Source organism: Acipenser ruthenus, chromosome 7, assembly GCF_902713425.1.
Source record: "Acipenser ruthenus chromosome 7, fAciRut3.2 maternal haplotype, whole genome shotgun sequence".
Classification (NCBI taxonomy): domain Eukaryota; kingdom Metazoa; phylum Chordata; class Actinopteri; order Acipenseriformes; family Acipenseridae; genus Acipenser; species Acipenser ruthenus.
This window is the reverse complement of record NC_081195.1, coordinates 64,564,067-65,140,782: the sequence shown is the minus strand read 5'-3', so window position 1 is coordinate 65,140,782 and position 576,716 is coordinate 64,564,067. Positions and strand designations below refer to the sequence as shown.

Below are 576,716 nucleotides of genomic sequence, written 5' to 3'. Positions count from 1 at the left end.
GTAACTGTAATTGTAATATAACACAATAGCATTGTAATTGTAATTCCAGCAACCAATTGTGCTGTAATCGTAATTGACCCCAGGTCTGGTAAATACAGCTCTGGCTTCCACAGTGCACAGAGAAAGACAGAGTATGTCAAGAACGAGAGGAGTATACTGAGGTCGTGAATCTTACCCTTCTTGACCTGCTGTATGTGAAGCTTTAGGATACATGCTTCTTATACCAGCTAACTGGCTGAACCGCTGTAGTAGGGTAGCGTTGCGGTCAAGACTGGCCAGTGGCAGGAATAGCAGACACAGAGGCGGAAGACTGCAGTTCAGCACGGCTGCACTCTTTTATTAAATAACAAAGACAAACAAAAGATTTAAACAAACAAATACAAACCAAAAACCCACAGAGCTGAGCTATCATGGTGTAGAGGCAGGGAGCAAAACCTACTGCTCCCAGTCCTTTCCCTAAACTAACCAAGCAACAAAGCATCTGGCGCCTCTTTTAAATCATGTGGCTGGGCTTAATTGATCATCAATTAAGACCCAGCCACATTCGGCACATGGATTTGGTAGGGATGGGATTTTAACCCCATCCTTGCCAAACTTACATTCAAAATATACATTCAAAACTTTATTTTCAACAAAACACACAATGTATCCATTTTTACATGCAGGGCCTGAGCCATGCCACAACCACAAAGTATTTTTGGATGTTGATAGCCAGTGTGTAAGGCTTACTCAACTAGAGCATCCTGCATTCATTTTAAGACAGGGGTGTCAAACTCCTGGGGGGCCGCACTGTTTTCTGGCTTTCATTCTACCCGAGCGCTCTGTTACTTAATTGGTCTAATTATTTGATTAATTGGACAAATTAATCAATGTTTCACAGGTAGTGTATTGATTTCAAGTGTATTTTTAAAATCATCAACTGTAGAAGACCTTGAAAAATATTAAATATGTCCAATTGATATATAATTAGACTGATTTATGTTAATTGTGAGCTTAACTTGGAATGAAAACCAGAAGACCCTGCGGCCCTCGAACTAGAGTTGAACACCTCTGCGTTCGGGTCACCAGTTCAATACCCCATCCTCTCCACTTACAGACTTAGGGAGCTAAGAAATATATCCCGTTTCCTTACAATGTCTCACTTCTTAGTTCTAGGAGTGTATTACTGGTGTATGGTGGGACCTGGTGGGCTGACTGGGGATTGTGATAATTAGGTATACAAGGGTTGGGGGGATCATCGGTTATTGTGCTAATATACCATGGTACTTGTTAAACTTGCCTCTGTAACATATATAATAATGTATGGTTTATATTTAATAAAATAAAAAGTTTATGATTTATTTCAGCTGCTTATTGATAATGGTATATACTGTGTGTGCGTGCGCATAACACTAGTATAAAAACACATACATATATATGCACGTGTATATAGAATACATTAGGTGCCAACATTGATGGGGTTTGCTTTCAAGCAAGTTCAAAATCACTGTGTGCCATTGAAATAGAGCAGAAACATCGATAAATAAAGCAGGGGTGGTGAAGTGAAAAAAAGTAAGTCAGACATGATTTATATATTTTTGTAAATGGTATGGATTCCTGTGGTTGGATACACTCCGAGTAGACTTTGGTCAAGTTCAGTAGGTGATCTTCACTGTACTGGGTGTACAGAGGCGTTTACTTTTGGACTGCATGGTTTTGATAAAGAGCTGGTCTAAAATAAGAACATGTTTCACTGTATCCTACAAATATTTGACAGAAACATTATTGGACTTGAATCTCAAACTGTAGCTCAGGGAAACAAACACATTTAAACAATGGGGATAAAGGACATTAATCCTGAGTCGGACCAAAGTGTGTAACAATGCCTGCCACAGTGCTTTCAATAGGGTGTAGCTGCTACTGTACTGTAGGTGACTGTCTACAAGGTGTTCAGTTTGTTCTGGATGAACAAGTGCCTCCCTGTGTTCACAAGTGAAGTAGGTTCTCTATATTGGCCAATAGTCACGTATATTGAGAAACCTGTAAAATGTCAGTGATTTAGGTAAGAAAACACGTGCCAACTGAGAGGAGAAATGCATCCGTTATCAAAGTCTCTGTTGTGCTGCTCATCATGTTGAGAACCGGCAGAATATTACTGAATACTATATACCAGTGTATATATAGTATATGATATGGACTGCTTTCCAGCTTCTGTCAGAAGGGATCAAACACCATAAGCTTTCAACATATGGCAAATTGGATTGGGTGTTGAGTGTCCAAGCTAACATCTGTAAGATATCAGCGATCCAGGCGGCTGTCTATTGCTGGGGGGAAAAGCAGCACTAGTCATGTTTTTGAAGGATTTGGTCACTGGCTTACCATTGTAATTTTCATTAAAGAGAGGTTTCCGTTCATGGCCCACACAATGTGTTTGGCTGCCGGTTTGAAAAAACATCTCTGCATTGCAAACATACATATCATTTAGTGTGTCTGTGTTGTGTAATTGCCATCCAGGAAAAGACGGGTTCTTCCGCAGGAGAAATTTGAACTGATTTCTACTGGAGTGTGTTTTTTTTATAACCAGCATGAATTGGTTTTCAATCTGTGGGTTTCAAACGTTTTTGGTTTTAAAACATTTAATTGTTAAGTATTGCTTTTGTACTTTCCAAAAATTGCTAGAATTGTATGTGTGTGTGTGTGTGTGTGTGTGTGTGTGTGTGTGTGTGTGTGAGAGAGAGAGAAGTATTTTAAAGGTAATTTCAAGCACAGAAAGAAATCTACTCGCACAAATGTTTTAGGAAAAGCGATAATTGAACTGTAGGTTTTTCTTTTTTTTTTTTTTTTAAACTTTGTGTGTCAAATTCTTTTAACCCCATTTTTTTCTCCCCAATTTGAAAAGTTCAATTATTATTTTTTCCCCTCATCGCAGCAATTCCCCACAACTCAGGAGAATTGATGGTTCAGTGGCCATCCTCTGATCCCACGACCTCTTTTAGGAACTCACCCAGGAACTCGAGAGCTGATATCAGCTGATGTCTGGAGTACAAAGGCCAGCCCTGCAAGTGTCCGTTCTGAGCTCATTGGGTGCCTGGGCAGCAGGGTTTGCTGCAGCGCGATGAGGAGGGAGAGTCCCTGACGGTTTTAACAACAGCCGTCTTTAGCTCGACCACTGTTTAGATCAATTGAATAGACCCATCAAGTTTGGTTATGGTGTGCAATAAAATAAAATGATCCCTTTTGTGGCTGTAATTTTATGTCAATGTCTTCATAAGGTTACTAAAACTTTTGTGTGTTTGTGCTTAAGTGAGTGTGGATGCTTAAGTACAGTATACTTTTGTTGCAGGCTGTGAAGTACTTAGTCATAATAAAGGAATAACTACAGTATGCATGTCTCTGTTGGTATGCATGCTTAACTGTGTGTATTGCAGCCTGTGGCTGGGTATTCGTGGACATAATTCATAACATGAAAGACTTTGCAGGTTGAGTTCCATGAAACAGATAGCTTAGTTGCCTGATAGACATGACCCTGGGGTTAGCAGAAACGTAGACTTAATGGTATTCCTGCAATTGATCCTTAACTATCATGTTCAAAAGAATATACAGACGGCAGGGTAATAATATGACCTAGTTCTGACTTGTAATGTTAATATTTTTTTAAAGCTTTTAAAAATGTAGTATTATAACATTTATTAGAAGCCTTAGTATGATTTGCCCATGGCCTAGTTTTATGCCTTTCAGGACGTGTGTAAGTTTCCATGCAATTTTGATTTGTTTACCAGCAGTTTTGTTTGCCCAGACTGTTTTGCCTGTACTCAGTGCGGTCGTTTTATGGTTTCTATAAAAGGTTGTAGTTTTCTTTTGAGACTGGCTTGCCACTATTGCAAAGCCACAACTGATGCATAATTTACAATTTACTTTTGTTCTTCATTACAGCTTGGCAAATGCCTGTTTGTGATGCATAAACACAAAACAAACTTTCTGCTGTCATTAGAGAGTAAGTAGCGAGGTTCCGAAAAATATAGAGTTATACATCCCCACGTGTTGCTACAACTGTTTAAATTACGTACCTGTGCTGCTATTCCTCATTGTCAGTTTTGCCATTTATTAATATTTCTTCTTCCACGACTTTCTTCACTTCTGTGTTTGCAAGCCAGTAATGATACATGTTTCTAAACAAAGTGTAGCTTATCATATAAAATAAGAATATTCGCTGTTCATCTGTGAAAGTTCAGGGTTCGCAAGCAATAATGCTATTACGGTACACTGTTTCTTTTCTCATATGTGGGAGATATTTGAATTAAGTGAAGCTGGTGCAAAGGTCACACAGAGCAAAACCGAAATGTTTCTCTGTAAAGCTGCAATCAATACATCCCAAAAATAGATTTGAACAACCCTGATAGAAAGAGTCTCTCAGGCTGTTGTGTTAAACTGCTTTGAAAGTGATTCATTGTCTACGTCGGTACAGATTTAGCTATGGTTAATTTGGGACATGCCTTTGTTTTTATCAAATAAGATGGCACCTGCTGTTTATTATTTTTAAACACTAAGCAAAACCTAAATGTTTCACTTTAAACTAAACCAATAAAATCTGGCTACAGTGTTTGAAACTACAACGGTTCCTTCACTCTTAAGCTCCTGGCGGTTTGAGTATCTAACTTGCTCTGGTCACACCATGCTGATTTGTTGTAGCGACAAAGCGAGAAATTTTGGTTTTTATTTTTCGTTCCTTTCGAGAGGCCCCTCCAGGTGTTGTTTTGCATCTTTACAAGAGTTTGGTAAGCTATTTTACAGTACAACTGTTTTGTCTGGGACCCATTTCACAAATACAATACTGTGGCAAAGCGCCCCGCCCCTGTGTGCATTCGTGTTCTGTGTTGTATGTTGCGTGTGTAAATGTTGGTGTATAGTCATTGGTACACGGGATATAAACGGGTCTGTGTTTCACGTGTATTTAAAAAGTGTATATTTGTATTTAGGCACGGGATTGCACATCACGCACGTGCATTTAAAATATAATATGTGAACACGGGGTTTCACGTAATGAATTCACGTGCTGGGATTCAAGTGAGTAATTAATTAGTAATTGAATCCCAGCACAACAGTATAAATAGATGCACGTTTCTTGCACTCGGGGGTTGGTGTTCGGTGAGTGGAGAACGGGATTGGAGACGGAGGTAAAGATAATAATAATAATAATAGTAATAGTTAAATCTGCTCACCGTGTTTTGTCTGTCTAGTCCGTTTTTGTTTGTCCTTTTATTTTGGCTACAAGTGCCGTGTCCTGTGTTTTGTTGTTTCAAACCTTTTATTTTCTGTCTGTTTATTAAATGCTGAACGCGATCACGCGTTCAGCCTCACCAAAACCCCATCTCTCTGTTTATTGTGTTCCTGTTTCTGGTCTGACGCCACCCACTCCGGCCGTCTTTGTGACACGTGGTGTCAGAAGTGGGATCGACAGCGCCTCCAGGACTCAGGCCAGAGCAGGAACCGCAGTTTGGATTTAAAAAAAAGAGAAAAAAAAAAAAAAAAAAATGGCAGAAGACGCCATCAAAGTGCGGGACTGGATGCTGGAGAATGCTGGGCTGGAGGCCCAGTCTCTGCCCATGGTCGTCCGGGCTCTGTGGATGATGGACTGTGAGAGATGGGAGGCATATCAGGAGGAACACACCCCAAACACCTTGGAGGAAGGTGTGGAGTTTGTCCTCAGCTACCTGGAGGCAACCATAAATGGAACAGCAGCCCAGGTAGCAGGACCACCAGCAGAGGAGTACCTGCTGTCCCCATCTCCACCAGCAGAGGGTGAATGCCTGCTGGTTTTGCCTCCACAGCCCGAGCGGGAGGAGCCTGAGCGTCCACAGCCCGAGCGGGAGGAGCCTGAGCGTCCACAGCCCAAATGGGAGGAGCCTGAGCGTCCACAGCCCAAATGGGAGGAGCCTGAGCGTCCACAGCCCAAATGGGAGGAGCCTGAGCGTCCACAGCCCAAACGGGAGGAGCCTGAGCGTCCACAGCCCAAGCGGAAGGAGCCTGAACGTCCTACGCCTGAGTGGGAGGAGCCCGAACGTCCTACGCCTGAGTGGGAGGAGCCCGAACGTCCTACGCCTGAGTGGGAGGAGCCCGAACGTCCTACGCCTGAGTGGGAGGAGCCCGAACGTCCTACGCCTGAGTGGGAGGAGCCCGAACGTCCTACGCCTGAGTGGGGGGAGCCCGAACGTCCTACGCCTGAGTGGGGGGAGCCCGAACGTCCACAGCCCAAGAGGGGGGAGTCGGTGCGTCCACAGCCCAAAAGGGAGGAGTCGGTGCGTCCACAGCCCAAAAGGGAGGAGTCGGTGCGTCCACAGCCCAAAAGGGAGGAGTCGGTGCGTCCACAGCCCAAAAGGGAGGAGTCGGTGCGTCCACAGCCCAAAGGGAGGCAAGTCGGGGCTTCCACAGCTCTGGGACCCAAGCCACCAGCAGAGGGGAAATGCCTGCTGGTTCAGCCCCAAGAGCCGGAAGGTGAGGGGTTACAGGCTCAACCCCCTGAAAATTTTTGGGGGGGAGAAGGGCAGGATGCTGGTGTCCCCCAGCAGCCTCTCGCTATGCTGCTGAAGGCAGCACGGCGTGCACATGCCCAGCCGCCACAGCAGAGGGAGCCAGCACCGCCAGGAGCAGAGGAGCTGGAGCTGCCTCTGCCTCCACCACCTCCAGGAGCAGAGGAGCAGGAGCTGCCTCTGCCTCCGCCACCACCACCGCCAGGAGCAGAGGAGCTGGAGCTGCCTCTGCCTCCACCACCTCCAGGAGCAGAGGAGCAGGATCTGCCTCTGCCTCCGCCACCACCACCGCAAGGAGCAGAGGAGCAGGAGCTGCCTCTGCCTCCGCCACCACCACCGCAAGGAGCAGAGGAGCAGGAGCTGCCTCTGCCTCCGCCACCACCACCGCAAGGAGCAGAGGAGCAGGAGCTGCCTCTGCCTCCACCACCGCCCGGAGCAGAGGAGCAGGAGCTGCCTCTGCTGCCCGTACCTCCGCAGGGAGTACGGTGGCCGGAGCCCCAGAAAGGGGAGCTGCCGGCCACGAAGGGGGAGGAGGTCTGGAGACCACCAACCCCAGCAGCAGTTTCGCTGCCGGAGATCGTGGGGGAGGTCCGGAGACCTGCTCCCACTGCAGCTTTGTCGCTGCAGGAGTTCTTGTGGCCGGAGCCCCACAGGAGGGAGCTGCCGGCTACGAAGAAGGGGGAGGTCGGGGGACCACCTGCCCCCGCAGCTTTTTCGCTGCAGGACGGGACCAACAGGCTGTCAGCCGTGCCACTACCGGCAGGGGTGCTGACAGCATGGCCAGCCATGGGCCCACTGAAGCCTCCCTTCCCAGCCCGAGACTTTGTCCTGGACTGCTGGGTTTTTAAGGGGGGAGGTGGCCGTTGAGGCCATGTGTGCTGCGCACAAGGGGGGGTATATGTGGCAAAGCGCCCCGCCCCTGTGTGCATTCGTGTTCTGTGTTGTATGTTGCGTGTGTAAATGTTGGTGTATAGTCATTGGTACACGGGATATAAACGGGTCTGTGTTTCACGTGTATTTAAAAAGTGTATATTTGTATTTAGGCACGGGATTGCACATCACGCACGTGCATTTAAAATATAATATGTGAACACGGGGTTTCACGTAATGAATTCACGTGCTGGGATTCAAGTGAGTAATTAATTAGTAATTGAATCCCAGCACAACAGTATAAATAGATGCACGTTTCTTGCACTCGGGGGTTGGTGTTCGGTGAGTGGAGAACGGGATTGGAGACGGAGGTAAAGATAATAATAATAATAATAGTAATAGTTAAATCTGCTCACCGTGTTTTGTCTGTCTAGTCCGTTTTTGTTTGTCCTTTTATTTTGGCTACAAGTGCCGTGTCCTGTGTTTTGTTGTTTCAAACCTTTTATTTTCTGTCTGTTTATTAAATGCTGAACGCGATCACGCGTTCAGCCTCACCAAAACCCCATCTCTCTGTTTATTGTGTTCCTGTTTCTGGTCTGACGCCACCCACTCCGGCCGTCTTTGTGACAAATACTAAGAAGCTTGAGTGTGCAAAAATGTGCCTGTAGGATTGCATTTAATGACTGGAACTGAGATTCTGCTCATGACAACCTTCTTAGTCACTCTTCTCTTAAACCATTAAGTGGCAGAAGGTCATTTTTTATTCTTGTTCATTTCTATAAGGTTCTGCATTCACTGTGCTCTACCTCTATGTCAGTCTGTGCTGGTAAAAGACCGGGGCTGTGAGGTCTTCACAGAGCTGCTCTGACCATCAGTCCTTGTCTCTTCAGTTGTGTCGTTATTCTTTCTTTGGCACAGCCTTGGGGTTCTGGAATATCCTTCCAGATTCCATTGTGTCATTGTCAAGCCTCTCCGGGTTTAAACTGTTGTTCAGCGTCATCTGCGTTTGAGGTGAACTTGTTTTAGTAGTAATGAAATTGTTATTAAAATATAAATATATTTATCTTTTAATATGTGTATATTCTATGTATATGTGTATTTTTATTGATATTACTTTGGATGTATAATAATTGTTGTATTGTTTATTATTGAGTGTGGTCTACTTAGGTCTCTCTTTGTATTAGTGCTGCACTATTGAGATGTACCTGTGCTGACCATGTGGGCACAAAGTGAATAAACTAAAACTCTGTGCTGGACTTGGCTGTGTAGCCTGAGCAGCAGTGATGACTAGGCAAGCCATATGGGAGCAGGTTCTGTATTGTGTGCCCTAGACAGATGTGAAGTCACTTGTACACACAGACTGGATCAAAACCCACTCTGTCAGAACGTATTGTCATAGTTTCATGCAGACTTGTAGTCAAGTCCGAGTCATCAGGGTCCGAGTCACTATCATTCGAGTCTGAGTCACGAGTCCTTGAAACAAACTCAAATCAATTTTCATTTAACTAGTGGTAGTAGTGGGGGAACAGTTTACCTAACGAACGTTGTCTGATATCCCTCAGGAAAAAGGCACAAATAATAAAAAATAAGCATATAAAAAATGATTTTTGATTTATTTTTTCTAGCTAGATTATTCTATTTGCATGCCTTTTTCAATTTGTCTGTCACTATCTTCTTTTGATTTGGATTTAGAATTGGAATACTCTTTGAATGTACCTGAAGTTTATAGATACGATTTAAGTTCAGGTTTGTGGACGTTGTTTTTCACTTTGATAGAAGCTGTGATCCGGATTATAGAGCCAGCGTAGTGTTAGAAATTGGTACATCATCAGAATGTGGTATGCATACCACAACTTGACTCATGTAATGGCAGAAAGTGATACGATGTCAGATTGCAAGTTGTGTGGTGTCATATTTTGGTACATGTGCAATCAATTGCAGTCTGATGGGTGTTTTCCTATTGTCTAAAGAGGTACATTTACCATTAATTATACATTATTTTTTTGCAAACTTAAACTGGCAATAGACAATTAATTTCTCTAAAAAGAAAAAAAAAGAAAAATTCACGAGAAGTCCACCGCAAAGTTGCACAAGTAATATATCTGCCTGTTTGATGGTAAGCAATTTTCGACTGAATAAATTTATTGACGTTTCTTGCAAACAGTGATGGCATGTGTTGAACTAGTGGAGATTAGAAGCAAAGCACATAATATTTAATCACACAGCGACTTTCTGATATGAAATCAACAGTTATAATCATACTAAGAAGCTGCAGATGAGTTTTGTGTGGGGGTGCAACCTAACTCGCTTCCAATTTCTTATTCTTACTATGATTGGGTGCAAAGACAACAGGGCTAACCAGTGATTGGATAATGTTTTGTTGGGTGGGTTTTTATTGTGCACAGGTTTCCAAGTAACCGTAATATTATTTGAGTAATAGAAAATAAAAAGGACTCGTCGTTAATATCTCCGAGTCATGGAGTCCAAATGTTCGAGTCCGAGTCCCACAAGGTCTGGCTAAAAGTCTGGTTTCATGTGACTTTTAGCCAGAGTATCGTAGGCATCAGTAACTTCTTTTCTAAGTACATTCCAGTGTCTGTCGGCATATGTTCTTGATGTAATGTAACTGTAATGTGGTCTGATAGGTCCCAGATTTTCTGTTTCAATATACAGTATATCTACCTCACCATGGTTTGTTGTCACTTACTATTCAGTGACACCAACAATCATTATTATTATTATTATTATTTATTTCTTAGCAGACGCCCTTATCCAGGGCGACTTACAATCGCAAGCAAATACAAATACATTCAAGTGTTACAATATAAGTCATACAATAAGAACAAGAAATACAATAATTCTCAAGTGTGACAAACCACAATTCAATAATACAGCAGATAATAGTGAAAGTTACATCAGGATATGATTAAGTAGTGATAGTTACATCAGGATATGATTAAGTACAAAATACTACAGATTAAACACTTGGGAGATTACAATATTCTGAGGTACAGGATTAAATGCAGTAAAATAGGGGGCAGATAAGAGCAAAATAAAGCATATTTAAATGAAGGGTGATAGTGTCCCAGGATACAACAGAGGAGTTCTACAGGTGCTGTTTGAAGAGGTGAGTCTTAAGGAGGCGCCGGAATGTGGTCAGGGACTGGGCAGTCCTGACATCTGTAGGAAGGTCGTTCCACCACTGCGGAGCAAGGGTGGAGAAGGAGCGGGCTCGGGAGGCAGGGGAGCGTAGCGGAGGTAGAGCCAGTCTTCTAGTGCAGGCGGAGCGGAGAGGTCGAGTGGGGGTGTAGGGAGAGATGAGGGTCTGGAGGTAGCTGGGTGCAGTCTGATCAAGGCATCTGTAGGCTAGTACAAGAGTCTTGAACTGGATGCGAGCGGTGATCGGGAGCCAGTGGAGCGAGCGGAGTAGTGGAGTAGCGTGGGCGAAGCGAGGTAGAGAGAACACCAGGCGAGCAGCAGAGTTCTGGATGAGCTGGAGCGGACGGGTGGCGGACTTGAAGTCAACGGACGGGTGGCGGACTTGAAGTCAACTGGAACCAATGAAAAGGCCTCTTCAATTCATAATGGTATAAAGAAACGGCAGTGCCCAGTTTGGGCAATACCGTTTTTCTATTCTATTCTCTTCTAAACAAAAACACATTTTTAGAAAGCCTACATTGCACAAGGTCTAATTTTTGCTTTGCTGTGAAAACGTTATCTCCTGTTTTTTTTTTTTTTATAAATTATGCAATAAGGCAATATTATTGGTGTCAACCAAACCATGATTTGCATTAATACCTAACAAATTTGATTCCTCAAGCTTATTTGTGAACTGGTCAAGTGACTTTTTAATAAACCTTGTAAGGTAACCTTTGCATTTATTTTAACAGACTGGCATGGTAAAATGTGCACTTTTTCAACCCAACATTGTCCCCTAAGGATAGCTACACTACCTATACTGTGCATTATTCGAGTATACTGTAGATTAAGAGATTTGGATGCTCTTTCTGTTTATTTCATTGGTTTCTGAGTTTTTTGTTTTGCCATTTTAATTACTTCTGCCTCCCCCACTTCATTCTGCTTCCCATCCTTTGACATCCCCTGTCCCGTCACATGTTGTTTATACCTCCCTGTGTTGAACAGGTTTTGTCTTAAACTTTGCCTAAAATAACGAGCTAGCTCATTGCACAGCCTTGTTTAGAAACTTTTCAACTCGCTTTATATCCCAACATTTGATTTGACGTGCTTACTGTTCTTGCTGTCATGTTTATTTCCCTCTTAATTGTTTACACCTGTCTGCTTGAGAATATCTCACCAAAGCTTGTCCTTGAAAGGCTGTTGTTGGCTTATTACCCTTGGCAACTGATGGGATGTAAAACAGTAAACAGAACAAGCTCAATACAAAGGTTATTTTAAAGAGTATTAAATGGGCCAATGGCAGAGCCTAGAGCATGCCTTTCACCTTATCCATCCTCCCATATAAAAGACTATTCATTCTCTGTAATTAAATATTGATGCAGTGCATTAAATACAGTCTATGACATGAGTTATAGCAATTGAAATGATTTTCATGCATTAAATGTAGGATTTGCGGACATTAAAAGGGGGGGATGTATTTATTATAATAGTCAAGATAACAGACATTGTTGACAGCTGAATAATAGCTGTGCTAAAACAATTGATTTATCACAGTGTTTTCCGGCAAATTGCAACACTTTAAGGGGTTTAACAGTCAGACAGTGAACAATCCATGTATGTGTTTGTGCCCAGACTGAAAATCCAATTCAGGGAAAAGTGGAATTCACTGTGAGCTGATGTGCTTTAGAAACTGACCTGTCTTTAGACTGCCTCTTTTGTACTGGCAGTGGGCAATTGGTGGTCAGATACATGCAGGCTTGTTGATTAGTGGGAACATATATAATTGTATATAAGCAAGAATTCAGTCCTGGAAAATGCCTTTTCATTGAGTCTTTATCCCAATATTTTGCTTTTTGTAGCCACATAGCTGGAGAATATTGATAAAAACCGGGTGCTAAATGAGCTACGTTGGTTTCGGCCCTGTTCCTAGATGCCAGCATTACAAAACCACCACAACTTTTATTGACTTTTTCTTAAATAGGCTATGAATCAGTATGGGGTCTACACTTCTGATTAAGCAGTTGTTATCCTCTATGGAATATAATGAATTGATCAGAACTCTGTTGTAATAACAATAGGTATAATGCAACCATATTTAATAAAGACGGCAAAACTGTTTTTTTAGTATAAATGTTAATATTTATATACCCTTCTGGCTGAGATTAAAACTCATTGCCAAATTATATTTTAATAGCTTTTCTTATGAGCTATGACAGTAGCATTTATTTCAGCCTTATTTTTTTTCATAGGCTGTTGGTTTGGATCAAATTGTGCTTGGCCTTAATCAAAACGTTTGTTTGGAAGCAAGCACTGGCAATAGAAAACCCCTCCCCTGTAATGAAAAAAGAGAAACACTTAACAGTTTGAACCCAATATTTACACATCAGCTGGGTTCAAAGGAAAGACAGTCGGTCCACATTGCATATAGATCTATTAATCTGTGGTTTCTTCCACAGTAAAGGGCCTTTTGAATGGGTTTGTGTTGGAAGGAATTCACTGCTTATGGCCAGACAATTAACATTGTTTCATACTGGTTTTGTTACAGCAATGAGCTCTCCTAAATGAGCAACTTGCTTTGGAGAATTGAGTGTCCAGAATTGCTTTGAGGTTTAGTCTTTCTGAAAGGGGCGTGGCAAACACCCTAAGGCAGGGATCTGAGCTGTTTTGACAATACTGGTTGTAATGGAAATATGCATTTGTATAGGATATGCATTGGCAACAGTCTAAGACTATCTTGCTCAACGCATCATGTATGTTTAGCTACATACATTTAAAAAACCTCAGTGCAAACTAGGGGGACCACCTTTTCAAAATGCAAAAACAGCACACCTGCCATTTTTTATTGGGGGGGGGGGGGGGGGGTATTGTTTGTTTACATATTTTATACTGTATATTTTTAATAGCAATATTTCAAAATTATATATCAACTTATGCTTCTTAACAACATTTTCACCTCCGTATCCAATTCTAAAATCTTTTCTACATAATGTATAAAAAACTCTTGTTGAATCATTTACACTTTTCCTAATCCACGTGTGACCGTTATAACCCATTCCTCTCTGAATCTGAAGCACAGGTGCCTATTTTTTCCATTGGTGAAGTAGGCCTTATAGGGTACTCCTTCCTTTACCGGCATATCACTATCAGTGTCACGTCAACTTTTAAAGTCAGCTATTTCGCATAAACAAAGAAAACACTGAAATTAAAATATTCTACAAATTGTATTTTGTTTGCTGTCGCCAAAGCAGATAAATGTCAGGCTTTTGGGAAACATGTGATATGAGTGTATAATTTTATATCTTAGATTGGCTATCCAATGCGTCAATCATTCTGGGGCTGTGTAAGGCATTGTAAAATGATGCGCCAGGGGCGGGACCGGGACTTGATCGTTACATTTAGGAACTGTCCAGTCCAATTAGGGATGGGTGGTCACCCTAGTGCAAACACTGACTTCTGTGTTAGAAACCTAACATGGTGTTTTTAAAGAGCAAAGCGTCAGTGTCAGGCTGATCTTTTAGAGTTCCGGCCCTTCTCTTACTGTGCCGTAAATTGCACACCTGGCTACCTGGATCTAATGCAAGAACACAGCAGGATGCAAAGCTGAAAGAGGATCGAGAGCCAACAGTGTGGTTGTGGTGTTGACAAACTGCTGCTTTAATTTGCAGGGCACCAGTGGGGGAACCCTTAAGGCAATCAATACTCCAAATCATGAATTCAAAGTGGAAAGAGATGGCAAATTGATGCATCAATCTTTGTCAGTTGGGATGCACATTACACTGTCAAAATGAAAAAATTACAAAGTTAGTATCGGGTATGACCTCTGAGCATCAACACAATCCTGGCAGCTTTGACGCATAGACCTGATCACTCTTACTGTGCAGCTGCAGCCAGCTGGCGAAGATTGGCTGGTCACGGTTGTCCCCTGTGGATTGCACTGGCGATTTGGTCCCACAGATGTTCTATTGGACAGGTCAGGAGAAAAAACTGGCCACAGCAAGACCTCGACATTGTTTTCTTGAAGTCGTTCTCTCACAGACAGGCCGCCTTCAATCATGCCGATAGCAACCAGGCGATCTTCAGTACTCAAGTGGGGCATGGTTGTACCTTTTGCTGTTCTTGCATTAATTAAAATCATGTCTTTTCGAATGGCTATTTATACAAATTCTCAGCCAATTGTGCACCGCCCTCTGGGAACTCCTGTCCACGGTCGGCAGTGGAATAGCCTGGACTCGAACCGACGACATCCAGGCTATAGAGCGCATCCTGCATTCCACGCGGAGCGCCGTTACTGGATGCGCCACTTGGGAGCTGACATTTTGGCAATTTTAGCAAATTGAGAGATGCAGGTTAAAAAGCCCAACACTGTTCTCCTGACAAGGTTACTCAACATGCATTAAAAAAACAAAACCAAATAATTTAACCTAAATGTATATGGATGTGTGTAATGGGTTTGCACATCCATTGTCCTGTTTGTGTTCTTGGTATAGAGGGGTAAATAATTTGCATGACAACACAAATATTTACTCCTGCCAAAAATGTCCACTGTATGAATGGATAACGAGGTTTTCTTACTAAGAATGTGCCAGGCTTGTATGTGTGCTTAATACTTAATAGCCTAGCAGCTTTGATATTTTTTCATCTGAGATAATGCTCAGATTTGAGACCTTTCCCAGACAATTTCCACCTGCTCCACACAAGGGGACTTTGAGCCTGTCATAGTTGGCTGGCATTGATAATGCTAGTCATTCATTAGAGTAGACTGCAGACAATTATATATGAGAGAGAGAGAGAGAGAGAGAGGGAGAGAGAGAGAGAGAGGGAGAGAGAGAGAGAGAGAGAGAGAGAGACTCTGACTCAATGGCTTTTGACGTAGCCAGTGCCTCTAGTGCTATTTAAGGACCAGATTCTAGGTTTTAAACCTTTTTTTTGTTATACATTTGTTTTTCTAATACAAGAAAAAAAGGGATCAAAGTCCCAGGGCTTAGTTTAAAGTTACTCAGGCATGTAAAGGGGCAGGATTTTGTTGCTACCTTTTTTGAAGAGGCTTTTTGATCAGCGGCATGAGAATGAAGTGGCTGGACACAGTGAGGTCGCTGCTGACCGGGAGCCAGAGTGCCCCCTCAAGCCCAGCGGGCTGTCCTAGCATGAACTCCAGGGGAGAGATGTCCGCCAAGCAGGTACGGTGACCGGAGGACAAAAAGTGACAAGGGGTGATGTTGGGTTTTAACAAACACACACAACACAAAAGAAGTTATTGTTTTTAAAGATCTGAAGCACAAGTGTGGAGATGGTTTTAGACCAGTTTAACATTTTGATACATTTTTGTCTCATAGTATTAACTTCTTTGTAACTTTCAGTTAGAATTACGTTTTAGACTGCTATTATCTTCCCATATTTTGATTTAATAGTCCGTCAATGACTTTCAAAATGTAATTTTAAAATGGCACTAACAAATTAAGGGCAGTAGTATATTTGACAGACGTTGTGACAAGAGAAGTCTTATTACGCAAAAGACACTGGCAAATTGAATGTGTACTTTGATGTTAATTTATTTTTTGTACTACTAATGCATATTGTGATTATGAACTTGTGAAAAACTCAAAGTTGAGTAACATTTCAAGTAAGGTTTTGGCAAATAGAAAAGTGCATTTTAAGATCTTGATAAGATAAATTTTATTATAAGCTGCATGGTGTTGTAGTTATTGCCATATTCACAAAATGCTGATCTTTGTGAAATGAATGATATTGATCGTGTTTCTAAATATACTTCCTCCATGTTATGAATGTAGTATGTTAGAGGTTGCACTTACACGTGAGGTTGCACCAGTCTTATTATCTGAGTGCTGTAAATACAATTTACATAACTTTGTGACAAGTGTATACCTCTCTGTCATCTACTGCATTTATCTGTGGGTAGTTATTTTATGTGAGGTAAGTTATTCATTGCACATGACACATTTCCTATTGTGAAGTACTGTATTACTGTAGCAAAAGATCTATCCATCTTCCCATCTGTCAACATACAGTGTTTGTGTGTAATGTGTGAAATGCAACTCATGAAAGCCCTGCTATGAAGCAGCAGTCACTGGATGCAATAACATATCTCTGAACTTAAGGAAAGCACTAGTGGCATTGCTTTGAATTCCTGCACACATATTTAGCATTTTGTTTCCATTGTTGTGCTCAGCTGAGCAATTTACCAGGAGAAGTCCCAGCTGAGGCAAAATGCAGGGTCCAGGTCACTCTTCCATAGCGTTCCTGTTCCTAATGAATTTTAATCCTGAGGACTGCACATTCTGATAGAGCTTGGGGCTGCCACAGCAATTATGCAGTGTGCTTTTCTGTTGTCTCGCACAGAGCCCCTTCCCCTCTGGGCGAATGTGCTGTAGATACAGGCAATGTGTGACATGTCAGGTGTGATTTTTGTGTGTGTTCACATAATGCCCTTAGAGAACGAGTCTGTATATTTTGTAAGGATATTAGGCATGATTTTTTTTTTTTTTTGCTGTATCACATTTTTTCTGAATAGTATTATATTTTTTCTTGCAAGGGTGTTTAAACCTATTTTGAGACCTGTATAACAGCTATATTTCTGTATCTTTCATCACTGTGTTGCCTGTTCCTAATTCCGAAACCCTATCCGTTCAAGGTATATCATGCACATCTTTGTAAATGTGGTATTACTAAAATCAGCCCAGCAAATGGGCCAGACAACAGACCCACACAATGATAGACTTGCAGTTTAACTTGACTCGCTGTACACCTCAGGGTTGTCTTGCAGCTCACCATGCAGCCACCCAAGCGCTAAACGGTCGGAGGACAACGCAGCTCTCGGGCAGCTTACAGGCAAGCCTGTAGGTGCCCGGCCAGACTACAGGGTTCGATGGTGCACGGTGAGCTGAGGACACCCTGGCCGACCTAACCCACCCTCCCCCGGGCGGCGCGTGGCCAATTGAACGCCGACCCCTGGAAGCTTCTGTCCTCGGTCGGCAAAGGAATAGCCTGGACTCGAACTCTAGGGCACATCCTGCACTCCACGTGGAGTGCCTTTACTGGATGTGCCATTCGGGAGCCCCTGGGGTTGTCTTTTTTATGACTGTGTTTCAGTTAAGGTTAGTCCAGCTAAACCCCTTGGCATCACTCTGCAGCTTGACTGTGTGATGGGGCCTAGGGGTGTGGTTAGAATTCTTAACAACAGTGTTCCACAGCACGTGTGTCACACCAATCTCTGGTATCTGGGGGTCTACAGGGTATAGAGATATGATGCAGCACAACTGTCTAGAACAGAATTCGAAGGCGAAATATTCAGAGTTACATCATCGGACACGATTGGGAATTCTTTTTGCTCTGATCTCTTGTCTGGGTATCCCTATTGTATTGGCCCCAAGGTACTTGATGACGTAACATGTCAGTAGCCACTAATGTCATGTTGTCAAACCCAGGATTGTAACCATAACACAAACAGGTGAAGATGGTAATGAAGTTAAATTTCTGATTGGCCTCTGTTTGGTATTTTCAGCCAACTAACAAGACTTTTCTTTACTGCTTGGTGGCTAGAGTTTTAACAGTTGTAGTACCACCACTTAAGAACTCTCCATAAACTTACCGTGGAGAGATGACAAACAAGAAATGATGTCATTTTAGTAAAAGGCCCTTTGTGTTATGAGAACAGGAAAGCCGAAGCATTGTTGCAGAGGTTGTGATGTCATAGCAAACCAAAAACACAGTGCAGGAAGATTCAGAGCAGCACGTATGAAAATGGATACAGTTTTATTTCTGTATAAATCACACTATTGCTTTAGTTTGTAATGCTGTCTCATGAGTTTTTGGTGAAAGGTGAACTATCCCATCCCACTAATAGCGTTTTAATACTGTCACCCTCACAAGAAGGGTACCACATAAGTAGTAGATGATGATAAACAATTTATTGCACCTGGAATAATGGCAAAGCTAAAAGGGTTTCTAGTGGAATACCAGTCATAAGTTCTATGATATAATTTTATTGCTACTCACTCATGATCTGCAGACTGAAGCTCTTGAGATAATTATCCAAATTATCCAGAACTAATGTTTGAACCACTTTTCTGACTCTGGCACCTGGTTGTTCTTTTCTGAAATGACTGTTTATTTAGAGGATAAAAAATTATGCGATTTGAAGAAGACTAATGCATGACATAGATATATGTCTATCTGCAATGCAAGCCTTGCTAAAAAAGCTAATGGTGGACTTTATTTACAGAATAATCAGGCATTGTTAGGAACTGAATGGTAGCCCCTCTTTTTGCCTTTTTGACATTTGGAAAAGCTTGCTGCCACATGTTGAACTAAATCATATTTTAATAGCCAGTGTCTGCTTTGTTGGAACAGTCTATGGTGCACTGTTGTCTAGCTACAGTTGAACTTCCCTACAGCTGGAGATGTGTAAACACTTTGTGTGCTGTGGTTAAAAAAATAAAACAAAACAAAACAAAAACTACAAAACGTTCCCTTTTAAAAAGTTGCTTACATTTGATTCCAAAGGTAAAACTAATGGCATCTTTTGGTCTGCAATCACACATTATACAAAGGTCAAAGATCTTATATGTATATACAGAACAATAGATTGAGTGCCACACCATGCTGTTCATAACATTAGAAAGTGTCCAGAAACCACAACTGCAATACATACAGCAGGCAGCCAGCCCATGTCTGAAGAAGATGATGCTATGATAGAGGAAATACATGGAAAATTAAGCATTTTGTAATAAACACTAGAATAAATAAGATTATATGGTGTGCAATAAGTGGGGGAGGGCTTGTCAGGATATCAGAGACACAAATGCCTTGTCAAGTCTTTGCGGAGTCACTGAAGGGAGTATAATGACAGGTGTCTTGTCATGAGTTACTTGTATTGTAACACTTGAAATGTATTTGCTTACGATTGTAAGTCGCCCTGGATAAGGGCGTCTGCTAAGAAATAAATAATAATAATAATAATAATAATAATAATAATAATAATAATAAAGGTAAGAAATGAAGTCAGGGAAAGAAAGGTTAAGAAATGAAGTCAAGTGTTTCTGCAGGATACACCGATGAAGGCACTAGTCGGAATGTTTGTATACCGAATATATTGTAGTTTGCACGGGGGAAGGCAGCAGCAGGGCTGGTAGGTGACGTAATCACACACAGAGACATAAGCCTGATATACGCTCCTTGCAAAGGTGCAAAGGTGCAAAGGAGCCGGCTCTTTTGTACAGCGGTATCGGCGCTATGCTTTAGTGCGAGAGGTCCCGGGTTCGTGCCCGCCCTCGCCCTGTGGGATGCGCCTGCCTGCGTTAAACGAGATCGCTACAATGTATTTGGTTTGTCTTAGGAAGCAAGCATGACAGACAGTACAGCGGCTGTCCTGAGGAATATTTGATGTGTAATGCAAATATTGGAAAGCATTGTTTTATTTACAATGTCTGAACAAATACTCGCTTCAGGAAACACATCATCCTACTTGCTGTTAAGGATTAAGGATGCAATAGTTTCCCCCTGGGCTCTGTATCATAAATTATCTCTGTTAAACAACAACCATATTGCTTATGTTTGGGGAAAATAAATTGTACACCATTCTTCATCTGTATCCTTCAGTTATTACATGTGCCCCATAAATAAATATGTGGCAGATGAGAGGCACATGGTAGAAAATATGGAAATCATAGTGTTTAAATTAACCAGATTCTTAGCATAATGGCAAGCATATTGTTAACATGTCAGTTGAGTTAATATTCAATTAAAAAAGGGAAAAAGACAATTTACCATTTTCGTTTTCAAAGGTTGCATTGAGGATTACAGCAATAGCTTTACTTAACTCTTTCAACACTGCAGACCTGAAAACTAGAAACATCGAACCATTCTTATTCTTATATCCTATTATGTATAGCTATGCACATTTTTTTTGTTGTTTTCAGTGTAAAAACACCAAAGCTATTTAATCAGTTAGCATAGGGTCTCCTTTCTGTAAAGTTACTTAGTTTTGAAAGAGTTCAGTAAACTACAGTAAACTACAGGGTTGAATACTTGTGCAAGCAAGATATTTCAGTTTTTTATTTTTCTTAAAAATATTTCCCAGCATAAAACCAATGTCACCTTACAATAATTGATTTTGAGTTTCAGTGTTTTAAAATAAAATATCAAACAGAACGAAATTTCAATGTACCATTTGTAATTCAGTAATATGAGAGAATTGGTCAGGGGTCTGAATACTTTTGCAAGGCACTGTATATACTGCAATGCAACTCCATGAATAATGTAGATAATCAGCATTTTTACACAAAATTACCCTTGACATTGAGGACATTTGAGTTCATTAAATGTACAATGCATAAAACATGTTTCTTTTTTGACATTTTATAAAGCCATCTCTCTGTAGAAATGTTAACTTTTTGTAGCGTATTGGGCTGCAAGTATTTACATTAGGGACCCACTCTCCAAACTGGGTTGAAATGACATTCTGGAAGTTGACTCTATTTTCTTAGTAATTCCTTTTCTATGTTTAGTTGGGTCCAGGTTTAAGATATTACTGACAGAAATGCAATAGAATACAAACATGTTAAGCTGCATTTTCTCTGTGAAGAAAAACCTTCCAATACAGTGGAACCAGCATTTTCAAGAACAGATTATTCTGCAGATTTGGTGTATTAAAGACAATTAACTGATCAAACAGGGCTTATTGAAATTCAAACGAGTAAACGACTCTCTCCGTTCTTTTCACGACACAAACATAAACCCTGTTCATTGTCTTTTGCTGTCAGCACAGCTCAGTTGCACTAACAACATTGTAATCATCCTGGAGTCGATTCCTTAAGCTTTGTCATGGCAAACCAGATTCAATTTAATCCATTTAAGGGACAGCTTAATGCTGTCAAATCCATTTTATGGTGCTGGCTACAAAACGATATCCATATCGTACAGACCAATGGAGCCTCCATGATCATTGTTAATTGCGGGTGTCACGTATTGTGACAGTGTCACCAATATATTATACCCAAATAAATATGCAAAGCTGTTCTTTAGTTATTTAAAAATATAAGTTACAAGGCATTCCCTGCATTTGTTGCCATCATTCTATTTGATGTGCTGTCTGTCTATGCCATTTATTATTATTTATTTCTTAGCAGATGCCCTTACCCAGGGCGACTTACAATTGTTACAAGATGTCACATTATTTTTACATACAATTACCCATTTATACAGTTGGGTTTTTACTGGAACAATCTAGGTAAAGTACCTTGCACAAGGGTACAGCAGCAGTGTCCCCCCACCTGGGATTGAACCCACGACCCTCCGGTCAGGAGTCCAGAGCCCTAACCACTGCTCCACACTGCTGCCCTTAAGTTAACCATTATCCTTCTCTAAGGTTAATGCTATATTATATTCTATATGGGGGATCTATTTATCTATTTGGGCAGCAGTGTGGAGTAGTTGTGAGCAAAGCCGGCCTGGTGTTCCTAACCAGCAAAGTTTTTCTGTTCCCATGGGGACCACTGTTAGCAACATGAACCCCAGCATGGTTGGCTGTGCTCTGATATTCAGCTTGTCTGATCCGAGAGGCCGTGTGAAAGCCTTGTTGAGAAGGATAGCAATGGTAAATCAACAGCACACTGTGAGGATCAATGTTGTTCCTCAGAAGTATGCACTGAGAAGTGCTCCTCACTGGGAGTCAGCAAATGTTTCCTCTACAGTTTTCTCACTAAATGGGTTTTTGTAGCATGGAATAAGTATTCTCACGTCAATTGTGTCAGACATACTCTACTACCCCATTTACACTAGTCAGTTTTAAGCTGGTTTTGAGATATGGAGATATGATGTCATCAGACACGCACTTCAGTTTGGGGACCAAAGATGGCTTAAAGCCCTGCACAAGTGTAAATGGGTGGTCCTGTAATGCAGTCGCATGCTTGTAAGTGTAAATGCAGTATATGTGTGCTGTATGGATTGTTTCATGGCTAAGGGCCACACAACGGTGACCTGCCTTGTGATGTAAAAACGTATAGCTAAATAACTGCGGGTGGGCTGCTACAGTACCTGCCTGAACTCCGGTGTGCAACAGGAATGTCAAATTGTTGGTTTCATGGGGTTCTGTTTTTTTTTAAGCATGCATGCAGTTTTATTTGTAAGTGCAAAAAGGGAGGAAAGGTACGTTGGTCTTATCTCTCAGAACCATGCCACTTGTGATAGCAGTGAGAATGCAGTATACATGTATTTGTACAAAAAAAAACAAAAAAAAACAACTTTAAAACGGTGGTATTAAAATCTTATGAAACTGTGACCACAAATTTGCAGGCATTTGAAGATACTCTGACTTCAAGGAAAAGCCATACATGTAGCACCCATTCTGATAATACTGGTTTATTTAACCGTTGCTCTTATCAATGGTGCTGATGCTGTACATACAGGCATATCTGCAACGGACTCATAAAAGTGACTTTACAAAGCAGCACTACTCTCAAATGACAGAATAAAGGCTATATTACGAAAAAGAAAACCCAGAAAAATGCTAGTTTCAGTGCAATTGCTTAAGCAATGAGAATTATCCATAGCAAGAGGCTGACGTGTGCTAGTACTATGGGGTTGTTTTAAATCTCGATTAATATTCTAGGCATCACCTATACACTGCTGTGCAAAAGTCTTAGACATGCTGCATCAAATCAACAGTATGAAGGACACTCCTGAAATCAGGACTTAAAGGATGTGTTGCAGTAAGAATACCTCTGTTAAGAAAGGGGAACAAGACTGAAATGCTAAAATATGCAAAAACACAGAAATTGGACTGTAGAACAATGGTCAAAGGTGCTTTGGACTGTTGATGGATGGACAACGACACCTGTGCCTTCTGCCAGTTCTGTTGTCAATTCAACGCTTGTCTTCTTTCTATTCCTTAAGGATATTATCTTCAAGTATTGCTCATCCTTGTTAGACAGCTTTTTGGGTCTTCCAGTCCTGGGTTTGTCAATTACAGATGATATTTCTCTGTACTTGTTGATTATGCTTCGGATACCACAAATACCTCCAATGTTTTGATTCAAACACACGATTTTTTAACTCCCAATAACAAACACACACCAAAATAAGATTAGATTGACACCCAAGGTCATTTTGTAATTTAGTAACCATGAAGCTTGGCCTCTTAGTGCTAATCCCAGGCAGTTAGGCCTGATAGTGCAGCTGTGACTGGATAATTGAACATTAAAATAACACTGGGGACATGGACATTTGTGACACGCTAGTTGTGCTGGCATTGGTGAGTTTCTGTTATCCTGCCAAGTGTAGCACAGCTCTGGAGGGCATTCAAGAGATAGTGTCGTTCCTCGACCAGATATAACAAGGCAATATTTAACACCTTATATAACCATAGCATGTTCATCTTAATTTAAGAGTTAAACAAATAGTTTTTGCATGGGTCTCCGTTCTTAAACTGTTATGTTTGGGCTGGGAGCCAGTGGAACAGAATTGGATATTTTTGGCCGTAACGCAAATAGGCCTTGCCCTTTGTTCTGCTTTCCTGTTTATATTAGGTGTGTTTTGCCAAAAATAAGAAAAGTATTTTAATTCTAATTTTTCTCTTTTTTTTCAATTTGAGGTGTTATTCCCCAGTCAAATATGTGTGTTCTGGAAGCCTACTAAAACCAAAATATCTTTCCATACTGTTTAGACAAATGTATAATTTGGTAGTGGCGGTTGCCAATTTATTGATGGATTGATGGTATCAATCATTATGTAATTAATTGATCAAAGGTTGAGTTGGATAATTTATGACTGATTTTAGTATACCATTAGAACATGCCACCAATATGTGGCTCTTAAAAGAATGCTACTATGTTAAGATAAGCCTAGACTTTATTTTTTGTCCTGGATTGTTAAGTTTTGAGACTGTTAGACACTTATACAGCACATTGTGGTGGTGGCCCCATAACAAATGGGATCTACTGTAGCCGTTTCTTAAGGCAAAATGTTCAAAAATAGAGCATTAATTTTAAAGGCAGCAACATTGACCTTCAAATGATATATTCTACATGACATGTTTTTCTTATTTTATTGAATTATTGTTATACTGTGTTTTTATTAAAATCTTTATACATGCTTATACAGTAGTATACGCTTCAATAGGTGCAGTAAAGGAAAACAATACTGGCTTTATAAAGTATTTTGGCTTGAAATGCAATGTGCTAAAACTAAAATATAACGGTTTACATATAAAAAAAAATACATGGGCATGGGAAGGAAGTTGAAAAGGGCATTTGAAGAAGTTTAAAGTACTTTTGGAATGACTGATAGTATTTCTCAAGCTGAAGGGGATTGTTGGAGAGATGGGGAGTAAACTGTTTTTACTCAGTTGTTTTATGAAATGATGATCTGCAAAGCCTGTGTGCTTTTTTTTTTGGTTGAATGTCTATGAGCGCCCAGTTTTAATTAGCCTGATTTTAAATGATAAAAATACAAAAAAACAAAACAAAAAAATCTTCATTTCAGGAAGGAGCTGTTACATTATTGTTCAGAGTAGGGCCCTGCGTTCATTGTTATTTTCATATTTGAATTTATGAGTGAGCATTTGAAGTTCTGAATAGTTAAAAAAAACAATTATCAGCTGCTGGTATCCAAGTGTGCTGCTTTGCGTTATTCCAAAATTCAGTAATTGCAACAGAATGTTTAACAATTGAGACATTCACCAAGAAACGCTGGAGACCAAAAAAAAATACATAAAGACAAAATGATTTGCAGATGACAGCTGATACTGTATGGCTTTAAACAATGTGAAACAATTGTCTTATTAACTACTAGATTAGACTTTGATGTGAAAAAAAAACCTCACCACCAACTCAGTGTTACTTTAAACATCATCTAGAACTGGGTGAACTGCCATTTTAAACATCCATCAATTCCACGTGCACATGGAAGGTCGTTTAGACATGGTTTGGTAATCAAAATGATTACAGGGTGGCTGAAAAGTCGTTCGGCCACTTCACGCTGATGCTACTTTGGATAAACCTTAACTACAAAACAATGAGACCTGTAATTTCTATTTACAATTAGAATTTTGTTGCCCATTCTCTGGTACCATCACTCACCACGTGGTGTGGCTCTGTGGTTAATACTTTTCCAGGGAAGCCCTGTGAATGAGAAGTCCTTTTACAGTATGTACAGGAGCAGGTGAAAGGGGGGGCCAAAATCTTTCATAATCTCAAGTGAAGTGGAGCGGAAATTGGGGGTGACATTGAGGTTTAATAGAATTGTCACTTCCATTTTTAAATATTTCAACTTAATCAATTTGTATTCCAGTTTTTGAGTCGCTGGGCTCCAAATGCTGTGACATGGGGAGGGGGGGGGGGCTGGTGCTGGTTCTTGTACTGTATACTTAGCACCTTTACAAGGCTCATTGTGTATGTACATTTGAAGTGGAATAACAGAAGGGGAAGGACCAAATTCCACACCATTAGGGTTGCTGAAAATGTATTGTGCTGACTATGTAAACAAAACTGGACCCTGTGCCAAACATGGGAAAGGAAAACATTAAAGATATTAAATAATAACACGTGACAGCCAAAATATACAGCAATTTTGCTCATACACAAGGGGACCCTTACAAATAGAGCTGTGTGAAGTGGTTAGGTTTAATAAGCCCTACACTTCATATGCACACTGTGCGGGAATTCATGCTTCTTTAACCACACCAATAGTTGTTAAAGAAATGTTGGACAGTTTTCATAACACCATCATCTAAGTTATAGATGCATTTAAATTCTTTATTATACAGTACCTACTGTAAAGCACGGTATACACTGTGTAATTAACTGTCATGATCCTGTGATTACAGGGATTAGCAGATTGAAAATCCATTGAAATTGTGTTTAATATTTTTAAGAACAAGCTCAGAACTTGGAAGTGTACCTTTAAAAAACAAAAAAATTAAAAGTGGGTGTACCATCTTTGGTGCTCTTAGAGACCAAAAACAAATACAATTAAACTTTCAACATGTCTTTTCAGATAAGCTGGAAGCCCTGCTTTCAGACCAGAGTATAAACAGAAAGTGCGTTCCTGACATGGAAGGCATGCCTTCCGAATCCCTTTTGGCGCCAGTACCAGCTTCGATTCTACCCTTTCAATGGAAATCCCTCTGTAATACCTTTGTCAAAAAAGCAAGACCTGGGTACTGCTTAAGATAATGTATGTTTAGCCATTGCTTAAGATAATACAGACAAATAGAATCTAAATCTGCTCCACTTTAGTTATTCTGTTTTAATGCACCTACTATATAGGGCTGTCTGCAGCGGGTGTTCTAACCATGATGGAGTTCATACTGCCATATATTCAATAGTTATACCGAAAGGTCAGACATTCATTTCATAATATGCAGAGATAAATGAGGAAATAATGGATCAAGAGTTGGGTGTTTTTAGATTCAAGTGAATTAATCTTAATGTGAACTAACCTGGTTTTAGGGGCTAAAAATGCGATGTTGTTATCCCTGTATTAACAATAAATTAATTAATAAACAATTGAATTGGATTTGTGCTTCAGGGTATTGTGAAACACTGAAATTGCCTTGAAAGAGGTTTTGAAATTCAGATGTTGTAACCTAACCACCAGCAATCTGACTCGCCATATGGCTTATTGTTTTTTTAATACGGTTTGCTTGTATGTGTGGTGGTGGTAGCACAGGTCATTACGCAGGCTTCACAGTTATTGGTTATTACTGAGCTTTTTCGTTTTTCTGCTTTTTTCTTTTCTTTTTTTAAAATGCTCTGGCCACAGTAAATCCGTATTCGACCCCAAATTATTCTGTAAACATACACTGTATAATATATAGAGAGTGTAATGGGTTATGGAATGAAATAGCAGTTGCGTGTTTGTCTACGGATTTTGCAAACTGTGCCTTTTGAGATATTTGCTCCATTCTTACACTGACCTGTACAGATGGTCACTGCCTGTGTAACCTGAGTGTGTACCTAGATCACCATTGTCTTTTTCAGGCTTTAATAATTACAGGTGGATGTGGCATTCCCACAGTACTGATATAGCCAGCCAAGGTCACCTGATGCCACTGCACTGGAACACAATACCCTTCCCAACTGAATTCTGGCTTAACAAACAAAGATCTGCTAAACACCCTTTTAGATGAGCTGGCTGTCTGTGTGACTGTAATTACTGATTAAGCCAGGCTAATACAGGTGAGTATAGGTATTCACAGTATCTGAATTGCTGGTAGAAGTATTAAAAGAGCAGCTGCAAGAACCTGTTTATACATCACTCTAGTTTCATTCTCACTGGCCCTCTTTCTTCTGGTAAAGGTTAATTATATGCTTCTATTCTATTCCTACTGCAATGGCACTAACATTCTGCAGTGCATCTATTGCCATGTGTTTGAAATATTGACAAGTTAAGAACCAGCTCAATAAAAGTGGCGCGATTAATGTTACTAAAGAGAACACAAGTATGGAAAGTTGGAATCATTGTATAAAACAGGCAGACATGCTGCAAAACTTTCTTTTTTTATTTTTTTTATTTGTTTAAATAGAAACACATGAATTGCAGGGTGTTCTGCTGTCTGAATGTTTTTAGGACTTTGGCCATGAAGATGCCCACACAGATCCAGTGTGGTGACAAACTATCCAGCGGCCAGCCAAACACTTACTTGATGGACAATAGAGAGTGCAGGAAGTACTGTCTGCAGCAAACAAGACACTGCCCAATCAAGACATAATGCCAGTTATTGTTGCAGAAGATTATCTGGTAGCAATTCGAGAGTTTACTTGAGTAACTTCTCTGAAGATTAAAAAAGGATACAAATTAGGAACTTGGTAAGTGCTTGACATGTACCATGTTTGCTATATTTTAAATTTGGGCAGGTTACAGAATGCATTGCATTTTGGCCAGGGGTTATATACAGTACATTTACCAGTATTGCTTTGCAGCTTATGTTTTTTTTTATATTATGCTATAAATACCACACTGACCTGTGATTTACATGATAATCTGTGCATGGCCATCTTTACACTATGCTTTCCCCACACTTTGATGTGCTTGTATGGTGGTATACCACAATAAACTAAGCATGGAAGCAGTTTTAAATCTGTTTAATCTTTCCAAGTATTGACATGGCCCAGATTTGCTTTGCTTCTGAAATCTGATGAGTAATAAGGAATGCCAAGAAGATAAAAGTAGTTTTATATTGTAGATTAACTAATTTCTTTATTCAGGGACAGCAGGGTACTACAAAATAGTTTTTAATTCTATTCCACATGTATCAAAACACTTGTGAATTGTGACAATCTTTTTTTTTTTTTTTTTTTTTTATTTCTTGCATTAATTGCGTCTGTAATGTAAGCACTGCTGACTAGATGAAAACATGCCAAAAAAAGTCAAATACAGTACTGTAAAGTGTATGGCCCCTATGGCAGAAATAATGTGGTTGATTATGAAACCTCAAATCATAGCTAAGTAAATCTGCGGTACGGTACACAGCACGTGCTGTGCTCCTGTCCAGGTAGATCTTTAAGGATAGCTTTACTGAGAAAGTAACCAGGTGCCTCCTTGTTCATTAGTTTCTGCCTGCAGGACTTTTGAGATGTTTTTACCACTGGCAAAGAGCCCCACATCTGTAAGGTTACAATATTGTATAGGAAGGAAGTGGACAGAGACAGAGCACTTGAAATGCATGTTCCTCCCACAGCTGTGTTGATGCATTTCAAGGGATGCAGCGGAACAGCTATTAGCCTGTTCTATGAAAATGTATGAAAATAAATGTGAAAGAGATGAAACACTTCCTTCTCAGATTGTAAGGTTACCTCCTGAGGGTTTGAATAGATCTTCGTGGTCAGAATACTGAATCAGCCTCTTGTCTTTCCCTTTGAAGCTTCTAATCTAATTGGCTGTACAGTGCTAATTTTATTTCACTGACCAACATCAGGAAACTCTTCTCATAAAATGTGATAACTACGTTTGAATTTCCCAAGTTAGGTTTGCATGCTGTTTTCTAATGTAATTATCGGATCTGCAGTATGGTACTGCGTATAGACGAAGTCATATCTCTTCATCTCCAAGACCTGAATTGGCTTGCAACACATTTACGTGTTTATTTGAACCTATTCCAGCAATAGTACAGTACTCTGTTTTTCACTTGTAAAACAAAACAAAACAAACAAATCCTTTACAGGGTTCCAGGGTTAAAATGTATCAGGTTCTACCAGTACTTTGAATTCAGTTGTATACGCTAACAACCAGCACATGACATGAATGAAGTTCTGCAGAGATGAGCAAAAGGATTTCCTACTCAGAGCCAGGATGCACCTTCTCTTCCTATTCTTAAGTGACAGTTTGTAATTTGTATTTAAGTTTATTCAAAGTGAGCGTGCCATTGAGTTATAAAACAAAAAGCCCTGCATTGTCAGACAACAGAAGGTAATGAAAGTTAATTGTGAAAATGACACATAATTAAGACTGTGTAAACAACATGGCTGTAAACCATTATACTACTCTTAAGGAAGTCTTAATTTGAGCTATAACTTTCCCTTCCGTCCTCATTAACAATTTAGACGACCAACTCTAAACGTACAGTTTTCCACCATGGCAAAAAAAACGATGTAATTGTTTTTTTTAAAACATTTTGCTGGTATTAAATATTTGAATTGTTTGGAATTCGTGAATAAGCAGACTTAGGGTTGGTGGTATTTTTTTTCTTTTTTTTTTTAATTATGATTATTTTTTTAGTTTCGGTGAACTATTGCAAAACATGGAAAGTGTAAGGAAAACTTAACCTCCTTGTGCTCCATCCTGCGGATGAGATGTTAAATCAATATTCTAAATGACTCTGCATATAATGCACAGTTTACAGCCTACCTCTGTAAAGCGCTTTGTGATGGTGGTCCACTATGAAAGACGCTATACTATATAGCACCTTTCATAGTGGACCACCATCACAAAGCGCTTTACAGAGGTAGGCTGTGAGCTGTGCATTATATGCAGAGTGACTTACAATAGGACATTGATTTAAAATCTCATCCTCAGGACGGAGCACAAGGAGGTTAAGTGACTTGCTCAGGGTCACACAGTGACTCAATCAGTGGTAGAGTTGGGATTTGAACCAATGACCTTCTGGTTACAAGACCTGGACTTTAACCACTGGTCCACACTGCCTCCTATATAAAAATAAAGATATTATATTATTATTATTACAGTAAATTGGCAATTTTGCAGTGTCCCCATGCTTATCCTATGGTTATACTATGTATTTAGTTTGCCACAATGTAATATGTTTTACCATGCTTCTCTGTGGTTTGCAATGCTTACCTACCTACCTATTACTCCTTGCTATGCTTGTAAGATAAGAACACTTTTACGAGGGCTTTTTAAAACAAGAAATGAAGATGCAACCCCCAAATTCAGGGAATACAATTCTCAGATCCCTGTACTCCCACAACACATACACTTTTCTCAGAAGCTATGCTGTTCAGTTACTGTGTTGTGTGAGTTCATCTTTATTTGCAGTTTCTTTACTGGATGTAGTGCCTGTAATTAACCCAGGAATGTTTAAGAAATAATATATAACACAAAAACAGCCTTTGTGAATTCTGTTTTCTGTCAATTCTTGATTTATCTTCCTAAAAATAAGAGGTTGTTTTCTTTGCTGTAGTTTTTATTTGATATTTTTTATTTTTAAAGTGATCTGCACTATGCTATTTTGAATGATATACAAAATTGGTCTTTATAACCTTCTGTGGGTTGAACATGTCATTGCAAGCCTATTTTTATATTTGACAAACAAGCAAAAAGGACAAGGGCAATTAAACCAAGCTCTCAACCCAAATAGGGGCACAGTCAGCAATTCTTCGCCAGGTATACTCCACCTAGTGGTCAATATATGGCAAGACACTTCAGTATTTTCCAAACTCAGACCCAAATTAAATTTGTAAGTCGATTTTTATTCACTAGTTGTTACCTGGGCGGCCCCAACATCTTTTATAAGCTTCATGAATGAACACCAGTAATACTGTGCTTTGAGTAAAACGGATTGTAAGATCCTCCTGTTGTGGTGTAGGCTAATAGTTGTGTGTTCTCTCACACATTTCACTGCTTAACTCAGACCAGATGTACTCTTTCCACATAAAACTTTCACTAGCTTTTTGTGTTTCTCACCAGGTTGGAAACTGTAGTATATTTATTCAGTTAATTACTTAAATATATTTAGTGTTGTATTTTTTTCCCCCTTTATAAAATGTTCTTTGAAATGTGCTTCGGCTATGAGAAAGTTCCAGTAGACGAATGGCTGTTTTCTCAGTAGCTGAAATTATTCAGTTATTTCTTTATTTTATTTTTGGCTTCATTATATTTAATAGGAAGCAGTAATCTCTAACTATAAATGCCTGTATTGTGATTGAAAATGCTCTGCATCCTGTAACAGAAGATACTGACTTTACACAGAGCTTGACTCAAGCCACTTTGACAGGGATGGGTTGGAGAAAAGGAAGCAGCATTTCTCATCCTAGTAGCTGTCAGCAGTGAAAAATAGTCAGGAATCAGACAAACGGCTTCAGTGAAGGGATTGTTTCCGGGCTGAAATCCTTCCCAGCAGCTGTTTGCTTTGGCCACTGCTCAGGTCCCATTTCTAGTAAGAATCTTTTTTTTTTTTCATAGAGCAGGCTGCTATTGCAGTGGTCTGGAAGAGGTGTCTCTTTCCAGTATTGTAGGCTCACAGCAGTGTTTTGACAGTTGGAGTATAGGCTTGTTTTTCAACTCATTCAGCGCATACACAGCTTTGGAATGCTATTAGCGGGAAGAAGAAGAAAAAAAAGCAAACTTATGACTTCTCTAATCACAGACAGCTTTGTGCCAGTTACCTTCAAGAAAAAGTTCACGCCCCAAAGGAGTGTTTCAGTTTTGAAGCCGTGACTGAGCTGTGTGCGATAGAGTGTGGAGGGGGGGAAAGAGACTCACTGCTTCTCATTCTCACTCACTGAACACTCGTTCAAGAAGGGCTGCTGCTGCTGCTCCTTCTCTTTTAAAAGATTTTTAAAAATGTATTTCTTTTTTATTTTTTCATTGTCGGAATTCAAGAGGATTGTTTGAGTTCTTGTTTCTCCTCCTTGTGCGGCTGTGTTTGTGTTTTGGCAAGCGCAGTTATTTATTTTTGAAGTGGCCATGCCGGTTGTTGGGGTTGCTTCTAAGCTGAGACAGCCAGGAGGGGGGTCAAAGCCCATTCACACCGCAATCCCGATTCCCAGTCTTGGAAGGGCTGCTGTGTCACAACCGCACTTGCAAAGGACTTTGGAGATGAGAGGGACAGACAACTCAATGATGTCTTGCCAGCTGTCCTTAAAATCAATCTGTGACTTTCGGGAAAAGAAGGAACCTCAGGGGAAAACCAAGGAGGCTGAAGACAGTAAGGTCTGTAAGAAGTGCAAACTGCACCTTGTGGAGCTCTGCCTTTGATCCCCTGGACACATCCATAATGTACAGACACACAGGACTTCAAAAATATCATTTTTTTAGTATGATTAATTGTGATACAAGGGGGTTCATTAATACACTTAGCTACATATTATAATTATTACCTCTTTAAAAACACTGCACTTCACTAGACAGATTAAAAAACTTGTTTGATTCTAATGCAGCTGCTATTGTAAAATTGTAAGAATCTTTACAACAGCTACTGCACTAATTATTATTATTATTATTATTATTATTATTATTATTATTATTAATAAAACTACTACTACTACTACTAATATACATAAGGGGGTACTGTTATACGTAGGGATTCTATAATTGGCAAGACTGCAGATCTGACAGACTTTGACAGAGGACTGATAGCCACTCTGTAGGCAGTTGCTTCCCTAAATGGCTTCTTATGGACAGTGTTGTGACAGGTCCTGCATGTATGTGTATGCATCAACATCTAAACAGTACAAAAGCTATTCAGTTGTATGTGAAATGGTCTGGAGAAATAATGCAAGTGTATATTTGAGGTGCAATAAATATTAATCATCTCTTCCCGAAACCTATTTATGGGAAAGCCTTTTGCATGCTACCTGGCAGGAATTTAAACATACCACCCAGGGTTTGTTTTTTTTTTACTCCCGATTGCTAAGTTGAGGATCTATTCCAGATGAATTGCTATCAGTTTCCCTAAAGATCATTCTTAATACCTTTTACTCACTCTCATGTATTAAACATTCATAGCAGGAGTGGCTGACAAATGATAGGCGCATAGCATTTTACTAAGTACTCTACCATATAAAAGACCGCTGATGCCAAGTACTCAAGTTCTTAAAAGAATTGTGTGACGTCCAGGTAGCAGAGAGGGTAGACACAGAGCTGTGAGCAGAGGTGGGGGGTGGGGGGTGGGGGGTGGGGGGTGGGGGGGGGGTTGGAGGAGGAGGAGAGGACTAAACCCCACTTTCAGTTGTGGTGTACTGTATTTTATTTGATAAAGTAAACAGACTCTCCTGTTTATGTAACAGCCCCAGTGGTTGTCTCATTTACCTTTTGATTCCAGGAGAGTTCACGACCTCACAGCATTAACTAAGCTAGCACAACGGCTTCATTTTTACCTCAAGGAAATGTGTGCAACATCAAAGCCGCTGCAGAGGCAGGCCACTTTTTGAATCTGTGCGCTGTATCCAGAGAGGTGCTGAGTGAGGGGCTGTTCCTTCTTCCAAGCAGTCGGAGGGGGAATGGAAACGGATTGGGTTATTAAGTTTCCACAACTTAACGGGCTACTACCCCAGGCGTTGGTAAAGTTTTAGTTACTGTTTATAAAATGCATTCATCTTGAGTACACTTAAAAGTGAACTTTATTAGCACCCCCAGTTTAGCCTGTGGTGAAGGAGGAGAAAAATGACAATTAGTCATTAATTATAGTATGGTTTGTTTTCCACAGTTTAGCCTACTATTCTAGCACATAGAAAAAAAGGCAGTCCCGTTTGTAGATATTCCCTAAAATAAGTTATAATTGTAAGTAGCTGCTTGCCAATACATCACTCTGTGAGCCAAAAATGATATGACCCTCACTCATAGTGGAGTAAGTAAGGTGTTTAAGGACAACAAGAGAATAATAATTAAGAACTAATGTAAAAGCTATTCAAACTGTAGACATTGTACCTACAGTTTGAATGGTAGCTCTGCCAGTTTACCTAACTAAGCAAACTCAGGGATCAGTATTGTCTTGAGCCTTATACGGTAATGTATCAATATTAAATGGAAGTCTCTTCTATGGTAGTCCTGTGCAGCACCTGCATTCTTCTTGCAAGTCATACTTCATGGTCTTATTACAAGCTGTCAGAAGAAAGAACTCCTGCGATAGAGATGAGAGCCCACCAGCTGTTGCTTGCCCTAACTGCAGCACAGATTGAGTACAGTGTGGACACAGACACTCGCGTGCTGCATCTAACTTGATTTCCCTTTTGGTAATGTACCGAATACTGTTGAAATCAAACTTTCTTAATCAGCAGCATTGTGTTAACAATCTGCCCTTTTCCGTGAAGTGGGATGCCTGCGAGGCACTGCGCTGTTACTATTCTAGGGTGCACGCAATGCATTTGCAGCCAGTTTGCTGTTGATGGGATGAATGTGAATGAATGGGTTGATCTTTGGAGAATGCAAGCTGCCTTGTTTCGAGAGCGGTTTTGAGAAGGATGAAATCTTTCGTTTTGCTGTCTGGCTGATTTAGCACACCCGTATCCTGTGTTATGACAAATTCTCTGTAGCCGAGAGATAACACTCCGTTCTCCCCATCACCAGTAATAGATTAACTGTGTTACTTGCCATCTGTCTCTACATTTAGTATCCCTGGATTAATTATGCTGCCCCACAGCTATACCGCAAAACTAGATTCTGCCTCCCAGTCCGTTTCTATTCTTGTTAACATGACTCATTGTTAAGTCGAGTTGCAGCTCAAACATACTTTAATGACTCGCCATATGATTCTTTTGTACTACAATGGAAAGTGCCATTGCAGTTAAATTGTATCAGTTGTGCAGTGTATTTTTCATTTTTACATGCATGTTTTAACACCAAAAACATATCTTGTAACATACTAAGGAAAGATCTCCTTGCCGTACTTGCAGGTAGTTGGTAACATTTTGATCATCCTGGGTCATTTTACCTCAGCAATGTCTTTTTGGGGTAGAAACATGTCACTGGCTGTAAAGCATACACAAAATTAGTGGCTAGTTGGCTGATGACAGAAAACAAGGCATTTGAACAGAATTTAACTCTCCAGGTCAAAATGGAAGTGTGAGTAAAACAGTAAGCATAGAGAATACTATATGGTATTAAAAACAGTTTGAGAACCTATAAGCCAATGAGAATATCAGCTGGAGTACAGTATGTGTGCGGTTCACAGAATGGCAAGTAATCTTCCAGTGTTAGGCAGCAAAGGCACATGCTAAACTATTGCTTTTTTAAAAATGAATGTGGGATACTGCCTCTTTAATTAGATGGCTGAAAAACTGTACAATCTATATGTTTTTATATTTATTTTGATTAATTGATTATTGAGCTGCATGGCTTAAGTTTTCTCAATGCATGCATGTATTATTATTATTTATTTCTTAACAGGCACCCTTATCCAGGGCGACTTACAATTGTTACAAGATATCACATTATTTTTACATACAATTACCAATTTATACAGTTGGGTTTTTACTGGAGCAATTTAGGTATAGTACCTTGCTCAAGGGTACAGCAGCAGTGTCCCCTACCAGGGATTGAACCCACAACACTCCGGTCAAGAGTCCAGAGCCCTAACCACTACTCCACACTGCTGCCCATATGCATGGGTTTGGTTGTATTTGAAGGCTTTTGTGAAGAACTTCTGTCTTTTTCAGTCTTGGTTGGTTGTGAAAGCAAAAACTGTGGACAGCAAGGGTTATTTCTGGGTTAGTTTCTTAATGTTAACGTCCTTCTTTGCACAGTGTTGTTCTTGGATGAGTGGTGGCGACTCGGAAATACAGTGTTTTGCTTTGGAGAGAGGGAAAATATGAAGATTATCTTGTTTACAGCATAGCCATTGGTGGGTAAATACAGCTTCTGAAACTGTGTAGCCAGATGGAAACTTTGAGAAAGGACAGGAAAGAAAATATTAGGCTCATAGCAGAGTACAGTGTTAATAGAGGATTTTAGAAATGTCCTGTTTGTAATTTTATTTGAACATTTCTATTGAAGAGCGTTGCTACTCTTTCTATTGAGGAAACTTTAGATAATTGGTATTGGGAATGTTTCTAAAAATAGCTTGGGCAGCTAAAGATAGCACCATAATACTGGAGCCCAGCCAAGTCTTCCTAAAAGGCAAATTCAACTTTCTGTCTCAAATTGATACATAACAGATACAAAACAGTTATGATAAACAGCGATAAACAAACAAAAAAATATATATGGACTAGGCAATTATACAATCACACATGGTGTTCAGTTCAGGCCACTTTATTACTAACAATTAATATTGAACATAGTAGGCACGGTACATATAATTGCAACACCATATAAACATATCAGTATAGTTAATATTCTGGTACAGAATAAAGTAAATATTTACTGAGAACTGGTGTTGTCTGTGTTCCTCGATTTTCAGGAGATCCCTGAACCATTGACCCCGGTCCCCTTACAACACTGGTGGGTGTGGTCAGCCTAAGGGCTGACCTGTCATTCCTAAGGGCTGACCTGTCATTCCTTATCTTGGTGCCCAGCACAATTGTCTACATTTACTAACATATATGGCTTATCTGCAAGTTCCCATGTCTCAGATAGGCACATCTCTCACTTGTAACTGTTTTGTATCTGTTACGTATCAATGAGACAGAGAGTAAGTGAGGACCCATCCAAAGACATTTAGAAGTGAAACAGGTTACACAATTGCAAACTGTAGAAATGAGCATTTAAACACACACACACACACACACACACACACACACACATCATTGTCATACATTAATTGGGGCTTAATCTTTTAATTACAATTCGTATATAAAATGAAATATGAATTGATTAAATGATCACTTTCCTTGCTGATAATCCGCAGGGGGATGTGTAAGTGAGCATGTTGCAGTGTTCAGTCATGACTTGCTGTTTCTCGTGTCTCTCTGGTGCAACTTGACATAGCTGCTGTAACCCTGGTCTGCATGCTGACAGATTGTTAGAGACAGTATGTACAGCACCTGAGATAGTTATGAGAGGTATTGAACGGGTTGTAAACAGTGTTCAGTATGGTTAATCCCCTGAAGCGTTGAGCAGTGCCTCATAGTTTCCAAGTACAACCCATTAGGTTTAAATAAACACCACAAACAGGCCAAAAGCGTTCCCGTTTATTGATGGCTCAAACATTCCTAGAGCAACCTGTAATAATACCTGAGGGCTCAAGCTGACAGACATGCTACCTTTGTTCGACCAATTGTACAGTATAGGCCAAAAAAACATTGTACTCCTAAATATGACCAGGTGTAAGTCTTACTGTGGAGCAGTACACGTGTCAGACTGTGGTTAATAAGGATGGACACGTGCAATGTTGATTGTTTCAAGACGAAGTCTGTAACACAAGGTCACCATCAAAGGAAAGTATAAAAAACAACAACAGTGGCCTCCAGACAAGGGAGAAATTCACTGAGGGGCAAAATAATGCACTCTTAATGAGCTACACTCATACGAGTGCACTCTTAATGAGCTACACTCATATAGTGCACTCTTAATGAGCTACACTCATATGGGTGCACTCTTAATGAGCTACACTCATATAATGCACTCTTAATGAGCTACACTCATAAGAGTGCACTCTTAATGAGCTACACTCATATAGTGCACTCTTAATGAGCTACACTCATATAATGCACTCTTAATGAGCTACACTCATTTTCATAAAAATATGATTCAGAAGAGCATAGCCTCAGGTGAATGGTGATTTTTATTGAGTTATTTCTTTATTCCTGTCACCAGGATATCCCTTAATTAAGCATTTCCTTACCAAACATATAACAGTTAAAACAGGATACTGGACGATCACTGCTAACTGTTACATGGTTCATTCTGTTATTGATGCAATGCTGTCTAAAATATCTTTGTTGCTCTGTATTTCTCAAGGCCACTGGTAGTCTATTCCAACTCCACGGAGCACAGCATGAGAATGATTCCTCTCCAAGGATTGCATGGAACAGCCTAACTTTTATTTTCTCTGGATCTTAGTGAATATAAATACTGCCACTTCACGTCACCATGTCTCCAGAATGTCAGCCTTAACATTTCTACAATCTCTACCTAACAGCAAAGCTTCCCCAACTGATAAAAATGCACAGTGGTAAATGTAATATTACCAGTCTAATGCTAATATTCAGCACTGTACTAAACTGATGCAGCGAGTTAAATGAATAATATTGGTTCATACTTTAAAGGGAAAACCATTAATTGCTAACATTCAATACTCATTGCTTTAGGGTATGGAACATTCTCGTTGGATTAAAAGGGAGAATGTAGTGGATTAATGCATGTGCTCAACTGAAGCTGCTGCAGGTCTAGTACACTAGACGTTAGTCTTTCCTTTTGAAGATTTGTTTATTAAACTAACACGGAAGTCTAACACCTGGCTATGTTAACATCTAGATTGCACTGTAATGTAGTAGATTCATAGAGAGTTTTATGCATCAGGATTTGATTTGCAGGGAACATCTGTAAAACCACAGTACAGGGGTAATTGGTAATCAGAAGGGCCTGGAATAGACAGCTGACATACCACTGAGGGCTGTAAAATTGACCAAAACGGGAAAGGACTGTATGAGTCATGCAGAAAGTCAGACAGGGGCAAGTAAGACTTTGTGTGCTGGAATGCGTATACAGTATGTAGCTTTTACTCGCCAGAAACACAATCATGGGATTTCCTGGCCATTGAACTGCAACATAAACAGCTTTCTTGTGGCATCTTAAACATAGGAAGAGAAAACACAATGTAAAGGGGGGCAGCCAAAAATCTTTCAAGAGGTCAGCTCCAGGATGTTTTACCCTTTCACTCATTTGCTCAATTTCCCCATGTCCACACACACATACACACACACTATTGTGAATATAAACACATACACTTATCCATAATAGACATGTTTTTGTTTTTCTGATTTCTCTCTCCTACATAAAAAAGACTTGAAATAATATTTTATTGATCTGTGGTTAATTTTTTTCCCCCCACAGCAGTAGTGCAAAGTGTCTGTGTAACTTCATAGTTTCAGTGTGAAAACTACATGAGTATTAAAAGAACAAGATCTGTGATTGGTTTCGATTCTGCTTGTTCTGCACCCAGTCTGGGTTTTTAGAACTAGCTTGTTGAGAAGTGTTACTATCATTATTATAAGAGAAAATCAAGTACAAGATAAAGGAAGTAGTTAGAATTAAGAGCAGTAGTAGAATACAGCAAGGTATGGAGCAATTCAGTGAAGGTACAAGCTGATGCAAGTACTGATAGAATTGGGTGCCATATGGTCCAGTATAGTGGAGAGTTGTGAGGTTTACAGATGCTGTCTGAACGGGTGTGTCTTGAGGAGGCGCCGGAAGGTGGTCAGAGACTCTGATGCTGCTTAATATGTATATTTTATGAACCCGCTAGACAGTTTTGGGATCAGTCAGTTCTTTGGAACTGGATGAGCATTTGGCTGAATGGACTCATTAAGAATGTTATTATTATTATTATTTGTTTATTTAGCAGACGCCTTTATCCAAGGCGACTTAAGGAGACTAGGGTGTGTGAACTATGCATTAGCTGCAGATTCACTTACAATTACGTCTCACCCGAAAGACGGAGCACAAGGAGGTTAAGTGACTTGCTCAGGGTCACACAATGAGTCAGTGGCTGAGGTGGGATTTGAACTGTGGACCTCCTGGTTACAAGCCCTTTTCTTTAACCTAAATCATGCTAAAAACACCCATAGCTTAAATGCGCTTTACTTGCTCTTATCTGCTCCCTGTTTTACTGCATTTAATCATTTAATCATTTAATGTACTTTAGAGTACTGTAATCTGTCACAAGTGTTATTTAATATGTAGTATTTTGTATTTAATTATATCTTGATGCAACTATCACTGACACTGTTATCTGCTCTGTTATTGAATCGTATTTTGTCATATACTTGTACTTGCTGTGGGTGGAGGGGAACCCCCATCTCAAACTGTTCTTCCGAAGTCCAACACTACTCCATGTCCAACTCTGTCCCCATAGTCTTTAATTTGATTTATTTGAAGTGCTTCATACAAACTCTCACATTAAATCTAGATGTCCAGTGTCTTGTGAGAGAGTGGATGAAATGTCCTCTGAGAATTACTGGAGCTGTGGAGAAAGGCTTTTCCTGCCTTTGTTTGGTGTATTGCTTCCAGCTTTCAGAGCATAGATACATTGACTGAGGTGTAGCCCATCTCTTTCTATCACGATTGATGGTTCTTTAAAACATCTGCTGTATTCGCTGTCCGTTTTCCATGAGCAGCAGACGCTTATGTTCAAGAGATACAGTAACCACCGTTCCATAGTACGTGACCTTTCCACTGAAACCTGTTGATACAGAAAAGCATTTTTTCAAATTCTGAGTACGGTACTGTAGCTTGGCACGTTAACAGTAACAGCACTTCATTCAAAGAAGATGTGGATCAGAGAATTTAGCTGTCGAAATATTGCAAGCAGCTGCAGATACCGAATTCAGGTTTTAAACCCTTCATAGGACTGCACATGGTTTTTAGATGGGAATGTTGGGGGGGGGGGGTTGATGTTGGCACTGATCATAAGTTAGAGCTCCGAACGCTAAGGAACTTAATATTTCAGTAATCTAAAGTCAAATGGTTTTAATTAGGCAACAAAGGAAAGAAGGCTTGAGAATTGAAAACATCTTGCTTTAAGTGGGTCCATTTGATCAGTTTGGTCTGTTTTTCTTGGCTTTGATCTGAACATGCCTTGAGCTTATATTTATTGGGAAATGTACAGAAGCGGGAGTCGTCGTCAAAGTGTAGAAGGGGTTGTAAAATATCTTCCTTTTCCTTGTTCGAGGATAAGCTCACGCTGAAATTAATTTGGGTTTTCCAGTGTACAAAAACTTTTTTTTTTAAACATGGTGATCCTTTTGCGCGGAGCTACGTTGGCTACAGTAGCAGTAAAGAACTGTTGTGTGCATACAGAAAAAAAACTGTGCATGACCCAGTCATTCCTGCCAAAGCTTGAAATGATTTCTGAAGCACATTAACTGAAAACAAAAACACATCTTCCGTGAGCAGGTCATTATATTTTAGCAACTGATTCCTTGTAATCGGCCTGAAATAATATCCTTGCGTCTAATACACCTGCCCTGGTTGCAGTGCCAGTGAGGGGACTCAGGGAGTAGGGTTGTTGGAGCTTCTTGTGGTGAGTCTCTTCTGTGCTTCAGTTTCCAGGCGTCCGTCATGCCAGGGTCCCATAATGACAGATTCTGATGTTTATATAAGATAGCTCCAAGAAATATACAGTACAACATTTGCAATCTTTGACCTCCCTCAACTTGTCTTATATGTTCAAATAAAAGCTGCCATTCAGATTACCTAGGAATGCAAGAACCTAAAAAAGTAATGTATTTCATACAGATTTACTTCATAACACATGTGCATGTCCATAGGAACCATGAAGAGAGGTGGGGGTAACGTAACTTTGTTTTTTTTGTTTAAATGAAAAGGCACATTCTGTAGGGAAACTGATGCAATAAAAACATGCTGGTACACAGTAGGCATTGCAGAAATCATAGAAACTATTTTAGTACTAAAAGTAGAAACAATTACTGTGTAAAAACAGTAAAATGTAAAATTGTAGAAACAAAATTAGTTGTCAAAGTTTGGTGCAACAAAAAAAAAAAAATAATAATAATAATAAAAACCCACGGTAATTTAAATGAAATAGAATGGCCAGGGAGAGTGTGTGCAGATTGTTGGAGCTAAGCCTGTCATTTTCACAGATTCTTTTACAGTCTAGTAGCTCATGGCTGCAGGACCAAAGCTGTTACCTTTTAATACACCAGTTGTTTTCTTTTTATACATCGTAACTTCAGCCAGTGTTGGGGAGGTTACCGTTTCCCTCTTGGCAACGGCCTGGTATTTTTATTGCATGCCTAATTTTCCCTCGCTAAGTGGCTTTACAACCCACATTCAAACTGTGCCATTTTAGTATAGCTGGAGGTTATGTAACTGTGCCTAGGAATTTTGTCCGCATACAAAAACTTCAGGTACTCTGTTGGGTAAACCAAACAAATAACTTGCTATTTTGGAAACCAATGATATTGTTGGCTATGCAAAATACGGAGACCAGCCGATTGCATGAAATTACCAGTATCAAAGAGCTTTTCATGTAGTATGTAAGCGGTTTGTATAGATTTACAGACCTAATCAGGTACATGAGGTGATGAAAGGAAATGTGTGCCTGCCAAATGTGAGATTTTCTGTTTTTGCCAAAATAAATATAGCCAGGCACTAATATTCTTGCAGAAAATCTTTCATCTAGTGTTGTTTACAGAGGCACTTACGACTCTTTTGCAATATTGCCCTGCTTCAACTTTATGATATCGACACGACGAGACACGAGCCATGCGTCATGTGCACGTTTGGTGTCTGAGCCGCAGTACCTGTCGTGGTCGCCCTGACTCAGTCACTTAGCGTTTGTTTTTTGGGGGGTTTTTTTTATGCTTGTAACTTTTTTTTAGAATGTATTTGCCCTTAACAATGTCTGATAAGAGCAATGGACTCAAATGAAACCTAAGCTGTGAACTCTGTCACATGATGAGGAGCTTAACTTCAGGCAATTGTATTTCCGGCTAGGAGTACCACATACATACGCTGAATACATAATTGGAAAGCCCCTAGTCTGTACTTCTAAATGTGCCTGAGTAATTTGCGCGTAACCATCGGGCTGAGTGTAAAGAGTTAAATAAATATTTGCATGAGTACAATATATATATATATATATATACCATTAGTAAGGTCACTAAATCTGAGATAAATGAAAGAAGACAATTAAGCAGTCAGTTTTCTTAAGAACAACCTCAGATAACCTCACTAACAGGACACAATAGTGTGCTTTTTTCGCCCATGCTAACCCGGACCTTCTTAAGTGCAGGTTCACAAGTTCTTTAGAGGGCACTTTGGCCTTCAATTCAGAGGCCTTGCCAGATGTTAACTCTCAGCTTAAAATTGTGCTCTGGTCTGCAACTCATGAGGGAGCTGTGAGAGACAGAGAGAGAGTATAAGAGAGACAGAGACCATCACGGCTGATTGGCTTCCTTACACTAGACTGAGCAAAGACTCATCGCTGCAGTAAAATCCAGCGTGGAAAAGCAGGGACAGCCGTTAGCTCATTTTCACACGCGTTTGACTAAAAGAGAACTCTCTATGGGGTTGCAGTCATTCAGACTTTCGCGGAATGGATTGGCTAAAGGTAAACTTCAGGGAGTCAATGATGTTCCACAGCCCCAGAGCCAAATGAGTCAGGTCCCAATGAGAGCAAGATGTATTTAGTTCAGATCCTTTAATGACAAAGTAGATTTACACCCATCTGCGAAAGGGAGGTACAGTACAGATGCCAGTACAGCCAGACTCTGCACAGTCTGGCAAATAATTTGAGAATGTTTATGCTGGCTGGGGCATGAAGATTTTAGTTTAATGACTAAAATAGTGTGGGTAGGAATTTTGAACATTATCATGGAATTATCTTGATGTACGATATGGGAATAACATTATAGTTGCAGGGCAGAGCTGCTAGTGACTGTCCTTGAAGTGTAAAGGACAAAATAACTCATTCCTTGTGTGCCCAACACAACTAAACAATAATGCTTTCAAACCATTCTTTTGTACATTTTAAAAATAGTGGGTTATTCTGGTATCCCTGTGTGTTTGTGTGTGCATAAATTACAATGAGAGAAGATTGGACTATCATTGAAGTATTGTTTTCTGGAAAAGTAATACTTTGTAATAAAATTGTCTAATTTTAGAAAAACAGTGTGTGTGTGTGTGTGTGTGTGTGTGTGTGTGTGTGTGTGTGTGTGTGTGTGTGTAGAGAGCCAGGAAATGTAAGAAAGCTTACGTTTAACCATGTGACCCACGGGGAGCTAGATGTTGGAAAGAGATTTTTCAAGACAATCAACGGAACACCTCCAAATGCAAATGTAAACACAAAGTCAGCTGATTTTAGTCACAAGAGTTGTAACGGCAGCAGTTTGAATTACAACTTTTCCCTCCGAAACATTCTGAGACGTGTTTTTTTTTTTTTTTTTTTTAAGAAGCTATTTTCAGTACATAGAGGGAAAAAAAAGTTGCTTCCCTTTCGGGTGGAATTGTCTACCCTGTACTGGTACCACATTACATTTTGTACCCGTCATTAAGCTTTTATTTAGTTTTTGCGCTCCTTTTAAGCACTTGTTCTGTTATTGTTTGTAGGCTACCTGATGTTTTAATAAAATGCATGAGAGGCCAGTATTTGTTTTGGTTACAGCAGACAGCACTCCAGAGTGTGCTAGTAGATGGACTACTCTGGATGTCTGTAATGCAAGTGCTCATTGGCATGTTTGTGTCAGGAGATGTTGGAGCTGCTTACTCAATCAGCTGCTCGTCACTGTCTTCTCTGTGCGCTAGACGCCACCTGCTCCCTTTCTGAGTGCAGACTTGGCTTTGAGGATGCTACGTGAGGAACATATAAATGTTTGCTTGTGCCACAGACCAGACCGAGGCAGGTTTCTGCTGCAGAATTGATTCAATACAGCCTTTTCTTTTTATTTTTGTTTAAGACAGTTCAAGGGTAAAGCTGGTCTTTTTAGAATGGTCTTTATTTAATGTAATAACTATGTTGTTTCTTATATTGTTGTTTTATAACATCTGCAGTGTGTTCAGAAAAAAAACAATAACACACTTTTGCACTAATAGAAAAAGTATACTGTCCTCTTGTCTTGCCCTGTGTGTAATTGTGTTGTCCCTGAGTTGATGAATTTTAAAATGTGAATGAAGTGGACTGCTGCCTACGGTGCTGTCTCCTTGTTTTTAAAAGTGAAGGACACTGTTCACCGTTATCCAAGGTGCTTACGATAGTCAGAATATATAAGAAAAGCCTTATCTGTTTGGGGGGGCAGGGAGGAGGGGGAGAGCCTGCTGTCTTTTAAAGCAATACTTTAGAATGGGAGTAATTTAGAATGCTTATTTTTTTAAAGAGCTCTACATCATGGTGACTAAGGAAACTGCAGGCCTGGTTGTTTTAATAAGGTGTTATTAAAGCGTGGCATTCGGTAGAATTATGTAGAGGTGGCATTCATTCTGCACTTGAGTTCTTCACCTGTGAGTCTCAGTCGGCTGTCAGGGGGCTTCTGTACAATTGAAATCTGAAAAAGGCAGATGGCAACCTGCTACTTGTGACCTGGAAAGCAGAACCAGCTAGTCCTGAATTTCTGGGTCTCATGACACCAATGCATCAGCAGGTGTTGTAATAGCAGTGGTGTCTGTTTGCACTTTGGACTTGGCAGTGACAGCAGAGTAAAATACATCACATGCTAACAACAAATATAATTCAAAGGACTTCATTAATTTAACCAATTATCTCAAAGCTTTAGATAGCTTAGCTTCTTTCATTTCAGTTTGCCTTGATCAGCTGTCTTCTGTGATGTGTTTTTGACAATCTTGATTGACTGCATTTTATCTTATTAATAGTCAAGTGAGTGAGAGAGAGGTTCAATCCCAGGTGGGGGATACTGCTGTTGTACCCTTGAGCAAGGTACTTTACCTAGATTGCTCCAGTAAAAACCCAACTGTATAAATGGGTAATTGTATGTAAAAAATAATGTGATATCTTGTAACAATTGTAAGTCACCCTGGATAAGAGCATCTGCTAAGAAATAAATAATAATAATAACATCTGCATCAACAAGAAAAGGAATAAAAGAAAACACATTTGTCTGTTGTTATTTCCTTTCTGCTTTGATTGCGCTTGACATGTTCCTAAACTTCCTGCATCTTTAATCATACATTAACTGCTTTGGGGGGGCTGGGGGGGTGAGCCAGTGTGGGTTGAATACAAGCATTTGCACTTGCATCTCCTTTTGCCTGGGCAGGGAAATGATCTCCATCCAATAACGCCTTCTTTCCTATCATTAAACAACCAGCTGCTTTTCCTAAGAATATGCTTTGCTGCCAGTGACATACCTTGACCCAGAAATGACCTAGACAGTTCAAGTGTAACTACCTGATAGTAAGGCATGCAAAATGAGGGCCTTTTTATAACAATTAAAATACCAGATGTAATTTTCTGAAAAAAAAAACATGTTTTTTGTTTCTAAACATGTGAGATCAGCATAGTAAATAGAAGTGCACAAAAGGTAAGACGTATGCAGTGATTCCCCTATAACACCTCTACACAGCAGTAAATTAGTACAAATAATAGTAGACATAGCTTTTTATCTCTATGGTCAGAAAATAACATGTGGCTTTTACAGCATTCTCACTATGTACTGTTGCTGTCTCCTGTGTACTACTGTATGCATTTTTGAAGGCTGTAAAAATGACTTCATGAGCAGTTGGGTTATGACCAAAGCATTTAACAGAAGTACGTATTTGTAGAATTAATGGAGACAAAAGTATAAGTCAGCCAGAAATCAGTTTGTAATTTGGAGTGATATCAGAAAGCCCTAGAAGAGTGCTGGAAAAAGAGTTGATTGGTGAGTTTCAGTAGTGGGGATACAGTACAAGTTGCAAGGGATTTGCATTTACTGTCTAAAAGCAACCACATAATGTATCTTACGAACCAAACAGCGTGCTTTCCCACTCCTCCTTTGTAACTGTATAAGATTAAAATCCATATAGTCTGTGTTCAGATTGGAATCCTGTTAGACAGGTAGATAGGGTGTGGGGCTGGCTAACATCATGATGAGACCATGCCACCCACTAACTCTGTGGGCTGGACCCTTTCAATTAGTCTATTGTTGTTTTCTCACAACACATTTTTGACTCATATTCAACAAACTCCCTAGCCTCTCCCAAACAGCACAACAAAATCAAACCGAGAAGATTAATTCTTAAAGGCCTTCTGCCGTATACAATGACACACTGTGTTTCTGTAATTGAAAAAAAAAGTGGGTGGATTAGGTTTTAGGGAGGTACAGTACACTACACTACTGAAAGGTAAAAAAACCTAACCTGCATATTCTGTCTGGGTTACTGTGTCCCCTTCTTTGCATTGTAGGGTCTATTCACTTATATTAATGATGGCGGACCCGAAAGCAGCCAGGAGGCAGTGTGGACCAGTAGTTAAAGTCCAGGGCTTGTAACCAGAAGGTCATCGGTTCAAATCCTACCTCAGCCACTGATTGACTCACTGTGTGACCCTGAGCAAGTCACTTAACCTCCTTGTGCTCCATCTTGCGGATGAGATGTTAAATCAATGTCTTATTGTAAATGACTATGCATATAATGCACAGTTCACAGCATACCTCTGTAAGGCGCTTTGTGATGGTGGGCCACTATGAAAGGCGCTATATAAAATTAAAGTTATTATTATTATATATATGTAAGTAGTGGGGTTCCGAAAAATATAGCGTTATAAGTGTTGCTACAACTGTTTAAATGACCTGTAATTTCTTTTCATTAACATCCTGACAACTTTTTACACTTAAAAGTCTTTCAAAGATATTTAAGATGTCAACTCTAATGCATTTGGGTTTGAGATCAAAAACTACAAGCGCCGTTGCTTTGTGTTCCGTGTGACATCATGGGTCGTTATTGCTGTGTTATCTGTTTGGCAGTGTGGGCAACAATCATTATACTATCAGTAAAAACTTCATAAAACAACAAACATTTTGACTTTAGTCTTGTGCTGAAGACGTGGAAACTTTTGCATATTTTATGAAGTTTTTACTAGTTCAAGCATGTAACTTTTCTTGAGTGATTTAAGTTACTGGTACTGAAGCAACGTTTTAAAAACCTGCGTAAATTATACTGCATTGAGTCTATAATGTTGATGTAAACCGAACGCATTTATACGTGGTGCATATATATATTTAACAGAAAGCTGGTTCTGCTTGTTTGCAAACACCGTAATGTGTACAGTAAACTAATAAAGAAACTAATACAATAATAATGCTGCTTATCATCATCATCAATCATCATCAATCATCAATCATCATCATTCATCCATCATCATCATTCATCCATCATGTATCATCCATCATCCATCATCCATCATCATCATCATCATCATCATCATCGATAGTGTAAGGGTATTGCCCACATTGCCAAACGGGTAACACAACAATCCCATGATGTCACACGGAACACAAAGCCAGAGCACTTGTAAGTCTGTTTCTAACTGCTCTTCCTGCAGGGGTCAGGGGTCAGGGACACGCCCCTGTTCTCAAACCCCAGTGCACTCGGCTGACCGCTTGAAAATACCTTAGAAACAGACTTTACATTTATAATTGTAAAACGTTGTCACAATGTTAACAATGAAAAGAAAAATTGCAGGTCATTTAAACTGTTGTAGCAACACATGGGGACGTACAACACTATATTTTTCAGAACCCAGCTACTTACTCTTTACAATTGGGCCCTCCGTGTTACACATTCGTACAGACAGAAATCCACTAAGGAGTCTCACAAGTACTGCAGATATGTTTGTTTTTAGACCCACCACTGGTAATGTGAATTGAATAGACCTCTATACACTATTTCCCCATGGGTGGTGAGAATCTTTTTGACAAATGAACAGGGTTAAGAAGGCAGGAAAAAGGGACGTCCTCCCTTAGTTGGGTGATTGTCACATCAGTGAACCTTTATCTGCAACTCCAAATCAAGCCTGCCAGATAAAGCAACAGATACCCATCAAAGCCACGGCCGTATTCGTTTCATCATCAGTGTCTTTTCTTTGCATGCTCGAGGTCATGAGCAGTACATTTACAGCCCGAGACATCAGAGGAACACTGCTGTCTGAGAGGGTGATCTTATCAGTAGCATGTATGGGTTTCACTTGTAACAGTCCCTTTCCTCTGATGTTGCTTGTGGCCACCTGGTAGTTTACAGTACATAGAGGTGAGGAATGGTATACATTTCTGTCAGCCTTCCCATTTTCAGAAGTCAGCGTTTGAAGTTTAACATCCAATGGAGCCCTGATCCTGTGCCAAAAAGCTTCATTTATCATTTTTTGATTTGTTGCAACATCAAGCAAGATTTAAATAGACGACTTTATTGGAAGGTTTAATATTTCAGCGTCATTTGCACCTGAATAAATGCACACTGATTAAGGTATTTTCCATATACTGTACTCTATTTTACATTAATAGAACTTGATTAAAATGTAATATTTTCAAATAAGATAGTTATGTATATTTATGTTTCTGCACAGGGATAGACCGCCACAAAATTGAAGTGTGTGTGTGTGTGTGTCTATATATATATATATATATATATATATATATATATATATATATATATATATATATATAATATTGCAGTTGCCTATTAGCATTGAAAGCCCTGCTGATTGATCAGAGCCCTGGTATGCGTATATTAGATCAGCACTAGGAGTTTGGGGAATGCTTCTCCACAGAGCCCTGGTATATGTATATTAGATTGGCACTAGGAGTTTTGGGAGTGCTTCTCCAGGGTAGTAAACCTCCAGTCTGCAGGCTGCAAGGAAGGGATTGGCACAATGATTGAATAATCACCCCAAGGAAGGAGCCTGTGAGAGTCAGGGAGTTGGGTTGCTGAATGTTTATGTTTTGAAGCCCAGTACTTGAATGTGCTATGTAATTCAGAACTATCTACAAAGAGCTGAGGAACACAGCATCAGTGGTGTGTGTATACTGTTCTCTAAATATGTGAATGACTTGAACTGTCTTGTCTTTTTTATTTTTTGTGAATAACACCCCTTCTTAACAATTAATCAATAAATAAATAAACAAAAGCTGTCGGTAGACCACCCGTGCATAAATAATTGTAAGAGGGCCATGGCAGTTCAGTGTTTGGCCATGTTCACATCCTGTCATGTCATCACCCCTGTTCATAGTCAGAACTGCAGGCCTCCACAGACAGCCTAGGGGATCTTGGCTTGCTCGCTCTATGTTTTATTCTGGCTCCTACAAACCTGCAGTATAAAAACCCCACTTGGAACTATTAGCAGCTGCTCTTCACCCTGGCTGATTAGCCTCTCCAGCTGTGATGTTCCCAGTGCTTGTTCAAAGTGCCAGCCCATCCAAGACTTCAGGAGGGTGTCCTGGACTGTGGCGAGAGCTCTGAGCAGTTCACGGGAGAGGTCATGTGAACAGCAGTTGGAGATTGGAGACCTGAGGAAACGAGTTAAAGAGTTCATCCTGTCAGTAGTCTTCAGCCATTACAGTACATATTTCATTATACTGTGGTAACTGAACCAAAGCCAAATACATTGTCTAGGATCAACAAAAAAGAAACTTAGTTTATGGCAGGTAGTTTATAGTTTTTAGACCGGAAGATTTCAACTTGCATTCTCAAGTTTTAATATATTGGGCCCACTTTTCATTTAGTTTATACCAGTGCAAAAACATCTATATTTCTTGAAATTTTTGCATTGCTTGGATTTTGGAGTTGTGTGAATTATAAACCAGAGTGACACAGTTGCTGATGATGCATGTCCCCAGGTCCCTGTCTATTTCTACACTAGTGGTTTCAGATTTTTTGTCTAGACGGATTATCTCAATTTTCAATGGGGTTGAGTCACTCCAGAACCCCACACAAACTTCTGCATTTTTCCAGTCTAGGGGGCTACAAGACCCAAATTATATTTAGGGTTGTATACTAAATATTACATTGCCATAGCTGACCTTCAGTTATAATATAAATAAACTTGAAACAGCCTACCACATATACTATGGTCACCTACTACATGAATACTACAACCTAAATACAGCTGCTTCCACAAGTTGCTGCTAAATAATTGGCTTTTATTTATTTGTTGATCGATGTTGATCTGACCCCACCAGAATCTCTATATATAGCAGGGTCCTGTCGTGTGAGCAGCTTGTATTTAAAGAGCCCCCCACCCATCTACTGACAGCTAGCAAACATTAAGAAAAAAACAAGCTCTTTATTGCAGTTCTAATCTGAACATGAACAAAGACTAAAGATCATTGGAAGTGACCAGCGTGCCAGCGAAGAAAGAATAACTTCCTGTTTTAAACAGACTGTGATTAAAGATGTCTGTGGCCATTTACCCTGTTTCCAGAACAGTGCTGAGATGTGTTTTACTAGGAAAGTATGTAAAGTGCTGTGTTGATAAAATTATAATTGTGGGAGAACAAAGATATCTGGAAATGAATATTAGTTAAATCCTTCAAAACCTTTACTTCACTAATGATCTAACCAGTGGCATATTTAATACTGCCACCATGTAAACCCCTTTTTTTTGCATACTATTAGATGGCTTTTTCATTCATTTCAGCAGTATGCAATCAAATACAAGATTAGTGAACCGACTTAGCTTACTGTCAGTCTTCTCATTTGCGTATCAAAACTAACTGAGCCCTCATGTTTATTTGTTGCCTTATTGCATGTTGTGTATTTGGTTGTAATCTGGAAAGTGCTTTGTACTAAGGCTCACACAAGATCCTTTATAAATTAAGGTTGTATTGTGATGTGAGGTCTGCAGTTATTCCATGCTGGCCTGTGCCGTTGGGATCTGAGCTGAAATTAAGCCCCTTTGTGGCTGTCAGTCTGGATCTCACTCTCTGTTGTCTCCTGGAATGTGTTCTGTTGGGATCAGTGTTATAGTTTAGTATTGGGGCTCAGCAATGCTTAATCTACCAGGAGAGCATATGGCACGTCTAACTGACCTCTCCGTATTTGATAGTGGTAACCAATTAGAATACAATTTTTTCTGGATGCATGCGCCAGACCTACAGCCTGTCATCTCTGAGCTACACATCACAAGGGATCCCAATCGTGTCAAGGGCTGCAAAAGCCAGAAAGCATCACTCTTCCTCGACCCTCTCTACTGCGCATCCTTTCACACTGCCTGTTTACAGTACAGAATATGTTGTCAGGTTCTGATGAGGGTATGAGATGCTTCTGAAACTTTTACAAATCTTTCACTATACTGCTCCTCTACCACACCTGCTATTACATTGTATTTTACACTCTGCAATGCTTTTACTCCAGTATCCTGCAGTAATTACAGATATTCTGTAAGCCAGTGAGGTCTAATGGTTAAAGCAAGAGATTTAGGGGTTGAGTACAGAGACTTTTTTCTGCTGTTAAACTGGGTAGCAGCCGATAACTCCACATGAAAATACTAGAAGAAAATGGTTTAGACCAAAAAAAAAACCCCAAAAAAACCAACATCTGCTAAATTAAGTTGATTTACGGAAAGTAATATCGCAGGTGCTGCTTGATTTCCAAATGTCACTGGTGTAGATATCTCGTGGCGTATAAATCGATGCAAAATGAATAGACATTCTACAAACTGTCCGTGTTGTCTGATGCAGACTAGCACCATGTGCGAGCTGACAAGATATGTCTTTTGAAGTGCAGTGTGTGGTGGAATCATGTTAGCAAAATGCTACACTAATACATGTAAAGCAGACATGACAACCTGTAAGCATAATTCATAGAGAAGAGAAAATTCTTTCTTTTTTGTTGCTGTGTAGTCTTTCCTGAAATCGCAAATCTTCTGTAATAATTACAAGGATAAGTCTGTGGTGGCGTTCCCCAAGGCTGCAAAATATCCCATTCCCTGAGTAGGGAGAATCACTGACACCTGCCGCACCAACCAGGGAGTCTTCAATTTCAAGCCATAAATTTAAACCTTTATTTGAAAGTACTGTATCATTTACAAAGCGTTTCCCAGGATTGCATTTTATAGGGCTAATATGACACTTCATTTTAAATCAAAAGCTTCTGTCCGAGGAAATGCTCAGATTGATAGATTTAACAACAAATTTGTTTAAAGGTACTTAGAATACCCGTATGAAACAATAGTACAGCATAGTATTGTCAGGCCCCATTATTAAATAACATCTGCAATGGAATTATTTGGCAGAGCAATAGTATACTGTAGTATATGGTTTTATAAATATCAACTGCAATATGTATTACTCTTCTGGTTGAAGTGTTTGTAACAAGCCTGGACTTGCTCATATATTGTTTGACTCCAAACTAGTATTGGGAAACTTTAGATATTAGCCTGTGTAACCATAATATGCTTCCTCACAATTAGCCATGAGTAATCTTTTTAGAAGCAATTTTTGAAGATATAAAGTGGATATAAACACCCAGTCTGCTAAGTCTGGAGTATGATGTTGCATTTTACCCTCCACAGGCCACTCACTCGCACTTCACTTTGCAGTGCTTGAACCTCACGTGTCTGTTTTTCATGTCAGAACAATTAGGATTAGCCTGTCTGCTGTGCTACAGTGCTTGTTTCAGTGTTCTGCCCAAGTGAGATTCATGCAGCATTGTGTTGCATGCAAGGAATACAGTATTGCATGTGATCACTTGCGACAAAAGTTCAGCACACCTTTTATTGAAGGCTTGGGAACTAACACTATCAAATATTTTAATTTGAACACATCAGTAATTAGAACAGTAAATAGTGAATAACCTACCAATGGAGCATCTACTATCAACCCTCTGTTAAAGTCTATCAGATCAGCTGTTGATCGTGAATGTAACTGGCAGGGAGATACAGCTTTCATATACTACGAAATACACAATTACATAGCTGTATCTACTTTGTACATGAAATGCTGTGCTACATATGACATATTCCTAATGTGTTTTTCAGTCCCATATATGTACAGAGGCAGGCGATGTGAAAGAGAGACCGAAATCAATATTATCTAGAGGCTGCTGTGAGAAACAGGCAGAGCCTGAGAAAATACAGAGTGTCTGATTCCTCAGGAGGGGATTATATTTTTGGAGGTCATATGTGAAGGTCAGCTCACTGCAGAGTGCTTGTTCATTAGGGAAGGTTTTGGAGGCGTATTGTAGAAGCACATCCGATCAGCCACTCAGTGTTAAAATACACCAGAGCTTTTCTTTATAAAACTGAGCAAGCAAGATATTTCAGTTTTTTATTTTTCTTAAAAATATTTCCCAACATAAAACCAATGTCACCTTACAATAATTGATTTTGAGTTTCAGTGTTTTAAAATAAAATATCAAACAGAACGAAATTACAATGTACCATTTGTAATTCAGTAATATGAGAGAATTGGTCAGGGGTCTGAATACTTTTGCAAGGCACTGTATGTATGTGTGTGTATATATATATATATATATATATATATATATATATATATATATATATATATATATATATAGTTGTTTTTGTGTAACAGACGTTTAAATCATGTGTAAAACCTGATGCTCTTTTTTTCTTCTATTTTTTAAAGCTGCAAAGTCAATTTTGCACTTAAATGGGTATGGTTTCCAGTCGTCCAATCAAGTTTTATACCAGTTCTTCAGAGGAGGCCTGTTTTTTTTGTTTGTTTTACTGTAGTCTAAACTGATTTTTATGTCAGTGTGGTGCACCTGCTTTCTTCATCAGACCCGCTCTTCCAGACATGAATCTGAGAATTCCGACTGGGATGTGACTTTAGTATATATGCTATATTGTGGGTTAACCTGCATTTAAAATCATCCACCTGGCAATTTAGAGTAGTCCATAAGCAAGAATACAGGATTGTATTGCCGGTAGAGATGTATTGCAGTGTGTCTGTCTGTGTGTGTGTGTGTGTGTGTGTGTGTGTGTGTGTGATACATTCAAAGTTACTGCCTTTAGTTTTGGGTCAGGTATACTGTATTGAGGCTGATCATGTAAAGTTTCCAGACAACGGCTCACAAACCACAACACAACATAGATGTGCCAGGTTTACGTTTACCTTTGCACATCACACTGTTGGGCTGTCTCCTGGCTTGCTGCCATTATTATTTGTCATTATTTATTTATTTAGCAGGCGCCTTTATCCAAGGCGACTTACAGAGACTAGGGTGTGTGAACCATGCATCAGCTGCAGAGTCACTTACAACTACGTCTCACCCGAAAGACAGAGCACAAGGAGGTTAAGTGACTTGCTCAGGGTCACACAATGAGTCAGTGGCTGAGGTGGGATTTGAACTAGGGACCTCCTGGTTACAAGCCCTTTTCTTTAACCACAGGAACACATGACACAATAAAAAGCCAGGTTTTGCACACAACTCCATACAAAAGACATGACCTAGTCTCTCTTGAGTATTAAAAACAGTACATTGCGTTACTGTCTTTGAAAGCTGCTGTTTACTTAATTCACTCGGCAGTGCCCTTTGTCTAGAAAGCGACAGCACAGTTTGAAGCCAGTGTTAACATATACAACAGATTTATTTATTCAGAATGCATTCCCTTTTTTGAATAGCCTTATCTGGACAGCTACAGACTCGAGATGGCTTCACAACAGCAGGAGACATGCAACTGAAACCTCAGGGGTGAAATGGTTCAGAAACCCTTTTTCTGTGGCAAACCTTTTATTAGAAATATCTATTTTTATATGATGCACAGACGGTTTGTTTTAATGAGGTTGGACTGGCCCCCTCATTAGCAATATCCAATTGTTTCTTAGTGTGCCTGCAGGTTATGCGCAGTGTCTGGTTTCCCTTCCTATTGTCCATGTTGATTATTGTCACGCTGATCACCAGGGAATCCTAATCCACAACCTGTGGGATACTTCTCCTCTGGTTTATGAAAGCTTGCTAACCAAAACAAAGACATAAAACACTCTGGTCAGAACCAAAGTAGAGCCTCGGAAGGATTAAGTGTCAAGGATGAAGGAAACCAGCATTATAGTTATAATATGGCTAAAATAATGTTTTACCTTTTTTTCAGAAGTCTATTAAAAAAAAATTCCAGCTGATAAACAGCTGGAATACGGAAAACAATTGAATGCTGCCCCCAAAGGGTAATGCTAGCAGGACCAGATGTCTGAACTGATTTGTATATTCTTTTGAATCAAGAGCCGGGCGAGTGGCCGGAGTTCATTTATTATTGAACTAGAAGACTAGTTCAAAGAGTGTAGATACCACCACTGTGTTTTAGCATACTGTGTTGTATGTACTCTGTGCGCTACCATTGCTGGTAGTGTCATGTGAGCTGTTCAGTGTGTTGATATGTAAATAAATCCTGTTCGCCTGCGGGGCGTATCAACTTCAACCTCCATCTCGATCTCCTGCCTGTCACTCAGCAGCGAATGCACGCACCCACACGGCAGACAGCTACCCTTGTCACAAGCATTAATACCCTGTATATTTCTAAACAAAGGATTTAGGGGAGCTCCCTAATAAAAGCTGAATCTCAAAACAATAATTTAATACAGGATTAATTTATCCAACTTTGTACATATCCGCCCTTACTCTGGTCCCACTGCAGTGAGATACACAACGGGCTACCGTAATAGTAAAATGTAGCATTGCAAATCACCTGGTTGCTTAATGGACTTAGTTAAGTACTAATTAAGTACTGCCAGTACATGGCAACTTGGTTCCTCGTGGACGAGTAAATAGAGTAATAGAAGTAGCACACTAGTTAAACTTGATACAAGTCTTTGACAGTGACAAATGTGTTTCAGTACAGTAGAGGTAGACCAGTAGTGCCTCTTTGTGTTTTGTGATGGATACAGACACTCATGAAGTGTGAGCAGTGTATTTAATATCAAAGATTAGTCACACTGAAACTTCCAAAGCACTCTAGCTGACTGATTAGAGATTTCTGGCTAGTTGCAAAAGTTTGCATCATGCAGTTACTGCCTACGTTTTTCTTTGCAAGGCTTTCAGCTTGACTAGCTTATTGAAAGTGTGAGCTGTAAGTGTCATGGATTAATTTTGCGATTTTCCCAGGCATGTTGTGCTGATACAGCCGCAGGCGGAATGATAATCAGCCTTTCCTGGTCTGTCAGCATGCTGCTATTATTAAATATGCAGGCTGGACCGGTGGAAATTTTTGTTGACCTGTCAAAAAGCCTTCGGCATGGTCAATCATTTCTCTTTTCCCAGGGAAATTGTCATCTGCAGAAATGTAATAAGTTGGGAGAGATCCTATATCTGTCTGACAAAACACTTCTCAGTTTTACTTGGAAAAAGGTGGGTCTGTTCAAGGAACCTATTTTATCTTCAGCATCTTATGAACAATATCCCTTGACTTTGCCACATCGTCAGTTTTTATTTCTTAGTCTGACGGAGCCGTTATTTACTTTACGCAGTTCAGAGTGATAGAGAGACTGCTGCACAATCAGACTTTGATAAGCTGCAGAAACAGTTCAACTACAAATCCTAGTCACTGAAAAAAATGAAATGACACCAGTGCCAGAAAAAGCACAGCTTTCGTTCTGAAGAATTGCTGTGTGTCCCAGAGTGACAACGCTGCAATTAATGTTACAGTACATTGATTATGCAAGTCCTGTATATAAAGCTGTCAATGAAATAACACTTCAGCTAGAGCATCCTCTGCGGTTCATGTGTGGTCGTCGTAGTGTGTTAAAATGCAAGAAGTAACGTTAACCAGGTCTTCACATTTACATTCTCTCAGAGAGTGATGATAGTAAAGTGGGTTTCCATTAAGAATAGTGATTCCACAAATCAGTGTGCAACTTAGCCTGTAGACGACTCGAGTGATGCACGTAGCAGCACTTAAAATTGAATATTTGCAGACTCAACATGCTTTAAATATTCTGGTTCTTTTTGCCCGGTGACCACACACAGAGCTTGAAGTAGACATTAAGGCTTCTAAATGAAAGCCCTCATGCACTTCAGTGGTATTTACATACCAGAGAGAGCTCCCAAACAAATCACTTTTTTAAAATGGTTTTCCATTTTGTGTGCACAGGTATTCCATACAGGTGCATGCTGGCCCCAATTCGAACCTGGAATATGCATCTATTGCTGCTTTATCAATCGGTATGTTTACATGGCACAAGTATTCAGAATATTAAGTATTTGGAATACTACATTTATTCCGAACGCTCTGTATGCCTGCAGGCAGAATTCTCGTATTCCTTTTATATTCTGCGTTTCCATGGTTAGCGGTATATTCCTTTAATGCCATTAACGCATGTGTACCTTTTCTTCCCACTGCAAACCAAAAGAGTGCTGATTGCAGTGGAATAGTTTTTTGTTTATTGTGACGAGCTGGTGGTGTCGTATATTTCTGTTATTTGTTTTAGTTTTTTCAGATATGGAATCTGATATTTTGAGATTGTGTAGATGCTTGTGGGTCTTAATTCAGTGCAATGTGTTCACTCAGACATGCACACTTATGTCTTTATTAATATAACAAGGAGACAGATTGAAGATGAGTTGCCCATGTTTAGCCAAGCACATCGTCAACAGAGCCTACAGTAAACAAATGCACAGTAGAATAATAACCATAGAAAACCATAGTGTGTGTGTGTGTGTATATGTCATCACATGCTTAGTTGCTTTTTCAAAGAGCATTTGATTGAATTTCTTTTAGAGCTGTGATTGTATATAAATAAGTAAATAAATGGTTTTAAATTTGGATGTATATTTGCAGATCTAGCATGTATTGATATTTGTTTTCTGTATATTTTGTACTCAAATTGTAAGAGCATTTTATACTGCATCTCTACAGCGCCACAATACCTACTTGTGTGTGGCACTTTAGAAATTTTGAAAAATAAACAAATAAATATATAATATGTATGTGATGGCTACTATATCACAATGTGATGACATACTGACACAATTATTTTCCTTCAGTCTCAAGGTAACTTTCTTCTTCAAACCCGATGTCCACACCACACCGGTGTGATAGTGCACCCTGTGAGACAGTGAGCCCCTTACATAATAAATACATTGTTCCTTTTTGTTTTGTAATTTTTGCTACTTACTAGTTATATACAGTGCTACACTTAAACAATAAAACATTGATTACAACATCTAGTTTTTTATACACTTATCGTCAATTTTGTAATTCGAGTAAAAAGTCGTGTGAATAACCACACCTACAGCAAAAGCACAGCTGTGGGAAAAGCTTGCAAAGAGGAAACTGTACAATATGTGCTTTGTTTCTTCTTCTAGTTTTAAAAAACTCAAGGTTTTTTCCATCGTCTCCCCTTACATTGCATGGCGTGCACATGTTACAGGCACACTGCTGAAGGCACACTGCTGCACTATCTTTGAAGACAAAGGGCAATTACCCAGTATGGTTGAAGTAAGGGAAAATTGGTAGATTCGCCCCACTTCTGTTTTTTTGCTTGTTGCTTTATAGTACTGTGCTTTTCAAACTTTACACCGATGACGAACTTGATCCACAGTTCTCTCAAACCACCCTTCATGATTGTTTCCGCCATCCTTTTAAACACTTCTGCACATCTCTGTTTCTTGCCATCAAGCTGTTTTCCGACTTTAATAAAAGTGATGTCTCCTCATCAGACCAAAAGTAGCTGTGTTTTCTCCCACATGGCATCATGTTTACTGCTGTGTGAGTATTTGTTATTGTGTGTGTCTGTTGTGGGTTATGCTTCATAGCTGGAATATGCTGTTTGCATGATTTATATTCCACTAGTATTCTGAATATGCAGAGGTGGAATATTCCTCTTCATGTTACGAATATGCTGTTTACATGGCGGAATATATATTCATGTTATTCAGTATTCCGAATATTAATGGCCATGTAAACGCACCGATTGTAATTGTTAAATTGCAAGAATATGCAGGGGGGGGAAACAAATCTAGATACTCTTACTTGCTCCTAGCTTGTGAGTGGTTTTAACATGCATGTGCTTGGCTTCCCGTGTAGGATGGGAATGCATTTACAATACTGAAACTCTGTAGAAATGTGCATTACTGTAATATTCAGGCTGGCTAGGTCCCTGGTTCTAATTCCCGCTCAGCCACTGACTAACTGTGTCTGACCCTGAGCAAGTCACTTAACCTCCTTGTGCTCCGTCCTATTATAAGTGACTCTGCAGTAGTTGTTGATGCAGTTCAACCCTTAACCCTTTGGATAAAAGCGTCTGCTAAATGACAAATTAATATTAATAATCTCTGAACTGTATCCCTGGACACTGTTACCATCTCTGGTAATATCATTTTAATCAATAGGAAGGAAGATATAACAGTAAGACTCCACTGATGAAAAAAGAGCAGTGGATCTGTCGTGAAATGTCTTGCTATTTAAAAAAAAAAAAAAAAAAACTCACATGGAAATTTTGTAGGCAGCTTATATGATCAAGGGTGGTAGTGTAGAAGGAACTGTGTGTTCTGTCTCTTTCTGTAGATACCATTAAACCTGATAGAGTTCTCACATTTAAATAGTTCATTTTAACCTCCAACAGACTGCCAACATGAGTGCATATTGTATTGTCATTCTGACCTGGCACAGAAAAGATAATATTAGGGAGTACTGGAAACTCTGCAGGAAATTACTTTGTGTGTTCATAAATCCAGATAGTAACGTGCACTGTGCCTATCTAGTAGCAGCCCCAAAATGAAAATGTGTTTCATTGCAGGTTAGGCCTTTGCCTGTTTCTTGGAGGACATTTTAAAGAGGAGTGGAGGCAGTGTCTTCAGTATTCAAGTCTGTTGATAGCTAGTACACCACAGTTTGAGATCCAGTACTTATGACAAAAACAGAGCAAAATAGAATTGTTTTCTTTAGTCCTGGTGGAACTGAAATGATAATCGAAGAGTCAGGAGTGAAAAGGCAAGACAAATCCAACCCTGTAATTATTTTACTGTCTTTCAACTTCAGAATGTGTAAAAGTTTCATTAAAGCGATGGCCTAAATAGTATCATTTACCATGATATGAGCTGCTTTGTAATGTATCTGCCACCAGCACTGTCTTTAGTATGTGTGACTTGTTCTGAGAAACCCAGCAAAGTGGGAGGAAGGGATTTTCATTGTCCTGCACCCAGTCCTGGTTTTAGCAAAAAAAATAATAATAATGTTGAGACGTGTTACTAAAACGATCAGGTGTAATGGACCACAAAAAAGAGTAAAACACCTGGAGAGGTTTAAACATGAGAACGATGTGAAGGGAGTATGGCACAGGGTTTAAACATGAGAAGGATGTGAAGGGAGTATGGCACAGGTCGCGTACATTTAGACGTATTGGCAAGAAGATGAAAGCGATTCTTTTGATTCTTGTTATTGCTCCTACAGTAGGTTTAACTAAGGGTTACATTGGATGAGAATGTACATCATTGTAGTAAATAATAATACTAATGCTTTGCTGTCCCCTTACCTTTCTGTGATGTTCGTAATCATTCTACGTTCATATTGCAATTACTACAATGATCTTTTTATAAGTCTGTGTTTGGTGCTTTTCACTGTGAGTTCAGAAGATGCTGTTCAGTTTTTTTTTTTTTACCTGCCATAGATATATGTTATATAGGTTAGATCCCCAGTGTTTTTATGGAAGTGCAGTTAGAGAACTAATAATAGTTTAAAACAACTTGGTCTTTAACATTAATACTGTAGTGGCCTGGAAAGTTTGTTTCTTCATTGAAAAGTTGTTTTTTAGGGGGCACCATGCTGTTTTAGATGCCCCATTTGGATGAGCTGTTAAAATCAAGGTCTACTAATGTTTATAAAGATCCATTGGCACTTTTTCAAAGAACATCAGGGGTGGTAGCCTCATTGTCCTTGACAAATTCCTTGGCAAATTGAATCATCTTCAGATTTCTCTATCCTCGTAAATGAGGGGATAGAATATTCTTGGAAATTGGATCTTTCTTTACCATCGAAATAGATCCTGTGTTCAAAGGATAGAATCCAGTATATAAGATATGCTAGCTGGACCGTATGATGTTCCTGCTGTGAAAAGCGCATTCCCTTGACTCTTATATCGCTGCTGTACAATGGCTCTGGGAGAGTAGCAACCATATCATGGTACTTACATTCACAATGACACACTCGTGTGTACTAATTCGAAACTGTTGCGGTATGTCACAGTGGAACATAAACAGGAAGGCGACTTTTCACCCAAAAGCACAAGGAGGAAGTCTCCAGAGAGCTGCACATCCAGGATGGCTTCCCTCAGTCAGCCCTGTTACTTTTTTGAGGGGAATTTTTAGAAGGCCTGAAAGGAAATCCTGAATGACTGTGGCCCAGGCTGCTGCTGTATCTCCGCCTGACCATTGTGTTTCTTGGTATGACTAAAGCTGAGGAAGAGTTCATTTCTGACGCACACACTGAGAATTTACAAGATCACTTACTGTTTTACAGGCATCATTCATAGTGGAATTGATACATGGCCTCTTGAAGTGAAATTAAATATAGCATTATGTAAGCTTCACAATGTACCGCGGCAAATTTGTATTTTTATACAACACACATTATTTTTATGAATTATTATGAAAATCATCAGCTCTCACCAGCTTGTGTCTCCAGCAAGGTCTTGTACATAGAAGCCATAGGCTCTGACTCAGAATTTCTCATCTAAAACGCCATGCTGATATTGTGCAAGAAGTATCTGGTATAAAACCCAGGGTTTTCAGAGAGCTGTGATACGCAGGGAACCCTGGTTCAGTACCAGGAAAGCTGTCTGACTTTGCTGCTCTGAATTGCCTCTGTCAGCAGACATTGAGCTCCCCCTGCTGGAGGTTTATCAGGACTATACCCGCAGTTCCATGAAGACACTTTAAAATAATGGCTGAAAATTCATAATGAATTCCGGCTGAATAACTACTACAGGAATAACAACTGAATAGCTTATGCTCTTCTTCCAAGTTCTCAAGGTATACATTTTGAATTCAGCCCTGTTAATTCATGTGAATTTAATTACCTGGTTTCATTATATGGTTCATTATGAATTTGCGGCCATTATATTAATGTGGTACCATGTTTATAGTTTTTGACATACATACATACATACATACATACATATACACACACACACACACACACTATAAACATGGTAACACATTAATATAATGGCTGCAAATTCATAATGAAAGTCTTAGACATGTTGCATTTTTCTACTCTGATGCATTATGAGTATGGGTCTACTTAAATCACGGTAAATTTACGTATTTTTCACGGGTATGTTGCGGAATAAAATGAGGATTTCGCGGACATGTTTAAACATTAAATAAACCTAAGTATAGACAGTATTTCAAAACACTAAAAAGCCTAAAAAATAGTGGTACTTGCTTCCTTACTAAAACAGAGTGCTGGCATTTGTTAAAGGCGAGTATGCAGCATCCCCCTGCAGTTGACTTGCCCATACATTTAGACTGCACGTTCTGCATCCACTGAATTGGTTGGAAGTTAAAGGCAAAGCTTTGCCAAGTTACACAGACGTGGAAATTGATTAGAAACAGCCCCAAAACTCGGTTACACAAGGGCGGGCATCTAGCATACTGTAACGATCCGTGTATTGTGTTTGTGTACTGTATTCCCTCTTGTTTCTACTGTCTGTTAATGCCGCTGTATTGTGTTCCTCTCCCCCCCGTCTGTATTACCTGTAGCTGCGGGTTCGCTCTGTCTCTGGCTGTGCGAGCTGCCCCTGTCATAGGCTGTTTGTTGTGTGTGCCCATTGGTCCTGGTGTGCGGCTGGGGACCAATGGGGTAGCTGTTCGCTCTGGCACCCGATTAACATAAAGGGGCGGGGCTCAGCTATAAAACTGGTCGTTGCACGCTCATTGGGTCAGTGGAGAGCAAGTGGCGAGAGCAGTGGGCTACAAGAAGTTCATAAATAAAGCATTAAATTTGAAAGCGGCGTGTTGTCTTTGTCTATCCTGCGCACTGCGAGGAAACGCTACACTGGTGTCAGAAGCGGGATCAGTACAACGAGTGATCCAGCGTTGAGCAGAAACAGAAGACAAAGATGGACCAATGGCTGTGGTACGAAGCCAGGGCCGCCGCGTGAGAGAGAGCCAGGGCCGCCGCGTGAGAGAGAGCCAGGGCCGCCGCGTGAGAGAGCGCCAGGGCCGCCGCGTGAGAGAGAGCGCCAGGGCCGCCGCGTGAGAGAGAGCCAGGGCCGCCGCGTGAGAGAGAGCCAGGGCCGCCGCCGCCGCGTGAGAGAGAGCCAGGGCCGCCGCGTGAGAGAGAGCCAGGGCCGCCGCGTGAGAGAGAGCCAGGGCCGCCGCGTGAGAGAGAGCCAGGGCCGCCGCCGCCGCGTGAGAGAGAGCCAGGGCCGCCGCCGCCGCGTGAGAGAGAGCCAGGGCCGCCGCCGCCGCGTGAGAGAGAGCCAGGGCCGCCGCCGCCGCGTGAGAGAGAGCCAGGGCCGCCGCCGCCTGCAAGAGAGCCAGGGCCGCCGCCGCCGCCGCCTGCGAGAGAGCCAGGGCCGCCGCCGTCGCCGCCTGCGAGAGATCCAGGGCCGCCGCCGCCGCCTGCGAGAGAGCCAGGGTCGCCGCCGCCGCCTGCGAGAGATCCAGGGTCGCCGCCTGCGAGAGAGCCAGGGTCGCCGCCTGCGAGAGAGCCAGGGCCGCCGCCGCCGCCTGCGAGAGATCCAGGGCCGCCGCCTGCGAGAGATCCAGGGCCGCCGCCGCCTGCGAGAGAGCCAGGGCCGCCGCCTGCGAGAGAGCCAGGGCCGCCGCCGCCGCCTGCGAGAGATCCAGGGCCGCCGCCTGCGAGAGAGCCAGGGCCGCCGCCGCCTGCGAGAGATCCAGGGCCGCCGCCTGCGAGAGAGCCAGGGCCGTCGCCGCCGCCTGCGAGAGATCCAGGGCCGCCGCCTGCGAGAGAGCCAGGGCCGCCGCCGCCTGCGAGAGAGCCAGGGTCGCCGCCTGCGAGAGAGCCAGGGTCGCCGCCTGCGAGAGAGCCAGGGTCGCCGCCTGCGAGAGAGCCAGGGCCGCCGCCGCCGCCGCCTGCGAGAGAGCCAGGGCCGCCGCCGCCTGCGAGAGAGCCAGGGTCGCCGCCTGCGAGAGAGCCAGGGCCGCCGCCGCCTGCGAGAGAGCCAGGGCCGCCGCCGCCTGCGAGAGAGCCAGGGCCGCCGCCGCCTGCGAGAGAGCCAGGGCCGCCGCCGCCTGCGAGAGAGCCAGGGCCGCCGCCGCCGCTGTCTGCGAGAGAGCCAGGGCCGCCGCCGCCTGCGAGAGAGCCAGGGCCGCCGCCGCCGCTGTCTGCGAGAGAGCCAGGGCCGCCGCCGCCTGCGAGAGAGTCAGGGCCGCCGCCGCCTGAGAAAGCACCACTGCTACCTGCCTTAAGAGAGCTACCGCTGAAAGCGCCAGTCCTTTTAAGGGCTCCTGCAAAGGGCGTGACCAAGGGACAGGAGCAAAGAGAACCGCTGCCGCCTGTGGGAGAACACTTGTGGCCTGAGAGCGAGCTCCTGATACTGGGGTACCGAGAGTCACTCAGCTCAGCAGGGAATAGCAGATTGCCTTCCGCACAGCACGGCCCGTCGGCTCACCCACCAAAGGCCCTGGATGGAAAACCGGACATGCGGGGAGGGGGTCTGTGTTTCAGGGGTGGAGGTGGCCGATCTCAGTCATAAGCTGTATGGAGCCTTGTGAACTTTTTGGGGGCAAAAAGGCTAAGGTGGGGGTAGTGTAACGATCCGTGTATTGTGTTTGTGTACTGTATTCCCTCTTGTTTCTACTGTCTGTTAATGCCGCTGTATTGTGTTCCTCTCCCCCCCGTCTGTATTACCTGTAGCTGCGGGTTCGCTCTGTCTCTGGCTGTGCGAGCTGCCCCTGTCATAGGCTGTTTGTTGTGTGTGCCCATTGGTCCTGGTGTGCGGCTGGGGACCAATGGGGTAGCTGTTCGCTCTGGCACCCGATTAACATAAAGGGGCGGGGCTCAGCTATAAAACTGGTCGTTGCACGCTCATTGGGTCGGTGGAGAGCAAGTGGCGAGAGCAGTGGGCTACAAGAAGTTCATAAATAAAGCATTAAATTTGAAAGCGGCGTGTTGTCTTTGTCTATCCTGCGCACTGCGAGGAAACGCTACAATACTTTAATAAAGTCAATGTATGCAGCACGTTCGTTGTCATGTTATTTGTCCCATCCAATGATTTATTAGTACCGAGTCAAAACAAAGAAGACGTGGCTATTCGGGTCTAAAATTCAAACTGTAAGCAGCAGGTTGAAGCGAGGTGGCTGTGCTGGATCGTTTTAGTACTGATTTAACTTGCAGACAGGAACACTTCTTGTCTGCGCTGACTTTGCAGTTTGTTTTCTGAAAGCTGCTGTTTATTTTACGTTCTATTCAGCAGCCTCTGTAGTAGCCTTTTGTTTAATGTGTGATTCTGAAGCTAAATAGCGATCGAACGTATTTTATCCAAATACTCATTAAGATATGGAAAACAATTATGCATGTAGTTTATTTGTGGAAATAGCTTGAAACGATCATTAGCCGAAATATACTTTGCTTTCTTTGTCGTCCATTTCTACTATTTTACCTCCAGCTCCAATGCTGAAAACTAGATTTTATCAACCTAAATCAAAACAACGCAGCGCAAACTTTGTCCCGTCCTCCTGCACAGTACAGATCACATAAAAGCAGTAAAGACGCACTGATAGGATGAAAACTTTGTCATTTGAATAGTAAACAAGAACGTTAACTGCTTTGGAGAATTTTTTTGTGTAAATGTTATTTGTGGACGTTTTTTGTTTGTTTGTTTTTTGCTTAAGTGCAATGCACACGGGACAGCGAAGAAATAAAAACAGGCTATCTAAACAAGGAAGATACGTAGTTTGCGTCGATTGCATTGTGCAGTAGTTCATTTAAACGCGGTTTCTTTTTTTCACCTCTCCGTACTTGTTTTTATGCATTGGTCCCTAAGAGGTGAATTTCGCGGTGACCACTCAATTTCACGATTTCCGCGAAATCGCGAATTAGTTAGGTCCCTAATTATGAGCATCAACAATGTACTCAAAGCCTCCACAAGTGTTTTCTACTATTATAACAACCTTGACTTGCATAAAGAAGGAAAAACATTGAAGGAAATAGCCTCACTCGATTTTCAGGGTGTGGTATCCGAAGCATAATCAACAAATACAGAGAAACATCATGTGTAATTGACAAACCCAGGACTGGAAGACCCAAAAAGCTGTCTAACAAGATGAGCAATACTTGAAGATAATATCCTTAAGGAATAGAAAGAAAACAAATGTTGAATTGACAACAGAACTGGCAGAAAGCACAGATGTTGTTGTCCATCCATAAGCAGTCCAAAGCACCTTTGACCATTGTTCCATAGTCCAATTTCTGTGTTCTTGTGCATATTTTGGCCTTTTAGTCTTGTTCCCCTTTCTTAACAGAGGTATTCTTACTGCAACACATCCTTTAAGTCCTGATTTCCAGAGTGACCTTCATACTGTTGATTTGATGGACAATGACACCTGTGCCTTCTGCAGGTTCTGTTGTCTATATATATATATATATATATATATATATATATAATGTAAACAATAACAAGTAGTTGACATGCCGTCAAAAACCTATAAATACCTCCAATGTTTTGATTCAAACACAGACTCCCTTGAGAAAGATATGTACAACATATCGAAACGTTGGGCAGCTGGCTCTTTGAGCTAATATATATATATATATATATATATATATATATATATATATATATATATATATATATTCAGTGTATTCATGCTGTCCGTTATATGCTGCTACAGTGCTTCCAATATGTTTGATTTATTTTCCAACAGTTTATCAAAAACTTTCAACTGTTCAGATTAAGATTTACAGCCCTAGAGATGTTGCAATAAAATGGCCACGCATCTTCAAAAGTGGGTAATCATAAGAAATTACAGAGTAGTCATCATATATATATATATATATATATATATATATACTGTATATACTGTATATATATATATATATATTAAGTATGACAAATACTCGCTGTGCACTGTGGGTAAGATAATGTGCAAATGTTGCCCTCCAGAGAAATGTATTGTGTGCTGACTAAATTTATTGAGGAAAACCACACGTGTAGCAGCCCAGCTGGTGCTGTAGAATGCAATATGGATGAAAAGAACCAGGCAAACACAACAGTTTCGGTACTGGGTTATGGGGAGGTCTGCCTGACACTGAGAAGAGATTACCTCATCTTACACAGGGTGATCAAAGACTTACATTTTTTGCTGGTTTTGCCATCATGATAATTTCCCAGCAGGCCAATTAACTACGTGAAGAACAGTGACTAAAACAGCCCCTATATTCACATTTGTTCCATCCTACAATTGTATAGAGTGATTAACATAATTTTACAACAATTTAATTTTCAGATTTTGTGTATGACAGCATAGGAAAAAAAAAAAAAAGAAATCTAATACAGCTGTCAGAAATAGACTTTAGTCAGTGGAGCAAGTGGCTAGGGGTGTTGTAACAGTTGTGCATATTCCTGGTTAGGCCATTTGCTGGTTTGAGGCTGTGGATAACATTTAGAGGAGTTGTATTTGCCCTTGAAGACACCCTCACCGAGATGAGAAGTGAGCTCGGCAGATGACTGAAAGGTAAGATTGAAATATACAGAAAGCTAAATGCGTTGGCAGTGTTTCAGCGTGGAAGACAGCTTGCGTTTCATCTGAAGATGGTTGAAAAGCATTGGACTGGAGGGTATGAAAATGCTCACAGCTGGTAAAAGAAAAATAGGCAACACTACTTTGTCTGATGAACAGACATGGCACGCTCCTTCCTAAGCAGGGAAAGTCAAGATCTCAAGGGAAGTGCTATGTATTATGTTTGTTTAATGGGGGAAACTTTTGAATAGTTTGTGGCAGAGTCATGTAATGAGAGCACAAGGTGTGGGAGTCTCCACTGGCCATGTGTGGGTGTTCTTGGGACAAAGGTCACAGTTCAGGACTGCTGTGACACTGTAACAAGAATCACAATGCTGTATGACTTCACTGTGCCTCCCTTTTATATTTCAAATGTAATTACTTCTGAAGCCTGAAATTCTACTACTACATGAACTGATGGTAACACTTCAGGCAATGAATGGGAACACAATAGACAATTTACATCATTAGGGTTTGGGATAAAGTTTTTATCAAGAATTCATGATTTAACTTATGTGCACTACTAATGTAACATTATTTAACAGGTTTCATTCAACTTAATGAAGCAAAATTAGTTAATTCTATAATAGGGTGATGCAAAACATTTGGCCATAGGTGTATGTAGTGGTTCTAGGCTATAAATGTTGATGATGATGTTTTTAGGAATCCCTTTATCAGTCACCTGACTGATCTCTTCTGTGACATATGTGGTTCAAGCTGTGTGACTCATCCAGCGCTCCTAGCGGTAGTGCTTTAACTAGATGAGCCACTCGGGGACCCCTGTGTCACGCATTCTCTAATTATACAGCTTGTTTGCACTATGTTTGTACAGGGTCTTTACTAAAAGCATTTAAATCATGTGGAATGGTATCTTGCATTATACTTAAGACTAGGGACTTTAGCTAGAAGACATACAGTAGACCTATTTGTATTCTGTTTGTATTTCTATAAAGTTGAATTAATGTTTCCTCAAGAAATTCTACTTAGTTTATTTTTAATCCATTGCCTAGCTTATTTAATATCAAGCTCGAACGGTGCAGAACAGTCATCCCTGATCCAGCTAAGTCCAAGTTCCTGACTGATCAAATTAAATTAACGCCCAGCATCCACACCTTTTGCTGTCCTAATAATATTCCTAACTGTGCCTGCCGGGCAAGGATTGAGAAATGACTAATGTTAACAGGTTTTGACTCCCCTTGTCTACGTGGGTGACAGTGGGACCCATCCTAATTAAAGAGTACTGGAATGAACAAATAAATTTAGCAGGTTAAGATGGCCAGGGAAAACTAAGAACATTTATACTCTTCCTGTGTGTGGCCAGCATTGACTAAGAGAATGCCTCATCAAGGTAAAGCATGTAGGAAATGGAGGGAGGGGGTATTGGAAAAACAGTGCTGTTGCTCTTATTTCATGCATAGCTTATGACACAGAGCTTATTGCTTGATTTGTGCAAGCACATGATTGAAACTATTAGCACATTGCTGCCAGACAGAGGAAGCACAGAATCTACACATTAGCTTATTAGAGGATAACATCTGGAAGAAAAATGGGCACCACATTTTACAAGATTTTATTTATTTATTTATGTATTTATTTTTGCCTGTGGAATCGTGCCAAGAGAAAATGTCAGTTTAGATTTTTGTTTATTATTTATTTTTAACATGTGGTCTCCAGTTTTTCTCCTCAATGGGGTTTGCAGGCCTTTGTGGAACCGTGACCACAAATTGCATGTTTTCTGTTTCCATATTGCACTATCATAATTTATTTACAGTAAAACACACAAACTTCCGAGCAAGCTACTCATTACAGTGCGGGCACTGCCCAAAATATCTGTCATTGGCTAAAAAGGAATGCCTGTAACTTCTCAGCACCAAGTTGTTGGTTTGGTACTGTTAACTTTGGTTATATTTGTTTTGGCATCCATTTGAGGTTTTGCACCATAGCTTGGCATCTTTTTTTATTCAGTGCCTTTTTTTATTTCGATCTCTTTTCTTTGTGGCATTGGGACATGATCCTTGGAGCACAGCCTTATCTCAATTTACCAGAATGAATGTGGTCTCCAATTTGGGAACCCCTTTAACTACACTGTTTTATTCTGTCTTTCTACACGAACCAGATTTCAGATAATTACCAATAATGTGAGAAGTGAAACAGGTCTGACATGCGTTGTGTCACTTGTGTGCTGCATCCGTTTTCACAGGCACATGTACACAGACGTGGTGTTAACTATACTGAGAAATATGCTGAATATTCATTTAAAGGATTTAAAGGTAATGAAAAAAATCCAGTAAATCTTACCAAAAATGTATTGCCATCACAGTGACTTGAGCAAGATTCACAGAGTGCCCCTTGAATACCATTGTCATTGTAGTTTTGCACTCTTTCTTTACCAGTGCTGGGCCTCTTCTTAGTTACCAGTCACCACTTTTCCTGTACTTACAATTGTACAAGAAGCAGAACGTTAGAAAGTTTTCTTAAATAAAATAAAAAATGTGTGTGTGTGTGTGTGTGTGTGTGTGTGTGTATATATATATATGTATTTGCATGCAAAGTGGTGTTATAATAATGTAGATAAGAATTACTGTGATTTATTTAGCTCTATGTGCTTTTAAATAAGTATTAGTTGACAATGTTGAGCTACCATATGGTGGTTACCTTTATCATCAGAGGTTTTATTTTAATTCAAAGGAGAATATTCTTTCGTTATGCATATTTATATTAGTGGTTTTGGAACGGTCCCTTTTCAGTTAAGTTACTTGATATATCATTATTTTTGTTTTCCCTGATATGCAAAACTAGGAAATTACCCAATATGCAATTGTATTATAATGGCTCACCTAGACTGACCCACAAATGCTGAGATATTCATTAATCTCTGTTGTTCTCTTGGACAATACACATTCACTGTGATTAAGAACAGGTGGTCGGTAGTGGGCAGGTTGATGAAACTTAAGGCAGCAGAATTATCCGTTATGCAATTTAACCAAAAAGAGGTCTGTAAACTGCTGCATTCTCATCGCAAATGTAGGTCGTTTGCCAAGGCTTACTCTGGCAACAATAGAACAATGAGAGGTTACACATTAAGCCACGTCTTTATAGTATGTACATCGAGGATGCCAGCCAAGAAAGAGGTTTGTTTTAAAGTTTTCACTGAGACAGAAATTGGAGGGAGATATGCCAACTCTGAGTTAGGGTGGGGGGTCTACATGCAGTTTGGTACCACGACAAACTAATTAGGAAAGCATGAGAAGTGCATAACTTAAAAGGGAAGCTTTAAAATGCAATAAAAATATATGGTTATACACTGTTGCTGCTCTGCTAGACTCCGGATACTGTAAACAAGCTTCCTCTAAAGACTCCATGTTTCATTAAGTCCTGTAACTGTCACTGCACTACTAACGACGTTGGGGATGCTGGGTCATTCAGTGTCAAATCAACCAAAATCCAGGAAAATCCCTGCCTCAACATTTTGATTTTGCATATATTTTGAGTAGTGGAAGATATAGTTGAGGTATGAAACCAGGCCAAATATTTAAGCTCAATGATGAAAATGTGCTGAGATACACCCCCTTTTGTTATGGTGGGGGTTGGGGTTAGTGATACTTGAAACGTATCTCATTTTGGAGTGATTTTGAGAACCTAAAAATTAGATTTTACATGTCAGTAGCCCTATGACTTCTTCTGTACAGATAGCCAGGGAGGTCTTCTGTAGAATTCATGCAAAAGAAGTACCATCGCTTTAGTATTTCTGTGATGCTGGGGGCCTTAAAATTGAAAGATTGTCCAATTGTCAAATTCCTGAGTGATTTTTAAGTCCTTCTAAAGTAGAAGATATATCACTTTTCATTGCTTAGGTGTGCTCATAATTTAACTGACTCTCTGTATGTAGCTCTGCTACTGTCTACCTACTTTACTGTCTGATTTATTGACCCCCAAAAAAAGGCTTCAGGTTGAAAGTATGGAAAATGGGCTAATGAGCTAAAGGGCTGAAACCCTGTGTGGGACACAAGTTAAACTGACCATTGGTGGGCTTATAGATGAGGATCTGAAGGACGTGTGGTAAAACAATTGACTTGGTAATCTGTCTCCTTCACAGTTTAATAAATGTACAAACATGAACAACACACGTTTTGTTGTTGTGGGTTATATTGTACAATATTAGCAAATAGTTTGAGTTTAAACCAAGAGAAACCATAAAATGTGTATAAATAAATAAATCCATAAAACCAAAACCATAAAATGTGTATAATCTTTACATGCAAGTAGTTTGTCATAGGGCTTATTTCTGCTTTGTTGCCATCTTTAAAAATGGATTCTTGCAAAGTTCTGAAACAAGCATTCATGAGTTATAGATGAGCGTTTGAAGGACTTGTGGTGAAATAAGCACATTTTCATCATTGAGCTTAAATATTTGGCCTGGTTTCATACCTGACCTGTATCTTCCACTACACAAAATATAAGCAAAGTCAAAATCTTGAGGTGGGAGGCTCTGGTCGAGTTGACGCGGAATGACCCTACTTGCTTTTTCACATTTTGACTATATGAACCAGAATACCAAATGAGAGAGGAACTAAATGCTTTGTTGCTTTGTTCTATGAAAGATGCACGGTAAATACATACTAATAATTACTACTAATAATAATTTACATACTAATTACAACAAGTTCTGTAAGACTTTTATATAAAGGGTAATAATGGTGTGACCTTTGTCCCCTAGCAGTATGAGGATTGCTTATATAAAATCATGAAGCACAATATTTTTTTTCAAACATTCTGCATTGCCCAAAGTCAGTGTGTCATTTCAGGGAAAAAACAAACTAACTAGAAGCCAAGGCCAGTGTGGTGTTTATTCCTCGGATAAATGTCCTTGTCTGGGTTTCCTGTTCCACGGCCATTCTCATTTTGAAGTGGTTAAGTACTTAAGATCCTCTTGCCAGCAGAAACCATTATAGTAACTGGTCCTAATTAAGGACTTTGGCTGGGCCAAGCAAGTCATATTTAGTGCTCCAGCATGGCTTCTCATAGGGTCTTTTGAAGTGTGCAAAACATTATTGACTGACATGTTTGAAGAGAATACGTCCACATTTTGTAGCGCCCCATTAATGCAGTGCTCTGGAATGTGATTGATTTTGCTGGAGTGGAACGTGGAGAACTACCCTGCAGCGTGTTAACTTTTGGATTAGGATTTCGTCTCGTATAAGCCAGTGTGGACTTTGTAACACATGCATCGACTGTGCAATTAAGTGCCCATCATCAAATATACAAAATCCCAAAATGTGCAAAGTGTGCTCGCTGGCACAGACATATTTTATCAAGGCTTGCATGCCAATTATGCCAAGTCCAGTTGTGACACTTTTATGTTCACTGCCTGGGTAAGGTGTAAAATGTACACATTCTGTTTACTCTTGTACTTCAAAATACTTCCAGCCCACCAACAGGAAGCACTTCATAGCTTCAGCTTTGTTTCTTCCTCAGCCTGTGAAGGAATCCACGAGTCTGCTCTTGAGGGATCCTCACAGGATACACTGGAGATCATATTAGTTGCTCTGAGTGTGCAATACTTATTTTTTGCTTAGTGCTTGAAGGGGTCCTTTCAGTGCCTTGGGCTTAGCCTATATCAGCATAGCAACTCATCCAGGCTGCAGAAAGAAGATGGGAAGTATGCATTAATAGTACAATATATCAGGTTTTGTTAATTTTGAATTTTGTAATATAAAATGATAATTCAAATTGCACATATACAGTATAAATTCAACACAAATAAAAAAAAATACTTTTATTTAAAATAAGGAAATATATCAAACACATACAATTTTTAAATATAAACAAAATGACTACAATCTGGTTGGGGAAGGATTGAATAGTGCAAAAGGAAAAAAAAAAAACAAACACTGTATACCTTTAAACAGTGCAATAAAAAGTGCTGCTTTAGCCCACTGGAATATAGTTTCTCTGTATTTCAGAATTGTGCCCTTTTAATATGCATGAATATGGATATCATTTGAATGTGTTGTGCACGTCTTCTGGGGTGTTCACAGAAAGCGATTCAATATATTCATCTCACTGAGGTGTTCCTGGTTAAACAGTTTTAAACAAATACAAATGAAAATATGATTGCTGATCTGTGGCCTACTGTCCTTGTACAAGTATACCGCAGCGGAATTTAGGAACTGCATCTCCTCAATATTCTTCTGGGTAGAAAAGCTCCCTGTGTCCCACTGCTACCAAACTACTTAAGGTAGTATTAACATTTAGGATTGTACATCTCCAAGTACAGTGTCATTTACTGAATGCTGCATTGCAGTATTTTGAATATTGAGCATTTTCTGGGGAAACCAGGGAAATAGAGGCTTGTTACTGGACATTATTAGACTGGTAGCATGTACTGTACATGTTTGTACATGTATTATTGCTTTTATATGTATTGTTCATATTATATTTAGTCTATACTAGTTATTATAGGTGTTTTACTGTGTTTTTATTCAGCACTACTATGTATTAAAAATGAAATTGAATACATTTCAGTCACTATATTATCCCTGAGTTATGGAATTTCGCCCATGGGATTTAAGTCAAGACTATAGAGATATGAGACTCACAGCTGCTGTAATACTTCTGTATTACATTGTAAAAAATACTAAAGCCTATTTTTTTTGTCACCGTTATAATTAGTATACAATTAAAAAAACAAACAAAAAAAAAAAAACTGTTGATGTTGCAGAACTTTTCATAAACTACTTGCAGCCCTAAAACATTCTTCAGTGTTTGCTAGGACTGTAGTTTTGCTACATTGACATTACTCTTCTCCTTGTTTGCACTGGATCAAAAACTCCGCTCAGTAAATCAAGCCCATTAACTTCATGGTACATTAATAGTCTAACAGGACTTTCTACAAAAAAAGAAAAAGAAATACAGGTTTTTCACTTCTGTTACAATTATAGCTTGTTAACCGGATACTGTAATTGCCATACAAGTTGGCTTCCAATAAAGAACGTCTCGAAAGCAGGCTACTTTAGTGATGGAGTGCAGCTGGGGGACCACTTAAGATGCAGTAAGCACATATTGATGGATGAACCTCTTTCATTTCCTCTGAAAATAAAGACCTGCGTGCGTAAGATACAGTTTGGCTCGACAAGCTACACTCAGCATGCACGCTCTGACAACTGCATGGCTTGCTTGAAGTGATTGGTGATGAAGTCAGCTGATAGCTGAAAAAACAATAATTGCAGATTCTCAAAATCTGCAACCAAATGATCACGTTAATGCCATGTGCCCGTTTGACCGCTTGCTTGGGTTATTGTTCAAGTGGCTTGGGGGAGGAAGATTCCTACTGTCTGCTGGAACTCGCCCCACAATTGATATTATGCAGCAGAAATGAAAACATTGTACTGCTTTGCTAAGCCTTGCCATTTTCATGGTATAAAAACTCAGATTCAGTTTATTTCTTACAACACCTTCAAACTGCAGGCTGAGATCTGTGTTAAAACAGTTGCTGCTGCTTTGTAGACACAGAAAGCCTGCTTCGATAAAACAGAGCTTGTGAAGTCATGTCTAACCTCCTGCTGTCATAGCTGAAGCATTAACTAGGGTGAATGGGAGCTGGTGTCCCTAGAGGAGAAACTACTTTTGAGGTAAACAAAAGGGACTATTAATAAGGGTTGCTTCTAAAAGTAATAGACCATGCTGTAAGTGTTACTGTATTTGTAAACCACTTGCATCCGTCTGAATGCGGACAGTAAAACTCAGTTTATTTATTTTCAATATAATTGTGTGTGTGTGTCATCTGTAGGTTGGCAGACTGCTCTTTTTAATTTCTTTCATGTCCTTCTGCAAAGATGGGACAGACTAAAGAGACTGCTGGCAATGAATACAGTGATCATTTTGTGCATCTGGTTATAAAACTATTAGTTTGCGTTAAAACCATGCATTTGCCTCGCTGTGTTATAGATATATATATATATATATATATATATATATATATATATATATATATATATATATATATATATATATATACAGGTAGTGGACACAAAAATGGAAACACCAATGTAAAGTCACTTAATAGGGTGTTGGGCCACTATGGTATCCTGCTCTGTGGAGTTCTCAGCGGACCGTTTTCGATGAAACTGGCTGCTCGTGCCCCAGGTTGAAATTTGCAGTCAATTGATCTGCAGTTGCTCACCTGTTTTGCCTTGCACTTCGAATTAATGCACGGATATCACGATCCTGGAGTATGCGCTTCCGCCCACTGTTGCCCTTTGCTGATGATGTCTTTCTTTCCCTCGGAGTTCCATGCCGACATCACCTTAGACACCATTGCTCGTGAAACATCAGCAAGTTGAACTGTCTTGGTCACTGAAGCTCCTGCCAAATGCGCCCCAACAATGACCCCTCTTTCAAATTCACTGAGGTCTCCTCTTACAGCCATGCTAACCATAATTATAGGCAACCAGGCCTGTCCAACATTTTTATACATGACCCTAAGCATGCTGGGATGTTATTTGCTTAATTAACGCATGAGCCACACCTGTGTGGAAGCCCTTGCTTTCAATATACTTGCTGTCCCTCGTTTACCCAGGTGTTACCATATTATATATATATATATATATATATATATATATATATATATATATATATATATATATATATATATATATATATATATAATATGCTGCTTTGGCTTTTTCAGCACTAGCATGTTCTGTGGCCAGAAGCTTCTCAGTTCCATCAGTTAGCTAACACCTCCCAGTGGAAGTTTGGAGCTACTGCACATTACTTACATTACCTGCAAAACCGATAGGCACTGCAATGTGACCAGACTATAAAGCAATCCATCTGCTATCTGCAAAGCAGAGAGTATGCTGAAGAATGACTTCTCTTCTGCACATGCAAGGTACAATGAGAGGGATAGGGAGGCACGGGGAGGCTGGATTCATAGTTTTTTTTGGGGGGTGGGGGGGGGTGGGGGCGGGAACGACCTGCTGATTTGATTAATGAGTCTGAGCTTCTCTATTTGACTTATGTGCCGGCTGTACAGTGGAAAAATGAGGCAGGGTTAGGGCAAAACATGATATAGAAAGAAAACGAGCGAGTCACGCTTATTACCAGGAACAGAAAATGAGTCAACGGACTGAGACAGAGGGGTACAGTATGATATTCCTAACTGAGTAATCCACAGTTCAGGGACTTGAGACTGGGACAGTTTTGTTTAACAGGCTGCAGATTCTTGCTGCAACAAAAGCCCATCTTTGGAATTACAGATGCTGGAATGATTTTATGAATGTTTTGGGTCGTGTGGGAAACAGGGTCAGATGCATTTCTGTTATTTATTTTAGAAATGCCTTGTAGATCATTATGATATGCAACTGTTGTGTTTCTGTGGGGCTTGACATTAATTGTGTGTGTGTGTGTGTGTGTGTGTGTTATATATCTTTCTATATACTGTGGGAGCTTTGTATTGATATCAGAAATCATTTAATTCTAAAGTATTATTTTTATTGGACTGTATACTATATATGCCAAGCTGACTGTTTAATACAGGCATGTACATTCTTTTTGATTATGTTTCAGTAGAAAGAAACAAATGATAGGATACTATACTTGAAATGTGGCCCCTTTAAGTGAGAAACAAAGCTATACAGTATGTGTACAGTAGCTTTAAATACATTTACAAAAATGCCTGCAAACAAACCTAAAAAAAAAAAAAAAAAAGCTCTTTAGTATAACCGTATCACCTGACTTTCAAAGACGACACTTAATTTATTTAAGGGTAATTAGTGGCAATTTCCTATGAGTCACATCAAAAGTATTCACTCAGGAGAGAAACAGCAGTACCCAATCCATTTCATTCTCTACTGACTTCCTTAAATGCTTAAAGAATTAGTAAGTTAAACAAGCAGAAAATGATTTGGAAAGGAACAGTATACCCGGCTCATTTGTGCCTTGCACCATTCTTCCAGCACGTATGTAGATGCCGGAGGAGTGTATTGCTATATTTGGGTATTTGTTACACTGTTTAATTTGCTTCCTTTCTCTGTGAATAATAAATGGGGTGAATAAAGAATGTGTAAAGGAAACCAAAGCAATGCTGATTGACGGCTCCTTTCCTAGAAGTGCCTGCTTGGATTTAGTTTTTTTTCTAACAGTTTCAAATTGCAGTTTTAATTATTGTGCCTTCTGAGGTTAGAAAAGACTGTGTAAGCAAACAGGACCACACAAATGCCAGAATGAAGCTCCTGCCCTTAAACTTGTGTTCGTGCCAGAGCACAGCCTTGCACTTGACAGATAAGTCATGAACGGATCATTTAAAACTAGGTATATAAACTTGCAAAAGAGGATTTTTTTGGAGAAAGTTGAGAAATCTGTGCTTTGAAAGAACAGGCAGTGTAGAGTTAATGAGACTGTATAAATGTGATTTAGAAGCTGTTCTGGTGTAAGAAGTTGAGAGTGTGCGACTGTGGCACTTCACTTGTTCCTTTTAACTTTATTGAAAAAGCTCAAAAAACCACAACAAATAAGCCTTTGAAATTGTGCCCTTTTGAAGCTTTTCAGAGATACGTTATCAAAAGAGAAAGAAAGGGATACCATTAATTAGACACGGAGGGGGTAAAAATGTCTGTTTTATTAAAATAAGAAGAAAAAGACATATTATTTATTTCTTAGCAGATACCCTTATCCAGGGCGACTTACAAGATATCATTATTTTTTACATACAATTACCCATTTATACAGTTGGGTTTTTACTGGAGCAATCTAGGTAAAGTACTTTGCACAAGGGTACAGCAGCAGTGTCCCCCACCTGGGATTGAACCCACTGCCCTCCGGTCAAGAGTCCAGAGCCCTAACCACTACTCCACACTGAAAACAGTTAACAGCGAGTCACCAACCAACTTCAGCTATGGAAATGCTTTATCCAAAAGCAATCCCGCTAATTGATGATGTTTATGATGTTTAGTGTTTCCTTATGGAATCAGCGTTGTATACATTGAAGTGGGTTTTCCTATTTATAAACTAAACTAGCTAAACTAAACTAGTTGGTGAAAAATAAACTATGGTGTGGCTGCCACATAGCTAAATGAATTAGGTGGGAACTGAATAAACAGTTGGCTAGGTTGGCTAGGAAGCTGGTTGTTAAAAAAAAAAAAAAAAAAGTGCTTTACAGGAATTGAAAACATATCCAATATATTGTTTACTGTATTGCAATCCCGGAGTCATGCTACCACATCTGCAGAGTTTCTATACCCTATATTTGTGGAACTTCTTGGGTGTTGTGGGAAATACGAGTGTGATTTTGCATTAAGATACACACCTCAGAAAGCACTATTTGGCCCTTCCAGGTTGAACCTCATCTCAACCATATTATACAATTAATTGAGGTTGCTTTATCTTCTCCTTTTCAATACATGAGGTGGTAGTTTTTTAAATCGGAATTTGGAGGCTACATGCAGGTTTCCAGACAGGTGCTAATGTTTGTACTCCAAAGTGATCTTGTAAACAAGTTGATAAATATTTCTTTCAGTCTGCTTAGTCATTAAACACAGTGTGCTGTTTCCAAAGTTTGAGATGAATTACAATTCCCCGAAGTACCGTACTGTGGTAAGCTTTTCCTGTTTCTTGCGAGTTATACTTGCAGAGAGTAGGGGCTGACTGATTTGCGACCAGCACTTCTCATAAAAAGAGGCTGTGTTTGTTTTCTTGTGTGGTCAGAATGGCCCTGGTATTTAAACAAAAGTGACTCATTTCTAAAATAGGAAAATCATAAAAATCTATTTAGCACAGGGTTTCCTTTTCAGCAATAGCTGGATAATGCAATCCAGAATAACCTCCTCTTTCACATTTAAACCGACCATTCTTTATCCTCCTTATTCTCCCCATGCAGATTTACACTGATTGGGCCAATCACTATCTTGCCAAGTCTGGTCACAAGAGGCTGATCAAGGACCTACAGCAGGACATTGCAGACGGAGTTCTATTGGCAGATATCATCCAGATCATTGGTAAACATCATTGTAAATATACTACTATGTCTTGAGAATTTTTCAATCCAAGGGAAAGTGGCAATGGCACAATATGTCGTGAAGCTGGGTTGTTTAAAAAAAAAAAATAGTGTTCTATGACACCATGTGCCTCCCATGTGTGTGTTTTGCTAGCTGAAGTGGCTCATTCAGCTTGTTTTTTTAGGGGTTTTTTTGGGCTGTCTTGAAACTTTTTATCCCAGCCCTTGAAAAAGACAATGGCTGTGGATTTCATGTTAGCAGTTATTTGGCAGTGGCTGATGTATTAGCAGTTCTTTTTTAAATCCCCTCCTACGATGTCCCCTGCAATTGGAACTCACTGCTTCTGAGACTGATATTTCCTGACACATGCTGAACTCTATACTGCAGCAGCCACAGCAAGGGTGCATTGTTCATCCTGCAATGTATGTATATATAGATCTGTGTGTGTGTGTGTGTGTGTGTGTGTGTGTGTGTGTATATGTGTGTATATATATATATATATATATATATATATATATATATATATATATATATATATATATATACACACACATGAAACTAATATGTCTATATATGTATGTGTGTGTATTTAGAGATTTTTTTTCCCCAACACTTATTATTGTGTCTTCTAGCCAATGAAAAGGTTGAAGACATCAATGGCTGTCCTGGGAGTCAATCTCAAATGGTAAGTTATATATTTTGAAATTATATATTTATTATTTTAAGGTTTATGCTGTCTAAGGGTTGGAATTCTGCCTCTGTACAATTAGTATGTGTTGTTATTTCAGTTTAAATATTTTCTCTTGTGTAACATGAAGGCCCCAAGGCGCAATGTTTTGCTTGTGAGTTGTGTCTCAGTAGTTTTGATGTCTTTTAACCAAAAGGCCATATATGTCAAGTTCTGTACGCCAAAGTGGAATTTGCACCATTAATTGTGAAAGGACTGTCCTAGTGAAACAGATGTTTATCATGCCAAAAACACAACAAAAATATTATTTCTCTGCATCTTTGTTCATGGTATCTGCACAGAGGCCAAACACCCTAATCCTTATGGCATGGCAGAATTGTTGTGGGGGTGTACTTGTGGTCCAGGCCACCTGTCAGAAGTCCTGTTTTAATTAAAAGGGGTTTAAAAGTTTTCCTTGGTTTGCTCTTTGATGGCAAAACTCCTACTTCAAGAGTCCCACTCCTTTCTCTGAAGGGAGATTTTCTACGCTGCATTTGTGTCTCAGAACAAATGACTTAACAGTAGGGTGCAATCCTTACGGACTCCTGCTGCAGAATATAAATAGCGTTCAGTTTATCCACAGTTAAGTCCATTTAGATTTTCCTGCCACTGAGGGCTTTCACAAATAGCACTGGGAGGCGTGAAGAAGCCAGTACACACCGCTGTTGGGCTGGACTGGAAGAAGCAACGTTTTTTTTTCTTTTTGTTTTAACTTTTCTTATTCCTGAAAAGGCAACCTGTTGAAGCAGAGGTATACCCTCCAGTTCACCCTGCCCTCTGTGCTACTGAGCGATGTGAGACTCCATTAAAAGGAAGTGAGAACAGTTCACATGTTTTGACTTCAGCTCTCGAAGTGAATGCAGCTCAGTGCAGCTCTTGCCTGGGGTCATTTGATACTGTCAGCACGCTGTCATTTTTTGGTGCTGTGGCTCTGTGGTCCTGCTGGATTGCTATTGCACACCTGTGCTAAACGTCGGGCTCTCTAGTCTGTCACCGGCGAGCTTTCAGTTACAAGGTAATGACAAATTGCTATGAAGTGTTGTTTCCTGTGTTTGTTAGTGTTGGATGTAAGTGTGTCGTGTGGGTGGAAGGTGTTGCAGAGCACCCTAGGCAGGGGAGCATTAGGACTGTGGGTGGATTTCCTTACACATGTTAAGGAAGGCAGATTCATTTGGTTACATTGTTGATGCTTCAGATGCTATTATATTATGCTTTGCTGACTTGTAGTACTTGAATGACAAAACGAGTTTGTCTTCTTAATGTGTGTATGCAAGTCAAGATATTGCAAGATGACACATCATCATCTCAAAGAGTGAAATATGAATTCATATATTTCCCTTCACTATTTAATGAGGAGAACAACAGAGACTAAAGCTGGCGGTTTAGGTTCTAGGTCTAGCAAATTAATCATACCAGCTAATATGTGAACTGCTGCAGGAGTACAGTATTTTAATTGTGGTTTTGTGGTGTGCAACTGTGTGAAAGGGCAGAGCACTGGACTAACCACCATAATCTGTAATTAAAGTGTATGTGGGCATACACACTTTGAATGTGTGTTTTATATTGACATTTGGATGTTGTGAATTCATGCTACTACAGCACATGTGTACATATTCAGAATGAAAAGTAATATCAGTATTTTAATTGGCCACAACTAATGCTTACATAATGTTGATCTTTCGGTTTAAAAGTTGTACAGCTAAGTATTTTGTGATGTTCAGTGCAATCACCTATATGACCTCAATATGCTTTTTTCTATCAAACCACATTTTTTATTTCTTTAGTATTTTTCCTTTAGTGTAGTTTCGATTGGTTTAAGACTGTTTTAACTGGTTGAACTGGTAAATAAGCTTACATAAACTTGCTGTACTTGGCCTCTCTGGAAGCTTAATTTTAAACAGTATTTGTCGAGTGTTACCAAATTTCCTGTGGCAGCCAGTTTGACTTGAAATCCCCTCTGTACTGTGCGTTCTTTCTAAAGTGCTATGTGTAGTTAGTTATTTCAGTTGATGTCTGACACAAAGTTGTGCAGAGGGAAATAACTTGCATGTAAGGAATTACTCTAATTCCAACCGCATTCTAATTTACTGGATGGCAGGCATGCCTTTTTGAATATGCAGCTACATTGAAATGATACAGTGAGGTATGGGTATTGGAAAACCAATGTTAATAAATTGAAGCTTCAGCCACAGCGTGCCCACACTGTTTGCTTTATAAGTACATAAAGATTCTGTTAATGACAAAGCAAAAATGGTTTAGCTTTGATATGTAACATCGTTTACTGTACACTGTCCTGCTTCCACTCAGGAGCACAACATTGTGTAGAACAAGACGTTTCCATAATGAAGAAGCTTATTTTTTCATACAGTGATATTTTTTAATTTACAGTAGTTTAAATCCTGAATAACCTGATGTGTAACCTTTCTATTTACATGGGCATGGATAGTGTTTTCTATTCTTATTTCAACTTTGTTGGCCCTTCCTGCTCTATAGTGTAGTATAGTATAGTATAGTATAGTATAGTATGGTATAGTATGGTATAGTTTAGTTAGTATACTGAAGTGTTGCAAACAGTAGTATAATAAGAACACCAGAGCAGAACAATTGAAGTACATGACATTCTAGAATGAGAATCAAAGAATGGGATGATTTAAAACTTATTTCAGGATTTTTACTCCGTCACAGAATTCTATAGTAGAAATACACAAGATGGTTAAAAAGTTAGTTACCACTTTGCCATTCTCAATCATTACAGAGCCATGAAACTTGGGAAATGGTGGCACCACAGCATAGGCAACCACATTGTAATACTACTAGCACAGATCATATCATTTTGGCATTTATGGCAGTAGCATCCATAGTCAAGGTAACATTATACACTGCAAAAATCAGCACTTTCACAGACACATGAGAACATAAGAATATTTACATTTGGCCCATCAATGCTTGATCGGTTCCTAGTAGCTGATTGATCTCAAAAGTTTTGTTTAATCATGTCTTGAAGGACTCTAATGATTTAGCATCAACAGCATGACTAGATAACGCATACCATAACCTCAGCAATGTCTGTGTACAGAAGTGTCTCCTACTCTGTGCCTTGAAGGAAGGAATGCAAAATAGACAATTGGACTTATAATATACTACGTCCTCTTATCAATTGGACTTATAATATACTACGTCCTCTTATCAATTGAAGCTGTTGGACACCAACTACAACGTTTTGCAATCAGTTTCTGGGAACAGAAGAGTTTTCTCATTTGTTTTTTTCTCTGAATGGGAAATAGTTACTGTATATACTCTATTTAGAAAACATTGTTCAGCAAAAAAACAAGAAAAAAAAGAAAAATAATTAATTCAGATTTGGTGGAGGAAAATGAACCAAACCTAATTGCTTAAAATGTTTCTCAACTTATTAGTTTTTGTTTTATAAGTAGTCCTGAACCTATTACTGGAATGACGTAAAAGAAAGTAATAAAAATGCAGTGGTTCTTGTAAAACTCAAAGGTTCTAGTTGGCAGGAATCATTACATTTTCACTTGGTGTCCTCGTAATGCACAGCATGTGATGTCTAATGGAAGTAAGTGTTCGTTAGTGGTAGAGAAGAAGAAAACATCATCTGTATTCCATCTGTTAACAGTCCACACGGTGTCTGACCGCTCTCTGATACACACTACTATCGATTTTATTGAGCTTTTAAAAAATTTTTTTTGTACTCATCCCACAAGTGCCGCACATCTTTAAAAAACACGGTTTCCCTATAGAATTGCAAAGTTGAGGTAAAGAAGTTGGTCAGTTTGAAATTCAGGTTTGAAAAAGGCATCTTGACCACTAACATGTGTTTTTCTATTTTTTTTGTTTTGTTTTTTTTTTGTACTTGGCTCGATAGCTTGGATGAAAGCTTACTTCCAGGATGTCTCCCACATTTTAAAACTGTTCATCTCCATACATGTTTAGAATCAAGTGCAACAGTAAAGGAAAGCCAACTGCGAACATGCACGTGCACTGATCCTCAATAGCTCTCTGTGTTCTGGGTCTTTGCGATTAAGTGGCGTCCCTTGAGGAGGCTGTGTGGTCCAGTGGTTAAAAAAACGGCCTTGTAACCAGGAGGTCCCCGGTTCAAATCCCAGCTCAGCTACTGACTCATTGTGTGACCCTGAGCAAGTCACTTAACCTCCTTGTGCTCTGTCTTTCGGGTGAGATGTTGTAAGCGACTCTGCAGCTGATGCATAGTTCACACACCCTAGTCTCGTATCTTGTAACGCGCTTTGCGATGGTGGTCCACTGTGAAAGGTGCTATATAAAAATAAAGATTATTATTATTATTTTATCCTTGTTGAGCTTTGAATTTTGTTTGCTAGTTTGTAGAATGTGGAGAGACATTGATGAGCTCTGCTTATGTGGAACCTCGCAGTGGTGAGGGTTATGTTAAGCTTAAGTACTGTCTGATGCTAAGTCGAGTTTATCTGGCATCAATTAAAGGGTGGAAACTATTGTTTTGTTCTTTTGAACTGCTAGAATAAAAAAGCAATAGTTTCCGGGTATAAGAGGTTCAGTTGAGGTCACCAGGATGACCTAATGCACTGCAAGTACTTGTCACTGGGCACCTTGGTTAGAGTTTTGTCAGAAGTGGACTGACTTGTTAATGACATTTCTGCACCTCGTTAAAATGATTAACTTGTCATGATCATTCAGGTTTCTGCTGGAGCGGAATTGCAGCGTTCCAAATTGAATCTGTCAACAAGACAGTGCCATTTTATTGAACAGTTCCCAGTGCTTTCTTCTTTCTGGTTCTACCCATTTCCAAAAGGCATACCAAAGTCAAACAAGTCTCAGGAGTTGGGTTGGATGACTTCATTTATAGGCAGGCGTTAAGGGTATTGATGTAGGTTAGATTAATTCAAAGAGGTTTATACAGTAGTCCAGCTGATTAACTGGACTGGTGTGGCGCTTATCATCCCGGGATGCACTTAGTAGAAGTTGTTAGAGATGTCCACGAATCCTCAGAGCAGATAAAGGAAAATGCAGAAACAGCCCTAGCTATCCTATACAAGGACCTCAACCTTGCATCTCCGACTAATGCAGATACCCAGTTAGGGGCACTCCTCTTCTTTCCTTTTATCTCTTGATGGCAATTTGAATGTATGTGTTCTGAGAAAAAAAAAAAAAAACTAGCTCTCCAATTTTGTATTCCATTTTTTTCCAGTAGATAATGTATGCTAAATTTATTTTTAAAACAACGTTTTGGCTGCATGTTATTAATAACTATGTCACACATATGAGGTAAAAAATTATATGTTTGTGATTTTTCAAGCCCTGCCTCCTGTAGCCTTACAACATTGAGGCCCATCTGTGTGTAGATTTTATAAACCAAATAATCAATTCAAATGCATTTCTGCATTTGTAACCTTTGTTCCGTGGTATGTAGGGCACCCAGGAGAACTGCAGCTAAAATGCACAGTACAAGTAATCAACGAGCAGCCTCTATGAGGTAAACATTATTGTGAGTTTTTACACAAAGTAGAGCAGAAACCTTCATCGACAGGGAAGAGCATATACAGTAGTTCCTAATTCTCGTAAAACTGTAATGGTGGTCAGCTGTTTTTAATTTACAAAAAAAATCTGTATCGGGGCTGTTAGTGTTTTTGCTCAGCTCAGGGTAATTAAAATGGCTTCATACACTGCAACATGTAAGGTTTTAATATAAATGAGTTGGTTACTAATTAGATTTAAGTGACCCCAAGAATTTACAGCCAAGAACCACAGTTTCACCTGCTGTTAGTCTCTGTTTTGTTATATTATTTTTTGGAGGGGTGAGCGTGTGTGTGTGTGTGTGTGTGCGTGTGTGTGTGTGTGTGTGTCTAATTATTCCAAAAGCTGTTCATGATATTGTAACCCTGCGTGTATTATGCGTTAACAGCAGTATCACAGTAAATGAGAGGAATATGTTTTTGTGTAATAGAAACTGTCACGTACTTTATATCATTATTTTCATTGATGGTGGTTTTTGTGATGTGGACCACCGAAACGAAGGTCTGGATTCAAACCAGGAACCAGGAGTAAGAGTCTGTTGACTTGCCCAGTAACAATTTCCAACTGTATAATATCAGATTTAAATTTGATGCAATTCAATACTTCCTTGGTTATTTTCATATTTGACTTGTCACCACATATATTGCCACATGCCATCGGAGAATATTCCTCAGACTGCACATACTTTATTGTAAGGCATCAATTACTTAATGTTATAAACATGATATATATATATGTATATTAATTACACACACACACACTGCTGTGCATTTTTCTACTCTGATGCATTGTGAGCATTAACAATTTACTCAAAGCAACCAGTGTTTTCTACTATTATAACAACCTTTAGGAGGCTGTGTGGTTCTGTGGTTAAAGAAAAGGGCTTGTAACCAGGAACTCCCTGGTTCAAATCCCACCTCAGCCACTGACTCATTGTGTGACCCTGAGCAAGTCACTTAACCTCCTTGTGCTTCGTCTTTAGGGTGAGATGTAATTGTAAGTCACCTTGGATAAAGGTGTCTGCTAAATAAACAAATAATAATAATAATAATAATAACCTTGACTTGCATAAAGAAGGAAAAACATTGAGTGAAATAGCTCGCATCACTCGATTTTCAAGGTGTGGTATCCGACGCATAATCAACAAGTACAGAGAAACATCATGTGTAATTGACAAACTCAGGACTGGAAGACCCAAAAAGCTGTCTAACAAGGACGAGCAATACTTGAAGATAATATCCTTAAATAGAAACAGGACAAGCATTGAATTGACAACAGAACTGGCAGAAGGCACAGGTGTCGTTGTCCATCAAATCAACAAAGAATACCTGTTAAGAAAGGGGAACAACACTAAAAGGCTAAACTATGCACAAGAACACAGAAATTGGACTATGGAACAATGGTCAAAGGTGCATTGTATGGGAAGTTGATAATACCTAGTAACTTCTTAGTCATAAAAAGGACTTCATTCACCACTGCTGTCAACACAGAATTCAATGAATTAAATAAAGGATACATAATGCTTTAATTAATAAGACACCAGTTCCTATTTAACTTAAAAAAAAAACATAACTGTCAAAGTGTTCTTCCCTACAGGCGTCACACGACGCTATCATTCTTAAACGATTTACTTGGCGGCACTCTTCTCCCTCGCCTCCAGTGAGCTTGACATCTTCTCTACACATTTGATCTTTCTCCTGTGCCATGAAGAATGAGATGTTTAGAAATGTGTATGCAAGTTAAGTGCAATTTATGATGCGGAACAATTAGGCAGTTAGACTTTCAGCACATGTGCTAAAAAATGTGAGTTTAGCCACATGTTAAGAAAAAATACATTTCCCAATCAGCACGCGTCTCTGTTGGTTTTTACACATTCAGCTGCTGTGACAATATGTGGCAGATGTTCACACAGCAGTGGATATTAGCAGATATAGCAGTATAAATATCTACTGGCTATAGCTGCATCTACTGTATAGACCTGCGCTCTATTATTAGTCTGTCTCTCGCTTAGTCTTTCTGTATTTGTCTGTCGGACAAAAGCATATGCTGAAGCATAGTTAGAATGCATTACAGTATACTGTTGACGTTATGATGCACTTGGGTTTACTCTGTTTTCTATCAAAATGCAATTCTTCACATAAAAGCCCATCCACTTCTGTGTACTGTATACTGTAAGCGAGTATAAGCACCTCTATGGCTGAAGTTATTCACATTTGCGGTACTTACAGTCGCAGACAAAAGTATTTAGGCACAAAGCCACAAAGAAAGTGATTTGTATAATTTCTAATTTTTCTATTGAAAGATATACATTAAAGTAGAGATTCAGCTTTATAATAAAACAACAAATTATTACATAACATGCATGAAATGAAAAATAACATGAACAAACTAATTTCATACTTTGACAAAAGTATTTGGGCTATCAACATATTTTGTATGAAACCCATTCATTGCTAATTATTGACAATTATCATGATTGAAAACCAACATCTGATGATAATTATAGAATAAATAAATGCATAATTATCAAGTGCTGAAAAAAAAAAGAAAATTGTGATTTAAGAAAAGCAACAAAAAATGGTTAAAACTAAAGAGTACAGCAACGATCTCAAAATGTCAGTGATACAACTAAACGAAAAACACAGGACAAACACAGGAATACAGGAACTACTGCAACTAGTTCCAGTTCTGTAAGACCAAGAAAGATTTCTGCAAAATCTGGAAGAAGAATGGTTCGAGCAGCCTGGAAAAATCCTCGGATTACTGCAAAAGATTTGACACAGGAATTGAGAGAAGATGGTCAAGAAATTCACAACCGAACAATTCAATGTATATCTTTCAATAGAACAATTAGAAATTCTAGAAATCACTTTATTTGTGTTTTTTCTATTTTTTTTAATTGCCCAAATACTTTTGTTTGTGACTGTATTATCCGACTTTATTTTATTTTATTTTTTATTTTCAAAACTCAATAACTCAAGTGATTCCTCTGTGTCCAAGAGGGCATCTCTACATTATTATGATGAAGATGCCATCATTTTATCATTCCTTGAAGCTTATCCCACCACAGTACGAGCACCCCACTGGCCTGATCCATTTAAACCTGTACCAACCTGAGTGCTCGTCTGTGAGTTCATTTTATCTGCGGCCAGTCATGTCTCAGCTGGCTGGCCTCCAAGGTCCCACAAGGTGACAGGCGAGTGTGTGTAGACAGAGAGCCCATTACACTACCCAGCTTCCTGGACTGGTGCCTTGTATAAGCAGCCTGTCTGCACTACTGATACAAAAGAGCTCTTCAGCACAGTGTAGCAGAACGGGAGAGAGAGAAAGTAATAAATATGTAAATGAAAAGAGATGATAATAAGTGTTGTCAATAGAAATTAAGAAATGGCATTCATACCAGAAACAGTCTCACTGTACAGTAGGTCTGCACATGTGAATGTTTTTTTCATCACATTCTTTCACTGAGGCAGTGATCCCCATCTCCAGGTATACGCCCTGCCATTTCATCCTGTATGCATGCTTCCCCCCTATTTGTAGTACACAAGTATGATGTTAAGTAGGTGGGCTGTTGAACAGTTGGCATGCCGTTCAGGATAGGGCTCTTTTATGAATTGTTGGACATCAACTGCAAGTGGACAATGAAAGCTTTATAGCAATCCCCTAATTAGCAGTAATCATTCTTGTTAAATTTTGCTGAGTGCTCTAGTATGTGATGAATGTGAAGTATTCATGCATCTTTCTCTCCCTGACACTTTTTTTTTTGGAGAAGTTCTAAGGCTCCTGTTTGTTTCTGTCCATTTGCAGATTGAGAATGTTGATGTCTGCCTCAGCTTTCTGGCAGCCCGAGGAGTGAATGTACAGGGTCTTTCAGCAGAAGGTAAGAAATCATGTTATCACACTACAGTGTAAAGTTCCTGTCATATATTACTGTATATAAACTGTATATTTAAAAAAAATAATAATAATGTGTGTCGTATGCCTGCTTGAGTATTTATATATATATATATATATATATATATATATATATATATATATATATATAGAGAGAGAGAGAGAGAGAGAGAGAGAATTCAGAAACAACTAACAGCTCTATCCAAGGAGAATCAGGACTCAACAGGTTACTCATCAATCACTATTAACTGATAACTCACTATTTAAAAAAAATCACTACAATGTTTCGCCAGTCTAGAAGCCTGAAACTTTGTAGCTAATTCTAAAACAGCGAGTTATCAGTTTATCAATTACATTTCTTCTTCATTTTATATACAATATGTATGTATGTCTAAATATGTATATTCATAGTGTACATGTGCATACAATACTAAAAGCAACTTCTGATTGATTGTTTAAAATTTGGGATAATACATGTTATTACTGTACATGCTAATTTTACAGTACATAGGGGGATATTTTAATGATGTTATCTAAGTTTGAAATACTGTGAACTTACAAACCTGCTGTAGTATGGACCTTATTATATTTATTGACGTTAATAAAGGGATTGAATGAATCATCCCTGAAGGAACACACCAGACGGCGGTATTCATATTCACTGCTTCGATCATTGAAATAAACCCTGTTATTTTCATAACATACCAAGCTCTATTGCAATTGAAAACATGTTCTCTCATAATTTTACACAAGCCTCATCTTTTAAGGAAAGTTAAAATCCAGCGATGACTGCCAAGTTAAAAATAACAGAATCCAGGGGATTTTCATCAGCTCTTTTTAAACTTTTTTCTGTTTGCTCTTGGCTTAACGTTGACAGCCGAATGATATTTAAGGCTGCCGTGTCTCTTGAGAGCATGTTGGTTTAACTTTGCTTGAGAAGGGCACCCTTTCGCCTATCACATTTCGGATACAGTAAAGCGTACAGCGGGAGCAGCAAGTGATCCGCTTAACTGTGGCAGAAAGTAAAGCAACTTTGCAGACTGACCTTTAAGAGATTTCTAATTATAAAGTTACTTTTAAATTCTATTTTGGTTGATATCTCTGTGTCCTATATAGAGCATGTTTTATTAGGAGCCACGTGTTCTTCAACTTAGCGGAATGTGCTATTTTCACAAGCTGTAAAAAATAGACTTGCAATTAAATTAGCAGCGCGGCTTCATGCAAAGGATTTCTCATACTTACAAATAGCTGTGCCACATTTTTACGACACAACAAAAAAAGGACTGTTTGATGCTCTAAAAGGTTTAGATATTTTCCCAAAAATCATACCCACCGTTATCATGCAGAATATATTAACCCTAGAAGTTGCGAATACTTAATTTGTATCTTCCAGTGCTTTTATTTTTTGTTTTTTAAACTTACACCAGTATTTCGTTTTTACCAAAAGTTATCAAATAATAAAAGGAATATGTTACAAAGCAAATCCCAACATGTTCTGAAACTCTCATAACTTTTTCATTAATTTCAGATTGACTTTCTCAAAGCCAACATATTAATAACTGATTGTCCATCCTTACTGAAGGACATGGATCTAAATGATGCTAACCTGGGGCTCTTCAGGGATATAGCTGTGAAATCAAATGCATGCATGGATTGTAGATTTCATGCAGTTTTGGTCATTACAATGCTGCTTACATACATTCAGGGCTGAGAAAACGCACAGCCTTCCAGCTCACCATTTAAATGTGTATTTAATCATGTCAACTGTGTGGCCCTTACTGTTAAATAGATGTATGGAAAGCCCAAAGTAGCTTTGATCCTGATTAGGGGGTAGAGTAGCAATTCAGTGCGGTAATGGATGCAAAAGAGTTACATTTTAGAAAGACCCCACCACTGTAGCAGCTTCAGTTCTGAAGCAAAATCAAATACTATGGGCTCAGTAGTTCTGCTGAACTGTTGGCTGGTTTATATCTTTGTTTCCCTTGTTGCTGAGGGTTTTATGTAAGATTATTATTCAAAAAGGATATGACAAAGCAAAGTTTTTTTACATGTGGGGAAAAATGACACTTAAGAAATGTTTACATTCCAGGTAAATGAGGTCAGATATTTAAAATGAGGCTCAACAGGGATAAGGCTGCTACAGCAGATACAATCCCAAAAAGATTAATTGGGAGAAGTTCAGGCCAAATTAATGCCCCTTAAACTCAACAAGCCTGTATAACCACCAATAAAACAGTAACAAATAAATAAATAAAAGCCTTTTACTACTTTAAGCTTTTTTGTGTCATGTTTTCTCTTTCAAAGTGAATACAGTGTGTATATACTGTAGGGTGTTTGTCTGTGTTTGTGAAATATGCTTGGTGTGTATATACTGTAGGTGTTTGTCTGTGTTGTTTGTGAAATGTACTTGGTGTGTATACAGTATGTATATGTACTGTGGGTGTTTGTCTGTTTCTGAAGTTACATTTTAAAATGAACTGTGATTTGAAAGCGTCACTGTATACAGTGTAAAGAAATTGCTATAGCATTATAAACTTCAGATATTCCCTTCAGCTATACCAGCTTGAGCATCTTGAGTCCTGGTGATAATGAGGACAGAAAATGTCCATGCTATAATGGTTTATTCAGCTTGCTTTGCAGTACTATGTGGTTTTGGTATGACTTGCACACAAAAAATCATTTAGTGCACACAGACATTACTGTGGATTGGAATGACCAGTATACTGTATTGTCGTATTTCTGTGGGTCACATTTTACAAGTCTGGCTTGTTTTTCTCAAGCCTGATAGGACATACTTTACTGCTTTTCTAATATACACTCTAATATATAATTACCTCAGCTTTTACAGTCTCCAAATAACAGGTTACAAGTCCAGGGGGGCTGTGTGCAAACAGAGGTTTTCCCTGGTATTTTCTGTACAGATTTATACATTTTCTCAGGAAAGGGTTATATAATATAAATCATATAACCCTCCTTCAATCAATCATGTAACTTTTAAGAATAATGTATACTTTTATAGGACTTGTATTACACAGATGTTGCAAATGCTTCATACAAAGTAGCAAGCAGGACATGCAGTACTAAACCAAAAATACACCGAATCTGCAGATTTATGGAAGATGATACAAGAGGCTACCGGTGTTAATTTTGAACTGAGCTTCGACCCTCTCTTTCTTTTTACAGAAATAAGGAATGGAAATTTAAAAGCCATTTTAGGGCTCTTTTTCAGCTTGTCCCGCTACAAACAGCAGCAGCAGCAGCAGCAGCAGTATTATCAGTCCCTGGTGGAACTTCAGCAGCAAGTAAGCCAGCAGTCTTCGGGTGCCATTCCAAGCAGCCAGCAAAAGACACAAGACATGCAATCCAGGTGGGTCTCCCGAGCCTGAAGCTTCTGCAAGGCTTACAGAGGAAGAGATCATTCACTCTTGCAAATCGGCAGAGCTAAGGTTGGATTTAAGAGTCTCCTAAAGAAGCACTGATTAGGGCCTGATTTAACAGGTTAGTTTAATCTAGCATAAATTTAAGGTGAAAGATCAAGTAAAAAATGGGACTAGCTAGCACAACAGCTACTTGACCTACTTTAACTTGCTGTATCTAAATACTGTTTGATTATTTCAGCAATTGTGCAATTAGTTTGTCTTAAGATAAAAAAGGAATGTTTTTGTGTGATTATAAATAAACTGGCATCTAATATCCTAATGAATGCTGAGCATGTAAGCCCATTCCTCTTCATGGTTTCCATGCAAACTATGCAGGCTCAATGTTTCAGACAACGCTGCTTTGCGAGTGTACTGACTTGACTGGTGTGTTTCTCTGTTAAGTCGTGAGTCAATGCAGCTGCCTCATTCCTTATATAACCCCTTTTTTATACAGTCAGCGACAGGTGTTAAGCTTGCTGCTGAGGATGGCTGGAGTATGTGTCTCAAGCAACGTGAATAGAATATTTAAAACATGTTATGGTGGTATGCAGCAGCTTACCAGTGTGATGCCAGGGTCTTGTGTTGACCACCAAAAGGAGGTCATTGGTTTGATTTCATATTGGATTAGCTCAGCATAACTAAAAACCTTGAGCAGACAATCAGATGTGAGTCCTAAATGTGATGTAAGAAAATGCTGAGTTGAGGAACATTGTGTTTATTTTACTATTCTTTTGACTTGTTTTCTAATATGTTCCCATTTCCCCTTCCCTGCTTAATGCAAAGTGAGATAGAATAAAGCAGAACAAGGTAAAAAGATATTAGTGACCCTGTCGGAAAACCTTTTTTTTTATGTTCTTCTACAGCAACATCTACTTGATGGATTCAATTAATTGAGCAAAATTAGTCAAAAACCTTTTTTTTCATGTCAAGACAACAAACTGACAATGTCACATGCACATAGACCACATTAAGGTACAACTCCTTAAAAATAAAGTAATATACAGTAATACAATTGACTATGTTAACTTGCAGACCACTTAATTGAAGCGTGACATTAACAAGACATTGTCACCATACAGAAATGAGCATCAGGCTTTAGACTGTGTATTAATCATCTTTACCTTTGGCTTGGGAGACTGCTAACAATATCAATTAACAGTGGCCTGGGGCCGTGCAGAATCAAAAGTGTGTCCATCCGATTTAAAATGAGTAATGAACTGGGCAGGACTTTACCAATAGACCTTCCTACTGTGTAACCAGCACCTGCTAGTCTCTGCTCAACATCAGTGGTCAGCACAGTTCTACTTCAGTGTACCAGACACCATGGAGCCAGTGAGTCCAACTGCTGAAATAGAAGGACTTGAAAGTAGGAATACAACAGAACCCACCCACTGACTCAGAGTCACCCAGGTCAAATAGCTTGACTAGCTTGACCTTCTTGTCCCAGTTGTTAATTTGTGCACAATCAAGTGCCATCAAATGATAATGTATGCTTCTATAAATCACTGTTACATCATGTTGGCATTCAATTGTACACTTATACTTTTCTCTGTAAGGACTCTTCTTTGCGTTGAAGAAGTTGTTATTTCACATGCTGTGATGCACAGCTATGGCCAGATGCTTTGCATCACCCTATAGAATTAATTAATTTTGTTTCATAAAGTTGAATGAAACCTACTGAGCAACTCAACGTCTTCTTTCAGCGGTGTGGATGAGTCTTCGAAGGATTAGCACATCAGCACCACATGTGTAAAACCCCTCTGTGGAGACACTTGTTTTAAATCGTGTATGCACAAGATTTTCTCAATGATCTGAACTTTTGATTTTGAAGGAGCAGCCTTTCCAGTGTTACATGCGTAACCCTTTCAGTCCTGCAGTCTTCAAACAGCAATGGGGTATTCAGTTTGTATTGCAGACTGTTTCCAGTGTGACGGGCAGTGTTGTGTGATACACTGCCTTTGCGGATTCTGTCCTGTCCCCTGTCATGAGGTGACAAGTTAAAAGCTCTAAAACTACGAATAGTAGACAAGCCCGGTTCTTTTGGATTGTGGTTAAGATGCTTGCATGTTGTGTACGGGGTCACCGGTTCACTCCCAACCCCCAGCCCTCTACAAGGTTATTTCCAGCTCTGTTCCACATAAACAGGGAGACCAGCACATGATTCACTAAATAAATTCCAGGACTAAACGAAATGAATCATGAATATAAATTAAGGGAACTGAATCTATTTATCATAGAACAAATACAGTTTAGTGGAGACTTGATTGAAGTTGATGAAAGTGCATCCACAGACCAGGACCAGAGGGCAGAGGATCAAAAAATATGTTGAGATGTTGTCACTGCTGAAATTCAGCTCCCCTCATTCACAACTTATGTTCTTATGGTAAAGAGCAAGACGCCTCTGTGGTGGTTGTTCTGTGAGCATGTGTGTATTATTAGATAAGAGACTCCCTCAGACATCTGAGGCTGTTATACTCCCTGTATAGGAAAGCGTCCTTCTCCTGTACAGTACTAAGCAAGGGAGACTTTCTCTGAGCTGGACACAATGTGACTGCAGATTCCCTTGAAGAAGAAGGAGAACTGAGACTTCAAACCACTTTCAGAACCCATTGAAAATTAAGCTGACTGCTCAAATACAATTAATGGGTGAAAACAGTATGAAAGGTAGGATAACTATTATGTTGGGGTAACACAATTGTGCAATTTAGTACTGAGACCAAAAGCTAGTAATTCAAGCCCCCAAACTGTCTCCAGTTTCAAAGTTTTGCTGGAACTATTATTTCATTGATTTGCTGCATGGAAAGATTTATTTTCATAAGGTCACTTAGGGGGCTTAATGTGGGTTTGGGAAACCAGTAGCAATTGGTAAATAAAAGATGGTGGTTAAAGAAAAATCATATTTTCTACTTGTGCTTGTCATTTGTACATTTGGTAACTCAGGGTGCCTCATTTGAGATCATTGTATTGGAATTTAGCTGACAGCTCTCTTAAAGCAATAGCTCTATAGTATCCGTGACAGATTTCCAGCTTTAATTCACATATGTTTTCTCTTACCAGCTGGGAGGTTCATAGCTCATCGCCACAGCCTGTTTATTTATGTTGCTATGATAACGAGCTGTAAAAAAGAAAGTGTGGTGTACAAATGTACCAATACCATTGATGTCGGAAAAAGCCAGCAGTACTCCTGTTCAAGAAAAAAAGTAGGCCACCAGCAGTGTACAAAACATTCATCTTTGGCTCAGAAGCTGTGCTGCTATGCCCATATGTATAATCTTATTCAAGGACCTGCTTGACTCATTAATCAATTCCCAACGAGTTATCTGCAGTGCGAAAGACCACGACTGCCTTGTTTTATTGAGGCATTTGTGCTTAAGAGTCAAACATAATAAAATAGAACTCCAGTGAACGTAAGTTATTTCTGCGTGCTTAAGCAGGGTGCTCAACTCCACGCCTTATACGAGACCAATAACACAGCCTTTGTCTGAAGCCATGAGCCATCAGAAAAGTGGAAACAGTAATCTTATATGACTTATAACACTAAATGGTTTAGTCTTGGATATTGTGATTCAGTGCTTTTCTTTATTATTGGTTTTAATAATACTGATGTCGTCTTGTTTTGAAATAATACCTGTTTACTCAACTTTTCAAGAGCCCCCATTTGTATTGGTTAATATTGAAAGCACTATCAAGACCAAATCAATTTATTTTACTTAAAAACAGCCAGTTTTAGGATTCCTATCAGGTGGGTGCTTACCCCATGTCAGGTTAACCAGGATTTGAGGTATAAACAGACAATAGTGACCTACGACAGCCTGCTTACCTAAGCATAAGCATCACTGTTAAGAAGTGGTGTATTGCGATTATTTTTGTGAGGAAAGGGAGCGAACATTGATGGCCACAAATAATAGTTTTTAGTCCTGGGACTTACGTAAAACTTTATTTATTTAAAGTTGTATGCGCTGGTTGAACCCATTGAGACTCATTTCCAAAATTGCAGGCCTCGTATTGGGGATAATGAATGACTTTGTGGCCAGCAGTGTAGTCACGAAATTCAGATCGCAGTAGATTTTGGTTTAAAAAACACTGCTTTTTTTATTGATTAAAAAAAAAGAAAAAAAGAAGGTTTATGTTTTAGCAAGCATAATAATTTCAGAGATTTTTTTTTTTTACTTTACTACCAGCTAACACTCACAGTTTTCCAATGCCTTGTCCATTCCCCCAGACAACGGGCTATTAAGAACATATTAAATGAGACAGTAATCTAGATCCAATGGGCTACTTCACTTTGGATGATCAGTATTAACTTCTAACTGTTGTTGGCAGAGTTGGTTATCAAGAACTGAAATAAAAGGTCATCAGTCTATGAAGCTTTTCGTATCTGCCCCACCTCCTTTTGTATACGTCAGTGACAGTATGAATTAGGTACAGTGGTTATAAGGGACCAGTGTGCAGCATTGAAACAGAAATAGACAAGGGGGGAAGGAATATTTTTGGGCAGGTCAAATTCCATTTTGCTTCCTAAAAAGGTTAACCGTTAACCGAGTAAACCGTGAGATATAGGCTAATTGGTTTTCATTTATACCTTCTTTCATTTATTTATTTACTGGTTGTTTCGAACATGCAGGGTTGTTACCAAGGAGACCAACTGGCGTGTGGAGGTTTGCTTGAATTAGGGGTGAACCCCATAACTACACTGCCACCACTTTACAGATGCTTTTAATGGATTGTGTTGGTTACAAAAATAGATCTTTTTTCTGAGGTCACAATTGACACAATTTATTGTGGGGTTCATCATTTTAGAGTGGGGTTTTTGTAACACACAACCCCACACTGAAACCAAGCCCTGTGCCATGTTGTACAAAGGCTGAAAAATAAGTTATCCAAAAGGCCAATACTGTAAACCTGAGTTCAACAATCAAAATGACTAAGAATGACTAGTCACTGGAGAACAGTGACTTCATTATGAAGTATTTCCTTTTCCTGTTTGGAGATGAATACATTCAGAAGTGGGGTTGCATTTTTCTTCAGAACATGCAGTTCTATCTGTATGGCTGGAGCTTTTGGGACTTTGTATTCTTTGTATTCTTTCCAGACACTAGCGTGTGTGCATCTGTGTGTGCAAAGTGTTTATTGTGCTTATTTTTATTTTTTTGTACTGTGTAACTGGGCCGTGCTTACTGTTCGTGTGTTCGTCTTCCTAAGATTGAATCATGGACTTTTCTTTATTACATTAGTGCCTCACCAACATATATCTGCGACCAAGATTTAATAAACCTATTAAGGCTAAAGTGTATCCCCCTCTTCTTTCTGAACAGTCTGGCAGCCAGATATGCAACTCAGTCCAGCCACAGTGGGATAGCAAGCAGTCAGAAAAAGAACACAAGGTAAGGTATTTTATCTTTGATATATGAGGTCCTGCGAGTAAGGTTTAAGTGTACATGGGTTCACTGTAATGCTTTCAACAAACCATACTGCCTAGTTCTTGATATAGACAAAACATACTGCCTAGTTCTTGACATAGAGCTATTGCCAACGTTTTGCATCACCCTGTAGAACAATTTTTGTTTCATGCAGTCGAATGAATTCTGCTGAATAATGTTATGTTAGCATATTGAATTACATACCGCTTTGTAGTTTTCAATATACTTAATGAAAAACTGACAACAATTGAAAAATATGACAAAGTGGGATATAAATGTAAAACACTTTGTGATGTTGGTCCACTATGAAAGATGCTATATAAAATAAATAAATATTGATTGATTGATTGATTGATTGATTGATTGATTGATTAATCTAACATTAAATACTGTGCTACTATTATGGCTTCCGGTAGACTTTTGTGATATCGTTTTGTAGTTTCTTTGATTACATGATGCTAAATAAAAGTTCTAAATTATGTTCATAAAGTTTTTTTATTATTATTATTATTATTATTATTTCTCAAACCTAAAACTCTAGTAATGCAAAACTTTTGGCCATAGCTGTAGACAAAACATACTGCCTAGTGCTTGGTACAGAGAATAATTCAGAACTAAAACTACTGTGATGTGAATTGTAATGTATTTTTCAGCAATTTTGTCCAGCAGGAGGACCGTTTTAATACCATAACCAGTTGTATTTGTTAGCTTAACAAGTTGTTAGCAGGGTATTTCTATGGATAAGTAAGCAAACACAGGTTTGTGTTTTGTGCTTATCTGTTTTGAGTGATTTTTAAGTGACTTGGATTTGATTTCTCTGACCGGGCATTATTTCTGCCTTCTATTGATTTTCAGTGAGATTTAACAATGTTAGATTGTAAGTTTATACCATTAACCTGGTCCCAGACATAGTGGGTGATGCTGTTGTCTGGTAAAGGATGGCAGTGATTTAGGGATAAATGCCCAAAACTGCTATCTGTATAGCAGTACAATTTCTTCTTGTTTTATTGACACATCATTATAATAATTTGTATGCAAGATATTATATATACAGGGTGATTTAGAAAGTAAGTTTACCACATGAGATATGGTGTGTTGATATGGTAAACTTACTTTCTAATCACCCTGTGCGTGTGTGTGCGTGTGTGTGCGTGCGTGCGTGTGTGTGTGTGTGTATGTGTGTATACTATATATATATATATATATATATATATATATATATATATATATATATATATATATATATATATATATATTGTATTTTATTCATATTGTATTTTTATACATATTTCTGTTGTGATAGTGAAAATAGCCACCGCTTGACCAGATTACAGTGCATTTCATTCCTCTGCCACCTAAGGGAACTGCTCTAGTGTTGGTTTTTATGGTGAATGGAGTTTACAATGTAGAGTATGAGGAGTAAATCACAGATTTGTGAGAGTATGAGGAGTAAGTCACAGATTTGTGTTCTGAGAATCTGTGTGTAGTATGTTTCCATTACCCAACTTTCCAGCCCTAAATCCTTATTTTGGGGGAGTTAGAAGTAAACTACACACTGTGCATCTACATAGCACTGAGTTTAAATTACCAGCAGAGCAGCTGAATGTCTCGCATTTGGTGTTCGTGGAAATAAATCTACCCTGAAAATAATGTGGTAGTGCTTACACTTTTCAAATGCAATCACCTTAATAGAGTCACTACCATTCTCTTTCATTAATCTAGACTTTGCTCTGCAGGGTACCCATGCAAAAAATAAATCTTTTTTTAATATGTGGTTTATATGGGTCATATATTAAAATAGGGTATTTATATTTAAATATATGGCCTCACAAAACACTTAGCGAAGCTATGAGTTTTTGTAAATATGTCTCGTTAGTAATATTAAGTTAGTGTCTCCATAGGTTTTGTTGCTGTGGATATGTCTACACAGTAAAAATAGAACCCCCTTTTTTAGCAGCTTACAGGAAAAACCTGAGTAATATGTGTAATTAAGCCACAAAAGAAAACCTGAAAGACAAATTGATGACAAAGAGGATATTAGTCAATTTCTGTTTTGATTATTATCGTTTTTTACAGTACAGTGACTCGCACAAATCCACCACCCCCCCCCCCCTTACTGTCTCTCCTTCATTGCCTAAAACGAGTGAACCAGGTACTCCTCGAGCCTGTCAAATTAAGTTAATGAAACAGAACAAATGGAGTTTTGAGTGTGTGTTTCGGTTGGCGGATTCTTTTGGGGGAACGGGAGATCAGTAGAACTCATGGGTCAGGGAAAAGGTTGTGACGTGCGCAGCTGCAGAGCAGTGTCAGCCTGCTGAGGTCCCCACAGTGAGACGGGGAGAGCAGGCTAGCAGCCAGCAAGGGCCATAAAAATAAATGATGAATGAGACCTCGGAGGCTAATATCAAGAAGGCTACAGAATAAGCTGCTTGTACAGGCACCTTAATGTAATGAAATTAAGCATGTGAGAATGGATTTTTCATTACATCTTTTTTTATATAGTGTGCAGTGTGTGTGTGCGTGCGCGTGTGTGTACATATATATATATATATATATATATATATATATATATATATATATATATATATATATATATATATATATATATATATATATATTATTGTACAGTAGAGCCAGCTGCCTTTCATTCGGGGCTGCTGAGTAGAAGGAAGCAGAAGAGGTGTACTCTGTTTCGAGCAGTCACGATTAGGAATACTGGGTGTATTTTATGTTTTATGCCAGGTAAACTTAGCCATCCTGCAAGCTAGTCAGTGACCTGCATAAATGTGTAGTTAGCACTCCAAAGGAGCTAGGTGTTTATTTTGTATTATTAAATGTTTTTAAAGTGGCAAAAGAACCAGAGTGAGTGCCCCATATATATATATATATATATATATATATATATATATATATATATATATATATATATATATAATTAACTAGAGGTTGGCACGGGTAGAAAATCCGGAACCGGGTACCCAGTGTGAAAAATACCCAGGTACCCGGATCTTTTTCAGGTAATCATTTAAATTTTTTATTTTTTTTATTGCTCCAGCAAAAACCCAACTGTATAAATGGGTAATTGTATATAAAAATAATGTGATATCGTGTAAGTCGCCCTGGATAAGGGCGTCTGCTAATAAATAAATAATAATAATAATAAGTGCATGATACATATTTAAATACTATATAGTACACATACATTTAATCCCTTCAGATCTGTAGACTTGTGTAACCTTTTTCTTAAGTACTGGAAACACTGAAATAATAATAATAATAATAATAATAATAATAATAATAATAATAATAATAATAATAATATCTCAGTTTAAATACAATTATTGATGTTAAATGCGCATCATGCTGCAGGATTCTTTGCTACCATATATTGGTCATATTCCGCTGTTGTTGTTGTTGTTGCTGCTGTTGTTGTTTTTAACATGGCTGTTATGTTCAGTTTTAAACTAATGCAGTAGTACAGCACTGCTATTACGTTATGGACTGTCACAATAGCTACTGTAAATTGAGCCAGCTGGGTTTTGATGTCAGTCGCAAAAGAGACACGTGTGTCCGTTTGGTTGCTTGGCTGCTTGGAAGTGCCGTTTCTGATCACTAAATTGACAAATTTATGTATTGCATTTCCTGAAAATATGTTCCACTGTTTCGTGTTCACCACAATTACTACATAACCCATTCTCATGACTCCCAATCCTGTATAAATGATAATGTAATGCTGTATGTCCTAACCTTACTCTATTAATATTAGCTTCTTCATCCCTGTTTTTCCTTCCCCATATGTTTGTATTTTCCTACTTTTGAGTGATTTTTATAATAAAACCTTCCCTTTCCACTGTTTTCCTATTGTATTTGCCATAAATCCATTATGTTTGCTTTAGACACAGCATTCACCTCTGTAGGACTTGAAGGTATTATTATGTCAGTTTGTTCATTTAGAGTTTCTCTTTTTGCGTCAAAATCCACAATTTAATTTCCAAAGATACCCGAGTGGCTTGGAATCCAGGCTGTTAGAATATTTACAATTTTTATAGCTGGAATGTAATTTCTGAATAATTTCATATGTGATATCTATCCTATCTCCTGTTTCCGATTCTAATGCCTGTATCGAGCTTAGAGAATCTGTAAAAATCACAATATTCTTTTATTTATATTCCTCTGTCTATGGTCTGCAGTAAATACTGATACATTTATTTGATAAGCTCCCCCTTTTACATATTTCAAATGTGTGTGTATATATAATAAGCATATCCTGTTTTCCCAGATTTAGGGTCTTTTGATCCACCTGTGTATATCTGCAACATACAGTATCTTCCTTATTTCCAAGTACTGATTCATATCTATCTATCTATCTATCTATCTATCTATCTATCTATCTATCTATCTATATATACATATTCTACGGTTCTGTACAAGGGGTTGCGTTGCTTTTTGCTCAGGATTTCTTCAGCCTGCTGTACCTGCGATCAGGTTTAAAGAACCACTGCCTGCTGTACTGTACCTGCATTAGTGCTGACTAAGGAACAGTGAAAATGCTGACATCTACAAAGTGTGCTCTAAGCTGTCTGCACCAGAAGAGCCACATTAAATTGTTAGCAAAATCTGTTTTGTCCCATCTGTTGCTACAGAACTGTGACACTAGTAACTCAGTTAAATAGTATGTAATAGATTGTGTCACTTACAAAAAAGAGAGAAGTATGTTATATAAAGATATATAAAATCAGTCCATCTCAATAATGTTCAGAATGTTCTGCCTTAAAAGGGCTAAATAATTCAACTCAAATAATAATACAACACCCCTACAGTGTTTTAATACTGAATTTTGTAATAGAATAAGAATGAGTACAGAGCATTTTTACAAGTTCTCAGCAGGTGGCAGTATTTGACAACTAAAATGTAACTGAATTATTTTTGATACTCAACTGGCGTGCCCTGATTTCAAGAGCGAGGATCTGTGTGAACACAACTTTTTTTTTTTTTTTTACTTTTTAAAAAAAAATGACCTTGCATTCATCTAAATCGTCCGTTTCCGTTTTCATTTATGTTAAGAACTTGGAACTGGATTTAGACCCAGCTCCACCCCTACCCAGGTTTTTATGCTACTGTAAATTAGCAGCACCAGGTTTACAATGACTGATTAGTTTTATAACAGCAGCCAGTAATCAGTAGGTTTGAAAAGACTCTTCTGTTTATGTAACGGCACATAACTTCTGCACATTAATAATCGTGACCCAATGAAGAGAACTTTGTTGTACCATATGGGCTTGTTCTGTTGCCAGTTTTGTTTATTCAATATATATGAAGTGGAATAATAAAGATAAATAACAGATAGAGCATGGTGTTAACAGTTTCTTGTTGGTAACAGCAGCTATACAATTCATGTGCACAAGGCACATCATATATACAATCACAGTTAAAACATAAAACAACAACTCCACAATTCTATCCTGCTTTGTGTGTTACAGTTTCAATAACATCTTTAACTAGCATCCCGTAGGCTCTGAACACAGGATAAAAAAGAAGAGGCTTTTTCTACTTATCATTGGAGTGTTACAGTAGCTCTTTACTGGTTTCAAGGTCTAACCACTGCTTTGAATCGCTGTGTACCAAAAGACTAGAATGTGACTGAAAGAAAGCCACCTAAATAAAAGTGGTAGTGTCTTTTTTCATGCTGTTGTTTTAAAAATACTGTACACTTGTACCTGTTGTACATTTGTTTGAGTTTTGACTTGAATCTCGCTGCCCCATAGGAATGGTGTTTTTTCTTAATGACCTTAATAAATGTCTTCCTGCTTCCCAGGCTTCCTGGGCCCTCAAGGGTGCCAGCTGCAGGCAGCAGTACCAGCAAGGTCCAAGGAGCTTCAAACCTGAACAGGAGGAGCCAGAGCTTTAACAGCATAGACAAAAACAAGTCTCTCCAATATGCAAGCAGCACAGAGAAAGGTAAGGGATGGTGAAAAGACAAAAGGACTATAAGTAATTCAATTTGACCGTAGTGCTGAAATGCAATGGAACTCAATCCTCCTGTTATGAGAATTAATAATGATTAGCTCTCAAAGGATAAAGGGAAACATATTTGAGATTTGAGAACAGCCTTTGGATCCACTTCTGTGTTTTTTTTTTGGTTTTTTTTAACCAAGACCTGGGCTGTTTGACTGTCAACACAAAAAAAACAGTAAGCAGATACCTAAAATCAGAAAATGTCCAGTCAGTTTTGTTTTACGCAATTAAAAACATTAGTGCTGTGTCACCTTTTGTTTAAACAAGCTCCATGACTAAGACAAGAGTGTCATAGTAGACAGCAAGTGATGTGGGGAGGGGTTTGATAGTCAAAAGCGTGCGTGCCTAAATTGGTAAATAATCCGAGGACATGACATTTAAGGTTAGAGCAAGAACACAGCTGTCAGCATAAAGGCTACACAAATGCTTATTACAGTCTGCATTATGAAATATCTGGCTGCTGCCATTTACTCTGTGCCATGGATATGTAATAACAGTAGCTGGTTCTAACTTGTGTTCTGGTGCTTGGACCTAGGTTTAAAAAAGCACTACCTTTTAGTAACGGTTAAGAAACATTTGTAAAACAGCATGGCGACGATGGGAGAGTGCATATACAGAAAGGATGGACAACAGTTAACGTCAAGAAGATGTTCATGATGATGTGTCATAGCATACAGACGACACTTCTATAAATAGGTGCTATTAAATCATCTGCAAAATCTACATACCAGCAATGTCAAACTGATATTGTCAGTCATGTTTTCCTTCAGTTCTGTCTGTTGATATGAACTCTGGGCCCAATACAATTACCTTTTACCTGGGGAAATGCATTTTAGGTAAAGTAGGAATCCAGTGAATGTTTATCCAGCTTTACATTTATTTGTGTTTTGATTGTCCGAAGTGTAACGGGCAGTGTTGTGTGATCCACCTCCGTTATGGATTCTGTCCCCTGTCAGCGAGATGAGGTTAACAGCTTTAAAACCACGGATGCAGACGAGCCCGGCTCTTTTGCATTGTGGTTAAGACGCTCGCTTGCAGTGTGCGGGTCGCCTCCGTCCTGTTACACACGCCATCAATGATGAATTCAAATAGAATGCATTTTCCTAATACCCCTTTCCCCAGCCAAAACTTAATTAAACTGCACTCTCAATGCTTTGTTGTATAGCTATAGGGATTGATTTCTTGCCCTGTTGCTGAATTTGTAGAATAAGTGAGACTTCCCTGACACACAGAAAAGAATGACTCAGAAATGGTCTAGCGGGAGAGTTTGTTTTAGAGTTGACATTTTGTCCTCAGAGTTGTCATTGTGCAACTTGCAGAATCTAGTGGTCTGAGTAATAAGGAAAGAAAACATAAAAAAATTTAAAAAAACATAAGAGTCATTGGGCCCAGCTGAATAAAATATATCTCAGGGTTTGTTTTGGCAGTCCTGGTGCTGCAGATTTATACAGGGTCGTAATCCCTTGTTACACTCACTGTATTTGTTAAGTAATGTTTTTACAATTACTCAATGCATACAAAAATCAGACCCAATAAAGTAAGGTATTGTACTTGTGTGGGAGCACAGAGACAGCTTCCTTTGATGAATGTGTGTATCCAGAGAGCAGACTGTCCTGTCTTCTCTCAAGCTACTGTATATATTAACCCTATCCCGAATTGTGATTAATGATATTCTGTCACTTTAGTCTCCCTCGACATGTAAAGCAAACTGTAAAAGTTTCTACAGTTACGCTGTAAGTTCAGATTTGTGGCTTTTAAAACAGTTCAGAATGACTAATTTACACAATGAACAATTTAATAACTGTTTTAGAGTTTAGCCTTACTTAAAAAAGACTTAGAGAACTTAGAACAAAAAAAATATACACACACACACACACACACACACACACACACACACACACACACACACACACACACAGTATATGGACGAGAACAGTCAATGAGTCAATGCAGTAACTCACTGACAAACATGCCCTCTAGTTTTCAGTATTCATTGGCTAATATTGGTAGGTGGGGATGAGGACTTTCAGTAATTGTATTTTTGTTCAGAACTGTAGCATACTCTGCCAGTTTGTCGAGTGGGTAAGTTATGCTTCCTAGAATACATATAAAGGCCTCTCTGCATAGCTGAATTGACATTTCATTTTCAGTAGATGGAATGGGTTTTGCTAAATTATGTTGCTATGGAAACCTAGTGACTGTATCATTAGAGGCAGACAGATAGGTATAAAGGCTGCTTGTATCTATATAATCCATTCTTGAAAAAGGAAATCGGATGATGAACTATAAACTGTGGTAAACACATAGTACCATGTCAAGTTTTAGAAGTGACGTACTGTAACTGCTGAAGTGATTTTGAATAGTTACTAAACAGGCATTCCTAGGATGCCAATTAACAGCTTCCTTTCTGACTCCATGGGTCAGACCCATAAAACTGGTTCACTGCACATTATAAACATGGCAGTTTATAATGCCAGCCTTTTATTGCCCTATTTGTAAAAGTGTGTTACTGTCCTGCGATCCAGTCAATGGACACGTTATTTTACAGTGGCTGCAATCTCCAAAGACCTTGTTAGATACACCAATTCATATACCAATGCAATATTGTTAATTCACTTTTCTGTTTATTGTATATTACTGTGTTCTTGTAAAACATAACCTCTATACATGAATATTATTAACACGTTAGATTTATTTGACTGGTGGAGATAATGGCTACATGGTTCGAATGTTTCTTTCTCTTTTTGGCTGCAGTACCTGACATGATTGAATAAATTGCTTTCAATGCATATTGGATTCAGAGGCTGCTCATATATAGTCACCACGCTATTCCGATTTAAATAATACACCTGGGAGATGGTTGATGGTTTAACCAGTTTATTACCTGGGAGATAGGTTGATGGTTTAACCAGTTTATTATTGTTTTCATGTGTGATTTTTGACAATTTACAGTATGACTGTTTGTAGGGAAAAAAGCTAGCTGAAATCTGAAGGGAAAATTTGAGTTTTTGCAATTTATTTTACGGGCAGAAAGAAAGTACAGGGCAGTGTATGCCTCCCATTTATGACATCTACCTGAATGCTATGCCAACTTGGCACGGCCACCAAAATTTGATGGATGCCCTCCAACCGACCCAACTAATTCATCCAGTTTTGCCAATGCAACTAACTGAAGTCTGGGCATGTAACTGTGCCAATTCAAAAATTAGCCCATTCATGCTCCTGTATCCCAAACAGGAGCACGTTTTGTAGTAAGACTGGTTCACTGAAGTTTCAGTTAGTTACTGTGCGTTTGACTGCAGTTACATTGAAGCTGAACTGCTGTTTAACTACCCTGATGGTTGAACCAATGGTCATTTTTAACTGCTGTGATCCTACAAAACTGAAAGGTTATTTTTTTATATGATATGATGCCAATTAATATATACAGTGCCTTGCGAAAGTATTCGGCCCCCTTGAACTTTGCGACCTTTTGCCACATTTCAGGCTTCAAACATAAAGATATGAAACTGTAATTTTTTGTGAAGAATCAACAACAAGTGGGACACAATCATGAAGTGGAACGAAATTTATTGGATATTTCAAACTTTTTTAACAAATAAAAAACTGAAAAATTGGGCGTGCAAAATTATTCAGCCCCTTTACTTTCAGTGCAGCAAACTCTCTCCAGAAGTTCAGTGAGGATCTCTGAATGATCCAATGTTGACCTAAATGACTAATGATGATAAATAGAATCCACCTGTGTGTAATCAAGTCTCCGTATAAATGCACCTGCACTGTGATAGTCTCAGAGGTCCGTTTAAAGCGCAGAGAGCATCATGAACAACAAGGAACACACCAGGCAGGTCCGAGATACTGTTGTGGAGAAGTTTAAAGCCGGATTTGGATACAAAAAGATTTCCCAAGCTTTAAACATCCCAAGGAGCACTGTGCAAGCGATAATATTGAAATGGAAGGAGTATCAGACCACTGCAAATCTACCAAGACCTGGCCGTCCCTCTAAACTTTCAGCTCATACAAGGAGAAGACTGATCAGAGATGCAGCCAAGAGGCCCATGATCACTCTGGATGAACTGTAGAGATCTACAGCTGAGGTGGGAGACTCTGTCCATAGGACAACAATCAGTCGTATACTGCACAAATCTGGCCTTTATGGAAGAGTGGCAAGAAGAAAGCCATTTCTTAAAGATATCCATAAAAAGTGTCGTTTACAGTTTGCCACAAGCCACCTGGGAGACACACCAAACATGTGGAAGAAGGTGCTCTGGTCAGATGAAACCAAAATCGAACTTTTTGGCAACAATGCAAAATGTTATGTTTGGCGTAAAAGCAACACAGCTCATCACCCTGAACACACCATCCCCACTGTCAAACATGGTGGTGGCAGCATCATGGTTTGGGCCTGCTTTTCTTCAGCAGGGACAGGGAAGATGGTTAAAATTGATGGGAAGATGGATGGAGCCAAATACAGGACCATTCTGGAAGAAAACCTGATGGAGTCTGCAAAAGACCTGAGACTGGGACGGAGATTTGTCTTCCAACAAGACAATGATCCAAAACATAAAGCAAAATCTACAATGGAATGGTTCACAAATAAACATATCCAGGTGTTAGAATGGCCAAGTCAAAGTCCAGACCTGAATCCAATCGAGAATCTGTGGAAAGAACTGAAAACTGCTGTTCACAAATGCTCTCCATCCAACCTCACTGAGCTCGAGCTGTTTTGCAAGGAGGAATGGGCAAAAATTTCAGTCTCTCGATGTGCAAAACTGATAGAGACATACCCCAAGCGACTTACAGCTGTAATCGCAGCAAAAGGTGGCGCTACAAAGTATTAACTTAAGGGGGCTGAATAATTTTGCACGCCCAATTTTTCAGTTTTTTATTTGTTAAAAAAGTTTGAAATATCCAATAAATTTCGTTCCACTTTATGATTGTGTCCCACTTGTTGTTGATTCTTCACAAAAAATTACAGTTTCATATCTTTATGTTTGAAGCCTGAAATGTGGCAAAAGGTCGCAAAGTTCAAGGGGGCCGAATACTTTCGCAAGGCACTGTATATTACATTTGATTGTATTAAGTTTTAGAATAAATGAAACCTGTAGTCATTTGTTCTTGCCCCTGAAATAGCTTTAGTATGCTTTTCACTACCACTCTTATCATTGTTTAGTTAAACTTCAAATTTCTTTGAAACATAGATCGCTAGCAAAAATAAATAAATACATAATAAAAAAAGATGTGGGGCTCTAATGGGTGCAGACCAATGTATTTCCCCTTTTACTTGAATTTTCAATGGGAAGAACATTTAGTAGAAATGAAGTACACAATGATATGGGGAGCAGTGAAAAGGGAATTCATCTTAAATAAAGTTCAGCCAAAAAAGATTACAGAGAACAGTGCATCAGACACCATTTATCATACTAAAGTAAGGTTGGGATAAGAGACAGAGCACGCTTATTGTCTTTTCAGTGAATTTTTAGTTGTTTGATCCTTTAGTGTAAGGCGAGTTTATAGATGAGAATAAATATATACTAATGAACAGTATACACTGAGGTAAGCAAACTGCTATTTGGAAGAGATCAATATTTAGAGATTGCTCTGAGAGCAGTTCATTTTCTGCCTCACTGAATTCATAAATGTGTGCCCAAGCTGCTTGCAATCTCATCACAGACAGTAAAATGAAGATTTGGATAGCAAGCCGTCTGCTCTGCAGGTCCATGTCAAAGATGCCACAGCACTGATGCTTGTAGTGAGGACACAGATTCACACAAAGTGTCACATATGGAACAAGGTTTAATAACAAAGCACTGATCATCCAGTTTAAAACTGGATGACAATCACATCACATAGATAACTTGCAGCACTATGCAGTGTGTACTGTATCATCTACACTGCTGCATTAATACATATGTATACTGTACTATAAGCATGTAGAAGTATGGTGAAGAATAGGGGACAATATTTCTGTTTTACAAGTTTCATTTGATCTATTCCATGAGAAATATCTTTGCAAATTTGGATGATTACAAATGATTGTCTACATTTATTTTATTTAAAGTTCTGTATTGCTCCTTTTTTCATTCCTTGCTTAATTATTTGTATCTCCTCTAGCACTGTATTAATAGATATTCATTGATGTATACTGTACGTTTTGTTTTATAATATTAGTTATTATAACAAAATTGGGTCACCTATTATTTTGCTGAAAAAGCCTTCATATAAACATCAAACATACAGAAAGATACTAATTATACTGGCATTCCACATCTGAGGATTAAATACAGAATTCAGCATTTATAAGAATTTCACTCTCATGGATCAGATATCTAAATGTTGCTACATCAAGCAGCTGAGTGTGTGTGTGTGTGTGTATATTATATATATATATATATATATATATATATATATATATATATATATATATATATATATAGATAGCTAGATATATGCCTGTGACTCTTTCTCCATGTTCTACAACCTCTGCAAATTTGGAAATGTCTATTGTAATTTGTGGACATTTAACACAGAAGCTTGTCTGAGTGGAGCAACTGTCATGTGAAACAAAAGCAAGAGGATTGCAGTCATACAATGTTAATAAGTGCATTGTCCCGTAGGGGAACTAATAGATTTACTTTGTGTATTTTTCCCTAGAGGGTCCAGGTCCTTATATAGGCCTTAACACTGAGTAGATTTATAGTATTGCACAGAGCTCTGAAACACAGCCATGGAGGAGGTGAGCGGGTTCCGTCTTTATAATCAAAGGGTACATGTTTAGTTTCTTTTTGTTTCGTTTTGTAGTGTTTTTATTCATTGTATTTTAAAGAAACGAAAGAACAGTGGGATTGTGGATGTTTATTTCACTCAAAAAGCCATTTGATACAACGCGGGGTTGATTGTAAAGACATCTGGTTCATTTGTAATATGATTGTGGAAATCCCAGCCACGTCTGAGCAATCAAACTGGGCAGTTGGTGGCACTCGATGTGGCTATCACCATTCAGTGCTGTTTTATTATGGGCACTATTTGGGTTCCATCATTGAGATGACATTAATACCAGCAGGATGCACAACCCAGCCTCTTGACGGATGGCATCCTTCATACTATTTTTTTTTATTTAGCAACAAGGCAAAGTTACATTCTGTCTTTATTATTTCCCCGTATATCAAAATATTTCTAACATTTTATTATTCTCACATGTAACTTGGGTTGATATGCCACTATATTAGTTACTGTGTAATAGAAATAACTTTTTATTTTAATGCAGAGATGCAGCAGTGGTTCACAATGCCATAGAACTTTAGTCTTTATTGGCAATCTGATCAAGTAACTTTTTTTTACTCTCCTTTCTTTCAGAATCAGTGAAAGGACTTCCACAGCCAGGAGGCATGAACGGGAACGTCCAAACCCCCACCAGCACCGGGCAGCAGCAGGTCTCTGCCATCCCCTCTCCCAGCGCCAACAAGCCTTGGCGGAGCAAATCCATGAACATGAAACACACAGCCACGTCCCCCATGCTGTCCGTGAAGCAGCCCAGCCCGGCAACCTCACCACCCCCTGCCTCAGACCGGCTCAAACCGCCCATTTCTGAGGCGGCCAAGGCCTCAAGCACCGGACAGAAATCCATGCTGGAGAAATTCAAACTGATCAACAGCAGGACTGCTTCCAGGCCACCCCTGTCCCCCAGCTCGGGGCCCAGTGGGGAGGGGGGAGGGAGGGAAGACAGCGTTTTATCAGAGTGCGGGGAGACGGATGGTCTCAGCAGTGGTCTGAATAGTGGGGGCTCTACAGGTAGCAGCTCCAAGCAGTCAACCAAGGTGACGACACCACCTTCGAAAACTGCCAGCAAAACTCTGAGCAATAAGAAGTCGCTACCCCAACCTAAGGACAAAGAGGATAAGAGTAAGAGCAAAGGGAAGGCTGGCACACCAAGCAAAGAGGAGAAAGAACTGCCTGTAGAACCTGCAAAGAAAACCTCAAAAATCGCCAGCCTCATCCCAAAGGGAGGGAAGGCCTCTGCAGTCAAGAAGGAAAACTCCCTCCTTGCTTCAAGTGGAATACCAAAACCTGGATTGAAAGTGGCTGCACCCACAGGAAAGACAGTAGCCAGCCCTACCAGCGTGGGGGCCAAAGATACTGAGAAATCAAGGACGGGGAAAGGGAACCAGAGCCTCTATGTTCAAAAATCCCCAGCTGATGGCAGGACCCCAGGCAGCCTGGCTTCAGCGGAGGGGAGAAGGACCAGCATGGTTTCATCAACAAGCACTTCCGCACTTTCGGCTGCCATGGTGATGGCATGTGGACAGTTGGGGGGATACGGAATTGTCCAGCTCCCACAGCAGCAGCAATACAACCACCCCAACACGGCTACAGTCGCTCCCTTTATGTACAGGTAAGCTGAAGTATTTTGAAAAGAGAACACAGAAGAAACAAAGAAAAAAGAGCTTAAACAGCTTTAGAGTTAAATATATTTCTTAGCTGTTTTCTATTTTTTTTTTTTTTTTTTTACAGTTAACAGATGCTTTTCAAAAAACAGAATTAAAATACATAAACATTGTTTTTTTCTTGTTTCAGATTTTAAAAAAAGTCACATGATTAGACAACATTCCTTGCACATAAATAAAGTTATTCAAGGCAACTGACTGAAATGATTTATGCATTTATTACAATTAAATGTAATGATGCATTACACAGTTAACAAGAACATTCGTAAATAGGAGGCTTTTTTTCAACCTTGTACAATAAATGGCGACATAAACCGTTGCATTTGACAATTTATTAATGCATTCTAGAGTTCACTGTGATGTAACTTTCCACCCGTATGGTATTGGTAAAAACACAAAACAACAAAGCACATAAAGAATGAAAAACAAAGCACGGTCTTTACATTGTTCAAAAGTGATTACTTAACCTTTTATGTCCAAGAATGCGTGTAGGTTTTTTTTTTTTTTTTTTTTCCCGTCTCGTTGTGATTATGAAAGAGCTTGGTTAAGAGCCGAAAAGGGTACAGTTGCAGACGGGCATTCTGGGAATCTACAAGATGGAAAATGTAGAATATAAGTGTAATGAGAAGAAACCAAATAACAAGGAACATGATTTTCGTCGTTATTTTTTTTAAACCCAAGAAGGCTATATTTGACATTTAGAGAAAATATGGGTTCGTACATTGCCTCCCTTTGCATCCTGAGTAGTCACTTCATATGACATGCAGTAGAATGAATTTGTTTACATATTGTTATTCCAGCATTTCTTTCAAGTCACAAGCAGTATATTATGATAATAACTGCTTTACCAGATTTATTTTGAAAAACCACATGCTGACATCTGGCCAGTCACTGCTGGGAATGAAGCTCCATGCTATTACCCACTAACCCAGTTGGTGTCATCCCCCTTTCATTACTATGTGTTCTGCCATGTTTACAAGAGGCCTGCTAATAGGGAAAGCAGCTACTGCTGTGTGGGGGAGAAGTAGTGCCTTCAATTAAAATGGACTGATCCTGGTGATGTGCTTGTGGGAAATGTACAGTACTTCAGTGGAAAACCACAGACATGATCCTTCAACAGCAAGCCCAGCATAGATACTGTAGGTGGTAAAGCCTGTTATGATGGATTTAATCAAATATGATATTCTTAAAACTGTACTGTTGGTTTCTTTAACAACTACCTAAAACAGTTTCATGCCTATAAACTTATATTTTAATAAATCAAAGAAGACAGCTGTTAAGTAACTAATGCTATAGTGGACATGTAATGATAAACCAGTTTGCTGGAGTTGCTAAGGTAACTTAGGCTAGAATGATGAACGATAAAGCATGTGCAGAGATGTATGGGAAAGGAGGAAATATGGTAAATAATTAAACACAGTAACCTTGCAAAAGAGAGTAGTTAGTGGTTGGTTGCATTTGAACAGAGTAACAGCTGAATAACTAATTTATATTGATAATTAGTAGGATAACAAAAACTGTTGTCACGTACATTCTGAGCCTGCTGTAGGTAACCGGATCTCCTGTTATTACTTGTGGCATGTATTGTATCTAAACAAAAACATTCAATATTGTTAAAACGTGGAACATGGTCTGGTCTCATCCTTATAGCGTAACAAAATAGGTAATTCTATGTTTACCTTCATTCATAAACCTTCCAATGGGTTTAAGCGTTGTGACTAGGGCCTTGACTTCTTGTTATTTTACCTCAAAATGAATGACTGAGTTTCTGAAGTTAGGGATGATGATGATGATGATGATGATAGTGATGATGATGATGATGGTACAGGCAATATATTTGGTTTCAAGGGACATTTACTGTGGGGGGGTGGGGGGGTCAACTTTAAGATACCAGAGAAGCCTATTTGCTGACATTGTTTCAAATGGTGATTGCACAAGTTGTTCAGTCAGGGAGCTTGAGATAAAATACTGTTTCACTTGCCGTACACAGCAGAGTAAGCAAGGCTACAATATGTAATATTTAATACATTCTAGCCCTGTCACTTGCACAAGGTCTCTGATAATCACAGTCAACTCCAGGAGAAACTCCATCTCTTAGGAAAGAGAACCCCTGCTGCTTCACAATGTAGTGTAATTTCAGTAGCAATTAGGCTTTTTATTCCATGACCTGTTTGAGGAGTAAACTCTTAAAAGCTAAAAGATTCTGGGTTTATATATTAACTACGCTAAGGCTTACACGGTGCAGGCTTTAATGCTGTCACTTTTATTCTGTTTTGATATTTTTATCCACAAGTTAATGGGTTATTAATCTGCTGTGGAAATGGTATCAAAGTAATTAAACTCTTATTGTGCAGGGAGAGCTCTATTTACCCGTCTGAACATGTTGAGTCAAATTCACCACCAATCAGCTGCATCCTGCTTACAATGTGCATTGCATTCGTTAGCGTGCATTGCATTTGTTAGCTTAGTAAAAAAAAGTCTGCATTTAAGAAACTTAATATACAGTTTAAACACTTCTCCTTATCCCAATATGCTACCCATATAAAACGTGCGTACTGTATGTGCCTCGTTTATCATACTGTATATACTGTTTTTATGTGGATTAACATAACATTAAAATCAAGAGACTCTCATGTTTTGTTTCCCCTATATTAATGATCTAATCAGTGGCAGTATCTGCCTCTGTTTAGATCAATTGACTAGAGCCCAGAGTGTTATATCTGGATGCCGTGACAAGAAATGCATTTCCCAGTAAATCTGAGTGAATGGATTTGGTTTCCACAAGATTGAGGGCTGTGTCATGAAGGGTCACATATTCTGTAATTAAATGTCTTACAAGTTTACCCTTTTTTTTTTTTTTTTGATTTCCGTCTTTTCGTGGGAGAGGAAATTACATCTTTGACACCTGTAAATGTCAGAGGCTAATAAAAGAAAGTGTCAAGCTTCATATTGTGTGATGTGTGTTTGTGCACTACTGTAGAGTGTGTACAACAGTCTTTGTTTGTGACACATTTCATTGTATCGATGTTGTTGACATTTTGATGAAGTCCACTGTTTTACTTACTGCACGGTCACATTTCCAAAGCTTCATAATAGTGCAGACTTGTCCGTTTTATAGGACATCAGCCACAAAAGCAATATGAATATTTATCTTTAAATAGACAGGTGTCTGTGGACTGTTCTGTAGTAGAATTCACATAGCTATCTCCCATATTACAGCAGGTTTGGGATTTTCTGCTATAAACAAATTTGTAGATAAGAATTCTTATCTTACATTTTGTAAATATGGTATTATGATTTTGTGCACTTGCAGCATTAACCCTTAGCAGTTCATTTATTCAGTACGTCTCAGGCACGTCAGGTCCAATTTATTTTCACACGCACAGTTTATTTATTTATTTTAAAAGTATTTTTTTCACAGTAAAACAGGTTTAAAAGGTACTGCATATCAACAGGACACTCAGTACTGCATCTCCAGCCCCACCCCACCCCTTGTTCGCTGTATTTTTCACATACCTCTTTATAGTCGTGCATACTGATAAATCATCCCCTGATCACTTGTTTTATCACCAAACTCCTCAATAATGCGATCCAAATCATTATTTTATTACTATAACATCTCAAAAAGCTCTGCAAATGTCTGTGATATTCTTTGAGCGCTGGATGCAGAAGCAGCTATCTTGTTTGTTTATGGCCGTGTTATCTCTTTGGTGCCCGGGGCTATGTGTATTGCGCAGATCCGCCCCTTTTATAATAACTTATAAACAGAGATGTGCAGAAATCTGCGACTTTCTCTTTGAGAAAAGCATTTAATAAGCAGAATGACTGCCTGTATACTAATCCACATGGGAATCAAAGGTAAAGATTATCATCTTAAAGAAGTGGTTTTAGCCACCATGTCTACCTTTAGCTTAACCCTTAAAACTGGTGACCATTGTTAACCTCCTCCTCTGAAGGTATTGCTACAGATGTAAGGCTTTTGTTTTGTGACTCTCTTTCAGAACCTACTCTGAAAATGATTGTACCGCTGTTGGCCCTGCTGACTGCCGTGTCAGCCCCACGAAAGCAGATCAGTATTACAACAAGACTGCCAAACAGTGCCTGGAGGAGATATCTGGTAGGTAACGGCCCTTGACAGCAGGAATACACAGGCATACTTGTTGGCTAACACTAGTTGGCTGGTTTTAAAGTCTGGGTAAAGGTCACACAAGAGAAATGTACAAGAGAGAGTTTTATCAGGACATTGAGTATAACCTCTTGTGTTGTCATCGTACACAGCAGTTGTATAATGAGGGTGACCTACTACCACAGCCCACAATGCACAGCCCTTATTGGTAGACACAGGTGTGTCGTGTCAAGTGTTGAAGGTTTGTGTTATTTGGGTCTGTAGCGGGCCTGTTGATTGTCATAATACGCTTCATACGTCTGTGAGCTCCGTGGCTGGTGGTGACCGGAGTTCTGCGTTCTACCAGTCGTTTTCTATTAACGCTGCCATTGCAGATACACCCAGGAGACTGTCTGTCTCTGTCTGTCTGTCTTGTGTTCTCCAATTCTGTCCGTGTATAATTGGTACTGCTTATTTGAGTCTTTTTTAATCTTATAATGGAATGGAATGGATTGATAATCTATAGTCAATCTGTTGGCGTATTTTGAGTTTGCACAATTAGTTTTTTTTTATACAGTGTATATATAGAATTGGTTAACATGGTGGTTTCGGTATCCAGATTTCTGGTAAGTCTGTGAGACTGAGGTTTAGCTGATTGTGTTTCATCACTGTGCTCTGTGGTAGTGTCCTAATTAGCAAGTCCCCCTAGTTTTAAAGGTGTATTGTTTTTGCTTTTTATTTATGGAGTAGACTACCCCCCAACCTCCCTATCCTTAAGCCTGATATGTTCATATATATGTTCATTTTTTGCCGTGAGTTGGTTGTATTTTACTGTTAAAATAAATACATGGATGTATAAGTATTAACCATTCTAATACAGAGATGGAAATAAAACTCCATTTGCATAGCGATTTGATCCATCAGGGTTTTATAAAAAAATGTAATCAGACATACTTGAGCTTGTTATCTATACACTGCGGCTAATCCAGCTTGCAGTAAAACCTGGAATCCATGAAACTGCTATGCAATATGACGTTTCCATCAAACACCTGTTCCTGATCACTAAACCTATCCCTTTAAGTATACCACAATTACATCAAACATCAATGGGAAGGCCTGGATTCAAATCCTCACTTGTTGGTTGTTCCTTGGCATGTGGCACTGGTGGTTAGTGCTGAGGACAGGGAGTTTTAAAAGCCCTACTTATAAAGCCATTCCACCAGCTACTGACTGACTGAGTTCCCACAGTCAGAATTGGCTTTACATCCTTGAGCCCAGGTCCCACCCAACAGTAAAAAAATAAATAGAAACATGCAGGACCTCACTGGACTATAATTAAGATCAGGCATCTTAACTTGGCTATCCTACATAGAAGAAAAATAAATAAATACATTTAAAAAAATCTTCTTATTATGCCTGCTTGCAAACTTATCACCTCCACACTCAATTAACCTGAGCACTTAGCACGTCAAAACCACCATGCTGGCTTACTAATATTGCGTTCAAGTTCATATAAATCAGTATGCACGTTTTTTTTTTAATATACTGTGTAACAGCGTGGAGAGAAACAGCCTCACGTCGTGTAACATATTTCAACATATGCGTTCATCCCTTCCTGGTTTATCTTTGTAGCCTCAGCAGTCGTGACTCTGGGAGGACGTGTTGTTGTCTGTAACAAACTGGACAGCTCTTGTAATTTGCCAAGATGTTTGCTGCCATGGCAGCCAGCAGCAGTGGCAGCAGCAGCAGCCTCTGCAGCAGGAGAAAGGAGACATAGATCTGTGAATGCAGGCTGAATACTAAAAATGAGGCGAATTTTGTGCTAAGCTGTGCTTCACTGGCTCATTTCAGCTCTTATTGAGCTCTGACGTGGAAGACCCATTTGCTTCAGTGTGGCAGCAATTTGAAATGAGAGAGGCTCTGTGCTTTTAAACTCACTTGAACTGGAGAGAGGGAAAGATAACCTTATATCCCCCCCCCCCAACATCAAATCCTTGGAATGGCAAAAGAAAAAGAAGAAAAAAGAGGAAAGAGAAAAAATTTTGCAGCTTGAGGGACGGGAGCTAGCTAGTTATTGGCTAAAGTGACCATAAGTATGCTGTGGCTTGAGGATTATTCTAGTGCTGCTGGTGCTGGGGTAAAGCAGCAGTATACACTGTAAAATGAAGTCTGGATGGATATTGGATCTTTGCATGGATGGGATGCTATTGGTTGTGAACAATGTTGAATGGGCTGCACAGGACACCTAGGTGGAAACCCCGAAGGCTGTAGCACTGCTTTGAGCAAGCCCTTCAGCTGAAGCCTGCTTCTTTTCTGATCCATTGCTGCTAGAACAGGCTGCTGTTGTTGCTGCAGTGAAAAACATGTGAAAACAAAACAGGTGGATATATATCACAGCTCAGAGGATGCATAAAGGCACAGAGTTATCAGTTTTCCAAGGCAGGAACCCTGCAGGGAGGGGAAAGTCCAACCTCCAAAAGCAGAAATCACTGACTAACCTTACAAGCCTGAGCGAGGGGGAGAACAGGGTGTACTCCTTTGATTTGGATGAGACTGGGGCTCCAAGAGAGACCAGTCGCAACTTCCTCAAAAAGGATGGGAGACAGCGGGCAGGCTCCTTGTCCAGGACTCTCTCCAGATCCGAGCACTCCCTGTTCCACGGCAGCCCTCCTGCCGGGGCTGCAGCAGCACAGAGGGCCAGTGAAGCGGATCTGTGTGCTGTAAGCAGTGGCAGCGGAAAGTGGAGCACAAGTCTGGGATGCCAGTGGACTGAAGTAAAAGCTCCCAATAAAGTTTGTGAAGTCACGGACGAGGAAGGCAGCGGCAGCAGCAGCAGCAGCAGGTCAGATGATGATCCTGCCCTGTTCTGTGGCTCTAATGTTACCGGCAGCCAGTACTGGGCAGACGAGGAAGCTGGCTGCCAGCGCGAGGGGACCGCTCACTTAGATCAGGAGGTTATACTGACAATGCTGGGGGACCTAGAGCAGGCTCTGTACACTAACATACTGAGTAAGTGCTGTTGTGTGACTTTGCTGGATGTTGCATTGGCTTGCATTAGCTTTCATATGTCTGTGATGAAACATGAACAATTCTCCTAATGTATACATCACGTTCTGGTCTAATAATTATACATAGTACATTGCATATTTGTATATGGTTAGGAATGCTTTCATAATACTTTGTGACATCCATCTTGCTTTATATTTGTGATATTTAATTCCTCATGTTTAATTGAAGCCTAAGCATTTAAATATAATAAAGCATAACAGCAAACAATTCTTTTAGCAGCATTTTTGTTTTGGTCTTATAAAATATGATCCAGCCACTATTATAACAAACTCCGGATGTATGAAGTGAACAGAATGCACTGCATAATTGGTGCTACTGGAGAGAGTAAGATTGCTTCTCTTCATTACACTAGCTGAAGACACTGTACTTTTTTTTTTGTTTGCTTACATGTTTTATTCAGTAGCTTGGTCAGCATTAGACACACATGTCCATTTATCTACTTATTTCTTTAAATGTTCTCTGTCTAAATGTGTTTTTTTAACCAAAGCATTATTTTCTGCTGTATGAAAAGTTGTAGTGTTGAAGACATTGGTGGTTATCATTTTTAAAGATGAAAGAACACGTTGGCATGCAGAATGTAATTACTGTTCCCAGTTCCAAATTTAAAAAAGATCATAACTGCAGTTCAGTGCTGTGTAGCTTTTGTTTATACAGTGTATATATAAAATTGGTTAACATGGTGGTTTCGGTACCCAGATTTCTGGTAAGTCTGTGAGACTGAGGTTTAGCTGATAATGTTTCATCACTGAAATGGGTCACAGAAATGGGTCATTCTAGTTGATCTGTAAGACTGTATTTGTAGGAGGAGAAGCATGAACAGGATGAGTTCTACTGAATGTAGACAGTCTCTTAGGACTGCAGATTTTGACACAGTAAGAGATGAGATTCTTTGCATCAGCTTTATTTGTAAAGCTGCAGTAACACATCCTTTTTACACAGATCTGAAGTTATCTTCAAACCTGCTAAAGGCAAAGACTATCATAAGCTTGTGAATGCATGGAGGGGTCACCTGTATATCAAACACAAGTTTTACTAGAGGTGGAATAAGTGCATAATGCATTTGCACAGTAGTTACCAAGGAAGAGCAGTAGTCATCGGTAATTACCCATCCATTACAGTGTAATTAAATGACTAGTCATGCTCAGTAATCTAAAGAGTTACCAGACATTCTTTAAAATTCCGTGCAGTCTGTGCATCCACTGTACTTGCATGCCACACATATATGTTACATGTGCATACTATGACTGTGGTGTCATGGTTATTTTGTTTTTTATGTATCTGTGTTATGTTATTCAGTGGGATTAGCCAGTGCATTAGTATCTTAGAGCTGGGTTGACAGCATGCATCATGAAAGCAAGTCAACAACTCCCCAAATTAATGTAGTGGCTGTTCTGTTTTGTTATGATTACACATTTAGTGAATCGCTGCACAGTACTGTATAAACTGAGACTTCTATTTAACTTGACTCCCCTATTCAAAGTCACTTCAAACTGCAAATGCTGTTTTATGTTTTTGGTGGTAACTTGAATGACATGTTTGTTATATGTAAGAGTTTCCAGTGTTGTTTTTTATTTTATTTTTTTTACTTAACGTGATCAGTTTTATCTTGGTTCTGTTTTCTAGGGGAGGACCCTGAAACAAGAAGAATGCGAACAGTGAAGAACATTGCAGATCTGAGGCAAAACTTGGAAGAGACAATGTCCAGCCTTAGAGGGACCCAGATCAGTCACAGGTACTCCAAGCAGTGTCAAAACCATAACACTGGGAGACTGTAGGGGGGAAACACAAGTGTTATCTCTTTGTTGATGTCAAACAACATTACAGGAATATTGTCCTGAAGTAGGCCAGGAGCCAATATTGTGTTGTGAGTCCCAACACTTACTGAATCATCAGTACCACCTCCTTAACATCATATTTCTAAAGTAATCAATTAACTATCTCTTACTCACTGAATATAATTGAGCTGTAGGACTTTGTATTTGTAAAAGTATAGATTTGGACACAGTGATATAAAAAATAGGCTGTAGACATTGTCGATCTATTTATTTATTAACAACTAACCGGGAACATTTCATAAGACCCATCATTCTTATTTGTGTGGAGGAATTCTGTGCAGACCATTTGCAAGCCGTCTTGTTACAACCATCAAACAATGAATCAAACTGATTGGTGTAAAATTTGTCAAGCTCTTTCTCTTCATGAAGCCACATATTTTCATTCCAGTCATCTTCACATAATGTATGGATATTGATCGAGCTGCCTGTTCAGATTGCAGTGCGCTACTTTCAATTTAGCAACATCTATTTAAATAGAAACACACAGATGCTGTGTTCATATAAACCCCAGGGTTTTTGCAAAGGCTTTTTTTTTTTACTGACGCTATTGTTTTTACTGACATCATTTTTAAAAAATGGAAACAATAAAATACATAAAATATGTTATTTGATGTACTTACATTTATTTAGGTCTTATTTACTTATGGTCATACATGGACACATTTGCAGATTAGATCGTTTGCTTCATTGGTCTGAAGCTGGTGCTATTTGTAACAGCAGTCTTGATACTCAGAATTTGACCCAGAACGTCTGTAGACAGTTGATTTCTTACGTCTGTTTTTACAAGGTTCATTTGAGAAAAAACGTGTTCTAATTTTACAGTACTGTGCAGCAAAGCCAACATATTAATGGCAACCTTGGCAAGTGTAGGAAAGCAAGGCCCTCTGCTAGGTGTAGACAAGAGTGTAATTTTATGCCAGTATTCATCAACAGTTAGATTCTGTCTAAGATCTGTCAAGTCAGTCACTTGGTACTGCATAAATTCAATTTCTTGGCTATCCAGCATATTTCTAAGAACAATCTGTGGGAAAAGCATTGCAAGCTGGGTGATGTTTCGGAAGCTTGTTGTGCTTTGGCTACCTGGTTGAAGAACACACACTAATTTCAGCACAGTATCGTTCATTTGCATTCTTCTTTTGATACTTTTCACTGTCATCACGTAAGGTGTAGGTATATGTGGTCACTGATTGGGGGCTGAACAAAACACCATTTGTGCTAGTAATAAATCAAAACTAAATTCCTAGACATGTTGCATATTGTGGAACACATCGAAATACAAGAGTCAGAAATCTGTGTAGTAGCTCCCCATGCATGTTCCATTTCACACCAAGAGGAGTATCTTATAATGGCTATTTTATAATGTAACTCTTAGGGATATTTTTCAAACGTATGTGCAGATGAGTGGTTAGAACTAATAGTGCAATCGTTGGCTCATTGCCTGATCATTTTGCAGGTGTCATTTGTCCCAAACGGGCTAGTAAACCATAATGGAATCTGGAGATGATCACCTGCTTGCCATTTAATGCTTGTTCAAATCCATTTCAAATATTAATGACTTAAAATGCCACCTGCTCATGCAGATTATCTCCAATTGCCGGTCACAACAGATATTTTCTGCAAAGGCATTTTACCTGTGGCAGCTGGCTGATTTGAGCTAGAACAGCACACTAATAGAATTGCAACAGTAAAATAGAATAATAACAAACAAAACACTGGCATATGATCTGCTTTAACAAAATACAATACAAAAGTTAAAAAAACACACAACTGCAAGCAGTAAAAATATCAGTTTATGTTTTAAGTTTAGTCATAGGTCTTAGAGTTTGTGAAGTTCAAAGTGAACGCGAATAATAAAATATTCAGAAATCAGAAAACCAGATAAAAAACAATGCTGTTCTTCAGTTCTCTGATTTGTGAAACCAGACTACATCATTGTGCCTCTCATGCTTGTATATCTCTGGTTTGCGCCCCGACAGCACGTTGGAAACGACATTTGACAGCACAGTGACCACGGAGGTGAACGGCAGGAGTATACCTAGCCTGACCAGCCGATCGTCACCCATGGCCTGGAGGCTGGGTCAGTCAAGTCCCAGGCTGCAGGCGGGCGACGCCCCCTCACTGCCCAGCGGATACCCACCTCGCAGCAACAGCAGTCGCTTCATGCACACGGACCCCTCGCGCTTCATGTACACAACCCCCCTGCGGAGAGCCACGGGGGGAGCCCGGGCCGGGAACCTGACTCACATGGACCTGAGCGAGAAGGGAGGAGGGGACCTTGACGTGCCTGAGGAGGTGGATGTGACGGGTTACATGAGCGATGGGGACCTCCTCAGCAAGAACATGAGGACAGATGAAATCAGCAGTGGGTAAGTAACACCCCCCTCCCCCCCCTCCTCTCTATCGCTCTCTCTCTCACACACATACACATTCTCTCTCTCCCTCTCTCTCTTTCTCTCTCTCTCTCTCTTTCTCTCTCTCTCTCTCACGCACATTCTCTCTTTCTCTCTCTCTCTCGCTCTCTCTCTCTCTCTCTCTCTCTGGATTACACTTCTATTAAACAGCAACATTGAAATTCCCAGTTTTTTTTCTTCTTTTTTTTTCTGAGGTAGTTTTGTAATTTGCATGCAAAACCTGCAATTTCAAAAATAACATTTCTGTATATTAAAGCAATCAGGGTTAGGAACAGGTAATGCATGTGTTATTTTCTTTAGTTTGTACATTGAAATGTGTGAACATCAAAGAGATGGAAGAGAGACAGGAACACTGTGATTTGCTAATACCATGCTGAACCACCACAAATTGTCTACATACTCAGCCAATCATCATTTATTACTGTTTTAGCATTCATGGATATTTGCCAAGTCTAAGCTTGTCTGAGCAATGAGTAATGAGATGACCACTAGAAAAGCACACTGATAATTTCTTCACCACTGAAGCAGCGAGTTTGTTAGAGATGAAAAATATTATTTTACCACAATGATAAAATACGCTGGTGACTTTATCCAGACGTGCTGAAACTGTAATATGTGCTGAATAGGAACACTTGCACTATAGTCTGCTTGTCTGCATCAGTAATAACAGAGTTCAGTACATGGCAATATCCTACTGGGAGATGCTTTACTATAATTAAAACAAAATGAATAGAAGTCCAGGGAAACTTGTCATATTTTGTTGCTGTCTAAATCTAGGGTGAGTTCAATATAAATTTGTGTGCAATTTAATGTTCATTGTTCTCAAGCATCACAAGCCGGTAGTCAACATGCATTGAGAAGTACAGTTCTACTCATACGTAAATATGTGTCTCAATGAGGTGTAACATTTAAAATACCTATTTGACTGACAAACTGCAATGCTCTGAGATGCTGAAAAAAGAACATTGAGCTTCAGTGCACTAATAGTATAAAAGACAAGATGTTATTGTGTGTACTCTGTCTGGCCCTTCTCTCCCAGTTATAAATGATTGTGGAGCTCAATCAAAGAAGTCTGTTTCATTATAATAATCCCTGGACTTCTGCAATAGTAGCATGATGCTTGTGTAGTTTGTTTTTTGTGCAAACAGCATGTTTCACCTGTATCTCCCTTCATACCTAACAGTATATTAGGATTTGATTAAAACTGTATTTACTACAATGGGTTGTTGTTTCAGTGAAAACCATTCGATTTTTTTATTTGTTTTGCAAAAAACAACAGCAACAAAAAAATCTATTTCTGTAAACATATTAATTGCTAATTAATAGATGTTAACCCCTTCAGTCACACATTTAATTAAACAGTTTGTGTGAACCCTAGGGAGTTTGAGAAGTTGCCCTGCCATCATTTTGACAAAACAAAACATATATGTATTATAAAATAGATACATAGATAGGAAACTTAACAACATGGTATAATTACTAAATACTAAATGATGCTTCCTTTTCAGATATCTGACTGATGGAGGGCTCAATGTGTACTCCCGCAATATGAACCGCATTCCAGACCTGGCCTCCTCACGCGATGTGATCCAGAGGGGGGTGAATGAGGTGATGGGGGACACAGACAGGTACTGTAAGCCACGGTCTTATACAGTATCAACCGCTCCCTTGGCCTGAATCACAACTGGCAGTGATTGTCACCTTAGCAACAGACATTAAATGAGCATGATGTCACGCCCAGAGCAAGGTTAATGCATACTGGCAGGGCGGTGTGTGGAGGACCGTGAATAAAGAGAAAAATAAATAACGTGCAATAATGACCAACAAATGTACTGCATTCATCTTCAGTGCTGTCAGAAAGGCAAAAAAAAAAAATACCCCCCATTGCTATTTTAAATTGCGCGTTTTTATTTTGAATACCATTTTCATCATAACGTGTTGACAGAACTATTGACAGAATGGTACATCTTTGTAGTTCAGAGATAAGTGCTGAGGTTCTTCTGGGGTGCTTGGAGGATCTGCTAAGCATTCAAGTGAGAAATGCATCAGAGAAAACTGTAGGACCTTACAATTTTAATTCCTGCCTAAATTCAAATCCCAATTCCTCTTCGAAATGCAAAGTCAAATGCATGACATGCAGTCCAAAAAAGGACAAATTGCATGCTTAACAATAGTAAAGCAAAAATTGCAGTCAGGTAGACCATGCATTATTCATTCATCTCATTTCAGTCTGTTCTTGTCTGAAATAAAGGGACATGGTATCTAATTAAAGCCAAATGTTAAAGTTTTTAAAACAGTTGAATTAGTAGGTTTTACAGAGATTTATCCTTGTGTGAACAGTCCCTGTCTGCATTTACTGCAAACTGATGTAATTTCCATAGTTTCAAATCATACATGGTTCTTCATTAAGTGCTGTGACCTTGAATTAATTTAAATATAAATATAAATAGAGGTGGGTCTTAATTGACCTTAAGTTATCTGCAGGTAAAACTACCTTTGCTTTTTAGAATGCAATTAAAACTGGACCATCAACAAGGTTTGCTTTCTGCAATTGTAAAAGGATTGCATAGATCGTCAATAAAACCGAAATTGGAAACTACATTGTAACAATGCACCTATACATTGTAACATTCAGCAGGTAAATGAATGATTGATGAAATTAGAAGTTCATATTTGCTTTGCAAATGAACATTGCCATATTTCATGGCTGCCTTTAAAAGCTCAGTTTTGACTGTAATGCTGTGTTTAAGATATACATTATACCGTATACAGTAAGCAGCGGATGTCAGATTTAATGGCAGGAGGCAGTAGACATTAATATGTTGGTGTCAAGAGATTAAGTCACAGGGTAATGCTGGCCAATTTAGAATGTGCATCTGCATAAGTGTTTTTATTTAAATTTCATTTTGCAAGTTTATTTTAGAGTTACAGTCCAGTCTACATTGCATGCATCCAGCACACTCAATTTCAAATTTGGTGGTCCAGATTGCCATATATTAATCTGTTAGTGTATCAGAAATACTTCTATTTTTGATGTTATGTTTCTAGTTCATAACATTATTAACCCATGGTTTACCCAGTTTGCTGGGCACTACATATAGATGCATATCAAGTGAGCTTGATGATTTGTTAAATAGTTCATAGTTTGTTTGATGGTTACAAACATTGGAACAGCCTGGAGTGTAAATCGATGAAACTTGGCTTTTCATTGTTATGTCAAATGCTTGCTTGTATTATTATTATTTTTTTTTAATTTGGTTTCCTTTCATTAAGTGTGTGTGTGGGATCCTTGATGGTACAATAAAATAAAAGTTTGCAATAGTTTCATATGAATTGTTCTCAAGTTTAAGTATAGCAACAGAGACAGATCCAATGTACTAGGTTACTTTTTCCCCAGCCCCTCAGTGGTTTTGCTGCAGTAGTAAATCAGATCTGGAGCTGGTTGGCTCAGTGGATTGGCAATTGGAAATGAATTGGATATGAAACGTCTCATAGCTGCTTCAAATCCAGTTAGTAATCTGTAGTTGATCTGGTTGGTGATGAAGGTCAAGCTCCTTTTTACACAGTAATCTGTATCACAAACAACAAAATATCGCCTCTCAGAGAGGCTAGGCATTAGGGTGGGCAGGGTCAGAGCACGTCTGTGGGGGATTGTGGGTAAATTGTTCCTGCACTATGGATAAGTAGAGAACAGTGTTCAGTGCAAGTCAATTTAGCACAGTGGTCCTCAAAGTTTTTTTTGGGCCACAGGCACACATGTAAGTCTGAGGACATGATCAATTTCCACTTGAGGTATTTAGCTGACTACTTTTTCCAAAATGTTAAATAAAAAGGCATTTCTCAAATGGCATCACAGCAAAGAGCACAGTGTAAGTAGAGTGTAATGAGTTTAGATCTCCTCTCAGTGCATCAGAATGGCAGTGTCCATGATTCTATCAGGTACCATCACAGGAATCACTTTTACCAAGGGCACACAGCTTTGACAACTGTCCAGACACCTTTCACATGCACTTCAAAAACATGTTTACAAAAAATATACATTTCCGGTTTGTCCATGGTTTCCTCAGCCCTTTAATAAGAAATTGAACCCAGTAATACCAATTTATTTTTAACTCTTGATTAGGGATGGCCTTAATTCACTTCATCCTATGCTAGCTTAGTGTCGGAGGTTTAAAAGAAGAAAAAAAAAAGTAGTCATCGTTGTAATTGTACTGTGTGAGATTCTGAAAATCTCACAGCTTCATTTAGGATACATCTTTTCCTGATGACATTGTATCTACTAACCCAGAATTCATTTACAGTCCACTGTTTCCTTGATGCCCCTTTATTCTCAGTTCATTACAAGCCTAGCTTTAGAAATGGATTGAGCTCATTGAAGTCTGTCTTCGATTCTACCTTACACTGGGAAAATCAATTGAGATTTCTATAGAAAGTAGTACCTATACTGTAAACGTGCTTCATCAACAGTGGTGGGCAATATACCTGTAGGTAAAAGGCTGTAGAATGTGTGCATTCTATTGTTCTGGTCTAGCAGAGCTTGTCTGAAGAGCTTCATTCTGCTTTCTCTCAGTGTGTGATCAAATGCTCAAACCACCACCCTACTCTGATTTGCCATCAGTGGATAGCTCTAAATAGATTGCCTTTGAATTGATTTTCTTAAGGTTAGTATGCTGTGTTTTCTTCTTACATCATGAACATTGATTGTTAAATATATTTTCTCATTGTTCTTTGCACATAATGCAACTGGTGCTGAATCTCACATACCCTTACAAACCCCATCTTGGTATTATTGCCAAAGATCTCATATACTCCTATACTGTGTTATTCTGAATATATTGAAAAATCCTGGATACTAATCCTATGACTGATTGTTCGGGGGAGCTCTTGGGGTGTGATATTATGTAACATTTAGAATCAGGGTAATATTAAATAAGGCAATGTTTATTTAGCTTTTTGGTTTCCCTGACCAATAATACTTCCCGACTAGATGGCTTATGCTATACATGCGGTGTTGTAAATGACAAATAAAAACATGAAAATGAAAGCTCATTTAAAATAAACATGCTGCAGAGAGCTTTTATCTTTCATGGCAGCTTCTGTCTGGCTCCTCCGTTGGCCATCGGTAAAGGCAATTTTATCTGTATCAGTTGAGTTAAATTTATCTGGGAGTTAAAATGTGCCACCTGACAAGATCAGGAAACTCCAGAGCCAGAGAGCTTAAATAAAATATATTAGGTACACTTATAGAGGATTGGCCAGAGCCCTCTTTACATGCCCTGTCTCCAAGCCAGGTGGGAAATTAAAGCGAACCAACATGTTATTGAAAATGATTAATCCAAATATTGAATATGGTGACATTAGCAGACCCCCTGACTTCGCTAGATAGCAACTCTATTGGGAATCCCAGCTGTAATCCAAGGGAATGAAGCGTGAACTATAAAACAAGCAGCAACAACATGAATACCGTACTGCTAGCTGTACAGGGTGGAGTAGAACTCAGAGAAAGTCAAGTCTTCCAGTTTTACTTCCGAATTCATGATTGCTAAGAAATAAATAATAATAATAATAATAATGATTGAGGGTTAGGGATGGACCACGCTTTCCATGTTGCTTAATGTACATGTGCAAAAGATACTTTACAATCAGTTAATTAAATGCAAGATGAAAAAATAAATGCTGGACAATAATTTAAGTAATATTTTATCAGTACATTTACATGGTAGCACGTTTTTTTTTTAAATGTGTTTTACCCAATATAACAATATAGTGTACATATATGGACGAACACATGATTTTCTACTAAGTTATGTAATTCATATTGTTGGATCCTGTGCATGTTCATGGTAACGCTGTCCCTGTTCATGTCTGGTTTGGGCTTTAATTTTATACATGTCTTGCAAACTAGAGTAAAAAATACTTTCCACCTCACAGCTTCAAAAATGATTACGTCCCATTGCTCTGTCTTCCGTCTCCTCCAGGGATGTCTTGCTACCAGCTGATTTCAAAGGTGATGCCGTCATGCACTTGCTTCCACATCAGTTCAAATGTGTGCGGGTGTGCTGCAAGTGTGGTTCAGGTGTATTACGTGCATTACTGCCTGTCCTTGTGTCTACTTGTTGTTTGCTTGTCTCAAGAAATGCACCTGAAATGGCTTTAAAGTAATTGTATCTGACAAAATAATCCCATCATCATTTTTCCATTTTGTGCAGTTAAAAGAAAATGATAATACATGATTTCTGCTGCTACTTTGTCTTAAAGGAAGTGCTCAGTTTCTATGCCTTATTCTTGTGTTCTCTGTTTGCACTCAGTGGGTTATTTCAAGCATGTCAGTCAATGGGGCAAGCAGCTGATTGGTTATTAGCAGGAAAGAAGCCAGTGAAGGGGTGGGGACACTTTCATTCTCCAGGTGAAATGACCTAGGAAGTACAAGACAGTATAAAGGCATGTTTTGTGAACAGAGTTTTCTTTAACCTAGTGTAATACCAGATATCAAGTTTTGAAAATCCATGTTTGCTGTAACTTGCGTTTCTTTTAAAACTGCACCTTGCAGATCTACAAAATGAATAGATGTGCATGGCAGGGACATTTTGTGGAACTAATTCTTATTTTGCTACAATTATTTTACTACATAAAATACATCAATAAATACAAATCAATGTCAAAACGGAATATCTTTTAACAACCACTGTATTCAACAGATGGAAACAAAACTGAGCAACAGTACCATACTGTATCACCATAGTGCAATTTTCATCACTTCCATTGTATCACATACTGTACACAGCACTGTAAGTTCTATAATCAAATATGTGGGATAGTAAAGTCTGTATTTTCCTGCCTCTGGGATCTAGAGCTTTGTATGCATTGTAGAAGGAAGCTTGGCTCTAAATATATCCACTATGCAATATAGATGAGTCAGTACAAAGTTGTTGCATGTTTTTGATGGGCAAATTCAGTAAAGCATAAACAACTGCATTTAAAAATACAGCTGCACATTTCCCTCTAGAAAAATGAATTAATAAAAGCCATCCCCCCCACCCCCCCCTTTTAGAAGCCGCTTGAGCATCTCTTTTTTTATAAACTTTGACAGAACCCAACCCAGCTGTGCAGTTGTTATTGTTGACAAAGCAGCGTCAGGGGTGGGGGTGGGGGTGGGGGGGGGGGGGGGGGGGGATCAAATGCATTTCCCATTAACTGGCGAATGGTCTATCTCATTTAGTCAAGGTCATTAAACTGAACGAAGGCTTCCTGCCCGCAGCTGATAAACGCCAAACTCTCATCACTGTAGTGGCAGGAAGCTGAGTTTTCTTTGGAAGTCACATTCCTGGACAAGTAACTAAGAACTGTAACACAGGCTGTCAAGGTATAGCAATATTCAATGCATTCTTAGGTTCGTTTGTTTTTTGACGTTGAATTAAAAGAATACGAATTGAAGGAGAAAATAACTATATACAATGGCCAATTAATCTTGGATAATTCAGGGACTTTCTTTACTGTGACACATTCATAAATGCATAATGATTCAATTAGCGATATACTGTACAGGGCTCCACGTGACAGATACAAACAAGAGATTGACAGACATTTTATGATGCATTGTTATACGGGACGGTAACAGCTGTGGAAGCGAAGTCTGTCTTAACAAACCTGAAGGACTCTGTAACCCAGAGAGCTCAAAAACAAATTATGTTTCAGACGTCCAACCTTGACTTGTATCATTTATCTTGTTCTTAGAAACATTTTAGCTTTGATTTGTCATTCAAAGTACGGTACCTTTAGATCTAACAGAGTAGCCAACACTTTGGTGCTCTCCTAACGAACCTTAGTACTCCACAAAGAGTCCACATGTCTGCGCCCCAGTCAGTGTTTTGTATTGTGTTTAGATAAAATCAATACATATTTTTATATTTGATTTTAAGGTTTCCGCTCAGATCTAAGCCACATTAAATCAAACACAGGCTGCCTTTAAACATTTGAATAAAAATAGTATAGAGGCCGAGGATGTTTAAATATTTCATTTAGCTAGATTATTTATGACTACAGAGGAAGGGCATTTGTAACACTGCTTAAAAAAAAAAATATATATATATATATATATATATATATATATATATATATATATATATATATATATATATATATAAATCCCACACAGACATTCATTTTTATAAAACAATACAGAAAGAATATATACTCAGTACAGTGTCCCTTTTAAATGATGAAGTCAGAAAGGCATGCACTGGACTGTTTCAGATCTCTGACATAAGTAATTGCAAGATGTCATTAACCCTTTGATGTTAATGAATTGCTAAAACAAACTAAATAACGTTGGAGTCTGGGCAAGCCAGAAAAAAAACTCCACAGTACTGAGTGAGAGGTCTGCAAAAATCACATACAGCACTGAGAATCCTATGAACTGTTGACTTGAATTAAATGCAGTTTGTTCAGTGTTATTGTTTTACAAGACTATTCTTATCATATCAAGCAGCTGCTGCATGTGGAAGGATGAATGAGTTATTTAATACTTTTGTTGATCTCTCTCTTGTTAAAATGAGAATTACTTATCTGGATCTTTTTCCCCCATGTGGTTTGAAAACACATAAATATTTGGTATCTATTTAAGAGCATAATGCACAGGAGGAGATAAGGGTGCATTATATACAGTAATTGCGAAGAGAATGCCTTGAGCCAAGGCATCTGAAATAATAATCTGAGATATTTTTTTAATCAAATATATTTATTCTTGTGGTGGCGCCAGCGTTGGAACCACAGACCTGGTGGACTAAAGCCTGCAAACCGCTCAGCTCAAGTAATTGACTCTTCTAAATGAAAAGAAACCACTGGTAAAGATCACTCGCTACCTATTTCACATTAGGATTGTTCATTACATAATAAATAATGCAATCTTAAACAAATTCCTGTGACCAGCTGCTTCTCTGTAAACTTCGATTACAGTTTTAAGGCTGAAGTTGAAATTTTGCAGATGTTTTCCCTTTAAATCGGGGGGGCGGGACGACAGGGACAGGGACAGGGACAAAGTTGGTCCTTCCACTCCTGGACTTTGCATCCAGAACCTGACGTAGTTAGTACTATCATTTTACATGTTAATCCTTGAGTGATATGGCCCTCCCTGCTTTAAAGTAATGTACAAACATAACAGCGTAAATATAATTTTAAGCTAGCTGATCTTAAACAGAAAGTGATTTTACTTACCATAGCCACATCAGTGATTTATATAAGAACATAAGAAGATAAGAAAAGTTGGGGAATGTCCCTTGTTAGCATACCATTCTCCACTAATGGGGGGAACTCGTTTAAAAGCACAATAGTGCTGCAGCATTAACTATGTTTGGATAAATGGTGTTCACAAAGTGTCTAAATATTTATAAATACATACTAGTACTTCAGTGTACTTGAATACTAATTGACTGACAATGCAATAGAATTTCATCTCCCATTAACAATGAGTAGGATAGCCGTAAATCACTGGAGTGAACAACGTTCTCGAGTACAATATACTGTGTACCAGTTGGGATGACCTTCATGGATCAATCAGAAAAAGAAAAAAAATATATATTTTTTATTTTTCTTAGTTCACTTGAATGCATGTGGAGTGCGTTGATTGGCTTTTTGTGACAGCAGCACTTTTTTCAGCTCAGTGACTCGTGGGCAGCCGATGTGGAGATGTGGTGAGGTGGTGCTGCTTTCCTCCACTGAGGAGGAGCAGTCTGGTGGGTTCACAGCAGTGCACTGTCTCACTCTAGAGCTTCTTCACTTGGCTGTGAAAATAAAACAGACCAAAAACACTCAAATAAAACTGAACGCATAGATCAGTCTGGGAGGTGAGTTCATTTTTATTGAAAGGCTCTTAAAAAAATAAATAAATAAATAAAAAATAAAAAAAACCTGTCAGAATTCTGTTAGATTCTGTTGTTGTGGTGTTCTGGTGGATGGCATGTGGTAATTCAAGATGGTTTAAAAAAAAAAAAAATCAATAAAAGGGGGTGGTCTTTATTCATTAAGTTCTTTTTAGTGTGTAATGTGTAAATGGAAGTGTCATTTATGAGATTGTATGAGGATTTTATTTGGCTAGGCATCATATGCTGTTTAATTTCAAGATCAACGAGGTTGAATAGCATTTGTAAGGATGATGTGTGTGATAAATTAGGTTGCAGTGTGGTGTTTTACATATCGTGCAGTAACTGACATTGGCGGTTGATAATTGCATTTACAGAGAAAAAGGTCTAGATTTTTAATTTCTTAAAATTACTAGAAATTAACTGCTTTTGTCAGTCCTGGAAGTGATTTCCAGAACGTGAAAGCAAACATTAATGGTCTGCTGAAAAAAGTATTGCTTTAAATCTGACATAGAATTGCAAGCTATGGGGTTTAATTCAGGATTCTCAGAGCATTGATATATTTAAAGGACTGATGTTGGCATACATCTGATTTGTTGTTTAAATGTTTGTTGTTTGCGTACAGCTGTTAGGACATTATTTATTGGTCTTCAGCTTGGTATTTAGTGGTGTTCAGAGAGTGTGTGTGATTTTGGAAATATGTTTTAATGTGCTCATGTGGTAGAGGTTGAGCCCTGTTCTTTTCTATGATATTTTCAGGGCCTTTTTCACCTATTGATGATTGTCCATTTGACTTTGGTTTTTCAGAATGCAGTAACTGTATGACATTACATATCTTTAAAAGATGCCTAGTACTGTATAATCAATAACAGGACAACTTGACAGTTACCAAAACAGCGAATTAGTCTTCCATGCTACTGACCAATAACTATCAGTTTCAATCATATTTATGGGACATGGACTAGGCGTATTTGGATTTTTACAGATAAAGATAGAGGATTTTCCTCAGATAATAATCTCCCCAAAGAAATAATCATGGTTTTAATGTGTCATATTTTCACTTTGTTTCTGGTAAACTACTAATTCCCTGTACAAAAGCGGAATGATTATATGTACAGGGTAATATGAAATAAAAACAAATATCGTATGAGAATGTTTTTCAGAGCTGGTTCTGAGTAACTGCAGCATTCCCCCTGCCCTCGGAGGAAGGCCAGAGCCTGACAGATGAAGCATAGCACTGTCTGAGTAATAAGAGGGTAGGGGAAGCATCACAGTGTTATGTGTTTGTGCAACAGTCAGGCCAGTGGCTGCAGGTAATTGATAACTGCAAAAACCCTTCTCCAGTTAACTGCAGCTATGATTCCTTACACTGCGTCTGGAGCTCTCACTCTGATGCAGTTGTTGATTTTCGTACGACGGGCCATTTAAAGGCAAGCTGCAGAAAAAGGAGGGAAAAGTGTCTTTACATTATAAATAATGTCCGAGACTGAATAGTATGTTTATTCCGGACATTACAGATTGATTTCGGCAGCTGCCAGTGTCTCGGGATGTTAATAAAATATGTAGTGAATTCAGTGGTGTGTCTTCAGCTTTTCATTCTTTGGTACGGTAGAAATCATGCTGACACTTGACAGCTTCAGTTAGCTTTAAAGAGTCAATGGTGCTGTGTCTGCTAGCGTGTTTATTCTGCCTTGACTATCTAGACAGACAAACTGGCTGAAAGTCAACATTTTGGCTGTGTCCATCACCACCTTGAATTTGGTATATTTTGATTATTTACACCAGGCTCGGTAGCAGAGCGTGCACTACAGGGGAGGGAGGGGGGGGGGGGCACCACATTGTTCTGGGGGGGCACATTATGGAAACGGTCACGGTCAAATAATTTGCACTACAATATGACTCCACCCTCGAAATGCGCAGATTAGAAAGTGTTACGTACTGTGAAAGGGGAGTTCCGAATGAGGATATTATTGGTACAAATTTGTAAAAAATATACAACCTTGGAAATTTTCCAGAAATACTGCCTATTATAGTTTGAATTTTGCATTCAACTTTACTTTTATTAATGATTTGTCATACTTTTTTTTTTTTAATCTCAATCTGGGATCTAAACTTGGGGGCACTAGATCTAAACGGTCCCTGATTTACACCATGCCAATAATAATCAAAAGAATCTTAATCTTCCACATGTCAGGTAATTTTAGGTCTGAGGCAAACAAAATATTATTGTGTATTCATGTTTGTTACAGAAAAACTGTACCTTGTGTCTTGGTTTGTCTGAGGTGTATGTGTACAGTGCTGCTTCATATGTTATATTTGTATAACCCTGGAAAGTGTACTGAATTCCTGGGACGCCTGCCTCAAAACTGTAATCTGTTCTAAATTAATCCGTTTGAATCGTAAAAAAAATTACTTGTGCGTCTCTTTGGTTATGGGTTGGATCAGGTACAAGGAAAAAATAAATAAATAAGGGAAAAAAAACATGAAAGGCAACTGCTGTGAATTTCCAGTTTTAGTTCAGTTTAACAAGACCAATAAACACATTTTGTATTTAAATTGAATTGTCCCAGTCCCAATTGGTTACGCAGCTCTAACTGTGACCAAAAAGAATGTTGAAAACAAGAGAGGCACAAATACTAATCTCATTAGTCAAGTGTTTAAATTAATAGAGAAATGTGTCATTGTTTTATTTTGCAAGGCCACCAAGAAAAGATGAGTCAGCAACACTCTATGTTTCTGTCTGTAGCTATAAAAATAAATATTCACACCTTGAAACAAAATGCCTCCCAGCTTGGACGAGGGGGGATCCTATGCTGTCCTGGCAACAATTTGCTTGTTTGCAATAGCAGAGCCTGGAGAGGAATCTCAGATTCTGACCATGCCAAACTGCGGCGTAACCAGAAACACTGGCATCACAACTGACGGCTCACAAGCCTTTCAATTGTTAATTTTATATTTCAGACATACTGTATACAGTAGATCCTGCCCAACATTTAAATCCTGAACTGAGAAAATCATATAGGGTTGTGTGGTGGTTTTATGATGTGGACCAGTGTCCATTGGGGGCTAAGTTGAGACCACCATACTGTCTTAACTTGAACCCACACATCCAGTAATGAAAGGAATGACTAAAATGAAGTACCTCCAAGTTGTTGTTAAAATGACTACATTAGCAATTAAAGGCATTATTATTATTATTATTATTATTATTATTATTATTATTATTATTATTGGTAATCTGTTATAGACTATATATAGATATATATATATATATATATATATAGATATATATATATATATATATATATATATATATATATATATATATATATATATATATATGATATTAGACAGTTTATAATTATATAGTGTTAGAAGAACATGTATTAAAGACATTTACTGTATAATAAACTGTTATTCTATGTTAATAATCATCAGAAAAACACACTTATAGATCTTTAATGATTGTATCCTTAATCTAAAGTCTGTCTATCATCTGAACTATAGGCAGGCACTGAAGCTGACCAGTCTGTACAGAATACAGAGAGACTACAATAAAGGATCCTACTTTTCACATCATTGATTTGTAACTATGTATTTCACTGTGCAAACCCTGGGACTAAAATAGGGATTTTCTTTTTTTCTTATTGCAATGTTTTAAGAAAGTTATTCAGTAATGGAAAATCAAAAGCCTTATGGCAGTCGATTTATAACCTAAGATACACGGTTGCAATCACTGCTTAGTTTACTGTACGAAAAGAAAAAGCCATCTGTTCAAATGTAAAATGATTATGTAATCGCAGTGGCACACCATCATTATCATATACAAGTCGTATACAATTATCTGATGCTCAATCATATTCCCTTCTGTAAATGTTACTTTATTTGTAGTATTTTCTGTTTTTTGTGTTATTCCGATAGCTAAATCTGGGTGCAATGCATCTTATGACATGTCATAAATGTTAAAAATTGTACGTTGTCCCTGTCAAATACGTAAATAAAAAAATACTTAAAATATCCAATTAAAAATTATATATACCCAGTAGATCTTGGGTTTAGTTAAGATAGGTAAGATGTTTTTTTTTGGAAGCGTTTGCTCAACTACAAAGTAACCTGATTTCAAGGAGCATCTCTAGGCCTGCACGCTGTTTTTTGATTGTAAGTAGCTGTGGCAGTACCAGATGTTGAGAATAGCTTGCAAACTGCAAAAGAAAGGAGCATACATTACTGCAGACGTTGCAAATACAGAACAATTTCAAGACATGAAAGATGACTTTAATCCACACTTCTTAACTGCATACAGGAGGACATTATTATAGAAAATAAGGATTTCAGATGGTTTGTTATTGATTTAGCTGGCTGTGCAGACCTCATCTGGATTTTACAAGCTGGCACAGAGTACAGAAATCCACACTTAATATTATCACATTTGGTTGCCAGCAGTATTTTGAAAAAAAAAAAAAGTTTCCTTTGAAAAGGTAAACAAATAAAAGGGCCTAACATCATGTTTAAATTAAAAACAAAATTGTGAGTCCCTTGATCTTCGACACTGTATCTGCTTCTTTGAACATATCCATAATTACGGTGGTGTGGTTTTGAAAACCAGAGCTTTAAATAGTGGGCTGAGAAATGGATAAATAGGATTTGCTTTCCTTTCCTAGCTTCCATTGCTGAAAGCTATTGTCAGTCAAATGACACTAGAAAAGGGCTGCTCTCAAAAGCCCTGGGAAGGCTGTAGAAACATCACAGTGCACCAGGATGAGATTCATTTAGTTTATAGCTTTATATTCTCCCCCACCCTCACCCCTTATGAGCCTGGCAGACGGGGAAGGGAACGCATAAGACAGTAACATCGACTAAACCAATGGAGATCATCAGGAAGGCCCCAAGTTGTTATTGTTGTAGTTGTTGATGCCACCAGCAGAAAATTAATTAATATGACAAAAAAGCAGACTGTGGAACAAGGACAGATGATAGTCTAGAAAGAATTGTAAACTGATCTGATTAAAGCAGAGTTAACTCTCTCCCGCATGGATTTTTAATGAAAGCCAGCAGTAACTCCTTCAACACTGTATGTACATCTAGAAAAACAGCATTGAAAACCTGCAGACCACTGTTGCAGTATACAGTTGGAAAATATTCAAAATTGCTGACCCGTAAAATAATCTTGTGTGGATATCTCTCCGCCATTCACTTTCAATGGGATTCCAAATGCTGTTTTACTGCAATAGCAAGATGCGGTCAGTTTGGAGAAACAATTGCAATAAAGAGCCCACTGGCTGCCTAGCAACAGCATAACTGGTTCTGTTGAAGTCAAGCTCAGAATCAGAACTAAATTCACTTTAAAAAACAGGATCTTAAGGACAATAGCTATAGCTGGAGGAGGCCTTGAGTGTACTTGGAGGCAATGTTGTACTTCACTAGTATAAAATCCTTTACTGGGCACGCCTGTAGTTGTCACTTAAGTATACCCCACTGAAACTAGTTAGTTAGGTATCTTTGTTTGTTTTTTTGCATGCTGTTAGTGCTGAAGGAGTTAACAGTACATTAGCGATGCAGTTGCTCGCAGTTGAAAAAGCTAATTGAGGGGTGGGGGTTGCTTTTAAACTGCACTGAATGTAATAAACAAACCTTGAAGTTGGTAAACTTGACATGGCTTTTTAAATACATAACAGCAAAGGTTTGTAGCTCTAAAATACTGCAACAGCACTGATAAAATGCTATTTGAGGTATAGTAGATTTTTACAACATTGGAAAGAAACTGCAGGTTGAACATCTTGCAGAACAACCTGTAGTGACTTATATTGGGGCAACAGTAGGGTTAAGAATCAAGTAGCTTTTCACCAACGATGTGTTTCTTAGCTGAGTAGAGGGGGAAGTGCCGCTGAAAGCCTCAGGCCTTTTTTTTATCAGAGTTAATATGAATATTTTACTCAAGCCTAATCCTTAGTGGGCCAGAAATAAATTTCTTTGGGAGGTCAATGCTTCTTGACACCATTAAAAGTTAACGAATATTGCGTCCCTTCAGATGTTTAATTATGACTGAGTGGATGGAGGTTGAATAACACTCTCACTGGCTCACAGAATAGGCTCTCCAGGGCTGGGTTTGAGGCCCGTTGGCATAGCAGCAAGTGTGTGGATGTGTGTGTGTATGGGGGGGTGTCTTGCACTGCTATTTACTGTGTCATTCCTGCTATGCAGATAAACAAAATACTTGAGTCTTTAGTGATGTTCATGAGTGCTGAATTCATGACAACCTGTACACATGAGGAATTAGAGTGTTTTATGCCTGTGACCTTCCATCATTAGTCATTCAAACCAATTACATTGTGAGATTTCCATCATCTCATTTGTGAAGATGTTTTATTCTGTGTTTTTTTTTTCTTTTTCTGAAGATAGGCTGCAATAACTAAATCTATTCAGCCTAGAACAAAGAAGAATTAGGAGCTGACAGCCGATTCTGTTTAAAAGAATAACTGTTAAGGAATTTGACATGTATTTTAAGATTTCAAGAGGATTTTGAAAAGCAAGTGTAATCTTAAAATCTTAAGTGTACATAGTTAACAAAAAACAGGAGTAGAGGACACAATTGGAAATTAAGCAGAGATAGATTTAGGCACAGGAAAGGAGTGGGAGGGTATGGAATGGGTTGCCTAGTCATGTTGTTGAGGCAGAATCACTTGGGTCCTTTCAGACCCAACTTGACAAAGTTTTGACATGAGTCAACTTACTTGGAAGCGGACGAGCTTAGATGGGCTAAATGGCCTCCTCTCGTTCATACCTTTTCTCATATTCTTAATTAAACAATGCTGCTTTCCACATGCAGGTATCCTCCAGTAATATTAACCTCTAACATGACCATGTATAGTGCAATGTAATATGTTTCACACTTGACTTTCATCCTTCCTGCTGTAAAATTGGGTAAAAGCAGAACCCCCATTGGGAATGGAATAGTACAGCTCAACCTGCTATCCTGGGTGTATAGATTGGCAGCATAATGAAACCTATAGAGTGAGCTCGGATCTCTCCTGTCTTCCCTTGCAGCTGGGATGACAGCAGCTCTGTGAGCAGTGGTCTCAGTGACACCCTGGACAACATCAGCACTGATGACCTGAACACAGCATCGTCTGTCAGCTCCTATTCCAACATTGCTGCATCTCCGCGGAAGAGCAAGGGCCCTCAGGTATCGTACCTTTCTACTGAACCATCCACCTGTACAGCAGAGCTGCCACACCTCTTTGAAAGAGACATATCCAGGACCGGAGACAAACATTTTGCACTTTGACTTGCTTCTACCAAAAACTACCGAATATCCAGCTTTCACATCTAAAGCAAGAGGACTATGTTGGACTGCCGTGCTATACAGGGCTGGCCTTAGGGCAAGGCGGCGGCCTAGGGCCCCACACCTAAGGGAGCCCCGCGCTCGTCACAAATTGTATGACGTCTTCAGAGTAGAAACAGTTTTGCGTGTATTATGTCAGCCCCTTGCAAGTACGAGTCGGGCCGTTGTAAAAGGAAAATAAAAAATATAAAGAAATTCAAATCAAGCGGCAACTAGAAGCTCTGCTGTATCTAGACAAACCGCCAAATAAAAATCTGCTTCGGGAAGCAAATTAATCCGATTCAGACTCTTCACAATAATCACCTCCAAAATATGGATTTTTGCTTACCAACGTAACGTTACCACATTTGCACTTTCTGACTGACAAAGTGGATGTCCTCATGTCAGTGTAGTCGATCATAAGAAATTTAGGTAACGCTTTATATTGCGTGGCATAAATTAATATTAAATAGATATGAAATTGCATATTAAATTTACGTTAAATTAATATTAAATAGATATGCAATTGCATATTACATTCATGTTAAATTAATATGTACTAGATATGCAATTACATATTAAGTTTACGTTAAATTATTCCTTGTTACTTTCCATTAACATTTAAGTCAGATTAACTGTATTTTCAGTAAGGACATGTAAAGAATGGGAAATTATTACATATTTTCAAGGGTAACAAAACGTAATATAAATGGATGTGACATGCAATTACATTTTCAATCGACATTTGGTTCACATTTAACAAGAAAACAGCTATTTCATATTTATTAAATATTAATGTAACATTAATTTAAGATGCAATTGCATATCTATTTAAGATTAATTTATGCCTCTCAATATAACGCGTTACCAAAATTTATTTTAAAAAATGCAACTTCTAAGGATTATCTGTCTGATAGGCTAATCAATAGCCTGTCCCTCTTTACATTCCACCGAAGAAAATCAAGACATGGCGCAGGACAGTGCAGCATTGTCTTTTAAAGTTTTACTGGAGACTTTTCTTAAAGTGAGTAGGCTACTATTAATCGCTAATGAAATCAAGATTGTGTAAGTAAGACGGACCACCACACCAACTGTCTGAATAGGTATCTGCAACAAATAAATGTTTGGAAGTACATTCGTAAACGCAGAGTGGCATAAAATAAAGCTGCTTCAGAAAAAAAAACAACCTCATGATGTTTTGTTGTTTTGGTGTAATTTACACAGCAAAAATTAAAGAGCACTCAAAACTGCAGCTGAATGTGCAGTATCCAAATGTGAAATGTTACATGTGGATCGGTCAAATATAATTTTAGATTTATATAAAAAGGATAATATTTGCAAACAGTTTTTGTTTCGCTTAAGTGACAGCACACATGCAGTTTGGCTTGCCTACTTGATTACTGAAGGTGAACAGTAGCCTACCGTTTTATTGACATAATGTGTGGGGGTGTTTTTTTTTATTTTTATTTTTCGGGGGGGGGGGGTCACTGCCTAGGGCTGCCATCTAGGGCCCCCGCCTAGGGCCCCACACAGACTAAAAGGCTGGCCCTGCTGCTATACAGAATAGCTACACTCTAACCTTTCTGTCTAATGTACAAAACATCATAAGCTCCAATTCAGGAGACAATAACTAGTTGTCGGTCAGGGTCTGGTTGTCGGTCAGGGTCCCTTATTTCAGTTCCCTTTTGCCTCTTTTTTTAATGTTATTTCTTCGTCAGTATATTATGTTTACTTATGTTTCCTTTATCAGTATATTCTTCTTCTTACAGTATTTGCATTTTAGCCATATTATTTAATGAAACTGAATTTGTGAAACCTGTAAACAAATCCTAATTTAGTTAAATGCATGTTACTGTTGTATGTTTTGTATCATGTGTACTGCTCGTGATCATCACACAGTGTATCTTTTTGAATGTTCTCAGTTAAAGACAGACTCGGAAAAGCACTCCGTCCCAGACAATGAGAATTCTTGGGGCAGTCCTGAAGATCTGAAGAAAGCTGATGAGTTTGACAGCAGTATGGATTCCAGTAACAAGTGGAAGGGTAACTCCTCTGGGCATTATGAAGACTCAGAGAAAGGAGGGCAGAAGACAACCTTATCTGTTTCTCAGACAGGATCCTGGAGAAGGGGCATGACGGCACAAGTCGGGATAACGCCACCTCGGACCAAAACTGCAACCGGCACTCTCAAAACACCAGGTAGGATTTTCATTGCTCCTTCAGTCTCGAGCTTAATGATGAAAAATAGATTTAAATGCGCAGTGTGTTTTCTATGTTTTGTCATATATGCATATATAGAGCTTTCCTGTAAAAAGACATTGTGTATAACAGAGCTGCTACTGAGGTGTTCCAGACAAGACCATGAATATTTGCATTAAAACCTCCTGCTGAATGGATGTGCAAGGAAATGTCCGAGGAACAGTAGTGGCAAACATGCTTCAGGAGGAACACATTTAAATACAGTATGTGTGGGTACAGGATGCACAGAAGGCTAAACTTTGTAAACAGTTATCCATTTGTTAGTGTTATTGGAGCACTTCCGCTTTAAAATAGCTCTCAGACCAAATAGTTTTTCTTTGAAGTCTGTGCAGCCAATGTGCAGCTTATACCAGCTGTGATATCTTGCTCTTTTCTTGATCTGAAACATGACCAAAGGTGTTGTGAATGTCTGTGGATGTATGTTTGGGCCAAGGGCTGATACAAACTCTGAAGAGTTTGTTCAGAGTTCACACATCCCAACTTTCTTAGACATTCTCGGATACCATTGCTGCTGAACATTCCTTTTTTTTTTAAACTGCTGTTTCAATTATAATATTCAAATATTTGTACCAGCCTATTAGTAGCGGACAGTTCAGTTTCATTACATGCAGACTGTTTCAACAGAAGGGCTTATTTATTTTTTGTTACAGGTAAAACAGATGATGCCAAGGCTTCTGAAAAAGGAAAGGTTCCCTCCAAAAGCATACAGCGGTCTCCCTCTGATGCAGGGAAAAACAGCGGGGATGAAGGGAAGAAGCCACCCTCTGGCATAGCCAGGCCGCCCACCACTGGCTCTTTCGGGTTTAAGAAGACAGGGTCTGGAGCTCTGATTACTGCCAGTGGAGCCACCGTAACCAGCGGTTCAGCCACACTGGGGAAAATCCCCAAGTCTTCAGCCATTTCCGACAAGGGAAACGGAGGGCGCAAAACCAGCCTGGATGGCTCCCAAAACCAGGATGATGGGGTTTTGCTGGTGAGCTCGAAAAACCCCCTGCAGTACCGCAGCCTGCCTCGCCCTGCCAAGTCCAGCTCCAGCGGGATTGTGGCGCGGGGAGGGCACCGCTCCAGCTCCAGCAGTATTGACTCCAATGTTAGCAGCAAATCAAGCGCCGCTTCCAGTACCAAACGTAGGGAGCCCACCAAGATGGGTTCAGGCCGATGCAGCCCTGTAACCATCAACCAGACCGATAAAGAGAAAGTGTCCGTCTCGGACTCGGAGAGCGTCTCTCTGTCTAGCTCTCCTAAATCGAGTCCCACCTCCACCAGCCAGACAAGCTTAAGACAGCCAGGCTGCAAATACCCAGACATCGCCTCCCCTACCTTCCGCAGGTAAGAGATAGACTCATTTGAAATGATCTGTCATAGTGAATTAGTTCCGCTAATGAAAAAATAAGATTAAACTGATAAACCCTCTCTAAAACAGCTGAAAGCACTAGCTGATTGTTTTAAAACAAGTTTTCATGAACTCTCAAAGCACTGATTAACCTAAGAGAATGCTTAGAAACACTTAAAAAAGCATTCCTTCAAACAGTCCTTAAAGTTTTGGGATTAGGGCGCATAGTGACATGATAACAAGCATGCATAGTGTTACAACATGCACATCACTAAAGCAGAAGCTCTTAAAAATAAGAAATTCACTTTTCAATATGGCATTAAAAAAACAATGTAGTTTCAAGCACGTTGGCTATCTTGACGCTGCCAGTTCTCATCAGCAGGCTGTACACCTCTTTTGGAGACGTGGTCAGCCTGCTCAAGGCTTTTATCACAAATGGCTGTCTTATTAGAACTGATTTAAAACTTTTCAAAGTGGGCTTTCTTTACAAAACAGGCATTTTGATTTTTGTACCAGGTGTTCAACAAGCAAAGTCATGGCTTTCACAGCTTTGTGTTATGTTCCGAGTGTCACGCCACACATAGACCTCTAGCCTCCTGTACTGTCTGGACAGACACACAAAGTCAATAACAATCACACACATTAATATGCAAGTAGGTGAACTGAATTTGTTTAAAGCTGAAAAGATATTTAGTGGTTTTTTTTTTTCATTGGATGGTGTGATTTTGTATTTGATTAAGGTGATTCAGTATGGAATAAGAAGCAGATTTCTTTTCACAGCAGAACAATACACAACTCGGGAATGATCTAAATATAGAGTACTGTTATTTGTTGTTCTGCCCACATGTCATTAGATCCAACCAACTCTCTAAGGACTAACTGTTGGAAAATACATACTGTATATATAGATATTTGTGTGGGCAGGTCTCTGCTGTGGTGCATTCAGAACAGTGAGCAGCAGCAATGAGAATGCCCTCCTGTGGCGTCTTGTAGGACTTGCAGCTAATGTGTTGAATAATGTAGAAATAAAGTGTAAGAAAATGCTGCAGCATTCTACTATGTCTCTTTCTTCTGGCATTATTAATCTTGACTTGACGTTGAGGTTAAGCCTCCACTGGATTCATTAAGCTGCTGCTGAAGTATCATTTATCATTAAGCTGCTGCTACAGCATCAGTCTGTCTGGAATGTTTGAACTGCAGGTTTACAACAAGCACTCAAACTGATGCAGCCTAATGTGAAGTTCTTACTGGTAGGGGAAATCTGGGTTAGTAAAGCATAGCAAAAGTATACAGGCAAACATTGTAAATCACAGAGAATCATGATAAAACAATATATTGTGTAAGTATTATAGCTGCTTATTCTATGAAATAATGCCATTGGGTAATTAATGTCCAAAAAACCATTAGATCCATTAGAAGGCAGGTGATCTACGTCAAGGCTAAATTACAGTGAATGAACTGCATGAAGCCAGTGTTCCTTTATTCTTTTCAGATTATTTGGCACCAAAGCCAGCAGCAAGCCAAGCTCTACAGCCAGCCCAGAGTCAAAAAGCTCCACAGTGATCAGCAATCCTCATGCTACGCTGACATGGCAAGGAAGCCTGGAGTCTCCCTCATCGGGCACAGGCAGCATGGGCAGTGCGGGTGGGCAAAGCGGAGGGAACAGCCCGCTCTTCAATAAACCCCCGGACCTGACCATGGACGTGATCAGCCTGAACCAGTCCCTGGCCTCCAGCCCTGCGTCCGTTCACTCCCTGACCTCGGGGGGCAAACAGTGGTCCACCAACCTCAGCAGCTCCTCGGCCGGCAGCAAAGACACTCTGAGCTACCAGTCTCTGACCAGCCTGCACACCAGCTCCGAGTCCATCGACTTCCCCGTCGGCCACCACGGATCCCTGAGCGGGCTGACCACATCTCCCAAAGAGGTGCACGGCCTGCTGATGAGAACTGGCAGCGTCAAGTCCACTGTCTCAGAGGGGTACGTTGTACTGCTTGTACCGATTTGTTCGTTTTCTTTTGTTAACCAAGAGAAACATCACTAATAATATTAAGAAACTACAGCATGCAAAGTCCCTAAATATCAACCCGTGTTCTGTACCTGGAAACTCTTAGCCACTAACCACCCCCTGACCAGACTTTGTTGGTCCCTGGACTGCTTTAATAGCAGGGTTTCACTGCACTGTAAAAAGTTGTCTTTAATTGCAGCTAAGAGTTATTGGAAATCATGTACTGTAAACTAAAAAGGTACTGAAATTTACCCTAACAAGAAATGATGTTTTTTATTGCCTTTTTTTATTGTTACATTACCATTAAAAGGGACTGGTACAGTGTGTGATTGGAACACAGTATAAAACACAGAATGGAAATTATGATGCATGGGTTCTTCATATTCTGTGTTTCTGCCCTATCTAATTTTTGTAATCAAGCTGAAATCTGTGGTCTATCTGTGGGCACACTGAAGAGGACAGTAGAATCAGTTGTTGACCAATACTGAATGACAAGCCCCACTTGTATTCAGTCATGGCGTCTCATCTGTGTTATAAATATCACCAGTGTTTTCAAGAATATTTGATAGCCAAAGGCAAATTATATGTCCTATGTGTTATAATTATTTGTTTTTTGTCTGTTTTCTTTGTTTTAACAGCATGCAGCTTGACAGAAACACTCTCCCCAAAAAGGGACTAAGGTACTACTGCTATATATATATATATATATATATATATATATATATATATATATATATATATATATATATATATATATATATATATATATATATATAATATATGATACTGACTTAATTTACTCATTTATGCTACATTAGTGCTACATCTACAGTGTTAACCTAATATGATGCAGACAGGTTTTATTACAGGTTTTATCTACAGTCTACCACTTTTAGATTGAGGTATTTGCTGCTCAAGGACAATCATTTCAAAACGCAGCCAGCTGTAAAAGGCCACCAGGTATTATAATTTAAAACGCCCTCCTCCACTAGAATTTTGGACTCCTCTGCGTGCAGTTTTAGTTTGCGTTGTGTCTGTCTGTCCCCTGCTGAGTGCTGTGTCTGTTGATTGCTCATTTTTGATCAATGTAAGCCACCTCCACCTTTCACAATAAGCCACTGACCAAAATACTGCACTGCTGGGTTTTTGATATCATGGTGGTCACGGGTAAGTCTTGGACATTATCGTGCTTATTAAATTATTACTCGCAATGCATGTACATGCATGTCAAGTCTCAAGGTTTACCCGTCAAACTCACGGTTTTTCACAATTTTGAGAGTCTCACGGCCGTGCAATGGAGTCTCACATTTGTGCATAAGTTTGTTATTTTTTGCGAGGCTGCAAAACCCTTTGTAAACGATACAGCGGTAAATTCAATACAACTGTCCAAGCGTATATTCCTGTAGCTGCTACGCAAACTCCCCCCTTACAAAGATAGAATTGCCTTGTTGTCTCAAACTGACTGTTTGTCTGCGCCAGCCTTCTGTGTTTCTGTAAACAGCACGTCATTACTCGGACAGAGTGGAAGGAGAGGCTGTCAGAATGTCACTGTCTCGTTCACGCAGAAATTATCACAGAAATAAAAGAGAAATGAACATTCTAACAATGAGAATGTAATTATTAAAGTCGAAAAATATAATGTTCTTTATGATGCCAGTGTCAGTGGTTATAAAGACAATACAAAGAAAGACACCATATTGTAAGAAATAGCAGAATAAGTGGAAATTGATGGTATGTCTATCTCTTTTTCACCTTAATTTTAGTCAGTAACTGGGGGCACCACACACTGGTTTCGTATTTCTGTAAAATAACACCTCTCTGTTTTAATAATGTTGACCAATAATAATAATAATCACATTCACACACTAACTGAAGATTTTATTAAAACTGAAAATCAATTAAAAAAAGTATATTAAACTAATTCTCAGTAGTGTGTAGATGTATTATAAAGAAATGTGTAGATGTATTCTTTTTGAATGATTTACATGTTAAACCAGATCACATATAAACATTCACTGTTAAATGTATTTTTTTTTTAGTGTATGGTGTACCCAGACTATTTTTGTCTTATATGTTTTATTTCGTCTCCACAAAAGGAGCAAAAGCAGACAGTATTTTCTTTTCATGACTAGGTACATTTTTTTTTTTTTTTATGTACTCATGCTGTATTCGTGTCGTTTGCTTCGCTCCCGGTGTGCATAGCCCTTAAAGTGTAGGTCAGTGGCATAGCTGTCAGCCATGTGCAAAAATATTGATCAGTCACCAGCACCCTCTACTGCCCTCTAAAATAGAAAAGTTACAGCAAATACGGATCCAATTCTATGCTGTTTGACAGTCATGCAGCAGTAATGTGCTTCTTCAAGCAGATGTTCCATTCCTGGTAATGATGGGTCACCTTCAGCCATTCAGTTTGATCTTAAATTGCTACCTTTCCCTTAACAAGGGCTTAAAGTAAGGCATTTTTTTTATAGCCGATGCAATTTGGAGCCACTGTTGTCTTCAATGTCAGAAGAAATAATGTTATTTTATTTACAGTGAGTGGGTATTAGGGCGGATGGGTTGCGTTCTTAAAATGGGATTCAGACTTCAGTACAGCAGATATCTGCCTTCTGGTGATGTAAGTGCTGTAGTTTTAAAGAAATGGCTAAGAGTGCAGATTGTGTGGCCTGGTTAACTCACAAAATCAGTGCAGCCTACATAATTGTACATCTAGATTCTGTATTAACTATTGCAAGATGAAGGTTGCAAGTTACACAGGCGAGTACAGAAGTCAAGAAAAAAGAAAACTTGGCTCAACAAACCAGGCCAGTAAACAAATTCCTACTTTGCCCATGTAGAGAACTTGTATAACTATATCAGCATAAGAAGTTTAAATCAATTATACAAACCGAGTTACGTGTTGTGCAAGGGGTTGAGTGATTTATCTTTTGTACAGTTAAATACAGAAGTGTTGAAAGTCTTCAAATATGTTGGTGTATGCTCTGGTTCATATTCAAATTCTCTGTAATTCTCTATAGGTAAACTGATAGTAACAAACCATACTGTATACAATGATTATGTAATTATCTGCCAATGTTGTGCTTTACTGTTCAAAATCAAAATCATTTTTTTACCAAAAGATTCTGTTGCTGTAGCTTACACCATTTTAACATACCAAACACATGTTCTTTGATTTATCTGCCTGTGCTGTCTTACAGTATCCTGCTTACAACTCGAATGCAGTGCCCCCCTGTGGTGTGTGTGTGTGAGTACCGTTCTGTTTGTGTGCTGTTCAGGTACACCCCCTCGTCTCGGCAGACCTCACAGGAGGAGGGGAAGGAGTGGCTGCGCTCTCACTCGACCGGAGGACTGCAGGACACAGGCAGCCAGTCTCCCCTGGCTTCCCCCTCGGCTATCTCCTCTTCCACAGCCGGGAAGTACCACTACTCCAACCTGGGTGGGTGACACGAGCATTGCTGTAAATCAAAAGAGAGAAACAGATTTTGGGTCAATGATAGTATTACTCATTGAGCTTCAAAGAACAAAAACACAATAGTTGTCCGTGCAGAAAAGGTCTGTTGTTTCACGGGCTTATACTTCTGTGCTTTTATAAATAAAATGATTGTAAAGCAATATCTGTAATTAATGTATCTTTTTATCTGAGCATATCAGAATCGTAATTTAACATACACCTTTTATATCGTCTTTATTACTGCTTTTAAAATATTAGCATTGGTAATAGTAGTAGTAGCCGTAATCTTTGTCATTATTGTGTTTTAGTGAGCCCTACAAATCTGTCCCAGTTTAACCTTCCTGGACCCAGCATGATGCGCTCAAACAGCATTCCAGCGCAGGAGTCTTCGTTTGACTTGTATGGGGGCTCGCACGTCCTGGGTGGCAGTGCCGTGTCTCTGGAGGAGCAGCCCAGAGCCATGAGCCGGTCAGAGTCTTTCAGAGACAGCATGGAGGAAGGTAGGGGGGTGCTGCTGTGCACAGCGGCGATTTACTGAAATCGGAACATTTAGAAATCAACCCTGTTTTCAAGACAAAAGAAATACATTCAGAATACTGTCAGAAAATGTGTACGGAATAAGGACATGCTTTGTAAGTGTCATTTTTAGTAAGTGGCTAGTGCCATTTACTAAAGAGGTTTTAGAGAAAATGCTTGCCACTTAGCAGAGCGTTTTGTTGCATTTAACTTGACTGACAATAATTGCATCTGCTGTATGAAGCTGTCATTCACTGCAAGATATATTCACGCTTAGCTTGGTTTCTGAAGCTGTCTTCGTAATTAATCCTGTGTTGTCTTGTGATTTTGCAGTCCATGGCTCTTCATTGTCACTGGTTTCCAGTACTTCATCCCTATATTCAGCTGTGAGTATACTTCTATGAAAATGTGTTTTTTTTTTGTTTTTTTTTTGTTTTACTTGCTTTTATACAAAGTGCACGATATATCTGAAAACGTGCTTTTCCTCTCTTCACTTGCTTGATGGATCTCGTAGTTCCTTTGGTTACCAAAACAAGCAGTAGCAGGCAGTTGCTCAGGCCAGGCTTGTATGTTGCTGTGGTGGTAGATATCGGACACAGCGTGCAGTTTTGAAAATAAAGGAAGTTTCAGTTAACATCATGGAGAGTTTATTCCATGCTTGATTAAACTGCAATAATTGCCTTTAACAAGATATATTATGGATGTATGCCTTTGTCTGAAAGTTCATAAACATGTCAAGTGCCAATATCTCGTTTCAAAAAGATCTTCCTATTTTGAAACCTGTATTCATTTTAAAACCAAGGAATAGTATTGACACACAATCTGCTGCAAAAGGCACACACTCAGTTAAAGGTATTCTACTTACAGTTTGCTTCCTGGTGAATTGATGTCATAATTCTGAATTCGCTGACAATGGCGTGATTAAGTTCAGAAGGCGATTTATCATGATTCTGAAGTTTTAATTTAGATTCTTGAAGACATGCAATTTCAAAATGAGCTTTTTGGAGACTTTTTGAAAATCCTGTTACTTGCAATTACCTGCAAGTGAAGTAACCTTTATCAAACACCATTGCCACTGTTTGACATGGTGATCACTTATGAAGAACACAAACAATTCATTGTTTGCATTAGTTTTAGACAAAGTTCATGCACCTTTTATAATATGCAAGTGTAACAAATGCAGTTCTGAAGCACACACGTCGAGCTGCAAGCCAGTACCTTATTGCTTATTCAGAGCAAGCGCTGGCAGTAATCTCATTCAGGAATTGTATGAGTGTTTTGAGCCCTCCGTGGCGTGTAATGGAAATTAACCTGTCCATAAACAAATTAATGACAATGTAATACTTCTCAACAAAAACATGTTATTAAAATGTAATAAAGTGGTAATACGCAGATAAGCGGAGTGTTTGCTCGGATCAATATACTTTAGCCAGGAGTTGTTGATACTGTGGTCACTGCATGTTTTTTTTTTTTTGCTGGACTTGATTCTCAGATAACTCTGTGTGCTGTTCACTTTTTGTTTGACTTGCAGGCACCTGTTTGAGAATTAAGGGTTCATTTTATTAACCTGTACCCAAACAGGATAAGGTGCCCCTGGATTCCTTTAGAGCATTATACAGCCCTGGGGGTTGTAGATGCAGTCCATGTTGTTTAAACAGACTCCTTAGCCCACAATTATTCCTTTTTACTTTATGTACAATATGTCATTATTTATAAGCTGTAATTTTTTTTTTTTTTTTAATATTTTTTAATATTTTATGTTAATCCTTTACTTTTCATTGCAGACTGAAGAAAAGGCACATTCAGAGGTAATTACAACGGTTTCTTGTTTTTAAAGGTTGGAGTTACATTCCCTCAACCAACAAAACTAACCCCATTTACATTAAAGTTGTGCCAGTAAATTGCCATTTTATGATGTTGCATTTTTTTAACCTGAAGCTTTACATGAAAGTCTTGACATTGACATTCTGAGTGCGAGATCTGCACTCTCAGCCATATTATGTGTAGTTGCTGCTGACAGGTTCCAATGGGGGCGTGACTTGGAATTTGTCTTCTGCCAACAGCAAATAAGAAAGCTGCGGAGAGAGCTTGATGCCTCCCAGGAAAAGGTTGCTACATTAACTTCTCAGATGTCATCAAATGTAAGTGTATTCCATCAAATTCCCTTAAAGAGGTGTAATTACAGAAACAGCTGAACTGTAGGGTTGCATGCTTGGGAGACAAAGTAGGCATTTTAAAGCAAACCCACTATTAAAAATAAGTTCTAAATAAAGTTCAGTGCAGGCAAGTACTATCTGATGTCCTTGCTCAGCATAGATATCACTATTTATAGTTATTAAATACAAAGTAAAACATTTTCTCCAACGTTTTTTTCACACTAGCTTTTCAAACCTGTATGTGTATGGTGCATCCCTGGGCATTTCTAACCCTAGATTTAGACATTGGCAAATTAAGACGTGTAACACTAACAGTTAGGAATGAGCTTCGAGTTCATCATAGTCAAGGTACCCTTGCGTGCCCAGGCTGCTAAAGCTGATAAAAACTGGAAACCAAACACGCCGTTAATCAGAGTGACAACAATGAGAAGGTTTTTGAAGTGGAGTTTTGAAAACCCAAATGGCTTTTTTACTCTGCTGCATCCCAAGTTAATTTCATCAGCTGTCTCTCTGAGAAAGGGCTGATCAAAAGGAGAAATGAAGCCATTCTTTATCGCAGATCCTTTTAATCACCAAACGACAGAGTCAAGAATGCGCAGGGCGGAGGGAGTTTCTGAGGACTTAGAAGCAGAGAGGGTGGTGTGTGCCTTCATTTCAAAGAAACCAGTTGTTTATAATGTCAGAAGTTAAATCTCTAGTGGAAACAAATTGTGTTCATAGTATCTCCACTGGGAATAGTAATGTCTCAAAATTCAATTAAAATGACATTTTGTGTATCGTTTTATTTCACTGAAGTATACAGTTTTTTTTTCACTTTTTTTTTTCACCAGTCTGATTTAATGATCTAAACTGCAGCACTCATTATCTACAGATGCCCTTATTATTGACCTCACTGAATAAAACAGCAGTATTGTTGAAAGGTCCGAGCCACAGCAGGTGAAGACGTTTGAGGGCGTGCTGGTATTTACGTCTGCCACTGACCTACAGCTAGGGCCAAAGGTTTTGCTTCACCCAATAGAATTCATTACTTGTGTTTCAAAAAGTCGAATGAAGCCTGCTGAATAATGTTACATTACCATATTGAATTACATACCGCTTTGTAGTTTTCCTTATGCTTAACAAGAAACTGACAAACTTGACATTTCAAAATCTAACATGAAATACTGTTACTACTGTCATGGCTTCCGGTAGACTTTTGCAATATCATTTTATAGTTTCTTTTTTTACACAATGTCAAATAAAAGATCTAAATTATGTTCATTAAAGAAAATGTGTTTATTATGTCTCAATCCTAAAATTCTAGGTGATGCTCATTTTTTGGCCATAGCTGTACAGTTGACCATTCAAGAGAGTGTGATGTTTCCGGTTGGTAGAACTATCTCGGACTGTAGGTGGGAAGAATTCCGGGGTCACAAACCAGTTTCATGCAGATGTCACAATGTTGCCATCCCCACTAATACTAATCACATGCAATTTGACATTCTAAGCTCAGACCACAGGGGAAGAGAATGTGCTGGATTAAGCCTTGTTTAAATCACAAGTCTTGTACAGTCTCCTGACTGTACAAAATAAATTCTAGCTGTTCATTGGAACATGTAAAGGTGAAATACACAGGGTAAAGGTGAAATACAGGACTGAGTCAATCGAAAGAGTAGCTGGTGATGTGTTAATGTTGGCTGTAATTATGTGAAGCAAACAAAGCTTGATAGCTTTAGGATCAGATGGTACAGTAAAGCTGTGTAATTATTTAGCAATCATAAAAAACAGGATATCTGACCACACTTCTAAGCTTTCTTAGTTCCATTTTAAATGTAGGTTACATCAAAGTTAATAAAATATCAAACTCCACTTTTAATGATTTCCTGAAAAAAAATATGAAGATTTAGACAATGTGATCATTGTCAAGGATATTAGCGAGTTGTATCTATTTGCACTGTGATTTGTAAAGGAACACAAGGTCAAAACCTTGCATTTTTGTTTATTCAGTAAACGATTTGGTGCCTCACAGAGTTTTAAAGAAACAAATGATCTTGTACACTGCTATAAACTGTATACTGTATAAAACATGATTTATATTACTGACGTTTTACAGTACAGTATAAAGCTGCAGGAGTTAACATTATGCACAGTGTGTAGAGTTTAGTTTAAATTTCATTAATGTACCTCCATTATTGTCCTAAACTCCTGGACCCTCGCCTATAATTCCCTTTTTTTTTAAAAAAGACACTGTGGTTTCTCTAGAACTGTTCTAGACTGGAAGAGAAGATGATGGGGGCAGGATAAATGATATTATTCTGCAGCTATGGCCAAATGTTTTACAACACCTAGAATTTTAGGATTCTAGACAATAATAATAATAATAATAATAATAATAATAATAATAATAATAATAATAATAGGAACTTATTTTAGGTTTTTTATTTAACATCATGTAATCAAAGGAACTACAAAATTATCTTGCAAAAGTCTACCGGAAGCAATAGTAGTGGTACAGTTTGTTATGTTAGATTTCGATTGTAACATTTTTTTTTGTCAGTTTTTCATTAAGCATATGGAAAACCACAAAGCGGTATGCAATTCAATATGTTAATTATATAGGGAGGTGCAAAACCTTTGGCCATAGCTGTAGATGCTGTATGGGAACAAGGTGCAAGAGTCAAAAGCTGCAGCAGCTTCCTGGAGGTTATGTTACGGTATGACCTCTGTAAGCTAACAGTGCAGGATTTGGATGAGATAACAGACTAGGAATGAGAAATGTGCTTATCGGCAGCTGCATACATTAAAACGGCACACAATCATGTCTGCTTTTACAGAAAATAAATGATCTTGGTTTCTGTTTTCTACATTTTCCATAGTTTAGCTTTCTGTAGAATCTCATCATTATTTATTAAACACTTTTTAAGACATTGAAAAAGACTTCTAGTCTAAACATTTGTCATTTCATTTTAATTTCCTTTAGTATTTCTAATTTCAGCCAGCTGTAGCTATTGAGACTAAATGTTCCACCACCCACCTTCATGCTATAATGCAACTGCAGTAGAAAAGCTATGTGACTCAAGAAGCAAACAGCAATGAATTGGATTGACTCAAATTGTGTCTTAGTTTTATTGTAATTTAGCCATGAAAGGATATTATTTTAGTTTAGTTGTATCTGTTCTTTTGTTTTGTCTATTGGGATTGCTAATAGGGTACTTTACTGAATCGCTGGGATTCATTACAGGGCACTTTACTGAATCTCTGGTCTGTTTCCTTGTGTTGCACTGGAAGGTACTGTACTTCACTGAATTAGCAGGAATGCATACTCAATTAGCAGAAACCCCTTACTCTGATCTTTTTACCTCTTGTAAAGTGGCCCTATTGTATTGTGGCTCAAGCAATCTAAAATGTAAACAAAGTCAAGCCAAAAAGCTATACATTTACAGTTTTGCAAGATCAAATTTTTTCTGTACTTCTGTAACTGTAGAAGGAAAGACTGAGGCTCTAATCAGACAAACTACAGGCAACCAATCAGCAGCTTGCAGGTTGTTTTTGACTGTCAAAGGCCCCAGTCCCCCCATTAGGGTGAGTTCAGATCACAGCTCTTCTCCCCGCCCCTCTCGCTCTCTCGCTCAGTAGTTGTAGGCTATAGACTATTTCTGAGTGTGGACTGCTATGTGTCTGAAGAGAGAGAATGTCAGTGGAAAGCAGAGGCAGTTCTCTGGCAGAGTCTGTGGTGTGGCCAGCTCTAAATCAGTATCCCACTGCGACGCGGCAGGACAACTGTAGGAAACGGTCGGGGAGATGCAACAGAGGCAGGGATGGGCCTGTCGCTCACACTCCGGACATCTGGATGGCTGCACAGCCCTTTCTCCAGACCAGTCAGGTGGGGGGATTTCTTTGTACTCAATCCCAGCTGCTGGAACGTCACATGGAGGATAGTAGGGTTAACGAATTGCAAGAGGAGGCAAACGTGGCTAACTAAAGAGAAGTAAAGAAAACTTTCGATCTTGCTTTGACGACGATAAGGGTAGCTATCAGGTATCTCTTATCAGGATAGGAGATTCTTATATCTCTTCGATCACCCTAACTGAAAATAAGAGCAGGCAGTCATTTTAGAAGTACACAGTACTGAAAAAATCCAATATGTGACCAAAAAAAAAAAAAACCTTCTAATTTAACACCAGAAGACTATACACACCTGCAGGTATAGTTGGAGTAATCATGTATTGTAAAGTAATCTTTCTGGTTGTAGCATCATTTATTTTTATTATGATTGATTTCCTTTTGGTATTTCCACTTTTATAAATGATGAACTACAGCAGTAAAGACACGGGACTCTGTTTAATTCCAGTGAGACAAACCTATTGTACCCTAAAGACATGCATTTAGGAAAGTGTGTTTTTTAATGTTCGTGTTCATTGTTTGGAAGCATATAAAAAGGCCATACAAGTAAACTTATGAAATCATATAAATGATATATAGTTATATATTTAGCCATCCGTACCCTTTTTAAATCAATATTTTAAACATAATTTGATTTAATTGGTGTTATAATTTGTGAATGTGCAGTAGGGCAACAGTTAACTGTATAAAACAAGTAGGGGTACAACACCGGCTTTACCTGATGTGTCGCTCAGCTGCATGCCTTGTTTGAAATGATCTGTCAACAGGTACGTGCAGGTAGGCCATACCCCAAACAGAGCAGACACTACTCTCTCATCAGACTGATGCAATTACACTCACCCTTGAAAAAAACTGTCCGACTTGAATACAATCCATTCTGGCATAAACTATCTGCTTTGTGTGATACAATTTTTAATAATATAATTTTAACCTAGCTGTCTGGACCTTATACTTTAGTGTATAGTGGCTTTTCTGGTGACTCACTTTTCAGATAGAAGCGTGTGAGCGGCGAGTGGAGAAGATTTGTCTCCTGAGGCCTTTGGATACAGAGTATGCTTCCAGCTGCAGATCCATTGGAGGCCCTTATAAATAAACATTTACTCAGCATGTCAAATAGTTTTGCTGTCATTTCATATATCACATTTCAGAGCCAAAATTACAATTGTTTATTATGTGGTTGTTTATTATGTGGCCTGCAATACAGGGCCCTAAACTCTTAAGGATTTGGGGTTTTTTAGGACTATTTTTTGAACAATGCTTTTGAAAAATGAGAATAAACTAATCTGAAAAATGTTTGGAGAAGGTGCACAAAGTGCAACAGGCTTTCAAAATTCAGTCATTATCAAAACATTCCTTTAAAGTTTTGAGTTTAAAATCCATTATTACGACAGAGGGCAAATCATTTCTAATAGGGATAATGTCTTCCACAAAATAACGTCTATGCTGTGCACACTCATCTGTTGCATGGCATGTTACAATTAAACTACCTCAAGGCTATCATTGTACACCGACAAGAATCTACAGTATTTTGAAGAACCGATAGTCAAGATGTCTGGCTTCTTTTAAAAAATCTTGTGGGAAGCGTTCATTAAAAAGACACTTTTAATGCGTGCCAGGCCTCAGATTTCTCTCACTTCTGAATTGAAAGCGATATTGTTTGGTTATGAAGTACAGCTTTGATTGCTCACCACCTATGCAACATCTGACTTTATAGGGAAAGCACTGATTGAGGCACAGGGGAAGAAGACAGCGTTTTATTTATTTGAAAAGTGAAAGCAGTAACCAGCCAAGGAGTGTATTGGGAAGCAAGAGATCCATAATTAATAGATTACATCCCTTCAGTCATTACAATTATCAAAAACAACTGGCCAATTTTCACCTACAGTGAAAGTTAATTTAAGTGTACTGCAAGGTTCACTTGAAATGGAATAATCTGCTTGAGTTGTAGGTCACAAATCGCTAAACGAAGCAACAAGCTGAATCTTATGGAAATGATTCTCTTAGGTTCAGTACAACTCAGTATACAAAGTGTTTATTAGCACAGTACTGCGTGGTTAGAACATAAAACACTATATAAAACATAAACTACTTTTTAAATATTTAGCTTTAACCTTTTTCAGAGTCTCTAGAGGAAGTTATTTGATCCCTTTGCTTATGTCATCCATAAAAAAACACTCAATCATAGGATATACTGTATGAAAGTGACATAGTAAATTCATCAAAATTGTTTTGACGTGAAATGTCTGACGTGCCTTTTTTTGGTTTCATTTCTTTTTGTTATCGGTGCCTTAGATAATGTATTTTTCTCCATATTTAATTTATGTTTTATTTTCAGTCTCATCTAGTAGCTGCTTTTGAAAAGAGCTTAAGCAACATGACCTGCCGCCTGCACAGCCTGACAACGACAGCTGAACAAAAGGTGGGTTCCATCTGGGGCAAACTTCATTTCCAGCTTTTAAACAATACCGAGTCCAATATGACTAAATCATTTCATTCAATTAGTAAAGCAGTTTTTCTATCTCCAGGTATAATTTCTAGTAGACGTTTCTCGCCGAAACGAGCTGTGCGCAGATGACATTTCTTTCAGTTCTTGCAGCTTTAAATAAGCGTTTCGCCCACCTCTGTAATGCGAGATATAGTTGTTCTAACAAACTCACTGGAAACAAGAGTCAAACTATTACAAGGGGATTACATCCATGAACCTGAAACAGAGCTCTTAAATCAGCCGTGTATGTTAGTTACACTTAAGATCATCTGCGATTTGCATTTCTCTGCTTCCACAAGATTATTGCTGAAATCTATGGACTTTGGCAGCTTTAATCCGTATTAAATTAAATGAAGGAGATTCTTGAGAGACATCTCTGTTGAAAAGGCAAGAACGGATGACCATCTTTTAATTAAAATTAAACTTTACCCCCGGCCTGCAAGTGATTCAGAGACAGGATTGCGGCTGTCCTACTTGACCAAGTAAAGTTACCCTTGATCCTAATATACAGGTAGCTTATTTTAACACTACCTAAGCTAACAACATAGTGGTTTGACTGTGAACCTCAGGACTGATGACTGCATTCATTTTGAACAAATGATAACAGTCGTGTGTGTGATTGTGTGTGTGTGTCTACGTGTGCGTGTGTGTGTGCGTGTGTGCGCGTGTTGTTTGATTTTTAATATCTCAGGTATTGTACATGACCTACTACAAAAAGGCCAACATCTGTTTCATGTGTTCTTTTTTTAGCCAATTCTTTCTTTAACATCAGTCCAATACATCGTCCTGCTTTTTATCTATCAATATCCAAACACTGGTCTATTAACACCAAAGGAACTGATTAATAGGGTCTAATAGAAATCTAGACAGTATTCTTTCAAATCAGACTGTTTTCAAATGAAAAGGTGCTGACAGAGAGATGTCTTAATGTGGAGAGAGTCTGCTGTATCTATACAGCATTCAATCAATCCTGTGTTAGACACTCTATAGAAGTTAGAATCTTTTTAAGAATCCTAGTGTTTACATTATATATGTGCTTGGAATATCACCGTCTATTAAACTGCATATTTTTCTAAGTAGTCTCTTTTTTTTCAGAGAGGCCTGTCTGTATTTTCATAACCGAGCTACGTACAGTCTGCGGGCTCTGCTCTCCGTGGAGCAGAAGTAATCTTTTATATTTGTGCAATTTTCTTTAGGAGTCTGAGCTGGTAGAGTTAAGAGAAACCATTGAATGTCTGAAAACACAGAACACTGATGCACAGACGGCCATCCAGGTAGCACTGAACGGTCCTGACCACTTACATAAAGGTACTGAAACAAGAAAAAACATGTCACTGGGTCCAAACACAAGAACATAATGCTGGGCATGTCCCTTTGGCAGAAGATAAACTGTCAGTTTCATCTGATATTGTTTGATTCTGCAGTACCTCTTTGTGCAAGTATGTAGAATATCATACCATCTGTTTCCCTTCTGTTTCATGATTCTTAATTCAACCAGATGTCAGCATTTAAGCTGATAATCTTGGGATCTCTTTTATTTCTCAAAGAAGATGTCTTCGAAATGAGGACAGCTTTGTGACTCAATGCTGGCATCACCTCAGCCCACTGCAAGTAAATTAGGATTCCCTGCGTAGAAAAAAATATCATAGTGTTCTGTAGCAGTATACAGCCATGTTTATTTAGGTTACTACTAAAGACTACTATTGTAGTTGTATGGGCAGTGTTTAATTGTAATCTAAAAGTCAATTAATTCATATCTGTTTGCTACAATCTTCCACAGTTTAGCTGTATGTAATCGTTGAAAACGTTTTACTTTTAGCCATTGAAACCTACTGAAATCCCTTTATACTGTAACTATCAGCCTGTTCAGCAAACCTGCCTGCTCTTGCTACTACCTTCAGAAGAAGGAGGGTTAAAATAGTATATTCAAACCCTATCATAGCTCAAGAAGCAGAAATTTGAAAAAAGATAACAACCTTTTTTTTCCCCAAAGCTGGTTTTCTTTATACCCTTAACATTGTACATAAACAAAAAAACATAGAAAACAAACTTCTTAAATATGTTTTAAAAGCTGCTTCTATTATTATTATTATTATTATTATTATTATTATTATTATTATTATTATTATTATTATTATTATTATTATTATTAGTAGTAGTAGTAGTAGTAGTAGTAGTAGTAGTAGTAGTAGTAGTCGTAGTAGTAGTAGTAGACGTCACAGTATTCATTCATTCTTTGTGTGGGTGCACCACAGACTGCAAAGAAACACCACACGTCCTTTACAGCCATCCCGTATGTGTTGTTTATGTTTGTTAGACCTGCGAATCAGACGGCAGCACTCCTCGGACAGCGTCTCCAGCATGAACAGTGCTACGAGCCTCTCAAGTGTGGGCAGCACAAACGATGCTGAAGCCAAGAAGAAGAAGAAGAAGAGCTGGGTAAGAATTTGCACAGAACTGCACGGCCCCTTCACAAGCAGACAACCCCCAAATACGTCAATCGTATCTGCGTGGTGTGTTAATAACATGCACACAGATTCCAGTTGTTGTTGTTTACCTGTTTAAACTGCCATAAATTTCATTTCCATGCCTTGTAATTCCACCTTCTTTCATCTTTCATATCACCCTGCCAGGCAAAGGCAAAAGGACACAAGGTGAATATGAACTGAATTCATAGGTCAGCATGTGGGTCACAGAACAAAATGTTATGGACAAGCATGCTGCTAGCCTTTAGCGCTTTGAGAAAGAGGTGTGGTGCCGCCTCACTGCCTCTCACTGCCTTTTATAGAGCTTTTCCCTCTGTATGAAAGAGCGCTTGTGACTTATTTTCTAAATGGGTTATTAATGATTTCTGTCTCCCTTTACTTAAAAGAAATGGGTACCGCTTTAATGACAAACATGCATGACATTGTAACTGTTTAGTGATTACAAATTAATTCATAATTTTGCTGTATATAGATGCAAAACTCTTTTAAATATTCTAGCTGTCATTGGGAATGGCAATCATGTAGATTAGGTTGATTCATTTTGATTATAATGGTAGCACATTCCTAGTGATACATTTGTATTCCTGGCAGTTATAAAGTATTGAAGGGTTGCATACTGATTAGTCCTAACCCTTCAATACCTCCCATACACCCTACGAATGCCCACACGATTTAATATGATTCTATGTTTAATATAACATGCGATATCAGCATTCATTAGGTGACCTTACTGGATTTTAAGGGTGTGCAAGATTTGGATTCAGAAATGGGAAACTTTCAATGTAATCTCATCAAATTCCCTGCCTGTTTTTGGCCCCATTTCCGGATCGTGTAGACCCCTGCTGTTTATTGATTTAATTTGGGATCCTATGTGTAGACAGCATTGTAATAGTGAGTGTGTTTTACCTCTAGGTCGCAGATTCCTTTCCAGCCCAGGTCAGTAGTGTTTGAAAGTCATTTTGATCTGGTGGTGGTTGGCCTATGTGAAATGAGTTGTGGTGGTCTCAGCCCTGTTTGAAGTGGACAGGGGTCCGCATGATAAAACCACCATCCCATTTGAAACTAATTGGCAGTCTCTCAGAGAGGTCAAAGCCATGGTGACTGAACCCACTCCCAAGACTGAACAACCCTAACACAGTCAGGGTTGAAGAACATGCAGGTGCTATACATGAACTTCAGTCTCCAAAATGAATGTGTTTATATGAATAAAGAATGCAAATGTTTTTGTAAATAAATTGATGTATTTTAATAAAGACATCCAATTAACCCCCAACACAACGTTTTGCCTTGTATAGAAACCAGATGATACACTTATAAAAGCATAACATTTGAGGTGTGTTTTTACAGTTTAAAACCTTGAAACAAAGCATTAAATCTACAGATATTATAAAAACAACTTAATAAATAATGTGGCACTGTTGCTGATTAAAAACGCTGTATGGAAACTCTGCATCTCATCATCTGAGATGCACGGTTTCATCTTTTAAGCTTTGCTTCCCTTTTACTGACCTGAGGCTGAATGTTGAATGGCAACTTCAAACTAACTAACCCTCAAAGAAGCACTTACTTGTTAACATTAACGAATGTGCACGTGGCCAACTGACTGAAATACAGGTTTCTCTTTCAGCTGAGGAGCTCGTTCAAGCAGGCTTTTGGTAAAAAGAAATCTACAAAGCCCCCTTCTCCACATTCAGACATTGAAGAGCTCACTGACTCCTCACTTCCGTCGTCGCCCAAGCTGCCCCATAGCTCAAAGCAGGATGGCATTCCATCAATGAAAACATCCCAGTCGGCATCCGAGTAAGTCTGTGATGGGTGACAAAGGTTAACTCATGTGTCATGCAAATGTCACTGCAATATTTAAAATCTGCATTTCCCACCTGATCCAATTCATTTTTTACATTTAAAAAAGTTTTTTTTTTTATTGATGGATAACATCAGTGAATTGAATTTCCCAATTTAAATATACCTTCCATGAACGATTATTACAAATAAAAAAGGATCACAATTGCAGATACCAAAAAGGGAAGTTCGCAGGTGCATTTATTGCACAGTTTACATTGGTCCTTGGGATTTGAACAAATCATTGGATCGTTAGTTTGCCACAGTTTTGTGTTGTTGTCTTCTTTAACAACAGCCTAAATAATTATTTTATAGACCCATTATTTCAAAAGGATAGGGGTTCGCTCTCCCCCAGTCTGTTTTTCTATATGAACCTTTTCTTCTTTTTTCAATTTGTATTAAATTATTAATTTCTGCCTTTTGAAGCTGTCCTCTCCCCCATGTCTGTTTCTCTGTCTATAGTGAGTGTAATTGTGTTAAATCCTCTTCAATTTGGATACCAAAGAAAAGGCAAAATGGCCATGTGAGCTACAAGCACAGATCTCGGTAAAGCTCACGGAGTTGCCTGACCTGGCTTTTTTGTGTGTTGAGTGCTTTGGCTTTCTTTCCATTATTGCAAACTTTAATATATAACTTACTGAATGCTAGGGTATAAAACAAATCACTATTTCTTCAGTTACAACTACAAGGCCTTTATGTGTTTGACCTTTTTATTTAACCCTTTGAAGACACAAAAGCAGCCTGATAATGTTGCCCACAAATCTACGGTATCTCTGCTTAATAATATATATGTTGCTGGTAATATATATATATATATATATATGAATGAAAAAAATCAGTTAAAATAAAGTTACAGTTAGTTACTCTGTACAGACTGAGGCCTGAAAAGGACTGATTTTAACATTTACATAAAATAATCCTTCAGTTAAAAATGGAGACCTTTTAAACCACTTTGAAACTATGCATGGGCATTTGTTATGAGATGGCATTCTCCATCCTGTGGATGTAGGTCATGGTGACCGACTTTTTCATGATACTGACACCTGAAGAGTGTGCGTGCGTGCGTGCGTGCGTGTGTGAGTGAGTGAGTGAGTGTGTTATGTAGATTCTTGCTGGGGGATGTATGCATGTTACTAACACTCCTTGTATTATTTTGTGGTGTGCTATTTCAGTGCATCTGTATTGTAAATGTAAACTCACCGTGATGGTTCTGTGATGGAGTTCTATCTTGCGTTGTTTCTTATTTTGAACTGCGTGTGTCTGCCCAGGCTGTGTGAGTGCACAGAGGCTGAGGCCGAGATCATTCTGCAGCTGAAGAACGAGCTTCGAGAGAAGGAGCTCAAGCTGACTGACATCCGCCTAGAGGCTCTGAGCTCAGCACACCACCTCGACCAGATCCGGGAGGCCATGAACAGAATGCAGGTCTGTGGGTTCAATCACCACACAGCGGAGGGTGGGGGAGCTTTCTCCACTGCAAGCTCATCTCCTGCCTGTGACCCAAAGATCTGAAATTATTAGCTTTTGACAAGGCTTGAGGTGAAGCTGGCTTGCTCTAGCATTGCATCCCTGCACTCAGCTGACTTGTGAAACAGGCGTCTGCAGAAATGTTGTGTTCCCTCCAGGCAAACTTCAGGGACAGCTTAGGGATTTTTGCTTTGCATCTGCTAATGTTATACCTGCTGTGTGGATAAATAGGACTCCAGCCTTCAGCTGTGGTCAGCCTGGCACCTTATACACATACATCTGTGGCCAAAGGTTTTGCATCACCTAGAATTTTAGAACTGAGACATTGTTTAAAAAAAAACAAAAAAAAAACTATATGTACATAATTTAGATTTTTTAATTGAATATCATGTAATCAAAGAAACTACAAAATGATATCGGAAAAGTCCACTGGAAACCATAATAGTAGTACAGTATTTCAAGTTAGATTTTGAAATGTCACATGTTTCAACTTTTAATGGTTTAAGGTTTAATTTGACTTTATGAAGCAAAATGCGTTAATTCTATAGGGTGATGTGGAACGTTTGGCCATAGCTTTAAAAAAGGAAGCTCTACACAGCATTTCCAGTGAGCTGCTTGATATCCTCTAACTTGCCTCTTTTCAAAGACCTGCTGTTTGATAAAGGATTATTTCTCCCCTGGTACTGCAGCTTATTTCAGGCCTAAATCAGGTTTCTCGTGTCCCAGTTTCTGTGTAGAGAAAACATTGTGTGTGCAGCTCAGTGGTAGCTGAGATAAGCAAAGAAAATCTTGAAAATGAATTGCTGAGGCTTTCTGTACTTAGCAGGATAAACATAACTGAAAATGCGGTAACTCGCTTGTAACCAGAACATTATATATATTTTATTAAGGGCTGAAGTAAACAAAACAAAAATAAAACATTGAAAGACATAATTGTCTCTGTAAAACCTGCCATAAAGCTTTGCAGGTACAGATCTGCAATGAAAGGCTTCCCGAGTGCTGTGCTAATCTATGCTGTTTAGTCCTTCAGTGTATGCCCTGTAGGTTAGTGGATCAGCAGGGAAGCATATTATATGTTGCACCATGCCTGTACAGCTTAGCGAGAGTCAGTGTATGAGATTGATATTGGAACACAAAGAACTGCAATGCAACGAGTAATAAAGCACTGCAGGTAACAAAATCAATTGCAAGGAAGAAATGATTGAAGTTGTTTCTCAAATGTTCCTACATTTAGGCTGTCAAGCAGTAAATGGGTAAATGGGTGGAAATTCGATTTTGATAGACAATATGACAAGCAATTCCTATAGTACCTAAATATGGAACTAAAGCAGTGTGCAGGGATTCTGCAGAAATAAGCAAATGCTTTGTGATATGAGGCAGGGGTGACAGAGAGGTCATAGCTATCTACTGCTAGGCTGTGTTGAGTCTGTCCATTCATTTGAACTGCACAAGCACAGTAATCTCTTGGCACCGTCAAGGATTTAACAGAGAACCCAGAGCTTTGTTTACTTAGCTGTCAGGGACCGTTAGTGTCAAGAAGATCCCATCTAGGGGAGAAAAACAGAGATTTAAAGGTCAATGTTGCATAAATGTGGATATTTAAAGTAAGTTATGAACATAAATCATGTTAAAAAATCTAGTTTGGTGCTCCAGACTTTTCAATGCTTGAACTTTTATTTTTCCTTCCCCAATGTTCAGGCTGGCCTTATCCACCAGTTGCTTATCATTGTGTTTCCTTGATCCAGTTTTCTAGCTTCATCACTATAAGCTACCACGGTTGAGCTTACCTCTGATGTCCTATGAAGCCATGCTAGTAGGGTATATTAAAATCCATGTGGTTTTGATAGTTGTCTGCAGTACCCTTTCACATACTCCCATTATGTCAACTAGTTTTGACTCATGTATACACATTATAGCACACAAACTTATAATATGTCTGACTTTCCTCAGAATGAAATTGAATTACTGAAAGCCGAGAACGACAGGCTGAAGTTGAGTGGAAGCCCAACCCCTGCGGCCGCCAGGGAAAAGACTGGACGGCCCCCCTCAGAAACGTCAAGCACCTCCTCCTCGTCTTCCTCCCGGCAGTCTTTGGGACTGTCTCTGAACAACCTCAATGTCACAGACACCATCATGTCGGGTGAGTCAAACATAGCACAGGTCGTCAGTTACCTCAGACGGTTAAGCAACACTAAAATATGCGACACATTAATGTTCCTAAGAAAGCGGACACACTACCAGTACTTGGTTAAAAACTCCCAACACATGTTCTGGCCAATGCAGCTTACCCACTGCCTGCATTCAGTGTTTGGGATATCATGCCTATCAGGTGGTACAACCTGCAGAGGTAGACCCATAGCTGCCTGGACTGTTTGCCATTCCAATATTTCCCGGTTAAAGTCTGGGATTCAGATATTAGTTTAAATAATGATGGTCTTAAGCAAAAGCTTTAATTCAATAATCCCATAAATTGAAATACCTCTCATACCTCCAGAAGAACATAATCCTGTAATATACAGTATTCCTGTTCACTAATACTACTAACTTAAAGTAAGGTGTCTGCTAATGCCTCCAACGTAACACCTTCTAGTTTTACCTCAGAATGCATGACTGAGCGTTTAAAGAGGTGGAGGCCAATCTGTTTATTTTGCAGATGTTCTGCTGGATGATGGATATGAAGGAACGATGTGCAAGGAAGGCCGCAGTGTGAGGATTGTCGTTACAATCCATAGAGGTTCAAATAGCACAAAGGTAAAGAGCCAATCCATGTCAACAACTTTTAAAAATAAAACCATTCCAGATGTCCATCTCCGCTTTCCATTAATCAGACGATCGGCAGGCAGGAGCGCTTCTAGTATAAAATCAGGTGGGAATAGAGTAGCTGTGGGCTCTCCTTCAGACACTGACTGTCAGCACATGTTCCTGTTTAAATAAATGACTTGTGAAATGTGCTGTCTGATCGGTTCAACTGTATCAGACTTGACAGCAGTGTGACTATAGTTCATGCAAGAATGAGCATGAATAGACGAGATCAAGTACTGTTCTTGGACTAGGAACTCCCAGTGTTGGTTTGCAAAAGGCATTTCTTCAGCTCTTTTAATTTGTATTTATTTTATGTATTTTTTTCTTCTGATAGCAGGATGTCAAGTGTCAGGAGTATCTCATTGGGTCAATAGGTGTGAGTGGGAAGACCAAATGGGATGTACTTGATGGAGTCATCCGACGATTATTCAAGGTACCCGAAAAGACTCCTTTTAACTTTGAAAATGTAACATTTTTTTTTTTATGTTGATCAAATGTTACCATTTTGAAGTTTGAGTCCTCTAAGTATCTGTAGTTAAAATATTATTGTGGTAGATCACATATTATATCAACTTTTGGAATTCCATTTCCTGGTCACAATGGTCAGCATCATCTAAAAGTCTCACCTACCCCCATAACTGACTGAAAGAAAGAAAGGAAGACAGAAATCAATTTTTTTTCAGCAGCCTTCCATCAGAGACGTATATAAATATCTTTGAAAAAATCGAAAAGAAAAAAATTACTAATTGGCTAAAAATGATTCTTCAGTAATACTAAAACAAAACATAAAATGATTAATGTAATGAAAGGGTTTAATATATATGTATGGAAGCCAGAGGTATGAACATGTTTGCCCCTCATTTATTATCTTCTAGAACAAATGCAATTGTTACAGTTCTTTTAACCCTGGTCTACTTGTTTGCTGTGTCAAATAGGAATACATTTTCCGTGTGGATCCTCTAACAACCCTGGGCCTGAACTCAGACAGCATTGTGAGCTACAGAATAGGGGATATTGTCAGAGCCCACAATGTGGAAATCCCTGAATTGCTGCCTTGTGGATACTTGGTTGGCGTCAATAATGTGATCGCTGTGAACCTCAAAGGTATGAGCCTGTTCTGCACATATTAGATATCAATATTTCAAGCCTGTTATTTTTTTTTATGTGTAGAAGCTATGAATGCGATACCATTTGACTCACTGATGCTTGTCCGTTTCCTAGCAGCTAATTGATCCCTTTAGTTTTAATTAAGCACTTGAATGTGTCTGGGACTCAAGAGCCCAAGCAAGCACAAGGGTACTGTCATAGAGACAAGGTCAACTGCCAAGGTAATGTCCTATGAACAGGGTATAATTGTGAAACCGGTGCCTTGATTGTTATATAGATCATTTTAGATATGTATGCACCTTTTCAAGGTTTTGCTTTCCTACCGTTTCATTGTTTTAAATACAGACATTTGATCTGAATTGTTCATGGTCATCTACCCATGTGGTAATGCCCTGCAATGGAGCCTCCTGATTGGTGGATGGAAGTGCTGTGCTTTCAGATGTCTTGTAAAACTGGACAGCATATTAATAATATGGAATTGCTCTGATTATACGAATAAAGGACCTGGTTTTGCAAAACAAGGTGGATTGCTGAAAAACAAGAACATCTAAAAAAAAAGACATATAATGGAATGTAGTTCAACAAAAGAAGATTAGAAAAGACACACATCTGTTTATACAATTCAGCAAGATTTTCTGACAAAAGGATATTTTACTGTTGTTTACATTTCAATGTGATGATAAAATAGGTCTTAAAGTAGGTATTTGTGCATGGGGTGAGAATACCAAAGGACACCTAACTCTCACGTCACTTCTGTAAGAGTAAAGAAAGAGTGTTTCGACTGAATAACCCTAAACACAGAATGTTGCCCACAAACACCCTCCATGAGCACAAGACAGAGCCCTGATTTATACTAGCCCCATCAATGTGGGAGGACTCGGCTTTATTTAATTGAGTTTTTAAGCAGTCAGTAGCTTGTAATGCTGTGTAGCCATTATTTATGTCATAATGAGATCAACTGGCAATTACTGTGGCCTCAGAAGCCCCAGCAAGCACTTATTTCTATCAGGTTTCAGCACCATTACCCTTCCACCTTATCAGATACACATACAGCTGCCAGTATCAATGCTGGGTGTTTGCCCAGAGAGCTAGTGCTGCCACTAGACCCATGCCTGTCTGATTATTCTTTGCCTTCTCAAGCTGGATTTGTAATGTTCCCTGAAAAGAGTTTACTCCCAAGACTGTTTTAAGGAATGTTTTGTTAAGGGTTGTTTTTACAGAACATTTTTTATAATTCAATCAGTTTGCAATTCATTAACCCCATTTTAACAGCTTTAGAAAGGGTTAGAAGCTTTCAGAATGTTTATTAACACTTTTCCAAAAACAGACCTTAAAGTTTTGTGAACAGGCCCTTAGATTCTGTGGCGTGAATACTGGTTTTAACCCTCATTTTAGACCTCAATCGTTGCATAGATTCATTATACATATTTTTAACGCAGTATATTCCCAACGACTGACTTTTTTTTTTTTTAGTGCATGAAAAATGTTATGCTAATGCTAATACACTAAGGCACCAAAACACTGCTCAAAATACACTCATGACCCAAATGCAAGGCAGTATAAAACATTTGCTTTCCACACAAAGGTTTCAACAGAGAGTATATTTCCAAGTCAAGTAAATCAGAAGGATATTATTTTAGCATATCCCACTAGTTTCATAGTTGCTGCTGTACCACCTGGTGAAATCTAATCTCTTTGTGTCTTTGTTTTTCTTGTTGTAGGTGTTAAAGAGAACAGTATTGACAGTTTGGTGTTTGACACACTAATCCCCAAAACAATTTCACAGCGGTACCTTAACCTGTTAATGGAACACAGAAGAATAATCCTGTCCGGACCCAGTGGAACCGGCAAAACCTTCCTGGCCAACAAGCTTGCAGAATACGTAGTGTGCAAATCTGGGAGGGAAAACAGAGAAGGAAATATAGCAAGCTTTAATGTGGACCACAAGTCTAGCAAGGTGACAGAGAAGTAAAGCGAGGAGACCTTTTCTTAGGGTTATAAAGGAAACAAGAATGTCATGACCAGTGATGGATCTTAACACTGGTTAGAGTGTTTAATGTGATATAACCAAAATGCAATACAAATGACAGAGATATCGTGCCCTTCATGAAATGCATTCCAGTACAGCTTACAAAGAAAAGAAAGTGAGATTTAAAAAAGTGTTTTAAAGTAATTTTGAAGGTCAACGTTTTCTCTCTCTATAGATATAACATGTGCGTTGATAATTCTAGTCTATTTTAATAATACAAAGAAAATGTTAATTATATGAGATAATTTGACATGTAATAAACTGAATTGTTCGGAATGGTATGGATGTTTAAAAAAAAAAAAAAAAAAAAAAGTGAGCACATTCCCCCAGTGTTAGCAGCCCTCCACTGTCCAGGATTGACTTTAAGGTCCTTCTCATCGCATGTAAAGCCCTAAACGGTTTGGCTCCAGCCTATTTGAAGGATCTTTTAGTCCCCTATGCCTCTGGCCGGCTGCTCTGATCCCAAGATGCAGGGCTGCTATCTGTCCTAAGGATTTTAAAGCAAAGGACAGGTGGTAGAGCATTCAGTCACAGCGCACCTGAACTCTAGAATGCTCCACCATGCACAGGGAGAGACACACCTACATTGGCAATTTTAAAAAATAAATTAAAAACATACTTTTATAATAAGGCTTTTATGTCGTTTATAATATTTATTTTTTATATAGTTTTATTCCTGTTTATTCGGTTTGAGTTTTTTTATCTGTTGCTTTTATTTGCTTTAAATTTTAAAATGTTGTTTTCTCTTGCTGTTTTTATTGTTTATATTGTTTTTATTGTACTAAATGTACTTCCTTGTTAAAAGCGCCTTGGGGTGGCTTGCAGTGAAAGGTGCTTTATAAATTTGATTTGATTTGATTTGATTTGATACCGATGTCATCAACAGGGCTGGCTGTTCCTAATATGTTTTTGTTTTGTCTTGTTTTAAGGAGTTGAGGCAGTATTTATCAAATCTTGCAGATCAGTGCAACTCTGAAGGAAATGAAGCTGATCTCCCAGTAGTGGTTATACTTGATAACCTCCACCATATTGGTTCTCTCAGTGACATCTTTAATGGATTCCTGAACTGTAAATACCATAAATGGTAAGTGTCGTGTGATTCTACAAAGCCTTCATATAAGCACTCCTTATGGCATCAGGCGAATTTAATGAACTTGAAAGTAGCACTTTTTTACAGTACTTTTTAGAGGATAATGTGCACCCTGTGTATAAGCCACATGACTTGACAACCTTGGATTGCTTTCCTTGTTTATAGTGCCCTGTCAAAAACAATGTAATGTAATATATAGAATACTTAGGGCTCTTTGTTTTCGATTTTTATTTTTGGTCACGTGATGTCCCTTTTAAAGTTATATTGAACCAAATATGTTTCTTAATTAAACTCTTGCAAAAGTGTTGACTGTGAAACAAGATCACTTTAGTTTGTTCTCCCGTAACTTGATTGAGACTTTGATTCTGTTTTATTGATAATGTAAAAAAAAAAAGGCAGCTCCTTATTTTTAATTCAGTTAAATTGCTTTTCCTGGATTGAACATCTTAACGACTTGTTGTAAGAGGAATAGTTTCCTCTTAATTGCAATTTAATTAAATCATTTTAACTTCACTCGCTGTTTGCGTTCATTTTGAATTAAAAATAAGGAGCTGCCTTTTACATTATCAGTGAAACAGAATCACAATCAAGTTACATGAGAAAAAACTAAAGTGAACTCGTTTCACAATCGACACTTTTCCGGAGTAGGCTCAAAAACAGAGACATCAAGTGATCAAAAATAAAAACCGAAAACGAAGAGCCCTAAGAAATACTATACACAGTGTGTATAACCCATAACCTGTTTACACTGTAACACACTCAATACATGTAAAAGAGTGCATAGAGTATTAGTATTCTAATACATACCATAGTTTTGTTCTAGTTTAATAAAATGAGATGTTTTACTATTTTCAGAAAATAGGAATTGACTCTTTAAATATGCCCCATTGTAGTATTGGCAAAGAAAGAGTAAATCAAATTAAACAAACAAACATTTCAACAAGAGATCTTTATCGGTGTTATTGTGTAAAAAGTGAGCAATAAAGTAACGTAACATGCGAATGTCTAATATATTTGTATTCTTACCTTATGTATGTGTTTTATTTTGTGTTTGTTATTGTTACAGTCCTTATGTTATTGGAACCATGAACCAGGCTGTCTCTTCATCGCCAAACCTTGAGCTCCACCACAACTTCAGGTAAACTGGGTCACAGTCGTTTACCAAGAGGCTTGTAATGCTCTATGTCTCTTCGATTACCATTTGTCAGGCTCATAAAAAAAAATTTCATCATCAAAGTCCTCACATTTGCCTTATAAAACAGTTGGATTGAGGACGGCAACCAGTGGACCTAAAGCAAGCTATTTTACAGAGGAATGATCTCCTTTGGGTGGGATTGAGCAAAGCATTTTACAAAGTGTGAACACTTTGATGATTTGTGCACCTGCCTAAGACCGCCTACAGCAAGAGTCATGTGTATTGTATGTCTGTGAGGCATGTTTTGCTAAACAATGTCTGAAAAGATCATTTACATAGAAGTTCTGTTAGTGTTAGCAGTTCATTTAAAATCATTTAACTTGATATGCAGGGTCAATTGATAGTTGTTCCCTGTTATACAGTATACCCTCAATCCATTTATCTAAAAAATAGTATTTTTTTAATTGCCATTCAAAGTGCAAGGCAGAAGTGGGGTGAAATATTTCACTTTTCACACTGTTATTGGCCATGTCCTCCTCTGGAAGGAGTACGTTTTCCACATTTCTGTGTCTGCCTCTCAGTTTATTGATTGATTTGCTTTATTCAAGCTCTATATATGACACATGTTTAGCCCTCAGACTTGTGCTTCACTGAGCCTTCACCACTCTCATACTCCCCAGCCCCTCGTATCACTTCTGAACCCATCTGCTTCACATAAACAAGCCTGCAGTACCTGAAGTGTTGATCATGCAATAAAATCAAAATGTAGTTATAAATCAGTTGTTTCTCAGTCGATGTTATCGATTTAAAACATGTGTTCACGTTAGAAATTCAAGCATGAGTACCGTGGGACTATTGTTTTGTTTTTTTCATGCTCTTGTTTTTAATGGATCTTGTCGATTTTGCTAACAGATGGTAATGACTCATGCCTGTTTGCAGGTGGGTGTTGTGTGCCAATCATACAGAACCAGTAAAGGGGTTCCTGGGCCGATACCTCAGGAGAAAACTCATTGAGACAGAGATCGACAAGAACATGAGGAACAATGATCTCATCAAGATCATTGATTGGATCCCCAAAACTTGGCAGCACCTCAACACCTTCCTTGAGGCCCATAGTTCCTCCGATGTCACCATCGGTAAGCTGTTCAAATGAGGAACCGTTAAAAAAAACCTCCTCCCTGATTGTCTGCAGGTAGTAATCCTGGCCTGCAGTTTCAGTAATGTAGGATAGGTGCAGCATGTGTGTTGGCACAGCAAGTGCCGTAGCTGAAAAGGGACGTTATACCTTCAGAGTATATAAAATGATGAGTATTAAAAATGAATTGCACAAGAATAAGGGGAGCAATTAACCCTTTAAGGTACAAGGGACATGTGTCCCACAAATAAAAATAATTCTAACATTCTTATTTTTGCAATAAGGAGGTGCAGGAAACAGGGTTCAACATGTACTGACAGGTTGGATCTGGACATCCAAATTGTCAGTTCCCTTGTGATACTCGAGTCACTCTCAAATGTATTTTAAGAAGAAACCATTGGAATAACAACCGCTCAATTCCTTGTGTACCTTAAGGGGTAAAAAATGGAGATGCCTTTTTTTCCCCTTGTCTTCTAATGGTTTTGCCCTCTAGGTCCCAGACTCTTCCTGTCTTGTCCTATGGATGCAGATAGCTGCAGAGTGTGGTTCACAGACCTGTGGAACTATTCCCTGGTACCGTACCTGCTGGAGGCTGTGAGAGAGGGGCTTCAGGTAAGAGGACAGAGAAAGTACAGCTGTGGCCCGAAGTTTTGTATCACCCTGTAGAATTAACTAATTTAGCTTCATAAAGTTGAAAAAAACCTGCTGAATAATGTTACGTTAACATATTGAAATACATACTGCTTTGTAGTTTTCCATATACTTAACGTAAAACTGACAAAATAAAAAAACAATTAACATTTTTTTAAATCTAACATGAAATACTGTACTACTGTAAAGGCTCCCGGTAGACTTTTGCAATATCATTTTGTGGTTTATTTGATTACATAATGTTAAATAAAATATCTCAATTATGTTCATATAGTTGTTGTTTTTTTTTGTTGGTTTTTTAAATTATCTCTCAATCCTAAAATTTTGGTTGATGCAAAACTTTTGGCCAAAGCATACATTTCAAACACACCTTTTTTTCATTTGTGTTTTTAGAAAACTGCTTGCACTTGTTGATGTTAAATAAAAAGTTGTTACCATCCCATTACTTCTCATCCTCCTCTTTTTCAGCTGTATGGTAAAAGAGCTGCATGGGAAGACCCTTCAAAATGGGTCATTGATACCTATCCGTGGAGCTCTGCATCCCTGCAGCACGACTGGCAGTCTCTGCTTCAGCTCCGGCCCGAAGATGTGGGATATGAAGGGTACACCTCAGCCAAAGAGGGAGGCTCCTGCAAGCAGGTTTCACAAAGTGACACAGAGGGTGATCCACTGGTAAGACCAACAGGCCAAGCCAAGGGATGCAGCACTTAGTAGATACCTCCTTGCATTGCAAGAACCTCTCAACAGGGTTGGCTAGATGCAGGTCCACAACAAATAGGCTGGATGTTTTTTTTTTCTTTGGTGTTTTCTTGTGACAAAAAACAGCCATTTATTTGTACCACTAGATTCACTTTCATCTAAAGTTTCCTGCTAATCATTCTTTTTTGTTGTTGACAAGAGAAAATGACCTTTCTCTACTGGACCTCTTTCTCTCATGACTGTGTACTCATTATGTGAGATTGAAAAACTCCTCAACCATAATGTGTTATGATCCCACTGGTAACAGCAAGAGTGTTTGAAAGAAAAATGAAGAACATAAAAAAGAAGAAAGTTGTGCAATTATATATAGCTCCCTACTGGAGTGAGTTCATCTTAAATTCAGAAGAGCAGTAATTAGTCAGAGGCATGAAGGGAAACAAAGAAGCGTTGCACAGATTGTTGATTACATTTTTTGTTTGCTTATTATACAGTGGCCCATTTTTATCATTTTTTTTTTTCCAGATGAACATGTTAATGAGACTGCAAGAGGCTGCCAATTATTCAAGTGCACAAAGCTGTGACAGCGACAGCACTGGCCACCACGATGACTTACTGGACTCGTCGCTGGAATCTACTCTGTAGAGGAGGGCGAGAAGTAATGGGATTGAGGAGAACTTAGAGATAAAAAAGAAACCTGTTCCACTGCCAGTGCAAGTAAAAGCAACACACCAGAGACTTGAAACGGGAATGGAGTTTTGCAGGGAGCCAGGAGCTTTTTTCAGAGAAGCTGAGTAGATTGAAAAGTTCAGATTTAATTATGAATTCAAAGTATTTCCATAATAATGGAATGACAGGCCTCCATTTGTCTACTGGAAAAAATGCCCAAATGAAGGGCACTTAAAAAACAAAAACAAAAAAAAACTGGAATTAGTTTTTCTTTTACAGTTTCCTGTTGTTTGTTATTGACTGCTAACTTTTACAGGGCGCTCTGTTGTTTATTTTCCTGAGGTGCAGTCTAACCTGAACAGCCTGCGCTGTTCTCATCCAATCCGGACCTCAGTTGTGCCACATGGTGCTGGTCACATGACTATACCAGTCTTTGGTTTACACCACCGCCCATTCCGAGATCCATGCAACCTGTTCATGACAAGCACAAGCGGCATTGTGCAAATCCAAACAACCACTACTGTGAAACACTGGACAAGTGCCAATCGTACCTTATTAGAGCTGTCAAGTGCACAGTGCTGTATACACCCACAGTTACTGCATAGTTTACCAATAGACATTGTTCTTTCTTTCTTTTTTCTTTTGATAATTTATGACACAAGTGGTATGCATGTCATCCACCCAACCTTTACAGATGTATAGCATTATACCAATAGAAAGCTGTGAAAGGCTGTATTTCAGCATTCACTGTATTATTATTATTATTATTATTATTATCATTATTATTATTATTATTATTATTATTATTTAAGAACCTAAGCAAGAAGGGAACAAATTTGATAATGGTGCTTTCTAACTGCCTTAAAGTTCCTAGCAAATTTCTAAGAACTTGCAGTTTATACTTTGAACCACAGATCATGTCCATTATTCTTTTCAGGAAATACAGTATGAAAGTGTGTGTGTATATATATATATATATATATATATATATATATATATATATATATATATATATACACACACACACACACTTATTCTTTCTCACAGAAGAATAACTTAATATCTTTTCAGCTTATGTTTTTTAAGGAGGAAAAAAAGATAAAAAGAGAGTAGTTACTAAGATTTTTCAACCCTTGCGAATAGGGTTGGCTGTCTAGCTTGGAAGCAACACTTTACCAGAACTCACATCTACTGCTACATGTTTTATTTGTATTTTATTATATATTTCTTTTACTTTAGAATCTAAAATAGGCTATAACTAAAACATTAAGATTTTTTAAAAAACAAGCATTTGATGGGAGGGGTGTTTTGAGTTTTTTTGCCCAGCTGAGCTGGGAGCACTTGAATCAGCATGAGCACAAGTTTGATTTTATAGCTCCAGAGCACGTTGTTTTGATTTTTCTAAATGTACATGAAAATTTTACTTTTACAAATTGAATGAAGCAGTGTAGAAGGAGAGGAAGGTTTATTGTGTTTTAGTTTTGAAAATAGATAAATAAATACATGTGGGTTGGTTTTGCACAGTTTATTGGGGTGGGGTGTAAATAAGAAGTCTTGCACAGTGAAAGAATGATGCATTCTGCCCTATTGGTGTCAACATATGCTTAACTTGCTGAGATTTCTTGTACTTTTCCAAAAAAAATTATTCTAAAGAAAAATGCAAACCTAAAAGCTAGTACAACAGGTGTGCGTTGTCCTGTAATGATTGGTTGTCTTGCCTATGCAGGGGCTTCAGAATATATAGAAGCATGTGCCAGTTTGATAACGTTACGTTGAAACAAAAATGCATACACTGTTAAGGAGGCCAAGCATGTTTTTTAATACCTCTGTTGAAATGAAGCAAAAAAAAAACTAAACAATGAAATAGCCAAGAGAAAAACAATTCAATCACAAAAGCAAGCAAAACAAATACTGAGCCTGTACAAAATATGAACATTGCCCTCCATACAAGCCTTTCACTAACCCACAGAGAGATATGCAGCAGACCCCATTACAAGTGAAATCTTCCAAAGAAAGCTACTCAAATTATTGTGTTCACTTGTAAGGGTTTATTGAGCTAAATTTCCCTGGGTGCGTATTGAATCTATTTCTCTTTGTCAGTTGAATTTAGAACATTTTTGGCCAGCAATTGCAGTTCTTGATGATAATCTCAGCCTCTTTCTGTGGAGTATTTTTAAAGGTGGTTGTCTTCTATTGATTTATTAGGATCACACATTAGTGGTCTCTGCTATAGTCTGCTCCAATATTCTACTGAATCTTATATTAGCTTCTGTGTGCAATGTTTAGCATATTTTCTAATATATTGACAGTTCCTTGCAATTACAAACCTATGTTTCTTAACAGAGGTAGGGGTTCATTTATTGGCAGTGGTATCCTGTAGAGCTGTCTGGGTTGAGTGCATTAACTAGGACTTGTGAAACACAGGTGCTAACAACTATCTCAGCCAACCACTGGCCATTTATAAGAACATGATGCTACTGCTGCTGCTGGGCAAAACAAATAAATACAAAATTGCAAAAAAACTAACTGAAACCCTCAGGATAGTCCTTTTTTTTAAATTCAACCGGCAGACCTACAGAATACATCTGCCACACGTTGTAAGAGCTGACAGTAATTGGCTACTTTTTTCCACCAGGTTTAAAACAATAGCAACAAAAAAAATAAAACAATAAGGCGAAACAGCGTTATTGAAGAGCCTGCTGGCTTGCCTTCTCTCAACATCTTAATGATCAGTCGTGTGAACCATTCACAACCAACCTGTTTAGGCCATCGTGGGTACTACAACCAATACATCTCAGTGAGTGCATAGAGTTTCCTACTTTGAAAAAGTTTGTTGTGGAACATTTGTCTTTAAATGTTTTATATTTTGTACATTTGTATGTAACATATCATGTAAATAGACAGAAACAGTGATTTCAATCATCTGAAGAATTTTGTAGTCTTTGTAAAGCCCTGATAAATAGTATTTGACGTCACCAGGGTAAACTGGATGATGTATTCCTATTCTTTTCTTTAAGCTATACCTGTAGCTTGTAAACCAGTTGCCCTATATTTTTAGCAGATGTGCACACTGTATCTGTCTAAATTATTACATTTGCCATTAAAAGTCATTATTTATTGAAACGAATGCATTGGTTGTCTTCTATATGTAGCTTGGATGAAGGTGTAACAAGAGTCGTATACCATGAAGAAAATAATACAATTCCATTATATGCAGGAGCTGACCATTGTGCTGTTGTTGGCAGATACTCACCATAGAGGTTGACGGCATTCATCAGGAGTAAGTTTATCAAACCTGGTTGTCAACTTCAGAGGTGGTCAATGCACACAACAGTGCTCTTTAGAGGTGGTCAATGCACACAACAGTGCTCTTCAGAGGTGGTCAATGCACACAACAGTGCTCTTCAGGGGAGGTCAGTGCACACAACAGTGCTCTTCAGAGGTGGTCAGTGCACACAACAGTGCTCATCAGAGGTGGTCAATGCACACAACAGTGCTCTTCAGGGGAGGTCAGTGCACACAGCAGTGCTCTTCAGAGGTGGTCAATGCACACAACAGTGCTCTTCAGAGGTCAATGTACACAACAGTGCTCTTCAGAGGTGATCAGTGCACACAACAGTGCTCTTCAGAGGTGGTCAATGCACACAACAGTGCTCTTCAGAGGTGGTCAATGCACACAACAGTGCTCTTCAGGGGAGGTCAGTGTACACAACAGTGCTCTTCAGAGGTGATCAGTGCACACAACAGTGCTCTTCAGAGGTGGTCAATGCACACAACAGTGCTCTTCAGAGGTGGTCAATGCACACAACAGTGCTCTTCAGGGGAGGTCAATGCACACAGCAGTGCTCTTCAGGGGAGGTCAATGCACACAGCAGTGCTCTTCAGAGGTGGTCAATGCACCCAGCAGTGCTCTTCAGGGGAGGTCAATGCACACAACAGTGCTCTTCAGGGGAGGTCAATGCACACAACAGTGCTCTTCAGGGGAGGTCAATGCACACAACAGTGCTCTTCAGAGGTGGTCAGTGCACACAGCAATGCTCTTCAGGGGAGGTCAGTGCACACAACAGTGCTCTTCAGGGGGGAGGTCAATGCACACAACAGTGCTCTTCAGGGGAGGTCAATGCACACAACAGTGCTCTTCAGAGGTGGTCAGTGCACACAGCAATGCTCTTCAGGGGAGGTCAGTGCACACAACAGTGCTCTTCAGGGGGGAGGTCAATGCACACAACAGTGCTCTTCAGGGGAGGTCATTGCACACAGCAGTGCTCTTCAGAGGTGGTCAATGCACACAGCAGTGCTCTTCAGGGGAGGTCAATGCACATAGCAGTGCTCTTCAGAGGTGGTCAATGTACACAGCAGTGCTCTTCAGAGGTGGTCCGTGCACACAACAGTGCTCTTCAGGGGGGAGGTCAGTGCACACAACAACAGTGCTCTTCAGGGGAGGTCAATGCACACAACAGTGCTCTTCAGAGGTGGTCAGTGCACACAGCAATGCTCTTCAGGGGAGGTCAATGCACACAACAGTGCTCTTCAGGGGAGGTCAGTGCACACAGCAGTGCTTTTCAGGGGAGGTCAATGCACACAACAGTGATCTTCAGAGGTGGTCCGTGCACACAACAGGGCTCTTCAGGGGAGAGGTCAATGCACACAACAGTGCTCTTCAGGGGAGGTCAATGCACACAGCAGTGCTCTTCAGGGGAGGTCAATGCACCCAGCAGTGCTCTTCAGGGGAGGTCAATGCACACAGCAGTGCTCTTCAGAGATGGTCAATGCACACAACAGTGATCTTCAGAGGTGGTCCGTGCACACAACAGTGCTCTTCAGGGGAGAGGTCAATGCACACAACAGTGCTCTTCAGGGGAGGTCAATGCACACAGCAGTGCTCTTCAGGGGAGGTCAATGCACCCAGCAGTGCTCTTCAGGGGAGGTCAATGCACACAGCAGTGCTCTTCAGAGATGGTCAATGCACACAACAGTGCTCTTCAGGGGAGGTCAATGCACACAACAGTGCTCTTCAGGGGAGGTCAATGCACACAGCAGTGCTCTTCAGGGGAGGTCAATGCACCCAGCAGTGCTCTTCAGGGGAGGTCAATGCACACAGCAGTGCTCTTCAGAGATGGTCAATGCACACAACAGTGCTCTTCAGGGGAGGTCAATGCACACAACAGTGCTCTTCAGGGGAGGTCAATGCACACAACAGTGCTCTTCAGGGGAGGTCAATGCACACAGCAGTGCTCTTCAGGGGAGGTCAATGCACACAACAGTGCTCTTCAGGGGAGGTCAATGCACACAACAGTGCTCTTCAGGGGAGGTCAATGCACACTGCAGTGCTCTTCAGGGGAGGTCACAAGAGTACTGTCACATGACCTTTAAACCTTTCCTTTTATTTAATTGAATTATTCACTGCTGATGGCAGTCTGACTGTGGCCCCATATTGAGCTGATCAACCCAATCCGCTCCAATATGGAACCAAGGCATTCATATTCTCAAAGAATGCACTGTAGCCTTAACATGCAAGACCGGTTGACCTTGTGAACTCCTACAAGTAAAATATGAAACTGAACTTTCCATTCAGAGGTGAATAAAACAGACTGAAAGCAGTAATTGATACAAACAAATGAGATATAACTACTACTTTATGCATTTGTATTCGTGTAGAATGGTCCTGTACTATAGCCAGGAAGCATGTTAAGGCAGGTTTTTGTGGCCCCTCTGATTTTTACAGCTATGCTGGTACCAGAATTATATGGTAATTAAGCGACACAAAATGCAGGAGAGGGCTAATGTTACATTTGTTTTTCATATTCACAAGGCAATGCATGTGCAGTCCTGTCAAATAGCATGCACCACAGCTTGGAAGAGAAATCCTGTTCTGTAGCGTGTGGTCTGAAAGTCATACTAGATAAATGATACCCTTCATACCAGCTGCCAGCTGCAACTCACTGTATCACCTGTACTGTGTTACACAACAAAGCAGAGAGTAACAAACAGCTGTGATCAAAATGAATGCTACCAACTGACCTGACTCGAACACAGATTTGTGGTGTTTTGGAGCCCAGTGCCCAAGCTGCCATATGTTGTTTATTTAGGGTAATTTAACAGAAGCTGTGTGTTGTTGTGAATACATGAAGACAGTGTGGATGTACAGGTTTTGTTTCTTTTAGAACAATAGCTTTATAAATTTTAAATCCACGCTACATCCCTGTGCAGTCATCAACCCATTACACACATGTTGATATAGGTTAAAATATGATCTTCAAGTTGTTTGTTCAAATTGTATTTCTCCTACATGTATTATAATTTGTGTGTGTGTGTTTTATTATTTAACTACAGAAATAAATTATATATATTATTCAGTTATGCACTGTGTAGCTTTTGCCTAGGTTAGTATAATGAACTCTACATGTGAGATGTGGTGCCACCTAGTGACAATACACACATTAGTGAACAAACAGAATGAAACCTTTTTATGGGAGGGGTTGACCCAAAACTTTAAAGCAAAAGAGCACACTCTAGATTTCAAAACAAAATAATACTGCTGTTGAGTGTTCTGTTCAGCCTCTCTACTTCCTTACAGTGTATTGTGTACAGTACCTGCATTCACTGCTACCAGTTCCTGCCTTCTGCCCCTTGCTTATCACTGTAAAGTACTTTGAAGGCAAGGATAGTAATGGATTTATTTGAGACCGTATACAATAATTACAATTGGTCTTGAGAGAGTAATGTATTTACAGTAAGAGGATAATGCACTGTGAGAGAGTGCTGTTAAAGATGTTGTAATCAAGGTTTTAAAACACTACCCAAAGCATAACGTATCCCTTTTAATTGTGTTGATTATTTATTATTTCTTCACTGTGACTGCAATATACTGATAAAAGAGATTTGGCTTCCTCTCTCCATTCACCGCCTATGTTACAGCACAGGTGAAAGGACTATGCTGAATATTGTGACAACCCAGAGGTCTGCCAGCAGGTGGCAACATTTAGCACTCCTATTAAAACCAATGCACTGTGGTTCTGGTGTGGATTAGCCAATCCAAAGTGATGCATCTACATGTGCTAGAAATGCATTTTGGTTACAGGTCACCTAACACAGGACTGGAGGAACATCTTGGGGTGAATGTGGTTTTGAGTAATGTTACTTTCTAATAGTTCTCTGTATTGAATTACCTCTGATATCAGCTTTGCATGCAGGGCTTTTAAGTGCTGTCAATGCAGCTGTTATGCTTATAACAATGGCTACTGGGCAAACCAATCAGCCTGACCACAGTGTGGAGTGCAAGCTTTGTTTTCTATCCTTCGTTGTAGGTGCCATTCCCCTGGCATGCTACAATATAAAATCTCTGGTGGGGTCAGAATAATGGTACTGCAAATGAATACTGTGGTGTTGCGGCAAGATAATTGGTCTCTCTCTAAGTCAGTGTCAAAACCAAACATTCTGCAAACCAAAAATTATATTACAAAAACAATGTGAGAATTAGGCTATTCCTTTGCCGATCGAGGACAGGAGCTCCCAAGGGGCGGCGCACAATTGGCTTAGCGTCGCCCGGGGGGAGGGAGGGTTAGGTCTGTCAGGGTGTCCTCGGCTCACTGCGCACTAGCGACCCCTGTAGTCTGGCCGGGCGCCTGCGGGCTTGCCTGTAGCTGCCCGAGAGCTGCGTTGTCCTCCGACGCTGTAGCTCTTGGGTGGCTGCATGGTGAGTCTGCAGTGTGAAAAAAAGCGGTCGGCTTGACTGCACACGCTTCGGAGGACAGCGTGTGTTCGTCTTCGCCCTCCCGAGTCAGCGCAGGGGTGGTAGCGGTGAGCCGACCGTAATAAATAATTGGCCATTCCAAATTGGGAGAAAATAATAAAAATAATTGGCAAAAAAAAAAAAAAACAACGTGAGAATTATCCTGGGATGCATTTGTGAACTAGCTGTTTGTAATGTTGTAGACTTTTCCAGCTAATATAATTTTAAATAAATAAATAAATGCTGACAAGGGGTAAGATAAACATTGTTTTTAAAGCCTTAGATATTATACCCTGAGGGGTCACTAGCACAGTTCTAAGAAAGCTTTTTTATTTTTTTCCCCGGGGAACAAAAGGTATAATGCCAGCCAGTGTGTTGTGTGTAACAGATCAGCTCAGCATGGGTCTGCTTTGATAATAAGGAGAACCATATTCTTGCTTTCGTCTACAACATTTCATAATTCCCTGAATGGCATGGGGTATTTCAGCCACATGCAAGTAGCTTTAGGTCAATCACACATCAGTGAAACTTTCCAAATACAAAAGGTTATATTCATTAAAACTGTTGGTAGCGTGCAACGCCAAATGCACAATTAGGCTCCATTACAAAGTATCTGGCATCCATTTTAAGCTCATTACACTTCAATTACAAACCAGCATTGTGGAATTCACTTTCTTTTATGTGCTATTAGTCTGAGAGTATGTTTTAAAAGCTTCATGGTTTCTGTGGCAGGCTGGACCTGTTACTAATTTAGAAATAAATTCCCATCAAACTACCTGCCTCCTAGCCCAGATGTTATTGACAGGGACTGAGACTCCGACACAGAAAGCTGTATGGTTAAATGCGCTAATGCGCTCTTTAATTAACCAAATATGGACAAAACGCTAAAAAAACACACTGGTCAAAATAAAAGGCACAAGGGCCAAAACAAAAGGTTTGACAAAAACTCATGAAAATAAACAAACAGCACAGCAACACAGAACACCGAACAGCACTCCACTTCTATCACCAGCATCAACTCTAATCTTCTCATTACCACCCGTGAACACCTATTTTATACACCCTTGGCTGTACAGGATGTGTGTTTTGACAGGGAGAAATTTAACTCCCTCCCTGCCAACCCAATATTCCCCACACCAACACATACACACATGCACCGGCAGGGCTTTCACTCTGCCACACTGCCACACAGGCCCACCCCCCTGGTAACGTTGCAGCCATAGGTGATTTAAAAAGACAGCAAATTTAATTAGAGGGCTTAGGAAGATAATGTTTCAGAAAGCTGATTCATTTAAAATAATTTCAAAAGGTGTTTCAGTGTGAAGGTAAAGTGAATAACATGACTTAAATGTCTATCCCCTAAAGTGATTTCCTAATTCAAGACATTTGTGTAGGTTACTTAACATTTCTTATCAGAAGAAAATAAATTACCTGAGAACTTTCTTAGAGAGCCTAATCCCTGGGGTTTTATGTAATAAAATGCCTTGCTGAAGTGTCAGAAGATACGTTTTCTCTTAATTGGCGCTGTTACCAGTTGGCTACTTTTCAGGCTAAGAAAATTGCATTTCCCAGAAGCTGTAAAGATAACTTTACTTTTTAATTCAAAACTCAATCAAAATACACCTTGACCAAAAGCTTGTAGTCTATATTATTTACTTTTTTTTTTTTTTTACATTTTTAGGGAAGGTCATCTTCTTCCCATGTTTTAATTTCATAACATAAGAAAGACTGAAAGGCTTAAATTAATGCATAGAAACCGAATGTGATGGGAATAAGAAAATGATTGACATGAAAAAAGAAGTCCACATCCGTTCCTAGAGGGAATGCCACTCTGCTCCTGCTGTGCCCTGACCGGGGGTAACCGCATCTTATCAGAATACAGAATTCGTATTTAGCTCTGCAAACTTGTCAGAGGAGTACAGCGTCAGCTAATATATTTATCATACCTATCTACACTATATGAAACGCTCTGTTGCAAATACTAATTAACCAGAGACTAAATTAAATTACAAAAAGTAAAATGGGAGGGTGTTTTGTCAGTCCACGTTTCCCCCATAAGCCGTGTTCCTGTCTGCTGCCAGGCTCAGCTTGGTGATGTTAGTCGCTCGGTCCCACTGAGAAGACTCACTTACTGAGTTAGGCTTTTTATTGGAACTCTTTCAGTTGTATACTTAAACAACACATTAGAACGGCCGAGATCAAGATATTCCAATATTGGTTATTTTACTTGTCTCCCGTCTTAACTATATTTCTTATACTATTGGAGCAGTCTGCTTTTTTTTTGTGATCTTTCCTAGACTTGTACACAGGTCTGCAGTTTTGAAAGAAGATTTATAAACAAACTAAAGACCACATTCAATACTGACATGCTATGACATTAACTTTGTGCATCCCCTGCACTTTGAGCTAACAGATTTCTGAGATCCCTCAGGGATTTAGCCTGCCATGTGTTTCCATAGAAAATCTAAGTGCAGTGGATTGCCCTCTGTGGAATTAGCTCCCTTTTGTTTTTCTGTTTTATAAATCACGTGACAGATTTCCCGAGGAGGAATAGATTTTATACAGTGATGCAGCAGGATGTGTGAGTAACAGATGTAAAAGTACTGTAGCCATGTCTCTACTGTGCGTGTCGGACTGAATGTATTCAGGTTAGGCCATGGACATGCGTATTTACTTTCAAAACGCCCTGTCTGCACGACTGAGAAATATGAAGGAGACACTGTGTTGGATTGAACTGATTAGGGATATTGGAGGTTCACTAGATAACCTCTAATACAAAAACTGTAGCTACAAATAGAATAATATACTGAGTGACAACCATGAGAAAAGTCCTATCCAATGTGTAGACCGGGATTCCAGACTTTGTGTTGAAGGTGCAATTGGAGAAGGTGGGGCTTGGAGCTGACAGAAGAGAGAGCTGAAGAGCTGATGTATTGTGGAATGTTTTTTGGAAGTTCCATGTTTTTGTGTAGGGTTCGTTCCATTTTGAGGATGGCAGGGGTACATCAGTGGTCTGTTTCCTGACACTCCAAGAATGTATCAGAAAATTTGCTGTAATTTTTTTTATATGAAGTGACAAGAAAACAATTCTAGGGCTTTATTTAGGTGACAGAATCAGGACCTGGCTTTCTCAGTGGAATTAACCAAAACATTTTCATCAACACTCAACGCCACTTTTAGAATGCACAGCTTTGTTTCTCTGTCAGTACTATTATAGCACATGCTACTCTAGATGAGAATAAGTAGAGTCCAAAAATAACCAGTGGGTTGTTCTTTGTCATATTCTTATTGGTTTAATACCAAGTGTCCATAAAAATGATTCGTAAAAAATGCTTTTAGCAGCCTGCTACTGACTGAGAAACTTTAGGCTAATTCCCAGCAACTGTACAGGGCTTTTTAAATAGCCTTAATTGTAGTCATGGCAACAAGCTATACTGTTAATGGGTATTCCAATCTGACAAATTATCTTAAAGCACTTTCATGGCAGAATTTCATACACTTGTAATATTATGAATCACATTTGCAAGGTTTGGGAATTGGAGTTGATGAATAACCAGACAGATATGTAAAATAAAGCAATGAGGTAAACACAATACTGTGTTTTATGTAGGCTTTTAGCAAGTATTTCATGTATTTTATTGTTAAACATATTCCACCCCCAGAGAAAGTTATGTTATGCAACCAGTCTCTTTAATCTCTTCAGTCTCTAATTTCCAGTACAAAGCTGCATACCTAGATATCCAAGTTGCATTATTATGACAGAAATGGTTATTTATAAGATAATATATCATATATAAGCTTTACTTTAGTTAGAAAGGGATAGCATGTACTGTCCAATGAGCAGCAGATGGCAGCATTACATAAAGTCCTTTCCAGTAACCATTATTTTTTCTGAGATGCAAAACAAATGTAAATAATTATGAACCCAATAATCAGTTCTGTAGACTGAAAACAGTTAATTATTTATAGGTTTTTACAAATCTCTTTTTTTTGTATTTATTTTATGATAAGAAATCAGATGAAAAAATCAGATATCTTGTTGCTTTTTCACACTCAATATTTTAAGATTTCTATATAGTATAAGTACAATCACTTACTGATGTAAAAGAAAAGCATTTACTGCAGATGAACCTGGCAGGTGTAGGCACCACGCAGTGAGCAGAAAGAGCCTCTGACCGTCATGAGTGAAATGTCAAGAGAAGTCCATCATCTATGAGTTCCCTTGAGTTACAGCTCACACCGCCAACCCCCTAACTCACTGGGTATTCTGACACATCATTGGGGAGGTGGCATAAAGGGTTTATCAGCCTCTGCAAACTGCATCTGGTGAGCATGCACCAGAGAGCTAATGAAATAAATCAGGAAAGGTCACGCTCTCTGGAAGCAAAGCGTGGTTTTGCCTAAGGTGCCTGGGCTGTCAGTGTCCTTGGAGGCTTGCTTGTTTTGTTCACTCTGATGACACACACACACAGCCATGTGTATGCCATCCCATGTTTATTAATAGCAGTTGGAAATTCATGGGTATCCATCTTTAATTGCAATGCTTTATCAGGCAGATCGGTTCTGCTGGTAATCTAATGGAACAGCCATGAAAGATGGGGCTGCCCCTTCTAACCCAGCTGAAACGTGCTCCTGTTATAAAACCGACAAAGTTTATCTGGCAAAAGTTTTTAAACAAGGAAGGTGCAACTGCTATTTCTGAGTTAGAATGCAGTACAAATAATAAACATATTGTAATATTCTTTTGCTTGCTTCTGTAAGTTTAAAAAAAAAAAAACTTATGTGGACACAGATCTGAGGGATATTTGTTTTTGATATTTTGTGGCAGGTAAAAGTCTTGGATTTTTGTTGACATTTTTAGCTACATAGTACAAAACCCACCCACCCCCAGTTGGCTCAGCTGCTTGGTTCAGGTGGCAGTAGGCTCTGCGATATACATTGACATTTTTTTTTTTTTTTTTTATAAGTGTTGAACCTTCGTTTCACATAGAGACATCTGATGTTAAATGTTTATTTGAATCATTATTGCTCAATCTAATTGACTGCAGGTCTTCATGTTTTTACAGCGTTTTGTTCTATTGATTTGTTTGCTTCCTGTATTTGAGAATTCCTGTGACATTTGAACTCTCTGTTGACAGCACCAGCTACACAGTAAATAATCGGATGAGACTTGTCATAATAAAAAAAGGCATCAGTAGTATCTGAATATCATTTGTAAGGTAACCTTCACAGAAGTAAAAAAAAAAAGAAACCTGTTCTCTTTCTGTCACTTTTAATACAGCAAATTCTCTTTCACTTGAATATTATTATTATTATTATTATTATTATTATTATTATTATTATTATTATTATTATTTATTTCTTAGCAGACACCCTTATCCAGGGCGACTTACAATCGTAAGCAAATACATTTCAAGTGTTACAATACAAGTAATACAATAAGAGCAAGAATACATCTCCTAAGGGCCAGAAACCAGGCATCAAAAAGAACACGACTAGCATAACTTGCATACAGTTTTAATTTGAGTGATATGATAGAAGAAAATCAATGATGGGCATTAAAAATAGTCTACAATTTGATGTGAACAAAATAGCATGCTTATTATGATTAAATAATTGTTACTGAAATTGCAATATAAAAAAAGCTTTAGGGTTATCATATTCCATTGTGTCTAATGTGTTACACTGCGAGAGACAGTGAAGATGTAATGTATATTTACATTACTAGTTAATATGGTGTTTGTCTGGTGTCTCTTATTGAGAGGATGCTAGTGAAGTGAGGCTGATCGGTTCTGGCTGTTCATACTGTGCAAAATGGTGTCTATTATAATAAGGAACTTATTATTATGAAATAGGAACTTATTATAAATCAATGAAGATCATACTTAGGAACTGCCAATAAACATAAGCAATGGTGTCGGTCTTAGAATTGTGTGTATGTTCTATTCGCGGAATGACATGTGTACACAAGATAAGATGAACTGGTATTGTGATACATCTGTCTGTGATTGGTTGATTTCTTATAAGTGATTTCTAAAATTCCTTAAAGACATAGTTGGATCTTTAATGTGTATTTTGTCCAGGGACACGACCTGCAGCACAATGCCATAAATGTCCCTTTAAGATGTGCTTTTAAAGTGTTGTATACTGTAGATCAAACAGAATACAATATTTAAAGAAATCTCAATGCTAAACTCTTAACACTGCAGACCAGTAAACTGCTTTTGTAAAGGTAACCCTTCTTAGCCAAAAAAAACCACACATTTTGTGAAAAAAACAGATGATTTTATAAAAGTTAAACAGCAAGATAAAAGAAGCAAAATAAACACTAAATTTGATTTACTGTTTAAATCTAGATTTTAAAAAACAGTTAACACCTGCACAAATGCATGTTATTTACAGCAATTGACAATGCCTTTAATATCATTTACAAAATGTCAGTATTTGCTATTTCACTTCATTAAGGAAACAATGCATGTTATGTGATATGATGGTTTTGTAGACAGTTTACTAAGTATAAACTATGCTGGTTGGATCATTCATAATTCTCATTCAAATAATTTGATCAATTTAAACTTAACTAACATTTCGTTTGATAGTAATGCATTTATTTTATATCAGATGCTTGCATTCGTCTATGCATTTTCATTGTTGTAATACTTAATATTTTTCTTAGTGCTGTTTTGCTGTTACTTGTCATTCCAATAAAAATCACCATTAACAACAAGGCAGAAAATAGCGTGGTGGGTATACAGATGGGAAAATACAAAAAACATCATATGCGTTTGTGAAAGAAATATAATGATCTTTGGTGGTAAATCTCCCTCCCGACCTGTGAGGGCGCTAAGTAACGGGAATAGAGTTCCCTGGACTGTTTGGCCTGACACTTCATTCCCAGGGTAAAAAGGAAGTCGGTCATCTAGAAAGGGGGTGGAGCTTCGGTGCACTAACTCATCGACCCAGAAGGGAAAGGATGTGGCAGCCGTGGATTGGAGGAGCAGCTGCAATCGTTTACCAAGGGGTCATGTGTGACGGTACAAATAGCAAACGAAGCGACGTAATCTGTTCCTTTGTTTTGGTTAACGCATTGAACCCAGAAGGACCTGTATTATTGTTTAGTGAGTGTTTTGGTTGTTTGTCTAATTGTTACTTGTTGTTTTTAGACGGCTAACACATTCCAGAGCTGTCACCAGAGGCCAACACGTCACTGGAACATCACTGCACCAGAGCAAGATAAATTGCATATTCACTTCATCAGAACTGTGTTGTTTGTTGTTGTTTGGAGAACTGCATCACCTTTACACCTGCGCACTGCAAACCACTTTGCCACAGCGTTTCATAAAGAGTGAGGGATTAAGAACAGATTCAAGTGCTTAGCATGTGTATGCTTAATTTGATTATTTTAAATGAGCTTGTTTCATTCAACAAGACATCCAATCCATTTGAAAGTATCCTACATGCATATTATTTATGATTTCAAAAGTGGATTTACATTATCGAACAGTAAACTGTTGTTATACTATATGTAGAGGTTTACTAAATGCATCTTTTAATAAATCAATATTGTTATTATTGCTTGTTTCTTACACAAAATCTAGACTTAGTCGCTTTTGAGATCAGATGATTTGTATGATTTTCTGTTACCTTTTTTTCAGATCAGTAATTCACTTAAATTGAGGAGTTCACACATCCTGGCAAGTAAATGTTTCTGTGCCTAGAAGTAAAAATGTATTGCATTGCTATAAGTCATTTATCTAAACATTTGTAATGTTGTGTGGTACTCTTTGCAGAACTGTTTAGGCAGAAGTTAATTCGAACAAATGAAGACAGAAGAACTATATCTGTGTTTTCCATATGTAAGCCCCAGGACCACATCTTGACTGCTCCTCGTATTCCCAAGATAGCACTAATGTACGGAAAGACGCTGTGGGGTATCTGAGGATAGCAAACCGATTTCCAAGACAGCAGCTGCACATAAGGAGTGCCAGCAGTGGGGATATATGAATGTATTTGGTTGGACAGAATCCAATCTCTATTTGAAGACTCCTACTGCTTACTAGGCCAAAGTGTTATTACCTGGTACTTTAAATGTGTGGCCTCCCAAGGTACACCAAGAGATAGAGATGGATGCATTAGATACACATAGCGGCTGTGGTTGATCTTCCAATCACCCAGAGAGTTACTCAAGCAAGCTGTGAAATACATGATTTGGGTTATGTGAGGGGAGGGGGTAAAGATTGCACAAACCCTTTTTTAAGACCATAAAAAAGAACAGAAAAATTACAGTGCCACAGCTTTTGGAAGATGCAGAAATCTAAAGTTAACTCAATATACCTGGTATGTCTCCTTTTAGGCCAACTTTACATGTCTTCAGTGGGAATAAAAAGTACCTACAGGTGTCATGTACCACTATGATGCTGTACCCCTTCCAAGGTCAACAGTGTTCTACCAGTATTTGTGAAATCAAGGAGTGAGAATAGGATCTATAAAACTAAAATCAACCCTGAGGCACTGGCATTCTACTGCTAACTGAATTTAAAAACATATAATCACAACTTCTGTATGTGCTGTTTTGGACAGCACAAATAACAACTGTGAATACTATTGAAATGCTTCAGTCAGAGCTGTCTAAATGGTTTCGTTACGGTACTTTGATGTGTTGTTTTATTGCTTTCTTACCAGCTCTACTTTTCAGTTACCATCTTGTCAGATAAATAAATAGCTTATTACCATCTAATTTTATAATATCCTTTTATTGATCTGCATGAGTCAGCACAATCTAATTGAAACAAAGTCTGGGCATTTTCTAGCAGGAAATATCTAATTGTGTCCTTCACATAAAACATGCTTAGAGCTACTGACAGAATCCATTAGAGTAAAGAATAACTGTTTGCTGGCTAAGTGCTGGCATATGAAGGAGTGTCCAAAAATAAAATACATTAAAAAAAAGTACAAACCAGGTGCTCCGTCTCTAGCTTAACTCTTTCAACACTGCAGACCTCTATGGAAAAATAACTTCACTGTAAATGGCTAGACCAATCTAAGAAAAATAACTTACTGTACCCTCAACACAGCAGAGCAGTTCAATGCTGAAAAGGCTCAGAAAAAGAAAGCCAACAGAATGCTATTAAATGTTCTTCGGTCACAAGCAGTGACCAATCAGGGCAGGGAACAAGGTGTGGTGTAAATACACTTAGCATTTAGGGACAGTGCAGTTTGGAATCAGCTACATAACTGGCAGTTTTTTTATATTCGGCTCACATGCACCCTTCTGCTCCGAGTAAAGGTTACTTCTAACTGTTGCTATATAAATGCTTAGATGACACCTGACAACTTTACTCCACCAGCCAGAATGCTCCAATGCAAGGTACTACCACGCAGTGGAGGACTGCAACATTTTTAGATAGAATGGTTAGCTTGAAAAAGCAAAACAGAAAGAAAGCTAAGTGTTGAAATGGTGAATAAATCTGCAAATCAGAGATTTAAAATGTTTAAAATAACAATAAAGTCAATGTTTGCCTGTTTTCTCATTGACAAAAGCTTTGTTGCAGTTTGTATTAAATGCAAAAAGAGCTGTCATTGAAACTGTATTATGGCTCATATACAATAGCATGGCAACCTTATTAACTATAATAGGCACTGGAACTTTAAGTTCAGTTTATTTTATTATATCATGTGACTGCCTCCAAGGTCTGTGGTCACTGTTTCAAGTCTTCATCTAATTCCTTAATGTCCTCCATCAGCCACATATGCTGAAAATAGACCCCTACACTTTTCAAAATTACGTGGTTTACTTCTCAATGTCAATTATTACTGAACATTTGTGGGCAGCAAAACAAATCAATTAAATGTCTTTGGCACATCAACCAGCTATGGGCTCCTGTTCATGTTACAACTAATGACGTTGTATCTCTTTTTTTTATCTGTAAGTATCTGTTCAAATATTATTATTGATTTATCTGTTTTTCTGTATTGTTTGCTTCTAGGACAATTATTGTAAATGAGATGTTTAATTTAATTTAGCTAAAATAATTTATGCTTCACCAGAAAGCTTTCTGTGCTGAAGGAAACACTAGCTGGCAAGTTCAGCAGGGGAACTGAGGCATATGATAGCTAGGGATGAAAAAGACAAGGTGAAGGTTTGAATTATAGGTTACTTGGATTGGTATTCACTTATAAAAGTTTACAGCAGTATACCATGGTTAAAGTGTAGTAAATCACTGCAAAGGGATCATTAAAACATTGTAAAGTATCAGAGTTGTAAAATAAAAATAAAAACATTGGGCTAAATGGAAAGACAATTTAACTAAAATCCACTTTTCCTCTTTGTGATGGACCAATTCTTGTTCACCATTGCATGACGAACATGCAAACTTAACATGTAGTATGTTAAAAACTGTATTTCTTTTTGTATCTGTGTCATTGCCCAAAATGGAATTCAAATGCACTTGTGGGGGTTATGGTTATGAGGTTGAAGATTGATCCGGGAGGAAAACCTGAAATATAATAAACATATTAAAACTAATGGAGTACACCTGTGTGTATTTTGGGGGAAAGGTGCACATTTTACTTAGAATGACATTGTTATTTCTTCAACTTTTTCCCCAATTTAAAAATGAAAATAAAAGTTAGGAAAAAATATATTTACCATAATGTGCTTCTCCTCACATAGGTGAATTGAAAGGATGGAACTATTTAAGCGATAGTGCCTGTCGAGGAAGGCTCTACTGTGTGGTAGTTGACCAGAATGGGAGTTATGCGTCCCCAGCCGAAAGCGGGGGCACTAATGTACTGTAAGTCAGGGTACTAGGCACCCTTCTGTAAAGAGTTAATGTCACACTGCTGAGAATCTGTGAGGTGCTTGTTATAAACATGCCCCCCATGCAACTAAGTGCAAATATGTTATTGTGTAATGCACAATGCACAACTCACCAGGTAAGAAATTCAATCCAATAATCAGAATATTTATACTGTATTGTGGAAAATAACCTTTAAAGCCTGCCTAGGGAGTGGAATAATCCTGCTTGTTAAAAATAAAATGTTCTAGAAATTCTCCTCGCTCCATCTGGTATTCAAAAAACAGCATTTGAAATGCACCGGATATACCAACAATACAGCTGAGCAATGCAGAAGCAGGCAGCTAGAATAAAACCGTTCACTAAAGGATGCAACCAAATATAATTTAAAAGAAAGACAGGCATCAGACCATGCTGGATTGTTAAATCTTGATATAATTTGCTCGGACTGCTGTGGGCTCCCTGTGCATAGCACCATAGTAACTACATAACATTAAGCTGTTCTTAAGGTTTATTTATTTATGAAAGTTTTCAGGTTGTCAAAGCTAGTGTCTAAATCATTTAAAATCCACAGAGCTGGGATGATATGCCTCTGGGATGATATGTCTCTTTGCCATCCAGACACTGCATCATGCCTCTATTGGCACACAGTCCTTGACACACAACATTTATTTGTTCTGTATCGACACGTCCAATAGCTATTGAACGACTATCATGTTCACTAAATGCATTAGTGATGTTTGCTAACCCATTAATGTAGATGCATGTAAGGTTAACATTTACAGAGTGAAGTCTACAGACCTGGGATGGTATTTTCAGATAGCCACTATTTACCTTTTCACTGCTTTGTATCAATTTCTATACTTTGAATGAAGTTTGTTTAGGGGATAGGATCACATCTATTCACTGCTCCTTTGCTCAAGGACCATATACAGTATAGCGCTAGATTTCTAACTTCAGGATAGGGTACTGGAGAGGAATTTGTTCTTTTTTTTCAGTGGGAGAATTTTACAGATCGAAGGGACCATAATGGTGAGTAATCCTTCAGATTATGATGCTGTGTGATCCAAGCTATTCAGGCGTGTAACACCTGACAACATTTTTCTTTTGAAAACTATTTAAATAAGTACTTTTGAAAACTAAAGATAAAATTCTCTTTGTGCTGCATAATGAAGGAAATTACAGCCGGGACTGTAAATGAAAATTACATGTTGTCAAGCGTTTACGTGAGTGTGTAATACTCTTTTAAACCCTCACCATTAATTTTATCCGTCACATGTCATTTTTGCTATAATTGTTGATGAGGCAGCATCATAATTATGCGATGAATCTCGTAATTGATGGCTATTAAAACGTTTTTCTTTAAGAGTTCTCAGTTGTCAGTGTTGAAAAGCAATTTGGTCATTCAAGTCCAGTGTAAAATCCTTAAACTTTTTAAAATTGTTTTATTTTTATTTTAAAATATTACTATCCTATAATTCTGTGGTGTCTGTTTACAAAGGTACTGTATCTATGGTTTACCCTTCTATGAACTGAATATAATTCATGAAATTTAACCTAACTCTTGTGCACTTTCTGCACCATTCGTAGATGAAAGTCAATTACAGCCTCCCATTATTCCCCTCTACGTTATCAGGATCTTGTTAACAGTCCTGTTCATTGATATTCCCTTATAGTAAAACTAAAGAATCATCTCCCCTTCAAATCTGTGATCCAAATAGCTTTCCTCCTGCTGTGTTTCCATCTGCACCATGGAAATGTAAAACACTCATCCCGTTCCAATATCAAACTTCTGCACTCTACAACTATGGCCAAAAGTTTTGCCTCACCCTATGGAATTAACTAATTTTGCTTCATAAAGTTCAATGAAACCTGCTGAATAATGTTACGTTAACATATTGAATAACATACCACTTTATAATTTTCCATATACTTAACGAAGACCTGACAAAAATGGAAAGATGTGACATTTCGAAATCTAACATGAAATACTGTACTACTACTATTATTGCTTCCTGTACCCTTTTTTACGATATCATTTTGAAGTTTCTTTGTTTACATGATATTAAATAAAAGATCTAAATTATGTTCAGTGTTTTTTTTTTTTTTTTTTTTTTTTTAAATCATGTCTCAACGGGCTTCTCTTTATGACGGTATCAATATGTTTTTTAATAGTGATCAATATCTCATCACTTGTGCTCTGACGTTGGATGATTTTATTTCATACGACTGGTTTCACAGACCCTGATTAGCACTAATCTTGGACTTCTTTCCCTTCTGAAACCAGCTGATCGTGTTTGGTTATTGACTCTACATATCGATTGTTATTTTGCAATTCATGTTTAGCACCATTTTCTAACTACAATAAATTATTAGAAATTATAAATTTAAACTAAATCAACAGGTTTATAAAGGGAATGAATTTAAATATAACAAGATCCAATTAGCCTTTACAGTATACAGAGACAAGGTAACTGGTACCTTTTCATTTGATCACTCTTCTGAAATTCCTGTTATTAAGCATTTGATTAAATTTTACTTGAAAATGAAGACATAGTTGAGACATTTACTTAAAACTAGTACTATTTAACCATTTCACTGATTTGTACAGTTCCATAATATCAAAGGGATATTATAAACATCCTCCTCTTACTCGCTGTTCTTTGATGACAATCAAATTTAACTTACATCTGCAGCAAGGAATCTTGGAGTTATCTTTGACCCTGGCCACCCTTTCGATTCTCACATTCGTGCGATTACAAAAAGGTCCTACTTTCATGTTAGGAATATTTCTAGAATCTGGACCATGCTGTCTCAAAAGGTCCTGAGACACACTTTTATCTCTTCTATGATATTGATTATTGCAATTCTCTCTTATAGGCCTTCCTGATTCGACCTTGTCACGACTTCAGCTACTCCAGAGCTGTGCTGCTAGCCTCCTAACTCATACCAAACTAAGACAGCACATTAGCCCTGTCTTGGCTTCCTCACATTGGCTGCCTGTAAAGCAGATAATTGATTTTAAGGTCCTACTCAAGGTCCTACTTCTCACATATTCATGAGCTGGTGACACCATACACTCCGGGTCGCTCTCTGCGTTCCTCCAACTCAGGTCTGCTCTCTGTTTCTTCCTTCTGCTTTGTCTCTGTGGTTGGAAGAGCTTTTATTAATTATGTGCCCTGACTCTGGAACTCACTCCCTGAGAATATCCACCAGGCTGACTTGCTTCTGATTTTTAAAAGTAGGTTAAAAACGTTCCTTTTCAATATGGCTTATTCTTGATTGTACAGCGCTTTGTGAAAATTCGCTATATGAAAAAACAATTGCATTGTTTAAGCAAAAATAACGACCACAAGCACAAGGGTGCTATGGGCTTTCTCCTCAATGAAATTGTATTCAGTATAAAATTGGCTTTTTATTTGTAAGTTAATGCATCACTTCTCTCTCCAGAAGCCAGTAAATGACAGACATGTTGGTCACATGGGTAACTTGACTCCCTCCATGTGGAATCTCAACAGCAACTCTTTCACTTCCTGTGCCATTTGGAATATTTAATCTTATCTGAGCTTCCAATGCAATTAGAGAAGCTTTGATTCAAGCTTCAAAACATGACATCTGATGACCTGGAAATGTGTGCAAGCTCTTCCATCTGTATTGTTGTATATGTATTCCCTTTCCAGCCATAGCCACACAGCTATTCACACCATAAACAAGGGCTGCATTGTCGAAGCATTAATCCAGCTCTTGAGAACTGGCACTTGCACTTAAGTTTAAATTCAATTTATTAAAGTATAATGCTGATACCCATTACTGCATCTTCCCACCTACAGTTTCCCAAACTTTGATTCAATTTGAACGGATTGCAGTGGCATTGAAGTGGCTGTGCTCTTCCATTTACGGTAAGTGCAGTTTTTAAAGAACATATTCTAGCAAGCATGTGTTGCATAATTATTATTATAACACAGACAAGGTCATAGATAACCCCTGTCAGGCACGCTAATGGCAAGGCTATCCTCACTGGGAGAATACTACACTATGGGGCAGATTCACTAAGCATTTTCTCCAGTGTAAAGTTTGCACCATTTTTAATGTCACAATATGAATATATAAATAATGCACTATGATCATTTCAGAGTTCCTCACATGCCGTTTTATTTTTATTTTACTGAAAAAAATTATGCAAACTTTGCCCTGGAGGAAATGCTGTGTTTTTTTGTTTGTTTGTTTTGATTTAATTTCAAATGTTGTTCTTTTAAACATGTTGTTGCTGTCCTGCTTAAAGATCCAGCATCATACTGTAGTTTAAACTTCATAAGTGTTGTACTTGCTTTCTTTTCAATTATAAACCACTTCACCATACCTGGAAACGTTTGTTATTTTCTATTTTTGGCCATTTTCTCCATTTGTGCATTTTCGATTTACATCCGGGAAATACAATTCTCAACCACAGTTGAGAATAAAATAATAAATAAAACATAGACAATGTCTACACATACACTGTGTCCATTAACAGTTAGTATGATGTAGCCCTAATAATAATTCGAATAATAATAACAATATACATTTACAAAAAAAGAAGAAAAAAATGTGGAATGCTATTCTGTTTTATTTCTTGCTGCCACAATATACAGAAAGATACTTTTAGGGATGTTTTTCAGAGTTGGATCAAACTCATTTTTTTTTCTATTATTACAGTAATGTTACCGTCACATCAAAAATGATGACATTAGCCTTCGCAAAAGCGTTTTGTTCTATAATTTGTTCTACGTGGTATCTTATAATATCAGCAAAAGTGTTACAGCAGGACAAGATAACGGTTACGCTCTGGTGTACCAACTGCACTTGGGAGAGAAGACGTGGCTGAGAGTCCCTTCGATACCACAGGGGTGCTTTAAACTAAAACATCACCAGGATGTGATGACTGAAACAGAAAATGATATGCAAAGTGACTGTAAGCGAGGAGAAGAATACCTTCGTTAAGACAGCTGATATTTCATACCCATACGAAGGTGTTCTTAAAAACCCACCTCCGTGAGGGGAGATAGATTGACAATTATCTCTGAAAGAAACCCAATTAAACCTCACAGCTTACACTGCCAGCACAATAACAAGTATACATATTGGCAGAATAGTTTTAAAGCTGTAAAGAAATACACATATAGTGGCTCCTGGTCTTATTGGAAAAAGCTGTTTGCTGTTCATGAAGTTCAGTGGTTATGTTTTGTTTAGCTGCAATGCTGCCTGCCTGCATCTGATAAGGTAAAAAATAAATAATGGATAACACTTCTGGGGAACAGAGGTTAAAGTCAGGTATGCATTGAAGGCAAATTTAAATAACTCAAAATAAATAATTGGCTAAATGGTTTGTAAAACAGTGGGCATAACAATAAGGGGCACATGGAATGAAAGCAGATGCTGAGGAGTTCAGAGTTCTTTGGGTTTCTGCCAACAGCCTTTGCAAGCAATAAGCAGTCACTGTGTCTCATTGAAGTGAAGTCTTGACGTAACTTACAATATTCCAGCAGATAGGAATCTCAAGCTTAACACTACAGTTCCTTCTATAGGTGTTGATTTTTGGGAGCATCTTTCGTTTCTTTAAAATATTACTTAAAGAGCAAGTAGCGGTGTTCCGAAAAAATATATCATTACAGTCCCCACGTGTTACAACTGTTTAAATAATCTTTTCTTTTCATTGTTAACATCCTGACAACTTTTGTACACTTATGACATTAAAGTCTGCTTCAAAGCTATTTTCAAAATGACCGCTTATACAATAATGTTGCAATTAAAATTAAAATCACAACATTCAGTGCAAGATTTAGTAAATTAATTTGATAAAACTGACAGTGTGCTAAAGGGACATTGATGTTGAAGTATAATGTTTGTTTTTTTTCCCAGCTGCCGCTGCATTTCCAGCCAGTCTCAGGGATCCTGCAGGATATCAGCAGGTTCATGCAGGCTGACTTGCTTGCAGGCTCTAATGCCACGATCAATACATTTGATGAGAGATGTTGAGCTTCTTCGACTGTGAATAGAGATAAAGTGTCTGTATGACAGGGTGAGTAAATAGGAGCTGTGGATGATTACCGGTGCTTGGTGCACGATTTGTCAGAAAATAGAGAAATACTTTTCAGAGGGATATAACTGGTTTACTTACAATTGTTTAGAAATGCTTAAAGAAACGCAATAAATGAAATGACAAACGTTTCAACGAGAAGTATATTTTTCTCCATGTCTTCAATACAATTGCTTATTCCTCTCTCATCTGCCTTTGCAAAATATTGCCTCCAAAGTTCTGGCTGTGTCCGAGACAGCTTCTGGGTTATCAATTTTCTATTTTAATTTCAATTTTACATATTTATTCAGTGCCTTTTCATATCACAGTATATTAGTTAAAACAGAAAGAAATCTGCAGTAGCAAATAAATTGTAAAAATTACAAAATAACAATGCATAATTGTAATAATAACAATATCAATAAATAATAACAATAAAAAAAAAAAACAGTTGAAAAAAACAGGAAGTTGACATCTGCCTGCTCTGCAAATGAAGCTACGCTTTGTCGGGCACTGCAGTGCGTTGGTCTCTGAACCTGGAGGCCATGGTTTGAACCTCAGACAGTATACCTCTATATTAAGTTAAGGACATACCTGTCTGGTAGTTCATTACAAGAAATACATACACAACAGTAGTTCAGGCTGATTACCGATGCAGCATGACCAAATAAAAAAGTGCACGTTTAGGGTGAGATGCATCTTAGAAAAACAGTTTAGTGAAACATCACATGGACCAAAATCAAATAAACAACATACAGTGCAAAGCTCTGGTAAGACCTTGATATTGAGCTTGGTTTTTGGTCTCTTCATTACTATGCATGAAGAGGTACAGAGAAATCTTACTGTCGGTCAGTGGGAATGGCCTATGAGGACAGGTTAATTAAACTGAATCTGTAAAATCTTGAAAAGGGTGGTAAAGGGATTGTTGGGTTTTACAGCATTGTAAATGGTGTGTAGATCATGTGCCTAGGGCACAGATGAAAGTTATATAAGCACTTTGCTAAGCTAGTAATGTGGAAATACTTCATGGAAAATGTTGCTTTTACTGTAATCAATTTAGTACTTACATTGTAATGATTCAACTGACATAACAGGACCCTGTCACTTTGAAACGTAACCAAATAGTATATTGTATGCAGTAGTAAAAATATCCAAGAAGTCCTGTATTTATATATTCCTATTTATTACTGTGGATATTTGAAACTGAAGGATAGCAGAAAAATACAAAAAAACCTAACAGAATGTTTTGAGTTTTTTAATGAATTAAGCAATTTTGAAATCAGTTGTATCCAGTGAAATATGTCTATCGATGCAGACTATGCTGCTTGTGGCTTTTGAACTGTGCTGGAAAACCATAGCAAGACTTTGACTTACTTGAAGGTCAAACTCATTAACCTTTCTCAGAATATAGCAAACAGAATCGAACACCAACCATCATAAAATGTATTTGCCCCTTTACATTGCTTTCTTGACCCATTCTGTGCACTTCATACCAATATGCCCCTCTTGGTCAATGGTCTTTAGTTTCTTTTTTGTGTGTGATTTTTGAGCTTTAAATAGATTTGTTATACTGTGCAATTAAATCCAAATACAATATGTTAATTATATTAACTCACTTTTTTCAATATGAAATGTTCATGTTGAGATACATTAGAGTCCCCATTGCTTTATTTTCTGGACAGAAATGATGCCTTACAGTTTAAACTCCACTTAACTCAGACTTTTCTGCCCTTGATTAACAGAACGATGGGGCTAGTCAGTGACTCAACGAAAATGCTTCCTTTGAAAGTGACACTGAGCAATACTGCTCGCTTACAGGGTTTTTACCTTTATACCGTAGATCTTTCAAAATTGAGAAAACCGCATTGTGCACAGAGCAGCAAAATGTAATTTTATTATTGACAATTCAATAATATTGCTGTCTGTTGCACTGCTCTGTTTTCCCTCCAGTAATGACAGACCAAGCCCATTACGCCCCTATTTATATTTTAATCAAATAAAATACAATTTGTATGTTGCGACAACCAGCATTAAAGGGTATATAAGGACCTTTTTATTTTATTGTGTTGCATGTTCCCATGTGTTGCTACAACTGTTTAAGTAAGGTGTGTGTATTTTATTTATTTTTTTTTTTTTACATTTTGGGAACACATGGGAACATGTAACACAATAAAATAAAGAAAGCACTATAGGTGCTGACTATGCATATACGTATTTTTTTTTCTACATAATTCTAAACATATCTGTTTTGTTTTTTTTTACAGTTACAGCATACAGTATGTCAAAATCAGTGGTACTCACTTGTAGGTCTTTCAATCCCTTTCAGTCCATGACCTTAATTATTGAATTGTGCAGCACATGTTCCACCCCGATCTCTAATTAAGCCTAGTAATTCATGCCCTGGGTGGAACAAGGTCCTGGCTTCCTGGATTGGATTAAATGGACTGCAGCTATAAGGCTTGTTCTAAAAAGGCCTTCTGTAACTGTGCAAGAACAGAGAAACAGCATGTTGTTGTGGGGAGACTTAGACATACTACAAGCATAAATGTGGCGTTTACACTGCAGCTGGCTCTAGTATATTGAAGCTGCTATGAAAGATGAGCAGTGAAGATGAACAGCTTTAGAGCAATGCAACTATGTTTGCTAATATATATTCCACTAATTACATTGCAGCTATGCTAGTTTCACTGAATCAAACAATGCTGTCACAGTGCATCTAATTTCATTGAGAGGCCCCGCGAGCAGCTTGATCTTAATGAAAACAACGCTGAGACCATTTTTAATAAGTTTAAGCATGTTGCCTTCTCACAATAGATACAACTGCTTCCAGCGCACTGTCAGAAAAGGAACTAACCATTACAGTCAACAGTCCAGAGGGAGAAAAGAGGGTTATATAATGCTAAACAAATGGATAGCTAATACTTGACTTGTGCATGTGCAGGTAGAGCCTTGTCAGATTACGTAAGAAGCCTCACTCTAAGGAGAGATCAGGGAGCTCCCTTAACATCGTGTTGTAGTGTGTAGGAGCCATTAGGAGGTGCTTATTCATCAATGCAATAAGGGTCCAGCTGATTTGGTTATTATTTTTTGTACTCTGGTGGGGGAAGACTAATCTCACTGCTTAGTGCAGAGGAAGAAAACCCTGATGGGAGAGATGGCCCCCACTCCTGGCATACTTGCAATACTCTGTTGGGCAAAAGAGCATTTTCAAGCCCCTGGGTGGTCCTCAGGCTATGTTGTCTCAGGTACAGGTTAAATCTGCTTATTCCATGGTTTTAACCACTTCTTTAAACAGATGCAGGTCTTATTGTTTCAAAATTAAAATCAGCTTACATTTTTATAATTTCATGTAAATATATCATTTTGGAATCAAACACCTGTCTGTGGTTAATTACTATTAACAAATAGTTAATCAGAATATTACATATTCATATCAAGTGTGATGAATTAGTTAGCATGTTATGTGCGTCTACATGTGTGTGTGTCTATATATATATATATATATATATATATATATATATATATATATATTCCTATATATATGATACAACCCTCTGACCTATCAGGAGGAGTCAAGGCCCTGCCAGGTAGATCTCCACCTGGATTTGTTAAGCATCTGACCAGTAGGGGTACAAAGGTCAATGCTGTGTCTGGCAACTCGCCACAAACAGGATTCAAACCAAGCTTGCATACTCACCTTCCACTCCAAGCGACAGTGCTCCATCCTGCAGATGAGATGTTAAATCAGTTTCCTATTGTAAGTGACTCTGCATATAATGCACAGTTCACAGTCTACCTCTGTAAAGCAATTTGTGATGGTGGTCCACTATGAAAGGCACTATATAAAAATAAAGATATTATTATTATTATTATTATTATTATTATTATTATTATTATTATTATTATTATTATTATTATTTTACTAGCTGAGCCATTGGGGACCCATATTTCTTTCCATTGTCTTACTTAAATGATGTACTGTATATATTTGTGTTCTAGTTTGAAGATGTATTAACTGTATTTGTCATTAGTGTACATTAATTGGGAAAGTAGAATATTTGCCTGCCATTCATTATCTTCAAGAGTATAACCAGGAATATTAATCTTGTGTTGGGGTGTATTCATTTTATGCTCCAGCTCCATGCAGCCCCTGTATGTGTTGTTGCTATGCAAGCTTTCCCACAGCGCTTCACTGATGTCTCTGAATCCCGACCTGAACATCCACCCTGCTATTCAGTCATTGCTCTATAACCTTGTAATGAGCAGAGAGTTTGAGCAGTTCTGCTCAATTGTGCTGAATTAGGTGTGCTGGGTTTTGTGTGATGAGGGACTACAAAGAGACCACTAATTTCATCCTAAGCTGCATTCAAACCTAGGCTTCTGTGGCAAAATGCCTGAGTACTCTTTTTTTCCCCTCTCAATTTGTAACATTGACATGGGATTTTCTCCTTTGAATTAAAGATTAGAGTAAAATATGGTCCAGCATGCATTGATTAAAGAAAAGAGTTACATGTCAAAGCCATTTAGCATTCAAGACCCAAATGATGACATGGATAGAGCCTGACCTTGTTTTTACTTTTTCAGATCATGCGAGGCTTCATGAGAAAATAGAAGAGTTATTCCATCAGTTCAGGCAGATTTTTTCTATTTGCTCTTTGAATTGTGATATGAAAACGACAGTATGCCCACGGGCAAATACACAGCACTAATAATATATTGCACCCTCTCTGAAGCCTCTATTCACAAATTCGTGATACAAATGTAATGCTTCCTTCAGCCATCCTCAATGGCATGTGTTTGCTATTACAGTGGTTTCCAGTGGTTTGTGAGTCCATCTATTTTCATCCCTATAACTTCCCAAATCTACCACTATATGCACAACAGACACCCTGGGCCCTGTTCAATTAAACTGTGGATTGATTGTGGAGCTACATTTACACCATGCAGTTTAGCTCATTTCAATGTTACACATTGTGGTTGACACTACACTTTGTTTAAAGAGCATCTTCACGCTGGTAAGATTAAAGTATCAAACAGCTCCTTAGAAGAGACCCACATCTTCCTACAGCACTGGGAATGACACCCAAATGAAGACGTTTTTAAATGACAGAAGCGTTTTTAAATGCGGTACCATATACCCAGAAATGAGTGTGATATATTCAATAATGTGTTCACAATTGGACAAGTGGTTCTCTAGGTAGCCTCCATATGCCAGAGATTATGATACATGATATAACTAGTTTAAAAATATCCATAGAATGTTTTGTGACAATTGAACAAGCGCTTTTCTAGATATATGCATACAAACAATATGGACGTCTGTCTTTGCTATATCCCCCGCAGACAAAATGGTTCAACAGTGTGGGATAATAAATACACCATAGATCTACATACGTTTTCCTGTAAATTATTGTGATGTGTTGAGTACTGTTAAGCCTGTCAATTATGACCACTCAAGGGATTGTCTACAAGAGGTCCTTATTCAGTATTTTTTTTTTTTTTTTTTTAACTTAGGAAAGGTATATGTCCATGGGGAGCTGGTCAGGTGTTTAATAAAGGCTTGACTTTAAATCAGTGTTAGCGGACAGATCCCAAGGTATGTGATTAAATTAATTAATTAGTTTATTTAATTTAACAATGAAGACATTGGGCTCGATTCTGATGAAACGAGTGCAATTGCAGACGCAGTGGTTAAAGTCAAACGCGTCTGTCCAATAGGGCGTGGCTTCTCCAAAAGTGCGATTCTGATCAAATTATAAACCCAGCGCAAGCACGTTTAGTGGCGGAGTGACAGCGCTCAGCCAATCAATGCTGAGTAGGTTGGAGAATCTGCTATCCAATCAGGGCCAGGCAACAATCCCTTTAAGAGACAGCTTGCACTTGAGTCACCGCAAGGCTGCGTTTTGAATGTGAAAGTGGTGATCATGTCGAGCGGCAGGAGCACAGAGCACGAACAACCAGCGCAAGTCAGAACAGCAAGTAGTAGGTCACTCGCCGTGAGAATACGTAAACCATGCTTCACCACACAGGAGATTACTATATGAATAGAAGAGGCAGAGGCACGTAGGGCAATCATTTGTTATTTATAATAATTATACAAGGTAAATTATTTCATGGCATTGACATTACTACATGTAAAGTGTAAAATACTTACTACCCTCCCTGACCTGTCTACCAGTAGCAGCAGCTGATTCATTTTCTAGCGGGACATGAAGTGCCGCATCACGTTCCCTCTGAGATTGTAATGTACTAGAGTTTCAATATAACCTGGGCTTTAATTCACATGGAATATTTCCCGGAGCCCAACCGTCCCAACCGGTGGGGATACCGTCCAGTCAAATCATTAGTGCAGTTAAATAAAATCAAATACAAAAGCAAAATATCACTCAATCAATCATAGATAGTGCACTGTGAAATACAAAATCATATAGTGATGAAAGAAACAAAACATATACGTGTGAACAAACACAAAATAAAAGTAAATCAATAATAAAGTGCTAATGCACACCAGCAACACTCTTACAGACAGAAGCGGCGCTCCTGTTATGCTGCTCTCTGTACGTAACGGTAAATATTTTCACTTGTAATAATTGCCATGGAAATAATTGCTACAGGCCTCGTGAAAATAAATGTAGTACTCCACTGCATCTTCAAAATATGATTTTTTTTAATCCATATATTTGTTTATTATTAATTTACGAATTATATTGTTAGTTTCTTACGTTTGTCGTTTTTTCGTCTTAGGTGCTTTTTTCTTTTCTTTTACTTTTCTTTCTTTGATTTCCTCTTTCTATGTCAGTCCAAGCGTGTGCAATTGCTACTTAGGACTACTTTGCTTTTTATAGTGTTTTAAATTCTTAAGTTACTGATTGTGCCACTAAATGAACCTGTTTTCAGCGGGTCTTAAAGCAGTGCTCAATTGTCTATTTGGGACCCCATTGCGCTGTCATCAGAATCGCTTCAGCAAATATGTTAAGGATACCACACCCTGAAATTTTTGTTGACATGTGGCGATGGGGCAGGCACAATATAATTGCGCAGAACATGTCTTCATAATACCATTTCAGTGCAGTGGGCATCTCCACTTCATTTTTGCGCCACTGAATCAAGGGCAAGCACCGTTTGCACTTGCACTCGCATTTGCCCTGTGATCAGGATACAGCCTATTATGTTTTGGTCAGTGCAACAATATAGAAATAAACATAGTATTTGAACATGTGCTTAAATGCTACACTAAAATGTATTTCTTATCCACAGTAAGTAACACTGACTTGGTTGATGTTACAATCTCAACTGATCATTGTCAGGGACCCATGGAAAAGTTGAAGTGATTTAACACCCTTTTGCTAGCGGGTTTGGTTGTCCAGACACTCAGTAGTTTTGGGGTTGATGGTCCTCTTCCACAAATCTTAATCAATATAGTGTGTGAAGCCGTCCATGCCCTATGGGTAGATGCATGTGAATGATATAAATAATGCAGACAGCTTCTTGGGGGTTATGTGTCATTTGTTAGTAGAGCTTTAGGCAGGATAGCTAGGGCTATATTAACCCTTGTAGGAGTCATCATAAGTGATACAGTGCATTACTAATATATGACATTTTAAAGAACGAAAATAATCGCTGTCGACTGTGGGCTAAAACATTTATTAAAATGTCAGAAGAAAACATAATCATGCATCCCCAGGAGCCTCCATCTGTGCTTATCTCTCCATAGCTGTAATCTGTGGGATGAGTTTGGTTGGGTAAAAGCAATAAATGAGTCACCCTGGATCAAATTCACCAAAAAAGATTATATATATATACTGGGTTAGATGCATGCATGACATTTTTTAATTCTAATCTAAGATCTTTACAACAAATGATGCTTGTTTTGCCTGAGGTCACTGGTTTCTATGTTGTTGTTTTTTTGTCAAGTGTCCTATTTCTGTCTATAAACATTGCACATTGGATGCCTTAACTGGATTAGGTCACTGACAATGGTGTAGCTTAGTTTTCTATGTTTATTCGTGTTGCACAGTGCCCTGAAGCCCATACGTGCTCCATTGTGTGCTGAAGCACGATGTACTTCCTCACTATCCCACAATCAGTCCTGAAGAGCTTTTGAGTAGAAACAAAATAGTCTGACTGTGGTAGAGCATAGGCTGTACCCATGGGGGTGCGCGGGTGTGTGGGAGAGCACATGTGTGAGTGAGTGAGAGGTCAGTGGCTGGGGGCCATCTTGGTGAAGGCGCAGCCTGAAACCAAGATGGCCCCTGTTTGCACAGCCACATGATTTTGATTGTTTGAATGATTGCGTAATTGTTTCATTCATTGTTTGATTGTGTGTGAGTGGAAAAGTGAAGAATGTGGCCAGGTGGTGATTGACTGAATGATTCATTGAAAACCATCCCCTGGCCACCTGGTATAAAAGGAAGGGAGACATGTTTGTTTGTGAGAGTGTGTAGGAGACAGAAGAGAGTGCAGTGGACAGAAGAGAGGAGTTTTGTTTTGGGGTTTAGTGTTTTGGGTGTGTTTAATTTGAGGGATTGTGCTTTGGGGTTCAGTGTTTTGTCTAAACCTTTATTTTGTTTCTGTGTTTTGTTTGTATTGCTTTGTTGTTTATAATAAAAGTGTGCAAAAAGCGCTTAACTTGCAGTTCTGTGTCTGAGTGTTTCAAAGGGCGCAGACCAGCCCTGCCCGGGACACAAAGCCACACTCACTGACATTCCTGGAGGAGATGAGCTACAAAACAAACACATACTGTATTTTTTGAGATTCACTGATTAGTTTCCACTAATCATATAACAACCTATTTATCTAGTGAATGTAAAACATAATTAAATAATTATTGTAGAATATATAGAACATAACTAAGATAATCAAGGAAAGCTCTCTATACAGTCCACGTCCATTTTAGAAAACCTTTAAGAAAATGTTCAATACCTGGTCTAAAGAAATATCGGTACTATTAGTCCTTTTGGTTTAATGATTCTGTCATAACTGACTTGTTTCTGCTGTTATCGAAATACAGTTTCTTCATCATGGTAAGTTTATTGATTGTTATGGCTTGCAATAGGGATCTAATTAGCTAAGTACACCAAATCTAATGTATTTTTAATTCACTCATTTACTTAAAAAAAGCTCTTGCGCCTTGAGGCTGCTTTATTGTGGCAAGAACTGGAATCAATTTGAAAAAACAAGCAAACAAACAGATGGAAAGACTATCAAATTATTTCACATAGGTACTGTAATTGATTTGTTGTGATGCACATCCATTTTGATTACACGAAGGGGCACAGCACACATTTTATAGTGATACACTTAAGACCTCATAAAATATTAAGATGCTATTCTCCTCTGTTTGCATATTCAATTAACTACAGCAATGACTGCAGCCCAGCATGCCAGCAATGCATCTGTTCCCCTGAGAAAGCCAGTCATCTGTGCCAGAGGTTCTAACTCTCTGTGTCACAAGGTGACTCATGTTTGAGTGTATTGCTTTATTTTTAAATGCTGATTGGAAACCCCCCTGTCATTCAGCCCAGCACCAAGCTGCCGTCTGATTTTGGGCAGGTGAAGTGAGAACAGATTAGGGTGCACGATGTGTGTCCACAAAGCAGCACATGTGTTTCCGAATGGAAAAAGACTTGCTCCCCCCTCACCTCTCCATCTCTCTCTATCAAGAAACTATGAAAGTTCTTCTCGAAACCATGCCATACAGATTTGTGAATATCATACAGTACTTTTTCAGCTGATAATATGTATGTATTCGTAGTGCTGGATTTCTTATTCAGTTAGCATCTGTTCAACCCTGTGTTTAGTGTACAAATACACCTTACTGTATAGTGCCCTTAGCTGTGTGTTTACCATACAGCATTGCATTGTCTAACATGCAAACTGTGCACTGTATACAAGATTTTTTAAAAAATATGTATCTTCCTAAATTATTAAAATGCTGAAAGTAATAATAATAATAATAATAATAATAATAATAATAATAATAATAATAATTTAATTTGAATTCTTCATATGAATAGTAGCTGCCCATAGGCGTTATTATCGACTGGACTGTGTAATTCTGTGTTGGAATTAATGCTCCACATTATTTTATTTGTGTAATTACGCAACCAGCTGGAAAGGAGGCAAACACATTTTAACATTACATCTGTAAGAAGCTGGTGCACTGCTGATCTGACGCATTATAAATAGGTGCAATTCAAGCAGTATTGTATATTGAGGCTCCTCTACCTAGGTCCTGTGAGACTCATTATTGCGAGATTTTAAAGAACAAAAAATAATAATCTTGGGTACTACAGTAAAAGGCATCTTAGGCGTGTTAACAGCAAACAATTCAGATATCACTCTGCCATAGGATTGCATAATCAGTTTGTATTTTTCCAGTGTAGTGGGGCTATACTTAGATAGAACTTAAATTGCATTAAGAACTCCATCATGCATTTGTATACCTTCATTTGCAAATTATTGCAGTGAGATGCTCTGCTGAGAAACGGCCACAGCTGGTCAGCTATCTGCAATCTGCAACCATCCGGCCCTGATAATACAACGTTTTTTTGCTGGTCCCTTGAAATTCATATTGAAAATTGACTGTATATTAAATACTCCTTTGAAAATGATTGAGAATAGACAGAAAAAAAATACTGATTATTATTTCTTAGCAGAAAATGATTGAGAATAGACTGATGTCATTAATTAAACTCCTGTCTTGTTAATTGTGGATTAAATGCCACACTTGATCTCTATAGAAACTGCCATTTAGTGATTTTTAAGTAACAAGTGAAGACAAATTCAGGAGTACTTAATGCACATCTGTAATCAGTATTCAAGATAGGAGATCTTGGGTTCAAATCCCAGCTGAGCCACAAACTAAGTGTCTGACTCTGAGCCAACCTCTTGACCTTGATGGGCTTTATTCTCTGTAAAACTGCTATGAAGTAGAATGAGAAGTTGACATATATATAGTAGTGATCCGTGCATCTATGTAATTGTGTCTTGTGTACTGTACTGTACTTCCTGTTTTATTGTGTTCCTTTCCCCCACTGTATTCCCTGCAGTTGCTGGTCGACTGTCTGTGTCTATGTGTAAATAGCCTGCGCTTGTGGTTTGTCTGTGCCCATTGGTCCTGGTGTGCGGCCGTTTGTATGCAAATGAGATCTGCCAGCTTCATGCTTTCACGCGATATGATTGGCTCTTGTAATGTTTACATTTGCATATTTATCAATTAGCATAACACGAGCCAATCAAATCGCGTGAAAAGCACTAAGCGTGCGAAGCTCATTTGCATACAAACTCCAGATTTAGCTGGCCAGTTAAATATTTAGCTAAATGTTAAATCTTGTTAAGAGATTTAAGATTTAGTTAAATATTTAGCTAAATGTTAAATCTAGTTTAGAGATTTAAGATATATTTAAATATTTAGCTACATATTAAATCTTGTTAAGAGATTTAATATTTAGTTAAATATTTAGCTAAATGTTAAATCTTGTAACTAGATTTATAAATTATATCTGAATGTACACATTAAAAAAATATTTATTTTCACAACATTTATAAATCTGGGGAAAAAAATACAAGATTTACATTAAATCTGGAAAATATATTAACGCTTTTTTTTTTACACATGGCACCCCATATATATATATATATATATATATATATATGCTTGATCAGGTTATTTTGCTCAGAGAAAACAATGGCAACCTCATTCAAACTGACTTTTTTTTCTCAAAGCTGGCATCTGTGAATAGAATATTTATGTATTATGGAATGATGTAGCTACTGAAATGTAATAAGTTGTAATGATGTTAAGGTGTTATAATTCAATATTGTAAATACATGTTTAATGAAAATGTTTCTTAATCATCCTCCTGCTCACATATGTAACTGAGATGGATTTACCAGTGAGCAAGAGGATGATGGGAAATGTAGTTCTGAGAGGTCCATGCAGGTACATGTGAAGCCATCTTGAGGCAGGGAATGCAATTTAAAAACATAAAAAAGTGGTCAAAATGCAAAAAAAAAAAAAAATACATAAAACATTTACTAATAATTAAAACAATACACACACCTTAAACAGTTTTAGCAACACATGGGAACATGTAGAACAATACATAAAAAAGGTCCTTATATACCCTTTAAGTTGTAGCTTCTTTCCTTTGTCGTCTTCCTCAACAAAATCCGTATGGTGACGGGTACATTCTTCTGGGGTTTTTGTGTGTCTAGGCATGTTTTTACATTTCGCCACAGATTTCAGTTTTGTTTTAAATCATCTGTATATAACTGTAATATAGCTTTAAATCCTGTGAACAAGTCTCCGTTCCTAATTGTAATTTCGTTTTAAATCTAGCAAGCAAATCCCCAGTAGAAATGTAGTTTGCTGCCACTCAGTAGTAGGGTTGGGTTAAAGTGTTCAGATTGAATCAATGATAGATACAAGTCAGGAAGAAGGGACATTGTCTAACTGCACTAGTAGTTATTTCCTTTTTTTTTTAAATGGGAAAAGGGAGTAACCATTGCAGTGCTTTTCCGGTGTTTATTGGCTATACACCAATTTAATTTTATTTGTATCAAGGTGTTTTATAGTTTTTTATCGGTTAAAAAGGCTGGAGGCTGTGTGGTCCAGTGGTTAAAGAAAAGGTCTTATAACCAGGAGGTCCCCGGTTCAAATCCCACCTCAGCCACTGACTCATTGTGTGACCCTGAGCAAGTCACTTAACCTCCTTGTGCTCCGTCTTTCGGGTGAGACGTAATTGTAAGTGACTCTGCAGCTGATGCATAGTTCACACACCCTAGTCTCTGTAAGTCGCCTTGGATAAAGGCGTCTGCTAAATAAACAAACAATAAACAAACAAAAAAAACAAAAATCAGAAGCCCTAATTATGAGTGAATTGCCTGGAAATAGTGAGCAATGTATAACAATGGCTAAGTCATAAATTAAATCAAGCCACAAAAGGAGTGAAAGCTCAATAGCAATAGGGACTAAATCTAGCCACTTTTCTTTCCCATAGTTTCTGACAGAGTGTTATGGGCACTGCATGCACAACAATAATTGTTCATGTGTGAACTGCTGGCATCTAAGTTCCATCAAATGGATTGGATGCCCGACTCCATCTATGACAAAGAGTGATGCAATGCAGTACATTTCAATTTTGATTTCTATAGCAGCTTTCATGAACAAACAACCAAAGGCACTGAAAAAAATGTAAAAAGTCAAGCCAGCAATCTAAAAATGTCAGGAGAAATAGACGAATCACCTGCATGGAGGCAGATTACCTGAAGTTCTCTTGGCAGCAGGCAGTTCTGTTTATTAGAGGTATAGAAATGAAATTCAAATAAGATTTGTCACTAAGGAGACTAGCAAACCAGTGGCTGTGACAAACCTTACCCATACAGGTATTGATATTTAGGGTCACTAGCAAGACCAAGACCCATCATGGCATGATGGGTGAAAAGCACATGTCATTCTGAGTTATCATTTAAGTGCTTGAAACAGTAGCACAGAACTGAAGTGTCATGTGTCAAGGTATCAAACCCCTTCAAGCAGCATATATGGCACCTTATAAGGAATCCGGTAAGTACAGTATTGCAACAAAAACTTTAAACATTGGGGTCCCAGAGTGGGCAATTGTTGCGGAGAAGGAATATAATTGGGCATTGTAAAATTGGGGAGAAAAAATGGGAGTAAAAATAAACAATACAAAAAATATACATTATTACCATAAATGTGTTACCTGTATTCTGTAACGTCTTTCTTCCTCCATAAAGCACACTTGCTCCATAGAGATTAGTGGGCTCCTATATACTGTAGAGTAGGTAGCAAGCTTCTCTTCAATCAACACCTCATAATATTTCTTCCTTAAATGCATTGCAAAGAAATGTGACTGGTATGATCAATACTTTGTAACCCAGAAAATCATTAGAAAAACACTCATTATACTCTCTAATGGAAACAGATTTTGTCATTCTTCATCACTTACTATGATTATCAATTTCTAATGAGTAAATGCCCATTGGGAATCGGCATTTCTCTAAACAAAACTGAATAATGTATTGCCACATCAACAAGGAGACATATGAGGGAAACATCCCTAAGAAATGGTACGTTCCTCAAAAGATGTTAGCGAGATTAAAAAAAAAGCCTTTTATTGAGTGGCACTGGCATGTACCATTTTCTTTTAGGGTATTTCAGTTGTTGTAGACACACCACCTTTGGTATACCCTAGTGCTTTGTTTAAGGATTTAACAGGAGCAGTAGTTCCTTTCTACTTAAGCGTATATGTTAACCTTTGCAAGACCTATTTATTACTTGACAATCCGTTAAGATGTTTTATTTCTTTGCCAGTGCTAACTCTGGCAGTGAGACTAAACTGCAACACCTTGTGCAACTGACCACATGGAGCTTTTTTTTGTATTCTCTGTTAGCAATAGATATCGTAGGATCACATACTGTAGTATGTATTTATGTATGTATTATATGTATACACATATAAGTGTACAGTACATATATATATATGAAAAATGTAATTATCTTAAGAAAGGGTAGTACTTTAGCATAGAGTATATATCTTCCTGACTGAAAAGGTTGAATTTCTTTCAAATTACACAAATAAAGCTACACCTACTTTATCTGACCTACCCTTTTATCTGAACTAATATTAGCAGTATTATGGGGGGGCATAAGCTCCCCTTTATCCAAGCACTCATTTATACAAACTTTTTCCAAGCACTTTGGATAAAAGGGGTAGTGCTGTACAGTATATTGAATCACTCTGGTCCACTCTGTTTATGAAATCATTAATAAATGACAAGGGGCCATGCAGTCAGTACGCTGTGCTCTGTGAGAAACTGTAAACTGTTTGACACAATGGAGATACTGATGATGCCCCATTGTGTTATGCATTCAACCAGAACAAACCATAACAGTGGGGAACCTTTCATTCTAGGGAACAGGTTTAAATTTGTACGAATACATTTGCCATGGTGTGAAAATTAATACATGAAATAAACTACACAGATGGGTCAGGGGTTTGCCAATTATTAAGGTATCACTAAAAAATGAATGTCTTTGTACTTCTGCAATTATTCACATTTGCTTCTTATCCCTCTTATGAGAATTGATTTTGTAATATTGTTAATCAACCTGCTAATTATTTAAACAAGGAAAGTGATCAGAAGCAATATCATTATCACTATAATACTATAACATGTATTGCATTTTTGCAAATACTATTTTTACCCTGTATGCATTCATACAACTGTACCAGCAGAGATTATATGTATTAGGCTTAACCCACCTAGAACTTAGATATTGAGTACAGCCAGCCACTTGCACCACAGAGTGGTTTACTGAAAATATTTTCTGCACTCTGACAGGGAGGTGAACACTTTAATTTAGCATGGCCTTTCCATTATGTTGAAAAAAAAACATAACTAAACATACATTTGTGATAAGAAATTCTGCCCTTTAAAAATCTGATTTGGGTTCAACCATGTGTGTGTGATTGTGTTTTGTTGTGTTTTTCATTACTGATGATCCTATCCTCCCAAGGGAAATCATGCCACAGCAGCCCCTATTCATGTGCATACACTAATACAATCTCAATGTGTTCTGTTTCTGTGTGTCTGTGTGTAGGGAAGGGGGTTGCTATGTGGATCCCCCCCGAGGAAAATTGTTTATTTGATGTCCTTGATTGTCATTCGCTGGGATCCTTAGTACACAACGTAAGGGGTGCTAATGCAAGATGAAAGGGTCATCCTAGTTTACTGTTTCCAGACTTGATATTCCATGCAGCTCCCTTTCCTTTCCGCCAATCAAAGGCAAGAGCTCAGTGATGCAGGCCCTTTCTCACTGGAGGGATTCCGAAGAAGCTGCATTGTGATGATGCTCTGTTAAACAGTCTAGTATCTCTCTCCCTCTTCCCAGCTTCAGATGAAGCCCATGTCTTTTATTTAACAGGGGCTAACACAGCAGCATATTTGAAGGCTTCTGCAAGCCAGACCGGAGAAGAAAAAAGCAGCAAGGCTTTCATTGACAAGACACCTCATTATTTTTAATGTTTCCAGATGAGCCTTCCTTAAAAGACAACCAATACCCAGAAGGACAGCATTACCAGGTAAGGCACTGTTCTTACTGAATCTGAGGTGCCACCTAGAATACTGCTGCTGATACTGAAGTGTACAGAACTGTATTGTGCAGAATGGGTGCTTGTGATCCCAATGCTTAGGAATGAAGTGCACCTCCCGATCTGTGTGTGTGTGTGTGTCTATTTATTTATTAATTTATACATTAATTTAAAAGGGGGGCGTGTGGGTGGATTTGTAGATTATTCCGTTTACCACAATGGACTGTGTCCAGGTGAATCCATATAATAGGAGTGTGGTATATGCTGTACTCTTGTTGCCTGATGTTATTCAAATAAAGCACAGTGCGTGGGAAGTGCTTGGGGAAGTGGCAGACGGCAGCTGAGGAAACTAATCCTTTGGTCCATGCCATCAGATAAAAGCAGCAAAGGTTGTTTCTCAGCTTTCAGACACGATGGGTTTATCTTTCACTTGACTTGCTCAGATTGGAAGAACTATTGATTTTCTAATTGCCACCAGTGTTAACTGAAAATCACCCACTTTTTCTTCGAGAGCGGTTTAATGAAAAATCTGGTATCGAAACACACTTAAATAGATATAGATGTAGATAAAGATGGATTACAGAGAAACAAGCATTCAAGGTTGCTACATTAACATTGTAAATATGCTGCATACTGGTTTTGATATTAAAACATTACTATAGTATGCATGTCTCTTTGCAATGTGGAGCAACACAACATAATACCCGTATGTACAGTATGCTAATAGTTTCAAAACAATGAAGATGTCTTTGAACTTGACGGTATCAGCATAAGAATACCACGTTTTTCCATCTACACGTGCAGCTACAACAAAAATTCGGCAGCAAACAGTCAGTAGGGCAGTCAGTAAGTTTTTTTTGTTTTTTTTTAATGTAGAGATCAGCCTTTCAAAAGCTGTAGTTGCTAGCTACTGTAGGTGACTGGATAAATAAAGTTAATCAGGATTAAACAAGTTATGTGCACTTGTCAGATATATAACAAAATGGCTTCAAATGGAATTTAGCTGCACAAAATGCAGTCAGAAATTAAACTACAGTATATCTGCTTTATGTATCGCACAGACTGGCTTGTAATTAGCAACGGTCTGTCTGTCTGTCCATCAGTATTTCTGTCGAACGATGTACAATACATAGAGCTCCAAAAAGAATAGTCTTTACAATATGTACTTCAGTCAGCATTGATACATACTGCCTTCTATTCATCGGAGCCAGTCCAATGACTGCTGTAGGATCGGAGGCAATAGAGGAATCTCCCCAGGTAAATGTTGCTGGCACTCTTTCCAAGTGGAGTCCTAAATCAGCAAAAAAAAAAAAAAAAGACAAAACATGCGCTTGGCCACCATGATCAAACAGATGTTAGCTTCCAAATGAATCATTTCCTTCTGTTATCAAGAGGGATGTTTTATATTCCTTACTTATTATTATTTTTTTATTTAGCAGACACCTTTATCCAAGGCGACTTACAGAGACTAGGGTGTGTGAACTATGCATCAACTGCAGAGTCACTTACAACTACGTCTCACCCAAAAGACAGAGCGCAAGGAGGTTAAGTGACTTGCTCAGGGTCACACAATGAGTCAGTGGCTGAGGTGGGATTTGAACCAGGGGAACCTCCTGGTTACAAGCCCTTTTCTTTAACCACTGGACCACACAGCCTCCTTGGATGGATATACTTAATATCCATTTGCAAGTATGAAGAGAGACCACTGGTCTACAGCAGTTCATTAGATGAATAAAAGTGCACAATTTGTTACTGGTTGATACATTGGGAATTAGTTACCATAATTGCTGCATGGAACTCAACTTCAGGTTAAGGTACGATGTTGGTGTTGTAGTAGATACAGTGAGATATGGGTGCATTGAAATACTGTGATTTGCATGGGGAAATATATTGTATACTCTATGGAGCATCTGTTTTGTGTTCATGCGTTATGTTGCAGTGTACTGTAGTATGACTCTTTTATATTGTATTGTAGGGCTGATGCTCTAATTTGCTGTATATTTACAGTTATAATATTGAGAGTATACATTTCATTAAAGTTGCTATTCAAATTAAATTTGTTGTTATTACTATTTAGATCTGGTCAGTCATTTGGGAGAAGTTAAAAAAATGTATTGCAATCTCAAGCATCCCCTACATTTTTTTAATTTCTTTTTTTCATAAAATATATCTTTGACGTCTTTTGACAAATATATCCTGTGAAAAAAATAAATAAAAAGGTGGTCTATCTTTATGTTCACACAGCAGGACCTAGTTAATGTTCCAAGGTCATTTCTGCTATAATGGACACACACACACAGACATGCTCACTGCTAACTTCGTTTGTTGTATTTTTTTTGTGTGTGTGTGTGTGTGCTCTGCTCTATCTGAGAGCCAAGCCCTGGGTTTAATCTGAGTCAATCAGGATCAGGCTTCTCTCTGCCCTAATTCAAAATCATGGCTGGCTTATTATTCTTTTTTAAAAACAGCATTTTCCATCTGTCAAGGCAAATCATTTTTGGTCTCACATTCATTGCGTCTGTTCTGCTATCCAAATTGGATGTCACTGTAAATTACCAGGTGTGCTATCACATCATCTGGGTCATTTTAATGATCTAGAAAGGATCAGATCTTAATGCTGTCAGCATGCCACTCAAAAACCTGCACCACACTGTTATTGGTTAGTGATGTTAAAAAGAGGGACAATTCATCAATGCTAGGGGACTAATATAAATAAAAGTACGGCAGGAATCTTCTGACGTTTAGAATAAAATAGACCATTTTGTTTAAACACTGTACAGGAAATCCTGAGCGTTTGATACCTGTGCATCTTGCGTTCATTTCCATTTTATTTTCACCCGTTTCCATATGGTGTTGTTAGCAGTGTCTCATAATTATGTTACACTAGAATAAAATCCATAAGGGGCTATTTGCTATATCTTACTTTAATATTCCATGAAGACTTATGAAACTAAACAACATCCTCTAAACCTGCTTGCCACTATTAGGCAAATGGCCATTATCTGGGTATTTACAGCAGTAGGAGGTTATAAATACACGATCGTGTCTGCCACTGTAATTGTGGTACAGACAGCTCATTAAATCTTTTGCATATCTTTAAAGAGGAGACTATTATCTAGTCAGGGATAATAAGATATTTAATGAGCAAGTAGTCTGGTTATCTGGCAACAAACTCCCAATCCCAGTTTTAATGCTTTCCTAGAAAAGGAGAACATTTAGGATGATTTATTCAGAGATATGAAGATGTTTAGTAAGTAGGGTTTTAAAGTGAGGAAAAACAGGCAAAAAAAATCCCCACTCCTAGTCTTGCTTTAAATCATTTGTTGTTTACATAATTTGTGTCGATACTGTTGTTATATTTCCCAAATCTTATTAATAAGAGGTACCTTAGCATTTAGCTTGTCCAAAGTCTCAGAAGCTGTGAGCAATGTGGTTTTACGTTATCTGGAGATTATATATATATATATATATATATATATATATATATATATATATATATATATATATATATATTATGAAAAACCTGGACTGTTCATGTCCCTGAAAGCAGAGCCCCAAACGCATCAGTAAATGCAGAAACAGATTGTGTAGCATGATGGGAATACATTATTTTAGGCGACAACCCCAAGGAAATAAAAAGAATATCCAAGATGAAAGTCAACTAGCGACAACAGGAGTAGCATCCCCTCACATCTTGTGGACATTTAGCGGCCTCGCTAGTTAACGTTCCACAGGAAAACCAAAAACAATAACTGCTTAAACTCCCTTTTAAACTGTGTAATTCTAATTTCCTGCTATTCTGAAAAACAGCCACACAATACAGTAAGATAGCATGCAGAATTATTACTGTGGACAATTTGCAAAGGCTAAGAAAACATTCTGTTCTAAAAGCAGCTCATTATTCATGTTTCACTGATGTATTCAGTGTACATGCAACTGAATCTGCCTAGATGCATCAGAAATGTTTGATATAAAAAATTGATTTTCAAAAGTGCCAGTCCCTAAGGTATTATGCCATGCCATATTAAGGGCTAGACTAGAGAAAGGGTTCAAGCATAAACCGGGATATAGTGTTTAATATCTGCAGTAGCTTCATCTGAACAATCAGGCATTAACTAGCATCCGCTCTGTGTGTTTTTTTTTCTTCCCTCTGAACAGATTCTGAAAAGGGTATTTAAAGTCTAATTTCTTCATTATCAGCCTCAGCTAAGGAAAAGGATGGTATCAACTGCTGTCCTGACACTGCTGTAAAAAAAGTATTGTAATTGTTCCTGCCTTGAGATTTACTATTTTTTTTTGTTTGTTTTTTAAAGAAAACAATGGGTGTAAATTGTCTTATCAGAAGCCAAGGAGACCTGTCATTAAAACCTGGTGTACAATAGATAAGACCCAAATTACTCAAAAATCAGTGAAATATTACTTTCAATAGAAGCCTGAAGTGCCTTTTCAGTGCCCAGTTAAAGGTAGCCTTTGTCAATTAATATGACTCTGGACTTCTCTCATTACACTGAAATGTTATTAACAGTGGCAATCCTAGATCGCACTGTTCTCACTGGAAATGATACAAAACTCACAGGGGAATACAGCAGACAGGATTTGTTCACGAACACTGTCAGGGGTGGTGGCGATTAATAAGTAGTTACCTTTGAACTGAAACCCCTGTACAAAAGGTGCAAAACCAGGCTGGTCTCTCTGACACTCCTGCAGTAGTAGAGTATTTAAAAGGATGAACAGCTACACCCCTGTATTAATGGCTCTCTGGAAGAGAGGATAAGAACAGCTAGAGGCTAGTGCTAATGTGCTGTCTGTGTTGCTGCATGGATGGGCCACTCAACAATGGGATGGATCTTCGACGGGATTGTCTATTTGGGCTTGCTACCTCATTAGCAGCACATTTGCCCTTAATTAATCTAACAAGTACTCAATGGATGTTTTTAGTCTGTTCCAAATATGATACAAGTTCTGTGAATGTATTTATTTATACGTGGTTCCCTCGTATTTTCCACTCATGTTCAAGTGCTACAGTGCAACATGTAAAGCAGGTAGGGTTCAAGACAAGTTTAGCAGTAATGGCAAGGACAATGTGTTTTAAAATATATTTTGCAATGGTCCTGATACACAAAAACACAGGTAGTTGTATGATACCATGATACTGTTGTACTGTTCCATCAAAGACTCATTACATTGTACTGTGGCTGCCTATATGCATGGCCTCTGAGTACATCAGCATTCCATTGCCTTTTACTGGAGTCCGGTAATGTATTGGATTTGATTCATGTCATACTCATTGTGGTGGGGTCTGTGGCACTGAAACATGGAAGAATTGCTAGCCTGGATAAGGGTGTCTGCTAAGAAATATCCGTTCTTAATGGACTGTTTTCCTGCAGAGAGCAATGATATGAAGGGCAAGACCTGAAAGTAGCAGTACAAAAGGTTGAGCGATTACAGACAATTATCAGACATCAACAATTCCACACCATAATATATTTTTTCATTTCTTGTACCAAGGTTTTACATCATAGAGAAAGTAAATATCATCAAGATAACATAAAAAAAGTTAAGCAATTTACGTCAGTCACCATTTTGTAATATAAACCTAACATCTCAAACCGGAAATTACTTTTTCCATGCCCCTTTTAATATCCTGCGTTAACAGGGCCAAGCCAATGACTGTAGCTATTTTTGATTAATTATTACTAAAGGGCAAATGCAGTCACAAAGGTAGGCTCCAGGACCTTTTAAAAATATATGAATGTAATAAGGAATATAGCAGTGAACTCAGAGATATAATTCAGGCAATATTTTACACATCTTCTTCTCTATCCATAAAACCTGCACATTTTATTATTTCATGTTAATAAATGTGTAATAACTAAGTAGTCTTTGACTGCATTAGCAACGGAAGTACTAAAAACATTGGGTGATTGAAATTTGGTTAAAGAGTAATGGCAAAATGTTAAAGTACTGTAACGTCAAATTACATTTTCATAGATGTGTACCCTTATCTTGTAACGTTTTCAAACATTCCCATGTGGATTTTATTGCAATTACTGAAATTATGTAATTTGTTTTTTCTTTACTTTTTGATGGCATAGTCTGTGCTGTGGTGCTGTAGTCTGAATCTGATCTGCAGTTCTAGTTGCCACCTACAGTTGCCACCTACAGAGATATGTAATTTACACTAGGTAAGTGTCTTTATATAAGTGAGAGCCAGCACCATCACTTGCCTAAGTTACAACACTTGGCAACTAAAACTTCAGCAACCTCTAAACTTATATAAAAAAAAAACATTTGAGTAATTGCAATAACCCGATAGATCCCTGACAATATTCTGTAGAAAATGTGTGTATCTGCAGTGCAACTTTATAAGAGTTTCTTGCTCTGTTGATAAAAACCCCTGGAAAAGACAGACAAAGTCACACCAAACACATTTTAAAACTCACATTTTGTATTAAAAATGTATTATGATTCAATAATTAAATAAGCAGAAATTAAAATGAATTTGATTGTGTTGTTAATTAGATAGCCTGGCACAGATGAAACTGAATAATTAAATGCAATGAAAAAAATAAATAAAAATACTGTCCCATAATAAATTCAACCAATTTACCCCAATCCCATGACAAAAATTGTTCTTCTTGCTTGCCAGCGAAAGAGAGTATTTACATTTTCTTTCATCTTGTATTAAAGCAGTAATGTTCTTAAGTAGCTAGATGTACAAAACTATTTAAAGAGTACAAACCTGTAGGTCTTCAAATAAATTAACTATAGCCATCTATATACATTTCCACTTAAATGCTACATCACAAATAAACCCATTTTTTTGTGGTTAACATCAATGGACTTGTAAGCTGTCAGAAAATGTTTTTGTAAGTTGAATCATTTCAAATTGTAATGTGTTATAGCTTACCTCAGCTCAGGTGCAGGATGCATCAGACCTAGAGTAATGAAGGTCAAGTGGGTTGAAATAATTTCAAATCTCAGCAAGGATGGTGACAAAACTACACAGAGAAAGAAGACCTTGTGTTGCAGAGATACTTTCAGACAGTAAAGCAGTGATGCATGTACTGTAGGTGATATTATCAGGGTTTACCTCTCAAATGGAAATGCTAAGCCATTATTGTACTCAATGCAGCATTCATTTACCACTGGCGGTCCAGAATCTGGACAATAATACTGTAATATAAGCTCAAGGAGGTCTTCAGTTGCAATTTGTGAGTACAATGGTTTAGGAGCATCAATCTACTTCATAAAGTTAATTAAGCTGTAGGCTCTGATACTCTCTTAACAACCTCTCAGTGCTGCTATTCCTTAAGCCAAGGAGCAATGTTGGTGCGACCCCAATCAGAGAATGAGTATTGTACTCAATCTGAGGAAAGATGGGGGCGAGATGTGTTTTTAATGGACAGCAGCGAGACCAGGCTTTTTTCCTGCTTGGCTATATGTTTTAAAGAGTATCTTTGTCACTCTGTTCTGGTGCAAACAGCCTTGTTTGCAACCATGGTTACCAATCCTCTTGCTTATTCTATGTTATCATTCTACAGATTTTTCTATACAGGAAGCATGCAATGATGGCAGATGAAGCTTATGCAAATAGACGCGACCCACCTTCCCTCCCCCACCATTGGCTTCAGGTGAAATATCCAGGGAGCTTGTACTCTCTGCTCCACTGTTCCCTTTCTCTCTTTTTACCATATGGAGAAAGCGACATCATGCCTTTAACCATGCTGTAGGTGTTTAACAGGAAATCTGCATTTGCCAATTGCAGATTTACAGCAGAAAAACCAAGCAATGTATTCCTAATGCTGGTTACCTCCAAAAGCAATGTTGCACCTGTGCAGCATTAGCTAGTCGTCTGAAGTTTATCATTAAGTCTCACCTCTTTCTCACTCGATTGTGGTAGTACTTTCGGGTTCTATATGTTTCCATGCAGTTTACTTTTAGCCAGAGAAATTCTCGTTCCAAATGCAAATAACCAAATTAATATTAAAATACGGGAGGGTATATTTAAATGTTTCTGTCTGACTTAAAATCGGTTGCTATCGTTCAGCTTTCTTAAACTGGGTTTCCACAACATTTTTTAAATAAAAAAGCATGTGGAAAAAACAAACAAACAAAAAAAAACCCAGACATAACGTAATACAAATAATAATAAACAAAACATTCCATAAGAAAGCTCTGTGCGCTACCCTTGTACTATTTGCTAAACATGTTTGACTGCATGTTCGAACATAGCTAAAATACCAGCACCTTAAGTAGGTTAATAATATAAAAATAATCCAGTCAAAATGTTTAGTACAGTTTTTAAAATATTGGTAATAAATCAGGCTATCCTACTCACCTCATTTCCCACTACATATTATTCTTATTCGTATTCCTTTTGTAGATACCCATGATAGATGCTACTTAATGCTAGTATACAGTAAATTGCATCTTATTGCTAAGGGACAGAACAGTCTAGACTAAAGCAATCAGCTATCCAATGACCAATCACGAAGATAACAAAAGTAAGTGTAAAGAAGGGCTTTGTTATTTATTTATGTATTCATTGCAAAGGGTTTTTTTGTAGTAGCTTCATTATAAAGCAATTTTTATGAGTCAAATGTCAATAATCTGAAACGATGAATAAATTGTGTCACGTAAAAACAAAGCAAAAAAAACACTGAATGAAGAGTTCTCTAAACCCCTCGTACTCTATGTTTTTTTTTTTCTTATTTGGTCAAAGAAGCTTGCCAATAAAGCCTTGGCACAGCCTTCAGTTACAGCTGTCACAAACGGGATTTTACTGCTGAAGTCTCGTATGCATAATGGACGACTTCTGGACATGTTTCCATGCAAAACAAAACTTTGTAGTCGTACAATGTTTTTGGTGTGAACTTCCTATAGTGTGTGGCATGTGTGTGGTGTATGCTGCTGCTGCGCCACATAAATAGTGACTGTGGAGAGAGTGACGACTTTCTAAGCTGCGTGGAAACCCAACCTATGTTGTTCTAATATGAGAAAAATAACCATCATAGTAATCCATTATACCCACTCACTAGTTACTCTTATCTCCTCTGTTGGGTTCTCATATCACCTATATGCTGATGACACTCAGATCTTTCTCTCTTTTCCTTCCTTTGACTCCCATATCTCCTCTCACATTTCAGATTGTCCCTCAGCAAGCTCATCTTGGACACATTCACATCACCTTAAACTCAGCCTTTCTAAATCCAACCTTTTACTTTCCTTCTACTCCTCTCTACTCTGACCTCTCTATCTCAGTCTCCCTTGATGCTATCAATCTTTCTCCTTCTGCAAGAAACCTAGGTGTTATTTTGGACCCTTCCCTCTCCTATTCTCAACAAATCTCTTCACTAACACGTACTTGTTGTTTCTTTCTTAACAACATCTATAGAATCCGCTCTTTTCTATCTACTTATTCCACTCAACTCCTGGTGCAAGCTCTTGTTCTTTCTAGATTGGATTATTGTAACTCTCTCCTCGATGGTTTCCCTGCTTCGGCTATTCGTCCTCTTCAACTTATTAAAAATTCTGCTGCTCACCTGGTATTCTCCCAGCCCCGCTACTCTCACGCTACCCCTCTGCTTCACACTCTCCACTTGCATCCAATTTAAGACCCTTGCTCTTGCCTATCGCTCTATTCATCATACTGCCCCTTCCTATCTCCAATCCCTCCTTATATTCCCTCTCGCCCACTCCGCTCATCCTCTACTGTCCGACTATGCCTTCTCTTCATTGCCGGGAGATGCCTGCCCTGGAGGTAGTTTGCTGCTGACCTCTGGGGATTTGCTGAGGTTGGAGGATCCAGCCTTGGCGCTGCCAGCAAGTCTGCTGACAGCCTCACCGTTGGCAGCATTTCCGCTGCCAGGGGCGCAACAGGAGGAGCCAACCTTGGTGATGTCAGCACGTTTGCTGACAGCATTACCCATAGCAGCATTTCTGTCAAATTTTCCACGGCAAGCGGGGCTACGGGAGGAGGACCTCACCTCACTGACAGCATTTCCGCTGTCAGCAGTTACACTGACAGCATTGCCACCGTCAGCCTTGCCACTGCCAGCCGTGGCACTGACAACATTGATGCCCATGGACACCTTGAAGTCCCTGTTCTTGGCCAGAGACTTTGTGCAGGACTTTGGGGATTTTATAGGGGGAGGTGGCCATTGAGGCCATGTGTGTTGCGCACAAGGGGGAGGTATGTGGCAGTGTGCCCCGCCCCTGTGTGTATTTTGTGTTATATGTTGTCTGTGGTGTGTTAATGTTGGTGTATATGTATTGGTGCATGGAATATAAATGGGTCTGTGTAACACAAGTGATTTAAAATATATAGTTGTATTTAGGCACTGGGATTGCACAATCACTTCACGTGCAGATAAAGTATGTAATAGTATGTGAGCACGGGATTGCACAAATTAGTTCACGTGCGAGATTCAAGTAAATGATTAATTAGTAATTGAATCTCAGCACAGCCGTATATATAGAGGCACGAAGCACTCACTCGGGGTTGGGTGTACAGTGAGGAGGTACGGGGGAGAGAGAGGAGAAAATAATTATAACAATTGTTACTTCCTGCTAGAGGAACAGCACGGTACTTGTTGGTTTTGTTTTGTCTGTTTGTTTATCTATTTGTTTTGGCCACCGCGCCGTTTTATTTTACAAAGTGTTTTGTGTTTTGTTTAAATCTTTTATTTGCATTTGTTAATAAAAAGCTGAGCGCTGTAGTGGCTCCGTTTAAACCCCAGTATGCTGTGTTGTGCTGCAATTACTTCCTGATCTGACATCACCACACACGTCATCCTGTTCAGAAAGATATAAAGAGTTTTACTCATAAGTAATAAAACATTAGACCCAAAGTTTCCAAACAAGAGATCTTTTTTAGTCTTTTTTTACACTGACAAACGACTTTCGTTGCAAGTCTATGCTGTTTTCCCTTAGGGCAATATACACCTGTGTCAAAGCCATAGGGAGTAAAAGCTGAATAATAAAAAAACACGATTTTCATAAAAATAGTCTGTACGCGCAACAGGCTCAACCAGCTAATACATGTCCCACTGTATTTCCCCAGCATGTAAGAGATAAAGAGCCATCATTGCATTACTTCTTTCGTTTTGAAAAGTGTTTACCACATTCTGTCTCCTTTTTAATTACAGTATGCTTCATGTGTTTCAAAAATAGATTCATAAAAAAGACCAACTGGGGTTACCACTGTGAAATGAGAAACTCTTAAATATGACACGCTCTATTTTAGATAAATATTAAAAAAATAAGTAATGCTTAAGAAAGTTCCTCTGTGTAAGATACACAAGGTTGCCAAATGTCTTGATTTCTCAGACTTTGTACCTAGATTTAGCCTATGTTCCGGAGTCACATGATGCTATATCCCACCTTCATGTTGCACAGTTTGGGGAAATGTAGTATATTTCAAACTTTAACTGTTTTCATTTAGAATACCAATGAGCTCAGTTTGTTGTACCTTATCTAAATTCACAATTCTAAAGCGCACTATATATATATATATATATATATATATATATATATATATATATATATATATATATATATATATATATATATATATATTATTTAAACATTTATTTTGCAGACACCTTTATCCAAGGCGACTTAGATATATATGTTAAACGCATAGTCATAATTTGGTCAATCAATGAAAAAAATAACCAAAGAACGAAATTAAACGTTATTTCGGTCTTTGAGTAAATTGTTTTGATCAAATTGTGAAATGGAAAATATCAAACAAACGAAGAACGAAAAACACAAAAGAATAGACAGCTTCCTTGGTCTTCTGGAGGATCTCTGAAGTGCCTTTACTGTTGAATTGAATTTTAATTGTCTGATAGTTCAATCCTAATTTGGACAAAGTTCCCAAAGAAAACAAAATCTCTCTTCGTCCAGCAGTAGTAGCTGATTCTGGGGCTCATTTTTGTCAAACATCCTATCACTAACCTTTCTCCTGACTGTAACCCTAGCCCTAACCTGAATGTTGATTTCCTAACCCAGTTCCTCGTTGCAGCTTCCATTTCACACCTAGGTTCTCTATCCTGGTAAATTAAATGAATTGCATACTTCCGTGAACAGATCACAGCGCATCTTTAGAATGAAACAAAGCTTGGAATTGCATGAATTGACCTTCTCAGGTGCTGAGCCAATTGTATTGAATGATGCAAAAGAAACACGGTTTAGATTTCCGCTGCATCACCCCATTTGTCTCCAGCTCTGTACAGCACTTAGTCTTGTTTTGTTAATGCAGTTATTCAAATGTTGATGGACTCTATAGGACAGTTACTGAATCTGTTTGGTGATTTAAATACATTGATATCCATGATACATTTCTAGACTGCCATATATTAAAACAAACCAACAGGTGAACAGTTTCATGAACATCACACTTGAGTTAATTGTAATAGCTGGGCATTTACCAAAGGTATTTCTCTTGCATGGAAACTGCTGTGTAATACATAGAAAGAGCTTTACAAAAAAAACATGTAATCAGTTATGTAATTACATGCTAATTACACACTTATTCCACCAGCAGTTACTATGTAAGAACCCTTGGTAGTTGCACAGTTATTACCATGTAATTGCATTTTTATATATGCCCCATTATCTACACTCCCATTATTCATCAGCAACCAGGAAATCAGAGGCACAGCATGGGTCATACTTAAAAACAATACTGAAACTGTTTAAGAATCATTTGCAAATGCTAAAACTATTGCTGTAGTTTGAAAAAAAAAAATCACACACAATTCTCTTAAAATGTGTTTCTTTCAGAGAAAAACAGAGAAAAGCTACTGCATTCAAGGTAATATTTACAAATCTAATTTACCAGATTTTAGTTTTTTAATTAAATAATTTTATTAAAGACAGAGCAGATATTTTAATATTGCCTAGTTCCATTTTGCAGCAACCTCTGTCCTTGCTGTAGAATGTTTCTGATCACTAAAGGAGAGGCAGCAGAAGAAAAAAAATTATTTTTCAAATTAATTTGTTCATATCCATATGGCTGCTGGGCTCTGTCTGCTTGTGGGATAGATGTTAGGGTTTCACATAATCCAATAAATGACAGGCCACAGGATTAGTAGCAGTCTGTGTGGATGTGATAAAACAAATGAATAAAAATGAGTTGTAAGGAAGGCTGTGTATTAGGGTGATGTGACATAAAGTTATGTGCAGAGAGTCAACATTCTCAAGAGATTAGCAGAGGAATACTGTGTGCGATGATTCTGGGCGATGTTCAAATTGTAGGCAACATGCAAGGAACATCTCCAGCTTTTGTCCTGCTCGCTGATTAAAATTATTAATTATAGAAGATAATGTATCACAATGGACATGCCGTTATCAAACAACTCCATTCTGATGGTAGCTGCTAAGGTAGATGGCTCGGCAACACTTTTTAAATGAACGTACTTTAAATTCAGCAAGGCCACCTGGCTTTAACATGCAGTTTATGACATAAATAAACTCCATGAATAATACTAGTGGCAAATTTGATCTGTTTAATCCATGACGCACAGACTCAAATTAGATATAAATTTTTTCCAGAGCCAATGTAAAAGTCACGTTGCCTAATCAAGTTTCAAGTATATACAATGCTACAGAAAGAACTGTGGATGAGAATCAAATGATTTGTTTTATTTTCTATGAAGGGCGTAGCGTGAACTATCATATTTCATTCTGCAAGCCAGCTGTAGGCCATTATAAGGATTTTCTGACAATCATCCAAGAATATTTACTATTAATAGAATTGTTACATACATAGATATCCCCAAAGAGGCACGGTAGGCAGTATAGTTAAAGCTTCATATATGGAAATTCTGGCCTGTGATTAGTTAAAACCTCATTATAGGAGCAACAATAGATGTAACTATTGCCCTCACATCCTTACACCACCAGGCAATAGTCTCAGTCTGTCATGTGATTGGTTTACATCACTCCTAAACAACAAGATAAAAATGGCTGAATGAAAAAAAACTGCTGAATGGCGATTCTGTGACAGAAAATTAATTAAAAAACATACTACCAAAGAAAGAAAAAAACTTGCGGTATTAACTTCAAAAACATTTTCTGGTATGTATTTATGCTATTTAATTATTTACTTGCGCTGTATCAGCTATATTTAAACCAAAATATTGTAAACAAATATTTGGCGAATCACAATCATAAAATCTATTTTGCTCCTTAATGTTGGTGCCCTGTTGCAATGGTAGATTACTTCATTATATGTATAGCACTAAGATATTCTTGCCAAAAAATGTTTACACGAAAAACACAAAAATAAAAGGCTTGCAAATATTTATGGCTTTACAGTATATAAAGTCATATTTACTATCCAACCTTGCCTCTAGTGGAAAATTAAATGACTATTGTTACCTGCTTTTCTCGGATCTTTTCTCTGGTCTATAAGTTTCCACTATAGCCCACAATATATATATATATATATATATATATATATATATATATATATATATATATATATATATATATAGTGGACATTATAAAAGGTTATAATGAAATAGTTCAATTTGAACAATACGGTGGCGGATTAATACCTCATGAATGACTCATTTTAAGTAGCTACAAACAACATGTTTTATAGCCATATAGAAGAATTATGAGGAGCACTGAGTATTTGGAAGCCTGAGAAATGTACTTGTAACACATTTGGGCTACAGCTGGCAATATTACTATATAATGAATTCTGTCTCTCTGTGGACATATTGCTTGCATTTTATATTCCATATGATCACTTTAAAGTTTCACTTGTCTGCTGCTCCTTTTTTATCCTCTGCAATAACAGCTCTGTGAAGAGGGGCTCAGCGCTGATGCCAAATAAGTTTGAGAGAGGTCTTATCTATTGAAAATGGTAATTGAGATTAATGGGGATGCAAGTTTCTCATGTCAAATAGGCAGAAGGAATGTGTTCGACAGGGGAGCTCAATGCTTGCCAAAATAAAATAATCCCAAGCTGCTGTATACTGTAGCCTTCATAGAATAAATGCTGTTTATCAGGACATAAATAACATTAGTCACGAAAAAGGAGAGGAGGTCTTTCGACCAATTATTGTTCGTCCTTGCAATTTAAAAGAAGCCCATTATTACAACAAAAAAGAAAAGGAGGGTGACTAGCAAATTAGCAATAATAGCCAGTATCACATGTTCAATAATTGTAGTAGTGCAAATATGTTTGGCAACAGTCCATATTTTGTATAATGGTCTGTTAATGTAAAATGTCCGGTGTAGAAATTCCATGGTCATTTGAAATGCTGGCCTTTTTTATTACCTGTCCCTCTTTCCCACAAAATGTTAGCATTTGACTGACTGGATTTACTATGGACAGGCCAAAGTATGGGGACAGGCTGTTTTAGCCCTCTCTAGCAATTTGTCCTGGGCTGACATATTGACCATTCTGCTTGGAAACTGGCATGTATCATCTCTTGAGAACAGTCATGTATCTTCTCCATGAAGCAGAGTTATGTTCAACTTCAGTATTGGCAGGCTGTCAGTTTCTTGGGTACACTGTTTAAACACACACACACACAAACTCTCTGTATTGTATATCTGGACAGTTCCCCCAATAAACCAATCAATTATAAATATATTTGATTTGCTTTGCTTTAAATATGACCTCACCGTCACCACACCTTGTGTTTATCTCCAATACAAAGTTCTGGTTCTCAATTGCCTCGTCCAGTGGCCAGACAACAGTCCCTTTAACAAATCATTTTAAGGCTACAGTTTACACGTAACATGCACAATAAATTAATTTCCAATTAATTGCAGTTGTGAGAGTTGTCTTGAATTATAAATATACTACAGTATGCACCTGTAATTTAAAAGGCATGTCAGTTTTAAACATCCAAACACAAAGTAAATTTATCTAAAGCTAATTGATATTGTCCAGGTGATGGCCCTAGCCTTTTCATTCTCAGTAGCTTATTGTAGCCTGCAGACATGAATGTATTGTTTACTGCTAACTGTAATTTACTTCAACAAAGCCCCTTTGACATTTACTTGACTTATTGTTTTAGTTTCACAAGCTTTCAGAGATATGCCAGTAGCACTGATGGAAGTGCACCAGCCTTTTTCCAAAATGTAGGGTGACTTCTTTTGGGCCCAGCTTTCTGTTTTGGAGCCAGGTGGCAGTTGTTGTGTACTCTTCATTCTAAACCTTTGAGTCAGACCTTGGTTATATAGCTATGGGCAAATGTTTTGCATCAGCAATAGGCAGCACACATAAGAGGCTTGGGGAGGCTAAGCCTCCCCAAAGTAAATTGCCCAAACCCTCACAAGAAATTGTTCTGACCAACAATTTGTGAGAGAAGAAGATAGATTTTTTCCCCCGCAAGCGTGCAAAGCAGGTCTAACAAACATACTTCTGTGCATCCGCCAGACCACTAGGGCAGCTGGGATATCAAAATCAACTCTGTAGTACAGATACAGGATTTAGTTAAATGTTATGCGAGGAGACAATGCTTGGCTGGTTTAACGTCCATTCTTCCCACCGATCTGGGCCCCCCATACCGCTGCAGGAGGCAGTCAACGAAAACGCTGAATCCTTTTCGCTCATTCCCTTGCCTGGAACATCCTCTTCACAATTTCTACATTTTTTAAAATTGCTGTTGCAATCAAGTATTTTCTGTTTTGTATTTGTAATTAATTTAGAACAATTTTTAGATTTTATTTTTCACTATGACATTATGGACGTTTTTTGTGTTGATCAGTGGCAAAAACTCCTAATTAAATCCATTTTGATTCCATGTTGTAACACAATAAAATGTGGAAAAGTCCAAGGGGGGTGAATACTTTTGGGAGCCACTGTATATATGTAGCATCCCTGAGTGGTTTCGAGGTCTGTTTTGTGCTATAAACTATTATACAGTACAAGTTCTCAAAAAGACGCAAGAGAATGAATCCGGTTTACAGCTTTTATTTGTGTCCGTCAGTCCGACTATTTTTCAAACTCAACACTATGAATGAAACTTAGTATCCAGACTCACTAGTAACAGAGTAATAAAAAAAATAATGCAAGTCTTAATATATATAATGGGCGTGTATCTTGCGTGTTGGGTTCAATAAATGCAGGGGGAAAAGTGTGGAATAGCCTCCCCAAACAAAGGACTCACGCGTCGCCTATGGCATCAGCCTATAGAATTAACAAATGGGACATTTTGAAATCTAACATTATTATAACTATTGTGGCTTCTGGTAGACTTTTGAGATAACAATGTGTAGTTTATTTGAGTATATGATGTTAAATAAAAAATTTAAATTATGTTCATATCGTTTTTTTTTGTCTGTTGTTGTTTTTACTTTGTCTCAATCATAAAATTCTAGGCGATGCAACATTTTTGGACATAGTTGTAGACTTTAAATGACTGTTTCCAAGGAATTGTAATGAATAACATATTGCAAAGTGGGAGATTTTTGGTAAATCCTGGTCAGTTGCTACTTGGAGGAATCTTGTCTCCAATGCATGTAGACTGGCATCATTTATCAGACTTTACTATTATTGTAAAGCAAAATATTTATCTGCTGCTTCCTGTTTTGCTCCCCAGACAACACACACACAACACCTGTTCACTGCTGAAGAACTGCATTTTTCTTGTTTTATGATTAAGTATGTTTTTTTATGTGGACAGATGGTTGATGCTAAATTAAGTGTTGCAGTTGAGAGCTTCAGGAAGAGCCTTTATGTGGCAATGTCACAGTGAGCTGTGACAGTCATTCCCTTTGAAGTTCAGGTTCTGGGGGGCCCTGTTTGCAGATGCAGCAAGTGCTGCCAGGGTAGTAGGAAGACATCCAGAAGCTCTCCGCACTTCACCAGTGACTCATCACTCGTATAACAGCAGGCAATTTAAAATACAGTACATACCTTCCAACAAAATGACCCAATCACCTCATTCTCAATCACCTTGAAGGAGCAGTCTTTCTGTTGATTTACAGCATGACCCCCACCAAAGAGGAAGATATTCAGATTATCTTAAAAAAAGGTCAGGTCAGGTCTTCATAAGACCACATTTACTGTAATATTCTTCCAAAGAAGACCATAAAATGAAATGGCAAACCTGTGTTATCTTCAAGGACATCAAAAGGCAACAGTCAAGGACTTTTGCTTGGTATCCAATGCGTCTCACAGCATTATTTTTCACAGTATTGTGATTCTCTCACAGTGATTGAAGTTGGCTTGGTTACAAGGAGACCAGCTCCTAGATTGATATGCCCAGGTTGTTAAGAGGCTGGAAGTCAAGGTCTGATTGTGTGTTTTCCTTTACTTCCAGTCATTGAGTAAGCCTGCGGCTCAGCTAACAACCTGGAAGACTTAGAAATTGTGGATTTATTGATGGTTTAAAAGTGCACTTTCTTATCTCAGTAGTATCTGAAGGTGGAAAGGGTGTCAACTGCCTATTTGCATTTAAATGGACACATTGCCTCTGAGAACAATTGAATATGTTTGAGGACTCTGATCTTTTTGTTCTTGTGCCCTTGTCAGTAGCAATAAAACACCTGGAGAAAGGATTTTTTTTTTTGCTAAAGGACAGATGTCAACAGAAATGGCTGAGATTTATTATAGTAGAAATGCCATTTTCTTTTAGAAAGGAGAATAACAGGTTAGGTTAATGAAAAGCTGCAGACGCAGAATATTTGCAGAAAAAGGCTTTTTGATCTGTTATTCGTGACTTGATTTAACAAGAAGAAAGACTGTGGAGAGGTAGAAAAGTATTATCATGGTATGCTTTGAATATAGTTCTGGATGTAACGATTATAAAAACCTACAGTGGTAGATCAAATCCAAAATGTTTTCTGTTAGGAGCTCATCCCAAGTCAGACAGGCCTGTCTTTGACTGGTCCCAGACATACAAAGCATCAGAACACAGAATATGCAGGATATGAGAATTGTAGGAGGGAAGTCCGGGGGACAGGGCTGCACTACTCCTTTATTATTTCTCGCTAGGCTTTACTATACTTGAAACATACTAGTTATTCTTAGGAAGCATCATGGTGTACACTTTACAACATAGTACAAGTTTAATAGGGGAACACTGAGGTCAATTTATTTTGTTTGGAAAAAAAATGTTACTTGTTCAACTGTTAAAACAAGCAAGTGTACCTTTAACTTTTCACCGTGGCCCCAAGACTGTTTGACATGTTTGGGAGAGTGACAGTGTGATGGTTAATTAGCCTGTATGCAGCATCATTCTGATACAGAGCATTTATACATACGGCTTTCAGCTTTTTAAAAGCACAGCTTGCATTGACTGGAAAGAGACAGTTGGTGCTTCACGGGATTCCAGAAAATAAAAGCCAGTGCAAATATAAGATTCCTCTCATACTGCAATATAAGAATACATACATGGACATGTAGAGAAGCAGATGAGTTTTACCTCTGCAGGAATGGTATTAATTGGAATTTCAGGACCTTGGACAGAAACCTGTTATATGAGCTTTTTAAAGCCAAGGAAAATCCATCATTACTGATTACTTAAAACCGTATTGTATACCAAAGAAGCAAAATAATACCTAAAAAATATAATGCACTGTAAATCACATTTAAAAAACATTGTTCAATTTAAAAAAAAAACATTAATGGTATTGCCGTCCTCAATTTTATATATATATATATATATATATATATATATATATATATATATATATATATATATATATACAGCTCTGGAAAAAATTAAGTGACCACTGCAAAATTTCTTCCAGGACAACCTTGTACCTGGCTTGATTCATGCGTCCTTCACAAAGACAAATCTGCCCGATTCCAGCCTTGCTGAAGCACCCCCAGATGAGTCAAATTTTCAGCTTTGCCCAACACCTGGTCGTCTAATGGTCAGACGGAGACCTGGAGAGGCCTACAAGCCACAGTGTCTCGCACCTACTGTGAAATGTGGTGGAGGATCGGTGATGATCTGGGGGTGCTTCAGCAAGGCTGGAATCGGGCAGCTTTGACATGAATCAAGCCAAGTACAAGGTTGTCCTGGAAGAAAACTTGCTTCCTTCTGCTCTGACAATGTTCCCCAACTCTGAGGATTGGTTTTTCCAGCAGGACAATGCTCCATGCCACACAGCCAGGTCAATCAAGGTGTGGATGGAGGACCACCAGATCAAGACCCTGTCATGGCCAGCCCAATCTCCAGACCTGAACCCCTTTGAAAACCTCTGGAATGTGATCAAGAGGAAGATGGATGGTCACAAGCCATCAAACAAAGCCGAGCTGCTTGAATTTTTGCGCCAGGAGTGGCATAAAGTCACCCAACATCAATGTGAAAGACTGGTGGAGAGCATTTGGTTATTCCACCAAATATTGATTTCTGAACTCTTCCTAAGTTAAAACATTAGTATTGTGTTGTTTAAAAATGAATATGAACTTATTTTCTTTGCATTATTCGAGGTCTGACAACACTGCATCTTTTTTGTTATTTTGACCAGTTGTCATTTTCTGCAAATAAATGCTCTAAATGACAATATTTTTATTTGGAATTTGGGAGAAATGTTGTCAGTAGTTTATAGAATAAAACAAAAATGTTCATTTTACCCAAACACAAACCTATAAATAGTAAAACCAGAGAAACTGATAATTTTGCAGTGGTCTCTTAATTTAATATGTTTCTGGTACTGCTTGCACATATTCTTGCTTGAAAGATTTTGCAGTGCAGTATGTCATTAGTATTGCTTCTTTTTCAGGTTATTGGTGACAGGTGTATAATATTTGTCTCCTTTGGTGAAAGTCTAAAAAAAAACAAAATAAAGAAAGAGAATCCAAGAATCGTGCCCCTTCTTTCAGTAGAATCTAAACACTGTGCAGAACAGCATACTAGATGTAATTATGCAGCACGGTGGAATTTATCTTGCTGTTGTAACATTATAAACAGTAATTTTCATAAAATAACAAATAGTAGAAATAAAAGGATGAAACTGATTAAGCGCTTCACATTTGAGGTCTTTTTGTGTGACAAGAATGGATCATTTGCACACTCTAATAGACTTTCTGGGCCATAGTAAATTCATTTAAATAACAAATTTTAAAACCTCCAAGAGAACAAAAATGAGGACACAATGCCTACAGAGCTGCCTATTGTTCTTAAAAAATTATTATTGAGGTGTATTTGCATGAGAGACATATACTGTACAAGCAACAATACTGGCTTTTGAGACTGACTATTCAAAGCTTCAGAAAAGCAGAAAACCAGCAGGAGATCAAAGTCATGGAATGACTGGCAATCAGCTTGCATAACAAATGAATCCTGGGGAAAGCTGGTTCATGTCAATAACATTTCATAGTCTTGGAAGACTATCTGTGAAGAGTGAATCACATGGGATGTCTTTGGAGTTGTGCAGCATTGGGGTCTAATTCCCTCCATAAAGTGATGCAACCATTGACAGATAAGCATATTTTCTCCCTAGACAACTTTACACTGCCCTATGTTTTAGGTGTTAGAATAGAAATAGATGTATTACAAAGTTATAGCAGAATTAAAAATGTGTTTGGAAATGGCACAATGTGTCATGTATTGAGAACATTAGGTACATGTTTTAATCAATTGAATTATTGATTTTCATTAATTACTTTATTCGAGAGGGTAGAAAAACTCAGCTTCTCACTGCTCCTCCCATGGCTTTTTATTATATGGTCGGTTGTTAGTCTGCAGTATATTATTATTATTATTTATTTCTTAGCAGACGCCCTTATCCAGGGCGACTTACAATTGTTACAAGATATCACATTATTTTTACATACAATTACCCATTTATACAGTTGGGTTTTTACTGGAGCAATCTAGGTAAAGGTAAAGTACCTTGCTCAAGGGTACAACAGCAGTGTCCCCCACTGGGGATTGAACCCACAACCCTCCGGTCAAGAGTCCAGAGCCCTAACCACTACTCCACACTGCTGCCCTGCTATTCAAGCAGTTTGAAATGTTTACTGTAGTTGTAGCCTTGGGTGGCTGTTCTAGTAATGGTTTTTTAAGCACTGCGAAGATAGTCCCTCGACAACAAATATAAAATCAACATTATTTACAGACAATCTGCGTAGCAGAACAAACCAAAAGCAAAGCTAAGGCAGTTTAGACCAGGTATTAACATGGTAATTCCACCTGGTTCCTTGTGTGTACCATTTGCTTTTATTTTAATTTGATTTCAAATATAATACCATTAGAAGTGTTGGGACAACAGCGTTTAATGACCATGGTAATATGAGAAGCAAGTAGAAAAATAGGATGCTAAAATTAAGTGGTAATAAATTCTATTGAGGATGTTTTTACTTAGCTTTTTATTTATTCCTTGGACATCCTGCAGGCTCACAGATTGATTGTTTCCTGATGACTGACATATTTTTGGATGGAAAAATGTATAGCAGGCTAACCTGCCTTGTGTGCACCTTATGGTCTTCCCTTTGGGTCAGGTCAAGTTGATTCAAGTCTCATTTAATTTATGCATCTAAAATTAGACACAGGCAGCCAGATGTCATTTTACATCACAGGGGAAGAAATATTGTTCGCTTGGAGCTTGTTATTTCTGTAGTCTTTAGGGTAATACGGTTGTGATTAGTTTGACCTTCCTTAGTTGTCCTTTTCTTTTCATTCATTGCCTTTGAGGTAGACTGCATACTGGAAAGGTGTCTACCTCTTTAACATTCTGCTATGCTAGCTGGAAACGATGTTACAGCAGTCTGGCTGTTTGCAGCTTCATATCAGTTAATCCTCTGGTAATAAATAAAAATAGAAAACTGATTTGTTGCACTATAAAGTAGCATAACATTAGAGTTTATCAAAAGCTGTTTTCACATATTGTGGAAAAACATAATTCTCATTTTATTTTAGACGGTGGGAGTGGGGTGAGATTTTAGATTTTAGTATTTGGTGAACAGTAACAAAAGCAACATGGAGATATGTGACTCATATTCATATGTGACTTCATGATTATGGAGATTAAAAGATTCACAGCAAGAGATGGAGGCGTTGAGAAGCTGGGATACATTTTTGTAATGTGCATTTGTATTTTCTATATTATTTGCTAGACGTTTGGTAAACTATCTTTTGTTGACAATGATTGTTTCACTCATGGCATCGCAATGACTGGTTGTGGTATAGAATCATGTTCTGAAACTCTATGGCCTGAGACTGAAAATTTGAGTTCAACATGGTTTGCTACTGGGGCAATGTACCAAGCATGGTCTTGCAATATGAAGGCCACATCCTGGTTCACCATGGTGTAGCAATTTTGGTTATAACCTTCTGTGATGGGGAGTGCCTTGTTGCTGGTTCGTGAGTGCATGTGTGCCTTTATGGAAGCAGCTAGGATGCGCAACAGGAGCGAACAATTGAGCAGAAGGGCTCGTCTGGTGCTGAGCTGATCGGGAGTTCCGGATTGGCTGAGGTGTGCCCGGTAAGGATGCGCGGATCTCAAAACGCATCTGCAATACAGCTTGAGACAAGCACTGTGTGTTTGTTATTGCTATTTCTATTGGCAGACTAAGGATTCGGGAGCAGAAGCTACCAATCCAGCACCAACACCCGGAGGACCTGCACTGCCACAGCACAACCACCTGTTCCAGGACTGAGAGCGTCCAATCCTACACCAATACTGTGCTCGTGGGAGGCATGGCCCAGCCGAGGCCATCAGGAAGAGGCCCAAATTGACTGGAGAATGCCGGGACCTCACTAGGTCAGTTTAGGGGATGTTGATCCCAACAAAAAGTAGAGAGGTCTTGTAGTGTAGAGCAGGACGTTCCTTTTAGTGAGACTAGCACTAGCCTTGTGTGGCAACCTTTTATTTGTAGCTTTGTTTTGTTCTGTTTTCTTTATTAAATCCGGTGCTAGGATAACCATTGTTAGTACCCTAACGTCGGGCCTGTGCGGCGTGTCAACACCCAGTGCTCTGTGTCTGATTCAGCATTATCCAGTGACGACCCACAAACATAACACATCACCCTGTTACACCTTAATTTATTCATTCAGACTTCGACATATATAATAGGTGACTGACTATGTTGGCAGAAATGGGAAATACTTGTTTTACCTTTCTTTCATTTACAGCATTAATATCTCCTTAAATATGAAATATTAAAACGGACCCACATGCTCTACCTACAGTATATCTTTCTAGTGAAATCCCTCTGTTAATTTAATTGACCACTATGTATTGTCTCAGAGTTGTTAAAATGTAGTCCATTAAAGATGCAACAACAACTGTGATTACCTGTCATTATGAGCTACTTTATAAACTTCAGAAATGAGTCTGTGCAGTGCCAGAGCTCAAGAAGTTAATATTCCAGCAGATTCCTTTGCATGTAAAATTCATTTTTACAAACAGTAGCACATGATCTGAGCACGGGTTTTAATTGGAGGGATCCAGGGAGTTTTTTTCATCAGAGGAGACAAGCCTCTGTTACAAACTCATATCTGCTATAACCACACACAGCACAGTACTAGCAATGGCAGATGACATAGTCTGATCCCTGGTTTTAATTGGAGGAGTCTCTCACACCCTCCCATCCCCTGCTGAAGCATTACTTTACTGAGTATGAGAGATTAAGTGTAGTGGAAAGAGATTTTGACCAGAAAAATAAATAAATCCATCATAACGGTAGGAACATTTTAAAAACATCTGGGACAGTAGACAAAAAATAAACTGCATCGTTGGGGCTCCCGAGTGGCACATCCAGTAAAAGCACTTGCGTAGAGTGCAGGATGCGTCCTATAGTCTGGAAGTTGCAAATTCGAGTCCAGGCTATTCCTTTGCCGACCGAGGACGGGAGCTCCCAGGGGGCGGCACTCAATTGGCCGAGCGTCGCCCGGGGGGAGGGAGGGTTAGGTCGGCCAGGGTGTTATTATTTTATTATTTGTTTATTTAGCAGACGCCTTTATCCAAGGCGACTTACAGAGCCTAGGGTGTGTGAACTATGCATCAGCTGCAGAGTCACTTACAATTACGTCTCACCCGAAAGACGGAGCACAAGGAGGTTAAGTGACTTGCTCAAGGTCACACAATGAGTCAGTGGCTGCGCCGGGATTTGAACCGAGGACCTTCTGGTTACAAGCCCTTTTCTTTAACCACTGGACCACACAGCCTCCATCGAGGTGTCCTCGACTCCGCTCACCAGCGACCCCTGTAGTCTGGCCGGGCACCTGTGGGCTTGCCTGTAAGCTGCCCGAGAGCTGCATTGTCCTCCGACGCTGTAGCTCTTGGGTGGCTGCATGGTGAGTCCGCAGTGTGAAAAAAAGCGGTCGGCTGACGGCACACGCTTCGGAGGACAATGTGTTCGTCTTCACCCTCCTGAGTCAGCGCAGGGGTGGTAGCGGTGAGCTGAGCATAATAAAATAATTGGTCATTCCAAATTGGGAGAAAATAATAAAAATAATTGGCAACGACTAAATTAAAAAATAAATAAATAAATAAACTGCATCGTTGCTCAATAGTGTGGAAAATCCCTTGACTTTTTAGTCCCATTAACCCAAAGTTAAATGAGAAGCCAGCGTTATTGACATGCGTGGGTTATGGGAGTTTTCCTCTGCATTTCACCTTTCTACTGAAAAGATGAACACTTTGTTTTTAAAACCTTCTATGTACAGTATTGTGCTTTTATGACCCAGCAAGGAGCAATGTTTATTGCTTGCTTTTTAATAGCACCTAAATCTCCACCTGTTGGTACAAAACTATACAAGGGGTTACTGTATTATTCTACACATTCCAAACACAAAAGGTTGAGGTTTACATACAATTTAGCAGGTAGAGGGATGATCTTGTGTGAACCTTTGCACACTTCATGTTTAAACAAGACTAGAATCAAACCCCAGTATAAACTAGGCGTAACCCATCGGTACACTCTATCCTTTCAATCCCTTTGCAAACCAAGTGTAAACCTTGGAAATGTATTGGATGGAGTTTGAGAAGCATGTGACCTGCTAGAAGGTTATAGGTTTCCCATGTCAACAATTTTGTAATAAAGTAATGATGTAATATCAAAGAAGTCCAAGGTAGTTTAACATGTGTTAAAACTATTAGTTTCTTTCAGGGGATGAGCAATGAAAACATACCCCTCCCCATGTTTCAGAATCATAACATCCAACATAACAGGTGGTGTACAGTGAATGATGATTTTTAGAAGGCTGAGTGAGTGGAAGATGCTGTGATGCTCTAATATGGAATTCAAATTGTAACATTTTTTCAGATGTGTTAAATTGACAGAATATATCAAATTGTAACATTACAAATATTATTGTCTGTAGGTCTGAGTGGAAAGCTATTCAAGCTTTCTGAAAGTATAGCAAACTGAGAATGAAATTAACATGTAGTCTTGGGGATAAAATGTCTTCCATTTGCATTCAGCTCCCATGGTAATGATTGGATTGAATCACACATTGCAAGAAACGTAATGGAAAATCTATCAAATTGGCTCAAATAAATTATTGTTGGTTCTGAAGAAGTCTTGAGTTGCATTTTTGCTTAGCGTAGGATTTTGCATTATTGTAAAAGAGGTCCTTTACTGTTAATGGATCCATTTGTTCAGCGAACTGCTGCCTTCCCTGAGAGAATAGACAGGCCATTGACGGAAATAAGCCAGTGTCACTTAAGGTTGGACCTGAATTATTTCTATTTAACTGCCAGGCTGTGGAAAATGAACTGAGTAGAGAGTTCAAGCAATCCTGCAATCCACCTGGGATACTCTGCCATAGACCTCATGTGTGGGATTTAGCTTGAATGCTAATGGTGCAATAAATGTTCCCTCTGAATTGCAGGGAGGTTCTGAAGGAGAGACATTCTTGGAGGAAAATGCCAGATTGTTGATAGGTAATCAGCTGACCTTTTTACATTGTCCATGTTCTGCCCGGTCCTTTAAAAAAAAACATTATGGTCACAATGGGCTGCTATTGTTACAGAATGAACAAGGCTGAAGGGATATGGCCCTTATAAAGTACAAAGTTATGTCACCATTATGGAAGCCTGCTGGCCTTTACAAAGCTATGATCTGGCTTCAGATGAACCATTTGGTTTGAGGTGGATAAACTCTTTCAAGGAGATGAAACAATTGTCTAGATTGCACTGAGTGGAATAGCTCCTTGTACAGTATGGGGAATGAAGGGTTTGATCTAGTGGAATTTAGGGCCATGACATTGCAGCCCATTTCAGAGTAGAGGCAAAATAGGCATGTGGCTTAGATTGACATTTTTATAGAAGAAACATACAATCTACATACACTTCTTTCTTTAATGGCATTTCTATTTTACCCCTGCACCGATTTCATTACAGTTTGATAAATACAATGAAACCTGAATCTGCCAACAAACTCAACATATTTTCATTCTGAAGGAGAGTTCCTCCACTCCTCTTATTTAATGACAATGGAATGATAAATCACAGTGAGTGTTAACCCATCCAGGCACAAGGCAAGGTCATCAAGGTGAAGAGTGATACAGTGAATGCCCTTGCACCTGGTGCATTAAGATCAAAGAAAGAGCCAGCATCAATCTACAGTGAGGCAGTGGAGGATTTGATCTTTGTTGATGATATAATTATGTTTTCTAAAATGTGCTTACTATCCTATACTCTGTGGTTCATTTCACAGACCCCGATTAGAATTGCCTAAGTAATTATAACATTAAAGAATCAAGGATCAGTGTTAACTGGATTTTGTGAAACCAGATGCTTATTTTTCCTTGCACCTAACAATGTTGAAAATCTCAAGAGTCTAAGATTACAGTGAATCAAAATGGCAACCCTCTTGTTACCTGAGCCAAGCCCTATGTGTGTCTGAGCATATTCCTACGGACATATTGCATTCTGGGAAGTCATTTCACAATGTACAGGATTTGCAAGTTGCATGCAATGTATTGCTTGGAGCATATTGGACCTTAGAAAAAGTTTGACAAAAAAATTTTCTAAAAAATTAATTAAGAGTTTCCAACCAAGACGTCCTGTTGAAGGCTTGCAATATATGTCAAATATATAACAGGGAGGCACAATGGAACAGTCGGCTCTGGGCAAGGCTTTAGGTATTTTTCTAGACAGCTAAACATATCCCCTGACAAATGTGTTTTGTTTTCTCCCCCTCTATCCACACCCCCCAGCTTCAAGTGACAGAAGAACCCAGGCACAGCTGGCAAGAAATTACATCCCATACCTAAATGACTTTAATACTGGAGCTGCTCTGTCTAAAATGATAAATAGTATGGCTTTCATTTGGGAAGCAGATAGCAAATAAAGGCAAAATAGGATAGTGTGCATGTGCACTTTCTTGGTCCATTTTCACACTTAAAACAAACAAAAAACAGGTGTCTTGTTCAACAAGCAGGTTCAGGCAACATATAAAACAGACCATTATCTATCACAAATCATTTCCAATGTCTCCAGTGGAAGTGTACATTCGCAGCTTGGTTCTCGGGCTGACTGTAATATGAAATGATAAAACTCATTTCAAAGACAATCCACAAACATAGAATTAAGAATGGAAAAAGCAAAGGCTGTAATTTCCTAGCGAAAGTGGTTACAAATTGACAGAGCTGGGATCTGCTAATGCTTCAGTACAGGGACATAGCACATTAATCTTACAGGGCTATCAATAATACCAGTGAAGCTATCAATTATTTGAGAAAATCTGTCAAAATCTGAGCATTTTTAAACTCTGAATATTTTGAACATGCAAATTAGCATTGTTTCATTATTTTAAATTCTGAAGCTGTTCGCACAGCCAAGTGTTAAGATGTTGATGTAAATAATGAGTGATCAACATGCGCTGAACCCACGCAATTACCATTCACTTATTATATTGAGCCCTGCAAGCTTTATCTTCACTGAGAATGCTTTATAAACCATTCTTAAGAAGTATTCAAAGAAACTGCATTTAAATGACAAACTTTTCTACTAGAAGTCTTTTTCAAAGCATAAACCAGGTTAAATGCAGTCGGAAGGGAGGAAAATGCAACATTTTGCTTTTTATGAATGATTTCCAGTACAGGGTTTAGCCAGTGGAAATGCTGCTTAAGATTCACCCCCATCCTTTTTGTGGATGGGTGGAGCTGTTATGTCATGCTGCTAATTTGACTCATACCAATTTAGTTCTCAGCTACAGCTGCTTTTGTATTAAAATGCAAGGGCTGGTCTTTTTCTTTCCTGTCTTTTATGTGTTAATATCACCCAGCCGTAAACCAAGAGGGTACATGCCATTCAAACGTAAAGCACTCTCAGCAAGTACCCTGCTCACAGTTTTTAATTGTGTAGCATTGGGAGCAGTATGTATGGTAACATGGTTGTATTCACTTCATTTGCATAAAGCCTCTCCCATGAGGTGTTTCCATTGGCGACTATGTCACAAGGCTCCCTTTGGGAACTATGGGATGAGATAAGCATCTTTTATTACGACTGGCTTTGAATCTTTGCATGCTGTTCAGCTAGTCAGATTGTATGCTGCTGTTAGAATAATGAATACTTCAATCACTTTAATCATAAAACCGGGGTAAATCTAAAGTAACTTATTTTTTTTACTTCTATAAAATTGTGTTTTTCAGTTGTTTTAGAATTACATTGTTATGGCTTCCATACAAAGGTAGCAGTAGTTTGTTGCTATCTTTTATTTATTTTTTACAAAAGTGTATAAATATTATATTTTAACCCAGTGCTGTAAATTATTTATTATACTGACAGGTCTGGTTTAACAAAATTATTGTGTAGGATATTTCTGTGGTACTATATAATATAGTTCATTCATGAACAAATAACAAATCAGTTTAATACCATATGTTAAAAAAAGTATGGCCTTAATTCTTTTCATATTCAGTTTAAAACCCACAAGATACAGTAGATGAGTGGATTGGCAATTGAATATAAGGCCTTTGATTGTAATGTAATTAACTCAATTTCTAGTGGTAAGGCAAAATTACTATCAAATTTGACATCCAGTTGCAGATCTGAGAGGTAAAAGAACCGATGTGAATTGCTCAAATGGTTAGGGTTTGATGCTTCTGCAGTACGTGAATGGAATAAACCCACAGTAGCACAAACACCTTACAACCGTACACACTTACAAACTGACTGGTCAACCAAACAAACTTGAAACCAGAAACAGGGCTCCTGGCTATTTGTAAATAATATAAACATCAGAATTTTACCAGTTAAACAGACATTTACCACTCATGAACAACCTTGTAACTTTGAGGTTCCACTGTCAGCACTGAATGCAGCAAACACATCAATGCATAAATAATACTGGGCATTGTGCTAACACCGGAACTATCTGTTAATTAACACTAAAGGCTGGTTTCACAAATGCTGATTCGCACTAGTCTTGGACTACCGTACCTAAAGCAACATTCGGTAGTTCAAAACCTGTGCTAATTGAGGTCTGTGGAGCCAGCCCTAAAGGTTTAGTGATGCTGATTGTAACAGATAGATTCAATGAACCATGTTGACATTTAATTCCTTAACCTCTAACCATTTTACCCTCATCAAAAAATAGGGACCCTTATACGCTGATCGCGTCCGTTTGTCCAGCTGTCTGTCGCACTATATCGGGTGAGCACCAATCTTCACCAAACTTTTGTCACACACTCCTTGCCCCCTATAGACGTTTCGGATTGCATCTATAATCCAATTATCTTCTGATTTTATATGAATTTTTTTTTTTAACGGACGCTGCTGGCTGAAGTGACTTCGAGGTTGTGTTTTTAGTTGTCCCGCTGTCCGTGGAGCACCACCCCAGGTCATGCCAGTCTCCGCTCTGTCACATCATGTTTGCAGCCCAGCTAGGTCTTGATACAGCCAAGAATCCTCATGGTTCTCTTAAAGGCTGTTAAAAAACAAAATTACTGAATATTTTAACAAATTATCCAGCACCACAGCTTTAAAAAACACACTCTTTTTGGCTGTTTATAATTTCTCATTTTAAACAAACAAGATTTTGACTGTAATTACAAGAGCTTGATTAGCCATTTTGAAGCAAGGAAAATTATTTGAATTACTTCTCTCTCTTTTCTCTCTCTGTTTTTTGTTTCAGGATCCCTTGCTTATTGCATAATGCCCATGCAAATTTGCAAGGCTTAATTAATTATTAAAATCCTGAGCAGTCGGCTCTACTTTTTAACAACCACTGATTAAAAACATTTCTGGCTGATTCACATGACCATTTTTTTTATAAATGTAATAAACATTGTATACTGTAATATCATTATAAAGTAGAGCAAAGGCGCTTAGCAGTTAAAATGGGGTTTTCCTAATTTCCTGGCAGTCCTGTTAACATGTGTAACAGGAAATGTCATGTTAGGTGCTGTGTGTCTATTTTGGATGATGCTGAGATATGAGTGCATTTAAGTTGGTGGGTCTGACTGTTTTGTTCAATGGACAAGATGTTCTTTTAGGGACTGTGTGGCAGCCGGTAATTGCCCAGCCAACACCAGTTTCATTGGCACAGCGGCTTGGTTGCTCATATATCGGCTTCAGTGGATCACCAAGGACTCCAAGGTGGCGAAAGTGGAAAAGTGTATGCCTTGTTACATGACTCACTTACTGTTACAATTAATAATGACCTCTGTGAGTGATATGTAGTTATGGGATAATCACACACAACTGAGTGTCTGGTTATGCTGCCTGTATAGCTCAGCTTTCTGTGAAGTCAAGTGTGTCCCTTTAGTCCAGTGGCAGAAGCCCAAGTCTGCAGCATGGATGTATGACATATTCCTTTACAGAATAAGCAAAAACCAAAAAAACAAAAATTAAAATAATTGGTAAGAACATCTTTTAGCTATCTCTCAAGCAAATACTGTTTATTATATTCAGTGCACCTCTCCGATCAATGACTTAAATTAGATTTTTAACTCTTAAAATGTGTTTTGGCTTGGTCTATTCCCCTTTAACAAGCCAATCTGTGACTTGAAGACAGGGCTTTTACTTTCCCTGCATCTTACAACAATATTGACAATCATTGCCAGCATCTACCACACAGTTGGTGGTTATATTCCTGAAAATAACCCTGCTGTGTTCATAACCTGCCACCTTACCTAGAGCAAGTATGTGCTTGCTCAAATGTGGCGCCTAAAAGATCTGAATTAATTGGGAACCTGGTAGCGACTTGCTGAATCCTAAAAGAATCACAGCGGGTTCTAATTGAGAACATTGACAGGTGAGATGTGAGCTCATCACTGCCCTAGTTGCCTTAGAGACTTAAATGACACGCAAAGCAAAGCAACTGCATGGGAATATGACAGCAAGCATTGTTTGTTCTATTCATGACTGCTAATAATGGCTACTTCACTTTGATAGATGCCTGGAGAGCAGGTTATCGATTCGTCCACTGAAAACGTCTCTGGAAACATCTGTGACTCCATGAACTGAATATCACTAAGGGGTCGGACTGATACCTTTAAGCTTTAGGGTGCTGTTTTGTTATTGCTGTAAGAAACTGGATGACATAGAGGGTAGCTAAATGAGGAAAATCAAATTAGGTTTGTATTTTTAGCTTTAGTATGTGATTAAAGTTTGCTAAACACTTCTTTTCTCAAAGCAACACATGCTCAGTACTGTAACAAGACAGGCGACTGTTAAATGCATTCAATTGAGTTTCCATCTTCTGAATGTTGTTTCTAAATTAAAATCCTTAGCAACAGATTCAGATCAAGGTTTTCAAACAAAGATGTAAGCAGAACCACTTTCAGTATTGAATTTGGCAGCATTAGCGACTTGACCTGCAATTACAAATGCATTTCCTTATAGATTTTTAAGTAATTAGATCAGTCTTTGGCCTCCTCTAATGTTTTATAAGCTTAACACACAAATTAAACTTGCTTTGTGAGTCATGTACAGTAAAACTAGAAAGTATTGCAAACTAGAAAATATTTGTTGTTCCTTCCAGCTAAATGGGTTTTAAACCTAAATATATTTGCACATTCTAATTCGTTCATTTTCAAATATTTCAGTGTCCATTCTCTACAGGACAAACAATAGACAAAACCTAATGGCAGTTTAAAACTGCACCAGTAAATGAACTTCAGGAGGCAGAAAAGACAAAGCACATGTTCATTATTAAATGCATTGGTAAATCTGTATACATACTGTAAGAATAAGAAGAAAGAAATGAAATGAGTCAAACCAATTTCAATCCTAGCACCTTAATAAGCACCTCTGGTTACATTGGCTCACACATTATGTTAGTCAATTTTAAATTGTATGGCCATCATGAGTTGACCAGTTGTCTGCTACCATAGAACGACACAAACGATGAATGAGATAGCCAACAATAAATGACACACATATTGGTATGCTAGGATTGACCAATAAAAACAAGGATTAACATTGTTTGTAAATCATAGCTCAAATAATGTTTTTTTTGTTTATATATAGCATGCTTCACCAATGGGCTTCAATACAAAGCGCACTGCTAATATGCTTTCTTCACAATGAGCTTTGAATTGTCTTTTCAGAAGCAACTTTTTATTGGAATAATGGTTATCAAAGCAGGAAAAAACAATGGTGAATCATAAATAACACACATTATCGTATGTTAAACAGGAAAGAAAGTAATATCAGGGAAATGTAGAAGATACTGTATAAAGTATGCCTTTAGGCACTCTCAAATAGTTTGTTTCTCATTTTGTAATATTAATAAGGATTTCAACTTCCATTCCCCTGTAGGAATTAGATACAGTATTCATTTAAGAATGAGGTCATGTATGCTTCCAGGTTCAAAATTAATTTAAAAGCATTATTATGGCTGGTGTTCCTATTATTTCCAATCCTTGTACAGGACATTTAGGCATACGGCACAGAAGTTGGCATCTTCTGTCTTTCTTAGCCTAAGCCTGACTAAAACAGGTTTGTATTGTCCACCAGCCTTCTGAACTTCCATCCAATTTTGAACCATTTGATGTCCACAAAAAAAATATTTAAAAAAATCTACTTGAGGTAGGAATAGGATACCTTCATCATGCACTTGAAAGGGAGTTCAAGTTTTGAAAATAAATGCAGCACCTGAGGTTTTTGTTCCCTTTTTGAAATGACCAACAGGTAATTGTGTTTGTCTCTAAATAATAGGCAGGTAATAAAAGCAGTGGGACCAGCTGTTGTTTGTGAAGATTGGATGTCATCAGGATCAGACAGGCACTGGCTCTCTGGCAACAGTTTGACCAAACTGGCAAATAAATACACCTGAATGTTCCTGTGCATTGTGAAAAAAATAAATCTGCATATGTATTAATTTATTGTCAAAGTTCATACCGAAGGGGAGTGGCTAAGTCAAATAGTTTTCTAATCGCAGTAAAAAAAAACTGATTACCTTGGTAGTCGACCTTGTCTGTGCTGTTACCCTTTACCTTCCTGACACCGTCAACTGTCACCTTGTATCATTCTCTAATCAGGGTTCTGTTCCTTAGGGAAGCAATATAGAATGAGAAAAGAAAAAAGCAAATAATAATTGGCAAGGTGAATTGTGTTCAATTACTTCAGTGAAAGGAAAGCAGCAGAGTAATCACTGGTACCTCTCCAATGCAGGCCTACCACCTCTTTTGAAACATATCTCCAGTATCGGCACTAATTGTACACCCTGAAGTTTAGCAATCTACTGTCATTATACTTTCACAGAAGCTGTGTTTTTTTGGTTTTCTAAGAGAAGCAAAAACCGTTGTCTGCACAGCCCAGAACATGGGGCGGATAGGACCCTGGACTGGGGTAGCTAGCTAGTTTTTTTCATGAAGTTTGAACATGGATAACAGAATTAGCAGCACAAGGTTGTGAAGAGACGAGAAGAAAAAAAAAGCAAATTAGCTGAATAAAAATTATCAAAATTAATACTAAAGTAAAATAATTGTTTTACCTTCCCCTATGAAACAATAACCCTCACAAAAAGAGTAAACTGATTTAATATTAGTTCATTCAATCTGCCATTTCACAATGTCTACAATGTGTGTTTCTCTAATAAAAATGTACATTAAAATATCCACAAAAGCATTTCAAATTGTAGTATGTGTTGACATTATAAATATAAAATAACTACCTGACCAGTTTACCCTGGTATTGGTAGTACAGTACAATTTTTCATTGGAGTCAAGTACAGGGTAGAAATGAGATATTTGCTGAAATTAGGTAGAAGAAGAAGATGAAGAATGGGAATATGAACATAAACAAGAAAATAAAGCCATACTCCAGAATACATTCTCCAGAAAGCACTAGTTATTAGCAGTGGCTGGGTAGGTACACCGCTAATAACATGGGCGGTACAGTAACAAATTAATTCATTGTTATTCGTTGTAGTCTTTCTACCCATTGTTGAAGCAAAGGCATTTTCCTACATGAGCATATAAAGCACACTCTTGTTGGTAGAGAAAAAACATTGAGCCATGGTTTGTTGAGACAGTACATAACTGTTAAGCAGTAGGGATAAATCACAGTATAATATGATAGTGTGCCAGCCCCCTACTAGAAGAGAGAGAGCTGGACGAGCAGCTGGGGTTAGACAGGTTAGATTGCTCCCGGACTGCGCTCTTTCTCATTTCAGGTCCAGGCAAGCTTCTTCTCCTTTGCGAATGAGGGACACTGAGTTAGCGATTTAGATCTAGATTCGGTTGTTTTAGGGTTTATGTTGTTGAATTTGTAGTTACTAGGCAGACCTGCTGATTGTGTATTTTTTGCTACATAACAAAAGATTAACGTCATGCTCACCAATAAGTCCCTAATTGTTTGTATTGCTGTTGAGCTTTTAGTTTTCCAGACATTATTATTGTTTTGACTGAGGAGAAATCAATTGCTCCAGCCACAACAGAATCAATGTACTTTCTTAAAGGTTACATGGCCTCATCTGAGTCTTACTCTTGCTTTCTGTGGTGCCCATAGAAAAGGATGTGGCGTGTGGGAGAGTCCTACGTCATTGATACCAGCCAATGGACTTGGTAAGCTCAAGCACTTCATACTCAGTGACCTTAACCTGCCATTTAATGAACAGTACATATCTCTGGAAAGAGTTCATGATGTGACATAAACCTTACTGTATCCTGGAATCCCATGCCATTGCAGTACATACCTACGCTCTTATAAGAGTAGCCATTGCTGACGACAGCAATACATGTGTTATCTTCTGTAAAACAAACAACTACAGTACAGTCTCAAGTGCTATACCCCTGGTAGCAATCTGCAGCACCACTGTAATAGCTGCTGCGAGTTGAGGAGCAGGTTGGGAAGGTGCTGTGTTTGTCACCCTTATCAATCATGCCTCCATTATGAATGCTGCTTCACTGGTCACTTTTTCAACCTTGAAGATGTTTGTCTTTTTATTGTTTTCATCAATCACAGCAGAGCTGCTTACACCCCCACAGGGAGAGCTGGCAGATATTTGCCACATCACATGTTGCTCTCTCACCGTACTCTAATACATCCGGCTCAACTTGCATTGTTTGCAAGCCAACAGAAGGCTGCAAGTGCTCTTTCAGAGACAAAAAGAAGCAAGGGCTTAAGTTCTGGCGTGCATCAAGTGTAGAATGAATCTGAATGAAAATGAACTGGGCTCCTGTATGTTACAGTGTTGTCCTCTTCATTTTTGACAATCTGTCACAGATCACAGTGCACTTTATTAAGGCAGCTGGCAATTCCCTTTTAATGTTTAGATGAGATGTCATGTAGGAATGTGCCTTAAACTGTATCCTCACCTAAGCAACCACTTTGGAGCCTGGTCTTGTCAGATCTCGGAAGCTGTCTGGCAAGAACTTCGATGAATGACCTCCATGGAAAATCAGGTACACCCCAGGATCAGGAAAAGCACAGTTGCTTGAGATGAATGCTTGAAAGTAGAACCTACACTAAGTTTTAAAATCCTTTATTATTTTGATCACATCAAGTTAATGAAATAACACTTACAGATGTCATTAACACTATGACCTTTGGGGTTTGTCCCAGAGCATTGTGTGCTACCTTCATCTGCCAGGTTCTTTCGCTGTTCTTTATATACATCACAATTGCAAAGGGGACTTTAAAACTCTGTAAATAGAACAGTAACTATATTCTTACACACAAACCTCATGTGTCCCAATACCTGTTTGAGGTAAGTGCAAATGCACTTGTATGGTAAATGCAAAACACAAATCTTTCTAAAGAACTCATGGTAAGAGCTATTTTGTATAATACTCCACTGAAACAGTGCACATTGACTTAAACTGTATTCAAGAAATGTCATCTATGATTTAAAGTCTCAATAAAATTGTTAGCATATAAATAATTAGTGATTCATTATCTGCTAATGAGCAATCAATATCTCATTTTTGAAGCTGTTCTGTGTTAAAATAAACAGGAGGCTTTTTAAATGCGATTTAATTGCATCTCAAAACAATCAAATGGGCATTCGGAAATGGCTAGTAAAACAAACCCATACCAGTGACTTTGCTTTTAACAAATGAAAAGCTTTGTTTACAAAGCACTAATAATGAATATAATTTGGTGTTTGCAAATTACAGTTTTCATGTGTTTCTTTTTGGCATTGGAAATCGTGCAAAACCAAACGAAATAAAAAAAAGCTAACAATATGCAGTTGATATTCTAGGCTTAAGATGTGCTTCACCGTTCTCGTAAAAAATGCATTTTTTATACATGCAGTATATACAATGTGGTCACTTTATTAGGAACACTTAGTGAAAAAAAGCAGGCCCATTATGAGGAGAAGCACATCAAATGCCACACGGTCAATGATGTATTTAGTTAGCTGTTATAAGGTATGACAAACACTCCAGGAAATACCACCCAAACTCTGAATGCAGGTAGTGAGCAAGCTGCATTGACCAAAATAGAGAGCTGCATGGATCTCCACCACTTATAATAAAGTTTCAAAACCCTACATATGATCTAGACTATTTATACAACACATGTTGAGAGATCTAGCATCAAATAATGTGTTCATATTCAACCCAATGCGTATATTTCAATCGCATCTCATGTTGTAATATAACTTGCATTCAACAAAAGAACGACCTGGTAAATTACACTGTTTCAAATGATGTGGCTTTGTTAAGCAGATGCAGAGCTTGATCTAAGAAAAGTAATTCTCTGGATGTTCACAGATAGCGGTGGTTATTTAAGGCAGGGGACAGCCCTAAAAAATCTGACCATGTACTCTATGAAAGTCCATGGTGTATCCTCTACAGTAATAAACATATACATACATGTATATTGTATAAAACTTTTTAATGGTTTGGGAGTCTACCCAAAAAAACGGGTATTTGGTCCCAGTATGAGCAGTTTACAGAGCCAGGGGTCCTACCCCCCTTTTGCATTGGCCTATTGGTTTGGAAATAAAGTCACACAGCGGATAACACGTATATTTTGCTCAACAATCCCTTTAGATTTGATTCTGGGTCTGCATAATACACAAAATACCTATTGGTCAATCAAAAATCCTGTTTCACCAAGATTCCAGTACATGTGATTTGTGCAGACTAGTTTTCTAAATTGATTAAATGTATATTATCTAACTGTCAGCCATCTCGTTTTTCAGAGTTCTTGAGAATTCATGTCATATTTTGACATTGGCGCCTCCTGTTTCTATGGTCACAATATCACATGATCTATCTAGAAGCAGGAACCAAAGACACGTGGCAAAGTAAGCAGATTGGAAATAAATACACTTAGACAAAAAATGGCAAGTGTAGTTACAGTGCGTATCCTTAGAATAAATTGATATGACCTTGTTTCTTAGAGCTCAATCGCTGGTCGTCTTGCTCACCCACATTGCTCATTATCAGACAGGTGCTGCTCACAGTGACAGGGTCAACCATATATATGAACTGTCCTACTGGTGCTTCTCTTCCATATTAATGTGTTATATTTTACATACCATTTATTGAAAGAAAGAGATATTGTATTACTAACTTTGAGTAAGTGTATGTATCACCAGCACCTTCTTTTAGAATAGGGTGACTATATTTTGTAAACCAAATCCGGGGACACTCAGTTATGGGAGCACAGCAAAGTAGCCAAGACTGAAATGTGTGTTGCATAGTGTATCGCGAGCAGCTTATATTTTAACAGATGCACATATTAATTACAAATAGAAAACAACCATGCATATAACACACACTCTGCAATAATTGCAAAAAAAATTACATTTTCAAAAACAGCGGAAATTAAAAAAATTCCCCAAACTAAACAAAACCTGAAAATATAAACTCGAATGTTACTGACATCCTACAGTATGCTGTTATGGGTTTTCATGTCATGTCAATTTAGAGAAGGAAAAAAAGTATTTAAAAAAAAATAATAATAATCTTTCTATTTTGATGGGTTTTTTCTTCAACACTGTTTAACACATTTACATACGCCCCAGGCAAGAACACTTATTAATTCCCATAGCACTGGTGTTTATGAAAAACGGGACAACGAGCCAAAACCAGGATATTAAACTTAAATATTGTACTATATATTAGCTGTTTTTTCTTTTCACGCGATGCAGTTAGCCTATCTAAACCGAGCAGTGTTTTTTTTTTGTTTTTTTTCAGACAAAAATACATTACTACAGTAATGCATTTATTAAAAAACAAAGTAATCTAAATAATGTCCTCTTAAGTCTAGTGCTTCAAACTCGCTCCAGTGTGTACTGAATCTGGATTTACCGGGAGTTGAAACAAGAGCAGGTCAGCTCAACAAACTAGACTGATAGGCTACAGTAGAATGTCAGTGATTATACAAAGAAACTGAGTGGTAGGAATTTCTGAGCTTTGTGAACCGGGGACCGTTCCGGGGATATTATTTGCCCGGGGACACAGTACCTCATCTGGGGACGTATGGTCATCCTATTTTAGAAACACCAAATTGTTTAAATCAACTACTAACTATTCCAACACATCTACCAAAGAGTTAATGCGAAATAAAAAAAATTAAAAAATAAAATAAAAAATCATGTTTTACAGGCTTATTTTGTACAGCTTTCATGCTTATTTACTGCAGTGAATCAAGCTTTAAATGCATTTTGGAAGTCGCACTTTAGGCCTTTCAAGGTAATTAAAGCAAAAGATTGGTGACCTTTGAATGCAATTAAAATGAGCTTTTAAGGTTTGTATTTCTCTTTTTAGGGGTGGAATCAACTATGTGCACAGTATGTGTTGATTATACAGTAAGGCAGACTCTTATGCAACGCAATGTTTTCATCTCTAAGTGTATTTCTCCTGCAGTGCAGCAGTACGTTGCCCCCCCCCCACCCCCCCCCCCCCCCTTCAACAGTGCCATTCCCTATTTCATCTTGACAGCGAAGTTGATTAAAATGTCAAGAATAATAAGTAAGTATAAGAGATGCCACTCACGGGAGAAGGTACTTATTTTATAATGTTAACAGCTTTCATTGGTTTTAATATTGAGGCGTAATGCAGTCACAAATCATACACTTATTGATGTTAAAGCACGGCCTTTGCCTGGTATTTGCATTGCTTCTTCCAATCTTCTTAATGTATGACAGCTTTTGAAATGGAAATGTCCTCTCAACTCATGAAATGGAGATAACTAAGTATTTGAAAAACAGTGAAGACTAGTTTCCCAAATGTAATGTAGTTTTGTGTCTCATAAATAGTTTGTCATTAAAAGTAAAATTTAGGACAAAGATTACCATTACAAAATACAATAACAGGGGTATTTACATTTCTTAACAAGAAATCTATTGTTTTATAATTTCTTTATTTCAGGGGTTTATTCCACTGCAGCTGCTAAAATTATAAAAAAAAAATGAGCCCCTCCTTATCTCAGGTTTAGGCACTCTAAAAGACAACAAAACAGAAAGACTTGATTGTGAGGGATGCTGTTTTTTAAGCTTGGTACTGGAATGAAACATTTTAACAGGGGTGCACTGGTGACAGATCCATGGTACAGCTGTTACCTCATTCAGTTTACTATGGGGTGACAAATTTGAAAAAAAACGTGTCTTTTTTCCCAGATTTAGCTTAAATCTTGTATTTTCAGATTTATAAATCTTGTGAAAAACATTTAAATAAATGTTTAAATGTGTACTTTCAGATATAATTTATAAATCTGAAAATATTTAGCAAAGTTTCAACATTTAAATCCAAGATGTAAAATAAATCTGAGAAAAAAGCTCCAGTTTTTTTACACAATTTATTTTTAAAATAAATATTTATTTTGAGAATCAAGATTTAGCTGACAAATTAAATTTTTGCAGTTCGCTAATAAATCTGTTGTTTGTAAAATAAATATTTAATTTCAAAATAAATATATAAATTGACTGCTAAATCCGGACATACAATTTTTCAGATTTAAAAATCTCATGAAAAACATTTAAATGTTTAGTTTCAAAATAAATTGAGCTAAATCTGTGTAAGGTTCATGGGGTATTGGCTGTAACTTTAAATACACACAACAATAACCTAACCCTAAACCTAAGGTTTGTGGGATATTATGGTCATGTTGTAGAGGTGTTGAGGTTGAATGAAGCACTACATGAATTACGAGTTGTGCACGCAGCACTACCATGTGGGAGCTACCCTGTGGGAGCCTTCGTTCTTCAGCCTCCTCTCCATGCAAACACTGCTTACGTAAACTCAAATGGGCGGAACTCATTTGCATGTCAACTCTGGATTTAGCAAACATTATATATTTAGCTAAATGTGCTCGCCAAGTGTAAAACAGATTTAAAACCGACATTTAGCTAAATGTGCGCGCCGAGTGTAAAACAGATTTAAAAACCGACATTTAGCTAAATGTGCTCGCCAAGTGTAAAACAGATTTAAAACCGACATTTAGCTAAATGTGCGCGCCGAGTGTAAAACAGATTTAAAAACCGACATTTAGCTAAATGTGCGCGTCGAGTGTAAAACAGATTTAAAAACCGACATTTAGCTAAATGTGCGCGTTGAGTGTAAAACAGATTTAAAAACCGACATTTAGCTAAATGTGCGCGTCGAGTGTAAAACAAATTTAAAAACCGACATTTAGCTAAATGTGCGCGCCGAGTGTAAAACAAATTTAAAAACCGACATTTAGCTAAATGTGCTCGCCGAGTGTAAACACAGATTTAAAAACCGACATTTAGCTAAATGTGCGCGTCGAGTGTAAAACAGATTTAAAAACCGACATTTAGCTAAATGTGCTTGCCGAGTGTAAAACAAATTTAAAAACCGACATTTAGCTAAATGTGCTCGCCGAGTGTAAACACAGATTTAAAAACCGACATTTAGCTAAATGTGCGCGTCGAGTGTAAAACAGATTTAAAAACCGACATTTAGCTAAATGTGCGCGCCGAGTGTAAACACAGATTTAAAAACCGACATTTAGCTAAATGTGCTCGCCGAGTGTAAACACAGATTTAGCTAAATATGCGTGCCGAGTGTAAAAACTGGAGCTCTTTTTCTCTGATTTATTTCACATGTTGGATTTAAATGTTGAAACTTTGCTAAATATTTTCAGATTTATAAATGATATCTGAAAGTACACATTTACACATGTATTTAAATGTTTTTCACGAGATTTATAAATCTGAATAAAAATTTTTAACTGTGTGAAAAAATACCAGATTTAAGCTGAATCTGGGAAAAATATGTTAATGCTTTGATTTACACTTGGCACCCCATAGAATACTGATTAGGAATTATACACTGCTGTTAAACTCTATTCAATGGCAATTATTCCCAACATCATTTAAAAAGACTAATCTTCCTTGGTTATAATAAAAAGGTCAATATCTGTTTTGAAACAGAGAATAAAAAATAGTAATGAGCAGGATTTGTTAGATATGAATAATTTTCTTCTTAACAAACACAGCAAAAGGAAGAAACTCTATGTTCCCCATACTAATATATTCACTGGTGTAACAGCAAAACTATATCAAAGGTTGCCTGTGCTGTTTTTTTGATAGGTGCCGCAAGTTATGCTTGTGAGAACAGTTTAGTTGCTATGGTGATGCCAAAAGCATTTGTAAAGTATATTTTAATTATTGATTTGTTTTGGTTTATGATGATTCACAGGGAAATGCTTTGAAACTAGATAGTATGATACATGTATCATTCATGACCGTTAAATACTGGACAAGAAACAGGCATCTGCTACATTCTATCATGTCGTTTTGCCACAAGGGTAAAATAATTCCATTACTGAATTTGAATCTTAAAGAATGAGCTTTGGTAGATGATGCCAAAGGATAATAATTATACACCATTTGTGCCATCTGATTATAGTACTTAAAGACGGCCTTCCTTATAAATGATGTATTTTCAAACCAAATATTCAAAAATTCACAATGAAGAGATACAGTATTCAGAAACTTTGATAAAATGTGTAATAGGAATATTTAAATCTTGGTTTATTTGGGAGAAAAAAAAAGTTTGCTGTCCATCAGTCTGTGCTCCGACTTTGATTGGCTGAGCATTACACATGTTTTTTGTTTCAATCATAACAACAAACACCCGACACAGGCTTAGATAATGACATACAGCATATCCATCAGCATCAGTGAGAAAAAGTAGTGTCAACAAATAGCCACCTAATCACATTTTCCTTTGAAATGTTTTAAAGCATTATACTCTGCAAGAATTCTATAAATGTTGATAACATGGATATTGATCAGAAAAGCCATATAATGATGCTATTGCTGCCGACTATATACAGGACAATAGCTCTAAAAGAATTCATAGTAACATTTTCAATTTTAAGGCATATATATAAGTGAAATATTTCTTAATAGCATTATGTCTAAAATGATGTATATCATTTTTAAATAAAATAACATTATTTTATCCGCCTCTTGATTTGGATGCTTATGATAAGAATACAAACTACAAACCTGAGGTTTCAGCCTGCAGAGAGAATAGGAACAAATAATAAGAGTGCAAGCAAACCACCTCCCCCAACACACACAGTACTACTCCACCATCACAGCACATCACCAAAATCCCACAACACCCAGCACCCAAGCAAAACCGGCTGCCTTAATCAGCCTGCAGCTCATGTCCGTAACAACAAGAAAACATGTGTTTCTTTCCCTTAGGAGCTGTTTGCAGCTCCTCCAATTAAACAGAAAGGAATATATTATTGTTCAAAATGAAAATAAATAAATAAAATAAATAAATAAATCCAGGACCAAACTAAAAGATTAGCACTGTAATAAAGTCACGTTACCATATTTAAAATTGACTCAATTTGGATTTGGTGAATTTGGTATTGTGTTGATGTTTCTCTTATAATAAATGGATTAAATGTTCAGATATATGTGGCAGTTCCACAAACAGAGCAGGGTACAAAGTCAGTAGTCGACTCCCTGTTTCCACTGTGTACAGTGTGGGCTAATGGTACTAACAGAAAAGGCTATGAGATCCTGGGTTCCTATATCAGTGTGGGCACTGGAATGAATCCCACTCAGATGGGCTATCCGGGTGAGCTACTGTATCGAACTACATCATTTAGGAAGAAGGTTTAAAAGTGGTGAAGTTCACCTTTACTGCCAAATGAAAATACAACAATACTCCATTAGAAATCCATGAGAAGAAGTCATACCAATACAGTATATAGCAAATTAGAATATGTGTTGGTTCAAAGCAATCTAATTAACATTTGCAGGAAGAAAAAAAAAACAACAAAAAAAAACCGATGTCATACTTTTTTCTGTTGCTTGTCAAGTTAAGTTTAAGGTTTTGGCCTATTGAGCAGACAATTACAACTCTAATTCGGTTTACTTGAATGCTGAATCTCCTTCAAAGCCATGACTCACCCTTCCTTTGTGATTAATGATTAATACACAAACCCCTGAAACTGCTTTTCATCCACGCTAGCCCACTCTTTATCCTTGAATTTTTCATGGGCATTTACCATAACATCTCTATAACACCATTAAACCCTTCAAATCATTCTTTCAATTAGATTTTCTGAACTACAGCTATGGCCAAAGGTTTTGCATCATCCGATAGAATTAACTCAGTTTAATAAAACATAAACTTGCTGAATAATGTTACGTTAACATATTGAATTACATACTACTTTGTAGTTTTTCATATACTTAACGAAAACCTGACCAAAAAAAAAAAAATTTGACCATTCAAAATCTAACATGAAATACTGTACTACTAATATGGCTTCCAGTACACTTTTTCAATATCATTTTGTAGTTTCTTTGATTAAATAAAAGATCTAAACTATGTTCATATAGTTTTTATTGTTATTATGTCTCAATCAATCCTACAATTCTAGGTGATGCAAAACATTTGGCCATAGCTGTACTTACAGCTTTACTACATGGTACCCTTTCTATAAGAAACCAGAATGTTGTAGCCCTCTCCTACTAATTATGATACTGCTTGTAGTGAACTCTCTCCAGTAGTTGAAGCCCGGCTCTTTATGTACAGGTAATGATGCATTGTTCTTAAACAAGGATACCATGTTTCATTCCTTCCTCCTCTTCATTCGATAACATGTGAATTCCTACAGTTGGTATCAACTCAGATTTAATGACTCAATAAAACTCTCCGGGAAAAAAAAGCACATACACACACACTACTTTATGTATAAGCAATACATTGTCTTAGTCTACACTTTAGCCAACAAAAGAAAAGGGATAAAGAGAACACATTAACAGCATAATTTGATATCTTCCTCAGTCCCTCAATTTATTTACGTTGATGCTGGTGTTTTCAATATGAATCCTACATATTTGCTGGGACCAAAGGCATTTAAGTAGAAGGTATAATTTATTATAAAAATGTGGCAGCACCTACAGCCGGCTGCAGTTGGAGTTGCTAGTCAAATAAAAACATCTCACAGTAACCAGTAACCAGTGTGTGGCTTTGTTTACTGGATTTCTGGTACTGGTGTCCTAACCAAAATGAATAATTTATTTCAGATTCGTAACAGTTTAATATGTAAATATAAATACAACTAAATATATGACTTGCACGTCTTGCTTCTGATTTCCTTAGAGAGAATAACAATTGGAGATGATTGAAGAACATATTTTACCCCCTATTGCCTAAAATAATACGTGTTGCATTTTTCCATTACTTCACTCATACAAAACTCTAAAAGTACATGGCACCCTGTGCAGTGCTGTATTATTTATGAAATAATGCCAGATTTGAGTGGCATCTTACCACAGCCAGAAATCTGGCACTCCATGCAGGGTTACAAGATAACCCAGCAAGATAGTGATGGCATTGACATTGGGGTGTCTACTGGATGAAACCAGTCCTGTGAATATTAAACATGAGGAGGTCATTTCTTGTGTAAATGTAGTGCTGATGAAAGATGAGGCTATGCCAATGGCATTAATGATGAATGGTACAGGCAGGCACCATGAGCGATCCCCCTTATTTGTCTGCTGATATACCTGGACATCTACTGCTGTTTAATCTGGGGTCTGCAAATTGGGTTGAATTGTGCAACATTTTAAGGTGGTTTTGTGAGGTGGACTATTGCCCACTGTGGAAGAAGAATCCACTCAATTTCAATTTAAGACTAAGGGATACAAGGTGAGTGGATTAGCCCCTGGGAGGATAAGAGATAATTGGTTGCAGGCAATTTTTTTTTTCAGTAAGCGGTACAATGCCAGGTAACATTGTATTGGTTTGTGACATAAACCCCTGCCAGGGCCCCTCTATATGTGAGGAAGTCCATGCATCTGTTGTATCTCTCAGCAGCAGATTGCATATCTCAGCTCTACTGGCACTGAATTGATGCAGATTCATCACCTTCTCACAAGACACTTCCACCTGCCTGTTAACCAACGCAGCACAGAAGATACTGTACAGTATTCTAATCAGTTGGCTTGGTGTCTTGTGTCTTATAGTTTGTCATGGTATTTATGCTTGCGAATTGTGCCAGACTAGAAGTATGGGAGGCTGGATTTCATTTTTTACCCACAGAGTATGTTCAGCACAGTCTGTCTCTGCAATGCTGTGATGGAAAATGCTTTACAATGGCTGGCTGATGAACGCTGAAAGAAATGTTCATTAGAAACTTGTGTGAATTTTTCCAGTTGAAGAACTGCAGGAGAATTTTTCTGATTGAATACCAATTATATACAGTAGTTTCATATTATTATTATTATTATTTATTTCTTAGCAGACGCCCTTATCCAGGGCGACTTACAATTGTTACAACATATCACATTATACATTATTTCACATTATACAGATATCACATTATTTTTTTTACATACAATTACCCATTTATACAGTTGGGTTTTTACTGGAGCAATCTAGGTAAAGTACCTTGCTCAAGGGTACAACAGCAGTGTCCCCCACTGGGGATTGAACCCACAACCCTCCGGTCAAGAGTCCAGAGCCCTAACCACTACTCCACACTGCTCTATAAAATACAAATCGCTTCTCCTCTGGTTTGCAAACACACACACACACACACACACACACACACACACACAAAAATGACACTAAGGAGGTTAAGCAAACATCTCAGACAGCTTCCTTCTACATTGTACTGCAGTGTGTTCTATGCAAGTCACTGCCCTAGGTACTGCTATTTTTACCTTACTCTCCCTGCTTCTTATACAGTATGTGTGAAAAAAGAACTGACGATGAATATCCTATACATGGTGTGAACACCAAATTCCAAGGGAACTAATTAAAAACTCCATCTGACCGTGATAAAAAATAATCTGTGCCTGAGTGCGTGCGATACAAAGTAGCTGCTGTGATTATTATTTCTTTTATATTTCTCATTGCACAGATAAGAACTGTTTTTTGGGTTTTTTTTTTTTTTTAGCTGGAGTACGATTTGCAGGTTAGAATAAGTATGAAAAAATCATGGAGAATAAGGTTATTTAATTTCTTATGGTTGCCACGGGAATACAATATTTTGGTATAAACTTGTATTCAACTTATACCAGCTTTATAAGTGACTAAGCCTTTGCATTTTAATGTAACTTGTTTTTATATATACTGTATATGCACTTTAAAAAAAAAAACTCAAGCATATAATAATGACTCAAATAACAAGGTAACACTTTACATTAAGTGTCTATAATGTGTATTGACATAGTAGTTACTTTGTAAATACATGTGTACTTACACATAATTACAATGTTATTATGCATAGTTACAATGTACTTAATGTGTCTTTTTCCACGCTATAACCCTGATGCTTTTCTGATACAATTGTGTACTTACATATATCGTGCAAAAAGATTTACACATTAAGTGCATTGTGACTATGTGTAATAACATTGTAATTATCTGTAAGTACACAGGTATTTACCAAGTAACTACTATGTAACTACACAGTAATTACTGACACATGATGTAAAGTTACCAATAACAATACATAAAACTTGAAAAATACTATTTGGAGACAGTACAGCACTCTCTCCTAGCTAATCAAATAGCAGACCTGAGCACCACAATATAAAAACAATGGTGGTTCTTCCATAGTAGCAGAAGTAAAGTACTCCTGCAATGTCAGCTTGATTTGACTCTGTTAGTTTGTATAGTAGTTATTGTAGTATCACAAAGGCATTCAGAACTGTAGAGGTTTTTTAATTCTTTTTTTTTAATAAATAGAAGGCCACTGGAGGTGCTTAGAGACGTAGCTACAAATAAATCAGAAAATCAGTTTGAAGAGGCACTGGAAAGGAGTCAAAGGAAAGCCAAAAGAGTAAAGCCAGCTGGGACACAGATATGAAGTCGATGCATGTTTCTTCAAAGGGCCCTCGTTATATCTTAATATAACTGGAATGGAACCTATGAAGCAGGATCCCAAAGAGCTTTACATAGTGCAGTCATCTCTAGGTGGAAAGTGGTAGCCATTTTACACAGACACGTGACAAAACAGCTGAATGTACCAAATCCATATTATTGTTTCACAGCTTTAAATGGAAGTAGGAGTGATTTATATATATATATATATATATATATATATATATAATGGCAGACCAATGCCTGGGTGTTTTGTAATCTATTCACCTAAATATCAACAATGCCATACAACCCAAAAATCCCTTAATGGAAGAGTATTATAGGAATGGCTACCTTGACACTATAATGAGAAATGGAATGACGGCAGAATAATGTAGTTCACAGGGCAACTGCATTGTGTTATTTCATTTCAGGTCCATTATCATCCGGTAAATGCTCCTGGAGTCAGCCGCCTGATCTATGTAATACTGAGGTATATAGTTTCTGAATAAAAAATAGCCTGCTTTATCCATACCTATTAAAAACTCAACAGTGCTGAATTTAATTTAAAAATAAGAAAAGAAACTTGAATTCAGTGACAAATGTTTTGACTTCAAGTCTTTTTCAATGTCTTCAAATGTCATCAAATGAAGGCATTGAAAAAGACTTCTAATCGAAACGTTTGTGATTGAATTTAAGTTTCTTTCAGTAGTTCTAAATGCAGGTTAACTTAACTATATTCATAGAAACGGCATTCAGTAACAATACAGTAACAGTGTGGTTAAACTGTAGGCTACAGTGACAGTCCTGCAGTCTGTGTCCCAATTTAAAGCATTTCCTCTGCAATTGTTTTCAAGTGGACTGTATGGTAAGCACTGGCAGCTTATCCAAAATAGGACAATGATGAGTTCAGACATCTGACAAAACAGACCTGAAACATGCCCTTGGATGGCTCAGTCACAGTGTGGTACATGACTGTAAACTTTAATTTCTAAGGAGGTTTCTACACTTTAAAATGCATTGAAAGAGGAACTTAGAAGAGTGACTGTAATGATGTATAACAGGTGTCTGAAAATGTAAATGCAATAGCATACGGTATGTTGACGTTGTATAAACATATTAGGTAAAAATCAATTTGCAACATTTCTTAACCCTACCTTAATTTGTCATAAAAAGTCAATGGAATAGAAGGGATTTTTTCATGCAGATTTGTTTAGAAATATATCACGGGATACGGCAAAAGTAAACTTATAAGCACTTATAAAAAATAAAAAATAAAGAAGGAAAAAATACTGGTATTCCTTTGACCTCAGTCTTTCATCTCGTAATAGACTTTTTTGCTTTGTGCTTCCCACTGGCTTGCATTTTGCCTGGCACTCCAACGGCGGCCGGATCTCAATAATGGAGATCTATTGTGGAGACTGAACTCCATTTTAGTGTTTTTCCACTAGCTCAATCATAGTCAGCAGCTTGTAATGTGAGTGAGGGAATTATTTCACCAGATACAAAAACTCTCATAGGGAGTGTCCACACTGGGCAGAAATGTATAAGGACACTTTATTCTACATTGGGATCAACAAATGTTTTTGTGATGCCTTGACATTGGGACAAATCAAGTTAATTAACTAGATTAACTTGCATTTCTAATTGACATGGCTTAAGTTTATTTGTATTTATTTTTTAAAACGAGTCAAATTGATCATACAGAGAATTTCCATGGCCACAGTCACTAGCTTTGAATCACATGAAATATTATTGGCTGGAGGTGGGTGACCATGATGGATGCAGCCAATTACAATGTGCCTGGAATGTATTTTACTTCCGTTATACAACAGTGTGTGTCTGGCTTCGCTCTGGAATTGTTATCAATTTATACCAAATTAAGCTAAATCCTTCCCCCGGTTTTGGATTAAACTACCCTCCTTGGATTAGCAGTGTGTCTGATTAGAGTCATTATTGCCATTATAATTGTAACGTTACTCTTGAGATTGTTGTTCAATGATTGATGCCTGCTGGCATGAACATGAATCAACAGCTGCAGGTTGTATGCATCAGTGATGCTTGTTGATTCAGGTCTGTTCTGATTACATGGGTTTCACTTTACACAACTCAAATTCAGGCCTGTTGGGGTCAGCCCCCATTCCAGATTGAAGGTCAAAGACAACACTACTGTATGTCTATAGAAAAACAGCTTTGGTTTGGCGTTTCAGAAAGGCCACTTGTGCCCCGTGGCACAATTCTGGCTCTTTGTTAAGACTAACAATAGTTTTAGTGATCGTTTTATGCAAACCCTTTAATACAGACTAAATTCACAGAACTTCAGCTGTCATTTCTTAGGCAGGTTTACAGTGGTATATGATGGTAAAAGCATAGAATATATAGTAAAGGGTGAGTAACACGAAAAATCACAGAAAAGTATGGTGAAGCAGTACAGTAAACTTTTGTCTTTTTGACTTAGGGGGCAATTTGATCAACCAATACTCTGCCAGGATAAGATGGAAAGCGCTTTAAAGCATTTTTTTTATTCAACCACTTTAAAAAACCCTAAAATAAATGGCTGGTGCAATCCAGGTAAATTCCTTGGTACCGACAGTATATCACACAGCATGCTAACTAGCTAGATAAATGATCCACTGTAATCAATGTCTGGTAATGCAATGTTAAAGATGTCACTAGCTGAGGCTATTAGTAACATCTAGAGTCTATGTGGTTAATCAGTTCAGAGGGCAATTTTAAAACAATGAAACTAGTTTGCATTAAGTCACTCTAAAGGATCGAGCCACCTCGAGAAAAAGGTAATTTACTAAAATATAAAAAACTCAGAGCTACAAAGTGGTTCTCATTGGCTTTTAAAACATTTTGTACCAGGGCTGTTCAGCAATTGACAAAATACCTGTAAAACGCTCTCTTTAGGTTTCTCTGAGGAACTCTGAAGATGTTACTTGCATTTAATTATCTTGCAGTCTTCAAAGCTCGTGTGTCTGGAATTCATTTGTTGAATTTAATTTCACTCAAATGTCTATGGCGTCCTTTAATATTGACAATATTGGGTTGTGTTATTTCTTTTCAGAGTAGAAGCGCGCTGAAAGACTGTCTAGAGTAGAATTAATTAGGCCTGCTGCTTGCTTGATGGAATAAAAAGTGTTTCTCGTTGCTCGTGTATACATGTTTGCCACCGCATTTCAATACAATACACAACCTTGTGAACTATATGAGGTCTCGTTCAGATAAAACGAGATTCAAAATACATTGCGAGCCCAGCAGAGTTGTCAATATGACACTTGCCAGCATAAAATGAAATGTAATTATACATTTTGAAATGAAAGAAACTGACACATGGGAAACAGTCTTAATAAAATACAGTATACAAATTCAATTTCATGCACAATAAGAACGGAAATGCCAGGAGAACATACAGAGACTGCATTATGGTATGAGACTTCAATGTTTTTTTTCATAGGCTTCTGTCATACAGTCCTCATTCGCTCCACAACAAACCAAGTAACAAAAATTAAGTAGACGGTAGCTCTTTCTCTATTTCCCCAATTGTATTTGTCAGGTCTAAAAAATAGGTATAAATGATATTGCACCATTGGCAGTGCATTGTAGACTTCATCTCTGGTAGTGCCAATGAGTTATATGGCGTCTCACACAAGTCGGCCTTCTTTGTATCATGTCCAGGTTAATTGGAAATAAACACTATGTGAATGTTGTTGGCTAATAAAACTATTAAAACTATTAATATCTGACAGGGACTCGTCATTCTTGTTTTAATGTAGTGGATGACCGCCATAGCCTGCACAATGAATAAACACTTACAAGCACAGTTTTTCTCAATTACCTTTTGTGTGTGCCCTCATTGTTCTTCTCAATAGATGAGAGTGTGTATTTGGAGCTCAATGATCATTTAATTCCATGTTGTATTATTATTATTATTATTATTATTATTATTATTATTATTATTGTTTTTTAACGCTTTGACAGAATGACTAAACATCATTATAATCCACCTGTAGAAAACTAAATTCTGGGTACAGATCTTATTCTGTTTTCCAATCAATTAAGTTAATGGGTATTCAAGTGTGCCTTGGGGGCATGTGGGGCATACATTGTACAATGTTTATAGAGACGGTGATAAAGCTTTCCAGCTCAATGGAATTGCTGGCCTTTTGTGAGCCTTTTGCAATGTCCTTGAATAGGATCCAGGCCTTCTACTTAGTGACTTAAGTTTGAATCCAGCCAAGCAACAGAGGGAGCTCCTGTATATTCAAAACCAGGGTTGGCGATTTTTTTATTTAAAAAAAAAAAAATTTACCTGATTTAAATCAGATTTTTTTCATTAATTATGATTTTTTTTTTTTTGTAGTACCGTAGTTGTAGCTCTACAGTACCTCCAAACTGTAAGTTTAAGGATGTTGGAAATGGTGGTTTGTGAATAGTTGCATACCAAACTAAATTATTCAATCTTAAATGAATACATAAATAAAGCAAATTGTTTATCATTATGGCATCCTGTAAATGTGAACTACAAGAATTTAGCGATGGAGTACGCCCCTCACTCATCCCAGTCATTCTTTTACTTTTACTTTTCTTTCTTGGATTTGCTCTTTCTGTGTCAGTCCAAACACACGCAGTTGTTGCTTAGGACTACTTTGCTTTTTATAGTGTGTTCAATTGATAAAGTTCCTGATTGCACCACTAAATAAACTTGATTTCAACAAGTCTTAACACAGAGCTCAATTGTCTATTTGGGACGCTGTGGCGGAGTGTCCCTCCCCTATATGTATTTGTATTATTATTTGTATTTTTGTTTGCAGAGCAGGTCAAAGCTCCGTGTATTTGTTATTGTTTGTATAATTTAAAAACTTTATAAGGATGCGTGGCTGATCAGCTACTGATTACTTAACTAGCTGACAGTCACGCATCCTTACTAAACCAGTGCAGACTGTGGCCGAGGGGTAATAAGATAATTAACAGCTAGTTAACCTGCAGCTGTCCGTGCTGGGGAGAGTGTATTAGGCGTGAGAGCAAGGAGAGAGAGAGAGAAAATGAAACGAAATGAAACAAAACGTACCTTACAAATAACTGCTAAGTGTGCTGGTTTACACCTAGTGGTGGGAAAAGTGAAGCCTCTTGAACCACTGAACCCTCTGAACCATTTGCTTCATAAAAGATTCACTGAGCCGAATCACTTGAAGCGCTTCGTGCTGCATAGTGACATCTATTGGTAGAGCCATGTCATTGAACATACTTGAACTTGAACATACGAGTTACACACAGGCTGCTATTGCCTGGAACTTGGCATTTAGAAATAATGATCTGTAGCCTAATATACACGAAAGACACTGTAAAGCACGCTTTTTACAGGCTATGTCAGTGTCATTTGTGACTTACAAAATGAAGTTACATTTTATAATTTCTCTGTTATCTGGTTATATATCAACCACACGTGTGATTTCCCAACAAAAAAGCCAGTCACGCATACGCATTATCATACTTGAAATGTAAAATTGTTGTACAATCGAAAACTCTATAATGTTGCTTTAGAAAGGTAGGCATATCTGACCTGATGTACTCGGCTGGGAAATTAGTGTTGAAACAAGTAAGACATTAGATATGTCATTTGCTAGCCAGTTTCCTGGTGGCGCAACAAGTTAGTAAGTTGTGTAATTAGAAATGCTTGTCAAGCACAGGATCAAATCCCTGCTCCTGTGCGTGTAGAGAACTTGTTTTAGATTTTAGAAAATAATAATTATATTTTCCAAAATGCAAAACTAAAATAATCATATTTGCTGATATTTTTTTAAATAAACGAATTGAAAAAAAGAGAAAGAAATAATAAATGCTTCCTTCCAGGAGTAATCTAGGCTATATTTCAACAAAGCATTGTATTGATTCTGGTTCATTCAGATCACGTGATGCGTTGCTTCATGCGGAACACTGTTTGCTTCAGATGGTTCGAGGCGGGTTACGTCATTTGTTTGCTTCACATGGTCAGTGGTCATTTGAATCACCTGAAGTAGTGAATCACTGAATCATGTGACTGATCCAAAGCCTCAATGAACTCCTGTGAGCGATTTGAAGCCTCATGAGGCAATGAACCCCGTGTATGATTTGAAGCCTCATGAGGCAATGAACCCCGTGTATGATTTGAAGCCTCATGAGGCAATGAACAAAAGTTATTGTATTTCTTGCTCTTATTGTATTACTTGTATTGTAACACTTGAAATGTATTTGCTTACGATTGTAAGTCGCCCTGGATAAGGGCGTCTGCTAAGAAATAAATAATAATAATAAATAATAATAATAATGAACCCCGTGTATGATTTGAAGCCTCATGAGGCAATGAACCCAGTGTATGATTTGAAGCCTCAATGAAGCAATGAACCTCGTGAATGATTTGAAGCTCCGCACTAACGTAGTTGAATCACTTGAAGCCCCTCCCCAAAACTCATAGGCATTCTAGTATTAGGCATAGCATTAATGGGTCATTAGTTCAGTGTCTCATCGGTGTCTCTCGGATGGCTAGATTATTTTTAAGCATACAACATACTTGAAGTGTAACCCCAAGTCAATTAAAGCCTATTGGACATTTTTTTAAAAAGTGTTTTTAAAGTGCATAATATATAGAAACATAACATAATAATAATGTTTATTTTATTATATTTCAGTAAAACATACTTGAATGCAAAGATTTCTACATATACATTCATATATATTTTTATAATAAAAAAAATGCATATTACATATATGACTTGGCGGACGCAAACCCGGACCTCTGGATTAAGGGTGATTACTTCTTCGCACTAAACTCATAGAGCCGCCACGGATCCCACAGTAACAACACAAACATCAACATATGGTGCTTTATGGTGTAATGGTGTTTTTTCGAATGATATAGCAATTTGATATTTATAAATTATATATATTTTGTTGATGTATCACAATGAAATAATATTGAATTCAAGACTTCTTTGACAAAGGTTTGAAAAGACATTTTATCAGCAATTATTTCAGGAAAATATCTCAAATAATAATTACATTAATTTTTCTTATAATTAACAATAATTAAACCCCCCCCAATTTCACATAAGTAGTAGCCAGCATATGAGATATGTGTCACGTGATGTATTGCTTCATGCAAACCAATTGAACCTTTGATTCACAACACTGTTTGCTTCTAATGGTTTGAGACGAGTCGAAGCGGGTGAGGCTTTGTACCCATCACTATTTACACCAGCACAATATTTATTTTGTTTGGCAAACGCGCCTTTTTGTTTGTTGTATTTTGTGTTGTTTGTTTAAATCTTTTGTTTATTATTTAATAAATACACTGAGCGCCGTAGCGTTCAGCTTCACCCGCCCTTCCATTGTTTTGTTTCTGGTACTTCCTGGTCCGTGACATCACCACACCTCACCACTGCAAGCCATCCTTCACAGACCCCCATTGAATTAATCAGAATGCGCCACAGAATCGGGGGCAAGCGCCATTCACGCTTGCACTCACATTTGTGCTGTGTTCAGAATACAGCTCTAAGAGTTTTAGTTTATAGACAATAAGAGTGTAAGATGTTTGTGTTAATAAAAGTTTTTTTTAAAACATACTTTTCATGTATTTTCCTTGAGAAACTATATAAAATAGGTAGTAAATGAAAAAATGATTTAAACCAATGATTTTTTTTTTTTAAATCAAGTGATTTAAATCAAGTGAGACTTGATTTAAATCAGCCAACGCTGTTCAAAACCTGTTGGGATTCACATTATTTTTTGAGAAATGAGGAAACTGAATACCTTCCAGCATAACAGAACACGCTGTGACTTTTTAAACATTCTAACTACATACTGCTACTCCCTTCTGCGTGCAACGTATTGATGTCAATTTCGTTCTTGCTCTATTATTGTTTACATTGTTTACATTTGTATTTACATTAACTCCACTACAACAACTATCTTATACATTTTTTTGTATTCTTTTATATTGATATACAAACAAGCATCTTAGAGAGAGCTGAGAACATGAATTGGTCAAACCAATCATTCAGTCTGTTTCCTCATTGCCTTTGTGCATTGCAGTGATTTTGGAAAACTGATACTGAGCTTAAATGTGCAGTTCCCCATATGGTTTAGAAGGTTGTCATAGTAAGTTGGAAGTGTTATAGTTTCTTGTGTATCTTGTGTTTGAAGGCTAAAGTAGGGAATACTGTAATAAACATTTACCCAGATTACATTTTATTTAAAAAGTATAAAATCATGATCTTAAGACACAACGCTTTAAATACATATTAAGCTAGCAGGTCCTTCCTCCCCCAACATTTATTTCTGGAGACACTGAAATATGAAGTTACTTGTGCACAGAAAGGAGAAACAACAGAGGTGGTCTTTCTAGGTTGGTTTCCATGTTATCTTTCACTGCAGCACAACTGTGAAAATGTCAAGATGTAAAAATTATAGAAGGTGCTTTCATGGATAGGTTACTGGATTTCTGCATTAAAAAAGTATGATAATAAAAAAAAGTTGATTCAGAGCATGAAATGAGAAAAAGGACAGATTCTGACGGGTAGCTTTGCTGTATTGAAAATATTATACTGTGTACATGTCCATGTTTTACATTCCATGTCTTTGCAAGATTAGATATGGATTTTATTCCACAACAGCACTCTATAGAAATACCATTTGAACTAAAATGTGAATGTCAGAAAAGTTATTTTACCAAATGAATTCCTAGCAGTATTTCAGCCTGTACTACAGAGAGGTCAAAAGAAATTAATAGGAACATGTTTTTCTATCCATATAGGTACTTGTTCAATCTGTACTCGTCATTTATCCTATATTGCAATATGTATTAGCAGTGTGGGTGTTCTGCCTCATACCCTATTAAAAGAAGAATAATTTTCAAAGGTCAGGGTCATCCAGATAGGATGGCATATTGTCTTGACTATTGATTTGTGAAGTAGCTACAAAACTGGAGAAACATTTTTAATTTTGAATTCAAGTTGCAGAGCTCAGTCACTGCTATGTGAAATGGTACTATATGTTTCCAGGGTGCATTTCGAACAATAAGGCCTGTGCTACATTGTTATGGCTTTGGAGAGACTAATTATAAAGCATTGTTAATTCAGAAACATGTGTGTTTGGGTATGTAAAAAGAGATAACAAGCCAGAATAATGATTTGAAATGTATTGTAGCTTTGAGATTCTCAGACTCAATTCAGTTCTCCAACCACGAGTCCCACTGGCTTTAAGGGAAACCAGTGAACCAAACAAAACTTGTTATTCTTCTTGTATATTGTATGCCAGCACAGCATATTCTATTCTCTTGTGTAGATCAAACAAATACACATGGACATATCATAAAGAAGGCATGGAGAAAGATCTAAGACTTTGTGAGACTATTTTGGTGAGGTTTTATTTCTCTCTCTCTCTCTCGCTCCCTGTTTGACACCATTTTCCTTTATTATTTTTTTAGCACAGATGCAATGCGCAGTTGTGTTTGTTTGATGGATAAATGAGAAGGAATGAATTAATGGGAAAATTTGCCCTAGGTAATTCCAAAATTATTATGTTTTGTTCCATTTAAGTCCACACTAAAGACCATTCTTCGTTATTTCAAAATAATCTAAATGTGATCCTGAAAAAAAGAATGCAGGGTGTTATATATGCCTAATTAAACCTATTTTTTTATTTAATTTAAAAGTGTTATATTATTATTTTAAGTGTTATTGTATGCAAAAAATATAAATGACTAAAATGACAGATATATTGTTCCCGCCTTCTAATTATATTTATTCACTAGCTTTGTAGTTGTGGATAAGGATGACAGCACTGGAAAGCAAAGGTTTCTGTTATTCTACGCACAGTTCAGGTAATGAATAGCCTTGCTGCCATATCTCTTGTCAGATCTTAATAGCTAAGCAAGGTCAGGCATAGTCAGTATTTGGAAGAGGAACCTCCAATGGTGGAGTTGACAGCCTAACCCTAACCCTAACCCTGCCTTTGAAGGAGACATTAAACCAAGGTCATGTCTACTCTGTGGGCATTACATTTCCTGAGGAAGAGTAGGTGTGTTAACCGTGGTGTCAATACCAAATCCTGATACAGGTCAGTACCCCTCCTTATTTGTCGAATTCTCAAATACAATTATTCACTCCCCTATTCCCCTGTTTATAACTGTAAATGACAATGTGTTGGATTTGTTTTGAGGATAGATATGGAAGCTATGTCTTTATTGCCAGTCCCAACATAAAGACATTAATGATTTCTACACGCTTGTTATCAGAAATTACCCTTAGCAAAGATTTTGTTGTTGCCTGCTCCCAATTGAACCCAGAAGTACAGTATGTTATGAGTTTAGGTCCATGATCAGTGGAAACCCCAGCTTCGAAGCAGTGTGTTATGGGTTTAGGTCCATGATCAGTGGAAACCCCAGCTGAAGCAGTGTGTTATGGGTTTAGGTCCATGGTCAGTGGAAACCCCAGCTGAAGCAGTGTGTTATGGGTTTAGGTCCATGGTCAGTGGAAACCCCAGCTGAAGCACTGTGTTATGGGTTTAGGTCCATGATCAGTGGAAACCCCAGCTGAAGCAGTGTGTTATGGGTTTAGGTCCATGGTCAGTGGAAACCCCAGCTGAAGCAGTGTGTTATGGGTTTAGGTCCATGGTCAATGAAAGTGGTTTGTTATTGGATAAGGGGATTAACGGGATAATATTAAGCAGTGTTACTGAGCTTATACCACATGACACACCTTTCTTTTAATCCAACTTGTTTTCTTAAAGAAATGCTTTGCTTTTATGTGAAGGACTACAATATAAAGATGAGCAAACGTAATCACAATATGTGGTGCATATAGTATTTCATACTGTAAGATGTCTAAATTCAGCGTGGATTAGGGTATTTAAAAGATGTTGAAGAGGGGGGAATGACCGCCTCAGAATTTCACTAAACAATTGAGTATTCAGAAAGTATAAAGGGACCTGCTGGTATATTTACAAAATTAAATGAATAAAACATTGTTCAACGATAATGGATTTGCTGTAGGTTTACTACAGTACTTTGGTTCACAGCAGTGTTGGTTTTCATATTAGGTATGACAAAATTAATATCTGTTAATATAACAAAATCTGCGACAGCAGATAGTAATAAGAGCTGAAATTCAAGTTCTGGCATGATTAAGAAGATTTAGACTGCACTAAAGTATATGTGCAAATGAAACGATTTCATTATAGTGCATTCTAACTCATTATAGAAGTATTGGGTTATAACAATAATTGTATTATTTAGTTACTTGGGATATACTTCATACAGATTACCAGTCAAACCAAACATTTAAAAAGCAGGATAACAAAATGTGTTCCTGTCTTTTACTGAGGAACTTGGTGTCTTGCTTGCCAATATGATCAGCTTCAGAGGGAATGATTTGAATTATTTTTTCTGCCAAAGAACCCTTGGCCCCCAGCTGACTCCCAACATGGAGGCACCATTATTTTACAGTGTTGGCAGTTAATTTTAAACTCAATGATTAAAGGTGCTAACAATTAATCTTTCTGACACCCTGTCAACTGCTGCTGGATGGTCTCAAGTTACACAAAAGGAATGTTCCTCAAAATGCTTCAAAGCTGCTCTGTATATGGTACGGAACACAGCTAGTGGTATTGTGACAATAAAGCAATGGATTTCTGCAGCTTAGAAAATAAAAATACTACAATAAATGGGATACCTGTATAATACCAGTGTAGCATTATACCCTAAAGAAACCCTACTCAGACCTATAACAGACCACGGTTTACCATCAATGACAACACAAAGAACACATATTGTAAAGTGGTCTTGACAAGGGAACACACTGGTACTGACAGAGTCCAAAATGATCTGATTGATTGGGCAACACAGATACATTTAAAACATATTACAAATCAGTTGACAACACAGTTTGTGGTGATGAATCTATTAAAAATGCACAGATAGACATATTTATTTTATACATGCAAATAAAGCTTGACTATGTGAAGTCCTGAATACTGAATACCATTTGTAATTCTATTTTAAAGGTGAAATAACTGAAGGCACTGCTAATCTTGGATGCTGTTTGCTTCTATAGGTTTATGACGAGGCCCAGGCCCTAGAAGAGAAAAAAGAAATCCTTGAATGGAAAATACACCACAGGGTCATATTTCTCTAAGGTATCAAAGAACTGAAAGCAAAGTGCTAACACCCCCAACACTCGCCCACATAAAGCATACATATATAAAACCTCCTGTTACACATATAAAACAAATAATTAAAACAAATGTAATTATATCCAGCTGCCCAATAGAATTAGTGACTCATGGATAGCTGTTAAAGCAATATCTGCCAAACTTCTATTTAGTGCAAAGAAAAGTTTTTGCCTCAGATGAGGCAGTTTTTGAGGCTTACTGACAAGGGGGAGTTACTCACTTTTAAATGATTTTCCTACATTAGCTTGGTGTCTCATTTTATGAATGGAAGCACAGAGTTAGCGAGAGATCTTCTCCTGGTTCAGTTCTAATTACAATAGAAGAGTACAGTTCAAAATTGTGAATACATTAGTGACCATGTGTTTATTACAAGGGTTTTGGGGTTCTTGTCAATTGCATATAATTGAACTGGTCAAATGCAGCAAGTATACATAAGAACATAAGAAAGTTTACAAACATCTTGCTCGTTTGGTTGTTAGTAGCTTATTGATCCCAGAATCTCATCAAGCAGCTTCTTGAAGGATCCCAGGGTGTCAGCTTCAACAACATTAATGGGGAGCTGGTTCCAGACTCTCATAATTCTCTGTGTAAAAAAGTAGCTCCTATTTTCTGTTCTGAATGCTCCTTTATCTAATCTCCATTTGTGACCCATGGTCCTTGTTTCTTTTTTCAGGTTGAAAAAGTTCCTTGGGTCGACATTGTCAATACCCTTTAGAATTTTTAATGCTTGAATCAGATCGCTGTCTTTGTTCAAGACTGAATAGATTCAATTATTTTAGCCTGTCTGCATATGCCATGCTCTTCTTTGCACTCTTTCTAGAGCAGCAGTATCCTTTTTGTTGCGAGGTGACCAAAACTGAACACAATATTCTAGATGAGGTCTTACTAATGCATTGTAAAGTTTTAACATTACTTCCCTTGATTTAAATTCAACACTTTTCACTATATATCCAAGCACCTTGTTGGCCTTTTTTTATATCTTCCCCACATTGTCTAGATGAAGACATTTCTGAGTCAACATAAACTCCTAGGTCTTTTTCATAGATTCCTTCTTCAATTTCAGTATCTCCCATATGATATTTACAATGCACATTTTTATTGCCTGCATGCAGTGCCTTACACTTTTCTCTATTAAATGTCATTTGCCATGTGTCTGCTCTGTTCTGAATCCTGTCTAGATCATTTTGAATGACCTTTGCTGCTGCAACGGTGTTTGCCACTCCTCCTATTTTTGTGTCATCTGCAAATTTAACAAGTTTGCTTACTATACCAGAATCTAAGTCATTAATGTATATTAGGAATAGCAGAGGACCTAATACAAAAAACACATGAAATAATTGAGCATCAGCAGATTACTTGTAAAATTGATCCAGACCATTGTCTCAGTAAAATCATTGTCTCAAAATTAGTAAAATCTCTGCTGGTTAGACCCTGCCAGTCTGGAGACAGTATACACGTTTTATACACCAGGAGCAGACCTGTACATTCTTAAGAATGGCTTCAGGATTACATTTTGTTTTGCAGTTCATAAGAAAAAAAAACACACATACCTCGCCTTGGTAAAAGGTTTTGATTAACATGGGCTTTCAATAAAATAAAAAAAAATACAATTGAAGCATTGCTAAATTCCTTTAATGAATAAGCAATTAGTAAACGTTAAAACTAAATTAAATTTGTGCTGCTAAACTTTTTTTTTTTTTTTTATCAGGAAAATTAATTTAGCCATCAATAGGCAGTGAGAGCACCCACAAAGAAAATACATTTTACAGTCATGTTTTGCTGAACTCAACATTAATAATCAGGCGTCATTTGAATGCAAATTAGACTTATTACCCAAGACCTGTTAACTCGCTCGCTTGCGGGATCAACAGCTTCTCAAAAGATGTAGGGAATCTTGTTTATTTTCATAAATGCAATTAAAAAAAATTAATTAATTTTTACCAAGAACAGGGACACTGATTGCCTCCCTCTGTGGTTAGCCTTGTAATTGCCCAGTTTTAAAGCCTTGTCGTCTGCCTTTTTCAATTAACAATGTGTACTGCAACTTAGTTTCCACCACATTCAGCTAAATGTTTTTGACAATGTAGTTGTTGTCATTTGGGTTGCTGCTGAATTTAGAAGCTATTGTTTTGTCATGGAGAGCGTGTGTGCTAAAGGGCTTGTGCACACTGCTAAGAGAGCAACATGAACATGTCAATGGCTTTGACATTAAAGAGCACAAACTGTCTGTGCAGTACTATTAAACTTAATGTGTAACTCCATACAAAGTACAGACCGGGTTTACAATACAAATCAGGTTATCAGGTTATACCAGATTGTATGGTAACAGTTCATCTGTCTTATTCAGTGAGCTTACTTAGCAGACACTTTTATCCAAAATGACTGACAGAGACTTGGGTATGTATGCATCACAACTGCTGCTGCAGGGTCACTTACAACAGGACCTCGGTTTTACGTCTCACCTGAAGGACATGCCACAAGGAGGTTAAGTGACCTGCTCAGGGTCACACACAGTCTGTCAGTGGGTGAGATGGGATTGAACCTGGAACCTCCTGGTAACAAGCCTCTTTCTTCAACCGCTGGACCACCAAGCCTCCTTAATGATGTCATATGTTAGAAACACCAATATTGTATAAAGTTATCTATGTCTACAATTACATTTAATATTGACAGTAATTGATGCTTAGCTCAATTTAGAACTGTACCTGTTGTTTAAATTCAAAACAGACACATCTTCCAGCTATCTACTGTATTTATATAGGTTTGTGTGGGGTACAAAGAAAAGCAAAACAGATATACAGCAAACATTGGCTATAAGTTTTGCAAGGCACTCTTTTCTTTAAGGAAGATGTCAGATCATATAATAATGTTGTAATGTAAACAGGAGGAAGAAAAGTGGTATTCAGTGGTAAGTAAATTACTAGCTGCTGGTCATTGTTGTTAGTTCCAAAATGCACTTTTGATAAGCTTAATATTGGCATAATATTGTGCCTTCTAGTTAAAGACAACTATATCTAAACATTATTGACTGTTAGTTAGCTATCAACTTAACAGCTGTTTACCAATACAAATGTTTTGATGTCAAACAGTCAAGTTGAAAGAAATTGTTCACAGAAACAATGTAGGCTGATATATTATTATTATTATTATTTATTTCTTAGCAGACACCCTTATCCAGGGCGACTTACAATTGTTACAAGTTATCACATTATACAGATAACACAATATTTTTATATACAATTCCCCATTTATACAGTTGGGTTTTTACTGGAGCAATCTAGGTAAAGTACCTTGCTCAAGGGTACAGCAGCAGTGCCCCCCACTGGGGATTGAACCCCCAACCTGCCGGTCAAGAGTCCAGAGCCCTAACCACTACTCCACACTGCTGCCCATATTCAGGTTGAGCATGCATAAGCAGGGTTTGGTTGACTACAGAGTAAGACATTACTATAAAGCTAAACAAAGAATACGGAGTGATGTTTGTTAGAAATTTACATTAAACACCTGTCTTATAATACTCATAAAATATCAAACTTAATGTGTACAATCCATTTAAACCTATACTGCATTAAGATGCTTTACACTAGAATAAAAAATAATTGAAAATAACAAAGAAAGCTGAAATTCTTTAAGCCAGAGAAAAGTGATTTACCTAATGTTTTTTTTTTTTTTAAATTAGGTATCAGAGGATATATTTCTACAAATCCCCACTAATCCGTACTGTTACGAGTCTTTACCTGACAGAGAGCAGAATTAAGAGGACACTGATAGAGCATTAATATGTTTTATTACTGCAAGCAACTGAAGGTGTATTTGTTTTTTGAACATTTTAGTAGTACTGACCTGTGCATATGGAAGGACACATGGGTTTCACCAGAGTGAAAATAATAAAGCAAATGAAAATATTAACACCAAAACTATCAGGGGTTGGTTAGAATGTTGTCATTTTAATGTTTTTGATTAGTACGCTTTTAAGACTGGCCTGGCCATATCACATATCTTTTAAAGTTATAAGGCATTAAGGCTTGCTGGAGTCTGTGCAAATTGATTCTTAATGTTTCTTGCAAATTGCACTCTGTAGAGACCAGGGGAAATTACTCCATACATCAACAAAGACAAAACAAATAGGAGCTCTGAAGCGTACTTCACATGAAGAGTGTTTACTAGATTAAAGCCATAGCTAAGACTTGGAAAAATGGTACTTCTGAATAACATTGTCTCTTTTAAGAAATGTTGTCTGAGAGGAACAATCCTGTCGTCACCATCCAGCTGTCCAATTGCAAGCATGTAAATGCAGTTACATTTTAGATTAGAGGAGAAACCTGGTATTAGAGGAGAAACCTGGTATAATGATGCTGAGGTCAAATCTATTGATAAAATTTGGTCATTAAGCAAATAGTTCTTAGCAAAACACGAACAATGAACAACAGGAATGAAGATTTTTACTAAACAAAATACATTAATTACACCCACAGTTATTGTGTAAAGTATGCCGACCATTATCGGAACTAGTCTCAGTTTAACAACCTAATTAAGCTTTCTGATAGTCTACGTTTCACCTGAACATCTTGTGATCTCCAGTCAAACACTCTGTGACAGACTCCCCAGTAGGGTCATGAGTCACAGACTGTCAGCCATCTGCACTGAGACATGCTGTCGCCTGGGCACTTTTACCCAAATTGACGTTCTCTTTTTCCCAAGAAATACATAAGTACTTAAAATCTGTTCTGTAGTTTTCCTGCAGCTTCTTTCTCAGTTCTTATCACCACAGTGGAAGAAAAGCAACTGACCTACTTATCAGCATGTTTACTTTGAGCTTTTGTTCTTTAGGGGCGTTGGTGACATTTCAAAGACTATACCCTGGGTAGGCTTTGGTTAAGAACCTTCATTTTGTTTGACAGCCTAATTGGTTTTACATTGTAAAATCAATATCACATGTCAAAGAAAGAAAAAATGACTTTGGCGGGAACAGAGGGGTGATTGCTGACTCTGCCTCTGACTTTTCAGTGGAGTTCACTCTACAGTGTTGCGTTTTCTTTTCCTGTTTTATGTTTTTAACCAGATATTTACATTTTCAAATCCACAGCAGACTGTTCATTATCCCAACTCCTCTGCTGACAAATGTTTAGTGGCAGAGGATAAAAGATAGAGTTCTAGAGGTGATAACCTTATCAGAGCTCATTGTTGTTAAGCCATTTCAGCACTGAAACACATTTATTATACCACTACAATATGTTAGTAAACATTACTGTCCAGGAGGGTTTCATAGCAATCTGTTATACCCAGTTCCTGTCAGAAACATGGTACAGCATTCTCGACAAGTTATTATTATTATTATTTACACAGTGTTGTAACCCAGTTCATTCAGTTATCTAAATTGTGCACTGTTGTGGGGCTGTTCGACACTCATAATATATGAGAGGTTCAGGTAATACAGTGTGCATTGAATATATTACACTATAAAATGTCTTTGGGCATCATTATTTGTGAATTGTTCATGTATCTTCTTCGCTGGCCTGTGAACGCCAGTTAATAGTGTGCTGTAGTGCTGGGATAGAGGCACTGAAAAACAGCTAAAATGACATCTTGCCTATTGAAAGCAGTAAAAGATTCTAAATTTCACTTTCAAGAAATCTTTATCAATATTAAACAATTGAAGAATACTTGCAATTATAAGTCAGTCTATCCTAAAGAACAGAAGGTTTGAAGCACCTTGAAGAAACTCTTCCCATGGTTTCTTCCCATGTTAATTTGTGTCTTGCAGGAACACTGGTCTCATAACTCTGAGTATCCCAGTGTTCAAATGGGGCTGGAGATACAATCTCTGATGAAGTGCTTCCATCGACAGAAATTACATGCTGTACAATATCATCATTAGTGGGGAAAATGATTAGCTTTTCCTAAGATGTGTTCTAGACAATGCCGAAAATTTCCTAAGAGCATTTGCTCGCTATGCTTAATCGCTACCAGGTGACATGAAAGACTCTTAACCAGTAAACAGCTTCAAAGGCAAGACCTTACTTTTCAATCAAGTACTAGCTTTAATATCTTAATGCTGCTATATAAAGTGCCTGAGGGATGGTTGGCATTAAGGGGCTGATGTAAGGATGCGTGCAGACTGATTTGCGTCAGCAAAACACCCATATTGCAGCCAAAATCGGTAAAGTGGGACTTTTGTGGCCACTAAAATTACCAATTTTCCATCATTAATCCATGTAAATGATATTGAAATGTATTCAAATGAAGAAAAGAGCATGGAATTGGGCTGGGATCTGGAATACTAAACAGGTGCAAACATTACAATGAGATGTAAGGATTTTGCCTTGCACCTGGGCAATTGCTGACCCTCCAAAAACTTTGCACCTCCTCTTACAAGGTGAAAACCAATGTAGAAGCGAGTCATTAAGAGCTGTGTAAAATCACACACCTTCAGATACCTGTCATTGGCCTCAGGCTGGCTGCTGTGATACATTTCCTGATGCTGCGATGCGTAGCTCTTGTTGAAGACTGGCAGGAAAACCTTCGGAGGAGAAGGGCAAGACGAAGAAGACCCCACATATTCAAACCCAGGGTCACTTTGTTTGGGATGCCGGAGGATGCAGTGGTAAGGCGTTATCGTCTCACTCCGCAGGTCATCCTAGACCTAATAGCTGAATTTCACCTTTTCATCACCTGGTTGGCTGTCCTCCTGGTAACACCTACAGCATTGACTTTCTCCACTATAGACCATATGGCCTCTTTGGTAGCATAAATGAAGTTCATAACTAAAGTTCGGGAGGAGGGTCAGACACCAATCTCCACGTCACCAAATTGAATCATTCAATTTACACATTAGCTTATTAAGATTGTTAGCACTATAAATACCCTCTTCACTTACCTCTCATTTGTGTTTTGATTTCATCGTAACCCACCACCTCTCCATCTCCACCTTTCTTAAAAACAATTTCTAGGTTTTGTCTATGGGGGTCTCCGCCTTGTCCAGTCGGCCAGGCAGTGAGCCCTCAAACCAAGTTTGGTTTGATGCCAAATTAATGTGTATATACAACATAATTCTTTGTAAAATCGCATACTCCGCATTCTCCACAATAAGTATTTGTACTAAAACATTTTGTGATTGGTGTTTGTCCCGAACTACTGAACTGATGTTGGCTGAGGCTTTTCCAAATAACTCAATTTCATGCTGAGTGACCTCAGCTGTAAGGACTCTCAGCTCCTTCTCAGAAAACTTTTCTTTTCTTTTCCATGTGCCAAGAGGACTTTGCTGCCCTTCCTCTGACATATTTTTTTGTTTGGTTTGATTTTCGCACTCCACAAATCTCATACAGCACCTACTGCTCTCTGTACTCCTAGCAGCTCACTTCTGGGCTGTAAGTGTGGCCACTTAATACCCCAATGAACAGGCGGTGCTCATTGCGACCCTCATTATCATGATTGCAGCTCATTATTTGCACGCGTTGAGTAATTTGCATTGCTCTTAAGGTTACACAATATATTTGCAAATCGAGTCGATGGAAACTTAGATAAAGGATGCTTGTTGTCATGATAAAAAAAAAGAATTCCATGTGCAATACAGTAGGTTAAAAAAAAACGAACAGCTGGCCATGCATTGGGATGTCAATATTGATGAGAGCATTACTGCTTGAGCTGAAACGAGCACAGTTTATAGCTGAAGCCATTTTTCTTTGTGGATGTGGTCTGAAATTCACAACAAATATGATACTGTGTATTCCCCAGTAGAATATGTGCTACAGTTATACAGCTCCTGCCACATAAATCCTGGAAATGTAACATGCCCTGCTCATGTTCATTATGTTTCCTTTCACCCCGTTTCAGATGCACTGCAGCCACAATAATCAAAGCATGTTACCTGTTGTTGGTGTTATCAATTATTACACCTGTGAAGTATGAGATTGTATTTCTTCAGCTTTCTCTTTTGTCTCACATACTGTAGAGAGATGTGTTGAAGTCTCTGTGAAAGTATCTTTTGCTTCTTGATAAAGATTAGAAAGCATTAGAAAAAACCCAGGCTGAAGAGATTTAAGCCTGCCAAACAGGAAGTTTTGCAGTAAAATAGAATATTTTCAAAACCCCACAGCAGAATACATGAACTGAGGAAGGCAGTATGTGCCGCATTCATTATTTACCGTCAGGCTCTTTTTTGACAGGTTGTGTTGCTTTGCAAATCCTCATCTTTCATGACAGTTTGTCAGGGCCCTGGATTTGAACATGCAGACAATATTTACAGACAATGATACAATCTGTGGGAACTATTCAGCAAAAATGTGAATAAATAAATAAATAAATAAATAAATAAATAAATAAATAAAATAAACAAAATATGGATTTTTATTCATTTGATTATTTTTCATTGCAACCAGTACCTAATATTTACTGTGCTGTATAAAACATCTCTGGAATTGGTCTATAATTATAGTATCTGTTATACCATTTCCCAAGGAGGCCACTAGAGGGACTTGTTATTACTGATACTGTACTTAGTTTAGTGTAATTAATATAAAATGAGTCATTTAATAGAAGTAATGTACAGTAGTTTAACATTCCAACTATGACTTTTCTTTATTTTAATCATAGAAACTATGCACATAACTATTTTATTTACTGTATGGGGCAGTATTAACCTATTATAAAACCCACAAGCTGGTCTATATTTAATGGAAATAACATTCCTAACCCATAGAGTAATAAACAGTTACGTGCAGAATTATATGCATAGCTTCTATGATGTATGTATACTGTATGTATTTGCTAAAACTCCCCTTGCTACTTATTCCCTTTTGGAACATGGATAGCTAGGATAACAAAGGAGTGCATTCAATTTACTAAATGGGTAGACATCAGATACAAGGCAAATATTTAGTTGGAGGGTTTATAATGACAACGTCAGTTTTCAAGGATAAGCAGTTGGTAAACTCTTGGTTTTTTTAGTCACCTGTTTATATAAAATAATGTACAGCACCATACTTGAAATTAATTGATTTTCCTTGTAGATTCAGCTTAACTGGTTTAGTGTTTTTCATTAGTCATAGTTGTTATTTTTAATTTACAGCTAATGCTCAGCAATGGTTACTAAAAATATTTCTTCACCCACTTTGAAGTTCTGCATCAAAATCTTGACACAAAACATTCAGTACAAATGACAAAGCTGTCTTTCTAATCCCATCCTGTTACTGTAGTCCTGTAGAGAGTGTTATTTTTTTGTCAGTAAATGAACATTTGGGATGGATTTGGATCATTAATTTGTAGGCGTTGATACTCCTGAGACCAGCTAAGCTGCCTTCAGGCTGTGTGCACTGACCAACCCCTGGAAGTAAAATGGCTGCCAGACAATGGCCTGCTTAAGTCACTGAAAAGTGGTGAGGAAGTTAAATATCACTAAACAGTTCAACTCCATGGAAATGTACTATTCTCTAACCTTCTCTAAAGGAACAGCATTAGAAGATATACTGTCATGAGAGAATGCACTCTGTCAGTGGCACAGGAGTGTTTCTAACAAACACACAATTGAGCACAGGACAGGATTTAGCCAGCAGGGACACTGGCTGTCCCCAGCACTGGTACACTGTCAAGTTAAGCACGGCATATTTGACTTGTTTAACTTTTTCAACATACTCTAAGGCTTGGCCTGTCTCAAACACAGAATTTAGCAATATTGAAGACTAACAATATTCAAATACAAAATAGTTATTTTGAGTTTTTTTTTTTTTTTTTTGCAAAGTGGAAACAAACCAGTTTGTATGTGAGTTTTTGTATGCATCTCACAAAAATGGTGTATACCAGAAGCCTTATTGTTTTGTTATTGTTTTCACCATGACCTAGCCTTGCCACAACAGCAGTAGAGGAAACAAAGTGCTTTCATTAATGTAGAGACGGGGTAGGAAAGGGTCTTCACAAGAGTCAGAAGGAAAATAAAGTATGGAAACAAAAAATAAATGTATAAGGCATAATAATAAGGAACGTGTGGGGAAGTTGTTGTGCTTAAAATAGGATAGAGAAATCGTATTCCCTCTCATTAATAAATACAAATAATAATTGCCTTAGGAATCCCACTAGTCTGACCCATTTTTGGCCTAGATAGATTTCGACTAAAACAGTACAGATCAAAGAACAGTTACAAATGAAGATGCAATTTCAGTCAAAATTAACCATGAATTTAAAAAATCCAGTTGACTGCCTTTTATCTAAATACCAGTACGTTTCTGTATGGTTTACAGTTACACTAACGCAAGGTCGATACAATCATGCCACACGTGATACAGTACTGGTACTGTATCATTCGTCTTTGCTTTCAGCGTTTTAGTGTGGTCCATTCTGTAAAGTGAGCAGCTTTCCTATTGTGACCATTCGTAGACAAATACTATACTCAGCAGACGAGCACATTTCCCAGCTCTGGCAACATTTTTACATAGCTCTATCATTAATTTGAATCATATTTCGATTGGTTTACCAAGCACAGACGCCCACACACATTTCAATGTGTGGCCTTCGTCGTCTTATATTTTCTTAATCTGCGTTGCTTAAATTAACGTAGTGATCCTCCAATCTACCATTAAACACTCCTGCATGGCACAACAGCACAAAAAAAGCTTGTTTGAAACGATGCATCCAGACAACCAACAAACAGATTAAAGGCGACGCTCTCCCCCAGTCACTCAGTAGCGAGACGTGGGCAAAGACAAGCCACCCTAAGGAATACAGTGCTTGAACCGCTGAGGTGCTGCTCATTACTGGGTTTCATGGGTGAGTTACTTTTATTCACTAAACACTTTGTAGTAAAACAATGTCATGACATTATTACAAAACTGACAACTGTCTCTGAAAGCTGCAAAGAGGTTTGCTTGATCTTGCTGCTGGGTTACTTGATTAGATCACACACAGACTGAAAATGCTTACTCTGTAGGTTTTTACTTAAACACAAACGTGTTATTATTCCGCCTATTTTTGTTTTAATTTTTTAATTGTTATGTACTTATTACTACAACTAGGTTGAATACTGCTTCCGTTTAGTTTTTATTTTGTTTGAGGTACATGGCTTTTTTATTTTTTATTTTTTTATTTCATGTTTTCTCAAAATGTGTGTTCAGTGTTTTTGACTTTCTTAACACGATGCCTTGAGAGCGTACAACGTTTAGGACGAAATACATACCCATACTGCTGGAGGGTATTTTATGACAACATGAAAAATATATAAATAAATAAATACATGCATAAATACATTAATATATAAATAAATATCAAAATAAATAAACATGTCCAAAGAAAGAAAGAAAGAAATATAACAATACAAAATATCTATATATTTATTTCTTTATTTGTTTATTTATTTCAACGTTTATTTATTTCTTTGCTTATTTTTCATTTTGGCATAAAACATCCTCTAACTTAATTTGCTGTAGTTTTAAACCGTTAACTCCAGTGTTCCACAATCAAACTAAAATATCCTATTGGTATGTTACTTTCTTCCTTCGTTTTGCATTGCTTAACTATTGGGCGTTACTTTAAAGGCGGTTGTCCTCGCAATATGATTATGTTTTATGAAGAATAAAAGGAAATGCTAATAATTAATTATTGTGTGCCCTAGGAGTAGGTCAGCAATACCATCAAATTACCTAAATACTGCAAACTGGAGAGGATTATTTTATAGGTGACACTGTCGCTTACTTGTAGTTTAATGAATACTGTAGTTCTTATGATCAAAGAATTGACGGGGTCTGGTGAGTAATGACACAAACAATACATGTTTTAGTGTATTCGTGGCTGGTTTACCGTCTTTATTAAGAATAAGAATTTAAACCAGTGGATTTAATGAAATCCCTTTGGATTAGAGCCTATGTTCTGAGAAAATTGTATAGCAGCGAAGCAACCAGACTGTTCTATGCACTCAACCACCATACCCGAGCCTAAACCAGCAACATATTTAAAAAGGAACGACAGACCCAAAACCAGCGCACCAGTCATTTCAATTTCCTTTACAGAATAAAGGGTTGTAATCGAAGGGTGTTTTTGTTCTTCTTCATGGAAACTGTTGTCATGACGATATGTCCATTTGTTAATAAACAGCCAGGTTTTCTAAATGGTATTGGATGAGCGGGGATTGTGTTTCCCGTCTTCAGATCCATCGCTAAATTAATCCTCAGATCAGCGCTTTGAACAATCAATGTAACTGACTCACGAGACCGATTCAGATTTAGATTAAGTTATATGATAAACATGCTGCACTGTTAGATTATTTTTTATCGTTATTATTGCTATTATTTTTGTAGAAATCGCAGATTATCACATTTTGTTTTTAGAGTGACCGTGGTGGCAGAAGTGCTGGGTTGTACATTGTCCTCATGTCTACTGATGCAACTTTCTGCCATCTTTTCTTAATTTATTTGTATTTGATTGACTTTATCTGGCCAGCTTTGTGTAATGGAAAACATTACAACTGGCCGGCACTGTCCATGTTTGAACATCTATTCAACTACTGTAAGCCTCTTCAAAAAATGTTATGGGTTTGTAGTCTATTACCCAAACCACAGCAGTGTCCCAATGCTATGTACTGCACACCTTGATCTCTGCTTAATATATTATTAAACCACAGCAGTGTCCCAATGCTATGTACTGTACACCATGCTCCTGCTATAGCTTGCAGTAGTAGCAGGTTATAAATTACTAGGTTATAGCTTACTTCTGAGGTACAGATTTTCAAATTGTGTTTTTATTATTATGAGACAGGGCTTATATTTGCAACATTGGTTTATAAATGTACAGATGCACCCTTTCTACGGATATAGCACGATCAGGTACAATGCCTTTTACAGTAGCTACCACAAATTATTCCTGATCCTTTTTCATGTCATGTTGTGACCTGCGGCTGTTATACATGATATCATTGGTACTGCGTCCAAGACCTGATAGTCCTTTTTAGCAAACATTCCATTTTTGTAATAAGCCTTATAGAATCAGTCTCTTTTTTTCACGGTGACTACAGTAAGTACAGCCCTTATATCAGGCTGTGTAAGTGCCTGCCTCATTAGTGTGGTCGTTTTGTATATTTCTAATGCATGCCTAAGGCATAACTAAATCGTTTTTTAACAGACATGGTTTACCAGACAATTGTTTATATTAAAAAAAGACATTGTGAATGAATGTTACTTTCACAAGCGAAGTTAGTATGTATCAAGAAGGACTGTTTTCCTTTTCTTGATGTGGAGCCTTTACGGTATGTCTAATCTCCAGATGGTTAGTCACAGAGGGTGGATGACTTTGCCAGCTTGTGTATAAACCGGGAAACCCCTCTGATTACACATCTACACCCTTAATAATCCATTTGGAGAGTAAAAATTAAACCTTATAATGATTCACGACACAACTGCATTAAGCATTGTTTGTTTTTCTTTGTTGCAGTGAATTTCTATTGAAAGGGAAAAGGAAGAAAGGAGGGGAGTTACAAGCAAATTGTAAGTACTTGTATTATTTAATAATATGTTGTTGTATATTTACGTATTTATTTATTTTAAATGTTAGCCAACAAAAACTTAGCTTAGAGGGTTAAGCAGAGGGTTATCTGTATAATGAGGGGTGGCAGCAAAAGATGACATCAGTACACTGTTCACACAAACTGGAGAATTATTGTGAAATATGGCTCTTGAAATTAAATGCTGCTCAGAGACAAAGAAGTATTACTTGATTATCAGAGCTTGCCTTTTTTTTTTTAGTTAAGTGATAAAAATACAATATAATAAATTAATATGTGTAGGTAGCCACCCTATTATCAGCAGGGGTACCTCAGAAAAGAGAAAAGACCCAAAATGAGTTAAAAAGTGGGAGCCTAATAATAAAGTGTTACTACTAGTACCCAATAGTAGAACAGACAGATTTAGAGTTAATTGAGACAACACTGTGACCCTCCTATACCCCCTAATAACAAGCTAATAGACCCTGAACAGGCTAGACTCCACCTACTAGCCTTGCACTAATAGTACATTCCCTACACAAGATAGAATCACCCCAGCTGTGTGCTGAAAACCACCATTGGTGCACTGATCTGATTCATCTTTTTGAAAGTGCCCCCCTATCTGGCAGTAAGCAACACCCAGACCTCATTAGAGAGGATGAAGGGGAGGATTTCAAACCCAGCACTCCTGAGACACTTGACAGTAGCTACAGTTGGACTTATCCACTTCCTCTATCCCAATAGGGCTCTTCCACAGTAAAGTCTCATTAACCTTCAACAGAACACCTCGTGGAAGATAATAATTACAAAAAAAGAATGGGTTTGTTTTAAGGTTAAAGTGGGACGTTACTGTCCCCAGAGGCTTCTTCCAGGACAAAATCAAAACGTATGAAACAAAATCGCCAGATTCTTTCTTAAAAATAAGTAACCGTTCTCCAACTAACATTTTAGAATCCAATAGAGAAAGGTAACCATGTTGGTTTGCAATTCAATGGTATAACTGTAAAACAAAGAAAACATGTTTATTTCACTTTCCTCCAGTCTTTCTGTGTATGGAACTGTTTAGTGTTATACACACTGTATATAAGATTATTTTTCTCCAGTTGCAGGTATATTTATCGTGAAACAGTAAGTCATTACAAATTATATTATATGCTACTCTGTTTTTATAACCTGCCTCCCCTTTTAGGTTGTTTATCACAGTGAGAAAGTAACAGTGAGAACTCATACAGGCTCTAACTGCTCATAGCAGGGTTTTTTTCTGTTTTTCATTCAACAAGAATGGATTATGAATCATTTGTCCTCTAATCCTCTAAGATAGCCATGCAATGTCTCTTGGAAAAACAAAAACAAAACACATTTTCTCTCTGTTACGTGGGGGGCACATCTACTGTAACACCAAACAGGTGAAGATGTTAATCTTAAAATGTTAATCTTGTCAAGGCTCCATCAAAATTCTTATTCCCCAGAATGGTGGGCTGCACTGCCACAAAGACCTTATCCATTTACTGTCATTGAGTCAGAAGCAAGGAGGATTGTTATAAAACCTGCAGCTGTTCAGCATTGATTAGTATTTGATTTGCAACGTCTTGTACTGAAATCAGTTGGTATCTTTCTTTGCTATGTCTTGTAGCTGTTTGGAATGGCTATTATGCAATTCTCACTAGCTAATAGCAATACAACAAAAGTAAATACTGTACTTAGCACCAAAAAGGAAGAGTTGATAAGCCTCTAAAAGCATCTCTACATTTTGGATTAAAGTGGTCAAACCCTTGGTAAAATTAAATGATGGTGACACAATGTTTTGTGCTGTGATTATTAGAGACTATCCCCATCCACTTTTATTCACTTTCATAACCTTTTATCATATGTTGATTACAGTGGGGGCATAATGGGTGCCTTTACAGTGGGTTGGCTGGTCTTTGTTGCCCCAAAAACATACGCAGGTAACGTGGTTCAGGATATCAAGACAAACACCCCGTGTATTGTAGAAATATAATTTTATTGAACAGAATGCAAGACAATAGGCAGTGAATACATGTGACGTAGAGTGACTACAAAATGCACTTGTGATGATGTACAATGTTTGTGCTTAGTGAGACAATCGCTTGATAGATATTTTTATGGCGATCTGAGACACCCATGTAAGTCTGTGGGCAGCTGTAAAGGCGGAGAAGGGGGAGGTGGGAGGGTGGATGATGCTTATCCTAGCACGATAGGCTGAATGTAAATCTGGGATTTTATACAGTAATAACAGTGACATAGCGCAGGCGCTGTTCCTCCTCCTGAACTATGCTTAACAAGCATCATTTCTTGCACAAACTGATTATCTTTTGTTGACCAATTATGCAGATAAATGTAAAATAAATCTAACTTGCACCAGGGAAAGTCTATAATTTTGTAATGATACAATACAGGTTTGCTTAGACAGGCACAACACGTAGTACTGTAGACAGCAAACAGGAGCAGGCCTTTGTTTGGATAAACTCTGCAAATACACAGGGCCTCCCCTTTTGAACCGCAGTTTGAAAGCCAGTCCTGCAGGTTTTTATTCTCAATAAAACTAGCCCTTGATCTCAATTCTGGATTTTTCTCAACCCGCTCCTATTGCTCTCCCGATCCTTCTGTGTTTACACAATTTGGGATGCGTTTTTTAATGACAGAAATGCTGAAATGTAATCCCCTACAGTGACACACATTTCAAGACAGCAGTTTTACTGTCAATTACTTTGCCAATGCTTGATTTTTTCTTGTAGCCTCTGCTACTGGAAGACTAATTTACTAAAAATGTTGTATCCCTTAACTTCTTTGCATAACAACCAAGAGGTTGTGTTTTTTTTTTAAACCTGGCAATGTTTTATCTGTTACCATATAAGCTGGCTGCCTGCCTGTGTGCAGGGTAGGTACATGTACTTCCTACTGGGTTAGAGAAAAAATCTCCATGGCGACTAGAGGAAGCCCCATAGAACCAGCTAGGGAGATGGGTGTTATGAGTCTGTAGAATTTCAGCATGCATTGTGGCTGAAAGCCTAATCTGATAAGCAAGCAGCGAGGCAACAGAGTGGTACAATATGGACAGGATATTTGAAACAAGCAAGTAGACTTTTTTTTTTTAATTAAATCCTTACTTGCATTTCTTATTCCATGACCTCAAAGCAGATCATAAAGCAGGAAGCAGTCATGTAGATATGCAGTACTTACTGTCATAGATGTCTTAGAAATATGAAATTCAAGAGCAAGTCCCCATTATCACATGGTAGCACTTCATTCAAACTGTCTGTGTAATTAATACCTTTCAGATATGTTCACAGCAAGTACCATGTAACCCACTGCTTCAAAATTGCATTACTGCATTGCTCAGAGTACTGTGTTCATTTTAATTTCAATATATAAAAAGCATGTTTCAAGGTACTGTATTATTACTAATATAAGCTGATTTTAAGCTTGTGCAATCCCTGATGAAATTCTGTTGCCATGCAATGTAACACAGTGTGGAGGAAAATACAGGGAAACAGCAATATCAAAAAAAAAAAAAAGTAATCCTTGTCTGTCTGCCGCTCAAATCAATAACAAATCAATACATTTTCGAGATGATGTGTCCTCAAAAAACTTGAACAAAATACAGAGACAAATTAAAAGCATTAGGCTGTACTTTACCATTACCATAACAAATTGCACAGCATGCTAACAAATGCTGCTAGGAATTGCAAAAATGCCAGCTCAGGTTTAAGACGACCTATGTAGTTGACTTAGGCCCGCCACAGACAGCCCGACTCAAGCAGTCCTGACTCATCTCATTTGAGTATGCACAGATTCTGCGATCAGTTGTGCTCAGTTTTGGTTTGACGTCACAATTGAGTTTTTCCTGACTGGGTGTCACACACTGCTAAGACTGAATTACTAGATACTGGTGATTACTATGTATGCAGATTTAATTAATACTGCTGTGTACACATTTTTGTATTAACTTAGCCCAACATAGCGACCGTCATATTATGCATGGCATCGTATGCTGATTAGACGGCGGAGACAGCGCCGCGAGGCAACCAAAAGAAGCGCTTAACCTATTAATTTAGCTATTGACCATTTACACTGTGCAAACGTTTCAGGCAGTGTTTGACTTTTTGTATAGTTTGTCTACTACACTTTAGCCTGTGGTAAATGAAATCCAACATGTTTATTTTTTCTCAGCATGTGAATCTAGGGGCTTATGATTTGTAACCTACTGGAGATCGATGCACCGGTTACTTCTGTTTTGCACAGTAAGAAAATATAGGATGCCAGTAGATTGATAATAAAAAGGTAAATTGATAATTTACCTTTGATTAGTAAACACCTAAAAAACTATTCAAATGTGCACATATCTGGTATTTTTGAATTCGGGACACTCAGAGCAATTCAAGACTAATGTATTTTTACCTGTGGAACTAAAGCTGTCAATATTCCGCCATCTTGTATGACAAGTTACATGACAAGCTACGTCACTTAAACCTGCTTCACCATTGGTTGACACCCTTATGACTAATCGGTATCAGTCAGTCTTGGTTGGCAACCGCCGCACACAGACAGACTGATCACATCTGAACGAAACTGCATCTGAAAAAGATTCAACATGTTCAATCTTCAAATCTGAAGACATCCCGACTGAAATCTGCATAATCTTGGTTTAAAGGGCACACACACTGCTACGATTCATCCAGACTGTACGGCCAGTTGAGATGAGATGAGTCGGGACGGCTTGAGTCGGGCTGTGTGCAGCGGGCTTTAGAAAGGCAGATTTAATTGGCTTTGCCTTTTTTTAATGTCATGTGGACTTTCAGAAAAGGCTGTGCTTGATTCATTAGTTCAAGAGACTGCATTCATGCGATAATGAGGGGAAAGGTCAAACGCAGCCTCCAAGCCTGGTCAGAGAATGTCTGTCTGCCATGTAAACTAGGTTAATGGGTACATCAGCCTTTTCTTTTCATCATAAATCCCAAGGATGTTATTGTGGTTGACCGTGGGGTTAGTTGCCATTGTTGTAAGCCAGTCCCAGAGTGAAGCAATACTCCTCAATTTTTTCTTTTGTTTTTTAATGGATGCTGTAATACTTTAGTCACATAATCTCATGGTTGGATCCAAGTCTAGTATACGTTATTCCTGTATTGAAGTCTTGAGAATAGGAGCACATGCGAAAAAAAAACAACAAAAAAAAAAACTTTCATTTTTTGTACACTATACAGTGCATATGGTCGATATAGCTCCCGGTCTCAACTGTCTGCCCTTATTCATATTAGCGCCCAGTTTTACTGGCAAAAGGTTAATAAGTGCATACACCCCTCCCCCCATTCAAAACTAGAGGATGTGTTTATCAATTACTGTTGCTTTATACTTAGCCACTTCACACGGCTTCTATACTGAAGACAACATCCATCAAGAGTGTTAAGTGTCCCAGTGGGAAATTCTGAATGATGTATTTCTTTGCCATCCCAAGGGTGCCCTCCCAGGTTGAGTGGTGGCATACCGAGCAGTTCCATGTGTGACGGTTCTGGGTTTGTGTAAAATCTGGATATCAACATGAAGGGCTGTGTGATTGTGAATGCTGAAGTATTTTCTTACTTGTCGATTATGTCACCAGACTTCTAGGACAGGGCTTCTCAAACTCGGTCCTGGGGACCCCCCTGTGGCTGCTGGTCTAATTAAGCAAATTATCAGTTCAATTAAGGGTCTAGTTAAGTAACTGACAGCTCGGTTGGAATGAAAACCAGCAGCCACAGGGGGTCCTCAGGACCGAGTTTGAGAAGCCCTGTTCTAGCAGGTCATTAACCCTTAGCGGTCCATTTATTCAGCATGTCTCAGGCGCGTCAGGTCCAATTTATTTTCACACGTGCAGTTTATTTTAGACGTGCTGTTTAAAAGTATTTTTTTCACAGTAAAACAGGTTTAAAAGGCACTGCATATCAACAGGACACTCAATACTGCATCTCCAGCCCCGCCTCACCCCTTGTTCGCTGTATTTTTCACATACCTCTTCATAGTAGTGCATACCGATAAATCATCTCCTGATCACTCGTTTTATCACCAAACTCCTCAATAATGTGATCCAAGTCATTATTTTATTACTATAACATCTAAAAAAAGCTCTGCAAATGTCTGTGATATTTTTTGAGCGCTGTGGTGCTGGGGCTATCTGTATTCCTCAGATACGCCCCTTTTTTTTTCTTTGGCTTCTGTCGGCTCCTATCAGTCTCACTCAGCCATTGAATGGTTTTCTCGGCTTTTTCCGGAGAAAAAACGACTAGAGACCTGTTTTTTACGTCTTTTTGATGATGTCGGACAGGGTCCGACATTGGACCGGAAAGGGAAAATTGCAATGTCGGACCAGGTCTTTTAAATGTAACAATTCAACAAAAGAACTTGAAATGTGTTTAACACAATCTTGAGAAATGTGCCAACTCTATGAAACTCGAGGTTTAACAGGCATAACAAGGAATGATTTGCTAATGTTTGTTTGAAAAATAATTAGTTTGCATAAAATGTACCCCACATTTTAATCACTTAAAATGTTCAAAATGATATTCAATTGGTGCAAATAACTCTGTAAAATACCATTTACACTGGTTTATTATGAGAACATGTCCAGGACATATCTGTCACACCAATGGACTTCTTATGATGTTTGGCCATTTTGGGGCCTTGTGGTGATTCTCAAGCATTCCATTTTAACTCACTGGACTCTTTTCTCATTGGTTTTCATAGTTTAATGATTAAAAAGGTATACTCTTGCATTCTCATTTAACAGGTGTCACACCAAACGATGTAACAGATGGACACAAAGGGCAGTGCTAGAAAAGTGCAATATTTTGATACATTTATGATAAAAAATTCACCCTCTGGCCACACCATGTGCTCCAGCGATGTCATCTATACTTCCTGATTGAGGAAGGACCCTCTTCTCCGCAATGGTGTCCAAGTAAATGCACATTTTAAAATCACATTATGGTGTCACACCGCGGGATGTCCTCTTTGCGGACAACACATAACCTATCATAACTATTTAAAAATGTAATGTATAGACTTGAGGAATATCATTCTTATAAATACACTTCTGTGTTGATTTGCCAGGAATTTGAGAGTGGACTTTTACTAATTATTCTTAAAATTATCAATGTTTTTCAATTTTGTGGCCCTTCATAACAGTCACACCAGTGGACATTGATCATGTTTAGTTCAAAATTCCCCTCAAAATTGTTGTGCATTTTGCAACTTTTCATATAGTTTAGATTAAATACAAAGCCTTTTACTATATGACACAGTTTTAATCAAAATACAATTAAGTTATAATTGTTTTTTGATCCATGGAAAACAAAAACAACACGCCACGTCAACTACCCACATAATGCACAGTTCACAGCCTCCTTCTGTAAAGCGCTTTGTGATGGTTGTCCACAATGAAGGGGCTCTATATAAAATTAAAGATATATATTAATATGCTTAACCATAATATAAGTGATACTGTTTGTTGTGTTCAACACTTTTTGAGCGAGACAGCCTGAGTATATCAAGCCTGTATCATCTGTGTTATCTAGGTGAAGCGCAGAACCTCAAGCGGCAGCTTATTTTGTCAACAGTGTTTATGTCCAGTTATTGATTGGTATCCTTTGGTTGTGTGAGTATTTGTGTCTCTGCTGAACTATATATAGGCTGTGTGAGTGTGTTTGTACTGCTCTTCATTAAGGAGAGCTCAGATCTCTTGACTCATCTTACTTTGAACCAAGGCCCCCAGATAAAGATTAGTGAGTCAGTGCTTTGTTAAATTAAGTCCTTGTTTTTTACATTTTTGAACTGTACGTGCAAATAATAATACTACTAATACTAATAATATGAATATATATATATATATATATATATATATATATATATATATATATATATATATATATGATTAATTGTGTATCAATGAATTGTGATACTATCTTTACATGATATATCATATCCAGGCTTGCTGCTTTTCGATATTAATCGGTAAAGCTCATTAAACGCCGAATTCCCCAAAAATATGAGTTTGACTGAAATAAATTTATATAGGATAAAACCAATCGCTTTTTTATTTTCAAATAGAATCATTTAGAAATCCTCTCTAGTTTGTGTAGTTTTTATGTCTGTCCCGTCTTCGTTCCGTTCTGAATGGCTAGGGGTCGCTGTCAGTCATCTCAGTGGTCCGTTAGTACTGTAGTTTCACCCTGTTCTGACAGACCTTGTTGACTGAAGCAGAGCTAGAAGGCTCTCATTCGTTTAAATGACTGTCAATCATCAAGATCTGCACATCAGACTGTGCACTTTCATTTGCCAGCTACAGTGCCTGTCATTCAGTGCGCCTACTTTGAAATTAGCAGGTTAAGATGTACGTGAGCGTTTGTTAGGTATACAGTGATGGTTACTAGTTTGATTTGAAAATGGGCCGCAAACACTTAATGAATATTGTGCACAATACCCTGACTGACGGCTGAAGTCTCCGCGGCAGGACGAAGCAGGCCCATCTGCCTTGCCTTCCAGTGACTCTGAGTCCAGCTGTGCTGAAGCAGTAGAGGGGTGGAGCTTAGACTCCGAATAATAAGTGCAAGTTAGTTCTGTTCAACTATCTAATGTTTTGTTCTGTGCATATTATTCACACTTGTAAATGTATGCTGTAAAAGTCTGTGTAATGCACTTTTTTTATATGCTGCGTTTTCTACGGTTTATTTTAGACCATTTTTAAATATGTGTAGGATCTTTATCTTTACAAGGTATGACTCTGCTGTGACCAAACGTTATTTCAATTACAATGTTGATAACCATGGTTTTGTTGCATGTTGAATATGATAAAGGGGTTTTGCTAAATGAGACTTTTTTCCATGGCATAAAAAGTCTATTAATCATCGATTTGGCAAAAAAATAAAAATCGTATCGTAATTAAGGTATTGTTTGTATGGGGGTACAAGAACAAAACACAACAGAGCTCATCGTTGTGGTTGTAATTGTTGGGGCAGCAGTGTGGAGTGGTGGTTAGGGCTCTGGACTCTTGACCGGAGGGTTGTGGGTTCAATCCCCAGTGGGGACACTGCTGCTGTACCCTTGAGCAAGGTACTTCACCTAAATTGCTCCAGTGTAAAAATTTTTTTTAAAAAAACTATATAAATGGGTAATTGTATGTAAAAAAAATAAGGTGATATCATGTAACAGTTGTAAGTTGCCCTGGATAAGGGCGTCTGCTAAGAAATAAATAATAATAATAATTGTAATCAAATGTGTGGGTCGGAAAGTAGCTCGACCAGCATCTTAAGGGTTAACAGTTAAATGAGAGAGAGAGAGTTAATATACATTATACTTAATCCAGAACTCAGTATATTTAAAACCTCATAAAAAAGTACATTTTCAAACACAGTTGGCTAGCATGCAGGGGTTGTGTGCAGGAATTGTAATCAGCAATGGCTTTTCTCTAAATCTTACTGCTAGCATTTTCTAGGCTTCCTGATGTTACTTGCAAGAGCATCTGGGTCAGGTCCCTTCATGTTAATGACTACGGAGTTATGCTCTGATTCCCTGTTGAAATGACTGAAAAACAATTTCAAAATGAAATACTAAAGCAGTAGCATGGATCACGCTTTGTTTATTGTATTTTGACACAGCTCTCTGGAACTACAAGGTGGCTGGATGACTTTCTCTGTTTCTGTTTTTTTTTTTTTAAAATGAATGCCACTCTGCAGTTTATTTATAACTTCTCAGTGGAAATTTGTTATTCACAGCTTTCTGACATTTCGCGTGTGTTGGCTTTCAAACTGCTGTTTGTGACAAAAAATATCATTAAACGTGACAGTGTGTCCTATTTTATGCCCTCAGTTCTTGTAGGTTTTGAAAGATATGAATACATTTCAGCCTTTTTTGCATTCATCAAAGAGGCTGTTCCTAGAAAAGTGATTTTATTTTTTTTCAAAACCTTGTTCAGGATATTCTCAGCTCTTTCTTAACAAGCATGCTACAATATTTAGGGCCTCATTCACTAAACGGCAGTAAATGACCAGAATTACCACATGGCGGTAAAATGAACCAACGGTAGCTCTATTCACTAAGCTAATTGTATTCACAAATAAAGCTAAATTATTAATTTGCAAGTTGTCACAATGCACGGAATTCAGCATGCAGAATTCAACACGCGGAATTATGCATGAGGTTTACACACACTGTATTATAGAGTGCTCGAAAGAAAAGATAAGTACGGTTTGTCACAATGACAGCGACCAAAGAGGACAGATGACAGAGTGAAGAATCTAAAGTTTGCAGACCAGGAGCTAAATGTATTATCAGAAGAAGTGGTGGGGAACTATGAAAGGCTTTTTGGTGTTGAATCAGCGAGAACATTAACTTCAATGAAACATTAAGGACAAAATAAATGCGCTCAATAGGAGGAGGGCGGGGGTTTCGTCCCAAATCACAGCATCCCGCGAGACAGTCAAAGCAGAGAAAGTCATTGTTAATGGAACATTTATGTTTAATTCTGCAAATCAAATAAATAATTGTTTGTTGAACTTGATCTCCCTCTGATTTATTTTGTAATATTAATCAAAAGTCAGCAGAGCACTCGCTCAGGCAATTAAAAGTTCACTATTTACATTTCAAAAGGTGTTTGACGAAACATCACTTTTTTAACATTAGATGCCATTTGATTGCTTGTATTTATGACTGCACCTCAACTCGCTGTCTGTGTACATTCATGTGACATTTACAGTTTCTTTTGTATATTTTAAAGCTACACCTGCCTTGTAATCTTCATATATCCCAGACTGTCTGAGGATGTACGAGTACATTGGAACACTGGAACTCGAGTCGCTATTGAAACAATCTTTAAAAATGAAACAAACTTTTGCTGGAAGCAAGAGTCGTATAAAATGGTCTGTGTTGGCTGCAAAAAAAAGTAACAAGCAGACAAAATAGTTTTTTTAAAAAGAACCTTGAATGACATATTCAGCAACATTTTTGTAAACCTTTGAAACATATGTTGAAACATTAATTACAATGGCTGTGTAATTCCCATAGCCTATTTTGCTGCCTTTAATCCCAAAATATTAAACACGGGAGAAACTTTAACTGCAAACCTGAAATGACAAAACCGAAGCTTTTGTGTCTTTCTTTATAAAAACATAATTTATGTTTTAAAACCACAGATACCATCAAATTATTAGTAAATGATATAACATCATATATGCCACTGGAGAATATCAACCTAAAATAATAATAATAATAAAAAAAACATTGTATACGACTAAGCATAGACATAAACAACTAGTGTTTCTCCCTCTGTTACATTGTCTATTATTACAAAGGCAGGCACACAATTGAAATCAATGCCGTTCACCACAAGCGTCTTAATGATATTCTGACCTACTACTGTTGTGTGGTTAGAGTCAAGATGCAGTGTATCTACTAAGTAAGCAGTAAGTTGTATATCAAGTGAATATGGTTTGCATATATCAAATACCTCCCTCACGGTATTTTGTGATGTAATTTGCATGCATTTCCACACATTAACATTATTCATTGTATTTAAATGACTCGAACGTGGTACTTTTTCCACGCGCTTTATTCCATGTGCCAGCTTGCCTGCCACTGGTTAGTGAATGCAGCAGGTGTACAAAGAACGCAGTAAAGGGGTTTGCTGTGTTCAAAACACGTTACCAGTGAACGAGGCCCTTAATGTCTAATTACATTTTTTATAAGCTGCAGTTCCGCAAGCTATACTGCCACTGCACATTTTCTCGCCTTTGAATCATTTGATAACATGAATCGGACATTATTCTTAGCAACAAGAAATCACAAATGCATAGCAAAATACATGCTAAAAAAGCTCAGTTTACTCGTGCATTGTAGTTTTTAATAAACTAAGAATGAGAGAAGCACAGTGAATAATAATGTATGGCAAGTAAAATTAACCTTTTAATTTGAACTAACTCTGTGGTTCCTTTCTTACACTCGGTCGGAAGCAGAAATATGTAGAACAATTACCTTTGTTATATTATTTCATTGTCTTTTCTTTCAGCTTTCAGTTCAGCTGTTTGAGAGATAAAGCACATGTAGTTATTGTAGTTATTGTACCATTGTGTGCCAAACTCTCTGTCTCGATGGTTGGGCTGACAGGCATTTCTTATATTTGAGTACTGCTTGTCTTTGCTGCGAGGATAAGAAGAACTAGCCTGACACATACAGTACTGAAGCAAACCTTTTAATTTCATATTTTAATTGTCTTTTTTATTTACAATCTAAATTAATAATCTCAAGGTTATTTTGTGTGCTGTACATTTCCAGGAACTTATATTAATGAACAGACATTAGCACTGCAAACATAAACACCTGAATGTGCATTCTGTAAGCAAGGAGTGGCCATCAAAGAGGTATCCGTCTTGCAAGACTTTCTGCAACAGGCAAGGTTTTCTAATTGATTAATTTATAAGTTCATGCTGTAGACTTAAATGAAACTGTGCAATGTATTGTATGCCACTCCCATTAGAGTGGCTGGCAATTTTTGCTGGAATAGTTAGTAAGCATGTCAGATAGTGATCTAAGGAGGAGCCACATGAGACACAACATACATAATAGGATATTAAACAGGTATAACATTGAATATAAGGACAATGTAAATGACATACATTAGATGATGTAGAACATATGCCTTAAAGGTTATTGTTTTTCTTTCATATTAAACTCATTAAAATGTAAAATGTGCTTTCTTTTAAAAATATTGCCCTTTGGTACAGTATAGGACATATTTTATTTTCTTAATATATTTTATGAAATAACATGTCTTGGTCTGCTAAGAAATAAATAATAATAAAAATGGTATGTTCACACTATAGTGTAAACATGGTTTAACGTGATACATCAATTTTTAAAAAATATTTGTTATTTTTTATTAGGGATGCAAACCATACCAAATCATTTGGCATCTGCGAGAAGAAAGACATTTAGTGTAAGATGACTATACAGTAAACACAATTATCTTGTCTCTAATTGTAGCTAATGCGATCCCAGATATCTAAATGAGACCTCTGAAAGCTGAGAGTTGAGCTGTCCGAGGTGCTTTTTTTTCTGCCGCAAACATTTCCTTAGCAGAAGTGCACCAACTCAAATCGCAAGTTGAACCAACTTATATGTCTTTCCGGAAAGTAATTTATGTAATAGATTTTTTAAAATTGGAATTATAGATTTATATGTTACATTAATCTTGTTTTCCCTATTCCTTAAATAGGCACACTTTAAGATAGGGTAATCCAATGTGTTCAACAAATCCTGATTTCAAAAGTGCTAAAGGCAACCCCGGAGTCAGTGTCAGCTTTACCTAAAAAGTGTTACAATGCGCCTAAAGCTAGTAGTGGCATTTTAAGTGGAGAGATGAATGTGTGAATGTCAAAATGTGAAGTCTGCATGGACTGTAAGCTTTAATAAAGCATATCTGATTTGATATGTAACCTGTATTGTGTTTGTGTTGATGATGGAACCACGGGATTGCTTTTTTATTTGATTATTAAAATCAAACCCCATCCTTAATGTGCTTTTAGCTTTGTTTGCGTTCTTAGCCCTCAACGTATCAAAGCAAGCTTATGAAATGGCACAGGGAATAGGAATAATTGACTGCACTTTACTGTTGGAAGCCTGACCAGCAGCAAATCTATAGCAATAATTTGCATCAAAATCAACTGGTTGGTCCAGCATTGTCAAAATTGTCAATATTACACATCATAGTTATTCAATATATTCATATAAATTGTTTTGTCAGATAAAACTGATTGGAATAAAGGTGCTCCAGGGACCTAGCTGAAAGTTATTTGCAATCAGTCGTTTGTTTCTATCAGCAGTAGACGAAGATAAAACTGGCGTGAAGTGGAACTCTCTCAGCCCAAATCAGCAATTTAGGTTGGCAGATAATGGTCTCTCCAAATCGCTTTGATGGAGTGACCTAATGAACATGCAGTGCAAATTACACTGAAGGTGGGTATCCAACCTTGACGGCTGAACATGTAGACAGTTGATTTTACTGTCAGGGCAATATTGAGGTAGTTTTAAAAAAAATGGGACTGGGAAATGTGATGCAAATTGGCAACCTTTGACCTTTTGTCACATCTGGTTTCTGATTGGACTGTGCAGATGGAACTGCCATGCTGGCGCCAGTTTCACATTGGAATGAGATAAGATTGAGTCATACAGATTGGTTTCATGTTGCAGATTGAAATACAGTAAAAGGAACACCTTAATAAAATATCTTAACTTTTTATTAAGCTTCCCAGAAGTTCACCTGAATCAATGTTGATTCATTGGTTGAGCAATCTTTAAAATTGGTTGAGCAATCTTTAATGTACTGTATATAGATACCCTTTCCCTGCCACACATTTCTATATTAAAATTGGGCAAGGTTCCTCTAAAACCCCATGTGAACAATATGTGGGAAGTTACATTGAATCTGTATAATAAAACCTAAGATAGAAAGCAGCTTCAACATTGAGATTAGAAAAAAAAATGTTAATGCATTTACAGAAGTCTCCTTACAGATTAAAAATAATTGACATTTTTGGATATTTCATTGTATACATTTTATTCCAAATTACTTTCTATCACAAGCCTCTGCCTGGTTGAAGTGACAAGTTCATTTCAATAAAGAGATGTTATTATACTGTTTTAATTTAACTCAATTATTCTGACCGTTAGTATGTGAATTCTAATTTAGGAGTGAGATAATATGATCAGTCTTGTAAAGTGTAAATGCTACCATAGCATTGCTGGAAGACAAATTGCCATAATAGGTCTAAAATTAAGGCATGTACACAGACTCAAACCATACAGTGGTATAAGGGGTGCCCATTTCCTTGTTAAGTAGATTTCACAAAATAGACAAAATGTCACAGAGTACTCTGTAAGCTTGCCTGCCTCATGAATGTACATCCTTAGCACAGAGAGAAAACATGAAAGTCCTTTCTTCCACCTCTGAAGAACAACATCACAGAACCGGGTTGCAGTCACAACCCACGCTTCTAAGCAACAGCACAGGGCTCACTAAAGGATCACTTTTACTGTATGTATCTCACTTTCAAAATACCCAACAGAGCTGCAATTGTATGCCAAAGCACTTTTGTTGTAGATTCCATTTATGTGAAGGAGATATCTTTAACAGAAAAAAACAGAGCTGGGTAGAAAATTCTAATTAAAAAAAATGTTAAACAGGAAAAAAATGTAATATTGTAATAATGTAGATAATCCCTTTGACGTCATACAAAGAAACCGTGCCCCAAAAAATCCTGATGGGGTACTTGCCACCAACACCCCTTCCTGCAGCACCTGGTTTGCTTTGGGGGTCACATATCCAAGTACTAACCAGGTCCAGCCTTGCTTAGCAGTGGAGAGCTAACAAGATCAGGCTCCAAATCATTCATTGTTTATTTAGGCAAATCTCCCATCTAAGTTGTTTATTTCTGTTTTTATACCATTTAAATTATTTTGTAATGATAAAACAATTGCTGTGCCTTGCCTTTTAAAAAAAACAATGAAGCGTAACTATAGCATCCCTTACTCCTCGAAGCACAGTACTGCATATTACTTTTGAGAAATCCTGACATGCCTCTGGTGCTTGTTTGGTACAGGAGTTTTCACTTTCTTTCAAATCTATTTCTGTAAGGTTTCAGCAAAATTCTCAAACATCTACTGTTTTAAAAATGAATAAAAAATAAATAAAAAAAGAGTGAAATATATTTTTTGGCAATGTGACGAGATGAAAGCAAGCCTGGTACACTCCTTCTCTGGACAATGTGTGTACTGTAAATTTCAAAGCAACTAGAGAAAGGAGAAAAGAGGAACAGTCTTTTTTTTGTCTAAGCTGTTGCTAATAAATGTGCCCGGTCTGGCTGAGCAAACTGAAATGACACTTGACTTCTATCATAAGGTTTTTGCTTGCCTGTGTTTGCTGTAGACTTTGTGGTCTAGAACTGTACAGCTAAAGGGCCTTGCAGGAATAAAAAAAAAAAGATAGCTATCCTGTCCATAATTATGCAAAGCTTCCTCTACTCTGACATCGTTTCTTGTTTGGTTATTGAGCTGCGCATGTAAGGTGGTTATACATCTCTGCAGCTTATTTACTTTACATGGGGAACGGGTTGCTGTGAGGAAAACTTCTACTGCCTGCGTTTTCAGCTTGGTCCTATCAGCATGTGTAGTTTTCAAATAGCATAGACTGTCAATTACCTCTGCATCTGTCAATCAAAAACAAAAGAATCTCATGATTAATCTTATTAGTATAAAAAGTATATACTGTATTGAACTTAACAGTGACAGTGATCTAAGTACTGTTGCCTTTTAACTCCATTTGTCTCCCATGGGTGATTTTATTAACATAATGTAACCGTAAAAATGCTTTTTAATAGGGCTGCAATGAATTGTACATTTTGACCTTCGAAGGTTTGGAACACATTACCGAAGAAAGGTTCGAACCTTCAATGGTACTCATTTGCATAATTTGTTGGTGATGTCACCATAGCTACTTGTTTATATTTGATTGAAAATCTTATTTTTTTACAGGTAATCCATATATATGGAATATAACATTCACATGTAGTTTAAAATACGTTATATAGAACAGTAATCATGTTTTTATAATATAAATACAAATAAAAACGCACATTGTTTATTTCCATGTAATTGAAGATGTTTGCGACACGTACAGTACCTGCGTACTTTATTTAACAGTCACCGTTCCAAGCAGCTTATCAGTCACATTTTGCTACTACTAAAAATATTAATACTAATAATAATAATATGAACTTACACCTGTCAAGTGACCCCAGAGATTGGTTATGCCTCCATGATATGAGTCGCTTGCACAGTTTGCATTCAACTTTTTTTTGGTCCAGGAATTTAACAAAAAAATCCCAAACAGCAGAGGGGTTTCAAAACATTTCTTTCAATACAGCTTACGCTATACGAAGGTTTGCTTCTGGATAACATGAGCTGGACACATTAAATGTCACTCACATGCAAAATCAAAAGATCGAATTATATCTATATAATTATATCAGTATCTGCTTCAGATACTCTATTTAATGTTTTTCAAGGTTAAACAATGGCCCGTGTTACACAGAATGCTAAAAATAAAATGTCAAATATAAAATATGTATTTTGTTGGTTTTGTGGATTTGCTATATTTTAACATATAATAATACTGCACATAATGATATGGTTTTGAAAATGCTACTTACCAAAACTGTGACTGCACGTGAACTGTTTTACATAATAATTTCCTTTATTCCGATTCCAGTGGTGTTTTCTCAATGCAAGATGTATTGTAGGCATATATACAGTGCCGTATAAAACCACATACACTGTATATATATATTTTTTATCATGGCGTTATAGGCCTACTGGCGAAATGACCAAGATACAGTTAGTGATTAACACATATTGGATTATTCTGGACCTGAATTTTAGCATTTTTTGTCATAGAAAAGACACATTTCAAATATTTTGTAACGTTACCGTAGACTACTTTTTTTTTATTTTTAATTAATGATACTGTTTTCGTTTCACAAATCTGCTGCACTTTGTCTATAAACTGTACTGCTATACGCAGAAGTACACATTTCTCTAATTCACTTGCTAGGTCACTCCATATCTCCAAACATCAGACAGATATTTTATCTAGCAAATAGATAAGTTTACAGCAGATGAATTTCACAGTATTTTTAAGCACAAATATCATAGCCTACATTTCAACAGTCACTGCCGAAGCTGATTACTTATTCTTCCAGAAGTAATGGTCGGGTGTAACTAGGATACAAGGTTATATTTGCGCCAGGTCATGTTGTTAACAAGCCTGATGTCGTCGTACAGGCTTTACTGTGAAACTGACTGTAACCAAGAAGGTGTGCGCGCATTCTGCTGGACTGGAGAATAATGGCATGGGAGTTTAATTATGAAAACACAAGTGTAAACAAACAAGTAAAAAAGATTAGCCTGTCGTCAGACATGTCATGTTAATACAAAATTAATTCATTTACTGCGTATTGGTATTGCGTCTGGTCTGGGAAGGGGGACACACGGGTGCGTTAAGAGAAATTCAGCGGGACAATTTTTATTTCAGGGGGACATTTTTTGTTAGAAAAACATCTGTTTAGATAGGACCCGAGATCGGGTTCGGTTATTGTTTTGTTTTTATTCTTTTATTATTTTAAATAATAAACACACGCTACGACGTTTTCTCGCATCCTAGTTGTCAAGTGTGTTTATTTGAAGAAGGAAAACCTATGACAACAAGGCAATCTGTCACAGTAGATATATTATGGCAGTGGTGTTAAGACCTGCTGCTGTTTAGATCAATCAGATAGAGCCAGACTACTTTTGCAGGGGCATAATGTGTTTTGTCAAGCCTCTGCTCGTGTTTAAGACCCTTCCAGTAAAGCTCCAATGATATGGATTACTGGATTAGTATTTGCATTTAAAATGATTATTGTGAATTTGCCATATATGTGAATCAATATGAAGCAGAAGTTAACATGTACCCTATATGAATGAACTGGAATGTTTTAAATCAGCATCATTATTACTGTATCAAGCAATCAAGATCGGCATTACATTGCATTTTACAAGGACCCTTTTTTAAGGAGAAGCCTGAATCATGTGTAAGGTAGGGCTTCAGGTTTTTATTTATTTATTTAATTATTTTTAAGGTGAGGATTATAAGATTTTGAACTACGAGGAAACTTCAGATCTTCTGGTAATAGATCAAAACTGCAATACAATTTAATACAAAATAATAATAAACCTGCAAAAATGCACTGACTTGAATATTTACCCTCAAATGCAAGGCAAATTGTTGAATTATATTTATTTCAATTATCAATGTATTAGTTATAATGTAATGTTTCATTTTAGTACATTTGTCATTGACAATACAGTAAATAAATGAAAGATAAGACCTTCCGAGTTCCAGGACACATATCATTTTCAATGCACTTCAGTGCACACAGAATTGCTTGTGTTTTATTGATTCACATACTCAGAGTTAGATTGGGCATAAACAATATCAGATTTTAAAATTAACCTTTGACAACTGTAGAGACTGCAAAGTGGACAGCTGACCACACATTGTTTAAAGAAAAAAACAAAAAAACATTGCTTTTTATCAGCAGAGGGGATGCATTTCTTCAAATGACTGCATATTTACCAAGCCAGGGTGACTCATTTTCTTTTCTTTTAGATGAAAAACTCTTTGATTTAGGCGGCCACAGAGATTATAAATCCTTTTGAAGATGTTAGGGTAGGGTCTTATCTCATCTTCCTCCATAGCACTGCTTTGCCAAAGAGACATAGCAATGGTGTGGATAGAAGTAGGGCTTTAAAGGTTGTAATCACTCTTTTTTTTTTTTTTTTTAGATATCCTTTTAAGCCCTAAGCATTCAGTTTCCTTCAGGTTTATAATGAAGTTACCCATCTACTAATGTACTGGTGCTTTTCTTTTCAGTGCATATATTGATGGCTGTGGAGCTAATTTTTTTGGTCCCGATTCATTTTTAAAATAGAAGTTTGCTCATTTAAAATGAGATGCGTTTGCATCACCATCATGTCAGATTGTAAATAGCTATAAACATCAATGGGTTTCATTCTAACTCGCCGTGGCTTCTGTGTGTGTCTCTCAAAGTCACTCTCTGACTATTTTACATTTTTATTGAGACTGTTTGCTGAGCTGTAACATTTCTTTAGAACTTTTATTCAAGCTCTTGAAAATCAAACTACTGAAGTCATCCAGTATCATTTTAGTGCAGCACCATTAAGAAAAAAAAAAAAAAAAATAGGTTTGTTCATTTACCAGTAGATCCTACCCACGTTTAAACCCTGTTGAGTGATGCTGAATATGCTTGTAAGAAACAAAGCATTGCTTTCAGTTTAGCCACTAAATGGCACCCATGTAATCTACTATATCCGAAGATTTGGAATTGATATGCATTGCAGACACCCACACGTTCCACACCACTTCATCCTGGGACTATTGTATGAGTGAGTAGGCAAGAAAATGATTATTTTACCTCAGATAACCTCGTCTTTGAAGCCTATGGATCTGGGACTGACATAAAAAAGATATGAATTTGTTATTCTGTGAAGAGCTGACGGCTAATACGAGGCTGTTCTTCACAGGCCCGGCGCCCATGAAGTGTTCCTCTCTCTCTCTCTCTCTCTCTCTCTCCCTCACGCTTGCTTGCACCATCCACGAGGCAGCCCGGGCTGAGCAGCCGCACTCCAGTGGAGACACCTGTCATGATCTTCCTGATGTATTGAGTTCCTTTGTGAACTAATAGGCAGCGTCTGAGACAGATCTGATGGAGGATGAACATGGCTTTTATAATCCTGGAAGTGTTACCTCACCACATGTTATTCCAAAGCCTGCAAGCTGCACTCTAATCATTCTGCTTATAGAATAGCTTGAAATGGACCTCGATATCAGTGTTGATTTGAGCCTTGCCTCAGCCAGACCAGGATAAATGGGGAAGTAACTGCTGGGGACCCTGCCCAATAATAATAATAATAATGAACTTTATTTGTTGAGCGCCTTTCCTACCAAGAGGTTCAAGGCACTTCACACAGACTTAAAAAAGCAGTAATTACTAAAAATATTGTAAAAAGAATAAGAAAATAAAAGACAATGTAATATTAAAAGATATATTATATTATATTATATTATATTATATTATATTATATTAGCAATTCTCTGGACCGTGAGCACAATAAGCAGCAGAAACGGATCCTGCACATTCTTGTTATGGGGTGATACTGCACATAAAGCTCTACAGCTGCGCAATATATTTTAGCCAAACTTGAGGGAAAGGTCAACGTCTGACCTTGATAGGCAGCGAGGAAAGGGTAAGTGTTTTCTTGGACAGCATTATGGAGAACACACGCAGTCATCTTCCCAGAGGTTGAGGAGCATATTAATAGACATTTACGCATTCAAATGTATTGATCTGCCAGCTGTTTGGATCAGCATAAGCCTCTGCTTAGGCATATTCTGTGTGTTCTTATTAGAGCAGGAATTAACAAATTCACTGTCTTGCCAATGCATTAAAAACGCATCTGGAACTGTACATTCAGGCAACTGAGCAGCAAGTCCTTGGTGATTGCAGTCAGGGTGGTCTTATTTCCTATTTCAAATGATCCCATGTATCCATATAAAGATTGTGAGGACACCAATGTCATTAAAAAGATCACTGTTCTGCACTCTCCCTTTTTCCACAATATCTTTGCACAGTAATTCTACAATTACTGGAAAGTTGGAAAGTTGTGATGTTTCCATGCTCCTACTCTGCATTTATTGTGCTTCACAATGTGCTTCACCATGTTTTCATGGGTTTTAAAGTGTTTTCACTATAGTTTACCTTGGCTTAAGGACACTTTGCTGTGGCTGTGTTAAACTGGACTGTATACTGTTTATTGTTTTAAAACACTGTTGTGACTGGTATTTGTTTTCACTTGGGCCATTAATCAGCTGTGGACTTGCTCCTGTTGTAATCAACCTACCACATCTCTGAACTGTTTTGTGACAAATGACATGTAAATAAAATCATGCTTGTATGAGAGAGACATTTTCAACAATAACTAATACACAAGACACATACACACCACACCATAGACTACTGGCCCTTCAAGCAAAAGAAAAGTTTCTAAGTGACCCTTTAACAAGATGTGAAACACATACGTTACTTTGTAATACAGTACTTTGTGGGTCACGAGAGTAGTTGCAAACTGGCTCAAAGGAACTGATACAAAAAAGGAATATACATATGACATTGTTTTTAATCGCTTTATGTATATTTATTTCTCTGTAGAGCTGCTGTGTGTACTCACTCTGCTGTTTCATCTTGCCCTTAAACACAGACACTTCTGAGCTCCCACATAATGTGAAATGTAACCAGACTGCTAGGACTGCACGCTGGCAGGCAGCCTGACACCAGTAGAAAGCTGCACAGTTGATTCCCAAATACGTAAAGACAATAACAAAAATCAATATGAATGACATTAAATGCAAGAAAGACTGCTCTGCAGAAATGGAAATGATAACTGCCCAGCGGACCGATTTAAGATTCATTGAAAGAAATGACATTTTTAGAGAGAAAACCAATTCAGGGTATCATCTGTCTGTGTGAGCTGGCTTGAGCACTCTGTATGCTCCAAGTGAAAGGTGTAATCGAACCAGACAATGCCTTGAGCATTTTCCTGCCCAGTTGCAATTCCGGTGACTTCTCCTCATTACTTTACTCTGTGCATAGCCTCACAGGCAGGTCAAGGATGCCCATGGAATGTAATATTATAAACAGACTCAGGGAGACAGTATGGTTATTCTGCAGCACCCAAACCACTTGTGGAATAACTTTGTGTGATGCAAATGGATGAATCACACTGTTGAAACGAAGCCGCTTCACGATTCTTAAGTTGTTCATTTCAGTGGAAATCTACACTACTGTAGGATAACGACACCAATAACCTGATTGGCTGAGACGATCTGTGAATTTTATAATTAAGCATTGGCGACCAAGGTCCAGGGCATCTCCTGGGTACTGATGACTGGTAGAAGTCTGAGCCAAGGTCATTATTGCAGTAATAAGCCATCTTAAGACAACACAGATTTAACCTTTTTTTTAAAAAAACCTGTGTTCAGAGAATGAAATACCAATGTCGTAACCATTGAGATATCTTGTTTTAGTTCCCAACATTCTTTTCTGTCATGATTATAATTTCTGATACTATACCTACTGAACAGGTGGAATACAAACATAAAAATCACTCCATTATCTCTTCACATCTAACATGAAGACAATCCTCCATTTAAACTCCACTTGGAAAGTGTCCTTGGGTTAATTGAATGCAGTCTTGTCTTCCTATATACAGCAGATGGTGTCTTCCTTCTAAAAATCTGCTTGTTCTTGAATAGCAGGTCAATGCATAAAGTTCAAGTTGTTCAACGTCTCTGATTTCAGGCTAGATTATTTCAAATATCTCAACTTTCAGCCACTTATCTTCCCATTCAAATCTATATGCTACACCCCCACTAAAATCCCCAGTGAATCCTGTATCCCAAATACATGTATACAAATAGTGGAATGTATATCCCGAGTAAAATTGTCTAATTATACTGTGGAAAGATCTTTAGATTGTCTCCAAGCAGAAAAGTAGACTGTAAGACAGTGGTTTTAATACCAAAACGTACTCTTGAGAAGTTTTGAGGCACAGTTAGAACTGCTCAAATCAAATAACAGTACAGATGGTAATCAAACTGCTTTCTGCACCTGTTTTTCAACAAAATTCAGTAAACCGCACGATGATCAAGGGTAAGTGAACACAAAAAAAGTGGATATCCCCTGTACTCTTTCAGTGTTTGTAGGATAAACACAGGATATTTATTTGTTTTATTTTGGTGGCGTTTTATCTGTTTATACTACTTAAAACTGAGAAACCATATACTGTATATATAAATATAGATGCCATCTAAAAATGTATTAATGATTAAACCATGCAATGTTGAGGATACAGACAGCCTCCTTGGAAGCCTGCCTGGAACCCTCCATTTGTCTTTTGAAAAGAGTATTGGCTGAAGCACAAAATTTGTAATTAGTGCCAATCCTTATTCCGAGCAGATTTTGTAACTTGAAAGTCACTTCTTCTGTTTAAATTGGCACCTGGCAGTGAAAGATGTTTGAACAGATGAGAATTACTCACTTTTACAGTATTAAATTCGTTTGTCAGCAGCCATACAAAATCTGTTTGTTTCAGGTTGTTTTTTCCCATCAGTCTGCGCATTGCAGCCCTGCCATTGTTTATTATGGTACAAAGGTTTAATGGGCTTCTGATATACTAATATATAAATTGCTCCTCCACGTCCCTGTCCTTGTACACCTGCCAGTGTTGACTAATAGCTTTTAATATGGGAATGAAAGACTTGGTAAACACCTCCTGAATGCTAAATGGATAATTGATAACAGTCTTGAAACTTTTAAATAAATGGGCCTGGTACTTCTGTGTTTTATCAATATCAATGTATTAGTTCCATGGCAGTGATGAAGCACTTCCTGTTTGTTGTAATTGTTTACCTTTGTGTTTGTACTTTTTTCTAATCTTATTAGCTTCAGGAAAAAACATGAACTCTTTATAATTGTTTTACTCACAAATGCCAAGGTAATAGTCTAGTATAAAGTATGTGCAGGGAAATCGCTTTTCCACCAATGCCCCTGCCACATCTTATATTTAATGCTACATCTTTATTCCATATGGTAATTGTGTTTTCCATATGGTAATTGTGTTATGAGGAAATTGCCACTTTAGCTAACTCCTTGATGAAGATACAATTGACGATCAATGTTTACCAAACAAGCAAAGATTGATACATTAACTGTTTCAATTTGATTTCAGTTCACAGTTTGCTCAAAGAGTGATCTCCCTTTAATCCAGCTTCAGTCAAAATGTTTGTCAATACATTTACTAAGTTTATTTTAGTATTTCTAAAAGTCAAGAAGTCAGCATATATGTCTTAAATGATTGCTACATGTAGTAGTAATTTATTTCATGCAGTACAGTATTTTCATTTTGGGGTACTTTGCTACTCATTAATAGCCTGTGTTCTGATTTGTTTTAATTTAAATTGTCTATGTGATTGCCATATATCTGGTCTAGAATTTTGTAAACAAATAAAAACAATACAACCCTCTAAACCAGTGGTACTCAACTCTGGCCCTCGAGATCTGTTCCAGTCCTGTTTTTTACTCCAAGCAGGTTCTAGTGCAGTTAATTGAAGCTGCTCTGAGGCAATTTCTGCTAAGAAATAAATAATAATAATAATAATTAACTAATTTAGACCTGGTTGGAAAGAACAAAGACCAGGACTGGAATGGATCTCAAGGGCCAGAGTTGAGTACTGTTGCTTTAATCAATAACACAATGAACAGGTGTGGCAAACTAAAAAAAGTGCAAGCATTTTGATTCCAGTCAGCAAGGTTGTCCATGTTGGAGATGGGAAGGGCACTTGGTCCTTGTGTAAAAAGAGAGGAGAGGCACACAGCAGGCTGCTGGACCAATAGCAGACTATGACAGGGAGCAGCTGTGGGCAAATATCCCAGCTGCTCCAAATGCTTTTTCAAGTGAGCATCACTGTGCAAGGCAGGGTTGTTTCAGGGGGATGGGTAATAGATGGAGAAAACAGACCATAAATAATGGATCTGAGAAGATTCATCTAAAAAAAAAAAAACAGATTCCAGTAGAAAAAATAGTCAAGATTATATTTCCTTTCCACTCACTAATGTGTAACAGTTTGGATTTTGTCCATGTTAATTAATGTGCTTGGACGTGTCGTTACAGTATTTGATTTTTGTAATAAGTGGTGCACCTATTTTAGACTAGAGGAGCAAGCTGATATGTGATAAGCAATAGTAAGTTAGAATTTTGCTTTAAAAAGGTGCCAGTGCAAAAAAACAAAAAACCAGAAGAGATAAAGAAACGTCATGAATGCGTTCCTAATTCCGTGGTGAAGGAATGTAATTAGATTTGGCCACAAATTGGACAGATGGGGTTCTTGTCATTTCCAGTAAAAGACAACAACTAGATGACGCCAAAAATATATTGTTGTTAGGAAATACAACAATAAATCGTAGTGGTATGTAGAATTTTCCTTTTCGAGTGTATGGGCAGACAATATGTCGTGCATTTCCATAGTTACATGTTTTGTAATACTCCTAAAAACACTCAGAGACACAGCATCAGGATTGTATGCAACAGTATTTAATGCTGCATTCAAAGAAATAAGCAGCTATGTGCATGTGCAGTGCATAATTAAACTGGACTCCTATTGTGAACAATAGGCTGTAAAAACAAATGCTACAGTATGATAAAACATTCATCTTGTTAGGTACAGTTTTGAGATTAAAAAGCCATTTAGATGGTATTGTAACAACAGACAACAAAATGTGTAATTTATTTTCTTGCATGAACATGCAGATAAATAAACATATAATAAAACTACATCAGTATTTATACTGAGATAAAGAACAATGTGTTTAATATTTGTTCTGTTTTAACCATACTTTCGTTTCTAGAAGTTGTACTTATTATATAAACAGAATACTCTCTGAACGTTCATGGGATGCTGTTTTTATTTCAGTCATAAACAGCCATCCTCCATGTAAGAGTATCGTATCGTCTGTAAACTCTGCAATAGGTGGAGTTTTATATTGCAAATGAAACATATTGGTTGAATCAGCCATTCCTTTACAGCATGTGAGCTGATCAATTCAAAGTCGATTATTTTTCCTCATTTTTGCAGTCGCTTTTGAAGTGAAGTGAAAATGATCTGACTGTAAAAAATAAAATAAAAAATAGTTATGCCCTCTAACTTAAATGCGTACACATCAAGACATGTACCTGAATTACATACATTTTCCTATTAATATTTTTATTTTTTTCAGATTAAGAAAAATAAATAAATCTGGTTGTCTTGATTCTTGTTTACATGCATGTGCTACTTGGGCCATGAAATAGGTCTGTCAGAAAATCAATGTAGTTTGCAAACAGTAGAAGTATCATGTTAAGTATCATCATGCTCATGTCAGTGTTTATTATACGGTTGGCCATCAGGAGATAGGGGGTCCTGTTCACCAACTCATTAACTCTAGACTGACGTTGGTTTCTTTAACAGCACTCGAGTTTAATGAATACCAACCTTTAATGACCCGATAATCAAAACAGACTTCGAATACAGTCTTTGAATAACTCACATAGCTCCAGCTTTTTTAAACAGTGAGTACTTTTATTGGCCAGCATGTTAAATTGTACAGTCAGAGGATATTTATTTATGATACCGATAATTATTTTCTGTGATTGAACATTGGACTTCATAATAGTGGACACACACTCAAATGGATTTTATTCGATATTGAGATGAAACTGAACAAGACAGCTCTAAGCATAGGCTGAGTGCAAGCATATTCATTATGGGTCAATTGTGTGTCCAATCAGGGTCCGATTTTACAGTGTGAACTAAATGAACACCCCCTCTTTCAAGTGTTCCAGTTTACCTTTATATTGGAATGTGATTTTTACTGAGCACATTGTAGTTGCACTGCTTAGAGAATGTGGAGTTGCTGTGCTATTTTAATTCCCTGCATGCATTTTTAAATGCTTGCTTTGTTTTTGCAGTTTCACAAAAGCAAGTTTTTTAAAAAAAATCTTCTTTTCTTCATAATAATAAATAAAAACAGTATCTTAACTATATACCATTAACTGTACTGCTGAGAAAGACAAAGCTCTTTAATTTCCAGCTTCAGTGTACTGTGAGCGAAAAGGTAGTTTTGCAAAAATATGTGCTTTTATCAGACAAACAAAATCCCTACACTTAAGTATAGATGAATAAAAATAAAAAGCCTGTACCAATAATTTCTCATTTAAACACAGTAACAGGGGCTACTGATACAAATTTTTCATCTGAAACAAAAAATAAAATTGCAATGGCACACTATAGAATTGAAGAAGACTGTCTGTGACCTGCAACGCCCTTGAGGGATTGTTTGCTGTGAGTAAACTGAAGGCAGATGAAATTATAGTAATAGATTTTGTCATGCCTCTTTGAGCTGTACTGCTGTATGTAATGAACTGAAGAGTTCTTAACGTCTCAGATGCCAGCTTAACACATGATATTGTAACTCAATGTTGCAAGCCATTCCTGGATATCAAAACCAACCTAAAGTACTTATACAATTTTAGCATGGTAAAAGTAATACAACACATTGTATAAGGCATAGGCAAACATAGTAAAACTCGGAGAGGTGTGGTAAAGCATATTTGAAACCATGGAAAACTATTGTAAATTCATAGCATAGTTCTATTTTAAAACTGCAATATTACACAATGTATAGTAGAAGCCCAGGTGAAGATATCTTGCTATAACTGTACATAGAATTACAGATGCTGGGGCATAGCGTTATATAATGTTTGAAGGAAAGCATTTGGCACTTGTTTTGAGTCATCCGTAGAGTAATTTAGTCCAGTTGATATTTACTCATGTGCAGTGCAGCTGTGTACTGCAGGTACTATTAAGTTTACTAAAGCAGCAGTAAAACTGTTAAATCATCTCCTGGCTCTGTTAGTAATAAGGTTCTTATCTTTATTTTTTCAGGCTCTGAAACAAACAGGATCTTCCCACAACAATATCAAGTGTGAAGTTATTGCATTTTGTCTGAACAGCCGTTGAGTAAAAGGTTAGTATATATTTTTTTCAATGTCATGATATCCCATGAAAGTACTGTACATTTTTTTATAAAGCTTTGTAACTTGATCACTTACTCCTCTTCATACTGTGTTTAATTGTGAAACAAATATGATTACTATCCTATGAGATACTGGACGAGGATATATATATATATATATATATATATATATATATATATATATATATATATATATATATATATGTGTGTAATATAAGAAGCTGGAAAATCTGGCCCAGGTAAATCATATTTAATGAAATATTGATTTTTCTTTTCTGGTAAGGAAAGATACAAAAATAAAATAGCCAAGGGATTTGAAGCAGTCAAGAATCAAGAACAGTGAAAAGCTCATATTTCCTGTGGGATTCATTGTAGCCACCCCCCAACAGAAACATTAAGTGGTCAGCCGTGGGGGGAAGGACAGATCAATTTTGCGCCTTGCCCAACTAGTTTGGATAGACTGGTATGATACATCAGCTTGGCTTATTTTAGGAATAGTGTGGCATTTGAAACTTGTGCACAGTATTGCATTGCTGTCTGTAAATCAAATAGGAACATTCTACATAATGTCCCATTCTTTGTCATAAGAAGAACTGTGGTAGTTTTGAGCTTGGATTATGCTGTAATTGTCTTTTCAGTGTCTCATTCTGTATAACAAAAACCTACAAAAGCTTTTGGTGACCTTTTATTTTAACGAGGTAGTGTTTTTGTTTTATGTGGATGCCTAAAAGATGAAGCAACCACATGTATAGCTGGTCAGTAAAATACTCCTTTCAGAGCAGCCAAGACTACTGAATACTGGGTCACAGTTATCATGCGTTCATCAGCGTCTCCAGCCATGGTAAAGTGGACATTTAAAACCACAGCAGTCGCAGTGACATGAGTTCCTGCTAGGAAACTGAACTCCCACTAGTAGACTAAGAAGGCTTCCAAGCCCATAGCAGAGAGTGGAAGACAGCGGCACTTTGCAATTTGTCATAGTTATTACAGATGACATATCCAAAGTGGCAGAATGCGGGCCGGGGAAGGGTGTAGACATTAGATAGATGAAAAGAGTTTCTTTCTCTGATTTTCTCATATATATGTTTATGAAAGACTAAAACAATTGTATTTACCAAAGAAGAAAAGGTTAAACTGAGGACTTTTGCCGCAGTGGCTTGCGTGTGGCTGTACTTCCCAAGCAACTTCCTACAGTAAATACATACCTCACTGAAAACAGAAGCAGACTTTCACATTGTTAGCAAGCTGTTAACGTTATAATAAGCTACTCAGAATTTGCTACGGATCACTTTTTTTTGTTATCCCTATGTCCTGTAGAAATTGAATTTAGCACTCACGTTTATTAACGACCCAGACTGAACATGTGTTGAACATGCTGCATACTGTTATTCCATATAGTCCAATTCAGCCACATGGCCTAGTGGAGGAGGGGTTGGACCGTGTGCCTCAAGTCCAGGTTCAATTAGCAGTATGAGGAGATGTCTGGCTGTTATTACATCTTGAGTGTGTCCGCTTTAACAGCACTGTGCAATTTACAATTGACATTTAGTGCATTTTCAATAAAGGGCAGTGGTTTATTCTGAAATATTGTGCTTCAGATTTTGGGTTATTGTGGTCTACTTTAATAATCTGAACAGTGGCTGATCTAGAAACTGCCATCCTTACATGTATAAACCTGATTTTATTGTTGATCTCATTACACAATTTTGTTATTGTATGTAGTAATGCTATTAAGTAAGTCACCAAATCACCCCTGGGATAAACACCAGCATGAGTTATGTAAAGTTTAAGAGCGGTGGTATTTAGAACAACTGCTATTTATATAACAGAACCCTTAGAAATGTTTACCAATTTAGCAGTTTCTACATGCTTTACCATGGTTATACTGCATATGCATTTACCATAGTTTATTTTTGTATGTGCCTTAATATACCTCCCTACAATGCTTAACTATCCTTTATCATGCTTTCACTATTTTTTTTTTTACAGTTGTCTATGTTTTTAGTAGGGTAAACTTGTATAAGGGTTCATACAAACACTATTCAACCATCTTATCCATACCAGATGTTATACTTTTCAACACAGAAGAGGCCACCATTATTTTCCTCCGATCTTCATTGAATGAGGCTAATAAACAGGAAGCTGTCTGATCGACTATAAACATGACAATTCAACACACATGACCAACATAAATAATCATGCTAGAACACTCCTTCTTTCCTTCCTGGTAAATTATCATGGGGCTGGCAGGCAGCAGTTCCCATGTGGAATGTTGATATGGATTTTCAGAGACATTCTAAGGGTAATCTGTGCCTTCTGATTTGGTTGTGTGCATGTTTCAAGGCTGCGGAGATGGGGTATGACTATGAGAGGTACGGCCATGCTGGTTTTGAGCTGTTGAAAGCAAATTAGCCTGTGATGTTTTTTGTTGATTTTTTTTTTTTTAATACAGTTGATATGGGAAGGCCGAATTGACTCATTTTAAACGGATTGAATTTAAAGTGTGGCTGCCAATCTTAATATACTATACAGAGGGGCATCATTTATTAATTATTTGAAGGCTGCCACACACCATATTGCGTAGCCTATTCTGGTTGACGCAAAGGGATTACATTTTAATACCTTTGGGAATTTGCATTATAAAAGCTGGTCCCTTATCAGTTAAGCTTCATTCCATGTTGCACTACCTATGCTGAGATGCTAGGATTATGCATGCAAGCACAGTTTTATTTTCCCTTGTTCACCAATCAAACTAAAGAATAATCTGGACTTCTGCCAATTCCTGCACCAGTCTTCGCTTTACACTCATAGACCAATTTGACTCACCCAAGGGACATGTAGGGCTCCTGATTTTCCATTCTTGGGAATGGCAAATTCCGTTTTTCAAAATGACCAATTAGGTTTTTTTTCTGTTTTTCAAAATGACCAATTACATGTTTACCAATTTATTAAGAATTAACAACGTAATTTGAACATAAATAAAATTTTTACATTATAAATCTATTGAATTCATTTTTTTTTTTATTTAAGTCCCTGAGTTACTGTAGTTTTCAGGAAAAAATATTTCTTAAAGTAACAATGTACTGTAGGTCAGTCAACAAATAAAGGTTTTGAAAAAACAGCTTATTGCTGACATTACAATATACAGACTAGTCAAAAACGAGGGGCATTATTACAAAAATATACAATTTTCATAAAATTACAAATTAAATATAATGTTCAGGACACCTATCTCTCCCATCTGTAGTTTCATCTTCAACAACGCAGACTGGTTTATGCTGTACTTGCTGTAAAACTGCTTGCATGTGTTTCTCATATACCCTGGACAGATAGAGTTACCTTAGTTAGAGCAGGGCTCTTCAACTAGTTTCTTTTTTTTTTTTTAATTTAAGGGGGCCAGATTGTTAAAGAATTAAGAGTAGGCAGCCCAGAGTATTTTACTCTGCACATTTTAAGCAATAATAAATATTGCATAACTTAATGTTCATATATTGAACAAGACTTACACATTTTACCATACGAGTAGTACTTTAATAATTGAACAGTGAACGGCGTACCATTACAAACATTTTAAAATGTATGTGACATATTAATAGTATAACTTAAGAAGAGATCAGCGCTTCTACTTCTGAGATTCTAACTACCGTGCCATCTGGGTATTTCCAAAAGCTCCTTGTTTGGTTTCAAAATGCCTTTTCATATTGTATTCCTTAACTAAGGACACATTAATTGCACAATAAACACATTGGCTTTGCGTTCGGTACAGTAAAATAAATAAGTATTTATTGGTCCACTCATTATTGAATCTACAATTTTCACCATTTTCTATTCGTACTACAGTAGCTAGAATAGAGAGAGACGTGTTATATTATTATTATTATTATTATTATTATTATTATTATTATTATTATTATTATTATTATTATTTATTTCTTAGCAGACGCCCTTATCCAGGGCGACTTACAATCGCAAGCAAATACAAATACATTCAAGTGTTACAATACAGGTCATACAATAAGAGCAAGAAATACAATAATTATAGTATAGTTATAGCAACACGAGTAAAAAAAAACTAAAAATCACTCCAAGTACGCAGTATTATTAAGGAGTTAATGATAAATTAGAAATAATAAGTCATAAAACTAAAGGTTTCACCTCAACCACCGTGCCGTTTCCTTGTGTTGAGCGGGTGACGGAGTAACAGATTTGCGATAATAACTAAATAAATGAATACATAAATTAAATTAAGTTTTTTTAATCAGGGGGTTCGACGATCGTTTTTTTTTTCATGTACTTTTCTGTATATTCAACTCCAAAACTTATTCCACAGAGCTAGTTGCTTTTTTAAACAACTCGACTCACACAGCACACAGGCAGCGCCGCAACAGAGTCAGACTGTCCATCAGCGTAACAAACTGCCTGTTTTCTCGTTATCCAGTGATCCAAATAAACATACAAAAACGTTTTATAGAAGCGTAATTGCTGGGCTTCTGAGTAGTGTAGTTTTCAAAGCAATACATTAGTTTTTATAGGAGAATAACAGCGGTAAAAGACTGTTTGCGCTGTTTTTTTTTTTTTTTTTAAGGTGCAGTTGCAAAGCAGAATTCCATTCCCAAAATGCCAATTCCGTTCCCAATGCCTTATTCCGCGATTCCGTCCGTGATTCCGCGGTCGTGGAAAATCAGTAGCCCTAGACATGTAATCTGTAGTATAGTGATGCTCAAAGCAATAATATAACTTGACAATACTATGCAGAATGAATAATTCAAATGCCTTTACAGTAAATACAAAGAAAATGGATTTGGAATTGATTAAAAGGCACATACCCTTGTTTACATAAGAAGATCCCTTTACCACTGTAGTTATCCGTGGACAAACAGAGGGTGACAGTGCTGTAAATCTTTGAGCACCAAAATTCAAGGAGTGACCATGCCAGTGCAGTATGTTTTCTGCTGCTTGAATGTGTATCAATATATAACACAAATAACAAAGGTAAATACATATGGACATGAGCAGGGAGTTGAGATGTATTAACTTGTAATTGTTTTGGTGTGAAAGGTAATTAAACTGTTGATTAATATCTTGCTGCCATCTCAGTGGAGGTGAGTACTGTGCATGCAGGTGTGTGTTTCCACACTACAGCATGTGTATGCTTTCATTTGTTTCTTGTTTGCAGTAACCCTGAGATCTGCCTAGCTGTCGGTATTGCATTCTTCGCAATCCTATACAGGCTATAGTAAACAACTACTAGCTCCTCTATAGTAACAAATGTTAAGGAATTGTGCTTGAAATTAAAGGCTGGAAGTAAGTGTGATGCATCAGTCTTTTCCAAATGTTCAGAGAATATTCTTTAATAATTGTATACGTATGCAATATATTATACTAGAAAAAAGTACAAAATATGTGTGACTGTAATGTCGTGTCAACTGTAAATAGAAATTGTTTGGCAGGAATATTATCATTTTTTTTTTCTTGATACTCTAGGCCCTGTTTATGTAATTTATTAAAGGCATGAAATGAATCTGAATTCATACTTTCTGTAATAACACCTGTTTCGTGTTTTCATTTACTCTTAAATTACAACACTTATTTGGTATATTTATTGCCCTTTAAGCTGGGATATTTAACTTGAAAGAAGGAGAATCATTAACATAACTTACTGAAGGAAAGTGGAAAATCAAGCTCTTACTTATTTCCCTGCTGGTGCTCTTGTAGAGGCGTTGAACACATCCTACGCAACTAAATGTGCCCATCCCTGCCCATACACTGGAAACCTTCATGTCTCTGCACTCTCAGTGCATTGGAAATTCATACATGCCTTTGAAACTATAGCAACACATGCAGCGCAAAGAAATTGTGTAAATAGTCACAGCACTAAGTTATGTATTTTATATAGATTTATTTGTTTGTTTGTTGACATGAAAGTATTAACAAGAACTTGGTTTCCAATCTACAGCCACAGATTGCTGTGAGTGCTGGTTAACTTCATACATTATGTTGAGGATTAAATAACTACAAGAGGTGGGTGTTGTTTGTTTGTGTCTTATGACCTGTGTTTTGATATGTTTAAGGCTGCATCTTTAATCTTTAGTCAACTCACAAATACACTTGAGTCTGTTGGTCTCAGTTACACCCTTTCCACAGTTAGCTAATTGAGTGCTAAATGGGAAATGACCACCTATATAAAGGGGAGCAGAATCCTTTGTTTGGAGGAGGGAGTTAGGTGAGTGTACCTGTGCTTTGGGTTGTAATAGCGGTGAAGGCGAATGCCCAGTCTACCAAGTATTGTTTGTGTAAATCTTTATTTTAGCCCTTGTGCTGTGTTTATTTTGTGTTTATTTTTGTCTAATAAACGTGTGCAGCAGCGCTTCACTGCAGCTTTCTTATCTCTGAGTCTCTCTTCCTGCTGGTAACAGGTTAGGCCGTGACGCAACCCTGTCACACACCCCTAAAAATTGTAGCATACTTAGAAAGATGTGAAAAATGTGTGCATTGGAAAAAGAGCCCCACCTTGACCTGCACGTACACGTGAAGATCATGTGGTTTGGTATACCCTATAAGCTTTTAAAATGGTCACACAATATTGTCTTAGTCTATTCACAGCTAGAGCGGAGTGTAGGTGGGCATGGTTTGTGCTGATTAACTTTTGTATTAAACACTAATTAAATGCACTTCCTCTTCTGTTATGAAATTACAAAATGTTTTAATTGTAACCTTGGGTGTGGTTCAGGGAGCAGGAACAAGGGCCCATTCTGTCCCACCAATAATATCTTCCAATCTCCCTATTTAAAACCCCAAGTCACGCCCTTATTCTCTGTCTTGTGTTTTTGTTTCCTCTGTCCTCCCTTCCTCCTCTATGCTACTCCACCTCTGCAACGGTCTCCCTCTGGGGGCAAATGAAGCTCACTTCCCAACCTTAGAGGTCCAGCCGCGCTGGCCTTATCCTCCGCTAGGAAGGTTCTCCACAAGCCAGAGGGGACCCCCGGCCAAATCTATCCTCTCTCTTCCATTTTCCTGTTCTCTTCCCTCTAGGTTCCCCTTGGGGGAAGTAACGGTTGCTTCCCAGCCTTGGAGGCCGATCGGTACGGTTTCACCTCTGCGAGGATGGCTCTTCAGGAGTCAAGGGGAAACCCTGTACTCCTTTCTAAGTCACAAAGCACGTCTCTCCTATTCTCAATTCCCAAGGTTCTTCCTCCACGCAACCCTTGCTCCTGTCCCGTGAATAAGGATTCTCTTCCAAAAGAGATAGAGAATCCTTATCATGGAGAGCCAGGAGACAAATAATAGCTTATTTAAAAATAAAACAACCTACTTATCTGTTCATGTTGGCGTAATTAGATCAGCTAAACCTTAATTATATGGTAGAATAACTCCAGGACATTCAATTTAGATGCACAATATATCAGGAAGCTTCTACAGCTGCCTCAGCAAAGCAATGGCTGGTGGACACCATGCAAAGCATCATCGTGCATGAAGGTATATTTATAAAATAAGCCAAGGTAATGTTAATTTAAATTAGCCCTGTTACTGTACGTTAATAAAGGTGTTGATTGGCAGGACCCGTTTTAGCATCATGCCCAATCATCAGCGATTTTTGGGTTGCGATGTTCAGGAACATTTATGACACGAGTTGCGGATGAAACAAAGAAGCACCTTGGTGTAAAAAGAACACCTGCGTTGCGAGAACAAGCAATCAACAATCAGCCATCCATTCTTAGAACATGAGACTGCGCTCCAATCACGATAGCGCCCCGCTGCTTGAAATGCAGTGGGAAGGTAATTACAGTAATTGAGAAAAGTTCTCCTGGTACAAATTCAGAACGTGGTTTCATTTTGAGTCACTCTAGGGCAAGAGCAACTGAGATATTGTAACTCATTTCAACCCAGTAATACTCACAACAATACAACAATACTTTGTAAGTCTACTTTTGCATATTGTGTTTGTTAGCTTCAAAATATCATTTGTGTTAAGCAAGAGGTTCTAATTTTTTTGTTTTTTTTGGGTGCCCCTTTTTAAAAATGATTGTGATATACAGTCATCAGAGTGCAGGTTGGGTCCTGTCTTTGCTTATTTGTTGAATTTGCTGGGGATTCCATAGGGAGCTTTGTATTGTCTGTGTTTCTCAAACATCGTCAGGAACTGCGTCACCTAAAAACATGCTGTACATTTCACCCCAGTAGTTAAGGTTTAAACCAGTAAATGTGGGCCCAGTAGATGGGTCTTGTGTTCATAATTGACATATTTTTAAACATGTTAAAGGCATTACATGTATATACAAATATGACTTTCATGGCAATAAAACCATTCCAGTCTGTAAAAAAAAACAACAACAAAAAAAAAACTAATCCAACTGAAGTGTTTGACGAAGTGTGTAACTGGACACAATGCTTTGAAACCATTGCAAACATATTAACTCAGGCCCCACGGGACTCACCAAACTAGGCCAAAGCTCCCTCTAAATGACTGTCTTGTACTAACGGATGGACAGTTAATAACCACAGGTAAAAGCAATCGTTGTCAGATATTAACTGAACTGAAACCTCCTATCAAAATAACCCCTCTTGTGCCTGCCTGCTTGAATGAATAACCAAGCTATTCTGGTGAAACTCAGGAGAGTTAAGAACATTTCACATGAAGGAAATACAGTGGCTGACATTAAATGCACTGTTATTCAAAACTATGCTACTGCAGACATCATGGTGTTTACTGACCCGTTTGTGACATGACCGACTGGCCCACACATTGCTTTAACCTGATGATATTGTAATTGCTATTTTTTTATTTAGTGTGTCCAATTATAAATTTTCCCCTGATTTTCTCCCAATCTGGAATGCCCAATCGCTTGGAGACCCTAAGCAGCATAGAGGAGGAAGGGAGGATAGAGGAAACAAAAAACGCAAGACAGACCTGTAGATTCAGTGGGTGTCCTCCGATTCCAACCATCCCTTTTTCACCCAGGAACACGTAATTTCCAGCAGTATTACTAAGAGGTAATCTAGTAGTACAGTACATGCTAGTTTAATGCTGGATCTAAAGGCTTTGTAACATAGTAGGTTGTTGGCAGACATATGTCTTGTTCATCTCTTTCGTCAAGCAGAAGACTTTTGAATGAATGACACTGCAGCGCCTCCTGTCTGCTGGACACCAATTGAACCTTGCAGTATTCCTCACACTGTTCTGCATCAACCATTGCCACTTAGCCATCACGCTCCACACAGTTCAATCCTCCCAGTTTTACATCTTTGAAAATTGGCAGATACACACAGCCACTAATGATTTGTTTTCTCTAAAGTTGGAAGCCACACTTTTGGTTGTTAATTTACTTTTCGAAGTAAACCAGCTGCCTCCTGCACTGCATGAAATAGCAGATTATTTCTTACAAACATTTTTGCTCCGGGAATTGAGTTCCTGTTAAGTTTCTGGTTAGAGTATTAAGCCATGGGCAAATATTCTGATTATTTATATATATATATATATATATATATATATATATATATATATATATATATATATATATATATATATATACACTGCTGTGCAAAAGTCTTAGACATGTTGCATTTTTCTACTCTGATGCATTATGAGCATCAACAATTTACTCAAAGCCACTAATGTTTTCTACTATTATAACAACCTTGACTTGCATAAAGAAGGAAAAACATTGAGTGAAATAGCTCACATCACTTGATTTTCAAGGTGTGATATCCGAAGCATAATCAACAAGTACAGAGAAACATCATCTGTAATTGACAAACCCAGTACTGGAAGACCCCAAAAGCTGTCTGACAAGGATGAGCAATACTTGAAGATAATATCCTTAATGAATAGAAAGAAGACAAGTGTTGAATTGACAACAGAACTGGCAGAAGGCACAGGTGTCGTTGTCTATTAAATCAACAGTACAAAAATCACTCTTGAAATCAGGACTTAAATTATGTGTTGCAGTAAGAATACCTCTGTTAAGAAAGGGAAACAAGACTAAAAGGCTAAAATATGCACAAGAATACAGAAATTGGACTATGGAACAATGGTCAAAGGCGCTTTGGACTGCTGATGGATGGACAATGACACCTGTGCCTTCTGCCAGTTCTGTTGTCAATTCAACGCTTATCTTCTTTCTATTCCTTAAGGATATTATCTTCAAGTATTGCTCATCCTTGTTAGACAGCTTTGGGGGTCTTCCAGTACTGGGTTTGTCAGTTACAGATGATGTTTCTCTGTACTTGTTGATTATGCTTCGGATACCACACCTTGAAAATTGAGTGATGCGAGCTATTTCACTCAATGTTTTTCCTTCTTTATGCAAGTCAAGGTTGTTATAATAGTAGAAAACACTAGTGGACTTTATTTTTTTTGCACAGCAGAATATATATATAAAAATGTTCATGAAACAGAGCCTGTTTACTGCTTCAGCTGAATATTGAGAGGCACTATGTCTACCTTATGTTGTAATCTTTAATATCATTCCCCAGTTATCTGAAGCCTTTATACTAGATGACTAGGAAAAGGTGAAAACATGATCAGTCAGCTGCAGGCAAGTTGGTATGTCATTTTAACAAACACTGGTTTATTCAGCTAATTTCTATTCTGAAACCTGCTTGGTTGCATTGCTGCTGTGTTGGATTACACGGAAAAACAAACAAAGCACAGAGTGTATGCAAGCAAGCAAAGAAACCTTTTGACCTGTAGGTCATTGCTCTGATCACATATACATTTATATACATATACATTTAGCCCTGAACCAAACCTGAAGTCCTTGGAGACATGCAGGATCCTGTTCAGAAGGCAGACAGATCCTACTTTTTTGGAAAATACTGTAGCATCATGGGAATATGAATGAACCGTTTATCTGCATAGATGCTGCTGGAGAGAAGATAAGGAATGCATTGTTGTGATGGTTGTTTGTTGGATTGTTGCTGTTATTTGGTTATTGTCTATAAATGGATACAAAATTGATTTAAAAATTAAGATAGAGTGCTGTATTAATGGCATCCCTCGGTTACGATGGTGCTACTTCAATACAGGGAATGATGGATAGAGATAAATAAAGATAGAGAGTGCTGTATTAATGGCATCCCTCGTTACGATGGTGCTACTTCAATACAGGGAATGATGGATAACTTGGGTGTGCCCAGGTACCTTTGTGACTAGTTTTTGTAATTTGTTATATTAAAATGCATATAGTCTAGTCTAGAGTTTCCAGAGCGTATGTTGTACTGTTTTACATTACGTAAAAGGCTCTACTGTATATTAGTTTTTTTTTCAATTACTTTGACAGTTTGTCAATCGTGTTTTATGTTTCATAGGGGCTATTGGAAAGCTTATACCTTCCCCTGATGTGGATGTGGGGCGCATATGGTGTAGAACTGAAAAAAAAGAAAATGAAAACATTTCTGGAGTTGGTCTTGTGTGCACTTTTACTGAATTTATCCACATTAGGTAAACACTCATTTTGTTTCACACAGGCATTTTTACGGGTAGTTCTGTAACAATAACAAATAGGTCTGCATTATTCATGAGGGGAAATGGCCTGTATCATTGGATCATGCATCTCTTTCAGTGTCTACTGTATGCAAGCTGTGCATCTGGATCCGGAGTGTAGTGTGTAACAGCTTGGGCGACAGTATTAACATATTGTTTCTTGGGGAATGCCCTTGAATGTGCTTGGGTGGCTCTCTTGAGTGAGAGAGGGACGTGAGCAGCATTGCTAAATAATAATAATAATAATAAAAAAGAGAGCGAGAGAGAGAGAGAGAGAGAGAGAGAGAGAGAGAGAGAGAGAGAGAGAGAGAGAGGAGTGGAAATGTGTTTCTGTTTCAAAACATCAGTCCTGTTTGCTGGTGCTGAATGCTAGCACTCAAAAACCTCATCAGAAAAGGAGCATTATACTGTGCTTAACCAAACAGCCAGGGAGGGTGTGAGTGCAAGCGGGCGTCTTTGCTAGTGTGATCAGCTCATCAGCACTCCATCGAGGTGGCTCTGTGTGCTGCTAGGTAAGGCTCTAACCTTTGTTACTATACAGGGGCACTTTACTTTAACACACTTTTTCTCCTCACAGAGAATTGATAAGGGAAAAAGAGTCTTTCTTAGTTAATAGATGCTGTCTTTTTTTCTGGTTTCATGACAAAAGCCTGTTGGTTTATCTTGGAAAACATTTATAGAAATACTGAACGAGAGATGCTTGACAAAGCAAGTGAAGATGATTTAAAAAGTCAGCCTGGATGGCAAGGCAGCAGCAATGTTGAGTTTGACTTTTTCTTAATGGCATATGTCAAGGGACAACATGTCACTTGTCAGAGTCACAGTGCATTGTGTTTGACACTGGAGCAGGGGGCAAAACAACTGCCGCTGAAAAATCTAATTGTAAGTAAAATATGAATTAGGCTGTCAATGAACAAATGCCATTAACCCTTAGTGTTAGATTTACATCACTGTTATTAAAAGAATAACAATTGAAGCACCTGGACTTTTATGTTTAATTTCTTTTGCTTTTGTTACTCATTTAAGACCTCTCGTTCTTATCGCTAAGTATTTGCTACTGCTTGTTTCAGAGGTTTATCATGTTAGGCTTGCATATTACGTACATCTCTTAAACAAGTATGAATGCAAGTATGTTACAAACGTTTGACAGCAATATGGATTGGAATAGATTTTTCTTAATGCCAGCAGTCTAATAGTTAATACTACTATTACTAATAATAATGATACTACTGCTACTACGACTACTACTACTACTAATAATAATAATAATAATAATAATAATAATAATAATAATACAGATTAGGCAGATTATGTATCTGTCATGTCCTCCATGCCATTGCTGCTGAAAGTATTTGCTTTACACTATTTATTATTATGTTATTTAGTATTTGTTGCTGCAGACCATCAGATTATTATGTGTTTTAATTCCAGTTAAATAGTTAAATTACCACTTCCACATCCTGCACTGCACACAGACCTCCCTGCACAGCTGATTTATACACAATGGGCAAATCCGAAGACAAACACTCACCTCGCTGTTGGGAGATGTTTTTTTTTTTTAGACTAATTTGATGCATTACATTGAACACCCCACTCCCTTTATAACATGGTCCTTGGATACAGTGTGTTGGATTAAATGCAAGACTTTACAGCAGTCTTCTCTTCAAAGGGCTGCATTAGAAGGGCATTGAGGTGTAGTATTTCTCAGAACACCAGTACAATAATAAAAAATCACTCTGGGTATACAGGACATGGTTCAAGTACACTATCCTGTTCATATGGACTGCGGATCAAAGAAATACAAACACAGTTGCTGTTGTTTCAAAGTTTTCAAAAGAAATCATCAGAATGCACAATTTTGCTTATAGATTTAAATTAATGTTCCTCTGGAACCCCTGATTTGCTTAACAACAGTATGTGGATCCTCAGATATGCATTGTAACACTGCAGGCTACAATCACTAATAGAAAGATCCGGGACCAGAAAAAAGCAGGTTTTCCACAATTTAAATTCATAACCAAAGAGCTGCTAGAATTGGGTATTATAGTATATCAAGTCAAGTCAGTTAACCACGATTTGCATTCAAATTGCACTGGGTTCTTTCATACATAAACAGATATGTTTCTCTTATTGTAAGTCCATTTAGAGCCTAGTTAATTCTGCAAGTAGACAAATATCATCTCCTGACAATAGGCTCATAGACTGCTTTGTGCATTCTAATCACACTCTCTTTCCTTCCATTAATCAAGCAGCAGGAGGCAGGCTATTACGAGGCATTCTGGAAATTGGGACAGGTGTGGCTGCTTTAATGAGTATCAATCTAAATCTCATATCACTCTTTCGTAAGAAAAAAAAAGGCAATCGGTCCTCAGCTTTTTCCATTTTTTAGTATGAGATACCAAAACCATTGTATTATTTATCTTTGGGGTTTACTATCTTGTTTGAGTTACCTAGTAACACACAAAAATAAATGTACTTAAGTAAGTCGCTGTTTCGTCCCATTTCATTACGTGGCTTTCTGTTGTATTTTATTGAGCACAGACACGGGCAGGAGTGCTTTTCACACCGTCACTCTAGTTTTGGGTAATTGCTTCGCTGAAAAACTGAAGCTGTTTGCCTAGTCAAATTGGCTCACATTTCTCAGACACCTGTCTTAGAAACAGATGCAGTGGGCTCCCGAGTGGCGCATCCTGTAAAGGCTCTTTGCGTGGAGTGCAGGATGTGCCCTATAGCCTGGAGATCGCAGGTTTGAATCCAGGCTATGTCTTTGCCGACCGTGACTGGGGGTTCCTTGGGGACTGCGCACAATTGGCCGAGTGCCACCCAGGTAGGGAGGGCTTAGGTCAGCAGGGCAATCCATGGTTCACCGTGCACCAGCGACCCCTGTGGCTGATAGGGTGCCTACATGTCTGCAGTGGAGCCATTCAGATCTGTGTTGTGGTCTGGTGGCTTCGCTGTGGATCCGCAGTGTGAAAAATGACGGATTGGCAGGAACACGTTTCGGAGGACGCGTGTTTCAGTCTCCGTTTCCCGAGTCGTCGGGGGGTTGCAGCGATGAACCGAGATAAAAAATAATAATTGGGCATTCCAAATTGGGGAGAAAACTGGGGTAAAAACCCCCCAAAAAAAGAGGCAGTAGTGATTTAGCAAAAGCTTTTGTGTGAATCCCTGCCCACTGGCATTGAGGAGGACTGGTAAAGAAAGTCCTGCAGGGCTGCTGCCAGTGGTATTAAGTGTAACTTTTTTAAACCACTCTCCAGTAGTGTTGTCTCGCACCTCAGTAGACACTGATCAATAGTCTCCACGATCCAAAAATACACACACAGAGATAAATGGCCCCTGAATTCCCCATAGGATTGGTTGCAAATAAATAACAACTTGTTTTCTTCTTTCAACTGTCACCAGTCATGTAGGAACAGAACAGTGTGTTCATGTTTGTGTTAACTGTAAAAATGCTTGTTAATGTAAAGTATATCATTTAGTATCTGAGACACATAGTGGGGAAAAAAAGCAGTTTCCAGTATTTAAAAATCTATTATTTTTTATTTGGTAGTTTTAAACATGATCATCTCTGGGCCTGTCTAAAAGAAAATGACAGTTATCGGTTGTACATTGAGGCGATTCACACTGTCCTCCTTTGAAAACAGTTCATCGGTCAGCAGCAGTGATCTGGATAACCTACTTCAAGATAGGTTGTGAAGAATATTTGTGTGGGTTTAGGTCTTCACATTTATTTGTTATTGTGTATAAATCCAAACCAGACAGTAGGGTGAAATAATCTGTCCCGTACTTATCTGTCCATTGCATACAGTAACACTTTAGCTTCAGATCACTGAAAGACACCCAGCTCTGGGTAGTACAAGTAACACTGAATGCATCCAGAATATAACAAAGTTATACATCCAGCATGATTGGAGACTAGATGTGAACACGTCTAGTTTATTTTTTGCTTTAAAAGTACGTAGAGTGAGTTGAATGGCAGTAGCTATATTTATATCCGACATTGTTCAGAAAAACTGAGTACCTTGAAGAGCTGGCCAGACAGTTATAACAAAGACTTACTTGCTTCGTAATCAGTATTATAAACACCGGGAACACAAAAGTCTTGCATGAGTCACTTAGAAAGATTGCTTTTTGAGCGAAAATTGACCTCTAATCACTTTCACCAGAAGAAAAAAAAAAGACAAATAACTGAACAAAAATAGCAAGAAAATTATAGCTTGCTAGCAATGTACTGAAGAAAGCTTTGTAAAATGCCTATGTAAAGTGCATACCATTAATTCTCTAACAAACTGCTCAGCAATTACCAGAATTAAGTCAACAATTAAGTCAACAGTTTTATTTTAAAATAATAATAATAATAATAATAATAATAATAATAATAATAATAATAATAATAATAATAATAATAATAATAATGTTTTTCTTGTGAACGTTTGTATATAATTTGTGTTGAATAACTCCTTACTTATCTGTAAATCTCCCTTCAATTCTCCACTATAGCAAGATGACATATTTTGAATGGAGAGCTGCACAACTCATAAGAGCACCCTCTGCATAAATACATTTCAAAAGAAACAAACTGATGTAAGACACTTGACCTTGAAAGAAACATGCTTTGTTTACTGCACATCGATGGTTTGTTAATAATCTGAAATATTGGGCTGTGCTGTCACAGAGCTGTTTCTCTCTCTCTCTCTCTCTCTCTCTCTCTCTCTCTCTCTCTCTCTCTCTCTCTCTCTCGTTTTCTCCACACCAGTCGCCATGTATTAAAAGAGGAATAATTTTTCACTTTCCCAATTATGCAGTGTTATTTCAAAAACAAACTGTAAACATGATAGCATCCCATCCTGTATGATAATATCTTCTAATAGGTTTCTGAACAGAGACAGGATGTGTAGATTTGCAGGCCGAGCGAAGGGGTGAGGTGAAAATTATAATAACAGGAAGGAGACCAAGTTGCTTGGCCCTGCTCTCATTTTTTATATCTTCTAAATTGAATTTTGTCGGGCCTGTGAAAAATGGTGGGCGGATGCTTGTAAACATCTCCTTATGCACCGTTTTCATTTCTCTATGATATATGGCAGCTAGGAGCCATTTTTCTCTTGCTAATTAGAAAAAAAAGCAAAAAAAATAAAACCCATATGCCATCCAGCTGCGGCAATCAAACTTTTCTGCATGGCTACAACAGCACAATCATTGTTCTGAATAAATGAGCGCCCAGATCTAAGGAGTCGGTTTGCTGTGTCCATGAAAATAAATGGCATTTTACATCTCAGTAAACTGCAGCTGTCCTCTTTGGGAAGCACCGTTTAAATCAAATCCTGCCCGCCTGCAGTGGAATCAGGGCTGCTCATTTTCTTATTTGTATCTAACCTGACTGGGTTCTGCTTTCATTAGCATTTCCTGCTTGACTTTCTAAATTAGGGAACCTTTCAGTTTTACCAGAACTGCCTTTAGTGGAAAGAGTGTTCCAGGAATTCTAGATCCGCTTTGGATTTTCTCAGCATCGAGGGAGGTTTCCCAAGCCTGACAAATTGTAACAATGACTCTTTACAGTGCATACCACTACTATAAATGAACTCGGAATAAGGAAGGAAAAAAACACATGCTGTGAATGCAAAACTTGAAAAGTTTTGCAGAAATAAAAGCATCAGACAAATTAGACTGAAAACACACGTTGAAATGCTATTCTCTGGCTTTGTAAATTGTATTTTGAAATACAGTAGACAGCACTTTTTGGTTTTTTGGCATAATAGGTGCTATATAAATCTACATTTTTGTTGTACAGGTATGAAATAAAAGAGAATTAACATTTAAATAATCTATTTATGGAGATGTAAGAAGATGCGTGGTGCCCCCATGAACATAAACTGTAATTTGGCTCCCTGTTGAATTGATCTGCAGTGCATTTTGTGTGGTGGTAAATCTGACTAGTCTTATGTTGCACAATGGTTTGAACAGTGTGTTTCAGTGGAAGTGCTTATGACGGCCTCCCACCACAGTCGCCCCTGGCTTGTGGAATCCGAGCAAGATGTCAGTTACTGTGAACTGTATTTAACAATTTTAAATGTCACAAACCTCTCTCTAATAGTAATAATCATGCATGGTGCTCTTTCATGTATCCATCAGGTATGCTTTGCATATAACCTAAAGGGCAAAATGAAGTGCAATTACTTAAAATGTGGCCGTCATTGTGCACTAAATAGCAGCCCATGCAGCTATCAACAGATATTTATTTCTTGTTGTTGTTTTATTTCAGCACCAGATGTGATGTGGATTTTAAATGTTTATTATGTGCTCGGTTAAAACCACAACAATCTGGCTTGATTTTTATGCGTATTGTATGTATTTCAACTTTTTCAAGGAAACCTCTTTTGTTTTTTCACTTTTAAGACATCCAACACTATCATCTTGGAACAAGCAAGCTTAATTAATCTTGTGTTTCAATGATTCTTTAAAAGACTGTAATGGATTTGAATTCAAAGCACTGCAGCTGCTCAAAGCACAAGCACAGGGTTGGCTATTAAAGGATAGAAGACAAATTACTTTTTTTTTGCATCCTTCCTGAGTCAGTCCCAATTCTGTATTCCTGGATCAAGCCATGTAAAACGACGCCTCGTTATCTATAAAAAGTTTGCTGAATTTTCAGCTGTATGCCAAGATGCTCCGCTGCGTTAAACAACTGCCCTCCCCTTCCGTAAGCCAGTGAAATTTGAGAAGATACATTTAAGGCAAGTGAATAGAGACCAGCAGGAATATATTTGGTAACTTGTGTTGAGTAAATCTCTTGACAGTAAAACTGTGGAACTAAAAAGCCAATCACGCATTGCGCATATTTAATGAAACAGAATCATTTAACTGAGTGTCACAGAGTTTTCTTTAAAGTTCTAAAACAAATTTAAAGCAGATTTAAAAAATGTCTTTCTTGGTTTAAAAACAAAGGTGAACCATACTGTATCAAGTTCTAGCACGAGTTAAAATAGAGTCTATGATAAGCAGACATGAACATCATTAATAGGCTGCAAATGAAAACAAAGAGAATACACACCGGCTAACAATAGCCTCATCCGGCTTGTTCTCTATGTATGACTGGTGCGCTTTCCTATCGGTGTAGAATCATGGTTGCTCTTTCTCTCTAGGATATCCAGTGGCATAAATAACTGCCATTTATTAATATAATAATTCAGGACAAACAATAAATGAACTCCTTGCAGAGACACTGTGACAGTAGTACAGTAGAATATATTGAATTATGGAGTGCAGTGCATGCTTTTCAGAGAGATATGACTATGACAAGAAACAGGCAGTTCAATTCACTCATACTGTACGTAATGTTTTTGAAACTAGGTGCCGTGTTACCAGCTGACTGGGAATTGAAAAATTCAGGTTTACAATATTGTTCAGCCACAAGCTTCACACGTACTGTTTGTTTAACCATGTTTATTCAAAGGAATGGCAAGAGAGAGAGTGATAAGCTGTAAACTGTGGGTGGTTACATTGTCTGTAAAGGAAATAGCCAAGCTACAGATTCATCACCTATTTATCTGTGAAACGGCTTTAGTGCTATGGAGTCTGATATTAGTTAAGTACTTTCTGCACATAGCCCTGCATTTTAATGCAATGTTTGCACTGTGTTTGCATTAATGAACCTACAGGTATCTCTATTATGTGACCTGATAGCTGTAAAACAGCTGATGCCAGCTCTGTAATTGAAGCTGTTTATTATATAAAAGCATAAAAGACAATGCAAACAGAGTTTTTGTTTCCTGCACTGAAGGTACTGTACGTGGCAGTGCATTATTCTGAAGAGTTGCTTGCTTTTACTTTGAACTGGGTCAAGCTGTTGTCTCACAAGCGTCTCTAAAACCCATCGATAATGAGTAGGAATGACATCTCCAGAGAACAGGCTCTTCACAAGGTATTATGGGTTCCAGTTACTCTTGAAGCCTCATGTCCGTTCTGGCCTGTCACACTTAGCAATGACTGGCACCATGGACAGCTCCTCTCTGTTCTCATCCCTGTGAAGAATACCAATGTGCTTTCCCTGTTTGTGATCATCGCAACATATCCTCCTCTCTTCAGAAAGCGATCATGTAGCTGTAGCACTAGCAACGCTTCCCTGTTTCCCTAAAGCGCTTGTAGCTACAAATTCATTTCATAAAATGTTAAAGTTTTGAAAGAATTCCATGTTGTAGTAAACATGTCTTTTTTAATTTTGAAACCTGATCGGTGGTACTACACTCGTTTCAAGAAATCTCTGTTTGCAAGCCATACTTTAATAAAGGTTTCCTCTAACATGTGTATCTTTCACAACTGGGCATTTAAGACCTGTGTAGCAAATGGAAATGCTGCAATAACTTTTAAGACATTTGTTAAATTCAAGGATTTTGAGGGGTATCCTGTGGTGAGACTGTGCAGTCCTGTACCATATGCCAACATTGCAGTTTCTGTTGCATCTCCCTTTACTTTGGTCAGATTGCTTAAGGGCTCATAAAGAATGTGCATATAATTATAGTGAAGGCACTCGTAACAAGCACTGCATTTCAATGTCATGACGAAGGAGTGAAGGGAAATTCCACAACCCCACCAATTCTTTAAGTGCAAACCCAAGTACTTTGGTTTATTATAGCTACTGTAAAGGTATACAATAGAATGCAACACAATAAAGCATTTCTATACCATATTACATCGCAAACATCCAAAGGGGCTGTTCAATATAGTTTGATTAAACATTACCTTCTGTTCTACAGTATGTCTTGTATGTTTGCACCCAGAGCATGCTTTGTCTGTCTTCAATGCATTATTCATTCGAAAATTGAACTAGTAGATGCTCAGTGGCTTAGTGACAGTGTGTTTGTCTGTAGTGAACTATTATTAAAGGTTTATAGACAAGGGCTGCCAATGGCCACAAGGAGACCCATGGGAGCTTAGTATAAGAAGGAAAATGTTTCCACTTTCAGATTTTAGTAAATACAATGCTTGCTTTCATGTATCTCTAAGCAGAATTCATTTCTTTGAGTTTTTTGCTGTGGAACTATTTTTCTCACATGTCCCTGCGCCACCTGTGCACTGCTCACTGATACGTTCTCTCAGATTGTGCTTGAGGTGATGATGAGGTTTGCGGTTTGAGATCCTATGTCATTGCAAATGGGAGGCAGAGCACATAATAAACCTTGCAATCTGATTTGTCGCTGAAGTTTAAGCAGAGACATATGACACTAGTAATGTCTGGATAATCTTTTCATACAGTTCATGTTGCTTCTATCATGCCAATTAGTATTCGAAATTAATGCCATGTATGTTTTTTTTGTTTTAATCCTAATGAGTAACAGATGGTTGGCAATGACAGGTACCATGCTTCTAATAGGTTAATTGTATTAAATAAACTACATTATGCCAGCCATCACTTTCTCCACACTACCTTTGCATGCCTAAAAATAGACGAATCAACCTTGCTGGTTGGAAGCAGTAGGGTGCAGTCAGGTGATTCTCAGGTCTCTTGGTATCATGCTGATGGTGTAAATTGGTGTGAGGTTCACACTCAAACTCCTAACTGTGAAATGACTTAGGGTTTTTTTTTTTTTTTATTGAGCTAAAACCTTGGAATGAGTCATCCAGAATTCCAGAATCTTTTAAGCACAGAGGTGAAAAGCAGTTGGCCCTATTACTGAGCATAAGTTACAAGAAAATGTAGTTAAGGAAAATTTAACTATATATATATATATATATATATATATATATATATATATATATATATATATATATATATTGTGAGACAGCAGGGAGGGGTTTAATTCCTCCCTCTAGAAAAACATGTGCGGAAGGGACATTTTGGTTTTGTTTTAATTGTTTAATTGTTTTTGTTAATTGTTTTATTATTAATCATTACCTGCACCTGGCTACTATTGAAAATTGGAGCCAGGTGCAGGGTTTAAAAGGAGAGCAGTTAGTCTGCTCTGTGTGGCTGCTGAAGAGGGCAGAGGCCCGACTGTGCTGGTGTGTGGGTACAGCCGTAATTAAAAGTAGTGTGAATCCTTTTTTTTGTGTGCGCTGTTTTGTTTGTTTTGTTACAGGTAAACAGCTTAGCTGTCCTGTTTAATTTAGGTTCCTGTTTTGTTTTAGTTAGTGCTCAAAGAGAGCTAGGTGTTTGTTTTGTTTATTTTGTTTTTGTGTTTTCATTAAAAATAGCGCAACCGCGCTTCAAAAATCCATTTCTGTGTGTTGGGTCAGTGCTTTTAAAGGGGCAACGAACCGCAGTGAGGGCGACTCTTTTACAATATATATATATATAATGCCATTGTAGAAATGCAGCATACCCATTTGAGGGTCAATTTTCATAATACACCTCCACAGAATTGCTTTTAAAAGGATAAAAAGGTCCCTTCAAAGCAGTTGTGTAGAGATACAGCTTTCTATAGCAGCTTGGTCTTTACATAATATTAAAGGGTTCTCCTTTTTCACAGCCATCTGAAAGCAGTAAAGCACACCAACATGACTCAACATGAAAAATACCCACTTAACTTTCTGGGAAGCATTAACCAAAATTAGTCTATTACCCCTTTTACCTTATTACAATAAATGACTGTGTAAAATTGGACGGTGAAGAGAATCTCGAATACAGGCAGCACATTGTTACAATAGAAAAAAATGCAACAGACGTCAATACAGTGTCTTTCATGATAAGCCTCTCAAGGCTCTTTACATAGCAGCGTTAAGAGTGTAATTGTGAGATGGCTCAGAGCATCGCTAAGTAAAACATGTCAAACAATGTATGGTTCAAAAGAAAAGCCTTTGCCTTTAAAAATATCCACTGACATGTCCTCCCTTATTTGTGCTCGTAGCATGTTTGAGCAATGTTTTTTTAGAGCAACGAGTTTTATATATATTGCAGAGTCTTGGCCATAAACATGCGTCAACAGTCGGAATTTGCTGCCTGTTTATTGTGTGTGGGGGGGGGATGGAGGGTAGGAAGAAAGAGATGTGGAAACATTTTAGTTCACAGTAAAAGGCATTAATAATGTGGAGCGAATGGTGGGTAGACAGATACCATTTTATTTGATGAAGTGTAACTATTTCAGAACCCAGTAGTAAGCCAGAGATCGGTACAGATTATAGAATATATGAAAACATGTGTGCTACTGTACGTTGCGCAACTGTCTTTACAGCAGTCTTCCAGCCTTTCCTTCTCACTGTTGCCATTTACCAATTTACTGTCTTGAAATATACTAGCGGCTTGCCATAATTCTAAGGATGAGGTTCAGCAAGCTACACTAATCCTATTGGCTAACCAATCCTATAAACTCGATTTAATACTAAATCAATCAGTGCTGTGCCTCGATCGTTTAACTGGTATAAATAATAAGTGGATTTACTTGTTTGTTGTAAAGTTCAAATAGTTGTGATCAACCCTGGAGGTACAGTAGGTATGGTTGAGATATACAGTATGCAGATACATTTAAACTCCCAATGAAATTCATGGGGGAGCTTGTTTGTATTCTGATCAGGTTGCACCACTCAAACTGAGTGCCCAGTCTCAGTTCATTGAAATATTTTACAATATAACTGAGCCAGGGAATAAGAAATACTCGTCAGCATGTGACTGCTGTTTTAATTGGTAAAGACAATAGCACTCCAGGACAAAATGGCTTGTTTGTGTCTTGCTTTTGTTCTTATTATATAGATGTTCTTTTATGCTGATAGGTGAAATGGTCTTTGTGTTCTTTATTGTTCTTTGTTTGGATTCAGATTTCATCACGTCTCATTTTTTGTATAGGAAACTTCTAAGGGACGTTCTGAAGGAAGGGTTGTTGCTGTTAGTCCTGGGCACTTCCAGTGAGTCTATACTCAACCAATGCCCTCCATAGTGTTATGGTGTTAGGCTGTGTTCTTGGACACACTAAATGGAGTTACTGTACAGCTATAGCCAAGAGTTTTGCATCACCTAGAATTTTAGGATTGTGACATTCATTTAAAAAAAAACAAAAAAACAACAGAACATAATTTTGATATTTTAATTAACATCATTTAATTAAGGCAACTACAAAATCATATTGCAAAAGTCTACCGGAAGCCATAATAGTAGCACAGCATTTCATGTTTGATTTCAAAATGTCACATTTTTCAATTTCTGTCAGCTTTTCATTAAGTATATGGAAAACTACAAAGCGCTCTATGTTAACATACCATTAGTCATCAGGTTTAATTCAACTATGAAGCATAATTAGTTAGTTCTATAGGGTGATGCAGACCTGAAGATGTTATAGTAATGATTGCTTTACAATTGCCTCTCAAGACCCATATTTGCAGCAAGTGTATTATTTATTATTTTTGCAAAGTATCATTACAATATATCTTGCTACTGACTGTTTTTAAAAGGGTTATTAAAACAGTGAAGCTTGGTGTTCCATGTTAACTTTGCCTCCATTTCATCCACAGCAAGACCTATTATCACATTCCCTTAGGGTTTTATGCTGTATTTTTATTTTGCTAAATCACTTGCTTCAAATAAAAAAGTGACCAATTATTTCATTTTTTGTTGTGGTTTTAATTGAAATAATTGGGATTCACAGGGTAGAAATGAATGAAAGCAGATTGAGACCAGATGTTAATAATCATGGCTTGGGGGGGGGTACCCAAATTGCTGATGAACTGGAAGAATGTGTGCCTCCTTTTGCTTGGCATATTTTGTCGGAAAGAAAAATAGAAAAATGATTTCCCTTAGGACTAGGTCTCATCACTTTGGTTGCTAAATTAAACCAGTCAACGTGTAAGTGTTACAAAAACCCTGTAAGTCTTAAATGGATTATAAATGATTCATTTAGTGACCAAAGCTCAGCTTGAAAACAGTTGCATCACAACACTAAATTAAACATGGATTGCCTCAACTAATGAGTTATGCTATTGAACTTTGAACTTGTTTGACTAATGCTTTGGTGACTGCCCAATCTACCCATCCATTTGGAGCTCATAATATCCACAGGTATAAGTCATCTTTTCTAAAATGCCAAAAGATTTGGAATACACATTTCTGTTGTTGTACTTGGAAGAAACCTGAGGCACACTTGACAGAATAGGGTAAAGGTACACTATTTAACATTTAAGCCTGGACCAAAGGAATATGCTTTGTGCAAATGCTACAAAGCTATCTTCTCTTTATGTTCTACTTTTCCTCCCTGTCTAAACTATTGAAAACAGAAGCACACAGCAGGCTGCAACAGCTAGTCATGCATGGGTGCTCTTTCTTATTACTATTATTACTTTTTAATCGTGGAAGTGCTCTGGCTTCAGCACAATTAATACCCTCGTGTCATACAATTATTATGTGCTTTAACAGGACGCAAGCCTAGATAATCACACAACAAAACATCGCTGTGCTTTGAGAACGGATTAGTCATCTACGTGAAGATTGTTTGTTGCGTGACTTTAGCTTTCTTTGAAATTTGAAATTATTTGAAATGTCATGTAAAAAAATAGTTTAAAAAACAACATTGGAATTCTTAATAGGAAATTGTTTATTTATATAGTTTCTGCTGTCCTCATTAGTAATTTCATAATTGGAAGCCATAGAAGATAAATTAAAAAAAGACAGATCTGGACCTATGGTACAGTACATATCAATGTTAAAACATCGCTTTGTTCCAGCTATTGAAAGAGTTGTCTGATGCCGTCTTCTGGGAGCTTGGAGGTGTATTTGGTTGGACCTAACAAACAATAAACATACAAAATCACTTGTACTGAAAACCTACCAAGACTTTTACACCCCAACGATATGCTGTTCCATGCTCTTTCTGGAATTAAGCTCTGTGTTTCATGCTCTTAAATGAATATAATCTGGTTTGTTCTCTACGGGTCTCTGATAGACACCTTTTCATGTGAATATTTGGCTGCAGAGAAAGTACACTGCTGACTGCACTTTATCATTTATTTACAAATAAAACACTTCAGACAACTTGGAGTAGGCTTTACTTACAAAAGAGTGTATCTATGAAATATTTTATTTCCAACCTCCAGTATATGAATAGCATGTTTTTTTTGTTTTGTTTTGTTTTTTTACTGAATTATTTTGATGGTCACCCATACCATTTTAGTCATCCGTCCAATGACATTTCTGCAATACCTTGAGTACAGACAGAACCAAGGTACAGAACTCTAATGGAAAGCAGGTGAGTCACATGTAGGGTAAAGAAAATCACAGCTCTGTTAGCTACAGCTACTGTAACTCTAGCTTATTAATACATTGTATTTTCTTCTTAAAGGAAGCAATATATAATATATAATATATGTAAAAACTTGAGGTTTGGCACTGTACACTGTTCCACAATAGTGTTAGAATGGTAAAAACACAGCTGTCACACATTCCTTCTTATTGGTCAATTCAGTCCCTGATCTGTCAGCCTCCTAAGGTCACCGGTAAGGCAGGGGCAGAGATCCATGTATATGGATTTTTACAGAGAAACCAGTCCCCTCTGATTGCTCCTTTTGATCTGGAGAAATCAGTGAGCCTTGTATCAATGCCTTTGTGCTTATTTCACATGTTTCATGTGACAGGAGGTTCTATACTATAGTCTATATATATTAAAGTCTTGTGCAAAGCTTGATTCAGAGCCTCTGCTGGGCTGCGCTGATTTCTTTTGACCTTGGTGAAAGACTTTTTTTTAACTTTTACCAGTGTTGCTCTGTAAATGGTGAACAAGAGTTATTTTTTGAGGCTTTACAAGTGAAGAGCACCAAAGGGCCAAACTCAATGGAATCTGCCTGTACTTACATAAGAAGTCCTGATACTGTTGAAAGAGGTTCATTATTTTCATGCAAACTCAAAAAACAATGCGTCCTAGAACAGCGAGAAATCCGTTTGAGTTTGATTAGAATTTCACGGATAAATGCAAGCGAACATTCATTTAAAGCAGACTTGTTTGTCAGGAATAGTAGCGTGAAACAAGTCTATTCTTTCTGTATTATGATCCCTGCAGCTGAGACGATGTTAAAAGCTGTATAGCTGCTTGTGCAAAGCAGGGCTCTTTTGTACAGTGGTTAAGACATTTACTGGTTGGCAGTTTTCATCATTCCTCTGCCCTGTATCACAAGATTATAAAAAATAGGGCATCTTCAAACTCAAGCAACTGTCATCATTATTATTCTTTTTTTTATTTTATTATTATACAACTATTTTGCTGTTAATTGTCAGTTTGCAGACATAATGCCAAGATTCGGAAGTAATAAAGCACTATACAATTAGCCCCCTGCTTGAATTTGAGCAAAATATCTATAAAGCCAAGAAAATAATAATAATAATAATAATAATAATAATAATAATAATAATAATAATAATAATAATAATAATAATAGTGGATGTTTTGTTTTCTTGCCAGAGTTAATGATCTGTTGTTTTTTAATGAGGTTGTTAGCTGAAATTGCTAGATGCATTAAAAGCATTACAAACCTGTGAGGAGCCATAACATTTAGCTTATTTTGTAGTTGATGAAAAACGCCCTGATTAGCTTTCCAAACATTCAAACAACTGTAGTGAAGTACAGTGGAAGTGCAGCAAATTGTTTCAGATGCAGGTTCCTCAGTCTCATATTCACACATGTGTTTCCTCAGATAAAGTGCTGTGTTCAGCTATTTAAATAAGCAGTCAAAAACTAATAAACTCTACCCGCCCCAGGTACCTAAAATGCTTTTGGAATGAAACAACCATGTTTATAGAATTACTTGACATTTAATCCCTGAATATATCACAATATCACATTTACTAGTTACACCTTGATGTACATATGCAGCAAATGCACAGTGACCAAGTAAACAAATATAATGCACAGTGAATTTTCAACACACTGCCTTAGAACACTACACAAATATTGGGCTAACATTTGTAAAAGGTGCTTGTTATATTTTTGAAAGGTTTACAGCATACTTCTTCTCTTCTTTCATGTCCTTCAAATCACCCACTGATGGTCTATTGGCCTAAAGCATAATTAATACTTAACACAATACAATATTGCTGTTATCAAAAACATTTTCAGTCTTAAAATTAAAAAAAAAAAAAAAAATGCAGTAACAGATGTCTAGGAAACATCACTATTTGTAATCATTATTATGGTTTTGGCACCCATTAATAACTGCAGTGTCAGAGCCAATCAGGTTGTGCGGGTAGGGTTGTAAGTTTGCTGGTGTCCCTGGTTTGACTGGAGTGTTCATTAAAAATGTGTTCCCCGTTAACTAGAAAACACTTTTGTAACAAAAAAAGGGAAAATGGTAATGCCATGAGAGCTACAATGATATCAGTCATTGAATGGTACCACAGTGGTACAGTAAGAAATGTATACTTTGACATACCAATGGTATCCCAATGGTGGAGGGTAAACCATTGCAGTACCATAGCAATGTGCTACTGTATGAGGACCACTGTACTATATTTTTTCTATATCCATTGTGTTGTCATTGCTGGTTGTACAGTGATTTACTAATGAAGTTTCCTTCAGGGCAATACAGCCTGTGCATTGTAGCAGAAACTATGTACAGTGAGAGGCTCTCAACGATGCAACGCCTGGTCGTTGGTATACCATTATAGTCAATACACTGACTATAATGGTATACCAATGACATTTTATGTAATGTATTAGTTCAGACATTGCAGGGCTTGACTCCTAAATCAGAATAAAAATGCATATGCAGGGGTGTATTGCTATAACAAATTTCATGACGGTACCTTTGAATGTCTCATCCCCCTGGTGACACTGTACGTGGGAAAGGACTTAATAGCTCCCTTCTCTCTCGTTCACTGCATTTCACTTGTTTTCAATATAACTAAGTCAGCGCTACAGGTATATTCGATTTTTTGTTTCATAGCTAATATTTATAGCAGTTTTTCTGTGCCTTAGAAGTTATTAAAGACAACTGACTTTACTGTAGTGAAAGAGTTGATTTCATGCACATTTACTTACATAAGAATTCCTGATACTGTTGAAAGAGGTTCATTATTTTCATGCAAACTCAAAAACCAATGTGTCCTAGAACAGCGAGAAATCAGTTTGGGTTTGATTAGAATTTCACGGATAAATGCAAGCGAACATTCATTTAAAGCAGACTTGTTTGTCAGGAATAGTAGCGTGAAACAAGTCTATTGTTGGTAATAAATATCTGGGGAGTACAAAATGCAGATGAAAGCTTCTGCAAACAAGATGTAAGCGGGACGAATGACAGAACAATCATGTGGGAGGAAATAGGAGCTGCACCTTTTCTTCCATTTCAATTCATTGGGTTGAGTTGTTGAAAGCCACATCCTAAATCATCAGGATACTGCTCAATCTGGTGGTAACAGCCAGGAGTAGGGGCGCTTCATCTGCTTTCAGACATTAAGGCAATCTTGCGAGTGGCACTGCATCATTTTTGACATGTGACTATAAAGTCCACTCAGAATCTCATGTTCCCCTCATCTATACTGTAAGTGCAAAGAATACCAATATCTCCTCCAAATACCACTGAAAGACTCACTGTACCCCAGCTGTGATCAGAAAAAGGGCTTTTCCATCTACTGTAGTACAGAGACAGCTGTTACAGTAAAAAACCCAACTGTATAAATGGGTAATTGTATGTAAAAATAATGTGATATCTTGTAACAATTGTAAGTTGCCCTGGATAAGGGCATCTGCTAAGAAATAAATAATATAAGAAGAAGAAGAAGAAGAAGAAGAAGAAGAAGAAGAAGAAGAAGAAGAATATATTAACTTAAAGGAGTGCTAATCACCAATGCTTTAAAATCAATTTCTTACCCCATATTACCGATCCTCTTTTTATGTGTTGGGGATGTTTTGGTTCTTGACTTTTTGTTTATGTGAATTCACGATATGGAAATATTTGAAATATAATGATGTAGGTAAACCGCTGCATTGTGGTATAGGTAATGTATCTTTTCTATAGGTCACACGGCCTGATTCCAGCTGGACCAATGAAGTGAGCTTTGAATTACCAGAATACAGCTTTTTAGATCAAGCACCTTAACATAGACTATATCAAAAAGTATTAAAAAAATTTAAATATTAAAATATTATTAAAATAAAATACAGTACAATGCAATTAAAATCTCTCAGGATAAATGAAAACATCATGCAATACTAGCATTGTATTGCTCATTGATACAGCAGATTAGTATAAAACATAGCAAGGAAGTACAGTAGCCATAGAACTACCAATTCCCTTTTACTTTATCGGGACTGAAAAATGACTGCAAAAATTTAGTAATTGTATGTTGTCTCACAGATATAAAACTAAAATGAATTATGCATTTAGAGAACTTTCCAGAAAATGCAGAAATGTATTCCCTTTCTGTAACATTGCAATATCCTTCCTACAGTAAGTTAAAATAACATCAAATCAAAGCAGTTTTTCGTTTTCATTATATAACCTGCCTTTCCTATTAATCTGAGCTCAGCCCGCAGTCCCGTCGTGCTGTGCAATCCTTGTCAGTTTCATTCTTGTCTGTTCGGTTTGGTTTTTGCTGTCGTCGCTCAGCCTCCGCTCCTCTATTTGTAGCTGGGGATGTCACCTCGGGATAGGTGGGGGTGGGGTGCATACTGCATTACTCTGGCCTGTTCTCCACTTCTTGAGACTCAAAGTTCACCACTGCAGGCTTATGAACCCCAGCGGTCCATGCCACAGGACATCTCACTCCTGCTGTGTGCCTGGGAGGTGATTTGAGGAGGTCATATAAACAATTACAAGCACAGAAACAAAGGAATGCAAATATACCTAACATTGTCATTGATGAGTGTGATCACAGCTTCCCCAGTACAGTACAACTAGATTGCAAAAGAGACCTAAATACCTAAAAGCAGGTCATTTTGACAGAGATTATTTACGGTGTTTACCCCAAATGTGTTATTGAAAAGGTATATTGCTGGTTTGTAAAAAATCATTCACTTGCATACAAACACTTTCTATTTAGTTCAGCATATTTCAATAATAGGCGGCACGGTGGTGTAGTGGTTAGCGCTGCTGCCTCACAGCGCCAGGGTCCTGAGTTCAAATCCGGCCTAGGGTACTGTCTGTGTGGAGTTTGCATGTTCTCCCCGTGTTCACGTGGGTTTTCTCCAGGTACTCCGGTTTCCTCCCACAAGCCAAAGAGATGCTGTCCAGATTGATTGGTCACTCTAAATTGCCCTCTGTGTGAGTGAGTGTGTGTGCGATGGACTGGCGTCCCGTCCAGGGTGTAGTCTCGCCTTGCGCCCTGTGTATGCCGGGTTAGGCTCCGGCTCACCGCGACCCTGTAGAGGAGTAAGCAGTTAATGATAATGGATGGATATTTCAATAATGATAATAGATTTTTAAAAAAAAGAAGTGAGCAGGCATTATAATATTGTTAAGTTATTATGTACCATACAGACCACAATAAGTCCACATTACAATGTAAAAGAACAGCTGAAAATAAAGGCTGTTGAGTCAGTCACACTATACAGTTGGTCACACTTTTAGCAACAGAGCCTTCTGCTGCTTCAGAAAGATGGATTGGTGGATTTCCTTTTCTCACTGCAAGCGAAACAGTACCCCAATGTAATTTTTGTTTTGCTTAGCTCAGGTTACTTAATCATCTCTTTGTCAGACTTGGCAAATCTATTAAAACTATAAGGGGTAGATGTACTAAGATGGACCAGTTGCAGAGCAAACACACCGCAATTTGCATTTTCGTTGCAACAATTCGCAAAGTGCACATTTTGTTGTATGTACTAGGAACAAATATGTTAATGAAGACAGCCGCAATATACTAATTTAAATATTATTTGCATCATCTCTAGAGAGAATTGTGTGACAGTTGTGTTTTGCTGCAGCAGAGAGGATAACGTCTGTACATGCAAGGGTGCAAGAATCAAAATAACATAGTTTTTGTTAAATGTAAACATCATCTATACAATGCATTCTTTTCCATCTTCATTTTACCTATATATAAAAAATGAAAAGCAGTTTAATCCTATCAGATTCTATAGTGGGGCCTCCTCCTTCACCCCCAAATAGCTTTTCATAATCATACAGTAGCCCCTTGCTAAAATCGGACATGTTGGTCTAACATAAGAAGGTGTCGGGTTTAAAAACAATACAATAAAATCGCACACACATACATGTACAGTTCTCGATGTATTTTAAATATCAATCATTGAGCTGAAATAACACTAATGTGTTTTGGGTATGCTACACATTACATTATGTAAAGATATAAATCTGTACAGTACGACTATACAGAATACAGTACAGTAGTAAAATCAAATGAATACCTAGTGCACTTTCTTTTTACTTTGGTGTACAATGTGAATAAAAGGTTATTTCAGATTGAAACTAAATAATTTTAGGGTTTTTTATTTTAATCATTGTTATTTTTAATGTGGTTTACTTAGTAACCTAGACAATTAATACACAACAGATCATGGTCCTATACAGATGCTCAGAATGAGCTGGAGGGGTTAGTGGCACATGTGTGCAGTCTATTGCTCCCAACACACTGGGAAGTGTCATAGAAATTTGTTTTCAAGACTTGTAAGTACACCCTGAATTGATGCAATTGTAAGTGTCGCAATTGCCCGCAGCTTTAGTACATCTCATTACAATATTGTTGATCCCTCATTTGCACTCTCATCTCCACCCTGTTTTTGAGAATTTTTGCAGGAACGCCCAGAAATTACATATTAATTTAAGGCTAAAGAGCAAATAAGAATTGCGGCTGCAAAGCATTCGTTAAAATGATGCTAACAGCGTTGCGTTTATTTAGTACTTGCACGCTACACTTCCGACTGGTTTGCATGTGGTTTGCAATGATTGCGACAGACGCTACACTGTAGTACATCTACCCCTAAGCGTTCTGCCCAGGCAGTGAACTCAAATGAAAATGATTTAGATTTGAAATCAAAATTGTTCTAAGGTACGGGGTCACAGGCTTGATTTTGAATTGATTGATATTCATTACAATGCAATCCTTTCCCATTGACTGGATCAGGCTTGAGAAATTGCTTGCAGTCAGTCACTCATGTTATCGGGAAATGCAATAAAATTGAAATGGCCCTGTGTGCCCTAAGGAAATGAAAGTAAGCTAAACTCTGAGTTCTTGACTAGGATTTGCATCCACCTTTTCAAAGCAAAAAAAGGAAAATTGAGAGAACTTAATTCCATGCGATATTAAAACAAAAATATCCCTTTATGATGTGACAACTTTTCCTGCAGCCCACTTTTCTCCCCTCTCAACAAGGGAATAGACTTATTCTTCCACATGGCCAGTGACAGGCACTTTCGTGAAATCCTCCTTCAACATAAATATAATTTCTTAGGATCATAAGATATTTCAATATGAGATGAATAGCAGAGATATTAATTATTAATAGAAAGGTACTTAAACCTATTAAGAAATCAAATTGGAAGTTAAGAGCCACAGAGCTCTCCGGCAACTAACTCATTTCTTACTACTTTATTACTGATGAGTCCATTTTGGGGGACAGTAATTGAAAATGGGTTTCTTTGCGCATTTCAGTTAATAGAGTTGTCCTGGCCTCACAGCAGAGCAGGGTTAATAACTTGTCCCACTTCCATTACAGAATGAGATTGCTTCAAGCTCAGTAAAGACCGACTCCGGATCAAAAGAAAGAGTGTAAATGTTTCTTTCTTTGTTGTGCTCTGTATTGCGTGCAGATTATCAAGTGTTATATTAATATGTAGGGGCTGCTTTTTTGTATGATTCCTAAGGGGGAAATAGCCTAGCAGTTTAATTGTTTGCAGATCCCATATAGTTGTGTGCTGTTTCTCCATAAAATCCTGCAAGTGTAATAATAAATGAATCCCGGTACCAATGCATTTAGCTCCAAAACGCTTCACCTTCTCAAGTCTGATTATTCTCATCAGCTTTTTCAAAATGGCTGCCAAAAATATTATGGACCTTAATGAACTAATTATATTCTCTAAAGGTCAATGTGCTGTCCAAGGTACACAGAGTGACCTTTTTCTACATTTGGAAGCTGAGAGCTGTGCTAACACGTATGTCCATAGCAGTTATTCCGGATACAAATTCTGTAATGAACGTTCTAATATTTGGAAATTAGGGAATCTAAGGGAAAACTTCCAGTTTATCGCTCCTAGGCAGTGATTTCCTAAACTGTGGCGATACTGTATAAAACGACCATGTCACAGATTTCAACTACTTATTTGGGAGAGCTTAATAGAACATGAAATAGGTTTAGGAAGACAACTCTCAATTATAGTGGAATGCTTGTACCAGAAGCTGTCACAGATAAGAAGATAGGAAATCTTTATTTTATCAACAGGAATGTGATTCCCAGTGTATTATTATTACAACTGTCTACTGTATTGCCTCACACTATAGGGTTGGTGGGATCCTTCATTGACTGGATGAGTCATCTGAACAGGAAGTATTTATCTCAGGCGACTCACCACTTCACACATTTGTTCAAAGACAATATCAACTTTCTTTCTTCTTGAAGTTGATTCAGTCCCTTCAGGTACACAAGAAATTGAGCGGCTGATCAAACAGTTTCTTCTTAAAATACTTTAGAGAGTGACTCAGGTATCACAAGGATACTGACAATTTGGATATCCAGATCCAACCTGTCAGTACATTTTAAACCCTGTTTTGTGCACCTCCTCATTGCAAAAATAAGAAAGTGAGCATCATTGTATTTGTGGGACATATATGTCCCTTTTACCTTGAACGGTTGAGCAATAACCAGAGGGTACATTAAGAGTACAAGGAGATAACCGTCTTAGTGGATAAGCACCGCTTCGGTTATAATATGTTTCCAATGATGTAGGAATCATTTAATTTAAATGTAATAACTCTTTATGATGTGCACTAATATACTGTACAGCAGCTGCCCAACCCGTCCCTTTAGGAGTGTAACCATTATAAAAAACATGGTAATGGATGTGAAATACACTCATTGAAACTCATCCCTTAGGAAGTGAATTATAGGTGATTTTAAAGCAGCGTACATTAATAACGTCAATTAGAATTGGCTAAGAGTAAGCACGTATTATTGTTATTATTATTAATAATAATAATTAGCAGACACTTTTATCCAAAGCAACCTACCGAGACTAGGGGGTGAACTTCTGCTGCAGAGTCACTTCTGAAGGACTGAGCACAAGGAGGTTAAGTGACTTGCTCAGGGTCACACATAGTGAGTCAGTGGCAGGAATTAAACTGGCAGCTAACTACCTACATTATCAGAGAGCTAACTACCCACATTACCAGAGAGATAACTACCTACATTATCAGATATATAACTACCTAGATTAATAGATATATAACTATTTACATTAACAGATAGATAACTATCTACATTAACATAAATAACTACTTACATTATCAGAGCTAACTACCTTTAATAAAATGTAACACTGTGATTTAGCACAGTCATTTAATAGTCTAATAAAAACAATGTTGATGGGGATGTATCCCTTCTGTAAGTGTCATTAGCAAGAGGCATGTACTGTAAACAGAACATATGAAAGAAATGGTATTACTTTGTTCAGTGTATCATGACCAGTAATCAACAATATGTCAGAAAACCATGCAGTGCTATAACCAAAAAGGAAGTATTGCCTTGTGAATTGTGAGATAATTTCAATTACTTTTTTTTTGGGGGGGGGGAGGTTGGGTAATTTAAAAGGAATTAATTTCCAATTAACATGTAATGCCAACAGGGAGATTGGTGGTAAACTTGTGTTCTTGTGAAGATAGCAATAAATCACATTTTAAAAGAAATTATGAAACACTGCACAGATTTTAATGCGCTTTTGGGAAAATATGCCTTTAAAGCTATATATGGGTCAAAATGCTGAAATGCAACTATCCAGACAAAAAAGCAGCAAGTATATCTTTTTTGAGCTGAAAAGGTGCCTAGTTATCTGTTGGAATGATCTTGAAGTTTCAGGTGTAAGATGCACCTTCCCAGTTGAAGTTGGGTCTACTGTATTGTATGTACCATAGTCACACACCAAGACAGTGGATCTATTTAAAAGATCTAATCTTTAACTCTGTTAATCCTGCTGGGTTTTTTCCAACATTACTAGATACATTAAAAATACAGTGAAATGAGGTGCCCAACAAATTCCCATAGGATTCTCTGCTGATCAAATGTAGGATATCTGCTGGCCACGTCAATGGATTACTTGAAAGATTGGCCTTTTCAAAAGGTTGCATACTGAGTTACAAAACATAACTTTGAGGAAACCGTTTTTATTTATTTTTTTAACGTAACTGGCATCGAAGTAACTTTTCATTCTTTTTAACAGACACCCATTCCGAATGTAATCACATCTCTGTCTTATTCTGAAAATAAAGTGAATTACCCAATGATTCATGCACCGTTGGATCATTTAGAGACGAGAAGACGCCAATCACACACATCAGCACATGGGCAATCGCATACTGTTTTACATGAACAGTGACTAAAGGGATCTTTCTCTTAATCAAGAGTGAAATTGACAAGGTCCCTTAAGCCTTCCAGAATAGCTTTTTTTTATTGCAGTGCATGCACCACCCTAATTTCATTATTGTGTCTCTACCTTATGTGCCGTGGATGGACAAGATGTAAAATAAAGGGAACAGTGAGGCTCAAAGGAAGACTTGTAAAGTAATGAAACCATGCCTGTCGAACTGTACCATATACAGCTACAGTACAGAGAACGTCTCGTGGCACTAAAATGAGTACAAAGTGAATAAGATTCAAGATCAACAGCTTTTGAGCCAATTTCCCCCGGCCTTAGAACAGAAAGCAGTGTATTCTTAAAAGCTATTTTATACATTTGTTATGTAAAACATTTTACCAAATTTCAGTAGGTGGCTAACAAATGACCAGCTGTCTACAATTGTTTACTGTTATGTTTTTAATGGGGCCTATTCCCCTCATTCGCAGCACTGTTAGCAGACATCATTGTCTGTGTTGCATGAAGTATTTTAACAAGAATTGTATTCACACATACAGATGACTACAACTGCATATGCAGCTAATTCTAGCTGTGACTTACTTTGCAGTAAACTTGTGAACAAGAACTGTGCCTTTTATCTTTCACATTGTTCACCCCTTTTAACACATCTCATACCCTGAGATTCCAGCAGTACTGGGATTGAATTCAGTGTGTTGGGAGATATGTAGTTTGATAACCTTACTCTAAATGTGCCAAGACCTGTGCTTCATTTTCCTATTCATAGTAAATAGATAGAACAGTAAAATAAGAAAGGAAAAATAACAAATGTTTTGCTGTCTGTCCAAAGTTCCTATAATTAACAGTACTGATTATTATTATTATTTATTTTTTACTTTTTCATCTTCCACTTCCAAGCTAAAGTAGTACCAGTAGATAATTTAAAACACATCTTTCCTCACTCCCATCACTATAGAATGTTACCTGTGATTAAACATCCTTCCCTCAGCCTATTAGATACAGATGTCTTTCTGTGCATCGTTCCCATGGCAATCGGTTGGTCTAAGCATGTGCACCAAAGCAGAAGTACAATCCAGACACACATGTGGATATTTTATTTTGAAGAAGCTGTCAAAATTGGAGCATGCACAAAACATACAGTATACCCAGTTGTGTTGACGTCAAACTGTTTCTGCAAACATATGAATCCGTGTAGATTTTCAACAGAGGTGAAAAAAACATCTCATGGTAGTGACGCTTGTTTTATGAAGCTGCAATTTATATTTAATGCAAATGAATATGTAATACTGAAGTTGGCCTCTCCTAACAGAAGTCTGGGTAAGGCCTTTCCCATTAGGTTGTTAATGGTTACAGAATATAATCTGATCTTAATATAGTTGAAAATGACCTGTATATTGTAGGTTGATTGTAGAAAGTTACAGCAGCAAGATCTGTGTCAGAAAAGAATATAGATTGGGGGAGCTTTAAGAACACAAATTAACCACATTTCTAATAGGACAGGTAGACAAAGAGAAGGAGATGTGATACATTTTATTGGACTAACTAAACAATAATGAATCATAAGCAAATCCTATCATCTCTGGACTAATACGACTAGCATTCCATCTATCAATGACTAATAGGACAGGGAAATTCGGGAAGCCAATGTTCTGTTAATAGGACAGGGAAATTCTGGGAAGCCAATGTTCTGTCTAAATAGGACAGGGAAATTCTGGGAAGCCAATGTTCTGTCCAAAAGATGCTTGCCTGACGTGGTGTTCATGAGCAGTTGCTAACTCAGTGTTCTGTCCCACTGTGAAGCAATTGGGAGGGGTTGGGATTCAAAAAATGGTTGGAGCTTGGATAGAAGCAAAATCAGTGACCTAGTTAAAGTAAATGGAAGGCAATACGATGTGCAAGCAGCATTCGTGATGAAACGTGGGGAGAGGCATGCTGTGCCATCTGCTATAAAAATAATTGGCCAGGCTTTTCACACTTGGTTCAGGAACCCGATAGAGAACATTGAGTTAATAAAAGAGACACGGTGGAATTGAGACACGGCACGGTTAGACACACATGAGAAAATGGAATAATATGAAAAGGGCACCAAGAATCTTGTGCTGTTAGATATTCTCCATCGACTCCCTGTAGTAACTCTCAAAAAGCACATTTAGTTCTCTCTTTAAACCCAGTAATGCCCCCTCTAATTTTGATTTCTTGAGTAAATCAGGTGGTGGGAGTGGAGCACATGACTTTATTTACAGCATAACTTACAGATGTAACACTACCTTTATTAAAAGTAATTGGTTTACATTCAGTGAAGTTATCAATTTTATAGGACTTCTCAGGTACTATAGGACCACTGGCAGGTTACTTACTATACTGTAGCACAGTGTACTGTAGCACAGTGTGCAAATGTGTATTTTGTATACTACATGATATCACTGCAAAAGCAAGCTGGAAAAGAGTTTCTGTGTATAGGAAAAAAAACCCTGCTACAAAGCGAATGTAAAAATAAAGAGTTTCTTCAAAAACACAGCAACCTTCAGGTAATGCTCTGTTAAAATGCCAGCATTATCATGGCCACTTGAAATTTTAAATAATTGGGTGTATAACACATGAAGCATTCTTGTGCGATAATGCAGGTTTTTGGCGGGTCTGTCAAAATGACTTACTGTCTGCATTTGGGAACTGGCGAAAAAAAAGCAAGCCTGGAGTCACATCTGCTATTAAGGAAGTCTTCGGCATGTACCTAGACTACCTTGAATTAAAATGGGAGGTCAACAAGTCCAGCAGAGCTGTTATTTCCTGCTGTGGCGATGGTGTGGTCCTGCTCTTAGGCCACTGGTGCCATAGTTATATCTGACCTTGACAGTTCTCTCTTTACAATGTAATCATCCCAGACCCCTGCAGTGAAGAGTACGCCCTCATTATAACTCTGCTTCTAGGAGCTAGAGTATGTGTATTACACGGAAGTGTTGGTGTGCATTGCAGTGAAGGTGGTTTATTGTGGATTTCAGTCAAGACTGGATCCAAGGAGTGGTGTGTTCATAACCGATATTTTGGAGCATGTCAAATAAATGCTTTGAAAAAGACTACATTCAATATAATACAAATTCTCCTTTTTAAATTATTACTATTTTTGTATTTCACATTCTCAGTCTCAGTTGTTTCCTGAAGGCAGATAAATAAAAAAAAACTAAAATAAACACAACAGTGTTTTGGCACAGGTGAATAAATGCAGACAAATGGTATTTGCAGGGGCTATAACACATTATATGACAGATTTTTAGCAAGCAAGATGTCGGAATGGGATAACATTTCCATTTGTCAAAAAGGATGCTCATTAAAATTCTAGGCATAATAACCAAATGAATACAGTAAAACGCTAATGGACAAAATGTACTACACATACAAAAAAAATCAACAATAAAGTCTGATGTTATCTACTAAGATACTTCAGAGTAAAGTACTGTGGTTTCATTATGGTGTGTGTTGCTTTTAAAAGAACAGAACAAAGCAACTCAATTTAGAACAAGGAAAACGGGCACAGATGCTTGTTTCAAGGCCTTCAAGAGGATGCCTTTCTCACCAAGAGCCACTTTATTACAGAAGAGCATATGACTTTCTTAGTTGTTAGTGCTGACAGATCAGAACAACTGGAAGCAGCTCTCTGAAGCCCGGAACTAGATAAAAATGATGTACAAATTGAATTCTGTAACTGTTATCTGTACATCTGAAGAGCCAACAGCCTGCCGGTAAATGCATAAGATGGCAATTTGCAATATACTTAAATAGAGTGAAATACAACCCAGTCTGTTTTAATCTAAATTAAAGTTGCAGCTGCAGAATAAATAAATGATGTACTCAGTGCAGCTTGCCTTTTGGAAGAGCCTATTTATCTGTGTTACTAAAAACCTAGCTAGCTCGTCAAAAAGGATGTCCTGAATGTCTGCCATAAAGTGCAAAGAAGCTATTCAGATCTTTTTAGTCACATGCATATGATGTGCTTATCAAATATGTTCATCCTAAATGCAGTTATAAGTAGGTAACTTCAGGTTTTAAAGATGTTGCTTTTAAAAAGGCATTTTCAGTTCAACAAGCGAGAAGGGAGGCTCCATGTCACAATCACACTGTGATGCAGTAAGACAGGCTGCTAATACAGTACTTTACCTGAAGCGTGGGAGGTCTCACTTGTGTGGCTGTTTTAGCCCTCGTTTACACAACAGCTGTGAAACTCCTAGGTGAGGGAAGAACAACACCACTGAATTATTCAACAGATCTCTATTCACAGTACACTGGAATGGAGTTGTTCTCAAAAACCAGCAAAGCAGGAGAAGCCGATTCTTTTATTTATTATTATTATTATTATTATTATTATTATTATTATTATTATTATTATTATTATTATTATTATTATTATTATTATTATTATTTATTTCTTAGCAGACGCCCTTATCCAGGGCGACTTACAATTGTTACAAGATATCACGTTATTTTTACATACAATTACCCATTTATACAGTTGGGTTTTTACTGGAGCAATCTAGGTAAAGTACCTTGCTCAAGGGTACAGCAGCAGTGTCCTCCACCGGGGATTGAACCCACGACCCTCCGGTCAAGAGTCCAGAGCCCTAACCACTACTCCACACTGCTGCCAAAACTGAAGCTGACCTGTTAAGAGTGACGAACATCAGTGTCACAATTGTATCATTGTTCTGGTCCATGTGTATGGTATTGGCAAATGAGGAGAGCTTCCCATGGGTGTGGCAATGGGTGCTAGCTGACTGGCTGTTAATAATGCAAAGAGTGATAAAAAAACGACAGTTCATAATTCAGGAGGACCATGTGTGATGGATTCACACAATAGTAAAACAATAGAGGCACTTTGGAGGTGCTTCGGGGAGCTTTCTGTTGTTCAGTAAAGGATAAACCGTACACCTACTATAGCCGCGTGAACCTGGGAGAAAAGTGCATTCTTATTTTGTTCACTTACTGTTTTGTAGCCCTCTTCAGTTTGGTTTAGTTTGCATTATGAGCATGTCAATTGAAAAGCTATTGTTTTCCTTATTGAAGTCATTTTTGAGATAAGAATGTATAGCAATATGATGGCTCAGGGAGGTACTGTAACCTGTCAATGAATATTAATAAACTCAACAGACAAAGCTAGCAATGCAAGTAAAAGCATAGATTGGGCTTTTACTTTAGATCTCTGTACCTATCAACTGTTGATCATTGAAGCAATGAGTCACAGTGAAGCCTGGTACAATTAAACCCACCCCTCCACCATTGAGTTTTTGTATCTTCCATATACAGTTCAGTGCCTTATATTCTGAATGGACACAGACAGTGGACACACATAAACGTTCTTCATGCATGCTTCAGGCATGCAGCAATTTTAACCAACTACTATACACCTTCAGTGTTGGACTATTAACCTGACTTTGACGTTGTCAGAGTAACACTAACAACCTGTTTGAATCACCTGGCTATAACAGCTTTCGCTGGCTCTTCAGAGTTGCCCACAGAGAGAGCTGATGACTGCTCTTTCCTGCTGTAAACAGCTTTTGTATCCAAAGGGAAGCTGCTGCTGTGGTTTGTAAGGGCTTACCAAAATGTGCGGGGGGAGAAGCATTGGACAAAAACGAAGATCATTCTGCCTTTTAAATATTGCATGACCTAAACACAGGTTATTATGCTCATGATGCAATGTTTACTCAAGCTAAGTCAGCAGGTGCACACACACACACACACACACACACACACACACACACACCTGGGCGTGTTGGTGTCTTTGACATGTTTCTCCTGGGCTTTGCAGCTCCCAGTCCTGACAGCTCTCCTCTTTTTTTCCTCGCCAGCTTCTGCCCGGCTGCCCTGCATCAACATGACTGAAAGTCGCAGGGAAGCACTGGCAGCGCCAGAAGCAACCACCGCTGCCCAGGCCACTGTCAGCAATGCCACAGAGTCCGCCGGCCAAGGGGGAGCAGGCAAGGACGATGCCTTTTCCAAGATCAAGGGCAAGTTCATGAATGAACTGAACAAAATTCCATGTGAGTGCTTTTTGGTTTTTTAAAAAAATATCTATTAAACTATTAAATTCAGCTTTTGGATGTTTTCTATTTAAATCAGGCTCAGTAAAAGGGACACCATGGACATGCCAGTTTGAAGAATTATTATTGTGTCTGTACAAATTTCTGTTTTTCTTTTTTTTTTTTTTTTATTAGGTATGGTGAACAGGTACTGCCGAAATTGTTTTAAGGGTCTATTGTTTTTTGGCCAAACTGTTACGCATCTAGTCCTCCTCTGACGTTCAGTGAGATTTTCAGGAATTTTTGTATAGAAAACAACCTAGTATACCTGCTTATTTAGCAGTGCTCTAAATACAAAACACATCAGTATGGTCCATACTTAATGCTCCTGAATAGTCACAGTTATCCTATTTAACATTAGGTCCCAACCTGTAACCTTATCAACAATTTGAATATTGTTGAATAATTAATATTTAATAAATGCATATGGTAGTGGTATCCCTCTTTCAAAAATAGATTTTAAAAAAAAGCATAGGTGTACTAATATTGTGTTAATAGCCTTCAATTTACAAATGTGATGCTGTCATGATTAGTGTGAAATGTCTGTTTCTGTTGAAACAATTAACCAAGTCAGAAAGTTGAGTCTCTTATAATATTTTCCATTTCCTTTCAAACACGTATTTGCATCATTGCATTTTTGGTAAACTGTTCAGAAATGTTTTAGTTTAGCATAGAATTTCGTTTTTGCTTGTATCAATTTCACTGGCATTGTACAGCTAGATTTAACCTAAGGTATTTTTCTTCCATTTTTTCTTCTGTAAAAAGCTCATTCAAAAAAGTAATTTCTTTGCAAAATGGCTCCACAAAAATGCAAAATAATAATAAAAGTAATCATACATAAAGAATGAAAAAGAAAGATGAAAATGGTGATTTGTATATTCATGCTTTATGTTGTAAGCCAACAATGAACAGTTACATCTTTGCTAGAATAATATGATGTAAAATATTGTTTTATGTAAATGCCTGTTATTCTGCTTGAAAATGTCTGGAGAACTTACTGGGGTTCAGATTTTAATTTTCAAGTGTGTCAAGAAGCCGTTTAGTGTTAAAATCACATTAGTGTAGTAGAGCATATGGAAGCCATCACAAACCACGAGGCAGGGGATCATCAATGCATTCGTCTGTGGCTGGGAGTAATTGGCCTTCATTTTAAGATCGATTCTGAAATGACTTTGTTTTTAATGTTTCATGCTGTATAGACTCCTGCTAAGCTACAGAAAACATAATGTAAAAATGCAAATGTCAAAAATGCCACACATATGTACAAGTTTATTTTGCTCTATTGGAAACCCAATATGGATGCATTTCCTGAGTGCTTTCTTTTTTTTCTATATTATTTCATTGTTATTAACTCCTGTAATTTAATAAATCATCGTATGAGTTTACTGCTAAACTGTCTGTACAGTAATCATGCATGCAGATAAGCGGGCTGGAATTAGGTTGGCATGCTAATTGTGTTGTGCTAAACAGCTGTGCAGACACACTGAGTGGGGAGTACAGCTCCCACAAAGCCCTTTATATCAAAATTTACAGTGCCCGCTTATCCCTGTTCAACCAGTCTTTCCAGAGGCACAGTACTGTATATTTGTACTGTATACTGTAAATAAGGGCTTATAGAATGTTCCACAGTGTTTTTGATACTTTTACTCATGCAGTGGGTATTCAGAAAGTGCCCTCCTCCTGTATGTCTGGAAGTTTGATTGGATATAGCTATAAAACCAGGCAACAGCGCACGTCATATTGTGGATCTCTATTTCATGATTTACAAAAATAATAGTAAACTGAATAGTTTAAAAAGAAAGCAATAGCAACTAGCAACTTAAATACACATCTACTACTGTAGACCTGCACAGCTTTGTGTCAGATTGTGATGCCACCACAAATCTTGGGTGAAAGAGAAGGCCTAACAAGTCAATGCCTCTTTTTTTCCCCTTTCTTTCTGCCTTTTTTACAACGCAAAAACTATTAATTCTCAGTGATGGGCATCTTTTTTTGTTGTGTTAGAGAAAGGTTTTTTTTTTTCATTTTATAAGAAATTAATTAAAAATACTGAATATACATATTTAGTCGCTCAAGTAGGGCCAGCTTTTAGAACAGCTGTTTAATGCATTGTCCAGGATGAAACAGTTTTTAGTTTGTTGACAGGCTGCATAAAGCACTACAAAACTTTAATGATGTGTTTATAAACTTTCTCTTAGATTAAATAGTGCTTTGGAAAATTAGAATTAGCCTTTTGTGGATAAGATCATTGTCTTTTAATTGCCTCAGGGTTTATTACTCTAACTCCTGTATATTTAAGTCACTTGACCATACATACTCACCACTCATATTTCCCAAAGCAATAATACCCGTAATTAAATTCTGATTGCACATATGCCTGTCAAATACCAGCTCATAACATTCTGACAAGTGTTCATTTTCTTTGTTTTATGGTTTAAAGTCTAATACACTAGACAAAATCTGCCTCCAGACTTCAGGGCACAATATAGCATTACATGTTTAATGTTGAACACAAATTAATTTTTTTAAACGAAAGTCAATGAAATGCATTTTATTATTATTATTATTATTATTATTATTATTATTATTATTATTATTATTATTATTATTATTATTTATTTCGTTACACTATGTAAGCATCAAAATGATCTTGCTGGTAACAAATAATCCAGTATTCTAACCTTCATATAAATGTTAATGCAATGTTAATACCAGGGTTTCTTGTGGGTATCCTGTCACTTCCTGTATTATGCACTGCCACCACCAACTGACATATCCAAATGAGATTATTAATGGATTTCATCCTCTGAAAGGCACCTCAGAGCTCTGGCAGACACACTTACACAAGAGCGAAAGCAAACAGATTGCATCTATCAGTTGACATTCCCAGTGGTGGACATTACCGATGATATACAATAGGGACTGGGTGGACAGGCGGCCAATTAAACCAGTCATTTGAACAGTCTAGCCTGGACACTCACAGGTGTCTATTTTAATTATCTTAAAAAGCAGCAGATATTAACGCTGCTTTCCTAACATTTATACACCTGATTTTGTATTGTATGTAGTAATGTTAGGAAGTGGGTCAGCCCCTGTGAGAAAACAAGTGCAGGAATAATCCAGAGTCAAAGTATTTACATGTGCTGCTGTTCAGATCTTTCAAATACCCCACAGTGTTTTAAGATATTTTAGTACCTTGTACATTTTCTTATCTCCCAAAAAGTTTCCTTTTTTCCTTCTTTTTCTTAGCATGTTAAAAAGATGATGAAAATGAAATCACGAAAAAGGTCACTAGAAATTCAATACATTGTTAAAACCCAAGATAAATATGGGCTGTAGCTGTTTCTTGCCTTCACGCAGTGCAAGTTTGTTTGCAGGTAGAGTATATAAAGCTGGAATGATTTTTTTTTTAGGAATATGTTTTCCTTCCATGTGGGAGTGTGGCAGGTGAGACACTGCAGGATCTCGGTGACTAGAAGCCTAGCAAGAGACCTGACATAGTATGACAGTCACAAGCACTGATCCCATTTCAGTCTGCTGTTGTGAGATGGAAGCGAATGGCCTATGGATGCAAAGGGACACAGCAGCTGCACAACCTCCTCTTAGGACCCTGAGTGTGCCCTAAAGCAAAGCAGTCCAAACACGCCATTTGACTGTGTGAGGGACACAGGGTGAATTACATTACAAGAACACAAATCAAATATGAAATTCTTTTACCAAGTCTTTATACCTCCATATATTTACATAATACAGTTGTATTTGCAGCGACTGTATATAAAACCACAAAATACACAAAGGCACAGATAGTAATACAATTAGGGTGGTATATGGGATTTATTTGTCTCAGAAAAGTAAAATACAAAATAAATCACAGATTATATATATATATATATATATATATATATATATATATATATATATATATATATATATATATATATATATATCAGCAATGGTTAAAACCTACATAAATAGTAAAATAAATTCAGGTAGCTGTTCTTTCCCCATGCGTTTGAGTATCAGTTAACCCTTATACTGTGTGTATACTTATTCACTGATATCTCATTACAAAAGGGTTAAACAGAAGCGTTGTTTGTTTGTTTTTTTTTGTTTTTTTTTGCAAAGCAAAAGTCTATATCCAATTGCTGTGAAAATACACAAAATGGACATTTAAAGCAACCCCACCCAGTTTTTTTTATAAACACATGCTTTTCATTGTATGGAATATCTCCAACACAAAAGGCTGAACAAACAACCCACGCTCTGGAGCTCTCAATGGGGTCTTTAATGTTACTGCTCGACATATTGATTTTATTTTTTAATGAACTGTATGTGCTGTGTGACATGTTATCTTCTTTGCATTTCACCAGAAAGACCCTTCACAGAGAAGGATATGTACTGGACAGCTTAATGGAACTACAGCATGGCAGCATATTCATAAAGAATATTATTGTGAAAGATGGGTAACTTTACCAGGTGTTTTTTATTTTATATGTATACATATATTCACAGCTGCAGAGGGAGTAGGTGTCTCATTGTGAAAGATGGGTGACCTTACCAGGTGTTTTTTTTTTTTTTTTTTTCATATGTATACATATAATCACAGCTGCAGAGGGAGTAGGTGTCTCATTGTGAAAGATGGGTGACTTTACCAGGTTTTTTTTATATATACATATATTCACAGTTGCGTAGCAAGTAGGTGTCTCATTGTGTAGTGGCTATATTGAGCTGCTCTGGTTTCTTTAATCTCGAGTAAAGAATTTAATTTACGCCTAGCAAGCTGTGAACATAGGTTTCATCACCCACACTACCGAAGAAGCTTCCTTTTTCGTATAATGTTGAACACAGTTGAAAAGAATAAAAAGTTATAAGTTAAAGAAACACGGTGCTTGCATTTCAGCCACTAAACAACACTGTCCCTATATTAGTGCTTTTATTTAGGCTAAATAAACAATAACCCTGCCCAGTACAATTCATGGTTATTGCGTGGTATACTGCAGTGAAAGGCACTGCACGCAGGCCTTCACATTTAACTTAAAGGCACTTACTTTAATGGAGGCCCAGAATAGTAATCTATGATGTTAGCTCTGGTGCTGGTCTTCAGAATGATGTAGGAAACAACAATATGATAGGTATCCTTGGAGTTTAATGAAGTTACTGAAAAATAAATCTTTATGCAACGTGTATACAAAGGTATGATGGCTGCGGAGGGCTTGTATGTAAGAACTGTATCTTATGAAAGTATCAGCTTTATACACTCATGATTGCCTTGTACTTTAAGAGAAGGATACATAAATAATATCCCATTTAAGTCTTACAATAATATATTTTAATATGCCTATAGTATCCTTTTATATTGACTTCTATAGTTGAGCAAGAATCTGATAGCAATCACATGCGGAAAACATGTGCATGTTTCCTATGTAATTTGCTTAAGGAGTCATACACCAAATGCACTATAACAGGGGAATGGGTTTTAGGGAGGCTGTGTGGTCCATTGGTTCGGGTAAGACGTAATTGTAAGTGACTCTGCAGCTGATGCATATTTCACACACCCTAGTCTCTGTAAGTCGCCTTGGATAAAGGCGTCTGCTAAATAAACAAATAATAATAGTGATAGTTTGCACATCGCTGTTTCTTTTTTTAAATGTAAAATGTTTGTAACCCAAAGGTTAGCTGCAGTAAGTTCCCTGACTGGGCTTCACTGGGTGAAACTGCATATCGATTTACCTTTTTATACCTTAGATGTGAAACTGCCAAATCCCAGACATTTCCATTAAAAGATAGGCTTTAGTATATGCAGTCGAATAGCCAGTCTTATAGAGACCTATCCCATGCTGATAAAGCAGGGAATCAGCATCGCACCACTGAGCTTAGTTTAGCACGAAGGAGACACATTCATTTTTCTCACTTTAATCCATGACCTAAGGTTTATTAGAGCATGCAGGGCAAACTGGGTTTAAAAGTAATTTCACAGAGAAAATGTATAGGTGTGATATGGGATATAGGAACTGATAACAGGCTCAGTGTCACAGATCCAGTTTCCACACACCCCCATGTCCACTATCCCCCAGAATACTATAGGTGCAGATGAAGAGTGAGGCATGTATTGTCATGTTACTCCACTGTGATGGCTTGCTTACTAAATATATTGGTTTCCCCAGAATAGATTGTAGTCTTAAAAACTATATTAAAAATATATATCACATTGAAAGGCATACCTGGTACCAGTCTCGGGGATTCAAATAAAAATAGGTCCTGCCCCTTTATAGTAAATTGATAATATTTGAGGTACCGCTGCATGTTTCGGATGGATGGACTTCTCATTAAAATGTATGTGTATATATAATCATTATTTTGCTATACTCATATTTAAGCATAAAGGATCTCAGCAGGATTAAGAAGACAACAGTTGCCCCACCCCTGTCATTCTCTGTTTATTCATCTGTCCCATCATCTGGTGTGTATACATTATGGAGTAAAGGGCAGGGCTGATAGTTCTGCAACAGATACATCAGGGAGTCCGATTATCATAAGCGAACAAGTGTATGTATTTGTCAAAATGAATGAATGTTGCATTAGTGTGAATGTTTGGTTACTCTGTATCCTTTCCAATTTAGAATGCAGTTCTACAAACCTTATCCATAAGTAATTGGAGGGAACACATTGAATGTATTGTGTATACTGCACATGAAATGCGCGCAAGTCAAATGTTAGAGATGTTTATGAGATGTACTTACTAGAACTAAAGTCATTGTATTTTATCTTTCTCTTAATTGTATTAATACTTGTACTGTGATTCTTGAAATGTATTTTTTGTTTACGACTGTAAGTTGCCCTGGGTAAGGGTGTCTGCTAAGAATCAAATAATAATAAAGAATAATAATAACACAGTCTAATTTCATACAGCCTAAAAATATGCCACCATACCATTTTTAGCCCTAATGTTTACATTAAGTTATAAAGGTCTGTAATACTTTTTTCTTGTGTAACTGTAAAAATATAAAAGCTACATGTAAAGTGTTTCACTCTGTATACCCTCTTCTAAGAAGTCCAGTTTGAATATGAAAATACTGGATTTGTTAAACTGGTTCCATTTCGGCTGGCACTTTACTGAGGCAGAACCCTGTAATTTGCACCCGTCATGTATGCTGATGTGAATGAACGGCGAGGCAGTGTGTATCCTTTGTGATGGAGTCTGCCAGATCCCTTCCAACTCCAAGATAAAGCTGCCTGACAGCATGCCAAGCACACTTAAGTGAATCATTATTAGAACTTTGTTAATACCTGCCAAACACTGCATATACTGCAAATTATTATTATTATTTTTATTATTATTTGTTCATTTAGCAGATGCTTTTATCCAAGGCGACTTACAGAGACTAGAGTGTGTGAACTATGCATCAGCTGCAGAGTCACTTACAACTACGTCTCACCCGAAAGACGGAGCACAAGGAGGTTAAGTGACTTGCTCAGGGACACACAATGAGTCAGTGGCTGAGGTGGGATTTGAACTGGGGACCTCCTGGTTACAAGCCCTGTTCTTTAACCACTGGACCACACAGCCTCCATCTTTCTTGTATTTATTTATTTATTTATTTATTTATTTATTTAATTTTTTTGTGTGTGTGTGCGTCCCATGACGATCACTGCTATCTTTTGTATTGATTACTCCTTTCAGCCTTGGCAATACTGTACTCACTTTCATTTCCATTACTTCACGCCTCAGTAGCATCATTTTTGATCCCCCACCCCATACAACCTCCACTGCCTCTGTATTACAGACAGAGATTATTGATAGCTTTCCACTACCAGTTTTGCTTTAAGATGCAGTTGATAGAAACTATGAATATACTGATAAATTGCCTTCCCGTTGGGCACTGGGATTCTTTTCAAGTTAATGTATTCATTTGTCGAATTCTGTTTCTAAGGGAATAGAAAACAATTTCAGAGCTAATAGATTTTGTCAGAAATTCTTCAGAAGAAATTAAAAAAGTGCCCTGTTTACCTCAATGCAAAGCTGTCTATTACTAGTCTGGCTGAATCTGAAGCTTAAATTACTGTACCATTAAAATTCCTTTTGCATCTAGTTACAAGCGTAGATGATCATTTCCAGTGCTGCTAGCTTGCTGTAGAGTGACCATCTGTGCAATACATCCACACGATTTTTCCCTGTTCAAACCATAAAGGCGTCAGAAACACTAGTTCAACAGGTCAAATAGATGTGTTTAATCCATATACTGTAACAAAACTAACTGTATTAGTCTGGTTGACAAATTTTTTGTCTAACAGACAGAATATTTTTTATTTTACTATAGTTATCCTCCGATTTCATGATTAAATGATGATTTAATTTATGGATGATTTCCTGTAATTTACAGTAATTCCCTTACATCAACAAAAAGATTAATGTTCATTGATTGATCCCGTATTTATAATGTTTTAATATTTCAAGAAAAAAAGAAGCTGTATTTTATTTTAGTGTTGCTGTGAATACTGGAGTTACTGGGTACTGAGAATACTGAGTTACAGCTACTGCTGATTGCCAGCAGTGTTTGAAAATAACAGATTTTAATAGATGATACAGCATCTTTATCAACCTGGATTGCACACTTACTTGTATTCATCTTTGGTTTGATAAAATATTATATCAATTCGCCTGATTTTATCAATTACTTCTCAAAAAGTTCCCATCTGGTGTGTAGACAGCATCACAATGTCAGCAAAAAGTCTGCACTTTTCTGGACTCAGTTATTCATAAAGTTGTTTTTGTTTTTAAAAAATGTTTCCATTTTATTTTAATCAAAACAACCAGTGAGGATGTAATTACTTGTACAGTAGCAGAGAGAATAGTGCAGTAACACTTTACATTAAGTCTCTCTAATTAATGTGTATTTACATTGTAGTTACTTAGTAAATACATGTGCACATACACATAATTACAATGTTATTATCATTTCAATGTACTTCATTTTGCCTTAGGGTGAGAGTTAGGGTTAGGGATAGGGATATGGTTCAGGTTGGGTTAGAGTTATATTATGCAAAAAGATGTCCACATTAAGTACATTGTAGTTATGCATAACGACATTGTAATTATGTGTAAGTACACATGTATTTACCAAGTAACTGATATGTAAATACACAGTAATAAGAGACACTTCATGTAATGTGTTACCAATAGTGCATATTAAGTGCAGTGTCAAGTCCAACAACAAAGGAAAGATTTCCAGTTGAAATGCTGGGGGGCTTAGACAGGAGATCACACATGGGGCTGTTTTTCCTATGGACGAGTGCCTATTGATTTTGTCAGCTTGCTATTGATTTTTCTTCCTCACTAAGCTCTGGTGTGAAGATAAATACAGAACTGTCGCTATTCTGGTGAATAAGTATCTAATAATTTTCTTGACAGTTCCTTAATTCTGTAATGATTGAAATAAAGTACTTTGTGTATCAATTATCTCCCTCCTGGGGATGCGTATCGCTGGCAACAGGGATATAGTGGAGACCCTCATACTGCATGTATGTACCTGCTGTATGTCATACACTTTTTACATGAGTTTTAACTTATCTCTGCATCCCATTGTGATTGAACTTGGTTAGGACCTTATTTTTTTATTATTATTATTTATTTCTTAGCAGACACCCTTATCCAGGGTGACTTACAATTGTTACACGATATCACATTATTTTTTACATACAATGACATTGTTTTTACATACAATTACCCATTTATACAGTTGGGTTTTTACTGGAGCAATCTAGGTAAAGTACCTTGCTCAAGGGTACAGCAGCAGTGTCCCCCACCTGGGATTGAACCCACGTCTCTCTGGTCAAGAGTCCAGAGCCCTAACCACTACTCTACACTGCTGCTTAGCAAAAGTAGGAGAATCTGGGGACATAAGGTGTTGCCTATTTGTCTTTATGTAACTTACGTTTGTACATATAAATAGATGTAAGTCGTGGCTGTAAGTTACTTTTATAAATGTTATAGTTATGCAGAAAGAACAGTTTGTAACAAGTGAAATATCAATAAGAATTACTGTTTTCTTGCTATAACAAAATGAAAACCCATACAGACCTTTTTTTTTTTTAATTAAGAAGCTGGATTCCTTGGCCATCAACAGATTTGCCATGACACCCACATACTGTATTCCAGCCTTTAGACCCCCGTAGACTTCAGAATTCAGATGATAAAGACCTAGAGGTAGATTAAACATATACAATAATAGCATATAGCCTATGAAGTGGGCAGCAGTGTGGAGTAGTGGTTAGGGCTCTTGACTCTTGACTGGAGGGTAGTGAGTTCAATCCTAGGTGGGGGACACTGCTGCTGTACCCTTGAGCAAGGTACTTTACCTAGATTGCTCCAGTAAAAACCCAGCTGTATAAATGGGTAATTGTATGTAAAAATAATGTGATATCTTGTAACAATTGTAAGTCACCCTGGATAAGGGAGCCTGCTAAGAAATAAAGAATAGTAATGAAGTGTCTTATGCACTGTTCTCGTCTCATAGCCTAGTCTTTTATTATCAGACATATGTAATGTAGACTGTGAAAATGTGATGTCTTTGCTGCTTTAATTATATTCAGCTATGCGTTGTTTGTATTTTTCATGGAGAAAGCTATTCCATGATTTATCTTCAAAGTTTTAAAATAGAAACAGAGCACTGTGTTATCAAGAGGTGTTCAGTTTCTTGCCAGCACAACCATAATTAACCTTCTGAATTGCAAGTGTCTGCTGTCATTTCCTCTGATCATTATTTCCACTAGGTTTGCCTGTGTGAGACTAAATTATCCCTGTCAGGTTCTTTAACCATTCTGTGTTGGGTTTCACCAACGTCAAAACACTGACGAGATGCTCTTTTAAAATGTATGTTCTATGACATAGCTTGAAACTGTCCTTTTAAAATCTTCTTTTGTTGAAAGTATTAACACACGGGAGACTATACTGTAGTACACTATACTGTTCAGGACCCAATATATAATATTGTCTGCCAAACATGCACTGTATCAGAACCCACAGGTGGAATTCACTGTATATCAATTCTTAAGAGCCCACAAATACAAAAAAAGACAATAAATATGCACTACAGTAAATTAACCTTTTATATGTTTAATATGCTTTAATATGTTAGTGACTTTTTCAATATAGCTGATTACATATTTAATCCGGAGACTAATTGCAAACAAATACTTTTTTCCCTGTCGAGCAGACACTACATTATTATTATTATTATTATTATTATTATTATTATTATTATTATTATTATTATTATTATTATTATTATTATTACTGCTAATAATAATAATAATAATAATAATAATAATAATAATAATAACAATCAAGTAAAATATGCATGTACCATAAACTGATCAATTGTTTGTTGTTTTTTTGTTTTTTTTGGTATAAAGAAGAAATTCAGTGTTCACATTATTATGGACCATACTCTACTGTGTAAACTTGTATACATTGTATGTTTTTGCTGGCATTTCATTTACTGTATAATAAATTAGAACCCAAGACTGGCATTCCATGTAAATGACAATATTCTTCATCCATTTTCAGTTTCAGTACCTATAACATGGTGCAGTGGTTTGGTCAGCACTGAAACACTGGGTAGTGTTTACTGCATTACCCTATTATAAACACATACCTATAGCAAAATATATTCAATCTTTGTAGAATCTTAGTGAACAAACAGTAAAGCACAGACAAGCATTGCAAAAAACTGATGGTAAAAGCCATGGATAAATTCAGCTTGCTTCGACAAAATAATGCTACAGCTCCTAATAGAGAGGAGATGAGTGCTACACTGCAAAAGAAGTACTCTTTGGATATTATTTCAAATGTGCCACACGCTGTGCATATGATATGCAGTAACCCTGTAGTCTTGTTACATATGTTTTTTTTTCTAACTGAAGCTTTGTTTCTTTTGTTTTCAGTGCCACAATGGGCCGTAATAGCCATAGGCATCGTAGCAGTCCTGCTGATTCTAACCTGCTGCTTATGTATCTGTAAGAAGTGTTTGTTCAAGAAGAAGAACAAGAAGAAGGGCAAAGAAAAGAGTGGGAAGAATGCCATGAACATGAAAGATGTCAAAGACGGAGGCAAAAATGGAAAGAATCAGGTAAAGAGATTCTGTACCTATGTTCTGCACAGTTGCTTGGCCATTATTAGCCTGTTGCAAGTCAAGCCTGGGGATCTAATTCTTGGTACAATGTAAAAAGACTGGGGCACATCTCATAAATTCACCAATGTCTTCATTACCTGTAATCACAAAACATTATCACACTAGTAACTTTAACAATGCTTTACAAAAAGGTTGTATTACCCCAAAAACAGTAGGACTAGAAGTACAGGGGGACTAGAAGTACATAAAAGTACATGTATGGTAGGGCATTTCAGCAGGCTGTATTATCTAAAGAGGTTAAGACAGTGAGATTTGCCAAAGTAACATGTTACACTATATATAGTATCCAAAATTACGTTGATTAATCATTCAAAAAACATTTGGCACTCTACAAATGGCTATGCAGTCCATACTGCTGCATATACCTTTTAAACAAGTATTCATAAAATCTTCAGTAATAGTGAAATATCACAATCCATTGATTCACAATGAAACAGATTGGATAGGATCTTGCAGGTCTGTAATGGTCTTGTGATGCACGTGTCTTTTCCTGCTGTGAATAAGTTTTCACTGCAGCTTGCTGAACTGTCCTGCTTACTTTATAAAGCACTCATTAACCAGTGTCTGGATTGGCTTGTTACAATCACAAGAGACAACAGCCTATAATTACTGTATAACCTATTTTATTGTATTGAAATTACAATAAATAAATCGATTCGTTGCTGAGCATCGCAGTACTGTTTGTGCTAGATAGCCATTTCATGCTGTCCCCTGCTAGCCTTTAATTGACATCACATAATACTCTCATGTGCCATTTCATATAGAGTATAACCTGGAAGGCACTGTGTGGAGCACGTACATAGAACGCAGCTGCATTCCGGATCTTTCGTTTTGACTGCTGTCAGATTCAGTACTAGTTAGTTGTTTGAGTAGCCTTTAGTTCCTTTACCAGGAGCTGGACAAAACTGACGAAATAAAATAAGAAGGAAATGGCCATTTTGGTATGTGGATTTATATAACGTGTTTTATTCTTTTTCACTGTGTCTACACCAAGTTTGTTTCTTTATTTTTTTCTGTTTTATTTATTTTGTTTTGTTTGTTTGTTTCACGTGTGAACAATTGTATGGATTATTTTTTTTTACAGGACATCTCTAACACACAATGTATATCTTGTTTCAACGGATTCCTACATGTAGTCTTGGAAAATGATGTCCTGTTATAGTAATAATGGATGGTTTCACAGCCCTGGTTAGCACTAATATTAAATTACCTAAAGTAAGGTTATTCTTCAAGATTGTGCTAATCAGAGTCTGTGAACCCACCTGTGAGTGTTAATAATACATGTATTTACCAAGAGAAATGACCAGTTTAAATACATTCTTGAGAGTCGCTACATGGGTAAAGGATTCCTTTACTGGATAGGGAAAGGTCATTCTTACTTAAAAAAGGTTCATTTCCAGTGAACAAAGTATGAGGGACTCTGGTAATGAAGGGATTTGCAGCTAAACTACACAGCACGACAAGCTAACCACAGCTGGTTAAATAAATAACACCTGACTTGATTAATCATACTTCGCATCATGTCAACCTAGCACCAATAAAACTGAGACATTTTGATTGCTAAGTATAGTATTGTAAACCAGCTGGGTTTCAAAGGAGCTGTCCTGCAGACACCAGACAAGAGCCATGTGACCTTTGTGACATGACATTTGTATCAGTGTGGGTGATACGGCAGATAGATGGACAGTCATAACTGGAGGTTGAATGGAAGCCTGCAGCTCAGTCATTTCTCTAGGTTTGCCCACATTCTGTGTGTGGTTGTTTTAATTTTTGTTTCTTCCTTCTATGTCCTCCGTATCTGTGTTGTGTCTGATGACTGTTCTGGATTGTCGCTGGCGGTAGGTTTTTCTTTGCTGTTTGGATATTCATAGCTTGTTGCTGTGATTTATAGCTTCCGGACAGCAGTGGCTTCCTAAGTAGCAATTTATATATGTATATCTGCCTTGTGTGTGTGTGTGTGTGTGTGTGTATATATATATATATATATATATATATATATATATATATATATATATATATATATATATATACTCTTGCATGCTTCAAAAAGGATGAACCAAATTGATTTTCTTTTTTTCAGTTACATAACAGATTTTATTGTTCTCAGTGACTTGCCAGATTAGAAGGCAATGTTTTTTTTTTGTTATTATTTTATTTGAACGGATACTGTTCATTATCAACTAAAAATATATGGCATTACATATAGCCATAGGACCTGTGACATTTAGGAGGCAGTTATATACAATATTCTGTTATATTCAATTCATCTTTACATAACTGAGAACAGAAGGATAAGCAACCCTAGCATTAGATACAGTACTTTCCAGGAGCAGCTTACACAGCCATAGCTTCCTTACCACAAGAGAAGAAGTACTGAAATTACCATAGTTTACACAGATAGTTAATAGCACTTATATTCTATTAGCTCATCTCACAAGCAGGGTTCAGCATTATCCCTAACAGTCAGGGCAATATCTGATAAATAATATCACACCCTGGAGTGTTAAAGTAAGTGTTATTGCTATTTGAGTCAATTTCTTGTGTTAAAATTTCACACTTTAATTGTTAAATCTTGAATGTTTCTTCGCACACTAAATTTATACTCCAGTATGAGTTAAGTGATATTTTACACATTGTAAATTACAGGGAGCTTTCTAAATTGAATTTGATAACTGGCACTCTGATATTAAAATATTATTACAGTAAGTGATTTGTGTTGACTTAAAACCCCCTCCTAGCTCACAAAGCTCCCTATTTACTGGACTAAAAATAAATTCTGGCACCCATAAACACTGTGTTTAGTTTCTCACGCAAATACCAAATATTAAAGAATTGTATTACCCATTGACCCTTGTATACCATAGTATATATGGCTACATAAATGACCTAAAGAGCTTTGTAAAGCTATTGGGACAATTAATGTAATGCACTTTGATGAGCGATTAGTTCATAAAGCCACTAGCAGCTTTAGTAGACCCTGCTTCTAATCATTTTAGCTGTCACTTCTGCTCCTTGTTGTGTGTTCACCATATGCCATTTTCCTAATTTGTCCCAAGTCAGTGCTCAAGAATAAATTGGCATCAACAGCAAACTGTTTTTTTGTTGTTGCTTTGCTTACTGATATTTTCACATGGGGGTGGAAGTCTGACTTGACAAAGTTTTTTTTCTTTGAGCCAAAAATCAATTTTGTTCAGCCTTTGCTTGTACTCTAACGGATGGGGAAATACTTGAAAGAAGCCAACACATTTCTCCTTTAACAACACTGTTTGCTGGCATGGTGCTTACAGTTTTCATATGCATAATAAGAGACGCAGCTAAAGTATTTGACATAATGATTCTTTTACAACCACCATCTGGGAAGTGCATTTTAATGAGGGGGAACCATGCCGAATTCAACTAGTTTGTAAAAGCTACATTCACTGCATGTACGATGGATAGCTGACATGTTCTGATTATTCTGCACAGAAACTGCACTGAATGAACGAATGACCTTGTCTATTTAACAGCATGCTTTTCTGCAGTTGTCTCCCAATAAGATTAGCGAGGAATTTACTTAAATATCATCTTGACATTTCCCTCCAGATCCAGTAGTAGTAGACAATTTAAATGATTTGCTTGCAAAACATACCAAGGGAATCGTTTATTATTATTATTATTATTATTATTATTATTATTATTATTATTATTATTATTATTATTATTATTATTATTCCTTTCTAGTTGCTTGCTGATTTAAAAAACAAAACAGCAATAATAATAGACTGACTGCAAATCCTGAATGAATCAGTGCAGGGCAGAATGTAATTGGAATCACGTAGTACCTACTCCCAGCAGCTGTTCGCAGGGAGGGACCGGGACAGCTTGCGGAGCCCTGGGGTTGCTACTGGGACGACCAGGAAAGCTCACGTTTTCTGCCCCTGCCTTTCTCCTTCAGGCTTTAAAGGATGATGATGATGATGATGATGATGATGATGCAGAGACTGGACTGACTGACGGAGAGAAGGAGGGTGAGCCCAAGGAGGCAGAGAAGCTGGGAAAACTACAATACTCTTTGGATTATAATTTCACAGAGAACCAGGTGAGAAGAAATGCCAACTGGTGGATGACATTGCAAAGTGTGTGCATGTTGTATATGCTCCATTCTAAAATCAATGTTCTGTTCTTATTATGTTATTTTGAAATTAGCTAGTTTATTCATGGGATTATCACACTGAAGTATGTATTGGTATGTATGTATTGGCATATATAGAGATTCTCAACCAGCTGTGAACATATATTTTTACTTACAACACATGAGATATTGTGTTGCTAGAATTGCTCAATTTAACAACATCTTTGATGCCTTGGGTTCAACTAAATGCTTGATCATGCTTGTTTAACAGATAAAGAAAAAGAATGGACTACATGAGGAGTTTAAAAAATCAGTTTATTCAGAAGCTCCAGAAACAGTACAGTGAGTGGTTTATAAATAAGAATAACACCATGGGTGACAGTGACTGCAAGGGGTTGGTCCCTTTACACCCAACAAACTCATTTGCCATTCAAAGGGTAAACTTAATATTAAACGTTACAGCAGATGGTACACTGCATTAAGGTGTGTGGCGGAGTGTCCCGCCCCTATGTATTATTATTTGTATTTTTGTTTGCGGTGCGGGTAAAAACGCTGCATCTTTTATTATTATATTTAAAAACCCCGTGAGGATGCATGGCTGATCATCTACTAATTATTTAACTAGCTGACAGTCATGCATCCTTACCAAACGCGTACAGAATCTGGCCTAGGGGTAATAAGATAATTAACAACTAGTTAATCCCTCGGCCAGAATATATAAACCTGCAGCTCTCTGCACTCGGGGTTGAGTGTAGAGAGGAGAGTACGGGGAGCGGAGAGAAAGAACAATATTTAAAAACAATTGCTAAAACGTGCTGGATTATCCAGCATGACACTTACTTGTTTGTTTGTTTATTCGTTTGGCACTCGTGCCCTTTTGTTTGGTGTTTTGTTAAATATTTTGTTTCTGTTTATTTACTTAATAAATCCACGCTGAGTGCAATAGCATTCAGCTTCACCCACCCATCCACTGTTTTGGTGTCAGTCACTTCCTGGTCCGTGACGCTCACCACTGCGAGCAGGACTGTCACAAAGTGGTTGTAGTGTGTTAATATGTACTGTATGTGGAATAACAAATGCAAATGTCTGTATAGAGAAAATGAAAAATACACTACCAAGACCCAGTTTAGGTAAGAAACCGTGTCAAGTGTATATATCTTCAAGGTTCAGGTCTAAATTGCCCCACATTACCTGCCTCAGAGGGCCCAGGTGAGCTTGCTTGAAGCCTGATGGTTCGGATGATTGTGCTGCATCTCTGCCTCTTAAAGAGGGCTTAAGAGATCTTTTGAATTCTCATTGATTAAAGGTAATCCTCCCCCTACAGCCACACCATGGGACTGAGGTTAAATGACCAGTGTTGAGGCTGCCTTTATTTTACATGTATTGACGCCTTGCAGGGATATTGAAGGTGTGGGCCCAGTTAATCCTGTCCTGCTCAATTGCATATTCCAGCTCCCCTATTGGCCTGTGAGTCAGTGGGTACTGGAAAAGATGACATTATTACTATGCAGAGCGACCACTTTCTTATCAAGCAGATAAATCAGAAATTAGTTTCAGCTGGGATGAAATCCCTTTTTCCTTCAAATGCCTGTAGCCTTTATGGCTGGTACTGCAGTATATTCCTTTATGCTTTCCTTTACCAGTGTCAGATTTTGCATTTTAGTGAAGCACTCCTGTTGTGCACATAGCTGAGATCCCTAATATTTATTGCTTGCACCTTAATCAGGATTTCATGCATTGCCAAGATGCAACAGCCTTGGGGATTCTCCTTTTACCATTATCTACGGTGTCTATCCAAGTGGTATTCATTGCCATAGGGGCTCACTAATATTCCACATGCAGAGCTCTAATGGGCTTTTATTGCTGGTGGTGCCCATCTATTCTAAGGAGGATATATGGGATGGGATAGTTAAATCTTCCCTCAGTACAAGTGCCTGACAGGCATGTTAGCCCCGTGTGTGTTCAAAACCTGCGGTTCAAAACCTAAAGCTCTATTTTGTTTGGTGACATGCCATTTAAAGCCAAGCAAAACCTATGCCTCATTCAAGCAGCAAAATCCTCATTACATAACTCTGCAGCGCCAACCGTCTATCTACAGTATGTATTGTAGCTTTGCAGCGCACACACCCTACACTGAAAGGTTATAGATTTGAATCCTGCCTGACATTAGTTTCCTATGGGGGCTGTGCTCTCAGGTGAAATCCTTTGGCTGAAATGTTTTGCTGGGTCCTTTGCAAGGAATAACAATGCTTTTAATCCAGGCAGCCTGATTTACTTCAGTTTTTCAAACCAGAATGTAACATCATAGTTCAAGCCTGTGTAAAACAAAATAAAAAAAAACAGCATCAACAACATAAATAAAAAACATCAAAGACCATATTTAATGTAACTTCAAAGCAAGAACAAAATTCTAATTACAATCATTCAGAAAAGATTTAATTTTCCACAAACTTAATATCAGAAGATTTTTCTCCTTAACACAATTCAATTATATAATTGTCACTGGAAATATATTTATAGTGATTATCTTTGTGTTTATTCTCCGTATTTTCCGGCAAAGCTTAATTCTGATGATAATTGTGTGTTATCGTAGCTGATCACGGCACAGTTTACAATCCACTGCATCAGCCTCTTTATTTAATTCCTGCCCAGAATTGTATTTAATTGCATGTTGTAACATAGTGGTAGTAAGACACAGGTGTTAAGAGCTATAAATGTGAACGCTAATTATCACTTAGGTTGCAGCAGTTAGAGGAATGAGAGTTTGATGACCAAACCACAGTCTAGAGTACAATGGTTCACATCAGCCATTAAGAGCTTTAAACAGGGAAGTCAACTGCTTTTCTAGCAGACCCCTTATAAACACATATAATAACCTGACTGGTGCACCTTGGGATTGTTAAAAAAAGAACAAAGACTTGTCTATCTGAGAGACATATTTAGAAAAATATGTTACTCTAGATATCAGATCATAGAGCTTATTGATTTAAAGTTTTAAACGTACAATTACTTTAGAAATGATTGAACTTTAAATATATATTTTATGCCTCCCTCGTTGCCGTACTGCCATTGCTGACAAACAGAACCTTTTTAGAATACCGCTTTAAAAAGGTAAAATGCAGGTAAAATTGAATCTGGTTAGATAACGATTGTATACATTATTAAAGGGTTTCAGTGAGTCAGTGCACACGCCTGCTGTTATACCCTAGCTGGGTGTTGACAGAAATAGTCTCACAAAAAGGTGATGGGCAGGGTTGTAGTTTTTCTAAGACATCTGAGGGTAAGACCTTCCATACTGTAGGTTACTTGTGGCTACAAATCAGCTCGGCCTCCACTTCAGTACCTCAGTTCTCTCTGTGTTTTGCTGATGTTTGTTTGTATTACAGTAACAGAATCATAGATTATAGACATACATATCAGCAACATTTTGGGAGTCAGTTTGTCCTTGGGTTTGCTGGGAGGATTTTTTTTGTTGTTGCTGTGTGTACATTAAATATGACAATATTTACAAACCTGCAATATGTTTTAGCTCTCCAGAAATGTTTTCTATTCGGGGTGTCCCCTACCATCTGCTATCATCTATTCACTTTAAATTCCCCAGCACCTAATTTCTGAAACCTGTAGTACATTATAGAAAAACATTAAAGAATGTGAAGGTGGGGCAGCTACATGCCAACATTTTTTTTTTATCCTGGTTAATTCAGTTTTTTTCAAACAGATCACGAGGTTAAAAACATCATGCTGATTTTCCCTCATAGACTCCAGATATGCTGTGGAGAACTCTTGAGATTGTTTTTTAATCAGGAAGGCTGCTCCTGGCACAGTAGTTGTCTGGAAGAAGCTCATCATTAGTCACAATTTTACAACATAATATCGTAGAACTCAAAATAAACAGAGGAGTCCTGTGAACATACAGTATGTCAGTTCTAATTGTGACATACAGTCAAGCCCTCTTAAAATCAAGTCCTATTTATCAGGATAAAATTGATCTAAACTAGGATTTGACCCAAAATGGGATCACACCATCAACACAGTAACCCTACTGTATGTCACTCAAACGGGACAGCCGCTCAGATGTTTACTGCTTGTTTATTTTATATTTATATTATTTATTGCATATGTTGAAAAAAATAACAATTAAATCCTGTTGTTTGCTTTAAGTTAACACTTAAGGGCTAGGGTTTGAGTTAGGGCTGGGGTAGGGTTGGGGTTAAGGATAGGGTTAGGGTGAAGGTTAGGGTTAGATTCAGGGTTAAGGGTTGGACTTAGATTTAGAGTTAGGGTTGTACTGGGGATTAAGGATAGGGTTAGAGTTGGAGTTAGAGTTGGAGTTAGATTTAGGTTTAGTTTTATACTTAGGGTTAGGGGTAGGGTTACAGTTAGATGTCTACTACTAGATGTCTGTATAGTGCTTTCCACATTGCCCTGCTGTGTAAGGCAAGTGACTGAAATAGTCATAGAGACGAAAGGTGGCTAAAAATATTGACCTTAAATAGGATTCAGCTGATCTAAACTGTAGGAGGGAATAACAAAAAATCAGGACAGACTTTTAAATCTTAACAAGAGATGATCTTAAAGGTGCTACACTATATTCCATCTCCTCTTAGAAAAGAAAATGATTCAAAATGTCCGCAGAAATAAAACCTGACTATATCACCACCAAGCCCTGCGGGCACTGCATTATTTTAATACAGTGTTTTATATTTTGTTTTAATACAGTATTTAACTTTTTTTTTTTGGAAATCTAGCAGAACTCTTTGCAATGTGGCACTTGGCCAGGTAAATTGTTTTATCTTTCTGCTGCCAGTAAATGCCTACTAAAATTTATTTTGTGCCGTTTCTTCCAGCTTATTGTGGGGATCATTCAAGCCGCGGAGCTGCCTGCCTTGGATATGGGTGGCACATCTGATCCTTATGTGAAAGTCTTCCTGCTGCCTGATAAGAAGAAGAAATTTGAGACCAAAGTCCACAGAAAGACCCTTAATCCCACTTTCAACGAACAGTTTACTTTCAAGGTACGGTAGGCTTTAGATGATTGGCCACAATTTGTTTCACTAGAATAAACAAGTTAATCTTGCTTCATAGTGTATTACAATGAAAGTACTCAACCTAATATCCCCTTTTTAGCAGGCTGTCTGGTTAATTGATTTATTAAAAGTCATTTTTGCCAGAGGCCAAGGATTTCAGAAGCTTGCTTTATAAGTAGTCATGTGTAGATATGTGAAGAGCGCGGGGGGAGTCAGATAAAGGCATTTCAGCTGTTTGTGTTGTAAAAGAGACAACTGGAATGTGGCTGGCATGTCATTAGTTTCTGCCCTACACAGCATACAGTAACATGTGTAGGGAATTAGCTGATGAAAATAATGCTGCCCTATGTGGTTTAGGCGGTTCGGTCATCCCGGGATGGCAGCAGAAAGAGGCAGATCAAATGATTTTAATTGTGGCTCTTTCTTGAATCTCTCTGTTCTCTCCTCTACTTCAGGTGCCCTATGCCGAACTGGGAGGCAAGACTCTGGTATTGAATGTATACGACTTTGACCGATTCTCCAAGCACGACATCATCGGGGAACTTAAAGTCCCAATGAACACAGTGGACTTTGGCCATGTGACTGAAGAATGGAAGGATCTGCAGAGTGCTGAAAAAGAAGAGGTAAGACCTGAAAAACACCTGGGGCTCATGGTACTCACAGGACCCAGCTGGAGTATGGGCTGGACTGGGGTTCATGGTACTCACAGGACCCAGCTGGAGTATGGGCTGGACTGGGGCTCATGGTACTCACAGGACCCAGCTGGAGTATGGGCTGGACTGGGGCTCATGGTACTCACAGGACCCAGCTGGAGTATGGGCTGGACTGGGGTTCATGGTACTCAAGACCCAGCTGGAGTATGGGCTGTAGGCCCTTATCCTAAAGCTAATACTGCCTGTATGTATTATAAAAGCATCCATTACAGAGAGTCAGTAATTATGAGAAGGAGGTATGTTTAGATGAATGGCCTTATTTTTTTTAACCCCAATTTCTCAAATTTAAAAGATCTTTCCATTAATTAGAAAATGCACATTAAATTAAAGCTTAGAAAATAGCTCACTAAATAGGTACTTGATCGTTTCTGTATATCGCCTTATGTTTAATTTGGATGCCATATGCTGAGTTATACTTAAGAGTTGCTTATTTCTGTTAATGAGATCTCTGTGTATTATTCAATAGCCATGTGGAACAATATGATTCTGGCAACAAAAGTGTGATTTCAAAATCCCAAAACAAACACAGTCAACAGTGATCTTTTATTTTTAAATGTCTTCATTATCGAATCCACTAACGTTAAGTTTTTTAGCTGAAACTAATTCCATGTTCGTTTTAGTTAACTTCAGCTCAGGAAATAGTTCTGTTTGCCAGCAGGATGAAGTTAATATACTTGTTTGTGTTTTTTTCCAGTGGTGTCACAAGTAATGCTGCTATTAACAAGCTGCTTAAGTTAAATTAATTTCACTTTGTGTGCTGGGCTGCTGTAACCTGGGTGGCATTTAGAAATATTTATCAGGCAAAAGAGGAATGAAGCCAAGTGGCAAAACGCAATGACAAGATGCAATCATCAGAGCATAGCAGCTAGCGGCTGGAATTTCAGCTGATAGGCAGATGGTTGAAAATGTCATGGAATTTTTTTTTTTTTGGATTTGAGTAAAATGTTGGTGTGCTCTTTATAGCAGAATTGAAGCCCAGCTTGACACTATGGCCCACGTTTAGAAATGGAATACAATGCAGCTTTCTTGGGTTGATCTTTGATCTGGAGTGTCTCAGTGGGAAGATTGCTCCCATCAGTTTATGTGAACCTGACTCATTTTAGGATACAGTAAACTACTGATTGCAGTGCTTTTTTTAACTCAGTGGCACCGAAATGGCACTTGAGCAATGGCCTAATGATTGCACTGGATTCCAGTCAGGCTCATCAAGTCGGCATGCAGAACGTCTTTGTTTATTTCTTGTGGGTGTTTAAACCTCAGCAAAGAATATATACGAAAGTCTGCCTGGATTTTACACATCATCAGCATACCTCATTTGATAAGACCTGATTGCATAGAAAAAGAATCCTAGTGCTTGGGTAAGAATACAAACAAAATAATTCCACATGAGCATTTCCTTTTGACACAAGACAGTGCATTGAAATATACAGGCAGTAAAAAAGATAAGGAATGTACTCTGATTTAAAATTCACTTGCGGGAATCAAAAATGAATGATTCAGACAAAAATATGTTCAAATTCCAAAAAACAAGTGTAATAGGCAAGCATTAAGAAGTTTAAGTGTCGATCTAAAAAGAGATCTCTCTCTACAAAATGACTGTTCTCAGTGGACTATTGAAAATTTTAAATGTGTGCATCTGGCATTCCTTCCAGACGCATGTCAGTTGCTTGACTGGAGTACTAAGCTATGTATGCAGTGCTTGGATTATGAATACTTAGTTTACATAACCAGCAGACGATTGAAAGAACACTTTCACCATTGGCAGGCACAACACCACACTGACCTTTTCAATTCTCAACACAGACCAGCGGGGTATCAAGATTAACAAGTACCAAGCACATTGCACAGAGGAAAACATCTCAGCGGGGGATACATTTATTCACAAATTCTGCATCTGAATAGGTTTTCAACTATATTGATATTTACTGTATATTCGGTAGCCCCTCGACATGATGACTAGTATTGTATTTACCTCGTCTTTGTACTTGTTATACTAAAACTGGTGAGATGAGCTCAAAGTCAGACCGAGGAGATGTGTTTAAAGAGGAGATGTGATGTAAGAATTCCAGAGAGAAAGTACCAGCATATGAATATAGGCAACAGTGTTCTGTTTGTATAAGCCACAACTTTTAAAAATCAAACATTTTAGGACAATAAAAAAAAAATACATGTAAATAGAAGAGCTTTGATTTTCTACAACTCAACTATCAGTACAGACAGAACATTGTTAGAATGGGCCACTTAAAAGTGCTGAATAGCAGAGAACCAGCAGATCTGTTTAGCTTACACCAAGAGATGGCCATTACACCATGCCCCCAGGTATGTTTTGTTTTTGTTCACAAGTAGTGATTTGCTTAACATCCTATAAAGATGCCAACCTAGCATGGCTACCTGTGTGGCTAACTCTCAGTAAACTGAGCCCGATATAGATTTTCAGTTGGGTATACCCTTTTAAGTGGCTTCAACACAGTTGACAGCAAAACTTGACAACAGAGACACGCTTCAACGACTACAAATTGCACACAGCAAATACTCTGATGTGGAAAAGTTCACGCTGTCCTCGAACATGGCCTGGGGCACATCTGTCATATATATATATATATATATATATATAACACGGCTTGGAAAAATAACAACCTCTGATTGGTTAAACAGCATCACATGACCGCGCGTATATATAGCGTATAGCACAGCTTGCATACTAATGAGCCGCTTCACACTGAATAAATCACACTGAAAATAAAACCACAGCCAAAAATGAGTGGCATTTCACCTATTTCCTTTAATATATTTGGGGTTGAAACTCCACATAACTGGTACAACACCAACTTTCTGAGTAAAGACAGCAGTCCATCTGAAAAAGATAAACAAATAAACTAAGTGCACCAGCAAGAGCAGACACATAACAGTGGATGAGGAACAGCTCAATTAAATAGAAAGAAAAAAAAAAACTACAGCATGGGCTGGTAAATGTACTGAAAGAAAAAAATATGGACATTCATTTTATGGAAATATGTCCAAAAAATCTCAACAACATTAAGGGAATTTTATGCCAGTGCAAGAAGAAATTCACAATAAACGAACATGTGCAATTTATTTTTATTAAGTGAATAAGGAATTAAATTAAATTAAATTTGGGACTATATTACACTGCAGATGTATACACAATAAAAGTTTCTGGTTTTGTCTTAATTTAAATGTATTTTAATTATTTTAATTATTTTTCTTCCCACAAATGACAGGTAGCCGTGTTATAAGCGGTATAAACCACTTCGGGCCGTGCGGTTTCCGATGATATATATACCACTCCTGGGGTGTTTAAAGGCACCCCAGGAGTGGTATATATCATGGGAACCTCACGGCCCGTCGTGGTTTATACCTTGCATATATATATAAATGGCAAATATGGCCTTTGCCCTGCCACATATCAAAAAAGTATTGCCCCCATGGGAGAGCAATACTGACTGACAGGGACTATATTGCCCGAAGTCAAAGGCTTCATACATATATGAATTCAAGATAAAGGGCTGTTTTATTCCATTGTCATTGTTCTAACTTGTATTAGAGTTGGGCCAAGGTCGATATTAATAACATTCAGAAAAAAATATAACTGTAGTGGGCTCCAGTTCGTGAGCACATTGTTTTATAAAACCACCAGTGCAAGTCATGATTGTATGACATAAAACATAACGTATTCCATTAGGAAATATCTATATAAAGTCAATAACCTCCATATTTGAATTAAAAAATGTCACTGGCCAACCCTCAACTGTTGTTAAAGAATATTTCTACAATGCTCACTTAACTTTGTATTAAGTCTCATATAAAGTAAAGTCCACATTTCAAGAAATGGTAGTAATTAAAGACTGAAGTAAAATATGACAATTTGTTTGTATCTCAATAAAAGTCCCATCTGGCTACATTGATGGTTTCTTTGTTTCAGCAATAGCAACAGTTAAGAGGCAATTTGATTTGCACAGACGCACAGATCAATATGTTGTCCAGAAGACAGAATAGATACTGCATGTTCTTTAAAGACAGTTGCCCCTCATAATTTTACTACACAGTAGGCTATTTCATTTTCACTCTGACCACTCTGACTCAGGTGAAGCCAGGTATTACTGTAGTTACTGATTGCAAAGGAAGCTTGGTTATTATCCAGATGTCAGATTGGCCTAAGAAACCTTGTGAGTTAAATGAATCAATGGGCACAGTGCCTGTAAAGTTTTAGAAGTGAGTCTGAACCAGATACCTTCCAACACTTTAACTCAGTGTTAGCTTGTATCTATAAATTATTTCTCAAATGTAGCTGGTTTACTAAATGTATTAAAAAATTTGTATTGGGTAGTGTTCTAGTTCAGTTAGGTGTGAAGCCAATTCAGCTGTAACACTAGCTGTAGGAATGTACCATTTACATGTGAGACGCTGTACCAGGCGGCCAGAATTGTATAGCACCTGTTGCTATGAGCAGATGAATTGTGTAATTCATTGTTTTGACAAAACACTGCTGTGCTACTGTTACTAAAGTATGCATGGGGGGGAAAGCATACCTGTTTAGCACCGTGTTACTTTGAGGTGATGAAGTTTTTATAAACTCAGTACTTCTGACTAGTCTCTTTCGGAGGCAGGATTGGTTGTACCATTTCCAAGAATTCATGGCTTTGTTCATCTTTATTTTAGGTCTTTGGTGTTTCACTTGTTTCATAGATTAATTTTGTATCATTCGCTTCCATTGCCTTTTAAGTTGTGTCTATCATGAGCCTCTACTGTTACATCCTGCCATGTAAATGGAGCTAGGGTAGGTTACAACAACGCTGTGAAACCAAAATGTATTCTTCATGGAACACGTCTAATGGATAAGATGCGCATCAATCTGCACTGTACATTCTTAAACTTTCATCTCCAAGTGATTTGGAAAATGGTTATTTCTAGGTCACTTCTTAATAACCTGTCATCCTGAAAATGTTTTGACTGAATAATCAATATTTTCAAAGTGAATGTCACAAGGGGTTCAAATTAAATTAATTTTCGGTTTTAGGAACATTTGGAGATCAAAGGTTCATACCCCATGCATTGTATAAATTGCATCCTTAGAACTTTTTGACTGTTCCATGTTTCCATCAGCACCATTCAATCAGTCTGTGAAACTCAATTTCATCTTGTTTGAGTTTCAAACGTGGGCCGTCTCTAGTTCCATCTGCAGTCTTCAATTCAATCTGCAACTGGTTGTTAAACAGGTTTTCTATATGTATCTATTTATTTGCATAATTCCAATTTCGTAGCTATGACTCATACCTTAAATATCATGTTTCTCTTAACCATTCTTCTCAGAATGTCTTCTAGCACAACAGGGACACAGTACTTGTATGTGTGTGTGTCTGTGTGTGTGTCTGTGTGTGTGTGTGAGCGTGTGTGCGTGTGTGTTTGTGTGCGTGTGTGTGTGTGCGTGCGTGTGTGTTTGTTTGTGTGTGTGTGTGCGTGTGCGTGTTTGTGTGCATGTGTGTGTGCGTGCATGTTTGTGTGCATGTGTGTGTGCGTGTGTGTGTATGTGTGTTTGTGTGCGTGTGTGTGTGCGTGCGTGCGTGTTTGTGTGTGTGTGTGTGTTTGTGTGTGTGTGTGTGTTTTGTGTGTGTGTGCATGTTTGTGTGTGTGTGTGTGTGTGTGTGAAATCCACTCTGGCTGCAAGTATAGCTGTGTCTCTGCTCACTGGTTAGACTTTGAATCCTGGTGGGCGTGGGCTAATGTAGCCAGTTTTCAGTATGACAAGTAATTAGTTGGGTTACCACAGTCAGCCAGACTCTGGGACTGGAGAGGTTTCTGCTGTTTCACAGCGTTCCTTAGAAAGATCCGGTCTATTACCATTATGAGCTGGTAGGGACTCATTAAGCTTTCAGCAGCCTCAAATGGGAACACTGATGGGCAATGTGTATTGGAAATGGCTTGTTTCAAAGCAAAGATGGTACATTTCAGCAACAGCATCATTTTGTCTCAAAATGTATTGAAGGATAAAGGATGTTATGGTGCAGACCACAGCATGGGATTGTATTCACCTATATATCTACGCTTTTAAGTTTTACATACACAGTGCCTATAGAAAGTCTACACCCCCTTGAACTTTTTCACATTTTGTTGTGTCAGTGCCTCAGAGTTTCATGCATTTAAATGAGGATTTTTTTCCACTTATCTACACACCATACTCCACACTGTTAAGAGGAAAAAAGTTTTTATTGAAAAAAGATTATATATTAAAAATACAAAACTGAAAGATCATAATTGTATAAGTCTCCACCCATCTGAGTTAATACTTGGTGTTGGGATAGGTCTTTACCAACTTTGCACACCTAGATTTGGCAATATTTGACCATTCTTCTTTACAAAACTGTTCAAGCTCTGTCAAGTTCCTTGGGGAGCATTGATGGACAGCAATCTTCAAGTCATGCCACAAATTTTCGATTGGATTTAGGTCGGGGCTCTGACTGGGCAACTCAAGGACATTTACCTCTTTGTTCCTTAGCCACTCCAGTGTAGATTTGGCTGTGTGCTTTGGGTCTTTGTCATGCTGAAAGGTGAACTTCCGTTCCAGTTTCAGCTTTCTTGCAGAGGGCGGCAGGTTTTCTTCAAGGACTTTTCTGTACTTTGCTCCATTCATGTTCCTTTCTATCCTAGCAAGTGCCCCACCACCATGCTTCACAGTAGGGATGGTGTTCTTTGGGTGATGCACTGTGTTGGGTTTGTGCCAAACATAACGCTTTGAATTTAGGCCAAAAAGTTTCATTTCAGTTTCGTCAGACCACAAAACTTTTTGCCACATGGCTACAGAATCTCGTGAGTGTTTTTTTCATACTTCAAACGGGATTTAAGGTGGTCTTTCTTGAGTAAAATACAGGCCAGATTTGTGGAGTGCTTGGGATATTGTTGTCACATGCACACTTTGACCAGTCTTGGCCATAAAAGTCTGTAGCTCTTGCAAAGTTGCCATTGACCTCTTGGTAGCCTCTCTGATCAGTCTCCTTCTTGCTTGGTCATCCAATTTGGAGGGACGGCCTGATCTAGGCAGGGTCTTGGTGGTGCCATACACCTTCCATTTCTTAATAATCGTCTTAACCATGCTCCAAGGGATATTCAAGGCCTTTGATATTTTTTTATACCCATCCCCTGATATGTGCCTTTCAACAACTTTGTCCCAGAGTTCTTTTGAAAGCTCCTTGGTGCTCATGGAACTGCTGAATTTATCCTCAAATTATGTGAATCACTAAAATTTAACACCGGTGGAGGCCACTTAACTTGGTGTGTGATTTTGAAGGCGATTGGTTACACCTGAGCTAATTTAGGATTGCTATTACAAGGGGGTTGGACACTTATCCAACCAAGCTATTTCAGTTTTTGTTTTTTATTAATTTTCTACAAATTTCTAGAATATTCTTTTCACATGGAAGTAGTGGGGTAGGATGTGTAGATCAGTGAAAAAAATATATTTTAATGCATTTTAATTCCAGGCTATAAGGCATCAAAAGGTGAACATTTTGAAAGGGGTGTAGACTTTCTATAGGCACTGTATGTAGAGAACCACTTATCCAGCATGCTAAGGACATTTTCTAGCACAAAATATACTGCAAGTTGGGCAGCGTCTGTTTTTATGTACGCACATATCAAGCTAATGACTTTTATCCAATTGTGAGCAAAACTATTGCTGGCTTTCTTTACCACAAGGTTATAATATCAGAACCTGGGGATATTTGGTGGAACTGTACTGTATACTGTCTTTGTACTGTGAACCTTAAAGCAAGCTCAGAGTTAAGCATGTTGTAATCCAGCTGTGCAAAACTTTAGAGACATAAAAAGAGATAATAATAAGGAGGTCAGAGTATGTGTAAAAGGAAGTGAGTTATGGAATTGTAGAGAAGAGAATTTCCTGTTATTAGTTAATTGAATTTAACTTTATGAGGAAATTAGTATGCGGCCAAGAGGGATGAAGAGAATGGTCTCATATGTGGCATGACGTAGTCATTTTATACATATTAGGAATGAAACTAAACTGTATGTTAAAATGCATAGCTACCAGGAGTGATGTAATGCCATAGAGCTGTTCCTATATAAACTAAAGAGTTTGGGCAATGCATTGTGTTCCCCAGACTATTGACATCTCCGTCTGAAAAGGGTTCTCCCAGTTCAGGTAATATTGATCAATTATCTTGTAACTGCTAAAACTAGTATGACTCTTATGTTTTGTCTAAACATATATGTTGCAATATATATGATATTTGATATAACTAGAACTATAAATAAATAAAACAACAACACTACAGAACCTGCACTTCCAGCCATACAGTACAGTATATCACAATTACATTTTTGCTGCAACCCTGGTGTATTTTCTTTTGCAACTTATGAAAGACAGTAAGACATATTCGGTAAACAAGGCAGTCTGATGGGAGAAGTTGTAAGAGCGTCAAAACAGGATTATGCATTTTCTCAGCTTCATTGTTAATGTGCAGCTATCAGAAGACTTACTGTTGCAAGGGAAAGCATGGTTCAGCAGAACATTGGCACACGTGGCTCATCATGCTAAATAGTCTATCTGTTCGGTTACAGGTTACAGCTGTGCATCCTGTCAAGGAACCTAAACACATGATGAGAGTGTGATGGGTTTCACAATCTTTGCATTGAGGTTCAACTTGTTCAGTAATTGGGAAGGGAAAAAAGCCCCAAGGCGAAGGAAAGCAAAGTTTTTAGATCACCTTCAGAGGCAGAGGGTGTACATACCGATTACTGGAGACTATGTGTTACATCTCAAAGTGGCTTTCCTAGTTAAATTAACATGACTTTAGCAAGTGATATAGTAAAACATGTTATTTACAGTAACCATACTTAACCATATGCTGTACAAGCAAGAATATTGTAAATGTGCAATGATTTTCATTTTTTTTTTTTTTTTTTTTCAGGCATTCAGTTACCACAGAAACACCTTGCTCAATATCTTTACAAAGACTGTATACAGTAGCTAGTGAGTAAAGTCTGGTAATACAGTACTTTACAGTACTCAGTTTTTTGCTACTGTACCACTTTGAGAGATGAAAACAGTGAGCTAAAACTACTTTAGTTGTGGTGAATGCCAATTGTGGAAATCAGAAATTCAGATGAGCAAACTCATGGTTGGATTTTTTCTGCCAGTTCTTCTGAGGGATAAATGAAGTGTTGTCCAAACTACAGTCAGCTTGTGTGGGTCAGAAAAGGGTTTTGGATTGTATCATGCATTTCTCTGTGCATCCCTACACAAAGTTAACATTTGTTTCCCATTTCTTTGTTTGACAGCAGGAGAAGCTGGGCGACATTTGCTGCTCTCTCCGCTATGTGCCTACTGCCGGTAAACTGACTGTTGTCATTCTGGAAGCAAAGAACCTGAAGAAGATGGATGTGGGTGGCTTATCAGGTGAGGCATGATAGGGGGTCTCAGAGAGAAGCAATCTAAACTATCACACATGGGGATGCCACTACAGCCACACTGTAATCCAGTCTCATCTGGCACACAGAGATAAGTATGGGTTTCAGCACTCAGTCTTCCAAATCACAGGAGCTCATTTTGAAAATAAATAGTGGCCAGCAGTGACTCTTGATGAACCGCGGTCTCAGAAGGAAAACCTTCATTATATATAGTGATTGTGGTTGTAATGGTCCGCAGATGAAAATTTAAATAAACGTCATTGCTCAGTTTCAGACCGCTTTAAGTCATTTACATATACATGTTGAAATATACTGAGCATTTGCCTCTTGAGACTTATTTTTTAAGATTCAGCGCTTGATTATAAGAATGCATTTCCATCTCGTTGCTTTAAGTGTTGTCTGCCTTGGGCTGACGATGTAATCCAGTGCTGTGAATGTGTTGGTATAATATATGGAGGATTTCCGTGGGTGTGAATGCCATTTATGTATACGTAACCTACTCACTGTGTTTCCAAATACCTGTTGAAGAGGGATGTGCATATATTGTGCATGTGTATGGGAATATAACTGTGCAGTACAAAAAGTGATAATCACTGATGTCTGTGTAGGATGACAAAGAGTGCTGAATAGGATTTATTCAAGGTCAGAGTACACCTTAAACTCTCCGGTCCCTAGAGCAAACCTGACAGAGTAAGCTCCACTTTTCCACTTCTACTGTCTTGCCATTTTAACCTCTTGGAGCTGTGGTGGTTGAAGAATGCAGCCATTAGTTCCAGTGGGAGAGGTGAGATCTAATAGGAAACTGGAAAATGGCAGCACTGGAACTCGTCCGAACCCTGAACATCAGCTTATATTACCTACAATGAACATCACTACCACACAAACACATACCAAAACAGAGATCTCTCAATAAACGGTTTTAGATTGCTTTATTTACTGATGTTGGGAATGTGCTGAGGGTTTGCCTGCAAAGCGGTAAACATTTCCAATCTGTTACCAGCTGGCATGGTTATGGAGTCGTGACCTCTGTGTCTCCGGGTGTCACTGGCTGCTGCTGGTAGAATACATCTTCTTGCAGTCTCATGCTGCTTGCATTCAATCAGAGAGCGGGGAAGAAAAATGTAGGGATCCCTAGGGACTTGTGATATGATGTATATCAACCATTCTCTGTAACATATTTTCTTATTATCTCAATTAATTAGAAGAAAAAAAATCTAAATGCATGCAATTTTAGAAAATATGCCTAGGATGATTGAAGATTCAATGACACAAAAAGGTTGGGTTACACCTCACAACTATGATTTGAATCCAGCTTGGGGACTATTTAAATTGATTTCAAACTTGAATGATTGCCACGTGATATATATATATATTCAGCCCCTCAATTCCACCATTTCTTCAGTCACTGACCACCTGGGCGTGCTTGATAACAGGATTACTCGCTTAGAACCAGCAGATCTCCCTTCCCCCACTTCAGCCATTGCAGCCGCACCTATTAGATATATATATATCTATTAAACTCTAATTATTTCCTTTGCATTGGTGGCGCAGTTGCGGGGAGCCAGTGGTCCTCTTTTGGAGGCAAGTGAAACTCACTTCCCAACCTTAGATGCCCGGCCAAGGTTCTTCAGAGGGGAACCAGAGGGGACCCCTGGTTAAATCTATCATAATTCTCTTTTGTTTTCCCATTCTCTGCCCATTCTAGGTTCCCCCTGGGGTAAAGTAACATTTGCTTCCCAGCCTTGGAGGCCGATCGGTTTGGTCTCACCTCCGCGAGGGCAGCTCTCCGCGAGCCAAGGGGAAACCCTCTCACAAAGCACTTCTCCCATTTCAATTCCGGATTCTCTGCCCACTCTAGGTTCCCCTTGGGGGAAGTAATCCTTGCTTTCTCTTTTCTAAGTCACAAAGTACTTCTGTCCTAATTCAATTCCAGAGGTTCATCCTCCACGTAGCTCCTGTCCTGTGAAAAACCAATACATATTTGGCTAGTAATTTGTCAAATGTGCAGTCCTTAGACTGATAAAAATGTATTTTTAATCTAACAATATAAATGTCAATAAAGGAAGTGCACAGGCACGAGAGCACTGGTCATGGAATTCCAGTTTGGGCTGCAGTGTACAACGTTCATGTTTTACACCAAAGTATACTTACAGTACCAACCAAGCTAAAGCAATACACACTTTGTCAGAATGGAGCACGCTGGCTGCTCTGTCTGTGAACAACATATTCACCCACACACACTGTGCCAGGAAAAAAAAGTTTTGACATAGTGAAAGGCAGAGTAGACCACGGAGAAGAGGAGGGCACAGATTAGTAGATTGAGCAGGATGCTCATCATGTTTCTGTTTATGATTGCTGTGGATTTGCAGCAATCCATAGGAGGTGTGAGGAAGGGTTCGGTAGTTATATAGATGTATATACACTAAGTGTATAATATTGGTTTACTTGTTACGGTAACAATTCAAAATCACAGTCTGTGAATTACGAAGACCAAATAATAAGCAATACAGTGTAACCGCACTTTAATTACCACACAATATGTCAATTATAGAGATTTCTAGCATTTATTTCTGAATTACACTGAGTGTTTTAATTGCAACGGAACGGCCACTTGTTGCCGTGATTATCCATGTATGAAGATAATGATGATTGTTTTCGATAGAGCCTTCCTTTGGACCGGGAGGCTTTTAAATGCTGTAATTATTTATTCCAGATGGTAAATATCTCGATCTGTTTAGAGAAACTGCATTTTAAAAACACCCCATGGTATTTACACTGGAGCCCGACTTATTCTTCATATATTGTGTCTAAGACTGTGCCATATGATTCCAAAACAATTGTAGTCTACAAGCCTAATGTTCCTTAGGAAACAACTACACAGCATGGTGCTGATGGAGGTGCACTCTTTTTAAATATACAGCTATGGACAAAGGTTTTGCATGAACTAATTTTGCTTTATAAAGTCAAATGAAACCTGCTGAATAATGTTAATGTTTATATACTTTATAAAATTGAAAAATGTGACATTTTGAAATCTAACATGTATTACTGGCCTACTATTATGGCTACCGGTATACCTTTTGCAATGTCATTTTCTAGTTTCTTAAGATAACATGATGTTAAATTATGTTCATATCGTTTTTTTTTTTTTTTTTTTTTTTTTTTTTTTTAAAGTATGTCTCAGTCCTAAAATTCCAGATGATGCAAAACTTTTGGCCATAGCTGTACATTAAACTAGAGACAGATTTGGCATTCCCTTTAAGAGCTTTTAAGGTTCCACATGGTGGCACTGTTTGCTAAGTTAAAATCCCTATTGAATAAACCAGTTACAAAATGTTACCACCAGTGACATTATGCAAATCCCATTGCCATTAATAAATGGGAAATATCAGCCATAATATTCACAGGCACAATTTCAGGGGCCATTGTTAAATTCCAATACTGACCATATTGCCCCTGTGCTGGCCCAATATAGATTAAAGAAATAGCAGAAAACAAGATGATGCATCTTAAAGGGTACATAAGGACCTTTTTATTTTATTGTGTTACATGTTCCCATGAGTTGCTGCAACTGTTTACGTAAGGTGTGTGTGTTGTTTAATTGAAGCCATCTTGAGGCAAGGAATGCAATTTAAAAGTTTAAAAAAGTGGTCAAAATGTAAAAAAATAATAAAATAAAAATAAAACAATACACACACCTTACGTAAACAAGTGTAGCAACACATTGGAACATGTAACACAATAAAATAAAAAGGTCCTAATGTACCATTTAATTCTCTCCTACAGTATGAAAGTAGTTGAATGCACAAAAGTTGTAAACATGTCTCACCACAGATACAAAATTGCAGAGATAGAGAACAGGGCTGGTTGCAATAAACAGGTTGAATGAATTCACTGATGGCTATTGAGGAGCTGGGGCAGTGCAATACACCTGACGTGGTTAGCGTATTACACGTTGCATATATCTCCTGCATTATTAATAAACCCCTACTGTTCTTTGTTCCCTTTGACAATATAAAGACACTGTCTGGGTTCGCAGGAAAGGTTGATTTTTGTATGTGTAGGCAAGTCTGTTTTAGGGGGAGTATGATAACAGAGCCCGCAAAGGAACATGAAACTGGAAATTAAAGTAAGAGCATTATGCTGTGTACACGTTTTAGCACCAGTGACAGAAAAGAAGAAAAATACTTTGAAGCTAATTGAAGATTCTGGGGCTGTTACTGTCTCTGTTAGTGGTAGAATTGTTGATGCAGTTATCTCAAAGCCTGGGGGCTGTGTGAGTAAGCGGCCCATCCTAGTGATTAATGTCGTCTGACTAGGAAACACTGACATAACAGTTGCACTTCCTTTCTATATATAATTTAACAATGCTAAGGTTCCGCACAGACACAATACAAAGAAGTGCTTATTCACAACTATATCAAAACTCTGCAGCATTGCCCTGGCTTCACTTGACAGCTTACTGTACATTAAGATACATTTATACATTAAGACCTTCTTTCCAAGGATCCAGCTGCCAGATACATCTAATTTTGTTAATTAACAACTGCCTCACAGCTTCTGGAATACATTATCTGATCAAATTAGGTCGACCAGCAGCACCATTAAGAGGACAATTGTGCTGAAATCATGGCATTATTATCTTTATTATCTGGTGTTTGGATGCATACAGTATGTCTCTATGGACCCTTTAAACAGAAGACACATTTGCTCGATGGGGATTTTTAAATAATAAAAAAGGCCTGGAAAAAAAAAAACATGCTGAGGAAATTGGCATTCTGCAGTGACTAACACGCTGTAGCAATTAATGTTAACCAAATAGAAACAGGGCTTTGAAAGCACAGTGCTAGTTTAGATTTCGTGTTTGTTTTCATTTTAAAGAACATTTCATGCTGTTTTATTTCAAGCATGTAAAAACAGCACTACAATGTTTGCACATTGTGTTAAAAGTAATTGGATTAGAACCTTTGCGTATATATATATATATATATATATATATATATATATATATATATATATATATATATATATATATATATATATATATTCTAAATAGGAAGATGAATTTTCAAGTAGATAAATAAAAATTAATCTAATGCAAAGCAGAACACATTGGATGAAAACCAAGAAAAGATCAAATGCCTACAGAATTGAAGGAGGATTTAAATGTATTTCTTTAAAAAACATTTTTATTTTAGTGCTGAATTGTTTATACAAGAACAAGCCAAGCAGATCTGTTTCTTTATCCAAATGTAATGTAAAAATTATTTTTCAATTACTAATTTAACAAATGTGTACGTTCTTATTGTACCTTGTATACAGGTACTGTATGAATCTGTGAAATGCATCTGGTCGGCAATCAGTTTACGCACAACATTGACTGATTATCACTATGTAACACAATTGTTGTTCCTGGGTAGTAAGTGTTATTTCCTAATTGCTTATGCCTCAAAAGTATAGGAAATGGCTATTATTCCCCACAAACTTTGCTTTTGTGACCAGGACAGTGATATTTTGAAATTTACCTATTTCCAATGAGAAAACGGGCGAATTTGTGTCTTTTCGTTCACATAAAGTCAGAAAAAAACAACATATGAATCCAAATTAACATGTATTTATACTAAAGTAATACAAAAATGACTACAAAAGATTTAGAAGTGAGTAGTTTTTCGAGATTTATGATTATACTGTAAATCACTTTCACGAATCAGCTCCCAAATGTAGTCTCCCATCATGTTCTCGTTATACTGTCCTAGGTAGCGGCGTTCAAAGTCCAGTATATCCTGGTGGAAGCGCTCGCCTTGCTCCTCCGAGTACGCTCCCATGTTCTCCTGGAATTTATCAAGATGAGCATCAAGGATATGGACTTTGAGGGACATCCTACAGCCCATTGTGCCGTAGTTCTTCACCAGAGTCTCAACCAGCTCCACATAGTTTTCGGCCTTGTGATTGCCCAGGAAGCCCCGAACCACTGCGACAAAGCTGTTCCAAGCCGCTTTCTCCTTACTAGTGAGCTTCTTGGGGAATTCATTGCACTCCAGGATCTTCTTTATCTGTGGTCCGACGAAGACATCGGCTTTGACCTTTGCCTCAGACAGCTTAGGGAAGAAGTCTTGAAAGTACTTGAAGGCTGCCGACTCCTTATCTAGAGCTCTGACAAATTGTTTCATAAGGCCCAATTTGATGTGCAGTGGTGGCATCAGCACCTTCCGGGGGTCCACCAGTGGCTCCCACTTGACGTTGTTCCTCCCCACAGAGAACTCGGTCCGCTGTGGCCAGTCCCGCCTGTGGTAGTGCGCCTTGGTGTCCCTGCTGTCCCAAAGGCAAAGATAGCAGGGAAACTTGGTAAAACCGCCTTGGAGACCCATCAGGAATGCCACTATTTTGAAGTCTCCTATGACCTCCCAGCCGTAGACCTCTCACAACATTTTTCATATATGATATATTTTTTCAATAACATTGAAAATTGTAAAACATTTTAAAATTAAAAACTTTTACAATTTAAAAATTTTTAACAAATTTTATAACATAAAATTCTGAGCAATTGTCCATCTTACCTTCCAGAGTTTTTTTGCAGTGCTCGCAGGTGAAATGAGGTGCCCAGGGTTTGACTTGACCCCCGACAGGCATGCCGAAATATGCCTTGTAGGCCTCACACATCTTAGCAGATGCTTCCACGGAGTACTTTTTCGCTCTTGTCTTGATAAATTGGCCGCAGACATAGCAAAATGCGTCTACCGGATGCTTGCAGCCTTTTGATGCCATCTCAGAAAAATGCAGATATGTATCCACTTAGGCAGCTGGAACTAAACTGAACTGGTGGGCTTAAGGCCCCTGTATTTATACTACTATTTATATTACTGGAAAGTTCTAGAAGTTACTCCAAGTTTACTCAGCACTGAATCTAGCTGGAATGTTCTGGAAAATAGGTACATTTCAAAATATCACTGTCCTGGTCACAAAAGCAAAGTTTGTGGGGAATAATAGCCATTTTCTATACTTCTGAGGCATAAGCAATTAGGAAATAACACTTACTACCCAGGAGCCAAAAAAAAATTAAAAATTGTTACACGGTGTTATGGATGGTAAATGCTATTACAAAGACTTACAAACCACATATTAGAGAATACCGTCCAGAAGTAAAACCTTTCTGAGATACACACTGCCGGCACGTTTTATTCTCTTCGCAATACATTGGTTTTGTTATTCTGCACATGATGCCTCTATAACATCTGAATGCTTAACTGCTTTGATATTATCTTGAACTGGCTGATAGAATGTTGAAATCAGTCTCAAGACAAAAACATGATTGATTTTGTATCTGCCTCTTAAAAGTGAATGATGTGCAGTCCTGTGTACATGACAAAGCTCTTGCAATGGTACTACAGCAGCAAAGCTTCCAGATAACATTCATTTACATGCAGAAACTTAAAATGTTTTCTGATTAGGCATTTTAAATATGTTATTCATACTGATGCAAAACATGACAAAATGTCTGAATATGTACCTTACTCCTATTCAAGATTGGAGCAGGGTGATTGTACCTGTTAAATTTATCATTTAAATATAATATTAAGACATGTATAAATGTAAATGTAGGTTTGGAGACAGTGGCTGTGGAACAAAGAGTGTGCATTAAAATGTAAAGATGTGCAGTGTCCCACAATCATGATTCAGCCTTTGATAAAGCTAGTTATAGTTTTAAAATAGGGACATTATTATACATTATTTAATGACCATCAGGTGTTGTATCAAAACATAAATATGGTGGTAATAATACAGCAGGTGGTTCTGTTACAGACCTTCTCCAGTTGGGACTCCAACGATTGCTCTTCAGTGTGTCTTCAGTGTTCAGATAGGGAATTAACATTTGTTGGATTCTGCCATTTGGAGAAAGACTTTATTTTGCACAATTCAGGGTAGCTAATTGAGCTATGAGGTTCTTAGTGAATCGGTATGTGCTTAGCACTTTAATTAAGTCAAACATGAAGCCAAATTATTTAAATCTATTCACACACTCCATGGTGTTGCCCTCTATTGTCAAGCAAGTGAACGCTACTGTTTTACAAATAGAACTGCTTTAATTTATTTGATGTTTTAAACAGGCTTGTCTGCTAAATACCATGGAAGCAAACATAGAAAATCTATATTGCCAGATGACTATTATTTGGGCTAAACAAATATTTATGAATTATGAATCAGGCTAATAAAGTAAAAGAATCAAGAATCAATTAGGACAGATTAGTTTAAGAAGGCGAAAATGCAAATACTGTTGAAGGAATCAGAAATTATATACTTATAAAAGCTGTTATAAATTCGGGAGGGGGGCGGGGTGGGGGGAGGTCTGTTTGATGTGCTAAATTTAGTAATGTACTGGTAGCCTGAAAAAACACAACAATATTTTCAGGAGTATCACAAGAGGGTGACCTGTAAAACCCTTGCCTCGTCCCTGCTGTTTGAGTAATTTGATTTGCCAAAATAGCTAGGGCCAGTAAATCCACGAAACAGTGAACAATCCATATCGCACTTAAAACAGTCCTTGAGGATGCTGTGTTAAACCCACACCCTATTTGTCTTGTTTTTGACAATGGCCATGGCTCAGCAAAATCCATAATCAGATTAGAAATTCATTATCAACTTTTCTGGAAGCAGAATACGTGCCACCTAGCAAATCTACAGCAGTTATGGTATCAAATGCACTTGAGAGCAAATAACCTAAAATGTACTGCGTGACATCTCTATAACTGAGAACACCAGCAGAAACTATGGACTAATCCAGATGCTGTTGCTAATCCCAATGCAATTTTTTTTTTAAAACCTTCACAGGAGTTGAAGCGGTTTATAGGGATGCGAGATAGCTTCTGTGTAAAGAGTTGCCTGAAGCGCTTGTGTGGGAGTTGGTAGTTCTGTCACAAATCACTCTTCCAGCAGCAAATTTCAAGTGGAAGCAACAACTTCAGGCTTGATAAATGTCTGCTGTCAGACTCTCTCTCTCAAGGAGTCGTGTTACAGTGTTAATGGGATTGGCAATCCCTGGAAATGCCGAATAAATTTCAGGTTTTTTCAAAAATTTGATATCAGAGCTGTGCTCATTTTATGGGTCAGTGGATACCTGTGCTTATCTGTAGTGTGTTTTCATTTTCAGAAAAGATGTATTCACATTGGGATCTCCATGTGCTATTTTGGATTTCAAATTCTGTGTAAGTAACACAAGAAGATGATTAAGTAAGGTAAACCTGTACTTGTACAGTAAATTTGTCTCCTCAAGGATGTTTAGGGGACAGATACGTTAGGAAAGCCAGAAGGAGTAAGAACTACTGTGTTATACATTTTTTAGCTATGTCATTATCCTGTTTTGACGGTCTACTACATTGTTGTTGAGGGACAGAACAAAATTTTGTTTTTACTATACAGCATTCTTCATTTTTACTGTTCGATGTTTGCACCATTATTATTAAAAGAAGAAAATACATTTTTCAATGTTTCAACTCCTTGCCTCAAGGAACAAAAACTTAAATGATAACAACATCATCTGAAACACACAAACCATGTTGTTATTAAAGTAACAGCCAATGATAACAGTGCGTTTTTTTTTTACTCCTCTAAGTTTGGCTGGAAGGTCCAGACATTCCCAGTTGATTGCCTCTGCACAAAGTACAAACAGTGCAGCAGCGTCTGATTCCTAATAAGGTAACAGTAGAGTGTTCAGTGGGAGTTCCAGGCGGTAGCTCTCAGCCTGTGGAATGCAGTGAGAAAGCCATCCTGGCAAGATGAAAGACTTTCTATCTGTAGCAATACATGAGCCAAATGCAATTGCTGGTTGTTAAATAAATACTGTTCAATACTTTAACAGCTAAGCTTCCCATTTTATTTTTAAATTCAGGTATGGAACCTAATAGTTTTCACAATGTGCTCTTCTCCAAAGTTTCTTTGTTTCTTTTTTACGTAGGCAGTGGTTTGAGAGATAAGGTTTGAGTTGTTATAAAATAGTCAATACCGAAGAGACCCTTAAATCCCTCTATCTATCTATCTATCTATCTATCTATCTATCTATCTATCTATCTATCTATCTATATATATATATATATATATATATATATATATATATATATATATATACACACCATGCTGTTGAAATTTAGACTGCATTAGACCACATGACCAGTTAATGTCAGCTATTTTAGGTATTTGCCTGGTTGAATAATACTACTGCATTATATTATGCTTTTTTGGAGCAGGTTTCAGTCTCTTAAGTGCTCTTCCGTCTAGCTTGTTGTATTTCTGAACCAGTTATTGCCATATACTTTTAATGAAAAGCCTAGGAACACTTGGGGGTTCTTAAGCAGACGTAATCTAATTCTTATTGGGAACATGCAACGAGATCAATTACAGTATAGTGCAAACACCATTGATTCTAAATACCTTTCCCGGTTAAGTGTAATGTACAGAAAAAGGTATATATTTCTGTAAAGCTATACTAAACATACTAAAGCTCTTCATTAAATACCAGTACAAATATTGTTATCAAAAAGGCAACCAGGACAGCCACAAAGCTTTCCCTGTCCTCCGTCTTATCTAGCCAAGTCACAAAGTGCATCCATCTCCTTCAGCCAGCAGATCATCGCTCATGTAGTAACTGTGTGTTCTTGATCTGGTAGAGCAACCCAACTTCCCCTAATGCTTTCCAACCAGTAAGCTCTTCTTAATAGAGTCACTCCATGTGTCTTCAACTTTCAATTTAAAAAGATCTGACAAGGGTCAAGTCTTCAAAACACAGATCTCCTTCCATTATACAGACTCCCATCTTTAGCTGTCATGACCCTTATACCCTATGTAACCCTTTAGAAATAGTAAGAAGCCTAGAGATCCGGGATGATATTATGTCCATGTTGAAATCGTACCTCTTTTCTACAGCATTCCAGAGTAACAGCAAGCAACATCTGTTCTCTTTTTTATTAATCACAATCATTTTGTAATTTCTGTGAAATGCAACTTCATATGCCATTATTAAGTTTGATTTCCCAAAATGACGAAATTTGTCTAGAATTCACCAAGACTGCTTTATTGTATCAATTATCCAGTATAGTCAGTGAGCTGTGCTTTATCTAGTGTACTTATCACACCTGCCCTTATCTGCTTGTACCATCACCAAGCCCTGTCTCATCTAGCCAAGACATAAAACTCGTTTCAACGTCTTCACTCAAAAATGTAATGTGCAATCCATTTTTCTGTTCCTACAAGATCATTTTCTTTAAAACGTTCCAATGGCAGATTAGCATTCTGAAAGTATAAATAAATCATAAGTACTACTTTAACATCTTGATTGCTAATGATAAAACTAGAAGGCTAATAGACCTGATTGCATCTCTAATGAGGGCTCTTGCCCTGATTACTGGCTGAGTTATATTGGAAGGGAGTAGAAGACTGTGATATCATTGGAGCTGGAGATAAAACTACTGTTCACAGAAAGTACTCAATTAAAGGGGTATAGTCAGATCTGATCCATACTGAGTATTCTAACACATATCGGTTCTGTCTTCCTGATTCCCGTCTCAAGTTCAAGTTTCCTAGAAAATATAAGCTATACTGCTAGGCATAACAACCAAATAAAATGTTTTGTAGATCTACTGGATTAGGTGTACTAGGATGTATAATTTGAACATGCACATTTTTACAGAATTTTACATCAATGCATGTTATATGCATACAATAACATTATGGTACTTGGTGTAGAAAACGACTGTAGGGGGGCAATTGAGTGCTATGGTCACCACTCTCTGTAGCCAGCTAACTGTACGCTGCTGTTTAAAAACACATACAGTAATACAGTGAGAATACTGACCAAATCCATAAAATGAACGCAGCACAGCAAATCTTCAGACACCAACTTTGCCACTTTCTCAACATCCTTTTTACTCCAGATTATTGAAAGAACGTGACCCGAGTTTCAAGTGATCGCTATTTTTGTCTCAACAGACCCTTACGTGAAAATCCACCTGATGCAGAACGGCAAGAGGCTCAAGAAAAAGAAGACAACGATCAAGAAGAACACTTTGAACCCCTACTACAATGAGTCATTCAGCTTTGAAGTGCCGTTCGAGCAGATCCAGGTAACACCCGCTCCCAGGATCTAGAAATATGCAGCACAGTGTTAATTATGCAAGTCTGCCTGGTCTCATTAGCACATGTGCAGCAGCTCTGCATGGTGTAATATATGTAAAACTGGGAGGATGATGATAAAGAAACAACACAGCAGAACTGTTAAATTATGCACAACAGGGATTGAGTATTCACGTTGGTACAGCTGTGATGAGGGGGAACAGATGAATAATTGATAGATGAGTACTTAAAGATGAAGAAAGTTTTTTAAGAACAGGAGGAGAGTATCTTCACATAACCTACAACCCTATTAACTATTTATTTGGCTTATGATTTTTAATAGAGTAGCTAGACATCTTTTAGAGCAATTTTTACATCTTTAGTTGCTCCAATTAAATACAATTAAATACATTTAGAGTCAAACTCTACCCTACCATATTGGCCAGGACTCAAACAATGCATGGGGCTAAGACCGTGGTGTTTTGGTCACGGGTACATTATGTGTTGAGGGTATGATATAACTACTATTATACAATGGCTAGGATCATCCTCCTATTTATTTCAATGGGTTATGTACATTGGTCGTAGGCCCAACACATTGTGGATTTCAACACAAGTGTCTGAAACAAATTTAATTTCCCCTACCATTTTCATATCAGGCATGTTACAGTAGCTTTGCTTTCTGCTTGTCAAAGAACAGTGCTGAGTCAACTGCCTTGTTGAATTCTTCATAAATTTCAATTTCAAATCCCCACCCTAGCAACGGCATGGTGCACCTTTGCTCAGGAGACTTTCTATTCAAAGAGCTGTCAGTTTGAATATCCTGTTATACTTTGTGAAAAAGATACTATAATGATGGAGAACCTCAATATAGCAATTGTATGAGAACACCTGTTCATTCTGTTCACTATAGCTTTTTTCCCTCAAAGTTCATATTCAAAGCATCTGAATTGATATTAATACAAAGCACCCAATCAGACTCTGAAGGTTAAAGACCCTTCTTACTCTGACAACCGGTGTATTCAAAATTCCATTATATGATAGATGATATACCTGCCACGGGCAATCAGGAAATGTATTTTACTGAACAGTATGATGAAACACATCTATCTACTTTCTTTCTCCTGAAATAACTACTGTAAACCACTGAATTAGTGGAAGATCCCCTGCCTTAATTGCACTCCTCCATGAAGACCTTTCTGTAAAATCTAACAAGGTTTTAATATACACAGATACACTGCCACATGTATACATTTCATGTATATCTCAATGTATGGAGCATCAGTCTGGTCCTGGAAGTATGAAATATACGTGCAAGTTGTATGTACTGGGGTTTTCATTCATTTCTGTTATGTTTTAAGTGTCCAGTAGGTGACAGTGGTGTATATCTTTATAAATCATGTCTTCATTGTGAACCAACCTGAGCCAATTAGAGTACTGCATTTCATTTATGTGAGGGGTTTCTGAGAAATATATAGTAAAGGTATATATTTATTTAGGACAGTGTAAGGGTGAGGGGTGAAGGTTGATACTGAGGTAAAGTTAATAGAGTGAATCTGTTCTAAATCATGGCTTTGCAAAAAGTGAAAACATGCCATTAAATGTATTACAGTCTGAGTGAATGTTCTAATGTTTTCCATTATGGAGCCAAGAAGGTAATTGGACAATTCCTTTAAGTGCTGTTATGCATTAGCTGTGTAATTGTATGATATTCAGGCTTTAAAGCATTCATGTATGCAGGCTCATTTGCACTAGCTGTTGTAACTAAAAGCCTTGCATATGATAACCTTTCTGTCTATCCCATCGGTCTTGGTTAAAGAAAAAAAAAATATATATATATAACTATTTACTCATTGAAAGCTGCACCGAAGAGAGAATATCCTTTTGAAATAGCAACTCTATTACAGCATCTCAATGTAAGCATTCTAGAATTACCTCCCACCTCCTAACAGGTTAATGCAGTTGGTCTGCAGTTTTATGCAAATCAGAAGATAACAGGCAGGGTAAACTGTTCATATTAATTTAAATGGAATCTTTGGGAACCTGGAGTTTTTGGTTGGCTGAAGTTTATAACTGCATATTCAAATGAATAGCCAATCTACTGTACATTCCAACACACATGACTAATTGTTTTCCAGATGGGTTAACAGTTGAAGCGCTGTGTTTATGAGAAGTTCTCAAATTGAGTTTACTTTACATTCTCTCTGACCTGGTCTTCCTTGTCCCTCTGCAGAAAGTGCAAGTTGTTGTGACTGTTCTGGACTATGACAAAATCGGCAAAAACGATGCAATCGGCAAGATCTTTGTGGGTTTCAACAGCAGCGGAACCGAGCTGCGACATTGGTCAGACATGCTGGCTAATCCGAGGAGACCCATCGCACAGTGGCACGTTCTAAAGCCGGAGGAAGAAGTGGACGCGATGCTTACCGTCAAGAAATAAAGAAGAGAAGCCTTTCAGTACCTATCCAAGTAGTGCTCTTTAGCCAGTATATGTAAATACCTCAGTAATATGGGTCCATTCACTTCCATCTTTTGTGTTCTCCAACCACCATCACCTTTTTTACTTTCTATTTTCTCTTGAATTTCCTTTCCACCTTTGCAGATGTAGAGGCCCTTTTAAAAAAAAAAGCCCTCTTGTCACTTCGTTTGTTATGTTTTTCAGGCCACCCCCTTCTTTTAAGCAATATGATCTGTGTAGATAGAGCATGACTGAAATTATTTATTGTATTACACAGTTGTATATACCAGTATGCTGACAAAATGATTTCTAGTCTGTGTGTTTGTATGTTGTTAGGCGTTTCCTAATCTGTGTATATCTCGATGTTTTTAATAAGATGTTCTATTTTAAATGATCTAAATGGACTGAGATATAGGAAAGCCGATCTTATATATATTATAGGATTCACAATTCTATCTTACTGCATTCAAGTTAAAATTCCAACCTGCAAGAAGACTCTAGTGGAGGTGCACTCACATTGTAAAGGACAGTGCCAGTCTGTATGTTTACTTATCAAACCATCAAAAAAAAAAAAAAAGGCCATTAACTAGTATGGTTACACAAGAAAAAAAAGTATGCTGCTGAAAATTATATAAGCACAGGGTTTCTTATGACTTTTTATACTATGTTTTTTCTTTTTTTCAATTGATGACCTTTAAGTTTAGCTTCATCCTTCTACCAAGACATTCCAGAAAGCTAAAACGATTGCCTTTTTATTGTTTGAGCAAGGTTTCACATTGTGAACCGGTGAGTTACTTTTAAGTACAATAGGTCATCTGTTAAGACCATGTTTTCTTTAATGGTCTTTATTTTTTAGAAGCAGATCTTCTTGAACTTGTAAGCATTCCTTTGACCCCCTGAATATAACCCCCTCTGAAACGGAACAATGCTCTAGCCTTTGTGTCCTTCAAGCTAGATTAATAGTATGTTGTTAATTGTCTGCTACCAATAGCCTTGATGTTGGATATATATAGTTAGTTGAGGATTTGGAGTACGGTTTTCAAAGTGGGGAAAGGGGTTTTGACACTAGCTTTAAGATCAATATTTTTAGATAACGTTTTCAGTGTCTGGAGTATTTTTTAGTAACTGCATGATTTTTTTAATAATGTTTTGCTAATTAACTTGGGTCGGGGGGAGGGGAGTGTTCTGCTATACTCGGGGGTCTCTTTTTATAGTGTCCCCTTATCTTCAATCAAAAAAAAGAAATCAAACAAAAGGTATATTTTACAGCATGACTAAAAAAAAGTCGAAAATCCAGTAGGATAGTATATACATGTAGAAAATGCTGATGAAAGTTAAAACACTGCCATTTTCAGGGAGGTAACAACAGTATCATTTTCTTCATGTGCACTCTGTACAGGCCACGCTTGTTGTTTTTGTTCAAGAGGCCCAAAATGGTACCAGGAATGTCAGCCGCCATATTGCTCTGCCTTCTCACAGAGGCAACATTGTCAGCCATGTTTTACTGCCACTTTCTTGTGGCTACCGTGTTCGGCTGTGAGTTGTGTGCTGCAGTAGTTGGCGCTAAGCTGTCTTCAAACAGAAGAGGCTGCCAGGTTTTTCTGTTTGTTCAGAGAAACAATGGCATGGTCATTCTGCACAGAAGCAGTCGTGACTGCCATTTTGGACTGAGTTTTAATGGAAACAAAAATGGCTGCCATTTTGTATTACCACACTACTGAAGCCACGGTAGCTGGTATGTTCTCTAGTGTTCCTTTAACACAAAGAGATGAGAATAAAAAAATAAAAAAATTAAAGAAATAATCAGAAACCGTAAAAGTTAATGGTCTCCTTCATTAATGAAATAATTCAAAAGAATCAATGTGTCCTTTACTACGGGTTAACAAGAGGAATATAAAGTGAAAAGTTCTAGTAAATTAAAACAGATTCCCTTATCTTTGAGGAACTTCTTGTGTATGCTAGATGCTTGCTTCAGGAGGAGTTTCTAAATGTTTTCAATGTTATTATGTAGTAAATGGCACTATTATAAAGCTATTAGTCATTCCATGAGAGTCTCTAGGGACTGCTTTGTGTATCACTGTGACTGCTGTGCGTGCTTAGAAATGTAGATTTCTCAGTGGATAGCGACCAATTTGTTCTGTAGTGATATTGTATTAATGCTGCCATCCCCTTCTACTGCACTGCTGAGAGTGTGCATAGCACTAACAGTTCTAATAACCGCGGACCAATCAAGAACTGACAGGCTATGCATTGGAAACAGAGTTTTAAAAGAGAGCGGCTCAAATCACACAGCATTTTGTTGAGCACTGTGCAATATGATGTCTGTTCTTCATGGCTTCATAGTGTTACTGTATGTGGGCTGTGTAGCCCGGGAGAGAAGATTCTTATTATTGATTACGTTCATTGTAAAGCAATGGTTAGGACACAGCACACTGAGCTCCTATTGAAATATGAGCTAAACACGTTCATGATGTGGTTTTTTGTTTACCCTATTTTTTGCATGCAGGTCCAACAAAAAATATTCAGGAATTACAATGAAAAAAAGACCAGAATGTTACAATTATTATTATTATTATTATTATTATTATTATTATTATTATTATTATTATTATTATTATTATTATTGTTGTTGTCATCTTTTTTGTTGTGAGTAAGGATTTGTACACCTGAATGTACCCCTAGGTTTAGCTTAACATGATATGTTTGTTATTATGGAGATACAGATGGCAATAAATGTTGATAATTTATTAAATGAAATAAAAATTCAGAATTCTGAGTATCCCATTAAGTCTTTTGCGGCTGAGATACAGTATATACTCTATTAATGTTATATGCAGTTTAAAGACAAACTCCCTTTTGTAAATTCCACATTTTGAAATTAAATGCATTGCTTTTAGTATTCCTGGTGATCTTTCTCATGGTTTCCAAACATTTTGTTTAAATGTTTAGCATTTGAAAACAATATAGTAGCAGATCCATGTTGTTTACCTTCGTCACGGCTGATTTCCGTATCTTATGTTGTGAATAAGGTTGGTTTGGAGATCTAAAAAAAGCATTTAGTACAACAATAGCCCTGGAGCTAAGGAACAGTCCCATAAAACAAACTGCATTAAGTATAAATTATATAACAGGGATCCCAAAGCATTTCACACACACACACAAATTAAAACATTACATTAAAAACAGTATAATACAGAATTTGATTTTAAAAAAAAAGATACAAAAATGTGTTTTTAATGGTAAAAAAGCTAGTTTGTAGAAACAGAACAATTAAGAGTCTAAAACAAAAATATAATAATAATTTAAAAAAGAACAAAAGAAAATGCAGTTTTGACTGAGAAATGGGTATGAGTCCCAGCTTCAACGACACAGGAAGGCTACAACAGGAGTAATATGTTCACCTTTAATGGTTTTAGTCAGATTTCTAGCAGCAGTGTTCTGAATGAGCTGTAAGTTTTGGGGTACCAGAGAAAAGTGCATCAATTCTAGATGAAACAAAGGCATGCATTAGTATTTCAGCATCAGATACAGAAATAATAGGTCTAGGTCTAGCTCTATTTCTCAGATGATAAAAGGATACTTTAGGAAACGTTCCTAACATTAGTCTCGAATCATAGATGACCCCCAAATTTCACATTTCTAGTTTTAGATCTGATGAGAAACTGTTAAAGTCTATGTGTTGTTTACAAGGGAGTTAATCTTTAAATAAAAGATGTTTTATATCCCTGGTTATAAATGATAACATATACACAGTTGTTTTAATATTTTAAAAGACTATTTATTGTGTAATTTCTATATTTATTCATAAGATTAACCTTGTACAAATGGATCCAAAGCTGATAAAACGTATCATAGTTTGATGAGTAAGGGATATATAACAACGTTTACAAATGATTTGTATTGCATATATAAAAGCGTATACATACCAGGTTAACTAACAGTGATAGGAAGCATCGCAGTTTGCAAGATCCGACTGCAAGGTTTTACGTGTGCCTTGTGAAAAGCCATTACCTGCAATGAGATGCAATGCTTCCTTTACTGCCTCCAAAGCATGCGGTAAACCCTACCATTTCTATTGAAATAAAGTCCACTTTGAACTTGCTGTGTGACCAAGACATTTCATTCCTCAACAAAATAAAGAAGCCACACTTACCTTTCTGACAAAGCTGTCTAAAGTATTAGAATCTGATGCTGTAGAAAGATCCTAGTTGCCTTTGTGTATATTAACTGCCTGCTTGAGTATTTTGTGTGTGTGGAAATTTTCTCTCTGTAATCTTGTAGAAATGTTGGGGTGTTCTTTCCTGCCATATTGCTCGTGACGGTGCGAGCTGATGGTTATATAGCTGTGTATACCTTCATTTTTGACGAGGTGTTTTACAATTTTGTTTTCACTTTGTGTAGTGATTCACACTGTGGAGTTTCCTGATTGTTGTTATATAACTTAATATACACAAATGTTCAATAAAAATGTTTTATTTCCTGTTAAGTGTTTACAAGCCCTTTCATTGCTGGCTGTTAGATTTGATCTTGTGTTACCTGGTGTGTGCTTTTAGACCTAATGTGTAGGCTGCTACAGGAAAGAAGAAGCGTTATTATTTGAAGGAAATGAATAAATCGCAAAGGAGTGATAACCAGTGTTTTAGAACCATTTATTTTGTCCTCCTTTGAGGGGATCTGATTGCATTTGTGTTATATTTCACTAAGTGTTTTTTTCAAAGCTCATGTTAAGTAAATGTCTGGATAAAAAAAACACATTTGCTGTACTTTTTTAAATTGGTCAGATGCTTCCTGTGACATACATTTCTCATATCAGTAAGCTATGTATTGATAAACCTGTAAGTTTATAAGTAGGCTTGCTACTTTTCGATTGTAATCAGTAAAGCTTGTTAAACGTAGAATTCCCCCGAAAATTGACTGAAATAAAGGTATATATGATAAACGTCGGTAAAACTGCTTTTTTTTAATTTTCTTGCCAAAAATAATAATTTAAGAAATTATCTCGTCTGTGTAGTTTTTATACTTGCTGTCTGTCCCATCTCCGTTCTGCTCTGAATGGCTAGGGGTCGCTGTCAGTCAAATCAGTGGTTCCTCAATAGGCTAGTGTAGTTTCACCGTCGGTCATTTCATCCTGTCCTGACAGATCTCGTTGGCTGAAGCAGCGCTAGAATGCTCTCATTCGTTTAAATGACTGTCAATCATCAGACAGACTGTGCACTTTCATTTGCCAGCTATAGCCTGTCATTCAAAATGCCTACTTTGAAATTAGTGGGTTAAGGTGTAGGTAAGCGTTTGGTAGTGACAGTTACTAGTTTGATTTGAAAATGGGGCGCATGAGGAAAACACTCTCTTTATGTTTTGTTCTGTCTGTGCATATTGTTTTTAAAAGTCTGTGTAATACACTTTATATGCTGCGTTTTCTACGGTTTATTTTAGACATTTTTTAAATTTGTGTAGGATTTATATTTACAAGGCTTCGCTGTGACCAAACGTTATTTCAATTAGAATGTTGGTGACCATGGTTTTTCATAAAGGTCGATTTCACCCATGCTGTGCTTGAATTGAAAAACAAAGATAGAAAAAATAAACGTTGATATCAATCGTTGATTTGGCAAAAAAAATAAAAATCGAATAGTAGCAAGCCTAGTTATAAGTTGTGTTACCAAGCCTTACTGAAAAGCTGATTTACCAAAAACAAAATCAGAAAATCAATAAAGATGAAGATCATTGTATTCATTTTTATGACGAAAGTCTGCAGAGCATCCAAGAGTTAATACAATCATTTTAATGTAAAACATTAAGGGGGAAAAGATCATTTAAATTGACGTCAGAGAATCTTGTATCCCAATAGCCTGCAGCTGAGCTAAGCGAACTCTGACAGTACTAAGAGCAATTTAATTTACCAAGAGTTGGGTAGTTTTTGATCATTTAGATGGTAGTGTGTCCAATTGATGCATTCATTCTGAGAAAAACAAACAGAAGATTGAGCAGAAATGTTTTGAAAACATTTACCCCATTTAAACTGAACAGACAGTGGACACACTCCATTGCCAAGATAGCATGGTCAATTTGAAAGAAATTATGATTAAGCTAAATGACCAGCTAGCTAGTTCTATAAAAGACTGTATTGGTTTTACACTCCATTAACTGGGAATGGCATATGGAGTGAAAAGTGGAGCCAAATTAAGTAGGTGGGGGAGGGGGGGCTAATTTCTCTCCATAATCAAATAAAGAGAAACAACATGTCCCTTTGTATTAAATTGTTTGTCAGAGAAAGAAATGGTCCTCACGTAATACCGTGGTTCTCAAACGGAGGGCTGTGACACCCTACTGGGTGGGCTGTGGAAGTGAAATCCCGCTGTGTAAAGAAATTGAAATGCTGAATGCTATTAAATATAGTGTGCTTGACAGGATATTTGACAAAAGAAAGAGCTTTATTGTTTTTGAATGAGCACTTTATATTAAATTTAATATTTATTGTAAGTTTATATGAAGCGTTAAAAAAAAAACTATTTATAGTGGCCCTTGGGCAAAAACAAATTAGGGAAGTACTGCTATAGTACACTACAGTCTGTACACCCTTTTCAGTTCTTTGTACAGAATGCATTCCGGAATTGTATACCCATATCTCATATGTAGATTTCATATGAAGATCAAAAATACATTGTAGCTGCATGTCTATCTGATGTATGATCAAATGGTATATATTTTCTGTATATACTTTATGTGTAGGTATGTTTTCTATGGAGATGTTTATTCAGTAACTCAGCAACAGTCCTGTTTTTATATTGTTGAAAGCAAGCTTTGCCTTGAGTGAGATTTATTTTACTCGTTTAAATGTCAAGGCTGTACTTTCAAAATAATGGCAGCAGATTTAAAAAAATGAGCCAGAAAAAATCATCAGTATTCAATTATTATTATTATTATTATTATTATTATTTATTTCTTAGCAGACGCCCTTATCCAGGGCGACTTACAGTCGTAAACAAAAATACATTTCAAGAATCACAGTACAATGCCAAAGTGTACGTGGAAATGTCAGATATTTATCTTTGTTCTTTGGGTTTTATCCAAGACTGATCCGAGATTGCTGTTCACCTTTTTAGGCATTTCATTTCTTCCACTGTTTAGAAATGAGCACTTTCGAGTGATTCCAGGTGCAGAGACTGAACGTGTTCCATGTAGTCCCACAGGGGGGAGACCCTTTTAAAACCCCATCTCAAGAAAAGTTTCAAATAAACAAATACCCAAAATCAACAGCCAGCAAACACATTCAGACAAACAAAGTGTTCACATGGAGTTTTTGGTAAGAAATAAAACTAATTCACTAGCTGGCAATCCTCCTTTTAATCTTAAAGTCCTATAGGGTTGCCATCTCCGAGACATGATAGTGACGCAGTGAAGCAGCAAATTGATTGACAGATGATCAGCATTCACTGTCAGGTGTAGGTTCAATTGAGTAGGTATACTGATGTAAGCTTGATATGGACAACAAAATACATAACTATGCATCCCGATAGGATCCCTGTACTTAACTATCACACATTATTAAAAAATAGCAGATTAAATCATTTCAATGGCAACTAGTAAGGCAGCACAGAAATCAACCAGGTGGCAACCCTAAACTCCTATAATGTTATACTGAGGTAAAATTAAAGGAAGTCAAATTGAAAAACATGTTGGACAGATTCTCTAATCAGTGTTTTGTTTCCCACACAAAAAGCTATTGCCTTAAAAGTGTTTGTTTAAAATATGCTACAACAAAGTTTGAAGATGTCATTTATCGTCTACAGTATTGCTGCTGTCGGCTGAGGCACGTGCTTATTTGGCAACAGAATGCAGTGACAAGCAGGTTTCAAAGGGGATCCTTTTAGCTAAAACTAAACCAACTGGCTTGTCAACCAACAGGGTCTGAAAAGCACAGCAGACTAAATTAGGGCAAAAGAAAAACAGTCACCACAGCAGTTTTAACAAATGGCCAAGCTTGGCACTTACCTTGTGGTTATTCAATAGCATCTTAGAAGGGAAGCTGCTCCTTAATGATCCTGATTATTGTATCTCAAAGGGAGCCAGATCTGTCGGCTACATCGTTAATGAGTTCCCTCACCTCTCACACAACCACCATGGAAGCGCAGGGAGGAAGTGATTTTTTTTTTCAAGGAAGGAATAAGAAGACCTGGGTCTTGAGCCCTGTAACACTTTCTCTAATTACCTTTCATATTTTTCCTAATTTAATACTTATTCAAATGTAATTTGCTTTCATATTGCAAGCCCTTTAAAGCAAGGTCTGCTTTGTGTTTACAAAGACAGATTTATACAGAATTAGACTGATGAAGGCATTAGCCAAAACCAACTTGACTTGGCACAAAATGGTTGCTTTGTGAGGACCTTAAAGTAGATTGTGCACCAGGTCATTCTAATCGTATTAAATGTGCTGTGCAGAAATTCTGATTTGACCGTTAATATCTGTGTTCTATTTAATCTATTAACAGCATAGGCACAAATATAGGCCACATCATGTTTTTTTTAATTTGATAATTTGTTTAACAGTGTATATATATATTTTTTTTTAAAGATAGTACAATTAACAAGACATGATCTTTGGAAAGTATGCTTTGGAAGGTTGAGTTTTGCAAAACAAAATGAAATAATTCCGTAATTAATTAGAACAACAAACGGAAAAAAACCCAGCAGACACAATCTAAGCCCTATAAAGAGGTGACCAAAGGCAAAGTGCCAGATGAAAGGCAGGCCCCCACTTCCATATAATCCCTTTAATGAGAGATTCACTATCAGCTACTAAAGCTGTTTAGCTTTCTTTAAAAGCATGTCGAGTCATGTGATGTGCTGAAAAGCACATCTCTTTGATTTATAATTGAGTTCTTATCCAAACATTTATATTGTGCCATCTGGACCGCAAGACCTTTTCTATCAAAATAAAAGGTGATTATAAAGTACTGTAAGTAGGCCACTTTAGAATGGCAAAGCAACACACGTGTTGCTCTTTTGAAAGTACAGCTTGCAGGATACAAGAATGTCCCATAGGGAGAGCTGCCTACAGATTCCATGGTCAGGTTGGTAGAAAAGGAACTGCTGACAGTCACCATGCAGATTTTTAAACAGTGAGGAACTTCAAATGGAAAGAGGTTTGGAGAGAGGTTTGTACTGTAGCGCCGACTATGGGATTTCACTTTCTGTCTTGCCCTTATTGTGTCCTGCTGTTGTCCGTTTATGAAAATACATTTACTGCAATAACATGTTGAAGTGACCTTACTTTGTACAAACTCAGCACTTTTCACAGGGTGATATTTACTAAAGTATTTTTTTTTCATCCTTATGATGTCCTTAATGATGACTCAGACATCCTGCAATACATTAACATCAGTCAGCAGCTACAGGGTTGTACTGCTGCTGCTGTATGTAAATGAAAGAGCAGTTGTTGAAGTGACTTGACAAGCTTCTTCACCCCTGGAGCACGTACATAAGGCAGCTGCTGTGTTACTTGGTCAAATTATTAAGAGACCACTTCCATGGTTTTTGGCTCCTGTTGTGTAGCCTACTATAAAAGTTTAATAATAATAATAATAATAATAATAATAATAATAATAATAATAATAATAATAATAATAATAATAATAATAATAAAAGCTTTTACAGTATAACCCAGGCATCTCAATGATCCCCATACAACAGGTTTTAAAGTCGTGTTTAAAATGGTTGTGGCAATAAAAATGTAATAGGCAGTGTTGGATTCAGACCCTTGACGGTGAGATGAGGTTAAAAGCTCTATAACCACTCCTGCAGTGGAGCCTGGCTCTCACATTGTGGTAAAAATGCTCGCTGGTTTGAGCCCAGCCTCCTCCCTGTTACACAAGCCTTGTTGAAAGAAGAGCTCTGAAGGGGTTTGCTGTAAAATTTTAGCAGTATAACAAAAAGGAGATACTTGCTGAAAGAAAGAGCATTGAAAAACTTTTCATATTCAATGCTGTTGAGGGATTATATATTTATTTATTTTTTAACCATTTTGGAATGTATCTTGTTGCATTCATTCAAATCTAATGAGAGAGTGGTTAGGTGAATCGCACTGTAATTCTCTGAATTCAGTTTAATGTAGGTTTAAAAGAGGGATTAAGGGATGAAAAATACCTTTAAAAAATCACTTTGTTCTTTTATTTTTTTTATTTAAAAAGCAGCTATACTGGGCACACAAGAGGTATGTTTTTGCAGAATGTAGTAAACAGTTACCAGTCATATTTTTAGTGTATAATTGAACACTGTAGCTTTAATGTAATCTTCCACTGTAATATAATGAGGGCAATACACCTGTTGGGACCCTAAAACAAACACTCCATAATGATCCACTTTCCTCACTTTTCATTATAATTATTGTTAAATAATCATTCACACAGCTGTTCTAGGTGTCATTTTGACTTTAGTCATGGAAAACAAAGCATGACAAGTCAAACAATTTCTCCGCGGTTGCCTGAATCAGGTTTGGAATTCAGTTTTGGACAGGCGAATACTTGTAAGTGTCAAGTAAGAGGAATTCGATTATTACAATGCAGCAGCAGTTGTTCTTTTGATATTCGAGATGCTGTGAATTGTAAAAGCAATTGCTCTCCATGTATCTTGAATCTTGGATTGTTTCATCACGAAATGTTCCAATTAATTTCAAAAGGTTTCTCATGAAATGTAATTCTCAAGGTTCTTACTAACAATTCAGATCATGTTATCTGATATTGTGTTCTAGTGGAACAAGACAGCTGAGTTGTTGTTTTTTTTAGCAATGAATTCAAAATGAATGTGTAATTTAACTTCAAATTCCTTGGCTATTTGTAATTACTTTTTTTTTGTTTTTAGTTAGGTGGGTGGATAACTTTATTTTACTGCCCTTAATTTCATGTTAACACAAGGATTTATAATGGCATAAAAGAGGCACACATTTAAATGCAAATTGTTGAACTATGCACCCCATCCCGAGTTTCAGAAGTCCACTCAATGAAGTATATACTGTATTTTAAAAAAACAAGAGTGAGGAGTTTAAGCAATCAGACCCCCGATTAAATAATTGTACCGCTTTTAGCTATATGAACATCTCAGGTGAGTCTTTTTTCTGCTGTGATAAGTGCAGTCAGTTCAGAGCAGATTTAGCAAGAGTCTGACTGATCAAACTCCCGGTACCATGTCCACACAATTGTATTGCTTAATCAAGGAATACAGGAATGTGGATTGGATTTACTACAGCTACAGAATGGATTGCAAAGCAGATGGAACCTATTCCTCAATATGCAGATACGTAAATTTAGTTTATTGGCACTTAATCACAAAGTTGACAGTGTTTATCCCCGAGTCGTACCTGTTGCCAAACCTGTAATAAACAAAAAAAACACCACAATAGGCACCCATAAGATTCTAATCTGATAGCAATTTCCACTTCAAAGAGTAATACAATTTGGCCAATCTGTATATTTAGTTTCTAATTAGTTGATCTTCTTTGTTGTGTCTGGCATATCAAACGGTTACAGTCGTTTGCAACATGGGTCTTAATTAGCAATGCATTGAACAGCTGCTAATCTTGTGGATAGCTCCACATACCGGTACTACAGAGAGATTAGCATATGTAATATAACTTTCCATTTAAAAAGAAAATTCATCAATCAAGCTTAGCGAGGAGACAGTACCTTGGGTATTGGAATCCTTAACACCGGGGTTATCCAAACACAAACTGCTTTTTTAAAAATGTATTCTGAGCTACTATTGACTCTGGGGGAAAAATGCCTGAAACAAACAGATCACTTTTCGTATCGATCTGTTGCTGTCTAAGACTAGATATTATCTATCTCTATCCTTGAGTGTCCTTTCATTGTTCATTTTCCATTTTCCTGCCAGCTTTTGCAAGGAAGTATAGCAATCACTCTGCACTTTCCTCCTTCTGAATTTTTTTCCATGCAGCTGGTTTCCATTTGCAACTGTTCAAGGATCCCTTCAATCTGACATTAGCTCAGGGGGCATTATCTCTCACAAGTTGTCATGCTCCATATACTTCGTATGTCTCAATAGCCTGTGCTAATACAGCTACTGGTCAGGAGTTGCTCAAATGCTGTGCTAAATAAATGTGCCCTATCCGCACAGCTTTAACTCATGGGTTATTTAAAGTGTGTTTCTGGGAATGATGCACAATTAGATAACTAACTATCCCTGACTGTTTACTAACAGTTTCAAGTCCTTTTTATTCTCGAAACAGATTTCTTTAAATAGGGCTGGTCATTTCTAATGCCCACCACATGTCTTTCTCCACAGCTGACTGCCTGAAAGCTTAAACTTCCTGAGGCTTTGAAGTCTTCTGTTGAAACAGCAGAATTCAATTTAGTCAAAGGAGTTCAGAAACCTTCACACTGCAGTCATCGTGGTATCATTTGTTAAAACAAAATAAAAAAATAAAAAATAAAATAAAGAAATTATATTCACAGCATGAGAGAGAAAAGCATGAGAAACCACAAAACTATCATGCAAATTTACCATGGATTGAAGTGCTAAAAGCACCAACATACTGTCATCACAATTATAGTAATACCATTCAGGATATAAGCCTGGGGGTTTGGACCAACATTTGGGAACATATTTTCTGTAACCCTTTGCTTTAAATACAGTACGTCAGACAGTCACAAGGTGGCAGGCCTACGAAACCAACTTTAGAATCGTACATCAGAATGCATGGACAGACACTCGCATGCCTTGACAACAAAATGTGCTCTGCGGATCTAAATTGGAATGGATTTCCTTGTCTGTAATAGGAAGCAAATTACAGTTTTTTTTTTTGGTTTTTTTAACATACATTTTACAAAGAAACATATCAGAAAGTTTCTAGAGTAAAAGCTTTGTAAATGCTGAAAGAATAGCAGGTACCATTGAGAAGTATGAAAAGAGAATCATTTTTATCATAAGGCTTGTTAATGTCAAAATTGAAATCAATCTGATGTTTCATAAAACAATAACAGGCTGCATCATGCAATAACCCAGAAATATTTCATAAGGTCTCATCCAATAGACAGGTATAGTAAGAAATACACATGGGTACCACTTTTAGTGTTCGAGAGACAGAATGAATAAGATCAATCTTATCGGCATTTAAAACATAAAAAAAAAAGTATTAGGAATGTCTGGAATGATAGGAAACGTCCCGGGCATTACTGTATCCGATTCATAGCTTGCACAATGTGTGGAGTTTCCTGAGCTGTACAGTGGTCAGGGAGGTACAGGAGGTACGCAGCTGTGTAGATTACATGTGAAGCCAATATCTCAAAGCTTTTGGCATCATCTGGTGAATCCTTCAAATGTCTGTTCTGTCGATGGTTTCTGAGATACTGTGCGAGGTACCATACTGAATATGTGACGACGGCTGCTTCAGGTTACAAGGGTAACACCCCAGGTATGCAAGATTTCAGACCCTATCAATGATCTGACCCTGGACCAGACCTTCAACACATCCTCCAATCAATCTTGACCCTTTATCACAGTACTGTGCTTTTTGAAGTAAGCAAGTGGTGAAAGGTCATAATATCACATGATTTATCAACATCTGGAAGCAGAAAAACCCAAATAACACTATTTAGTAGTACTGAGTAGTATTCCTAAGTCTATGAGAAAGTGAGTACGATGGAACAAGATGTTACTGTATAGCTCAATGCACTCAACACAAAGATAATCTCATGACTTCTCCATTTATTTGTACTGTGCAATATATCGTTAAGTGTGGCATGACTCTTTCTAGCTATGGGGGATAGATAGTGAATACATATTTAAATGCAAAGTTCCATTATTTAGTACAGTAAAGGTTAGCAATATATAATGTATCGTATTATAAGAATTACTTTTCATTGTGTATTGTGTGGTATCATATATCATAGCACATTATTAAACTTGGGGACTACAATTGGTTTAAAGTCCAGTTAGATGATGTTCAAAAGAGGTTTCCTCTTTTAAAATGCAGTTTTGAGGTCCCGTGTAATACAAGTCCCAATCAGGACCAAAGCGACATATAAAAACACAAACTCTCCAGGTGAGGTTTCCTCTTTTAAAATGCAGTTTTGAGGTCCCGTGTAATGCAAATCCCAATCAGGACCAAAGCGACATATAAAAACACAAACTCTCCAGGTGAGGTTTCCTCTTTTAGATCTTTGCTCAGAGATATCCCCTGCAAGTATCATCAAATGAATAGAAAGTGGGGCACAGGCTAATTTCCTGATAGTATGTATGACTTCAATATGAATTCAAATAACACAAAGGACAACAGGGAATACAAGTGTAATCAAACCTTTATTAAATGACTCTTCTCTTCTGTACATGCATAAGCTACTGGTGAAATCTAACAAGATCTTCATTATACAAACCAAGTAAAAATGTGCACATTGACATGTATGGGATGTGTTAAAGGCATTATAAATCACAATAGATTACTATATATTTAAGGCTTTTTAATACAGATAAAAGACCTATTGAGTTCTACCAAAAATCCCAAACTTAAAGCAGTCCAAATAATGCATTTCATAAAACAATATACAAAGATAAACTACCATAAAATGAATTGCAAAATAAAAATCAAGACATTCCACTCATAAACCCCCTTCCCCCCCATAAAAAAAAAAAACACAACACATTCCTGGGTTTAACCTTCTAGTTCAAAATAGGTTTGCTTCAGATTAAATATTAAAAGTGATCATATATCATATCTGGGTCATGAAAAGCTTGCTAGGTTATTTACATTACCTTAAAGTATAAGCCTGTATATATTAACAGAAATATTTGTGGGAAATCACTGTTGTTTGTTTAAATATTTACTTTTCACACCTGGATTTGAATGATCAACACAATGAAAAAAAAGCACAAGGCTTTATTTATTTTGGTTTTTAACTGATCACTATCTACAAAGAATACTTAAACAAATGTAAGATCTAAAGTGTTTCGGCTTGGTTTAACTGGAACTAGGATATGCTCATCTGCTTAACTATTTATTTTACTTGTCTGGTACTTGATCATGATGTAGACACAGTGTAAACAAACTGACTCTTCACCTCAGTTCATAATAGTCAGAAACAACTCCAGATATTCAATCGTCAAGATATGGCCCCTTTTTAGCGGGATCTATATAATCATGAACCAAAGATTTGTAGTGTTTGATACAAAAGGCCTCTTAAATACATTAATTCATTTATAGTTCTTCAAATACCAACTATGGACCTATGTACAATACATTTACATTAAATATGTTTCTACCCTAAACCAGACGACTTTGGCAATTACTGCTTAACAAGTTTATTTCCCTTTTTTTTTTTTTTAAAGTCCCAACATGTTTGATGCAAGGCAAAACAAATCAACAGCTGTGTGCTCCTGTTAACACACTGTATCCACGAAAGCTTTATAGCTTCTTAACAGATCAAAGTCAATTCATTCCAAGCTCATCTCATTATTTCAGAATTTGCTTTCCAATAAAAATTGCAAAACTTTTAAATGAATTAAAATAAAAAAAATCTACCTGATTTGTAGGAAGCACAAATCATGAATGGTAATTAGTGTTCCCCCTATAAACATGCTGGGACACTGGCTACGCTGTATTTATGAGATTGTCTATTTCACAAAAGAGCTCAAAGAACTGTACATAAAACTATTAAAAACTCAACAGGACTACATTTAGAAATACTAAAAAGTTCAATAAATTCAAATCACAAACATTTCAGCTAGAAGTCTTTAATGTCGTATTTCTAGATAGTCAACTCTCTGCAGTCGAGACTTGAACCTGCATGCTTTCGATCGCACGGCTCAACCCTGCATTCCATGCGATAGCACTTTCACTACAGTAGGCGAGCCACTGGGCTAATCATGAATGAACTGTAGCACTTCTGCCACTTTTATAAGAGACCTTCACTTCAGCCAGTTTCATGATAGACAGACAAACAAGCTGCTGATTTCCTAAAATATTTTTTTTCTCCACCCATTCCATAAAATATGCAATTTTATAAATACAGTGCCACATACTGTAGTCCTAAGTTTGTTTTTTTGTGTAGTTGTTTTTTTGTGTTGTTTCTTCCAGCAGTGACTCAATTCTACCTGGTCAGCTGCCCTACCACCTTCAGAAGGGTCTTGTTCTCATGCTTGAGCTGCTCATTTTCATCCTCTATGTCATCAAGGTCCTGCAAAAAAAAGGAAGGGACCATTTCATAGACTTTCATTTGAGTTGAATGAGACGAACATGTATCTTTTTGCATTTTAATATTTTTTCAACATTCTTTTGAATAAATGCATATTCTTTTTTTTAATTTAGCTTAAATGTGTATGATATAAAATTATTAATTACATTTTTACAGGAATATATTGGGAGGATAATTAAGTTACAAAAAAAATACCATAGGAAGATGACCAAAAAAGTACATTTTGGTGTAAAGATTTCTAAGTGTATTATTTTATTCCAGACATTATCCAACACACTACATATTACAAATATCTACATTTACTAGGAATTACATTTGCTTTTTTTCAGTTCATAAAATAAATGGTGGGCTCTTTTCTTATTGGGTTTGTAAGGGCAGCAAATAAGCCCTGTTTTTCTGATATGCAAATGTGTGGATAGATTTGGGCACATTTCAGAATGCAGGACTTTTACATTGACCCTGATGTGCAAAAATGTTAAGACAGTGAGGCAGGCAGCATTCCCAATAACAATGTAATAAGCCATGCCTCTATGAGTGACATTACACCACCTTGATTTGCTGCATTATTTATGTCTTGCTCTTCTAACTAGAATATTTACAATGAGAAACCTAGAACCAAATCAGCTAAGTAACAGAATTCAAGGACTCTCGCATTGCTGGATTCTGACTGTAACAGCAGCAGCCATGCTTCTGTGTGTACAGTAGATAGCATGTTAATAGGGGTCTCTGTAACAAGTCTTTTCACCAGCACATTGGTAATAATGAGATACAGTCACACATACTTTAATTTCCATTTCACCATATCACGTCAAGTCCATCCACTACAAGTAAAACGTTGAGCTAAAACCACCAATCAATCAAATTTAAAATGTAGATTGTTACCTTTTACATACTTTAACAGAAGACCAATGAAAAGGAAAACAGGAAAAATTATTGTGAATAAATGTCAATGCTTTTTTATGAAAAATGTGACAGGTTTGATTAGATTTATTTCACTCACAAAAAACAAGACTTGGCAAAGACTCGGAATTAGTAATGCTACATTTGGTTGTGTGTGCGTGTTGGGGTAAATTAGCAAAGCCCACACTGAGGAGGCTGCTGAGGCATGCACTTAGGACTTCACAGCGACAGGGAATGCATGGAATTCATAATAAATTAACACTTCTCCCAGCATATTAATCTTTAACCTGAACAATGGGCGAGTAGACATTAATAATGAAGGATGTTTGAGAGGTTAATCCAAGTCTGATGGACCATTATTTTGCCTGTTGAAATTTTGCATGCTGTATCTTCTTCAGAATGGAATACAAGATTGTTATTAATTATTTATCAACATTCAATAGTGCAGCACAACTTTAATGCACATGCTATTGGAAATGTAAGCATGTGGGGGGGGGGGGAGACTTCAATTCCATAGCACTTCTATTCATTTCAGGTTGTATTAAGAGCTCAATAGCTGCAATCTACAACTATGGCCAAAACTTTTGCATCACCCTATAGAATTAACTAATCTTGCTTCATAAAGTAGAATGAAACCTGCTGAATAATGGTACATTACCATATTCAGTTACATACTACTTTGTAGTTTTCCATATGCCATTAGGCCACTTAATCGACCCAACTAAATAAACAATATTATTTATTTGTATTGGTTAAACACTGTTGTTCTGGTTCGAATTACCTCAAGCATGGTTACCCCCAAGCGAAGTGAAAAATATAGCATAAACCATGCATCAGTCTTCCAGCACAGCATTTATAAAACAGATTGCATGAGAGGTTGTAATTAATGAGATAGCTCGGTCTAGTGGTTAGAGTAAAGTACGAAGAGCCAAGAGACTTCAATCCCAGCTCAACCACTGACGTGCTTTGTGACCTTGGATCAACCCTTCTGACTTTGTTTAACCTTGTTTTAACTTAGTCCCACCTACTTGTAAAACTGGGCTGGGTGTCACCAGGTACAAGATTCAGCATGTGATAATTACTTTTAATCACACAAGTGACAATGGCCAAATAACACACAAGTGACAAAGCAGAATCATGCATGCTCATCTCACGACTAATCTCAATGCAAATATGCATCAGGAGGTGAAATGTTGATTACAGGATGACTTCACAATGTTAACCAATAGCAACAGTACAGATAAACAAAGGATGCTCCATGAACGTTCACAGAGTACTGCAGTTATACCACAGCACTCTATGAATGTTCTTGGAATATTCAGTTTATATAACAAGTACAATCTTTGGAAAAGAAAGCATGTTTAAACCTACTGTATATTTACCAGCAGAGATTGGAGAATCACTTTACTTAGATCAAGCTCTGCATCTGCTTAGCAACACAACAAAATCTGGAACAGTGAAATTCGCCCGCTCATTCTGTCATTTGGATTTGATTTTAATGCAACACAGATTACAAAAGAAGATCCAGTAAAATACATTATTCACGCAGGATCACCATCTATTCGATGCTAGATATCTCAAGTATTTTTGTGTAACATTTGTTTTTTTATCTCTACAGCAGATTTATCAAATACCACACATAAATCGTATCAATTATTTTCCAGGCCTCAATAAAAACAGAGCTTGGTTTAATGCTTTGCATGTTTTTCAAGGTCCTTTTTTGTGACAACTGAATCTGCACTTTCTCCAGCTGAACGAGAAGTAATCATGTATTGTTTACGAACGAGGCGAGGAGAACATTTCCTGGAACACTATCAGTGATTACTGAACGATGCAGCGTGACTAAACTGTTGAAATATCTGTTTTACAGAAGGATTAGCACGGTTGTCCTTGAGTAGATTTATAAGGACTTGCTGCTTACTAATAAGATTGAGATCTAGAATTAAAAGATTAGTGTTGTATATTTGAGCTCGGAGATAACCTGCATCATTCTTCTCAGTGTGTTTGCTCAATGGGACACGCACAGCGTTCTAATTCCAGGAGAGAAAGGCAAAAGTCACCAAAGAATACAACACAAGCACACAAAGTGAATCTAAAAAAGAATACATTAGTTATGATAACACCACTGATATGACACACCCATAACAAGTTGAGGCGATTACTTATTTTGTAAAGCCAAGCATTATACCAAATGATTAAAATGACTACAAATTATATCTAATCATTTGGCCAACTGCCCCAAAGTTCTGTGTTGTCTCAGTTTACTCATGAAACCATAAATAAACATTTGTCTCCTGAACCAGTTTTACTCCAATTTTATGACTGCGTGATTAAGGGTATGGATGAATTACTTTACCAAATACCTTTATAAATGTAATTTAAAAATCAGCAGCACTCTGCAAACAATTTTCCAAAATAGTATCAGCTAACTCCCACGTCCGAGGCCAAATCATACCCTTCTTCTACCCTAAAGAAACTCCTTTCTGAAGCAAACTGTTAAAGGCAGTGGGCCTTAAGAACGTTTCAACTTTCCTACTGCTTTACCGGATCCAGGCAAAAGTTCTACACTGGCACTCGGCTCGAGGGAGTGAAAAGCTTGCTGAAACAGCAAACGTAATCACATCCGTGGTTTAAAAAGCAGTCCTTACTATGATCCATTTGCTGACCAAACAACATCAGGAATTCCATTTAACCGCAGACAAAATGTCAGAATACAAACTGTAAATCAAAAGAAATCTAAACCTAGGACAGCACCACTAAGTTGTAATAAATTACAGCTGGTACAATATTAAACTGGTGGCTTTAATGGAAGGAAAATATATTTTGGTTGCTATTCTATTAACCTTTCCAAGCCATCAGAAACAACCGCTTCAGAAATCAAAAAGAGTAATGGTTTAATGTTCACTTCACAAACACAGTAGACATGGAAGACAATTCCACATGCTTGTTTCAAATAGTCTTTCTTCCGATTTCCAGGGTTTTGAAATATTGAGAGTTATGTTTTCATATGACTTGTAAGAGATGGACTGTGGACTGCAGTGCCACTAGCTCGATGTTGGGAACGAGGCGAGACTGGGTTTGACCGGGTACAGCTGGGCATGTGGCACTAGAGAATGGGACTAGTCTGGCCGGTGTGGTTCATTCATATCCCTATTCATGTATACTGTTAGTTCTTAATTACAATAAGTATTGCTCACCCTGTTCAGGAGGTCGATTTCTTCCTTGAGCTTCCCAATGAGTTCGTCTTTATCCTGGTGAGCTTTCATTAGCTGTGCACTTTCCTGTCTCTCCTTGGCAAGTTCCTGGAACCGGAGAACACAAACCTTGAATATTTTTTTTGTATTTGAGGGGTAACTAGAAGGTCCCCCATTTCAATAGTATAAATCTTTCTCTGACTCAGGAAGAAAGAATAGAAAGTAACTGCCAGTATAGATATTTACTGAGCACACATCTATTCCTGATTATTTGTGTTACCAACGTCTGATTCCTCTATGTTCCCATGCGTGCAGCACACAAAACTGCAATGCTGTTTCAAGGTGTTTATGGCACACCACCATTGACATTAGCCAGAGAATAAATAATGTTCTCTTATGACCACCTTTTGTTTAATATTGCATTAATGATATTTCTGATTACCTTTTACAAACCCAGTATCTGAAGAATCAATGTCACATTTTCCAATTTTGGTATGTTTCATATTCAGGGCCAGTGGAATGTTCCATTACATATATACACTTGGCTTCCCATCATCAAATGAAACTGATATGTTTTCAGTAACTAAAGAGATACTGCAAAGAATCTCATATTTGACCCAAGGAAGGCCTTGGATTTTGTTCATCAATCATAAGTAGACATGGAAGGTACATTATGTGCTGTTTCTTTGTAACCGAGATAACCCCCACCATGTGGGCCTATATGAAATGATTACATTTGTGGATCTTTAATGCATCATGGAACACAGCCCCCAGGATAGGGGACTTCAAAAATGTTCCAGGAAAGACAAATGGTTCTGACCTTGAAAGGTTACCTGTCAGTAAACAGGTTTTATTACTGTCTAGAAGAGATTCTTCTATTTTAGGAAAGTGAAATGGCACTGACCTGTAGCACTGGACTGAAAAAAAAAAAACAATGCTACTCTGAATGATTCATGGGAAAGCCCCTGTTCCCATACTGAGTTGGGCAAGAAAAACATCTCAGGGAATAGGAAGAGAGCACCAGGGTCAATAATCATGCTCTTCTTTAACAAGCTCTGTGGGCTCTTTAACAGCTGAAAAGCACACATTACTTTGGCTTTCACCATGCTCTACATTGAAAAAAGAAAACATCATGCTGTTTATTGATTAGACAGTGTAAGGCAAGGTGAATACATCAGCACTAAAACACAGCACAAAACCTTTTTTTTATTATTATTATTTTTTTGATGAAGTGGGAGCTACAATCTCTATATTCAATGCTATAGATTCTCAATCAAAACAATATTGCACCTCTTTAGGATTAGTGCTATTCAGTGCTATTCAATCACATTTCCATGGACAGAACGGACTGGATATCACTCGTGGTTGTTCTTACCCTTTCAAGTTCTTCGATGATCTTCTCCAGGCCTCTGCCAGGCACCGTGCCCGATGGGTTCTGTTCCCGGTTATTCCGGGTGTGCCCTGTCCGGTCAGTCCTGGCAGAGTACTTAGAGTTTCCAGGGACCTCATCGTCTGGAACAGGAGCCGCAGAGCTACGCCATAAATAATAAATAAATAAATAAATAAATAAAGGGACTTGTATTAACCACCAATGGAGAAAAAAAATGGTTTAGGCAGTAAGGGCGCATTGTAGTACTTTAAAACAGAGGTCACTCTCAGGCTGACAAAAATAGCCACCTGTCTGGAGATCCAGTTAGTTTGCCACTTAGTATGAAACGCTTGGGGACCCAGGTTAACCATTCAAAATGTGTGGACAAATTCTGCTTGCACTTTAAGTCTCCTTAGTCTTAATATTCACAATGCTGCTTCGTCCCTATGCTACAGGGCATAAGGGTAATGGATTGTTAGACTGCAAAGGCTCCACTCTGAAAGACAATGTAAAGACCTAATTACGAATGTGCCCCTGTGCCTCTCTTGAATCTGTGAAGCAAGTCGACATACAACAGTTTTAGTCTCCAGTGCTGTCAATTAGTACCAAATGAGTTCTTAGCTTTCAGGAAAGTTATCTTTCTTTCAGTGATCTGTAGAGATAACACATGCTTTAAAAAGTGGCCTACTTAAGAGCCCTATTAAATCTACTGTCATCTGTAAGAATCTGTAAAATATCCTGCTGAATTAACCACCAGGCGATCCCTGCCCTAGTCTTGCAATCCAAGACCAGGCTACTATTTTCCAATGTGTTTCTCTGTTCATTTTTAATAGATGGGCCATGAAATTCTACAACACAAAACACAGACCACATAAAACAACCAGCAAAACCTGGGTTATAATTCAAATTTCAGAAATACCCAGGAAATGCCATTATATTACATAAATGCATGTCAATTAAAAGAAGAGAATCAAATGCCTGTACAAATATATAATGTAATGTTGTTTTTACAATACATGCTACATTATTTAGTATGCTCAATTAACCAGGGTTGCAAAATGCTGGTTAGAATACATTTACCAGGGACCTTCTGGGAAATACCTTTTCTATTGCCTTACCACAACAAAACTGGCCTGCCCTAACCATTATCAATCCATATGCTTAATGATTAGGATTCTCAAGTTAGCCATGGCATTCTCCATATTAAGGTTGAATTCCTTGGACCTTCCATTGGCTTCTAGCATCCAACAATAAAACAGCAGCAAAAAACATGGTGCCCTTGAAATGGCAGAATTCATTTAGCTTGTCATGTTTGGTCATTCATTTTTACATATTGTATTATTCTCTGCACTGTATATGGTAGAAATTTGACATCCTTAAAACAGAAGCAGCTGTGGGAACAGACAGCCTGCCGCAACATTCTCTAACGTGAATTCTATTGTCAGTCAGTCCTTATGTTCTGCAAGCCAACGCTAACCTCATTTGGATTCACACTGAGAAAAAGCCTCAACTCTTCCACAGCTATGTGAATGCTTCTCACTAAGCATTCACGTTCTACATGTCTCTTCAATAATAAACAGGCAGCCTTTCATTTTGAAATACTCCATTAACCTATCCAATACTGACTACCTTTGGATTATACTGATGAAGGCGTCTATCTATGTAACTACACTTACAATACAAAACGTATTCCAATGCAAACCAACGTTATAAAGTTTCCACTGTCCAATGCTTAAGGGATCAGATACTATTCTTGTAGAGCATCATTTTAGTTAAGTCCAATTTCATCTGTGCTCCTCTCCATCTCCAATGTAATGCATACTTACTTTGAAGCAGAAATTGGTGCTTGGGGGACAAGGTAATGGAAAACGTTCTGTAAACGTTGCTAGCTTTTAACATATCGTAGGTAGTTCATCCGTAACTTTATATTTTTCATTACATGTCAAAGGATTTTATCAGTGTTAGTTAAAAAATAAGGGTAAAAAAGTAAGTAGCCTGTGCACATCAACTCCAACATTTCCTTTTTTTTTTTTTTTTTTTACTTAATCAGTAAAACTTACAAAACCAGCTTGTTTACTGTATTTGTTTGGAATAAACTAGGCAAAACAGCTTTTATATCTACTCTACACAATCATTACACTAGAAATTATACATTTTATTTCCATACTGTAAATCCCTCCCTCTGTTTATTCATTGCACTTGCTATAGTAATGTTCCCATTCTGCCTATGTGCCACAGCCTTGCCCTAGAGAGATGCAATGACCCTCCTATTTTGTCTTATGCTGTAGACACCTACAGTATAAAATACACAGCAGTGTTCTCTCTTCAATGCAGAGTGCTCCAGTTGCTGTTTCTTAACATCCCAATATGTGCGGCTTGGCTTACTGTAGGTTAATCAGACTTAGGATAGTGAATCAGCAGACTGAAGATGTGCTCATTCACTGTCAGAAATCATATTAACCTACAGCCAAACCTGTACTGGCTATACTAAGGAAACCGCAAGTGGAACACTCCCTGCTTCTCTGACACTAGGTCAGGAGAACTTCACAAGATCTCTTACTGCTGCGCCTGGTTTTAATTATTACAATTGGAGTGGTGTACATGGAACTGGAAACTACTTATCTGGCACCAGTTGTAACTGTTGAAACCTAATTATGTTCAACAGCTAATAACAGAAGCGTGTCGAAAGTCACATTCTTTTGAAAAACTGATGATTTGGTGGAACCAACTGCCTAGCACAATGCTGGTCTAAATAAAGCAGTAGTGAATGCACCATGGAGTCATTAAAAAAACTCAACAGACTCCCACTCAGGTTTTTGGTTTAAATTCCAATTTAAAGATTCTGTGCAGCTCGTTAATGCATAAATGCATTCCAACAATAAACATGTGGTATGCACTGCACACAGCATGAGCGCCTGTGTTCTTTTATATGCAAGCCAACATTTGTTTTGAGAACTGATGTTTAAAAAATAGTTAATAAAAAAAAACCTTAGGTTATATATTCCATTGTGTTGCATAAAAACTTGATATACCCAGTTTATAAAATGCACAGTATGAAGTACAATTTATGTCCATTACACTGTACTGTACATGACAGAATAAAGTACATTTTTTACTTGTTACTGTCTGCAGTGGACCACTTACTGCATCAATTTCATTTGATTTCTTTGAAATGTTTTGATCTTATTATATTGTTCAGCAGAATTAGGCACTATTCCCTAACTCGATTGGTGCCTTGGTCTATGCTGCTTGGAATAGCCTTTAGGTTTTGGTAGAACCGCACGTGGACTATGTCAATGATATAGAAGGACTTGTGTTTTTATGTACAGAGGAACTTTTTTATTATGAGCAATTTGCAAAATTAATCCTATAGCCACATCTCTCAATGGGCAAGATTGTGAATAAATGAAAGTGTGATACTCATGAAACTGGCCTGGACTGCTAAAGAAGCCAATGACTATTAAATACATCAAAACAGACATTAAGACACTGCTTACCTTTTATACTTGCTTGTCACAGCTCTAGGTGTGTCCTGGAAAACAAACAGAGACTGAGGTAAATAACCTTATTACAAGTATCCAAAACATTACACATTTTTACTGTACGTGTGGAACATAACTTACAAAAAACACCCCACTTCATATTTAAAATTCAACCACACTCCCACAGTGGTTGTAAAACACAATATTGACGATCACACCACAGGCATATTTTTATTTATTGAATTTTGATTAAATTGAATAGATGACTTTTTTTTTTTTGCACAGGATTCACATTCTGAAAAAGAGGGTGCCCCAAGCACTACATGTATCCCTCTCAGCAGAAGAGACTGTGGACCAGTGCAATGTCATGGCACACATTGTTCTGATAAGATAGTGTACTCGCTGAAGTGTACAGATGGCAGAGGAACCCTCATCTGTGGCGTGGCTGCTGAACCCTGTAAAGCCACTGAGCCACATCTGCTCTGAGCAAAGTTCAGATATGATGTTAAACACTCTTCAGTTTTTGCCACTCCTTACACAAAGCAGCGTGACCTTCTGTCTGCTTATGGACTCTGACATGGTCCTGTTGAGCATTGAGCATTGAGCAAGTGTTTTTGAGGAAAACAGTATTTTTTTCTTGTACAATACCCACAACCAAACACGGCCTAGAGCAGGGGTCGGCAACCTTTCAAACGCAGCGTGCCCCATCTTATTTTTTCAAACTAATTAGAGGGTAGACGTGTAAAATATTTACACTTATTTATCAAAAATCTAAATGACATAAAATTAAAACGCTGAAAAACACTGCTTTGCTTTTCATCTCCCGCCACAGCTTTTTTGATAGCTTCAGTCTTGTCAGCTTCATCATGAAATGATTTTCTATGCTTCGTTTGAGTGTGTCGATGTGCGACACACAACTCTTTCACAGCAGAAAGCACAAACTGCACGATCCTTCTTCTGAACAAATCCAAATTCCTCTGTCCAACTAGCGTGAAATGAACGCACATCAACTTTTGCTTTCTTACAGACAGACATTTTGTCAAGCGCTCCCACCAGGTTGTTTTTTTTTTTTTTTTTTTTCTTTACTTGCTGCCAAATCACGCGATATATTAAACGGACCCGGAAATAATCGTGCCACCAGATACGTGCAGATTAAATAAAATACATAAATAAATAAAAATAAATACTATGTTGTACTTTTAAAAATGAACAAACATGATTGTGGTAAGTAAAGGAAAAATATTTTTACGTTCTGGACTAGCCGATCCCTGGCTTAGAGAATCATAGAATACAGATGTGTACAAAGTATGAAGCCAATATCTCAAAGCGTTGGGTACAGTAACATGAACACAATATGTCACAAGTGGTGTCTGTCCCTGTGAAAGTGCTACAAGGCAATCCAAAAATTGCCCATAATTTATTTGCTCTGCAGCTAATCATTTTTCCACAGCAGCACTGCAAAGCGGCTCACTAACTCTACTGAATACATACACTCCAAATCACATGTAATGTACCTACAGCAGGCTCCCAAGGGAAACAAATTGGCTTTGGAAAGATTTCTGTAAATATGTTGTTTTTAAAAGGTGGAAACCTCAGTCACACTCACTTATATAAGAAATGAAGGACTGACATTTTGTCGAAATTATATCCAAAAGGACTTTCTCGAGGATACAATAATTGCCAAGTACATCTGATGCAAGTGGACTGGAATTGCTTTCCTTAGCAGACCTCACAATTTAACAGAAACCCTTGGAGCACTAAAGGAGGACTGAATTCCCTCCGTTGGAATGAAAACACAAGTATGTATTTTTTTCGTATTGTTATTTTTTAGTAAAAACGTAACTACTTCCAAACGAGAGGAGGGTGTCTGGCTCATCAGTGCCCGTCCGGTTCCTAGGAGATGGTTCAGTAAACGCTGTGAAGTCCCATTATTTATTTTTCCTTCCAACAATCTGATTATGAGGAAGACAAACTTTCACCTGTGCATTTCTTTGGTTGTTCTGAACTTCACCTTTTTCTCTTTATCCAAAGTAAGATTTATTCTGGCATTTATTTCAAGTGCTTTTACACCACAGTAAGTCATTATAACCTGTTACTTGCGCAGTCAAGTAACTCATCTTTAAAATGTGTCTGGACTCAAGTAAAATCCTAACACAACATGTTTTGTCATTCCATTTCCACATTGGACATACCATCAAACATATTTTAGTATATATGCGGTCATTTTAAATGCAAAGTCACCATAACAAAAACAGCAACAATCTTGGATATATATATATATATATATAGTGCCTTTCCAGCCAAAGTGGCCCCAAAGCTAAAAGAAAGTTTTTGAAATTTCCTTTGCAAGAATGTTACTTAATGCTACTCCATTTAATACAGGTTTTACACTCTTGATATAGTAACAATTTGTGCACTAGGTCATGAGAACACACCTGTCTAAAAACAGCCACCCCACATGCCCTGTGATTCATGCTCTGGATAATGAATCAACAGCCCCAGCACAGGCTCCAGCTTCATTAATTCACATAGTTTATTACTCGCCTCCACCACACTGACACCCCCGTTTATTATACACTGCAAGAATGCAACACACAGCAGCCCCTGATGAATTCTCGACTGCTGTAGAATGGGCTTCGGAGGGATTTATGGTGCTGCAGCGCAACTTAGCTTACAGCACAAAAGTAAAGGGAAATGACAATTGTTTCCATTAAAATTTGATGTGGTTTGCAATCAAATGTGCGGATGCACTTTCTTTCTTATTTACAGACCTCTGATTCACGGAGAGCGAAGTCTGAACTGAGATATGTCCGTGAGACAACAGCTATACATTATATTGAAGATTCAAGGTCAGGAGCATTGGCAGCATCAGTATCTCTGGCAATGAAACACTGGGAATAAAACCCTAAATTATGGCACAAGTATCTGTAAAAACTAGGTCGAAAGGACTGTCTCTAGGACTGCTGTAGAAATGAAGAATATATTTATGTAAACAAAAATTTCGAAAGGCATTCTCTTAATAGCTGTTTCATCACCCTGTCCACTTGAACACAACTTCTCATCCCATGCTGTCTAATATTGGAAAACTACAACAATAAGCATGCTGGCCGTTTTATTGGAGCTTTTGAAACTTTATGCAACGCTGAAGATTATGTTGTAGATCAGACAGGATATTTGCAAGTACTTTATTGAAAGGTAGTTTGTAAATATTGCTAAGGGTTATTGTGGATTTACTGTAAAACTGATTACAAAGCTGCCAGAAAGAACTTTCTAAATAAAATTAACAAAACATTGTGGACTGTTTACAGTAGCTGTCATCTCAGACAGCACTGGAAAATGTAATGTGACTGCTCCACAAATCCTTTCCAGCAATGCCTCGGGATTAAACCTCAAATAGTGGTCTCAGCAAAATCTAAAGAAAAAATGTGATGAAACTCTACATATAATGTTCACGCAAGCCTGTAGCATATTGACTGCATCCACAGCTTGGAGCGTGCTGCCACAAATCATGCAAATCTGCAGAATCTCTGCATCCAAACGGCTACATCTGAAAAAAAAAAAAACAACGCCGTTACAGAAATGCAGAACTAAACATATTTCAGTTTAATTAAGCTAATGAATACCAGCATTCCTTGTGGCTGTTTTGTCCTGAATGTGATTCCTGTAAACTGGGCAGTGGGGTTGCTTATTTATGTTGGATTGGAATTGAACTGCCTGTCCCAGAATGACAATTTTACCCCAAGGAGAGACAGGCAAAGGGAATAAATGTGGTCTTTCTGGAAAAAAAGGTTGAGAACAACTTTTGTTAATGTTTTAACTGGAATGCAAATTATATATAGTTTCATATTTTTTGAAGTTAATAAAAAAAAGGCTTACATTTACTTTTGGAATGCTACCATGTTCAAGGCAGCATAGTCTTTAAAAACTTTTCACTCGACAAGACAACAGCAGGCAGAAAGTAAATAAAGAAGATCATTCTCTCCTTTTGCATTATGCAGTGTATGTAATCTTTTCTGAACTTTAAACTATACCAAATCTATAGCTGCTACTGAGATAAGGTGGAAGCTGCCTCTAAAGCACTGGATTTTTTGTTCTGGTTTGACTGGAGATAAGGCATGGTCTGCTTTTATATAAAAACATATCTTTAGATGGCTCCTCTGTCTTCAAAGTGACAGGTGGGGAATAAAGATAAACCTGCTATTTCTGTTTTCTTAATGAAGGGTAAACGTTATCTCTCATCACCTGAACAATTTCCCTTCCCACAACTGCATGCCAAGGGTATTGTCAACTGTTTGCTTTTAAACAAACTATTTCAGGAACAAATTCTGCACCCCCCACCCCACCGCTCATTATTATTTCATAACATTACCATAGCGATCTAACAACATTTGAATTCACCTGCAATTATATCTACCTTAGGACTCATCCTTTACAAGTAGTTTGTGATATTTGTCTGTGCAAGGCAATTGGAAACTTTTAAATTTTGGGGCTGTGGCAGAAAACGGTCAGTATTAGTGGTGTACAAACCGATTATTCGGATTGCACAGAAATCAGAGGAGGGTCATTGATGTTGATTGGGCTAATTTACTATTCAAAGTGAAAAAAATGAATTAATAGCTGTTTGGATTTATGATGACAGCTGCTTCTTCGCTGTTTCACTTAGAACGGTAAATTAGCCCTCCCTTGTGGAGAGCTTGATCCCAATAATCAAATAAATCGGTTCGTGCAGCACTAGGCGGCTTGCATAGGCTAATATTTTCTTTTTTGTTTTGTTTACTTTATGGATTTTGACCTACAGAGTTTAAAGCATTCATCCTCAGAATATTCTCTTCAGGTCATTCATTCTTAGTACCAGAAATATATATTTTTTTATCTCATATTTATTCTTAATAAAAGCCACCTGTCTCTGAGTTCATTTTCCCTGAGTAACTTTTGATTTCTAACAATACGGTTGTCAAAACTTAATCAGTTTTACCAAAACGAATGCTCAGAAATGCAAGTAATTTTCACAGTTAATAAGGACTTAGGAGTAATTCTCTATCTCAAACCAACAGATACAAAGCCTCAGGTAAGGAGAAACCTCCCTCCCAGGCAACTGGTGTACGAATCTGAAACAATTTAATTTAGTTAGGTTTCCAGATCTGACAGTAAGAAAAACAGTATTAAATGGTTTTCAAGTTCATGATCAAAAGCCCAGACAGTTCTGTGGGGTTGGATGACAATGTCATTTTCAGGTACTGATTATTAAGGCTACGACTTTGGCAAGGGAATTTAGTAAATTTCACGGGCGAGGTGCGGGGGGAAAAAGCAAGAATTTACGGAAAGGCCACCAAGTACAAGAGCTTTTAAATAGTACACCAAAACCAATAATAGAAAAGACTGCTTTTGACTACTGACAAGTTTACATGTTACTTTAGTATAAAACTTGAGTTTTTTTCTGAAAGATGTTGTAAAGAACGCCTCTGCAAGTCAGTAAACTGTCTTCACAGAAAACAGCTCACTCACATTTTTTTGCATTTTAGCTGTCTCTCCTACTGCAGATTCTATGGCTTGTAGCTTCCGTTTATGTAAAGCACTTTCAATATGTTTGTCACACCTTGCTTTTAGTTTGTAATCCACAGGAATATTTTTCACTTCTTTGCTAGCAACAATATTTGCCACTTTGCTTGAACTTGCTGTAACCATTTCTTCACCCGATTTCACTCCACAAACTTCCACTCCACTCATTTACACGTTTGCTCGCTCAGCGACAAATCTTATTGGCTGACGTACCCAGCTACAAGTAAATGCTGTATGCATACACAAACAAAACAATTTTCAAATACTCGCAGATTTGCATTTTCCGTTCATGACATACTGCTTTTTTGAGTGGAAATAAAGGAAGCGCATAATCATCTCGGTTGCAGCGGTGCTTATCCTTTTTAGCTTAGAAGACTTTCAGAAACATAATTCATCGAAAACTATTTTTCACTACAATAATCGTGACACAAACAAAAAAACAAAAATCGATATCACCATTAACAGAGTGTTGTGCTGAAAAATACTGGGGGAAAAAAATGTTGGCATTTTGTTTTAAAAAATTTAATATCAGGTCCACTATAAAGCAATGTTATGGGTGTGTTAAAAATCAGTTTCTAAATATTTAAATTACATTTATTGCTTTTGAAAGAACTGGATACACTCTCAAAGCTCTTGATATAGTCCAGTCAATATCATTTCTGTATTATAATCACAATAATACATTATTATAATCAATCATAGTAATTGTTTGTTCAAGGTGCTGGAGTGACTGCCTGGCTGTCCTGGAAAGACCAGCTTTCAGTGGAGGGTTAGAAGCTCTACCACAAGCTTTATTGAAACATACCTTCTGGAAGATGCGACAAGATTCCTAGTGCTGGAACTGAGGAGCAAGTTCTAGGATCAAGGGTGTCTGGTTCGAAAACCCAGAACCAACACTGCGAACTCCATGGATGTTAAGGTCCATTTACCTCAGAAGGCATAATGCAAGTCAGTAAACAGGACAAAGCGAACCAACACCAAATCTATTTCCCAGGGCGCTGTGTTAAAAGCAGATGATACTGTACAATGGAATGTTCTGCACCGTAATTTATTAAAACAGCTACCCAGAGCAGCAAATTATGTGTTTGTGTTGTTGTATAGCATCACACGGTAAGTCTGTTAAACAAGGATCATATGGGAAGAGGCACTGAAGAGCTTTTCAGAATAACAGAAAACAAATGTCAATAGTGAAGTTGCATTTTTGGAGTCTGTTTTAGTACTGAGAAGACAGGATTAGAGACAAGCGAGACTTAAAGGGGTACTGTAACTGGGTACATTTTTTTTTTTTTTATAAATCATTATGGATCACACATTACTAACCTATACAAGCTGTTGCCTAATTTGGGTGTCCACAGGAAACCATTTATTAATTTTGTACTTATTTTAAAAAATAAAAGTAATGGTAGTATAGATTATATATATTTTTTTCTTTTTTTACTTTTGGCTCATTAATGTGAACAGAAAATGTAACTTGTCAGTCCATACAGTATAGTAGAAAGGCTTCTTTTTATTCAGTAGTAATTTAATTTACTTTGAAACATTACATTGTAGTTGGGACGACTGTTATTGTAATGATATAGAAGCAATGTCTCTTATTTTCTTAGGAAAAACTGTTTATATGTATCACTGCTATTTTTCATAAAACGTCCTGTATCTTGTGCTTATTAAGTCTGCATTTGGAATTTGGTAAGGACATCTGCTTGCAAACAAATGAACAGCTGGAGGGTAAGCCTAATACTGACAATCATACAGTTAGCCCGATACTTCTTATCCAGCTACAGATCCACACACCCTGTGAACCACATTTCCCTTTTATTTGTATACATGTGTATGCCAGGCAGTGCCATGCTGGTAAAGGTAATGCTGACCCCTGCAGGGGAGTCTAGGTAATGGAACAGACGCTGCAAAAACCAGTGGTCCAGTAATTATGAATCCTGAACCAAAGTGTGGTGACAGTGTACAGGGCCCCTGTGTCTCCTTACTGTATAATCAAGGTCAAGCGATTAATTCATAATCATGTACAAGACACAAGTGGTTTCCAAACTACAAATATCCAAATACTTTAGATTTAGTAAACTATAACACTCAATACCATCTTTAATTAACGCAACAAACTTCAATCTTTGGCACAAAAGTGCCTAGCAACAGCAAACAGCAGTATGGGGTCACAGTCTAGCAGTAATAAACTAGCACGACCTTGGAATAGATGGATACAAAAAAAAAAAGCTTGTATGCTACTGGAAGGCACGAGCATGTTTTTGGGCGTGTGGAAAAGGGTGTGTGCAGTGCATTGGTGAATGTATCAGGAGCTCACAGTGTGTGGGTTGTAGCTGCTGTACTCTGTATTCCCAGGGAACAAGCATGCTTGTGAGATCTCAGCAGCAATAAAGAGTGGGAAAGCATGTTGCTAGTTCAAGTAATTACATTTTCCAGTTATTAAGCATGGACTGAATGTAAATGGCTGGTAGGACTGGGGAGGTCTTGGCTTGTGATTCATTTTACAAAGTAACTGACACGACTGTTTACAGCTATAAGAAAAGGTTGGACTTGAGAGAAGCAACCAAGCATACAAATGCATGCAATGACAGTTTAAAGTAACAACAAGTGCTCTTTTTATCGAGCATGGTATAAAAAAACCCATTCAAACAAATCCCGATGTTTTAAGACACGTTTGATAAATACATTGGCATTTAAATATAACACTCTCCAATTTTCATATTCCTGCCGTCACTAGCCTTTGCCTTGTTTTGTGTAAAATCTGACAAATTTCCTGTGTAAATATCAACAATTAAAAAAAAACACCCCACTGTCCAAAGGAGGAAAAAAAAACCAAGGTTTGAAAACTACATTAATGTTATGACCTATTGACATGAAAATAATTTGATCTCTCATTTTTTATTTATTTTTTTGTTTAATTTGCTGTTGGTTACAACTTATGAATTATGTGGCCCAGCTTCTGCTAGTGACAGCAGCCGTCCCTTCCAGTGTCCCGCGGCTGCAGAGATGCATTTCACTTTTTGCTGTCATATTTTAATAAAAACTTTACATGACTTTGCATAGCCACTTACATTTGCATTACCTTCAGTGAATACAACTATATCGTCATTTTTTCAAACAGTACATTAGAGGTAGCCTACCCTTTCCTGCAACGGAAACGGCCTATTTTGTGTACTTTCATCCTGCACTTAAATCCAATTAAGTTATGTGTATAGGCCAGGTTCCTGGATGTGATTATAAGCTTGTTTCAATTTCAAAAAGAAAACTGGACAGTATTTATTGATTGACACTTAACAGCAGCCAATAACCACTCTGGGCTCTTCTCACTGATTGGTAGATATGGGCATCAGGGGTGGGTTTAATATCCTAGAACAGGTATTGTTAAGCGAGTGAACATTTTGTGAGTGTCCAAAATGAATAATAAAAACTTGCAATAATTACTGCAGCAGATCGTGTACAACAATTTTGCATTCTAACTGGTGGGAAACGATTTTGTAGAACCTGCAATGTTTCACTGGATCACATACATCGAGCTATGATCCAGCAGCATTTAGACAGACAGCAATCAAAAAACAAAAAAGGTTGTGGATAGTGCATTGCTTCAAAACGAAAAGGTAAAAAAAAAAAAAAAAAAAGAAATTCTGAAACATCAGCACATGACAGCATAGTAATGTTAAATATTATTAGTTTCGCTGAAGACAGAAATTTACAGTTGGGACTGATTTAAATCAAAATAATATGTATAAAATACATTAACAAGGCAGGTTACTCTTGATTTCTGCATCATCATCATCCTGTATTTGTTCACAGATGCAAATTCTCAGTAACTTTTAGAAGCAGCAACACAGATAACATTCTTGACAGTAAGTTAATATATACAAGACACGTTTTTAAATTTCATGGAATATTCGATTTCATTAAAATATTATCGATTTGTTATCGTAGGGTCCCAGAGTGGTTACTTGCTGCTGTTAACTGTCAATCAATAAACCCTGTCGTTCAGTTTTCTTTTTTTAAATTGAAACAAGCTTATGAAATCACATCAGGAACCTGGACCGATACACATAACTTAATTGGATTTCAGTGCAGGGTAAACGTACACAAAATAAACAGTTTTCACAGTGAAGAATGAATTTCACAGTCCATGTCTGTTGTGTAATAGGTGGGGTCTTAGTAATGTACTGTATAAATGTAAGTGAATCCACGTGGGCGAAATGCTTCTTTGAGCACTCCAGTATGTGACGCATTTTTGGTTGTGACGTGATATGTAGATTGATTAGGCCTATACATCTATGAAAGAGATCTTCTACATAACTTGTTTGCGATGTGGGCAGTAAGTCAATTAAAAATAAATCTGTGAAATTTGTCAGATTTTACACAAAACAAGGCAAAGGCTAGTGACGGCAGGAATATGAAAATTGGAGAGTGCTATATTTAAATGCCACTCTATTTATCAAACGTGTCTTAAAAAAAAGTTTTTTTATACCATACCACACTGTTACTGTGAAGGAAATTTTTTTTGTTAAGCATTTTAACTCGATAATCATCGTTAGAATTTGCACGGTAACCGATGTCGACGTCAGGGTTCGATTAACATCACTATATATATATATATATATATATATATATATATATATATATATATATATATATATATATACACACACACATACATACACACACACACACACACACACACACACACACTTTGACGATATCCTTTACATTCTCATCATTCCATGGCCCACTTTTGCATCTTCACTCCACAAAGTCAGTGTCTGCTCAAGCAGTTCACTTGGCTGCCTGCAGACCAGCTGCGACACATTCTTGGCATTTGTACTAAAGAACAAAGCACTGGGGAGGTCGGCGCTGGGCAGCACTTTAGCTCTGTTTGCTAATGGGAAATCATGTAATACATCAATTCCTTACATTCCTTGCATAGCACTTTTTACTTGATTAAAATGTCACGAGCCCATTAGATATTAAATCACATGGTCACATCAAGACCTCCCCCCTCCCTTGGCTTGGCCCAAGAAAATGGGAGATGTCATGTGTGGTGAAATTGTGGACTGCAATTCTACAGGCTTGCACAATGGAAGGGGGTTTTATTGAAGCTGTATTCTGTAACATGAGGGACAGGTTACACTGAACCAGCAACAGGAAGACATTATTTAGTCTAATGTCTAATAAGATCAGTCTCTAGAAAAGCACAGTAATATTTAATGATGTTCAACTAATATTTCCAGAGAGGCTTTCAAACCCCACACCGCAAAGGCAAATAACAAACAATATGTTTGAACGGTGGGCCTGCCTGTTTTTCAACAGTTTATCATGGAATATACAGTATGTATATATAATGTGTATTATCTTATTTCAAGATGAAATTCTAATGACAACCCAAATAAATAGACTATACAATATTTGGTTTGACCATAAGAAGTCATGCAATATTCTGTATCGTGCAGTACACACAGTTGAATAAATCTATACCTGAGATTCTGCTGGAATTCATCCAAGAAATGTAGGAGTTTAATTTCTGACTAGCACAGTCTGATTAATGCGCAGTGCACTTCAGATTAGTCTGGTTTTAGATATGTAGCTGCAGTGATGTATGTTCAATGGTGATTGCGCTAGCATTGTGTAATTATACCTTTAATTAAAAGTGCACATAGTAAAGCATCACCAGCTTGAGAAAACACTGTATGCAAAGTAAGAAATAAATCCAAAAGCAGTACTTCAAAAACTGGAAGAGCAGATTTGGGTGAGTGTAAACTTTTATTGCATTGCAGCAACTTGCTTTGGTATTTACCCTGGTGCCTTGATAAAATGCTGCAATCTAGTTATAGTTTTACAGATTTAATGACGTTAGTTGTGCTATGTTATTTATTTCTTAGCAGACGCCCTTATCCAGGGCGACTTACAATTGTTACAAGATATCACATTAATTTTACATACAATTACCCATTTATACAGTTGGGTTATATACACACTTTTTTTTTTTTTAATTCTGAAGTAATGATTTAGCCTAAACAAGTAGTGCAGGCTTGCTTTTGTAGCCCGTGGCACCTTACCTGTAATAGATGAGCAGGACTGGTAGCCCGTGGCACCTTACCTGTAGTAGATGAGCAGGACTGGTAGCCCGTGGCACCTTACCTGTAGCAGATGAGCAGGACTGGTAGCCCGTGGCACCTTACCTGTAATAGATGAGCAGGACTGGGATCGGAGGCCAGCACTTCGTTCTGCACAGTATTCTGCTGTGTGAGCGTGTTTTCCCTCGTCCGTTCCTTGTGCTCTGAATTGTCGTCATCAAACTCATCTGGACTCTAAAAATAAGACAAAGAAATGTAACTCGCTGGGCCTGGATTAACAGGAAAAAAAAAAACAAAAAAAAACACAACACACAACACACAACACCACCAGGTAGCAAGCTGTATCTGACAAAAGTTTGCCCTTAAACCAACAACTAGCCAAGTTTGTACTGCGAAAAAAAAGCAGAACTAGATCACCTCTTATTGTGGATTTATTTTCTTTGTAACATCAAACCTGCAGCAGGTGAGTGTACTGTACCTGTATCAATACAGTGATGAATGTATATCACAGTAAATAAATAGAGAAACCAAGTTCAGAAATATTAAAATACTAGAAGGATCCACCTGTTTATTTTACTTACGCAGTACTGGTCCATATACATGAAGTTTATCTAAGGGTTTGGTTTTTTTTTTCTTTTTTGGTGATAGCTTTCAATATCATCCACTGAATAGAAGGCTGTGTGGTCCAGTGGTTAAAGAAAAGGGCTTGTAACCAGGGGGGTCCCGAGTTCAAATCCCGGCTCACTCACTCACTCAATGTGTGACCCGGGTGAGACGTTGTTGTAAGTGACTCTGCACCCTAGTCTCTGTAAGTCGCCTTGGTTAAAGGCGTCTGCTAAATAAACAAAATCATAAAACACACCAGTTTGAGACACTAAGGTCACTTACTCAGATGAGGAGTGAAAACCCAAGTTAAAGAAAGTTCCTCTTGCTGATCAGTCGCTATCAAAGAAAAAAATAAATACCTGACACAGTGAAAATAACCTTACAAGGGCAAAATAAACGAAACATTAAGCAAAGGCTGCTCCTGCCAAAATGATTATCAACGCCCCTTGGAGAACACTCAAGCTAGATTTCTTTATTTTTTCATACCAATGGCTGCTGTACAATTGAAAAAAGTAGAAATCTGTAAAAGTGAAGTCTGTTTTCAATAATGCCTGCATTAGCCTAGACCTGTACCATCTTGCAGTCTAAACAAACAGTCGAGAACAGTAAAGCAAGGTTGGGCCTAGTCACTAATTGAATCACAGACTTCCAAGTCAAAAGTGCGGAAGGAAGGAGAGTTGGTGACTCAGCCTGAGAAGATGCAAATACAGATCCTGCTAGGATTGATCTCCAACATAGGCCTATATTATCAATGATCCATTTCACAAGAATATCAAAAGAGGTTTCAATCTAACAGACCTACAGTAGTACTACTGAAATATGTAGGCACTGTGTGCATTAATCTGGATGAGTACTATTAGCCATCTGTAGAAAACAATGTACAATAGTTGGGAATTTCTAAGTCTGATGTTTTCACATACTTCACAGTAAGGTTTTTTTTTACATAACAAATATGTATAAAGACAAGAAACAAATTCAATAGAAAGGGTTTTTTTTGTTTGTTTGTTTTTTTTTAACCAGCAGGCTGGAGGTCAAGGAGGGCAACTGTTGACTTCCTGCAATTTCAAAGATTTAACAGAAACAGATTAGAATATCTCTGGAGGGGAAACACACCAAAGCATTAGAAGGAAGAACCAATTTGATATTGTTCCTTCCTGTTTACATATGCTTGAAACTAAAAGAAAAAAAATTCCAAGAAATTGGTTAATTTAGGGATGTTTCCAGTACACATTCCAGTAAACATTTTCTTGGCTTATAAATGTGCAGTGTAATGTTATGTGAGTATTGTGAAAAAAACAATGTATATCATAGGTAAAACATTTCTTTTTTTAACTCCTTTTACAGTGTCATTGTTCACCTTTGATTCTAATGAGAGTTTAGTTTTTTGTGATGAGACAGTTATGAGAGACTTTTTATATATAAAAAGGTAAAGTAAGATTTTTTTCTCCATGTATTCTGACACTGTCAATAAATTGTAAGAATATGCAAACCAACTTCATCACAACTGGATAAATCAATTCTCTAGATATATATTAAATATAAGCATAGCTGCTTTTTTTTTTAAAGTAAATTAATACTGTATAAGGATTTCCAGCTTTTTATAAAACAAACATTATGTCATTATGACACGGTCAACCAAAAAAGGAGAGGTGTCTTAGTTGGCCAATCCAATGATTCCCGATCCTTGAGCAGACAGGGTTAAAGGTGACAAAGTTACTGATTAAATAAAGGTACGGTACGGTTGAGAGCTGAGCTATAACTGTTTATCATTGCTGAATTTCTTTATAAACATTATCATTTTACATATTTATAAACTGAGTTCCTGTCACCCCCGCCCACAAATGTGCGTTTGTGTTTTAGTGTGTTTATATTGTATCAGACAACACTAAATCAACACTTATATTCCAAACACGATGATTATGCCACTAATGCCAGTATTTACATATCATGTGGCTGGTATACCAACAGTTTACTTTAGAACATTCATCAGGAACTTTAAACCTCTCAACTGGCTTTTTTAAAATCTAGCACTACTGATGCAGATTGCAAGCAAACACTAGAAAAAGAAAACATGGGATGACATCAGTATCAACACTATGCTCTAAAAGGCTTTTTCTTTTTTTTTTTTTTCTTTTTTTTTCTTAACCTTGACGACAAAGCTCAAGACATTTCAACCTGGCCATTAAACAAGCTTGGCAAACCTGTTCATAAAACTGAAATTTAATTAAACCATTCAAACAAAACTGGTTAATAAAAGCATAGAAAGGTTTTTATTACAGTTTGTACATCCAATAATGTTTATTCTGTGTGCATGTACATTTGATTATTGGGGAAATAAACAATTATAAAAGGTTCTATTTTTGCACTGGAAAAGACATTGCACATTATTAATAAGATCATCTCTTAACATTAGCTGCTCTTATTGGTAATGTCTCTCATGGATCAGTGCACCCGGTGGCTGCAGCCGGAAGAACACACAACCCAAGAACTGGTGCAGAAGATCGATAGAGCAGCTCGCGTCTAAACTACCGCCAGGAAATTGAGAGTGGATTAAAAGGAATCGACCTACCACTCTCGATCATCCTGGCAGAGGCATATGAAGACGCGAACGAAGGCGTCGTCTCAGACCCCACTCCTGCCCCTAAACCAACCAGGACCAACCAGTCGATGAAGCCCAGAGGGGGTAGCCAGACCTTTCGACCGTGGAGGCCGAGGTTAGCCCCATCTTGGGCGAGAGAAAAACCCCCTAACCTGCCGGTCATTGACTCGCAGGACAGACAGACTCCGATGGTGCCTCCTACCCCAGTATGTTACCGGTGTAATGAGCCAGGACGCATTGCCAGGAATTGTCCGATAATGGATGTGAGGTGAGGTGGAGTGTATGTTGAAACTTGGGATAATTGAACCTTCCTGGAGCGAGTGGTGTAGCCCAATTGTACCAGTAGATAAGCCAGATGGGTCACTACGGTTATGTATCGACTTTAGGAGGGTGAATGCTATCTCTAAGTTTGATGCATATCCCATGCCTCGGGTAGATGAACTCTTAGACAAGCTGGGGCGAGCTCGGTTTATTTCAACTCTGGATCTGACGAAAGGATACTGGCAGATTCCATTAACGAAAGCCTCTCGTGAGAAAATGGCATTTTCAACCCCACATGGTCTTTTTCAATTGTGCACTATGCCGTTCGGACTTTATGGAGCTCCTGCTACTTTTCAGAGGCTGATGGACAGGGTATTACAACCTCATCGAGAGTATGCAGCTGCATATATCGATGATGTAGTCATTTATAGTTCTTCCTGGAAAGAACATTTGAATAGATTAGAAGCTGTCTTAGTCTCTGAGGAAGACGGGGCTCACAGAGAACATGGCAAAGTGCGCTATTGGAAAAGAAGAAACTAAATATTTAGGTTTCATATTGGGTAAGGGTAGAGTGAAACCATTGGTTTCAAAAGTCCAGGCTTTGTTGGATTCACCAGGTGAGATCATTGTTGGGGTTGGCTGGTTATTACCGCCGCTTTATTCCACATTTTTCCACTATAGCCGCCCCTCTTACTCATCTCACTAAAATAAAATTAAGTGGAGTGCAGAGTGTCAGACTGCTTTTGAATCGTATGGGTAAGTTACACCAAAATGCTGATTATATTTCCCGGGAGGGAGGGAGAAAGGAGGGGTTAGAGGTTTCCGAGTGTTCCATCGGCTCCACTCTGAGGGGTGGGATATGTGATGAGTCAAAGGGGTTTCGGTCTGTAATTCAGCCACCCGACAGTAGAAGGCATCAAGCCAACTTGGGACTTCCCTTACCAAGGTCTCGTGACCATGACGAAAGTCATCTTTATGAGGGGCGTCACCTCGGTGAGGGGCGGAAGTGCGAGTATGTAAATTCCGGCCATTTGAGTCAAGTGAGTTGTAAGGACACTTGTCAGTTTGGGATTGGTGTTCCACTGACTACAAGGGTGGGGCTTTGCATACTAAAGGGAACATGCTACTGTGTTCGGGGTTGGTCCTTGAAAGCATAGGCGGGGTTGCTGGGCTTGAGGGAGACACTGTATAGTTTGTTTTGGTTTGTTTCGATCACGGTGTTTGGAATACGTAATAATGTCTCTTGTTTTTATCCCTTCCATGTCCGGGATATCGTGGAGAGGACTGAGGAAAAATACGAACCCTCCATTCTTTTGTTATTTATTCCAGCACCCTCCCTCACGTCATTCTTTTGGTTTTTTTATCATGTAACTAAAAATAATAATAATAAATATTTGGTTGCACGTAAATTGCTGTCTGGACATTCCATTAATACTCACACGCCTCACACTCCCCTTGTAAATAGATGTACAGAACTAACACAATGAAAAGAGAAACATTCAAATTAGTCAAAGCTGTGGTTGGGCAATCTTTGTTGTTAAAAACGGAATGATCCCAAGACACCCAAATGTAGCCTTTCATTTATGAATTATTACAGAAACAGCTAGAACAAAATACAAACACAATGATTAACCAAGGACTGGGAAATATTCCAATATTCCATGCATGTCAGTAATTTAGGATATAGAAGGTTGATAAAATGTCATATAACAGACAAACAAGGTCATTGAAGCTGATGAGGATTTCAATGCTTATGACGTAAATAAGCAACATATTCTGTGCCACCATTTTGTGGTGTCAAATGACCCCAGCAGGTCTTCAGTATGAAGACAAATATGCGCTGTTAATATCAACATCCCACTTGCTAACAAACCTGTGAAAAACTAGCCCAGGCTTCAAGCTCCAATTAACAGATATGCTGGCAAAGTTCCAGATCACAAGTTATTGTTGTTACTGTGTCAAGTACAATTACTTTGAGATGTATTACAAAACAACAAAAGGCCAGTTCAGATCAAATAGTCTTCTGAAACCTGATTGATTGTATTGCCAGCTCAATACACCAAGTGTATAATTCACATGGTTGCTTAACTGGAAGAGGAGAGTTCATTTAGGATGATGTATTATATTCTGGTCTAATACTCCAAGTCATACACAATGTGTGGCCTTCCAGATAATACTGTAGTTACACAATGAATCTGTTGCCAGTATGGAGTTTAATGAGGGACAAGCAAAGGGATCTAGTTTAATTTGCCAGATACAAAAGGAAAATGAACGTTATTTGACGCAATTGTCTAATATGAACCTCAATGAGATGGAACACCATTGTACAACTGTATGTCGTCAGTTAATCAATAGGTCATTACTGGCTTGGGCTGTCTCAAATGAAGATACAGACCTACAGTTCATTCCCTGTGTAAACTTTCTGTCCACAATTACCCAGTACAAACAAAAAACTCTGAAACTCCACTATCAGACAAATCTATTTCTATAATAAAGGCTTATTCTTTGCACTAACAAAAAAGAGAAGTGAAAAAAAAAACCACACAACATTTTTGGGTTTCACTTCGCATTTTTGATACTGTATGTTGCGATATCCTTAGGTGGTAGGCCTATATCCACTTTCTATTTACATTCCTTTATTACAATGGACCATCTGTTTAAATATTGTAAAATTAAATGCCATCTAAGTATTAAAAAATGGAATTATTTCTCTCTGCAGGGAACGATTCACAAGCTGTGCAACAGGTTGTGCTGTACGATACAGTGCAGCCAGCCCATGTCACCTTTTGTCCATCAACTGTGTGATAATGAGTGTACGGAGTGACCCATGCAAACAGCTGTTTTGTAAATCAAAGCTTTTCTTTATTGTTTCAAAAGAGATTAAACAGCTAGATAAGCAGTGCTTGAAGAACATTACAAATCAGCTGTTAAAACACAGCCCCCTGAACACTTCACAAAACTATATGCATACAGACTATATCTGCAAGAAGAAACTGGATTAAATAAATCTATAGACTGCAGGCTATGTAACATCAAAACGTAATGGCTCCCACTGGAATTGAGAAAAAGACAAGTGCGTGATTTCAGCCCAGGCTAACTACGCTACCTACAGCTTCTGGGTAAAGGACTGCGGGCACTTGGTGGCAGTGGAGCATAAGAGCTTGTCACTGAAGGTTTACATTTTAATGAGCCAACTCACACAGAGAAAAGGGGGAGCACAATATGGCATGCAGTCTGGACAAATCAAGGGGTCTATTGATTATCAGGGTCATTCGCAAAACCACAAAATGCCAAGATTCGAGTCATGCCTGGTCCTCTCTTTGGGTGACACTGTCATTTCAGTTATTGTAAATTTCATTTGAAAAGCCAGCGGGCAGCCCTGTAAGGATCCAGGTGTTCTGGATTAGTGCATGGTTTGACACAGTGTTTTAATGTTCTTAATGGTTCTTTGCTGCTGCTGGTTTATTTGCTTGCTGTCTTTGATGAGGTGTGAGCATGCAAACTGTTTTAACATGCAAACATTGAAACCTTGGCACTCAAATCACAAAGCGCAGACAAGGAGAATAAATTACATTTACATTACAAATCAAACAAGCTGGTACCCCAGACTAAAAATATATATATATATATACACACACATAGTATATATATATATATATATATATATATATATATATATATATATATATACACACACACACACACACACACACACATAGTATATATATATATATATATATATATATATATATATATATATATATATATATATATTGCTGTACACTTGTACAAAGTTGAATTTTAGTGACTTAAATTCAGTTATTTGTTCAGAAAGTTAGCTAAGATAAAATAATAAAATGACAGCACATTTCAGCATTCTATATAGTACACTAGTATTTTTGATAGAGCAGTATACAACAACCCCAGTAATAATGTTGTATACAATTTGTGGTATTGTTTTTTTGGGCCTCCAAACAGGAGTATATTCTTTCAATAAAGCCACCAAAAATGTCCTTGTGGAGAATTGTAATGTGCCAATTGGCTATTTCAGCTGTATTGGTGACCAGAACAAAATTACATTTGATATTTACCATAATGATAGTGGGGGGTTGGTTGGACACAGCCACTTTATATATATATATATATATATAAAAAAAAAAAGAATGCCCACTTAAGCACAAAAACTTGGTGTTTGGGTATATTTGTAGTCACTGTACTGTTGGAGCGGTAACTTGAGAAATGTATTATACAATATATTAATCTACCTGCTATACAAAAAATAAACAGCAATTTAATTTCAGTTTCATTCGCACTGCGTCTGGACTGATTCAAGAGACAATAGAACTGCAGTTTCACACAGACTAAGCCATGTCCCCCACAGGCTGACGTGCCAGTAAAACTACCCCAGCGGCTCTGTGTGCTGGAACACTCTGATCCGCTTGTGGATCAAGCTGGGTTTCCACCAACCTTTGAGTAAAATGTGCTTTTAATTTTGCAGCATCTTGTTAATGTCTATAAATCGCAGTTGCTTGGCAAACAGAGAGCAGTTCAGGCCACCAAAGAATGTTTTCGTAGATAAAAGTAAACATCAACTCCCTTGGGTTTCTTCCTAAAATGGTAACAAGCACTGACCTACTACATACTTTCCTGGGCAGGGCAAGGTGAAGTACACCTCGCACCTAGAATGAACTGCTGCTATGCAACCACCTTCCATTGAGCTATATTATTATTAGTTGATTTTGTACTGCTTTATCCTGCATAAATTGAACTTGACTTGAAAATGTTTTACAATTGCAGGCAGCCAGAGCTCCCCAAAGTCACATGGGATGCTTAAAGTGATCTTCTCTGAATGGCAGCATCTCTAGCAGATCAGTCTGCATAGGTCTACCATGCAGAAGTTTGCATTCCTACCACACACCCATAATCATTAAGCACATAAAGAATTTCCAAAACAACTAAAATGGTATCCTTCCTTGAAAATGGTTCATATTCCCCCCCCCCACTACTGAGCACTGCTGAAAGATAAACTGATCAACATCACCACCATTCTGCTTTGTAATTATGCCCCGTTAGAGAAATTATAATTACCGGTATGCATAATTTAAATCTACCAGTGATAAATGGTCTTACTTTTTGTATTTTACTATAATATCTACTATAGTAGTGATCGTTAAAAAAAATATTTGCCTTTAAATTGTTTTGTTCAACAAACCTATAAATAGATCATGTAAATACTGGTGTGTAGCCTTCAGGGGCAGCTGGCATGTGTGTATTGCACATTGAATAATAAAGGGTTATAGATGATTTGTAAACAGTTTGTTTTTAACAGAACACGTTGCAGGACTGTTTGCTTTACTGGATTTGGGGTGTTTCGGATACATGGGGAGACCCACACTCACTTGCTTCTGTTTACGGTATGCTGGAGCATGTTTATAATTGGGAGTGCAGGAAGTGACCAGTCCACCAGGGACTTTTTCCCTGCTAAGGGCAGTTCAATAAAGAGGGACTCCACCTCCATCTACATGAGGGAATTGCCAGTAGCAAGGCTAGGTCTTCATAAACAAATAAAACAACTGGCTATCAGGAAGCAACCCATCTAAGTTGTTTATGTATTCATGTAACAAATTGCATGAAACCTATACCCAGCTTCCCACCTTACTAAACCCATTAATCAGCAAAACCCATTAAGCTAAAAGTACCACCAGACCCTAGTCATGTGATTCTGAATCAAGTCAGCTTGGCCTATTCTTTCAATTGGAGAAATACAGCTAAATAAAGCCAAGCCATTCCATCTCCGCTAAGCAAATCTTTATCAATCAGCATGTGAAAACCATCTGGCAGGGACACGCTGCGCATTCCTGAGAGTGTTTCACTTGTTGAGTGGTGAGACCTGCGTTACACACAGACCGTCTTTGAGACTAACTGTAATTGCAGATCTTCATCTTATTCGCTGGCGTTTTGCAAAGCTCAACGTATTGTTCGTTCTCCTTATTGCTCATTTACTGAGGAGGTAGAAAAAATAAACTGGTACCGTTAATTAGAAAAGAACTCTGTCGAGACAGACCCAATAGAGGCTCTATTCAAAGATTAGGCCAGTTTTACCACTATTTCATTAGGTTTTAAAGGCTTCTGGTTCCCTGTAATAACAGTCTTAAGAGTGTAGTAAGCGCTGCTCTTTGCTGGATACAATCCCCGCACTGAAACATTTTCGCTGTTAATCTACCCCAGTACTAATTAACATTGAGCACTGTTATTTTGAAATGTTATACTCATTTTACTGCCCCATTACTTTAAGGTATTTAAGTGGTTTTGTTCCTCCTGTCAATAAATGCAATGTTTTTTGTTTTTTTTTCTTCCTCTAGCTGGTCCCGTTAGCTAAAGTAGAACTGCATACCAGCTACTTACTTCACGCCCGGCTTGAACATTTCCCTCCCTGTTTCCAGCAGGTGCCGTTTCCATGACCACCAGAGTGTCACTTACAGCCCTAGATAGTCTTGCAGAGGCTCTTTCTGTCCCTTTAGAAAGTTGTGTCTGTGCAACTGTTACTGTCCACTTTGGTATCTGTTTTAACAATTCTGTCACTGGCTCCCCCATAAAAACACAATTTTTCCTGTCACACTATTGAAGATAAAGGTGAGGTAAAGGTTGCCTCCACTATATTCCAGTCACCGCTGGTGGAAGATGAGGGGAAGGTGATTTTTTTAAAACACCACACAGAATTCTGTAAATGTTAGATCTGGTTCAAAAGACCAGGCTTGAATCTCAACCCAAATTTCCATCCAAGCAATTCATTTTTTTAGTACCCCCAGTGGTAGCTCCCTTCTGCCTTTCCAAATGGATTGGGAACAATTCTCAGGTTCATAAAACCTGAGCAAGATTACTCAATCACAATGTAAAGTCCTAGTACAACCCTTGGAGAAAAACAACAAGTGCGCATATAGGAATGATGCACAGGGGGCAAAAACAATACCTGTGAGTATCAGTGTATGTAGTTTTATTTTTAACCTAAAGAGATCCTATACTGACCTTTGCTGTGAACAGTGATTGGAGCTGTCGGACTATGGTTAGAGATTGGGTGAGGTAGATTGGGTGTTCCTACTGTATGGTCAGATAAGCAAAGTATTAGAAGACTTGAAGATACTGTAACAGCTGAAAAGAATTAACCTTTACATCTTCCATATGCCAGGATGGAGTTAAAATGTTATACTTTAAAAATCACACTAAAAATATACTGAATCTTCTAAAAATAATCTATGCAAAATATTTCAATACAGAATAACTGAGCCACTTCTCTGAAACTGGTACATATAACAGTAGCAGGATCATGCCAGAACAAGCAATTTTTTTATCTACATGTAAAACACAGGTACTGTATTCTGCACAGTAAGTATTCCCTTTCTCTTTGGCAAAGTCACTTACTGTAGCATGCCAAATACAGTATCCTTCTTGGAACCTGTGCATGCAGCTCCTGCACATAATTATAGAAGGGTTAAAACAAACACCAAAGGATTATATTTTAGTACAAAAATACTAAATGTATTTATATATATATATATATATATATATATATATATAAATATTTTTATATATATATATATATATATATATATATATATATATATATATATATATATATATATATATATATATATATATAATCTGAAAAGTATACTCGGCCAGCCCAAATTCATTGAAGGTGGTTCATACTCCATTTTCCTGAACCGGTCAGCACAAGACCCTATATATGTTGTAATCAATGCATTGTGCCTACAGCATTCTATCACCAGTTCAAACCCACAGCATCCTTGAAATGAATTATTCCAGTAATACTGTCCTCAAAGATCTTTTATCAAGCATCAACAAGCCAGGTCCGGGTGTGAGCCTCCAACAAAAGCTTTATCCGACATCTTAAATCACATTTATTTATTAATTTAAAACCTGAAAATCAACACTCAATCTATAAAATGAATAAAACAGACAAAGAAATAGCAGGAAATCACAGAACATGTTTAAAAGCTACATTCCAAAAAGTACTGTATGTGTTTGGTTAAGACTACTGTGTATAGCTCGATTTGTGTTATAGTACACCACACTTCTGTAACACATTATACAAAGACTGAAAGTATTTCTCATTAGAAACCCAATATATATTTCCATTAAGAGTGAATGCTATCTTTACTCTTGCAGATGTTGTACAATGTTACTCAACCATTATGTTCAGTTGTAGATGGCACAGCATTTGAGAAGAGCTGCCTTTTAGAAACCAATCATCAGAAACCAAAGATATTTAATCACCTGTCCTCAGACACTGTTGAGAGCCCTTTGGCCCCAGTACTGTAAATTAGCACTCAGTTTACTGTACACGTGTCATATACTGTAGACTACAAGTCTTAAATACTTTTCTGACCCATAAAAACAACTCTACCTCACCTCAATCTTGGGTTTCTGTTTACGTGGTTCTGACTGGACCACTGCCACTGCTAAGTGAATGGTTGAATAATGAGAAGCCTTCATGATGTTTGTTATGAGCACACTGAATTCAGTTTATATTATGTCTACAGTACTTACTAATCTTGTTTTTACCATACTGCTGGCCCTCAGACTTCCTTCCTCCATTTTCAGTATCTCGTACACTCTGTGTTAGCTCACACTGACAGCTAGTGAACCCAGTCTCACCTAAACATAAAACCATTTCATTAAAGCTTTTGACATGCTGTATCCTTAAAACATAAAACCAGACGATAAGCGTTATTATTCCAGAAGGAATATCATACGTGCCTGCCCAGTGCCAAAGATATAAACACCACACTGTCAGAAACACAAAAATTAGCATGACCAACATGCATAGCACGTATAGTACAGTTGTCACAAAACACAGGCTTCATGCAGAGTTTCATCACCAAAACGGACAAGTTGTGAAGTTCTATTTGATTTGATTTTAATACGTTTTATTCGTCTCCCAGGAGTCAAATCAATATTAAATCGAAACTGTATACAGTGTATGCACCCAGTAGAACAAGTGGTTTTGTGACACTTTATGCAGTTCTGACAGCAATGCCAGCGTTTCTTGGTTATTGATTTTCCTCATTTAAAACAATGCAACCATTCAGACGGTATAGCAATTAAACAAATCATCTAGATAGTGGAACATGGAATTCTGTTTAGCTCAATAAGCCTAAGTAATGGTGCTGCAGATAGTAGTCTGCAGAACAATGCAAATTTTGCACAATGCGGTGAAGCTAAATTTATGATTATTAAAATGACTATGCAATGCTTCTCTTTGTACGTTCGTCAATATCAAATCCTGTAATATCCAAATTACAGTAACAGCTACAGTACAATGTGTGTCAAAGGTACTCTAGCAGCTCCAATTCGAGAGAGTTCACCCTTCCTGGAAAAAACAGCTTGAACAAGGGCCCACTTTGGTGTTCTTTGGATCTAGCACAGCATTATTTTAATTGTTGCAATCCATGGTGAAGCGCTGCTTTCATAAACCACACTTTTAATCAGTGTCGTTAAGAGAAACACACTTCCTGACAACAGTATATGAACAAGAGCCAGAGCCTGCAGCCCATAAAAGCCCCCGCAGGAAGTTCAGTGCTCTCCAGGACATGAAAGCATAAAGAGGAGTTTCTGATCCTATAGGAGCCCTTATTTAATTGCCAGGAGGAGACAGTGGGACACCTAACAATGCAGTCCCCCCAACAGGCAGTTGCATAATTGATGGTCAAGGGTAGAGTGCATTCCTTTGCAGCCAGTTTCATTTACCAGCCCCTCTCTCTTTCATCACACCTTGCTCATGCTGTGCTGTAAATGCTACAGCTTAACTTTTTAAAGGCAAAATTAACCCAAACTGCTATTTTCTAATGTCCAAAGAAATGTATTTGGGGAATCATTATTTTTTGCGCTTGGCTCTTTATTTGAGGATGAAACAAACAAAAATGTTCTACATCTCAAGTAGAGTTCTTAAGCATATGCAGTATATTTTGGCACAATTGTAATGCAGATTTATTAAATACAGCAATACGTAATGAAATAAAAGTACAAGTGTCTTGTATTCTTGAGATTATTTGTACTCATGAGAGATAATTAGGGATTCTGTTTTTCGATTTTTATCAATTGTATTTTTCGGTGCTTATTTTTAGCTATTTGAGTTTTATGTAAATCGTTTTTTTTCGGGGCTTTCGTTTTTGATATACTGTATGAAATTAGTGTTTTCGGTAAAACTATGTATAGTAGTAACTCGACAGTACTTGCACACTTAAGGTTTGTACCTTCTTTCCTTTGCTGTCTTTTACAACGAAATCCCTATGGTCACAGGCACTTCTGGGATTTTTGTGTGTAGGTATTTTTGTACATTTCGCCACAATTCTGTTTTGAATCCTCCGTATCTTAACTGTAATACAGCTTTAAATCCTGCTAACAAGCCCCCATTCCTGATTGTAATATCTTGCAAGTGGAGTCTCCAGTAGAAATGTAGGAATGTTCTGTCACTCAGTAGTTAGGGCGGGTTTAAAGTATTCAGAACGAATCAATGATAGTCAGGAAGGTGGGACATTGCCCAGCAGCACTGGGAAATGTATTTATTATTATTTTTGTAGTAGGTTTTATTTTTTAATGGGAAAAGGGTAAAGTCAACGTGAATTGATTAACCATGTCCACAGTTTTTCTGGTGTTTTCCCGTGTTTATTGGCTATCCACCGATTTTTTTTGTATCGGGGGTGTTTTATCAGGTTTTATTGGTTAAAACCGAAAATCAGAAGCCCTAGATATAATGCACATAATTAAGAATATAATTCTTTAGATGTATAAGGTACCTAAATCAATAAAACTGTTCAGGACATAGAAAACTGACAAAACATCTGAAACAATGATACAGAAATCTTAAAACATTTGTTTCCCAGGGACACTAAAAAACATTATGCTTACTAATTGATGCTAGAATGTCTTGTAGCAACAAAACACACAGAAATGTTGGCAACTACAGTAAATAACTCCTACTAGCATAATGCATGTCATGGTGCATTGATTTGAGCTGTAAGTCTCCCATTCCCCACATTAGTGAGAAACTAAGCTGTCCATCAAAATTAATTGAGGTGCTTGGAGCCAGCAACAAAGAGTCTGGGGAGACCGAGAAGGACAATTTTTTTAAAAGTTTGCCTGAAAGTCTGAAGATCGCAGCCTCTCTCATTTGTCTTCAATATGATACTGTAGGCAGGTAGTCCAAAGGATGGAAGCAAAGTCTCAAAATGCCAAACTACAAACATCTGCAACACTATATAAAGGAAAATTAGCAGCATGTGCCCAGTTATTTAAATTGTGAGGAAATCAAATTAAACATTATACAATTAGGAGCAGCTGTCTGCCATTTTAACAGACTTAACAGTACTACAGCAAAAATACCTGGGCTCGCTTAAGTTTGAATGTAGAATTTCAATTGTTTTGTTTGAATTGGCATATTCCAGATTTACACTCTAAACATTGTAGTACATGTTATTGTATTGACAGATAAAGTACATGTAGATCTACAGCCATGAATGCCTTCTTCCACCACAGGTTCCACTGTTGACTCTGTGCCAAACCATCTGGTAAAATCACTAGTGTTCGCAACTTTAAAGAACAGTAAAGCTAAGAAAATAATTCCACTAAATAGTTCATATAAATTACAGTCTCTTCGTCGGTCTCACATGTCCCTGTATGAAAAGCACAGACACACATTCTAGTAATTTAAACGTGTAGAAACTAGTTGACTTCTGGGTGTTGCTTTGGCCCTTTTCAGTAACTGACGGCTGCTTCTCCTAGGACTCAAAAAATGTGCCAGTCTAAAAAACAAAAAGTACAAACTCTGGGCAATTATATGTTCATTATTTGCTAAGAAAAATCATCATAGAAAAATCAAATTAGTAGAGTCACGCGACAAATGCGTAAGGGAGGCAGCACCTGTGTTGAAAACTGGAAGAAAGCTGTGGAAGATGCAAAGACTGCCCTTTGAATTGGTGATATCATGGGGCAAGTTCAGCATGGAAAAGGGGGTCTTGGTCTCAGTTCAGCTCATCCTACATGGCACAAGACGCCCCAGCTCAAGGAGGAAGCTGGTAGTCAACGAGGTGCAAAAGTAAGAGGAGAGGATGAGGTGCGTAAAGGTCATTTCCCAGGCCAAGCAGGGAGAATGGATGAGATGAGAGAGTGTGGAACAATGCAAGATTGGCTGGCAGGACCGATGGTCAATGGAACAGAGCAGGATCAGTTTCCTCACCAGGTCAACATATGATGTTCTCCCATCACCACAGAACCTAAACCTCTGGGTAGGAGAGGATCCCTCATTTCCTTTGTGTTCATCACCTGCAACATTAAGGCGCATTTTGACAGGATGTAAGGTGCCATGACCAGGTGCTGCGATGTTTGGCCTTAACATTGGAAGATAAGCGTAACATGACCAATAAGTTGCCACCAGTTCCATCAAAACATTACACACAAAAGACAACCACCAAGAAAAGGAGAGCAACCACCAAGAAAAGGTGTTAAAACCAAGCCTCGCCCAGGACAACTGGATGCTGCTAGAGACTGGAAAATGCTAGCTGATGTTGGTCCACTGCTTATTGTTTCACCGGAGATTGCCACCACTAAGCTTCGACCAGATACTGTCTTGTGGTCTGGATCAGCACGCCTTGTTAACCTGGTAGAGTTAACAGTGCCATGGATGCTGTAGATGAGGCGTATGAGAGGAAGAAACTGCGGTATGCTCAACTATCTGCTGAAGCGGAACAGCGAGGATAGAGTCCAGGTTTACCCAGTGGAGGTGGGTTGTCGAGGATTTGTGGCACACTCTACAACCCGGTTTCTCAGAGACGTCGGATTCAGTGGCCAAGAGTTGCATCGCACAGTGAAGAACTTATCTGAAGCAGTAGAGAGGTGAAGCAACTGGCTGTGGTTGAGACGGAAAGAGTCTGGTTGGGGATCTCAAGCACAATAGAAAGAAAGAAACGCTGATGTACGGGTAAGTAAGCTGGGCTGAGTTGAGTGGGGGACGGAGGGGGGTGATGCTGGGACACCAGAATCACCATCGAGTCCTCCTAAGTTGTCGTGGGCTAGTCGATGAATCACTGAGGATGGCAGGTGCCCACTTGAAGACCCCAGAGATGTACCCTACTTAGCTCAATCCAGACGGTTGTCATGCTGATGCGCTGGGGAGACTGCACTGTGGTTGATCCCTGGAGCCAGCATCGCAGCCGTTGTGTGTGCTGATGCGCTAAGGAGGCAAATAAGCTGATCCCTGGAGCCAGCATTACACTTCAGCCATCAACACGAGGCAGAAGGATATCTACATCATCATATGGAAGGAAACGCAAATGGATGGAGACACAGATGGATCACATTAGTTTACTGTAAAGCTACGTCTTAGTTGGTGCTTATCTTGGCGAGAGCCGAGTTCAAATCAGCATGAAGTTTTAACATCTACTCTCGTGTAACAAAAATCAAGACCTGACTTGACAGAGTCTTGAGATAAAACCGCTGCTAGGAACCGGACAAGCACTGATGGGCTGAATGGCCTCCTCTGGTTTGTAACTACGTTCCTTAGCATTCTCGATTAACAGTCCGAACCTCAAGACAGCGAAAGATGAAGCAGGTGCTGGAGTAAAAATGCTTAGAAAACGACAAAGAACAAGAATCCCTTCATTAACACAACCAACAGGGGACAGGTACAGCACCAAGAGTATCAGCTCAAAATCTCAAATCCTTATTATAAAGTACAGCGCTTCAGTATATATCAAGATATAGCACAGGTATTTCAGTAGCATAGATACAGATTCCGTCAGCAGATCTTTTATGTACAGTATTATTTCCCATTGTACTGATGCACAGATGTATGAGTCATGTCAAATGACTAGTTTGCATAATAAATGCATTTCCTCCAATGGGGCTGGAAGTGGCCAGCAAGTGCTGTGCAGGACATAAATTCCAGCATGACTGTGAGCATGTACTGTAGCTGCTGCAAAAATCATGGGCACCCAATACAACCCTTTATAACACTGCCCATACTGTACAGACACATCCTTACTATACTTATTTTTTCAGTGCAAAATCTGAATCAATATTTTACAATTTTTCTATGCATTCACTGTTGTAAACTGTGGCAAAAGCATAGTAAAGTGCATTACTGGATAGTGAAAGCATGATAAAGCAGCAGCACTGGGAGGGACATATGCTAAGCCATGGCAACAAATAAAAAATATACTGCAATGTAAAAGCATGTGAAAAGAATGCAAAATGACTATGCAAAAAAAAAAAATAATAATAATAATCCATGTACATTACTGTAAGAGCACTTGCATTAAACACACCCAGTTGAATACTTCTAGTTGGGTCCATTACATAGGCCTGCATCTATTTAATTGAGGAAACTATACACCAAAGGAAAGGTTTAACCAAATCAGACCCATTCTGATCACTGGGGAAATGGCAGACAGTAGACTACTTAAAGAGAAACCATGTGGTTGTGTAAAGACTTCCCTTGAAAACGAACTCTTGGAGAGTGATATTTAATATTCAAACCCTAGGGATATACAATTTTTTCTCCACTAAAGTGCTATAAATTAAACAAAACACAGAATGGTCACAGGGGGGTGGAAAGAGAATTTCCTGAACAGCCACAATCTTTCAGGAGAACAATTACAAAAAAAACAAAATACTGCCAGACAAAACTCTACAGTATCAGTTGGCTGGTAAATTATTTAATAATTTGACTATATATGACTAGCACTTTTATTTTTTTTAGCTCCAGTGGCAAGTTTGCACCCCTTGGACAATAAAAAGCTATAAAGGTTTCAAAATTTAGAACTGTTTCAGAACTGTATAGCTCATAATGCTTTGCAGATGGTTTCAACCTTCATCCAAGCTGGTTTGTGGACAAGTTACACCAATCTGAATAATAGCTTGTGATTACCAGCAGTCTTAATGCAACTTCATAAGGTAAAAGAGTGCTTAATGATGTTGAATTCTTACAGGTGCCCCATGATCAATACAGCACTATTGTATTGGACTACCTCCAAGTGTTCACTGTTACTAATGCTTTAAGGAATATCCTGCTCTTGGCTGAAGTGGAATCCTACCTGGAGGGCATAATAAACACACCACATTATATAAAGAAACACATTCCAGGAAATGAAGTTCCACCATTGTCCTACGCTACACTGTGCGACATGTCTTTGGCTTGTCTGAATACTTTTCATGGGAAGCTTCTTCTGCACAGTAAGCACTTTGCCCATGGCTTGCATACAGTACAGGAATGCCAAGCCCACAAAGTCACCCACAATGTATGTGCTCCTGTCTGCTTTGACCGTCTACTAGTGAAGAAACGAAATCCCCCTGTATACTATGTTACCATGGTGAAAATAATGGGTCTGTGAAGTAGGTGTTCCCTACAAATAGTAGGGTCTACTGAGATAAGCTTGTGCCACAGCGATCTCAGTCAGTGATCATTTAGAAACTGTCCCGGCAGTCGATATTGTCCTTCGCTGCCTTGTATGTTACTGTACATTCTTAAAAGTCTGTGAAGCCGAATCACTAAATAACTTTGGAACCTACTCTAGACAAAGTTTCTCTTTCAAAATGTCAACATTATCCGCCCTCCCTCCCCAAGAGAGCGAGACATCTAAGGTTAAAATTGGTTAGAGTTAAGTTGTTTTGTGGAATGCCACAGTTTTGTAAACAATAGCTGATGAGTGTTTAATAGGAATGGAAATATGCTGTATACAGACAAACTTTCAAAATAAAACAGATGCTTGTTATTGGTGAGCTATTTTTCTGATGTAATTTGAGATACTGTATTTTCAGGTTTAATATCTGGATTCCACGTGGACAGCTCTGTATTTGAGTTAATGGGAGAATAGTTGCAAGGCATTCAAAGTATTTTTTTGAAAGCGAGGAGTAAGCAGGTGCAGCTAACAGCGAGTTAGCTGCACCTGCACTGATTGTTTTATGATGCTCACAGGCACAGCAGGTTAGGGGAGTCAGGAATATAAGCTTTCATAGACTGCTTCTTAGTGCTGATTTACATGCCTCTGAGTGGATTTTAAAGAGATAGCTGGATGTAGCTTGAACAGTAATTCAAAGAGAATTCACTCCCACTGTCTGGGCTATGTAAAATAATGCGTTTGCATCCCGCACAGAAACAGAATAAAACACAATGTGCCTTATGAAGTGCAGCATTAACCACAGAGCAGTAAAGTGTTTCTGGTGTTTCTAGAGTAAAAACTCGTTATAATGAACTTGCATCAGAGCAGGGGGTTCTTTTTAGTGAAGCTTGCGACAGTAAATATAAAAAATAAAAACATGAATTCTGCAACACTTCCATGCTCATACAACACCCCAGTCGTGACAGACAATCAATCATTTAAAATAATTACATTGAAAAAACACAAAATCAAGGGATTGTTTGAGCTCTTTTAAGTGAAAATATTGCTTTGCTGTGGGAAACAACTTGCTCCTTTACTGTATGTAATGTGAAGCTCCAGCTGTAATCTCACATTGATGAGCCTCTGGACTTTATATTGATGAGCAATATGACTGTGTGCGGGGAGGTGGACTTGGATCTGAAACTAAAATATGAATTTAAAATCACTAAAGAAATAATAAAATAATGAACCTATTTTGAAGTGAAGGTGTTCAAAAAATATTCAAATCACCAAATTTGTAGGAACACCAAACTTTTCTTCCCTCTCATGCCTGTCAACTGAAGCTATCTATGCTTGTCTTTATGGTGAACGAAGACGAGAAGTTCAATTCACTTCTGAAAAGTCAACACAGACCTGAGGGCCACTTCACTTGGAGTCTTGGAGAAGCATGTTCGGAACAGGAATAGCTCTGATGCTGCTTCTAACAGCTACATTTCAAGCTGACCATGTCCCTTATAGATAAAAGTTAGAGTTTGTTTGAAACAGCTTCACAAAATGTATCAACAGTAACCTTTACGGTTAGCTGGTCAACTGTCAGACTTTTTTTGCCTGCAGCAGAAAATGATGTTTTAAAATAGTTAAATGAAACTCAAATAAACCATAACTGACATAAAAAGTGAAGCGTTACAAAAACATTTTTCTAAAAAGGCAAATCTGTGGTTAGAGACTTTTGGAGGGGTGAAAAAGTAAATAAATGAAGAAATTAATAAATATCTCCAACACCAAGCAGATTGGAAATGCCCCGATCACAAACACCACAGTGTAGAGTTGTGAAGCTTGGTAGGAAAAACACAATAGGGAGCTATTAAATTTGGCCTCCAGACAGACTCTCATTTAGTTGCCAAAATGATTAAGTACAGTAGCATGTACTGTTTCATGAGTTACAAGGAAAGCATGGAAGCAACAATGTTGTAACATGGACAACTGAAAACGCCTTTTTTAAAAGCCAATTCAGAAACCACAGCCTTCCCTATTCGGAATTGCAAAATTAATATTAAAACAGCATTTCTATTTTCCCCACAGATCCCTTCCCATTCAATAACAGTTGCAATGACAGTTTTAGTGTAAGAGCTCATGAAACTTGAGGGACAATGGCCACAGTCAATCACGGTGTCAGCAGTGCTCAAGCCAATGCCCATACATTTAAAACAAAACCTGTTTTGTGATGTAATGATAAATTTTAAATGGTTACGTGGTTGTGTTCTTATTCATTCTACCACTGATGTACCCCCCCACCCCCTCTTGATTTATCTTAATACATTTTTTGTTTGCTGTAACCAACTCACTCTGACAGCCCCTTTCAAATTTGAAGCTGGCCTGGATCTGTAGCTACCTACTCTATTAGACAATTTTATTTAAATTGTATTACTGCCTGTTGCCATGTGTTTGGCTACTTATTTTATACAAACATTAAAGTTATAACAATTTAAGAATGTAAAAAAAAAAAAACCTTTCATTTAAGCTACAGGTTATGTGATAGCTTAAACAGTAAAAACATGTTAACAGTAAACATCTGCATGCACAGGTAGAATATAAGTTGGACAGACAGACAAACAGACAAACAAAGAAATGGGCAGAAAGAGAGCTACCACATATGCCCAGGATTTGGATACTCATTTTACTGTAAATTCTACGAAGGAATGTATTTTTCAAGTTTCTTCATAACTGAAAAGCAGTTCTATAGGCACAGGTAAACCTGTAAGTGTGACTAGCATACAGGAAACAAGACTACAGAGATGGGGAAAAAATAAATAAAACAATAGAAAGAAATGTCCTAGCAAAGATTCTGCACCAATGATCCTGGCACAAAGCAATTCTAATCCCATGTTACTGTAGGCACAGAAATAAAAAATGAATCCAACTAATTAAAAGCAATGGGGTTTGACATTGTTATCCAAACCCTCTGGGAAAAGCTTAGCTTGAACAAAAAAACAAAAGCAGGAATGAGGCAACTTAACTCACTGCACATCACCCATTTCCCTAACCTAATAAAACTGCAACGTGGTGAGAATACAAGAACTTGACAGTGCCTAAACAACATTCCACAAGAAGAACAACAGATTAAACTGTTTCTCAGCAGAGCCAGTGTACCAGCTATAGAACTGCCAGTCAGCAAGACCAGCAATGCATCTAGACAAATGAACGAACCCAGTCTGAAAACAAACGAGAAAATGCATTAATAGTCCATTCTTTTTATTATCAAGGAATAATAAATCAAAATGCCCACTAGGTTTCTTTTAGATTTTTTAAAACGCAGTTTAAGCCACATACCTGAACCACCACCCTGTTGCTTTAATTAGGAAGAACTTTTAATCTAGAAGTGAGCTGACCCTCAACATGAAACTCAACACCAGGGGGACACATTCTCCAGTCTGCCGAGCACTGCAACTGATACCAGCTAATACAAGTGCTGTTCAGAACAATTCATTTTATAAATTGGCTGTGATACTGCGAATTCTAGTGTAGTTCAGTGTAGCAACAGCACAGAAAATAAAGTATTAAAGTTAAAAAACTGATACTGGCTAAAAAAATTAAATATAAAAATACTAATCTTATTCTTGTCATGTGGAACAATCAATATTTAACAATTTTTTGGTGAAGTGCCTTACATTATTATGCACCTCCACGTGTAGATTGTCAATGGGTTAATCGTGAAGAAGTACGTTTAGTACTTCAGTCATACAGTATGTATAAAATATGCATATTTTAGTAACAGAAACATATTGAATATGACAAAAATAAATAAATACAAACACGTATATTTTAGCCTCACTTTCAGCCAGCAATGATGAAGTTTGCTGAACTGCAGTAACAACAAAATCTGGTTAATTATTAAGCAGGCTCATTGTGGGGGGAAAACAAGCATACTAGGTACTTCATCGTTCCAATTTCTGTTCCATTCTCCTGCTTCCAGGGGTTAAATCAGGTTAAGGGGATGAATCCACAGGTAACGCAAAACAAAAAACTCAGGGAAATTCATGCACAGCAATTCCCTGAATGAGCATCTCAAGACTCTCCCGTGAGACCAAATAATAATGATGCTTAAAGTAGGTCAAGCAATGAGGAGATCAGGTCCAGTTCTTAAGAGTCAGAGCCACAATCACGGGGTTCTTTAATCTGCATCCGAGTGCTTATTAATATTACTAAATTCCCCACCCCGTAGAGAATCTGGAGTCAAATAGCAGAGACAGCAAGCAGACCAGCATCACGCAACACAAGAGAACAAACCTGGAGTGTAGGACAACTTGGGGTCAATTGCAGTGATCTAAACAGTGGTGCATCTTAATGCCATTTATAAACCAGATTTTTTTTTAAGGGCCTAATTTAACTGCATTTTTAATGTATGTAGTAATGTTAATAAGTGGATCAATAACTCCCAGCTGGATTAACATGGAGCTGATGGGCTATGGTATTTAGATCCACTGCCCATTAGCTCCATATTAATCCATCCTATAAGAGTTTATTTTCTGATGCTGGCGTTAAATATTTGAGGATATTTCAGACCGGATAACGAGGGTTTTACTGTATAACCAAACTCTGGGCCAGTATCTTCCATGTCTGAAGCAGTATTAGCCTACTACATTGATGCATCAACACAAGAAAGAGAAATAAAACAAAATAAACGAAATCCATACTGTTAGTTTGTAGCTATCTAAAGGTTTGCTTTTTCAGTTAATCCTACTCCAAAGCCATTGTTAAACATTCAGAAAGAGAAGATGTGACTGCATCTTATTTACCTTTACTCACCCATTCCCTGCCCTGGACAAACAGTTCTAATGTAAATACAACCTCAATGCATGTCCTGCATGCCAGTACTACAGTACACACATGCATTTTAACCAACTAGCTTAAAACAAAACATCTACTGTATGACGAATCTCAAAGCTTTACCCACCACTTTACCCCCGCTCCCCAAATATACATCGCTTAAATTCTGGCGTTCGGGAGGAAGATGGTAAAAACGTGTGTTCCACTTGATCATTAAAATTCAGCTCCCAACATCCTGTTGGTCAGTAAACTTAATCTCCAATGGTGTCCCCGATACAGCCCCCATGTGTCTTCATTATTTCCAGGCAGAACAGTGCCTTGATAAGTCCAACACCCAGATTCCATCCTCAATTCCAGAGGTGTTAAAAGGATGCTGTAAAATACTTTCAAAATTACTATTGAAATAAAAAGCTGACATTAAGTATTTCTAAAATCTGGTCGTGTGTGTGTGTCGCTGTATTTCAGAAGGCACTATTTCCAGAAAAAACAGGAGGGAGGTACAGTAGCTAGCTAGACCGTTTTTGAATAAAATAATAATAAAAAGAAACAAAATCAAATAAAAAGAAATGACACACGTGCTGTACAATATCAGCATTCCAAAAGAAAATTAAAGCAGACCCCTTCTTAATCTACAGGGCTTGGTCACACTAAATGTACTGTTAAGCTGTACCGTTGTTTCTGTAAAGATAAGATTAACCGATTAGCAAACTTATCCAGCATAAAACTGAACTCTGTCTACCCCAGACAGCTTAAAATCTTTCAATGAAACCTGACCATGAACAGAAGGTTTTAGCACCAGGGGCACATTTCTGTTATCTGGGAACAGGAAGTTCATAGTGTGAAACAGCAGTGCTTACTTGAAAAAGAAACACACAGCAAAAACAGATAGCATGGTTCTGCTGGCAGTGCACCGCCCCAACCCCCTCCCCCTATAGGATCTTCTACTGATGGAATCCCAGTACAATTAGGAACTGGGGCCATCCAGTAATCTTGGGAAATTGGGAGTCATATACCCACTGCCTTATACTGCATCTGGAGCACTATACAGTCCAAACACGGACGAAGGCACTCGCCAAAACATCACAAAAGGTTAAACAGGAGCACAACAGCAGTAATTCTTATTCAGTGCCTCTTGCACTTTTTAGATTTGTTTTGGCTATCTGCAAGTGAATTCACAAGCTGTACATGGTTATGTATGGTAAAGTTATTTTTTTTGTTTGTTTTTACATCTGTACAAAAAATGCACCAGCACATGCCATTGTTACTCTCAAATGAAGCAGCTTAACATTCTTTTTTTGGCTGCTCAGGTCTGTCTGGAACATCTGCATTCTGTTAACATCACATAAACACAGGAAGGGCCCATAACTTAGAAACGAAGAGTTTCTTGTTTTAACATTTTATTGGATGTTGGAGAATGTTTGTCTCTCTCATTTTTACACTAAATGGAATGGAGACAGACAGCGGTAATAATGCTTATAAAAACCTTATCCAAGACTGTGTGCTCCAATAAAACAAAGTAGTAACTGAATTATATTTTCAAAGAGTAACAAGGGTAGATTTTGTTTCCCAAATAAAGCAAAGTTAAAATCAGCTCCCCCACCACCTCCCCCTGATAAGCATACTTGCCAACATTTGGAAACTGTTCAGCGGGATGCTCATCTTGGTGGGGGGGGGGGGGGGTTCATACGCATCACACACATGGGAGGAGTCATACGCAAAAAACACATCATCATGTAATAGACGTATCCCCCCCAACTCAACATGACATGACCATGACAATAAAAATAGACATAATGAAGCGTTCTTAGTGATCAGCAGATGTGTCAGCCGCATGAAAAGCACAGCGTGTGGTTTTCACTAACTCTGCTGTGCAGAATAAATGTTTTTTTTTTCTATGGGTAAATATCGGGACTTTCTTCCTATGCATCGGGACGCGGGACATTTGCTAGGAAATCGGGCCTGTCCCAACCATATAGGGACTGTTGGCATGTATGGATAAGGCTGGCAAATTCTTCTTCAGCAAAACGTTAATTTGTCTGTCTGTTTTCTTTATTCCCGATATTTATTATTATTTATTATTTCTTAGCAGATGCCCTTATCCAGGGCGACTTACAATTGTTACAAGATATCACATTATTTTTACATACAATTACCCATTTATACAGTTGGGTTTTTACTGGCGCAATCTAGGTAAAGTACCTTGCTCAAGGGTACAGCAGCAGTGTCCCCCACATGGGATTGAACCCACGACCCTCCGGTCAAGAGTCCAGAGCTCTAACCACTACTCCACACTGCTGCCCTGCCCTGCATTTAACCCTATTATTATAATCCCAAAGTGAAACTTTCAGTTTATACAAGAAATGACTCACAGATGACCACAGTTACTGCTCTTTCAAGATATCTTCAGCTGGTCTTGTAATTTATTACAAATATGTATGCTGAATTGACTGACCCAAATTCATACCTTTCATAAAGCAAAACTTTATTTACAATTGGCTTTAATCTCCAAAGCAGTACTTGTATACTACTAATATGCTTCCATCGAATCTTAAAAAGAGCTGTATGCTTATCTAAGGAGTACAATCACTTTGTTGTTTAATGACCCTAATCTTATTTAATTAAGTTTTGAAGGGATTACTGTGTGTAAGCAGCTAACAAAAATAATGTCTACAAACAGTATTGAATACATTTGTCATAATATTTGCATACATGCATAAAATTCCTGCCAACACACCCTCTGACTTCAAAAAAGAGACAGCATAGATTAAGCAGTGGAGTCCGGGACTTTACAACAGGTTGTTTAGGGTGAGAACCACTGTCTCCGAAACCCTGTTAAAATAGTTTATAAAATCACTTCTTTATGTGTTAGGTGTAAACAGGAGTCATTATGCCTAAGACACAGTATAATCATGTACTGGAAATGAAAAGGCAGATCACTTAAAAACTGTACAAGCTACAGGACTATCTGTTCTGCTACTTTCTGTGTACTATAATTCACACAGCAACTGTTAGACTCAGGGGCAGGAACAGCCAACTCATTCCCTGTAATTTAACTCACAACAGTCCCTTCAAAAGTTGAAGACTGTATGTGCGTACTTTACAGCTGAAAACGCACAGGATCTTTAAAATGCAAAAAAAAAAAAAAGGCAAGTCAGTGCCTTTGTGCCTAAAGTGCAATAGATAAGTTCTGAAATCCATCTCCAGTAACTGGCCAGCCTGGTCCAGCTGTATGTACAGTAATTACTATGATTTAGCTGCCAATCAGTTAAACTCTACTCAGACAATGGAAACATAGACACCTAACTACAGCACCAACAGGGTGCCTACAGTAGCACTGTATCTGACCTGAAATTGTTCATTGGAACATACAGCAAGACAAAAGGCTGGTTTTAGACAATTACTTAAAAAGACGTTTTATCAAAACGGTATTACTATGTGGTTTTTAGATATCCTGATGAAAACCACACAGGCACAAAAACAATACAGTATCTTAAATACAAATGTAGAGAATAATTAAATACTGTACTCCAGCTAATGGATAGGTGAACCTATAAACTATGTTCCTTTTCTGAAGTGTGTTGTCCTGTCCTAAGGGAACATGTCACAAGCAAAGTGCGACCCAATTGGGAAAACAACAGAACAAAAAAAAAATTCCAGTAGCCCTGCTCCTCTTTATTAATTTATGAACATTTTGTTTATTTATGCGAAAGTAATATCCCTGCTGGCAAACCAGGACAAACCATCAGGGAATAAAAAATAAAACTAATCTTTGTGTTCTCTGCTCTGCCTGCTTGTTTTTTTAACTTGGCTCTGCCTCGTGCCTCATAGCACTCCTAGGGGTCCTCTCACAACCCACCCCCGTCATTTCCTATTGATCACACTAATAATGCAAAGTAGAGAACCCAACAGAGCACAAGCTGACCAGGAGCCAAACTGTACATCCCAGTGACACTTTTTCCTGACACCAGTAAGCCTGGTGTTTGGTGTGGGTTTTTTTTTTTTTTTTTTTTTTTTTTAAGGCAGCACAGCAGCAGTCCTGTGACAGGTTTATGTCTGATGCTAACCCCTGACAAGTTGCTGGCCATTGTTAAACAGCGTGTGCAGACATTGCTGTTCCGCACCATGTACCAGGGAAACAGGTGATTTTTGTACTTCATCAAAGGCTCCTGAAGAAATGTGTCAGAAATGACAGGCTACATAAACACAGCTGAAAACCATCTAGCTCCCACCTAAAGAAAAACACAGAGAGTCTCGAGAGTCTTCAGCTGGGTTTGTTGTGGGCTGTACTGCAGTGCTATTCCTGAGAATTCAATCTTCTTTGAAGTTTTAGTTGTTGATTTTATAACCTATAAAGGGTTTACTTTGCAGAGTAGCATACAGTACGTTTATCATTTTCTAAATCAGTTTGCTTAGAAAAAACATCCAGGTGAATCCAGTAAAGGCCCTCCGCGTGGAGTGCAGGATGCGCCCTATAGCCTGGAGATCGCAGGTTTGAATCCAGGCTATGTCGCTGCCGACCGTGATCGGGGATTCCTAGGGGATGGCGCACAATTGGCCGAGCGCCGCCCAGATAGGGAGGGCTTAGGTTGGCAGGGGAACCCACGGTTCACCGTGCACTAGCGACCTCTGTGGCTGATAGGGCACCTGCAGTTCTGCAGAGGAGCCATCAGATCTGTGCTTTTTATTCAACATAATATTGTAAATAAGAAAACAAATGAAAATGGCATGGACAAAAATGATGGGACTGCTAACCTAATATTTTGTTGCACAACCTTTAGAGGCAATCACTGCAATCAAACATTTTCTGTAGCTCTCAATGAGACTTCTGCACCTGTTAACAGGTAGTTTGGCCCACTCTTCCTGAGCAAACTGCTCCAGCTGTCTCAGGTTTGATGGGTGCCTTCTCCAGACTGCAAGTTTCAGCTCTTTCCATAGATGTTCGATAGGATTCAGATCAGGACTCATAGAAGGCCACTTCAGAATAGTCAAATGTTTTGTTCTTATCCATTCTTGGGTGCTTTTAGCTGTGTGTTTTGGGTCATTATCCTGTTGGAGGACCCATGACCTGCGACTGAGACAGAGCTTTCTGACACTGGGCAGTACGTTTCACTCCAGAATGCCTTGATAGTCTTGAGATTTCATTGTGCCCTGCACAGATTCAAGGCACCCTGTGCCAGGCGCAGCAAAGCAGCCCCAAAACATAACCGAGCCTCCTCCATGTTTCACTGTAGGTATGGTGTTCTTATCTTTGAAAGCTTCATTTTTTTGTCTGCGAACATAGAGCTGATGTGATTTGCCAAAAAGCTCCAGTTTTGACTCATCTGTCCAAAGGACATTCTCCCAGAAGGATTGTGGCTTGTCAATATGCATTTTAGCAAATTCCAGTCTGGCTTTTTTATGTTTTTCTTTCAAAAGTGGAGTCCTCCTGGGTCTTCTTCCATGGAGCCCACTTTCACTCAAAAAGCGACGGATGGTGCGATCAGAAACTGACATACCTTCACCTTGGAGTTCAGCTTGTATCTCTTTGGCAGTTATCCTTGTTTTTTTTTCTACCATTCGCACTATCCTTCTGTTCAATCTGGGGTCGATTTTCCTCTTGCGGCCGTGCCCAGGGAGGTTGGCTACAGTTCCATGGACCTTAAACTTCTTAATAATATCTGCAACTGTTGTCATAGGAACATCAAGCTGCTTGGAGATGGTCTTGTAGCCTTTACCTTTACCATGTTTGAATATTATTTTCTTTCTGATCTCCTCAGACAACTTTCTCCTTTGCTTTCTCTGGTCCATGTTCAGTGTGGTGCACACAATGATACCAAACAGCACAGTGACTACTTTTCTCCATTTAAATAGGCTGAATGACTGATTACAAGATTGGAGACGTGTGTTTTAATAATTAAAGAAACTAATTAGTTTGAAATATCACTATAATCCAATTATTTATTATCTTTTCTAAGGGGTACCAACAAATGTGTCCAGGCCATTTTAGAATATCTTTGTAGAATAAGCAATAACTCATCTCTTTTCACAGCTTCTTTGCTTTATTCTATGACATACCAAAGGCATGCAAGTATACATGATAAAATAGCTTTTAAATTTCATCACTTTTCAGGAGGAATGAAGCATTATTTCAATGAGCTGTAAGGGTACCAACAAATTTGAGCACGTCTGTAGATGCAAACTAAACAAACTATTATCTAAAGTAAAGAATAGCAAGTGACCTTCATTTTTGCCTTTGTAATCTGTTGCTATGTTACAGTGCATAATCCCACCTAGCTACCTTTACTTTTGTATACAAAACATGCAGCTCTCCTATCAAAGCACAACTCCGCCCCATCCCCAACACATGTGTGGCCAATGCACCATTTGTTGTTTTGTTTTTTAAAATACCACCACAAGAAAAGTCACTACATTAAAAGGGAGGTGACTGTATGCTAAGCAAAATGTCAGAAATACTGTATGGTAATATTTGCACAGGGTTCTGCATGCTTTCCTGCATAGTTACATCTTGGTCCGTGCCTCCATTATTCTACTGGAATGAATACAAACAGACAGGCCCAATGCCTAAACATGCACACTGCCCTCATTAGCACTGACTCACAAAATCTGCCCACATTAGTCAAACCTAATGCTGCTGAACTAACAACAATGTTGAACAAACAAGTCACATTTACACCCTAATAATGAAACAAATGTGTAACAGTGAGATACATTTGTAAAAAGGTCAGACTTAGCAAATCAGCAACTGGGATCTAACCCTTTCTTTCTCTACAGTAACTGTCCCTGTGTGACCCTATGAATTCCCTGATCTGTCTCGCAGGGAGAACACAGATGTATTTCCCTTTTCTTTTTCTACTCAAAAGGTGTAAAAGGGGCTTGTGCATTTTTTTAACGGCTCAGATTGGGGTTTCACGCTGAAGGCGATGTTCCAGCAGAGTGTAATTTTAATTATTATTATTATTATTATTAATATTATTATTATTATTTATTTCTTAGCAGACGCCCTTATCCAGGGCGACTTACAATTGTTACAAGATATCACATTAATACACTAATTAGTGTGTAATTCAATAATATATCTCAAAACGACAAGAGAAACATTTGGAAATAGTATTTTTTTTATTTTTAATGTCTCAATCCTAAAATTTTAGGTGATGCCAAACTTTTGGCCACAGCTGTACACAAGAAATCAAACTAAACAGGATTATTGTTGGAGGAATGGACAGCAAACTGTTCTCTTGGTGTAATACACCAACAATACATTTATATGAGAACCAGCTACCTGAAACTCTGTATGTAAAGCAGCCACTACATACCGAGTCATTGTAGGGTTAGAAATGCAAATTAGCACAGCTAACTACACCAACTTTGAACATGTGTCATGCTGTACATGCATCCTGGAAGACCACACACCAATAGCCACACACTGGCAAAGAACTAGGCCTCTCAAATGGTTCATGAGATATACCGAGCATCAAAAGAAACGGGCTCGGAGACCACTGAACAGGCAGATGCTTATCCAGGCACTACAAGAGGAATGGGCCAGGATTCCACAAGACAACATCCGAAACCTGGTGCAAAGCATGCGGCGCAGATGTACTGCTTGTAATGCGTCCAACGGGGGCCACACACACACGACTAGCCTGTGACTTTCACAGTATCCCCCGTTCCCCCGTAACTTTAGACAGCAAAATGTCAACTGTTAATCAGCACAATAAAAAGTCACTGCACCTGCTCTAAAACGCAGTTTGTCATTTTTCGATCACATCGACTGAATTTTATCCAAATACAAGTGATAAGTTTCTTTTGACGCTCAGTATACAAGCAAATGAAGATTTAAGACAGTGGATTTACAAAAACATAAGCTCCCCTCACAAGAGCTCTATTAAAATCACCACATCTTTATCATTTCAAATCAGTTTGCTAAAGAAATATCCTGTCATTTACAAATGCTAAACAGGTCTTAAACATTAGAGGCCTTGTAAGACTAACCAGACTGCCAAGTACTGGAGTGTTACTCTGGGGAAATGTTCCCCTTTGTGTAAACTTCTCTGGAATTGTGTTTCAATCACAGATTGCCTGGTTTCGTATGCAAAATCCATTTCTAGGACGACATGCTTAAGATTCCAGCACATAGGAAGAGTACAACTGTTAAGTCAGATGTGCAAGTGTATGAATTCAGAATTAAAAATGTCAGGTGCTGTCAGTTACCTAACTGACCGCAGAGGTACGTTATTAAAACCGCTCGTCTGTGTAATTAGGAAGACAGCACTGAGGTTTCACACAGTTCTAGATCATCGTGCAGGCAAATAGAATAGCTGCCCATGGGAAAAAAAAAAATGAAATAGACTGTGGTGTAAAAGGTTCAGGAATTCTGGAGGATAGACCAGCTATACACAAGTTCCCCGATCCTGGTTGAGGATCCATAAGGAGCATTGCTTTGGCCTTTGCGTTTCCATATTGGTCAGGGAGGAAAACTGAATGTGATATTTCATGTCATCGCACAAAAAATCAGAACGTGGAATTTGAATTTTGGTAGTACGCAATAAATGGAATAGGCGACTGTAGTAAAGCTACAGTAATACAAATTAATTTGATGCATGTTCAATGAGAAGGCAAAACGACCGACTGATTTATAGGGATCTGGGTTTAGTGAATACAACTATTTATGTAGCACATTAGTGTTCTCGCAATGGAGTGAACAGAAAGTACAGCATAGCAACAAACCCATTTATTTAAGAACTAGATTTATTGATAACTATTGGGGTTACTTTAGAAAGCAGCAACAACATAAGGAAAGTATTTGCCTGGGTGATTTATAGGAAGCTTCTAAAGGTGATGGAGTAGGCTACCACCTGAGGGAAATCCAATATTAGGTTTTGTAAGAGAAGGAAATTTAAAAAAAAAAAAAATCAGAGGATGGCATAGACACAGTATTAGGAAAACATATTATATAAATCATGAGGGAAGAAGAAGAAAAAACAACAACACTGCCTACAGTAGCTGAGGGGAACCAGTACAAACTGATTCCACTTTACAGCACGTCACAAAAACACTTACCTTAAATAATTACATTCTATTTAGAACAAGAGCAAGAGCAACTCATTGCACCCACAGATAATGTATCCCCAAGTGAATGAGAAGGAGCGCAGGCCGATCTTTGAGTAAATTCAGACAAATGTATTTGATCCCTTTATTTCTGCCTACATATAATGCATTTTAAAAGACTTAAGTTGTTTTTTATAACCATTTTGATTGTTGTAGTTTAATGGCATGCAATTTAAGGTTTAAATTTAAACCTTGACTAACACTCCCCTCAGCTTTACAGCAGTCGCTTTTTGTTCTTGTTCCACTACACCACCTAGTACTTTTAGTATGAGGACTGGAACAGGACCATTAGCCACTGGTAATACCAAATACATGACAGACATCAAGTAATCACAGAACAGATGTTTACCAACACACCTGTTATCAATAACAAAAAACTGCCCTTGACACAGGCCTTGCTGATTGCTAGAGGTGGCAATACAAATACTACATTCTGTAAAGCAATTCAATTCAGCTTAAGTACAAACACTGCACAAAAAAACAAAACTTGTATCATTGTCCAATCTTGTACCCCTCGGATTAAGAAACAGTTGAAATGTGCTTGCCGGGCCTACATCCTCAATCACGAACATGCTAATTAGAGCGCCCGTTGGCACAGATGGGTATCATTAGTTCCTCTGGCTTTTCAGTAGTTGTGATAAATGACTTTTAAAAAGCCTGCATGCTGCAGATATACCCCAAGCACCAGCTTTCAGGAAACACCAGCCCTGCATATTATGGAAAGCTTTGTTTTCACTTCAAACACCGAGTTCCCAAACATTTATGAACTCAGTAACTTGTAGATGCTTTGAATAATATGTTGTGCAACTACATGACATCCTGCCATCTGCTACTAAACTATTCTGAAAAATACCCAACTGAAGGATGAATCACTTTTATTCTGCTCGAATTCAGACGTTTATAAAGAACACCAAAACAAGAACAAAAAAAAAAATCTTAATAGATTTGTAATAAACTGTCATGTTTAGATAGGTTGCCTATCTGTTTGGGTAGAAAATAAACTTCATTACAAACAGGACTGGGAGATTTACTCAGATCAAGGGAGTTCAGAACAGCAGACACATCTCCTAGCCTGCTGGCAGAGTTTGTCTCAATGTAATGCGACACTTTGCTGGAATGTAAGGTCTGATTGAAATTGTGGAGACCCTCTGTTGGTTTTACTAAGCTGAAATGCAATTATCCTTTTTTGGGGGGGTTGACTGGACTTTGTTTTTCAAGTTTGTCTTCAAAACTTGTGCTTGTAGTGTTTGTTCCTATGAGAATCAATTGGGTTGCAACTTCACTGAAGTTGCACAGTACAGTTCAGTTTAGAATACTCCCTTGCAATACTGCCAATATTACAGGTTTCAAAAAAGTTGTAGGTTTTAACCTAGAATCCACTTTGTCAAACATAAAACCGAATGATCTTTAACCTGGAAAAATCTGAAAGTGTCCTACCTTTAATGATTCTGGAAAAATAGTGACATTATATAATACAATACATGAATGAAGGCTATAGTTGCATCCTGAGCCATTCGGGAAAAAAAGGCATAATAGCACAGTAGTGACGTCAAAAAGTGATAATTCCTCTAGAGGAAAACATACTTGAACTTTGACCCATTCGACTCCTCGAGACCATCACTTTCAATTCAAACACAAAATGTCTCGTTTTCAATCACTCGACAGCACCCACAGTACAGAAATGTTCACTAATGATCAACAAAATGAGAATAAGTTAAATAAATATTTTTTTTTTAAAAATGATGTAAAGCTGGTACATTCGTATCAATTATTTTCCTGTAACTCACTGAAGCCCATGTAGATATATGAATTGCAAATATTTAGAAACACCTTTTTATTACTTGTATTCCTCAGAAAGAAAGTACAAACTTGATTCTGAAATTCTCATTTTAGAACTTGATTGAAATTTCACAGAACACACAAGGAGGCCTGTGGAACCCCACATGGTACATTTTTGTCCCTAATCACAAATCTAAATGCTAAAATGTATACATTTAAATAAGTAGGAAAATGAACTTCAATGAAAATGTTTGCATGCTTTTCATAATTACGATTCTCTATTCAAACCTTATGTAGTTACATATCCATATCCTATTATTACTTTGTGGGTTGACATACTGCAATAATTGTAGGCTACCTTTCCAGATTGTCAAAATCCAAAAACAAACATTTCTTAAAAGAAAACAAGGCGCACAACCACCTGCTGAAAAGCTGTCAAGCCGGTTAGCGCGATCATATACACCTTAGTAAAATAACTAGTGCAAGAACCTACTGCATCGTAGTGTAACCGGCATTGTGAGGTTGTAAAGTGCATCAGTACCTACCTCACAAGGTATGTTGACAACACCTGTCGATCTTCGCTTCTCTCTTAGTTTTCTTTTATCAATCTGCCCCTTTCCTTTCCTGGCACTTGGGCCAGAGCTCTTGCTCTTTTCCTTGCCTTTAGAGCTCGCTGCAGGGGAAGGGGTGCTTTCTTTGTCGCTCTCGCTGCAGACATTCCCGGTGCCTTCAGCCTGTGGGGTCCCGGGGAGTTTCTCCGGTTGGGATTGTACCTTCTTTGCTAGGTTACCTCCCGCGGGGTCGGCTCCCCGACCGGCGGGCGCTTGCTGTGGGTCATCCTCGATCTTCCGGAGAGCCGAGGAGGACGGCGATCGGACCATTGATTGAGAAGAAACCGACACACAATTAAAAGTAGAGGAAACTCCACGATCAGGGTTACCATTGTTGTTTAATTCACTGCTTGATGAACTTGCCCCAACTACTCTCCTGCTGACAGTTTCGTTGTTATTCTTTCTTGCAGCGACCACTGAAGAAGTTGTTGCCACCGTGTTGCTACCACTTCCAGTACTGCTGCCAGAAACAGCAAGCTCCCCAAGCATTTTAGCCCTCATCTTCTCTCGTTTAGCCTTCCATTCTTCCAGAAAATCCGTTGCTGTATTTGGTGCTCTGAAGCCTCCGGTCGCCATGTTATCTTTTTGGATCAATAATTGCTTTTACGTTTTGTTGTTGTTGTTAAAATGGGAAACAAACACTTCCCAGAGTTGTTATGCCCGTCTTGTAACTAAAACCGCAGCATTCCTCTGGAATTCAACAGCTAATATAATAATTCAAACACAGTAACGAATTCGCTGCACACTGTGGGAGAAAAAGAAACACACCGGTAATTTCATTTGGCACATCTCACAACCTGCAGACGAAGTTTCTTGCAAGCCAAACAAACATATCTCAATACACATTTCTCCCAATATAACAAATTGTCATACCTTCATAACGAAATGCACTTTAGTAATGAGCTACAGCGATACTGCTTGAACCTGTTTTTTTCCCAGCCAGCTATCCTGTATGGTACAGGTCTGTGCAAGTTCTCTCTTTTTTTTTTTTTTTTTTTTTTACTGTACACGAGGGCTCTAAGTTTCTATAGAAAGTTTTCCAAGCATTTATACTTTATTAAACTGTTACATTTTCAAAAATAATTCCCTCATAGCACGTGTCTTAAAATAAAAACGAAACTACTTCGTTGTCCTACCTGTTTTCCTTTCTGTTGTCTGTCTCGTACTTTCCAGGTGTACAGTCCCGTGGATTGAAACTTCAGCCCTTTCAGTTCTACAGTGCTCTCGCTCTGTCTCTCTCTCTCTGGCAGAGTCCGGTCATACACGAGCTCTATCGAATAGAGCCGAGTTGTGTGTCATGCAATGAACGCAGCAATTTCAAACAGAGGGAAGTTACCTCTATACTTCCGTGGTGAGTACACAACACTAACCTTAACGAACTGATGGGAAAAATTCGGTTTGTAATTGAATATATGTACCGAATAAACAATGTGCAAGGTCATTACTAAAAATAGAAACAAAGTAATAATATTATACAAAATATAGTAACAATCAGGTTAAGGACACAGACCTAACATATTTTAGGGCTGACTGATACATTAAATTTCTTGTTATTTTAGTTTTAGTTGCTTTTTTTTTTTTTTAACATCTGTAATGTACAAAATGCACCAGTTTCTTGTTGATGTTGTTGGACTATAAAATCCAGACATATTTAAATGGAAAGTCCTGGTCTTTGTTCCAACCTTGTTCTAAATTGTTTAATTGAACCAACTAAACCTCCCTCCAGACCCTAAAGTAGTGAATTATCTCAATGTACCTATTAAACCTGGGGGGGGGGGGGGGGGCAAAATAGGCCTGAAGGCTATCCTGAAGGCTATCTGATGCAAAATGGGACTGAGATCCAGGGATCTACTGCCCAAGGAAGATGACTGAAGTCTGTCTCATGCACGTAGACACGTGGTGGAGTAGCAGGTGATGTCTGCACCACTGTAATGATGATCTATGTTTGCTTCTACTACATTCGAACTCCAACTGACTAATCCAGGGCTTATATACTGGTCAAGCACATGATATGTCAACTTACTTGCATTACGCTGGCTGCTTTATTTTCTGATAGTTCCCAATACATGATTTGTAACTTGTAACTTGGAGGAGGGGTTGGATAGGGCTCTGCGCTGTCATGTAATGCCAAGTCTAATAAATACACAGTTCCTTATTGGGAAAATAAACGAGTCCCACTGACCCAGTTTTATTAGAAATATGAAAAACCTGCTGGACTATTTTTAAGAGGCTCGTGAAGGCTTTGCTTTCCACCCTGTATGGACACATTTTTTCCACAAGGGGACACTCTTGTAGTGATTTACCCTTACTGGTGCTGAGCTGGTGTCTTACCAAATTAACTAGTCCAAACAGACAAAACATTTGTAAATGTTTGCCCAAGCAGTGTCTTTATCAAAGGCATGTTGCTTGTAGGAACAATGCTCATTTTAACCACAAACTAAATGCCAACATTCTTCACTGCTGAACTAGCTTAGGGAGGGGCATGTTTAGTAAACTGTATCAAGGTCTTAAACACTGAAATGGCATGTTTTAAAATATGCTTTGAATGGCATCATCCCAAATGCTTTTTCCTAAAAAAAAATACTATCACAACAGAATACAAAAATGTAGATTAAACACAAGGCTAAACTAGACATTATGTTATTAAACAGACACCAGAGTTATACTTTTGTACAAAAAAATAAAGTAAGAACTGCAGTTTTAAAGATGCATTGTTTTTATAATAATAATAATCATCCTCATTTTAATATAGTGGTTGGAACATTGGATAAAGAAGTCACATTCTTTGCTGCATTCTTTTCTTTCTTGTCCCCAAGTAAAGATGTATTTTAAGATGTATTATTGTACTTTTCTCAGGGAACTGACCAAGCCTGATTCTGTGAATCCGGTAACAATCTTGTAATAATTTGGTGACATTGCTTGGAAATTCAATATCACCTGGCAATAAATGTACTGCAGATTATATGGCCCTATTCCTTTTAACTGGACACAAAATATCCTGCCAAGAAGAGAAGAGACGCATGAAAAGCTATATCTCACATCTTAACCAATGGGTCACAGCCAGTTTCCCAAAACTCAACGCAGATATTGGATAGTGATCCCCCCTCTGATTGGCTTGTGTGAACCTAATGTTGACCTCATCCTGTCGATAATGCCACACGAGCATGACTGGATAAAGTAGTTAGAATTCCACTAGGACACAGATGGTCAAACAGGCCTGTTGACAGTTTAATAGGTCAAGGACACTAGCAGTTAGTTCCAATGAGCCAGCAGAGTTTTTTTGTCTATGGCAGCTTGCAAATCCTCTGTAGGTGTGTCCTTGTCAGGCCTAGTCTGAATGACGTGTCCAAAAATTCACTGTCACTTTAGACTGACAGCAGATGAATGCTCTCGGCTGTAACATTGTGAATTTCACCACAAGGCTTTTTTTGAGAGTGGTTGATTGTGCTCTCGCTGCTCTCAGTCCATCTGCTCAAGAGGAATTGCTTCGTTTACACACCACGATGATGCAGGGCCCTGGAGTCCTAAAGGGACCAGTCATGTTGGCTGTTAATTGCTTCCATCTTATTGTGCTGTTATACTAGGCAGCACTTGGAACAGTTCATGGCACTGAGCAGAACAGTGGCCTGGTGAAGGAAATCTCAAATAGTATGTTTCATTTCTGGTTTGGCAGCTTAACCAAGATTGGAATGACTGAAATTCTATCTGATGGGATTCATATATATTGTTGGCACTATCACTACCTTTACTGGCACTGGGGTTGATGTAACATTTGGGAGAAGAAAAAAAACTAAAAAAACATGCGATTACATAGTTATTTTGATATACGTGTTTGGACTAACACAAAGCCTGCTATAAGCCCTCACTTAAAGTTTGTCAGGTCTTGCAACAGGGAGAGGCAGCTTTTATATAGAACAGAATACTGTCAGTGCTGGCAAACAAATCTGGTCTGAGAGTTCATTTAACACAAAGGTGTGTGCTGCTGTACATACAGCTGCTGTTTCCAGTTCCATTATGTATGTATTTTACAATGATCTCGAAATTAATTCGGTGGGCAGGTTAAAGAGTAAGTTGATGCCAGCTTCAGTTTTGTATGGTTGGTTAATAATGGCCGTTTTATTCCTGTATCCATAATTGAGAGAAAAAATGCAGCTAAGGCACCATGAACAATTGGCATGCTGTGCAGTCCACTGAATCTACACAATATCTTTTACTTTATGGCCTTTGCTGAATCTACACAGTCTGCTTTACTTTATAGACTCTACCACATCTTTTGCATAATTAGATTTTCACATGGATGAATCAGAAGATGCTTTTGAGACTGGAGCAGAGAGGACAGGCCCAGATGTTTCCATTCAAACAGAAGAATCTCTGGAAGAAGCCACATTAGGATTAGTACTGGCAGATGTATTGTACAAACTACAATTGATATGCATGCTTCGAAGAGAAGAGAACAGAAGACTGGAAATTAAAGGACTAACCCTTTGGTGTGTGATGCTCCCACAGTCGCTCGCTTTAAATCAGCTCTCAAGACCCACTTGTTCTCTCTTGCATGCCATGCTCTTTAAGCCTGATATCTGTTATTAGCACAATGTTTTAAGAATATTCTTTCTACATCCTAGCCTTGTATTTAATGTATTATGCATTGTTTTTTCACTGCATTTAATGTATTATGCTTTTTTTTTTTTTACTGTATCTTGTAAAGCACTTTGTGATGGTGGTCCACTATGAAAGGAGCTATTAAAATAAAGATTGATTGATTGATTGATTAAGGCGTGCTGCTAACAATGTTTTTTGTTACACATTATTAATTTGATTTGCATTATTTAATAGTTTCATGATTTCTTTTTTTTATATGGTATTTGTAATTATTAGTTCTGGGTAATCTCTCCCCACTATTCAGTTTTAATTATTTTTCTCTAAGTCTGACTAGCTGGCTTTCAGTAGTTTGGAGAGAACAGATGTCCTCATCAAACCATTTCACAATGTGGCCTTTCAACTCTGCCAGCCACACCTTACCTTCTATTAAAGCTACTTACTCTTTAAATAAAAAATAAAAATGAATAACCTTTGATGTCACAATTCACCAGCATATACTACAGTAGCATATGCATCCATAACTATTCAACAATCAACAGTGCTGTTTACTGTGTTCACTGAAATCATATCTATAACTCAAATGGATCCCGTGATAGCAGTTTGAATGTTGGTTAAATCCCAGAACTGTGTCCCTCTGTAACTTCTGAACCGCTGGTCCACATGACTAGACTTTAACAGATCCACTATGTTGCCTTGCAACCTAATCAGGCTCAGTCTGCTCCGATGAATTGGTTTTCCTAAACTATTGTCGGCGGTTTTCAAAAAACAATAGTTGTCTATTCGTTTGTTTCTAAACGCTCTACCTTACAGAATGTGCAAACAGCTATTGAAAAATAAAACACAGGTATGGCTTTGTGAATAGGGCCCATTGTGCTGTCGAATACAGTACAGTGCAATGCAATCCTGTAGCAATAACTATGACTCAGGGATTGACTGCCTGGTTGTTATCAAGGTAATCAAGCGGGTAGCAGAACAAAAGCACGGCTTTAAACTTCAAAGTCTTGCACCTGTATCTCACAGTCTGGGGATCAGCATGTCACAGTATAAAGCAATGTAAAGCACAGTACAAAATGAATAGTGCAAACTGTACGGTTGTAACAATCAGTCAGGAACCGTCATGGCAGAATCTAATGGATTGAGGAATGAATAACAACAAGGAACTGTAATTTTAAGAGAAGTCAGGACGCTTGTCATTTAGGGCTATTTTTGGCCTATTAATTGCTTTATTAGCGATGAAAACCACAGAAGTTATATACACTGCTACACATGGCTGTCAAAAACAAAGGAAACCGGTCAGGCTACGTAGCAGCTAGTATCCCCCCACCCCACATGTTTGTATGTTTTTCATGCTAATTGTGTGCACTGTGAACACAGCGGTATCACTGAAATACATACCCACAGTAATGCAAGATTGTATTCATCACTATAGATTGATGGCCCAAGAACAGACTTAAAATGACTGTTGTCCTTTACTGCTGAATCAAAATGTCTTGTTGAAAAGTTTACCACATTAGTTTGACAATACAGTCATTAGGTTTGGCCCAGACAGTTTGTGCTTTTCATTACTTGGCTGTCTGGAAATGGCTTAGACCAATTGTCAGTTTAGTTGTTATGTGTGCAGAGTGTTAAGAGTTAAACAAAGACTCCTACTGTGAATTAGTGGCTGAACTTAGATTCAAGGCCAATAATTCCTGGCTCCCACATCCTCAGCTCTAACCCCTGAAACCACAACCTATTTTAAGTAATTTGATAATTAACAGAGTGTACTGGGGGTGTGGTCATGGAACTCCCAGCATGCCCTGCAGCAGCCCTGTTTTATTTTTTTCTGGGAAAAGGCCCTGGGAATTCGTACTGAAAATATAATTAAAATTAAAAAAGGCCTCATGTCATTTCTCATTCTTCCCACACAAACAGAAATCCAAAGATAATATTGACCCACAGGCTGGATGGGAATCTGCTTATGTACCTGCTCAACAGTAGCAGAGCTAATAGTTGCATTAGTTCCCATTTAACAATAAAATAGTTATCTTTTGAAGATAGAGGATGAAAGAACATGCCCCAGTATGTTACACTTTGTCGTATTTCTTGAGAAGACACAAAAGTTTAAGCATTAGAACATAAGAAAATGTATGAACGAGAGGAAGCCATTTGATCCATCAAAGCTTGTCTTGTTCTCACTGTAGTAGCTGAAGTCTGGTCTTAAAGCCTCCCAATGATTATGTTTAAGGCATGTCCAGTGGGATATAATAATTCTTCATTTTTCACCAAAAAAAAAACTAAAACGTAACATTCTAATGGGGGATTTTGTTCGTTGTTGCAATGTTCTTATCCTAAACCAGCTATACACATCCTCTTTTCATATAAAAAAAAACATGGATAAATAAAAAAAAAAATTAAAAAATCAATTTACAAGAAATTATTATATGAAGAATGAGAAATGTATATTGTATCTATTTTACACAAGCAGACAACATTGTTAAAATACCTCATTAAAAGCAATAATTCAAGAAGTAATTTTGTGGTTGCGACTCACAAATAAATACCTCATAAAAGGAATATTACAATTTAAATGATTTACAAAGTACAGAACAGCAATGTACTGGAGTTTAGGGAAGGTTAGTTATTGAGCCTGAGTGAAACAACCTCTTTATATTGGGTGGCTAGGAACTGAGCAAACCCTTTTGTGAATGTGTTTAGAGTGTGTGTGGGATTCCTAGATACAAACATTATAGTACAGTTTTTTTATATATATATATATTACAGTGCATATCATCATATCTCATAAAAGTTCATTTTAAGACCTGTGCAATCCAAATGTGCTTCCTGCCAAGTCAATGTCATTTAAGACATGCGCTACTAACAGCAGAAATGGACAAAAAAAGGTCGGTACAGTGGCATTTTTCCCTAAACCAGCGTGATTAACTAGAAGGAGCCATATTCACAAAACATTAACCACTGTGCTAAGTTTGTGTCATTGTTTTTCTCAAACAAAACAGCTCGTCACAAAACTAGCCAGAATAAAATAAGGTGCACATAGAAGTGATTTATTTGAAGATTTTTAACATCAACATTATAGATCTTTTTAGAAATAAATAGTGTTACCTTAGCATGGTGGTAACTGGTAAATGCTTTGTTAACATGACGTTAAGTGTGGCCACTTTATTAAGAAGTAGGTTATTCTTAATTAAGTAACTATAAACTCAGTACTATCAGCTCTGGTTGAGAGAGCAGTGTAAGATTATGGTACCTAATGATGTTATTTAATAGAATTTTTTACATACAATATCCAATTCACCAGAATGGATTATTTGTTAGAACTTTGGGACGTGATGCTGGATATTATTAGCACATTTTTTATTATTATTATTATTATTATTATTATCTTTGTTTTTCATACAGTAGCCAATTCATGAATATTTTATTTGTTAGCAACCACAAAATTAATTAAATATGTTTTGTTACATCATTTTATATATATATATATATATTATATATATATATATATATATATATATATATATATATATATATATATATATATATATAATATATATATATATATATATATATACACACATACATGAAGCTGATAAAGCACACTGTAAATTTATGTGTCTCTCTCAGTATGTTTGAGAGAGAAACTTACATCAACCCTGCCTTGGCTAGCACCCACAACGAGCTATGTTCAGCATCTGGTCACCTAATTAAACTCGCTGATCCCACTGATATTTTGTTGTGTTTCTCGAGGTAATTTCATGCTTAAGATTCTAAACTTGAATGCACTTTAAAAAGAGAGGAGAGAAAATAACTTCTGTTATCTCAAACTCTTTTAAATATCCTTTCAAAGTTTAATGTAACTTAATAGTTTTTGTGTTGTACAGTGCTGAGATCTATGGGAGATGAAGCACTGCACCAAAACTAGTTGCACTATAAATGCATAGTAGAGGCTCCCACAATCATGTTCAATAATATGGTAAAATACTGTTCCTGGGTGATCACTAACTATACTCCCCTGCTATTTACACGCAGAATAAGGTGGTCATGAATGCCTGCTGTAATCTAAGGAAACATGCATTTAAAAAAAAAAAAAAACCGGATAAATTCAAAATTGTGTTTTTCTTATCCGGTTAACATTTTACAGGAAACACCAACGGCACAGACATTTTCAAAGTGGGCTTGTAGGCCTTCCCAAGCATGTAAATCCTGTTTTTAAGGAGATTTACAGCATCATTTTTCTTTAATTTGGAGGCCCACATTGCAAACAGTCTGAAAGCAGTATGGAGCCTGGATTTAACAGGTTATTGATTAACACTACATTTGTAACTTTTAAGAGGTCCATCCTATTTTCACATTTTTAAATGACTCTTATTTTATATTATTTGACTAAAATGTTTTGTTTTAATGGGACTCAAAAAGGTGCAAGCAATACATCACATCCATTTCATCAACCCTGTAATTGTGCATGCATTTATTACTTTTGCTGCTTATTTGTATGATTATTCATCCAGACAAAAGCATTTGCAGTGCAGTATTACATGTTATTATGGTACACTGAAATGATAAACCAGGATCTGCTAGCTAGCTCAGTCCTCAGCTTAACCACTAAAATGTGAAGATAAACATGTACCAATTGTAAAAGGATTTACTGGAAAGACACTATAAATAACCTCTATTAATATGTTGTAACATACACTGCAGTACATTTCCTTTAGTTTAGTTGTTCTTTTCAATTATTTTTGTTTGAAAGGCATTTCAGAAGGAACTGCAATACAATGCATGTAAATTTATCCAAGAACACAGTACAAAAAAATAATTTAACTAAAACAAAAGTCCATTGTTTCTGCTTTTTAGGGAATTTATTTGTACTGTGTAATAAATCTTCATGCCTTTATGCAAACCAGCACCACCTAGTGGATTGAATGTTTATCTACAAAGACTGTTGTGTGTGTTACCCTTCATACTGCCAATAGGACTTTCCTAATGCATTTGTGGTTTCACAAACTGCAACATGTTCCTGGGTAAGACTTGTCAGAAGAAGCAAACAAGTTACAACTAAAGTAAACTTTAAGATTATAAAAAATACTGCAGAGATCAGGTTTAACTAGTACTATATTTGTGGAACAAATGCTTGGATGAGGGCAACACCTGAAAAACTGTTTGGGGCAAAAGGTTAATATTCACAGACCCCGATTATCACTAATCCTGGACAACCTAATGTTACTTTGGGTAAAATAGCCTGAGCTTAGTGCCAATTGGGGTTTGTGAAACAAGCGGTTACAGAAATCAATAAAGGGCCACATTGGTGCAGTGATATACACCGTTAAAACCACTCACATGAAATAAAATACATCATGCATTATGATGTTTAATGTGTGTTTATGATAGCACATCTGTAACTAGAAGTTTAGAAACACAATGAACTTATTACTTGAAAAGGTAAATAAATGCAACATATCTGGACAATTACCAGTACATACTTTATACATTAAAGGTGTACTTAATACACTAGGGATATTAACATGTTAGCCTGGTGTTGTCAAATACATATTTATTTCTGGGTAGTACTGCTGCTTAGAGTCGAGAGCAATGTGAATCCAGTTGCCACTGGGTTTGCTGATCTTGGCTGTGGAACCTCCACGAGAGTGGCTGATCTTTGTGCACTGCTGGTTTAGGAAGGAAAGGGGATTGTCTATTTTTTGGACTTCAGCCACTCTATTGGTCACCAGGCTGGACAATCCCATCGAGTTTAGGGGCTTGATAACATCTGTTGCTTGTGTTTGGCAGGCAAAAAGAGGTATCTGTACAATTTACTTTCACATGTGTATAGCTAATATTCTATTACATATACCCAGAAATGTAGAAGTCTGTTTACACTCAGTTACAAATCCTGGGGGAAATTACTTGTAGCCGAGGTACAGGACAATTTAATGACTGACCCGACCAATGGCACAGCTCATTTTAAACATGATTTGTAATGTTCACATGGGGTGTAGTTTATGAATCCCCTTGTGTGTTTGTAATCAATAGCAAAGCATAGTCCTGAGGCCTATTATAACTACTACAGTGAAACCTGTCCAATCCAGCCACTGTACAGACCAGAATGCTGTATAATTGGGCATCATTTTTGGTTTCCAGCCAAATAATGGAATAATGGAGCAATACCCTCTACAATCCAGAACCTGTCTATTCTGGAATCCGACATGATCTGCAAGACTTGTCTGCCTAAAACCAATGTAAATCTGGCTGTGCAGTCCAACACCAAGTCATGTGATTTTCTTATCTAAATTTACAGTCAAGTATGTTGTGTAAATAAGCACGTCCGGCACATATGGTACATCTACAGTAAAATCCTGGTTTACACAACGGAGAAAGTAAATTAATATAAACCTTGAATTACAGGTCATACCATGTACTGTGAGTTTTTAAAATATATTTTGGTACAGTACATTTTGCAATACCACTAATCCAGCATACTGTGTAATTCTGCCTAAATTTCCAGTCCTTTAATCAATGCCGGATTAGACAGGTTTCAGTGTACTTCTCAACATATACAGCTATGGGCAAACGTTTTGCATCACCTACAATTTTAGGTTTGAGATAATAAAAAGATAAACAACTTAGATCTTTTATTTATCATGTAATCAAAGAAACTACAAAATGAGATCACAAAAGTCTACCGGAAGCCATAATAGTAGTATAGTATTTCATGTTCGATTTTAAAATGTCACATTTTTCAATTTGTAGTTTTCCATATACTTCACCCAAATTTTTTTTTAAAAATTAAATTTAATGTTAACACAACATTATTCAGCAGGTTTCATTTGATTATGAAGCAAAATTAGTTCATTCTATAGGGTGATGCAAAACTTTTGGCCATAGCTGTACACGCAAAAATACACAGTTCATACATAAAACACTAAATTAAAATCGCTCAGTTGATGATAGCAGCATAAATATGTAGTTTTGCATGCATTTTATTTTGTGTCAGGTATGTGTTGTTAAAAACGGTTAAATGTGAGTGACATACATAATCAAATTTAACACAGATTATAGCTAAACAAAAAATTAATATTTGTGTGTGTGGTGCCCAGTTCAGAACATAACAAAATATAAAATACAGCTGTGTACAAAACGTGCAAGGCTCTTCGGCGTTCCTGTCCTTCAGCTGGCCGAGTAAACTGCCCGACATCCAACGTCTCTCTCCAAAGTTACAGGAACAATCCAACATGTTCTATCCCAGATACAAGCACGGCTCTATTTTTACAGCACAAGGGGATGGGAGCTGAGGTCACAACAGATTCCAGGAGGGAAGTTGGCCACTTTGTTACCACACGGTACTCTGTAGTATTTATACAAGTTCATTTAATACATATTTATAATGCACAATACAAGACAGTTACTGTAGCATTGCTGACCCACAGGAAGTGTAGAAAGAGTGGTGGCAAGTTAAGAAGTAAATAAATACATGTGGTACTCCCTGCAAGGATGCTTTATTAGTACCATACCCATTCTTCTGAAATGCTAAGTAACTGCTGGCTTGTTCATCTCAACACTCGCTGCGTGCAACATTGTTCTTATTCTATACTGCATATTGTTCTTTTCCGAGGTTCAGGATTTGGTCTCATTGCAATTAGAAGAGTTGGCCGAATTAAAACAAGTTCTTCTAACAGATTAATTCCAGAGGTTGCATGGGTAGCTCCACATGGCATGCATTATATATTCCTAATAAAAATGCTCTTTGCTCTGACAAGATCTTTGTTACAAGTAACGTGGACAGAAATTGTTAAGTGTTGCAGGGCTTTTTTTAATACACTTCTGGCACTTCCAAACACAAATACTTGACAAATAGAAATGCACACTTCAAATGAATGAGCAGAAGAGACACGTAGCTTGTGTTTTCCAGGACTCTACCTACTGGTAAATATCCCACCAAGAAGAAAGAAGCACTTGGTTTGTATTTCAAGACCAAGTCCTTCCTACCTGCAGATGGAATACCGGTAAAAGTCAAAATTCTGGTATAGCAAATGTCTCTGGTTTAATTCACAGCAGAATAAATCAGAAACCAAAGGATATTATTAACAATACCTTAAACCTTCCTTTTAAAACAGAAATGGTTTTACTTAAACCTTTTCAACATTGATTTGCACAATGGCCCTTCAATGGGACACATTTGTAAGTCACCATATATTAATCACATTCAACATAAAAAAGTGCCTTACACATCATATTACCATTTACTTACTGTAGCTATTCTTAAATGTATACCTGGCTTAGACAAGTTAGAAAACATAACATTGTACATGTGCAAGATTATTAGAAGTCTAGCTTTAACACAACAAGACACGTTAAATGTAACTTTATTTGTTTTTATTTGTGTATGTCAAAATACATTTTTCAAAATAACTGAGTTTCAGCAACTAGTTTCATGCGGATACAAGGTCTGCTCGATACCACCAATAAAATCATAGCACTGTAGCCACTTCACTCTCAGATAAAGAATAAATAACCTAAATATAAAACACTAAAATATTAGAAACAATTAGCTTTGATAAATCTGCACATGCACCCAAAACTAACAAAATCTGTAAGGTTTTAGTAATTCTCACAGTGAGAGTAACCAGTTAACCCATTGTTCACTATCATTCAAACTTCTACTCTTTTAGCAATACCCAATTGCTCAGTGAACATTTGGATCATCATAAATCAACCAGTCACACAAGATCAATCCATATGAGGGACTTCAAACTCTCCTTGTACCTTTGAAATCAAAAATCCTGAGCATGGTAGCAAGAGCATGGCCTCACACCTACACAAAACCAATCACCAAATAAGACAGACAGAGGGACACTTGCCCAGGTTTAAAACTAAAAATAGGTAATAAACACCAAGACCTTGTTTTGCTTTTTATGAAGGGGGTATAAATTCACATTTAATATAGTATACAATATAATCAATGATAATACAATAGCTACCGCAAGCCTTACAATGTACAATTTCTTTTAATGGTTGATCTCTTCAGTGGTTTTAGGTTACAGCACAATGTGTGCCAGTATGAAGTCACACTTCTGTTTACATGCCATGACTGGGGAAAAAAAAAGAAAAAAGAAAAAAATGCTGCTGACAATTGGTCTCATTCACTATAGCTAATTGAAAAGACCACCGAAATGCATAAATATATGTTCCGACATGATACTCTTCACATGGCATTTACACAGTGCATGTAGACAGTAAAGTGAAAGGATGGGGTTAGGAATACCCAACACTGTGATGCTTTGGCTAGTACTTCAGATTAAAAAACAGCACTCTTCCAAAGATACACTGTGTGAAATGTAGTGAAGCAATTATTATTACCCTTTCACACATTTATTATTGTGAACACTTAAAAAAAAAAAAAATCTGTAGGCTATCTTTAAATAAGCTCTATGATATCCAATATTTATATTATAAAATAATTGAAATTAGTTAAAAACACACTATTTCTGCAGTTGTACATTTAATAGTAACAGACTTTATTTTTGTAAATAGGGAAGCATAATGCATGCCATGTGGTGGTCTGAAACTCAAACAGTACATATATACAGCATCACTCAGTACCGGCTAAAATGAAGTGAAGATTACAATATATAATCCAAAAATTACGCTACAAACTAAAAAAAAAATGGTGAAGGCAGAAAATAAATCAAAATAATTCTACTTTTAATGGACTCATTAAAGCATTTTATAAGAAATAAATGCATATTGCACACAGTGAAAGCTCATGTTCCACCAAGTCCACCAGTTCAATATGGCGAGACAAATGGTTTCCTCTGTTTAAAAAACATAACCAACCCTTGCAGTAACCTCCATTATTTGGGCTCTCCAGACTGGACAGTTGAGTGAACACTGAGCAACTAGGGAAATACCTCTGGCACATGGGTGGTTAGAAGAACAGCACAGCACACAACACCTCTAAGCAGGTGATGAAAAAAACACAAACAGAAAAATATGCAAGCTCTGTGGCACAGTTAATCTTGTGTTGAGTAACTCTTCTTCTGTGACAGCTGAGAGCGCTTGATGCAAGTGTTTATGTACAACTAAGGCTTATTGGTTAAATATTCGAGGCGTCCCTGGCCTTAATTTTTCTTGTAATGTTTTCTCACTGTAAACTCAGTCTTGTCAGCAGCCGCAGGTTTCAGTAAAATAACCTAGTTAGGGTTAATGGATGATAAAATAGGATGGGATGTGGGGCAGGTGCTTCTGCAGATGGAAGAAAAGGAGATCTTAGCCTTGTAGCTGATGTCTGTTGCAATTAATATTACTGTGCAATACCATTAGTTGTGCTGCTGCAGAAACTGGTTTACTTGGAAAGTTTGCTTATGACTCTAATCAAGGCTCCATTTTCATCCTTTAGTCTCTGGTTGTCTGCTTTCAAGTCTGGTAGCATCTGAAAAATAAATACATATATAAAATGAAAAGCCTTTCAACAGCTAGTACATAAACAGGCCATTTAGAAGAAGTCACCCAACTACAGTGCACTCCACGTCAGGTTATTGCAATAATCTGGTTATTACGTTATTCTTTCAGTTCCCATTTACAGAAGCATTGAAATGCTAATTGAAACATGAACAGACTTGTGGTGTGGCATAAATAGAGAAGAACCATTAAGTGCCAATTATTTTGTCAGTATTCCACTTTATTTTGGTGTAGTACCGGCACACTACTTCAGATTTGTTGGACCAATAGGAACATCAATTCTGAACACCTTTTATAAAAAAGCTCCCTGATACAAGAAATTAATCCCAAAGATCTATTTATCCCAGGTATTTTCAAATACAAAAGCTATGTGAATACCCTGCTTCACCAAACAATATCAAAGCTGCAAGACCCATGCAGACCAAGTGCCCCCACCATAAATATTGGTCTATTTTAATAAAATAATATATTTCAAGTTGAAGCACATTGTTTTTCAATGCAATGCACAAAAAGTGCCTTAAATAAGATATTTAGAGAAACTGCTCAACGGATACTGCATGTCAATAATTCCACTTGATGAACTGATTACACTATGTAACACAATTTTTGTTCCTGGGTATTAAAGTGTTATTTCCTAATTGCTTATGCCTCAAAAGTATAGAAAATGGCTATTATTCCCCACAAACTTTGCTTTTGTGACCAGGACAGTGATATTTTGAAATTTACCTATTTCCAATGAGAAAACGGGCGAATTTGTGTCTTTTCGTTCACAAAGTCAGAAAAAAACAACATATACAACATATGTATTTATACTAAAGTAATACAAAAATGACTACAAAAGATTTAGAAGCAAGTAGTTTTTCGAGATTTACGATTATACTGTAAATCACTTTCATGAATCAGCCCCCAAATGTAGTCTCCCATCATGTTCTCGTTATACTGTCCTTGGTAGCGACGTTCAAAGTCCAGTATATCCTGGTGGAAGCGCTCGCCTTGCTCCTCCGAGTACGCTCCTATGTTCTCCTTGAATTTATCAAGATTAGCATCAAGGATATGGACTTGGAGGGACATCCTACAGCCCATTGTGCCGTAGTTCTTCACCAGAGTCTCAACCAGCTCCACATAGTTTTCGGCCTTGTGATTGCCTAAGAAGCCCCGAACCACTGCGACAAAGCTGTTCCAAGCCGCTTTCTCCTTACTAGTGAGCTTCTTGGGGAATTCATTGCACTCCAGGATCTTCTTTATCTGTGGTCCGACTAAGACATCGGCTTTGACCTTTGCCTCAGACAGCTTAGGGAAGAAGTCTTGAAGGTACTTGAAGGCTGCCGACTCCTTATCTAGAGCTCTGACAAATTGTTTCAGTGGCTCCCACTTGACGTTGTTCCTCCCCACAGAGAACTCAGTCCGCTGTGGCCAGTCCCGCCTGTGGTAGTGCGCCTTGGTGTCCCTGCTGCCCCAAAGGCAAAGATAGCAGGGAAACTTGGTAAAACCGCCTTGGAGATCCATCAGGAATGCCACCATTTTGAAGTCTCCTATGACCTTGATGCCATCTCAGAAAAATGCAGATATGTATCCACTTAGGCAGCTGGAACTAAACTGAACTGGTGGGCTTAAGGCCCCTGTATTTATACTACTATTTATATTACTGGAAAGTTCTAGAAGTTACTCCAAGTTTACTCAGCACTGAATCTATCTGGAATATTCTGGAAAATAGGTAAATTTCAAAATATCACTGTCCTGGTCACAAAAGCAAAGTTTGTGGGGAATAATAGCCATTTTCTATACTTTTGAGGCATAAGCAATTAGGAAATAACACTTACTACCCAGGAACCAAAAAAAAATAATAATAATAATAATAATGTTACACGGTGTTATTCTATAATGGACTGATGAAAATATCCAATTGTGTTACAAAATATATTACAATCATGTAACAACTGTATTATGATGTGTGAACTACAGGAAATAACTAACTGTCTACCAAACACCTTAGACAACCAAACAGGAAAAAAATAAATAAATTCAGGCTACAAATATTTGCCAAGTGGATTACACTGGTAGAGACATGCTTGTTCTTACATCTCCAAACTGCCTTCCCAAAGCAAACACAGCAATTTTTCAGTGAGAATTCAAGCCATGCAAAACTGTGATGGCCCAATAGCCAATTTCTACCTAACCACATATTTCCATTACAGAACATTACCTTTCAAAAACTATCCTTACGGGATCCTGAATGTAAAACCACATATTGCAATAAAGGTACACAGTGTAGAAATACAAAACAGAATAAATAGCAAGAGCAATAAATAATGTGAAATCATGAAAAAGACCGTTCTTGCCACAGACAGCAACATCATGCAAGAAGCCAGACCAAGCAATTTGACAATATAAATAAAAAAAATAAAAAAATAAGTCTCCAGGCACACAAATAACACCACGAATATCTACACCAGGAAGACGGCTGAAGTTTGGCACCTGCCTGGCTATGGCGGGGTAGAGGTAATGAAGAATGGGAGGGGGAGCTACAAGTCCACAGCCTGCAGCTGACTACAGGACTCTGAAAGCTTTGCCACCACTCTGGTCAGAGCCCTATTCTCAGCGACCAATCTCTCATTTAACTGCCTCAGAGTCTGAATCTGCTTTACTTGACGTAGGTTCTGCAGGAAATCAGAACACAAGAACAATAGAATTGAAGAAAAAAAAAAAAAAAAGGGGGAAAAGGAGATTCGGGTATGGAAAAAAGGAAGAGATTAGGAAAGGACAAGCATACAAATTCAGATGGGTTAAACACAAATGTCTCCAGTTTGATGTGTGGCTTATGTTGAGCGCAAGAGCAACAAAAACAAAACTGATGGAGAACAGCAGATCAAACTTAGTGTCTTCCAATTTGCAGATCAAAAAAAGTACACTGAAAAAATGACACCCATAAGAAGAAAAGTTCTTTTGCATTCTCAGTGGTTTGCAAGAACTGAAAGGGCTGAATGTTTTGAAAATAATTTGAAGTCTGTCAACTTTTTGCTACAAAGTGTTACCAAGTCTTTGTCAAGAAGGCATTTTGTAATTTCAATTATTAGTGTGCACAACACTCATGAAATAGGTCAGCCTTATTAATTTTAACATACTTGCAAAACTTCTAAAGTCTGAACCTTACTGCATTTTTGGTATACAATTACAACAATATCAAATTTCCACATTACATCCCACATATGAACAATATCTGCTGCTTCTGTGGGATATGCTGCTTTTACACATAGCGATATGCTTACTATTGAATTTAGTAATAATAATAATAATAATAATACCACATTTTGTATAGCACCTTTCATTAAATATCCCAAAGTGCTTTACATTAAAATATTATATATATATATATATATATATATATATATATATAAACACAATACAATAAAAACTATGCATTGCAGTAAGCCAATGTATAAAAATGAGGTGCGACTTAGACAGACCGAGTCCCTGATAGCTGTTGGAAGGGAGTTCCAGAGACTAGGGGCCAAAGAGCAAAAGAAGTTACAGCAACAGAACCATCTTCCAAAAAAGTCGGTATAATTAATTTCACTTACTGCACTTATGTAATGCCAAGCAGTAATCATGTATGCACCACAGACAAATCAAATAGTTGCATGTCTAGTTTTAGGAATGTGAAAACTTTCAATCTACCTCAAAAGACCTCTTGTATACAGGTGGACTTTTACATGGTAACTACTGGTGTGCATTATATATCAGTGCTGGGACAAATATCCGAACAAATATTTTTTGACGTGTATTCGGATACAAAAGAGATGTTCGTATTCGCTACAAAATGACAAATACCTTGCACTTATTTACTGTCTCACCACAATTTGTGTGACAGTTTTTTGGCAAATGAAAAAGATCTCTGTGATGTGATATATATATATATATATATATATATATATATAGATATATTATATAAAAACACACAGAATCAACAGAATCTTTATAATTTCTAGAAATTTTTCAAAAAATAAATTACAGGGAAAATCTTTTGTAGCAAAAGTTTTGTTTTTGTGGACTTCCCTTGTACACAGCCTTCTTCAACTCATTCATACCAAAGATTCTCAATCAGATTTAGATCGGGACTTTGACTAGGCCATTCCAGAACCTTGATTTTATTCTTCTTTAACCATTCTGAAGTAGATTTTGATGTGTGCTTTGGCTCGTTGTCGTGTTGGACCGGCCAGTTGCGTTTAAACCAAGTTTTGTAGTGGAGGGCTTCAGATGTTTGGCCAATATCTTTTGGTATACTATGGAACGCATTTTACTATGTATTGGAACTAAATTTCCTGTGTCATGAGAGGGAAAAATAGCCCCATAGAAGGATATTACCACCTCCAGGTAGGTATGGTGTTTTTTTTCTTTGTACACCTCACCAGACTTTCTCCAAACGCAACGACTATCAGCGTAACCAAACAGCTCTTTCTGTTCCATCACTCCACAAAACCTTTGACCAGAACGCATATCCATCATTCAAATGCTGTTTTGCAAACTTTAAGCGATTGTCCTTGTGACATTTTCCTAAGAGTGGCTTTTTCCTTGGTCTGAGACCAGAGACCACCGAGACCTTCACCATGCAATACTCAACCTACGGTTGAAATGGAAACCCCAGTCCTACTTGCAGCCAATTCACTTTTAATATCTTTGGCAGTCAATCTCGGAATGTTATTAATTCTTCTACTTGTTCTTGGTGTAGACAATACTATCATAGCATCAAAGGGTATGAATACTTCTGAATTGGCATTTTTTGAGTTTTGTAAAAAAAAAAAAAAAAAACATGCTGAAATAAATGTAGACCTCTATTTCTTAATGTTTTTTACTCATCCACAAAAGCAACTTTTGCTACAAAAGATTTTTTCCTAAAATTCTTTGAGAAATTTCTAGAAATCATAAATTTCCATTGGGGTATGTGAACTTTTGACTACAACTGTGTGTGTGTACATATAAAACCTGCCGAGATCCAACTAACTAAAACCACTTCTATTTTATCTTTGATATAAATCTACTTAGATTTTATCCTTAGAAATGCCCAATCTCTGCAGTGAATTGTGGGGTTGTAGTCCTGGGAAAGATGTAACCTTGGAATAGACTTGACTAAAACATGCAGCAAAATGTTTAATTAAAAAATGCTGCAACATTTTTTAAATCAATAGGCTTGTTTGGTTTCCTTTAATAATTGGGAATTACTCAGAAAATATGCACACCCCTAATGGGGACTACTCGGATACATTTGCCTATGTTTAAATATTTAATAGTTAAAATGTTTGAGAACAAAAAATACATCAGCATAAATGAATGTAGAGAAATCCATTAAGTAATAATTATTCTGTCAGTATGCCATCTTGTGCAGACATTTTCCAGGCCAAAATTACATGAAAAAAAGTGACTTCTAGAATGCCAAGATCAAAATCTGACACTCAGATTTGGACCTTTTTTGTCTTGTATTGATTTTACTGATGGAAATATCTTTGGAAAGGAAGCGTTCTTAAAACTGTATAAACCACAGCACATCTACACAAGCACGTATTATACAGGCTATCAAATCAATGCAGTTCAGTGTATCCGAATTGCCACAATACCCTAACGTATCTATCTGTCTGCAATAGTTAAGTTCCCAGTGATCGAGCATAATAGAATATCCGATTGGAAAAATGTATAGACTATTAAGCTAAATTAACTTGACCCAGTGCAACAGATATCAAATACTTGAGATTAAATAGGTTTCCTATAGAATTACATTTAGAGACACATCACCATATCAGTTCTTGTGTGCAATTTTCCCCAGACAGTCAAAACAGAAATCTTGAGACAAGTACCTTTAGTTCTTCTTCCATCTCAGCTATCCTCCTTTCGAGAACCCGCCTTTCCTGTTTTAACAGAACAAAAAGGTATTTTAAAAAACAGATCATGGGCCCAGCAGAATTTGTTTAAATCTTAATTAAGCAGTGTACATTTACAGTGATATTTGTGAACTATTACAAAAAAAAACAAAACACACACATCACTTAACACACACAAGCAGATCACGTGGAGCATTTCAAGCAAACCGACACATATACAAGTCTGTATCAAATGTATTTTTCTACAAAAATCAACCAAATTAACACTATTGAAAAGCTATTGAAATAAATTAAACATTATACATATAAAACACTCTGGAAAAGGAAGTTGTTCTCCACAGTAAATTGTTTACTAAAGTACAAACATTGCATAGTATATCTTACATATTAAGCCTTTAGTATAACGTGCAAGACTACTGTGTAGTCATGCTAACTATCGAAGTGGGTTAAGAAGCACATTACACTCCATCCTCAAACACCCATTAAAGTGGTCAGCAAGTAATCATTTATTTCATCGTTTTTTTTTTTAAATCAATTGATAGTGGCATGTAAGAAGGGTGGAGTGTTTTTTATTTTTTGTTTTGTTTTTTTCGTAATTTAAAAAAGCACATGCAATCCTGCAGAGATTTTTTTTTTTATGAAGGGGTGATTCACAGCATAATGCTCTTATATAACACTGGAGTTACACTTGAGAATCACATTCATTATAAAAATTGTCAAAAAATCTTTGTAATGTGAAAGGTTCCCATATCCTGACTGTAGAGTTTATGAACAGACCAGTGAAACAAAACAGCTAGTGGTTCTGCAGTGTAGTTTCCCAGCTAATATAGCTAGTGAATATACAGCAAGCAGCAGGAGCAATGTACTGCAAAAATACAGGTTAGACCATACCACCCAGCAGAGAATAGCTCTTGCTTGTCACCTTTAGATATAAACCATGTGGAAACGTTTTCAGTTTAGAAAAACAAAAAAAGATTAGTTATTTGCAATACTTAATAATAAATGCATTATAAATAACAAGGATAAAAATGTAACACAAAATTGGTGGATATCTTGAATAATATTTGTGTAAACTAGACAACCTACCTCAATACCACCCAATGAAGCTGCACTATACAAGTGCTACATTTGTCAATACGCCAAGTAGAAATTCTACAGCAGTCTATCTGGATATTTCCTGTCTGGCAAAGGAACATGTTCAGCATGTCCTTGGACAATTAAATCCAAATACAAAAAGACCCAAAAGCACCATTTCTCATGACTTGTATAACCCCACTGTCTGTATAACCAGAAAAAAAGGCTTCCATTTCAAACTATCCAAAAAACAGAGAGCCACACAAAGTCTTTACCCTTTTTTCCATTTCCAACAGCGACCTGTCAGCAAACCGTTCTTGTCTCTGAAAAAACAAAGCAAAAAAAAGATTATTCGATATTGCTCAAATTAAATATTAACTCTAATGTGGTTCTCAAGCAAGCAAAAATAAATAAAATAAAAAAAGGTGGCTGTACTCTATAGCGTACTGACCAAAAACAGTTTGCATCGCATAGAGAAGTAGGATGAATAATTCAAACCCTCTCCCAAACAGGCTGAACAGGAGGTACATTGGAATTACCACTACCAGCTCCTTGTCATTTTTCTTGGTCTACTGGGGGTCTGTTGTGTCTGTAATTTCACCCTGATGTCTATACATTTAAAAAAACAAAACCATGCACTAAAACACACCATAAGAAAGGCCATAAGAAAAGTCTAGTAGACATATGTAATTGAACCATTGGTCTATTTTTATTTGCTTAGGATTATTTTTTCACTTCTATGATTTTTAAAACCACAAACAAAAAAGCAGTATCTGCTATGCCACCCTAAACTGCACGTTTAACTCAAACTATCAAATTGAGAACAAGCCCTCTCGACAATGTCTTCATCCCCAATACACCGATTAAGACAGTAACCAAAATGTTTGTCTACAGGACTTTGACAGATATGAAACATTTCAAACCTGTGTTGTCTTCTCCAATTGTAATTTCAAGTCTGCTAGCTGCAAGTCTGTGTCGCGTAATTGTGCCTTCAGTTTCTCATTTTCACCTAGAATCTGTTCGTAAAGCTAGTAGAAAAATTTTAAAAGTTATCTTACAGTATTTAAATTGTAATATGCACCAAAAACTGCTGACAAACTGAATATTGTTTCATTAATAATCTGGATTTAGAAATGCATCACATCCCAATATGCAAAATAGGTTTAAACACAAAAAAAGGGGTCAAGAAAAATGACTGCTGTAAATACCTTTTTGTAGTCGGCTGTATCTTCTCTTTCCAGCCTGCTAGAATATGGTTTTCTACCTTCACTGTTGCTGCGACCAATAAGATGGTCATAACGATCAATAGCCGTGCTAGACAATCCAGAGTCATACCTAGGATCAGGCAAGTTTGCAAAAAAGTTCTTAGGACACCATTTGCAAAAAGTTGACACTATTTAAAACTGTTCATGATAAAACACTTTTGAAAAATAATTACATACCTTGAAAGTCTGTCGCTCTGCAATAAAAAAAAAAAAAAAAAATGAAATGCAAATCCAATATACAGTAGTCAAATTATAGAAGTTCTGTTTTCATATTATAATTATAATGTACATGTAAACCAATTTGAGCACCCTCCCCCTGAGAACGGTGTATTGTGATTTGACTTGCTTTTGTCATCTAGGACCCTCTATTGCGCATTTAGGTCTCTGCCTATACAAATTGATTTGGCCCAATTTAAATAGTGCCCCCCCCCCCCCCCCCCCCCCCCCCCCCCCGAGTGGCGCATCCAGTAAAAGCACTCGCTGGAGTGCAGGATGCGCTCTATAGCCTGGACGTCGCCGGTTCAAGTCCAGGCTATTCCACAGCCGACAGTGGACGGGAGCTTCCAGGGGGCGGCGCTCAATTGGCCGAGCGTCGCCCAGGGGAGGGAGGGTTAGGTCGGCCAGGGTGTCCTCAGCTCACCGTGCAGCAGCGACCCCTGTAGTGTGGCCGGGCGCCTGTGGGCTTGCCTGTAAGCTGCCCAGAGCTGCGTTGTCCTCCGACGCTGTAGCTCTGAGGCGGCTGCACGGTGAGTTCGCTGTGTGTAAAGAAGCGGGCGGCTGACGGCACACGCGTCGGAAGACAGCATGTGTTCATCTTCGCCCCTCCAGAGTCAGCGCAGGGGTGGTAGCGGTGAGCTGAGCCTAAAAATAATTGGGCATTTCAAATTGGGGAGAAAATAATGAAAACTAATAACTAATTGGCAACGACTAAATTTAAAAAGAAAAAAAAAAAAAAAAGGAAAAAAAATAGGTGTTTCCATTTACATAGTACATATCCCACAACAATCTGAACATTGCTAATGCATTCCAAGTTACCCATTGCCAAGAGAACCTGACATATCAGCTCAGAATCAAAAGCCTGCTTAGTGCACTGCTGATATTTCCTGTCAGACATGACACTATAGGTGTTTTAAAGTAGCAAAGGACACATTGACGCTGTCTCACATTGTTTCATTCAAAGAATACTCTAAGACAGACCCAAGACACTTTCCATCTGTGGAGGTAAAAAAACTCTAAAAACTACAGGTCACGTATCAGATATCCCCCCCCCCCCCCCCCCCCCCCTCTCCCCACAATCAGACTTCATTCAGAGGCTTCTTTTGCCTTGCGCTTGACCCCTCTACCCGCCTCGACCCTTGTGTTTTACATTCTTGAGTGTCTGCCAAAACTGTCAGTGACTCACCGCTGCTGTGTGCAGCCTTTCGGAGCTCACTGCTCCAGCTGCCAAACCTTGGATTTAACATCACTTCAGCTTAGGGTTGGGGAAGCTTGCAAAAGGTTAACACAGTAAATTTATTACATTTATTTCAAATTGCTCCTTATATGGAAACCTATCTTAACATATTTATGAAAAATACACACAGTTCAAAATATCTGCTGGTTTGTTTCATCCGGATTACTTTTGCACCCACTGCAGAAAACCATCTGGAATCCAGTCAGGGAAAATTTTAAAAGAATGCTTGCCAGCATTTTTACATCTGCTTGCCAATTTCTACAAACCTTAACTTGGGTTGTGTAAACATTTCTCGCCATAAAAAGGAATTGTATGGAATCGGACGGTTGTTCTTGGTCTCACTTTTGCACATTGTTTTTATAGTAGCAAATGTGGACATTTTTTTGGAAAGAGAACTTCCAATACCATCAAAAGAAACAAGGGTCTTCAAATTCAACACAGAAGATCTTGGTATTCCATACAGGAGGAGTGAATACATTACAAGGGGTGGTTATAAAATCAATTGGCCACTTTGCCCTGATGTTTGCTGAAAAAATAAATTCTTATAAAAGCAATGAAACATTTCAACGGGCGACCTTTATTTCAATTCATTTTCAAAAGGCTGCTGCACAATGTGGCCAAGTGACTTCATTACCAACATGTATGGGATGCATAGTGCTTCTGATGTTTGGTTTTAACTGATGAAACACCCCCCAATACAAAGAAAATGAAATCCATGTAAAGCCAATAAACACCGGAAATGATTACTCAATTCACGTGGACACCACCCTTGTCCCATTTATAAAAACGTTTTTAAAAAAACCCACACACCTCAACAGCCGATTAGCATGTAGAAAGCAAGTGTAGAAAACTGTTTTATAACAGTTTTATAATTATAATAAGAATCAAGTCATTGTTGTACGTGTATGTCTCTGTGGTATGTGTGTGTCAAATGGGAAGACACTTCACTTTCAACAGAAGACACACATTAAAGAAATCAGGCTAACCAAATGTATGTACACTAAATATTCATAACATATTCCCATTCATTCTGAATGAAAAAAAGTTTCAAGCTGCTCAAATATGGACAAAACAGATTGCAGCGCCCCCTAGTGGGTGACTAACAATGACAACTTCCAACCAGACCAAAGACTGAGGTCACATGACTAGCCCAAAATATTGTCAAGTTATTGGATATACAGACGTTGGTACCCTTACAGCTCATTGAAATAATACTTCATTCCTCCTGAAAAGTGATGAAATTAAAAGCTATTTTATCGTGTATACTTGCAAGCCTTTGGTATGTCATAGAATAAAGCAAAAAAGCTGTGAAAAGAGATGAATTATTGCTTATTCTATAAAGATATTCTAAAATGGCCTGGACACATTTGTTGGTACCCCTTAGAAAAGATAATAAATAATTGGATTATAGTGATATTTCAAACCAATTCGTTTCTTTAATTAGTATCACACGTCTCCAATCTTGTAATCAGTCATTCAGCCTATTTAAATGGAGAAAAGTAGTCGCTGTGCTGTTTGGTATCATTGTGTGCACCACACTGACCATGGACCAGAGAAAGCAAAGGAGAGAGTTGTCTGAGGAGATCAGAGAGAAAATAATAGACAAGCATGGTAAAGGTAAAGGCTACAAGACCATCTCCAAGCAGCTTGATGTTCCTGTGACAACAGTTGCAAATATTAAGTTTAAGGTCCATGGAACTGTAGCCAACCTCCCTGGGCACGGCCGCAAGAGGAAAATCGACCCCAGAGTGAACAGAAGGATAGTGCGAATGGTAGAAAAAGAACCAAGGGTAACTGCCAAAGAGATACAAGCTGAACTCCAAGGTGAAGGTACGTCAGTTTCTGATCGCACCATCCGTCGCTTTTTGAGGGAAAGTGGGCTCCATGGAAGACCCAGGAGGACTCCACTTTTGAAAGAAAAACATAAAAAAGCCAGACTGGAATTTGCTAAAATGCATATTGACAAGCCACAATCCTTCTGGGAGAATGTCCTTTGGACAGAGGAGTCAAAACTGGAGCTTTTTGGCAAGTCACATCAGCTCTATGTTCACAGATGAAAAAATGAAGCTTTCAAAGAAAAGAACACCATACCTACAGTGAAACATGGAGGAGGCTCGGTTATGTTTTGGGGCTGCTTTGCTGCGCCCGGCACAGGGTGCCTTGAATCTGTGCAGGGCACAATGAAATCTCAAGACTATCAAGGCATTCTGGAGCGAAACGTACTGCCCAGTGTCAGAAAGCTCTGTCTCAGTCGCAGGTCATGGGTCCTCCAACAGGATAATGACCCAAAACACACAGCTAAAAGCACCCAAGAATGGATAAGAACAAAACATTGGACTATTCTGAAGTGGCCTTCTATGAGTCCTGATCTGAATCCTATCGAACATCTATGGAAAGAGCTGAAACTTGCAGTCTGGAGAAGGCACCCATCAAACCTGAGACAGCTGGAGCAGTTTGCTCAGGAAGAGTGGGCCAAACTACCTGTTAACAGGTGCAGAAGTCTCATTGAGAGCTACAGAAAACGTTTGATTGCAGTGATTGCCTCTAAAGGTTGTGCAACAAAATATTAGGTTAGCGGTCCCATCAATTTTGTTCATACTATTTTCATTTGTTTTATTATTTACATTTATTATGTTGAATAAAAAATCAAAAGCAAAGTCTGATTTCTATTAAATATGGAATAAACAATGGTGGATGCCAATTACTTTTGCCAGTTTCAAGTTATTTCAGAGAAAATTGTGCATTCTTCGTTTTTTGTGGAGGGGTACCAACAAATTTGAGCACATCTGTAGGTGGTAATAGGGTAACATATTATATACAGTCATACATCCTGTCTATAAGGAATGTACCATGAACTTCAAAAGTCTGACAAATATATAATTTAACTTCATACCTCATATGAATTAAAAATCTAAAGGCTATGGTCTCTGGCATAAACAAGTAATGGAATGTTCCACAAAGCTTGAAAGAGATCCCTTAGGTACAGAACTGTTATTTTCATCTGACCTATCAAACATCTCAAAATTAGAAAACAAAAGGAAAAAACAATATATGCCAGAATAGTCTAAATAAGGGTCAGATAAATGGCTGAAGGCTACTGCATAGCTTTTACTATACATGGCAAGACATTGTGATTGTCAAAAAGGTTCAGCAGATTTGGAAAATACAAGCTTGAAATTAACCAAATTTGCTCACCACTACAAAAGAGAGAAATATGCAAATCTCACAACATTTAGGGTAAATCAAAAGCTAAAAAATTACCTGGGTTTCATTCCTGTTTGTTCCTTCTTCTGAATCTGACAGTTCCTGATAATTTTCATCACTCTAAAAAAAAAATAAAATAATAAAAAATAAAAAAATGAACAAATCTTTTAACATGCTATTCTCCAAATCTTTACTCTTACAACAAGGGGACAAAAAATTGAGGATTTATCTAGCTGAACCCTGTGTAAAGCTGCCTTGTTACACTTACATCCTGTGTCCAAAAGGAGACGCCTGTGGACCTTCGTTTTTCCCTGGGTCTCCGTCTGTCACGTATTGATTTGATTTGGGACTTATCTTCTCCTTCTTTCTCTTCCTCCTTTTTATCAGCTTCTGTTAAAATACAGACCTAAAATTGCTTAATAAAAGCAGCTGCACTGACTGCAACCCAATGTACCCAGACCGCAGAGGAAAGTTTGGGACAATGAGGAAATGTAACTAGTTTACAATGTTACCTTTTTCAGTTTCCCTTGACGTCCTAGAGTAGCTGGGGTATGCAGATGTAATGCCTATCAGGCTGTTAGGCCGACTGAGTGGGCTAGATGTGTTGGAAGTGGAAGATGAAGTTGCTGTTGAAGCACTTGTTGGCCTGTAACGTTGATAAGTCTGTGGGGGGAAAAAAGGGGGGAAATTAAATCACATTTTAAGTCAACCTACAACACCCTCATATTTATTGTTACAAAAAAACACAAAGCTGAAGATTTAAATATAAACCCTGCCTTACTATGAAACAGCTAGAGGGCACTCTTGTCTAACACAATCTATTTCTACCAACAGATTATATCAAGAAAATAGTGCAAAATTCATTTTAGTCTTCATGCGCATCAATAGGAGAACTGGTTAGACAGAGACAAGACATACAGTACCTCTTCAAAGCTCCGGTGTCGCGGTCGATAATCATCCTCTCGTGTCTCCGATTCTCTCTTGTCCTCTTGTTTTTCTTTGTCTTGTTTCTCTTTTTCTTCCTTTTCCTTCTCCTCTTCCCGAGTTCGAATTGGACGGCCACGGCCAATAGTCTTTTCTGCTTCTTGGAGATCAGTTAGGGTTACACCCTGCAAAAGGATCAAGTAAATACTTTGGTTTCTTTTTTTAAACCTCTCTTAGGGGACTGCCCTGGGGGTACCATGCTGTTTAGTGGAAGTTATAAATTAAAATCCTCTTTAAAATTTGATATAACTATCTTCAGGTTTAAAATACTTTGTTCTTTAGCTTTACTTAATGCTTAAACAAAATAGCACCATCCCTGGTTAACCCTTTAATCTTGAATTATAAAATCAGAAAACACAGAGGGAGCAGCGTTCTTTTTACAATGGCACTGCAAAGGTTTAAAGTTAGCTGAATCACAAACATGTATCAAATGGTTAGACATTTGCTTCATGGTTCATTACTGCATGCTAAAGTTGTTCAGCTACCCTTAAAACGCTCCAGTGAAATGTCAAACAAACCTGACCCAAAGAACAGTTTCCTATGAAAATCAGTTTATAATAAAAGTACACCCTCTTTAATTCAATCCAACTTTGCTATCAAAAAATGTGTAACAGACGGCAGTACACAACCATGCAGATAAACTGTGCACATGTGTAAATATTTAGTTTTAAGTTCTTAGGTCCTTAGCTCCATTATATCTATAGCTACCTTCAGTAGGTATAGCAGGAGGTACAGTTTCAAACTGGATGCCATTATATATATATATATATATATATATTACACATATATATATATATATATATATATATATATATATATATATATATATATATATATATATATATATATATATATATATATATATATATATATATATATAGACACACACACACGCTACAATTCCAAAATGCTGTTTTTCTTCTCAGCAGTTCAACACGTCCCAACACACTTCAAATTAAGTTTTCTTTATTCACAAGAGCCAGTGCCAAGCGGCTGATTTGTATTTTTATGGTTTGTCTTTCTAAAAATGCAGAAACAGGTTTACAGGTGAAGCATTTTCCGTTTTACCTCGTGCATGTACTAGGACAGAGCAGGGGCTGAAGTGGCAAGACACTTTCTTTCCAGTATAAATTGTACAAGAAGCACCCGTATGAGCACTTGCCTGAGTGGACCTTCTTGACTGCCTCGCTTGTCTGGACCTGGCTCTCCTCTGCGACTCCGACTCTTCATCTCGGACAGGAGTAAGGTACGACCTATCATTAAAAAAAAAAAAAAAAAAGGCGAATTAAATCATAAACTGAACTCTCACTTGCTTGGGTTTTTTTTTTTTTTTTTTTTAAAGTTTGTAACAGAAGCATACGCACACAAACATACCTGTCTGATTGTATTTGCATTTGGCAGTTTGGACAAGTCCTATTCAATGCCGCTGAACCAATCCACTTTATGTTGGAGACTGCAGTACATGTGGTCAATTAGGTGGTATGCTATTCTTCACTATCACTGAACTACTGCCTCCAGTATCAGAGACTACCCATGACCTGAAGCCAACATCCAGTGTTCTAAAAACATCATATCGTGCAGCCATTATCTATATGCCAGCATACACTATATTGAACTAACATAACATTTGGTTGTGTAAGCTTTTGATAAGTACATTTTACAGTTTTCTAAAAAGTAATAAAAAAAATAAAAAAAACTTTCCACCCCTTTGTTTGTCAGCTTCAGGATCCATATCTAGCTTGGAGTTCTGCCAGGAACATTATCTCAGTCACACAGTTGGCCATCACAGGCCTCGAATTCAACACATCACATGCTAGTAGACAGCACAAGTGGAGAACATGTTTGTACTGAATTCTTGCTAATGTTACTCCCCTAATTTTAATATCTACAAGGCTGTAAGAGGAACGCTATCTGTGCCTGGCATGCAACAAGAGAAAAAAATCCTTCAGTGAAAGTGAACAGCAGACCAGTAATCCTTATTTCAAGTATGGCTATGGAGTAACAAAGGCTTCTTTTATACAGATTGTTTCTCAAAAAAACTGCCCGATTCAGTGAGAAATTAAGTTATTCAAAAGGCCATTACCTATTTTAGTTTATATTAAGTTATTTTTTGCACAACAAATTACTAGTTAGGGTTAAAACTGAGCTATCAAATACTTCAGAAGATGTTTAACAATTAAGTCAGTAACATTATACAGAAGTAATCTTTGTTTAAACACCATGTCAAGTTAATAATTGTAACATTACGGTAGCATTCAAAAAGTTTATTTATATATGAGGCAACCAAGTGATTACACCAGATTAAATCAGTGATGAAATAAACCACACACTAGTATTTACAGCACAGAAGGAATTATTGGCTTTGGTTCATAAGGGATTTAGTTTCCACTTGTTTTTCCAGTTTGTGTTCGTTTAATAAAGGTTTAAACAATTTTCAGCATTTGGTCAACATTTGATACATGAGAAATGTGTAACAAAAATAAGAAGATATATACTAGTTGTGATTTTCTTCTACACACTTAGTGGTGGCATTCTGAAGATGCCACCATACGGAAGTACGTGACAGGAGATGACTGTTATTAATTTCATGAAACTGTACAGAGGTGAATCACTGACAGTTACTTTAGGTGACTGTCATGTAACAAATCAATTAAACGTCTAGACTTTAAAAGGACAAAATTGCAGAAGGCAGTCAAGGGGTAAAGTCAGAGGTCAAGAATACAGTGTTTATATAAGCCAGGAAAAATTAAGAGAGTACCTGTCTCAAATAAGAAACTTTGACAGAGCAGCAACAGCAGCTTGGTAAAAGTACTGGCTCAGTTTTTTTTTTCCTTGTATGCTATCCAAAGCATTACATTAGGTTCCTAAAGCATGGGAAGCAGATGGATTACTAACCTGCGGCGCTCCCTGCCATCGGCTGAGGGTACAGTGCCAGTGGTGGATGTGGTGGATGTGGTGGTAGTATTAGTAGAAGCTGCAGTATTGATGGTAGGAATGACTGCCAAGGATGTTGGCCCAGAATCTTTCTCCCTTTCCGCACTTTCATCAGACCACAACCGATTTGAGGTACTGCAAGACAAAATCAAATAAAAACACATACATACGACCACCACACATGGAAAGCCTAAATTGTATTACTGTGAAGTGGCCAAGAAATTAAGTTTACAACAAGGCAAGAGTGAGTACATTTTATGCGTGTGATTAATTCAGTTGGTGTTCTTCACTTGTTAATGCAGTTTCCAACCAAAATACAATTCACTGAAACTTCAGTTGTTTATCACAGTCCATTCGAGCTGTAGGGACAAAGGCCACAAATTACATGAGTAGATACCAACCAAATTACACTGAACAAAAATAAACGCAACACGCAACAATTACAAAGATTTTACTGAATTACAGTTCATATAAGGAAATCGGTCAATTGAAATAAATTCATTAGGCCCTAATCTATGGATTTCACATGACTGGGAATACAGATATGCATCTGTTAGTCAGATACCTAAAAAAAAAAAAAAAGGTAGGGGCGTGGATCAGAAAACTAGTCAGTATCTGGTGTGACCACCATTTGCCTCATGCAGCGCGACACATCTCCTTCGCATAGAGTTGATCAGGCTGTTGATTGTGGCCTGTGGAATGTTGTCCCACTCCTCTTCAATGGCTGTGCGAAGTTGCTGGATATTGACGGGAACTGGAACACGCTGTCGTACACGTCGATCCAGAGCATCCCAAACATGCTCAATGGGTGACATGTCTGGTGAGTATGCAGGCCATGACAGAACTGGTACATTTTCAGCTTCCAGGAATTGTGTACAGATCCTTGCGACATGGGGCCGTGCATTACGTGAAACATGAGGTGATGGCGGCGGATGAATGGCACGACAATGGACCTCAGGATCTCGTCACGGTATCTGTGTGCATTCAAATTGCCATCGATAAAATGCAATTGTGTTCGTTGTCCATAGCTTATGCCTGCCCATACCATAACCCCACCGCCACCATGGGGCACTCTGTTCACAACGTTGACATCAGCAAACCGCTCGCCCACACGACGCCATACACGCTGTCTACCATCTGCCTGGTACAGTTGAAACCGGGATTCATCCGTGAAAAGCACACTTCTCCAGCGTGCCAGTGGCCATCGAAGATGAGCATCTGCCCACTGAAGTCGGTTACGACGCCAAACTGCAGTCAGGTCAAGACCCTGGTGAGGACGACGAGCACGAAGATGAGCTTCCGAGACGGTTTCTGACAGTTTGTGAAGAAATTCTTCGGTTGTGCAAATCCACAGATTCATCAGCTGTCCGAGTGGCTGGTCTCAGACAATCCCGCAGGTGAAGAAGCCGGATGTGGAGGCCCTGGGCTGGCGTGGTTACACGTGGTCTGCGGTTGTGCGGCCGGTTTGACGTACTGCCAAATTCTCTAAAACGACGTTGGAGGCAGCTTATGGTAGAGAAATGAACATTCAATTCTCTGGCAACAGCTCTGGTGGACATTCCTGCAGTCAGCATGCCAATTGTATGCTCTCTCAAAACTTGAGACATCTGTGGCATTGTGTTGTGTGACAAAACTGCACATTTTTTAGTGGCCTTTTATTGTCCCCAGCACAAGGTGCACCTGTGTAATGATCATGCTGTTTAATCAGCTTCTTGATATGCCACACCTGTCAGGTGGATGGATTATCTTGGCAAAGGAGAAATGCTCACTAACAGGGATGTAAACAAATTTGTGCACAAAATTTGAGAGAAATAAGCTCATGAAACATGGGAACAACACTTTACATGTTGCGTTTATATTTTTGTTCAGTGTATATATGCAATACAAAATTATGGGGATTTCTTCCTTCACATTTAAATATAAATGTCTAAACTACAAGCACATTTGACATACCTGCTTGTTAAGCCTGAAGGAGCCGTTGCTGTGGTGGTTTTGCTAATAGTGCTTGAGCTGAAGAGCAGACTTCTCTGTAGGCCAGTGGGTGAGGTAACAGATGAGGGCGAGGTGGTGGTGGATGGAACACTAGAACTAAAGTCGTCCTGCCTTCTCCCAAAAGATCCACTGGCAATACACAAGGAAGCCTTATTTGAACCTTTCTATTTACACACACTTTTACAAACTGAAACCATTTTGAATACAATCATTTTTGTATAGAACCACAGGTAAGAAATGTGTTCATCAAAAAGTTGGGGAAGAGGATGAAAAGTTATTTTTTGCCAGTCTGTTCTGTGTTTTATCAGCAGTTTAGACAAGCCCCATGAGTGAGGAGTGACTGGGTCACATATCTGGAGCCACTCAAGGGTCATCAATTACTTTAATTCTGCCAAGTCAAATTATTATATCATGATAGGCAAACACATATGCAAATGAATGTTGTCAGTGTTTAAAAGTGTTCACTGGAATAGTGATACTGTGGGAACCTTATTATACACAATACATTAACATTTCTCCTCCTCCACCAGAATACACGGCTGATGTTTCTTACAAGGGATTGTGTTTATTGCACAACTAATTAAAGGATTACTGCAAATCTTTAACAGATATTCAGAATTTGCCCATGTTTTAAATAAATATGATCTTTTACCCCCCCCCCCCCCCCCCACAAAAAAAAAAAATTTCACACAAGAACGCACACAAAGTCATGCCTAAACCTTTGACACTGTATACTCAAATACAAAATAAACAAAGGATACAATTAGAATAAGATAATACCTTAATTTTCAATAATGTTATAAAATATTTAACACATTTTATACAGGTCACAGACAAAAGTACTGGCACCCTACACTTAATATAATAATTCTAGAAAACATGTTAAATACAAGCATTTAGTGAACATTAGCCGCCACTAATTAATATGACAAAGACCAAAATACAAAAATGTGGTTTTAGCAGTTCAGGAACTGGAGACATTGATGTGATTGAAGATCAAACGAATGTATCTAAACATTCTACAAAAAGTACAATGACACCATCTGTTCATAGGCTGATTGGCCGACAGTTTATCTTCCAACACGACAACGAACCAAAGCATACGGCCAAGTCAGCTCTGGAATTATTGGGGGGGGGGGGGGGGGGAATAAATGTTCTGGAATGGCTTTCTTTGAAGGGGAAAAAAAATTCACCAGATCAATCCAACAGAAATGCTTTGGACTGATCTGAAAAAAGCTGTAGCCAAGCATTTGGTATCCAATCTGTCTGATTGGAAGGAAATAAGCAAGGCAGAATGGGCTCACATTTCACCAATAGGAAGTAATATAGTGGTTTATTTTTATCAAACATCTGAAAGCAGGAATAAAAGCAAAAAGGACAAATGGAACACTGAAAGCAAGGGTGCCAATATTTCTATCATGAACAAATATTTGAAAATTGCTTAAGTACTTTTTTTCTTTATATAAAGATTGTGTTAAAACTATGAGAAAACTGTATTTTGGTCTGTGTCATATTAACTTCAATTATCTTATGATTAAGTGTAGGTCTGCGACTATTAAAAGGTGTGCTTTTCACCTAAATGGCTCAAGGGGTTAAGCGACTTGTGTGCATTCTTATAAAAACCCTCTTGGGGCAATACCTTCTATAAATGCTGTAAGACGAGTACTGAGACGAGGGGGGCTGCCAAGGTTTAGTGTTATTAGGATCCAAGCTGATGGCAGATGAAGACTTAGCTGGCACTTCTCTCGCACTGCTACTTCTGCCTATTGCTAGTGAGTAAGAAGTGCTGCATGCACACCAAGCAGAAGAGCATGTTAAAATAAAATTCAGCCAACAATACTTAAGCACAGACTGATGCATCAAATTCAAGACTAGTCAGTTGCCTTTGGGCATTTCAATCTTGAAGTGTTACTTTGGCCTTATAACACTGGGCAACAGTTTAAGCAGATACTGGCTACAAAACACCAAACGTATTCAATGACAACAGAAGTTGGGTACAAAAAAAAAGGGAGAAAACAAATTCAACATGCAAAAAGTAATAGCACATATAATGAAAGCCAAGCTTTTATACAAATCTTAAGACATCTACGAATTGAGATTTAACTTCAATCTCAAGCGTTGAAGCAGTAAGCTGGAACGCATGCTTTCTTTAAAATAAACTGGACTCTATATTAATGAAAACAGAAGAAATTAATTGAGCTATGTAAACTCAATTAAACATGCTATGGGACCTTTGCATATTTGTCTGCAGTGCATGCATTTGATCCAACTCGCAAATACATCAGTTGGTTTGTCACAGCCGCCTGGCATTTTCTTATTGCATTTGTAACAAATTGTTACAGCCACGAGATCTTGGCTCCACAGTGCTGCTGTGGACACCCTACGTGGACACCCTACCATAACACCATCTCTGCACGATGAATTATAAATATCTTGGTTAGATGCCTGTATAGTTACCTTCGCTGGTAACTTGGCATTTTGTTCTGGGAAGATGATCCTTCATTGTTCTTCAGGTCATCATCCCACCTTCGCCGTGTGTAAGACCCACTACGTACCAAACTAGCAGCAGAATCCCTGTGAATCACACATTACAATAGGATCCAAGATTTGTACCTTTGGGTGAGATTTTAAATCATTTTGTGCTATTTTTAGTAACAAACCTAGACTACTTTTATTTTTAAAGTGGCTTGTGGAAGTGCAATAAGTCTTATTTGGGAAACTCATACATTTAGGAATAATAAATCAAGGTGGCACTCTGTTTGCTGTTCAATGCATTGGAAGCCAGCTGTACAAGGGGACAGAAGCATGCAAGATACTGCAGAGCCCATGCCCTACTCTATTACAAATATAGCAGTAGAATACCAATTTCAAAACTAGAATCACTGGAAACTAGAAGCCTTTATTTCCCCCCACCTGTTTTCTTTTTCGTCAATGTCTGATGTACTAGCAAGTCTTCTGGATGGTATTGTGGGTGCCACATAAGCAAGTCTGGTTCCTTTGTTATCTTTATCCTGTAGAGAAAAAACAAAACACACACATTTGTAAAAATGTCTGGGGGGGGGGGGGGGGGGGAGGCAATACTTAAAATATCATCCAACTAAACCAGAGTACAGCAATCTTTCACTCAAATCAGCACAGCACTTCACGCCTGCCCATTCCAAGTAAGATTGCTGATAATAGGGTCTTACCTGAACTTAACCGTGGTTACCCTTTAATAAGGAAATCGAAGTTCAGGCTTTAAGTATTTATCACTTTCTGTGTGTACGTGTGAAAATAAAGCTTGATTAAACCCATTGTAAAAAAACTGCGCACAAAAACAAAACATCTTTTGGCCATAATTTAAGGGAAGGCATATGCAACTGAATGTAACAGATGAAAGATATGTATCACTGATATGTCCAGGAGGAACTTAATTTTATTTTTTACTGACCACCACCATTAAATTGAACTTCACTGAGAATCATGGAATACAGCTGCAAATTAAATGTGAAGACAACAGCATAAAGTGTATCATGTTTTATTCAAGAACCTTCAAGTCAGGAGACCTCAATTTGGCAGCCGTATTGGGTCACCACAAGTCATTAAAAATCACCTGGAAAGTCACACCACCCCAATATGGTAGCCATCTTAGATCACAGGTCAAAGTGAAAGGTACTGTTAAGAGAGTTTGCCAATTTTCACAACACTAAAAATAAGTCTGCATTTGAAATGCTTTCTAAGATTAGGTATTAGAAGTAGCTGGTGTAGCCAGTTTTACAAAAGTATTCAAGGGCGGGAAAAAAAAACCAAAAAAACCACCAGCACACACACATTATACCGGTGTGCAGATTACCTTGTTGTCCAAGGTGGAAGAAAGTCTAGGACTAGAAGCCGACCGAATCACCCCAGTAGTTTCCTTCTCTTTCTGAGCCTCCTTTGCTGCTGTGATCTCAGCCAGTGCCCCATAGCTGCCAGTCTTCCGTAGACCAGACCTCCAGGAGGCAGGTGATTCGTCTTTCCTCTCCTCCTCTTTTGGAGAGACCTTGCCAGCAGGAGGAGCAAACTGGAAAATAAGCAACAGGGTAAGACATCTTACAAAATGTATTAGGTTTGCAAAACCAAAATGTCACAATTTCTAAAATGTGATTTTGGTTCCAAATATATCCAAATAACCAAACATGACACTTACTTGTGGATTATAATAATTTGCTAACATTTCATATTAATATTTAGAAGAAAAAAAAAAATTCATAAGTGCATAAGCCCACCAACAGGAACCAAATTTAAAAATCACAAAAATGCCTGCACTGAGAATTCAGCGAGCTGACGAACCCAGTTACAATATTTAGAGTGGCTGTTTCTGTTTTGATCAGACACTGGTTCTTAGTTAAAATATTATGAAATCTGTCCTTTGTGCAACAAGTTACAGATGTTTAGTACTCAACATAAATCACATGTATTTGTTTGACTAACTGACTTAAACAAGGAGTGGGGGGTGGGGGGTGGGGGGGGTTACATAATAGGGAAACAATTTATGAAGCAATACAATTAGATGTTAATCATATTTTACCTTAACTAAGCAGACAGGGTGTGAATCAGAAAGTCAACAAGTCTCCAATAACAGATTATTCAGGATTCACTGTTAGCGATTACTATTATTTTTATATAAATTTAGTAGTCGCCAATTAATTTTACCCCGCTTCTCTCCCAATTTGACATATCTAAATTCTATTTTAAGCTCAGCTCACTCCTACGAAGACTCGGGAGCGGCGAAGACGAACACACGCTGTCCTTCGAAGCGTGTGCCGTTAGCAGACCGTTTTTTTTCACTCTGCAGGTCCGCCATGCAGCCAACCCAAGCTACAGCATCGAAGGACAACGCACCTCTGGGTAGCTTACAGGTAAGCCCGCAGGCGCCCAGCTAGTCTACAGGGGTCGCTGGTGCGTGGTGAGCCGATGACACCCTGGCCGGCCTAAGCCCCCCCCGCCCGCCCCCCCCCAGCGGAACTCTGCCAATTGTGCACCGCCCCCTGGGAACTCCCATCCACGGTTGGCAGTGGAATAGCCTGGACTCTAACCGTCGACCTCCAGGATATAGGGCGCAACCTGCACTCCACGTGGAGCGCCTTTACCAAATGCGCCACTCGGGAGCCCGTTAGCAAATTTTAACCCAATACCTCCACCCATTCGGGTGAGGCACTGTGTTGCTGGTCACAAATTGAGAATAAAATTTAAATTTTTATATTAAAGCACCAACATGCTACACAAACATGTAAGTGTTTCCATGAAGAAGTGAAGGCTCAAACAAATAACTCTAAAAAAGGTGAACGACTAACGTATTTGGGCACACTCCAAAAATAAACACTCAAAATAACAACCTTTTAAAAACAAAACGCAGGTCTTTAAGTAGATGAACGTATATTTTACCACCAAAAAATTAGTTTAAAATCTCTACATACTGTATTTTACACCAAAACATTTAGGTCTTTGTTCAGTTTTCCTGAGCAGAACAAGCTTGCATGTTTAAAAATATTAGTCTTGAATGTTATGGGGACACCAATATCTTCGACTAGTTAATCTACACAATGAATTATGGTGAACTAACTTTCACACCCTTGTTACACATAGGTTTGTATATCATTTCAAACAAAGCTCGACGGTTGAGTAAACTACTAGAGGAACTTTTTTTTTTTTTAATATTCAAAAGAATGGTAACATTCACCTGTTTCAACAAATATTTACACAATTAGTATTAAATTAATTAAAACAAGCAGATGGCAGCTTATCAGTCAATGTCCTCTACTTTCAGTTTTGTTGATAAGTGCCCTTTAAAAATAAGAACATGGAACCCAAGTATCTTCAAAACCCAAACAAAGGCACAAAGCAAGCACGCTCATGCAAATATCGGTGACAAAAGACATGCAGTAGTTGTTTTTTGTATCTGGTTAACAGCAACCTGTAAAAAAAACTCCTGAGCACACCAATGCCTCACCATAGCCTTTTCACCCTTATTGGGCACAAGAGAAATGCCAGTTTTGCGCAAGCCTTGACGCCATGATGCAGGATCACATAGCTCCGCCACAGGCATGAGAGGAGTAATAAAATCAGACTAAAGCCAAATCAAGACAAGACGTGTGATGAGAAGATAAAGATTCAGGAAAGCAGCAATAGCATATATACACACAGTGAAATGACAGGGTACCAAAGCACAATTCAAAATCTACAGAAAGTGATTCAGTAATATTTTATTCATTGTATAAAGTTCCATTTATTACAAACTTTTGAACCACAACTATTGAAAATGGAAGATTTTGAAATTATGGGTACATGCAACAGTCACCAACGGTGATAGAACAGAGGAGGCTGAATTGTTCGAGCGACAGTTGCAAAGAGCATGCCTTTTTTATAAACTGCAAGTAGCAACATTGCAGGACCACAGGAAGATGCAGTATTCCAACAAATCAGACTGAATGAGAAGTAAACATATATGCTACCTGTACATAGAATGAAGGCAAACAGACATTTCATTACAGGCTTATATTTCTTATGGTCTATGTCTGGCCTGCAAGATCCCCTTATGACAAGCCTGCTTTCTATAACGCTGACAGAAAACAAGCACAAGTTCCCTTTCCTGTCTTCATGCAAAGTCTACCGCAATAAATTGTCTGTACAAATTTTGTCCACCTATAGCATCACTTTAGCCCTTAAACATTATGATAATCAACATCCTACTGGGAGGAACAACTGCTTGCACCAGTTTCTAACAAAAAGTTGCAGCCCATCCCTGTATGGACTAGATACAGTGCCGTGAAAGTATTTGCCCCGTCTGATTTTCTGCATTTTTGCATATTTGACACTGAATGTTATCAGATCTTCAACTAAAACCTAATATTAGATAAAAGGGACCCAGAGTGAACAAATAACACAAAAAATTGATACATATTTCATTTATTTATTAAAGAAAGTTATGCAACACCCAATGCCTCCGTGTGAAAAAGTAAAATCGCCCCCTTAGACTCAATAACTGGTTACGCCACCTTTAGCAGCAATAACTGCAACCAAACGCTTCCTGTAGTTATTGATTAGTCTCTCACAGCGCCCTGGAGGAATTTTGGCCCACTCCTCCATGCAGAACTGCTTCACCTCAGTGACATTTGTGGGTTTGAGCATGAACTGCTCGTTTCAGATCCTGCCACAACATCTCAATGGGGTTTAGGTCTGGACTTTGACTAGTCCATTCCAAAACTTTAAATTTCTTGTTCTTCAACCATTCTGATGTAGACTTGCTTGTGTGTTTTGGATCATTGTCTTGCTGTGTGCTTCAGCTTCAGCTCACAGACGGATGGCCTGACATTCTCCTATAGAATTCTCTGATACAGAGCAGAATTCATGGTTCCTTCAAATGATGGCAAGGCGTCCAGGTCCCGATGCAGCAAAGCATCCACAAATCATGACACTACCACCACCATGCTTGACCGTTGGTATGAGGTTCTTACTGTGGAATGCAGTGTTTGGTTTTCGCCAGACATAACGGGGCCCATGTCAGCCAAAAAGTTGTCAGTAGAACATTGTTCTAGAACTCTTGAGGTTCATCCAGGTGCTTTTTGGCAAACTTGAGACGAGCATTCATGTTCTTCTTAGTAAGCAATGGTTTCCGCCTTGCTACTCTGCCATGAATCCCATTTTTGCCCAGTGTCTTTCTGATGGTGGAGTCATGAACACTGACCTTAGCCAAGGCGAGAGAGGCCTGCAAATTCCTGGATGTTGTTCTAGGGTTCTTTGTGACTTCCTGGACGATTTTACGCCATGCTCTTGGATAGATTTTGGCAGGATGGTCACTCCTGGGAAGATTCACTACTGTCCCAAACTTTCTCCATTTCGACAATATGGCTCCGATTGTGGTTCGGTGGAGCCCCAGAGCCTTAGAAATTGCTTTGTAACCCTTTCCAGACTGATAGGCATCAACAAATTTTTTACGGAGGTCTTCAGGAATTTCTTTTGTTCGTGGCATGATGTGCCTCTAGAACCTGTGTGCCAACAACTTCACTCTGATGGTAAGGGCCAAAGTTAGTCAGATTTATATTGGGCAGGGCTGGCCCAAATCAGGCCTGGTTGTTAACCAAAGTACTCAAACAGCTAACCCTAATTATCCCTTTAATTGGGTTGAGTTAACTAGGGGGGCCAATAACTTCTTCAGACCTGAAGATTGCATGTTTGATTACCTTGCATACCAAACAAATGAAAGAAGCACCAAACCTTGGTGTCATTTTTTCTCAGACTCCCTCTATATACTACTACAACCTACAAAAAAATCTGACCAAATACAATGTGAAAAATGTGCAAAATGCAGAAAATCAGACAGGGGGCAAATACTTTTTCATGGCACTGTATGTTTTTACACCATTATCTCCTATAAAAGGAACATTTCTCAGTAACCAATCACTTTGAGTTGGCCTCATATGAAACCACTGAACACTGGAAGAAAATGGAAGAAAAGTAATGTTTTTGTAAAAAGGCTTTGTAGCTCTGGATACACACACATGCCCAAGTAATAGAGAGTTGTAACAATATATAAACTGGAATCAACTTTCCCTACCTTCTTGACAGGTGATGTTGGTGTAACCTGATTTGTAGGTATTGTTGGAGAAGATACCGTCACGCTGGATGGCTGTGTTGCGGTACTATTTGTAGGCTCAGAAGTTTTGCTTTTTTCTAAGGGAAAAAAAAGGTATTAAAAAAAACAGCCGACATTAAAAGGTTAAGAAACCAAGCCAAATACATACATATACAATTCAATAAAAAATACTACATTTAAAACAGATTTAGCCTCTCCACCTAACATTTTTAATATTTATGCTGAAGCCTACAACATGAATCAATTTTAAAAACACATTTAAACCACATATTTGCAATAGGTCAGGTGGCACGGAGACCAGGTCAAAAGCAACCCTTAATCACTCACCTCACACACAAAGCGTGTCCTTTAATTCCACCAAGCTAATCATGTCAGCCTGGCTGCAGCTTATCGCCGCCCTGCTGAGCTGGTCTTTAGCACTAAATGGATGTACCTGCTTCTGTTTCGGACTCAGAGTCCTCCTCCTCTTCCTCTTCACTGGAGCAGCTGGACTCATCCTTCTTCCCCTCCTCTACCTCGTCTGCTTTCTCCTGCTCCAGAGACTCGATGCGGGGCATGCTCTTCTCCTGCTCGGTGAGGAGAGTCTCTTTACTGAAAATAAAGAAATAAAATCAGACACAGACAGACAGTCTGCGACAAAAATCCTGAACTATATTTAAAACAGATTTAATTCAACACAACACTTGTAAGTTACAGTATATCAACTGTCCTATATGTTCCAGTAAAAATATAACTTTCATTGTCACCATGCATTACATTAGAATGAACAACAACCTAATAAAACAATTAATTCCCCATAACTTTTTTTTAATATATATATATATATATATATATATATATATATATATATATATATTATATATATAAATAAAGCGAATGTATTGAAATCTGTGTGAAGACACAGACTTTTACTGGCAACAGTCATCTTAGAAGAAGTAGTTTTGACTGTAGAACTGAAGTTGTGTCTGAGCAAACACAAAGGTTCCTCTGTGGCACAGCATAGCACATTATCCTGCTGTGCTGCCTAGCATGTGTAACTGTATTATCACAAAATTCATTAACTTATCTACCATCAAATAAAATCAGATTTTAGCAAAAACAGGTCACATTCAGACTATTTGTACTGAAGGAACATTGTAAAAGAATATACAACAACTGGACAATAACCATAAACAGAATAATACACCAGAGTCCAAACACTGGTACTGGCTTTACATTTGGAACACAGCTCAATTCCATGACGACATGGCAGTCTACATCAGAGGTCAGGGTCACCATAAAGTTTGTATCTCAAACAGGGTTTAATGTGCATCAACAGTGTCCTTGTCAATTTGAGAGTGTATGATAAGCAATTGAGTGGCCCAAAATTACAGTAATGCATTCTATTGGCATTCTTCGCATGAATGCAAGAGGTCTATGAACTTGTGTCTTGCAAATCAGACCTGCCAAGCCTAATGAGATAATATTACTTGCATAGCAGGCCCTTGTACAATGCAGGATCCACTTACTTCTTGACTGGTTTAAGCGACTGGTTGTTCTCCGTTGTTGTCGTTGTCTCAATCAAAGGAGACTTCTTATCCTGTTTCTCGCTAAGTAGCTTTAATAAAAGCAAAAGAAAGAATTACGGATTTATTCAACCGATTGCCCCGTTAGCTCATATAAAAAGTTTTATACTTTGACTTAATCCAAGTTTCTGAAGCACTGTCAAATCCTGGACCACTTAAAAATGCTAACGTTTTCATTAACAGGTCATCGTTGCACACAAACACCTCCACTGGTATATACTCACTGCAATCAAGGAGAATTGCCTGACCAAATTGTTTACATAAATGTGCAGTGTTAACTTCGTGGCAGCAACACAGCTCGTCATTACTTTTGAAACCAGGAAATACAAATCAGAACAGGCTTTACCAATTTTTGCTTCTTTTGTAATTCTTCTAAGTAACCAAGGACATCTTCATCTGCTACATCAAAGGCTGTTTGACCCTGCAAAAAACATAAGCTCCTGCATGACTCCAAGCAAAACACACACAGTTGTACTCATAGCAGTACATTACATTTGAATATGCATCATTATACTAATGCGATATATTATAGTTGCTTAATATTGATCATAGTAAACCTAGAACTATTTTCATTAGTAACCAAATCAGTCACACTGCTGAAGTAATCTGCTGGTAAGGTGTGCAGAAATTCACGGTTTAGCTTTTTTTATTAAACACTAAAATCTATTTTTATGAAAAGGTACAGGAGGAAGATTTGACCACCAGGTGGTGCAAAGTGGCAAATAAAACACCCATTCTAAATGCTACCTGCTCATTAAAGATGAAGTGATTTTTGCCTAATTGTTTAGTATCTAAGCAACTGAAACACCTACCACTTTGTTGACAGTGTCCATATCACATAGATTTTCTACTAAAACACGGCAAGCTTCCTCTTTGCCCCAGTGTGAAGCAGCATGGAGTGGCGTCCAACCGTCATAATCTTTAATATTTACATCATACCCTGCCTGGATTAAAAGCCTGTGGAGGAATGAGACTAAATAATGCACCTGGAATTTCATAGGAATTTAGACAATAGTAAGTATAGTAGTGTGCACATGTAATGACTAGTTTAAAATTATCCAAAAAGAAGAACCTGAACACTTCACTTACTTTAAAACCTCTACATAACTCTTTGCAGCAGCCACATGCAATGCAGTGCCCCCAGATTTGGCATGCCTGACATCATTGATCTGGCCACTGTTTAACCACTGGTGTGCATCACGAAGCATAATCCTTTCCTCCTCTTTCCGGACAGCTTCTATATCCACCCCTGGGGAAAAAAAAAAAAAAAAAAAAAAATGACAGAAGCCTATTTTCCCTAAAACTCTTAGGAAAGCAATTTCCAGGTCATGTGAAACTAAGGCATTCTGTACATCAAGCAAATATTTCAGCTACCCTAGTGCTTGTCGGACGGATCACTCAATCTGTTGCATGTATGTGAACTTGGGAACCACAGTTCTCCATATATTCATATGTCTGTGCTTGGAGAAGTATCAGAATCAGTTTGAGGAAGAAACTTACAGTGCCTTGCGAAAGTATTCGGCCCCCTTGAACTTTGCGACCTTTTGCCACATTTCAGGCTTCAAACAAAGATATGAAACTGTAATTTTTTGTGAAGAATCAACAACAAGTGGGACACAATCATGAAGTGGAACGAAATTTATTGGATATTTCAAACTTTTTTAACAAATAAAAAACTGAAAAATTGGGCGTGCAAAATTATTCAGCCCCTTTACTTTCAGTGCAGCAAACTCTCTCCAGAAGTTCAGTGAGGATCTCTGAATGATCCAATGTTGACCTAAATGACTAATGATGATAAATAGAATCCACCTGTGTGTAATCAAGTCTCCGTATAAATGCACCTGCACTGTGATTGTCTCAGAGGTCCGTTTAAAGCGCAGAGAGCATCATGAAGAACAAGGAACACACCAGGCAGGTCCGAGATACTGTTGTGGAGAAGTTTAAAGCCGGATTTGGATACAAAAAGATTTCCCAAGCTTTAAAACATCCCAAGGAGCACTGTGCAAGCGATAATATTGAAATGGAAGGAGTATCAGACCACTGCAAATCTACCAAGACCTGGCCGTCCCTCTAAACTTTCAGCTCATACAAGGAGAAGACTGATCAGAGATGCAGCCAAGAGGCCCATGATCACTCTGGATGAACTGCAGAGATCTACAGCTGAGGTGGGAGACTCTGTCCATAGGACAACAATCAGTCGTATACTGCACAAATCTGGCCTTTATGGAAGAGTGGCAAGAAGAAAGCCATTTCTTAAAGATATCCATAAAAAGTGTCGTTTACAGTTTGCCACAAGCCACCTGGGAGACACACCAAACATGTGGAAGAAGGTGCTCTGGTCAGATGAAACCAAAATCGAACTTTTTGGCAACAATGCAAAACGTTATGTTTGGCGTAAAAGCAACACAGCTCATCACCCTGAACACACCATCCCCACTGTCAAACATGGTGGTGGCAGCATCATGGTTTGGGCCTGCTTTTCTTCAGCAGGGACAGGGAAGATGGTTAAAATTGATGGGAAGATGGATGGAGCCAAATACATGACCATTCTGGAAGAAAACCTGATGGAGTCTGCAAAAGACCTGAGACTGGGACGGAGATTTGTCTTCCAACAAGACAATGATCCAAAACATAAAGCAAAATCTACAATGGAATGGTTCACAAATAAACATATCCAGGTGTTAGAATGGCCAAGTCAAAGTCCAGACCTGAATCCAATCGAGAATCTGTGGAAAGAACTGAAAACTGCTGTTCACAAATGCTCTCCATCCAACCTCACTGAGCTCGAGCTGTTTTGCAAGGAGGAATGGGCAAAAATTTCAGTCTCTCGATGTGCAAAACTGATAGAGACATACCCCAAGTGACTTACAGCTGTAATCGCAGCAAAAGGTGGCGCTACAAAGTATTAACTTAAGGGGGCTGAATAATTTTGCACGCCCAATTTCAGTTTTTTATTTGTTAAAAAAGTTTGAAATATCCAATAAATTTTGTTCCACTTCATGATTGTGTCCCACTTGTTGATTCTTCACAAAAAATTACAGTTTCATATCTTTATGTTTGAAGCCTGAAATGTGGCAAAAGGACGCAAAGTTCAAGGGGGCCGAATACTTTCGCAAGGCACTGTAGTGGTCAAAAATAAGAATGAAACATCCGGGTGTAGTCACTTTTTACAGGTAAACACATTGCATTAAAAAAGTCAGGTACCACAGAGGGCACTGTTGCTTGTCCCCCCCCAACTAGAAGTGCAGCAATAGGAGGGTATAAATGTAATCTTTAATGCTCATATACAGATACACTCAGTTATAGGTGGCTGTGTGGTCCAGTGGATAAAGAAAAGGGCTTGTAAACCAGGAGGTCCCCGGTTCAAATTCCGGCTCAGCCACTGACTCACTGTGTGATGTTGTTGTAAGCGACTCTGCAGCTGATGCATTGTTCACACACCCTAGTCTCTGTAAATCGTCTTGGATAAAGGCGTCTGCTATTATTATTATTATTATTTATTTCTTAGCAGACGCCCTTATCCAGGGCGACTTACAATCGTAAGCAAATAAACACATAATAATACTTGTCTGTATAAAAAAGTTAACCATAGAAACCCTGTCATCATGGATCGAGAACAAATCAACGAATGAATTTGATATATTTTCTCAACACAAGGAGGGGCCTGTACAATCCTCTGCTTTTTGATTGTCCCCCTCCTCCTGCTTATTTTTTCTCTTACTAATGTAAATCAAATGTTTCAAACATTGTAAGCTAGTTTGACCTAAATATATAGTGTCTCCAATAATGGTGTTGGAAACCAATGTTTACATTTAAAGACACAACACAACCTACTGGAATGCAGTTGATGGAGTTTTGAAATCAGTGCTGCCTCTTGCATAATAGTGTTGTCTTCAGAACCTCTAGATTCTTCAACTCACAGTATACAACTTTGCAATATGAAACTGGTATCTCAATGGAGGAAAGTAATCTGAACTTGCTGTTAATAACCTTGAAGCATATTGTATTCTTATTCACAATCTTATAAAATAGTTAATGATACTTGCATTTTCTCCGAATTAACCAAGACACTCACGGACAAAAAAAAAAAACAAAACACACACACACACACATTTCCATTACTTCATTATACACAGTAATCTGTACTCTAACGAAGTAGACTAGTCAAATTATTATTATAAAGCGTTATAATTGGGGACCATTAGTCTACAGTTGCTATGTCAAGCAACAGCTTAAACTATTTATTCAACCATTAGGGTTATACAGTTCATTGTAGTTTTGACAGTGACAGTGTATGACTTTGTGTTGCAAACAATGTTCTTCATTATTGCCCAGACAACCAGATCACATTGGAATATAGTAGTCTCCGCGTATGGAACACCTCCTAAGAGAACACTTCAGCTAAGAAAATAACCTTGTGGTGAAACTCACTCACTCACCCCCCCCCCCTCTTGAAGCACACCGATTGGTTTATTAAATCTTTCCAGAACCGCTGTCATATCACTGACTTGTTTTGTATTCCTAGTGCACTTCATCGCTACAAAATGGCATGTAAACAAACGGTGAAATGTGCCGCTGTTTCTCTTGCTACAAAAAACTTGGAAATTGTTCAAGCTCTTGAAAAAAACCCGAACCAGGAGACAAGTCTCAGAGTAATTGGGTGTTTCTCGTTCTGGCGAGTTGCTTCACCATTCTGTTAAATAACTGTGTGCATGTCTTGAATATTGCTCCTGTACATGTATTCATAATTCATCTGCTGTATTTTTTTACGTATGTAGGGGTGCTGTTTTAATTTAGTTTGACATTTTATTAACGTTAGTTTGTTACTTTAATATAGTTTATTAACATACACTTGCCTATTGCTTTTCTCTTATTCTGTTAATTTCATATGTTGATGCACATGTGTCATAAGTAATTCATATTTATTTATTTATTTATTGTGTCTGGTGGTCAACTCTGTCTTAGAGAGCACTTCCAATAAGAGAACAGCCCACTTGCTTCCTGAGGGTTGTTCTCTTAGCCAGTGAATACTGTATAAAGCGTTGATGTGATATTGAGGTGAATTACTTACTCTACTGTTATCTATGAAAGCAATTGCAAACAAGATAATTAAGCCAGGAGAATACTGTAACATTAACAGTACAAAACTGCAGTCCACAATAGGAGTAAAACATCAAGTTGTACCCTAATCTACTCTAATAAAGACGGCATTATAAATCTGAGTGACATGACGTTACATGGGCAGATGGAGATTCAAAAACATCACTAGACAAGTTTGAACTGAATTTGTCCAGTGACTTTTTTATTTTTATTTTTTTTTTTAATAAATTTAGTCGTTGCCAATTAGTTTTTATTATTTTCTCCCCAATTTGAAATGCCCAATTATTTTATTATGCTCAGCTCACCGCTACCACCCCTGCGCTAACTCGGGAGGGGCGATGATGAACACACGCTGTCCTCCGAAGCGTGTGCCGTCAGCCGCCGATTTCTTTACACACTGCGAACTACAGCGTCGGAGGACAACGCAGCTCTGGGCAGCTTACAGGCAAGCCCGCAGGCGCCCGGCCAGACTACAGGGGTCACTGGTGCACGGTGAGCCGAGGACACCCTGGCCGACCTAACCCTCCCTCTCCCGGGCGACGCTCGGCCAATTGAACGCCGCCCCCTGGAAGCTCCCGTCCACGATCGGCTGTGGAATAGCCTGGACTCGAACTCGCAACGTCCAGGCTATAGAGCGCTCTAGCGAGTGCTTTTACTGGATGCGCCACTTGGGAGCCCCCTAGTCCAGTGACTTTTGAGGTCGCCCTGTGTGCCTGTCATTTATTTTAAATAGTCAATGTTTAAAAAAAGTTTACAATACTGTTGCAAGCCCACTAAGGTTTTTCTTCTTGTTCCTTTAAAATAAATATTTTATTCCTCTCTTAAAGCATGCCTGTGTGGAGTGCAAGATGTGCCCTATAGCCTGGACATTGCCTGTTCGAGTTCTGGCTATTCCATTGCCGACCGTGGACAGGAGTTCCCAGGGGGCGGTGCACAATTGGCCGAGTGCCTCCTGGGGGGTTTGGGGGAGAGGAGGGTTTAGGTCGGCCAGGGTGTCCTCGGCTCACCGCGCACCAGCGACCCCTGTAGTCTGGCCGGGCGCCTGCGGGCTTGCCTGTAAGCTGCTCGGAGCTGCGTTGTCCTCCGACGCTGTAGCTCCGAGGTGGCTGCATGGTGAGTCTGCAGTGTGAAAAAAAGCGGATATTCTAAAATTGGGAGAAAATAAATACTGAATTTATTTAAAAAATAAAAAAAATTAAGGCCTGTTTTAGCAATGGGCAAGAATAAATACAATAGAAATCAAGCTTGGCTCTAGTGGGTACCCATACATTTCATAACCGAGAAAGCCTTTTACCATAAAATAATGAATCTTAATTTTGCAACTTCCACCAATACTGCACTGTTAATCATTTTCTGAAACATGCCGCTGCATTGCTATAAAGCTGCATCAGCAGTCAAACATTGCAAATAAAACCAGACAGCTGTCACTACAGGCACACAGATACTGTGGTAAGCTAAGCAAATCACATACATAATATGACCAGACCATCATAGCACACTGTAGGCAGGGATAATTAACACAGTATGCATGTTGTAAATTAAGCCCTTAGGACATGAGAAGTGTTGAGATGTACTCCGGACACAACCTTGTGGGTTACAAGCTCTCTGCTACCTGCCCTCTCTCATCTCTCAAAATATGAATGTACAGTAAGCCTAGTTTACACTACCTAAGTCTTGGGGCAAAAACAAAATTATAAAAATTAGACCTGAACAAAACAGAAAAGTGGAGAATAATAACACGTTCATCCCTGTTCTTTGTGCTTCATACCAATGAAAAGAGTGCTTTTATTGCCTCCAGAATAGTATTTGCAAAAGAGGTGTTTCCAATTAATACAACACTCAGTCTACACTAGAAAACATCACTTTGTAGAAATAGGAAATATAGTAATAATGTAAAAAGGAATGACATCTCAGATCAAAATGTTAGTAAAAAATAAGTTAAGAGCCAATTTAAAAATTATCTGGATTACTGATATTGCCAGACGTCTAACAATGTGGCAGTGAAATTGTTCATTTTTCTGTAATGGAATCCAAATGATAGGACAATATACTGAGACGTCAACTGGAAACAGAACCCAAGGTCAGAGGTCAATGTCACTGACAAATTGTAGCATACAAGGTTTATTTAGCCCCGACAATGAGTGCTTAAAACAATGTGACCTTGAAAACGGTTAATGTTCAGTGGTAAGCTAAATCAACAGTTTAAATAAGCAAAATCGTATGAGGTGTGTGGTTGTACTCCGATAAACTGTGGTCCCAATCCCAGTGGTGACCAGCCTACCAATTTCCACACACGCAAGCGGTTAATCTGATACGATTCTGTTTTACCTGCAGTGTAGTGTAATACACAAGCCCTATGCCATCCACATCCTCAGGGCAGTTACACAAAGGCTCTTCTATTTCAAGACAGAACAGTAGATCTTTTGCAGAAATCATCTATGCTAGTCAATGATTGTTTTCTTTTAAAGAACTACAGTACTTGGTGAATCAGCCCCTGGTCGTTGCTTTTGGATCCATTACAGATAGTCTGAGAATGTACAGAGGCAAAGAAAAATTAAGTTAAAATTTCAGGTTAACAATTTAATACATTAACCAGCCCACAAACAGAGGCAAACATACTCGTTTTAATTTCCTGAAGCCATACTCTCATTGGAAGAGCCTTTATTGCTTTATTTTTTTTATATCTATTATAAAAAAAGTTCCACCAGCGCAGCAGATCAGCTGAGTACCTGCCACTTTTACGCATTAAAAAATCTGAAATACGCACTAAATTTAAATGCGTAAAAATATGCATAGCAACTTTGCTGCACAGATTGTCTAACTCACCTCCCACCTCCCTTATGAACATTATCCAGTCTCTGGCTGGCCCGATTGTCTTTGCAGCCAATCAGAGTAAGAATAAGAAAAACTCAAAGCTACACCGGTTGAGACTCCAGCTACAAATCCAACTGGAACCATCGTCAAAGGCAACTGCTGAAAAATGCAGCTTATAATATTAAATTACTGTTTTATAACTTAATGCATTTCCTTGTTTTATTTATCTGTATGGCTTTATAATTGAAGTTTTAACATGTTCACCGAGTTTAAGAATTTAATGTTAAAATATAAGTAACGCAATTAATTTGCAAAAATTGCGTAAAAATGCGCTGAGCCGACAAAGAACTTTGTATAACACACGCGTGGTTGTACAGTAGTTCAAAGTAACACTGCAGTTAAAATGGAAGGCTCTTTTTTAATGCCTACCCCATCACTGTTAAAGATTGTACAGTATTTATTGAGATTACTCATGACTTCAAGGTAATGTTGCAATTTACCTGTTACTCCCAAACCCAACCCCCCCACCCCCCAAAAATATTTGTAGATCCATTCGTTAACAAATCTGACAATTCTATGGTTCCCACAGCACACTTGGATTTCTAGTACTTTGTAGGGAGTATCCATTTACCTTGGCGATTCACTTCATTTTGCAGAAGCTCCTCCATTGCTTCTTCCTCAGCAATGTCTAGCGGAGTCTCCCCTTCACTGTTGACAACACCTACATCAGCCCCTTGACGAATTAAATACCTGCAAAGAAAAAAACAAAATATTCCAATATCTTTCTAAAGGACAATAAATTACATGGAACATTGCGATAAAATTGTTACATTTATTATCCAGTTAAATATCACTTGCAGTACAGCATGTCCAGTTGGCAGCTCAGTAGAAGTAGACTCACGCACATTCATTTAATAGAATCTAGAAGATACAGGCTATAACAGTTAAGAACATTAAAATCACCATTTCAAAATTAATAAACTAAATTTGGTCAATCACGTGAATCTGTCATATACCACCTTTAGCTACTGGAGAACGGTCACTAAGAGTACTTTATTGAAGAAGAAAATATTTTGCCTACTGGGGAGTATGTATTTATGAGGATGCACCAACATCAATTCACAATGTCAATGGGTAGTCTAATTTGGGAGATATTTACAATGTGGGTTAACCCTTTATCTCTTGCCAATATTGTCGTGCGAAAGCAAAAATGTTTGAAGGGGAAAAATTTGACACTCGCTAGGGGCCAAAGAACCGCTTGTTCATCAAGCACCATCGTACAGCATACACCTGGTTTCCACATACCTGCCCAGATGCGTTGGGGTTTCAAACAATCCGGATCCAAATAGTACAAGATATGGATCTGGAACCAAATAAATGGGTTTCAAATAATCTGGTTTCAAATTGCAGGGGTTCAGGTACGTGGAAATGCAACTGGGACGATTCCAGACCCAAACTTTAAACAAGTTTGGGATTTTTTTTATTTAACTTTAATTGGCTTGTTAATAGTACTGTAGAGGGAAATCCAGGTTTGCTGAAGACTTAATTTAGAAAAGTGTAGTAGAGTAGTGTTACAGTCATGGCTGGCTAGCAGCAGGAATAGCAGACAGAAGACATTTAAGCAGTTTCATGCTCACTTATTTAAATAAAACAAAATAAACAAAAACAAAAAACGGCACCCAAGCTATGCTATCTCAGTACAGAGACCGGGAACACAACTTGCTGCCCCCAGTCCTTTCCCTAGACTAATATTTAAAAGTGCAGGGCCTTAGCCCTACCACAAGGAGATCTATAAAAGGTAGACTATTTATTCAACTGCAAAGAACCAGAATTGGTCTATATGTGCGGACATGCTGTCCAACTGGATTTCGCACCTAACTGAACCTTACTGTAGCATTTTACAGTAATTTCATACACAGATTAATTTTTAAAAAGTACATTTGAAAGTTTGACAATTGTAATGTCCAATGAGACCTCTGATGTACTTACTCAGCTATATCAAGATATCCACAGGAAGCAGCTGCATGCAGCGGAATCCAGCCTTCGTTATCGGGCTGGTTGATAATTGCCCCATTTTCGACCAGAAATGTCACCATTTCTATATTGTCATCTATGCAGGCCTGTACAAGAGAAATTGAATGAACAGTAGTACAGCGGTAGTCTTGGGCAATTTATGTATGCTTTCAAGGCAGTTAGGAGATGCTGTAAGTATTATACCAACATTTTTAAAACTGCATACAAAACAAGTTTTCTTCAAAACACCTATGGTTTATTGTATTGTGAAATGTTTAATTCTTAAACAACTATACTTTCTTCGTGGATAATGAAGCGTGAACATTTTTGCAAATCTATCAAGATTATTATTCTGTGCAATTTGTTCTTAACCTCATTAAAACAGCCCTTAAACCCAGGACAAACAAGACGACAAGTCCCCCGCCGCCCGACTTTAGCAGCTGTCCAAATGTATACTAGTAATTTGAACAACAAGCAGCTTTTGGCAGTTATAACTTCACATTCTTAATTGGTGTCATTTAGAGGTGTACTACAGTGTCAATGTGTAATGAAGGACTACAACATTGTATATGGAATTTATTATAAAACATAGGGGTCGGGCCTTTAAGAAATTGCACCAGGCAGGTTAAAGATGAAAGGCCTCATGACCCCCTTCCAGAAAAAGCTGCTCTATTGACACTGCTTTGAAGTTTGTTTGGCTATGTTGAAGAACATTTGGTAGAAATGTGCACTTAGTTTGGTCCATTAAAAAAAAATTACATTCCCAGCTAAAATAACTGTCAATATATTCAAGAATTGAAGCAGAATGCATGAATGTACAGATAAAAAAAGTTTTAAAATCTGTATTTAACATACAGAATGTTATTGGTTTAGAACTTTACAGTAGCTTGGATAGACTACTACATTTGAACTTAAAATGAGAGATATGTGGTTATTTCCTACCCCACAATCTCTTAAACATCTGCCAAGAGGGGGATTGCTTTGGCTGACATGAACAGATTATGATGTGTAGTTGTAAACTTGACTTGACCATTTATCTGGGTCACTAAAACAGAAACCTCTAGTTAAGTAGACTTCTGTGTTATCACACAACTAATAAAAAGGAATAGCTCATGAATAGTCATTGCTGTAGGGAAATGCCAGATGGAATTTATAATCAAGGTCACATTCCACTGCATAAATGACTGAACACACATGGAGTAAGAATTTCCACTTTACAGGAGAATTGCAATGAGTGAATTAAACAACAATACATTTCAGGAGTTGATCTATTTGTTGCAATTGGGTTTACAAAGTGGACAGTTAAAAACAATTATATTAAAAACAATGATTCAATAGTTAAAAAAAAAAAAAAAAAAAAACAACCCAACAGTTAAATGCCCAAGAGCATTATCCTTTCATTTTTTTTATTTTTTATGAAGATTTAGTCCTGTTCAGAACATCTGCTGCTACTGTACAGGTAATATCATGCAGTGCTGTTAATGTTTGAAGGAGAATGAAGAGCAAATGATAAAGTAAAAAACAAAATCATTAACATGGTGGAAAAAACCAACTAACCACCACCTTGAAGCTAAAATTGGGACACAGTCTTTTGGTGACATGCATTTTAAATATATATGCCCTTTTTTTTAAAACCTAGTCACAACCCATTGTTACTAAAACAGTGCAGTGTAGGAAGCTTCTACAGTACATGCCTCATGTTCAAGGCACAGGACTAGACTGTCAAAACACATAACCAACTTTGGGCAGTTTATTGTGCCATATATGGCATGAACCGAGAACTGAGTCTTCACGTGCTTCCACTGTTATCACAGCTCGTCTGTTCCTCTTGCCTGAGTAACTTTGCAGACTAGCTGTAATAAGATTGTGTAAAGATATAGCTTTGTCATAAGTACTACCAGGTGCAGCCGCACTTTTTTTGCTTGACATTGACTGACTGCAGTGCTCAGACTTGCCCACAGCACAGTACCTCACCCTACAGATATAGCACAGCTGCTTCCAAGAACAGAGCCCAAGAAAAGAGCATCCACATTTTCAATCCAGGTTTCTCCCCAGGTCTTTTGCCCGGCAAAGTGGCTGTCGCCGCCCTGCTAAAAAAATCCTGATGTGCCCGTCTTGCAGATGCTACTGTGCCTTTAACAGTAAGGATTGATTGCGCTTTTAACTGACCACTTGCGCGTTGCTGGGTGAAAAAAAAAATTCTTGGAACCACATGACAGCTGTGTTACGTCTTGACACAACATTTAACCAATCAATCAGAGAGTTGAAGGGGCGGGTTTTCTGTGTTTAGCACTTCGAGAGGCTAAAACATTATTTTCAAAGCAAAAGTAGCGACAATGAATGCAGGGTTTTCAAAATAAGCCGGCAGTCAGCGCAATCCACCGCCTAATACTATATTTGTGCTGCCTACTTCATTAAAAATATTAAGATTATTTTCAGGTATTATCATACAGTCCATTTGTCATATTATTGTAATGTGATAATAGCTATACATATGCACAAAAAAAGCATATTCCTTTTGTTGTGATATGGTAAAGATATGTACCCAGCTGCTTGTGAGAGATATTGGCGGTTCATGTATAGAAGCTGTATGCCTTTAGGAAGAAAGGCATGATGGGATATCAGTAGAACATTTGTCAGCTAACATACAAATGCTTAAGTGCAGAGGTGCTGGATTATTACACTGCGGTTTCATGCAAGTTCTGATGTTGACGAAACGTGCAAGTACTGTTGTGTAAAAAAAAAAAAAAAAATGGTTAAAATGAACAGTTGCATTAAAAAAATGTAGAACAGCAAAAAACAAATAGACATGCATAAACAAAATGCCCTGAAAACTTAACACAAAGAAAACTATTTAAATGAAGCAATAAGCTCAATAAATAAGCTAAAAAGGAAGTGAAAAGGTTACTTTTTTGTGAACTCTAAATAAGCACGGTAATTTACCATAATAAAAAACAGTCATGAAAAAGAAAATGTAGAACATAAAGAGCAACCAGATAGTTAACGAAAGACAACACATTATTCATATTTTGTCATATTATATATTTATGGTAAGGCAAGTTTATTTATCCATTAAGTGCTCCTGGCTAGAATGTCCTGCCGCCCAACTGTACAGAATTCCTGGGGAGAACCCTGCAATCCTCAACTTTTCAAAGCCAATTGTACTGAATATGGATTTAAACTTTAATTACCAAAAAACTTTAAATTACCAAGAGCTTATGCTTTACCCCAATAGTTCATTTTAAAATTTAACTGCATCTCCTTTTACTTTCAGATTCATACTCTGAATAGTCTAAAGAATGTGTTCAGCAAGTTTCAACACAAACTGTATAAGCAATGCTCTAGGCCTATGGCCTTTACTTTTAAAAATGCTTATAAAAGCCCCAACAAGGACACCTAGAATTCCATCCAACCAATTCTGCAACCACTACACACAACCATACTGTAAAGATTAAAATGCAACATGGACACCACTATGTTACAAATCAGCCACAATAAATCAATCAGAGACTGACCCTAAAAATGAAGTACTTCCAAATTTTGGTACAGCGTGTTCATACCGCTTGTACAGTACACCTGGATCCCTCCCATTGTGCAGGTCACAAGCTCTGAAACTCAATGTTCATCGTTGGTTCACTCATTCATTGCTGTGCAATCCTGCTTTAATGCACAAACAACCATGCTACACATTTTGTAAGAAACTTGCAATAAAAATTTAAAAAATCAATTGGCCAAAGTATATTAAAAAATGTTGTAATAGGTGAAAATGCTTCCAGATGATTTTAGAAAAGGAAGTACAAGAACCCATTTATCTTAAAATGCAACTGAAAACTGATTCTGGTGGTGTGCGTCTTGGGACTGAGGTGAGTGAAATCAAGGGTCATGAGGAAAAATGACCAGGGACCTTGGGTTACTGAAAACAGTGTAATTTATATAACTGTGTGACCACACAGTATACTGCCTCTATCAAGCTGCAACACAGACCAACAATTAGAGTGCATATCAATACGTTTTCGTTTAAGGAATCCTACATTAAAATTATTCTGTAGTGGATTGCTACACATTCCACTAGCAAAAACCAAATATATGGCTTACTTTAATTAGGGCTAAGAATAGTGCTGAAAAGTCTGGACCTTTTCCAAATGAAATGGGAAGGGTACAAGGATACACAGTATCTCAATACTCTACAGCAGCAGGTGCAAAGTAGTCTCTCTGAACTACCAGGATTGATCTTCCATGTTTACACTCTACTCAAACCTTCTGACATTGCTTTGGATTACAAGCCACAGAGGAACACCTATAACTGTCCTATGTAGATCAAGTGCTGCATTCAAAACTATTCCCATAAACTCGCACTGTACATCGTGCGAAAAACATAGGGGAAAAAAAGTCAGTGTCCAAGTTCAGTTTTACCTCTTTAAAAAGAGAATAAAAAAATGTATATTTAACAAGTATAACAGCAACATACATCCCCCATCATGGCTGCGATTCAAAATTAGTCACCAGTATGACAAAAAAAAGTTGATGACCGACACCAATGAAAATTGGATAACTTATATTTAACAGCTAGATGTCATCAGGTAACCAAATGAGGTCTTCGTATCATGAGAAAACTATTAAAAATGACAGATTTACAGTATGTAAAATAACTTTGTATTCAAGTAAAAACTTAAGCGTACAGACAGCCACCAGCATGGATTTACAATCTGATACTACCAATAACTTATGCTAAATAATGCTAATAAGAAGTTTCATCACAATACAATAAGGGGGGTTTTCAGATACATGCAAAAAAATGTTAAGTGACATGCAGATGAACACACACATGGAGACAGATGTCCCCAGAGTAAAAGTAACTTTAAATAATGTTAATACTATACCATGTTTCGTTACAATTGAAAAAGCAGACCGACGTGTATGTATGTACGTACACACGCCTGTCTCAACTATGTAGCCACAGTACAGTGGCTCGTGTGATTATTGTACTTCACTGAACACCTGGATAAGAGTTAGAGGTAAATAGGGCCTATTGTCACATGTCAAAAGGTACAATTACACAAACTCCTTTTCTGGTCTGTGAACATACAATCATTAACTGAAACAGAAACAGCTGTGAATGAGGAATAAAACTGGGTGAGGAACAGCCAAACTCAGCTAACAAGGTGAGGTTGCTGAAGACAGTTTACTGTCAAAAGTCATACACCATGGCAAGCCTGAGCACAGCAATAAGACACAAGGTAGTTATACTGCATCAGCAAGGTCTCTCCCAGGCAGAAATTTCAAGGCAGACAGGGGTTTCCAGATGTGCTGTCCAAGCTCTTTTGAAGAAGCACAAAGAAACGGGCAACGTTGAGGACCGTAGACGCAGTGGTCGGCCAAGGAAATTTACTGCAGCAGATGAAAGACACATCATGCTTACTTCCCTTCGCAATCGGAAGATGTCCAGCAGTGCCATCAGCTCAGAATTGGCAAAAAACAGTGGGACCCTGGTACACCCATCTACTGTCCGGAGAAGTCTGGTCAGAAGTGGCCTTCATGAAAGACTTGCGGACAAAAAGCCATACCTCCGACATGGAAACAAGGCCAAATGACTCAACTATGCACGAAAACACAGGAACTGGGGTGCAGAAAAATTGCAGCACGTGCTCTGGACTGATGAGTCAAAATGTGAAATATTTGGCTGTAGCAGAAGTCAGTTTGTTCGCCGAAGGGCTGGAAAGCGGTACACGAATGAGTGTCTGCAGGCAACAGTTTAGCATGGTGGAGGTTCCTTGTAAGTTTGGGGCTGCATTTCTGCAAATGGAGTTGGGGATTTGGTCAAATTAATGGTCTCCTCAATGCTGAGAAGTACAGGCAGATACTTATCCATCATGCAATACCATCAGGGAGGCATCTGATTGGCCCCAAATTTATTCTGCAGCATGACAACGACCCCAAACATACAGCGAAAGTCATTAAGAACTATCTTCAGCGTAAAGAAGAACAAGGGAGTCCTGGAAGTGATGGTATGGCCCCCACAGAGCCCTGATCTCAACATCATCGAGTCTGTCTGGGATTACATGAAGAGAGAGAAGCAACTGAGGCTGCCTAAATCCACAGAAGAACTGTGGTTAGTTCTCCAAGATGTTTGGGCCAACCTACCTGCCGAGTTCCTTCAAAAACTGTGTGCAAGTGTACCTAGAAGAATTGATGCTGTTTTGAAGGCAAAGGGTGGTCACACCAAATAATGATTTGATGTAGATTTTTCTTCTGTGCACTCACTTTGCATTTTGTTAATTGATAAATATAAACTATTAACATGTCTATTTTTGAAAGCATTCTTACTTTACAGCATTTTTTCACACCTGCCTAAAACTTATATATATAACCCACACAGATTTCAAGCAAAATTGGGATTGCAGCATTTTGTGTTTCATTTTATCTGCTCATCATTCCATGTTCACAGGCACCAATCCAATTAGCTTTTTCCCCCCAGTGCTGCAGAATACTTCCAGCACCTGCAGCATACACAACACACACAACCAAGGATATGACTACAGTACATACGATAAATATCCTCCTACGTATGATAAAGCAACATTATAACCTATATGCCAGCACATTTTATCATGTCACTTGAAAGCTCTAGGTGATTACTTTTGTCCTGTGCAGTCTAAACATAAATCATATTTTGTCTGCTGGGCTTTACTCAGCTGCCCGTCGGAGTCGCAGCACTCTTTACTTTCATAGGCTTCCAGTACCTTATTTTTTTAGTTCAGTTTATTTTGATAATTAAGTGCATGCAATCCAGTAACTTGCATATAAAAGCTACAGTACTTCATATGGAAGCCTACTCTAACAGTAAATAAATTACAAACTAGAAGATTCAGTATGCAATAGTAGATGTTTCCTGCCAGAGTAACAAGTATGTCAGTGCCAGCTGTACACAAAATAAGTATCATGAAGTAAATCAAGTGTACAGACAGACTCAACTTGATGACGATGACTTGCTAAAGAATGTTTGTCAGCATAAAGCACTTGAAGAGACTGTATACACAATGTAAACCTGTAACTGGCATTCTAAACTAACCAGTGGCTTTGTCATTAGCTTTGGCAAGAATTCATCAGATCCACCTTCGACCACAAAATCCAAATCATAAATGGATTGGACAATTCTCCAAAAGCAGCAAAATCTATCAGGAGATTGGCATAAGCATTTTGAAGAATCCTGAAATGGTGCCACACATCCTATATAGAGCTGGCTGTCTAGTCAAAGCTATTCCAGGATTGCACCACATTGTCACATGGGTTACAAGTAACCTGTTTAAATTGAAACATCCCTTAATGAGCTATACTTTAACTATTCCACTTGAGGTTTGGCAGGTTAAATATCACTTCCTTCAGACCTAACTCATTTTCAACTTACCCTCTTGTTGCTGCCTTGGAAGTCTGTCATTTTATGCTAACATACTAAAAGGTCAATTGTTTCTTACAGGATATTTGCATTTATGTTCCTTTTACAGCCTGCAAACACACCCAATTTTAAAAGAAAGGGTTGGTATTGTAGTTATTCAATAGAAGAAAAAACAAATGAAACAAAAACCTGATCTTTCAACAAGTACTACTGTTTTAATGGCATTAAAAAGACCAGTCGAGTAGAATACATCACAATCTCACTTAGTTTGTGAACCTAGTTAACTGGAAAGCAAACCTCTCTCAGCCCTGCTGCGTTCAAGTGACCTGCCGCTTGAAATAGAAAGAAGTTATCTGTCCCAAAGCATTCCACAAGCATGTTCCCAATGCTTCAATTCAACATCAACCAAAATCTGTCATCATAACATGACCCATTATATTAAGTAAATATAATTCTACTGGTTTAGTAGTTGCAAAATTTTGTTGCAGTAGATTTATTGAAGTCAAGTAGAGAAACTGGCTTATACAGTATTTTTCACAGCACCTATAGTCTTTAAACTTCTTTGGTGTAGATCTTCAGGATAATGTTGAAGATTCTTGGTGATCAAGATAGATAAGAGAAGGGCCCTGCACCACTCTGTACACATTTCCTGTGACTCCTCCCTGCTCTTGAGAATTATATCCCCAACACACAGCATTAGCCACCACAAGTTGAGTAAAAAGTAAACTAAATTATTTAAAATTAGGTATTTTATAGGGCTGCAACAAAGGGTACATTGACCTTCAAAGGTTGAGAACACATTACCGATGGAAAGTTTAAACCTTCGATGGTACCAACTTGCATAATTTACTGGTGCTACTTGTTTATATTGGATTGAAAATTCTATTTTACAGACAATCCATATAAAAATGAATAAAACACATTTATATGTAGTTTAAAAATATGTTATATTAGAACAGTAATCATGTTTTTATAATTTAAATAAAAATAAAAAAACACATTGTTTATTTGCACGTAATTGATGCTGCTCCGATTAAGCTTGCACTGCAGGAGCACTAACTGCAGCGGACTTGGGCAAAACAAAGCTTCATTTAAAAATTCCAAGCAGGTTATCAGTCACTCACATTTTACTACTACTAAAAATATTAAATATTAAATTATTATTTATTATTTTCATTATTATGTATTTAATAATATTATTAATAGTGTTATTAAACAATAATAATAATAATAATAATAATAATAATAATAATAATAATAATAATAATAATAATATGAACTTACGCTTGTCAAGTGACCCCGGAGCTTGGACGTGCCTCCATGATACATCAGACGCTTGCAATTTGTATTAAACTTTTTTTTTTTTTTTTTTCATTCTCACCACCATAAGGTGTAGAAACTTGGTTAATGAAGAATTAATTCTCAAAAGCTGTTCACTCTGAAAACATTTCACTTTCTCGGCAAGAACCTAAAACAAACACCAGTCAGATACCACTGTAGCGCAGGTGTCAATGTCAAGTGATTTTAGAAAATAAAACCTTTTCAAAAATTCTTTAGGTTTTTACTTCTACTTTCCCAACTATTTTCTAGTTACCAAGGAAACAGAGGGGAAAAAGAACATTTAAGGACAGGCAGCTAGCAGCTTTGTACAGTTCACTTGTTCAAAGCATTCCAAGGGCCAACATTAAGTGACAGGCAAAGTCCTGTACTTAACCTCAAACAGCATTCACTTGCCACAACAGGCAGTGCTACATTACAGTACCAGATAGCTTTCTAAAATGGTGGCCAGGCAACAGCTTTCAATTGAATCAGCACACATGAAGCGTTATTCCTTCATTACATGTTCAATATATTACTGGACGTGCTTACAGTAGATATTGCAAACTATATCCACCAGTACTGTACACATTCTTTAAAAGCCACTTGTAGCGGTCATGTCCAAGTTCAATTTATAATAAATATTGCATTTAAATAAAGCACACATTTTTCAGGAACACTGAACCATTCCGGCATATAAGATGCATCATGGTGTTAGAATAACATCAGCTGTATAAACATTATGTCCTACATTCCTGCTAGCCGCTTGCCACAAGCGAAATGTTTTCCCTTGTCGCTCAACTATTTTTCACCAAGTTCACCAATGTGGCGAAGGCTTTGAAAAATGTACTTGTGTAGACTGCCAGCACAATTACTTTCAATGTTTGCTGGTAGATGAATCAATTCAGACTGTTTAGTTTGACTTAATTTCGCCCAATGAAAGCCCTTTAGCTTGTTCACATAAAATGCAAGCCAAACATTGCGTTTGGCGGGAGGACAGAGGTTCTAATTGGAAACAGTCAGCGGATGGCGCTGCTTATAAAAAATATTTTTTTAAAAACATGTAATCCAAAACGGAAAAATTCTTGACTTTTTTTTTTTTTTTTTTTTTTTTTTTTAAACAAAGAATTGTACAGACAAATTATCAGAATCATGTTCTGAAAGATGTAACCCAAGGAATACCAACCATTTACACACAACTAAAATATGACAGTGATAGTCACAGGGAGGTGAAGCAGCCATGGTTTCAAATATACCCTCTGGTCCCGAAAGAACATTTTCACAGACGGCAAGTCAGAAACACGCAGCTTCAAAAGAGAACAGCTAAGTTTTTTTTTTGCTATCTTTAAAATGTATTGAAATATATTTTGGAAATAGTAACAGAGTGGATTCGAAAGAGGAACAATTTAATAAATAAAAAAAACACATTTATTTTAAAAAGAATGATTTGTCTCACTATGATATATTGAGTTTTAGTGTCAGAATCGGTGCAATATTACTGTCAGTAGTCCCAGGTGAAAGAAGAAAAAAAAAGGTTTTAAAACACAGTAGTGGCTGTACAATCCTACTAATGTAATTAATAATTAGTACAAGCTTGTGTAAATAGAGCTGCAGTTGGTCAGGTAGGCATTAACATTAAAATACACATCTTTTTGCCTTGTGAAACAGTATGTTTAACTTGTTCACAGTATTGTTAAGTGGCTTAAGTTTCTCCAGTGTGGTTAAAAAATGTAAAGTTGCTTTAGCCACAGTGGCTAACTAAATGAGTCTTAGAGGGAACGTAGATGTCCTTATTTATAGAGTAGTCTCTGCGTATAGGAATACCTCCCAAACGAACACTTCGCCTAAAAGAACACCCTTGTGGTGAAACTGATTTTTCCCCCCATTGTAAATGCTCTGGCTAAAGGAACAGGAACTTCACTTAAAAGAACACCTTCGCTTGGGGCTCCCGAGTGGCGCATCCAGTAAAGGCGCTCCTCGCAGGATGTGCCCTATAGCCTGGAGATCGCAGGTTCGAATCCAGGCTATGTCACAGCTGACCGTGACCGAGAGTTCCTAGGGGGCGGCGCACAATTGGCTGAGCGCTGCCCGGGTAGGGAGGGCTTAGGTCGGCAGGGGAATCCACGGCTCCCCGCGCATCAGCGACCCCTGTGGCCGATAGGGCGCCTGTGGCTCTGCAGCGGAGCCGCCAGATCTGTGTTGTCCTCTGGCACTATAGGTCTGGTGGCATTGCTGTGGATCTGCAGTGCGACAAATGACAGCTTGGAAGGAGCACGTTTCGGAGGAACGGTGCGAGCGGTGAGCCGGGGATACAGATAATAATTGGGCATGCTAAATTGGGGTGAAAACCGGGGTAAAAAATAATTGGCGACGACTAAATTAAAAAAAATAAATAAATAAAAATAAATAAATAAATAAATAAAAGAACACCTTCTTGGCACCAATAGCGATTCGTTCACAACCGATACAGTACTGTTTTGTAACCTGATAAACTTAAATTCAAATGGTTTATTCAGTCTTTTCAAAAGTGACTTGTCATCGCGAGAGAGTTTGAGGCACACAGATGGTTTAAATCTTTCCAGAACTGCCGTCATCATTGCCTTGTTTATTCCGAGTGCTCCTCATCGCTACAAAATGGCATGTAAACAAATGGCGAGTTTCTCTTGCTTCAGAAAGCTGGAATTTGTTCGAAGTCTTGGAAAAAAAAACCTGAATCAGACACAAGTCGCAAAGCAATTTGTGTTTCCCCTTTCTGGTGAGCTGCTGCACCATTCTGTTAAATAATGTTGTGCATGTCTTGAATATTGTTCCTGTACATGTATTCATAATTAACCTAGAGCTGCTACTGCATTTAACGTGTAGGGGTGCTGTGTTATCATACACTTTTTCTCTTATTTATTCAGTAAATTTCATATGGTGATGCACGTGCGTCATGACAAGTAGTACATATTTATATATTATTGGGTCTGGTGGTCAACTCCATCTTAGAGAACACTTCGCCTAAGAACAGTTTGCTTGCTTCCTGAGGGTAGTTCTCTTAGCCGGAGACTACTGTACTAAGAAGGGGAGGAGCTGTAGGACCGCAGAGGCCTAAATGTAGACTAGCTGCAGAATGGATTAACACATGTATATACAGTACACTGGCTAATCTGTCAAACTCAATACAGCATGTACAGTGACAAGCAGAAGGGGTCACAAACACATTCAACATGCACTCTGTATTCACATTAAAAATGACAGTACAGTAAAGTTCCAAGAATTTAGACTAAGCTCCATGAGTGTTACAGAAACCTTATTTGCAGAGTCATCTACGAAATTAGATTATTCTTTCACTAAATTATAACCTATTTTTACAGTGGCCTTTGTCAGACATTCTGTGATGCAATGCACAAAGCACACTGGTTTAAAGAATCTGTGAAATGCATGTCAATTCCTTGCTTTGAGTTTGTCTACCGTACGACAACACTCCCACTAAAGGAATTCCTTTTACTGTCTGTATAGGGCTGCGCAGCAAGCTGGCTTTACTAAAATGAGCTACTGTGCTTCTGCTGGAGGCCAGGAAAAGGGAATCACAACTCGGCCAGCTGGGTTTCTTTGCATGGCCAGCTTGGTTTCCTCGAAGCATCACAAATCAAATCACTGCTGACCATATATGGGACTGGGATTCCCATGGGAAAAAACAGGCCCAGATAAAAAAAAAAAAGAAATAATTTTTTTTTTTAAAAATCGGAAACCACACATTCCAGTGTTCGTTTACACTGCGCAGCCAAAATAGCTAGAAATGTAGGCTCTGCATTTATTTCCATGATCTGTAACTGTAAGCAACCCAGCATTAGACAGGACCATTAGTACTAAAGTGCCTTTAAAATTCAATAAGGGTTAAAATAATGAAATAAAGCCTCAAAGCAGATGGTAGATTTAAGTGGTACTGCTGCACTTGTGGGATGTACAGTAGGTGTGTTTTTAATTTCATAACCGTTCAGACTACTTTGAATATGAAATAGAACAAGCATATACTGTTCACTTAGGCTTACTACTTGCACTTAAGTGAACACATTTGGACTGTTTATTTGGCAACGGCTAAATATTAAAAACATTAAGTGAAACTTATTGACAGTACCTGGATGACAAGAACACATGAGCCTAAATCCTAGTTATGAACCTATAATTAGTTACAGTACATCTTTCCTGCCACAACCCAGGATACAAATGTGGATTTTACAGTCAAGGACAAATCCTTAACAAAAAATAAATAATCTTAATTGATAAATAGATTTTTAAAACCTGCTAAGGACATTCTTTAGCACAGGTACAGTAAATGAGGCATCAGAACACTGCGGTATACAGGCTGGCCACTATTAAAGCTGGGTTATACAGAGGCTCCCTCTGAATCTGGGAAATGGTAAATGAACTCAATCAACACAAATGACTTTGACTTCAACTCAATCCTAATGATTGAAAAATCAGTTTGTACAGCTCTACCGATTTTTTAATTATAGCCATTGAATGTCACAATCGTTTTAGGAATATTATCTTGATAGAAAATAGCAAGTATCAACAAAGCTCATCCAAGCAACTTAAATTAGATTACAGCGTGTTCTAAAAGTGGCAGGACAGTTAACATTCATTTAATAAAATTTGAAGCGTTACAACTGGACTACTGTTTCGTTTATAAAATAAAGTTACCAGCAGATGTACAATATTTCTGGTTCAACTATTCCTGTCAGCTTAAAGCAAGGGTCCACGCAAAAGAATCATCAAATCACCCACCATTTCTTTGTCTATTCTATATTTCTATGTTGTATCCCCTAGGGATGCAACTGTTTAATAAAAAATCTGTTTAAACTATTTGATTTCTATCGGTTAACCATAGTTACACCGTCACACTAAATACCCTTTAAATAAATACCCTTTCCACACATATTTAGTCTGTCATACACTGACATTTGTTTAGCAAACATAAGAGGCAGCTTAAGAGCACAAATCCTCTTTAATTGCATCACGATTTTTTTTACACTGCTGATCGGGTCATTGTTGTCGGCACTTTTGCTGCAGTGCCACTCGATTCCCCTTCATTACTCCCGTTTCCAACACTTTCCATCAGAAAACTGTCAATTGTTTGATATTTATAAAGCAACTTTTTGAACTCCCTTCACAACAAAAATATCACAGAGACTACAGAAGTGCATCCCGCTGACATGGCAATTTGGTTGCTAGGTAACCAGTTTAGAACTTTTAGACAAAGGCAGGTAGGGCGAGGGATTCATTGGGAGTACAATTGAGTAAAAAGTGACAATAATAATACATTAACATACCTGCTTCTTAAACTAAAATGCTTTTATTTCGCAGGTATTCGACACATAACTTTGTTTTGACTGCTCCATCTTTACATTCCAACCTTTTCTATTTTGACACCATCTGCTGTACTCCACGTACGAACACTGGAAATCGACAGCTTGAGACTAGTTTGATAGGAGTTGAGTTTTCAGTCGACTAATCATGCCTAACCCATGTGTCATGTGTTTCCAAATAAAAAGTTACAGGCAGAGGAGTTGCAGAGCGTAAAGAGCACATGTTTTGTTGGATATTTACTTTTAAAACACAAAATGCCGGACACATTTTATCAATTTCTATTATACGTTAACTTATGTAAAAACGGTATGCATTTATTAATCAGTTAACCATTTAACCTATTACCTCTCATTCCCATACTACTTGACTGAACAATCTGACGTAATTTGAAACAGTAATTTTCCAGAAAAATTAACAATGATCAGATTCTATGTGTACAGTTCATGATTAGGCAGCATGAACACAGTCTTTGTTAGTCTTCAATGTCAGATTCAATTTCAAGGCAAACCATTTGACTTTTAAATGCATGGTAAAATTTGGTCTAGCTGTAAGATTTCTCTGGAATTCCACCGACAAAGCAAGATACAAATTAACCAATTACAACCTGTAAAATAGGATAATACGACCACGCTTCCAGGATTTTTCGATCACACATGATCACTGGCAGTGTCACGGTGTGATCTGTGTCTAAGCCCCGTGCCAACTCAAAAATGTTTAAAAAGAAAGAAGGAAGAACTGTCTAAAGCTGCAGTGAAGTGTTTTAGGATTGACTTGATGTTCAGGTACAATGGGCATACAACAACTCGTCCTTAATAATAATAATGTGAACGTACAGTTGTCAAGTACAGTACTGCAGAAAAAAACGAGATTAGGCAGAATGAAATTGAATTGTGACAGAACGGGCTTAAAATTGCACACTCTTACTCCTTTCATGTCTTCAGTGTATATGAATTGCCAATTAATAGTTAGGCTTCTGTTTTTTGGGTTTTATTAATTGTATTTTTCAGTGCTTATTTGTAGCTATTTTCGAATTTTATGCAAATCGTTTTTTTTCGGGGCTTTCGTTTTTGATATACTGTATACTGAATATACTGAAATTAGTGTTTTTGGTTACTTTCCAAAATGCTTGAGCATTTTTTTTCTGTCAAAATATGTGTAGTAGTAACCCGACAGTACTTGCACACTTAAGTTGTACCGTCTTTCCATTGCTGTCTTCCACAATGAAATCCCCATGGTCATGGGCACATTCTTCTGGGGTTTTTGTGTGTAAGCATTTTTGTACATTTCGCCACAATTCTTTAAATCCTCTGTATCTTAATTGTAATACAGCTTGAAATCCTGCTAACAAGCCTCCATCCTGATTGTAATCTCGTTTTAAATCTTGCGAGCAGTCTCTCCAATAGAAAAGTAGGAATGTGCTGTCATTCAGTATTTGGGGCGGGTTTAAAGTATTGAGAACGAATCTATGATAGATGCAAGTCAGGAAGGCGGGACATTGCCCAGCAGCACTGGGAAATGTATTTATTAATATTTTTGTAGTAGGTTTTATTTTAAGGGAAAAGGGTAAAGTCAAAGTGTATTAACTATTTCCACAGTTTTTCCTGTGTTTTCTGGTGTTTACTGGCTATCCACCAATTTCATCATTTATTTATTTTTTGTATCGGGTGGTGTTTTATCGGTTAAAACCAAAAATCAGAAGCCTTATTATTATTATTATTATTATTATTATTATTAATAATAATAATACCTTTCATAGTTGACCACCATCACAAAGCGCTTTACAGAAGTAGGCTGAGAACTGTGCATTATATGCAGAGTCACTTACAATACGAAATTGATTTAACATCTCATCCGCAGGATGGAGCACAAGGAGGTTAAGTGACTTGCTCTGGGTCACACAGTGACTCAATCAGTGGCAGAGGTGGGATTTGAACCTGTGACCTTCTGGTTACAAGCCCTGGACCACACTGCCTAGCTCGGGCTGAGCGAGACAAAATGCATGATTGGCAGAGGAAGTAACAAACAGTCATGGGTAGAGCATGCCAGCATGAACAGGGTGTTTGTTTAATTTCCTTAATGCAGTTAAACTATCTAACACCCCAATTTAAGGCAGTGACAAAGTTCTTGTCAAACATTTTCTAATAAAACACACCCAGTATTCCAAGAAAACGGACAGTCACAAATCTTTTCAAAAAGTATAGGTTATTTAGTATCTAAAACTGGTAAGTTAATTAGAAATTACAACTCAAAAAACAAAAATAAAATGGCAATTGGTCAACAAGAGGTTGTGAAAGCCTAGTGTATATATAAAGTAACAGGGCAGGCTTCTTGTGCCATACACTCAAAAGGGATATTTGCTTCAGTAAGGCAGTATAGGTTAGCTTATCGAGCTTTTGAAAACTGTTAGACTAGCTTACATGCTTAAAAGGCGGCCATAGGCAATGAAATGCCCCCAAAACAAATAGATTACAGTAAGTGAAACTTGACATTTAAAAAAAAAAAGCAATAATCAAACTTGTATTACATACACTAGTAAAAAGTATAAAGACAGGAAAGCAGCATAATCGGATCAAATGCACTTAGAAGTTAATTGCTGTTAAAAGCAATTGTCAGTTAAATGGGAGGAGACCAACCAATAGAAAAAAAAAGGTCATAGCTTTTACGCTGTTCTGTAAACTCTGCCATCAAATGAAAAGGTGATCTATGAGGGTATTGGCTTGTGTGTACCTGACAAATACTGAACAGTACCAACAGGATATAGATAACCGAGATCAGTCACTTCCCTAAAACTTGACAGTTTTGAAACGAGGTTTGCTTCATAAAATGCAGCACTTTAAATATAAAACATTAACATGTGTTGTATTACAGTAGACAGTACAGTAGTAATGCAAGGTATGGTTATATTCAGGGCTTTTTCCGATTAGTCTGCAGACAGTTGTATTTTACAATGTATTCATTTCTTAAAAAAAAAAAAAAAAAAAAAAAAAACACACACATTCCATTCATTCCTATTGTACTACACTTTGCTCAATTGTGTAACATAGAAAGCACTTCTAAAAGTTATTATTAATGAGTCATTTAGCAGATGTTTTTATCCAAAAAGACTTGAGACTAGGGGTGAACTATGCATTATCAGCAACTGCTGCTGCAGAGTCACTTACAATAGGACCTTGTTTGTTTTACGTCTCATTCAAAGGACGGAGCACAAGGAGGTTAAATAATTTGCTAAGGTTCACACACAGTCAGTGGCTGAGCCGGGACTGAACCCGGGAACCTCCTGGTAACAAGCCCCTTTCTTTAACCACTGGGCCACCAAGCCTCCTCCTGATGTGATAATCCAATTGCAGTAGTGCACTCATTTCCTTTGTACTATACATTAATGGGTTGGAAATCACAGGCCAGTGTAAAAAGGTGACAGCAGAGGAATGCCTCCACTCCTATTCCATGGTTTCGACCGATTGTCACTTCAGGAATGTATACTGTAGACTATGACAGCCTGGAATGTATCCACCCATCAGGTAACTGCACACACAGAGCACATTAATGCTCACTGCAAATGCAGAGGTCCAGTGATTCACGCTCCTCCACCTTTTCCTTTTTAAGCCCTGTGTCATATCAATGCAGATTCCACATGTAAACATTCCTCCTGGCTTGTCAACAGCCTGTTTACAGTTTCCAAAAAGCATCTTCCATAATTTGCTTCTGTGTGTCCTGGATCAAGTAGCATCTCATTTTTTTCTTTTTTTTTTTTTTATTATATTCCAAAGGGATTGTAAAACATATTTTTATCTGGATTTAAGACTAGCTTGCATAGAAGCCTTTTTGTATCTGACATGCTGCAGAGATACGATTCAACAAAACAATTTTAATTCGGGTGCAGTTGAGTAAATTAATGTTGTTGCACTGGATTAAGAATCAAACCCTGGTGACATAGCAGCACTTGGGGAAATTAAAACTCTACATACCAAATTCTATTTAAAGTTTCAACTACCAACTCCAAAACATTTGGTATCTCATTCCAGTCATCCAATCCCCTCCCCACCTCAAATAGATAAAGTAGCTAATGCAAAAATAGGAAGTGTTTCATTTTTGCATTTACCAAATTGACAGTGCACCATTTCAAACAGATCTGTTCCAGACATGGTAGTGCCCATTTGGTTCCCAAAGTTTGAGATGGAAATAATGCACTAATAGCCATGATACTTCAGTGAAAGCTGGAGAGCAGAATCTCTATAGTGACCAAATTTTGAATGATCTGATGAAATCACAGTTTAAACAGGACCTGGTGCCTGTTAATAAACCAGACAAAAGTAACAAATTTCCAGTATACCTAATAAATATAAATGTAGGTTTTGGTCTACTGAAGTTAGCAGCCATGTCTTCCAGCCCTTATTTTTATCTTATACATAACTGAGGGCCAAAATGCCAATTCAGATCTACTTCCCTTAAATATGTTTTGTATATTCTTAATTATAAAACAAAAAGAAACTTCAAACGTTATACTTTCATTCAATAAGTGGCAGACAATGAAACCAATAAGAACTGCTAGCCTCTACCATCACTGCAGTTTGTGTAGCTATTAAAATATGGAATAGGCCTAGAGATTTTCTAAAAATATCCATATATTTTCTCCTGTTCCTGGCTTTTATCTAGCCTGCATACCAGATTACTCAAAATGTTTTCAGTAGTTGCCATACTAATCCTACCGATAGTCATTTTTATCTCACTCATTCTCAGTCTAAAAATCCACCCACAATCCAAGTGACACAGGCACAATGAGATAGGACACTGCTTTGTTTGTTAATTGACCACCTTAAAGTATCACATATTGGTGGACATGCAATTAACTTTTTGCATTAAAATATATTTTATATATATATATATATATATATATATATATATTATATATCTCTATCTCACACACACAGTGTCGGGGTCCAATATAAATCAACTATATAGAGGGCTGCGATATAGTGAGACCCACTGAAAAACAAATAGGCTAACAAATACTGTACAACCACTGCCTCGTTTTATCGGGGCGTCAGGGTCCAATATATACATCCTCTATGCAACCCGCTTTCTCTCATTTCTTATAAAAAGCAGCACACTATTTTAATTCGTACTGCAGAGGGTAATTGCTTCTCATCAACTGAAGTCTCCAATTAATTTAATGCGTCTTCCTCTCCTTTTTCAAACGCACAAACCCACTGCATTATTATTATTATTATTATTTATTTCTTAGCAGACGCCCTTATCCAGGGCGACTTACAATTGTTACAAGATATCACATTTTTACATACAACTACATTATTTTTTATACATTATTTTTACATACAATTACACTAATTTTTTTCATACAATTACCCATTTATACAGTTGGGTTTTTACTGAAACAATCTAGGTAAAGTGCCTTGCTCAAGGGTACAGCAGCAGTGTCCCCACTTGGTATTGAACCCACGACCCTCCGGTCCAGAGTCGAGAGCCCTAACCACTACGCCACACTGCTGCTCCTTGAAAGAATCCCATTCCCAACATGGGAGACTTGTTGTTGGGAGCTGACGTCACTGCCCGTGACTTTTGCTAGTACATTTTCTGCCACATATGAACACCTTGTTGGCTAAAATAAAAACTGCTTCAGCACATAGATATTTAATTTGCTTTGTGTTATCGTGCAATGCATGTGTATATGAGAACAGTACGATACTAATGCTTTGTTTTTAATTGTTTTGTATATTTGTTTGTGGCGTGCAGTACATAATAAAACAAACAGTAATTCTAAGTGAAATTGCCTATGTATATTGCAGCTACGGCATGTGCAGTTAGACTAAAAATGGGGAGCCAACTCCAGGACCGCGAAATATCCGAATCCGCAGTACTATATATATTAAAAAAAAAAAAAAGAGAGCGAGAAGTAGCTTATCAGAAGTCTTAATTTCCAACGTGGACTTGAAAAATCAAAATGTACTCATCAGTTTCAAAGTTTACAGAAGTTCAGTTTTCTTTAACCAAAATTCCTAAGTTAGCAAACCAAAAAAGGATAGAAACCAGGATTTACAAAACATGCACTGATAACACATGTCCTCATGCAACTGGTGCTTTAACTTTCAGTTCATTAGTATAATATTAGTGTGTACTATTATTATTTTTCCCCTGATTTTCTCCCAATTTGGAGTGCCCCATCGCTTTTCCACTCCCCACAACAATTACCCATATGGCTCAGGTGACCCGAAGGTTCAGTGGGCGTCCCACTACCAAGCCAGCTTCCTTTTTCACCCAGGAACCTGAGAACAGAGGTCAGCGAGCTACCGACCTCTGGAGGACAAAGACCAGCCCTACAGGTGTCCGTCTTGGAGCTCACTGGGTGCTTGGCCAGAGCCAATGCGACGCTCCCTTTTGGAGTCTCCAGCGAAGACCGACCTACTCACACAGCCAGGCCCCAAACCTGCGCTGTATGTCTCACCCTGTGCACCATGCAGCTGCACTTCTACTAGGTGAGACACTCTGGGAACCCATTGACACAATACACTACTTTTTTTCACACTACAAGACAGCATGACTTAATTATCCAAGAAACGTAAATAATGTGGAATGCGCTGATCCACTTAACAGTGTGCAGTTTTCAATTATACCCTAACACTGAGTATGTATACAATGCTACCTTGTTTACAAGGCAGTATGGTCATGGCTCCATTTACACAATGACTTTTCACTAGCAATTGCTTGTTCATTGAATAACACAAAACCGCAAAGGCTCTTAAACTTTGGATCCTGACTATAGTGCAATGCATTTATAAAATTCAAGTTTACTTATCGACTTCAAAGATTTGTATTAAAATGTCTTGTTTAAATTGACTAAAAACGTGCACGTGCCAAAATAAGGCATTTTTGTAAACGCTTATTGAAGAGTACCTGTGACAGCCTGAGCCAACTCCAAGAACTTGGTTGCCAGCAAACAGTAAAATAATTTGATGGCCACCAATTCAAAAAGTGGTTAACACTAGAGACTGATACAAAATTCAACTCAACTTTTAACTTAACCATGACTCGTCTCGCTGCTCATTGAGGCAATGCATAGCAACCACATTAGCTTTCTTGTCATTAATATGCAAACACTGCACTTTAAGCCAGCATTTTTTTAAATTAAGATCAGACAATGTTAATCTTTGCCACAACACATTGTAAACTACTGCATCAGTGACTGTTCTTAATTCCTAAACGACATATCACAACTGTGTTTCTTTACATTCTTCCAAATGCTTGTGTAAACATTTTACAATACACAAAACTGTACATATTGATTTGTATAAACTCCACCTTTGTGATGTATTCTCATTTCTCAGTGTAAATGCGGGGCTACTTTCCTTATACTAAAGGGTTTTCTTAAATGTAATTGACATTTTGGTTAAACCATAAGTATAATAATATGGGGAATAATTGAGAAATACAATAAACTGAATAGAGACAATTATGTGAGATACTACAACTCACATGTAATGCATCAATACTGTTTGCATGCATGGCTCGATATTTTTTAAACGTAAATGACAAGTTAGGTCACCATTTTTTACCGTAAACGATTACTGTAAGTCGTTTTATACGGTAATGTCAGCTGTGCATCACTAGTCAATTCTCCCCTTGACCTTGCTGGCATTCAAATTGGCCCAGACACTGTCAAAGCAATACACAACTGCTTTTAAAATGTCCACACCTTCCGCTTTGGTGTTTTAAGATTTGCAGTAGCCTAGATAGAAATCAACATATAAATATAATTTTAGCTAGCAGACATTTTAAAAACCAAAACAGGATCTAAACAGTGTCACTAAAGATCCTGGGCTTGTACTACCCACCAATCGCCCTGAATTGTGCCTGTTTTGCAGGGAGTTAGGCCCGAGGGTCGGTTCTGCCTTTTTTTATTTTATTTTTTTACTGGACTGCGGCATTGCTGTAAAACTAAAAATATTCCTACTACTGCATCCCCTCCTCAAGAAGATTACACAGACCAAGAAAACTAATTAGTGCACTTCAGGTCTATTAACAAAGCGATGGTAAATTAAAAATGTAATGTTTGCGATTATATATTAGAATTCTCTAATCATAATCATAATTATGTAATGAACAAAAACAAACACACAATACTCGAGCTCAACCAATCGCAAAATCAGGATATTGCACCTCCATTACATCGACCTGCCGGTATAAGTCTGTCTGCTACTTTACACTGAGATAAACAACAACAAAAAATAACTGCAGGAGCAGCAACAACGAAACAGTCTCATCTTAGCCAGTGAGACGAGTAACACCACCCATGTCTCTCAACAGAGCTTATGTTTTTTAACAATACCTGGATAAGGGCGTCTGCTAAGAAATAAACAATAATACTGCTGCGGACTACAACAATCAGACTTTACGTTACAGCTTTGTAATCGTTTACTTCCTCCAGCGTCTCCACCAAAAAAATAAACACACTCGGGGTTTTAGTGCCCGCAAAAACAGTTAAAGTCTTTTTTTCTATGCCGTGTCGATCCAAACACAGTTAGCTTTTTGTTGTTGTGTTATTTACAAACCCAAGGCCCCTGTTAGATATAGCCTTTGGTTAGAAGACTAGGGAAAAGCCACAAACCTGATGGAGGGCGGTGAGTCCGTCCACATTCGCGTAGTTGATGTCAGCGCCCCGGTCCAGCAGTTTGAGAACCTCATCGCTGTCGCCGCTTGAACAAGCAGCCAAGAAAACGGCGCCATCGTCGAACTTCACTTTGCTCTTCTTTTTCTTGAGGACGGGCGGCTCGAGGTCAGTGTCCGAGCCCAGCCACCGTTTTAGCTGCTCGTTCCGCTTCTGCTTGGCGTCCGCCATCTTCATCTCCCTCCTGCCTTGGCGTCTTATCTCTTTCCGAGGGAGGATATACTTTATACTGCCACTATCCCGCAGCTCACTGGGGCGTCGGGTGGTGAAGAATATATTTACATAAACTCGCGAGACAAAGAACAGGAGAAGGAGGTTGAGGATGATGATGACGGCGGGGCGGTACCGTCTTCAGTCTCCCCACAGCACAAGAAGTGTCATCAGGTTATAGTTCAAACACACAAAAAAGGAGATTTTGCAATTGAATGGTGCTGGTGAAAATAGAAACAGTGACATTTGCTTGATTCCTAGTAAATAATTGAAGTGTGGCTTGAAGCCTCTAGCAACGTTTAGAGTGTTTAATTAAACACAACGATGTGAATATCTTTGCAATAAAAAAAAACGACAGTGAGCCATAAAGCTACCCCATAATTCAATCTTTAATTTGTTTAAGTACAGTATTTCTGAAAACCCTGTTTGTATAACAAAAACAGAATGCAGTGAAACGAAGTCCATGGTTTTATTTGTTGACATTTCATGTTTTGCTTCTCTGGGTTTCCAGCGGGCCTAGAGAATGCACCTCCATAGGATGTAGTCTCGTATGTAAAGTTTTGAAAGTGGCGTCTGGTAATTATTTCATGTAACCCATTTAATTTGTGCATGTTTTAGTTACCAACATACATAATTCTACTTTTGTTTTAAAAATAACTATAACTAATTCTCAGTCATATTTGCTGAATGTTATTACAAATTGGATAATGGGATATTTACATGTCAAATAACTGAAAACAGAAAGCATGCCTACAGTATTACTCTATTGCTGATATTTAGCGAGATAATACAGTTTCTCATGTGATATACCACGTTCATTCCCTTAGTAATGTAAAGTGTTTGGAAAGAGCCTTTTGAAAATGAAAGCAAAATTACTGCAGAATTTGATATTTTTCACACAAATGCATATAGACAGTTTGTACTGTATGTATTTCGATAAACAGCGAGTTATTAATAGTATATCTCACACACACACACACACACACACACACACACACAGTGTATTAATAAACACAGGGCTCTCTGCCTCTCTTGGGAGATAACAAGTGTGACACATCAGTGACACAGTGTTAAAAATAGCCAAGACGGCAGGTAGATAGAAACCCAAACCATAAAATCATGCAACAATATGCAGCTTAGTGAAAATAGGATTTTCTGCAGATCAGTGGGACAGGGAAACAGCTACTTTTGAAAGTTAGATTTAATATGCCTTTTACAATACATCACTATTTTGAGATGTGGGTGTAACCCAATTTAATATATTTGTTCGTAAAGTGAGAGACTTAGAAATGCCCCATGGTGATCAATGGAAAATGATGCAAACCCTGTTACCTCACTTCTCGTGGAATTTCCTGAGTTTCCTCACTTAAATGTTCCCGTAACTGTTTTTATGAAGTCGCTGCTTGAAGTGCTGCTCATGACTCCCTGAGCAGTCATCATCACCTGGCTGGCTCACCAACAGAAGCTCAGTTGTGGGACAATTCATTTTTAACAGATATATGAATTCTCATGGCTTTGTCTTAAGGGAACAAACATATACTTGACTGTTGCTTTTGGATAGTAGACCCCTTTTATCTAAACTGAAGGAATGTCCATTCAAACGGTATCAGCTCTTTTTGCCTAAACTCTCAAACCGAATACAATTTATCATACTTTTTAAATTACTTATACAATATACAGTAGGTGTTTGAAGCAATCCAGGATGATTCCCTAGTGATGTAAAATGTTCCAATAAAATCCATCTGTGTTGTCCCAATGGGGTATATGTTGATGAAATTGAACACTAAATACACTGAAATAGGATGAGCTCTATGAAAAAAGTATCAAAGAACAGGATTAAGAAAAGGTGAACATTTTACAAGAATTGCAGTTGCAGAAGAAATCCTGTTCGACTGTGCTTCAGCTCTGATTCTAAATGTATGAAATGTTTCATAATTTAATTGCCTTAGTTATTACAGACCATTTATCAGCTTATGTTTCCATTGAAATGATCTGCATTATTTAAAACAGATTCCCCATTCTTTTAGAACAGATTTCTGGTTACATAAAGCCTGATATATTATGTAATTTCTTATAAGGTAACAGCTGTGTGCTCTTTCCTGGTAAATGTATTGTAATGAAATATTCTATAGTTGACTTACAGTGCAAAACCATCATAATAACACACCATCAATATACCAAATTACCAAATCATGTTGCAGAAAATGACTTAACCTGTCATTGATACTACTGGATAGATGATCTGAAAGTGTTTATTATTATTTTTTTTTCATTGATGCTTGTAAATCACAATACAGTTTGTTTTTATAAAGCGATTCCATGTATTATATTGTATCCCAGAAAGCCTTCACGGATCACCTAGGGTGTTTGTGACGGCTCTACCAGATTTCTTCTTTTATGGAGTCACAAAAGATCAAACGCGGAAACAAGTTCAGAGGCCGACAGTTGTGTTTTGTATGATTTTCATAACTCCCATTGCTCCGTTGTGTTTAATTCTCAACACAGGATATGTTATTTACGCTTCTCTTGTCCCTGTGACTTCTTACTTTCATGTCTCATTTAAGAATAATTACCTTAGAGCTGAATTGCTTTCTGCCATGTTTCCTTCTTTTATTTATGACTGGTGGTAGTCTTTAAGTTAGTGGTTACTTTATTTGAATCTAAGGTCTGTTGAAAGGTTGTGTGGGATTAACGTAAGGCTAATAGAACACAGCTAACCAATCAGAGAGCAGGATTTTTTAAAGCAGATTTATAATTTTTTTTAATGCACGCTTGGAAAACCAGCTGCCGACAGCCCTCACAAAATTACATTCTTATTCTAAGACTGGGACAATGGGGTTGATGGGGGTGGTTTACCTGTCTCTCACTAAACAAAGTAAAAATATAATGCTCCTTTTGTTCAACAGCACCAGTTTTTCCTCTTGCATCCAACAACAATGGCAGCCAAAAAGGCCACGAAGAGAGCTGTGGGCACTAACTCTGACTTCTTCTTCTTCCTGTTTGAGCAGGCTAAAATTCAGGAGTTTAAGCTTCTATCATCATGGATCAGAACAGGGATGGCATCATCAGCAAGGTGGACATTTGGGATACTTTTGCAGCTCTTGGGCATGTCTGAATGTGAAGAACGAGGAGATTGTTGGTATGATAAAGGATTAAGAAAGCATCCGGACCAATCACTTCACCATCTTCTTAACCATGTCACGTGAAAAACTAAAAGGCTCTCATGCGGAAAAAACCAATATATACGTGTTTAAGCATTTAGACCCTGAGGGCAAAGGCATTCTGAAGAAAGAGTATTTTGAGGAAATGTAGACGGCCCAAGCAGAGTGGTTCTCAAGGAAGAGATGCCCCCCACCCCAGATGTTGCCAGAAGCCTGGATTACAGGAATCTGGTTTGTATCATTACTCACAGAGAGGAGAAAGACCAGGAGTAGAGCCTTCTCCTACATGTGCTGTCCACCTTTACATGTATTGTTGTTCATTGTGATTTCAGCTTCATTCTTTTTTTCTTCAGTTAGTGTTGTAGTTTGTGCAATTCCTTTTTTGTTCCTGATAAAAGTAATGCCGCACCCATTAAAAAAAGCATATTGATGCTGATGTTTAATCTGTCAAGAAGAATGAAACAGTACTGTATCTGGTAGTTCTTATAAATAGAGTAAGCCTTATATATCACAGGAAAGCAAAGACATAAACAACTGCATTACACAATCTGAGGGAATAGTTTGATTTGGGTGTAGCATGAATAGTGGGAAATATGCTGAAGCATTATAGATTTATGGTTCTTTTACAGTAAACTGTTATAGTGTATGGCTATTTACGTCTGGTTGAACCATTGCCTAAGCAGAAGCCAATCTAGAAACTGTGCATACTGTAAAGGTCTGTCTGTTATTTGAAGTATTTGAAATCAGTTTATACCCAAAGATGATCTTGGGATACAAGATATGGATAAGTATGTATACTTATTAAATGCTATGAAATGGTGTAGTACAAATAATACAATGTGAGATTCCGGAATATAGGTCAACATTTATATTGTCATTACGAAACCTTCACTACTAATACAGTGACTCGGTTGTGAATATTTAATTTGTATTTATTTATTTAATTTTAGGATGACCAATTATTATTTTATTTATTTTCCCCCAATTTGGAATGTCCAATTATGTTTTATTTTTCTCCTCACCACAGCGAGTCCCCACACATCACAGACATTCTGAGGGCATGCACGCATCCTCCGATCTCGCAAGCCTACAGCCAGAATCACATTTACCCCGAGCAATCCAGAGCAGAATGAATATTTAATTTCTTACCTGTTTAGTATCCTAGTATGTGTGTGTGTGTTTTTTAAATATAATTCTGTATTGCTGTTTCTACTGAGATCATTTACTAGGCATAATAACTAATGCCCCATTTTTAACCAGGGGGGCTGCTTCTGGAAAGACTCCTAAAAGCAGAATTTCTGGTTAGTGAGCTGATTACAATTAGGACTTTCAGCGAGCTCAGTAATCAATCTAAACAATAGAGAATGGTAGTAAACACACAGAATAGGATATTAAACAGGTGAGAAATGAAATACAGTGTAAATACAGAATCCTTTTAATATGGGTGTGGAGACAGAGATCATAAACAGTATGTCCTGGGGGGATATAGATGGATCATGGTGGCTTAAGTAACTTCACAATTCGGATTCATAGTACCTTTCACACATATCACAATTCAACTAATAAAAAGCCACATCATATAAAAAAATCTTTCAGTCTAGTGTAACATGAATTAATATAATCAGGCAGAGGTGGCACTGAGGTACATAGAAACTAATAGCTCTGCTCTCATAGGTCTCCTGCATATTTAAGCATGGGAATTGGATATGCTTGGGTAGACCTCGGTAAATGGCCTGTCGCCATGTGAAAAGGGGTGAGAAAATAACGGGACAGGCTGGCTCATTTTAAAACAGGAGAGGACACGTGCTGCAGAGATTTTAACCAACTGCTTCCTATTAATCAAAGAGCTTGGAAGCCCAGAGAAAAGGGAGTTCCAGGAATTGATTCTGGAGGACACAGAACATGAATTAAGACCTCAGCAGTATGAGATGACAGCATTGAACTCAGCCATGGCAGGGATCATCTGATGGGACAAAAAGACAGAGAGACTTTTTATCATCTACTTTTTCCACAATAATCTCCATGTTTGATATCCTATTATGTAGGTTCTGTATGATTCACTGCACAGCAGTTGTTTCTGATTAGTTCATTATTTGTCATGCTTTCTCACTATTCCAGCGAACATTCTTCTGTAAAGACTCCTCAAGGACTTCCCCACAATCAACCTTGTCTTTTCAGTAGCAGAAACAACAATAGACAAATATACAGAACATGCAAACTAGATAATATAGTAGAGAAAAAATAGCAAATATAAAGTATACCTTTAACACACATTATTCTTTAATTAAAATAAATACATGAGCAGTCCAATCTGTGCCTAGGAAGGTATTCTCAGTAGCACTCCTGTTTTTACCTGGGCTTGCATGGAGATCTTGTAGGCTGATTCCAGAAAAATCATGTGACCCATTAAACTCTGTAGACTCTGGCTGTCTGGTTTCTTGCTACCGTAGAGCAAGTTGGGTGAACAGGGTTGGAAGCCACCTGCTGGATAGTGAACACATTACAGCTGCATCCTACATTAATCAAACCTTCAGTAGTTTCAATCCTGGTCCTCAAGCGCAGTACAGTCCTTGGTTTTGTTTTTTAAATTTGCATTTCAGTCTGGTGATGACTCCAGAACACTCACTGTAGTGACACCATGTTCACAGGCTGTCATGTGCTATCTGTTAAGTGCTGTCTCATGTGCACTGGAAAACAAAGCACTTGTAAAACCAGTTTGGTTCCCGGTTGAAACAAAAACCTTGTACTTGAGCACTGGGGTTGAAATCCACTGTTCTATACAATAAACCTACAGCATTAGATGTTTTCACCTCCCCATTGGAAGCAACTATACTTATAATTTAGCTGAGAGTGTAGAATTTCTATGACAAAACACTCTAAATGTTTAAACCACAACAGATTAAACACGTTTATATCAGCTTTTCATCTGTTTTTTATTCAGATGTAATGACTTATAATATGTTTCTAAGTGTTCAGCAGCTACCTCTAAACATGTTGGGAGTGTATTTTATCTTGCACTCTTTGTATGACAGCAAAGAGTACAAAAGCAATACATTAGAGGGTGACATGACTACATACTTTTCTGTTGAGTCTTGATGTTTACTGGGTCTCACTCAAAGAGAAAAACTTTAAAGTGCAATGCAGATACCTTTCAACTGCAATGGCTGGGCTATGAACAAGTAGGATTTGAACCTGTGACCTTCTGGTCTACAGTTGTGTATTCATCGAGCCCCCAGCACCCTTTGATATCCCCCAGTAAATGATTCCTTTCTTCAGAAGAGGCCATGCAGTGAATTAACATTGGGACTAAAATAGCCTGCTTATACTAACAGTGGGCTGACTGGGTCAGTGCTGAGGTCCCTTGGTGCTACAGTGTGGGAATGCCTGCCATTCCACCCCATGCTGATTCTGCCTTTGGATAAACACAGGGCTCCCCAAGGCCTTACTCAACCCAGTAACTCTCAAAGACATGTTATTTTTCTTCATTTACTCAAAAACATTATAATTGGAACAAGTGAAAGTCGTGAGATAACTATGTCCAATAAATGTTTAGTCATCTCCATTCTCAAGTGACACATACAGATGTGCTCAAATTTGTTGGTACCCTTACAGCTCATTGAAATAATGCTTCATTCTTCCTGAAAAGTGATGAAATTAAAAGCTATTTTATCATGTATACTTGCATGCCTTTGGTATGTCATAGAATAAAGCAAAGAAGCTGTGAAAAGAGATGAATTATTGCTTATTCTACAAAGATATTCTAAAATATCTCTGCTCACTCCACTGAAACCGCCCTTCTGTCTGTCACCAACTCACTTAAGTGTGCCCGAGCTGCCTCTCTCTCCTCTGTCCTAATTCTCCTCGACCTCTCTGCTGCCTTTGACACTGTTGATCACTCTATTCTACTATCATCTCTTGCTGACCTGGGGATCTCTGGCACTGCTCTGGCCTGGTTCTCCTCCTACCTCTCCAACCGCACTTACCAGGTAACCTGGCGTGGAGCAACCTCCACACCTCACCCTCTCTTGACTGGAGTCCCCCAAGGGTCAGTCTTGGGTCCTCTCCTGTTCTCTCTCTACACCCGCTCCCTGGGCCCCCTCATCGCATCCTATGGTTTCTCATACCATTTCTATGCTGATGATGCTCAGATTTTCCTCTCCTTCCCCACCTCTGACTCCACCATCTCCTCCCGTATCTCTACCTGTCTGTCTGCTATTTCCTCCTGGATGCACTCGCATCACCTCAAACTCAACCTCTCTAAATCTGACCTCCTTTTCTTTCCCTCCTCCTCCCCCTCCTCTGATCTCTCTATCTCTGTTCCTCTGGAATCTACCACACTCTCTCCCTCTTCCTCAGCTAAAAACCTTGGAGTCACCCTGGACCCCTGCCTCTCTTATTCCCAGCACATCTCCACTCTGGCACGCACTTGCAGATTCTTCCTGAGCAACATCCGAAGAATCCGACCCTTCCTCACCAACTATGCTACCCAGCTCCTGGTCCAGGCCCTGGTACTCTCCCGCCTAGACTACTGCAACTCCCTCCTGGCTGGCCTCCCTGCGTCCGCCACCCGTCCGCTCCAGCTCATCCAGAACTCTGCTGCTCGCCTGGTGTTCTCTCTACCTCGCTTCGCCCACGCTACTCCACTACTCCGCTCGCTCCACTGGCTCCCGATCACCGCTCGCATCCAGTTCAAGACTCTTGTACTAGCCTACAGATGCCTTGATCAGACTGCACCCAGCTACCTCCAGACCCTCATCTCTCCCTACACCCCCACTCGACCTCTCCGCTCCGCCTGCACTAGAAGACTGGCTCTACCTCCGCTACGCTCCCCTGCCTCCCGAGCCCGCTCCTTCTCCACCCTTGCTCCGCAGTGGTGGAACGACCTTCCTACAGATGTCAGGACTGCCCAGTCCCTGACCACATTCCGGCGCCTCCTTAAGACTCACCTCTTCAAACAGCACCTGTAGAACTCCTCTGTTGTATCCTGGGACACTATCACCCTTCATTTAAATATGCTTTATTTTGCTCTTATCTGCCCCCTATTTTACTGCATTTAATCCTGTACCTCAGAATATTGTAATCTCCCAAGTGTTTAATCTGTAGTATTTTGTACTTAATCATATCCTGATGTAACTATCACTACTTAATCATATCCTGATGTAACTTTCACTATTATCTGCTGTATTATTGAATTGTGGTTTGTCACACTTGAGAATTATTGTATTTCCTGTTCTTATTGTATGACTTATATTGTAACACTTGAATGTATTTGTATTTGCTTGCGATTGTAAGTCGCCCTGGATAAGGGCGTCTGCTAAGAAATAAATAATAATAATAATAATAAAATGGCCTGGACACATTTGTTGGTACCCCTTAGAAAAGATAATAAATAATTGGATTATAGTGATATTTCAAACTAATTAGTTTCTTTAATTAGTATCACACATGTCTCCAATCTTGTAATCAGTCATTCAGCCTATTTAAATGGAGAAAAGTAGTCACTGTGTCTGTCTGGAATTTGCTAAAATGCATATTGACAAGCCACAATCCTTCTGGGAGAATGTCCTTTGGACAGATGAGTCAAAACTGGAGCTTTTTGGCAAGTCACATCAGCTCTATGTTCACAGATGAAAAAATGAAGCTTTCAAAGAAAAGAACACCATACCTACAGTGAAACATGGAGGAGGCTCGGTTATGTTTTGGGGCTGCTTTGCTGCGCCTGGCACAGGGTGCCTTGAATCTGTGCAGGGCACAATGAAATCTCAAGACTATCAAGGCATTCTGGAGCAAAACGTACTGCCCAGTGTCAGAAAGCTCTGTCTCAGTCGCAGGTCATGGGTCCTCCAACAGGATAATGACCCAAAACACACAGCTAAAAGCACCCATATATTTACAATATTATGTTGAATAAAAAATCAAAAGCAAAGTCTGATTTCTATTAAATATGGAATAAACAACGGTGGATGCCAATTACTTTTGTCAGTTTCAAGTTATTTCAGAGAAAATTGTGCATTCTTCGTTTTTTGTGGAGGGGTACCAACAAATTTGAGCACGTCTGTATACAAGAGAAAAAAACAAACAAACAAACAATAATTGTATTTTGCTTTTTAGCCTAACTGGTAATTTATCTGGTTAAAATAAATAGAGGTAGGTCTGGTGCCCAGAGCACAGAGAGAGAGGAAGTCTTTTCACATATGACTCCCTATTGATTGAAGCCAGCCAAGTAAGTATGTGATTTGGACTGCATCGTTCACGTTGCAGTTTTTTGGTGTTGTCTTTGGGTTTATTCTGCGAGATGTAATTGATATACTTGCATTACTATGCAAGTCCTGAAACAACTCTGCATCTTTGCCACTTTACTCTCAATTTCTTATGACACCACTGAATGTAGGTCTACTTCTACTCAACATGTAGTGCTGCTTAACATGGTGCTGGAGTGCTTTCTAGTCAGTCTGCTTTATCATACTATTGTGAGCACAAAGTATATATCTGTCTACAGCAGAAGCCCAAGTGTTTTGTACTAGATTTAGTTGAACCCTGGAATATCCCTATGAATGAGGGGCATTGCCTGTGAACTTGGGTCTGTGGATAAAGACTAGTTTTCTTGCTCAAAATTACCACCTGCTGCTATTGGCGTGCCATGGCCTGTCCTGCTAGACTCTTAGAGTCAGTCACATGACCACCTCAGGCCATCAACTAAGAGCAGAAATGAAACCACATCATTCATTAACAATTTTAGACTCCAAGATCAATTAAGTGACATGTACCGTACTCAGATCATGGGACTGTTAGGGAATATAGGAAATCTGTTATGAAAATTATACTTTTGCAAAACACAACAAAAATGTTCTGCTGGCAGGCTGTTTTGAAAAGAAATTATAAAAATATACTGACTTCAACAAATATTGGGGGACTATACACTGAGCCAGGACTGGAGTTAAGGACACAAAACATACCGTGACATGTAAACCAGTTATTTATAGAAACACTCTAGCAGTATCTGTTTATAACAGTGTGAGGTGATAATGCATATTTATGAAGACGTAGAAATCTGTCATAGGTCTGTGTTAGTAATTCTAAACAAATTAGCAAGACTGTACAATATGAATGTTTTTTATTGTCTTGCTGAGAAGTATGCAATTTTAATATACAGTATATATATATATATATATATATATATATATATATATATATATATATATATATATATATATATATATATATATATTTCATGATATTGCATGATAATATAAATATAAGTTTATATAAAATAATGTTAATTAGAATTAATACAGATTTAAAGATAGAAGTAAAAATTATGTCACAATATATAGAACACCATTACATCATGTTCGAATAAATCATGGATTTGAATATGAACAATAACAAGTAGTTGTCATGCCGTCAAAAACCTACAAATACTTCCAATGTTTTGATTCAAACACATGCTCCCTTGAGAAAGACATCATATTGAAATGTTGGGAAGTGGCTCTATAAAGAGAGAGAGAGAAAGAGAGAGATCACTTGAAATACTCACAATCACTAGAAATACTTATTTAAAAATAAAAGTAACTGATGAACTGAAAACTCTTTTTTGTTTCCTCTCAATAAAGAATGATTCTTGTTCAAGAAACAACAGAGGGTTCTATATAGGTTTCTTTTTATCTGATTGTTTTATATATTGCCCCCCCACAAGGGCTCTCTTGAATTTACTGTCTTGCATTATTAGCGAAAGCATATCTGCAACACTGGATATTGTGTCTTGAACAGATTATCTGCATGCGCCTTTGCTTTCTTTGAACTGATTTGAACTGGCATGGGAGGAGTTAAGTCATTGTTACAGTAATGTTGACATTGTCTAGGCAAAACTGGAAATACTGAAACATTTTGACTGGTTCAGGTATTGTTAACAATTGATAGAACAATGTTGCCCTGAATTCAGGACTTAATATCAGCAACATTAATACTTACATACATACCATATTTAATTACCTGTATAAAAGCATTGGTCACATTTTTGTTTTATTTTGTCAGCTACATCGATTTTGAATCTGAAGGCTGCTTATTGGGAGAGAAATTTAACTTTTCCTCAATAATTATCAGATTTTGCTGAATGAAACTGACCATTCATCATAACTACATCAACTGAACAAGCAGATATACAGTTTTGCGAGTGGCTAAAAACCAAGACAAAGCCATACACTTAATTCCTTGATAGATTTGCTAATTCCTTTGCAGGATAAAACTATTTACAATTGCAATTCAAGTGAATGGCTATCTTTATTATGGCCATCGTAATCGCAAGAGGAATCTCCATTTCCTGTTTAAACTTGTTATGTTCACTTCTGTATAAACAACCAGTTTATATTCCTTATGGGTTTGTGTCTTTGAAAGATATATCAATGCAGTGTACTTTAATACATATAATCCTGTAAACGTGTTCTGCAAACTGTTAAAACAAGCCACAGCTAAATCCCATTACAAACGTATGCAATGTAGAGGATTAACAGGTACTGTATCCTAGACACAGATATACATTATTTATACATAAAATAAACTTCAATCTCTTGCAGGTGATTTGTCTGGAGGACATACATTCTCCCTGGCAGGCCAGCAGATTGAGGCAATTGCCTTTTATAGTCATGATTCTGTAACGATTTTCCTAGTTTACTTGATAACATTTTAGTTTAGGTAACTGTTATAAGTGATTATAAACAATCTATAAACATGTTATTAATTCATAAGCTAAAAGGCATGCCAGGATATCCATTAATTGATTAGTCATTCTTACTTAATATTGATTTTCCACAAAGAAGAACAATCACGATCATGATTGATTTGCAAGTCTGCCACTAAAGGTATGTAGCCCTGCTTAAGTAAACACTATCTTGGTACATAGTGAACTCTTATTGCACAATTTATTGTATTATTAATGGTGTTTTGAATTTGTTTTATATTAACTCTTGCCATATGAGCTGAATCGAGCATATTCTCTCAATATATTTACCTGGGTACACAAGACTGAAACAGGAATGAAACTGAAGGTTTCCCCTAAAGGCATTTACAAACAAAAGAACAACTGGGAGACCAAGCCTGTATAGAAAATCAGTGTCATCCTCCCCTGCAATAGAGGCGGTCCTACAGAACATACTGTACACATTCCACACTCATTACAGCTTATCCAATCGCAATGAACCTTGGTATTAACTATATTTAGCATACAGTATTGCGAGTCTTAGATTCTGGGTATACAGGGTGTTTAGAAAGTAAGGTTATCTTGAGAACACAAGAAGATATTCTACATACTGTAAAACATGATGCAAACACTTCATTTGTGTAATGAAAGGCTTGAAGGCTGCTCCCTCAGCTGCCATGATCCCTCTGAGCACAGTTTCTACTTCACTGTCTCCTGCTGTTTATAGACACATGGTTACACAATATGCTGCTGCTGTTGTTCAGTGGAGTATCACTTGATGATGCAGAAGGGAAATGTAGAATGGCTGGGATGGAGCTGCAGACACTAAGTGCTCCCGGTTCCTGTCATTTCATACAACCCTGGAAAGATTTTTATGGCGAAGGTGATTTTGTACAAATAAGCAGAATGAGAGGGACCAGTTTTAAAAAAGAAATGTCCCGGTGAGACCAAAGAACCTGAGAAGCAATTACAAGCTATTGCATTTTCTGAAGTAATAAACACGCTGTTAGACAGCCACTTTCTGCTCATGGGTTCAGATTAAGAAAAGAAGTGGGTGTCACCCAAACCTGAAATTAGAAAAAAAAAATTAAAACATATGATACATAAAGTATGTTATTTTTTTTTAAATGTCTGTGTGCGCTATCAATAAAAAAAGCGCAGCGTCTGTGTAATTTCCTTGTTATGGCGACCTTTTCTGCATGTTCCATTGGCAGGCTCAAGACTAAAATAGCAAAATAACTGTGTGTTACATGTTTTGATTGAATCCACCTAATACTGCTTTTTTGTGTTTTAAATTTAACTTGGGCTTCTTTGTTAGTACCAAACCCTGCCAAAAAACATTTGAAAACATGCTGACATACTTACCATCACAAATAGGTAAGGACACGGTTTAACTCTTACAGAAAGAAAATCCTAGGATAACTAGTTCAGTACTTTCAATGGGCGTATATCAGTTTACTGGTGTTTTGAGTTATTTGCCCTAGACCTATAAACAGGTCTGCAGTTTTCTCTTCAAATGAGCAGGCCCAACGTGTCACGGTTTTGGCTTCACTCAACACAATACAGTGTAAATCAATTAGGTAAGTCAAGCACTGAAAGAATCATCCATCATCATTGATATGTTTTTCCTATGATAAGGCGGATATATACAGTAGAATGCCTAAGGCACTTGACTTCTTATGCAATGCTTGGTTATCCAGCAGCAGATTGTTGAAACAAGCAGTTCCTAGTTGGTCATGCACGCCAGAAGCACTAGTACTTTTAATCACAGAGAGCTTAGTGTAGTGATCAATAGTCAAATAGCCTCTTCTGGGTTCTCAACAGCCTTTTAAACTGGAATCTTGAATCTCTGGAGTCACCCATACAGCCACAGAGGTGAAACTTTAGTTAAGGGATCCACTATAAGTGGTTAAACATATGACATATGCATGTAATAACATCAAATATACATTATAACTTCAGTTAATAATGGAACTAAATCAAAGTATGCATCCTCTTTAGTATACAATGCACATGCATCCTCTTTAGTACAATGCACACAAAAGCCATCTATTTATAAGAGTAAAAACTAAATAAAAAAGACCTATTTTAGTTTAACAAATGCAATAGTGCACTTATGGCATTGAGATGAGGTGAGTGGTCCCCCGCCTCATATTACAGTGGTACCGATCTGTAATTGCTGTAATTATTACTGTGTGTTTGGTTTTCAGGCTAGTCAGTACAGACGTGGAAACCGTTGGAAAGAAATCCTCGTGCATACGTCAGTTGGGGGTGGTTAAGTAAATTAACACCAGTTGATAAATGAAAGGACTGCTCTGAAATATATGCAGGACTGGGACGCTCACTCACTCTAGGTTTTAGGTTTGTGTTGTTAGTTGTTTCAACAGTGACAGAAGTGCTTCTAGACAGGTTGATGAAATTGTGTTAAAATAATTGGTAAGTTCTGTTGCTAGAGAGCTGTGTGGTTCTGAATCTGAAACAGGAGAAGGTACTTCTCCCCGTGACCTGATTATAGATGTTTCTGTTACTTCCTGGTAACTACATACTTCCTGTGCTGTAGGTCAAATGTTGTCCAATGGTCAAACTACAATTTGGACATGTGACCTTTAGCAAAGAAAGTGTTAAGGTACAAGGAAGCAGATGTTTAAACTTTAATTTACATCATTGTGCTGTATTAGAAAAATCTTACTTATTGTGAAAAAAAGCAAGGAACCCAAAATATTCAGCTCAACATAGGAAGGGCCAGTGATAATGTTTATAATCAAAAAATGTATTTCAGTTTAACTGCTCACTGATCTTGCTGCAGTGTTTGTGCTCTACAGTGCCGTTATTGGTACAGTGGTCATATGTTAAATTACTGTAAGGTTTATGTTTTATGCTTTTCAATGTATTAGTCCTTCCAGGTCAATAAATAAATCAATCAGAAGATAGTGTTGTGCTTAATATACATCTTTAGTAAATGTAGCATTGATAAACAAATCATACTTAATATAGTATACACTATAATACTGCAGTATTTTAAATAATTGACTTGATCCCCTGTCACAAAGACGGCCGGAGTGGGTGGCGTCAGATCAGAAGCAGGAAATAAAACGACAGAGACTTGGGGTTTTGGTGAAGCTGAGCGCGTGATCGGGCTCAGCGTTTAATAATTAAATTGACAGAACAGAAAATAAAAGGTTCGAACACAAAATAGGACACGGCACTTGCGCCAAAATAAATAGATAAACAAAACGAACAGACACTGACACACAGGGACGAACACTAAACAAACACGTACCACGTAGCAATTCGCTTACTTTTTACTTTATCTCCTCACTCTCTCCCGTTCCTTCGCCCTGAACACACAACCCCGAGTGAATGAAACGTGCATCTGTTTATACTGTTGTGCTGGGATTCAATTACCAATTAATTATTCACTTGAATCCCAGCACGTGGATTAATTAAGTGTACTCCCGTGACCACACATTACATTTTAACCAGCACGTGAAGTGATTTGTGCCATCCTCGTGCCTAAATGCAAATCTACATTTTTAAATCACTCGTGTTACACAGACCCATTTATATCCCGTGTACCAATGACTATACACCAACATTTACACACGCAACATACAACATATAACACAAACTACGCACAAGGGCGTGGCCACATTGCCACATCCCCACATAAATCACGCGTCTTATACTTCTTCTGTATCACTGCCACTACTAGTCTGTGACACCAGAGCAAAGTTTTAAGCACTCAGCTAATAACAGAGATCTTGCACTTTACACAGGAAACCTTCAGACCCCAGTGATGAGTGTCGATCTTCAAGATTAAGCAATCCTCCGACTTAAAAATAGAGATGTCCGTTTTCAGAACATGCCAGCTCATTTTGTGATTTCATAATGTGTTTTAGGTCTAAGTTAAATCCACTTGTAGTTGACAGAAGGAAAAATATATTACTGATAGCCTCAAGGAGCATGCTGTACTTGGGGTCCAGTCCTCGTGCACCTGATTAATAGCCCACAAATAAAAAATATTTAAAATCTTCAGCAAAATCATTCTAGAAAGTTATTACTGAATTGTATCTTTGTTCTACAGGTATTGCACAGTTTATTACAAGCCGTTAAGTGCATGAGCAAAACACATTGTTAACTGGGGAGTGAATCTAATGTAGGAAGATGCTGAGGACAAACTGTCACAATAGTATGCTGCTTTCTGTTATGTAACACGAGTAATTGCTGACTGTCGGAAGCTCATAAATCACAAGAGGAAGGAATATTCAAGTCATAAGGGCTTAACAGCAACAAACAAACCCGTCTGTTCTATAATAACTATAATTAACTGTGTGGGTGTCACATTTTGTAAAAGGCTCGATTTACGATCTGTGACACGACTAGTCAAGATAACTATTCCCATCAAATTGTGAGATGGGAATTTCTGACAAATAATGTCTAAGCGAATTCAGTCATTTCTTCTTTTAAACTTATTTCTGATGTAATGTAACTATGTTATTTGTAAATCTATACCCACGTGATGATTTACATGCATCTCTTCTGAAGTTAAATCTTTCCTCTAACTTCTACTGTGCGGATCTGGATCATAATGGAGCTTCCAGGGGCCAGTCTTAATAAAAAATAAAATAAATAAATAAATAATAAATTATATATATATATATATATATATATATATATATATATATATATATATATATATATATATATAGTTGTGGTACTGTGATCTGGCTAGATAAAAAAAAAATGCATATCCTCTCCAATCCAACTTCAATCACTGGCATTCAACTACCATTTAATATTTATTATGCGACGCAAGTCTTGGAATGACATCACAAAAATAAAAATAGTAGTAGATAGCCATCTGGAAATAGCTGAAGTTAATTTACTATGTAACATTCCAGAAATATTTCCTTGTGATTCCTGTGTTAAAATAATAATAACAGACTGTACAACGTAGCAAATACTTTTAGGAACACTTGAAGCTTTCAGGTACAGTACGCTTTCCTGTTGCTAATCCTCCACCCTCCTAGCAACAGAAGATTAACTGGTTTTTAAAAAAGTTGTTTACTGTATGCATCACACAGTTACTCTGGTTATTTGACGTCAATAATTTATGACATAGCATTGTTTCTTGTCATAAAGTTTTGTAAAATATCCTTATCGTCAACCCCTCCTGACACTCTGCTCCAGATTGCCAATTACAAACTCACCCGTGAGTCACATGAGGAAAAAACAAGGCAGCTGCATGTAAAGTGTTGCACATGTTTTTACTGACCTCTTACCTTTTTCATGACGTCTGTGATTATTCTGAGTGGTTTGTATTGAAATAATTTGTATTTGTTGTCTGGAATTCAGGAGCTGCCCTACTGTTTTATTTGCCTGCCACAGACATATGTAACTCAAGATAGATCAAAACAAATAAGCTTTCTAGAAGTAATACCCAGCTCCAGCTATAGAAACGGTACTACGGATTAAGTTTCAGGTCAAAGCACCTTACATCAAAAAGCAAAACACATATAGCACTAAGTTTTAAAAAGTATTGCAATAAGAACCACTAAGAATGATTGCAAACATCATATACAGGTAACATGACTTTATAATAAACTTGAAAATGTAAGCTTCTCCGTAAGCTTTTGCTCATAATAGTGTGTGATTAAAAGAGCTAGACAATCTAATTAATGTCGGCCTTTAAAAGCTGTGAGTGGTGTTAATGGAACACCTCAGGGATTGTCAGCTTTGGTCACATTACGCACAGTGGACTTTATACTTGAAGACTAATACACTTTAGACAGGGATTACTGAAAAAGGAAACACAGGAGGCCCCCTACAGGTCTTCAGTTTTTTCTAACTGCATAAAATCATTACCTTTATGACTCCTGTTTGACTGGTTGCTACGTGGCAACTGGAAAAATAGCTACTGTGATGTGCCATCTCAAATTAGGTTATGTCTGACCTCTGACTCATTCATACAGGCAGCAGTGTGGAGTAGTGGTTAGGGCTCTGCACTCTTGACCAGAGGGTCGAGGGTTCAATCCCAGGTGGGGGACACTGCTGTTGTACCCTTGAGCAAGGTACTTTACCTCGATTGCTCCAGTAAAAACCCAACTGTATAAATGGGTAATTGCATGTAACAATAATGTGTAAAAAAAAAATAAATAAATAAAAAAAAGGAAAAATAATGTGATATCGCCCTGGATAAGGATGTCTGCTAAGAAATAAATAATAATAAATACCATTTGGATCTAAAAAGCCTTCTACAGAGTTCAACAAATATTGTCTTAAACCCATGAAAGACAGGTCTGTCTATCCAGTTAACAAGTTAAAGGTCAACAACATTATGACCTGAGCTTGTGGTTTAGCGAAAGAAACCTTTAGAAAATCTCTACACTTCCCTTCTTTACATTGAAAAGGGTCCAGTTAGAGCAGGCAATGGAATGTGCTGTTCTTCCGATACAGTACCCTTCTGGCCTATGAAATGCCAAGGCATGGATACCCAGTAAAATCTCAGTTTATGATATTTCAAAGAA

General features: G+C 37.9%; 4 protein-coding genes and 1 pseudogene across 24 annotated transcripts in view; 3 read left to right on the top strand and 2 right to left on the bottom strand.

The window, feature by feature from the left end:
• LOC117415139 (neuron navigator 3-like) overlaps positions 1-181,304 on the top strand; it is a 283,877-nt gene extending 102,573 nt beyond the window's left edge. For 2 of the 13 annotated variants that reach the window (XM_059027613.1, XM_059027614.1), the window contains 40 exons: positions 80,827-80,944; positions 81,577-81,629; positions 91,008-91,080; positions 94,278-94,461; positions 99,829-99,897; positions 105,749-105,891; positions 113,302-114,337; positions 118,391-118,506; positions 123,187-123,295; positions 125,375-125,764; positions 127,318-127,437; positions 142,711-142,849; positions 144,910-145,186; positions 145,897-146,575; positions 148,072-148,557; positions 149,224-149,265; positions 151,861-152,021; positions 152,345-152,536; positions 152,886-152,938; positions 154,337-154,360; positions 154,616-154,693; positions 160,926-161,009; positions 162,272-162,383; positions 163,393-163,514; positions 163,709-163,729; positions 164,474-164,497; positions 165,189-165,361; positions 165,866-165,949; positions 166,672-166,825; positions 168,818-169,007; positions 169,521-169,618; positions 170,004-170,102; positions 170,605-170,773; positions 172,498-172,733; positions 173,735-173,889; positions 174,962-175,033; positions 175,970-176,166; positions 176,659-176,777; positions 177,285-177,488; positions 178,038-181,304. In XM_059027613.1, coding sequence (XP_058883596.1) covers positions 80,827-80,944; positions 81,577-81,629; positions 91,008-91,080; positions 94,278-94,461; positions 99,829-99,897; positions 105,749-105,891; positions 113,302-114,337; positions 118,391-118,506; positions 123,187-123,295; positions 125,375-125,764; positions 127,318-127,437; positions 142,711-142,849; positions 144,910-145,186; positions 145,897-146,575; positions 148,072-148,557; positions 149,224-149,265; positions 151,861-152,021; positions 152,345-152,536; positions 152,886-152,938; positions 154,337-154,360; positions 154,616-154,693; positions 160,926-161,009; positions 162,272-162,383; positions 163,393-163,514; positions 163,709-163,729; positions 164,474-164,497; positions 165,189-165,361; positions 165,866-165,949; positions 166,672-166,825; positions 168,818-169,007; positions 169,521-169,618; positions 170,004-170,102; positions 170,605-170,773; positions 172,498-172,733; positions 173,735-173,889; positions 174,962-175,033; positions 175,970-176,166; positions 176,659-176,777; positions 177,285-177,488; positions 178,038-178,157 — 6,975 coding nt within the window. In that variant the 3' untranslated portion in view covers positions 178,158-181,304. Of the gene's footprint in view, positions 1-32,303; positions 32,919-80,826; positions 80,945-81,576; positions 81,630-91,007; positions 91,081-94,277; positions 94,462-99,828; positions 99,898-105,748; positions 105,892-113,301; positions 114,338-118,390; positions 118,507-120,081; positions 121,504-123,186; positions 123,296-125,374; positions 125,765-127,317; positions 127,438-142,710; positions 142,850-144,909; positions 145,187-145,896; positions 146,576-148,071; positions 148,558-149,223; positions 149,266-151,860; positions 152,022-152,344; positions 152,537-152,885; positions 152,939-154,336; positions 154,361-154,615; positions 154,694-160,925; positions 161,010-162,271; positions 162,384-163,392; positions 163,515-163,708; positions 163,730-164,473; positions 164,498-165,188; positions 165,362-165,865; positions 165,950-166,671; positions 166,826-168,817; positions 169,008-169,520; positions 169,619-170,003; positions 170,103-170,604; positions 170,774-172,497; positions 172,734-173,734; positions 173,890-174,961; positions 175,034-175,969; positions 176,167-176,658; positions 176,778-177,284; positions 177,489-178,037 lie in introns of those variants that run through there. The other 11 variants (XM_059027603.1, XM_059027602.1, XM_059027607.1 and 8 more) reach the window with 11 other exon arrangements.
• A 37,314-nt stretch (positions 181,305-218,618) lies between these two features.
• Positions 218,619-413,959, top strand: LOC117970982 (synaptotagmin-1). 5 transcript variants are annotated; one of them, XM_059027600.1, is made up of 11 exons: positions 218,619-218,873; positions 293,105-293,157; positions 321,349-321,430; positions 363,203-363,394; positions 375,377-375,561; positions 379,568-379,702; positions 384,583-384,750; positions 385,218-385,385; positions 394,788-394,905; positions 406,893-407,026; positions 409,249-413,959. In XM_059027600.1, the coding sequence occupies exons 4-11, from the start codon at positions 363,229-363,231 to the stop codon at positions 409,453-409,455; spliced, it is 1,281 nt and encodes a 426-aa protein (XP_058883583.1). In that variant the 5' UTR covers positions 218,619-218,873; positions 293,105-293,157; positions 321,349-321,430; positions 363,203-363,228; the 3' UTR covers positions 409,456-413,959. The 5 variants fall into 5 exon arrangements, with proteins under 5 accessions (XP_058883583.1, XP_058883579.1, XP_058883580.1 ...); XM_059027596.1 differs by having other exon boundaries at positions 379,559-379,702; XM_059027597.1 differs by lacking the exon at positions 218,619-218,873 and adding an exon at positions 290,028-290,452 and having other exon boundaries at positions 379,559-379,702.
• Positions 413,960-423,767: 9,808 nt separating this feature from the next.
• LOC117415626 (PRKC apoptosis WT1 regulator protein-like) lies at positions 423,768-482,770 on the bottom strand. The gene is made up of 7 exons (XM_034026206.3): positions 482,585-482,770; positions 481,383-482,193; positions 446,371-446,499; positions 434,636-434,670; positions 431,145-431,301; positions 429,773-429,877; positions 423,768-425,657 (listed from the first exon to the last, which is right to left on the bottom strand). Exons 2-7 carry the CDS (start codon positions 482,022-482,024, stop codon positions 425,571-425,573), a joined length of 1,155 nt encoding a protein of 384 aa, XP_033882097.1. The 5' UTR covers positions 482,025-482,193; positions 482,585-482,770; the 3' UTR covers positions 423,768-425,570.
• A 10,622-nt stretch (positions 482,771-493,392) lies between these two features.
• Positions 493,393-558,441, bottom strand: LOC117415287 (protein phosphatase 1 regulatory subunit 12A-like). Of its 5 annotated transcripts, XM_034025421.3 has the most exons (27): positions 558,064-558,441; positions 535,358-535,488; positions 534,000-534,118; positions 526,544-526,703; positions 526,267-526,411; positions 525,801-525,875; positions 525,398-525,486; positions 524,323-524,480; positions 523,851-523,966; positions 519,108-519,317; positions 518,189-518,286; positions 517,733-517,849; positions 516,915-517,061; positions 515,237-515,404; positions 513,245-513,418; positions 511,512-511,602; positions 510,289-510,474; positions 509,878-510,028; positions 509,634-509,755; positions 509,423-509,485; positions 504,886-504,902; positions 504,652-504,778; positions 504,367-504,471; positions 503,719-503,766; positions 502,346-502,396; positions 498,979-499,156; positions 493,393-496,470 (listed from the first exon to the last, which is right to left on the bottom strand). In XM_034025421.3, exons 1-26 carry the CDS (start codon positions 558,298-558,300, stop codon positions 499,022-499,024), a joined length of 3,240 nt encoding a protein of 1,079 aa, XP_033881312.1. In that variant the 5' UTR covers positions 558,301-558,441; the 3' UTR covers positions 493,393-496,470; positions 498,979-499,021. The 5 variants fall into 5 exon arrangements, with proteins under 5 accessions (XP_033881312.1, XP_033881315.1, XP_033881314.1 ...); XM_034025424.3 differs by lacking the exon at positions 516,915-517,061; XM_034025423.3 differs by lacking the exon at positions 498,979-499,156 and having other exon boundaries at positions 558,064-558,440.
• Positions 558,442-561,269: 2,828 nt separating this feature from the next.
• LOC117414462 (myosin regulatory light chain 2, ventricular/cardiac muscle isoform-like) lies at positions 561,270-561,767 on the top strand (annotated as a pseudogene).
• Positions 561,768-576,716: the final 14,949 nt, after the last annotated feature.

What these genes read in the sequence shown, in the direction of transcription:
- LOC117415287 (XM_034025421.3), bottom strand. Translation starts at nt 558,300, where the DNA reads ATGAAGATGGCGGACGCCAAGCAGAAGCGGAACGAGCAGCTAAAACGG. An exon ending in GACTCACCGCCCTCCATCAG is followed by an intron (nt 535,489 to 558,063) that starts GTTTGTGGCTTT and finishes TCTCTTGTACAG; the next exon opens with GCCTGCATAGATGACAATAT. An exon ending in AGTCAAGAAGGTCCACTCAG is followed by an intron (nt 510,475 to 511,511) that starts GCAAGTGCTCAT and finishes ATCCTTTTGCAG; the next exon opens with GGTGTAACCCTAACTGATCT.
- LOC117970982 (XM_059027596.1), top strand. Translation starts at nt 363,229, where the DNA reads ATGACTGAAAGTCGCAGGGAAGCACTGGCAGCGCCAGAAGCAACCACC. An exon ending in GCAAAAATGGAAAGAATCAG is followed by an intron (nt 375,562 to 379,558) that starts GTAAAGAGATTC and finishes TTTCTCCTTCAG; the next exon opens with GCTTTAAAGGATGATGATGA. An exon ending in GGATGTGGGTGGCTTATCAG is followed by an intron (nt 394,906 to 406,892) that starts GTGAGGCATGAT and finishes TTGTCTCAACAG; the next exon opens with ACCCTTACGTGAAAATCCAC.
- LOC117415626 (XM_034026206.3), bottom strand. Translation starts at nt 482,024, where the DNA reads ATGGCGACCGGAGGCTTCAGAGCACCAAATACAGCAACGGATTTTCTG. An exon ending in GTCCTGCTCATCTATTACAG is followed by an intron (nt 434,671 to 446,370) that starts GTAAGGTGCCAC and finishes TTTGTTTTCCAG; the next exon opens with GACACACCTAGAGCTGTGAC. An exon ending in GTGACAAGCAAGTATAAAAG is followed by an intron (nt 431,302 to 434,635) that starts GTAAGCAGTGTC and finishes TTTATGGCGTAG; the next exon opens with CTCTGCGGCTCCTGTTCCAG.